Source organism: Mustelus asterias, chromosome 8 (genome assembly GCF_964213995.1).
Source record: "Mustelus asterias chromosome 8, sMusAst1.hap1.1, whole genome shotgun sequence".
NCBI lineage: Eukaryota > Metazoa > Chordata > Chondrichthyes > Carcharhiniformes > Triakidae > Mustelus > Mustelus asterias.
In genome coordinates this window covers 78,253,624-78,830,339 of record NC_135808.1, presented here as the reverse complement: position 1 = coordinate 78,830,339, position 576,716 = coordinate 78,253,624, and the positions used below count along the sequence as shown (strand labels likewise).

General features: G+C 42.5%; 5 protein-coding genes across 15 annotated transcripts; 3 read left to right on the top strand and 2 right to left on the bottom strand.

Moving 5' to 3' along the window:
- Nucleotides 1-123,208: 123,208 nt before the first annotated feature.
- Nucleotides 123,209-151,564, top strand: ivns1abpa (influenza virus NS1A binding protein a). 3 transcript variants are annotated; one of them, XM_078218313.1, is made up of 16 exons: nucleotides 123,209-123,239; nucleotides 124,119-124,722; nucleotides 133,117-133,372; nucleotides 135,170-135,308; nucleotides 135,993-136,162; nucleotides 136,966-137,041; nucleotides 137,856-138,029; nucleotides 138,293-138,418; nucleotides 141,198-141,305; nucleotides 142,091-142,211; nucleotides 142,513-142,737; nucleotides 147,218-147,339; nucleotides 148,588-148,714; nucleotides 148,794-148,925; nucleotides 149,152-149,325; nucleotides 150,370-151,564. In XM_078218313.1, the coding sequence occupies exons 4-16, from the start codon at nucleotides 135,198-135,200 to the stop codon at nucleotides 150,627-150,629; spliced, it is 1,926 nt and encodes a 641-aa protein (XP_078074439.1). In that variant the 5' UTR covers nucleotides 123,209-123,239; nucleotides 124,119-124,722; nucleotides 133,117-133,372; nucleotides 135,170-135,197; the 3' UTR covers nucleotides 150,630-151,564. The 3 variants fall into 3 exon arrangements, with proteins under 3 accessions (XP_078074439.1, XP_078074441.1, XP_078074440.1); XM_078218315.1 differs by lacking the exon at nucleotides 123,209-123,239 and having other exon boundaries at nucleotides 124,556-124,722; nucleotides 135,173-135,308; XM_078218314.1 differs by lacking the exons at nucleotides 123,209-123,239; nucleotides 124,119-124,722 and adding an exon at nucleotides 124,903-125,167.
- Nucleotides 151,565-169,095: 17,531 nt separating this feature from the next.
- Nucleotides 169,096-299,795, bottom strand: swt1 (SWT1 RNA endoribonuclease homolog). Its single transcript, XM_078218305.1, has 19 exons — nucleotides 299,671-299,795; nucleotides 287,333-287,435; nucleotides 273,811-273,903; nucleotides 264,318-264,391; nucleotides 260,043-261,438; nucleotides 259,315-259,380; nucleotides 252,962-253,091; nucleotides 251,334-251,435; nucleotides 250,509-250,697; nucleotides 243,910-244,003; nucleotides 239,376-239,524; nucleotides 233,133-233,302; nucleotides 232,328-232,466; nucleotides 214,306-214,457; nucleotides 211,004-211,245; nucleotides 210,339-210,482; nucleotides 181,033-181,111; nucleotides 180,721-180,788; nucleotides 169,096-170,895 (listed from the first exon to the last, which is right to left on the bottom strand). The coding sequence occupies exons 2-19, from the start codon at nucleotides 287,414-287,416 to the stop codon at nucleotides 170,790-170,792; spliced, it is 3,477 nt and encodes a 1,158-aa protein (XP_078074431.1). The 5' UTR covers nucleotides 287,417-287,435; nucleotides 299,671-299,795; the 3' UTR covers nucleotides 169,096-170,789.
- Nucleotides 299,796-299,926: 131 nt separating this feature from the next.
- On the top strand, nucleotides 299,927-358,463 carry trmt1l (tRNA methyltransferase 1-like). Of its 2 annotated transcripts, XM_078219365.1 has the most exons (17): nucleotides 299,927-299,988; nucleotides 307,517-307,684; nucleotides 308,015-308,077; nucleotides 308,986-309,099; nucleotides 311,313-311,377; nucleotides 312,628-312,757; nucleotides 324,033-324,159; nucleotides 324,604-324,683; nucleotides 328,120-328,369; nucleotides 330,932-331,144; nucleotides 335,490-335,680; nucleotides 336,582-336,660; nucleotides 341,150-341,316; nucleotides 344,202-344,285; nucleotides 347,575-347,701; nucleotides 352,711-352,825; nucleotides 357,332-357,542. In XM_078219365.1, the coding sequence occupies exons 1-17, from the start codon at nucleotides 299,940-299,942 to the stop codon at nucleotides 357,392-357,394; spliced, it is 2,085 nt and encodes a 694-aa protein (XP_078075491.1). In that variant the 5' UTR covers nucleotides 299,927-299,939; the 3' UTR covers nucleotides 357,395-357,542. The 2 variants fall into 2 exon arrangements, with proteins under 2 accessions (XP_078075491.1, XP_078075489.1); XM_078219363.1 differs by lacking the exon at nucleotides 352,711-352,825 and having other exon boundaries at nucleotides 357,332-358,463.
- An 18,378-nt stretch (nucleotides 358,464-376,841) lies between these two features.
- Nucleotides 376,842-428,218, bottom strand: rnf2 (ring finger protein 2). Of its 8 annotated transcripts, none has more exons than XM_078219357.1 (9): nucleotides 427,792-428,218; nucleotides 403,195-403,250; nucleotides 400,840-400,928; nucleotides 392,042-392,202; nucleotides 390,751-390,966; nucleotides 385,146-385,424; nucleotides 383,393-383,449; nucleotides 380,886-381,057; nucleotides 376,842-378,130 (listed from the first exon to the last, which is right to left on the bottom strand). In XM_078219357.1, exons 3-9 carry the CDS (start codon nucleotides 400,924-400,926, stop codon nucleotides 378,029-378,031), a joined length of 1,074 nt encoding a protein of 357 aa, XP_078075483.1. In that variant the 5' UTR covers nucleotides 400,927-400,928; nucleotides 403,195-403,250; nucleotides 427,792-428,218; the 3' UTR covers nucleotides 376,842-378,028. The 8 variants fall into 8 exon arrangements, with proteins under 8 accessions (XP_078075483.1, XP_078075484.1, XP_078075481.1 ...); XM_078219358.1 differs by having other exon boundaries at nucleotides 427,696-427,801; XM_078219355.1 differs by lacking the exon at nucleotides 403,195-403,250 and having other exon boundaries at nucleotides 427,907-428,048.
- Nucleotides 428,219-453,887: 25,669 nt separating this feature from the next.
- On the top strand, nucleotides 453,888-566,416 carry LOC144497286 (protein Niban 1-like). The gene is made up of 14 exons (XM_078218311.1): nucleotides 453,888-454,061; nucleotides 500,046-500,176; nucleotides 507,247-507,378; nucleotides 512,013-512,127; nucleotides 515,618-515,785; nucleotides 535,960-536,075; nucleotides 542,656-542,760; nucleotides 546,103-546,265; nucleotides 548,014-548,201; nucleotides 550,408-550,569; nucleotides 551,648-551,758; nucleotides 556,584-556,691; nucleotides 559,173-559,284; nucleotides 560,762-566,416. Exons 1-14 carry the CDS (start codon nucleotides 454,010-454,012, stop codon nucleotides 562,375-562,377), a joined length of 3,279 nt encoding a protein of 1,092 aa, XP_078074437.1. The 5' UTR covers nucleotides 453,888-454,009; the 3' UTR covers nucleotides 562,378-566,416.
- The last annotated feature ends 10,300 nt before the right edge of the window (nucleotides 566,417-576,716 follow it).

Below are 576,716 nucleotides of genomic sequence, written 5' to 3'. Positions count from 1 at the left end.
GACCATTTAGAAAGATGCGGATTAATCCGGGATAGTCAGCACGGATTCGTGAAGGGCAAGTCGTGCCTCACAAATTTGATTGAATTTTTTGAGGAGGTAACTAAGTGTGTTGATGAAGGTAGGGCAGTTGATGTCATATACATGATTTTAGTAAGGCGTTTGATAAGGTCCCCCATGGTCGGCTTATGATGAAAGTAAGGAGGTGTGGGATAGAGGGAAAGTTGGCCGATTGGATAGATAACTGGCTATCTGATCGAAGACAGAGGGTGGTGGTGGATGGAAAATTTTCGGACTGGAGGCAGGTTGCTAGCGGAGTGCCACAGGGATCAGTGCTTGGTCCTCTGCTCTTTGTGATTTTTATTAATGACTTAGAGGAGGGGGCTGAAGGGTGGATCAGTAAATTTGCTGATGACACCAAGATTGGTGGAGTAGTGGATGAGGTGGAGGGCTGTTGTAGGCTGCAAAGAGACATAGATAGGATGCAAAGCTGGGCTGAAAAATGGCAAATGGAGTTTAACCCTGATAAATGTGAGGTGATTCATTTTGGTAGGACTAATTTAAATGTGGATTACAGGGTCAAAGGTAGGGTTCTGAAGACTGTGGAGGAACAGAGAGATCTTGGGGTCCATATCCACAGATCTCTAAAGGTTGCCACTCAAGTGGATAGAGCAGTGAAGAAGGCCTATAGTGTGTTAGCTTTTATTAACAGGGGGTTGGAGTTTAAGAGCCGTGGGGTTATGCTGCAACTGTACAAGACCTTGGTGAGACCACATTTGGAATATTGTGTGCAGTTCTGGTCACCTCACTATAAGAAGGATGTGGAAGCGCTGGAAAGAGTGCAGAGGAGATTTACCAGGATGCTGCCTGGTTTGGAGGGTAGGTCTTATGAGGAAAGGTTGAGGGAGCTAGGGCTGTTCTCTCTGGAGCAGAGGAGGCTGAGGGGAGACTTAATAGAGGTTTATAAAATGATGAAGGGGATAGATAGAGTGAACGTTCAAAGACTATTTCCTCGGGTGGATGGAGCTATTACAAGGGGGCATAACTATAGGGTTCATGGTGGGAGATATAGGAAGGATATCAGAGGTAGGTTCTTTACGCAGAGAGTGGTTGGGGTGTGGAATGGACTGCTTGCAGTGATAGTGGAGTCAGACACTTTAGGAACATTTAAGCGGTTATTGGATAGGCACATGGAGCACACCAGGATGATAGGGAGTGGGATAGCTTGATCTTGGTTTCAGATAAAGCTCGGCACAACATCGTGGGCCGAAGGGCCTGTTCTGTGCTGTACTGTTCTATGTGTACCTCTCACCTCAACTGCCAAATCAACAAAGAGTGATTCAATACCAAGGAATGGAAAAATAGGATGAAAATATGCCCAGATGCCAGAATACCCTCCAAATCAAGAGAGTCTCCCTGCAATGACAGAGCTCACCACTCCTCTGACAGTAGTATGAATGAAATACTACTCATTCATAGTAATATGGTCCTCAGACCACCTGAACCTATGTACTCAAAGGGAGGGATGGGGTAGTAATAATGATTTGATTTGATTTGAGTTATTATTGTCACAAGTATTAGTATACAGTGAAAAGTATTGTTTCTTGCGTGCTAAACATACAAAACATACCGTACATAGAGAAGGAAAGGAGAGGGTGCAGAATGTGGTGTTGCAGTCATAGCTCGGGTGTAGAGAAAGATCAACTTAATACGAGGTAGGTCCATTCAAAGGTCTGATGGCAGCAAGGAAGAAGCGTTCTTGAGTCGATTGGTATGTGACCTCAGACTTTTGTATCTTTTTCCTGACGGAAGAAGGTGAATGAGAATATGTCTGGGGTGCATGGGGTCCTTGATTATGCTGGCTGTTTTTCCAAGGCAGCGAGAAGTGTAGACAGAGTCAATGGATGGGAGGCTGGTTTGCGTGATGGACTGGGCTTCTTTCATGGCCCTTTGTAGTTTCTTGCAGTCTTGGACAGAGCAGGAGCCATACCAAGCTGTGATGCACCCAGAAAGAATGCTTTCTATGGTGCATCTGTCAAAGTTGATGAGAGTCATAGCAGACATGTCAAATTTCCTTAACCTCCTAAGAAAGTAGAAGCGTTGGTGGGCTTTCTTAACTGTACCAATGGAGTGGAGGAACCAAGGCAGGTTGTTGGTGATTTGGACACCTAGAAATTTGAAGCTCTCAATCATTTTCACTTCATCCCCATAGATGTAGACAGGGGCATGTTCTCCACTATGCTTTCTGAAGTTGATGACTATCTCCTTCATTTTGTTGACATTGAGGGAGAGATTATTGTCATCGCATCAGTTCACCAGATTCTCTATACTCCTGTACTCCGTCTCATCATTATTTGAGATCTGACTCACTATGGTGGTGTCATCAGCAAACTTGAAAATCGAGTTGATGGGGAATTGGCTACACAGTCATAGGTGCATAAGAAGCATAATAAGGGGCTGAGGACACAGCCTTGTGGGGCACAGGTGTTGAGGATGATCGTGGAGGAGGTATTGTTGCCTATCCTTACTGATTGCAGTCTGTGGATTAGGAAGTCTAGGATTCAGTTGCAGAGGGAGGAGCGAAGTCCCAGGCCACGGAATTTGGAGAGTTTTGTAGGAATAATGGTGTTGAAGGCTGAGCTGCAGTCAATAAATAGGAGTCTGACATAGGTGTCTTTGTTATCCAGGTGTTCCAGGTGTCAGGGTCAGGGAAATGGCGTCTGCTGTGGACCTGTTGCCATTATAGATGAACTATAGTTGTTCCAGGCAATCTGGGAGGCCAGAAATGATTTGTGCCATGACTAACCTTTCGAAGCACTTCATGATGGATGTCAGAGCAACCGGATGATAGTCATTAAGGCACGCTGCCTAGCTTTTCTTTGGTACCGGGGTGATGGTCATCTTCTTGAAGCAGATAGGGGCCTCAGATTGGTGTAAAGAGAGGTTAAAGATGTCAGTGAATACCCTTGCTAGCTGATCCACGCAGGATCTGTGTGCTTGTCTGGGTAGCCCATCTGGTAAGAAGTCTCACAACACCAGGTTAAAGTCCAACAGGTTTATTTGGTAGCACAAATAAATTGTGCTACCTGTTCTTACCCTAGTCCAACACCGGCATCTCCACATCATGATCCCATCTGGGCCAGTCGCCTTCAATGGGTTGACTTTTGGGAATGCTGATCTGACGTCTGCGATGGTGACCTCGGATATGGGTTTGGCCGAGACGTCCGGGGTGGAGGGTGGGTCCTCACTGACCTCATGCTCAAAATGGGCATAGAATGCGTTGCGTTCATCGGGGAGGGGTGCATTGATGCCGGCGATTCTACGTGCTTTCACCTTGTATAGCCTGTTATGTCTTGCAGACCTTGCCATAGTCGGTGGGAATCTGTGTGGCTAGCCTGGGACCGATGTAAATACATGGGGTAAGCTAAAGTAACTTGAAATACAATGGATAAAGACTTTGGGGAAGTGAAGTATAAGGGTCTGTCACATATAAGGGATTGAGTACAATTGCACACAGTGATGTAAGAAAACACATAACCCAGACATAAGGGTCTTCCTTGTGTGTACAAGCAAGCATGGAGACAGCTCCTAGCTTGAACCCTTTACTGTTTACATGTACATAGACCTTGTAGTAAATAAATACATACAGTGACCTATTTAAGACTACAAAGACTTCATTAAGATCTACTGAACGGTATCTAACACGCTACAACAGAAGGAATGTTGCTGAATTAACATAAAAGTGCACGACTGTGGCAGAATTAATACTCTGTCCTTGAAGTTGAAACAAAGTAGCAAAGTGTTCCCTCTAAATATATTTGTGGTCTCCTTTGATCTGTGATGCGCATCAGCCGTCTAACTCAATTCAATGCTGAAGCCTTCCTATCGCTTGCATTTTGCTTCTCCTAAGTCACTGCACCCAGCTCCATTCACCTTGTGATCGGTGTGCTTTCAAGCCTAACGTATCATGTAATATTTAGAATTTTTGGAGCAGTTCAATAGGTTCTTGCATTTCACCTCTAAATCTCCTCCTTTGTGCTGAAAAGGATTAGCAAATGAAGAGAATACTTGCACAGGCTATAACTACAAATTAATGTAAACCTCCCTTTATGTTGCTTGTAAAGAGCATTAATTTTTATAATTGACTTCGTTATTACGTATCAAAAATTAAAAAAACAAAACACCTCTAGTATTGGCATGATGGACTAAAGCATTATATATAATTATTAGTGGTTGTCAAGGTCATCGCTGGTAGGAAGTATCTTGGCAACCATGGAAAATGTTTGATTACATAAAAGGAGAGTCAGTAGTAACTGTGAAAGTGATGGACTTTAATAGCAGTCACAATAGTTTTACACAGCAATTAATTCCTTTTGATTTGATGTGCAAGCTGTTACAGAGAGGCCACTTCAAGGACTACTTATCACATGTGTGTTCTGTGGTGACCTTTGTGTTTTTCCAGTAGATTGTCAGAAGCTTGAAGCAGGTTTAGGAATTTCACACGTAAACTCTTTTACATACATTACTAAGTGGGTCAGCTTGGAAGTACAGCAGGTTTACAACTAGCAGTGATCCAATGGGGGTGAATTGATTGGTTCAGTGCAATTTAACTGGGTTCAAGCTCTTAATTGAGTATTAAGCTTTAACAAATCCATCTTCTCTTGTACCATTTGACAAATTGCCTTGCGTCATATACAAAATGCAGTAATTCAGGCACCTAATCTACATTGCAGGCCCTCATGCTAAACCTTCCCGGAAGCACTGAAACTCTCGCATTCAGATTCAAGATCCAATAAACAGTACAGTTTATTAACCCTTGAGAACTGCTTTGCCAGGTAACCATTTAGACTTCAGAATGCATCACTTTTCTGATTAAACTGAGAGCACTATCTCTAACTTTCAGGAAGGATATATAGATTGCTTATGAATCAGTTATTTATTAGTGTCACAAGTAGGCTTACATTAACACTGCAATAAAGTTACTGTGAAAATCCCCTAGTTGTCACACTCCGGCACCTGTTTGGGTACATTGAGGGAGAGTTTAGCATGACCAATGCACCTAACCAGCACGTCTTTCGGACTGTGGGAGGAAACCAGAGCACCCGGAGGAAACCCACGCAGACACAGGGAGAATGTGCAGACTCTGCACAGACAGTGACCCAAGCCAGGAATCAAACCTGGGTCCCTGGCACTGTGAGGCAGCAGTGCTAACCACTGTGCGAATATCACTAAATCTTCAGTTCTTTAGATAAATTATAGGTGAAAATTTCATTATAAATTTTCTACACAGCACAAATTGAAGATGTTAAACAAGTTTCACTTCACGATGAACAAATTATGGGCTAAATCTTAACAAAAAACGGTAGTGTTTTTTTTGGCAAGAAAATGTGTTTTCTGTCCAGATCTTATGACACTCTGCCAAAAAAACTAAAGGGGGGGGGGGGCTGAGCCTCAACGTGCTGGCAAATCCGGCTGCAAAGAGGTCAGGGTGCCATTACTGCTAGGTTGGCACTGCCAAATTGACATGGGCAGTGCCAGGCCATGTTACTCCCCCTGGTGTGCTATCATTACTTTTGTGTCCCGTGGAGACCTCCACGCCAAGTTCATGTCTGTGTGAACCTGTTATAAATTGCGCCAACATGACGTCACATCGGCGCAGTGTCCATATACGGGGAGGGATCAATATCTGGCGAGAGGGTGGGTTAATAACATTTAAATCCATTCAAATTCACATGAAGCAGGTTCACATCCGTTATAGGGCGTGATCTTGAATCCCCACTGGCATTCGCACGGACGGGGAGCGTGGGCTCAAGATCACTCTATGTTATTAATTTCAAGAATTTTGATATATGCATATGAAAACGTGCAAGATTAAAGGAAAAAACATAACATAGTTTTGTACTTTGCGTAGAAAACTTTGTTTTAAAAATGACTGTCTTGCCAGCAGGTTTAATCATTGATTTGTTACATGGCTTCACTAAATTACAGCAACTGATTCAAAGTAACAGTACACACAAGATTAATATGCCAACTCTGAGGAACCAAACCACCGTCAGGGAATTTTAAAAATTATTTGCTCAGTATTAAAATTAGAAGAATAAATGTTATTAAGGGCAAGATTTTCTGGTCCCACCCACAGGACAGAAAATTTGGCAAACTATTTAAAGATCTGTTGACCTTGGGTGGGAATTTACGGTCTTGGGGCGCACGCAGTCAGAAAAACCCACCCCTAAATGTCATTGGGGTGAATCTTACCAAAAAATGGTGATTTGCTGTTTCTGGCAAGATAACTGGCATGTTTTTTGCCAGACAAACCAGTCGGTTTTCTCTCCAGATTCTGCCACACTTGGTCAAAAAAAACCAAGGGGCATGATTCACACCATCATAGAGCAGGATGGAGTCTAAGCACACCAGTAAAACCCAGCTGCTCAGAGATTGGGGTGCCTTCTTTAACCTGCCCCACCCTACCACTAAGGCCTCAGGGGCTGCCCTCCCCATCCCCGATTCGAGCCAGCATTCGCTTCAGCACCTCCCCTCACTATCACTGGCCCCTTCTCCCCTCTCACAGTCGGAGCTGGCATCCCCTTCTGGTTGGACTGCTCCAGGCCCACAACCATAGCCGCATGGAGACTCCCCCCTCCCATGCGGCTCCCACTGGCACAGGTTGGCACTGCCAGGTTGGCTTGGGCATGGTGCCAACTTGGCAGTGCCAACCTGTGCCAAGGGGCAATGCCAGGGCACTGCTTGGCCATGTCCCTCTCCCCGGGGGCTATACTTATCTTTACGTCAATGAGGAGACCCCCATGACAGGTTTACGTCTGTGTGAACCTGGTGTAAACCGTGCCGACATGCTATCGCATGATGCGGTCTGAAGTGTCGTATACAGTTCCATCATTATATCCCTACCTTTGTGTTCTGTATCTCTGCCAATGAAGGAGAGCATTCCACATGCCTTCTTTACAATCTTATCTACCTGTACTACTGCCTTTAGGGACCTGTGCACTTGCACACCAAGATCTCTAACTTCATCTACCCTTTTCAGTATATTCCGTTTACTGTGTATTCTCTTTTACTGTTTGACCTCCCTAAATGCATTATCTCACACTTGCACAGAGTTGAACTCCATCTGCCACTTTCCTGCCCATTCTACCAACCCATCCATATAATTTTGGAGCCTACAGCTATCCTCTGCACTATCCATTATACAGCCAATTTTTGTGTTGTCTGCAAATTTCCCAGTTGCTCCCCCCACGTTCAAGTCCAAATTGTTGATATATAAAACAAACAGCAGGGGCCCCAAAACCAAGCCCTGCACAACACCACCTGAAACAGTTTTCCATTTGCACGGGCAGCCATCAACCGTTACCTTTGTTTCCTGTTACTAAGCCAATTCGCCACATTATCCTGCATCCCACTGGCTTCTTTTTTTTGACCAGTCTTTACTGGAGGTGACTCAGGAGCATTGCATCAGGGCTACGGTTGGCCAGATTAGCTATTGTTGACCTCTGCAGTTTCTAGCAAAAGGACCTGGTGCCTGCTCACCCAGGTGAAACGTGCTGTGCCCATCCGTGACTGTTCCTCACCAATGCCCTTAACTTTCTGTTCCTCAAGCTCCATCTAGGCTGTTGCAAGGGACATCACCTGCATCTCCCCGTGATCAGGACTTCAATGCAAGTTTTAGAACATTGTGTACACTCTTACATCTCATTTGTGCAGAAACTCTTCTCACAGAGCAATCTACCAGAAAGGAGTACCACCTGTCTTTATGAGATACATTATCACATAAAGTAGGCCGACAGAAAGTTACACCCAATGTGATCTGGTGGGAAACCTGCCAGTTAAATGAGCCCCAGGAGTTAGTTTGGGCCAGAAACATAGCTCCATCTCGAAACTACTTTGTATTAAGATTAACTCCATAGTCTACTTTTCGTTTTAAATAAATGCCCCTGATCGCAACTGTCATAATCCGCTTTCAAGTCACATTGGTTGGACTGTGATACATTTTCATGGTTAGAACAATAGTTTCTTAGCACACCTCCCCAAATTCATTCAGTCTACTTTACATGATAATCAGTGAGTTGTTTTACTGACACTGACAACAACTGGTGAATAATTCTGAGTCAATTTTCTTTTCCTGGATCTAGAATACCTGATGCTGAAATGTTGCCCCTACTATCTTCCGGGAGTTCACCTCTGTTATCCTGACAGCAGTTTACATCCCACCCCATGCGGACATGAAGACTGCGCTGGACAAAATATATACCACTACAAATAGCCTTGAGATGAAACATCCCGAGGTCTTGTTCATCCTGGCTGGGAACTTCAAACAGGCCAAGCTCAAGAGTGTCCAACCAAGATGGTACCAACATGTCTCCTGTCCCACCAAAGGCCCAAGCATCCTCAACCACTGCTACATAAACATCAAACATGCCTACCACTCTATCGCCCATCCACATTTTGGCAAATCAGACCACAAGGCTGTGTTCCTGCTCCCGGCTTACAAGCAAAAAGTGAAGTGTTAGAATCCGATACAGAAAGTAATGCAATGTTGGTCTGAGGAATCGGATGATCTCCTACGGAACTGCTTTGAGTCAGTGGACTGGTCAATATTTAAGAACTCAGCGACCAACCTGAATGAGAACGCCACTACAATAACAAACTTTATTAGTAAGTGCCTAGAAAACTGTGTCCCAACTGGAAAACATGGATAAACGGGGATATCCACTGCGTGCAGACGTCCAGATCTGAGGTGTTCAAGTCGGGTGACCCTGACCTATACAAGAAATCCAGATACAATCTACGGAGAACCATCAAAGATGCCAAAATAAAGTACTGGACCAAGCTAAAGTCCCAGGCTAGCCACATGGACAACCACCGATTATGGCAAGGTCTGCAAGATGACGGCATGTAGAATTGCCAACAACAATGTGCCCATTCCGATGAGCTGAACGCATACTGTGCCCATTTTGAGCAAGAGGTCAGTGAGAGGATGTCTTCTGACCTGGAAGCCCCGGCCAAACCGGTATCTATGGTCACCATCGCAAACGTCAGGTCAGTCTTCTTGAAAGTTAATCCACGGAAAGTGACTGACCCGGATGAGATTCCCAGATGAGCACTTGGATCCTGCATGGTCCAGCTGGCAGGGATATTTGCAGACATCTTTAACCTCTCCTTACACCAATCTGAGGTCCCTATCTGCTTCAAGAAGATGACCATTATCCCTGTACCGAAGAAAAGCCAGGCAGCCTGTCTCAATAGCTATCGCCTGGTGGCTCTGACATCCATCATTATGAAGTGTTTCGAAAGGTTAGTCATGGCACAGATCAACTTCAGCCTCCCAGATTGCCTGGATCCACTACAGCTCACCTATCGCCGCAATAGGTTTACAGCAGACACCATCTCCCTGGCCCTGCACTCAACCCTGGAACACCTAGATAACAAGGACACCTATGTCAGACTGTTACTTAGTGACTACAGCTCAGCTTCAAAACCATTATTCCTACAAAACTCATCTCCAAACTCCGTGGCCTAGGGCTCGGCTCCACCCTTTGCGACGGGAGCCTAGACTTCCTAACCCACAGACCGCAATCAGTAAGGATAGGCAATGACACCTCCTCCACGATTATTCTCAACATCGTTGCCCCATAAGGCTCTTTGTACACTTATGACTGTGGAGCCAAATTCCAGTCCAACTCCATTTTCAAGTTTGCTGATGACACCATGGCACGGTGAGCAGCATGGTGGCACAGTGGTTAGCACTGCTGCCTCACAGCGCCAGAGACCCGGGTTCAATTCAACTCAGGTCAGTTTCTGTGTGGAGTTTGCACTTACTCCCCGTGTCTGCATGGGTTTCCTCCGGATGCTCCGGTTTCCTCCTACAGTCCAAAGATGTGTGGGTTAGGTGGATTGGCCATGCTAAATTGACCCTTAGTGTCGGGGGAATTAGCAGGCTAAATTGTGAGGTTATGGAGATAGGGCCTGGGTGGGATTGTGGTCGGTGCAGACTCGATGGGCCGAATAGCCTCTGGCTGCACTGTAGAGATTCTATGATTCTATCATTCTAATTCAAAAACAACTGAGAGGATCGGATCTCAAATAATGATGAGACGGAGTACAGGAAAGAGATAGAGAATCTGGTGGAATGGTGCAATGACAATAATCTCTCTCTCAACGTCAGTAAAATGAAGGAGATAGTTATTGACTTCAGGAAGCATAATGGAGGACATGCTCCTGTTTACATCAACTGGGATAAAGTGGAAATGGTCAAGAGCTTCAAGTTTCTAGATGTCCAGATCACCAGCAACTCATCCTGATCCTTCTATGCCGATGCTATCATTAAGAATGCTCACCAACACCTATACTTTCCCAGGAGGCTAAGGAAATTCAGCATGTCCGCTATGACTCTCACCAATTTTTACAGATGAGCCATAGAAAGCATTCTTTCTGGTTGTATCACAGTTTGGCATGGCTCCTGCTCTGACCAAGATGCAAGAAACTACAAAGGGTCATGAATGTAGCACAGTCCATCACACAAACCAGCCTCTCATCCATTGACTCCATCTACGCTTCCCGCTGCCTTGGAAAAACAGACACTGCCGTTGCGCTGTCATGGAACTTGGCATCTCCCTGTTGGGGAATTGAACCCCGGTCTCCCGCGTGACAGGCAGGGATATAAACCTCTATACTAACGAGGAAGCTGCTAAAACAGCTGGACAAACAGCCAGCATAAACAAGGACCCCACACACCCTGGACATACTTTGTTCAACCTTTTTCCATCAGGAAAAGGATATAAAAGTCTGAGATCATGTACCAACCGACTCAAGAACAGTTTCTTCCCTGCTGCCATCAGACTTTTGAATGGACCTACCTTATATTAAGTCGATCTTTCGCTACACCCTGGCTATAACTGTAACACTACATTCTGCACCCTCTCCTTTCCTTCTCCTTTCCTTCTCCCCTATGTACTCTATGAACGGTATACTTAATCTGTGTAGCACACAAGAAACAACATTTTTCACTGTAAACCAATACATGTGACAATAATAAATAAAATCAAATGATTTGCATTTAACTCCATGAGATGGTGATTCTTTAAGAATTCTTTCAGATTTCTTCAGGTAGATCAGAATGCAGCTTCCTTAATTTAAATAATTTTAAATGAGCAAAATGTGTGACACTATTTTCCCGACCCCAATATTTTTTATCATTTCCAAAAGACAGGATCATTTGCTGATTTTAACTAAATGGGGAGAGTGAGCAAACTGTGGGCTTTGCAGCTCACTGGTTCTAAGAGCCTGAATGTCATATGTGACATGTGGTGGGCAGGACCAGAAGCAACCACGTTTCCTGGTCCCGACCAAGATCAACTAAAAATCATGATATTAAGTTGGCTGTTAATTTAAGTGGTGGCCAGCATGACTCGTGTCTTCATTGGATCAGCAGGGCCAGCTATGCGGCAGGCACCAGGTCCAATGGCAGCCTGGCACAGAGTTTAAAGACAGTTCCCAGAGGCCGCTGAAGACAACAGTGGAGCCAGAGGGACATAATGGCGGTAGCAGGAAGGCACATCAGGAGGGAGGAAAACCCAGGTGAGCAGCAAGTGCCGTGTTTCTCTGATAATTGTCCGTGATCTCTTGTGGAGGGAGTGACAGCCGGTGGAAGGTGGTGGTGGGCGGGGGGCAGGGGGGGGGGGGGGGGGGGGCATCCTCATGCTCAGGGATGGAAGGAGGAGGCCACCCCAGCTCTGTCAACTTGGCAAAGTCCTCTTTGCTAACATAGAACATAGAACACTACAGCACAGTACAGGCCCTTCGGCCCTCGATCTTGCGCCGACCAGTGGAACCAATCTAAAGCCCCTCTAATCTACACTATTCCAATATCATCCAAATGTTTATCCAATAACCATTTGAATGCTCTTAATGTTGACGAGTCCACTACTGCTGCAGGCAGGACATTCCATGCCCTTACTACTCTCTGAGTAAAGAACCTACCTCTAACATCTATCCTATATCTCTCACCCCTCTATTTAAAGCTATGTCACCTCGTGCTAGCCATCACCATCCGAGGAAAAAGGCTCTCACTATCCACCCTATCTAATCCCCTGGTCATCTTGTATGCCTCTATTAAGTCACCTCTTAACCTTCTTCTCTCTAACGAAAACAACCTCAAGCCCCTCAGCCTTTCCTCATACGATTTTCCCACCATACCAGGCAACATCCTGGTAAATCTTCTCTGCACCCTTTCCAACACTTCCACATCTTTCCTATAATGCGGCGACCAGAACTGTACGCAATACACCAAATGCGGCCGCACCAGAGTTTTGTACAGTTGCAGCATGACCTCCTGGCTCCGAAACTCAATCCCTCTACCAATAAAAGCTAACACACCGTACACCTTCTTAACAACCCTATCAACCTGGGTGCCAACCTTCAGGAATCTATGCACATGGACACCCAGATCCCTCTGTTCATCCACACTACCAAGTATCTTACCATTAGCCCAGTACTCTGTATTCCTGTTACTTCTTCCAAAGTGAATCACCTCACACTTTTCCGCATTTAACTCCATTTGCCACCTTTCAGCCCAGCTCTGCAGCTTATCTATGTCCCTCTGTAACCTGCCACATCCCTCGGCACTGTCTACAACTCCACTGACTTTAGTGTCATCTGCAAATTTACTAATCCATCCTTCCACGCCCTCATCCAGGTCATTAATAAAAATGACAAACAGCAGTGGCCCCAAAACAGATCCTTGCGGTACACCACTAGTAACTGAACTCCAGGATGAATATTTCCCATCAACCACCACCCTCTGTTTTCTTACAGCTAGCCAATTCCTGATCCAAACCACTAAATCACCCTCAATCCCATGTGTCCATATTTTCTGCAAAAGCTTACCATGGGGAACCTTATCAAACACTTTGCTGAAATCCATATACACCACATCAACCGCTTTACCCTCATCCACCTCTTTGGTCACCTTCTCAAAGAACTCAATAAGGTTTGTGAGGCACGACCTACCCTTCACAAAACCGTGCTGGCTATCCCTCATCAAATTATTCCTTTCCAGGTGATTATAAATCCTATCTCTTATAATCCTTTCCAATACTTTGCCCACAACAGAAGTAAGGCTCACCGGTCTATAATTACCAGGGTTGTCCCTACTCCCCTTCTTGAACAAGGGGACAACATTTGCTATCCTCCAGTCTTCTGGCACTGTTCCTGTCGCCAATGACGACACAAAGATCAAAGCCAAAGGCTCTGCAATCTCCTCTCTAGCCTCCCAGAGAATCCTAGGATAAATCCCATCCGGCCCAGGGGACTTATCTATTTTTACCCTTTCCAGAATTGCTAACACCTCCTCCTTATGAACATCAAGCCCATCCAGTCCAACAGCCTACATCTCAGTACTCCCCTCGACAACACTGTCCCTCTCCAGTGTGAATACCGACGAAAAATATTCATTTAGTGCCTCTCCTACCTCTTCAGACTCCACGCACAACTTCCCACTACTGTCCTTTACTGGCCCTAATCTTACCCTAGTCATTCTTTTACTCCTGACATACCTATAGAAAGCTTTAGGGTTTTCCTTGATCCTACCCGCCAAAGACTTCTCATGTCCCCTCCTGGCTCTTCTTAACTCTTTCTTTACGTCCTTCCTGGCTAACTTGTAATTCTCAAGTGCCCTAACTGAGCCTTCACGTCTCATCTTAACATAAGTCTTCTTCTTCCTCTTCACAAGAGATTCAACCTCCTTAGTAAACCACGGTTCCCTCACACGTCTGCTTCCTCCCTGCCTGACAGGTATATATTTATCAAGGACGCGTAGTAGCTGTTCCTTGAACAAGTTCCACAGTACAATTGTGCCCATCCCCTGCAGTTTCCTTCCCCAACCTATGCCAACATCTGGAAACTTGTGCCAAAATTGGGAGGTGTCCTGCAGACTAGTCAAGCAACAGCCTGACAGTCATATTCATGGAATCATACTTCATAAACAATGTCCTGGACACCACCATCACCATCCTTGGCTATGCCCTTTCCCATTGTCAGGACAGGTCAAACAGAGGTGACAGCACAGTAGTATACAGTTGGACGGGAATTGCCCTGGAAGTCCTCAGCATTGACTTTGGATTTCATGAAGTCTCATAGCATCAGATCAAACATGGGCAAGGAAATATCCTGTTGATTACCACTGCCCTGCTACACTGTGTTCCAACCCCCAGCTGATTAATCAGTACTCATCCATGTTGAACATCGTTTGAAGGGAACACTGAGTGCGACAAGAGTGCAAAATGTACTCTGGGTGGGGGATTTCAATGTCCGTCACCAAGAATGAGTCCATTGCGTCACTACTGACTGAGCCTGGGGCTTTTCTTTGACCAGAAACTGAATTGGACCAATCATATAAATACCGTGGCAGCAAGAACAGAACAGAGGCTATGAATTACATGGAGAGTAATTCACCTCCTGACTCTCAAATGTCTGTCCATCATCTACAAGACACAAGTAAGGAGTGTGATGAAATACTCTCCACTTGCCTGGGTGAATGCAGCTCCAACAACACTCGACACACTCAACACCATCCAAGACAAAGCAGCCCATATGATGGGCACCCAATTCACTACCTTCAGTATTCACTGCCTCCACCAGAGATGCACAGTGGAAGCAGTGTGCTCCAGCTACAGGACGCACTGCAGCAATTCACCAAAGCTCCTTTGGCAGCACCTTCCAAACCCGCAGCATCTACCACCTAAAAGGACAAAGGCAGCAGATGAATGGGAACACCACAACTTATGAATATGCCTCCAAGTCACACACCATCCTGACTTGGAACTATATTGCCATTTCTTCACTGTTGCTGGGTCAAAATCCTGAAACTCTCTTCCTAACAATGCTGTGAGTGTACCTACATCACGTGGCTTGCAGATGTGAACCATCGCTCCTAAATTCACATCCTGTGAACAAATAAACTAAATAAAAAGCTGATTTTCATACTTCAATTAGTCTCCAGCTTAAGTCAAGCGGGTGCATGGATTGCCTTGAGGCCAAAGCAGGCAGGCAAATTTAGAACAGCAATGGGTGGTAAGTGCAGTGTTCCAATTTTATTGTCACTGCTGTCATGTTCCAAATGAATGGGCTTCGATGAAATTATCTCCTGTTGGTCATGTTCGATTGACTGCAGTAGCCCTCAAACAATTGTTTGTCATGTATAAGTGTAAATCCTTAAGTACGTAATCCAAACTGACACTTTAGTAGCAAGTGAATACTGCACACTATAAAATTCTCTACATTAAATGCAGTACCATTCAAAATTTCTCCTTTGACTCTGAAACAGATTGGAATGCCCTGAGGTTGTGAAAGGCACTGTATAAATTGAGTCTACATTGAGTGTCAGGAATCTATTTGACTGTGAAGGGCATCAAAGTTCAGACAATTTTTCATCCAATTCCTACACATTTTCCAGCAATTTTATTGGCAATCAAGCAGAAATGGTAACCCAGGTTTAATTTTCACAACTAGTGTCTAATGTTGTCTTGACAGAGGTCAACAGAGACGAGTAATCACGAAGCCTTGAACCTTCTGGTCTTTATGACTTAGAAAAACGTAGTATATCCCTCTGGGCCATGGACAAAGTGATATTCTTAAATATGAATGATCTGTACTAGGACTTCTATTATGTTCTTCTATTAATATCGACTTGTACCATGTGTTCATATTATATTATTTGACTTTTGCTCTGTATATAGATTGGTAAGTACTTTATGTTCCAATTAATTCGTGCTGCATATTTAGATTGCCTTTTTTGGTTAATTGATTTGTTCCGTGTCCACAACTGATTTGATCTATTTGCTTAGATCAACTTGTACTTTGCACTGAACTGATAAACTTGCAGAGCGAGGTTGTAGGACAGAGTACGCGAATTGCAATCTCCGTTGGTGTGTTCAGAATGCTTCTTTGAAGCTGGGTTTCTATTTGCTCTGCAATGCACTTGCCACATTCTTGTTAACCCCATGACTGGGGGTCGAATTCTCCCATCCTGCCTGCAGTGGGTTTGCTGGCTGGCCTGTGGAGAACCTTGCAGGGGCCAAAAAGTTGGAAATCCGCTGGCGTAAAATCACGTTGCAATTCTCCCGATGGCTGGTCGGTCTTCCCACAAGCCGATGGGTGTGAACACCATTTGCATCTCATGAATGCTCATTGAAACAGCTGGCCACTGGAATCCTGTCTGGCCTTCCAATCCTGCATCACTTCAGCGAGGAATTATGTTAGTCTAAAGCGCGATTGTAAAGAATGGCGCGCACAATGTAGTCTTCAGTTTGCAAGAGACTTTGAGGTGAACGCAATAAAGTTGCTCTGCCATAGTGCTGCGCTGACCCTGATGTGATGTACAACAATCTGCCATGGCAGACCTGTTCCTTGCCTCCATCTCCATGTCCAGCTGGTCTTCCTGGACAGCATCGAGCTGCTGGACCCTTGGACCCTCCTGTGTCACCATCTCGGATCAGTACAGCGCATGGGATTGGTCTGGATGTGGGCCTCCTATCGCTGGTGTCACACACCAGTGTCAATCTGGACAGCACTGTGTCGCAGGACTCATGCACACATTGCAACAAAGGTCCAAAGTTTGATTGGGGGCAAAGTGCGAGGTGAGGTCAGTGGGGGTGAGGGGGCAGTGCTTGTGATGTGGAAAGAGGGCTATGCAAGGAGGGGGGATTAAGGTTGAGGATTTAAATATGGACAAGGAGATGGATGAAGAAGACAAACATTGGAAGGCAGAGGGAAGACTGAGGGGAGGGAAGCTGGAACCTGACAAGGCTGCATGAGAAGCTCATAAGGGGGTCAAAGAGATACCAAGCGTTTACTAAAATGCGATGCATGAAGACTCCAGATGTGGTGGGTAAAGATCGAATTGGTGAATGGGTCCCTCACAGGTGATGGGCTCAGGGGAAGAGTGGTTGAATCGACGAACAGACTTCTTCTTGAGTCAGGGTTGCTGACATCCCACACAGTCTGATGAAGACAAGTGGGCTGGAGTGATATGAGTGTGTTGAACTGGTGTTTAAATATGGTGCTGTGATCTTCAAACTTTCCAGTTTGTGGGCACACAAATCAGCTGCCAGTTCTACCGGGAGATTCAAAAGAGAACACATCAGCGCATAATTAATGAGGTTCCAAGTGCAGAATCTGACATAGGATCCTGCCATACTGGCCACCGCACCGAGTCTAAAAATGGGAGAATTCCACTCTGTATGAATCATGAGAGATAATCCAGTCCTAACTTGAACATCTTGGATTTCAATGAGCATTGTGTACATATATCGTATAGCAAATCTCCTAACCTCCTGCTAGTAAACTGAAGAGGAGGATGAGTTAAGTGCTTGAGGGTGTCATCTTCAGAAATTAGTCTACATGGAGAATAGAAAATACTATAGAAACTAGTTGAGAGTGGAGTTGGATGCTAGGTTGAGGTTTGGGAGGCTAAGTGTTGGAATGCCTAATTGATTTACAAAAGAACAATCAAGTAAGAAGAAAGTTAAATCTTCTAATGGAGTGCAGTGGATTGCTGGTTCCTTAAAATGAGTCCATCACTCTTGAAGACTCAGACATCTCTACATTCGTGTGGTGTAAATTAAATTGCTGGTTTGTGTAGATCATTAATTTGTTGTATTATTCCAAAAAACAAATGATAATCCATGACAAAAATTCATAATATAAACAAAGGGGGTGATCTTGCCATCGCGCCCTGCCGGCTGGTGGCTGGGGTGAGCCAGTAAAGTCACGGGAGAAGCGAGAATTCTGGTTCGCTCCTGATTTCTCACCTCTCATGATCTTACCAGCACCAGATATCCAGCGAGGTCAGCCTCGCACCCATTTTCGGCACAATGCTGAATAAATTATTTAAATTACTTTTACATATATTTAGCAGGTGATTAGCGAGTCTGGACCTCAATTATTCAGGCTCACTTACCTCTGTAGCCTTGCCAGGAGAGCTTCTCTCTGGCGAGAATCACAGCTGGTATCCAGCAACAGGAACCATAGGAGATGGCCTTGCCAGTAGAACCGGAGGCAATTGAGGTCCCACAGGGAGGTCAAGGGGAAGGGAGAGGTGGCCCTTGGGCAGTGTTATCCTGGCACCCTGGCACTGGCATCCTGACACTGGCCACTGGGCACCTTGGCTCTGCCACTGGGTAGCTTGGTTCTGCCCACTGGGCAGTGCCAAGGGAGCGGGGCCTAGTGATGGGAGAGGCCAAACTAGGCAGGCCAATCAGTGGTGGGGTTTGAGGACCGCTGCGCACACTGCGATGCAATTGGTGGTGGTAGGGGGGAGATAACCGCTGCACACTCTACAGATCTGCAATCATTTGGGGGAGGGAGGTGGGGATCAGTCCAGGCTAGGGGTGGTGTGATTGCAGGGTAGATTGATCCGGGCAGGGGGGCTCGTGGGGGCCGATCGGTCCAGGCAGGGAGTGTCATGGGGCTCGATCAGTCCAGCCAGGGGGGTGGGGGGGGGGGAGCATTGCAATAGGCCACGGGCCCCATGGTAGCTTGGAGGGAGGCCTGCTTTGGGCATGGAGTCTGGCTGAGAGAAGCAAAGGATGAGTGACGGGTCTCTCCACTCTCAGAGCCCATGGCCTCTCAGAGCAGAGGGTCCTGCGCTTGCGCAATGGCGCTATCTGCTGCTCTCAGCCAGCGTTGAGGTAATTTAAGCCCCGCCCCCTCATCCGACAGGTGAGAAACGATTTTTGCTGTTTTTTCATGCACTGCGTACATAAGATCGCAGATTTGGGTTCGCTCAGAAAATAGATCACCATAGGTGATGGCCTAAACTTTCCTGTTTTCACGCTCATCCTGGACATAGAATTTTTTTTGAAAAGATCGCCCCCAAAATCTTTTTGGGCCAATGGAAAGTGTCATGGTGGCAAAATTTCCTTTTTTTTTCAATGTGATTAGATTTTTTTGGTTGATAGTAATTGAAAAAAATATAGAGCGTAGAACATAGAACATTACAGCGCAGTACAGGCCCTTCAGCCCTCGATGTTGCGCTGACCTGTGAAACCAACCTAAAGTCCATCTAACCTACATTATTCCAATATCATCCATATGTTTATCCAATGACCATTTAAATGCCCTTAATGTGGGCGAGTCCACTACTCTTGCAGGCAGGGCATTCAACGCCCTTACTACTCTCTGAATAAAGAACCTACCTCTGACATCTGTCCTATATCTATCACCCCTCAGTTTAAAGCTATGTCCCCTCGTGCTAGCCATCACCATCCGAGGAAAAAGGCTCTCACTGTCCACTCTATCTAATCCTCTGATCATCTTGTATGCCTCTATTAAGTCACCTCTTAACCTTCTTCTCTCTAACGAAAACAACCTCAAGTCCCTCAGCCTTTCCTCATAAGACCTTCCCACCATACCAGGCAACATCCTGGTAAATCTCCTCTGCACCCTTTCCAATGCTTCCACATCCTTCCTATAATGCGGCGAACAGAACTGTACGCAATACGCCAAGTGCGGCCGCACCAGAGTTTTGTACAGCTGCAACATGACCTCATGGCTCCGAAACTCAATCCCTCTACCAATGAAAGCTAACACACAGTACGCCTTCTTAACAACCCTATCAACCTGGGTGCCAACTTTCAGGGATCTATGCACATGGACACCGAGATCTCTCTTCTCATCCACACTACCAAGTATCTTACCATTAGCCCAGTACTCTGTAATCCTGTTACTCCTTCCAAAGTGAATCACCTCACACCTCACCTCACCGCATTAAACTCCATTTGCCACCTCTCAGCCCAGCTCTGCAGCTTACCTATGTCCCTCTGTAACCTGCAACATCCTTCCGCACTGTCTGCAACTCCACCGACTTTAGTGTCATCCGCAAATTTACTAACCCATCCTTCTATGCCCTCATCCAGGTCATTAATAAAAATGACAAACAGCAGTGGCCCCAAAACAGATCCTTGCGGTACACCACTAGTAACTGAACTCCAGGATGAACATTTCCCATCAACCACCACCCTCTATCTTCTTACAGCTAGCCAATTTCTGATCCAAACCGCTAAATCACCCTCAATCCCATGCCTCCGTATTTTCTGCAATAGCCTACCATGGGGAACCTTATCAAACGCTTTACTGAAATCCATATACACCACATCAACTGCTTTACCCTTATCCACCTCTTTGGTCACCTTCTCAAAGAACTCAATAAGGTTTGTGAGGCACGACCTACCCTTCACAAAACCATATTGACTGTCCCTTATCAAATTATTCCTTTCTAGATGATTATAAATCCTATCTCTTATAATCCTTTCCAAAACTTTGTCCACCACAGAAGTAAGGCTCACTGGTCTATAATTACCAGGGTTGTCTCTATTCCCCTTCTTGAACAAGGGGACAACATTTGCTATCCTCCAGTCTTCTGGCACTATTCCTGTAGACAATGACGACATAAAGATCAAAGCCAAAGGCTCTGTAATCTCCTCCCTAGCCTCCCAGAGAATCCTAGGATAAATCCCATCCGGCCCAGGGGACTTATCTATTTTCACACTTTCCAGAATTGCTAACACCTCCTCCTTATGAACCTCAATCCCATCTAGTCTAATAGCCTGTTTCACAGTATTCTCCTCAACAACATTGTCTTTTTCCTGTGTGAATACTGACGAAAAATATTCATTTAGCGCCTCTCCTATCCCTTTGGACTCCACGCACAGCTTCCCACTACTGTCCTTGACTGACCCTAATCTTACCCTAGTCATTCTTTTATTCCTGACATACCTATAGAAAGCTTTAGGTTTTCCTTGATCCTACCTGCCAAAGACTTCTCATGTCCCCTCCTGGCTCTTCTTAGCTCCCTCTTTAGGTCCTTCCTGGCTAACTTGTAACTCCCAAGCGCCCTAACTGAGCCCTCACGTCTCATCTTTACATAAGTAAATTACTTCTCTCTGAATAAAGAACCTACCTCTCATCTTCACAAGAGATTCAACTTCTTTAGTAAACCACCGTTCCCTCGCTCGACCACTTCCTCCCTGCCTGACACGTACATACTTATCAAGGACATGCAGTAGCTATTCCTTGAATAAGCTCCACATTTCAATTGTGCCCATCCCCTGCAGTTTCCTTCCACATCCTATGCATCCTAAATCTCGCCTAATCGCATCATAATTTCCTTTCCCCCAGCTATAACTCTTGCCCTGCGGTATATACCTATCCCTTTCTATCGCTAAAGTAAACGTAACCGAATAGTGGTCACTATCACCAAAGTGCTCACCGACCTCCAAATCTAACACCTGGCCTGGTTCATTACCCAGTACCAAATCCAATGTGGCCTCGCCTCTTGTTGGCCTATCTACATACTGTGTCAGGAAACTCTCCTGCACACATTGGACAAAAACTGACCCATCTAAAGTACTCGAACTATAGCGTTTCCAGTCAACATTTGTAAAGTTAAAGTCCCCCATAACAATTACCCTGTTACTTTCGCTCCTATCCAGAATCACCTTTGCAATCCTTTCCTCTACATCTCTGGAACTTTTCAGAGGCCTATAGAAAACTCTCCTTTCCTGTTTCTAACCTCAGCCCATACTACCTCAGTAGACGAGTCCTCATCAAACGTCCTTTCTGGCACCGTAATACTATCCTTGACTAACAATGCCACACCTCCCCCTCTTTTACCACCTTCCCTGATCTTACTGAAACATCTAAACCCTGGAACCTGCAACAACCATTCCTGTCCCTGTAGAACAACTATAAGGGTTTTATGGAATACGTTTGACCAATAAGAGTAGAAGATAATAATAATTTGACAATGGGTCATCTGGACTCGAAAGATCAGCTCTTTTCTCTCCTTACAGATGCTGTCAGACCTGCTGAGACTTTCCAGCATTTTCTCTTTTGGTTTTAGATTCCAGCAGCTGCAGTAATTTGCTTTTATTAGAAAATAATTTAAACTAATTATTGAAAGTATAACGGTACCATAAAAATAAGTCCATAGAAGTTTATAATACAGAATTAGACCTCTTCGATCATTGTGGTTCTATCCATATTTTGTTGGAACAATCCAAAACAAATTCCAATGGTCCGTTATCAGGCAATATCAATTCACCTTTTTCAAAAACGTATTCACTTAACCCTTAAAAGATGAATTGGTCTCTATCGCATCCATTCCATGCCTGATTACTAGCTCCATAAAGAAATTTCTCCTAATTTATTTCAAGACAATTTGGAATTTATGAATCTTGGTTCACTGTCTCTAAACAGAGGAAATAATTTTTTTTATTCACCATATCAAAACATTTTATAATTAAGAAAATTTCAATTAAATGTTCCTTTAGCCTTTTCTGCTCTAATTAATCTCAGGATTTCAAGTCCCTTCTTGTAACTATAGGTTGCCTTCTATCCTGATGAAGCTTTGCTCTGTAGCTATAATATTCCTGTACAAAGAGAGTATTTGTTCATCAATACCCTTCAGTCCCTTCACATTTCATAGGGGCAATTTTGAGCTCATTTTAGCCTCGCATGGGATTGCCAACGCGGGCATAAAATCCAGCGAGATTCACCATTTCCAATTTTCAACCCCGCTTGCCAGTGGAGTAACATGAAAAACCCTGCAGAAGTCTGGCAACCTCATTTTAATGCATTAGCATGTTATTAGCAAGTGCTCACTTTGGGACTTTCCTCTCACTGAATATTCAACAGGCGTTGATATTACATCTTGCCAGTGTCTTTACAACAGTTTTATAAGAACGTGAAACTGGGGACCTTAACTCCAAAGGGGATATTGGATGTTACAGTACCAGATCAGAAGCCCCAAGAGTAATTATGAAGCCAGACTGGACCATAAGACTATAAAATATAGGAGCAGAATTAGGCTATTCGGGCCAGCTCTGCCATTCATTCATGGGTGATATGTTTCTCAACCACATTCTTCTGCCTTTTCCCCATAACTATTGACCCCTTACCAATCAAAAACATATCTAACTCTGTCTTAAATACACTCAATGACCTGGCCTCCACAGCCTTCTGTGGCAATGAATTTCATAGATTTACCACCCTCTGGTTAAAGAAATTCCTCCTCAATTTGGTTCAAAAGAGTCATCCCTTTACTCTGAGGCTGTGCCCTCGGACCCTAGATTCTCCTACTAATGGAAACATCTTTCCCATGTCCACTCTATTCAGGCCTTTCTGTATTTTGTAAGTTTCAATGAGATACCCCCTCATCCTTCGAAACTCCATCAAGTACAGACCCAGAGTCCTCAGAACCCAACAATTTTTTTATTTTGGCATTAATGTGATGATAGGATGTTTCACTCCAGGTGCGATTCTACTGACAAACCAGGGAGCTTTTATCAAAACATTTTTTTTTACAATACAGTTTAACTATAACAAATTAATTAGTTCAGCTTTTAACAATTGGAAGGCACTTAAACGTGGCAAGATATAATTCTTAGCTGCTAATCTATCACTATGAGTTCCAATCAGGCAAAATTTCCCCTATAGGCTTAAACCCCTCTTTATAATTAGTTAGCAAAGCGTAGGCTTGACTTGCTTGACTTAGGCTAACAGTCCTGGAGCTTTCAGAAAGTCACTGGAGAGAGAGAGAAGGATAGAGAGACACCTGTTTCTTCTAGCAGGTCCAGGCAGCAACTGCTTGTATTTTAAAAATGAAAATGAAACTGGTCTTTTCTGCAAGCTTAACTCCTCCCATTAATCACATGACTCTGTCCCTGTCAATCAATCTAATCAAATCTCTCATGGCTCTGCATACCTACTCTAAAATCCCAGGAGAACATAAAAAACAAAAGGTGCATTAACTCTACAACGTAATATATTCCCAACTAACATCAATCAGTGGCCTGCATTTTGAGCAGTTGCTGCTTGTTTATCAGACGAATTGATTCTTGTAACCAAACACTTCCTCTTAAAGCAACCCCAACTTACACATAAAACATATCAAAATAGTACAGTATCATCACATGGAGGTGGTCACACAGGTCACCCTTACATTCTTTGTGCCAGTCACAGAGGGAGGCAATAGAAAGGGCATGGGGGAGCCAGAAAAGTTTAACTTGGGGCCTGGGAGGGGGAGTTAGTATTGCCATCTTGAGGGGAGGGGTCACTCACATACCTTATCTTCCCTTCATGTCAGTGCACCCCTACAGTTAAAAGGGTTTGGCAGCTGGCATGAATGCTGCGCTTCCTGTGGCTTTCTTGCTGGGTTTGTGTTGATATCACCGCTGACAGCATACTGAATATCTTTTGAAAATCCTTCTGCATTCCCTGTCTCAACTCCACCAGCCACTTTTTTCAAAAACCTCTGTTCAATTCAACATAATTTGCCATTAACAGAAGGTTTTGATTAGCCTCATTTAATCCTGCATTTCAAAATGTTCTCTAGTTTTATCTTCAATTATACATTTGAAGTGATTATTCACAAATGACATTATAGTTTTACATGAAACTGTAGAGGTACTTATTTTCCCTGGCTATTTTAGGTGCTAAAGAGCATACAATGGACAAAATCTTATCAAAAATGGCAGAGTGTTGGTTCTGGCACAAGAAAATGGAAAGTTTCCTGCTGATGACGCCGTCATGTTTTCAGGCTGAATCTTATGCCTAATTAGCAATAAATTTTATGTCCACAAGTTTCATGCGGCTCCAGTAACATATCTCCTCTGATGCACCCACCACGCAATGACTTAACTGCTGCAAGCACTGGGGAACTCCATATAAACAGCTCCCCAACACTTGTTCCATAACAACTGCAGGCGATGGCAGGAAGGAGCCAACATCACGGTGTTGGCATAATGAAATGGTGTTGGCATAATTAATTCGGCATCGCACGATATGACCACGCCTTTGCCTGCTGAATATCTAATGAGGGAGCAAAGTCCTGGAGAGAGTGCTCACTAATGACATGCTAATGTATTAAAATGAGCTTTCTGTGGTCCTGTGGCATGTTTTACGCCACTCCAGTGGCGAGGGGTCGGTAAGATTGGAACTTAGAAACTTGCTGGTGTGAATCGTGCTCACTGGAATTGAGCACGTGCCACCATTCCTGCAGAGGGAGAGTGCAGGCTCAAAATTGCCCCCTCTGTGGCCACAAATGTGGTTTTGAGATGTAATGGTTAGTTAGCCTGCCTTTAGCAGAAGGAGTTTAAGGATGAAATTTTCCAGACCACTCCCTTTGCAGGTATAATAGTCGGTGAGGGTGACACTGCAGCTGGTTTCCTGCTGGCATAAAATGAAATTTGATGCCAAACCATTCGGTCAGAAGCTGCGGTGAAATTGTTTTGCATCCCATCGCTAGGATGCAGATGAAGGACCGACCGGAATCCCTTCTACCCTGCCCAATCATCCACGCCTTCAATGAGATTTCGTGCCAGTCTGGAACATGTCTGGGTCAACATGGCATGCAAATGTTGCACTTATCTGCAAGAAGGCCTGGAGCAGCTTGGGGAAATTACAGGGAAGATAAAGTCCTCCAGTGACTAGACCCTGGAACACCATAAAATTTATTGCTCATTAGGTCTAAGATTTGGCCTGAAAACATGATGGTGATGTCAGCAGGAAACTCTCTGTTTTTTGTGCCAGAACCAACTGTTAAAGGTTATACTTTTTTAACAGAAGACAAATTTTCTCAAACATTTTTAGAATTAATTCAGGGTTTTCTTCTTCCTCCCCCATGTAGAAAACAAACAGCTCAAATTTCTTGCCGGCCTCGGGGCCCACTATGTTTAATTAGGTATACGCTTGCACCAATTTTGACTTGTCAGATAATGCAGTACCACAGTAAATATGCCACTCCTTCTCGAACCTTCCCAACTGTCTGCAATGTTTTCATCAAGACGAGTGGGTCGATGTGACAAAGTCCTTGTGCCATGCTGCCAGATGTGTTGGGTTCCCAAAACACTGACAAGGATTCATAACAAATAATAGTTGATTCACTAGTTGAGCAGCTACTTCATGCTTGTACTCTGCCTGCACTCCAACGTGTGGCCCTTTTTGTAGCTGTGTCATCACTTCATCACGTGACCTGACCTAAATAAAAGTTGACTGTGCTGCTATGGTATCTTTGTTGGAGACTTTGTAGGGGTCACTAGGAGAAAGAGAGTGGTTGGTTATGGCATCTTGCTAGAGCCCCACTCTTACCTGGGGGAACAATGGTAAAAGGACATGAGGTCAAGCAGAGCAGCACACTGTACAATAGTGCAAAACGTATGGCTCTAATGGACACAGTAATCAAGAAAAATGTTTAAAGAGAAACTAAACCAACATCATTTCTTTTGCACTATTGCCCAAAGTCAAAATGACGTCCTAGGTATTTGAATATTAAGATTATAAATGTAACCAGGTTCATATATGTTGAAATCATGTAGCTATTTATAAGCTTGGCAGTTTGACCAGAATTTAAATGTCAAACAAGCTTGTTTGTCCACAGTACGCCCCTAAATGTTCTGCACAAATGTGACTGGACTTGTTTAGCTGATTAGAACCTTTATCAACATAACTGTGTTTCTTTTTACTGTAAGGCAGTATCTTTGTATCATTTGTTCCTATACGATGAAGTCACTATCGAGAAATATGTTACTTTTTTTTACATTAATCATCATTGGATTTCAAAACATTGATTATTTTTCTCTTGGATCAGGATGGAATATGATCCTTCTGACATAGGTAAGTATGAATAATGGCCAATTCTGCAATTTGATGAAATGGCAAAAAAAAATGTAGATATGAACAGGGAGGTTGGACTGAGTGAACTGCTCTGCGGGGAGTTAGCATGGGTTCAATGGGCCAAATGGCCATGTTCTGTGCTGTAAGTAATTGTGCCTCAATAAAGTTGCTGCAATTATTTTTCATTTTGAGCTTCTACAATAAAGTATTTTAGAACCATAAGATTCCCTACAGTACAGAAGTCTGTACCGACCACAATCCCACCCAAGCCCTATTCCCGTAACAGCACACTTTTACCCTACTAATCCCCACACACTAGGGTCAATTTAGCATGGCAAATCAACCTAACCCGCACATCTTTGGACTGTGGGAGGAAACCGGAAAACCCGAAGGAAACCCACACAAACAAGGAGAGAACGTGCAAACTCCACACAGACGGTGACCGAGGCCAGAATTGAACCTGGGTCCCTGGCGCTGTGAGACAGCAGTGCTAACCACTGTGCCACCGTGCCACCCAATTTTAATTCGATTCAGCATTGAGAGACCTTAAAGAAAATGTTTTACAGGAGAGTGAGGTGATTGAGTTCAAACTTGTTATTCACTGCTTTTGTCATGTGTAAATCATTTATAGGCAGTGAATGCTTTGTTACTTAACCCTCATGTCTGTCCTTGGAGTTAATAAGTAAATGGTTATTGTATAATCCTGATAGTGCCGGTCTGGATCTGTACTGTTAAATGGTTCTGGATGTGGCAGTCTGCACGTTTCCCACACTGACCCTGGAAAGGAGCTCCAATCATCAGCACACTGTGTGGGAAATCGACTCCTGATTGAAAAAAAGTTACTTTTTTTAATCACTAAACCAGAAACAGGGTTTGTTTTTTCTGGTTTAACAGTGGAGAATTGCATTAATGTTTTGAATGGAGCTGGGTTGCTGAATGTAAGGGTTACTGTAATTCAAAAGATAAAAGCAAATTACTGCGGATGCTGGAATCTGAAACAAAAACAGAAAATGCTGAAAAATCTCAGCACGTCTGACAGCATCTGTGGGGAGAGGACAGAGCTAACACTTCAAATCTGGACATCTGAGATTTTCCAGCATTTTCTAGTTTTTGTTACTGTAATTCAATGTGGGTTCAAATTACTTCACAAGAAGGTAGCAATTAGCTTTTAATATGGCTGTCTCACCACTACTTAAAAAAATAATAAACGCTATTTATTATATAATCCCTTGTTGTGCGACCTTGATTTCCTATCCTTTTTTTACTTTCTCTGGCTTAAGTGAGTAGCATACTCCCCTCTGATCAGAAGGTTTTGATTTCAAGTTCCACTCCAGGATTTGAGCACAAACATCAAGGCTGACACTCCACTGGAGCGAGGGAATGCTGCACTGTTGGAATAATATGTTTCTAAGCTGATTATAGAATGTTATGGGTTCCTTAAATCACCAACCTCAAGGACTTCCAACAAAGATAGTCTATTCCTAAGCTCAACAGTCATATATAATACTTGTTCTCTGCCCAAGCTCCCGGGCTTAACTCCTTGCACTCCTGCCATGTGACTCTTATGTAGCTGCGTCACCTTATTCTTACATGACCTCTAAGTCTGTATCTTCCCTGTTTAATTGGGATACCTGGTGGCATGAGATGGAACTGTGGGTGTAGTAGGAAACTATGTACAGGCCATTGTGTGACGTGCAATTAAACAAACTGACAATGCATAACTATTAACATATACATATTGAGGCTCAGATTAGGCTGTAGCAACTGTTGCATTGCCCTTCACGTCTCCTTCTGCCGCCTCTTTTCTGTTGGAACGAAAGGTGAACTTCAAGTTAAGTGGTAATTATTATGTTTGGAGATCTGATATTGAAAATTAATAAGGACTACGCAATCTATAGTAATTAATTAACAGAACAGTTTATTACACATCGTTCTTCAACCACAGTCAGCACCAGACTGCCTAGGAAAGCTCCACCCAAGGTGGGGTTTCAGTCTCAGGTCACCTGAGCTATTCTCTTAAAGGGGCATACCTAACATACATAACACTTCTCCCTTCTTATTTCAAAACCCCCCATGTAACATATGTACATTTTTAACACACTTAAATAATACACAATTCAACTATATACAAAACATGAACATGAACATCAACTGTGAAAAGCAATATCAATGTCCATTACAAGGTCTACATATACATAATCAGTCTATCTGGAGGACGATGGTTCCTAGATGACCGACTCATTGACATCTGTCTCTTCTCGATCTTCCTCTCTGAACTAGTTACTGTCATTAGTAACTTCTGCCAATGTTTCCTCTCTGGTCAGAACTCCCTCAGTTTCAGGAACGCAAGACTCAGTCAGTTCCTCAGGCTCCTCTTTAACAATCCCATGTCAGGGACGACTTCCCTGCTTTAATGTGGAACAGCTGATCTGTGTGCCTTCTCCAGACCTGTTCATCCTGGGTCTGAACAGTATATGACAGCGGCCCCATCTGTGCCACCACTGGTGCAGGAACTCATTTTTCCCCCATCATGTAGTTCCTCACCAACACGGTTTCTCCCTTCCTGAAATTCTTCGCCTTTCCCTCTCATCAAGCCATCTGCCCTTCTTGGTTCTTTGTTACCACTTCTCGTGTCTCCTCAGGTCAGCCCTCAATCTGCGGCCAAACATCAATGACGCCGGAGAAACATGAGATGTGTTGCGATATGTGCTTCAGAATCGATTCACTCGCCTTCCAAGAGACCCCTCTCCTTGAGAAACCTTCAGGGCCTGTGTTAAGGTCTGGACAAACCTTTCAGCCTGGTCATTTGTCACTGAGTGGTATGGGGCTGACTTCACCTGCTGACTCCTTGGTGGTCGGGGTAGCCACAAATTCCTTCGCCATGAACCATGGCCCGTTGTTACTCGCTATTTGATTGGCTTCCAAAACGAGCAAACAACTGGTCCAGTCGCTCTATGGTCGCCTCTGTGGACGTCGACTTCATAATTGCTACTTCGAGCCATTTCGAGTGGGCGTCAACCACCATCAATAGCATTTTCCATTCCACTGGACCTCCAGTCTATTTGGATCCTTTGCCAAGAAGCTTCAGGCCATTCCCATGGGTGGCGGGGTGACAACAGTGGTTCTTTCCACACTACAGTACAAGATTCACGAGCACCTGCCTTCTCCTCGATCTGGGAGTCTATATCTAACCACCAGAAATAGCTCCTGCCAATCTCTTTCATCCACACCATACTCGGGTGATTTTGATGCATTGATGTAGCACACTCCTAATGTGGGAGGAATGACCATTCTCATACCCCACAAAAGACATCTGTCCATTATGGACATCTCCCACCTCCTTGACAGATAGGGAATCAATTCAGGCTGATTCCTACGAATGGTCTTTCTTCGTAAGACTAAATATATTACCTTACTTAAGACTAGGTTATTTCTTGTGGCCATTTCAAGCCTGGGTCGCTGATATAAGCACTTTATCATTGAGGTGAAAATACGTAATTTTCAAATGTCATTCAAGAACATAGGGAGAGGCAGCGTCAAAAGTGCATCAGCGTTAGCATGCTGTTTAGATTGCTTATAATGTATGTTAGGAATATGTTGCCAAAGCTAGTGTCCATTGTTGTAACCATGCTGCTGCCATTGATGGTACTCCTGTGTAGGGCCAGAAGATGGTGGTCAGGGGCCTGTGATCGGTTAACAGCACAAAATGCCAGCCATATAGAAAATGGAAGAATTTCTTCACCTCAAATATGATATTTGACCCCTCCTTTTTGATCTGGGCATATTTTTGTCAAGGACCCCTTGACACAAAGGTGATGGGTCTTTTTTCTCCATTGGATAATACATGTGACAATACTGCTCCAATCTCATAAGGTGTGGCATCGCAGGCCAACTGCAATGGCAACTTTGGATCAAAGTATACCAAGACTTCCAACCTTCGTAAGGCATGTTTTACCTCCCCGTATGTCTCTTCACACTCTCCATAGTTGGCCTTTACCCAGCAGATGGTGTAAGTGTTTCAGTACAGTGGCCAAATCATAGAAATCATAGAAATCATAGAAACCCTAAAGTACAGAAAGAGGCCATTCAGCCCGAGTCTGCACCGACCACAAACCCACCCAGGCCCTACCCCCATACCCCTACATATTCACCCACTAATCCCTCTAACCTACGCATCTCAGAACACCAAGGGCAATTTTTTTTTAGCATGGCCAATCAACCTAACCCGCACATCTTTGGACTATCTGGCACAAATCTGGCACAAATTTGCCGTAATAATTTATCAATCCCAAGAATGAACATAACTGCGATATATTCTCTGGTCTGGGAGCTTTCATGTTGACTTCCATTTTCTTGGATGCCTTGTGAAGTCCCTCACTTTCAATGTTGTGGCCCAGGTATTCAATTGAATCCTGAAAGAATTTGCATTTCTCTTTCTTTACTTGCAGGCCATGTCTGTGCAACCACCTGAGGTACTCTTCAAGGTTCTTCAAATGCTCTTCCTTGGTGGAGCCCGTCACCAAAATGTCATCTAGATAACAGTGGACCCCAGGTAACCCAATCGGAATTTTTCCAGTGCCCTTTGGAAAAGGGCTGGCGCTGATATAATACTGAAAGCAAGACGCTTATAATGGAAATGCCTCCAATGAGTTATAATCGTTAGAGGTGGTTGGGGCTCTTTTGCAACTCCCATTTGAAGATAGGCCTGAGATAAGTCCTTCTTTGAAAATTTCCTCCCTCCTTCCAATCCACTAAATAAGTCCTCGATCAGAGAAAGTGGGTACTGGTCTGCACACAGCGCTAGTTTACGGTTACCATGAAGTCCCCACAGATTCTCACCACGCCATCAGTCTTCAAAACTGGTACAATTGGGGTGGCCCATTTGCTTGTCAAAACTGCGCCCCTTTGCTCAGCAGACATTGTAATTCGCCCTCTACCTTCGGCCTAATTGCGTATGGCACCGGACACCGGCACCAGGGTCATTTTGAGTATGTCTTGCTATCTCTCTAGGACATCCTGCAGCCTTGTCTTCAAATCAGCCAACCTGTTTACCACGCTCCAGTTTAATTTTAATTTCTGCAGCTAGGAGCGACCAAACAAGGCAGGGTAGTCACCCTTAACCACATACAATGTTAGCTCCACACACTAGTCCTTCAGTTGTACCTTTACCAGCCCATATCCTCTCAGTGGCACCACTTGTTCCATATAAGTATGTAAGATTATTTTTGAATGCTTCAACGGCAGCATTTTGAACTTGTCTCTGTATACTGAGTCTCGAGTCAGTGATACCGCTTTGCACAACTTGGCTAGGGGACGCTCTGCAGGTTTCTCTGGTTTGTATGAGGCTTCTTAACATCGCAAATGATTTACTCCCCATAGTGTTTCCAAACACTACTACTGTGAGTTCCTGCTCTGCAGTGGGAGGGTAGGACAGCAAGCCCATCCAAACTCTGATTAAAGGCAATGAAGATGCTTGAAGGGCTTGTTAATGGGAGGAATTGGGAGTTTCTTGGGGGTGCATAGGCTACTTGTACTGTCTGGGGCAGACCAGGTAAGGGAGTCAGGAACAGAATTGGGAGGCAGTCATGGTCACCATTGGAAATTACCAAGATCTATAAAAGTTTCAACAGTACAGAGGGGTTTGGTGATTGGGAAATTGGTGCCCTTGTTGCTGCGCAGATGATGGAAGAATGGGCAGTCTGCATTTGGGCAGTGTAGGGATTGTAACCCTCCTGGAATCAGAGGAACAGAAGCAGAGGACAAGGCTGCCAAGGACAACTGGCAGCCAGCAGAACAGAATGAAGACAACAACTAGCAGTGGAGGCATTATTCAAGAATCCAAATTTGCAGATGGTGCAAAGTTTTGTGGAAGGATGAGCTGTGAGGAGGATGCAGAGATGCTTCAGCGTGATTTGGACAGGCTGAGTGAGTGGGCACAGGCATGGCAGATGCAGTATTAGGTGGATAAATGTGATGTTGTTCACTTCGGTAGCAAAAATAGGAAGACAGATTATTATTTGAATGGGTGTAAATAGTGAGAGGTGGATACTCAGCAAGACCTTGGTGTCCTCATGTATCAGTCACTGAAAGTAAGCGCACAGGTACAGCAGGCAGTAAAGAAGTCAAATGGTATGTTGGCCTTCAGAGGGAGAGGATTTAAATATAGGAATAGGCATATTTTACTGCAATTGTATAGGGTGTTGGTGAGGCCACACCTGGAGTACTAAGTGCAGTTTTGACATCTTTATCTGAGGAAGGATGTTTTTGCTACAGAGGGAGGCTTACCAGGCTGATTCCTTGATTGACATCAGGCAGTATTTTCCGACCTTAGGGCAAACATGACCGGAAAATCCCATCCTAAATCAGTTAGGATTCTACTCATTGGAGTTTAGAAGAGTGAGAGGGGATCTCATAGAAACTTATAAAATTCCAACAGGATTAGACAGGGTAGATTTAGAAAGAATGTTCCCAATGGTGGGGGAGTTGAAAACTAGGAGTCATAGTTTAAGGATAAGCGGTAAATCTTTTAGGACTGAAGTGAGGAGAAATTTCTTCATCCAGAGAGTGGTGAATCTGTGGAATGCACTAACACAGAAAGCAGTTGAGGCCAAAATGTTGTGTGATTTCAAGAAGGAATTAGATATAGCTCTTGAGATTAAAGGGATCAAGGGATATGGGGGGAAGGCAGAATCAGGGTATTGAATTTGATGATCAGCCATGATCATAATAAATAGCAGAGCAGGCTCAAAGGCCAAATGGCCTACTCCTGCTTCTATTTTCTATGTATCCCTCTGGGTTCACAGCCACTCCTTCCCCCTAACTCACTCTCTCTTACTGTCGACCTTTGAAGCCCTTCTTCATCCTGCAAGTTGAAACTGCTCTCCTGCCCTTCATCTCCAGAGCTCTTGCTCACAGCAGGGATTCAGTGAGGAAACTGATGAGCAAGAGAGTTGAGAGTGGGAAGTTTGAAGAGAGGAAGGATTGGTCAGGGGAGGTTCAGGTAGTGGCAGTGGCCACAAGCCTGGAGGGTTGGCAGTTAGTGAGTGCGCCAAGAAATGGGATGTGTGACGAGCATGTGTGACGAGCATGTGTGATGTTTGGGAAGCAGGATTGGCGGCGACCGGATTCGGCAGTAAATGGGAGATAGATAAGAAGTTACATATTTCTTCTATATAGAACATAGAACAGTACAGCACAGAACAGGCCCTTCGGCCCACGATGTTGTGCCGACCTTTATCTGAAACCAAGATCAAGCTATCCCACTCCCTATCATCCTGGTGTGCTCCATGTGCCTATCCAATAACCGCTTAAATGTTCCTAAAGTGTCTGACTCCACTATCACTGCAGGCAGTCCATTCCACACCCCAACCACTCTCTGCGTAAAGAACCTACCTCTGATATCCTTCCTATATCTCCCACCACGAACCCTATAGTTATGCCCCCTTGTAATAGCTCCATCCACCCGAGGAAATAGTCTTTGAACGTTCACTCTATCTATCCCCTTCATCATTTTATAAACCTCTATTAAGTCTCCCCTCAGCCTCCTCCGCTCCAGAGAGAACAGCCCTAGCTCCCTCAACCTTTCCTCATAAGACCAGGCAGCATCCTGGTAAATCTCCTCTGCACTCTTTCCAGCGCTTCCACATCCTTCTTATAGTGAGGTGACCAGATCTGCACACAATATTCCAAATGTGGTCTCACCAAGGTCCTGTACAGTTGCAGCATAACCCCACGGCTCTTAAACTCCAACCCCCTGTTAATAAAAGCTAACACACTATAGGCCTTCTTCACAGCTCTATCCATTTTTTATTTATTTGATTTTAAAAGTTACTTTTTACAAATGTAAGAATTTAGCAATGTAAAATATTTCAACGTACAGCCGATGTTTTAATGTAATGTAACCTAACTTTTACATTGGTTTTAATGGGAAAAGCCGTTGCGCTACATCATTTAATTTCAACTTGCATTTTTTAGGAGTGCAGCTACAACTTTAAGTGAGGCCTACTGTAAGGCACTGCTATCCTCTAAAGTGAATGGCATCTTTCCCTTCCTGTTAGAAGCTGCATGTTTCAGTGCTAGTTGGTCCTCAGCAACATTATGACTGCAGAGCCATTCTGAGGGCTGAGTGAATAGCCTGGGCACAAACCCATCCCGTGTTTAGGAGCAGCATGCATCATGAGGCTCCTCTATCTCGTGGCCTCAAGAATTGCCTTACAGTCATGGCCCAAAAACCAAGGGGTTGCCCCGCCCGGGATGCAGGCTTCCAGCTTCCCATCAAAATTACTGGATACCGCAGTCTAGTCCAAGGCTCACAGGAACTCTTCCGCCCGTTTCCTCAAGACTTACATTGCAGCCACAGTAATGACTGCCACGGGGAGTGTAAATCGGGACTGCATTTCCTCTGGCCTGCCTCTGCCCCTGCCCCCACCGTCTCAAATTGGCCACTGAATCCAAACCCAACCAAATTAAGTTTTGCCCCCCAGAAATAGTGAATTTAATGTACTCCCCCACTGGGACAGTTCAAAACCCGGAATATATCCCAGTATCTTTTTCCTGCCCCCAGTGCAAAAAATAATTTTTCCCCATTTGCTTCAACATTTCTTGATGTGGAAGGGAATAACTAATCTCTGAGCTTGGGTAATGATCATGACTGGAATTTGAATATATTCCAAATAGTATTTGATCATATAATCATTGAATGATTACAGCATGGAAGGAGACCATTTGGTTAGCTAGTAGATGATACTAATCAGAGTTAGCAAATGTTTGGGTTTGTATCTCTGGATGGTTTTCCAGAGGTGCAGGATGTGGCAATCCACTCACCCCCAGACCACTCAGGAGTTTTCATAAACAACAATCAATGTGGAGGAACCAGAATAAAAGGTTTATACAGGTTTGTGCCTGATTCCCAGGGGCTGCTATGATGCTTTCAACTTGCAGCATTCAAAGCTCCCTGACTTCTTTACACCTGAAAGCAGACTTAAAGAGTGAATGCTCGGAGATATATCCCCTTCAAACTGGGCAATTACACCCATGAGAAGCCCAACCAATGAAACTCAAGAGAGTTGCAACGAAAGCCACATGACAACCAGGCATGAGACTGAGCAAGTGATCTGCATGTTCAAGGCCCCTGGACAGTATGCCTTCCCATACTCACCAGCCAGAATCTTCAGAAATATCATGGTGTACTGTGCCCTTTCACATCACTGTGTAGCAGTGAGGTTTGGAGTTGCAGGAAGAACGAGGCACTGAGAACCCATCTACTGTGAAAGAAGGAGGACAGTGAGAAAGAGAAGTGACTCCAAAGAGGCGCTAACCACTTAAACTGCTACCTGGGATGGCAGCATTTTTCTTACAGCTGTCAGACTGGTATCAATCACTTAATGGTCAGGCTTCATGTGGAGATGACTAGGGGACACAGTTTAAAAATAAGGGGTCTCCCATTTAAGGTGGATGTGAGAATATTTTATTTCTCACAGAGGGTCATGCATGATTCTTTGGAACTCCCTTCCCTAAAGTGCAGTGGAGTCAGGGTCATTTAATATTTTTAAGGCAGAGCTACATAGATTCTTGACTAACAAGGAAATTAAAGATTAATTGGGGGTAGACAGAATGCGGAATTGAGGCCACAATCAGATCAGCCATGATCTTACTGAATGGTGGAGGAGGCTCGAGGAGCTTAATGAGCTATTCATGCTCCTAATTCATATGTTCCAATGTATGTTCATATGTGAGCACACCTGATAGTGTAGATTAGCTGGTCTATAATAGTAAACATTATGGAGGCAATCTTACCGTTGCGCCCCACCGGCCGATGGGCAGGACGAGCCAGTAAGATAGCGAGAGAGCTGAGATATCTGGTTCGTGCCTGATTTCTCGCCTCTCGCAATTTTACCGGCACCGGATATCCAGCGACTGATTATAATATTTAAATCCCATGTTAATGTGGATTTAAATATTACAAGTGAGCCCAGGATGCTATCTGCACATGCACCATAGTGCCCTCTGTTGCTTTCAGCTGGCTTTCTGGCGATTTAGGCCCTACTGGCAGAAATCAGATCGAGGATTTTTTTATTGCACAAAGTGCATAAGATTCGACTGGTCACCTCACCAAAAAAACGGATCTGAAACTCTGCCATTTTTGCACCCATTCTGGACTTTTGCGCCCGTTCTCAAATTATTTTGGTATGATCACCCCCTATGGATCAGCCTGATTCTCTCCTTACCTGATATACATGCATGTGCAATTTCCATCAAATGAACAACACGGTGACCAGCCTGGCTGACTTTTCATCCCTACATCCTGCAGGTTTGTAGGGAGCAATTATAGCATCCCCAACTCCATCCCATATGGGATCTGATAACTTTGTTGGAATAGTTGGGAAATCAAGGCCAGAATTCTCCAACCTCGCCTGCAGCTGGCGTTCTCTAGTCCCGCTGCAGTGAATGGAGATTTAGTTCAGCACCAAATTCTCTGTTCTTGTTGGCAGCGGTGCATATGAGACAGAGAATTCCAGTTCAAATCTCGGGCCTTCCTGGTCTGTGTAGCTGTGTGCAATGTTGGTCAATACTTTACCACATAGCTACTGGGGGGGGTTGAAATATCTCCATTTGCGCAATGCCCATTGCTCACTTGTGAATGTGTTATTTGTGAATTATCCTCCAGCATTACTTCAGGAAACATTAGTCATGCCACAATCTAAGTTGAAATGTGTACATGTGTTTAAACTATTTACGCTGCATAGCATTTAAAAAACCCACATCACAGATCATGTCCCCGCTGAAACCTTTTCTTGTTTTTCAATCAAAATAAATTTAACTCTTGTGAGAATGTGTTATTTAGACCCTTAAGTTGCAGTTGCTTTCCCATAGCTCTCTCCAGCTCTTTTATAGCCTTTTGTCAGCGAAGAGGAAGGAACTAGGAAGCATGCGAGTAAAAACGTAACTAAATTCAAAACTGTAAATAAAGTGTAAATTTACCTCTTAAAAGTTGACAGGCACTATTCAAAACATTTTGAGACACATAATTTCCTGTACTGAATCACAAATAATTAAGCTCTTACACATTTTCTACTGACTCTAAGATACCAACATAGAAAAAAGTTTGCTCATTCCAAGAATTTGAACGCCAGACACAAGGTAACAATATGTCAACAACATATTTACGCTCAATATTTTGGTGAAAGAAATCAGGATTTTATTTCTGGAGTTCTGAGTACTGTTGGCTGAGAACATTCCCACAGCAAAACAATTTCCTGTTTAAGGTCTAAACATAAGTTTAAGACATAATAATATTTGTAAACAGAACACAAATGTTAGTCATTGCCAAGGCGTACTTTCAAAATACTTTTATAAACCAACCGGAAGAGTTCTTGAATCCTTCTTAGGAATATTACAGGAAAAAATCTTTTCAGTAAATTTTGTTCCCTTCATCCCTGAACTTTCCTGTGTCACACATCTTTTATGGGCATCTTTTATGAAGCTAGTTTTGACTATATGACAAGGACCAACAGGAAAAAAACTCTGGTCCAGCCAACCTGTGTGGACAGGTGGGCAAACTGGAGCCCTGTGGGTAAATTTTCAACATGTTCAGGCATAAAAATGGCATTGCGGAATGGCTGCCTGTTATGCAAATTACCCAATTGCCATGCCCTATAATTTTTATAAGGGGCCATCAGTCCTTAGCATCAGTTTTTGCCTAGCAGACAAATTGAATATTTATTTGTGAGTGCTGACATCTGCTCAAGAAGTTCTGTTCATATCCTTAACATTTGTCTCCTTTTACATTAACTCGCTGTGATGCTGCACAACTGTAATAATGACATGATAAGGCAAATAATTAATTGTAGCAACTTGCAAGCCTTATAAATATCCTTGGAGAATATTGAAGAAGCAACCAATGTTCCAGTTTTTGATAGTTACCTTTTGGGAGTAAGGATGAGTTTGCACTGGGATGCTGTATCCCCTACCCCACCACAGTGTGGGATCATACAGGAAGAATGACTACTTGGGTGAGGTACTGAAAGTCTGCCAATGCTTCTGGAAAGATACGCCAGGAGCCAGAATAAAAGTGGGACAAAGAAAAATATTTCTACTTACCTCTGAAAATTAATATTAGTTACGTAGCAGTTGCTGTCACGCATGCAGTCATAATATCACAATGAATAGACATGAGTCGTCAACAAATAATCTTATTATGAACACTAGACAACTTCATCAATTCTTTTTGTGTAGGCAATCAGTTCTGAAAGTGAAAGACTGAATTAAGTAAACAGTTCTGAAATATTAACAGAAAAATGCTGGAAAATCTCAGCAGGTCTGACAGCATCTGTGGACAGAGAGTAGAGCCAACGTTTCGAGTCTAGATGACCCTTCGTCAGAGCCCATCTAGACTCAAAATGTTGGCTCTACTCTCTTTCCACAGAGGCTGTCAGACCTGCTGAGATTTTCCAGCATTTTTCTGTTTTTGTTTCAGATTCCAACATCTGCAGTATTTTGCGGTATCACTTCTGAAATATTGCTGTGTTGACATGTGACACTGCTATGTAGTACAAGAGTGCTGTCACTGATTCCAACTGTAATGTAAATAATGCCTTTGAAAAACCTACTGTACTTTCATGGGAGCCAGTTCTTGAGACAACAGTTTTGTACAGCCATGAAATGGCACCACACAGTAAACTGACATGATCAAGTGTCAACCCTACTGCCTCCGAACTAGAATATTGTGGATTCAAGCCTCAGGCCTGACCTTGAGCACTGCGCACATGTCCTCCTCCATGGGGAGGGTGGCAACTCTTATGGAGGGGCTATTTCAGTGACACCCTTGGGGTTCCAGGGCTCATGATCAGACCTGCAAGCCAGCACACCAGCTGTAACGTCTGGAGTAACACTGGCAGTGTGAGAAATGTATGAGGCACCTAGTCTCTTTGCTAGGTGCCCGTACATCAATGGTGAACAGGGAGGTGCAGATGCATCTCACGCTGGCTGGCAAGTTGTTTGTCATCTCTGTAAGAATCTCTCAAGGCACTCGGATGAGGGCCCCTCCTCTGCCCCTCTGCACCTCTTGATGCCGCTTTGACTGAGGAATGCCCAGCAATGGGGCTGGATCCATCCCAGCTGGAGTCAACTCAGGCATTGGTGGCCAGAGGGCACTCCCAAGGCCATCACGACCACAACAGTAAACTGAGCAGGCTTTGTCATCGGATTGCGTTGGCCTCCATGCCTTGGATGCCTAGCTGAAGGATCGCCCGTTCCCCGAAAGTTCATATTGTCTGACTCAAAGTCCTCAGCCTGTGCAATCCCAGGCTTACCCTCAGGCCCATCACGAGTTATCTTCCCTGGCCTGTGGTCCTACTCCAGTCTCCTCAGTGTCCACTGGGTCCCCTTATCAGAGCTAAATTGTGCAGGGCACAGCACATGACCACCATGATGGAGACATGCTCTGGCAAATATTCAAATGATCCCCTGGGGTAATAGGCACAGACCTGTAGAATCTGTGTCCTGTGGTCACAGACAACCTGCACATTCGTTAAGTCGTACCCCTTCCTGTTGATGAAAGCTCCCAGCTCTCCAGCTGGTGCCCTTTTGACCACGGGCATGCAAATTATAGCACCCTGAGCGCAGGGAAACCCAGCCACTGCCGCAAATCCCTGTATCTCTCTGCCTGCCTGCCCTCGTCTAACCTGTACTGGATGAATGTGAACGTGTCTAAAGATGGCAGCAGTCACCAGCTTGACACAATGTTGATTGAGACACATTGCACACTGAGGGGGAAGTTGAGGGCCACTGTGACCTTCAATGCCACTGGCATGGAGTGACATCGCCCCCCCCCCCCCACCCCACAAATTTTCAATTGTCTTCAGCTCTGACAAAGAGTCATCCAGACTCAAAACATTAGCTCTGTTCTCTCTCCACAGATGCTCTCAGGCCTGCTGAGGTTTTCCAGCATTTTATAACATTATTCTGATGGGAAAATCAGTTCCAATTAATGACATTTCAACTTAAAATGCTGTTTTCAGGAACTAATTGTGTCATAAGCTAAGGACCACCTATATTGGGAAGATTGAAGCCATATCTCTTATCCCCATTCCTGAACCACAGATTTCATCTCCCTCCCTGGCAACTGTCTGAGACTGAACCAGGTTGTTCATAATCTTGGTGTGATATTTGACTCTGAGATTAACTTCTGACATCATATCCATGCCAACACCAAAACTGTCTATTTCTAATTTTGTAACATTGCCCGAACTCACCTCAGTTCATCAGCTGCTGAAACACTCAACCATACCTTGAGGTTTTTGATTGTTCAGATGCATGCCTAACCAGCCTCCTATTTTCCACTTTCTGTAAATTTAGGTTCATCCAGAACTTCATTGCCTGTGCTCTAAATTGCACCAAGTTCCATTCAGCTACAACCCCTGTGCTCACTGATCTATATTTGTTTCTAGTTGAGTAATGACTTCATTTTGAAATTTCCATCTTTGTTTTCAAATCCTTCTTTGGCTGGCTTATATCACTGTATATATATTCAGCCCTACAACCCACCAAGATATCACTGCTCCTCCAATTCTGCCCTCTTGCGTTTTCTTAATTTTAATCTCTCTGCCACTCCTGGCTGTGCCTTTAACTGCCAAGGCCTTAAGCTGTGGAATTCCCTCCATAAAGTTTTCCATTTCTCTACATCTTTTAAACTTCCTTACCCAAGCATTTGGTTAGCTTCCCTAATACCTCCTATGTGTTTTAGTGCACAAATTTATTTGATAACATTACTGTTAAGTACCTTGGGACATTTTACGATGTTAACTATTGTGGTGAACCATCGTTGGTTCCCACCAGGTAGTACTGAGCCAGGGTCTGGCCAGTACTATGGGTCTGTATATATGTTGCTGTTGGGGTTAGGGTTGGGTTGTTCTACTTGTTACTGTTGGGGTTAGGGTTGGGCTGTTCTACCTGTATTATAGTTATTATGGTACATCCCAGTCGGGCTCCGCCTCCTGGGAGAGGTATAAAGGTCACTGCTCTGTCTGGGACCCCTCAGTCTGGGATCGTGTACTATATATGGTAGCTCTATTGTAATAGTTAATAAAAGCCTTTATTTCCTCGAGCATCTCTAGCCTCGTGAGTTATATCGCGCATCAATTTTATTAACTATTAATTGAACTCTTGTCGTTAAAAAAAAAGGAAAATGATACAGAGAGTATGGAGCAAATGTTAAAACCCAAACGTCTTACGCTGGACCCACGTGCGGCGGGCGCCTCTAACACCTTCGACCACTAGTTGAAATGTTTTCAGGACTACCTCGCAGCCTCCGCAGCGGTCACCACAGACGACGACAGACTCCGGGTCCTCCACGCGAGGGTAAGCGACGCTGTATATTTAGCGATCCGTGCGGCCACCAACTACAAAGGGGCCCTCGAGCTTCTTAAGAAGCGCTACATTAAACCGCCAAACGAGATGCATGCTCGATATCTTTTAGCCACTCGACGACGGCAGCCCGGCGAAACGACGGAACAGTACGCGTGCGAGCTTCTACAGCTAGCCAGGGGCTGTAACTGCAAAGCAGTGTCGGCAGACCAGAACATGAATGACCTCGCTCGAGATGCGTTTGTGGCGGGAATCGGATCGTCTTATATCTGACTCCGACTGTTGGAGCAAGGTAATCTCGATCTCACTAAGTCGATAGAACTAGCGGATACGCTAGAAACGGACTCCAAAAGCCTAGCGATGTATCCCGAAGACCACGTGGAGACAGCGTGGCAGGAGCAGTCACAGATCCCACCTCGTCCCTCGGGTCCGAAAAGCTGCGTGATGGCGTGCCCACACTCGGGCCTGACGACGGCAGCAGCTCCAGGCGGCCCGCGGTGTTACTTCTGTGGGGGAGCGAAGCACACTCGGCAGCGATGTCCCGCTAAAGCGGTGTTGTGCTCCGCCTGCGGCAAGAAGGGGCATTATTCGAAGGTATGTCGATCCAAACTTACTTCCAGGAACAGCAGTGTGGCCTGCGACTCCCCGGAGCCGGGTTCCTCGTCGTCGGCATCGTCAAGGGTTTCTTCCACGTGCGAGGCCAGGACGGCGCCATTACAGACGACGGAGTCGCAAGAGACGTGTGACCACCAGGGGTCGCTGATTTTGGCGCCATCGCCCACGTGCGACCTATGGGAGCAGCCATTTTGGTCGGCACCGACCGCGAATGGCCAGCAGGGGTCATCATCATCCATCTCAGCTGCCTGCAGTGGCGCTCACGAACCAACAGTGGCGTCGATCATCCTGGACCAGGCAAAGCCTCACAGACTCGACAAGTCCATGATGGACATACAGGTAAACAAACGTTTGATTTATTGTCTGTTTGACAGCGGGAGCACGGAGAGCTTTATTCACCCAGACGTTGTGAAGCAGTGTGGCCTCCAGATCCAACCTGTCAAGCAGACGATTTCGATGGCATCAAGGTCCCGGTCTGTCACCGTGCTAGGGAGTTGCGTGGTAAATCTAACGGTGCAGGGCATGGTTTACGAGAGCTTCAAGCTCCTGGTGTTACCGCACCTTTGCGCGCCAATACTCCTCGGACTAAATTTCATGGTCCACTTGAAGAGTGTAACCCTACAGTACGGTGGGCCACTCCCTCCGCTTTCAGTGGGAGAACAGCAGCCTCCAAATTGCCCAACGCGCTCCACCTGTAGCCTCTCGACGCTTAAGATTACCACACCCTCCCTATTCCAGAATCTTGTGCCAGGCTGCAAGCCCATCGCGACTAAGAGTAGGCATTACAGCGCTGAGGATCGGATCTTCATTCGATCTGAGGTTCAGCGGCTCCTCAAGGAAGGGATCATACAATCTAGCGCTAGTCCTTGGAGAGCGCAGGTCGTGGTGGTCAAGAGTGGGAACAAACCCCGGATGGTCATTGACTATGTGGCATACCCTGACGGGCGAGAGGACACGGTCTCGATTCGAGACCTGGCGCCAGCAGGGGACTTGGAAACTCCTGTCGCTCCCATACCTCCTGTTAGAGACCCCCCAACTATTGTTTCCCCTCCTGACACGGTGCGGGCAGCATCGGGACCATCACTTAACCCTTTTACTCCCGTGTACAGCTTGCCTGAGTCCAGGAGATGGTCGCCACTTCAAGGCGTGTCCGAGCTCAACGGATTGTCATCACCTCGGGGTCAACCGGCCCGTGAGACAGTGGAGGAGCCGTTGGACACCGCCTTGGGGAGAACGCCACCGCGAGTGCCTACTCCGGTGTCACCGTCGGTGTTGAGGAGGTCACAACGACGGTGCGGTCCCCCTGACCGTCTGAACTTATAGACTGATGACCAATTATTCTGTGTTTTTTCTTGTACCCCGCCGGCCTTTGTCTTCAAAGGAGGGGTGAATGTGGTGAACCATCGTTGGTTCCCACCAGGTAGTACTGAGCCAGGGTCTGGCCAGTACTATGAGTCTGTATATATGTTGCTGTTGGGGTTAGGGTTGGGTTGTTCTACTTGTTACTGTTGGGGTTAGGGTTGGGCTGTTCTACCTGTATTATAGTTATTATGGTACATCCCAGTCGGGCTCCGCCTCCTGGGAGAGGTATAAAGGTCACTGCTCTGTCTGGGACCCCTCAGTCTGGGATCGTGTACTATATATGGTAGCTCTATTGTAATAGTTAATAAAAGCCTTTATTTCCTCGAGCATCTCTAGCCTCGTGAGTTATATCGCGCATCAACTATGTGCTTTAAAAATGTTGTTATTGTTGTTGTTATTGAAAAGAATGGCATTGCTGCCCCAATTCCCCAAGTTGTATTCCTTTTGACTGCAGCTTCCTATTCTCCACTCTTCTGGAAAGTCAGGATTGCTGAATTTACCCCCATCAGACCCAGTCAATGACTTTACTATAACATTTAGTTGTTCTCACTCATATTAGACGATCAGAATTATTCATTAGTTGAATTTCTAAAGTGGGAATTCAGGCATTCCAAATGCCATTGAATATATGACTGTCTTCTAATTTCTTCTAATGCTTTTGAAGATATACCGATAACCACACAGAAGTCACTCCTGAGCTTCTTTGGTGTAGGCTAGTACACAGAATCACAGAGCCAACCTCAGGAATGTTTCTTCAAACAATAAGATACAAATATACTTTTCTCAACTTACTATTGAACGCTTACAGACGAGCAGAACTCTGACATTTACTAACACTCATGTTGCCCTCCAGACTTGATAATCTGACACAATTCTTGTGGAATTCCAGAATTTAGTTCAATTGTGCCACTGTGAGCCAGGCCAGCCAAAATTCATTTTTTTAAAAGGGGGAGGGAATCACTTGAAGTGAAACAGAGATGTTCATGAAGTTCATTTAAATGAAATAGCATTTGGGATCTTTGATTGTTTATCAATTTTGATTATCCACTGAAGTAGCCCCATTAATGTGGTGGATAATTGAGATTGCATTGTCATTATGCTGTTGCTTAAGTGTACAAGGAACCTCATTCATTCTGTTACATGTACAATAATAAGGGTCATATTAAATTAAGACTACATTTGTTGCCAACACCGTGCATGTACAGTTGTGTTATACTCTATATTGTAATTGCGAGCAACAGAATAGACAGCACCCTAACCTGTACAGGTCTAGAAGTATTTTTTTAATGGTGGAAGTAAATTCTCTAAATGGAAGAAAAACAGTGAACCCCCACTGACTGCCATCTTTTCTGTGGAGACTAAAAAAACCCAATAAAATCATTTCGAAAGATTGAAACATTTGTGTGGATGTTGAGTTGTATTAGCCAGAGATTTACAGCTTGTATGAAGTTGTAACTGTTACAACAGTGGAAGTAAATTCTCTAAAAGGGTAAAAAAACAGTGGACCGCTATTGACTGCCATCTTTTCCTTGGAGACAGAGAAAAAGAAAAAAAAATAGTTTTAGAAAGAGTGAAACATTTGTGTGGATGTTGAGTTCTATTAGTCAGAAATTTACAGCTTGTGTGAAGCAACAAAAAAGGCTATAGCTTTAACTGGTGCTGCACCTTGATTCATGAAACTATATGTAGAAAGCAGTATAGTACTCTTACAGTTTAAAGTGATGAATAAGGTGATAAAAATAATTTCTACCATGGGGAATAATGTCTGAGAAACACAATCAGGCTGTAGCAGAATGGTGTCATTGCATATCTCCACCTGCGCAGACCAGTATATGTATGCAGACAGATATCGGTAACCATCTTGTGTGGTCATCTTGTGTTGGCAGGAGACACAGGCCAGAATTTTACCGTCCCAGCCACCATGGGAATCGGAGTAGGCAAGGGGCAGATCATGGAAAGGTCTGTTGACCTCGGGTGGGATTTTACGGTTTTAGGGCAAGCAAGGCCGTAAAATCCCACCCACAGTGTTAACTTAATTGTCTAGATTTGTAGTCCATTCACAGCACGAGGTAGTCCCAATTCACTGCAATTCCGCCCTCCCCCCACCAAAAAAAAGTACCCAACAGGCAAGAAAATAGTTTTTCCCACCCGTTCTTTGGGTGATCCTAGCAAAATAAATTTATGATACTCTGTGCAATACAGAGGCCATCAGGTGATTCACACTGGTAGGGTCAGGGCCTAATCCCGCTGGAGAGGCCGGCATTAGACTTCTGAGGGGACAACTGTGCATGCACTGATCTCCCAGTATACCGGGAGATTGGTTGACATGCCTCCCCGCTTGATCTCCAACCACTCCCCTGGACATCACTGACCCCGACTCCCCCGCCTTGGACACTGCCAGCCCCGACACCCCCAAGCATAGCAGGGCCAGAAAATCATGCCTTCTATTAAAGAGATGGTTCTCTTGTGACTCTATCAATGAACTGGGAACAGTGGTTACTTGCTTGTTTTTTGTGAATGATTAAGATGCTCTTGGTTATTAGCTAATCAAATGGCACCTAGTTATTTAAAATGTTACTCCCACCTTCAAAATAGGTGCTAGGAGCCTGATGACAGATAAATGGGAAACACATAACAAAGAGAATAAAAATGCCCTACTGGAAATCTGAAATAATGCAAAATGTTGGAAATACACAGCAGGTCAGACAGCATCTGTGGAGGGAAATGGAGTTAACCTTTAGCCTCAACCTTTAACCTTGAGATGGCTTTTCATCTCAACCTGAAATGTGAACCCTGTTCTCTCCACAAAAAAGATTTCTTCGGATCAATACAGATTTGTAATGTGTAAAATTAAAGTTAGAGTAAGAGATTGAAGGGGGAGGGAGACAATAGCAGCAGACTAAAGAGTCAGAAAAGTAAGCAGAGGTAAAAATGTTACTTCTATGCAAAATTGTACTTTAAATCCTTTTAACAGTCATTGGAATTTAATTTTATAGTAATAAAATTATTCCTGATGTTTCAATGGCTACCAAAATGTAAACATCTGTGGGTATTTGTGTAGTGACATAATGTGTACTTTCTGACTGCTGGTTTTTCCCCATCAACATAAACATGTGAGTTGAGGTTAGAGAGTCGGAAAGGGAAGTGTTTTTGCAGGATTCTTTCCTGATTCGTGCAGTACATATGAGACGCAGCAGATTTCCCATCTGGTCAGGATGTGCAATGGGCAGAAAGAGGAAGTTCCATGTTGGGTTCAGTTTTTAAAGGGACAGTTCCTTATTTCCCTAATATTTAAAATGTTCTTTTCTCCAATACTTATTTTTTACTTTTTGTTACACTTAATTTTTTTAGTTGTTTGGTAGTACAGAACTTGAGTATTGCTGAAAAAAGGACACATCAAAGCTTTTCATCTTGCACTCATTGGGACACTTCAGACCTTATGTTGGTATTCCTACAAAGTGTCTTAATGAGTGCAAAACAAAAAGCTTCAGCATGTATCTTTTTTCAGCAATACTGAAATTAGTTTCGTTTTCATTGATTTTCATATTTTTTTCTAGATGAAGTCAGGAACGTAGACATTGAAGCATTTAGGTTACATCTATAGATGAGTCAGTAGCCCTATGAAAATCTCAGAGGAAAAGTAATTGCCGCCCTGTACGTGGAGGGTACAATTGTCCAAATCTTGGTTTAGACTGCTAATGTCTTGCTGGAAACAGGTATGAGACTAATCTATATATTTATAACTGAGTTTCAAGACATGTTTGAGACCCGAATATGATTTCCATGTTGATCAGTGCTGCCATCTTTACTTCTGCAACATATCCATAAATAATGGGTGGTGGTACAGGTCTGAAGGCAGCCATTTTCAACATGACTTAAAGAGAGCTTCACTATGCTGTAATTTAAATCACTGCAGAGGTTTGGGAGGTTGTCTTGTTTTTTAGCAAGATACTTACGTGCAACCTTCTGAAATATTAAGGGAATGGTAGTGACTTACTCAAAATGGGATTTCTTCCAGCATTTATTTTTTATCCGTTCATGGGATGTGGGCTTTGCTGGCTGGGCCTGCATTTATTGCTCACCCCTAATTGCCCTGAATTGAGCGGATTGCAAAGCCATTTTAGAGGTCATTTAAAAGCCAACCACATCGCTGTGGACCTGGAGTCACATGTGGACCAGATCAGGTAAGGATGGCAGATTTCCTTCCCTATAGGACATTAGTGAACCAGATGGGTTTTTACTATGGACTCGCATGATGCTTTTATATTGTGGCAGTCCTCCATTTTCCTCACTCTTTGCCAATGCACAATGAGTGAGAGGCTGCCTGCTTCAGGACATGGGCTATCCCCTACGCAATAAGCTCATGAGTCCTCTCAGGAACACACACTCAGCAGCTGAACTACACTAACATCAGACCCACGGGTGAATTGGAGCCCTCATCAAGCATATTATTGGGCTCTGTAAGTAATGTTTACACTGCCTGAATAGGCCGAGTGGCTTCCTCCAATGCAACCCAGAAAGATGACGATCGTGTTTTTCTGCATTTAATTTGTAGCTTTGCTCTGCAGCAGGGACAAGTAGAACCAGCACTAGAGGAGGTCCTTCAGCAAAATGTGTCAGGAAAACTAGAGGTAGTTTAAGTGTTCTATATTTGTATTGTTGAATATTAGAAATAAGGTTGTGATAACTCTCACAAGAATTATAGATTGCATTGGGTCGCTGCTGAGGTTCTGAGTCTCCTGCTTTGGGAAGGTGGTCAGGCAGTGGTGCTCCTTTGCACCCAGGTGGTGACCTTCTACCTCAGACCCTACAGCGATAGCTTTATGTCAATCCCCCTCCTTGATGGTGTGCCCTGGCTACATATTTGTTCTGCCAGGTGCATGGCCTGAATTATGACGTGTGGCTCCTGGTCATAGACATGAGGGGTCTTCGGAACTCCCTGCAGGTCTTGCCCATCTTTTATCAGGACCTACTTAAAGTCTGGGAGACAATCGCCTCGTGCTGCAGCTCTTTCCCATCTGGAGTAGTGGCTGTCATCAGGGAGCTGCTGCTCAGGAATCCACTCCTCTACCAACGACATTTCCAGTAGCTGACAGAGAGACGGGTTGTGGCTGCCAGGGTGACCAGGATTGGGGACATGCTGGGTGGCAGAGGAGTAGGCTGGGTGACACCTCACGAATTGGTTCAGCACATGGAAGTGGGCTCATGAATGATGCCATCCGTGACCTCAAAACGGTCATGCTTGGACCCCAATGTCACATGTGGTCTCAAGGAGGAGCAGCTGTGTAGTGGAATCCTCTCTGAGCGCACCCCTGCTCAGATGGAATTTCACATCAGCTCCAAGCACAGATGATCTTCCCCTCACCCTCTCACCCATCCCCCAAGGACTGGAGCCCCACAGCCTGAGCTGTCTCATGAAAATGCCCTCCGTGCCCTTTGCCACTGTACAAGGGATTTCCTGTATGGGCTGCTGCTGCACCACTTCCACTTCCTTGCCCTTGCCCTTTGTCCTTGTTGACGTCCGATGGCAGAGGTCCCCATTCGTGGTCCCTCTATGGAGGGGTCATCCTCCTTAACAGCAGGGACCTGGGATGGAGAGTATTGCATATAGCAGTCCCATGCAACCGTAGGTTACACAGTATCACGGGCTCACAAGAAACCTGTCCCTTTTGTGGTCTTGTGGAGTCAGTGGACCCATTTATTTAGGGTGCTTTAGATTGCACTCCCTTTTTAGTTCCTTAAAAAATCTTTTACTAATGCTTTTGTTTGAACTTCTGCCCCACGCTCCTGATCTATGGGCACCTGGTGCAGAGTGGGATGGGAAAGGAGGAGGAGCTCCTCGTGAACTTGCTGCTGGGCCCGGCCAAACTTGCTGGAAACAGGTCCAGGCAGCAGACGACCGAGGAGGTCATCGGACCTGACTGTCTGCCCTCCTACTATGGCTACATTCGAAGCTGGATGTTCTTGGAGAGGGAGCAGGTCCATGGCCATCATCGAGGCCCTCAATGCTCAGCACTGCATTTTCCAGCAGAGCAGTTCAGGCAATGGGAAGTGTTTCAGTATGCCATAACAAGCTCCGCAGGGACTGGGGTGAATTGTCAACCTCTTTAACCACCTTTTGATTTAACATTTTAAGTTTCCTTTATGCTTTGTTTATATTTTGGGAGGTCCCCCCTTTAAGGGGCTGCCCTGCTTGCTTTGTTCCTTAGTTTGTTCAGTTTAGTTTAATTTGTTATGGCATACTGAAACACTTTCCATTGCCTGAACTGCTCTGCAGGAGCATGCAGTACTGAGCTGAGTGATTGTCAAGGTTCATGATGGTCTGCTGCAAGCTTCACAGCCTCACCAGCTAAATAGTGAACAGCTAAACATGAGGGTCAGAGGAAGAAGCAGGAGACGGAGTCACCACAGAATTCCCAGCCTCTGCTTTTGTAGCATTGTATTTTTATGGCTGGTATAATTAAGGTTCTGGTTAATGGCAACCCCCAGTATGTTGTTGGTGAGAGATTCAATGAAGGTAATGCCATGTCGATGGGAGATGGTTGAGATTCTCTCTTTTGGAGGTGATCAATGCCTGGCACTTGTTTGGTTTGAATGTCACTTCCCAATTATCAACAGTCAACCAAAGTCTGAATCATGTCTAGGACTTGCTGTATGTGGGCACGGACTGCTTCAGTATCTGAGGGGATGCGAATAGTACTGAACACCACAGTCTTCAGCATTTCTATGATGGAGGGAAGGTCATTGATGCAGTAGCTAAAGATGATTGGGCATAGGACACTATCCTAAGGAACTGCTGCAGTGATATCCTAGGTTGAGAAGGTTTGCCTCTAACAACCGTAGCCATAGCATCCCGCCGTTTCAGCTTCATTTTCGAAAACCCAGAGTACGTCAGGGATCCAATGAGACAATGAATGGAAAATCCCTCGATAATGGGTGGCAGATCCGGGTGGAGCATGCGAGATAAAGTTGGGAGGTGGCAGCTACAGCTCTCGGAGACAGCTACTACCGGGGCTGGAGAGGCAGCAGCTATGGAGGACAGAACTCCTATAACCAGTGACTTTGAGTTTTGGTCTTGCTCTGAGATCCATCCTCCTTTTTAGTTGCAGGTGCTTTTTTTTAATTATTTAGGGGAGAGATAGCGATCTGTTAATTTCCCAGTCTCGTGTTCCCCAGCTAGATTATAATTGGCCAATTTTTCCCCGTTATTGTTTTTAATCACTCTCACCTCAGTGGTCTGCCCATACTTGGAGAAAATCATTCACTTCTATTAAACACGCTCCTTAAAAGTCCGCTCTCTCTGCTTTCCTCCACAACATATTAAAAAGGAAAGTGTGTGTTCAAGTGATTTTGTGTGGTTGAGGGGAGCAGCCAACGTCAACTGTCAGTTTACAACCCAATCACTTTCATTCCGTAAATCCGGCATTTTCTTTAAAATTGTACAATGTAAAAACAGGATTTACCTCAATTGTCCCACTATCTTGATGTCAGAAGTATGGCCTTCCCACCAGTGATAAAATCCAGAAGCGATGTCATAACCATTTTATGACCCTCCTACCTCAGAACCCACTCCAATAGCCCAGTACGATTCTGACCTGTAACTCACAGCCATAATGACAGTAAGCTGACTTTGCAGGATTGCAGACTCAGCTTCCACTGCAGCACTGAGATACTGAGTGACTTCTGCTTGTACTGCAATCAAAACTGCCCATCAGCCATAAAACGCTGCATCATGGTTGAGTCCACAAGTGTGCACATTGAGTTAGCCAAAGCTCCTATGTTGCAAAGGATGAGCTCCAAGCATAAATTGCTAATTTCTCCTTGACATTGACTACAGACTTTCTGGCAGACTTCCTAAGGCACTAGACATTTCATTGTGCATACAGATCAGCGTTCTTCTGTACCTGCTGGTCTGAGTCCTCTACAGCAGAACCTGTGTGCAACTGCAGCCTTCAGTGGGCTGGCACCTGCATTACCTTTTCCTCCTGCCTTAGCTGTCAGTCTTTCATGCCCAGTGTCTCACCATGTGCAGTTTCTGCTTCTAATCCATCCTTTAAATTACAAGCTGTGGCAGTATGTGAGCCAACAGCTGTAAATGTGAAATTGAGTCAACGGTGCTGTGTCTTCATCATCACTGTTTTTTGCTGTTTTAAAGTTTATTCATTTGTCTCACAAGTCGGCTTACATTAACACTGCAATGAAGTTATTGTGAAAATCCCCTAGTCGCCACACTCCAATGCCTGTTCAGGTACACCGAGGGAGAATTTAGCATAGCCAATGCACCTAACCAGTACGCCTTTCAGACTGTGGGAGGAAACCGGATTCCCCCAGAGGAAATGCACACGGGGAGAACGTGGAGGCTCCACACAGACAGTGACCCAAGCCAAGAATCGAACCTGGGTCCCTGTGATGTGGGGCAGAAATGCTATCCACTGTGCCACTATGCCACCTGTTTCTCCACTACCTGGCCAGGTTGTGTTTTTGGGTATCTGAAAGGAGAAAGGCACAGGCATAAGGAGGGGAGAAAAGCTCGAAGTGCATGTTTATACCATCTACAGTTTATAAGTCGGAAATAAATGTGAGAACAGGAGGTGGGATGTGAGGGAGGAGGAATAGGTATAAGGATACCGCCATCTTCGATCGTTTCAACCCTGTCGCTGGTCATTATCTCAATAATGACTGTATTAATACAATATTAACAATGCCAACAATGTCACCTCCATGGGAGTTAGGATATGTACGTGCGTCTCTCTCTGTCTGGTTAGCTTCTGCTTTAAGGTTCCCACTCATCGGATTTTATATCAGGACAATCCAGTTTTTAGCTGGTCTGGCTCCTGTCTAGTACCATACAACTTTATCTCCGGTAGTTTTATTTTGAAACACCCAACCTCTAAGAACCATAAATGAACATTATATTGTTTATCTTCATTTGTCAATATTAACATTATTTATTTGGTGACCCATGAAGACAAAGGGAAGACAATTAAACAGAAAGAGAACAAATTCAACCTCATCAATGGGACATTTTTGCAGTTCATGGAAGACAGAAAAATTCCATTCAGTTAATGGAACCAAAATCAACACCACTTGTACATTTCACTGTGGGAGCAATGCAAAGAATAAAACGTTTGTTTAAATGATATCTCTTTTTGCATTGAATGGATCTGTTCCACTGTTTGAGCCTTTCTTCATATAAAGGAAGAATACACTGAACTGGAATTAGAAAAATAGGAAGACAATTGGAAGAACAGAAAAAAGGGAAATAATGTGGTGATGGAGAGATTGGGCTAGCCCTCATTGTGTCCTGTAGAAGAGTCATTTTGGACTCAAAATGTTAACTCTGTCCCTCCCACCAGATCTTCTGAATTTTTCCAGCACTTTCTGGTTATACCACATTCTCTCCCTCTGAAAACAGATGTGCTTTTTTGGGAGGAGGACAATTCTACTGAACATATTGCCTTTTGTGAAAGAATGCAGTTTAGAAGATAAGAGTTAAGCCTGGGGTGGGGACAGAAATGTGCATCATACTTTAGGTAAATGTTAATGCTCTTGATTTCTGCACGATGTATAGAAACACAACTTATTGCATGATCTTCATTTCTTTATACTGTAATCATTTTAATAAACTATCTATTCAGATGTATGTGTATATCTTGTGGTTTGACTTATGAAAATAATCTTTCTGAATGATTATCTCTATCTCCATCTAAATCTATATCTATTGTAAAATCAAATTCTGCTCATTGTATGAGGTATTGGCCTAGTCTTAACATAAACATTTTTGGGCATTTGTGTGGCAGAGAACAGAGGACTGCCCAGTATTCCATCAGCGGCCATCCTATCCTGCTACCTCTGGTTGTTTGACACCTGATTGATAGTATTGTTGGTAGGTGAGTGATTGGGGTGCAGTGATTTGAGTAGCGTCTGAGGCTAGTGGTGCAGATGGTAGAATATGAGTATTTGTTTGTATGTCCTAGGCCCATACAGTGAAGCCTGGTTTTCAGTTGTCTTGGATTCCACCCCCTCTCCACCGTCATTAGACCAAGGCCTTGCTCCATGGTAGCTGGTGTGCAACAGCCACCCCACATTAAGAGAATTCATGCACAGGCATCTTCCACTCCTTAAAATGAATTCTGGGACCTGGAATATCAGCACCCCAACAGCAATAGACCCGAATGGGGTACTGCTATCGTTGTCCTGGAGCTCAGATGTTTTGACATTAAACCAGAAAAAGATCATTGCTTCCATGGAGTTGGCATCGCCTTTAAAAACAACTAATTGATCATCTTAGAGACTGCTCTTGCAGAATAAATGAATGCCTCATGATGCTTTGCTCACCTTAGGCCAGAAACAGTGCACTACAGTCCTCAGTGCATACTCCCCAAAACTGGAAGCTACAGAAAAGTCCAAAGAGGAATTTTACTCCAGCCTGAATAATCCTTGGTCAGAGTCCCATTGGGTGATAAGCTGATCCTCCTTGGCAACTTCAATGCCAGATTTGGAAAGCACACAGACCTCTGGGAGGTATAATCGATAGAGAGGGGGTAGGGAAATCCAACGCCAATCGTACCCTGCTCCTGACAAAATGCTTAGAATATGGTCTTGCCATAAACAACACCTTGTTCCATCAGAGGGATAAGTAGAAGGCCTCATGGCAACACCCTTGCTCCAAGCACTGGCTACTGGACTATGTCATCATCTGGTCAAGGACCATATGGACATGCGTATCACCCGCGCCATGACAGGAACCGGTGATAGCTGAATGGATACCATCTAATCCACTCTTTGATCAACATCAATGTAGCCCCAAAGTAGCAACAGCACAAACAGTGCTGCTGAAGCACTCAAAGACCTTGATAAGAGAGTACTATTCAGCCAGCACCTCCCTGCCAATATGATGACTCCTGGTGATGCAGAGACATATAGTGCTCACAGTGCCTGGTTTATCCTCAAGGCCTCCATAGTCAGCAGCTGCAAAAAGACACTTGGTCAGTCCACAAGGAAACATCAAGACCTTTTTGATGAGAATCACCAAGAGATCCAGGAGCTGATAAACTGCAAGCATAAGACTTTTCTGAATCTGCAATCCAACTTGAGAACAAGAAAGCAACTCTACAGACTGCTGAAGGCTGAGGTTCAACAAAAAGTCCACGATCGACAGGACAGATGGTGGGTGGAGAAAACACAGGAGATCCAGCAGTTAGCTGACATCCGTCATGCACGAGGTTTCTTTTGTGCAGTCAAGACCACCTATGGCCCAAGCACCCAGACCCCCACTACACTGCTGGTCAAGTATGGAGAGGTGTTCATCAAGAACAGAGAGGCAGTCAGCATCCATTGGAAGGAACACTTCGAAGACCCCCTTAACAGGTACTCTGCCTGTGACACGAGTATCCTTGGCTCCATCTGACAGCATGCTACCTGCCACCTTCTCAGCCCAACTCCAACCTGGCACAAGGAAGAAAAGGCCAACTGACAACTAAAGAACAACAAGACATCTGGAGCAGATGGAATCCCAGCCGAAGCACTAAAACATCGCAAAGAAGCACTACTAGAGCAAATACATGACTTAATTTCCCTCATCTGGTAGGAGGAGAACATGCCAGGAGATCTCAGAGTTGCCGTAATCATGATCATCTTCCAAGAGGTGACATGTCCACCTGTAGTAAGGAATTTCCCTTTGTTGCCACAGGGAAGGTCATCGTAAGAGTCCTCCTTAATCATCTTCTTCCTGTGGCTGAAGAGCTCCCCCCAGAGTCCCACTGCAGATTCCACCCACTAAGGGGCACAATGAACGAGATCTTCACTGCATGGCAACTCAAAGAGCAATGCAGGGATCAGCACCAACCCTTGTTTAACGTCACAAAGGTCTTTGACACTGTCAATTATGAGCAATTATGGAGCATCCTCCCCCGTTTTGGCTGCTCCAAATGTTTGTAACTATCCTCCACCTGCACTGCGATGACATGCAATGTCGTGATCCTGACCAATGGATCCTCCACAGATCCAATTCACATTCAGACTGGGGTCAAGCACGCCTCTGTCATCACATTGACACTTTTCTCAATCTTACTTGCTGCAATGCTTCATCTCACCCTCAGCAAGCTCCCTGCATGGAGTGGAGCTAAACTACAGAACAAAAGGGAACCTGTTCAACCTCTGCCATTTGCAAGCCAGATCCAAAGCCATATCATCCTCTGTCATTGAACTATTGTATGCAGGTGATACTTGAGTCTACACACACTTGGAGACCGAGCTCCAAGGGCTGACGACAACAATGAGGTTCAACACCACCTTCAATGTGCCAGTGCAGCCTTTAGTCACCTGAGGAAGACAGTGTTTGACCTCAGACTCAGCACCAAGATCATGGTCTACAGAGCAGTAGTGATATCCACTCTCCTATGCAACTCAGAGATGTGGACTATGTACAGCAGACAGCTCAAAGCCCTGGAGAAGTACTATCAGCATTGCCTCTGCAAGATCTTGCAAATCCATTGGCAGAACAATGGCACCAACAACAGTGTTCTCACACCAACCCCAGCACTGAAGCACTGATCATGATCAATCAGCTCCACTGGGCAAGCCACATCGCCCACATGCCTGAGAAGAGTCCGCTGAAACAAACACTCTACTAGGAGCTTTGACATGACAAGTGAGTCCCAGGAGGGCAGAGGAAGTGCTTCAAGGACACCCTTAAAACTGCCTTGAAATAGTGCAACACCCCCACCAACACTTGGTCTGGCCTAAGACCATACAAATTGAGGAAAAGCATTCGGGAAGGAGCTGAATACCTCGAGTTTCATTGCCGAGAGAAAGCTGAAGCCAACTATTGACAGCAAAAGGAACACATGGCAACCTGGGCACTCCACCCACCGCCTCTTCCAACCACCATCTGCCCACCTTTGACATAGACTGTAGGTTATGCATTCTAGATCGTGCATTAGGCTCCTCATCACCTGAGAACTCATTTTTAGTGTGGAAATAAGTCATTTTCGACCCTAAGAAGAAGAGAGTATGATATTTGAAAATACATTCACTTATCTTGACCAATCATGTGAGGTATTTGAATTTATTGTGGCACTACACCCAGAACTAGACTCCTGGCAGTGACCTCCATGATTCCCTGATCCCACTACCTTCTGAAATGCATCTGGAGAGCCTCCACTTTTGATTCCCCATTTTATGCTGAGCCTTGTGCTCAGGACACCCACGGTCTTTTTGAATGGCTCAGGACTAAATGGCCCAGTCCAGTTATTATAATGCTATGAGTTATAACTGATAGGCTGGCAGTAGAGCTAAAAAGTCCTTAGTAGAGAGGGGAAAAATTGGCCAGGATTCCGATTCCTATTTGTTTTCAATGATCCCTTCTGGAAATATGTCTGTATAGACATTGAATGAGGGCAAGCAGGATGCTCAGCTGTGAGGGTCTTATCTTAGAATAATCTGGCACCATTTCCACTCAAGGCTCACACCTCCTGGCCACTGGGCAGGATGCAGAAAGAACCAGTAGCCAAGATTGGTGCACTGGTATGAATCAGAATGATGTTGACTGTTCTGGAGTCATTCAAAATACTTGCTAAAGTACTATATCCTTTGCAGTTGTGAATTGTTAGAAGAAATATGTTAGCCCTCACCACTAAATGTTTTAGTTGCAAAACAACTTGAGGATTTTTTTTCCACATTCCTTTCATTTACTTATTTAAGAAAAAATCCCAGTCAAGGTAACATCAGCACAAATGGTCGGCACTGACAAGAACAGAAACTCAAATCAATAAAAGTCAGGACTGGGGAGGCTATGAGAACACTAGCAATTAAGGCCAAGCTCATTTTCTTTTATGGGGCTCAGGCTTGCATTGTTAAGGCAAAAAAGATTCAAACAACTTATAAAACCTCAACACCTTTCTTGAGCTGACAATGCAGTAGCATTTTTAGAAAGATAGATTTGTTTAAATTTGCTTTAGGACTGAAATTTTCACTCAAAGTTCACCCTCACTTGGAAAATTTAACAAGCACATTTGAACTTGCTTGCTATGAGTAAGACTTCCTTTTTTCAATTTTCCTTAACAGCAGGCCCCTGGCTTCAAACTCTTTTTGTGCGCACTGAGAATAACTTTAACTCTAAGAATAGATGACTTAGGCAGATGGTAAGAAAAGCTTGGTTAAATTTCAAACCCAACCCCATTCCACTTCCAACCTACCCTCTTCCAGTTTTAACAGAGGGGTGTCAGGCAGGCAACTGTAGGGTCCGTCCTTTGAAATATTTTAAAGAGACTACATTCCTGCAGTTTATTTTCTACTAAAGTGAGCTGGGTTTTCCAGGGTTCAGAAATGATGGCAAGTGGGAAGGGTCTAATCCATAAATTAAGTGCATTTTCACCATTACTTGCAGACCAGGAGGAGCAAGCGTTTCCTCTAGGCCTGATAAGCTTTCCTCTGTTTTTTCTCCTTCTTTTGCCCATCCCCACCCATTCTCCAAATTCTCTATAATCTCCCTCCACAACTTACCTGCTCTTTGGCTCCTTGCCTGCATGACAGACAGCCATTCGGTCATTCAGGCTGGCTGTCAGGTGGGAAAGCTAATGAAAAAATATAAATAACATCCTGTAATTAAATTCTGCAGGATGTCTGAGAACTCCTTACTTCAGTATTTCCAGTCCGGAAGTTCTTACCATGAGCCTTGCTCTCTTTGCGGCCGTGTAAATATCAGGGCCACTTTGTGTGAATAAACATAAACAGGATACCTGTGGTCTTATGTGTTTTACTTTAAGTCATTGTATCCATTATCCAGACCAGGAAATGCTTTTTGCCAGAATGGCTCACTATTATGTTAGGTGGTGAGTTCCCTAAATACAATAGGTTGGGCATGCAGAGGCAGCAATTTTCTTCACATTGTGTTTATCAGTGTGATGAATGATTGCCCAGTCATACAGCCTCCACAGTGATTGGGTCTGCTTGTATTTGAATTTCCTTACTGCCTATTCATAGAATTTATTTTCTTTTAAATCAGTTTTTCGCTGTAGCTTTTTTCTGTTTTCTCCCTGTTCCCTACCTTGGAGCCATTGCCTCTTTCATTGCAGCTCTATAGTTCCAGCTGAATAACTTTACCTCTGATACTTCCTCCCTGGCTGATTCTTGGCAGAATCAGTTGCCTTTCTGACTTCGTAGGACATTACAACCAACCTTGGTCCTGTCTACAGCTGATTAAGAGCAGGGATTCTGGCCTTTATTTTCACTTGATTAACCTGAGGCATTATGGCCAATTGTAGCATTGTTATCACAGGCCTGGTTTTGATCACGTACCTCCACACAGAGCAAATCTGGACAGAGTAACTAAATATAATTATGTTTCAATTAACATTTTTTTAAAAAAGCTTTTTAATTTTGATTTTAACAGTAAAATGAGGTTTTTCAAGTTGTCTCATATTGTTGTGTATTCACTATAAAATCATGAGACTTGATAGCTATGACCAGCAAAGTGAGATTATTATCCCAAGAATCCTTTGCACCAACTATATATTTTAATTTAATTACCTAGCGCTCAAGATATATTTGCCTAAATATGGAGCAGTGGTATTCCCACCCTGAGCATGACCTTAATTGACCATTTGATTGCTGCTATCTCACGCTTGATCCTAGCCACTACCCTTCCTCCCTATTGCCTGCTTTCCCATGTTGTACAGAATACAGGGGATGAATTTTATTCTCCCCAGGTGAATTTGAAGATGAGATGGTATGGAAATTAAAGTAGGTGCCAGCCCACCGCTTTGACATCTACCCCTGACATGTCAAGGTTATTATTACGGGGGTGTGGGGTAAAGTGTCTGGCAACCCATCTACTTTAGGTTTATTGAGGCCCTTAAGTAATCAATCAGCAACTACTGAAGTGCCTCAATCTGCCTCCACCATTAAACTGCATTGGACTGGGTAAAGCAGGAGGAAGAGATCCAACCAGACAGCTTAGGCTAAAGGTGGGCAACCCCACCAAGATGGTAGCTCCCCTTTGTGCCTCCCTCCTGGCCTCTCCAACACAACCTCCCACCCCATCTCACTGGGGTGATGAAAACATGCCCACCCAAAACCCCCAGGCATAGCTTAATTCCAAGAGACATTTGCTCAGGACTCCTTACAGTCCCAGCAGTGACCACCACTGTTTTCTGGTTTGGCTTGGATTACAGAACAGTCAGCCAATCTAATAGGCCAGCAGCTCTCTAGGGCGAGGTTTCCTGCCCCTGAGTGGAAGTCCTGCTATCAAGTAATTTAGGCCGCCCCCAGCGTTTGATCACTGAAAGGCAGCCAGTTTTCTGGTTGATGCAGTGCCAACTGTCTTTACAGCATGGGTAATCCATCCTTCCATAAAATTCACTCCGGGAGAACCTCCTGCTCTTTTTCAAATAATGCAGTGGCATATTTTAAGTCCATTTGAACAGCCTCAGTTTAGTAGATCATGCAAAAAGACGGCACTTCAAGCAATGCAGCATCTGATCCCTCAATACTGTATTGACATTATCAGTTGAGAACATGTGCTCCAGTGTGAATCCTGCATGAACTTGGCACATTTCTGATTGAGAGAAAGAAATGCTATAAATGAGCCAAGATGACACACAAGATTGAAATTTCTCATTAAGATATTATTCAGGGTATTTACTGAATAATACACTGGCAACAAAATTATGTTTGCATTATTTTATCAATAACTTTGTTAAGATAGGGTATTTGGTAATTTAATATAATTTTTGATAACCAGATTAATGGCTTAGTTAATTAAAACAGTTCATAAGAAATTTAACCTGGATATGTTAGCCATATGCTAAAAATAGTCTACGTTGGAATTTCAGTGAAAGTTTAGCACATGGCATGGATTAGATTTCAATCGATTCCCAAGAGTCAGCATTTTACCAGCTAACCCTGAATTTACAGAACCATAAAAGTTATAGATGAAAGGGAATGTTATTTATACAATGCCATAATTTATTAAAACAGTTTTCACCTAAGATAATGCACCACCACTCTTTATTGATTTGCCATCAGTACTGCATAGGACATGTGAGTTCTGTTGTTTTTCAATATTGGCTGTTCTGTACTGAGTGTTCCAAGCATGCCTCTTTTTACAACCAGAACTGAAATTCCTTGTGTCTATTTGCATGCTCATTTGGTTGCTGTTCAGATCTGAACTAATTATTTCTATCTCATTTTTTTCTCTCTTACAGCTCTCAGGCCCTTCTCTCCTGTCTCCTCTTCTCCTAGCACCCAATATTTCACCCTTAATTTTGTCCTTGTTGAGTACTTAGCCTTCCCAAATATCTGTCCCAACCCATCACTCTGCATACCCATTCTGTGGAATTCTATTGCCCAGAGAGCAGTGGAGGCCAGGTGAATATATTGAATATATTCAAGGCTGAGTTAGACAGGAGGGATATGGAAGGTGCAGACAGCAAAGTGGAGTTGAGGCCACAATCAGATCAACCATGATCTTTTTGAATGGCTAAGCAAGTTTGAGAGGCTGCCTGGCCTCCTCCTGCATGTGTGTTCTACTCGTCTCCCTTTAAAACAGCCATTTCTGCCATCTTTACATGCTCCGAAGGACCCATTGAGGCATCTTCCTCATTTGTCAACCTTCCTGACCAGCATAACCTTGCCAGTTGCGCTCCTATTTTGCTCAACTCATCCAACAACACATCCTTGGACTCATGTCAGCAGATCAAATTATTAGATGTTGGTTGTGACTGGCTAATGAACGACTGCTGGGCATGGGTCTTGGATAAACATAACTAAATACGGAAAGACAGCATTAGATGCTATTCAGTGTAAGCCATAAACATTCTTCCACTTGACTCTTGGTCATGTGTCTATTACATTATCATGTGGGTGTTACAGGATGGGATCTTACAGCCTCGTTCGTCCCGAAACCGTAAAACCCTGACCAAGGCCAACAGACCTTTCCATCGTCTGCCCCTCACTCACTCTGATTCCCTTGGCGGGCGGGACACAAAAATTCTGCCCACTGTTTCTCCAGTCCCATGCCTTTCAACCCTGAGTGCTTTAAAACTACATAAGTCACCACCATTTGCAAATGTCTGTTTATACATGGACGAAGTCCTCAACGTTCTGGATTTTATTGTGAAGATTATTATTAACATCCTGGTTTTGACTGAACTTTGGCTCTCAAGTTTTGATACTTACGCTATGCCCAAAGCTTGGCAATACTTTACAAAACCTATCTCATCCACACTTCCACAGTGAGACCCCTGTAAAAATGGTGGTGGTCCCAGTGCTAATGATGGCAATAGGTCTAGTGATTCCATGTTGGGGATCATTAACACCAACTTCAGCAAGTTAAAATCAACACCTTTGTTTCTCAAATCAGAAAATGTTGAGGATGTTTAACAGATTGATCAATGTCTGAAAAAAGAAAACATTGGGTGAAATTTTCCAGCGTTCCTGCGGCGTGACACCCCATGGGGGAGGGGGTTCCCCGACGGTTGGAAGGACGAGACACTCAAAATGCTGGAAACATTGGTGGGACCAGAAGATCCCACCAGTGGCCAATGGCAAGTCATCGCCGTCACTGAAAAACATGCTGCGGGGGGCGCCTGGAAAAATCCCGCCCTTAGTAAATCCTGACACAGGATCGAAAGCCATTTATGCACATGTGCACGTTTGACCTCAGGATGTCCCAAAAAATGCTGTACAGAAATTAAGTGCTTTTGAAGTGAAGTCAATCCTGATGATGAATCAAACCCTCAATGTAAAAGATCTCATGCCACTATTTTGAAGAAGAACAGGGGAATTCTCCCCAGTGTCCTGTCCAATAATTATCCCTCAAGAGATTATCTAGTCATTACCACATCGCCATTCATTTGATCTTATTGTATCTAAATTTGTTGTAGAGTTTCCTACATTACAATAATGACAACATTTCAAATGTTTTTAGTTGGCTGTAAAGTACTTTGGGACATTCTGAGGTGATGAAAGCTTCCAATGAAAAGACAAGTTGTTTCTTTTTAACCTTTCTTCTTCAGCATTTTAGGGGCAATTTTCTGATTTCTAACCTTTGACAGGAGCTTCACCCAATACATACTGAGGTGGAATCACTCCCAAGAAGCCTGAGATGTAAAAGTTATGTGTGTTTTTGATGCAGCAAAAAGGGTAATTTACAAGCGTGGTGTAAAGCTGTCAGGATAGGATGTGCAAAACAAAATCTGCAACGGTCAGTTTAACTCCTGTGAATAAGCTGGCTGAGGAGCCCAACAATGGACCCAGATTGTTTACTCTAAACCAGCTCCAAGTGGGTAAAGTATCCCATGTAAAGATAATTTTGATGATAAATGGTAGATCTGTTAAAATGGAAGTCAACATGGCTGCAGTTATAGTCATAGCGGAGCAAGCATTTCGTTATTTGCAAAAAGGCCTCAGACCATTGAAGATAAATGAATCTGGAGCTGTATTGTCCACCGATAAGAAGTCTCACAACACCAGGTTAAAGTCCAACAGGTTTATTTGGTAGCAAAAGCCAATAGCTTTCGGAGCGCTGCGTCTTCATCAGGTGAGTGGGATTTCAGTTCGCAAACAGGCATATAAAGACACAAAGTCAATTTACAAAATAATAGTTGGAATGCGAGTCTTTACAGGTAACCAAGTCTTAAAGGTACAGACAATGTGAGTGTGGAGAGAGGGTTAAGTACGGGTTAAAGAGGTGTGTATTGTCTCCAGTCAGGACAGTTAGTGAGATATTGCAAGCCCAGGCAAGTCGTGGGGGTTACAGATAGTGTGACATGAACCCATGATCCCAGTTGAGGCGGTCCTCATGTGTGCGGAACTTGGCTATCAGGCTCTGCTCAGCGACTCTGTGTTGTTGTGTGTCGTGAAGGCCACCTTGGAGAACGCTTACCCGAAGATCAGAGGCCGAATGCTCGTGATCGCTGAAGTGTTCCCAAACAGGAAGAGAACATTCTTGCCTGGTGATTGCCGAGCGGTGATCATTCATCTGTTGTCGTAGCGTCTGCATGGTCTCCCCAGTGCGGTTTTTCGCTATGGCACATCGGAACTGTTGGTCGATGAGTCGAGCACCATATCCTGTTCTTATGAGGGCATCTTTCAGTGTCTGGAGGTGTCTGTTGGCTGTAGGTGCAGTTGGAATGCCCCCACACTCTGCACCACTGTAGATTATTTTACCTCAGTAATTATGCACTAACAATCAGAATTGGAGTCATAACCTGGCAGGAGCAGCACACGCACACCTGATCAGCTTTTGGAGTCTGTGACAGGTGAAGCTACTGACACTTGGAGGAATGTGAGAAGCTAAACCCATGCTGATGACTTGCCTTTGGAGTCACCTGTGAAGCCGCAGATGTTGCACATACAGCATGAAGTGCATGAAAATCTAGCGGAAATGCCAAAGGGTATTCATGTCCTGATTTGGACAATGGAGGAGTCCAACACATCATGAGTGCTATGATCGCCCTCTCGTCTGCACACATGGTCTCCTCCACAGAGAGAGACTGGTTAACTTTCATGGAGAGTCAACTCCAGCAGACCGGTTGGTGTGGTGGCTGCCGGAGATGAGCTCAAGGCGGCAGTGCATGACAAGACTGTGCCTTTAAGAAATATATGTGTGCCATGTTTCTTGTGAAGGGGATTGTTTATACTTCAGCTCTGATTACGGTGCCAATTGTTCACATGCTGAGTGTGCCGAAGAATAATTGCTCCTAATATTGAGGTGCTTGTTTTAACCTGAGTTAATGCAATTTTGTTCTTTGGCCGGGGGGGGGGGGGGGGGGGGGGGGGGGGGGGGGGGGGGCGCGGGGGGCGGTGGTCAAAGTAGGATTTAATTACGTTGATTGACATGTTCATGTCATGTGCTAATGGGCGGAGCTAGGCTTACAGAGCAACAAGCAGGCAGTTGTTGTTTGAATTTGAAAAGGAGCAGCAGCCATTTCTCTTTCCCTTGCTTTCTCTGGAAATTGAAGTCTGGGATTTTCTAGAAAATAAGTATCTCTCTCCAGAGATCTGTAAAAGGCATGAGGTGTTTTCTCCCCCTCTCTCTGGTGTTCTGTTGTTCAAAGACAGGTCTTTCTCTGGAGGCTGCTGTCTGAGAGTCAGAAGATTGGCCAGAGGTGTTAAAAGGCTGGAAGGCTAGCAACCCACATAAGTCTATGTGTTTTTGATAACAGATTCTGAAGAGGAGTTTACTTCTATCGGGAATATTGCTTAAATTGGAACTAATAGTGGTAGCTAGCAGTTAAGAATTATACCTTATCACGTTTAAGTATTTCAACTGATAAAAGTTATGCTAATTCTTTTTGTTATCATCAAACTGCATTGTTAAATAAAGTTTGTTTTAATAAAAACTTCTTAATGTGTCAATAAAATCGAACCTGGAATAAAGCACCTTATGCTCACACTAATGCCAGAAGCAAAAACAGTTGGGTTCTAAGCCAACTTCATAATATACCTTGGAGTCTCTGATTTAGAACCTAACAAGTGGCAAGGCAAGAGGGGGTAAGATGGCTTGCTGTCTGCTGCTCATAAGTTTGGGCATGCATGATGACATTGGGGGCCTTATCCAATATCATCCCAAGCAATTTTATGGACCCACTGCCCGCCCACTGCCATCCGTTTCTGCAGCGTAAAATTCCAGCCTATGTTTTTGTCTGTCTGTGTATGGATGTGCAGAGAGTCCATTGACACCACTGTGTCAACCAATGTGTTTCATTGTATCAGTTGATGAGTTAGAGTCTAGGTGGACGTAGTAGGAATTTTGAGCAAACAATTTAGTGTGTACTTAGGGATATAGCTGCCACATGAAATGATTGAGGTAAACAGCACAAACACATTTAAGGGAAGTTGGTTAGTACGTCAGGGAGAAGAAATAGAAGGATATCCTGATAGGATTAGATTAAGACGAATGGAAGAAGGCTTGGGCGTCGTATGGACAAGTTGAACTGTATGGCTTGTTGCTGTGCTATAATTTCAGTGCGTGTACAGTCCTATGTACAATCCTATTGCAGACTGGCCAGATTAACAGAGACCAACTTCTCTTTAATAGCTTTTTGGTCATTCTTCCAGAATGTTCTACTAGTTCAGTGACGTTATCAGGAATGCAAGAATGTATTTTGATAAGTTCCATTTTACCTATCTAAAAACTGCTGTGTGTAAATGGTTGGATTGAGGTCTTTTCTGATGACAGAGATGGTGAATAAATATGACTTTGCCAGTGTCATTAGCATCCAAAGAACAAACATAAAACTGAACAAAGCATATTCAAATTCAGCTCTCAGCCTTTAAAAAAACAAAATCAACACTTCATTCTATGTTCAGATTTGGTCACTTTTTGTTAATTCTGTCTAATTTTTCCAAATTTCAGCTAGCATAAATCATTTTAAAGTGTATGCATGTCATTAATGGCTCATTATTTAGCATAGGATGAGTCATGGCTCTGGCTGTAGCATTTATTGTTCTACAAAGAGCTAAACTCAATACAATTCAAGGATAAGTTATGCACAAAAGCAGGCCTGGTGCAGACAAGGACCGTACATTTAGTTTGAATTACTCGTGCTGGTACATTTTCTTTGCAATTAATGCTAACATGTTGCCAAAATCACTGGTGCAGTAGCAAAATTCATTACTAAAGCAGCAGGGGTTTTGTTTTTAATTGCCTCAGCATACTTAACTTGTGTGCATATCCAGAGGTTTCTTATTTGTTCGATCATTCTATTAAACTACTTGAAAAGGAAATTATTAACCTGTGGACAACTGCAGTCTGAATAAAAAATAATTTTGATCTATCTTCAGACAGTTTTTTACTTTGTACTTTGTAAGAATAAGTAATATAGATTTTATATTCGAGGTATGAATTCTTCTGAATGAATTTCCCTGTGTTATAAATATTATATGATGCTATTTTAATTATGTTCAGCTCTAATCTAGAGGAGGCAGTCTCCCATGGGCTCCTGCATTATTATAGAGATTACAAGCATGCTTCATACTTTTTCAATGATGGGGAGTGATCAGGATACTTTGGAGTCGGAGGAGCACAACAAACTTTCTTTTCCAAACTTTTTTTAAAAAATGAATTTAACTTGTTGGCAACTGCTGAAAAATAGAAAACAATTTCTCAGCTTAATCTTTAAACAAGCACCGGATGTCTCATTAACATATGCAAGAAGACTAATGCCTGTTTTAGGTTGCCAATGGAGATAGCTTACAAATGGGTCAAATGACTTTAGTGGCCAGAAAACTTACATAGATCAAGTGAGCCATCCCTCTGCTAATCATTGTGTGCCAATTTTACATCCTAAAAATGAGTGCAACACATACCAATCTTTACACCCCATTGACTTTGGGGCATCCTGACATCATGATAGGCAGCATATAAATACAACTTGTTCATTAGACAAAAGTTTGCCAGTCTTTTATCTGAACAGTAAAATGATTTTGAATGATTAATTCAATAACAGAAACTGAAAATAATTTATCAAATCTTTTCTTTTTCTTTTATTTTGACTGATCACTTGTGCATTCGTTTGACTGATGACTACAACACTTGGCAAATACTTAAAGGTTATTTGCTTAAACCGCTTCTTTCTATAATGGTTTCCAAGCTGCAATAAAGCCAGTGATGAGGCCCGTTTTTCATGGACCAGACAGGAAGTTTGAGTCAGGAAACTTTCCACATCAATGGACCTAGCTTCTTCAAAAGAGCCACCACCAACAATATTTTCTTTCTGGGGAGGCAGGGCAGAAACGGGTCTGAAGTGGCAAAGGTGGCAAATGGTCAGGATAGGAGACTAGAACAGCCACCTCCAATTACTGGGACATCGGTCTATTTTTATTTTCAGGCCTTCAAACTTTTACAACCCAACCACTCCCTGGTCTTCTTCATGCCCCTCATATCCCCATACTCATCCATGCCTCCTCATATCCTATGTCCTCTCACCAATCTACTTTTGCAGATGCATCCGTCAATGGAAGTATTGGCAAGAGAGACCACCTTCTTATTGGGTTGGCAGCATTGGGAGCCCTGAATGCTGTCCTTCATAGAAAGCCGAGCAGGAAGGTGGCCAATTAGTACCCACCTCCAAGAAAACAGCTTTCCCCGGTCTGATCCCGAGTTTGTGCTCAGGGTTCCCACTTAGTCCCACACCAGGGTCTCAAAGCCCATGGGAAGGTCCTGCCGTGTGGCTCAGTTGATAGCATTATTTCTTCTGAGTCACAAGGTTCCAGCTTCAAACCCACTCCAGAGCTTGAGCACAAAACAAGGATAACTTTCCAGTGCTGTACTGAGTGCTCCACTGTCAAAGGTTCTGTCTTTCAAATGAGACTTTAAAACAAGGCTGACTCAGATGTGGGTAAAAATATCCTATGACACTATTTTGAAGAAGAAGTTATCTCCAGTAACCTGGCCAATGTTTCTTCCTCAATCACACCACAAAACAATTTATCTGGTCAATATCATATTGCTACTTGTTGTATGCAAATTGGCAGCCGCACTTTCTGCATTACAACAATGAATAAGAAGTACTTCATAGCTGTAAAGCATTGAGATAGTCAGAAGTTAAGAAAGGCACTTTATAAATGCAAGTCTTTTTATATTACAGGACTACATGCACATTAAACAGTGAAAGCAGCATGCTAGACAGAATTACATTCTGCACTTCTGCAAGATATAAGTCAAGAGTCAGTCAGGAAGAATGCAGCTCCAACAACACCCAAGAAGCTTTACACCATCCACTATCTTAAACATTCACTTCCTCCATCACTGATGCACAGTAGCAACAGTATGTACCACATACAAGATGCACTGCAGCAACTCACCAATATTTCTGCAACAGCACCTCACCAATCTAGAACAAAGGCAGCTAGTCTTTGGGAACACCAGAAGCTCCAATTCCCCTCCAAATTGCTCATCACCCTGACTTGGAAATACATTGCTGTTCCTTCACTGTCACTGAGTCAAAAAATATGAAACTCTTACCTAAAAGCACTACAAGAGTACCTTCACCTGACAAATTGCATCAACTCAGTACTACCCTCTCAAGGTAATTATGGATGGGCAATAAATGCTGGCGTTGCCTGTAATGGCCTTATACCAAGAATTAATAAATAAAAAATAAAAATTCATGAAGCACATTTTAGAAACCTACCGTTGTGTTGGTGACCTGCAGCTTTCCCTTTTAAGGACTACTGTTCAGGGCAAACCAATTTGTTATAGATGTGCTATAACACTATGTGCTATCATGTTAGCCACTTATTTGCATATGAGCATTGCCTAAAGTATGTATCAGGCATAAGCCCTGGAAACATTTGACACTTATACCATTGTGACAGACAGCACACTTGTGGCTCTGAATGTACACACCACACAATGTCTGCCATATTGGAATCTTTGTCCCAATTTTGCTTCTGATCTCTGGCTATGGTATTTTAAAGGTTAGAACAGTAAAGTGCTAGATACTAGCAGTTTTAGTAGTACAAAGTCTGATCTTCATTCATTTTGGAAAAAGTAAGCCTTTACTTTTTAAGATAATCAATCTTCTGTCTCAAGGAAGCTCAGGATAGGGTGATGGAAAATATTACATTTTTAATGGTGCATAACATGAGCATACAGCTGACACATATCTGCTTAGTGATAGGAACCTTATACACTGTTCTAATAATTAGGTGCATTACTTGCTTCACTGTGATGTCATTACAAAGACAATATAAAAGAAAGAAGAGAAGCGATTAAATTTTCATATTCTTATGAAAGATTTTGAATGTGTTGCAACATCTACAGATACAGCTTGCTGTGAATTATTTAAGGAGCTCAGCTTTGTGGTTCATGGGTTGAATCCTTGAATGACGTTTGTGCTATGACAGCAGGGGCATGCCACTGCTGCTGGGAATAGACTAGATTAGGCTAACTTGCTAGACTGTTCCAATGACGTGTGATTCCTTTTGATATTAATATCACTAAGAACAGAGACTAATGCTCAATGACAGGAATTTCTATTACAAAACCAGTCTTCTGATTGAATATATTTCTTTATTTGGTCAAAGCAGCAACTTACTGAAATATTTGCCCTATTCCCTTATTTTCTGTGTTTTTGTAATAATAGAGACTGGATAAAATTGACCTTATATAATTAAAAATGCTACTGTTTTATTGACCTTGGGTTTTTTCCTAATTAATTCAATTACAATTTACCCCTTCAAAAAAGACAAAAGCACTGACAATGAACAGTCCTCATCATTAGCCGGATAAACCAGTGTATCCCTGTTTACTGATGTGAGCAGTAAAGCCTTTATTATGAGTTAAAATGACTTGAGTTTAAATCCCATCCTGACATCTGAGGAACTTCAATACAGTTAGAAAATTAATCTGGAATTAAAAACCTGCTATTAGTAATACATTACTGATGACAAAATAGGCACAACTTCAGGTGTAAATTTCAGCATAACTTGCCAATTAACTTGCCAATTAAAGAAATTCTGCATTTGAATTTTAAAGTCAGGAAATCTACAATGTTTAACTAATGATAGCAGTTGTATTAATGCAAACTACATTCACTAAGACAATTTGTGGCAACACAGGAGGAATTCTACAATAGCTTCAGTGAATACTCCAATTTCCTCCCTAACAACACAGTGGGGTGCACCCCACATGGACTGCAGTGGTTCAAGAAGGCGGCTCATCACCACCTTCTCAAGGGCAATTAGGGATGGGAAATAAATGCTGGCCTAACCAGTGATGCCCATATCCTATGAAATAATTTTTTAAAAGACAATGTCGTTAATTTTAATTTTGGGAGTAATAGAGTAAAACCAGCAAGATAGAAGTATCTACTTTTCATGCACCATTGTTGATTTTTCTTTTCATTTAAGTCAATGAGAAAATTGGATGGTGTGTAACTAAAAAGGACATGGCTGGTATGAGTGGGAGGCCAGTATACTGCATTCGGTGTGGGATGTGGGAGTTCCTGGAGACAACTTGCCTCCCGGAAGTCCATATCTGTGCCAGATGTGTGGAACTGCAACTCCTGAAGGGTCGTGTAAGGGAGCTGGAGCTGAGGCTCGATGAACTCAGTTTAGTTAGGGAAAATGAGAGATTAATAGATAAAAGTTATAGTCAGGCAATGACACCAGGGTCTCGGAAGGAAGACACGTGGGTCACAGTTAGGAGGGGTAATAGTCAAAAGGGTGATGTGCCAGAAAGTACCCCAGTGGCAGTCTCCCATAAAAGAAAGGGATGGGCAACAGATGGGAGAAGGGAAAGGAGTGAGCAGTCTGTGGAGGGATCCCCTGTGGTTGTCCCCCTCCAAAATAGGTATATTGTTTTGGATTCTGTGGAGGGGGATGACCCTCCAGGGGTAAGCCACGAGGACCAGATCACCTCCACGGAGACAGGCCATGGTAGGGAAGTTGTTGGAGAGGATTCTTAGAGACAGGATGTATGTGCATTTAGAACGGAACAATCTCATTAGTGACAGACAGCATGGTTTTGTAAGAGGGAGGTCGTGCCTTACAAATTTGGTGGAGTTTTTTGAGGAAGTGACAAAAACGGTTGATGAAGGAAGGGCCGTGGATGTCGTCTATATGGATTTCAGTATGGCATTTGACAAAGTCCCACATGGCAGGTTGGTTAAGAAGGTTAAGGCTCATGGGATACAAGGAGAAGTGGCTAGATGGGTGGAGAACTGGCTTGGCCATAGGAGACAGAGGGTAGTGGTCGAAGGGTCTTTTTCCGGCTGGAGGTCTGTGACCAGTGGTGTTCCGCAGGGCTCTGTACTGGGACCTCTGCTATTTGTGATATATATAAATGATTTGGAAGAAGGTGTAACTGGTGTAATCAGCAAGTTTGCGGATGACACGAAGATGGCTGGACTTGCGGATAGCGAAGAGCATTGTCGGGCAATACAGCAGGATATAGATAGGCTGGAAAATTGGGCGGAGAGGTGGCAGATGGAGTTTAATCCGGATAAATGCGAAGTGATGCATTTTGGAAGAAATAATGTAGGGAGGAGTTATACAATAAATGGCAGAGTCATCAGGAGTATAGAAACACAGAGGGACCTAGGTGTGCAAGTCCACAAATCCTTGAAGGTGGCAACACAGGTGGAGAAGGTGGTGAAGAAGGCATATGGTATGCTTGCCTTTATAGGACGGGGTATAGAGTATAAAAGCTGGAGTCTGATGATGCAGCTGTATAGAACGCTGGTTAGGCCACATTTGGAGTACTGCGTCCAGTTCTGGTCGCCGCACTACCAGAAGGACGTGGAGGCGTTAGAGAGAGTGCAGAGAAGGTTTACCAGGATGTTGCCTGGTATGGAGGGTCTTAGCTATAAGGAGAGATTGGGTAGACTGGGGTTGTTCTCCTTGGAAAGACGGAGAATGAGGGGAGATCTAATAGAGATGTACAAGATTATGGAGGGTATAGATAGGGTGAACAGTGGGAAGCTTTTTCCCAGGTCGGAGGTGACGATCACGAGGGGTCACGGGCTCAAGCTGAGAGGGGCGAAGTATAACTCAGATATCAGAGGGACGTTTTTTACACAGAGGGTGGTGGGGGCCTGGAATGCGCTGTCAAGTAGGGTGGTGGAGGCAGGCACGCTGACATCGTTTAAGATTTACCTGGATAGTCACATGAGCAGCCTGAGAATGGAGGGATACAAACTATTGGTCTAGTTGGACCAAGGAGCGGCACAGGCTTGGAGGTCCGAAGGGCCTGTTTCCTGTGCTGTACTGTTCTTTGTTCTTTGTAATGTTAGCTAATTTGATATTGCTTGTTTTACACCAGTGTCAAGGTTAAAACCTCATTCACACTCTATATTTGGTTTACATTGCTATTAAAAATGTTTTTTTTAAGTTACTTGATTCCTAACTTTCAAAAGACCACATCATCTTATATAATAATCAGAGTCATTTTTGTAATCTAATTTCTCGGAATGGTGAATTATAGACAAAGATTTGACAGTGTCTTACTATGGCAAGTAAAAGAAAACTGAATAATCAGAGACTTTCAATAAAATCTGGTTACCCTGGTGACTGCACCAGAGTGGTAACTAAAACTGCTATCCAATTATGAAATGTAGACTGGAAATCTCTGACCTCGCCTGCAGCTGTAGTTCTCCAGTCTTGCTGCAGTCAACAGAGATTTGGCTGAGTGCCAAATTCCCCACTCTTGCTGGCAGTGGTTGTGGGGCATGCGCGACCGGAGGATTACGCCCATAATTTTCCATTATTTTATTGGCAAAGGTTGTATAAAGTTTTCTTTTATTCATTCGTGGGACATGGGCATCGTTGGCTGGCCAGCATTTAATGCCCATCCCTAGTTGTCCTTGAGAAGGTGGTGGTAAGCTGCCCTCTTGAATCACTGCAGTCCATGTGGTGTGGTTGACACACAATGCAGTTAAAGAGGGAGTGCCATGATTTTGACCCAGCGACTGCGAAGGAATGGCTTGGAGGGGAACTTGCAATTGATGGTGTTCCCATGTATCTGCTGCCCTTGTCATTCTAGATGGAAGTGGTCATGGGTTTGGAAGGCGCCGTCTAAGGATCTTTGGTGAATGCTGCGGTGCATCTTGTAGATAGTACACACGGCTGCTACTGGGTGGAGGGAGTGGATGTTTGTAGATGTGTGCCAATCAAACAGGCTGCTTGCATTATTTCAACAGATGTCATTATTTTGTTACATGCTTGGTTCAGGGCCTAATTTAATGCACTAGTCTTGGGATGGGGTTTTGATTTTAACTATTGGGAGACCATCTGGCGAAGTGTGTTGACTAGTCACCAAATCTTGCTGATGAAAGGCGTTGTCCAATTTGAGGGCTGGGCTTCATCATGAATGGTGAGACACCAAACGGGTATCCCACTCTAACTTGCCAATAGAATAACAGGCAACCCATAAATTGGCAGAAAGGTTGGTCAGGAGATGGTTGGGGTGAGATTGATCCTAGAATGACAGGAACCCAGCAGCACACAGTATTCTTACGGACCAACATTCTTCCGTGATGCCAATTGATAAACCTGGCCAGAGCTATGTAAACTATGCTTCACGTTGTTCTCCATCAACACTGTAATTGGGCTCCTGTTTTCAGCATACGTCCTCAATTTACATATTGAAAGGACATACCGCCTGGATCAGATGGATACTCTGAGTTCCCAGTGGAAGTTCGCTTTCAGGAGGGTGACCACCAGAGTGCCTTTGTAAGCTGACTAAGACATTTCCGGGTCACTCAGTCCTGCTTATGTCAAAGCAATCTAAATTCAAATCTATCCTAGTGCATATTACCAATTTTAACCACATAGCATGAATTCCTGGTGAACTCTAAAATCCCATTACTCGATGTGAGTACAATGTTTCAAGATTTTTAGAAATTAAGATATGCTTAAAATAAATTGGAGAGAATCTGAAGTCAGACCTAATAAGACACATCAGCAATGTGTCCGAGACAATTGCATAAGGCTACAGTCAGGAGGCCTGAACCAATTTCTGGTTTGAGCCCTGTTTAAAAGTTATTGGCGAACTGCAGAGCCCAAACGGGCTGAAACGCACTTGTCTGGTGCAAAGGAATCAGATTTTGCATTGAGCCGTTGGCAGGTAGGGATTGTTAGGGGTTGGGGAAGAGTGAGAGGGGCGTGGTGGGGGAGTGAGCCATGGGAATAAGTCACAGAGCCTTTGGTGAGGGAAAGTTAGACCAGCAGCATGCTGAAAGAATTTTGAGGGGACAGACAAATCATAAATGGGTCTCCTGCCCCTGCAAAAATCTTAAAGATTATTAAAGATCTCAAAAATCTTACCTTTACAAAGTGGCCCCCAAAGGTATCTTTAAGGACTGTAGGTTAAGCAGCTTGAAACCTGGGAAAACTAGGATAAGGAAGCATTTCACAGACTTTGCCAATTTTTCCATGCAAGTTGCAATCAGGGACCTAAAGCTAGTGTACCATATTGATCTAAATGTTTAAAATGCCTTCCATCTGTTTTGGATGGGATGTCTGAGCATTCATTTAAAGCAAATAAAAATAGAAAATGCTGGAAATGTTTAGCAGATCAGACAGAACCTGTGCAGAGAAGCTGAGTTAATATTTCAGGTCATAATGATTTTTGATCAAATGACCCATCATCCATAGCGGTCTGCATAAAAATTGAATCAGGCCAGCAAATGGGTGTTCAGATGTACCTCTGCTCTTAATCCATTTATCAGGTGAGAAATAAGCAACAAACAGTTAAAATTCCCCTCTCCTCCCATCATTTCTCATTTTCCCCTCCTGTACAAGAGATCTGTAAGAATGAGGCAGCACAGTGCTTAGCACTGCTGCCCCACAGCACCAGAGACCCAGGTTCAATTCTGGCCTCGGGTCACTTGTCTGTGTGGTGTTTGCACATTCTCCCCGTGTCTGCATGGGTTTCCTCCAGGTGCTCCAGTTTCCTCCCACAGTCCAAAGAATTGCAGGTTAGGTTGATTGACCATGCTAAATTGCCCCTTAGTGTCGGGCGACTAGCAGAGTAAATACATAGGGCCTGGGTGAGATTGTTGTTGTTGCAGGCTCGATGGACTGAATGGCCTCCATCTGCACTGTAGGGATTCTATCATTCTATGAGAATAGGCCATTCAGCCCATCAATTTCCTCATCATATCTAGATCAATTTTCTGATTTTGAGTAGATTACTGTTTATCTCTTTTCTGCTTCAATTCAAAGTTTCAGCATTTATTAGTGGAATTAAGAATCTGCCTTTGAATGCTCTGACTCCAGATTCACTGCACTCAGTAATACTTTATTACAGGGAAACTTCTTTGTACAGAAACATTTGGTGAATCTTGTTTTGCTTGGGCCAGAATTTTACACTGATTGGGCAGGCCTGCATCCTGGCGTCACTGTGCTCAGGTGCAACATTATGGTTAAGCAGGTTAAGAAGGCAATTGTTAGCGATTTTACATGGCCCATCAACTTTTATGGTTGGCGGATGGGTCAATCGGCCAGGCAGCCTTCACATTTTCAATACAACTTTGATCCAGGGTGGGATGAAATGTCCGGCTGAAATATAATGAAAAAGGGTGTCTGGAGACTGAGGTTTTTTTTTAGTTCTGCTGTCAGATGTTTGAACGTGCTGCATTTACTATATTCTTTTCATCTCATTTAATTCGTACAGGTCTGCTGCTCCCTGCAGCAACTCCACAGTGGCTGTTTGCTTTCAGGGTGCTTGTTTGAAGGGCCCGCCTGTAACCTCGCTTTTCTGTGCACCCACTCTCCCCCTGGAAGTGCTGAGCCTTTCCCAATTAATGGGCAGCCAGTGTGAAATCGCAGTCAGGGTCCAATCACAGCTAAAGCCACATATTGCATCTGCTTCTGGGCCCACCGATCACACGCGCCTGAGAAGCACAAGATCCAGGCCATGATTATCTATGATGAAAACAGATCATGATATCATTAATATGAAAATACTGCATGACACTAAACTTTCTTCTCCCCGCAACACTCCCCCCCCACCACCCATCCCACCACATCATTAATAAAAAATAGCTGTCAAACATTTTTTATGCAAATGTTTTGACAAACAGGGAGAACAAGAAAGGGCAGCACAGTGGCACCAAGGACCCGGATTTGATTCCTGGCTTGGGTCACTGTCTGTGTGGAGTTTACACATTCTCCCCATGTCCGCGTGGGTTTCCTCCGGGTGCTCCAGTTTCCTCCCACTGTCCAAAGATGTGCGGGTTAGGTGGATTGGCTATGCTAAACTGCCCCTTAGTGTCAGGGGGACTAGCTAGGGTAAATGCATGGGGTTATGGGGAAAGGGCCTGGGTGGGATTGTTGTCGATGCAGACTCAATGGGCCAAGTGGCCTTCTTCTGCATTGTAGGGTTCTATGATTCATGGTTTGCACAATAATATTCTCTTTGGTATTACTGAAAATGTATTTAAAAAAAGAACTGATTGAAAAACTTGATAACGAGTTTGGTTTTAAGATGAGATAATCTGCTAGGCAGGACTCAGAAACTTTAAGTTGGAATGCCCCTATCTCATGAAGGCACAACACAAATGAACACAACACAAATGTTTGTTTAAAATTGTGAAACATTTTGGTGTGTAATTTACTTTCAGAAATCTCTGGGCAGGTTACTCAAATTTTATAACCCAAAAACCAGACTAGAAGCAGCCATTTAAGTCAACCATTCAAACAAGCTTCCTGAAAGCAAACAGGCTCTGTTGAGCTGTTTCAGGGAGCAACAGACCTGCACAAATCAAATGACCTTTTAATATGCATTAGCTCAAACTTCTTTCCTTCCAGCCTATTTCTGCCCTCAGGCTCCTAGCTGTCTTTGCACCAGAACAAATAATTTATCTTCATCTATCTATTGAACCTTTCATGTGTCTTTCTTTCCTTCCTCCACAAATCTTTATTATGAGGTCTCTTGGTAATTTATTGATCTGTATGCAAACAGATTTTCTTTTGAATGGAATGATAGAATTACTCTCACTATCTCTTGAACTTCTTTAACATTGGACGGTATCAGGCTCAGACTGAAAACAGGATGAGAGATCTCCAGCTGTACGGTCCAATTTTCATTTCACTCCAGCTCTTGAGCTTCACTTAGTGAAATAAAAAGTAGGTGGGGTTTATGCCGTGACTCTGGCAGGGTGAGAGGTATTGGGGGATTTCGCATCATCCCCCCACAACCACACGACATACGTACTTCAAAGGAATTCCCCCCTCAACACTGTGGAGGTATCGCCGGTGTTCCCTACGTCACTGCCCGCTCCACCCCATGCCTGCAAGTTCTCCCCTCACTGCTGCTCCACTCCTCCAGCACACAAAACTGGAAACAGTCCCCCACCCCACCCTCACCATGGTGCGCCTATGGGTGTCGCCCTTGGCACTGTCCCTTGTCACAGGTTAGCACTGCCAAGTTGGGGCTGTGCTAACCTGGCAGTGCCAACTTGTGCCAGGATTGCCTTCTTCCTCTCCTCGAGGAGCTATATTTATCTTTGCGTCCCCAGGGGATCCCCTTGACTGAATCTCATCTTGCAAAATCTGTTGTTAACCTTGCCAACGTAACATCATGTTGGCAAGATTTCAATATTCAGTGAGGAGAGGAATCATGTGGTGGGGGGGGGGGGGTCCGGCTAATAATATTAAAATGTATTTAAATCCATTAAAATGAGGTTCTCGCCCTTTGTGGGTGTGACCCTCATGATGTCACCGGCGAAGGACATGGAAAGTCAGAAAATGCGATCTCCCTGGAGAAAAATCACAATGTTAAACATGAATGGAATGTACTTCTGCATTCCAAAGCTGCAAGTTTTATTCCAACTTAATATTTTAATATAAAATGTAAGTGTTTTATAATTCTATATTAATATACAATCTATTTCCTGAAGTAATTTCCCAGAAATGAAGCACAGTTTTGGAAGTATCATCACTTTTGTACAATAGGAAACACTGTAGTTGATTTGTGCACAGCAAGGCCCCACAGATATCAGTTAAATAAATGTCCAAGCATTCATTTTACAGATAAGTTGCAGAGAAAATTTTGACAAGCGCATAAAAAGAACTTTCCTGCTCTTCTTCAAATAGTACTGTATGATCTTTAATGCTCAATTGAGAAAGCAAATGGGTCCTTGGTTTAAAGTTTCATCCAAAAACTGTCATTTCCACAATGTACGACACCCTCAACACGTCATCGCAGTCCTTTGGAATTATAATGGGCAAAAAACTGGCTCAATAGCACCTGTTTCTTCAATGTTCCAAGTGCACTTCAATATCTAAAATGACATCCATGTTGTGCACAGTGAACGCCTGCTGTAATTTAAACAAAGCAGGCAGATTTAAGATCTCCATCAACAAGTCAATCGGTGTGCAACTAGCATTGCCATTTTGGAGTTCAGTGCTCCAGTTAATGCCCTCTCTTAACCTCATACTGATGAATATATGTTAAGCAGCAGAATGGAGTGCCCCATCAGTACCATTTAGAGGCATCATCAACTACTGCTGTTCTGATGAATGGTTACAACCTGAAACATTGGTTGAAATTTTTCCGTCTTGCCCGCCATGGGAATCATAGGGGGTGAGACAGAAAATTCAGCAGATCATTCAAAGGTCTGTTGAGCTTAGGCAGAAATGTCTGGTCTTGGGGCACATCCTGAGCAGAATTCCGCCAATTAACTCTGTTTCTCTCTCCATAGATGCTGCAATAGCTGCTGTGTCATTCCAGCATTTTCTGTGTTTGCCTCAAATTCTTCCAATTTGGTTGTTGATTGATTGCTTTTGCTTGCTGCTATGATTCTACAAGTGTTTGATGTTTTCTACTGTTGCTTTGAATTGCAAAAGACTACAAGATGGCAGATGCTGAAAAGAGTTTTTACTGACTCCAAGAGTGTTACACAAGTCAGTTGCCTCCATACAAGGGTGTAACTAATAGGACAATTCCCTTGGAATACCGCATAACTTGGAGTAATACAGTAAGAAGTCTCACAACACCAGGTTAAAGTCCAACAGGTTTATTTGGTAGCAAAATCCACTAGCTTTCAGAGCGCTGCTCCTTCGTCAGGTAAGTAGGAGTTCTGTTCACAAACAGGGCATATAAAGACACAAACTCAATTTACAAAATAATGGTTGGAATGTGAGTCTTTACAGGTAATCAAGTCTTAAAGGTACAGACAACGTGAGTGGAGTAATACAGGCAGAGCAAGAGAAGTTTCTGGAAGAATGAGGAGGAGAGAAAGGGTGCTCAACAGAAGGTTCTCAGGGAACAATTTTGGTACCTGAACATCAGTAAGGAACAATGTGCATAACGTGTGTGCATAATGAATGTCGTCACTGAAATTTGTACTTGCTGCAGCATTAATTGCAACCTCAGGACCAGTGGCAATGCAGGCAAATTTGCAATGAACCTTTATGCGTTTGGCTCCTTCCAGGTTACAATTGGAAATATTTGCAACATCTCCCTGTTGTCATCCACTGTAAGGGATGTCACTAAAGCCCTCTATTCAATCCAAGCTAAATACACTTCAGTTGCTGTTCGTATGAGCAGTTGATGAGCAGGAGGAGGTGAAAGGCAAAACGCACCCCCTTTCTAGCCAGACTGTCCATGAAGAACCCATGCAAGAGTGATACCAGAATCCAGAAAACAATTCGTCATTCATCAACAGTCCCACACTTCATCTTCACTCTGTGACAGACAATCACATTGACTACAATGAAAAAAATTAAAGCCACCATAAATTGAACATTCCAAGCTATATTTTTAAATTAAATCATGTTATATTGGATAAAATAGTCAACTAATTCCCTTTGTGCATATCTTTTGTGTGCCAAATGCTCCATTGCGGTGTTACTTAAGAAAGCCCAACAACACCTCTACTTTCTCAGGAGGCTAAGGAAATATGGCATGTCTGCTATGACTCACCAACTTTTACAACTGCACCATAGAAAGCACCTTTCTGGTTGTATCACAGCTTGGTATGGCTCCTGCACTGTCCAAGACCACAAGAAACTACAGAGGGTTGTGAACAAAGGTCAGTCCATCACACAAACCTGTTTCCCATCCATTGATTCTGTCTATACTTCTCGCTGTCTCGGAAAAGCAGCCAGCATAACCAAGGACCCCACACACCCCGGACATACTCTCTTCCATCTTCTTCCATCAGGAAAAATATACAAAAGTCTGACGTCATGTACCAACCGACTTAAGAACAGCTCCCTGCTGCCATCAGATTTTGAATGGACCTACCTTATATTAAGTTGATCTTTCTCTACACCTTAGCTATGACTGTATCACCCTCTGCACCCTCTCCTTTCCTTCTTCCCTATGTATGCTATGAATGGTGTGTTTTGTCTGTAACAGCGTGTAAGAAACAATACTTTTCACTGTATCCCAATGCATGTGACAATGATAAATCAAAATCGAATCAAGTCAAAATCAAATCAGTGGTTACAACATGGCTGGTGAAAGGCTGCTACCTTTCAGTGGAGGAGATGGCAGATGATCCTACAGGATGACCTTGAACAACCTAAAGGCCACTGTACTACATTACCTGGGCTAGGGAAGCAGCAGTCCAGATTTGCTGTCTGTCAAGCAACAGCAAGGGTACTGGTGGAGTGGCAGGGATGGAAGGACACATATGATCTTCCTGTAAGAGCACAGCTGCTTTGTGCACAATGGAACCACAGCCACCTCAGCAATCCTAGTAATCTGCTGAGTACGAATTGCTGTACTGCTGTGAAATCCTGCAAACCTTTGTACATTGTAATTCACAACCATGATAGTGGCAGTCTGAACTGCAAACTGACCTTGGGTGACAGCAGTCTAAGCTGCACTTCAGACATTGGGTGGCTCCAACATTCAGATGCAACATCATGATTGGGTCCCAAAATGTGCAAACAGCATTTGTTATCAGTTCCACGCTGGAAAGGATGGGTTCCAAATTTTATGCAAATTGTATTAAATTGGTGCTTCACTCCTCCATATTCCTTGACAGTATTCCCAATGTACCAAGTATTTTTTAATGCAAACTCACCAGTGTTCTTTTGTAGGCTGTACGATCGAAGTGTTCATCTGAGTCCTCAGCAGCTTTTGCAACTTTTCTCTCTGATAAGTTGGCACAGGTATTACTCCTGCCACAACTGCAGCCCACTCATGTTTGATGTCATCGCTTTCAAATCCCACCTCTGACCTACGCTGTAAGGCACGTGCACTGTTGGTATTTGAGCTGCTGCCTGTGACTGTGAAATCAAGTGACAACACAATCATATTGTCAGTGACATAGGGTGGAATTCTCCCAAAATATTTCTAAGGTGTCATAATGGTGAGAATAATAGTGATCCGTGCCGGTCTCTTCGGCGCACACTGCACCGCAATCCACTGACACATAGTGCACTGAAAGAGCCTCCATGTGAAACATGCCATTATGGATCCCCAGGCATATGACTCACCTGAAGTGGCTGCAGCTGTGCAATGTAACAAGGGGGAGCTGCATTTAAATGCTCCCCCCACTGTACTCACAGTTAGTCACACCAGGAAGATGGCAGCATGCAGACCAGCCCCACAGTTTACTGAGGGAGAGCTTGGAAGACTGCTGGACGCCATAGAGAAGAGGTCAGCCATCCTGTACCCCCCCGGATGGAAGATGACGCTGAAGCAGGGACTCTAATGCGGCCTGGGAAATGGCAGCTGCAGCAATCAGTGCCCATGGTCACACACTGAGACCAGCACCTAATGCCAGAAGAAGGTGGCGCACAACCGAAGGGAGTGGGAGAAGACGGGCGGTGGAACCCCCAAACTGCAGCTCCTGACCCTCTTTGAGGAACATGCGATGGACCACACAGGCACCTGAGAGGGCTGTGAGCGACTGTGATGTCGGCGTGTGCCATAGAAGTGAGAATCTACAAAACCTTCATCCAGTTAGACCTTTCATAAGTAAGTGCCAAGTTGCCCAGATACTCATACCTCCCTTTCACATACCCATGTCTTCTCTTCCAGGGGCAACACCGGATAAGGCCGGGCCCTTAGCAACCTGCCCCTGCCCCCACACCCCTCTGTCTCCCCAGCAGGCCCTGCCTCCCTGCGACCCCTACCAGCACCTCAATGAAAAGTTCCAAAAAAAACATCGACCAGTTGTCACAGACATCATCCGCTCCATCCACCAGTGCAGAGATACACCTCGGTGGGTGGAATTAGCTGGCAGGCTTTGGAGTCACTTACTGGTGAGTGCCACACTGCTGCTAATGCACATTAGGTGGAGGCGGAAGTCCGAGGGATGGGACAGGTGGAGGTCTGCCGGATCCAAAGACACAGCTGGCCTCCAGCCAGGTGGCGGCGGGCTGCTGGAAAATGTTCTCACAAAGCTGCTGGGGATGCAGAAGCAGAGCCGGGCACTGCAGGAGGGGGAGTTAAAGACATTCCAGCAACTGTGAAACTGTTTGGAGGAGTCCCACAGCCTTAAAGTGCAGGAGATGGTGCTGGCATTGCTTGGCATCCGGCCAACACTGCAAGGGTGGCTAGCACAGTGGAAAGCCTGGGGCAGGAAATGGTAGCCAAGGGTGGCAGGGTCCAGAGCTCACACCAGTTACCCTCTGTCCCATGGAGTATTCCAGGGGCCACTCACAGCAGTGGCTGACCCACCTTCTTGCACTGTGGAGGTTGGTACTCACCTCCTCGCTCTCCCTCACATCTGTTGCACCAGAACCACACTTTAAAGGAACAGTAGTGATTCGTGCCCATGTTACGTCCCGCTGGAGAGATGGGTGCATTCAGGGAGGGGGTGGGTCACATGCCAAACTCGCTAATGAGATTGAAATGCAGTCAATCTCATGCTAATTAGCCTCACATCTTTTGTGCTATCAGAAAGGGGCCAGGAGAATTGCAAACTTTGGCACCGAGCATGAAACGGATTTTTAGACTCACACTACTCTCCGGCATCTGCATGATGTACTAACAACGCAGTGAGGTCAGAGAATCACCCCCATAGTCTCTTGGAGAAAAGTGGGATGTGAGGAGGATGATTAGGTTTGAGGATACTGTCAACTTTAATAGTTTCAGCTCCATCATTGGCTACAGCCTCAGTCATGGCCATTCCAATAATGGTCAGCACCATTTCCTCCATGGGGGTTAGGACATGCATGCATGCCTGACGGCATGGTGCCACAGTGGTTAGCACTGCTGCCTCACAGTGCCAGGGACCTGCGTTTGATTCCCAGCTTGGGTCACTGTGTGGAGTTTGCACATTCTCCCTGTTTTTGGGACATGGGTTTCCTTCGGGTGCTCTGACTTCCTCCCACAGTCCAAAGATGTGCGGGTTAGGTGGATTGGCCACGCTAAATTGCCCCATAGTGTCAGGGGGACTTGCTGGGGTAAATAAATGAGGTTATGGGGATGGGGCGTGGGTGGGATTGTGGTCAGGGCAGACTAGATGGGCCAAATGGCCTCCTTCTGCACTGTAGAGATTCTATGTTTCTATGATTCTGATACACTCCAGTCAGCTCATGCTTCCTCCTATTGTGAATTACTTTATCCTGCAAAAACCAGGGAAGTGTATCAGTGGGTGTCATATAATCGATGTGGCTGTCATTGTTGAATAGCTGGCAGTGTGTGTAAACTGTGAGATGCGGGCATGAAACTAAGCATGATATTTAATGTCCTCCCCCTAGGGAGACTGGGCATTTAATTGGGCAGGAGGGTGACAGGTAGGTCCCTGCCTGCTTCTCACCTCTGCCCTGATTAGGTTTGGGATGGGAAGGCTTCTCAACAGCCTGGTATTCACCCAGCAAGAGGTGAGGATCTCATTATGTGGGAAGTCCAAAAAGCAAACTTCTGTATGATACCATGTTCAAAAGCACTCAGTGTCTGACCAAGGGATCTGGCATCAGGAAAGGGGGTAGCCACTGAGAACCAACCATTATCATTGCTGCAGACACCCACTTTCCCCTGCAACCCCCATTCAGCCATCACTCACCTTTGGCCTGGGTCCCTTGATCTTGTGAAAGACCAGCTACTGCTCAGTTAAGTGCCTGATCAGCACCATTTGGAATTTCTTGCTGAAAGGAGGCGACCCAAGGCTCCTGCCGGCTCTCCAGCTGATGGGGGCGTCTCCTGTTGTCTCCTCAAAAAAATACCTTAAGTGTGTGGGGGTGAGGTAAAGCATATGACTGTTAGATACAAGTCTGGTCTGAAAGAAATTGTTGGTTGATGAGTGATAGGGATTTGAGCAATGTCTGAGGCTAGTAGTGCAGATGATATGATATGGTTTTTGAAGTTGCAATCACTGACCTTGACCACTCATGTGAGGACAATGAACTTCTTGTGGTACTGCATCCAAGTCCTTAAAGCTAGACCGCTGGCACTGAGCAACATGGCTATCCGCTCCCATTCCTGGACTCCTGAGAGTTTGTGATGTTGTGATATCGCTCCTATTTTCCACCTCCTTCACCAAGGCCTCCAGGGCAGTGCCTGAAAATCTTGTTTTGTCATGCTTCTCAGTTTTCCAAGTTTGATTCACTTCCTGTATGACTGCCAGAACCCATTCCTGCCATAATGCACCTCCCCTTTAGAGGTGTCTGCCTGGTCTAAGTAATGACTTTAAGTGGCACTAGGGATTTATGATTTTCAACCTTTTATTGGTTTGTGCAGCCAATAAACACTGTATGCAGAAATCATACAAATAAGAAAGCAGCACAAAGTTGGGATAATGCCTGAAATTCATTGAATTTGTGTTGTGCAATATCACATATTGCAATCCCCATACCTGTTTTCAGGACTATCCAATTTAGTCCCCTGTGTACTTTGTCATGATTACTTGTGCTAACAAGTTCAAGTAAGGTGAATCATAGACCATAAGAATATAAGAATGAGATGCAGGAGTAAGCAATTCAACCCCTGAGTGCTCAGCCATTCAATACGATAATGGTTGATCTAATCTCAACCTCATCACCACCTTCCTGCCTGCGCCTCACAACCCATTATCCTGCTACTAATTAAAAACGTTTCTATCTCCTCCTTAAATTTGGTTAGTGTTCCGGTGTCCATTACACTCTGGGGTAGGGAATTCCACAGATTCACGACCCTTTAGGTGAAGTAACTCCTCCTCATTTCTGTTTTAAATCAGCCAACCCTTAGCCTAAAACAATGGCCTCTCATTCTAGAATCTCCAAAAGGGGAATCTTTCATTCTATGTCTGCCCTTGAAATCCCCTTTAGCATCTTATATACCTCAATTAGATCTCCTCTCATTCATCTAAACTCCAGTAGGTATCAGTCTAAAGTGCTCAATCTTTCTTCATAAGACAAATCCTTCATCCCTGGAATTAAACCAGAGAATCTTCTCTGAATCCCCTCTAATGCATTTCCATCCTTCCTTAAGTAAGGGGATCAAAACTGTGCGCAGTACTCCTGATGCGGTCTCACCAATGCCCTAAACAGTTGTAACAGCACTTCCCTACTTTTATACTCTATCCCAAAGGCCAATGAATGTCAAAATCCCATTTGTCTTCCTTATTACCTGCTGCACCTGCATATTAACTTTCTATGATTCATACACAAGGGCACCCAGATCCCTCTGCATTGAAGAATTTTGAAGCTTCTCTCCATTTAGATAATTTGCCTTTTTAATTCCTCTGACCAAAATAGGAAAATGCGTTGGTATGCCGTGCTGTCCTACAGTCAAGGTCCCTGGGCATGGCAGTTTCTCTATTGGGCTGCAGGGGGTTATGGTGATGGTCACAGAGATATCTGCAGCCAGTAGATAAAGAACACATAATAGCGGGCCTGGGGGAGAGGGGCAATGTGGGGGGGGGGGCCTTCAATGGGAGGGAACTCCTGTAAGTAACAGTGCACACACCTTCAGATGGGGTGAGTACAGGTCCATGTGAGTCATGGGCACCTTCCAGGAAATGGACTTGCGAGGGGCGTGTGTCAGTGTCCACCAAAACAATGACAGGATCCAGCATTAAATGGGGGAGGCCAAAAAATAACAAGTGGCACCTCTACCTGCACATCGTGAGACTCCAAGTAAATCGGAGGCACACAAACAATGAGGGAGGGTAAAACTCTGTCCTGTAATACAGGTATAGCCCCACCATCTCAACACACAGGTAAAATTGTGTCTTCCAAAATCAATTGTAAGATTGGTTCTGTCTGGGAGGGGGTAAGGTGAAGTGTGGGAGGACTGCTAAGCTGGTCTATGGGGCGCGTTCTTGCAACAAATACTCATTTGTTGGTGCCGCACAGAGGACAGGGACCGGGTCAATTACACGTGACTGAGAGCCCATTGCCCAGGAAGCAAGAGCAAGCCAGATTCCTGATGTAGCACTTTTAAAGAGATAGGCACAACTCTTGTGTAGAATTTTGAAAAGCTGCATAGTGGAAGACAGGAATGCAGCCTTGAAGAGTGAAGGCTATAATGAAGGGGTACAGCTGCAGCAACTCAGCCATCCTATCAGTGAAGGCGAGTCACAGGTTAACAATTAATGCCATTCATCAGTGGCCAAATGGATTCCATTAATTGACCACGAGCAACCAAATACTCATAGTTATGCCAAGTCAATGAGTGGAGCTCAGAGCCACATTGGTCCAATGTTTAAATTCACAAGTTCTCACCCCCTCACACCACAGGGCTCCAGATGTCACTTCAGTGGAATGGAATGTTGCTCACATCTATATGTGTGCTAGAGTCCCAGGGGTAAGATCACATGAGGAACAATGCAATCTAAGATGCCAAAACTTAGCTGCCCACTTCTCCCATAGGTCTCTCATTCACATCTTTCTTTTCAGCACCTTTGAACCATTCTAGTCTTCAATATATCTTTTCAGAGAGGGGGCAAAAGTGAGAATGGATCCAGTGGTACTGAGAACTTTTCTACAAATTATCATTCATTGCAGGAGGCGAAAGAAGAAAAGGTGACAATGCATGCAGCTCCAGCAGGAGGCACTGCTTGGGACACATGGCCGGAGCGAGCATGAGCATCAACGGGAAGCTGAGGAGCAGACTCAGAAAACCAACGATTTACAACACCTAGGGTCTATCATCCACGAGTCTCCTTTCAACACATGAGTGTGAGGCAGTACAGGGCAAGGCGGCGATTATCCAGAGATCTGGTCCACGACATATGCCACATTCTCTGAGAAGACTTTATGCCATGTGGGTTTGGCGGCTTCCTCATGCCATTGGCCCTGAAGGCGACAGCAACACTCAATTTCTTCACTCTGGGTCTTTCTCGGAAGCAACTGAGATCTCTGGGGCATTTTTCAGTCAGCAACATGTCGCTGCACCCAGGAGGTGACCAATGCTCTTTGCAGGAGTGCCATCATTATTTGCTCTAAAAGATAGCCAGGATCAGAAATTCACAACTATTAACAGAACTTTAAAAAAATAAAAGTTGTTGTATTTATATGGCAACTTTCACAATCACAGATATCCCAAAGCACTTTTCAGCAAATGAAATACTTTTGAAGTATTTGAAGTAACTCCCCTGCTATTCTTCATAATCATGCCACGGGGTGTTTTACATTACTACGGACTTCCTACAGAAACTCAGCACACATGGAGCAGTTGAACCAGGAGCACTCCTTGTCACAATGGATGTCTCGGCACTCTACACCAGCAACCCCCACAACGATGGCATTCCTGCAACTGCCTCAGTACTCAACGCCGACAACTGCCAGTCTCCAGATGCAATTTTACAACTCATCCGCTTCATCCTGGACCACAATGTCTTCACCTTCAACAACTAGTTCTTCATCCAGACACATGGAACAGCCATGGGGACTAAATTTGCACCTCAATATGCCAATATCTTCATGCACAGGTTCGAATAAGACCTCTTCACCGCACAGGACCTTCAACCGATGCTATACGCTAGATACATCGATGACATTTTCTTCTTTTGGACTCATGGTGAACAATCACTGAAACAACTATATGATGACATCAACAAGTTCCATCCTACCATCAGACTCACCAAGGACTACTCTCCGGAATCGGTTACATTCTTGGACACACGCATCTCCATCAAGGACGGTCACCTCAGCACTTCACTGTACTGCAAGCCCACGGTTAACCTCATGATGCTCCACTTCTCCAGCTTCCACCCTAAACACGTTAAAGAAGCCATCCCCTACAGACAAGCCCTCCATATACACAGGATCTGCTCAGATGAGGAGGATCGCAATAGACACCTACAGACGCTGAAAGATGCCCTCATAAGAACAGGATATGGTGCTCAACTCATCGATCGACAGTTCTGACGCGCCACAGTGAAAAACCGCACCGACCTCCTCAGAAGACAAACACAGGACACGACGGACAGAGTACCCTTCGTCGTCCAGTACTTCCCCGGAGCGGAGAAGCTACGACATCTTCTCTGGAGCCTTCAACATGTCATTGGTGAAGATGAACATCTCACCAAGGCCATCCCCACACCCCCACTTCTTGCCTTGAAACAACCGCACAACCTCAAACAGACCATTGTCCGCAGCAAACTACCCAGCCTTCAGGAGAACAGTGACCACGACACCATACAACCCTGCCAGCAACCTCTGCAAGATGTGCCGGATCATCGACATGGATGCCATCATCTCACGTAAGAACACCATCCACCAGGTACATGGTACATACACTTGCAACTCGGCCAACGTTGTCTATCTAATACGCTGCAGGAAAGGATGTCCCGGGGCATGGTGCATTGGGGAGACCATGCAGATGCTACGACAACGGATGAATGAACACCGCTCGACAATCTCCAAGCAAGACTGTTCTCTTCCTGTTGGGGAACACTTCAGCAGTCACGGGCATTCGGCCTCTGATCTTCGGGTAAGCGTTCTCCAAGGCGGCCTTCACGACACACGACAGCGCAGAGTCGCTGAGCAGAGACTGATAGCCAAGTTCCGCACACATGAGGACAGCCTCAACTGGGATCTTGGGTTCATGTCACACTATCTGTAACCTCCACGACTTGCCTGGGCTTGCAAAATCTCACTAACTGTCCTGTCTGGAGACAATACACATCTCTTTAACCTGTGCTTAACCCTCTCTCCACTCACATTGTCTGTACCTTTAAGACTTGATTACCTGTAAAGACTCGCATTCCAACCATTATTTTGTAAATTGAGTTTGTGTCTTTATATGCCCTGTTTGCGAACTGAAATCCCACTCACCTGATGAAGAGGCAGCGCTCCGAAAGCGCGTGGCTTTTGCTACCAAATAAACCTGTTGGACTTTAACCTGGTGTTGTGAGACTTCTTACTGTATTTTACATTCACATGAAAGGGCAGACAAGCCTTCGTTGAACATTTCATCGGAAAGATAGTACCTCAGTGTCAACCTAAACTTTTGTGCTCGAGGTCTCCATAACCTTTTGACTCAGAGGCAAGTGTGCTACCAAACAGCCAGAGCTGACACTTTCAATCCACTTTGTTATTGATTGTGTTCCCATTATCCTTCTGTAACTGCTACCTGCATTCTAACTATACAGATAAATATATGTGTATAAGCTCTTGTGTTCATGAAATGTGGTTGACACAAGCAATGCTAAACTTATTTGCCATCCTTAGTCGCCTTTAAAAGATGCTGGTGACATTCCTCTTCAACCTCATAGTCACGCTGATCTCACAATAATGTTAAATGGTGAATTTTTGAATTATGAACCATAGGCAATGAAGAAATTGTTACATCTGTTCAAATCAGCATGGCATGTGACTTGAAGAGGAACTTAGAAATTAAGCTCTTCTCATTATATTGCCGCTCTTGGCCTTTCTGTAAAGGTCACAGGACTGGAAGTTGCTGTGACCTTTACAAAGTAAGCTTGGTGAGTTGCCGTTTAAAATCCTGTGAATTGTACATAATGCAATATAGGACACTGATGATGGAGGAGGTGGATACTAAATCCAATAACAAGAGCTTAGTGATGGCGGGAAGATCATTGATGATGCAGCTGAAGATGGGTAGCCCATGAATGCTGCTTGGAGAAACTGCTTATTGGTGTCCTGGGACTGAAACACTTGCTTCATGTGAGTGCAGGTGAATGAGGTGAACTATAAGAAGTAAAGGGTTATGGGAAGCAAACAGAAAAGTGGAGATAAGGTTAAGATCAGATCAGAGTCATCTTATTAAATGACACAGCAGCCTCAAGGGGCCACATAGCCTACTCCTGGTCCTAGTTTTTACATTCCTTTGTAGTCCAGACATAGGCTTTGATGAACATTGCACCTCTAAAGGCCTGAATGATGGGGAGCTGCTTCAGGATTGCTCCCCGACAAATTTCCGTTGTCAGGGAACTTTTCTGGTGTGAGATAGGAAGCGGGTCAATTGACTGCTCCAAGGAAGTAGGCAGTCAATTTGCATTAGGACCTCAGTTCAGGATGAATTTGCATCCTCACCACCATTTTGCTAGCAGCAGAGCAGCATCCCGCCATCTGACGAAGGAGCAGCGCTCCGAAAGCTAATGGTGTTTGCTACCAAATAAACCTGTTGGACTTTAACCTGGTGTTGTTAAAACTCTTACTGTGCTGAGACAACCAGCCAAATGGAGGCTGGCTGAGAGGATGGACATTGCCAGAAAGAGGATGCTGAAGTAATGAAAGATCATAATCACAGCCCAGATTGATCCAACAGAAAGGTTCCCCTTTCCTTCCTGGCCTGAACTCTTCTTATTTGATTACTGCTGTCCATCCAAGCATGGGTGTTTCCATGTTGAAGTTCCCTCGCGTTCTCCAGCTTGCCTTAGCAGCACCCGCCTTCCCTAACTTCAAAATGTGTTGAAATCAGTTGAAAATATCAACTGATCATAATTTGTCCTTACTGGAAGTAACAGGACACAATCAGGTTTAACAGGCTACAACAGGAATAACTACCAATCACAAATGCAAACAAGTTAATATCCCCATTTGTTTAGTTGATTTTAACTCGATCCATTGAATCCAGCTGGAGCCAGTTTATTTGTCGATTGATACAAATAGTTACAACTGGAATAACTTAGTAAGCAAGCATGAAGACAGTAGCTGGTCACTGACTGCAGCTCGCCAGAGTTTGAGCTTGGGAATTTGGTGTGTGAGGGAATTTTAAGGGTTATTTTTAAGTGTTAATCTCTTCCTAAAATCAGTGGGGCTGATGAGGTACCAGTGCTGCTTGCCCTCTGATTGGGTTAGCAACAGGTAACGCCCCACCTGCTCTCCTTAACTGGACGGCAAGTGTGGAGGTGCCAATTAGGAGGTGTTTCTGCAAAGATTGCCACCATTGTCTTGCTCCTGGCGAATGCAGGTTTGGGACTCCCAGTTGATCCCAGGGTCAGGGCTCCAAAGCCTGTGGCAAAATCCAGTCTTACAATGTTCCACCAAAACCATTTTTAAATCATATGGTTATGTAGGAAATGTTTAATCAAGCTTTAAGGCTTGATAGGGAAAATAATGAAGCAAAAAGCTAGTCATTGTGCTGTTCTGTTTTGCCCTCTAAAGCAAGGTCAGTTTTCGTCTAAATCAATGCACTGAGTCACTCAAGGTAGTGTGGGTGTTGTGTGAAAGAAACAGATTCTGTCATACATATGTTATTTGTCCACACAGCTAATATACAGGTACCATTTATGGAAGGATAATGAGACCACACTAAAGAGGATTAAAGGAATTTAAATGCACTGCTAGAACAAGTCTACAGAGTGTCATTAAATGCATACAAAGAATTCTCTGGAGATTTAATAAATAAAGGACAACTGTAGTCAAGGTTACAGTGGTTGAGAAAATACTGGAATCAACACAACAACAATGATCAACAAATGAATAAAGATATTGTGGTGTTCCTTCAGATCTTAAGGTAGCGGCAAGTTAGTACGGCTACTTCAAGCTGCATGAATAACGTAAAAGCTAACAGGATAGAAACAAATGAAAATGGATACTTCAACAGGTTTTACTTCCTCTACTTTCCCTTATTTAACCTTTTTAGATTCCCTGTACCCAGCTGACAACATTGGCAGCACTAATAATTTTGTTCATCATTTAGAGATTTAATATCATTGTATTAATATCTGTGATTCAAAGGGCCAGAGGGAGAGTTAAAAACTCACCTGCTTCTTCTACCCTGGTGAATTGTGCCTGGTAATTGAGGCGACTGTGGCTAGTGGTGTGTGGCTGGCTATTTTGCCATTGTGTATTTCCCCCTTTGTTTCCTGTATATACATATATTTCCCTGGCAGCACGACTGAGATCGAAAACCAGTTTTGGGCTTAACCCATATCCCACCATTTCTTGGTTCAACTTGTGTCACCAACATCTATTTTGCTTTAATCAATGTAGTTGGTTGCATTAAATCAATGCACTTTATGTCAGCTATCATCATAAACATACAAAAATGATGTAGTCTATTTTAAAAAAAATTTTGTGTTAAGATATTTGCTCAACTATCATCCATTTTCTGCATTGATGGCTCCAAGATCAGGTATAGTGAATATAGATGCAGATAAAAGCTTCCCATCCTCTTTCCCCAAACTCAAGCTGTCATTATACTTACGGGGTTTAGTGGGATGCTAATCTTCCTGGCTCCTTACAGATGAGTTTTATATTACTGACTTTTGTGAATCCAGTAGGTTTATCCTGTTGTTGCCATTAGCAAACTAGTGAGGCCTACAGTTCAGGAGTTTGTGACACTAACACGCTGCTTTATTTTATATTCTTATCTAATCTCCTGCACCAATGAATAATTTTTCTATTTTCCAATAAGTGAGATTGCCAATATCTAGTGGCAATTAGCATTGAATTACGAGCAAGTTTGTGATGTGGGCACACTAGGCAATGGATTGAGATCATCCCAACCCCCATGCTCTTGGATCCTTATTAATAACAATTAGAACTTTCACTTAACAAGAACAGAGAACGCCAGAGAAATTCAGCAGGTCTGGCAGCATCCGTAAGGAGGAAAGCAGAGTTAATGTTTCGAGTTATTTTGGCTCTTCGTCAGAACTAAAGAAAGGAAGAATGTGTTAGATACTAAAGTGTAGCTGAGAGAGATTGCAACAAAATGTGGCAACTTTAAGAATTAAAGGCAGGTGGCTTGGTATGGGAGGGGGAGGGATATTTACATTGGGGCAATACATGCATGAGATATTTTTTAAAAGGGGGTTTAAGATGGAGAAGAAAGATCACTTTCATTTAATCAGTTCAGCCTCATTGAAGCCTACATCCATAGGTAGAAGATCAATTGTATCACCCATAACTACTTTGTTTACCTGATAGCTTAGGCACCATTGTGATCAATGTGTCCACTGTTAAAGACTATTCACAAGCAAACCGTCACAGACATAAATTTCTATATTAACAGTTGAATTGAGATCCGTTTAAATTCTTTTTTAAAGCTATCAAACTTTTAAAGTTGCGAGATTCATTTCACAGGACTTTCCAGAAATAATTGGTAAAGTACTATATCTCAGGGAGTGTTTGTTGTTCCCACCAATATCACAAACAATCCCATAGATTCTGAAACCTTGCCTATAATGTCAAAACAATCTTTCAGATTAATATTAGTTGCTCAAGGAGAAAATAGTCACAGGAAAAAAAAAGTGTGTTTATCTTTAGTGTCCAATTTAGGATTTAAAATACACTGAAAATTTGACATCACTAGCTATTTTGATATGTCACTAATATTTTCTTTATTCTTTAAGGGAAAGAGAAAAACTTTCCAGTTACATAGCTGCTGAGTATCAAAGATTTGCTGGAGTTTTTGTACTTTTTATACCAGCTGGTCTGGTACTATCCTGTCTGAAACTAGGGCACTTTTGAATTTTTGTCTCAAACGTATTTCGGGGTTGTATATTTATTAGATAAAAATTTTCCTCCCTTCCTAAAAATATTATTGTTGATCTGTGATTTTAGTATAGTTTCCTATTTGAGTGGGTTGTTCAGGAATGTTCAAATGTAAAATGTAAACACAAGCTCAGAAATGTGGAGGAGTCTGTATTTTGTGTATCCTTGGAGAGGTTGCAGCCCCTCTTTTGCTATTTGAAGTGGCTTCTCCTCAATTCCTGGTTGCATTTCAGTCCCATGCTCCTGATCTTTGGCTATAAAAAATAATTTTAGCAATTAATTAAAATAAATTTAGTATCAACGCAGCAATTCATCACAATGTTGGCATATTGAGACCCTATGATGTTTGGACATGCTGCCTTGACCAGTGCACCCCCAATTTCATAATCAATTTACAAAAGGCCCACACAGCAATTCGCATCAAATTACTGTGTAAATATGGGAAGTGTCACACATATATCAGTTAAACACAGCTTTCCCACAGATAATCTAACATGAATACAGGAGGGTAATGCCCTCCATGATTAGATTACCTGCTGTCACTTGGCTGTCAAAATTCAATCATGTACAGAAATGCTGCCTGCTGATTATGAGTCAGGTAATTAATCAGCATTACTTCTGCCACTTATCATTAGCTGCACATCTGCTTGGGGGTCCAGACATTGGGCCTTTTTGACACCACTTAAAGTCAGTCAGCACCTCTTAAAGGAGAGGTGGACTCAGGTTCAGATTACAGGACGATGTGCATGGACTGGTCAGATGCGCAGTACAATGGCAAATGGAATTTAACCCTAAAAAGTGTGAAGTGATGCATTTTGGGAAGACTAACAAGGCCAGGGTATATACAATGAATCGTAGGATGCTAGAACGTAGAGAGGATCAGGGGAACCTTGGGGTGCATGTCCAAAGATCCCTGAAGTCAGCAGGACAGGTGGATAAGGTGGTTAAGAAGACTTATGGGATACTTGCTTTTCTTAGTCAAGGCATAGATTATAAGAGCAAGGAGGTTATGATGGAGCTGGATAAAACGTTGTTTGGTCAAAACTAGAGTACTGAGTGCAGCTCAGGCCACCACACTATAGAAAAGATGTGGTTGCACCAGAGAGGGTGCAGAGGAGATTCACCAGGATGTTGACTGGAGTATTTCAGCTATGAAGAGAGGCTGGTTAAGCTGGGGTTGTTTTCCTTAGAGCAGAGAAGGCTGAAGCGGGACCTTATTTAGGTGTACAAAATTATGAGGGACATAGATAGGGTAGATGGGAAAAAATCTTTCCCCTTAGTAGTGGCGCTAATAACCAGGGGGCATAGATTTAAGGTAAGGAGCAGAAGATTTAGAGAGGATTTGTGGAAAAACTTTTTCACTCAAGGGTGATAAGAATTTGGAACTCGCTGCCTGAAAGGGTGGTAGGGGAGGGAATGCTCACAACATTTAAGAAGCATTTAAGTGAACATATGAAATGCTAAAGCATACAAGTTTACAGACCAAGTGCTGGAAAAAGGAATTAGAATACATAATTGCTTGATGGTTGGCGCGGACATGATGGGCCAAAGGGCCTCTTGTTGTGTTGTAAAACTCTTTGACTCTATGACTATGACTCTTATCTATCTAAATGTAACCAGAAAATAATTGCAATAGCTTCTCTTCCTACTCCCATTCTGTTACCTCTGGTGTCCTCAAAAGATGTATCCTTGGCCCCCCCACTCATCTATATGCAGCCCCCCATGACATTGTCCAAAGACACGCAGCGGAATTCTACCGCCTTGCCTGTCACAGAATCAGAGCAGGTGAGAGGCAGACAATGGAAATGCCCATTGACCTCGGGCGGGAATTTCCAGTCTCGCTTGAGCGAAGCCGTAAAATCCTCCCAACAGTGTTAGTTTTCATAGGTATGCTGATGTCACCAAGCGCTACTTCACCACCAAATCTCTTGACCCCTTCACTGCCTCTAAATTGCAGATTGGTGTTAAACATTCAGTGCAGGACAATTAAATATTGGATCGCTGAGGCATTGTCTTCATTCCACTTCATTGTCTTCATTCCCACTACAAACTCAGTTACTTTGGCACCTCTCTATGTGAACTGTCTAAGGCAGAAACAGATGGCTTACAATCTTCATGTCATATTTGTGATGGCCTTCTGGTTACAAGACCAAGACCACTAATTTCCATTTCAGTAATTTTGCCCTGCCTCAGCTCATCTGCTGCTGAAACCCTTAACCATACCTTTGTTACCTCTAGACTTGATTATTGCAATGCACAGCTGGCCAGCCTCCCATGTTCTATCCTCCCATAAGCTACACATCCAAAGCTCAGTAGCTGTCGTACTAACTCACAACAAGTTCCATTCAGCCTCACCAACCTAAATTGGGTCCTGATAAAATCCTACACAATTTTAATATCCTCATGCTTGTTTTCACACCCTCTGTGCCCTTGCTCCTCTCTTTTTTTTGCAATCTTTCCCAGTCCCATCAGCTTCTGAGATATCTACATTCCTCCAACTCTGTCCCTTTTGAACATCCCCTATTTTAATTGTTCTACCATTGGTGATTGTGCCATCAACTGTCAAGGTCCTAAACTCTGGGACACCTTAACTAAACCTATTCTCCTCTGTCTCCTCTAAGATACTCCTTTACCTCTTTTATCAAGCTTTAAGTCATTAATTCAAACATCTCCTTGTGTCTTGGTGTCAAATTTTGCTTGCTCCAGTGAAATGCCTTCATACATTTCATTACGTTAAAAGGTTAACTAAATATAAGTTGCTGTTAGTTTTTCTTACTTTGCTCATACTTCCATCACGTAGAGTTTCACTACTCTTAATACTACCATCCAGCCTTCCCTATCCTGCAATTACTCCACCAGCCTTCCTTCTTCTCTCACTTTCACTCACCACTATTTCAAATCTCACTTTCCTATACCCCAGATTTTACACACAACATAGCAGCCATCTGCCATGACGGACATATTCTCAAAACATCTTACAAAGCTCGCTAACACTCTCCTTTCTTGGAGGAGTTGATCACATGGAACTTGACGGAAGAGGTCACTTCCGGAGAAGATCCAGCCTGTCTACACATCTTCTGCCCACAAATAAAACATGATGGCTATCATTGTCAGGGGTAGGGTCATGGCTGTAGCAAATGGGAACCTTGGAGGAGAAATCATGTAGAGTTCTGTCACTCATCCTGAAGTGATGTCAGGATTCAAAAGTGATACAGGACAAGTGGAAGCAGCTGACTGGGTGAGTACAGTCAGGTAACTATTTACTACTTTTATCTCTTATAGTTCGGAAGGTCAATGTTTTGTGGTCTGTAGTTTATAAGAGCTACATTCTGTAGTAACAAGGACCAAGGAAGAAAAGCCCTAGAGTAATTGATAGTATTTGCTTTTAAGTATCTTACAAAAAGTTTAATTGAAAAGAGTAAGTCATGGCAGGAGAGCTCAAAGCCATGGTATGCTCCTCCTGCTCTATGCGGGAAGCTGGGAACAGTTCCAGTGTCCATGGCCAGCACATGTGCAAGAAATGTCTCCAGCTGCAGCTTCTGAAAGCCCAGGTTTCAGAGCTGGAGCGGCAGCTGGGGACACTGTGGAGCATCTGCGAGGCAGAGAATATCATGGATAGCACGTAAGGAGAGGTGGCACACTGTAGGCTAAGACTCCACAGGTAGGAAGGAATGGGTGACCACCAGGCAGAGCAAGAGGGCCAGGCAGACAATGCAGGAATTTCATGTGGCCATTTCCCTGCAAAGCAGATAAATGCTTTGGATATGATTAGGGGGAATGGCCTTCCAGGGGAAAGCAGCAACAGCCAAATTTGTTGCTCTATGGTTGGCTCTGCTGCATGGGAGAGGAGTAAAATCTGTGAAAATGCAATAGTTATAGAGGATTCAGTTGTAAGGGGAATAGATAGGCATTTCTGTGGCAGCAAGTGAGACTCCAGGATGGTATGTTGCCTCATGGGTGCTGGGGTCTGGGAATCTACAGGATATTCTGGAGAGGGACGGTGAACAGCCAGTTGTTGTATCGGTACAAATGACATAGGTTAAAAAAAGGATCAGGGTCTTAGAGCTGAATATAGAGAGATAGGAAGCAAGTTGAAAAGTAGAACCTCAAAGGTAATGATCTCAGGATTCCTACCATTACCACGTGCTAGTCAGAGCATAAATAGATGAATACATGGCTGAAGAGATGGTGCGAGGGGGAGGGTTTCAGATTCCTGGAACATTGGGACCGAGCCTGGGGAGGTGGGACAGGTTGCACCTGGACAAGATTGATGTCCTAGGGGGAGTACAAAGAACAAAGAAAATTACAGCACAGGAGGCCCTTTGGCCTCCAAGCCTGCACCGACCGTGCTGCCCGACTTGACTAAAACCCCCTACCCTTCCGGGGACCATATCCCTCTATTCCCATCCTATTCATGTACTTCTCAAGCCGCCCCTTAAAAGTCACTACCGTAACCACTTCCACTACCTCCCCCAGCAACGAGTTCCAGGCACTCTCTGGAAAACATCTGCCTCATAGATCTCCTTTAAACATTGCCCCTCGCACCTTAAACCTATGCCCCCTAGTAATTGATTCTTCCACCCTGGGAAAAAGCTTCTGACTATCCACTCTGTCCATGCCTCTCATAATCTTGTAGACTTCTATCAGGTCTCCCCTCAACCTCCGTCACTCCAGTGAGAACAAACCAAGTTTCTCCAACCTCTTCTCATAGCTAATGCCCTCCATACCAGGCAACATCCTGGTAAATCTTTTCTGTACCCTCTCCAAAGCCTCCACATCCTTCTGGTAGTGTGGCGACCAGAATTGAACACTATATTCCAAGTGCGGCCTAACTAAGGTTTTATAAAGCTGCAACTGACTTGCCAATTTTTAAACTCAACACCCTGGCCGATGAAGGCAAGCATGCCGTATGCCTTCTTGACTGCCTTCTTGACTACCTTCTCCACCTGCATTGCCACAGTGACCTGTGTACCTGTACACCCAGATCCCTTTGCCTATCAATACTCTTAAGGGTTCTGCCATTTACTGTATATTTCCTATCTGTATTAGACCTTCCAAAATGCATTACCTCACATTTGTCCAGATTAAACTCCATCTGCCATCTCGCCGCCCAAGTCTCCAACTGATCTATATCCTGATGCATCCTCTGATGGTCCTCACCGCTATCCGCAAATCCTTTGTGTTGTCCGCAAACTTACTAATCAATCCAGTTACATTTTCCTCTAAATCATTTATATATATTACAAACAGCAAAGGTCCCAGCACTGATCCCTGAGGAACACCACTTGTCACAGCCCTCCATTCAGAAATGCGCCCTTCCACTGCTACCCTCTGTCTTCTTTGACCAAGCCAGTTTTGTATCCACTTTGCCAGCTCACCTCTGATCCCATGTATTTACTAGAGTGGTTGGGGATGGCTTGAACTAAAATTATAGGGTGATGGGAACCTATATAAGGAGTCGGGGTGGGGTGGAGGATTGGACAAGGATAAGGGCAAAAGACAGAAAGCAGAATAAGAAAAATGATAGGCAGAAAAACCAAGGGCCAGAATTAAGCAGTGCCACAGTAAAAAAATAATGGGAATGGGACCAGTAATATTAAAAAGACAAGTCTTCAGGTTTTATGCTTTAATGCGTAGAGCATTTGCAATAAAGTGGATGAATTAATCATGCACTTCCTATCCTGCAATTACTCCACCAGCCTTCCTTATTCTCACACTTTCACTCACCACTATTTCAAATCTCACTTTCCAATACCCCAGATTTTACACACAACATAGCAGCCATCTGCCATGACGGACATATTCTCAAAACATCTTACAAAGCTCACTAACACTCTCCTTTCTTGGAGGAGTTGATCACATGGAACTTGACGGAAGAGGTCACTTCCAGAGAAGATCCAGCCTGTCTACACATCTTCTGCCCACAAATAAAACATGATATAGTTATAATTACAGACACATGGCTGCAGGGTGACCAGGGATGAAAACTGAACATTCAGGAGTATTCAGTATTTAGGAAGGACAGATAAAGGGGGGGGGGTTTGCATTGCTGTTTAAAGGGGGAATTAATGCAATAGTGAGGAAGGATATTAGCACCGATAATGTGGAATATATATGGGTAGAGCTGAGAAACACTATGAGGCAAAAAACATTAATGGGGGTTGTACATAGACTCCCAAATTGTACCAGTGACATTGGGGATGGCATTGAACAGAAAATTAGAGATGCATGCGATAAAGGAACATCTATAATTATGGGTGACTTTAACCTGCATATAGACTGAGCTAATCAAATTATTCGCAACACTGTTGAAGAGGAATTTCTGGAGTGTGTATAGGATTGTTTTCTGCATCAATACATTGAGGAACCAACTGGAGAACAGGCCATCCTAGATTGGGTATTGTGTAAGGAGAAAGAAATAATTGGCAATCTAAATAAAGGAAACTATGAAGCTATGAGGCATGAGTTGGCTATGATGGATTGGGGAACATTACTTAAAGGGGTGACGATGGATAGGCAATGGCAAACATTCAAAAAGCGCATGGGTCATTTCTGTTGGTGCAAAAATAAAACAGGAAAGGTGGCCAACCATGACTTACAAGTGAAATTAAGGATAGTAGTAGATGCACAGAAGAGGCATACAAACTGGCCAGAAAAAAACAGCAGACCTGAAGATTGAGTGCAGTTTAGAATTCAGCAAAGGAGGACAAAGCGATTGATTAAGAAGGGGAAAAATAGAGTACAAGAGTTAGCTTGAGGGGAACGTAAAAACTCTATGTGAAGAGAAAAGATTGCTGAAAACAAATTAGAGTCGGAAACAGGGGAATTTATTATGGGGAACAAAGAAATGGCTGACCAACAAAATACATACTTTGGTTATGTCTTCACGAGGAACAACACAAATAACGTACCAGAAATGTTGGGGACACAGGTTTTAGTGAGAGTGAGGAACTAAAGAAGATCTGTATTAGTAGGGAAATGGTGTTCGGGAATTTGATGGGATTCAAGGCTGGTAAATCCCCAGGGCCTGATAATCTACATTTCAGAGTACTTAAGGAAGTGGCTCTGGAAATAGTGGATACATTGGTAGTCATCTTTCAAGGTTCTATAGATTCTGGAACAGTTCCTACAGATTGGAGGGTAATCCCACTATTTAGAAAGGGAGATACAGAGAAAACAAGAAATTATAGACCAGTCAGCCTGACATCAGTACTGGGGAAAATGCTAAAGTCAATTATAAAAGATTTAATAGCAGAGCATTTTGAAAACAATGGCAGGGTTGGACAGAGTCAGCATGGATTTCTGAAAGGAAAATCACAATTGACAAATCACTACTTGAATTCTTCGAGGATGTAACTAGTGAAGTTGATGAGGGGTAGCCAGTGGATAAGGTTTATTTGGACTTTCAGAAAGCTTTCAACAAAATCCCACATTAGAGATTAGTGTGTAAAATTAAAGTGCATGGGATTGAGGATAATGTATTGAGATAGACAGAAAACTGTTTGGCAGAAAGGAAACAAAGAATAGGAATAAATGAATCTTTTTACAAATGGCAGGCATTGACGAGTGGTGTACTACAGGGATCAGTGCTAGGACCCCAGCTATTCACAATGTATATTAATGATTTAGATGAGGAAACTAAATGTAATATCTCCAAATTTTCAGATGACACAAAGCTAGATAGGAGGGTGAGATGTGAGGAAGATACAGAGATTCACTGTGATTTGGATAAGTTGAGTGAGTGGGCAAATGCATAGCAGATACAGTATAGTGTGGATAAATGTGAGGTTATCCATTTGGTAGCAAAAACAGGAAGACAGATTATTACCTGAATGGCTATATATTGAGAAAGGAAGAATGTGCAACAAGACTCGGTTGTCCTTGTACACACAGGTTGCTGAAAGTAAGAATGCAAGTGCAGCAGGCAGTGAAGAAGGTAAATCATATATTGGCCTTCATAGCGAATCAATTCAAGTACAGGAAAAGGGATGTCTTGCTGTAGTTATACAGGGCCTTGGTGAGACCACACCTGGAATATTGTGTGCAGTTTTTGTCTCCTTACCTGAGGAAGGATGTTCTTGCTATGGAGGGAGTACAGCAAAGGTTTACCAGACTGATTCCTGGGATGGCAGGACTGACAGAGATTGAATCAGTTAGGATTATATTTTCTGGAGTTTAGAAGAATGAGGGAAGATCTCATTGAAACCTATAAAAGTCTAACAGGACTAGACATGGTAGATGCAGGAAGGATGTTCCCGAAGGCAGGGGAGTCCAGAACCAAGGGTCACAGTCTGAGGATATGGGACAAACCAGCTAAGACTGAGATAAGGAAAATCTTCTTCACCAAGAGAGTGGTGAACCTGTGGAATTTTCTACTACAGTAAGCAGGTGAGGTCAAAACATTGTTTGTTTTCAAAAAGGGTTAGATATAGCTCTTGGGACAATAGGGATCATAGGAAAGCAGGAAGAGGTTACTTAGTTAGGTGATCAGCCATGATAATAATGAATGGCGCAGCAGGCTCGAAGGGCCGAATCACCTACACTTGCTCCTATTTTCTGTGTTTTTATCTCATCCTCGGGACACACTATTTTTGGGAACCAGTTCTATTTCAGACACTGGCTTCACCCTAAAAGATAACCCAGGCTTCCACTTACATTTCAAGTGTTGAAGATGTGCAGCTGAGGCTAGCCTTCCTGAAGATGCAAGATCAGTAAATCTCACTTTCGCAAGCATCAGCTCAAATATTGGCACTAGGCGAGAGGAGGAGTCTTCTTGTGGTGAATCATCAGGTGTAGGTTTGCAAGTGCTAGAACAATGTGATAGAATACCACAAGTACAGCTTGTTGGGGGATAAGATTACTTGGTAGCTCGCTGCAGAAAACTTAGATACACACTTCACAGGCCAAAGAAAGGTGATGAGTAGGAAATACTAACTGCATTATGAAATCTGCCAGTGAGTTTGCGTGCAATAGTTCAGAACATGGAAAAGTTCAGCTCCAACTTGTGATCTTTTTGTTCTGGGCATGGAGGCCATTCTGATGAAAATGAACCCAAGCTGTCAACTTCATAAATACAGCAGTGGTGCCATCATGATGGAGATTCTGTTGACAACTCTGACAACTTCAACAGAGGCAGTTCAGTTGACCTCTATTTTGGCTCTGGGAGGCCAACGTTGACCGCGGTCATCGTGTGTTACAGCAACCCTACACTGTTCTTGAGCAGATCCATAGAAGTGAGCAAGTGTCATCCCAGGAGAATGGCCTTGGCTTAATGGATTTTGTCCTCTCAATGACAGTAGTCACTCAGCCATTCTATCAGTCCCCTTGTCAGTGTCACAGGGCCTGTTGGGCCAGACTGCCCGGACCCATGCCCAGTTGGTGCAGGCTGTAGCTGAGCTCTATTGGTCCAGAGCTGCTCAAGGTTGTCCTCCACGGCCATCTGAAGTGTCCTCAATTGAAACTTAGTAGCTTTCCATCTCCCTAGCTGCAGCCACTGGGGAAAGCACTTTGCAGGAGCACTAGGATAGTGAAAGGAGAACACGACAGATACCAAGGGCCAAGAAAAGGTACAGTTTTCAATGTTTGGCAACATTCTTGCATATCTCCTCTGCACTCTCTCCAGAGCAATGATGTTCTTCCTGTAATGTGGTGACCAGAACTGTTCAAAAATATTGAGCTGTAGCCTAACGAGCATTTTATACATCCCTATTTTTGTATTCAGTACCTCACCCAATAAAAGAAAGCAGTCCCTATGCTTTTTTGACCACCTTGTCCACCTGTCCTGCCACCTTCAAGAACCTGTGGACATACACTCCAAGGTCTCTCACTTTCTCAACCCCTCTCAATATCTTCTTGTTTATTCCGTTGCTTTGTTTGCCCTCCCCAAATGTATTACCTCACACTTTGCCACTTAACTGCCCATTCAACAAACCAATGATATCATTCTGGAGTTGACAGTTATCCCCTTCACCATCAACTACGTAGAACATTTCTGTAATCTGCTAATTTCCCAATCATGTCTCCCACATTTAAGTCTAAATCTTTCATATGTACAAGAAACAGCAAGGGCACCAACACTGAGCCCTGTGGAACACCACTGGAAAGCACTTTCCATTCGCAAAAATATCCATCAACCATTATCCTTTTTTCCTGTCATTGAGCCAATTTTGGATCCTACCTGCCATCTCCTACTGACTATCCCTGATCAATCCATGCCTTTCTAAGTGACAGTTTATCCTGTCCCTCAAAATTGTTTCCAATAATTTGCTATCACCGAAGTCAGACTGACCGGCCTCTAGTTTGCTGGCCAATCCCTCGCACACTTTTAAATAATGGTACAAAATTCGCAGGCTTCCAATCCTCTGAAACCTCATCTGTATCTAGTGAAGATTGGAAAATGATCCTCACAGCATCCACTATTTCTTTCCTGGCTTCCTTCAACAGCCAGGGATACAATCCATTTGACCCTGGTGATTTATCCACCTTCTAGGATGCCAGTTCCTCCAGTACATGCTAAATTGCCCCTTAGTGTCCAAAGATGTGTAGGTTATGTGAATTGGTCATGGTGAATGCACGGGCTTACGAAGATAGGGCAGAATGGAGGGCCTGGGTAGAATGTACTTTCAGAGAGTCCGTCCAGATTCAATAGGCCGGATGGCTTCCTTCTCCAGTGTAGGGATTCTTATAGTATTTCCTTTTTCACAATGCTTATTATATCTAATATTTCATACTCCTCTTTAACTGGGGTGTCTCCATCATCCCTCTCCTTAGTGAAGACAGAGACAAAGGGCAGAATTTTCCCTTCCCGCCTGCTATGGGAATTGTAGCGGGCACGACACAGACCATATAAAGGTCCATTGACCTCAGGCAGGACTTTCCGGTCTTGGGGCGAGCGGAGCCAGAAAATCCCGCCCAAAGTACTCATTGAGAACCTTATCCACATCTTCTGAATCAACCCACGAGTTATCATGTACATTGCTAATAGGCTCTATCTTTTCTTTAGTTATTCTCTTGCTCTTAATGTATTGGCAAAACATCTCAGGATTTTCTTTGATTTTACCTACCAATATTTTTTTCATATCCTCTCTTTGCTTTCCTAATTTCAATTTTTTTTACTTCACCCCTGAACTTACTATATTCCTCTAAGCTTTCAACAGTATGAGGTATTTTGTGACTGTCATAAGCTTTCTTTTTCTGCTTTATCTTTGCCTGCATGCATTTGGGAAACCAGGGAGCTCCAGATTTGGCAGTACCACCATTTTTATTGTGGGGACATATCTACACTGTGCTCATAAAATGTCACCTTTGAATGCCTCCCACTGTCACTACGAGTTCTGATAGCTGGGGGCACTGGTGGTCAATGCTTCTCTTGTTCTTCCTGCAGCTCATACTACAGTTTTTGTTACCCTTATGTTGTGTAGCATGCAGCAGACAACCACAAATCTGGATATCTCTTTAAGGGTGTAATGCATGGTTCTTCCAGAACAGACCAAGCAGTAGAAGTGTTGCTTGAGCATAATGATTGTTTTCTTGATATTTTTGGTGGTGAATTGTTTCTTGCTGTAAGCCTACTCTCAAGCTGTGCCCTGATCCCTGACAGAACGATGACATGACTGAAAGGAATAATTCTGTTGCCAAGCAGGGAGTCTCCAACTTGACAGTTTGGTTAGAACTAGTACAGGATGAAAAAATGTATAATTGTTGTCAGGATAGCATGCACAGACTAGCATGATGCAATGCATGTTGCCAATGGGGGAGTGGAATTACTTGGAATTTCTAGAATTGTCAAGCTGGTCATGTGACGAATGTAATATGAACACAACATAAACTTCTGAGGACTGTGAAAGGGGATGAGTCACTAATGTCATCTGCTTTAGCTTGAAGGAACCATACAGCATAAAGGTTAAGGGCCAGAGATTTTGTCAGCCACAGGTAATGATATCCATGCCCTGATGTGATATTCAAGTTGTGCTGGCAACAGATGACCCAGCTCAATTACAACCTCCTTGGTGAAGCAAAGATAATCGAGACAACGGCCCGGATTTTTTGGTCAGCAGTGCAGTGGTGGCATTCATCACTGACATCAAATAAATCTCTTCACAAACCTACTGCAATCCCTGTGGTAAGAATTTTGGCTGCCTTAAGGGAGAATTCCCTCCTGGTGTGGACTGCAGTGAGGCCCAGCAATGCAGGCTGGCCTGAGTGAAAATGGCATAGCTTACACTGTAAATGAGCATTGGAAAATACCTTTTTAAAAAGGATTGGTAAATCAAATTGTAAAAGGCATTGGGAAATTACAATTTTAGTAGAAATAATTAATTTTTCATAATTCAAATTTTAATATATTCAAATTTAGTTTTTTAATATAAAAGTGTAATTAATTCATAAAAGTGGGCAATAAAATAGCCTAAATCTACTCCCAGAAGTAGCAAACCTTTGGGAGTAGCATTGTTGGTCCACTGCAATTTTCAGATTAGTACACTAAAGTGTGTGCACTCCAGGGTCGTGATTCTCCCATCCTGGGAGATTCTCATGTCAGCCGATTCGCAGGATCCACGCGCACATTCGTGCCCCGCCAGCATATCCCAGTGCCAGATTTCCGACGGCGTCAGATCTGCGCCAGAAATCAGCGGGGAGGCACAAATAACATTTGAGTACTTATTTTAATCTGATTTAAACATGATTAGTGGGCCTGGGACTGAAGTCTCTGCTAGCACACCCCCTCCCCCCCACCAGAATGGTTCATTCCAGCGGGGTTTAGAGTAGCTCCCCACTGACGGGGAACTAGCGGCCCTAGGCATGGGCAGTGCCAAGGGGGGGGGGCATATGGGGCAAGGCCAATGGGGCGATTGGTGGGGGGTCCCCGCTGCCACTCTGCAGTCAGGATTGGTGGAGGAAGGAGGGAGGCCAGCAATCGGGGCAGGCTCAAGGTCAGCCGAGGGGGCGGTCAGCCTGCTGGGGTGGTCAGCAGTGTCGGGTGTGGGTGGGAGTGGGGGGGGGGGGGTGGGTGCTGGAGATCGGGGCAGGTGGGGAAGTGGGGGGCCGAGCTGGGCCCAGGAATGGTCGGGGGGTGCCAGCAATCGAGCCGTGGGGGGGGGGGGGGCAGTATTGCAGGGCTGGCTGGCTATCGAGAGACCATCAGTGTGGGGTCACTGCGTATGTGTCAATCTTGGCACTGACAGATCGGTGCATGCGCACTGGCCTGCTCAGCATGCTGATAGCAACCTCTCCAGTGGGAGTAGGCCCCTCCCCCTGAAATTTAATGATACTCATGCTGGTGGGCTCTGCAGTGCGCAGAGTGTGGGAGATTCTTTTCTGAACTCCCACTGAAAAAGCTGAATTACCCCAGTTTTCACATGAATTCGACGCTTAGAAATTTTTTGGGAGAATTCCGCCCTGGACGTTACTCTCCAACATTGATACTATTCTGCAAAATCAGGCCCATTACTTCTAAGATAAGTTAACAAATACCTGCTGTGGGCATGGCCACCTGTGCAATGGCCTCCTCTCCTTCATCTTGTTGCGACAGATTCTCTTCTCTGATGCACAACTTTCTGCTTCCTCTTGTCCTCCAGCACCAAAAGTAACCTATGAGATTACCTATGACTGCAATCAAGCTATTTATGAGGCAGCTAAAAATAGTGCACCAGCAAAGTCTTGTAATGTGCAGACAAACTGACCTTTCCACAGTAGTGAAACGCACAAAGAAACATCCAGACGTTAAGCAGCAGCTTGAGGTGACAAAGCACTAATGAACCTATAAGTACTTGGTGATCGCTTTACACAGCATAGGCTGTTGTTGTTCTCGTTGTTGATTGGTACAGCACCTGAGTCACTGCATGAGGTCAGGTGCCGTGCCATATAAAAAATGAACAAAAGTCCTGCAGATGACCCTCAGTTAAATAACTTATTCACTTCTCTAGATTGATCTGGAATGTGCTCTTGACACCATTAAACTGATCTGATCTAGCTAGGTGCACAGGTGAATTATGCTTGCTTGGACATAATATGTGTCCATTAAACAATAGTAAATGTGGCACATTCAGTATAAGAAAGAACAAAGCATGGGAAAAGTTTACAAATGTAACAAGTTGTACAATTTGTTTTATTTAATTTTAACTATTTTATAAATTGTGTTCTATGCTTTCATGTTTAGTGGTATGTTAATTTATATAGAATGCAAACATTCCTCTATTTTTTAGAAAATAATTGTTTAAGTATTATATTAATTTAATTTCAATTAATCACAATATACATTTCATACAGTTAAATGTAAAGGTATGATTTTAATACTGTCCCTGCACTATTATTTTTCCTTTCAATGTATTAAATCTTATTTTCAAATGTCAAAATAATTTCATGATGTGTTAATATTGCTATTTTGTTTATGGTACGTTATGTAACATGTTTGAGACATCTATTTACAGATAATATTAATTTAATGTGCACATATAAAATCATATGTAAATATGTATTTGGCAATTTTATTAATTCTGAATTTTCTTTCTCCCATTCAAAATCAACCTCTCTCTTTCTTGATTACAACCTTTTTAACCTTTCCCTAAAGTATTTTTGTGCATGACTGTAATGTCCTAATCTAGGGGTTGTGGGTTTTAACAGAAAGAAAAGAATGTGGTTCACACGTGGATTCAAACAAGCACACAACAGATTTTATTGAAGAGCTGCTCCCTGTACTGCATCAAGTACAAAACTGAAAGTAAAACAGCAGCCTGAGCGCACATCCTAATACATCATCAAATCATGTGATCAGCTCTTAAAGCAACCTGCCCCCTTTTTAAATATATAACAATGATCAATCAATATTCTTCTGAACTTTCTTTCTCATGTTTTCACACTGCAAAGCATACCACTCCACACAACTTTCCTATTCCCTACATTCCCACTATATTAAAATTCATTGCAGTTTTGTATTCCAACCCATCCTTCCTCAGGATTTCAGAATGTTGAGATTTGTTAAGACCTTTGTATAACTTCAGGCTTGGTGTTCTCTAACCACAGATGCCAGATTTGCATTGTTTTCTCTCCTGGTCTTTTTGTACTATGTGTTATCTTGCATTGCGGAATTAAATCCTTCATCTTGGTTTCTTAATTTAAAAATGCGTATTGCTGATACTTTATTGCAACATTAATTCTTTTTCTATATAAGTAAATGAAATTTGAGTACTCATGAAATGTTGACTTACAGCTTTCTATTCTCCATGGTTTTTCTGATGTCTGCACACATTCCTGTCTGCCCCCTCATTATTTCTCTTACTGCTTCTTTGTCAATCTGTGAGCATCTCGGTTCCAACTTTAGAGAAAATGAAAGTGAAAGAAGGACTGTAAAAAGTAGTCTACTTAAACTGATCAATGACTGATGGGATTGGGCAAAATCAGGGCAGGAAACATATATATTCTCCATCTAGAAAATGCTACAGAAAACAAGATGATTGATCAGTTGAAACTGATATAGACAAATCAAAACATTCTAATAATATCCTGAAACCAGATGTGAGAATTACGTACATCATATGGTGTTCACTAGTCATAGAAATGTTCAGTCTTCTGGAGACACCATATATTAGTTAGCACTCCAAGGTCATTCAAGATAACTTGATAACACCTGTCTTGAATAGAATATCAGTAATTATTGATTCCCTTTACAGAAGAATGGTACTACAACCAGACAAAAAAGGGGTCTTTTGTTTAAATTTAAAATTTAAGATTGTAACAACGACTTGAATTACAGAAATGAAATCTGGCTAAATTTAATGATCTATACACCTGAGTGGGCATCCTACTACAAACTTACATTTTACGAGCAAATTTGAAAAGTTTAATTTTGATTGTCCCTCATAAAGTTGCTTGTTTTTCTGACACTGACTTACGTTTTGAAAGCTTCGGAATGGTTCTCTGCACTACTATTGATTGATAAATACGAATCCACCAATCACAAAGCCTCAAGGAGAACTCAGCACTCAACAGGTAAAACTGTTGGACGACAAGAAACCAATGTCGTGGGATTTAGTTTGGCAGTCAGGATTTTCAGTTAATGAATGGGAGGGAACCAGAAAAATCGGCCATAGAGACTGTGACCACAAATGGTGAAATCAGAGTGAGCACAGTGGATGAATCCAGAGGGAGATCAAGTACAGTGGATAAGGCCAATGGGTCAGTACAGGCAGTTGGATTGTTCAATGGGAGAGCAACATATAGAATGTGCAGTGGGACAGCAATCTTGTAAAATAATAAATTATACTAAGATGATCTAGGGCAGTTCAAACAGTTAACTCTCTAGCTATTGCTACTTTAAGATTTCATTAAAATACATCAACAGTGTGACTATTTTAATAGTAAATTAACCTATTTACTAACAATGTGAACTGCTGTTGCTTAAATTCTGTTGATTGATAAAGAATACCTGTGATGTAAATATTGCTGTACAAATGTCAGTCCAGATTTCATAATTCTAATAGAAAAGTTTTCCCACAGAATTTGATGGAATTCTGAAAAAAAATCATTTTTTTCCTAAGAGATATAAAATATTTAAATTCTAAAAAGGTGACTTTTCCTTTGTGACTTAAGAAATCTGAAAGGTTCCTGAAAAGCAAGATAATAAGACACAGGTGACATGAACATTGTTGTGTGACAATAACAGCAAGTTTTGGGTTAACCAAAATACTATCACAGCAAGCTTCATTACAGTACAGGAAGTTTGTTTTAATTGTTACACTGGGCAAATTATATTCTTGTATATGTGGAAATTCAAAAATAAAACATCAAATGGACCCAAATATCCTTCACATTATTTTGAAAATGCATTATCCATCCTCCATCTTTTTGTAGATTTTTATGGCAGTTATTTTTCTTTTATTCATTTATGGGATAAGGGCATTGCAAGCTAGGCCAGCATTTATTGTGCATTCCTTGTTGCCCTTCAGAGCTCAATGCTGAGCTACCACCTTGAACTGCTGCAGTCCCTGAGGTTTAGGCGCACCTACAGTGCTGTTAGGAAGGGAATTCCGGGATTTTGACCGATGGACAGTGAAGGAATAGTGATATATTTTCAAGTCAGGGTGGTAAGTGACTTGGGGGGGAATCTCCAGATGGTGGTATTCCCAGGTATCTGCTGCTCTCGCTCTTCTATTTGGAAGCTGCTGCTAAAGGAACCTGGGTGAGTTCCTGCAGTGCATCTTGTAGATGGTACTCACTGCTTCCACTGTCTGTCGCTGGTGGAGGGTTGTTTGTGGAAGTGGTATCAGCCAAGCGGGCAGCTTTGTCCTAGATGATGTCAAGCTTCTTCAATGTTGTTGGAGCTGCATTCATCCAGGCAAATGAAGAGTATACCATTACACTCATGATTTATGTCTTGAAAATGATGGACATCTTTGGGAAGTCAAGAGGTGAGTTACTCAGTAAGGAGATGGTGCGGACTTGACATCTCAAGGGATAGGGCCACCTACTCCCAGTGGCAGGAAGGTTATGGCAGCCCTCAATCGTTTTGCAACCGGGTCCTTCCAGGCTGCCAGGGGACCTCTATGGGATTTCCTAGTCCTCGATCCAGTAGTGTATCCATGAGGTAATGGAGGCCCTGTTCACCCGGGCAGGCCAGTACATCAATTTTGACGTGAGCCAGGCCCAGCAAGAAGCCTGGACTGCAGGCTTTGCCACCATCGCCGGCATGCCAAATGTGCAGGAGGTTATCGATTACACACACGTTGCCCTGCGGTCCCCAAAATGTCAGTCGCTGCAATTCATGAACAGAAAGCGATTGCACTCCCTGAATGTTCAGCTGGTTTGCGACCACAGGATGAGCATCATGCACATGTGTGCATGTCACCGAAGGAGCATGCATGATAGCTGCATCCTGCGGAACTCTGACATCCCAGGGGTCTTCAAAGACCAGTGCAAGCTGCCAGGATGGCTTGTGGGGGACAAGGGCTACCTGCTAAGGACTTGGCTGATGACTCTAGTGCAGAGGCAAGGGACTGAGGTGGAGGCCCGTTATAATAATGCCCACACTACCACCCAGTCCATTGCTGAGCGATGCACCGGGCTCCTGAAAATGCAATTCCGCTGCCTGGACCGCTCTGGGGAGCTTCCAGTACAGTGCTCTGAGGGTCACCCTAATCGTGATGGTCTGCTGTGCGCAGGTTGACTGTCTGTGTGTCCATCATTAGAACTTATACGCAGCTCTCCATTGTTACCGCTGTACAGCTGCAACCACTTTGGGCGAGTCACGTGCCTGAAGATCCATGCTGGCAAAAATCGCATTGGGGCTCTTTTATTGCACTAAGTGCCGTAAAATTGAGATTCACAGCTCGCCAAAGAAAAACAGCGTCATTCATTCCCGTCTTCTCGCTTGTTCGGCACTTAGAATTTTTTTTGTAAGATCACGTCCAAGGTCTTGTACCGGCTATAGAGGATGTTAGCAGGATGATAAGGAGGGTGAAGGACTTAAGTTATGTAAAGAGATGAGAGAAGCCAGCATTGTTGTTCTTGGAGCAGAGAAGGTTAAAGTGGGGGGACCCAATAGAGATATTTGAAATTATAATGGATTCTGATTGAGCAGGTAGAAAGAAAAATTGGCAACAGGTTTGGTAATAAGATAAATGTCAAAAAATAAATGTCAAAAGTATCAGAGAGGAACCGAAGAGAGTGTTTTCACACAAAGGTTTTAAGTTCTGGAATGCTCTACATGAAAACAGATTCCAAAGAAAGTGACAAAAAACCTGTAAGTGAAGTAACATAATTTGCAGGGTTATGGGGGAATGCTGGGGTGAGGATCTAAATCAAACAGCTCTTTCAAAGAGCTGGTACATGCATTATGGACCAAATGTCCTCCTTTTGTACCTTAAGATTCCATTCCCTTCTCTCAATAGCATGCACCGTTCCTCTACCAAAGAAGGCAAAAAATTGACCTCTCTTGAGAACACAAGAAATAGGAGCAGAAGTACACCATCTGGTCCATCAAGTCTGCTCCACCATTCAATAAGATCATGGCTGATCTTCGGCTTCAACTCCATTTTCCCACCCGCTTCCCGTTTCCCTTAATTCTCTGAGACTGAAAGTCCCAGCATTAAATGTATTCAATGAAGAAACATCCACAATTCTCTGGGATAGAGAATTCCAAAGATTCACAGCCCTTTTGAGTGAAGTAGTTTCTCCTCATCTCAGTCCTAAGCGATTGGATACTTATCCTGAGACTGTGCCCCTATCCCTCACGTTTTAGACTCTCTGATCTGTGGAAATAAGAACATAAGAAATAGGAGCAGGAGTAGGCCATCTAGCCCCTCGAGCCTGCCCCACCATTCAATAAAATCATGGCTGATCTGAAGTGGATCAGTTCCACTTACCCGCCTGATCCCTATAACCCCTAATTCCCTTACCGATCAGGAATTCATCTATCCGTGATTTAAACATATTCAACGAGGTAGCCTCCACCACTTCAGTGGGCAGAGAATTCCAGAGATTCACCACCCTCTGAGAGGAGAAGTTCCTCCTCAACTCTGTCCTAAACTGACCCCCCTTTATTTTGAGGTTGTGCCCTCTAGTTCTAGTTTCCTTTCTAAGTGGAAAGAATCTCTCCATCTCTACCCCATCCAGCCCCTTCATTATCTTATAGGTCTCTATAAGATCCCCCCTCAGCCTTCTAAATTCCAACGAATACATACCCAATCTGCTCAGTCTCTCCTCATAATCAACACCCCTCATCTCTGGTATCAACCTGGTGAACCTTCTCTGCACTCCCTCCAATGCCAATATATCCTTCCACAAATAAGGGGACCAATACTGCACACAGTATTCCAGCTGCTGCCTCACCAATGCCCTGTACAGATGCAGCAAGACATCTCTGCTTTTATATTCTATCCCCCTTGCGATATAGGCCAACATCCCATTTGCCTTCTTGATCACCTGTTGCACCTGCAGACTGGGTTTTTGCGTCTCATGCACAAGGACCCCCAGGTCCCTCTGCACAGCAGCATGTTGTAATTTCTTTCCATTTAGATAATAATCCAATTTGCTATTATTTCTTCCAAAGTGAATAACCTCGCATTTGTTAACGTTATACTCCGTCTGCCAGATCCTCGCCCACTCACTCAGCCTGTCCAAATCTCTCTGCAGACCTTCTACGCCCTCCACACGATTCACTTTTCCACTTCACTTTTCCACGATTCACTTTTCCACAAATAATCACTGTTTCTACCCTATTAAATCGCTTCAGTGAGATCTCCTCTCATTCTTCTGAACTCCAAAGAATATAAGCCCAATTTACTCAGCTTTACTTCATAGAGACACCCCCTGTATTCCAGAGACCAATTTAGTGAACATTTGTAGCACCGCCACCAATCCAAGTATATATTTTCTTAAATATGGAGACCAAAATTCCACACTATTCCAGATGTAGTTTCACCAAAATCCTGTATGATGATAGCAAGACTTCTTTATTCCTGCACTCTAACTCCTTTGTAATAAAGATTTCTTGCCTTCCTGATTGCTTGCTGCATCTGCACCTCCATTACAAGGGAGGAAGTGTTAGGTTTTTTAGGTAATATAAAGACTGACAAATCCCCAGGGCCTGATGGAATCTATCCCAGGCTGCTCAGGGAGACGAGAGATGAAATCGCTGTGCCTCTGACGCAAATCTTTGTCTCGTCACTGGACACTGGTGAGGTCTCGAGGATTGGAGGATAGCTAATGTGGTCCCGTTATTTAAGAAGGGTAGGAAGGATAACCCGGGAAATTATAGGCCGGTGTGCTTAACGTCCGTGGTCGGGAGGTTGTTGGAGAGGATTCTTAGAGATAGGGTGTATGCGCATTTAGAAAGGAATAAACTCATTAACGATAGTCAGCATGGTTTTGTGAGAGGGAGGTCCTGCCTCACTAATCTGGTGGAGTTTTTTGAAGAAGTGACTAGAATGGTTGACGAGGGAAGGGCTGTGGATGTCGTCAATATGGACTTTAGTAAAGCGTTTGACAAAGTCCCTCATGGTAGGTTGGTGCAAAAGGTTGGATCTCATGGGATAAAGGGGGAGGTGGCTAGATGGGTGGAGAACTGACTTGGTCACAGAAGACAGAGGGTGGTAGTGGAAGGGTCTTTTTCCAGCTGGATGCCTGTGACTAGTGGTGTTCCGCAGGGCTCTGTATTGGGACCTCTGCTGTTTGTGATTTATATAAACCATCTGGAAGAAGGTGTAACTGGGGTGATCAGTAAGTTTGCGGACGACACAAAAATGGCTGGACTTGCAGATAGTGAGGAACATTGTCAGAGGCTACAGAAGGATATAGATAGGCTGGAAATTTGGGCAAAGAAATGGCAGATGGAGTTCAATCCAGATAAATGCAAAGTGATGCATTTTGGTAGAACTAACGTAGCGGGGAGCTATACGATAAATGCAGAACCATAAAGGGTGTAGATACGCAGAGGGACCTGCGCAAGTCCACAGATCCTTGAAGGTGACGTCACAGGTGGAGAAGGTAGTGAATAAGGCATATGGCATGCTTGCCTTTATAGGACGGGGCATAGAGTATAAAAGTTGGGGTCTGATGTTGCAGTTGTATAGAACGTTGGTTCGGCCGCATTTGGAATACTGCGTCCAGTTCTGGTCGCCACACTACCAGAAGGACATGGAGGCTTTAGAAAGAGTGCAGAGGAGGTTTACCAGGATGCTGCCTGGTATGGAAGGGCTTAGTTATGAGGAGAGATTGGGTAAACTGGGGTTGTTCTCACTGGAAAGACGGAGGATGAGGGGTGACCTAATAGAGGTGTATAAAATTATGAAAGGCATAGATAGGGTGAACGATGGGAAGCTTTTTCCCAGGTCAGTGGTGACGTTCACAAGGGATCATAGGTTCAAGGTGAGGCGGGGGGAGGTTTAACACGGATATGAGAAGGACGTATTTTACACAGAGGGTGGTGGGGGCCTGGAATGCGCTGCTGGGCAAGGTGGTGGAGGCAGACACACTGGGAACATTTAAGACTTATCTAGATAGCCACATGAACGGAGTGGGAATGGAGGGATACAAAAGAATGGTCGAGTTTGGACCAGAGAGCGGCTTGGAGGGCCGAAGGGCCTGTTCCTGTGCTGTATTGTTCTTTGTTCTTTGTAAACTTTCTGTGTTCCTTGTACAAGCATACACCCAACTACCTCTGAACAGCCTCTCTGTGACCACCCCAAAGCTTATCTTTCCACCAAGTTCAATTTCATCACCGTTGCCTTCTTTGGTAGAGGAACGGTGCATGCTATTGGGAGAAGGGAATGGAATCTTAAGGTACAAAAGGAGGACATTTGGTCCATAATGCATGTACCAGCTCTTTGAAAGAGCTGTTTGATTTAGATCCTCACCCTTACAAGTTTCACACCTTTTAAAAAAAAAATTCTTATTTTCTATTCTTATAACCAAAATGTATAACTTCACATTTCCCTGCATTTACTCCATCTTCCGTCTTGTTGCTCACTCCCTTGTCCTATGGCTCCCTTTGCAGCCTCTCTGTGACCACCCCAAAGCTTATCTTTCCACCAAGTTCAATTTCATCAGTAAACTTTGATGCACTATCTTGTCTAAAGAACAAAGAACAATACAGCACAGGAACAGGCCCTTCGGCCCTCCAAGCCCGTGCCGCTCCCTGGTCCAAACTAGACCATTCTTTTGTATCCCTCCATTCCCACTCCGTTCATATGGCTATCTAAAGAAAGATGTCTCTTCATCTACGTTATTAATATAGATTGTAAATAGCTGAGGCCCAAGCACTGATCCTTGCAGCACTTCACAGTTCACTTGAAAAAGCCCCATTTAAGCCCACTCTCTACTTTCTATTTGTTAACTAATCCTCCATCCATGCAAACATATTAGTCCCAACTCCATAAGCTCTTATTTGACCTATTAACCTTTTGTTTGGCACCTTACTGAATGCCTTTAGGAAATCCAAGTATACTACATCTACTGATTCCCCATTATCTACCCTACTAGTTATCCTACCTAACCGACTAGTCAAAAAATCTAATTTTTTCAAACAGGAAAACCACATTGATTTGTTCTAATCATACCATGCTTTTTTAAGTACATTGTTAAGACTTCCTTAATAATAGATTCAAACATTTTCCCAACAATTGATGTCAAGTTAACTGGCCTGTAATTTGCTATTTTTTCTCTCCCTTCTTTCTTGAAAAGCAGTGTAACATTTGCCAACTTCCAATTTAATGTATTCCTGAATCTAAGGAATTTTGGAAAATCTGCGATCTCTGCAGTCTTCTCTTTTAGAAACCTGTGGTGTAGTCCATTGGGTCCCGGGGAGTTGTTGGATTGTAAGTACTGAGTTTTGATTTATTTTAGAGTGTCAGCCAGGACCAGTAGCTGGGATGCCAGTCTACTGTTGCAGGAGGGAAAAGACACATGAACAATGCACAGAATAACCCAATTAAGAAATGGGGAAGGCCATTGTGACATTGTCTGATGGTCCCAAACTACATCAATGCAGAATATATATACATTATTTATTTCTCCAAGGGACAATACCAAGTCTCTGCATTGCAATTACTGTATAGGAACATAATTATCGGCCCACCGGAGGCCATTATACTGAGGTCTTTGCCAACTTTAACACCATTTTCATTGATAATGAAAATATATATAAACTGTGCTTATTTGAATCTCTGTGGAGAAGCATCTGGACAATCCAGCATTGGCTCCCCACATGCGTAATAAAGACATCACTTGAATATTGCAGCTGGACTCCAAGTGCTGAAATTTTATAACAAAGTATTTCTCAGACCTTTCAAGATTTTAGTTCCTTAAGATTCTCCGATACTTTTTTTTCACTGCTGATACTAATTTCCTTAATTACCTCACTCTTTTTTGCCCCAAGGTTACCATCTATTTCTGGTATGAAACTTGTGCCTTCTCCTTGAATACAGACCTAAAGGCTGAAATTCTCTGGCCATTCACACCAGCGGGATTCTCAGGTCCCGCCGGCCGTGCGCTCCAACTTGCTGGCATGGCGTGACGTCAATGGAAATTCCTACTGACAGCAGTGGGACCAGAGAATCCCTCCGCTAGCAAACAATGTGCCACCTCCTGCCAGCGGGAAACATGCGGTTGGGAGACCGGAGAATCACGTCCAAAATATTTGTTCAATTCCTCTGCTACTTCCTCATTCTTCAAGAAAATTTCTCCGGTCTCTGTTTCTAAGGAACCAACGCTAACTTTAGATACTATCTTCCTTTTGAAATACTGATAAAAGCTTATACATTGTAAATCTGGCTAGTTTACTCTGATTTTATTTTTTTTACGTTTTATCAACTTTTTGGTGGCCCTTTGCTAGTTTCTAAAACACTCCAAATCTTCTGACTTTCTACTAATTTTGCAACATTGTAAGTCTCTTCTTTTAATCTAATACTATCCTTAACTGCCAGAGATTGTCTATTGTTATGGTTTAGGATTTTTTATTTGTTAGTGAGCTCAGCACTGAAGGTATCTATTAAAGCTAGGCAAGCCCATTTATGAAATGCTATAACTCTCAGTCTACGTCAAACTGAGGCAATGACAATTAAATCATATCAAACTCATTAAGTCCCTATACATTTTGAGAATGACAGGTGACAAAATGGTGGGGAAGGGGGGCTGGTGGTGGTAGCAGGATTAGAGGCAGTTAATTTTGCTGACAAATTTAGTGGTGAATCAGTGAACTGGAAAGAAGTCAGAACGACAGTTTCCTACATGGTGAGATATAGGGAGAAAAAGGATAAAGCAACATGGATAGTCAGATTTTAAACAAGGGACTGTGAGGTACAGGTTTGGGTTTGCAGTTGGGAGTGAAGATTAGAAGTTTTATAGAAAGGTAGACAATACCAAAAATAAATTTGCAGGCTCATAAACTGGATAATTATTTGTTTTTTTTATTTCCTCAAGGAGAGAAGTTAAAATTGAGTGAAGTAAGTAAGGTTTTTTTTACAGTTGTTAGACTATACTCATTTGCTGTCCAACAAATAAAACTGCTCAATGATTCAGTTTTGTCCTGTCTCACTAGTGTTTCTTAGTATATCTAACTGAAAGATTTAAGATGTGCTCACGCAACAGATTATAAAGGGGAAGTGGGGGTAGGGGAGGATGTCCTATAGTTAAACCTAGTGTTATGCTGTCATGTAATTACTCAGTCAGCAGCGTGAGAACATTTCTGAGCATAAGTAACAACACTTACAGGAATAAGCAGCACTGCTATACCTAAGGGAAATATCTATGGCATGCCTGAAACTAGCAACATAATAAAGTACAGAAAAAGAAAAGGTCATGTGTTGCATTAGCTGCATTAATTTTCCAGACCATGTACAATTCATTGTACCACAAATTCCACAAATCCCAAACAATCTTTTGAGTGAGACAACTAACAATAGAATTTGCTGCGCAAGTCAAGCTGACTGAAACTTGTCCCCGACTGTTAAAACTAACCAATCAAAAGTGCAAGATATTCATCCAATCTCGTAATGCACACTGGTCAATTCTTATTCCTTACCTCCTAGGTGACTCAGCAGCAGGAGATTCAGTATACTCAGAACACCACTTGAGAATATTGTGCACAATTCTGATTTCCATATGACAAAAATGATATAGAGGTACAGAAGGAAACACAAAAAAACTATTTTATATACTAGATACTAAAGCTAAGAGGTTATGAATGTGGAATTTGGAATCTTTACACCTATTTTTTTTTAGCCATAAAGCTCCAAAATGGTGTTCTTGGTTTGTGGGGTGTGAGGCACTGCATGATGTATTGGTGAGGGTGTTGGCATGTGAGGAGTGAATATCTGCAGCAGTGCTAACCACTGTGCCACCGTGCCCCCTGCTTGACTCTGATTTTGACTGCTCTGGAGGAGTTTTGCAGAACTCAGCTAAGCAGGTGTCATGATTTGTGGTGGTCTGCTGCATGATCCACAATCTTGCCATTGTGTGTACTTAAGCCAGTTATACAGCGAGAAATTGAGAAGAAAGAATATGAGGAGGTGGAGGAAGAGGAAGGGAGGAGAGAATATAGACAGCTCCTTTCTAACTGAATTGTCTGTGAAGGATTCATCCAAGTAACCACACTGCTAATTCCCTATTCACTGACAGTTCCAGACTTTACCTTACCTCTATCACTGATCCTCACAGTGTTCACTTGGCCACAATGCAAAAACAAAAGCAACCTCAGAATAATCATTCTAAACAAAATTTATAAATGAAATGCCATATTGCACACAAAAGTCAACAAATTACCGTTGCACATTTCCTTTATGTCTGTCTTCCTTGTGTCTTAACCCTCCCTCTTGCTACAGTGGCTGCAACACAGCTGGTTAAAACTGCTTTCAATTGAGGAGACTGTAGATGACCTTGAAGGATAACCCTGAGTAGCTCTGCACCTAGAAGGCCTGGCTATCATCTGCACCATGGATGGCAGAGGTCTGGGCTGCTGACAGATAATAGCACGGGCACTGGTGGAGTGGACATGGTGGGAGCATGAATGCTGTCATCCTGAAAGAAGACAGCATGTTTGTGCTCCAGGGAGACACTGCTACTCCCTCAAGGCAAAACCTCAGCAATCCTAATAATTTCCCTGTGGGCAGGTGACATCATGCAAGCTCCTTTTCACACAGTAATCAACAATCATGACAGTCGCCTGAGTTTGCACGGCAGCAAGCTGATCTGGCATTGCAGCGGTCTAAGCTTTCACAGCAACACTCATTCAGCAGCTGCTACTTGTGTTGCAATGGAAGTTGAGAGATTGCCATCAGATGCTACATCATGGTTGGGTCCACAAATGTATCTGAAGACCTTGTAGCCCACTCTTTTCCATGCTGCACTATTCTTCAAGGTTTTGCAGGAGAGTCACGTATGAGTGCCAGCACTTGTTCCAGCAACAGTGCCACTCTCCTTTTAAGAGTGATGCTGGTCACTCATGATAATGGACCATTACTGATGAATTCAGCCAATCAACAATGCATTTAGCACCAGCTGGATGCTGAAATCATTGAAATGAGCAGGCATTACCAAGTTGGCAATCTGCCTGCATTACCACCATTTCAGAGACTATTGAAGATAATGCGCTGTAGCTATCAGTCTAACAGGGTGGGGCTCTTTTCCCCAGAAAAGACCTGATTAGAGGTCTTTAAGATTATGAAAGCATTTCATAGTGTAGACTTTGAGAAAATATTTTCACTGGTGAACAAATTAGCTGCCATAAATATAAGATAGTCCAATAGGGAATTCAGGGGAAACATATTTGATCAGAAGAAACTTCCTTATTCAGAAAGTAATTAGAATGTGTAACTCACAGCAACATTCTGTCATTGTGGTGAATAGCATAGATACAGGGGCTGTAAAGAATTAGAAAGTTATGCTAATAAATTTCCTTGTCTGAGGAAAGGTGAAAGATGTTAATCGTTTGAAATTCAGCAATGATAATGCCATTGAATGTCAAAGTCTGATGGTTGTGGATCTTCACTTGTGGGATATGGTCATCGCCTGGCACTTGTGTGGTGAGAATGTTACTTGCCGGTTGTCAGTCCAAGGCTGGATATTGTCCAGGTCTTACTCTATTTGGACACAAACTGCATCATTATCTGATGAGTCACGAATGGTACTGAACATTGTGCAGTCATCAACAAACATCCCCACTTCTGACTTATGATGGAAGGATGGTTAGGCTTAGTACACTGAGGAACTCCTGTTGAGGCTCCTTGATGCCACTGGTGTTAAGGGCAGTCACTCTCTCTTCACCTTTCCAACCTCAGTAGGAGAGCAGCCCTGACATGAAAGATCAGTGAGAACACACATGGCAGGGAAAGGTTGGGAAGACAGAATGGAAACGAAGTTCAGAGAGTGATGCTACAAAGCAAGGTAATAACAAGTGAAGAGAAACAATGGGGGCAATTCTCCCAGAGAGTAGCGGGCTGGGAGACTGCGGCAGAGACTGTTTTGTGGGTTCCTGCTGGGCGTCACAGCCTCCGCGAGTCTCCGGCAGCCGGATTTCCGGCGCTGTCAGCTCCACACCAGAAATCGGCACGGAGTTGAATAAATTATGTAAATCCTCATTAGCACATCTTTTAAATGTAAGTAGCAGGCCCGGGACTGAAATCTCCAGGCCCGCTAGCCTTACCCCCCCCCACCAGGAGTGTTTCACTCCAGCAGGGTTGACAATAGTTTTGTTTATTTATTAGTGTCACAAGTAAGCTTAATACTGCAGTGAAGTTACTGTGAAAATCCCCTGGTCACCACACTCCGGCGCCTGTTTGGGTAGGCTGAGGGAGAATTTAGCATGGCCAATGCACCTAACCAGCACATCTTTCAGTCTGTGGGAGGGAACCGGAGCACCTGGAGGAAACCCATGCAGACACGAGAAGACTGTGCAAACTCCACACAGACAGTGACCCAAGCTGGAATCGAACCTGGGTCCCTAGCATTGTGAGACAGCAGTGCTAACCACCTGTGTCACCATGCTGTCCTAATTCTATCCCAAATAGAATCTATCCCAATTTAGAAGCTTGTCCACTACTGATGTTAAACTAACAGGCCTGTAATTGCTGGGGCTATCCTTACAACTTTTTTTGAACAAAAGCATAACATTTACAGTTCTCCAGCACCTCCCGAGCCTAGAGAAGGCTGGAAGATTATGGCCACGCCTCTGGAATTTCCACTCTCACTGCCTTCAATATCCTTGAACGCATCTCCTCCAGATCCGATACCTTGTCAACTTTCAGTAATGACTGTGTTTATTCAACAATTCATCCTTATCAATTTTGAACCCTTCTAGGGACTGAATTTCCTCATCTGTCATCTGCCAATAGCTCCCACCTTAGGGGAAGCTGGTGGCCTTAACCCACTGGAGTGAAGGGGAGGCCATTAAGATCCCCCAGAAGGTCAGAGGGTGCCCCCAGGCATTGCCACCTTGGCACTGCCCAAGGGGCAAAGAGAGAGGGAGGCCAGCGATCGGGGCGGAGGTTGGAACTGCGAGGGGGAGGGTCAGGGCTGCCGGTTGCAGGGGGGAAATCGGGAGAGAGGGGCTGCAGTGGGGGGAAGTGGGAGATCGAGGCAGGCCAGGAGGGCGGGTTCGAGGTTTGCCCGGACGTGTTTGAGTGGCCAGCAAAAAGGAGTCGTGGGGCTGGCCGGCGAACGAGCTGGTCAGCAATCAGGAGTCTGGCAGTGCGGGGCTACTGTGCATGCGCCAGTCTCGGCGCTGGCAGATTGGCACATGCGCGATGGCCCACTCAGTGCTATGCTGCCGACCTCTCCAGCGTTAATAGACCCCGCCCACTGAATTCTGCAGTGCACAAAATGTGGGAAATTCATTTTGAAAATCCCGCTGAAAATAAACAGCAGGATTTACTCCAGTTTTTACTGAATTCGACACTTAGAATTTTTTGGGGAGAATCACACCCAGTATGTTATTGCTTTACTAGTATCTGTATCATCAGGGGACAAGCATAAGTTTCTTCTTGGAGCTTGTTCTTTCAAAAAAAATGTTTGGGAACCATTGAATCAACTTACTTTAGATTAACCGTCAGGTTTGACATTGTGTGTATACCTTGGGCGTTATTGTTTTTAAAAGTATGTTTTTTAAATCACTCCAGAGCTTCACCAGTGGGCCGACATTGGTTCAACATTTTGCTGCAGCTAAATTAGAGATGTGCAGCTTTGACAAAAAGGTTATTTGAACTCGAAACGTCAGCTCTTTTCTCTCCTTTATAGATGCTGCCAGACTTGCTGAGATTTCCCAGCATTTTCTCTTTTGGTTAGAGATTAGAGATGTGCATCCTTCTCCGGATCTGAGGGAAGCTCACCAGCCTGAAATTCTAAACTCTTGCTTCCTTTGCCCATAGGCTGCCTAACCTGCTGTAGCAAGCAGTTTCCAGCATTTTCTGCGTTCATCTCACGATCGTAGTGCCCACTGGCGAAACACAGCATCCAAGCTGAAGCCGGCATTCTCATTTTCGAAGGTCAAACTGGGGGCAGGCTGTGTGTTACTCGCAACGATAACAGGGGACACAGTATGCTAGTTGTGCAGGGAGATCGCTCTTTGAGCCCGAGGACGTTTTGATAAGCAGTGTGAAAGGAGTAGCCAGCCGCGTGAGGAGAGAGAGAGAGAGATTGAACAACAGTGTCCAGTGCACCGTTACCAGGGTTCCCACTGTTTAGTGCGGTTCGCTGCCGCGCTGCCGCCCCCCTACTGCGCAAGTGCGGTTCTCCGAGAGCGGACTCAGTCAGTTCAGGCACATGCGCAGTGTACGCAACAAGCCAGTATCACGTCAGTGTTATATCTGGACGCGTGGAGTCAGCACTTGCAGAGGCGGCTTGGAAGCTGTGAGGACAGGTTTATGCTCATAACCATCTCGGTTATTTACCGCGGCGAGGACGTTCAGCAGTGCAAACGGAACATTGACTTTATCAAATATGATTTATATCGTCCGTTTTCCTCCTAGAAAGGTTAGTTTTTTTGTGTGTGTGATGGGGGAGGAGACGCGATCCGGAGAATTTATCCCCGTGCCTGCGGTATTTAATTTCGTCTTCTCTTTGTTGAGGCGCGAAGACGCTGGTTCCAATGACAACCTAACTTTGCGGCTGCGCTGCGACAGTGATTGACAGGGCGACTGATCAATAAGGATCACTGTGAGCGAGCGGTACAGCCAATGGCGGGCAGGGGTGGGGACAGGCTCGAGCTGGTGAAGTTTGGTTGAGGCGCGGGCCGATGCACGCGATGAATTTGTTTTAATTTTTTTTGGACGTTAACGGTCGGCCTGTGGGGTCCCCCGCGAGACTCAGTGTCGAGGGGGAGGGGAGGGGATCGAGCTGGTACTCGCGGATCGGCCGCGCGTGACTTGAGGAGCGACTACCCCACGAGGAAATGAGCCCGAAACCTGGCCGGGTTATGGTATGGCCACGTAGCACGCTTTCTCTCCCCCTTTTAATAAAAATTTAAAAAAAACTCGGGGAGACGACGGGGGAACCGGGGAAAATTTGACTGCTTCTCCCTCCTTTGTTCAGTCCTTGCCCCCGCCCGTCCGCCCTCCCTCCCTCCCTCCCTGACCGGATGTCGACCAGCACAGGCTAAATAAATGGGGGAAAGCTGATGTCGCACATGGCATCGCGTGTATAATGGGACGGTGAACGATGATGGCGGGGGCCGCCTGCAGTCTGGCCCGCGTCGCCGATCTCATTCTAACAGCCAGGGCGGTTACAGACCTAGCGTTAGTTTGGGGGGGTATTAATTGTTGATGATTGGAGGGACTCTGTGGGAGAAGTAAAAGCGCATGGAAGGCTGCCGGCTGGGCCCTTTGCAGTCGATGGAGGGAGGCAGGCAAGCGTGATCACAGGCTTGTGATTAAACTTGTAGCGGGAGGTGGGCTTGAGCCCCCCCAGGGTTTTGGTGGAGGAGAGAAGCGGAGGCTGCGAATCCCGACTAAGTTTAGAAGGTGATGGATCAGAGACGACGAACCGATATGAAAATCCATAATTAGGGTGACAAAACAGTAAGCTGCCCTTAAAAAAATAAATAAATTTGGATGTTGGAAATCTGAAACCTGGTAATACTTCAGGTCTGGCAGCATCTTGGGAGGGGGTTAACATTTCAGGTTGCTGACCTTTCGTCAGAACTGTGGATTAGTTTGGGTTAGGGCTGGTATGGGGGAGGGCTCCATAAATCCTGTGGTCAGAATTGACGCAGACGAAAACATTAGGATCCGGCTTTCAGCTTTGGATGGCAACTTGCACTCGCTTGGGATTTTTGCGGGTGGGTGCGGCTGCAGAAAGTTGTGTCCAAACTTTCGGGGAGGTGGGGGGTTAACATTCCGGCACCTTGGCTGAGGAGTCAGAATGATGGAGCTTGTTTTCATCGTGTCACATCCTATTTGCTCGAAATATTTTGTTCTGCAATATTTTTAATAGCAAACAATATTTTAATTTATAACCAGTGCTACAATTTTCTAATGAGTAACATCCAATTGTTCCATGTGATCTTAATTTCTGTCTTCTCAGTAAAGTACCGGAGCGGCACGGTAGCACAGTGGTTAGCACTGCTGCTTCACAGCTCCAGGGACCTGGGTTCGATTCCCAACTCGGATCACTGCCTGTGTGGAGTTTGCATATTCTCCTCGTGTCTGTGTGGGTTTCCTCCGGGTGCTCCGGTTTCGCCCCACAGTCCAAAGATGTGTGGGTTAGGTTGATTGGCCATGCTAAAAATTGCCCCTTAGTGTCCTGGGATGCGTAGGTTAGAGGGATTAGTGGGTAAAATATGTAGGGATATGGGGGTAGCGCCTGGGTGGGATTGTGGTCGGTGCAGACTCGATGGGCCAAATGCCTCTTTCTGCACTGTAGGTTTTCTATGATTCTCAGTAAACTAACTAAAATTTTCAGCAAGCCAGAAAATTAGCAAGCAAATTTGTTCAAAAAGTCATCTGAACTACAGTGGAAGGATTGTTGCCAGATTTGTAATTTATTCTAGCATCAGTTCGCAGTTTCTAGTGAATTCCACAACCTGCTGAGACATGGGTACATTTCTTGAAATAGTGGCTCGTGAACTATGACATTGAAATAAGTGGCTCATGAACATGTCCAACGGGTCATGAGCCATTACATTGTTTTCCAATATCTGTTGTGTTTTTATACTGTCTGTATTTGTGCCTTAAATTGAAAATAATTAATCAATACTGGAATTTTAATTTTATAGTTTCGGGGAGCTGCCCCTTTTAATTTGTCCTTGGGTTAATTTGGTTGGTATCAAAAGAAATACCCCATGTAGAAGCTCTTCCTTCATACTGAAATGGTTGTCTTTTACAAAAGATTGAGTGGCACAAGGAACTATGGTAACAGTATATATTAGGCACTAAAAAGAGATCTACCTAATAAACAGTTTTAATCTTCTCCCTCTTTGGATCTTCCACTGCTTCCACCTGAAGGTGTAAGCAAGCAACCTCTTAAGTTATATAGCACAAGATAGAATTGCAGAAATGTTTAGCACTGACAACAGTTATTTGTTCCATCGTGCTTGCACTGGAGCTAGATTTACACCAGGACTATCTAGTTTCCCCAAACCATTTATTCTTTAAATCTGTTAGCCTGGCTCTTTTGAACTCTGCCTTCTGCACCTGTAACTTTTTTTCTTCTTCAGCTGCTATGATCCTAGTTTTGATTTTTCCCATCATGATCTTGTATTTTGTTGCAGGATTATCTCCATATTAGAATATCCAGAGTTGTGCACAGAATTACAGTAGTGGCCTAAACAATGTTTCATACAGATTAATCATATCTATCTTTTGTGTAAAATATTAAAAGCTTATTTAAATTTTGAATCATATAGAATCCCTACAGTACAGAAGGAGGCCATCCAGCCCATTGAGCCTGTACTGACAACAATCCCATCCAGGCCATGTCGCCATAACTGTACATCTTTAACCTGCTAATCCCCCTGAAACTACGGGACAATTTAGAGTGGCCAATCAACCTAACCCACATATCTTTGGACTGTGGAAGGAAACCAGAGCCCCTGGAGGAAACCCCCACAGACACAGGGAGAACATGCAAACTCCACACAGTCACCCAAGGCTGCAATTGAACCCGTGTCCCTGATGCTGTGAAGCAGTGCTAACCACCATGCTGCCCTCCTGGGCATATTTCCAGGTTTTTAAAAAAGAATACATTTAAGAAGAAATTGAATGCCACAAACTTGGGTAAATTCTGAGAACATCAGTTTTAAATGTTTTTCTTTGAGAATTGATAACATTCAAGCACAAAATACTTGATTTTATGTACATTTGAACATTTCAAAATTCTTTACAGCCAATAAAGTATTTTTGAAATACCTCCACCTGCGTAAGCAGACTGGGTCACCAAAAGACAGCACCTTCAACAGTGCAACATTCCCATAGTGCTACATTGAATGTGTCTGCCTGTATAATGTGCTGAAGCCTTTGGAACAGAACTTGTACCTACTTTCTAACTTGAGTACTAGTGCTACCATGATCTATGGCTCATGTGTAAAATGTACAAGGCATTAAAAAGATAGTCAAGCTAACTCACAAACAATTTATACTGTTAACCGATGTATCTATGGGACTTGTCACTGGATTCAACCCTATGAGTTTAAAAAATAAACTATTTTTGCTCCAGTCCGTCACCTATCAAAATTGGAGATTATGGATAAGGTAACAGTTGTTTTTAACGAACAGGCATTGATCAGGATGTGATCATTCCTTGACCTTGGATATCACAGATACTGCCTTAAAGACTATCACTATCAATATGCTGCTATTCTAACCCAATACCTGAAATAATGATGTCTGATTCAATGTAAATAATGTTATTTGAAGATAAACTATATCCCCTCTTTGTCAAGATGCCTCTATCCCATTTTGGAAACACTTTTTGTTGTCTATGGAGTTCTGAATCTAATTCTTATACGTAAGGTAGATGATTTCAAATGTTTTTCCTGAAAGATGGAGAGGAATAGCATTCACCAATTCACTTCTTGGAATCTCCACTCCACATGTTTATACAATCTAAATTCCGTTTCTGGTTCTTTAACTCTTCCATCCCAGAATTCCCTTTCTTCCTTTAGTTTTTGCTTTTTTTCCCCTCCATTTTATGTTTAAATTGCTTTTACTGCATTTTATAACCCTAATCTGCTGACGACTCCTGTACTCTTCCTTGCATTTTTTTCTTGTCTCCTTAGCAAGTTTTGATATTTTTATTTATCCTTTTTATGGGATGTGGGCATCGCTGATTATGCCAGCATTTGTTGCTCAACCATAGTTGCCCTTGAGAAGGTGGTAGTGAACTGCTGCCATTGTGAGTATCCAGGTCTCTTCTATGATCACATGCAAATTATTTACATGTGAAAGGAAATCAAGAAGTCTTGCTCACCTGAGCAAATTAGCTTAGTGTCTAAATTTGCTAACTGCCTATTCCTTCATACTCTGTCTTGGTTCTATTACAGTAAGGAGTCCAACAGGACTTTAACCTGTTGTTAAGACTCCTTACTGTGTTTACCCCAGTCCAACGCCGGCATCTCCACATCTTGGTTCTATTAACCAGCCTGATTTTAAGTGCTTTATCTTTTGTATGGACATAGCTCTTCTGGATAATCTTAAAAATCCAGTTATGCCACGTCCATTGTTTACCTGTTAACTGATAACCTTAGATTGTGAGTGTTCTGACTCTTATGACTCAGTAATAATCAAGATGATACAATAAGTGCTCCTGTTGGGAGTCTGACTGGCTTCTGTTTTGAATGTTTATTGCCTCCCTGTCCAATACTTTTAATTTTGAGCATATATGTGAACGAACATTCTGAATTGTTCTTTCTGAATGGAGCCTTTTTCTTGATGCACTAAATGGCACCAGGCACTCTTCTCAAATTCCTCATGAAGTGGCTTGACTAAAATTCTCAAGCTAGACACAACACCGTCGAAATTCTAATTTGTCAACTTTAGCTTTGCTTTTATCTCCTCAGATTAATGTGGCACATGTTAATAGGAGCGATTTTTTTTTTAATGACTTAAATTTGGACTGGTTGAACTTAGCCTTTATATTCCATAACCGAGGAACCTATAACTATTTTAATTAGTATTTTTATTGGATTCCCTCCACTTCAACAGAGCTGCATTTACACAGCACCTTTTTAATAAGATTCCAAGTATTTCACAAGTGTATTAGCATAATAAAAACGACCCCAAGCTGCGTAAAGAGATATTATGGCAAATTATCAAAAGCTGGTCTGAGGTGGGTTTTAAGGAGAATGTAAAGGAGGTGCAAAGTAGTAACGGAAAGGTTTAGATGGAAATTAGAGCTTTGGGGTCTTCATGGCTGAAGACATGGCCATTATTGTTAAAATGAATAAGATCAGGGGAAGTGCGATAGGCCCGAATTGGAGGAGCAGGTGTGAGTGTTGTTGGGCTAGAGATATTCTGTGATCTAGTGGAATTGTACCATCAATATTTGTTGCCTGTGTCAACACATTGATTCTTTTCATGTTGCTTTTATTTGTTAATTCAGATAAGGCCACATCATTAAGCTTTGGCCCCATGTGGCTTCAGGATGTTATTTCCTGAATGCGAGCAAAGGATTTTTTTTTGTATATTACTTGATCTATCGGTTGGATTACAATGAGCTGCTGCCTCTATAGCACTAGATTGCATCTTTAGTCAGTGAGTTACTTTCATCTAGCTGACAGAAATTATAGATTGAAACTTGGGGTTTTGAATCTCACTACTCGAGCATCGCAACCTTGTTAGAAGCTCAGGGTTATATGAAATAACATCCTAACAGTATGCATTTTATCAATGCATAAGATTTGAAAATTATTGGACTGGCATCTTAGATTTGCTTTTTGTAAACATATTTTTAAAAATTTTCAGTAGCAGCAAAGACCACATTGTTAATTTCACACGAGAGCTAGAATTTTTTAAATTCAATTTGAGTACAATATATTTTATACCAATAAATAGTCCGGATATTTAATTTTGTACGTCTTGCCCCGTGCTAAGGTATGACCAGTGATTTGCTTTAGTTATTTAGCTTCATAAGAGGCATACTCTTAGCAAAGCAGTTGCTGCTATTTTTGGAGGGGGTGGGGGGGCGGGCAACAAACCTGAACTGAGTGAAATTGCTAACTAAATACAAAACCGTGTTTACTTATCTGTTAACTTGAATCCTTCTGATTTATAAGTGACTCTACACCTTGTGTACTGGAACTTGAGCTGAAAATCTTCATATTAGCCTGGGAGAGAGGGTTGCTTGATCTGTTGAAATGGGATGTATGATTATTTAAAAAATAAAACGAGTTGACATTTATGTATTATCTCTGTTGGTCAGGCCATGTTGTAGTGGTGCCTTAGGACATGTTTATTTTGTCATTTGTATTTGTGGCATCCTTGAAAGTAAATGAACATCCATTGAGCTATGCAGTAATTTTTGTTTTGGAGACTTGACCAATGTTTTGATGAACACACAGCTTGCTGCCATAAAAGTGTAGGTTTTCTTCTAATGTGGTTAACATAAACAGATGTATCTGCTTAATTCACTGGCTACTTTGAAACATTTGGTAAATATTTTCCATAATTTGCCTTGTTGGTAAGTCCATTAGTGTACAGAAGCCTTGATGCAATGTTTCTGTTTGCCTAATCATAAGAAATGAGCAACAGTTCAACAATGGATGAGACTGATAGCCAAAATAAAGCACCAAACCACAAGGCGTCTTGAGGGATAGAAGCAAGATTTAAACTTTCTTGTGAGAACTGCAAATTCAATTTTAGGCTAATCTAAATTGTTTATGTAGGGTAACCATTCCTTTTTTGTTGAAATTTTAAAGTTACGGTCCATATTACATTGAAAATCCAAAAACTGCAGATGCTATTAATCAAATAAAGCCAAAATATTGGTAACTCTCAGCCCACCAGGCAGCATTTGTTGGGATTGAAAGAAATATTTTCAAGTCTTATGTTCTGATGAATAGTCATATAAACATTCAAGTGGACTTTCTGGTATACATCTGATTACTGCTTTGAGTACAGAGTATTTCTAGTGTGGCCATTTAGGACCCATCAAACTCGCAGACTATTATTTTATACCACCAACCTGGGAAACCAGGTCTAACAGCTTTATCAGGAGACTGCTCCAAAATAGCTTCAGGCTTTTTGGTGTATTTGTGCTTCACCTGCTCAGTTCATTTGGGAATTATACAAACTTGGGTATCACATTTTTACATATAATTAGAGTCACTGGCCAGACCAGTTTTGAAAAATGGTTAGTCTTGAGAGATTACTTGATATGGCAGCAAAACCTGTCTTTGTATTAGGAAGGAGCAAGGCTGCTGTTGAGACTAAACTGTCCTTTTGCTGGTGAGCTGTATTTCTGCTTAAAGTTACCAAGTGTTGAATGTGATGTTGCTGCTGTTTCTGACTTAGTGACAAGTATAAGTAATTTTAAAGCCACACACACACAAGGTAAGTGCTGAAAAGCAGGTGGGTGGAGAAACCCCAGCTCTTGTTGTTGTGCTTCTAAATCTTGAATTTGTATACAGTTGTATCTTTAATTTTGCCACAGCAGCTCAGTTAAGTTTATGGACCAGAACTGTGGCTAGAATCTTCTGCTCTGCATGTTTTAGTAAAGTGGAGTACAATGCTCTTGCCAAGCACCTCCCCCTAACCAGTTTATCCTCACCTTTTGTCATTCGAATTGAGCAGGTCGGGTCTATACTCATTGGAGTTTAGAAAAATGAGAGGGGATCTTAACTGAAACATAAGATCCTGAGAGGGCTTAAGGAACTTTAAATGTTCCTCCTTGTGAGATAAATATAGGGGTTGTGGGGTGGAGGGGGGGCAGTGTGGTATTGAGAATATATCCAGAGCCAATCAACTAGCTAGGTATAAATGCTGCAGGCATCAAATTTAATGCAGAACTGGAGAGAAGCAAATGGTGGCACAGTAGTTAGCACTGCTGCCTCACAGTGCCATGGTCCCAGGTTCAATTCCGGCCTCGACACAGTCTGTGTGGAGTTTGCACATTCTCCCCATGTCTGCGTGGGTTTCCTCTGGGTGCTCCGGTTTCCTCCCACAGTCCAAAGATGTGCGGGCTAGGTTGATTGGCCATGCTAAATTAACCCTAGTGTTAGGGGGATCAGCAGTGTAAATGAGGGTTACAGTAATCGGGCCTGGGTGGGATTGTGGTCGGTACAGACTCGATGGGCCGAATGGCCTCTTTCTGTGCTGTAGGGATTCTATGATTGGAGAAGCGTTGAAGATATGGGTGGGAAAGAACAACATGTGTGGTAGATATTACTAACTCACCAGTGTTTTTTTGTAACACAATTCTGTAATTTTCCTCCAGGATAATATGCAAGAACATCACAGTCGAAATACATGTCTATAGCCTTGGTGTATTTTGGGACTCCTTTTCATTGGCTACAAGCCTGAATTTTTGTCAACACCATTTGAGGCTTATTGTTACTGGACTCGTCATTACCTGCCTACATCGCCAGTGTCTTCAGAATTTGCTTAAAAACTGGATCCAGAGTGCCCAAAAACTCAAGTGCCTTCACGTTTTGAAATTTTATTTCGGTTTTTTTGAAATACAGCAGTATTAAGTAAGTATCATGTACAGCATGTCATGTTCCTGTATGTACAAAATGTGCTTGTGATATCAAAGTTCATAGTGAAAATGATGCAATTGAAATGCCTTTAATACTTTCACATTTATAATTGGTGTAACCATTGTACAGTTAATATCAATTAACTGATATTAATTATACAAAGCTTTTTTGAAGGTGAAGAACTTAAGTCCTCCAGTTTTCTAGAACTTTTCTCTAGAGTGGAATAAGTACTTAAGTGTACAGAGCAAAATTGGTACTTTTCTGCCCCGTTTAATTTATCAATATTTATATGAAATTTCACCATCTTTCTGATTTTGGTACATCAGCTATTTTTCTGTTACACTCTAGTCCTCTTTCACGAGAACTGGAATTGGATACCCATTTTTAAAGCACTGCTTTTGATCTCTAGACATGAAATAAGTGCTTAATTTGTGACGAACATGTATTCTATAAAATAAAAAGTTAATCATAAATTTTGCACATAAAAACTTGGTCTATTAGGCATACAGATTTTTCAAGTTTGCTATTAAAGGAAAGTTTGAATTTTTTCATTTGGAAGATGGGATCATTTGAAAACCCAACTTATAGCAGATAGCTACATTCAGATAAAGTGTATTATGTCATTATGTTTTAAACCATCAATAATTGACAACTGTTGTAAATGACCAAAAATAGACTATAGAGAATACATAGTTATGGAAGACTTATTGTGGAGGTGGTCATTTTCAATTGCTGTCAGATTGAATTTCAGGTTCTGTTATAGATTTGTATGGATGCTTCGCTCTCAACTTTTAAAAGGTTGGGGAATTACAGTAGAATTTATTTGTCTTGGAATTCAACATCTAATCTTGCAATATGAGCCTTAATATTTGATTGAAAAACTATAGAACTTTTTTTTGATGTAGTGACTACAGTGAAGATGTGAATATCTGTGGATTTTATTTTCGTGGACTTCTAAAGGTATTTGATAAAGTTTCTCGTAAGAGACTGTTGGCTCAAGTTGAAGCTTATGGAATGGAAAGCAAATTGTTGACCGAGTTAGGAAATTGGTTGACTGGCAGGAGAATGAGTGGGAAAAAGAGGTTGTGAATAAATGTCTGTGGTGCAGCCTCAACTATTCGGCATATTTATTAATGTTTTAGACAATGGGATAGAAAGTGACAAATTTTCTGATGACACGAAGATGGGTAGCATTGCAAGCAGTGTAGATGGAAGCTCAAAATCTATTAATTTAAATGAGGTTTTTATTAACCAAAGATATTAAAGGATGTGGAACAAATGCAGATATTTGGAAATGGATTTCAGCTCAACCATAATCTGGTTGGATGGTGGAACAGGCTTAAGGGGCTAAATGGCCTCCTTTCTTCCTATGTTCCTAATACATTGCACAATAACTATTGTACAAATGAGTATTTTCATACATTTGAGAATTCAATATTGTGAGGCAGAAATTATTTCTTGCAGTATGGTATCTCTCTTTTAATTCTCAGTACTGGGGTAAGAGGTACTCATTTAAAAATTAACAATCGATCTGTGGAGCCTGTCGACCAATTTTTTGAAATTATGCTGATGTTCTGGAATAACATTGTACACCATGGTTTTCCCCACAGCACTCAAATAATTGGCTTGTTACATGACTAAGGCTCCAGAACATCCTTATTTGGCCATGAATGCAAACAGTTCTAATTTTATTTTGTAACTTATCTACTGCAGTGCAAAGTGTGATCGGACTGGATGTGCATCTCAATAAACTAAAAGTGTTAAAACAAGTTGATTTTACATTTATTTTAGCAGGTTCCTTTGCCCACAAAGGAAGAAAATGATTCCCAACGGATATTTAGTTTTTGAAGATGAGAATTTCATTGAGTCATCTGTGGCCAAACTCAATGCTCTGCGTAAAAGTGGGCAATTCTGTGATGTCAAACTCCAGGTATTCATAAATTGTTGAATCTTAAATTTTGAATAATTTATGTATTTTGTAGATGGACCCAACTATGTTTTGAAAATGAATGGTACATGTATAATGCATTGAACAAAATTAGAATTCCCTTGTCGTAGTCTAAATTTAGTACTGACTTTCCTCCCTATCATTTTTCTTAGCTTTTCCGAACAATGGATAGGCCCCTTGTTTTGGTGTGATTCCATTGATGCCCTCTAGGTACCTCAGTTCTTGTCTGAAATCTAGACCATTGAATTTAGCGAGATTGGTAGGACAGGATCAGGCAATGTCCTCATGCATGGGATAGTGGTTAAAATTTTCCTTTCCCCCCCCCCCCCCCCCCCCCCCAAAGTTGAGGACGATTGTGTGTGGACAGTTGTTGAGACAGACCATGTTGAGGATCAAATCTGAATTCTTTTTTTGATCTGTATGATTTTAGTTGGAGGGGTGGGAAGAAGGTGGTTTTCATTTTTGAAGTCAAAGTAGATCATTCTGTTTGCTGATGGGATGGGGTTGCAGTTTGGGGAGTTGGCCGATGGTAGCTCATGAATTTGTAGTTGTAAATATCAAATGATCATAACCATTTTTGCAACCAAGTTAGTTATTTACATTGTGAAAAATGTGCACTATTGAATGGGATGACTTTGAAATCATGAATTTTTCATTTAATTTAAGGTCTGTGGACATGAGATGCTTGCTCACAGAGCTGTTCTTGCTTGCTGCAGTCCTTATCTATTTGAAATTTTCAACAATGACAGTGATCCCCATGGGTTTTCGCATGTGAAATTTGATGACTTGAACCCAGCTGCAGTTGAAATCTTGATGAACTATGCCTACACTGCACAGTAAGTGGTGTCTGTGAAATTACATTTTAGTTACTTATGGTTGTGCTGTAGTCACAAGTACTTGGTTAACCTTTAAAAAAAAAGACACTTGGAAGAGCTCTATACTTCCATAAATGCAAACCTGGCTCCAAGAATATAATGAAAAGGTATGCAAATGGGTTTTTTCTGCAACATGAAAGTGATTGATTAGAATTATTATTTGCACTCTTTAGAAACCCTGATCTGCTAGATTCTCACAAGATTGCCCTGTGTTCAGCAAAGTAACTAGCCACCAGTTGAAATTAGAAATTGCTGCTGTTTAGGGCTTATCTCGATTTAGTCATCTAGTTAGTAACTGAGCCAAATTAAGGATTTTTTTTCTCTTCATAATTATGCAATTTCATATGTAGCCATTTTTTGAGTGAGTCCTTTATTTTGCTTAATTCACTGTACAAGAAACAATAACTAGTGATTAGGTTTTTAGTATAGAATCATCCACTTGCATGTATATCTAAGCTGAGTTTGTCTTTTCTCCTGCATTGGCACAAAATTGCTGTTTCAGTACAAAATTTGCCTTCCATTTCCAAAAAAAGTAAAACATTTTCGTATGCAATCCCTTTTCTTTTAAAACATTTGTTTCCTTCTCCCACCCATGTCCATCTTACTGTTAGTCATTGACACTTTTCTCAAATGTTTCTACATTTTTGTAACTCCCTTTTTTGGTCAAGTTGGATGAGAGATCCCATTATTATATCCAGGATGAATTCATGTTTGCGGACTGAGTGGACAAGTTATTTTTAAAAATTAATTTGTTTACTTTTCAGGCTTAAAGCAGACAAAGAACTGGTAAAAGATGTATATTCGGCTGCCAAAAAACTGAAGATGGATCGAGTGAGACAGGTGTGTCTGCATAAATGGTAATCTGCCGGATTATTTTGTGGGGAATATTGTTTGTGGCTTTGCTAATAAGGAGCTGCCTACAGTAGTTGCAAACTTCACTTTCATCAATTCGTTTCCCCTGAAAATAGTTCAACACAATTACAGTTTTGTTATTTTTGAAATTGGATTCAATCCATCTTCCTCCATCGCTGGTTGACTGAAAATATCTTGATTTGTCACTAAATCACCCGAGATGTAACCGGTGTTTGGAGATGATCAGTCATATTGGTATCTGTAGTGAGAGACCAACAGTTTTCTAAAAGTGTATTGTGGTTGCATTGAAGCAGGGAATATTGTTTTGATGTATACGTAAAAGCTCTGCGGAGTAATTACCTTGAAATTGGTAGGTAGATAAAAGATGTTTGTTTTCCCTCGACCGTTTTTGTATTAAATTTATCTCATACTCTGAAGCTTCACTGCATCTGCTGAGAAGGTAAACTAATGCAAGAATACCAGCTCAGTATTTACATTGTTTCTGGCTTCAGTGTGCTTAGTGGTTAGATTAACTGTGAAATTTTTCAACTACACTGATGATTTTGATACATACCAGTAACAGCTTTACGTTGAGATAGTAATGGTATAAGTGTTTTTGTGCAGCTCTAAATGATGGTGTATTTGTATCTGTTGTTTATATTTTTTTATTCCCATGGTTTTTGCTTCATATGTTGCAGTAATTTGTTTTTGGTGCCCTCCGTGCTTTTATTGTCACTGCCCCCTCACCCCATTGAATTATTAGAATAGTTAAAGTACTAACTTGTTCTGATGTATCTGTTAGGTTTGTGGTGATTATATACTATCCAGGATGGATGTCCAAAACTGTATTTCTTATCGAAGCTTTGCCAGCCAGATGGGAGACACTCGACTGTTGAGTCAGATTGACAGTTGTATTCAGGAAAACTTGTTGGAGATTTCAGAACAAGATGAATTTCTAAAACTTCCACGGCTAAAGGTAAACAAAGTAGAAATTGAGCACATTTATTGATTGGTCTAATATGCTTACAGTCCTTCTAAATTTGGGATAGTTGAACTTGCTATATCTATCCAAGCACAGTTTATAATTGGTGCTTATGTTTCCTGTTGAATTATCTTAATGGTGGGTAAAAATATTCTTTATAGCTACAATACTTGGAATTTTGTTCTGCAAGCATGCTAACTTCATGTGTGAGTACTTAAAACTTAGACACTACTTTCATTGAATCTACTTCTTTTCAGTTGGAGGTGATATTGGAGGAAAATGTCTCCTTGCCAAGCAATGGTAAAGTTTACACAAAGGTAATCAACTGGGTGCAACGTAGTGTCTGGGAGAATGGAAAAAACCTGGAAGAACTGATGGAAGAGGTTAGTACAATAAAAAAACAAGTGATTTTTGTGGAGGTTTGCATCTATGACAGTGTGATTGATAAACTATGATCCTAAAGATTTAAATTTTGCTGTAGGTGCCCCTAAGCTGAGAAAGTGGGGGTGTGAAGGTGAGCAGTATAAATTGTTAGTCTTTTTTTCCCCTGCTCTGTGCCTTATTTGTGAAAAACTTTTGTCTTGAAGCATTTGTTTTGCAGTGTAGAGAAAAAAAAGCTTTAGAGAAAGGGAGAAAAGGTACTTCATGTTTAATTGCTTTCTTCCACAGCTAATCCATGTGAGTAAGTACAATATTCTAATTTCTCTCCCTCCCAATTGATTTTTATTTCCTTAGGTTTAATCTAACAAAAGTAGGATACTTCAAGCCTGAAGAAAATGGAAGATGCTGCGAGGGTAGTGACTCATAAGGAAGCAGCGGCCTTTCCCTAAAGTCTGCAGAATTTTGCTTTGGGCAAGAGTTGGTTTAATGGTGTTTGCTCCTTTGCAGGATTATTAAGGTTACTTCCATTAATATGTTATGACACTGTGTGGCAGAATCTGACTAAACTTGCTTATTGCTGTTGGGGTAGTTTGTGGTGGTAAAACTTTTAGCTTATTGTAGAAAATGAAGCCATTCTCTAAAGAGCAGAAAGCAGGCTTAAATAAAATAGCAGTTAAGGTGACTGAGAATCTTTACTCGGGTAAGTCTCTGTTTTCTAATTGCAGTTCTTTATTGCAAAGGCTGTGAAGTGTATTCATCTAGATGACTTAAACAGTTATTTAGAGAGGTCATGTCCATGTGATTAGTTGGGCACTTCGATGTGGGAAATCCTTGCATCTGGTTGGCAATCAGTTACATGGAAAACAGGTCAGTTGGCCCAACATTGCCACTCCACATGAGCCGCCTTCCACCTTGCTTCATTTCAAACTATCAATATTATCCATCTGTTCCTTTCTCTAATGTACTTATGCTGCCTCTTGCATAATATGCTGTAACATCCTGGTTATTTACACTTCCCTTTCTCTCTCTCCCTCTTTCTCTCCATTCCAAATCTAGTGTCCAAGACCAAGAATTATTGGGTATGGTAACTTCACCGTCTAGAAATGGTGATTATGGAAAGAACTAGAAGTGTTCATTTAAAGCAGCATAGTTTCTTTGGTTAAAGCACAGAACTACTTCTTACAGATTTAAAACTAACTCAAATTGAACATCTAATCACTGTTAAAACCATCAGAGGTTCTACTCAGTTCTGTACATGTTGCCCTTGCTTCTGTATAATTGTACTGCACTTCAATATTTTTGCTTTAAAGGAAAAGTCCCTTCCCAGTTAATGTTTATCTCTTTCTATGCACAAACAAAATCAAATCCCTAATGGATTGGCAAGCGGAACTTCTTTACTTTTTTTCCTTTCTAGAAAAAGGAACCGTCTGTTGCCTATTGAGAGTTTATAGGTAGGCAGTTTGCTTAAGTGTTCCTGCTGTATTATAACTAGATATCAGTTGAGGGACAAGCTGGAGTTGATGCCATCATTGAGTGGCGAGCTGTGTTTGAGGAAACAACTATTTTCTTGAAGTTTTGTGTTTTTGGCACATGCTTCTGTCTAATTGCAGGCAGGACTGAATATACATAGACCAACAGGTGTGATGTGTGACTGCTTGAGTCTTGGCAAAAATAGTGTAACTAGATGTAAATATTTTTCATCTGTGCAGATTAATGTTGGGTTTTTTGGCTGAATTCTACTGGCATTGCTAGTTAAATAGAGGGTAAAGAGTTACCTGAGTAGATACATGTTTGGAGTTCATTTTCAAGTAATCAATTAGTTTGGAGGGGATGGGAATGTTTCATTTGTGATTTTTTTTCTAATCAAGCTAGGCATTACCTAAAGAGTTGTACTGATTGGAATATTATGGTAAGAGCGTGGCTAGAATCAACATGTGTCAGATAACACAATAATCCAGAAGTAGTGCAGCTGTCAAGATTTCTCCATCTAGCAGCATTCCAGATGAGAAATATTGTTTTTCTTGAACTCCTCTAATTCTCCAATCTAAATTTAGAAGCTGGCTCAGATTTAAATATTGTACTTTTCTAGGAGTATTTCCAGCCATTGCTCTTGTGGAACAGTCCTTTTTTAATGTTCAAATTCTAAAAGATAATATGACTACTTGTAGTTTCAGGTTAAATGAGGTGATACTTTGCACCCTAGATTGCAAATTGGTGTGGCAGTGATTTGACTTTTTTGAAGTTGGTTTGGTGCAAGAAAATCTCTCTTTCACTCTAAGAATGGCTAGTCTTTTATAACCTGCAGGCTATAGATCTGATCCCTGGAAGAAGAGATACAAAACAAAAAATACACAGTGAATATTTGTTCATCTTCAAAGACCAAATAATTATAATCATTTGTGTATAATATACAAGGAAATAGTTGTCTTCAAATCATGATTTTTGTTCTGCAATTCCTGTACTTTTTTGCACAATTCTTTCTAGCAACATCAGTGAAATTTCTGCAGTGTGAAAGAACCTTCCTGCCTCATTTTTGTCGGTGGATTCCAATGCCTCAGGTATCCAAAGCAGCTATGTGTGCAAAGAACCAATCATCCATTTACTTAGAATGACTTTCTACCATCGTGCAAATGACTTAATTTTCTGTCAGCCAACTGCACTCCTCTTCAAGAAAGCCAAGATCTTCCAGCATTAAGGAACTAAAAATAACCAAGAGCTTGTGTGAACTAACTTGTTGCTATGGAAACAGTAGCCACATGGGTATTTGTTGCTGTTTTGCAGGTTCAAACCTTGTACTACTCTGCTGATCACAAACTGCTTGATGGGAACGTACTAGAGGGACAGGCTGAAGTGTTTGGCATTGATGATGACCACATTCAGTTTGTGCAGGTACTGAATATTAAAGGGTGCACATAAAAATTAGTTGGGATGGTACATTCAGTTCCCACTAATTAAACAAGCACAGAATTCTCATTTTGCTTGTATAGCCAGTACAATACACAGTTGTTGAGCTGTTTGTCTTGCATTGTGTATGTTAAGCTGAAGAACTTGGGATTTAGTGGTTGGGTTGAGATACTACAAAGATGTGATTAGATGTATATAGAATCCCTGTATTCGAGGTATTTTCTCACCCAGGCCATGCATACTTCCAAAGAAAGGAAGGAGGGGCAAGTAACCTGTCGAGCTTTGGCAAGAGAGCTTTTAGAATTGTCTGAGATGTATGTTGGGTAATTTGGAGAGATGCTAAGCCTTCAATTAGCACCACCTGGATTGGATGATTTGTAGAGTCCCAACTCTGAAGTAAATCTTTGTGCGGTGATCCAGTAGAGATTGATAAGTGTATAAACTGCAAATAATGCTATTTGCCCACATGCTTGCATCAACTGGCTAGATTTGTCTGAACCTTGGATTGATATTTGGGGTACTTAGTTGTGGTACTTGTGTTGATTTAGCACCATTCACATCCATCTGCTTAACACACATTGGCAAATTGTTCATTAGTTGGTAGCCCATCAATAAAAATGGGTTTGAGGGAAGTGAATAGGAAGCTGTTGATGACAGTCAGATTTTTTATGATGCAGTAACTTGGGCATCAATTATGAATATGGTGAAGGTAGAAGGTGATTGCAGGTGCAGCCTAGCTAGGTTTTCTAGCTGCCCATTTGATTTTACAGAAGAAATCTCCGCGGGAGAACAGCCACCGGCAGATACATAGCAGCTCCTCTGGAAATCTGCCTACTCAAGTGCAAACAAACAAAGATGAGTGGAAAATCATTGCTTCAGAAAAAACATCATGTAAGTGATACAATTATAGCAATCATACATGAGAAAATTTGTGTTGACCAGTTTTACGGCAGAAGAAATTAAATGAATTTTTTGCTCAAAGTGCACTTTTCTGCTCTTAATTTCTTTAAATGTGTTGTACATCTAGCTGAGGGGGTGGGATGGAGCAAATATCGGGAATTTGGCTTCCTGATCCAACCTATCCTTTATTGGTGAGGTTTGATCCACCATAATTGGAGTCGAGGCTGGGATTGCATTTATTTGTATATAAATAGCTAATCATTTGCTAATGAATCACTGCTTTGCTCTCCAGGCACTACATATCTCTGTTTGGCTGTTTTGAATGGTGTGCTGTGTGTCATCTTTCTTCATGGTCGCAATAGTCCCCACAGTTCACCTGTCAGCACTCCGTGTCTAATCAAGAGTATAAGTTTTGAGATTCAGGCTGAAGATGAAGATGACAAACTCTTGCCTCCCATGCAGTATGCACGTTCTGGTTTAGGAACAGCAGAACTGAATGGCAAACTCATTGTTGCTGGTGAGTCCAAATTAAAAGTATTCAAAAATTCTGCTCTATACTTAACAGACATTTTGTGTGTGTGGTGGGGGCAGGGATAGGGGGTCCCCCTTTTTTTTTTTGGTTCACATTCATAAAGTTGTAGTTTTGCTAGATTGTCAGTGATCGTTTGGTATCCCTTACTCAAGTGGTTAGTCATTCTTTATATTTGAACGTAAAATCAGTCATATCATACCTAGCATGAAGGAACATAGTTGTAGTTGTTGGAGACCAATCCTCTCCCCAGGACACCGCAGATGTTCCTCAGAATCGTTTCCTAGGTCCAGTAGCTGATCTTTCCTCCAACCTGAGGTAAAAGCTACACATACTGAAACAGGTCTGTGCCCACATGTAGCAAGACCCAGTGTTCCAACTTCGGACGATAAGTAGCAAGTAATGTTCGCACTGCCCGATACGACCTAAGGAGATCCATCAAAGATGCCAGAAGACAGTACCAGACCAAGCTAGAGTCCCAGGCTAGCCACACAGACCCCCACTGACTATGGCAAAGTCTGCAAGACATAACCGGCTACAAGATGAAGGCATGTAAAATCACCGGCTCCGATGCACCCCTCCCGGATGAGCTCAGTGCATTCTATGTCCATTTTGAGCAAGAGGTCAGCGAGAGCATGCCCTCCACCCTGGAAGCCTTAGATGGACCTGTATCTGGGGTCACCATTGCAGATGCCAGAGCAGCTTTCCCGAAGGTCAACCCACAGAAAGCGACAGGCCCAGATGGGGTACCCGGATGAGCACTCGGATCCTGCGCGAATCAGCTGGTGGGGGTATTCGCAGATATCTTTAACCTCTCTCGACAACAATCTGAGGCTATCTGCTTTAAGAAGACGACCATCATTCCGGTACCGAAGAAAAACCAAGTAGCATACCTCAATGACTATCATCCGGTAACTGACATCCATCATTATGAAGTGCTTCGAAAGGCTAGTCATGGCACAAATTAATTCCAGCCTCCCGGACTACCTGGATCCGCAACAGTTTGCCTACCGCCGCAACAGGTCCATAGGAGACGCAGTCTCCCTGGCCCTGCATTCAACTGTGGAACACCTAGATAACGAAGACACCTATTTCAGACTCCTATTTATTGACTACAGCTCAGCCTTCAACACCATTATTCCCACGAAACACATCTCCAAACTCCATGGCCTGAGCCTTGGCTCTTCCCTCTGAACTTCCTAACTCGCAGACCACAATCAGTAAGGATAGGCAACAACACCACCTCCATGATCATCCTCAACATTGGTGCCTCACACGACTGTGTTCTCAGCCCCCTATTGTAATCCTTATATAACCATGACTGGCCAAATTCCCCTCCAATTCGATTTTCAAGTTTGCTGACTATGCCACCGTAGTGGGACAGATCTCAAACAGTGACGAGACAGAGTACAGGAATAAGATAGAGAATCTGGTGAACTAGTGCGGCGACAATCTCTCGCTCAATGTCAACAAAATGAAGGAGATTGTCATCGACTTCAGGAAGCATAGAGGAGAACATGCTCCTGTCTACATCGACGAGGATGAAGTAGAAAGGGTCGAGACTTCGTTTTTAGGTGTCCAGATCACCACCAACCTGTCCTGGTCCCCACCCCCCAATGCTGACACTAGTTAAGAAAGCCCACCAACGTCTCTACTTTTTCAGAAGACTAAGGAAAGTTGGCATGTCAGCTACGACTCGCCAACCTTTTACAGATGCACCATAGAAACCATTATTTCTGGTTGTATCACAGCTTGGTATGGCTCCTGCTCTGCCCAAGACTGCAGGAAACTACAAAAGATCGTGAATGTAGTCCAATCTATCATGCAAACCAGCCTCCCATCCGTTGACTCTGTCTACAGTTCCCACTGCCTCGACAAAGCAGCCAGCATAATTAAGGACCCCACACACTCCGGACATTCTCTATTCCACCTTCTTCTGTCAGGAAAAAGATTCAAAAGTCAGGTCACGTACCAGTCAACTCGAACAGCTTCTTCCCTGCTGCCGTCAGACTTTTGAATGGACTTGCCTTGCATTAAGTTGATCTTTCTCTACAGCCTAGCTATGACTGTAACACTACATTTTGCACTGTCTCGTTTCCTTCTCTATGAATGATATGCTTTGTCTGTATAGCATGCAAGAAATAATACTTTTCGCTGTACGCTAATACATGTGACAAACCAAATCAAAATCAAGGGCCAGGCAATGACTGTCTCTTCCAACAAACCCCTCTGCTTATATGTTCAATGGTATCCCCACCATCAACATCCACTATCTACAAAGTACAAGTCAGGAGTGTAATTTCTGAAAACTGTCTGTCTTGTGCTTTTAATTGTGGTTTAAGACCACTGAGTTGGCTGAAGTAGGTTTTAAAAAAGGTTAAAAGGCAAGATGGTACACAATTAGTGGCAGACTTGTAAGGAGGTGATTCATAATTCAACAAAGATCTATTCAGTCAAGATGGATGCACTATCCATGACTAAAGAAGTTAAGCATGGTGTCAAATTAAAAGAGACGTTATACAGTGTGGCAAAGATTAATCTTCCCAGAAGATTGGGAAATTTTATTAACCAGCAAAGGCCGACTTCAGAAGAAGAAATTGGGATTTGGGAGAAAATTAGCAAGAAATATGAAAACACAAAGTTTCTACAGGTATGTGAAAAGGATAAGAGTAGTTATAGTAAGCACTTGGTTCCCTGAAGGATGAGACTGGAGGAATTAATGGGAAACTTGGAGATCATGATGTGGAGATGCCGGCGCTGGACTGAAACACAGTAAGAGGTCTCACAACACCAGGTTAAAGTCCAACAGGTTTATTTGGTAGCAAAAGCCACCAGCTTTCGGAGCACTGCCCCTTCATCAGATAAATCGGAGTTCTATTCACAAACAGGACATAAAGACACAAACTCAGTTTACAAAATAATGGTTGGAAAACTCGCATTCCAACCATTATTTTGTAAATTGAGTTTGTGTCTTTGTGCCCGTTCTCCCCGTGTCTGCGTGGGTTTTCCCCAGGTGCTCTGGTTTCCTCCCATGCACCAAAGCTCTGCAGGTTAGGTTGATTGGCCATGCTAAATTGCTTCTTGGTGTCAGGGATAATAGCAGTGTAAATATGTGGGGTTACAGGGATAGGGATTGTTGTTGGTGCAGGCTAGATGGGCTGAATGGCCTCCTTCTGTACTATAGGGATTCTATGATTCTAGTGTATTTTTGGATTTCCAGAAGGTACTGTATTCTCCATGCTTGTAAATCATTCCCAACACCACAAGCTCTAGTAACTTTATACGTGGCACCTTGGTAGTATATAAAAAGTTACTATACAAGATATGGGCTTGTGTTGGGAGTGATCTTACTAGCATGAATAGATTGTCTAACTAACAGGACAAACTGGGCAGCATGTTGGCGCAGTGATTAGCACTAGGGACTTGGGTTCAATTCCTGGCTTGGGTCACTTTCTGTGTGGAGTTTGCACGTTCTCCCCATGGGTTTCCTCTGGGTGTTCCGGTTTCTTCCCACAGTCCAAATTGGCTACGCTAAATTCTCCCTCAGTGTACCTGAACAGGTGCCAGAGTGTGGTGACCAGGGGATTTTCACAGTAACTTTATTGCAGTGTTAATGAAAGCCTACTTGTGACTAATAAATAAACTTTAAAATGGATCATTTTCAGCATGGCAAATTCTAACTAAGAGTGCAGTGGGGACCAGTGCTGGAGCCTCGACTGTTAACCAGTATTAATGACTTGGAGGATGGGGCCTGCTGTATTTTATCCAAATTTGCTGCTAATGCAAAGGTAGGACAGCAAGTTGAGGGCAAAAGAAGTTTGTAAAGGGATATAAATTGAGTGGGCAAAAGTTTGGCAGATGGAATATAATATGGGAAAATGTGTTCATTTTGATGAGAAAAGAAAATCAGCAAATTTGAGTGGAGAGAGTCTGCAGAATGCAGCGGTAGAGAGATCTGGATATATTTGTACATCAGAGTTTGCATGCAAAGTCATTAAAAAGACAAATGAAGGGGGTGGAGTATAAAGTTAGGAAGTCTTGTTCAACTGTACAGGGCATAGGTGCGACCATGCCTAGAGTATTATGTATGGTTTTGGTCTCCTTAAGGTATATTTGCATTAGAATCAGGTCAGAGAAGGTTCATTCGGCTGATTCTTGGGATGAAGGGGTTGTCTTTTTTTTCTTAGGAAAGGTTGGGCAAATGCTTACTGGAATTTAGAAGAATGAGGTATTACCTTGAACATAACATACTGGGGGGATTTACAAGGTAGATGCAGTGAGGATGTTTCTCTTGTGGGGGAATCGAACTCTTCCATGCTGCTTAAATTGGTGGTTGATTTTAATCTCAACAATTTTCCTTTTCAGTAAAATCAATTCCGTTTTGTGTTGAACAATTCTGTTCTACAGTGCAGAATCTTATTGTAGATTGGTGTTACTTCCTGTGACTAATTCATTTTGGTTATTTTAGGTGGCTACAATCGTGAGGAATGTTTAAGAACGGTGGAGTGCTATGATCCTGCAACTGATGGATGGATTTTCATTGCTTCAATGAGGACACCACGTGCGCGGTTTCAGATGGCTGTGTTGATGGTAATTGACCAGAACAAAATCATCATAGAAGGGTTTCAAAGAAATTCCTAACAAAGAGATTATATCCTTTTATAAAAGCTGATAGAATAGCTGGCTTTAAGCAGTAATGATGTAGATGTGAATCTACATAAGTTTGCAGATGGCATGAAAATTTGTGGTGTGGTAAATAGTGGGCTTAGATTACAGGACAATATAGATGGGCTGGTCAGATGGGCAAAACAGTGGCAAATGGAATTTAAAGTTGAAAAGTGTGAAGTGATGCATTTTGTGGCAACTAAAAAGGCATGGGAATACACAATGAATGGTAGGATGTTAGAAGGTACAGAGGACCAGAGAGACCTTGAGTTATATATCTAAAGATCCCTGAAGGTAACAGGTATACCCAAACAGGTGCCGGAGTGTGGCGACTGGAGGATTTTCACATTCATTAATTGCGGTGTTAATGTAAGCCTACTTGTGACACTAATAACCTTAATAGATAAGGCATATGGGATAGTTGGCTTTATATTCAAGGCAATGAATATAAGAACAGGAAGGTTATGATGAAGCTGTATAAGACACTTGTTAGGCCACAACATACAAAGGATGTGATTGCACTAGAGAGGGTGCAGAGAAGATTCACCAGGAAATTGCCTGGGCTAGAACATTCCCACTCTGAAGAAGGCTGGTTAGGCAGGGTTGTCTTCCTTGGAGTAGAGAAGGCTTGAGTGGTGGGGGGTGTACAAAATTGAGGGATATAAATGGGAAGGAACCTTCCCCCTAATACAGGAGTCAATAACCAGGTGGCATCGATGTATGGTATGGGGCAGGAGATTTAGAAGGGATTTGAGGAAAAACTTTTTTGCCCAGAGGGTGGGAAGCTGGAATTCACTGCTTGAAAGGGTGGTAGAGGTGGGAAACCTCAACATTTAAGAAACATTTAGATGAGCATTTGAAATGCCCTAGCATACAAATTTACAGATCAAGTCCTGGAAATTGGGACTAGGATAGGTGCTTGATGGCTGGTGCAGACATGATGGGCTAAAAGGCCTCTTGCTGTGTAATAAAACTATGCCTCAGTTATAAAAGATTTAAAATTATTGTGGAAGAGCATGTTTGATAACCTTTTTTTTTGGTCTTTCTAGCATTAGTTTTAACCTGTCTGGATTAATAGCTGTATATGTCTACGTAATTCTCAGTTCCACCTTTCCAAGTTCTTAATTTTTTGTTTTGGTGAGATTAATATGTTTTGTATCTTTTATCTTGTAGGGTCAGCTGTATGTAACTGGTGGATCTAATGGCCATTCGGATGAACTTTGCTGTGGTGAGACTTATAATCCAAATACTGATGATTGGACTCCTGTGCCAGAGCTCCGAACCAATCGTTGCAATGCAGGCAAGTTTAGTAACTTTCATGAACATAATGGCTGACTTGTTGATAAGTGGTTTATAACTGAATTCTGATTGGTTGGCAGGTGTCTGTTCCCTGAATGGAAAGCTGTATATTGTTGGTGGTTCAGATCCATATGGACAGAAAGGATTGAAAAACTGTGATGCCTTTGACCCAATTTCAAAAACCTGGACAAATTGCACTCCTCTAATTACACGTATGTTAATCCTGTACCAAATGCATAGCTTTTCCCTTGAACACATAATGCCTTGAACATTATATAAGAGAGCATTTTGGGTCTAAAACAAAACATTGGGAGAGCTTGAGACAGTGTTTTATATAGAAGGGCTTTAATTAATGAACAATATTAACATAATATTTTAGCATTCAATCCCATTACAAAAATATAGTTACTTTTACCATACAAATATTGTTGAATATAGGTAGACATCAAGCTGCTGTATGTGAACTGGATGGTTACCTGTATGTGGCTGGAGGTGCAGAATCCTGGAACTGTCTGAACACTGTGGAGCGCTATAATCCCGAAAACAACACCTGGACTCTGGTTTCACCTATGAATATGGCTCGCCGTGGAGCAGGTGTAGCTGTCTACGATGGTAAGAGAATTTTGTTATCTGGAAATAGATATTTTATCACCAGGTCAACATACAAATAAATACTTTTAAAGGGAATGGGGGGAAGGATAAGCGTGATATTGACAAAATCAGTTAATTGTGAATTTTGCTTTTGCAAATAACTTGACAGTTGAGCCCAGTGCTTTCGTTTATGGGTGGCATTGTGTATGAAATTTGAGCTTTGAACTGTAGTAACAAAGTAATGATTTACAATAACATCTTGCAGCACAAGTAAGCTGCAAATTTGGTCCATGTCAGCACCAGCTCTCAAAATTATAGATTGTCCTATTCCCCTGGCCTTTTCCCAATAAAGACTCCAAAAATATTCCTTTTTTTGAAAGTTACTATGACTTGGCTATCATTATTTTTGAGTAGGCCATTCAATATCCCAACAGCCCTCTGTGCAAAAGGTCTGCTAATTTCCATGTTTGGTGGTGGGATCCTCTGGTTTCTTAATTCACTAGTGTAAATAGCTTTTCCAGCGATAGTCCATTTCACCTTTTTGGCTCTTTCCACTACTCAGTCAGATTATGGCTGATTTGTGACCTATTTCCATATATCCACCTGTTGTCCTATATCCTTGAATATCTTTTTGGTTAATAGAAACTTAAAACCAAAGCACCAAAACCCCTGTAACTTTGAAGATCTTAGATCTCCTCTGAGATCTTTATAGACAAAATTCATCTCTAATCTCTCCTACCTAAACTACAATTTAAACTTCGCAATGTGCTGTTATAATAAAGGGTGCCCAAAATGCTGCCTGACCAATTCTATATGGTTTACCATCACCTCTGCTTTTGTACTATGCCCCTAAATGTAAAGGAAACCAGCACATTAAATCAACCCCCAACTGTTACTGTTCTCTACTCTTTAGCCAATATTTGATCCACATGGACACTTCCCTGCTAGTTTTAAAATGCAAATTGCTCATTACTGGATTAATGTCTTGGTGATTGGCTACTGCTGATCACTGTTCGTTTCCTATTATCTGTTTTGTCTAGTATTGTATTACAATTAATTTTGCAGGAAAAATTTTCGCTGTGGGAGGTTTTGATGGAACTCGTGCACTCAGCTGCGTTGAGGCGTTTGATCCGGCCAAAAACGAATGGAAAATGATGGGAAGCATGACATCAGCAAGGAGTAATGCTGGGGTTGCTGCAGTGAACGGGCTCCTTTATGCTGTGGGAGGCTTCGATGGCAATGAGTTTCTGAACAATGTGGAAGTATACAACCCAGAAACCAATGAATGGAGCCCATACACCAAAACAAATATGTCCAGTTTATAAAGTTTAACTTTTTCTTTGCAGCTTAAAAAGTTTAGTGACGTAATTTGTGTTGTACCTGTTATTTGGGGGGGTGGGGAGAGAATGATTACTTGGATGTTTATGGTTGGGCTATAGCTATCTAGAACAATTTAAAGCATGAAGTCAGGGTTTTAATGATTACAAGAAACCTTTTGGATTTGCTTATGATAATTACATTGAGCTGTAAATACTATTGTCCCAGGATGTAGGTGCTTGTTGTGTATTCTTAATGGTTTTTTTTGATTAAGTGCAGAAAGTTTTCATTTCAAAATTTGGATAATAGGAAATATGTATTTTCAGAGCTTCCCCAGAGTTTTGTTTTGCAGCATTTGCACATTGTTTCATCATGAGGTTATCTGGTTTGAAGAAGTGCAACATAGTTATGAAATAACATGGTCAATTTGAGATGGAGGGATGGGGCCAAGGAAACAAAGAGGCAGGATTGTCTTTCTTGCCCCATCTTTTCTTTAAAGAGCAGGAAAGGGAAGTGTTTAAACAAGTCATGGATATGCTAAACAGCCTGCCAATTAAGAATTTTTGTTTTGGATTAAATGTTTTATGATCACCTTTTTATAACAATTTTTATACTTGGATGAATATACTATATAAGAGAAACAAAATCAGATATTGTTTGGAAGCATTGAACTAAAAAGCTTATAACTAGACTTGAGGCACCAGAGTGGGACGTACATAGAATTTTCCTTGAAAGAGCTTTTCATGTTTGCCTCTGCTATAACTTATTGTACTACTCTGTAAATGCTTGTTGAACTTGATGAGGGTTTTTTGAATGCAAAATTGTATTAGGATGCAAGTGAAGGATTGAAGAGCACCAGAGTGAGAATCAATTTTGTTACAAGCTATGTAGCTAACATTCCTTAAACAATAGATGACTGAGAAAAATAAATATTTGAACTCTTGACCTCATGGGCCTTGTGTATTGTTTAAATGTGATGAAAGCCAGAAGAATAGGATTTTAATTAAGATTGTGAATATTCTTATCAGGGTTAATCTAGCTGAATTCTAATATGAATTACAAGTATTTTTAAGGAGTAACCTGTTAATCAAAAGAGGATAAAGCTACATAGAATGCACTAAAACTCCCTCCCTGTACCTGACTAAAGGTTTTAGGTAAATTTGGAAAATTAGATCCCTGGTGGTACCAATTGGCACATTTGCCTGTTAAGGTAGTCATGACAACACACTTTCTAATGTGGCTTTCTCCTGGTAAACTATTAAAAACATGAAACATTGTTAACCAATCTGAGTGTGCCTCTTTCCAATTACAATTCTTGAACTACTTCATTATTACACCTTTGAGTTGTCTGTAAGTTAAGTTGATTTTGTTTATTTGGTTGAACACAAAAAGATGTTCACGATTACACCCAGATAATGACTAATTATAGATGCAAATCAGGCCAACAGCAAAACTTGCAGCGATTTGGACATAATTGAGTTAATATCACAGATACCTGGACATATTGGTTATCTTTTAAATCTGTCCACTGATTTCTCCAGTTGAACCCGTCCTTATACACTTAAATAACCAGAACTGAAATGTGAGTTTCCTTCAATCACACTTGTTCATTTTGACTGCATCAAAATTCTCGACTGCAGAGTATCTGTGGTCATGAAACCAGTGCAAACCAACTAACAAGAAATTAATTAGTCTTGCTGTTGCCACAGATCGGGCATGGTATCTTGGTGTATGTTACATTTGTTTTATACCTGAAAAATGGGTGAAATTGCCTAGCCATTTTTATGAAAACCATTGGAGTTAGAGTGGAATGCCAATGATTAAGACCTGAGATTGTTGAGATATTTCATACTTTCATAGAATCCTACAGTGCAGAAAGAGGCCATTTGGCCCATCGAGTCTCCACCAACCACAATCCTACCCAGACCCTATCCACATATCCCTACATATTTACCCACTAACCCCTCTAACCTATGCATCCTGGGACTCTAAGGGGCAATTTAGAATGGCCAATCAACCTAGCCCGCACATTTTTGGACTGTGGGAGGAAACCCGAGCACCCGGAGGAAACCCACGCAGACATGGAGAATGTGCAAACTCCACACAGACAGCGACCCCGAGCCGGGATTCAAACGCAGGTCCCTGGAGCTGTGAAGCAGCAGTGCTAACCACTGCTACCGTGCTGCCCACGATGTAGAGGAACATCAACTTGGATTAATTGGAATTTCATAATTGCACATGTTTTATTCCTGCATTAAATTGAGTCAAGGAGCCGGTTTGTTCCTGTTGGTTTCGGTTGTTCAAATATGGTGAGAGTGAATAGTGGATGAGCTTCCAATGCAGTAGTTGGAACAGAGCATTTCTAACTTCCACTTGTGGATCAGGTACAGATTATCTGCCATTGTCTAAATCGGGAAACAGGTGACTCATTTGTTTTTCTTCATAAATTTAATAAATGAGAGATAATGGCTGATCCTTAAACTGAATTTATCTGCCCTATTCTTGTGCTACAAACCATTTAGCTGATGTATTATAATATATTAGCTTTGAAAGACATTTTCATTTTGCAGCACTGTAAACTTAGCTTCTATATATTGTCAGAAAACAGTAAAACTAGAAAATTACACCATTCCTTCAACTTGCAGCTTTTCAATCTGGCGACAAACAAAACCAGTTGTTTGCAGAACAAATCTAGCAGCGTTCTATAAACAAAGTTAATAAATTATCAAACTAAAATTTATTGGAATGGCACTTGAACAGTACAATGCAAAACAAATTATGAAACAGATTTTAGTTTCTTAGTCTCTTGAATTTGCTAGTACAATGTTAACCCGGGCATCATTTTAGATATTAAGCAATGAGCTGCTACTGGTTGTATAATGCTGTATTTCATAATCCATATCTGGCAGGAACAAGCTGGGAGTTGGTAGGGAAAGGTTCGCTCAACCTTGAAGCTGGAAGAGCTTTTCCATAATCACTCAATTTTGGGCTGTGCTTTAAAACTTGTTTAGCACACACCAATTCATGGTTTACAACATTGTCTTACCAATGCCAATTGTGATAAAAGAATGACATTCAAGAATGTAGTTAAGTTTACTATTCCATCAAGTCACATTTCCAACTTGATTGATTATTTTTGATTTGACAATGGTTATAGGGGAGCAGATGACAAAGTGGAGTTGAGACCACAACCAGATCGGCTATGATTTTATTGAATGGCAGGGCAAAGGGCTGATTGGCCTGCTCCTAAGTACTATGGGCCAATGATAAAACTCTACAGGATGGTTTGATGAACAAAATGTCCAGGATAGGAAACCTGATGTGAGTTCCATGTGATTTGTTATTGTTAGCAGCGTAAACGGTTTGCATGAGTCCATGATCAAATATACGGAGGTGTCTAAAACTTATTTCCTCTCCCCTTTAAGTGTTACAGTCTTTTAAGGGATGAGCAAATATTTAACCTTTTAAGGGGGGGGCGGGTAGGATGATCACAAATAGAAACATTCCATGATGATATTTAACCAATATTTGCTCAAAGATGAAACAATGAAGCAAATGCTCTAATGGGTCTGGAGATGAATGACCATAGTGGATCACAAACTGAGCATAGGTTGTTGAGTGAGTGCCACTTATCAACACCAGTGCTCACTTTCCTGAATGATCATAGACTTCATTAGGCAATAATTGACTTGATGTTCTGCTTTTCATGGACCCCACCTAATGTTTCTATTCCACTTGTCCATTTTGAGTATATAAGTGGAGTTTGTCTGACAGTCATTTTAAGTAATTTAGACCTTAACAGTACATAGAACAGTACAGCACAGAACAGGCCCTTCGGCCCACGATGTTGTGCCGAGCTTTATCTGAAACCAAGATCAAGCTATCCCACTCCCTATCATCCTGGTGTGCTCCATGTGCCTATCCAATAACCGCTTAAATGTTCCTAAAGTGTCTGACTCCACTATCACTGCAGGCAGTCCATTCCACACCCCAACCACTCTCTGCGTAAAGAACCTACCTCTGATATCCTTCCTATATCTCCCACCACGAACCCTATAGTTATGCCCCCTTGTAATAGCAATGCTTGAGTTTTGACATTTTTGGTGTACAAAACAGTTCTATCAACTAGCCATAAACATCAAGTTAGTAACATTGTAATAGAATTTCAGGCTGATGTTCAGCCTATCTAGACAAACTCTTCATGCTTGTACTCTTTTTATTTGATTGATTACTGTCCCATGTATTAGTATACTGTGAAAAGTATTGTTTCTTGCACGCTATACAGACAAAGCAGACCGTTCATAGAGAAGGAAACGAGAGAGTGCAGAATGCAGTGTTACAGTCGTAGCTATGGTGTAGAGAAATACCAACTTAATGTGAGGTATGTCCATTCAAAATTTTGATGGCAGCAGGGAAGAAGCTGCTGGATTGGGCTACATTCATTACCGTTTGTAGTTTTCTTGCGGTCTTGGGCGGAGCAGGAGCCATACCAAGCTGTGATACAACCAGAAAGAATGCTTTCTATGGTGCATCTGTAAAAGTTGGTGAGAGTCGTAGCTGAAATGCCAAATTTCCTTAGTCTTCTGAGAAAGTAGAGGCATTACATAACATAAGAAATAGGAGCAGGGTAGGCCATCTAGCCCCTCAAGCCTACTCCGCCATTCAATAAGATCATGGCTGATCAGATAGTGTGTTCAGTTCCACTTACCCGTCCGCTCCCCATAATCCTAAATTCCCTTAATGGTTAAAAATCTATCTATCTGTAACTTAAACACATTTAACGAGGGGCAAAGAATTCCAAAGATTCACTACCCTCTGGGAGAAGTTCCTCCTCAACTCTGTTCTAAATTGACTCCCCCGTAGTTTGAGGCTATGCCTCCTAGTTCTCGTTTCCATTGTAAGTGGAAATAACCTCGCTGCTTCTACCCTGTCTAGCCCCATCATTATCTTACATGTCTCTATAAGATCTCCCCTCAACCTTCTAAACTCCAATGAGTACAGGCCCAGTTTACTCAATCTCCTCTCATAAACTAACCCCCTCATCTCTGGAATCAACCTGGTGAACCTTCTCTGTAGCCCCTCCAAAGCTAATATATCCTTTCTTAAATAAGGGGGCCAAAATTGTACACAGTGCGGCCTCACCAGTACCCTGTACAGTTGCAGCATGACCTCCCTGCTTTTATACTCCATCCCTCTCACGATAAAGGCCAACATTCCATTTGCCTTCTTGATTACCTGCAAACTGAGTTTTTGTGATTCATGCACAAGAACCCCCAGGTCCCTCTGCACAGTAGCATGTTGTAATTTTTCAACGTTTAAATAATAGTCCATTTTACTATTATTCCTTCCAAAGTGGATAACCTCACACTTACCAACGTTTTACTCCATCTGCCAGATCCTTGCTCACTCACTTAGCCTATCCAAATCTCTCTGTGTCCTCCACGCAATTTGCTTTCCCACGCAATTTGCTTTCCCACTCATCTTTGTGTCATCATTGGTGGGCTTTCTTTAACTATAGCGTTGGCATAGGGTGCGGGGTGGGTGGGCAGGACAGGTTATTAGTGACCTGACGACCTAAAAACCTAACCATTTCTACTTCGTCCCCGTTGATGTCGATATGGGCATGTTCTCCATTACTCTTCCTGAAGTCGATGACATTCTCCTTCATTTTGTTGACATTGAGGGGAAGATCATCATCATCGCACCAGTTCACCAGATTCTCTGTCTTGTCATTGTTTGAGATCCAACCTACTTCGGTGGTGTCATTAACAAACTTGAAAATAGAGTCTGAGGGGAATTTGGCCACGGTCATAGGTGTATAAGGAGTATAGTAGGGGGCTGAAAACACAGCCTTGTGGGGCACCAATGTTGAGGATGATCGTGGAGGTGTTGTTGCCTATTCTCACTGATTGGGGTCTGTAGATTAGGAAGTTCAGGATCCAGTCACAGAGGGAGGAGCCGAGGCCCAGGACATGAAATTTGGAGATGAGTTTCGTAGGAATAATCACTGGTCACTAAATGGGAGTCTGAAATAGGTGTCTTTGTTATCTAGGTGTTCCAGGGTTGAGTGCAGGTCCAGGGAGATAGCGTGTGCAATGGACCTGTTGCAGTGGTAGGCAAACTAGTGGATCCAGGCAATCTGGGAGACTGGAATTGACTTGTACCATAACTAACCTTTTGAAGCACTTCATAATGATGGATGTCAGAGCCACTGGACGATAGTCATTAAGGCACGCTGCTTGGCTTTTCTTTGGTACCGGGATGATGGCTGTTTTCTTAAAGCAGATAGGGACCTCGTTGTTATAAAGAGAGGTTGAAGATGTCTGCAAATACTCCCGCTAGCTGATTTGGTGCAGGATCTGAGTGCTCGTCCGGGTACCCCATCCAGGCGAGTCGCTTTCCATGGGTTGGCTTTTGAGAAAGCTGCTCTGACATCTGCAACGGTGACCCCAGATACAGGTTCATCCGAGGCTTCTAGGGTGGAGGGCATGCTCTCGCTGACCTCTTGCTCAAAATGGACGTAGAATGCATTGAGCTTATCAGGGAAGGGTGCGTTGGAGCCAGCGATTTTACATACCTTCATCTTGTAGCCTGACAACAAGAACCTGTTTAGTTTGTAAAATCTATTAAGGTTTCTGGTTTCACCATCCATAATCTGTTGCAAATATGTACCTGTGCATTTGTTAGTTCAGTGAGAGATATTGCAGATTTGTGTCTACAAGTATTTAATCTAGCCATTTAATCAAGCGCCAGAGGGTAGCAGTCCTTGAACAACATGTGGCTGGTTTGGAGCAGCAATGCTCTTCACTATGCGTCATAGAAGAGGAAGCGAGGTTTCTGGAATAGTCGTATCAGAGGGTGGTCACTTCCACATCATGATAGGCAGGCAAGGAGGAGCGTAGGGATGACAAGTGTGTGGGTGACCATTCATCGAAAGGAAAAGAGAGCAGGTCCAGGCAACCCACACCTTGGAGTTGTCTAACAGGTATGAAATTTTAGATACCAATGAAGTGAGCAATTAGATTCACTAATCTATCCTGAAGTGAATCAGGATAGATTACTCAAGGGAAAGCCACAGTACCATGGTGCCCAAGACTACTCTGGGAAAAGAGAGGGAACCTGGTAGGCAGATTAGAAAGGTGGTAGTATTGGGTGACTAAATAATTTGACAATCTAGTTTGTCGCTTAGATTGAGTCCCATATTGTCTGTTGCCTTCCGGATACATTGGTTCGGGGCATAATGGATTGGCTGGACAAACCTCTGTAAAGGGATGGTGAACAGACACAGGTTGTGTGGTACATGTGGGAACCAACATAGCAGTTTGGATGTCTGGCAGGACCAGTTTCAGAAGTTAGGGAGTAGGTTGAAACGCAGGACCTCCAGGGTAGTAATTTCAGAAATACTACCTGTGACATGAGCTTCACCATTTAGGCAAAAGCAGATCAGGTAGGTAAATGCTGACTTGAGGGATGGTGTAGAAGAGAGGAATTTAAATTTTTGGGATATAAAGGTCACTTGGGAAAGGAGAAAGCTGTTCAGAAGAGAGGAGCTTCACCCGAGCTGAAATGGAACTAATCTGGCTAAGAGACCAAATAGTGTAGTGGGGGTGGATTTAAACTTGAAAGGCAGGGGGGTAGGTTTACTAATGGGCCTAGTTTTAGAAGTACCAGTGAGGGCAAAAGAGAGAAGAGGGGACCAGGGAAAAGGAAGTGAGGTAAAGCTTGAATGTTGACAGTGAATAAAGAAATGGTCGCCTCCCAAAGGGCAAGAAAGAGATAAGGGCAGGGTTAGATTGTACATATGTAAATGCAGAGTATAGTGAATAGAACTGGAAGCAGAAATTGCTCCTGGGGTATAGTACATAGTAGCCTTGATAGAAATGTGACTCAATCCAGAACAGGGCTGGATACTTAACATCCCAGGTTATAAGGTTTTTTATAGAAACAGAGTGGGCAAAAAGGGAGGAGGTGCAGCAGCCTTGGTCAAAGATAGTATCATAGCCCTTAAACGAGATGCAGTTCCTGAAATAGAATCCATGTGGTTAGAGGTGAGAAACAGGAAGGGAGCGGTGACATTGTTTGGTATTTATTATAGACTCCCAAACAGGGGAGGAAGTTCAAAAGAGCATCTGAAGGCAGATTATGGAAACCTGCAAGAAAATAGGGTTGTGATAGCTGGGGATTTCAATTACCCTAAGGTAGACTGGGAAAAAGGTAAGAATGTGGGGCACGGAAGGGGAGAAATTCTTGCAGTGTGTGCAGGACAACTTTCTGGAACAGTACAAAGTGGGGGTGCAGATTAAGATCTGACTAGGAAAGGGCAAATTTTAGGGGTCTAAAAGTCGAACTGGAGCAAGTTGATTGGAAACATTTTTTGGTGGATAAAAGAGTGGATGAAAAGTGGGAAACTTTCAAAAGAGATAAATAGGTTACATACCCATGATAAATAAATACAGAATATCCAAAGCTAGAGTACCCTGGATGACTAAAGATATTAATGAGAAAATAAGGAAGATAAAAGAGACACATAACGCATGCCAGAATAATAATAGCAATGAAAATCAGGAGGAGTATCTCAAATGCAGGGGAGAAGCTAAGGCTAGAATAAGGAAGGCTAAGAGGAAGCATGAGAAAAGGATGGCAGACTGCACTGAAAAAAATAGTAAAATTTCTTCAAACATATTAATGGTAAAAGATGAGTGAAGGATAGAGCGAGGCCCATAAGAGACAAGCAGGGTAAGCTGTTCAACGAAGCGGAGGGTATGGATAGAGGTACTGAGTACTTTGCTTCTGGCTTTACCAAATTAGAATGGTAATGGACCAGTTGAAAATGTGGGTGTTGAGCAACTAAGCAATACAGTGATAGATAAAGAGGAGTTGCTTAAAAAGGCCGGCAGTACTCCAGGTAGAGAAATTACCAGGCCCAGATCAGATGCATCCTAGAATGCTGAGAAAAGTAAGGGAGCAAACTACAGAGCCATTGACATAAATTTTCCAGGCCTCTCTGAACACAGATTGGTCCCAGGGGACTGGAGGATTGCAAATATAATACTGTTGTTTAAGAAAGTGGCAAAGGATAACCCAGAAAATTACAAACCTGTCAGTTTGACATTGTGGGAAAACTGATGGAGGCCATAATACAGGATGAGATAATGATGCATTTAGAGAAAAATAAGTTCATACTATACAGTCAACATGGCTTTGTCAAGGGCATGTCTATCAAATTTAATTGAGCTCTTTGACAAGGTGACACAGGCAGAGGATGAGGGTAGTGCCGTGGATGTTGTATATTGAGACTTTCAGAAAGCATTTGGTATGATGCAACATGGTAGTTTGTTTAGCAAATTAGAAATGTTTGGGATTTAGAAATGTTTGGGATTGGTGGGTCCTTGGTAGCATGGATTAGAAGTTGGTCAAAAGATAGGAAAGAGAGTGCAGGGTAACAATGGGTATTTCTTAGACTGGAGACGAGTTGAAAGTGGTGTTCCCCAGGGATCAGTTTTGGGACCCTTGCTTTTTCTGATTTATATAAAGAATTTAGAGATGGGTGTTGAAGACAAAATCTCTACATTTGCAGATGATACTAAGCGAGGGAGAATGGTGAATTGTGAGGATGATGCTGAGCAACTTCACAGGGACATTGACAAGTTGGCCAAATGGGCAGACATCTGGCAGATGAATTCAATGCAGTCAAATGTGAGGTAATGCATTTTGGTAGAAAAAACATGGGGAGACAATACAGCTTAATGGTACAGCTTTGAGTGGAATACAGGAGCAGAGGGACCCTCGGGGTTCAAATGCATAATTCTCTGAAGGTGGCCAGGCAAGTTGAAATGGTTTTTATAAGGCTTAGAGAATCCTTGGGTTTATAAATAGAGGCATAGAGTATAAAAGCAAGGAAGTGATGCTACATCTCTACAAATCATTGATCAGACCACATTTGGAGTATTGCGTTCAGTTCTGGGCACCTTATTAAGGGAAGGAGGTTAAAACCCTAAAAAGAGTGCAAAGGAGATTTATGAAAATAATACCAGGAATGATGAATTTTAGATACAAGGAAAGATTAAAGAAATTGGGTTTGTTCTCCTTGGAGCAAAGAAGATCAAGAGGTGACCTTATTGAGATGTTCAAAATTATGAACAATTTTGACAGGGTGAAGAATATTCTGCTTCCATTAGTTGGTATGTCAGTGACTAGGGGTCATCAAGAGAGCTAGGAGTGAGATAAGGACAATCTTTTTTACTTGGAGTTTTTGGGATTTGGAATGCGCTGCCTGGGAGAGTGGTGGAGGCGGATTCCATAGGTAGTTTCAAAAGAGAACTGGATACATATTTGAAAGTGATGAATTTAGAGGGCTACAGAGATAGGGTTGGAGAATGGGACCAACTGGGTAGCTCTTTGGAGAGTCAATGCAAACATGTTGGGCTGAATGGCCTCCACCCTAGTTAAACTACAAATCATTCAAAGCTCTGCCATCCACATTCATTGAACCCCAGTCTTTCTACTATTTAAGTCCATATTTATACCTCAAGTACATCAGAACGTATCGCTATGTGAAAGGTGCTATAAGGACTTTGTAAGTTACTGTCACGTAAGTTGTCAGAAAAATAACCATTGCACCAGGTTATACAAATGGTTTTGAGGCAATTGGATGAATTTCTGGAGAAAAAATAATTGAGTGCCACTTAACAGGTAGACATGTGGAATTGATCTAAGAATAAAGGATATGCTGGTTTGGTCCAATGGCCTTTTCTGACTCCCTACAGAAACAATTCTATCAAATGATCATCTCAGTACTATTAAAGCATGTCTATGTATTAGCTGAGTAGAAAAGTCGTTTGTAACTCCAAAAAATTATTACTGTAGGAAAGTTTGTTAAGATGTAAAATATTGAAACGTTAACAAACACATACTTCACATTAAATTTTTGTATGTTGCTTTCAAAACTGAGCATAATTTCTCAACTCTATAGCATCCTGATAGGATATTATCGGAAGACAACTAGAAGTTACATTGCTAAAGTATATAGAAAAGATCCTACCCTTTTCTCCCTTTGGAAATTAACCATTTATCTATGTAAATATCTATCACTAACCAATGTTGGCAATTGGAAGGAAACACACTTCTGTAACTGGCACAGTGTGAGTTACAAAGAGATGGGTGTTATCAGTGTACATATGGTAACAGATGCGCTTATAAGACATTTAAATGGGTTTTACGCCAATTGTAGTTTGTGATTTACAACACCTACCTTTGGTAATGGAGCATATTCAACTGTCTGTAAGCTGAGCTACAATGCAAATCAAATTCAGCATGTTAGATTGTGACCCAAGTTTCCTCCACAGATACAATTGACAAGTTAGACCTCAGAATGCCCACATATAATTCCTTGTCACGTATTTTAAGTTATTTTTGTCTTCACCCACTATCAGTCGGTCAGCAGAGATAAGCAATTGATGCTGTGAATTTTTTGCCTTTGGGACTATTGGATAGAGTTGCTTAAGCATTTGGGATTTTGACTGCTAAGTAAATAAACCTGTGGTGGTGGTGGTTGGGGAAACAATGAATAAGAAAAAAATTAACCATCCAGAAATTCATTTGGTCTGTTATAAGCTTACATAAACTGTTTATGTGTATCTAATTTCTGTTTCATTGCATCAAATAGTTGGAATTTGAGAAGAAACTGATCTTAGTTTCATGATTGTAAATTGCATTCAGAATCCAGAATGTAGGATGAATGGTATCCTGAACTCATGTTAACTTCTTTGAATGACGAGAATGTCTTCATAGATGATGAACAGAAATTTTTCAGATAGCAACCTAGATCATGGGTGGTGACACCTTGCACCCTTACTGAAGCCTCACTGCCCATGATGTACATAATCCAGCAAGGTCATGTTCTTTTGTTAGTATGGACTTCATCCCGTATTACATGAGCTAACTGTACTAAAGCTGAAATGTTGTAAAGCTGAGGCCACTTTGGTGATTTTTTTTACAAATGTATTGGTCCACTGTTTATCTTCCAATACTGTCAAAACTAAGTGAGAACTCATGTTTCTACTCACTTGAAGTCCAATTTGAAGTGGCATAAAGCACTGGCATTTTGCTACAGATCATATATAAGTGTTATAATTTTTCAGCTCCTCATGTTGCAATGACTTTGCAGCATGTGACATGATTCCTTGTCCCAAATATTTAGACCTTATTGTCTTCAACTATTCTCATCCCTGCACCCATCATTGTCTGTAACTTCCAAAGCCAATCACACCTTGTTTACCCTTTTAAATAATCTCTAAGGTTGTCATACAGGAACCTAATCCCCTGATAAATCAGCATGATCTCACCCACGTCAACTGTAATCCACAAACAGTGCTAGAAAAATCCACATGAATGATTGAGTTTTTTGGGACAAAATAAATCTGTTACACAAGATACTTGTGGCAGAAATTTAAAAGACATGTTGGATTACAAATGAATCTCTTAATAAAATTATCTATAAACAAAATAAACCAATAACTTAAGAGACAATGTTGTCCTATCAAAGAGATTTCTTTGGGTGGGGAGGGGAGGGACATGCTTCAGTCTCCGGTTTGTAAACCAGGATAGCTCAGCATACTTAATGCAACGTCTGCTGTACACATCTCTCAGGTGGTTTATGTGCATAAGTTCAATTTTTAAAAATTGATCTAGCGAATCTTTATTTCTCATGGTTGAGGACTTGGAAAGAAATTTCAGAGAAATATGATCAAGAGTTAGTGAAGGGGAAAGCATTTTTAAAAATTTTCTCAACTCTCCAAGGAATAAATCTGGATTTTTGTTTTGGTGGGAAATTTTAATATAATGGGCATCTTACGTGTCTGATGGATATGTGCTCAGCTGAAGAACTTATATTATTGTAGTTTGTATACTTAAAACAGTGTTCCCTGTATCCAAGTCTTGCTGGACACTTAAGTGGCAAAGTGTCTTTAACATGAAAGCGTGCCATTAGGCAATTATTAGGAAAAATAATTCAAAATTATAAGCCATTGTTTTATACTGTTCTGATTCATTTTACACTGCATGTTAAAAACAAATGGAAAAAGATGCCTTCAGCAAATCAACTGCATTACATCTGTTCTTTTAGAATTAGCAGCACCATAAATGCACAATATCAATACAAAAGCAATTCATGAACAGTGCATCACAATCATCCATCAAAGATCCGGCATTTTCTGCATGTGTTTTAGTGTATCAGAAAATTATATTATTAAAAATATCTGATCATAGTAATGAGCTCCTAAATATAAACTAATAAAATTACTTTTACTAAGAATAACACACTGCATACAAACTACTCTAGATATTTCATGGTAGTTTTTCGAGTTGTAATGATAAATTGATTTTACTGCCATAGGAGTAAGAACTAATGAGTTACTTGCATCTGGCACCATGATTTGAGTATGTGAGGTTCTGTAGGAAATGTGCTTTATTATACATATCATTGTGCCATTGTTGGTATTTGATAACTTAATCTATGTCGATGATGGAGGACAGGTATAGTCGTCTTTCAGATGGGTACAGCTGTCATACATCCTGTACATGGTTTTTCTACAAATCACAAGAAATCTCACTTTTGACCTAAATTGATGGTGGCAAGGCACAGAAAGGTTGGATGGGGTGGTATGGGAATTTGAGAAAAATTGTCACACTGGGGTGATGGGGCATGCTTTTCTGAGGTTGGGACCAGGGATATTGGTGAATCAGAGTAAAGGAAGTTTTGTTTTGTGTCTAAACCTGTTGTATTGATCTTGGCATATCTTATGCTGATCCTCAGTGCTGCATTTCAGAAGTGATCCATTCACTGGCACAAATACCCTTATTAGCAAAAAAATCACAAAAAAAGTAACAAAAATCTCAAAAGTACCCATATAAGTTTCGCAATTATAGGGATGGAAACTGGATTCATTTGGAATTAGCTGGTTTTTAAATTCCAGATTGCCTGAGGTTCGTGCAACTAATAGTAAATTGCTTAAAATCAGGCACGTTGATGCAAGATCATGACAGGATCATTTACCAACATCAACAAATCACTACAGTTAACTAAATGCATCACAACAATGCTTATGTCCCCAATTCCACAGCCAACATTTATTCTCTTCTCTCCGCTCTTTAATCAGATAAAGTTAAATGTTTATCTGTTCAAAACAATGGCCCTGTGGCTCCATTTGTATAGGCCTCATGCAACGTTCTCTCTGTTGCTGCATGGATGCACAGTTTAAAGTTCCTGTGCACCACACGCACAAGTCAGCCCTAAAATGCATATGCATCCTTGCATTAAAGGGCACAGACACTTAAGCACACTACAAATAAGTTAGAAGGTGCGTTGGCCCGATGGTCTTTCATTTTAATCCTACATACATAACTGCTAACCCACCAGTGTGATGGGTCAACATCTGGCAATGCATTCACAGAGACATGCACCAGAATTTTTAAGACCCAATCGCCACAAAAATGTCTTTACCTCCACTTTCCACCCCACCAGTCTCTGCATTCAATACATACCCTTTTGCCACTCTCAATATGATCACACTACTGAACATATTTCCTCATCTCTCTCAGCTTTTTGTCCCTCTGTCCGTCAATGACATCCTGGTTAATCTTCCATCATTCCTCCAACTTGGGCAACACTGTAGTTAGCACTGATGCCCTCTTTTTAGGTCAAACCAAACCAAGTAGTTAGCACTGATGCCTCACAGCTCCAAAGACTCGGGTGAATTCCAGCCTTGGTTGACTGTCCATGTGGCGTTTGCACATTCTCCCAGTGTCTGTGTGGGTTTCCTCAGGGTGCTCCGGTTTCCACCCACAATCCCATGATGTGTAGGTTAGATGGATTAGCCATGGGAAATGTGTAGGGTTACGTGGATAGGGTGGGGGAGAGGGCCTGGATAAGGTACTCTATCAGAGTTGCTGTAGACTCGATGGGCTGAATGGCCTCTTCTGTACTGTAGGGATTCTATGATTCTATGCTCTCCACCACCCACCTCCCCCACTCCCAGCAAAATAGAGGTGATACAACACCTACCCATTCACCTCCTTCCAGCAATTTATGTAGACATTTTCCAATCCAGTATCCTGCAATTGCTGCTTATGGTGTAATCTACTTTGGATAAATTGATGCAGATTAAGTGATTGTTTTACTGAATGCTACTGTTCTACCTAAAAGTGTGACCCTGAGGTCCCTATTTCTTGCCATTTCAATTCTCTGTCGCGGTCTGTGATGTCTTTGTTTTTCTAGACTATTCGAGTGAAGCTCACCACAATCTTAAGGAACACCACCTCATCTTTCTACTGGGCATTGTGCAACTCTCTGGCTTTAACACCGACTTTAAAAAATTGACATAGTTCTTGCTTTCTCAGGAAAGATCTATAGGCAACGTGGCTTTCCGAGATATTGGGGTGGTGGACAGGGAGGAGCAGGTTGAGTGACGACCCTCCATAATTTTTCTACAAAGCTCCTGAGTTGTTAGAGCTTGTTCTGACAGTTTAAATGCTCTCCTCTACTTGTATATACCTGACCCCTCAGCTATTGTAAAATTTCACTCATCATGTAAAATCATTATATCATATCTCCACTTAAGCACTTTGTGTGTGTGCTTCCTCCTCCTTGTCTTTCTTTTTAAAATGGCTGGTTAATGGCACTTATTTTCCAGTTCAGTCAAATGATCCCATACTTGAAATACTGATGGCTGCCCTCAGCAATTTAGTGCTGGAAGCAGCGTGAACTGCTTTAAGGTGAGACTTTCTCTCCTATCTCAGGAAGAAGTCCTGTGGGAAGCATGACTGGGAAATTTGCTGATGACACAATAATTGGCGTAATGATAGTGAAGAGAATAGCTGCTGTCTCCAGAATATCAATAGTTTGGTTGAGTGGGCGGAAAATGGCAAATGGAATTCAATCCTGAGAAGCGTGCAGTAATGCATTTGGGGAAGGCAAACAATGCTAGGGAATACAGAATAAATGGGAGGATATGGAGAAGGTACAGAATGTGAAAGACCCCAAAGTCCACAGGTCCCAGAAGGTGGCGGGACAGGTGGATAATGTGGTAAAGCAAGCACACGGAATGCTTTTCTTTATAGGGCAAGGTATTGAATATAAAAGCAGGGATGTAATGATAGAACTGTATAAATGTTGGTTAGGCTACAGCTGGAATTTTGTGTACAATTCTAGTCACCACATTACAGGAAGGACATAATTGCCCTGGAAAGAGTGCTGGGGAAATGCCAGGACTTGAAAATTGCAGTTATGATGAGACTGGTGAGGCAAGGGTTGTTTTTCTTGGAACAAAAGAGGCTAAAGGGTGACCTAATTGAGGTGTACAAAATTATGAGGGGCCTAGGCAGGGTACACATGAAAGACTTGTTGCCCCTAGCTGAAGGATCAATTACCAGGGGCACAGATTTAAGGCAATTGGTAGAAGGATAGAGGGAATATATGAAAAACTTGTGGGTGTCTGGAATGCACTGTCCAAATTGGTTGAGGCAGAAATGTCCAACTCATTTAAAAGATACCTAAATCTGCATCTAAAGTGCTGTAACCTGCAATGCTACAGATCAGATACTGGAAAATGGGATGAAAATGAGCAGCTACATTCTTTTCGCTCTTTGGCAGGTGCAGACACAATGGGCTGAATGGCCTCTTTCCATGCCATAACTTTTCTCTGGTTTTAAGCCCTGCCTTAGAGAACTACCAGCCAATCTGATAGCCGGCAGCTCTGCTGTACAAGCAGCAGCAGGCAGGAGTATTGGCAGCTGCAGTCCCAATGAAGATAAATCTGTACTTAAGCTAAGTCCAAGATATTGCTGCCCTGATGACAGGGTTGAGGGGGGCTTAGCTGCAAAGACCAGGTGGGGAGGGTAAAGGGAGAAATATGATCTTGAGTGGGGTACTGCATCTGATGGGCAAAAGGGACCTAAAGAAGCTTCCACCACCCCCAGGGAAACCCTGGAGCAGGAAGGCCACCTGATGCCTCCACCACCTCCCTTAACATTTCAGACAAGACAGTGGTGAGCATGTAGATGATAGGCAGGCCACTCCTGGATTTTACAAGCCCCCCCCTCATAAATCTACCAGTACGAGTGTAAAATTCAGTCCACTAACGTTTCTGTTCTCTCTGCAGTTGCTGTCTGACCTGCTGAGTGTTTCCAGCAGTTTCTATTTATAAATTGAAAACCTTTTGCTGATAGCTTTTAGTGGCATGTTACGTACTAGACAGTTAGCAGCATATCACCTGGCTTATCAGAGGCTCAAAATGTGATAAGTAATGACCGATATTTGACAGTTTTAGAATTTTCACACAGTCCAAACAACCCAGAGACATTGGTTGGATAGGACAGGAGGTAATGGCATGGAAGCCCCATGAAAGTCTTTCTGGTTGTAGACTCTGGACCTACTCTAACCTCTGCAGCATCAATGCGTTGTCCTGCTTCAATCTGAATGCCCTTCATTGTAATGTTGAAATTACTTTTGCAGTTAGTTTACATCCTGGGTGTGGGGTGCTGACTGCTTTGATCTTTCTGTGACTGGTTTCTAAAATCAGTGCGTCAATTGACACTAAAGTTGGCAGAGACTGAAAAGTCTTGATCACAATTTCAACAAATTTTATAACCTACAATATCTGTACAATGAAAAGTCTTACAAACAAACATCTGAGATGATTTTTCATGTCTACACAATAAAGAAAGCCCTATCAAAACATTTAAGAGTTGCTTTGTTCCAAAATAAACTTTGATGCTCAATGTTCTGGAATCCACACAAAAGCTAACAAAAGTCTCTGAGAATGGGGACGAGAAAACATAAACAAGAATGGTCACATGCTTAATTTTAAAAGGAAAATAATTTGGGTAGGGCAAGTGTTGTGATTTCGTGAGGGAATTAAAACATTTTTCACCATGCAACCACTTCAAAAGGCTATCATAATGCAGATTAATTACAAAGAGCTGTTCACACATACATAATGTGGAGATGCCGGCATTGGACTGGGGTAAACTGGAGTAAGCAATAAGTCTCACAACACCAGGTTAAAGTCCAAGAGGTTTATTTGGTAGCACAAGCCACAAGCTTTCGGAGCGCTGCCCTTCATCAGGTGAGTGGGAGTTCTGTTCACAAACAGGGCATATAAAGACACAAACTCAATTTACAAAATAATGGTTGGAATGCGAGTCTTTACAGGTAATCAAGTCTTAAAGGTACAGGCAATGTGAGTGGAGAGAGGGTTAAGCACAAGTTAAAGAGACATGTATTGTCTCCAGCCAGGACAGTTAGTGAGATTTTGCAAGCCCAGGCAAGTCGTGGGAGTTACAGATAATGTGACATGAACCCAAGATCCCGGTTGAGGCCGTCCTCATGTGTGCAGAACTTGGCTATCAGTTTCTGCTCAGCGACTCTGCGCTGTCGTGTGTCGTGAAGGCCACCTTGGAGAACGCTTACCCAAAGATCAGAGGCTGAATGCCCGTGACCGCTAAAGTGTTCCCCAACAGGAAGAGAACACTCTTGCCTGGTGATTGTTGAGCGGTGTTCATTCATTTGTCGTCGCGTCTGCATGGCCTCCCCAATGTACCATGCCTTGGGTCATCCTTTCCTGCAGCGTATCAGATATTCGGCCTCCGATCTTCGGGTAAGTGTTCTCCAAGGCGGCCTTCACGACACACGACAACGCAGAGTCGCCGAGCAGAAACTGATAGCCAAGTTCCGCACACATGAGGACGGCCTCAACCGGGATCTTGGGTTCATGTCACACTATCTGTAACCCCCACGACTTGCCTGGGCTTGCAAAATCTCACTAACTGTCCTGGCTGGAGACAATACACATCTCTTTAACTTGTGCTTAACTCTCTCTCCACTCACATTGTCTGTACCTTTAAGACTTGATTACCTGTAAAGACTCGCATTCCAACCATTATTTTGTAAATTGAGTTTGTCTTTATATGCCCTGTTTGTGGACAGAACTCCCACTCACCTGATGAAGGGCAGCACTCCGAAAGCTTGTGGCTTGTGCTACCAAACAAACCTGCTGGACCTTAACCTGGTGTTGCCACACATACATACACAGTGGGCAGGAATTTCCAGCTGCGTTCACCCCGAAAACAGAAAATCCCATCCGAGGTCAACAGACCTTTCCGCCCCTTGCCCGCTACAATTTGCCCATGTCTTTTCAAACAGAAGCCATCACCCCGAATAGGACTGAAGATTTGACGTTAATCAGTGCTGACCAATGAGTTATTTTACACATGTTCCCATCACGAGTTTGATTGAAATTTACTAATTTCATTAGTTATTGAGAAATGGCACTCATCGGTCAGTCAATCCTGCACATCAACACTTAACAGAGGTGAAAGGGCAGTAGTTTCAATCCATCGACAAGGACATTATACAGAACAAGTGTTTCTATCGATTCCCAACTGTATTAAATTTTGTTCATGGAGAAAACAAAGACAAAATTAGATTACTTTCCCTAAATTTAACCAAAGATGTGCGGGTTTGTAGATTAGAGGGATTAGCGGGTAAATATGTAGGGATATGGGGGTAGGGCCTGGGTGGGATTGTGGTCGGTGCAGACTCGATAGGCCGAATGGCCTCCTTCTGCACTGTAGGGATTCTATGATTAACACAGGAAGCTAGCTACAACTGGGAAAATTGAAAATGTTGGACAATAGTGAAAATATGGCAGAACTTACAATGACTTTTTGAATAGTGTCAATGCTGCTGGAAATAAAACCTATAGCTGGAAAACTTTACTACGGAAAAAATAGGTTCCCTGGAATTCTTAGTGATTCAACATACTCAGATTTCTTCTGAGGACAACTGGAAATGAGGCGGACTTAGTATTGTACATGGTTTCAGGTGCTAAACCGCTTCAGAATGAATGCTCAAAAACACATTCAATTTTACGCTCCATACAGGATTTAAAAGCGAAACATTAGATCCATTGTTCCTGTAATAATTTTCTTGCATGCTATTAGACAGTATATAATTTGCTTTATTTAAATAGCACCTTAAACAAAACCTTTTACACTAGTACCTCTGATACAGAGAATTTTATCATTCTCACAACTAGAGATGAACATTAGTAAAACATAATTAACTAAATCCAGTTTGTGGAGAAATGTTGGCGTATGATCATTCAGCAGTGTTAAACTAAGCCTCTGTTTCTGGCCTCGAGACACAGCGCTGCATTGCATTGCTCCAAACTGTAGGTTAACTCAGCCAACTGGCTGTAACCAACCATCAGCCTCTTCCTGTAAAAGAAGGAAACAGATTAATCTTTAAATGCAGCTTACTAGCACCTCATAGCATCTTACTGACATGCTATATGTGGTGAAAATTACATTTTATAAGCTTTTGTTTCAACAGCAGCATTTATATAAATTTCATCTAATTCAACAAAATTCTTACTTAGATATTTGCATTATCCACACTAATACTTTTAAAGCCAACAAAAATAAAATTGATCATTTATTTTCTTAGGATAGACTATGAAGTCTTTGAATTAACCCAAAGTCAAACTGCTAAGAGATCCTAAAAAAATGTTTGAAATCTCTTTGCTGCATGGTCAGCAGGATCTTTTATTTTCTGCATCTACAAAATAATGGCTCTAACACTTTAGTTTTACAGTCACCTGAACAGTAATCTCCATGTCTCTATAAGTCTGAATACACAGGCAGCCAGCAAATTGATTGTACTATATACTATTAACTATCAACTATTTACAATCTATATCAATGATCTACAAGCAGGGAGAGTGTAACATAGCGAAATTTGCTGACGACATAAAAATAGGTGGGAAAGCAGATAAAAAGTTTAAAAATGGATATTGACAGGCTTGGGGAATGGGCCAGAATCGGGCAGACGGAGTTTAATGCGGATAAATGCGAGGTTATCCATTTTGGCTGGAAAAATAAAAGGGCAAATTACTATTTAAATGGGAAACAGATTCAAAAGTGTCTGTGCAGAGGGATCTGGGTGTCCTTGTGCATGAGTCTCAAAGTGGGTATGAAGGTGCAAAATGTTACAAGGAAGGCAAATGGAATCTTGGCATTTATTGCAAAGGGCCTAGAGTATAAAAGTAGAGAAGTGTCATTACAATTGTATACGGCATTGGTGAGACCACACTTGGGAGTATTGTGTTCAGTTTTGGTCACCTTCTTTGAGGAAGGATGTGGTGGCACTGGAGGTGGTTCGGAAGAGGTTCACTAGATCGATTCCAGGTTTGAAGGAGCTGTCGTATGAGGAGCAGTTGAGTAGCTTGGGCTTGTACTCACTGGAGTACAGAAGAATGAGGGAGGATTTGATTGAGGTATATAAAATACCCAATGTGATTGATAAAGTAAATGCTAACCAAATACTCCCCTTCTAGAACAGTCTAGGACAAGAAGTCATAGTTGTACATTAAGAAGATAGAGGTTCAAGACCGAGATACGGAGAAGCTACTGCTCACAAAGCATTGTGAATCTATGGAACTTACCGCCCCAGAGTGCAGTGGATGCAGAATCATTGGATTCAAGAAAGAGATAGATAAATATTTGATCGAAAGCGGGATAATGGGCTGTGGGGAAAAGGCAGGGAAGTGGAGTTAGGATGAGATGGAGATATAGAATGGCGGAGCTGAATTGCCTATTCTCACTCCTAATTCCTATGTTCCAATATATTAGAGTAGCACGAGTATATCTGATAATCCCAGCGTGAGGACTAACAACCCCATAAACAATGGATTATACTTTTTCCACCTGCATGGAAATGTTTTATTTTAATACCTATAATTAATTAGAACAATGAAATGTATGTTTCTGTATACTTTCTGTATATTTTGTAGTTTTTGCACAAAACAGAAATTGGCATCAACTCATCATCAAAATAAAATACATGCAAGACAGTCTGTCTATATTTTACAGTTTTCAATGTTTGCAAAAGTATATTAGCCTTTATCGCAAGAGGATTTGAATACAGTAGCAGCGAATTTTGCTTCAATTGTATAGAACAATGGGTAGACCGCACCTGGAGTACTGTGTGCAGTTTGGATCTCTTTACTTTAGGAAGGATATTATTGCCATAGAAGGAGGGCGGCAAAGGTTCACCAGACTTGTTCCTGGGATGTCAGGACTGTCAATTGAAGAGAGATGGAGAAACTAGAAAAGAAATCCCGCTATTCTGGCAATCCTTATTTCCTTCTCACATGAGGTGCTTCCATAACTTTCTTGGTGCATTTGTAAATGATAGAGGAAGCCAGCTTTTTGTAGGATGGGCCTAACTGAACAATATCATAACCTGGATACATCATTTAGTCTGTAAAAATACTTATTTAGCCTCCATAGTTATCTCCAGCTTCTTTTGGAGGCTTTAAGAATACTTCTCTTTGGAACTGTTCCCCTTGTGAAAATGCTTAGATGCGAAAGGATTTACATTCTGTGGGATACACTCTAACAAGTTGGTTGCCATGTTACAAGATTAATGTTTTGCTTTCAACCCCAATAACTTTTCTTGGGCCTCTCCATTCTTTCTACCTTTTTCTTTTAAAATGTGCTATATCCCCAGGCTTAAAATTCATATCTGATGGCCTGATTTGATACCTCAAAGCTCTCTGGATTTTCTCTGGAACCTCTGCCTTAATAAATGTTATCCTTCCATGGCATTTAAATATTTTGAAAAGATTGAACCAGTTGTAGTCCCCTTCAAAGCTGGGAGTTGGTGCCACGTTACTGAAGATATCTTTGGATTCCTGGCATAAATGAACTGATGGAGACTACAACCCCCCACCATCTGAAGCACGTTTTGTTTGCATGTACATGCCAGAAAAATGGTCAATTTACAATTTATTAACTAAACCTTCAAAGCATTTTGCCATTCATGGCATGATTTCTCTCACATATCCCATTGCGAAAAGGACATTCTGCATGATACCAAAACCGAGAGATTCATAGCTACAAGGGAAGTTATAACGGGAAGGGCTCTTTGCTCTGGAAAAAGACTTGAAGGGTGGGGGGAGTGACCTAGAAATTTTTGAGGTTATGAGAGTTCGACAGGGTAGACATTTAGAATATGTTTTCACTTGCAGGGGAGACCAGAACTTGGGTCAACAATGTAAGATAGATACTAAGAAATCCAACAGGGAATTTAGGAGAAACTGCTTTACCAGAGAGGGAATAGAATGCAAAATTTGCTACCAAAAGGGGTAAATGGATTTAAGGGGAAGCTACATAAGCATATGAGGGAAAAAGGAATAAAAGGAAATGGGATTCCGTGAAAACCTCTTGGGCTAATGGTTGTTTCTGTACCATAGATACTATTTAACTATGTGATACTGTGCCATTGGAGATGCGATTTTTATGAGGCATTGAAACTGAAGATCACTTCCTATTCTGGTTGTTCATAAAATTTCAAACACTCTCATGGCATTATTGGGAAATGAGGTGAAAATTCCCTTGTGTTGTTGCAGGCATTTCTCCCTTGAAGAGAGCAAGAGTGGCTTGCAAATCTGGTGCAGAGAGGCCTCATTGATCCACTGGAGCAAGCTGAGAGGGGTGATTGAAGGCAGCAGTGCTGGTGAGAGATTAATTGAATTGTTTATTTATTTAATTAGTCAGCTAGTGTGTGTATTTTTTTTGGCCTTTACTTTAACAGCAGTTTTTCAAGTTTAAAGTGAAAACTAGAAGTGGGCAGCAAAGGAGTCTGGGAAGGGTTTTTTAAGCGCGTGAAGTATAAAAGGTAGGCTGCAGTATACAGCGGGCAGCGTCGGGAGCGGGCAGTGGAGTGTGTGGGAAGCAGAGTGTGAGCTATAAGACTTTGGCTCACAGGGCTTGAGTGTGTGGGAAGCAGAGTGTGAGCTATAAGACTTTGGCTCACAGGGCTTGAGTGTGTGGGAAGCAGAGTGTGAGCTATAAGACTTTGGCTCACAGGGCTTGAGTGTGTGGGAAGCAGAGTGTGAGCTATAAGACTTTGGCTCACAGGGCTTGAGTGTGTGGGAAGCAGAGTGTGAGCTATAAGACTTTGGCTCACAGGGCTTAGGCTGAAAGGGCGAGCAGGGGTGAGTTGAATTCATTTTTGCACTTTCTACCTGGTACTGGCAAGGTATCTAGAGGGGATGGGTGTGCAGGCAGTGCAATGTTCCTCTTGCACTATGTTTGAGGTGAGGGACGACGACAGTGTCCCTACTGATTACACCTGTGGGAAGTGCACCCATCTGCAGCTCCTCCAAAACCGTGTTAGGGAACTGGAGCTGGAGTTGGATGAACTTAGGATCATCAGGGACGCAGAGATGGCCATAGACACAAGCTTTAGGAATACAGTTACTCCGAGGATTGAAAACAGATGGGTGACGGTGAGAGGGGCTGGGAGGAAGCAGTCCGTGCAGGGATCCCCGGTGGTCGTTCCCCTTAGCAACAAGTATTCCGCTTTGGATACGGTTGAGGGGGATGACATACCAGTGGGGAGCTGCAGTGAGAGGATCTCCAGCACTGTGTCCGTCTCTGTGGCTCGGGAGGGAAAGGGGGAGAGCGGGAGGGCGATAGTTATTGGGGACTCGTTAGTTAGAGGGATAGATAGGAGGTTCTGTGGCAGCAAAAGAGACTCACGGATGGTATGTTGCCTACCGGATGCCAAGGTCCGTGATGTCTCAGACCGTGTTTTCCAGATTCTGAAGGGGGAGGGGAAACAGTCACAAGTCGTGGTGCACATTGGTACCAATGACATAGGTAAGAGAAGGGACGGGGATTTAAAGCAGGAATTTCTGGAGCTGGGCTGGAAGCTGAGAGCCAAGACGAAACATGTGGTCATCTCTGGTACGTTGCCGGTACCACGTGATAGCGAGTTGAGGAACAGGGAGAGAGTGCAGTTAAATATGTGGTTGCAGGGATGGTGTAGGAGGGAGGGTTTCAGATACGTGGATAATTGGAACACGTTCTGGGGAAGGTGGGACCTGTACAAACAGGACGGGGTGCACCTGAACCAGAGGGGCACCAATATCCTCGGAGGGAAATTTGTTACGGCTCTTCAGGGGGGTTTAAACTAATTTGTCAGGGGAGTGGGAAAGGGAGTTGTAGTCCAGAAGTCAGTGAGGGTGGTGAGGTATTGGGGAAGGTATCAGGGTCAAGGGTGGGTACTGGTAGACAGGAAGGTGGGTTGAAGTGTGTCTACTTCAATGCAAGGAGCATCCGGAACAAGGTAGATGAACTTGGGGCGTGGATTGGTACTTGGGACTACGATGTTGTGGCCATTACGGAGACGTGGGTAGAACAAGGACAGGAATGGTTGTTGGACGTTCCGGGGTATAGATGTTTCACTAAGTGTAGGGAAGCTGGTAAAAGAGGTGGAGGAGTGGCATTGTTAATCAAGGATAGTTTAACGGCTGCGGAAAGGCACTTCGTGGGGGATCTGCACACTGAGGTAATATGGGCTGAAGTTAGAAATAGGAAAGGAGCGGTCACGTTGCTAGGAGTTTACTATAGGCCCCCAAATAGTAATAGAGATGTGGAGGAAGAAATTGCTAAGCAGATTATGGATATGTGTGGGGGTCACAGGGTAGTTGTCATGGGGGACTTTAACTTTCCAAATATTGATTGGAACCTTTGTAGGTCAAATAGTTTGGATGGGGCAGTTTTTGTGCAGTGTGCGGGGGAGGGTTTCCTGACAATATGTGGATGGGCCGACTAGAGGTGAGGCCACATTGGATTTGGTACTGGGAAATGAACCGGGCCAAGTGTTAGATTTGGTTGTGGGAGAGCAATTTGGAGATAGTGACCACAATTCGGTGTCTTTTGTTATTGCAATGGAGAGGGATAGGGCCGTACGGCAGGGCAAGGTTTACAATTGGGGGAGGGGTAATTATGATGCGATTAGGCAAGAATTAGGGGGCATAAGTTGGGAACAGAAACTGTCAGAGAAAGGAACTAATGAAAAGTGGAACTTTTTCAAGGAACAAATACTGGATGTCCTTGATAGGTATGTTCCTGTCAGGCAGGGAGGAAATGGCCGAGTGAGGGAACCATGGTTCACAAAAGAGGTGGAATGTCTTGTGAAAAGGAAGAGGGAAGCTTATGTAGGGATGAGGAAACAAGGTTCAGATGGCTCGATTGAGGGTTACAAGTTAGCAAGGAATGAGCTGAAAAAGGGGCTTAGGAGAGCTAGGAGGGGACATGAGAAGTCCTTGGTGGGTCGGATCAAGGATAACCCCAAGGCTTTTTACTCTTATGTGAGGAATAAAAGAATGACCAGGGTGAGGTTAGGGCCGGTCAAGGACAGTAGTGGGAACTTGTGTATGGAGTCAGTAGAGATAGGCGAGGTGATGAATGAATACTTTTCTTCAGTGTTCACCAAGGAGAGGGGCCATGTTTTTGAGGAAGAGAAGGTGTTACAGGCTAATAGGCTGGAGGAAATAGATGTTCGGAGGGAGGATGTCTTGGCAGTTTTGAATAAACTGAAGGTCGATAAGTCCCCTGGGCCTGATGAAATGTATCCTAGGATTCTGTGGGAGGCAAGGGATGAGATTGCAGAGCCTTTGGCGTTGATCTTTGGGTCCTCGTTGTCCACGGGGATGGTGCCAGAGGACTGGAGAATGGCGAATGTTGTTCCTCTGTTTAAGAAAGGGAATAGAAATGACCCTGGTAATTATAGACCGGTTAGTCTTACTTCGGTGGTTGGTAAATTGATGGAAAGGGTCCTTAGGGATGGGATTTACGACCATTTAGAAAGATGCGGATTAATCCGAGATAGTCAGCACGGATTCGTGAAGGGCAAGTCGTGCCTCACAAATTTGATAGAATTTTTTGAGGAGGTAACTAAGTGTGTTGATGAAGGTAGGGCAGTTGATGTCATATACATGGATTTTAGTAAGGCGTTTGATAAGGTCCCCCATGGTCGGCTTATGATGAAAGTGAGGAGGTGTGGGATAGAGGGAAAGTTGGCCGATTGGATAGGTAACTGGCTGTCTGACCGAAGACAGAGGGTGTTGGTTGATGGAAAATTTTCGGATTGGAGGCAGGTTGCTAGCGGTGTGCCGCAGGGATCAGTGCTTGGTCCTCTGCTCTTTGTGATTTTTATTAATGACTTAGAGGAGGGGGCTGAAGGGTGGATCAGTAAATTTGCTGATGACACCAAGATTGGTGGAGTAGTGGATGAGGTGGAGGGCTGTTGTAGGCTGCAAAGAGACATAGATAGGATGCAAAGCTGGGCTGAAAAATGGCAAATGGAGTTTAACCCTGATAAATGTGAGGTGATTCATTTTGGTAGGACAAATTTAAATGTGGATTACAGGGTCAAAGGTAGGGTTCTGAAGACTGTGGAGGAACAGAGAGATCTTGGGGTCCATATCCACAGATCTCTAAAGGTTGCCAGTCAAGTGGATAGAGCTGTGAAGAAGGCCTATAGTGTGTTAGCTTTTATTAACAGGGGGTTGGAGTTTAAGAGCCGTGGGGTTATGCTGCAACTGTACAGGACCTTGGTGAGACCACATTTGGAATATTGTGTGCAGTTCTGGTCACCTCACTGTAAGAAGGATGTGGAAGCGCTGGAAAGAGTGCAGAGGAGATTTACCAGGATGCTGCCTGGTTTGGAGGGTAGGTCATATGAGGAAAGGTTGAGGGAGCTAGGGCTGTTCTCTCTGGAGCGGAGGAGGCTGAGGGGAGACTTAATAGAGGTGTATAAAATGATGAAGGGGATAGATAGAGTGAACGTTCAAAGACTATTTCCTCGGGTGGATGGAGCTATTACAAGGGGGCATAACTATAGGGTTCGTGGTGGGAGATATAGGAAGGATATCAGAGGTAGGTTCTTTACGCAGAGAGTGGTTGGGGTGTGGAATGGACTGCCTGCAGCGATAGTGGAGTCAGACACTTTAGAAACATTTAAGCGGTTATTGGATAGGCACATGGAGCACACCAGGATGATAGGGAGTGGGATAGCTTGATCTTGGTTTCAGATAAAGCTCGGCACAACATCATGGGCCGAAGGGCCTGTTCTGTGCTGTACTGTTCTATGTTCTATGTGTGAAGACTTTCCAGATCTGTGAGCTACAATTGGAATTCCTCTTTGTTTGGGCTGTTTCAGGTCTGAGACATTGATCTCCTTCCTCGGGCCTTATGATGTGTGGTGCTAGATGCCTACTCATCATTGATCAAACAAGTCAATGATTGGTTCAATAGGCATCAATCCTGCATTACAACAGTGACTACATTTCAAAAAGTACTTCATAGGCTGTAATGCACCTTGAGACATCCAATGGATGTGAAAAGCAATATATAAATGCAAGTCTGCTGGTGTCTTCAACTGACACAACCAAAAACAAATTAACTGGCCATGCATCTCACCTATTGATGGTGGTTTCTGATGCAGGTTGACTATTAAGATTTGTCAACATCACAACAATGATTGCATTTCAAAAATAATTAGTTGGCTATCAAGAGCTTCGGCATATCCTTGGATCATGATTAGGTGCTACGATAATACAAGTCTATTTTTACATTACTTATGAGCAAATGATACTGAAGCTCTAAGAAACCAAATTATGTGTATGGTTAGACATAAAGGCACTTCACGTAATGAGAAAACGAAGGTAGAAATTAACTTCTGAGCTCAAATGAAAACAGAAAATGTTAAACGTGCAACAGTTGAGTCAGAATATTAATGTCTTGCAGCAACCATCCCAGCAATAAATGAACAAACTTAGACTAAACTACGGATTGTCACCTACAGTTCTTGCCTATTAGCAATAGATGTTTCAGGTGCCTGTTGCAGGCTAAACTCAAATATAGCCAATCATAGCAGGAGTTTTCAGTCCTCTTCTGTCTCACAATCACCTGAAATTGGGATGCTAGAGAGACAAGTATCACCCCTCCTCCTTTCTGGTTTATTATATCTGAACCTCACACATCCTTTTAATCTTCGAGGCTGTCTGAATGCCATGAAAATAACAAGCTGCAATGTGCAGTGTTCCTTATTAAGTGATGCATTTTGGAAATATAATTAATAGCAGCATGGGATCTGTGCTGCTCTGTACAGCAGCCAATTTCAAAACAGTAGAGTATTATACCAAATTAAGAACTGCAAATATGCAATTTTAGCCAGAACAATAGAAGTGTTGTTTTACAGTACAAGATAGTTATTTAATTCCAGTTTATAATATAATGCCTATAATGGTTTGGGCAATACAATGAATTAGCATGCTACACTTTTACTTCTGTGACTCAGGTTTGAGCCCAGCTTATTCTACTAAGAGCAAAGTCTGATCTTTTCTGGCTGAATGTTTTCAATGATTCTTGGCATTCTTGGCACAGAACCACAACACAGATTTCCTCATAAATTAACGTGAAACTGGAAATTTAAAAATGGCTAGTTAAGAATTAAAACACACAGGGTCAAAGCGGGTTGAAACCATATTATTGGAGAAGAGTAGAAATATCATTAGTTTGCATTTACCATGTTATACCTTGACGCTGTAACGAGATATCAAAAATGGGAAACTATCCTAGTTCCCATAAATGGCATCTTTACTGGAATGCAATCCACAATTTAAATTTTTTTTCAGTTGTAGCATGCAAGGGAATGAACATGAAGGACAGAAATAGAAAATCAGATTGAGATAGAGACAGACTGTTAACTGAATGCAGAGGAAGTTGCTGCAATCTCAACAGAGATTCCCCAGTTTTGTCAAGAATCGTAGAAAATTTTCAATCAGAAATTTAAGCGTTTTTTTCCCCATCCAGGTTGTTTGTTGTTGCAAACTCGCGAAGTCTATTCACTAAGTCTGCATCATCAGCCATAAACTTGATCTTAGCCTTGAAGTCATTAACATTTAATATGCAAATGATGATATAATGGCACTGCAGATGGAGTTTGGATTTTAGGTCAAGTTCTGTACGTTCTCTCCAAAGTTTTGAATAATGCATTAATGGAGCTTTATGTCACTGTTATATGATTCTGCTCATGCACTGAATAAAGAAAATCATCCACATATCAAATCTAATATGACTGAAGTAAAGCAACAATTTAGGGACTCAATAGCATTGCACACACAGATCATATTGCACACAGTGGGTTCATTTACATTGTCAGGCAAAAACCTGTTTGCAACTCACCTGTATTCTTCGTGAGTAAAGCATTCATGCAAATCCTGCGCAGAGATCCTGGTAACAGAAATATTTGTCTGCAAAGAATAAATTAACTTTCTGAATAAAACTTCCTGTAGCAACGAAAGTTAAATGAGTAAAATAGAAAAACAAACAGAAACACGAGTAATCGCCAAGATATAATTTCTTATGCAAATAGTGATCAAGTAACTAATTTGTTATGCATCAACCTCTATTGCATTATTCAACACAAACTTTAAAGAGTAAATAAGTGAATGGAAAGGTTTAAACATTCTGTTTTCCAGAAAACTATTTTAATACCTCCTCATTATTTAGAAAGATATGCAGGATCTCCGCGAGTTTCTGAAAGTCTTGAACGTTGCTATCAGACGACATAATTCTGAAACAACAATCACAAACAACATATTAGGTAAAGTCTAAAACCAGAATATTAAACAAGCAACCCTCAAACAAAGTTAACTCCATGGCAAAATGTAAACATGTCCAATAGATCTGAGTGGATAGCACCATCTAAAATTACTAGGAAAGTAACACTATTCCATGCAGTCAGAATAGTTGCCAGATTTAACCTGTATTTATTAAATTATGAACTATTTTTGTAATTCTGGCCTAAGGGAACAGCATCTCTAATACACTGCATGTAGTGTTAGGTTTGGGATTTAATTTGTGTATCAGTGCTGGGAAATAGAACATTATGTTCTCATCGAGCATCTGTAATCAATTCAAAATCAAGTATACCAGATTATACAGAATCATATGGGCGGCATGGTGACAATAGTGGTTAGCACTGCTGCCTCACAGTGCCAGGGATCCGGGTTCAACTCTGGCCTCGGGATACTGTCTGTGTGGAGTTTGCACGTTCTCCCCATATCTGTGTGGGTTTCCTGAGGGTTCCGGTTTCCTCCCAGAGTCCAAAGAAGTGCGTGTTAGGTTGATTGGCTATGCTAAATTAACCCTTAGTGCCGGGGGCTAGCAAGGTAAATATGTACGGTTACAGGGATAGGGCCTGGGTGGGATTATTGTCCATGCAGACTTGATGGGCCAACTGGCCTCCTTCTGCACTGTAGGGATTCTATGATACAATTTTACAGCACGTAAGAAGCTATTAAACTCATTACTGATATTGGCAATTTGAAAAGCTAGCCATTTCCTCTCATTTCCCCTTCTTTTTCTCCATACTCTCTTACATTTTTGTTTTACTTTTATAAACTATTGTGGATTCTGCTTCCACTAATATTTCTGCTAAGGCATTCCACGTTTCAATAGTTCTCTGCATGTAAAAATGCTCTTTTCATTTATTTGGTGATGATCTTAAATTTATGTTGCTGAGCTACCAAAGCACCAACAGGTTGGAATAGTCTTTTCCCAATAATCTTTTCAAAATCCTTCAGCATTTCCAATCGATGTATACGGTAAAGTTATCACTGAATTACTTCAACAATGCACTTCAATCTCAACTTAATGTCATTTCCCATAATTACCATTTTGTGAGGAAAGAACAATTTTCAGATTGTAGAAATTGGATAGCCCAATTTTTTGGGCACTGGGATCACAATTTGTGACCAGCCCATATAGATCGAAGTGGATAGCATGCAAACTTGGTGAACTCAGTTCTGTAAGGTTCTCCTGAGTTCTGTGGAGGAGATGACTGTCTGCATCAGGGGCCAGCTACGACAGAGCCTGCAACATCCAAAGTCAATGAAGATGATGGCACCTTCTTCCCTTATGCCCCTTCTCAACTCCCAGTTCACCATCATCCTGAAATCTGGCACAATGAGCAAGCTGCTGATGGTGTGACCATGGATCTCTTGCTTCCCACCCATCCCCACGTGCTTCACACCGTGCCCGTCTCTTGATCTGTAACTCACAGTCACCTGTTCAGGTACTGGCACCCTGAAGATAAGCATAAAGTTGAGATCAGTATGGAGAACGAGTGGCCCCCAAGGTAGGCTGGGGGTAAAGAATGATTTGTTTGCCAGTGCATCAGAGGAACAGGTCAAGATGAGTTTTGGTGCAGAAGACTCAGTTGAGGATCTCACTCATTAACAGTGAGGTTAATGCTGAACCTCACTGCAGCTTTTCCTCGATCATCCTGCAGACCCTGAGGCACTACCATTGCTGCTGCCTCTGTGTGGACAGATCATCTACTCCTCTGCTGTCCCCACCCCTGTGAAGGTTAGTCACACCCTCAGGAAAATCCAGCACATCACACTTATCTGCAAAAACACCCAGAGCACTTCAGACACTTTGTAAGCAAAAAAGGTTTGCAAAAATTACCTTACCTGCAATGCGGGCGTCTGGCCCTTTAAATAATCGTCACCCTATTGTATTAACAGGGTCCATCTTGCAGCTTCGTGTTTGTGCTTTGCTGAGTGAACAATGAAAAAGTTGCCTGCACGTGTTGGCCAAATTTGGAATCCCCGTGCACATCAGGTGGTTGGGATGTGTGCCAACAGGATAGTGTTGATTCAAAGCCTTTCAGTGTAGTGGTGCCACCGTGTGCACCCTTTTCTTTCAGCAATACTGCAAAAGCTATGACAAAGTGGCCAGAGGTGCAGGCTACACAGATAAAGCATTGCTGTGTGAGCAATGCTCCCTCTTAAGTTGCAAGGGTGTGCAGCCAGCTGCATTAAGAAATGTGCTGCACTTCAAACGAACAGATTGCGCACAAGCAATGTTCCCTTTAAGATGTGCACATCACAGCGAACAGGTGCGAGGGGAACATTTTATTCAAGGCAATTTTACTCACACCCATACTTTCAAATTAAGGGTGTTTTAGTGCTGCAGATTTATGGATTTTTATTGAGAATGCTTAAATCCATTTCTCCCTTACAACAGCCAAAGTATCCTTTCCCTTATGGCCTGAGCTGGATTTAGGAACCAGAGGTATTAAAACATCAGTCTAAACCACAATACCATTTAGTCACCCCAGAATGCTGGATCGCATTCAGATCTTTTTTAAATTCTATTTGAAGAAAATGTTTTATATTCATGTTTTTATACTGGTAATTGTTTAATGCAGATTCTAAGGTGCTGGCATCTGTGACACATTTTATTACATTAAAGGTGCTATATGAATGCAGGTTGTTATTTTCTGAGCCAGTTCCCGTAGACCAGAACACCAACTAAAAACGTGGAGATAAATAGAAAAGCCGCATTAAAATGTGTGACTTACAGTCAGAACTGGGGAAGTTAGAAATGAAACAGGTTTTGAGAAAGTTTTTGAGCAAAACCTTTTATTGGCATGATGAGGGAGCCAACTTTAACAGCAGAGACAGCTTTCAGATACTGCTTTCCCAGAATCTGCTGAACAGCAGAACTGAATTCAGCCAGCAAATTAAACAGAGACTGTGCCATAGAGGCCAAAAAAAAACTTGGAGAGCCTTTTGTGAACAGTTATGCCTCTTCAAAATGTGACTTTGTTTGATAATGTTCAGCTTTCTTGAAATCTTTACTGTATCACTGTCTATAATTAAGGGTTAATTTGATTTGGTTTAATTTGATTTGGTCAAATAGCTGATGTTGTGGCCAGCAGCGATAGAGATTAGTGTAGAATACAGACATTTGTTTCATTGGAAGGAAGAACTTGATAATTCTAATGATAAAAATCCCATGGGAGTTCAAGGTTTTCCTCAAGAATGAAATACATTTGGTAATCAATAATGAGCATGTTGGCTGTGCTAAATAATTATATATCCACAGTGGGCTAGTTTGGGAAATTTCAGAAGTAGAAATTAGATCTACACTGCAGTATCTTTAAGAATTAACATGCTATTAAAGATATTACTGAAGATAAGTCATATAAATTCCAACTGTTTTCTGTTGCTGTTTTGCACAATTTCAGATACTTGCCACGGGTTTTCACAAACAGATACTTAAGAAGCCTTTCTTTGATTGATGAGAGGGAAATGTGGGCACATGAACAGACAATGCTTTATACCAGGACCCTATTTTGGCCTCTGGAAAGTAGTAGTGAATTCACAACTAATGTTCCAGGTTTAATTAAATTACCAGCCTAGCTAGAAGAATTTAGAATCTAATCTTGTACAGCATTTTAAATTTAATAGGCAGGGAAGTTATTTTGTCAATCATGGCAACTAGACCAAAATAAATAAATTATGCCTTTAAATGATCGTGAGAATATTTGATAATCATCAGAAATTGTAATTTTTTCCTCTTCTGCAGTACATTCTTGAGTGGGTTGGTGCTACACTGTGGGATGACAGCTCAAGCATTTCATAGAAATTTGGCTATTTGAAGGAAGCATGCATCATTTTATGATTGAGCCAAAGAGTTGGACAAAGTTCTCTTGTTCTTGAACAAAGCCTCCACTGCCTCATCTGGTCGTCTTTTTATAAAAACATAACAGGGAGGTTGATGGGAGGGAAATGTGGGCACATAAACAGCCAATGCTTTATACCAGGACCCTATTTTGGCCTCTGGAAAGTAGTAGTTAATTCACGACTAATGTTCCAGGTTTAATTAAATTATTACTAGCCTAGCTAGAAGAATTTAGAATGTAATCTTGTGTAGCGTTTTAAATTTAATAGGCAGGGAATTTTTTGGTCAATGTTGACAACTAGACTAAAACCAAGCTTCAATCAAAACTTCTTTAATTAAATTTCAGAACCTCAGTTAAGGAAATGCAAAAATGGACAGTAAAAATCAGCTGGTCCATCCTGCCTATCCTATCTGTGTGGAAATTCCTCTACAACCTCTAATGGAAATCTAGCAAACTCCAGGAAATCATAGTGACTGTCTGATATAATCCCAATGACCCCCATCTGCCTCTATCAGCAGAGAGATTTTCTGCTCTCAGGGACTTTTTGGGCCCCTATTTAAATGTTTGAAGTGAATCTGTTCTCATCAACTCTGCCGGCAACTTATTCCAGAATCCAATGACTCTCAGCAAAAAGTACCACCAAGCATGTGGTTTATTTCTATGCTTTTGTCACTTATAGTCATGTTCTCTGAAGCTCTCAAGCTTTATTATTTTTATTTATTTTTTATTAGTGTCACAAGTAGGCTTACATTAGCACTGCAATGAAGTTGCTGTGAAAATCCTCTAGACCCCACACTTCGGCGCCTGTTCGGTACACCGAGGGAGGATTTAGCATGGCCGATGCACCCAACCAGCACGTCTTTAGGATTGTGCGAGGAAACCCATGCAGACACGGGAGAGAATGTGCAGACTCTGCATGGACAGTAACCCAGGCCAGGAATCGAACCTGCGTCCCTAGCGCTGTGGGGCAGCAGTGCTAACCACTGTGCCGCCCCGTGCTTATCTAGATCAATAGCCTATACTTCTTCATTATTCTGAAGACATCAGTTACATATCCTTGAAGTTTACATTTTATCCAAAGTAAACAAAACTTCAACATGTCTGTCATGGCAACCAAAGGCCTCGAAATTAATCATCAATCCAGTGGCCCTTACTCTATATATCAGCGCCTTCATATACCATCACTATAAAAGGGGATTACAAACAGACACAGTATTTAAGATGCGGCCTGGATAAGTGCTTATTCGAAGAAAGGATAGTGTTTCTTGCGTCATATTTAGTTGACTTGACAATATATCAAACTCGGTTTGTTTTCTCAATAGCTTAGTGGGATTGGTAAAGAACATGGTCAATGAATCATGAACTATAAAATTCATGTCCTAATTCCACTCAGAACCCTTATGCAAACGTGCACAGTTTATACATTTGGAGTTACCTGCATTTACCTTGTTATTTCTCTAAACCAGAATATGACCATCAATTCCACAAGATTCAACTTTGCTTAGCAACCTCTCGTTTGGCATTTTGCAAAGGAACTTCTGAAAGTCTACCTACCCAATGTCAAGGGTCATGCTGGGAAATCTTAATAATCAATTCTCATTCAAGATTAATTGTCGTGTGCATCTGCAATTATCACTTCTGGCAAACTGCCTACAACAGGGCTTATGATTTCCCACTTCTGATTTATTTCCTATTTATTAGTACTTTTCTCTTGTTCATGCGATGACTTCCAGATTGCATCAGTGATTAGCTATGTAATTGAGGTGTTCAGAACTGTTACTTTAGGCACCTTAGTGAGTGCACCAAAGTCAACAGTCCAGTCCATTTTAAATGCACTAATTCGAGCAAGAACTATGGGCTGAATCTAATGATTTCCTGTAGTGGCTTTGCAGGTCAGGGAGCCAGTCATATTTCCCAAGTGGACTTCTCATTGCCCTCCCACTTGCCCATGACTTGTCTGTAATTTTATGGGAAGCAAGTGAGGTCTGGGAAGTGACTGGTTGTAGCGAGAGAGAGAGAGGGGGGGGGGGAGGGGTGGAGGGAGAGAGAAAAGTCAGATTATCTTGCTTGGGCCTCAGGCAAGAAAGGAGGGTTTGGTGATGCCTCCATTTGCCTCCCTTTCCAGATGGGAGAGCCCCCCCCCCAACCCCCAAGATGCTGCATTTCCCCGCTCTCCCCTCAACTCTATAATCAAGGACCCCACGCACCCCAGACATACTCTCTTCTCTTCCACCTTCTTCCGTTGGGAAAAAGAGACAAAAGTCTGAGATCATGTAGCAACCGACTCAGCTGCCATCAGACTTTTGAACGGACCTACCTTATATTAAGTTGATCTTTCTCTACACCCTAGCTATGACTGTAACATTATATTCTGCACCCTCTCCTTCCCTTTCCCCTATGTACTCTATGAATGGTATGCTTTGTCTGTATAGCGCGCAAGAAAGAATAGTTTTCAATGTATCCCAATACACGTGGCAATAATAAATCAAAATCAAACTCCATCCCCGGGGCTTCTTCTACCATCCTGGCCATGGCAGCCTATGCTTACCTGGTCGTGCGGGTTCCAGCACAGACTTGTGGGACTGCTTGGCCATCATTCCCATTGGCATTGCTTGGACTACAGAGATGCCTTTCTCAGGTGGGTCCTCCTCCTGACTGAAGGACGGAAGTCCCACCTCCAGCCTATTAGTGCTCCTCAATAGGCTGCAGGGCAGCCAGCTGAATCGTTGGGTGGTGGGATGGGAAATCCCACCCACTGCAAAATCCCAGCCTACATCGACATCTATAATCAAAATCCAATTATAGAATTGAGCCCAAAGTATTATAAGTAGGGAGAGGTGAGGCAAGTATCCACTGAAATCTCTGTCACATACTGAGACTCCACCTGAATTTAGAGTCATTGAAGTTTACAGCATGGAAACAGGGCCTTCAGCCCAACTTGTCCAATGCCGCCCAGTTTTTACCATTAAACTAGTCCCAATTGCCTGCATTTGGCCCATATTCCTCTATACCAATCTTACCCATGTAACTGTCTAAATGCTTTTTAACAGACAAAATTGTACCTGCCTCTGCTACATCTGGCAGCTCATTCCAGACACTCGCCACCCTGTGTATGAAAAAATTGCTCCTCTGGACCCTATTGTATCTCTCCCCTCTCACCTTAAACCTATGCCCTCTAGTTTTAGACTCCCCTACCTTTGGGCAATTTGCTCTGTGGAATTCTTCAATGCTGTCGTAGAATCATAAAATCCCTAAAGTACAGAAGGGCCATTTGGCCCATCGAGTCTGTACCGATCACAATCTCACCCAGGCCCGATTCCTGTCCTTAATTATCTATTGATCCCTAATATAACTTGAAATACTCTTACTACCACTATCCTCCTCTAGTATTCTTTTAAAGGTTTGAAGACTGCTTTCTTTGCTCTAGGTTGAGTTTGATAACTATCATTCTTCACTTGATAGTTTTCTTTTCAAATTTGTAAAAAAAATTCTAATTTAATTCAGGCATGATCAGTGTATTGACCTAGAAAGCCCGATTGGAAAGGAACATAGATTATTACAGAATACAAAATAAAACCACTACCATGGTGTACACACACTAATCCCTTCTTGGGGCTGCAGTACGGCAAAGCCAGCCCTAGGCCTGCCTTTTAAAAATGGCTCAGGTAATGAGTTCTAGCTAGGCAGGTTACCAGGGGAACTCATGCTCAATGAGCCCCACAGGGAGATAAATCAGTGATTCCCCATGGACCTCCGTGGAGGTCATTGCAATCAGTTAGCCCATTTGTTTTTGTTTTACTACATGCTCTTCCTTTAATCCTAGGAACATGTGCAATGATTGTTTTAAAAGTAATCCAATTAGACTCAGTCTTGTCATCCTGCGCCCCCAGTGAACCTACTTCCATGCAGTTACATGCATCTTAATATAAATAAGGGCTTTGCACTGTAGCGTCTACTCATGACATTATAAACCCAAACCCTACCCCTTCCCAATGATGTGATGCAGTTTAGATGTTTGGGGGGGGGGGGGGGGGGGGGAGTGGGGGCCCTGATGTCTGCAGGAGGGCATGGCTGTGGAGGGGGAAGAGTGCCCACAATACTTCTGTGTTGGTGGTGGGGTAGAAGGAGCGTGCCCCTGATACTTTGTGGTGGTGTTTGTGGTTGGGGGGGGGGGGGGTAATCTCAGTGGAGCTAGCGTTGCCAACTCTATCATGCTCCACCCCACCAGAGTGGTGATGTAAACCACTCCCCCAGATTTTCTGTGCACTAAGAGTCAAAAAGTCATGTTTGAAAACTCGGCTGTGTTTTTGGAGAGCAACATTCCAGTTTTCAGGGTCTGACAAATTTGAGAAAATTTTGTCCATTGTCTGCCATCTTTGCAGATTCATCTTTATAGAATTTTATAGAATTATAGAATTCCTACAGTGCAGAAGGCGGCCATTCGACCCATCGAGTCTGCACCGACCACAACCACACCCAAGCCCTATTCCTGTAACCCCACATATTTACCCTGCTTATCCCCCTGACACTAGGGTCAATTTATCATGGCCAATCCACCTAACCCGCACATCTTTGGAGTGTGGGAGGAAACCGGAGCACCCGGAGGAAACCCACGCAGACGCGGGGAGAATGTGCAAACTCCACACAGACAGTGACACAAGCCGGGAAGTGAACCCGTGTTCCTGGCGCTGTGAGGCTGCAGTGCTAACCACTGTGCCGCCTGTTAGATCTGTTAGCCATCTGTCAGATTTGTTGCTATCTCAGCATTGGAATTAACCCATTTAAAAACAGTTAACACCTGCATGAAACAGTAGACAAGTGTGTTAAACATTCACCCACTAATATCACTAATAGTAATTTCTAGGTTTGCAAGCTACTCAAATCTATAAAATCAAGTTAATTATGCAAATTGCTCTGTATTTGACAAATAATTCACAAAAATATTGCCTTTGTATTATAGTATTGTTTGTATTATGAAAAAAGCACATCATCCTGAGAAACCCAAACATCAGCCTGGTCAATTACTGATCTTCTATGGAAGTGTCATCAATATAAGTGCCAAGGTATTAGCCTGCAGGCATTGTACAGTACACTTCGTTACTTATATATGACTAATTAGAAGCATTTAGTCCACTAGAACAATGAACTGTAAAACATTGTACATTGTTGTTAGAAGTTCTGTTTATATCATCTGGATATGACTACATATATTTAAAGAAGGTAGTCAGTGAATTTTATTGTGGATATGAAAAATATATAGTCCATTGTGGAGTACAGTACACTGTGGTAGAAATTGGTTTTTAAGGTACCATTGCTAAAAGAAAGGTTTATTAAACTATTCCAATAAAAGTTTCTTACAAAAGTGATTGATACGTCTTTTCGAAAAAAAGGTATGACTATCAGGTTATAAATTGTGCAGTTATAGCTGACTTTATGGCACGTTTATCTTCACTTATTGAAATGTAGTAAGAACTGATCAAACTCACAACCAGGTAATCACACAAAACAGAAGTAACAACTGAAATGCTGGAAACATTTAGCAGGTTAGGCAGCATCTGGAGCAAGAAAAGCTTTTCAGGCTGACCATCTATCATCAGAACTAGAATGGTCAGATATTAAACGGAACAGCGTCAGGTAAAGGGGACTAGAAAAAAAAACAGTTCTGTGATTGGATGAAGGGCAGGCAATGAATTACAAGGAGAGAGATTAATCTTAGAATTCTTCCAGTATCATGCACACATCCAGCAAACGCTGCCTAAAAGTCACTGTTGACAATATTGGGGTTCAAATTATATTTCTTTATCCAAACTGTTAGCATAGATATTAACCCATTTAAAATAAACAGATTAACATCTAGATAAATCTAGTAGACAAATCAATATTATATATATATATATATATATATATATGTTAGGTATGCACCCATTAATTTCACCAGAAAATTGCAAACCTAGAAATCACTATTGAACAGTGCAAAATAAAATCTGTTGCACTTTAATTGACAAATAATTCACATAAGTAGTGACCCTGAATTATAGTTTGAGAATTTAATAATACATTTTATAGTACGTGCATTTTTGTGTCACAGACTGTGTATTATCCTGTCCGTAAAACCCAAAAGGTACTCTGAATAGTGATTCTTCTTTTTTTTACAAAAGTCTCATTAATCAAAATAATTAAATGACAAAACTGATAAGCAAAAATAGTTAATAATGAGAGAAGGTGGAGAAACAAAAGATGTGTCCAGAGGATGTGTATGAATGGTTATAGCAGCCATAATATACAAGGCTACGGACAAGTGCTGAATAATGGGATTAGACTAGATAGATGCTTGCTGGTCAATGTAGATATTTTGGGTCGATGTGCCTCTTTTTGTGTTGTAAAATTCTACGAATGTGTAATAACTTGCAATGTGGGAAGCTAAGGACAGAAGGACACCAGGTGCTGGTTAAGAAGTGGACTAGAATGTCATGGAGGGAACACTCCCTTTTGAATGTTAAAGAACAAAGAAATGTGCTCACACTTTCAGCAAGGACTGAAAGATAATGATCCATAACAAGAAACCTATCTCTCACAAAAAAAAACTTTCATTTATGTAACATTTTTCAGGACTGTCAGACACCTCAAAGCGCTTTGAAGCCAAAAAAGTACTTTTGAAATTAGTCATTGTTGTAATGGAGTGGTCAATTTTCCTGCAGCAAGTTCTAAAAACAGCAGTGTGATAATAATTAGATCACAAATCAACATTCCTTATTCCTGTAGTATAAATTGATGTGATTGTTTGAAATTTTTCATCATGCATTTGTCCTAATGAGTGCAAGGCAAAAACATCAACAATATATCTTTCTTTTCAGCAATATTCAAGTCCTGTACTGCAGAGCAACTGTTTGGCTATGTTTTAATCAAAATGCAATAAAATAAAATACCATTTCTGTTATTAACTTATAAAATTACAAGAAAATAAAATGTTTTTGACCTTTTGCTATAGGTGATAAGGTGCTCCAAGTTACAAAAGGCTGTTACAATAAAAAAAAATCAAATAACACTATTAAGAATTAGAAAAGCCACAGAGTCGGATATTTTACTGGGAGGCAGGCTTCTGGACACGAAACCTAGAAGTAGGGACTTCCCAGATATCCTGCTGAAATTAACAGGAGGATGGGCTTTTGCATTTTTTCGCCCATTTCCCCAAACAACACTGGCTGAGAGAGCTTGAGATACAAGACCGCAGCCTGGGAGCAGATAGAAGGGAAGATGTGACGGACTGATCGCAGGTAGGGGCCGAACTAAAAGATTGAGGGGGGGGGGGAAGAAGGGGAAAACATTGTGGTTAAGGCGATGGGAAAAGCATGCAAAGGAAGGAGAATCAAAAGGAGATCATGGAAAGTGAGGTGGGCTGATCAGCCAATCACAGGAAGGGAAGCAGGTAAGCCTGTTGGGCATGAAGGAAACACTCCCCTAGTTCCAGATTTTCTGATAAAATGAAACAGCCGCTCAGCTTCCACCGTGCCAATAGCCTTCAGGATCCTAAAGGCTCTTACTTTTCTTAATTGTTAGCCACATCTCCAAGTTTGGGTAGCATCTGTAAAATTTAAATTTCACTCTATATTGCAATGCCCAAGTAATTTATAGACATCAATAAAAGCAGCGGTCTTAGCACTGAATCTTGTGGAACATCACCGCCTAGCCATCCTCCAGTCTGAAAAACAGCTATTTATTATTATGGTTTTCTGTCCTTAAGCCAATATTTTATCCAAGCTGACATTGACCCTCCTATTCCATGAACCTAAACTTTGTTAATCAGCTTTAATGTGATACTTCATCAAACACTTTCTTAAAATCCATATTTACAGCATCCCTCATGAAATGCGATTTCATATCCCGCATGAAATGTGATTTGCACCATGTACAATCACACTGTATTGTTTCCACCTATGTATTTAAAACTAGTGGCTTCTGTTTAAATTAACCAACAGGTTTGAAGTTCATTCAGCTTGTTTGTATGAGAGTGGAGGTTACAGGTGGCTGAGCTAACTGGCCATGACATTGTGGCACAGGAAGCCATTCACGTGGATGGAGCACATAAGAATGTAGTGGTAATAGGAAAGTATAGTGAGGGGGGATTGACACTGTTCTCTGCAGCAAAGAGCCAGAGTTCAACAGCTGTGTTGCCTGCCTGGTGCCAGGATTCAGGGCATCTGCTCTGGGTTAGAGAGGAACTTGCAGTGGGAGAGAGAAGATCCCATTGTCATGGTCCATGTAGGTACCAACGACAGAGGTAGAATAAGGCAAGAGGTTCTACATTTAGAGTTTGAAGAGATAGGTTCAACAGAACCTTAAGGTTGTAATCTATGGATTATTACCTGAGCCTGTGCAAAGTGGCATAGGGTGCATAAAATTAGAGCAATGAATACACGCTCAAAGATTGGCGTGGGAGATTTGGGTTTCGGTTAATGGGGCACTGGCATCAGTATTGGTGAAAGTGGGAGCTATACCATTGGGATGGCCTGCATCTGAACCATGCTGGGACCAGTGCTTTTGCTAATTGCATAACTAGGAAAGTAGAGAGGTCTTTAAATTAAATGGGGGTGGGGATTCTGGAGAGGGGATATGTGGGCTTACAAAGCAGAAAGGATATGGCAGCATTGCAAGGTAGCTATTTAGGTAATGATACCCAAAGTCTGACAGGAAGGGACAGTGTGTACAAATGTAAAACGGCAGCAAATAGGTTTGTGTGTGTGTGTTTGGGGGGGGGGGGGGGGGCGGAGAGAGAGAGAGAGAGAGAGACAACTTTAATGGCTCTTTATTTACACATGTGTAGTATTCAATATAAAATGAATGAATTAACAGCACAAATTCAAGTTAATGGGCATGATCTTATCGCCATTACAGATGCGTGGCTACAAGGAGATCAGAGCTGGGAACTAAATATTCAGAGGTATGTGATTTTTCATAAGAATAGACAAGAAAGAAAGGATGGTGGGGTAGACTTGTTAATACAAGAGTACGAAATTATCTTGGATTGGAAGATGTAGAAGAATTCATACGGGGGGAGGTAAGAAATAACAAGGGGAAGTAGTCACTGATGAAAGTAGTCTATAGGCCCCCTAACAGTAGCTTACTGTAGGATGGATAATACATCAGGAGGTAATGAGGGCATGTAAAAAAGCCAGTACATTAATCACGGTGACTTTAATCTTCAAGTAGATTGGGAAAGTCAACTTGGCATAGGTAGTCCAAAGATGTGCGGGTTAGATGGATTGGCTATGTTAAATTGCCCCTTAGTGTCAGGGAGATTAGCTTGGGTAAATGCACGGGGTTATGGGGATAGGGCCTGGGTGGGATTGTGGTCAGTGCAGACTCAATGGGCCGAATAGCCTCCTTCTGCACTGTAGGATTCTATGACTCTATGAATCTTTAACCTGGTGTTGTGAGACTTCTTTCTATGAATCTAGTCATGAGGAAGAATTCATAGATTGTATGCGGGATAGCTCCCAAACTAAGGTACGCAAAACCCAGGGGTCTGTGGGAACCTCCCAGGGGGTCTGTGGGAAGACAAGTATATTTGTAAAATTAAAAACTGTGTGTGTGTGTGTGTGTGTGAGAGAGAGAGAGAGAGAGAGAGAGAGAATGAAAGAGACAAGTGTGTGGGAAAGGGACACGTGTGCATGTGTGAGAGAGAGAGAGACATGTGTGTGTATGTATGTGTGTGAGGGAGAGATAGGTATATGTATCCAATATGACTATCAGCTTTCCAGCATCAGTCCTACCATTAAAAATGACAAAAGGTAAGACTTAAATTTTTTTTCAATAAGAAAACATTTTAGATTACCCACTTCCAAAGTGAGTAATAGTTAATGTTAAGGGGCCACAGAGGGTGACTTGACCAGGAATTGAGGGGTCCATGTGGCTGGCCGGTGTGCCTCTTCCTAATTCCTAATATATGCATAAATTATAGCTAGAAAAGTCTTGTTTACATTTGATTTCTGTGTCTGCACTCATTTCACAGCAAAAAAGGAGTGTTACACTTCGAGAATGTGTGGGGTTCCCTGGTTCGAAAAGATTTGGAAACCCTATCCTAGAACAATACGTTGTGGATTAATAAACAATTTCAGAATAAAGGATCCCATCTGAAACAGTGACCATTATACGTTAGAATTTTTCATTCCATTTGAGTGCGAGAAATGTGGCTGAATAACAACTGTGCTCAACTTAAATAAAGGCAATTACAAAGGGCCGAGTTGGCTGGGAAAGGAGTTTAGCAGAAAAGACAGTGAATCAGCAATGGCAGGCATTTATGAAAATTGTTCATGACTCACAACAAAGATATATCCCAGTGAGGAAGAAGAATTTTAGGAAGGGGATACATCAACCATGGTTAACCAAGGAAGATAATATTAAACTTAAAGAGGAAACAAAATGTGGCAAAGATTAGTGGTAAGTCAGAGGAGAGGGGAACATTTTAAAAACAACAAAAGATGACCAAAAATAATAAAGAGGGAGAAGATAAACTATGAGGGTAAATTAGAAAATAATATAAAAATGGACAGTAAGAGCTTCTTTAAAGACAGTAAAAGGAGAACATAGGCCCCTTAGAGAATGAATCGTAGAAGCGCAGTAGGAGGCCATTCTGCCTATCAAGTCTGCACCGACTCCCTGACACAGTACCACACCCAGGCTCTCTCCCCTACATTTGCCATGGCCAATGCATCCAACCCACGCATCTTGGGACAGCAAGGAGCAATTGAGCATGGCCAATCCAACTAACCTGTACATCTTTGGACTGTGGGAGAAAATCGAAGCACCCGGAGGAAACCCATGCAGATATGGAGAGAAAATGCAAACTCCACAAAGTCACCAAGGCCAGAAATTGAACCTGAGTCCCTGCCGCTATGGGCAGCAGTGCTAAGCACTATATCACCATGCTTTTGAATCGTGCCCAAGACTGGAGAAATAATAATGGGGAATCAGGGAATGATAAAGGAGTTACGCAAGTACTTTGTATCAGTCTTCATGGTAGAAAATACGAATAACATTCCAAAAATACTAAGTAATCAGGGGGAAAAGGAGGGGGGTGGGAGAAGAATAAATAAATACAATAACAACCACTGGAGAAAATGTACTAGGGAAACTAACGGGACTAAAGGCCGATAAGTCCCCTGGACTGAAATGTCTCCTTAACCTGATGGGTTGCATCCTAAGCTATTAAAGGAAGTAGCTGCAGATATGGTGGATGCACTGAAAGTAATCTTCGAATGATTCTTAAATTCTGGAGAAGTCCCAGAGGATTGGAAAACTGTCCTTATTCAAAAGGTGAGGGGGACAAAAAAAAAGGCCAATTAGCTTAACATCTGACATTGGGAAAATATTTAGAGTCCATTATAAAGGATGTTATATCAGCGCATTTAGAAATACATAAGATAATCAAGCAGAGTCAGCATGGTTTCATGAAGAGAAAATCATGCCTGACAAATTTATTAGAATTCTTTGAAGTGGTAACAAGCAGCATAAATAAAAGGGAGCCAGTGGATGTATTTCTACAAGTGTTCGATAAGGTACTGCACAAAAAGCTAAGAGCCCATGGTGCTTATGTAGAGACATTCAATGTCAATTATGGCACCCCTGCCTCCGAGTCAAATGGTTGCAACACCAATTCGTCTCAGGGATTGATCTTTGTTTAATTTGAATCAGCTTCAAATTCAGATATTTAGCTCACAGAATCTGTTCCAAAATTCTGAATCAGACATGATGAAAATTAAAATAATCCATAGACTGGCCAGCACATCAAACAGCAAGGAGCACAGCATTATGCCAAATAGATCTCATTCTCCAACAGTACAATTTTAAAAAAAATAGTGCCTAAACTGCCTCTGGTAAGTTTGTAACTCTCTTCTCAACACTGAAGCAGTGGAATTACCAGTGCGTCAGGGACAGCTTGCTCCCAGTTTTGGCTGCCCGAAGAGTGAGCATTGTTGTTCAACTTGCTGATGTGGTTGGCTCCTTGGATATGCTCCAGTGCAAGTCAACTAATTCTTCTCGAAAGTTCTTTCAATGTTTCTGTTCATCTTTTCAAATCTGGCATGAAAAACTTTTCTTACTTGGAAATAGTCTTGAATTAGAAGGAACAAACCATATTAATTTACATTAAAAACAAAAGGTCTGCATCATTTGCAGAACTTGAAGCTGTAACAAAAGGCATTACTTTGGGGGGGGGGGGGGGGGGGAGGTGCCAGCAGGGGAGTCCGTGAAGTCTGTGGTGCTTCTTTGCAGGAAGGTCAGCCAAACCACATGCCAGGCAGTGGCGAGGCAAATGGCAGGCCTACCCCTGGGAAAAAAAGTCTCCAGGAGCAGGGGGTACCACCTACTGAGAGCTACTGACTAATCAAAGGCTATTGACTGGCTAGTGACAATATGGCTGCACAGTTTTGCCTGTTGTGCATGCTGCATGTTGACAGACCTGTCCACCACTGAATTAACATTCCAGACTCTCCCAACACTATCCCTGAGTATGTCCTGTACCGCCTGCAGAACAGACTCTCCAGAAGCAACAGCACAATACAGTCAGGAGGGAGTGGCCCTGGAGTCCTCAGCATCAACTCCGGACACTATGTAGATTCATAAAATCAAGTCAAACATGTGCAAAGAAGCCTCATGCTGATCACAACCTACTGTGTTCTCTCAATTGATGAAGCAGTGCTTCTCCATGTTGTGTACCACTTGAAGTAGTATTGAAAATTAGCAAGGCACAGAATGTACTGAGGTGGGGGACCTCAGTGCCCATCATCGTAGTTGCCAAACTAATCTTTCAGCGAATGTTGATAAAGTCAACCTAAGCAATAAATCTACATGGCCTCATCTTCACCTAGCTACCTGCTGTAGATTAACCTTTCCATGACAGTATGGGTAGGAGTGACAATGGCACAGTCTTTGTGCGGACAAAGTATCCTCTGTATATTCAGGTTGGGAATGTTCATGGAGCCTCCCCCTCCCATTAGTTAATAATCACCAACATTCACACGATGTGACAAGATTGTAGAGATTTATGAATGTACATGATACTACACAAGTTGTGGCTGAGGACACCATCTGTCGTGCTGTGTGGCACTACTGCCGAGCTGAACAGATTGATTCTGAACAGATCAAAACTGAGCATTCATAAAGCACTGTGGACAATCAACTACAGCGACTTGTAATGGATTGTAATTTAAACTAAATGTTTAACAAATTTCCCATTCAACAATTACAATCAAAGTAGATGACCAATCTTGTTTCAATGAGTCGGGAAGAGAAGGCCAGGAGCAGCATCTGGAGTACCTAAATACAAGATACCAAACTGGTGAAGCTACAGTTAAGGAGTACATGTATGCTGAATGGTGGAAGCAGCATGTAATAGAGAGTAATGCGATCCCACAACTAATGGATGAGATCAAAGCTCTGCAGTCCTGTCATAATAAATTGTGAGTGATCACGAACACTTAAAACAACCAATGGGAGGAGGAGGAGGCGGCGGCTCCTTGAATATTCCCATCCTCAATGATGGTGGAACCCAGCATGTGAGTGCAAAAGACAAGGCTGAAGCATTTAGCCAGAAGTGTTGTGTGGCTGATTCATCTCAGCCTCCTTCTGAGGTCACCACCATCACAGCTGCCACTCTTTAGCCAATACGATTCATTCCACATGATCGAGAAATAGCTGAACACATTGGACTGACAACATTCAAGATATAGTGAAGGTTTGAGTTCCAGACCACACTGTACCCCTAGCCAAGCTGTTCCAGTACAGCTACAACACTCTTCCCAGAAAGCAGGACAAATCCAATCCAGCCAATTATACTGCCTTATCAGTCTACTCTCAAGCAACAACAAAGTGCTGAAAGGTGTTGTCTACAGTGCTGTCAAGCAGCACTTACCAATAATCTACTCACCAATGTCCAGTTCTAGTTCTACCAGTGCCAATTGATTCTGGATCTCATTACAGCCTTTGTCCATACATAAAACAAGCTGAACTCTAGAGGTGACGTGAGAGTGACGACACTTAACATTGAGGCAACATTTGACTGAGTGGGACATCTGGAACCAGAATAAAATTGAAGTCAATGGAGGTCAGGAAGAAAACTTGTTATTGGTTGAAGTCATGTCAAGCATAAAGGAAGGATTTTGTGGTTGTTGATGGCCAGTCGTCTTGACCGCAAACACGCTGAAGTTCTCTCAGGGCAGCATCCTAGGCACAAACATCTTCAGTTGCTACCCGTCCTCCATCATTAGGTCAGAAATGGGATATCTCGTAATGATTGTAGAGCGTCCAATTCCATTTGCAGTTTGTTGAATAATAAAGCAGTCTGCTGAAATGCTGCATGATCTAGACAACACATCCAGGCTTGGACTGATTAATGAGAAGCAACATCTGTGGCACTCAGGTGCTATCTCCAACAAGGGAGAATCTAACCACCTCACTTTGATACTAGAAATCATAGAAACCCTACAGTACAGAAAGAGGCCATTCGGCCCATCGAGTCTGCACCGACCACAATCCCACCCAGGCCCTACCCCCATATCCCGACATATTTACCCACTAATCCCTCCAACCTACATATCTCAGGACTCTAAGGGGCAATTTTTAGCATGGTCAATCAACCTAACCCGCACATCTTTGGACTGTGGGAGGAAACCGGAGCACCCGGAGGAAACCCACGCAGACACGAGGAGAATGTGCAAACTCCACACAGACAGTGACCTAAGCCGGGAATCGAACCCAGGTCCCTGGAGCTGTGAAGCAGCAGTGCTAACCACTGTGCTACCGTGCCACCCACACCACTGTGCTACCGTGCTGCCCATACTCAATGGCATTACTCTTACTACTGAAACCCCTACCAATAACATCCTGCGGGTCACCATTGACCAGTCAAATAAATACTGCAGATACAGGAGCAGGTCAGATCTGAGAGATTCTGTGGCAAGTGATTCATCCCCAGACTCCTCAGCTTTTCACCCACTGACAAGACATGTGACAGAATAATCTCCACTTGCTTGAATGACTGCAGCTCCAACAATCATGAAGCTTGACATTGAACAAGATAAAGCAACCCACTTAATCGCTATCCCAACCATCATCTTCGAGAACATTCACCTCTTCCACCATCCGTGCACCATCCACAGCATACACTGTAGCAAAATGTCAAGGCTTCTTCAAAAGCTGCTCTCAAGCTCTTACCCTCTATCATCTAAAAAGACAAAGACAGCAAGGACATGGGACTGCCACCGCCTCCAAGTTTCCCTTCAAGTTACACATTGTACAGATTTGAAAATATATTGCAAAACATTCATTATTGCTTGGTCAATAACCTGGACTTCCCTACTTAACAGTGTTGCAAGAGTACCTTCACTACATGTACTGCAACAGCTTATCTTTCTTAATTGCAATTAGAGATGAGCAATAAATGACGACTTGGCCAGCAACACCTGCATCTTACGAATGAATAAAAAAGGTTGGGGTTTTCAAGAGACACCCTCGCAACTGGCATCAATTTGAAGCAAATGTGGATAGGATGTTTAACTCCTTTGTGGAACTTGCTGTTTTAAAATAATATAATCATAGTATTTGAATCTCAGAAACATTTATTTTAAAACTTCAACTGGTCCCTTCAAAACATTGCAGTTAATGGAGAAAGATATAATTATGCAGAAACTGCTTTATTTAGACCTCAAGAATATTATCCAGAACTTGGAACAAGGCAGGCATCAAATGATGTGGAGAGAGGAATGGGAACAGGAGGTAATTTTGTGGCAATCCTCCTGCAAGTCACACATCATTATGACTTATTGCTGTTCCTGCAGTGTTGCCTGGTCAAATTCTTGGAGCTTCCTACCCAATAGCACTGAGGGAGCTCTTCACCACATGGACTGCAGTGGTTTAAGACCACAGCTCACCACTATCTCTCAAGGGCATTTAGGAATAGGAAGTAAATCCTAACCTTGTCATTAATGTCAACATTGTCCACATTCTGATGAATGAATAAATAAAAACAATTTTTTTTCCCCAATTGTTCTGCCTGCGGTTTTGGCAGTAACACCAAAGTAAATATGTACTATCTGGGAACACAGAACTAGAAACCCACACATTGGGACTAGGGAACATAGCAAAAGAAAAGCAGCTAATGATTATTTTAAAGGAAACTTTACTTTCTGGAAGGGGGGCGGGAGGGGGGGGTGGAAGGGGGGGTATTGGAGGGTCAGTGTATGTATCTGTATTGGTGTGTAGTGGTGAAAATGAGTGAGAAAACGGAGACTGGACATGAGGCAAACTCATACTCAGCCCCACCCACTTGATCTGTCACTCATTCCCACAACCCCTCAGTCAGGACTTTCACTGCAGATTTTTTCTCACTCAAATAGACCAATGAGAAAAATGCAGAAACATAACATTTTGTACTACAATAAACTGAATATCAACAAAAGTTGAGGTGTTAATAAAAGTAGCAATTTCTGAGCAAATGTAAAACAACGCAGAACATTAATTCAAGTTAAAACGTGTTAATTTTTTAAAAATAACCAAACACAACCCTTCTTCCCCGACACACACACAGCCCTGCCTCTCCCCAGACATACACACAGCAACATCCTCTCCCCACATGCACACACAGCCCCCCCACACACATACACACCCCTCTCCCTATCCCCTCCACACACACACATCCTGTCCCCTCTGCCACACACACACACCCTCCCGTCCACACACACATACACAGCTTCCCCCACACACACCCCATCCTCTCTACACACATGCACACACAGACCCTTCTCCACATGCACAGAGCAACACTCTCTCTCCACACACACATTTCAAAATATGGATGGGGGGGATATATATTTTGAAACATTTTCCCAAATTTTTGACTGTCAGGTTTTTACTTCTTGCGATTATAATTTTGACATTATCTTCCAAAGGGAATTCCTCTAATTCTGTGCAATGTTCAGATGAAAACAAGATGAAAGAAAGGATCCAAGGCTGCTCCAGAGGCAGATTAGCTGCACCCAACGTTGCCCATGCAAATCACATTCATAAGTAGGGGTACATCTGCCATGGAATGTGAGAAGAGTTGCCAAAACAAACTTCTTTTCACTATGGTTGATTTCCCAGATTTAGTAATCTCCTTGAATCTTATTTCCAACCAAGTTCCACCACAGGGACAATTCTTCCAAGTTCACCACATGACTCTGAACATTTGAGCACCTGGCTCATGGCTACAGGGACATCAACAATCCAGTTACAGATCACAAATGAATTATACAGGTCACTAATTGCTCACTAGGACACTGTAGTTTAATTACCTTCCCATAGATAATTAGGCAGCACAAAGAAGATGCTACATTATTTTCAGTTTGCAAGATTCTCCCAAGACCATCCCCCCCACCCCCCCCCCCTCCCCCCCCCTCCCCCCCCTCCCCCCCCCTCCCCAACCAGAGATCCATCTGAGCCCGCCCCCCTCCTCCAGCGGACGCCAGCGGAAGGCCAGGAAGGTGCTGCAGGCTCTCGAAGGACTGCAGGTCGGAAGGATGGTGGAGGGAGACCAGCGATCGAGGTAGGTTGGGGGTGTGCTCTGCCGAGGGGGGCCTGCCACCAGGGGGGTCTGATCCGGGGGGGGGGGGGGGGGGGGGGGGGGTCTGCTGGGGGGGCCGGGGGTCTGCCAGGGGAGCCTGCCTCCCGGGGGGGTCTGCGAAGGATGGTCGAGGAGGATGGGCTTCGGAGGTTCCTCTGCAGAGTAGAAATCCACTTCACATTTTTATTCTGCAGCTCGCTTACAGCGCGGATCCGGAACGGACCAGAAGACGGTAAAGTGGAATTTGGCGGTAGAGTTGGGCGCGCGGTTCATTAAGTTGATTTAAATGCATGCTAATGCATTTAAATCGTCGGGCTGCCTGATTCGGACACGGACAATCAGGTGTCGGTAAAGCTGCGATCTGCTCGGATTCGGGTGCAGATCGCGTTAAAGGCCCAACGCCCGAATTTACCGCGATTTCGTGCCTGAAAACGGGTGCGAAGTTTTGGTAAAATAGGGCCCATGATATGGAGATGCCAGCGTTGGACTGGGGTAAACACAGTAAGAAGTCTCACAACACCAGGTTAAAGTCCAACAGGTTTATTTGGTAGCAAAAGCCACTAGCTTTCGGAGCGCTGCCCCTTCGTCAGGTAAGTGGGAGTTCTGTTCACAAACAGGGCATATAAAGACACAAACTCAATTTACAATATAATGATTGGATTGCGAGTCTTTACAGGTAATCAAGTCTTAAAGGTACAGACAATGTGAGTGGAGAGAGGGTTAAGCACAGGTTAAAGAGATGTGTATTGTCTCCAGCCAGGACAGTTAGTGAGATTTTGCAAGCCCAGGCAAGTCGTTATGGGGGTTACAGATAGTGTGACATGAACCCAAGATCCCGGTTGAGGACGTCCTCATGTGTGCGGAACTTGGCTATCAGTCTCTGCTCAGCGACTCCGCGCTGTCGTGAAGGCCGCCTTGGAGAACGCTTATTCGAAGATCAGAGGCCGAATGCCCGTGACCGCTGAAGTGTTCCCCAACAGGAAGAGAATACTCTTGCCTGGTGATTGTCGAGCGGTGTTCATTCACCCGTTGTCGTAGCGTTTGCATGGTCTCCCCAATATATCATGCCTCGGGGCATCCTTTCCTGCAGCGTATCAGGTAGACAATGCTGGCCGAGTTGCAAGAGTATGTACCGTGTAACCTGGTGGATGGCGTTCTCACGTGAGATGATGGCATCCGTGTCGATGATCCGGCACGTCTTGCAGAGGTTGCTGTGGCAGGGTTGTGTGGTGTTGTGGTCACTGTTCTCCTGAAGGCTGGGTAGTTTGCTGCGGATGATGGTCTGTTTTAGGTTGTGCGGTTGTTTGAAGGCAAGAAGTGGGGGTGTGGGGATGGCCTTGGCGAGATGTTCATCTTCATCAATGACATGTTGAAGGCTCTGGAGAAGATGTCGTAGCTTCTCCGCTCCGGCGAAGTACTGGATGACGAAAGGTACTCTCCACCGTGTCCCATGTTTGTCTTCTGAGGGAGGTCAGTGCGGTTTTTCGCTGTGGCGCATCGGAACTGTCGATCGATGAGTCGAGCGCCATATCCTGTTCTTATGAGGGCATCTTTCAGCGTCTGGAGGTGTCTGTTGCGATCCTCCTCATCTGAGCAGATCCTGTGTATACGGAGGGCTTGTCCGTAGGGGATGGCTTCTTTATCGTGTTTAGGGTGGAAGCTGGAGAAGTGGAGTTTAGGGTGGAAGCTGGAGAAGTGAAGTGGAGTTAGGGTGGAAGCTGGAGAAGCTCTCACCATGGACTACTCTCCGGAATCGGTTGCATTCTTGGACACACGCATCTCCATTAAGGACGGTCACCTCAGCACTTCACTGTACCACAAGCCCACGGATAACCTCACGATGCTCCACTTCTCCAGCTTCCACCCTAAACACGTTAAAGAAGCCATACCCTACGGACAAGCCCTCCGTATACACAGGATCTGCGTGGATGAGGAGGATCGCAACAGACACCTCCAGACGCTGAAAGCTGCCCTCATAAGAACAGGATATGGCGCTCGACTCATCGATCGACAGTTCCAACGCGCCACAGAGAAAAACCGCACCGACCTCCTCAGAAGACAAACACGAGACACGGTGGAGAGTACCCTTCGTCGTCCAGTACTTCCCCGGAGCAGAGAAGCTACGACATCTTCTCCAGAGCCTTCAACATGTCATTGATGAAGATGAACATCTCGCCAAGGCCATCCCCACACCCCCACTTCTTGCCTTCAAACAACCGCACAACCTCAAACAGACCATTGTCCGCAGCAAACTTCCCAGCCTTCAGGAGAACAGTGACCACGACACCACACAACCCTGTCACAGCAACCTCTGCAAGACGTGCCGGATCATCGACACGGATGCCATCATCTCACGCGAGAACACCGTCCACCAGGTACACGGTACATACTCTTTGAACTCGGCCAACGTTGTCTTCCTGATACGCTGCAGGAAACGATGCCCCGAGGCATGGTACATTGGGGAGACCATGCAGAGGCTACGACAACGGGTGAATGAACACCGCTCGACAATCGGCACTCGACAAGAGTGTTCTCTTCCTGTTGGGGAACACTTCAGCGGTCATGGGCATTTGGCCTCTGATCTTCGGGTAAGCATTCTCCAAGGCGGCCTTCACGACACACGACAGCGCAGAGTCGCTGAGCAGAGACTGATAGCCAAGTTCCGCACACGAGGATGGCCTCAACCGGGATCTTGGGTTCATGTCACACTATCTGTAACTCCCCATAATGACTTGCCTGGGCTTGCAAAATCTCATTGACTGTCCTGTCTGGAGTCAACACACATCTCTTTAACCTGTGCTTAACGCTCTCTCCACTCACATTGTCTGTACCCTTAAGACTGGATTACCTGTAAAGACTCGCATTCCAATCATTATTTTGTAAACTGAGTTTGTGTCTATATATGTCCTGTCCGTGCATAGCACTCCCACGCGCCAGACAAGGGGGTGCGACGTCGTACCATACATGCACGCACACACATAGCAACACCCTCTCTCCACACACACATAGCAACACTCTCTCTCCACACAGACGCACAGAGCAACACCCTCTCTCCACACACACAGAGCAACACCCTCTCTCCACACACACACACTAAGTAGTAGTTAATTTACATTTTTACCTGTGTGTCACATTGCCATGGAGACAAATGGAACTTAGTGAGATTCTAGTTTTAAGTTTAGCACTGTAAATTCAGTTAGGACATAACCACAGGTTAGACTGGTTAACGTTTGGAAAAACATCAGCTTTGTGTCTTATGTAATTTGCAGCTCCTTGGAAGTCGAGAGATAAATGGATAACAGAGGGAAAAACTAGATTCTGCTCAACCACAGTGCCACAAAAAGCATTTGGAGCAATCTATAATGATTTTATAGAAACTATAAGTAGCATAAGGTACACGAGAATTAGGAGGAGTAGACCATTTGGCTCCTTGACCTTCTCAAGTGATTTGATAAGATCATGGTCGATCTGACTGAAACCTCAACTCCACTTTCCTGTCTGCTCCCCAATATCCTTTTTATTCCCTTGTTAATCAGAAATCTATCCAACTCAGCCTCAAATGTATTCAATGACTGAGCTTCCACTGCTCTCTAGGGAAGAGAATTCCAAACTAACCACCCTCAGAAAAAAGAATTCTCCCCATCTCCATCTTAAATAGGAGACCCCTAATTCCAGGCTCCCCACGGGGGAATCATGAGCTCAGCATTCACCCTTCATGGTCTTACATTCTCATCCTAAACTGGACACAAATAATTGAGGGCAGGACAATTGAGAAACAATGGCAGATGTTCAGGGAGATATTGAATACCTCTCAATTAAAGTATATTCCTGAGAGGAAGAGGAATTGTAAAGGGAAGAAAAACGGTCCATAGCTAGACAAGAAAATCAAAGAGGACATAAAGTTAAAAACTAGGGCATTCCATACTGCAAAAACTAGTAGCAAGCTGAAGGATTGGGAGAATTTTAAGTTTCAGCAAAAGGCTACTAAAAATAGAATCAAAAGAGCTAAGATGAACTATGAAAGGAAACTAGCAGAAAACAAACACAGAAACCAAAAGCTTCTCCAAGCATAAAAAGCGGGAGCGAATAGCTAAAGTAAATGTTGGTCCCTTAGAGGATGAGGTATTCATGGGAAATACAGATGTAGGAGGCATTAAACCCAATATTTTGCCTCTGCCTTCACAGTTGAGAATAATGAAGATTTTCCAAAAACTGTCGTTAACGTAGAGCAACTTGGTGCAATAACCATCACTAGGGAGAGGGTATTGAATAAACTAATGGGATGAAAGGCAGATAAGTCTTCGGGACCTGATGGTCTGCATCCTAGGGTATTAAAGGAGGTGGCAGCAGAGATAGTGGATGCTTGGTTGTGATATTTCAAAATTCCTTGGATTCTGGTAAGGTCCTGGTGGATTGGAAACATGCTAATGTGATACCCCTATTCAAAAGGGGAGAGAGGCAAAAAGTAGGAAACTATAGGCCAGTTAGTTGGACCTCTGTGGTGGGAAAGTTGCTGGAATCAATCATTGAGGAGGAGATGACTGAGCATTTGGAAAGACAAAGCTCAATCCACCATTGTTAGCATGGTTTTATGAAGGGAAAGTCTTACTTGACAAACTCGCTCGAGTTCTTTGAGGATGTAACCAGCACAGTGGATAGTGGGGAGTCTATGGATGTGGTATATCTAGACTTCTGGAAGGCGTTTGACAGGGTGCCACATAAAAGACTGATCCAGAAGGTGAGATTGCAGGGGATTGGGGATAGAGTACTAGATTGAATTGAGGATTGGATGACCGACAGAAAACAGAGGGTTGGGATAAATGGGTCCTTCTCTGGCTGATAAAATATAACAACGGTTTACAATCTATATAAATGATCTGCAAGCAGGGACAGAGTGTAACGTAGCAGAATTTGTCACAAGTATAGGTTGTGAGGCTGTCGCTTTAAATCTGAGGTGATGAGGAACTACCTCTCGCAGAGGGTGGTGAATTTGTGGAACTCGCTGCCCCATAGCGTGGTGGAGTCTGAATCGTTGAACGGTTTCAAGAGGGAGATAGACATATTTCTAATAAAAAGGGAAAGAGGGATATGGGGAACAGGTGGGGAGGTGGATTTGAGACCCTGGGAGAGATCTGCCATGAGCAGGCTCGAAGGGTTGAATTTGCCTACTTTTGCTTCTAATTCCTATGTTCCTATCCTTTTAAACTCCAATTGGTATTGGCCCAAGCTGCTCAACCATTCCCAAATAGCCCTTAATCCCAGGAATCAGTTGAGTGAACTTTCTCTGAACTGCTTCTAATGCAACTATATCCTTTTTTTAAGTAAGGAGACCAAAACTGTACACAGTACTCCAGGTATGACCTAATTAAGGCCCTGTACAGCTGCAGCAACACTTCCCTACATTTATACCCGATTCCCCTTGCGATAAACACAAACATTCAATTTGCCTCCCTAATCACTTGCTGCACCTGCAACCAACTTTTTTGATTCATGAACCAGATCACCCAGATTTCTCTGGTACCATAGAGTTCTGCCATCTCTCTCTATTTAAATAATACTAATTTTCGATTCTTTCTGCCAATGTAGACGAGTTCACATTTCCCCACTTTATAATCCATGTGCTAAATTTTGGCCCACTCACTTAACCCAAGTCCCTTTGTAGACTCTTTATGTCCTCTTGACAACTATCTATCTTTGCGTCATCAGTAAATTTAGCCGATATATTCAGTGTCTTCGCCCTATATATGTGTATATATATATATATATATAAAAAATTGTAAATAAGGCCCTCAATGCTGATTCATGTGGCAGTAACTGCTTGCCAACCCTGGCTTAGATATATGTTGCATTTAAGTTGTAAATATTGTATGTTCCATGTACTATGCTCGTATTAAACGAGAGCTGGTTTTCAGCTCTGTTGAACTGGAAATAAAAACAGCATGCCAGCTCAAATAAGAGTAACATTCAAAAAAAGCTGAATACCTCACTTATTGCAGCATAACTTTGCTACGGTTCACCATGCAAATCAGTAGAACCAACTTTAATAAAACATACATATTGTTGAAATAACTTTAAAATTTAGAGCTGCCAGCACAACTTCTAACTTCATTTTCTCACCATTATAAAATGCACCACCTTTAGTCCATGTGCACTAGCTAGAGGTCTGTTTTCCTTGTCCTTGTTTTCTCTATAACTATAAACTAGCAACTTCAACAACATGAAGGAAGGAAATGTAAAAATACGAAGTTGCTTGTAAAACTAGCCCTATGCAATGCTGTATTATTTAGATGATACCGACCAGTTGCTATGCAAATATAAGTTCTTTGAAATGAGCAGGAGGGCTGTAAAATTCCACTCCACAAAAGGTGACATTTCATGCCAGATTTATTCTTTCCTGTTTCCGTGTTTCAATTCCTTTTTTGTGGCTGTTCTTCCCTGCTCCATTAACCACGTTCTCATCTATATCCCATATCAAAAGTTATTCATTATCTCTACACATATTTATTATCTCTTCACAAGTTTTAAGTATTGGCTTTTTAAAAAAGTGAATGTTGAAATGTAAATATAAAAATGCTGGAAATACATCCTTCAGCATCTGAAAACCTGGGGGCGGGGGAGGTAAGTTGCAGTAGATGATAGGTTAATGTATAGTCCTGTTAGCTCAGCTGATGGATAATGCAACTCTTAATCCCAGGGTCATAGCTTTAAGTCCCACACTGAGTAACTAATGTTCCCCACGACGAGAGGCTGAATAATTTGTATTCAGATTCTCTGGCTTTTAACAGAATGAGAGGTGATCACATTGAAACATTCAAGATTTTGAAACTAGTATCCCCTGGCTGGGGAATCTAGAACATGGGGACACAGTTTCAGGATAAGGGGCTGATCATTTAGGACTCAGATGAGGAGAATTTCTTCTCTCAAAGAGTTGTAAATCTTTGGAATACTCTACCTCAAGAGGGTTGTGGAGCACCATCATCAAACATATTTAAGGGTTGAGACAGAGATTTTCGGCCTCTCAGGGAAACAAGGGATACAGGGAATGGATGGAAAAATGGAATTGAAGCTCAAGGTTAGCCATGATCTTCATATTCAGTGGTGTAGTACGTTCAACTAGTATGACCTTCTCCTATTTCTTATGGTTCATGTAGAGACCGTTCTGTTCTACTGCTTCTGATGAAGGATTCTTATGTACCACATTTAACCTGCTTGTCTTCTTTCCAGATGCTGACAGACTACTTTGGATTTTAAGGATTGTCTGTTTTTATTTAAGCTTCATGTTGCAATTTCTGGTGAATGATGATTTAACATAGACAATTCTTAAAAATTGCTGAACAACTATGCAACTTCAATATTTCTTTCAGCACAGGCTTTTAGAATAATAGAAAATGCTTCTTAAATGAAAACACAGAAATAAAAGTGTCAGGTATTTTTAAATGTTGCTCCAATTTTGAACAAAATAACCCAGAGATTTGTTAAAATACTTCAAATTTCCACATGTATTGAGTGTGCATAGATTGATGTAACGTCCTGCAACTTTGTTGTGTGATTATTAGATCTTATTACTGGGAGAAAAGAAGATTTATGTAAAGTGCATTATTGGCAGTCTTCATATAACAAACATACTACTCTCAATATCATAAAAAGACACTTAGGAACAAACTGCATTAAATTTAAACACTTTCCAATTGCTTTATGTATTCCTCTTGAGAGGAGTTAGATGCTCACCTTTGAATTCCTGCCAGCAGTTCTTTCACAGCAGGCATCAACCTCTGCAGGCTCTGAAATGCTTCCTCAGGAAGTGGCAGCTTGCTGTCAATTACAACAGCTAATGAGTTGTGAGGAAGGTTGAAGGTTGCAAAAATTAACGAGCTGGTGAAAAAAAATTGAAAATTTAATCTCAAAATCGCATGTATTGTCACACAAGATCAAAAAACTAGCGATGATTTACTTTATCAAGCACAAAAGTACTCCTTTATTATTCTTTTATTTACAGGGTTTCTCACTCAATTTTTAAAAATCCCACGCTATTTTAACTTATGAGAGTCAATAAGCAGATTGTAGATTCTTGGAATTCCAGTTCAGTAGTCTGTGTGTTTGTCACATTCTTTCAGTAAATGCCATTACTGGTTGTTTACATTTCACATTAAATTTCAAGCATGCACAGGAATCTCTTCAACATTATCCACAATATAACAGTCTTTATCATCCTTAATACTCAAGGTTCATCATTCAGTTTGCTAGTCCAAGTCAACATCAAAACATATCATTGCAGTATACAGAGCAAAACTACTGTTTTGGGAAACAACCAAGAATGTGCCTACATCAAAACTGTGTCCTATTTTGACTAATATGTGCTTGCATGTTTAACAGCACACACTGGCTTTTCTTACCTGTATTTGTTTATTATATTCCATACGTTCTCAAAGGTGGCCCAGATTTGTTGACTTCTGCTCACATCTGCAGAGTTTTCCACCTCTGACATGGGATACCCACCATTACAGTTGAATGGAAATAGAGTTACATTTCTTCCTGAATCAGGATTCAAAGGTAGCCCAACTGAAATTTCCAACTTTTCAGAAGACTCTTCGGACTTCTCTGATGATTTTGACATTGGTTCATTTTTGCTGCCGTTCTTCATAACATGAGTGAAAAAAATGATTTTTTTAGAACTATAAATCTCAAATGTTCATGTGGCTTTTACTGATCATTTTCTCTTAATTTTCTCTTTTCACTAGGAGGAGGTGTGGACTACATTGCCGAGTTGTGGTTCCATGTGTATTGGGTAACCAACTTTCAATTTGTAGCTCAAATGACCATTCTTCCCAAGTTTGACTATTCGAATCTGGATGGCATGAATCCTTAATCCTTATCCACATCCATGCACTTTCCAGCAGAACTAATTGGACAGAGATTATGTATGAGATTTAAATAAAAGGCAGATTTATACACCAAATACAGACAGATTGACACCTTGGTCAGCAGGCACCAGTGCAAATTTGCAAGAGAAGGCCACAGCTAGGGCCTATGGGAAGGAACCTTGGCAATTAGTCGTGGAACTGACCATGGCTGAGGGGGTAGGATAGCCTGGCACATGGAGGCCCAAGGCCTCAAAATCTAAAACCTCAAAATTAAAATCAAAATATTTTCAAGGTCAAATCTGGCTGAAGATGATTACCAATATATTTTGCCTGACAAAGGAGCCAAAACTGTCTTCCAACTCCGTTCTCATGCAGTTCACAGCTTGAAATTACAGAACAAGTCCTGACTGTATCATTGGATCCAATCTGCATATTTGAAGCAGGAACCTGCTTCCTTTCTGCAGATGCCCCATTCCCCTGCTCAAAAAGCAGGTTAAAAGAGGCGATAGTAAGAAGGAAGCAAAATTAGAGTGGGTAAGTGACTCCAATTATTTTAACCCTCACCCCCACTCCACCAAGCCCAGTTTCCAGGTGTCAGAGACAGTAAAAATTGCAGTCAAAATATCTGTTCACCAGTAGTATCTAAAGAATTGCTTTACAGCATAAAGCAGATCACATGAGAGCTATATATCACTAAGAGATATCACTATATATCAGTAACTGTATGTATATTGCAATCTGAAACATTTAGGATATGTTACAAATTCAATTTTTCTTTTAAGAAACCAAATGTTTCATTGTCACATCAAGAAAGTACAGAAAAAAATAGAATGAAACTAGATACTCAAAATAGTTCTACTGGTTAGTAGTAAAATAAATACATGTGGCTTAAAATTGCACTATACAATATTAGCCTTGATGCTTTGGAAAGGAAAGCATCTTTCATGATCTCAGGCTATCTCAAAGGACTTGTAAAACATAATCACAGTTGTAACGTAGGGAAACACAGCAGTCAATTTGCATACGGCAAAGTCCTACAAATGATGCAACTAAACAGAATCTGTTCTTTAACATTGTCGAGGGAATATATGCTCAAGCTTCTGAAGTGCTGTTTGAACTGATATCTTCTAACTACTACATCAAGGCTGACACCTTGAAACTGTTGATTATTACATCCACTTAACGCCATTTCAAGTGTCAGAAGCTATGCAATACTAAAATCTGCAAGAACTAGGAGACTGAAAGCAAGAAATAAATTAGTTTCCTCCTTTGTCTTCCATTTTTCAATAAAACTGCAACTTACCTAAAACTCTGCTTCATTTATCCTTTCATGCACTAGGTCTGTTTATCTATCACTCCTACCCTTGCTGATGTAGATTGATACCTCATGCTCTAACACTTAACTTCTCTAAGTCTATAAACCTCAAATCTTGAATACTTCCTTCATGTTGACATCAGCCTTTTACACATTCTAAATCTCTTCAGCTGCTCAAACTCTTACTAATTACTTATTAAATCTCTCTCTCTCTTCACCTTTAAAACATTTATCAAAACCAACATATTTAACTGTCACATGCTTCACTGGGTCACTGTCTGTGTGGAGTTTGCACATTCTCCCAGTGTCTGCGTGGGTTTCCTCCAGTGTCCTCTCAGTCCAAAAGACGTGCTGGTTAGGTGCATTGGCCATGCTAAATTCACCCTCAGTGTACCCAAACTGGTGCCGGAGTGTGGCAACTAGGGGATTTTCACAATAACTTCATTGCAGTGTTAGTGTAAGCCTACTTGACACTAATAAAAAAAAACTTAAACTTCTATTCATGGATCCTTTTCTGACTCATCCTCCATTTGTTGTACACCCATCTATGGTGCGTGTTGGAGCATTCTTTGAGTTAAAGCTATTTCAACAGGAACTCTTATTTTAATTATTACCTAGTTCAATCAAAAATCCAACTTACATGAAACTTAAAGGTTCATCAGAATGGAAATATCCTTACCGTAACTATTTTCAGTCACTTGCCTTTCCATGAAGATGTAATCTTACCTTTTTCACTCTTCTGTATCCCATGCAGTTCATTGAGCTAAACTTCACCTTTCCTATCGAGTCACTGGGCACTCTCAAATTTCCCAATTATAGAGTTATTCTTTTCACCATCTGTCCAACTAGATGACAGAGGTGATCATCTCAACCTCACACCCAACCAGTTCACAAAGGCACTACGCAAACCCCTTCCTATCCGCTTCAGAGGCATTCTTCACTGTCCTAGTTATTCCAACAAATTTGGCCCTGTTCACCACAGGTGTCAACTCCTTTCTGCTCCTTCGCTTGGGGGTTCAATGCTGTGTACATTCATTCTGATTATAAAACTATCAGATCAGAAATTTGCATCCAGGATTACATTCTTGCGTAAAGCAGCAGGAAGAAGTTGAGATAACATTGTGAACATGCAAAAAAAGGCCAATTCGTCCATCAAACCTGTCTCATTCCACATGCTGCAGCCAGCTCACACCATTAATTCCATTCCATTCCCCCACCTCTATGCAATCACAGAGGAGAAGCAAACAAGTCAGAAAAAAATCTGAGTATCACTGAACATAGGGTGCCATCTGTCGTGGGAGAACTACAGAGGTGTTGTTCAAAGTTAATGACCTCCTAGTTCTAATATGGCTCAGAGTTTGTCACTCGAGTCACCCCAGTCTAATATTTTGCCAAATTTACTGTTAAAATTGTTAATGATTCCTGCTATTGTTTTGATCCAGGACAATATGAACTTTTACCTACTACTTCCATCCCAATATTACATGTGACTATACAATTAAAAAACACAAGAAGTTACCTCAGCAACCTTGCTAAGCAATTCATCCACGACAGCCAAGGTGTGTGGGAGGACACCACCATAATCTGATCTCGAGCTGAAGGCTTGCAACAGGTTTTGGGATTCTTGCAACATCCAGGTAAGAGTAAATTGATTATACTCTGGTCTCTTATCTAGATGTTAAAAAGACATATTAGATTACAAGGCAACAAAACAGACACTCCTTTAAAGCAAATGTTAGTCCTGGGGGGTGATTATAGGGAGAAGCAGAGCAGCAAGCAGATATACATGTGTCATTGTGGAAGTCAATGAGTTCATAAAATGTTTCATCTATTGTAGAAGTTCCTGGTAGATTTCAATTAGACCATCAGGACTGGATTACCCTATTTAGATGGGGTGCAGTGAACTTCAGGTGAAACTTATATAGTAAGTTTGAAGACATTTTGTCCTGTTATTGGTTGTAAGTGGGACCAGATTGCAAAGAAAACTATTCTGTCAAGCCTATGCAATGCACAAAAGAACAATGGTAATCTTAAAATATTAGTTCAGTAATCTTTTTCCCCTCAACATCTGGGTAACACTTTCACAAAAGCAACAAACAAATGACCAAACACCTTGAAATGTAATGCGATGAAATAAAAATGTGCATTTATAACTAGAAAAATATTTATTGCTCTATTTTTCACGATGACACTTACATAAATGCCTATGAATTAAAAGTAAAAAAGTTGGACAGGAATGCAGCTTTAAGTATTTCTTGCTTGTGGCTTTAATTTTTCAACTGCCATTGTAAATAGACTAAAATTGAATATAAACAAAATGCTGCAGCTTAATGTTCAATCATACCTTGTAAAACTTGGTGAACTAGACTGATTGCATTCTTGGTTGTATTTTTGAGGCCCAGATGAGCTTACAGCTACACATCAATGCCATCACGAAAGTCACTTACTTCCATCCACATATTAACACCCGACTCCGCCCCTTCCTCAGCTGATTTGCTGATGCAACTCTCACCCATGTCACCTCCTGATAGATCGGACAATACTCCTAGTGGGTCGTGCACATTGCACCCTCCATAAACTTGTCAAAAGTTTAAAACAAGGTTGCCCTTGTTTTGCATCAAATCCTGTTCACTCATCACCCCTGTGCCTGCTAACTTACATTGGCTCCCAGTCAAGCATTGCCTCAAATTTAAAGTTGTTTAAAGCCCCTCCAGGGTTTATCTCTATAACCTGCTCCAGTCCTATAATCTTTAGAGATACCCTCACTCATCTAATTCTTCTGTATATCTCTGCCCAATTTCTCCACAATTAGTGCCATGCTTTCAACTGCCAAGTCCAAAGCTTTGGATTTTCCTCCCTAAATCCCTCGTTACACTGGACAAAAGGTTAGAAAGATCTTGATACAAACACAAGTAAATGAGTCACATCACACTACACCTTCACTCTGATTAGATTTACAGTATCCATCTTGAACTCTAATATTCAGGGTAAGTATGGGGTACATGTAAACTAATAGGGGAACTGTGGTCAGACACACCACACCCAAAACAAGTGAGAGGCCACAAAGCAAATTGTATGGCTTTCTCAACAACCCATCCAGATGCTTATTACGCTGTGACCTAACCAGTCTCATTGAAATTCTGTCTTTATCACAAGGATTTGCAATCTCTACACCAGAAGAACTCGCCTTGGAACTGTCTCCCAAACTTCATTTCCACTCGATGTCTTCAACAAGGATTCATCTCTAGGTTTTCAATCTCTCCTTCTGATGTTTCTTTCCCCTGGATTTCTGACTCAAGCTTCACCTTCCAAGTACACTTTCAGATATTTGGCCATGCCAAACAGAACACCACTGCTCTGGTCCACAGTAAGGAGTCACCAATCTTCAGCTCCCTCCTCAAATCTTCTGGCTTTCTCCCTGCAACCTTTTGCCTAACTGAGAACTAACTGCTTTGCGCCTTACTTTTAACTTTACTTAATAGGACCTGTTTCAGATTCTAGTCTTTGTCCCTCAATTTCCTTCTGGGCCCTTTTTAGGCCCCGTGACCTGATTTGGGGGCTTCTTGGGACACCTTTTCTGGAGTGGCACACTCTGACCTCCAGTTTCACATTGTCTCACTTTAGCTTTTCTCTTCCTTCTGCGCAAACACAAAGAGTCAGTTTCTGAGCTGAAGAAATCAAAAAATGAACGGTGCACGTGTGCAAGTCCATTTCCCAGCCTGAAGACATGCAAATCAACAAACTGTGCATGTGCAACCATTCTATGTCCAGTGCATGTGCAGAAACCCTGAGCCTCACTGGGAATTGGAGCTTCCAACCTTTGACTACTGATTAAAGCAAGTTTTTCTTCCTTCTCTTGGGGGTTCATCACAATAGCACTGTTGACAAAACTTCCATAACTTTGCTGACCTTTAAGTGTTAACTGATGGGATGGTAATTGGTCGCATTGTGTATGTGCTGCATTTTATAGACGAAACAAACATGGGCAATTTTCCACACTGTTGGGTTGTAGTTGTAGCTGTAGTTGTACTGGAAAGGGTTGTCTACGGGCACAGGTTAGTTCTGGAGCACAAGTCTTCAGTACTACAGTCAAGATGTTGTCAGACTCCACAGCAATTGCTGTGTTCAGTGCCTTCTGCTATTTCTCGATATATAGAGTGAATCAAATTGGTTGAAGACAGGCATCTTAGGAAGAAGCGGAAATGGATCATTCACTCTGCAGTCCTGGCTGAAAATGGCTACAAATGCTTCACCCTTGTCTATTGCACCTGACATGTTATCATTGAGGATGGGGATGTTTTTGGAGTCTTCTCCTCCCGTTAGTCATTTAATTGTTCACAACTGGACATGGCAGGACTCTAGGACTTTGATTCGATCCATTGCTTGTATGGTCACTTAGTTCTATCTATAGAAAGCTGCTTCTGTTGGTCAGTATACATGTAATTTTGCGTTCAGGATGCACTGCTACCTCACAGCACCAGGGACCCAGGTTCAATTCCAGCCTTGGGTGACTGTGTGTGTGTGTGCGCGCGTGCGTGCGTGTGTGTGGAGTTTGCATGTTCTCCCCATGTCTGCATGGGTTTCTTCCGGGTGTTCCGGTTTCCTCCCACAGCCCAAAGATGTGTGGGTTAAGTGGATTGGTCATGCTGAAATGCCCCTTAGTGTCAGGAGATTAGCAGGGTAAATATGTGGGGTTACAGGGAGAGGGCTTGGTGGGATTGTTGTCAGTGTGGGCTCAATGGGCCGAATGGCCTCCTTCTGCACTCTCGAGGTTCTATGATTCTGTAGATTCAAGGTCACCAGGCTTGATGGCAATGGTAGATTGGGGGTTATGCCAGGACACAGTTACAGATTGTGCCTGAATACAACTCTGCTACTGTTGTTGCCCACAGCATCTCATGGATGCTCCATATCATGACAACCATCGACACCGCAAACTGCCGGCTCCAAGTGGAGAGGATCTCCAAGAAGATCGCACATATCGACACAGACATCAAGTTTCTACAAACATGCAAGAAAGCAGACAAGATACCAAAAGGACTACGGATCACGAACCACTCAGGTCAACCTATAACACAGACTACGCTGAGAGACTTTGCCGTCGCACCTCTCTCACCCTCCTCAACCACCTCATACACCAGCTCTACAGCAAACGCCGCAGCCTGGAAACCAAGATAGAATCCATATTCTCAACTTGCGTTCAGGACGCAGACCAGCTGCGAAACTCTGCCAAGCAGACGAGACAAAGGAACGACACCATCTACATGCACACCAAGAACAGGAAACTTGAGAAACTCGGCATCACCACCAGCAGCAACCAAGCCTCCCCTGGTACCACAGTAGAAAACAGTACCACTGCAGGGAAGTCCATTGTCAACTTGGTCGGACTACACACTTCAACCAGATGAAATCGAAGTTCTCAGCCGAGGGCTCAAGTTTTTCCCCACCACCAAAATAGACCCCATCAGTCTCGCAGCAGACACAGAAGAATTCATCAGGCGAATGAGGCTGCGGGAGTTCTTCCACAAACCCCAAGAGGCCAACAGCGAACACAATGAGACAGCCAATGAACCGGAACAGCCGACAGAGAGATCCGCAGTGCAACCGAAGAGGAAAGAGTCGAATTGGACTCCTCCGGAAGGCCGCTGCCCTGGACTTGACATGTATGCCCAAGCCATCAGGAGGTGCGTTAACACCAAATTCATCAGCCGCACTCACAAGACAGCACCGAACATCACCCAAGCACAACGCAATGCCATCTGCGCTCTCAAGACCAACTGCAACATTGTCATCAAACCAGCAGACAAAGGAGGGGCCATCATCATACTGAACAGAACGGATTACTGCAAAGAAGTGTACCGACAACTGAACAATGAGGAACACTACAAATAGTTACCCACAGATCCGACCAAAGAACGCACCCATCAACTCAACACTCTGATCAAGACCTTTGATCTGGACCTTCAAAGCACCCTCCGTGCTCTCATCCCACGTACTCCCCGCGTTGGAGATCTCTACTGCCTCCCGAAGATACACAAGGCAAACACACCCGGCCGTTCCATCGTATCGGGCAATGGGACCCATGCGAGAACCTCTCCGGCTATGGTCGAGGGCATCCTGAAACCCATTGTACAAAGAACCCCCAGCTTTTGTTGCGACACTATGGACCTCCTACAGAAACTCAACGCACATGGAGCAGTTGAACCAGGAGCACTCCTTGTCACAATGGATGTCTCGGCACTCTACACCAGCATCCCCCACGATGATGGCACTGCTGCAACGGCCTCAGTACTCAATGCCGACAACTGCCAGTTTCCAGATGCAATTTTACAACTCATCTGCTTCATCCTGGACCACAATGTCTTCACCTTCAACAACCAGTTCTTCATCCAGACACACGGAACAGCCATGGGGACCAAATTCGCACCTCAATATGCCAACATCTTCATGCACAGGTTCGAACAAGACTTCTTCACCGCACAGGACCTTCAACCGATGCTATACACTAGATACATCGATGACATTTGCTTCGTTTGGAGTCATGGTGAACAATTACTGAAACAACGATATGATGACATCAACAAGTTCCATCGCACCATCAGACTCACCATGGACTACTCTCCGGAATCGGTTGCATTCTTGGACACACGCATCTCCATTAAGGACGGTCACCTCAGCACCTCACTGTACCGCAAGCCCACGGATAACCTCACGATGCTCCACTTCTCCAGCTTCCACCCTAAACACGTTAAAGAAGCCAGCCCCTACGGACAAGCCCTCCGTATACACAGGATCTGCGTGGATGAGGAGAATCGCAACAGACCCCTCCAGATGCTGAAAGATGCCCTCCTAAGAACAGGATATGGCACTCGACTCATCGATCAACAGTTCCAACGCGCCACAGCGAAAAACCGCACCGACCTCCTCAGAAGACAAACACGGGACACGGTGGACAGAGTACCCTTCGTCGTCCAGTACTTCCCCGGAGCGGAGAAGCTACGGCATCTCCTCCGGAGCCTTCAACATGTCATTGATGTAGACGAACATCTCGCCAAGGCCATCCCCACACCCCCACTTCTTGCCTTCAAACAACCGCACAACCTAAAACAGACCATCGTCCGCAGCAAACTACCCAGCCTTCAGGAGAACAGTGACCACAACACCACACAACCCTGCCACAGCAACCTCTGCAAGACGTGCCGGTTCATCGACACGGATGCCATCATCTCACGTGAGAACACCATCTACCAGGTACACGGTACCCACTCTTGCAACTCGGCCAACGTTGTCTACCTGATACGCTGCAGGGAAGGATGTCGCGAGGCATGGTACATCGGGGAAACCATGCAGACGCTACGACAACGGATGAATGAACACCGCTCGACAATCACCAGGCAAGACTGTTCTCTTCCTGTGGGGGAGCACTTCAGCAGTTACGGGCATTCAGCCTCTGATCTTCGGGTAAGCGTTCTCCAAGGCGGCCTTCACGACACACGACAGCGCAGAGTCGCTGAGCAGAAACTGATAGCCAAGTTCCGCACACGAGGATGGCCTCAACCAGGATGTTGGATTTATGTCACACTATCTGTAACCCCCACAGCTTGCCTCCTGGACTTGCAGAATCTCACTGGCTGTCCTGCCTGGAGACAATACACATCCCTTTAACCTGTGCTTAATGCTCCCTCCACTCACATTCTCTGTATCTTTAAGACCTGGTTGGCTGTAGAGATTCGCATTCTAATGAGTATTCTGTAACTTGATTTTGTGTCTCTGTGCCCTGTTTGAGAGCAGATTTCCACTCCATCTGACGAAGGAGCAGCACTCCGAAAGCTAATGGCATTTGCTACCAAATAAACCTGTTGGACTTTAACCTGGTGTTGTTAAAACTCTTACTACAGTTTTGAACTGCCAGATCTGATTTGAATCTATCTTGTGGTGGTAGTACCACATGATACAATGAAGGGTGTCCTTAGTGTGAAGATGGAACTTTGTCTCCACAAGGATTGTTAAGTGGTCATTCCTACTAATGCTGTCATGGACAGATGCATCTCTGGCAGGTAGGCAAGTTTGTCCCTCTCATTGTTCTCTCTTTGACTGCCAATGGCCCAATCTGGCAGATATGTCTTTCAGAATCTAGCCAGCTTAGTCAGCAGTGGTGCAGGAGCCACTTTCAATGATAGGTTCTACTGAAGTCTTCCAACCTGAATGCATTCTGCGTTCTTGCTACCCTCAGGGCTTCTTCCAAGTAATGTTGAACAAAGTAGTGTTTAATCAATGGTCGGAGGGCCATAAGTGATAATTAGCAGGAGGTTTACTTGTTCATGTTTTACATGATACCACAAGACGCCATACTGTTCAGAATCAATGTTGAGGATTGCCAGGACTATTCCCTCCTGACTGTACACCAGTGTTGTCACCTCTGGTGGGTCAGAGCACACTCAGAGATGGTGATACTGTCTGAGACATGGCTGTAAGAAATAATTCAGTGTGTATGACTATGTTGCTTGATTAATGTGTAGAACATTCCCATTTGGCAAAAGTCCCCAGATGTTAGTGAAGAGAACTTTGATTGACTAGGCAGGATATGCCATTGTCATTGTTGGTGCTTAGGCTTATGCTGGTTTTGCTTCTATTCAACTTTTCTCTTGCCAGTTGGTACATGCCCTAGCTGCTGTGGGATTTCAACTCATGAGTTTGAGAGCCTTAATCCGAGCATGTGGATTACTAGTCCAGTAACATTATCACTATGCTACTGTTCCCATAATGAATAATCAAAGAAGTGCAACGTGAAATTTCTTTTAACATTTAGAATTCCCATGATAATTTCAGCTGAATATATTAAAAAGCAGAAGCATATACGTATTCTAAAATTAAGTGACATGGCAAAGTGGAAAAATGCTGAACAGTTCAGAGCAATCTATCAGGCACTATTTTACAATTACAGCTAGACCATTTAGGAGTGAAATCATGAAGCATATCTTCTTTACAAATATGGTAACAGATATCTTTAACCTGCCCCCCCCCCCCCCCCCCCCCCCCCAAAATACAGATGACATACAAATTGGTCATGACATAGTTAAATGGTGGAACAAGCATGCTCAAAGGGCTGAATGGCATACTCCTGTTCCGCTTATTTAAATGCTTACCATTGTTCAATGAAATAGTTATCACATATTCCACCCATTTTTGCTCTGATTAATGCCCAAGTGTAGATTTTGTGTTTTGGCACAAAGTATTTGTCTAGAGAACTTGCGAGGTAGTCCCAATTTTCCCCGATCTTGCAACACCTTTTGTTGTGTCAAAGCTCTTATAATAGAGCTTACCCTGGTCCTGCACTCAACCCTGGAATACCTAGATAACAAGGACACCTATGTCAAACACCTTCTATATTGACTACAGCTCAGCCTTCAACACCTTTACTCCCAACGAAACTCATCTCTAAACTCCGTGGCCTGGGCCTCGGCACTTCCCTCTGTGACTGGATCTTGAACTTCCTAACTCACGGACCACGATCATTCTCAACACCAGTGCCCACAAGGCTGTGTTCTCAGCCCCCTACTAGACGCTTTGTACACCTATGACTGTGTGGCCAAATTCCCCTCCAATTTGATTTTCAAGTTTGCTGACGACACCACTGTAGTGGGTCAGATCTCAAACAAAGACGAGACAGAGTACAGGAATGAGATAGTGAATCTGGTGCTTAAACAATAATCTTTCCCTCAATGTCAACAAAACAAAGGAGATTGTCATCGACTTCAGGAAGTGTAGAGGAGAACATGACCCTGTCTACATCAATGGGGACGAAGTAGAAAGGGTCGAGAGCTTCATGTTTTTAGGTGTCCAGATCACCAACAACCTGTCCTGGTCCCCCCATGCCGACACTATAGTGAAGAAAGCCCACCAACACCTCTACTTTCTCAGAAGACTAAGGAAATTTGGCATGCCAGCTAAGACTCTCACCAACTTTTACAGATGCACCATAGAAAGCATTCTTTCTGGTTTGTATCACAGCTTGGTATGGCTCCTGCTCTGCCCAACACCACAAGAAACTACAAAAGGTCATGAATGTAGCCCAATCCATCACGCAAACCAGCCTCCCATCCATTGACTCTGTCTATACTTCCCGCTGCCTCGGCAAAGTAACCAGCATAATTAAGGACCCCACGCACCCTGGACATTCTCTCTTCCACCTTCTTCCGTCGGGAAAAAGATACAAAAGTCTGGGGTCACATACCAACCGACTCAAGAACAGCTTCTTCCCTGCTGCTATCAGGCTTTTGAATGGTCTTACCTTGCATTAAGTTAATCTTTCTATACACCCTAGCCAAGACTATAACACTACATTCTGCACTCTCTCGTTTCCTTCTCTATGAATGGTATGCTTTGTCTGTATAGCTCGCAAGAAACAATACTTTTCACTGTATGTTAATACATGTGACAATAATAATACAAATCAAATCAAATAAAAGGAAATTACTGCGGTTACTGGAATCGAAAACCAAAAGATAAAATGCTAGAAAATCTCAGCAGGTCTGGTAGCATATGTAAGGAGAGAAAAGAGCTGACGTTTCGAATCCAGATGACTCTCTGTCAAAGCTAAAAGGCATAGAAAGTGGGAGATATTCATACTGCCATTATATTGGACACAGTAAGAAGTTTCACAACACCAGGTTAAAGTCCAACAGGTTTATTTGGTAGCACAAGCCACTAGCTTCCGGAGCACTGCCTCTTCATCAGGTGAGTGGGAGTTCTGTTCACAAACAGGGCATATAAAGACACAAACTTAATTTACAAAATAATGGTTGGAATGCGAGTCTTTACAGGTAATCAAGTCTTAAAGGTACAGACAATGTGAGTGGAGAGAGGGTTAAGCACAAGTTAAAGAGATGTGTATTGTCTCCAGCCAGGACAGTTAGTGAGATTTTGCAAGCCCAGGCAAGTCGTGGGAGTTACAGATAGTGTGACATGAACCCAAGATCCCGGTTGAGGCTGTCCTTATGTGTGCGGAACTTGGCTATCAGTCTCTGCTCAGCGATTCTGCGTTGTCGTGAAGGCTGCCTTGTAGAACGCTTACCTGAAGATCAGAGGCTGAATGACCGTGACCGGTCACTCAGCGGTAACCCCCACAACTTGCCTGGGCGTGCAAACTCTCACTAACTGTCCTGGCTGGAGACAATACACATCTCTTTAACCTGTGCTTAACCCTCTCTCCACTCACATTGTCTGTACCTTTAAGACTTGATTACCTGTAAAGACTCGCATTCCAACCATTATTTTGTAAATTGAGTTTGTGTCTTTATATGCCCTGTTTGTGAACAGAACTCCCACTCACCTGAAGAAGGGGCAGTGCTCGGAAAGCGAATGGCTTGTGCTACCAAATAAACCTGTTGGACTTTAACCTGGTGTCGTGAGACTTCTTACTGTGTTTACCCCAGTCCAATGCTGGCATCTCCACATTATATTGGACAGCCATTAGCAGTCTTTTCCCCTGGTTTCTGAGGCTATGACTCATGAGCTTTGACTCATCTTTCATTCTCTCACCCTGCAGTATAAATATCTCCCACTTTCTGTGCTTTTAGCTTTGACAAAGGGTCATCTGGACTCGAAACTTCAGTTCTTTTCTCTCAAAAATGCTGCCAGATCTGCTGAAATTTTCCAGTATTTTTTCTTAGTTCTTGTTTAATTATAAGATCACACCTACCAGGAGGAGGATCTGGTGCACGCAAAGGTGTTAAAATACTCCATTGCACCAACCACTTATCAGGGATTGTCAATAAAGCCCTTTTCGCATTGGAAGTAATAAAGGATCCATTTAAAACTTGCCAGGAATCAGGTTTCCAGGGAAACAAACTTTAAGCAACGTTGGAGGCATGAGAATGCCTTTCCTTGCTTGCAAACCCTAAAATTGGTTTTGAAAATCATTAACTTGAAAGCACTTTTAAAAAGTTAAATAAGTAAAAATGTAAGAAATGTATTTGGGAGATGCACACAAGTATTTTTAAAAAAATGTATAAACAACATAGATATGTCTTTGAGGTTAACAACTACCGTAACAACAAACCAATTTTAAGAAGATTTGTTGTAAGAGTATCATCTGAACCCAAACTGCAGCCAGATAATTTCTGCTGAATACATTTGCTTTCTATAACTTTAATTCCTCTCTCCATTACTGTGTTACTTTAGATTAAAAACAATCCTATGCATCATAATTTAATAATATAAAAATGATCACTGAAAGTGATGATTTCAATCATTACCAGGTCTCCCGGCACCAGACAACTTATGCCAAACAATAATGCAAAGCCCAAAGTTTTTTTAAAGTTTATTTATTAATGTCAAAAGTAGGCTGACTGTGAAAATCCCCTAGTCGCCGCACTCCGGCGCCTGTTTATTAAATTGAGGGAGAATTTAGCATGGCCAATGCACCTACCGAACACATCTTTCCACCAGAGCATCCGGTGACACACAGACACAGGGAGAACGTGCAGACTCCACCCAAGCCGGGAATCGAACCCAGGTCCCTGGCGCTGTGAGGCAGCAGTGCTAACCACTGTGCCACCGTGCGCTTAAGCATGTCATTGAGACTAGAACCAAAACAATTATCAATTGCTTAGACTTTCGGGATTAATAGAACTTCCCACAGCCCTCGGTATCCTGTTACCAAACTTATGAACTTGCATACGAGCCAACCATTGCTCATAGTAATAGGGTGCACTTGTAGACAGGAATCAATATCCCATTTGAGTTTAGCTCCAGAATTTTTAAGTGAGCCCTGCAAGGTAATGTTATTTTCAGTTAAGAAACTAACTCAAAGATTAAGCATCCATCCAAGGTCATGTTCCCTTGTACACAAAGCAAAAACTAAACCCAAGTAGGTGTGAGCCTGTTAAACGTGGCAACACTGAGCCCCATTCTTGTACCATCAAACTGCGACTCATCCAATCCACACTAAAAAATACAGACCATCTGTCATGTTGCCAAAACTCAGGACTATCATCGCACTGCCCCGATCCACCCTTACCAATGCTAACATCTTGCTGTGTACCCTGGACTTTACAAAGCGGAATAAAATTGATAGAACCAGTAAAGATACACATCAAAAAGAACATTGCTTTATCATGGAATAATTGCAAATTCAATCCCAGACAAAAAGACAGAAAAACAGGAAACAGACCAACTGACCACCGGATGTCTCAAAGCCTTGAGCTACCCAATATCTATTTCAGTTAGCCACTTTCTGAAATCAAGAATATTGAATCAAAACTAAATTCTATTGCTCATATTTAGAATTCAGCAGAATAAGGGCTCAAATTCAGATATTATTCTATAACTGAAAGAATGTCAATGTCATCTTCTACTAGAGTGATCCAGATACAAGTTTGCGCAGCTGTGTAAAGCGTTAATGTTTTAGATAGTCGCTTATTAATAATTTATCAGCCTCATCAACAACTAGGAACTGTCCTGGTGGGAGAGGGGATTAAGTGGGGTCTCTTTGAGATTGTGTTGAAACCAAAATTATCAGTTGGATGTTTGCACCCGAGGAGAGTAGCTCAAGTTGGAAAATAACACGCTTTGGCACACTCAGTTTTGATAGATGGATATGGATGGAGTCAGGCCCTCTGCCGCAGACACAGATTGGAGGTAGCCACATGGATTGCTAAGTGTCAAGGCAGGATGTTTAAAAGATCCGTTTTAATTCTTTGACACTTGGTCTCAGTTGATTTGTTAAATATTAGGTCCATTAAACCTCACCCCTCACATCCCATCACCCCACTACCCACTCCTCTGGTCCCCAGGCCAATTAATGCCACTCATTCACCCTCCTTGGTCCCTCACACCCTCTAATGCCAACATATGCCCTCACTGTGTGGCCTCTTATGGCCCCCATGCCACCTTAATGCCAGCCCACACCACCTCCCCACACCCCCCATCACCCTTGGTCCTTACACCCTCCATGGCAATTTATCCAGTATCAACCATGGCCAGACCTCAGGAGCTATGTTGAAGTGAAATAAAATAAAGATCTAAATATCTATTGTAATAAACAAATATACCCATTCGTGAAAGCTCTTCAAAACTTTAAAATCTCATGAGGTATATAGTCCTGGAGCAAAACAAACAGGTTTGTATTATAATTCCACATCAAGGACTGCTAAATCTTTTAACTGAGCTGTCAATAAAACTGTTAATTTATAACCTCCTCACATCTCACCATCTTTCCCCTACCAGCAAAAATTAGATCTATCAGAAATGGGGGCAGGACTTCTGGGTCCAGGTCCCATCTGCCATTTCTGAAAGCCCACAGACTCTGAAAATCTGTCCCGACATGTCCAACGCTGGGAGACTGAAGCTCTGCCAATGCTCTGCATAACCACGCACGCCTGTAGTACTCGAGATCATTGCTCATAATTATACAGCAAGCCCATCTCATTAATAGCACCTGAAGTAATAGGCTGTGGGCACTGGTCTTTTTCCCATTCCAATAAACCTGGTATTACAAACCTTAAATCCCAACTCGTCTAATGCCACTTTCGAGCACACTGCTCACTTTACTTCATCTAAGGATTCTGGAAGTTTGAAATCAAGTAATAGTAATCTACCGCCTACACTTGAACAAACATTCATGGCAGAGAATTCCACACTCTCACAATTGTCAGCATAAAAATGTTTCACACCTCCCTTTTAATTATGATTTCTTGAACATCTGTCCTCTTGTTGCTGTCCTACCAATAAGCAACCTCAATTTATCTCACAATAAGCTGATAAAAAATCTTAAAAGACCATGTGCAGCCCAAGGTTCCAAAGAATTGCCCACTGGACATGAAACATTAACTCTAGGTGGGATTTTCTGGCCTTGCCTGCTGCAGGGGTGGTCCAGTCTCACCGAAAGTCAGTGGACTTGTGGTTGGGCCACCAAATCTCCTATGGACGATCCTGCCACGATGGGCTAGAAAATCCCAATCTCTGTCCCACAGACCTGCTGAAAACTTAAAATTATGATTCCTTTTTAGTGATCGATCTACCTGTGGCACCACATTTCATGACATGTGTATTTGATTTAAGGAGTATTCTTTTCCTTATTCTTACTTCAATAATGTAGTACATCACATTTTTTGATTCTGAACAGTTTCTCGCTGACCTATTCATTCTTCTAAACTATCTCTGTCCTTTGGAAGCTTTACAATCTTTATTTGCCACCTTCCTCATTTAACATCACTGAGGAATTTCAACACTGCTTCATAATTCCTGGGTACAAACCATTTTTGTATAAACTGACATTGTGAAACATCAATTAGGCAATGTTAAACCTGCTGCTTGGGTGGCAACGGAAAGTATAATTTTGAAATACAGAATTCCCACCTGTAGGTGGTTTACTAGGTAAAATTTAATAAGGTTGATGGCAGGTTCAACAAGTTGCAGAACTGGTGTCAACAGCCTGGAGGTTACCATTGACCAGAAGCTGAACTGGACTAACCATATAAGTACTTTGGCTACAAGAGCAGGCCAGAGGCTTGGAATTCTGTGGAGAGTAACTCACCTCCTGACTCCCCAAACCTTGTCCACCATCTACAAGGCACAATTCATACGCATGATGGAATACTCTCCAATTGCCTGGGTGAGTGCAGTTCCAACGACACTCATGAAACTCAACACCATCCAAGACAAAACAGCCCACTGGACTGGCACCCCATCTACCTCAATAAAATGAATTACCTTCACCAGCGATGCACACTGGCAGCAGTATATACCATCTACAAGAGGCACTACAGCAACACACCAAGACTGTGCAACGATACCTTCCAAACTCTCAACCGCTCCCACTTAGTGGAATACGGACAGCACCCTGTACTGCATGCAACAAGTGCAGGAGGAGGAGGAAAATCAACAACAAAGGCCATAGGAGAGCTACCAGAATCCATCAGGCACAGTAGAGTGATGTCTGAGAATGAAAAAGGTGAGAGCCTGCTCACCAAATGCCTTTACACTCCAAATAGAACATATAGGCCAATGGTCACCCTTTTTGGCAATTTTGAGGAAAAGTGCATGAGCAGTGCTACACTCATTAAGGCAGGTTGCTCGTGATCTTTACTGCTGCAAACACGCAATATTGTAGAAGCAAAACCTGTGGATGGTGGAAATCTGGAAAAAGAAACATTTCTGGAAAAACTCAGCAGGTCTGGCAGCATTAATGGAGAAAGAAATAGGGCTAATATTTTGAATCCAATAGGACTCTCCTTTGGAACAACAGACAGGATTGTCAAGGGGTCACACCATTGCCTGCGAAGGTGACCATTGCAATTTCTCTCTCTGAATTGATCTGGACTGCTTCAGGGGACATTAGTTGCATTCAAATTATCCACAGGAGAATTTCTGCACCTTGTTCTCAACTGATGACAACAGCGAAAATGAGAGAACTTCGGGACAGGCAATGGCAATTCCTAGAATGCACTGTAATACTAGCTACATTCATGTTGCTGCCAAGCTATCATGGAATCAACGCAGAGCTTTGTTAATCACAAGGGATATTACCAAATCAATTTCCAGCAAATATATAATCACATTAAGAGAATCTCAGCTCTGTACCAGGTACCAAGCTAGCTGCAAAGATCCATTCATCCTGCAGCAGTTGAACATCCTCCTCCATCTTTCACAATGACAGATTCACAAAAGATCTACACATACACATTTCTCAGTTGGAGTTACTGGATATTGATCAAACTCAAAAACATTGTTTTTTCCTCTTCCCTAATCCAGTGATGCTGAGGCATTCTGACTTAAACCAGGTCAACAACAAATTCTTCTTCATGAATAGTGCTATATTAATCTGTGTATTTACTGTAAATTATATTGCCATAGGGTATTAATTTTATTTTACATTTTGTTTAAATGATCTTAACTTATATCCTCTCCTCTAAGACAATTAACTGAGGGTAATTTTATTCATCATATTTACTCCCTAATTGACTATGACCTTGCTAAAGATTGATCTGAGTTGACTATATTGCTTTATACAACAAAAAGCAAATAGTCAGGTAACATTCTCATCTGAATTAGCAAACATAGAAAGTCTATTTAAACATTTGATAATTATCATGAACATACAACATTTAAAAAATATTTTAAATGGAATTACACAACAGAAAATTTACCCCTGCAGAAGAATTTACATGATCAGTTAGTAGACCTCCATATGTAATCGAATGAATAACGTGTTCAAAGTGCCTTTCATGGCCATAGAGTATTCAAAAGTACTTTAACGCAGAGGGTATAGAAATTATTGCACAAAACTTATTCCCCTTCCAGTTTCATATCAAACAAAAAAAGGTTGGAAATGGGTAGTCACAGTGACCACAGAGGTCATGTGATCTCCTTGTTTCAGGTTTCGGCAAACGTCGGGAACCATGTGACTTTGGAACTGGGGAGCAGGCTTTAAAACCTGCAATTGGGGCCTGGACAGCAGGTCATGTTAGTTTTGATAGTACTACTGTCTTGTAAATGTTCCTTTTTTCCCTGTAAATAAATAGTTGCCACTTCACCACCTGCTTGGACACCAAGTGTTTGTTATTACATTAGAGAAGCACTTCCCACTCCAATTTGAAGAGGTATCACCATGCTGTTTTTTGGTAAGCTCGAACCATTTGATGTGAATGAAGAAGATTGGGTTCAATACATAGAACGTATGCACTTTTTTTTTAGAGCCAACAGCATAGAGAGGAGGGAGAATTAGAGGATTATCTTGCTAACAGCTTGCAGCAACTGGACAGATAGCGTAATAAGATGTTTGACCTGCCCAGACCTCCTGACTCAAAATCATTCACCCACCCGGTGAGGAACCATCATCACCCAAAGCCCTCTATCATTCTCCAAAGATACAAATTTAATTCAACAGCAGGGCCCCTGAATAATCCATTGTGGATGTCATGGCCAGATTAAGGAAACAGGCAGGACATTGCAAGTTTGGCACATCCTGAATGATATGCTAAGGGATAGGCTATTATGTGGGATAAATAACGCAGCTATCCAAAATAAATTGCTAACGGAGTTAGAGCTCGACTTAAAAAAGGCTGTGGAAATAGCCTTGTCCATGGAAAGCACAAAAAGAGGTGCTCTAGAATTGCAAGGTCCACCAGCTAGGGAGAGGGGCCATGACTATCTGTTGCAGCAGCAGCACTTGAGTTGAGTACCTATTCAAGCAAAGAAAGGCAGACTGAAGTAGAAAACTGGGATAAAACCCGTTGTTTCATTGAAGCAAGAAATTTCAACTAATGTTTTTGACGTGGGGATGTCCACACCCTGGGGAAGTGTAGGTTTCGAGACACAGAGTACTTCTGATGCAGTAGAAAGGTCACCTAATGCAGAAGCAAGCAGAACCTGTTCAGTTCAAGAAAGTCGGTGTCCGTCCACAGAATGGGGGAGTACCATTCACTTGAACGTAATGTGTTGACATTGAACCACATTGACATGGATAAAGTGGCCCCAATGACCCAATAATTGCTCGTGAACAGGTGTCCTTTGAAAATGGAAGTGGGCTTTGGCAACTGTCATCGGGGAACAAACGTATTGTTACTTATACGACAGGGTTCAACCATTGAGGTTAGAAAACACTGCAGCCAGGTGAGCCACTTGCATGGGAGGGGCGATTAAAATCAAGGGGACCACAATGGTTCTGGTAGCTTATGGACAGCAGTCTGCCTAGCTCCCATGTATTGTCTTACTCAGACAAGGACCGAGCCTGATGGGGTGGGACTGACTCCAACACCAAGTTAAACTGGATAGAGATGTTCAAACTAAGTGAGAGGGGATTACACAAAGCCATGTGAAGACATCCTCAGGTTTTCCAAGAAGAACTAGGAAAAATAAAGGGGCCCCAGGTTCAGATTATACGTAGGCCCCAAAGCCACACTGTAGTATTACCAAGCAATTTTTCAACTATGTTGGAAACAGATATTAAAACTCCTTGAAGGTCAATGTGGCTTGCATGGTGGACTGCATCCATCATTCCTGTCATCAAACCAGACAAGTCAGTACGCATTTGCAGGGATTGCAAACTGTCAATTGATCGGCCATATTAGACAGATATCCCCTGCCCACAATCGAGGATCAATATGCCAAATTGGCCAGTAGCTTGGCGTTTATTCAGCTAGATATGAGTCATGTTTAGTTGCAGCTTGAATTGGTTGAGTTATCTCAAAGGTATGCCACCATCAACACTCAAGGTATTGATTAGAATCCTAGTCCATGAAAATGAAATACTTGCAGTTAGAAAGAACTTTACGTGTCACTGAAACATCTCAACTAATTTCAGTGTGTGGACTATTGTTGTGTGGGTACTTATAACAGATATGCTGGATTACTAAGAAATTTAGTAGACGAACAGCAAGTGTTACTTCGAAGGGTACAAACAGTGTAGTAAATTTTGCTATCTGTCATGCAAAATAATGGAAATCAAAATCTAACTGTTTATTAGATAAATTAAGTTTGTCATTAATTATACCACTTACTTTCATGAAAAAAATCAAAATTGAATTCTCTGTACATACCTGCTTGAAAATGATCAGATAAGATTGTCACAGATGACAGCAAATTTCTTTTCACAATTAGGCCAAACACAGCAAACCAATGTTTCTTCACACACTGCAATATGCCTTCTAAGGACCAAGGAGGCTTCACAAACAGAATCTAATATCAGGATCAGAAACAGTTCACAACAATTATATCATCGCTGATTTGACCTGCCATTATCTAACCAATTGAGGAATACATTAATTATGTTTCACACAGAGGTTATGGTTCTCAATACAAGATACATATAAGGCATAGCTCTGATCAAAACACTGATGATCCAGAACAATACAAAAAGATGACTTGTTATCAGAAAGATAAAAGCCAGAATCATTCTGGGCTCAAAAGTCAAAAAATATTTTGGGCTCAAATGTTTGTAACTTCCACCAGTACCCACTTATTACTCTTGTGGAATTCCTGTCGAAATTCAGTTTTAAAGATTTATCCAAATAGTTGATGACGGAGATTCTCTCACTGTGCATTAGAAGAAAATATCTTCAAATTAAATGTTTATTCCATTTCAATTGGTTCTACCACATCCATACTAACCAAAATCAATTATTCAGCATAAGAAAAAATAGTTATACAGCTAATATTTTTGGCATAGTGTGAAATGTATTTTTAACCTATGAAATTAATACTGAGAAAAAAATGGTCCATGAAACTGGTTAGATTTCAAAGGAACATAAAATGGATATTGTTTGTTTATTCACTAGTATGATTTTTAAAAAATGTCTCAAGACATTTTTTTCTGTACAATCTATATCGCGAACCAATTTTTACCTCTGTCCACAGATCATCATACACGGTTTTCATTTCTGTTTCTAAGATGACTGACAGTGCAATGCCTAGTGATTTCTCTAATTGACAGATGATCCCAGTGACATCCAAAGCAGACTCCTGTGCTGACAGATGCTGATTAACTGTTCCATTTGACTCCTTCGTGTGGATTACTGCAAGATAGAAAGAAAAAACAAAATTGTCACATTCTAGTTTAACCATAAGCAAAGATAGGTAACATATAATAAACCAGGGCATTAATAAACAATTTATGCCTTGAATAAGTTACTTTTTTCTTGTATTTATATTTAGCAATGCAATTATTACTCAGAACATTTAACAACAAACAGCACCTTTTAAAAAATGTCAAGTTAATTAACCCTTTAAACATCATGAAAATTGTTCAACTAAAAATGTCACTATTTAGAAGTCATTGGAATTTGCTATGCATAACATTTTTCCAACATTACAACAGTGACTATGTTTAAAAAGTATTTCATTGGCTGTAAAACACTTTGGGACACTGGTGGCCATGAAAGGCACAATATTAATGCAAGTCTTTCTAATGCAAAAGCTGCCAAACCACTTTAAGACACTTCAAAGTGAAAAGGTAGAACTTAAATGCAAGGAGCAGAGCAATCATTTTGTTGTTTTCTTCACTGCACAGAATTTTTAATAGAACCATAAAATGGTAATTGCACAGAATGCCAAACCCATGCTGCAACTCTGCAAGGCCAAATTGCCTAGTGTCCCTTCCTTGGCCTTTCCCCATAGTCCTGCAATTATTTTCTTTTCAGATGCTTTCTCAATTCACATTTTGAATCCAAGATTGAATTTGTCCCCATCATGTTTTCAGATCATTGCCACCTGCCATGTAAAAATTTTCCTAATGTCGTCTTTGTTTTTTTTGGCAATCACATTAAATTAATGCCCTTTGGTTTCAATCCTTCCGCCAACTGGAACAACTACTCTGTCTAGATCTCTCATGATGTTGAGAACACTATCAAATCTCCACTCAACCTCCCAGTGGAGAACAAATCTAACTTCTCCAATCTAACCATGCAACTGAAGTCCCTTATCCCTGGAAACATTCATGTAAATCTTTTCCACATCCTCTCTAAATCCTTTAGATTCTTCCTAAAAAGGCAAAATACTTCAGTTGAGGTTGAACCAATGTTCTATAAGGGCTCATTATAATTTTCTTGTTTTTGTGCTCTAGGCCTCTATTTCAAGCCCATCATTTTGACAAGAGCTTGATATTGGTGGTCTGGAAGGGACGGAGTCACCACTGACCAGTAACTTAACTGGAACAGAGACATAAATACTGCAGCTAGATGAGCAGAAGCTGAGTATTCTGCAGCAAGTTACTCACCTCCTTATTGTTCAAAGACTTTCAACAAATGACAAAATACAAGTCAGGAGTACTCCAATTGCCTGGATGAATGTGATTCCAACAACTCAAGAAGCTCCACAGCATCCAGGGCAAAGCAACCTGCTTAACTGGCAGTCCGTCTACCACTTTAACCATTCACACTCCACCACCAAAACATCGTGGCTGCAGGATGTACCAATAACAATGTGCACTGCATCAATTCTTCAACAATTGCATTCAAATCTCTAGGGAGACAAGGACAGAGTAGAATGGAAACTCACTGCTTGCAAGTTTCTCTCCAAGTCTCACATTCTTTTAGCTTGCAAATATATTGCCATTCCTTCACTGTTGGGTCAAAACTCTGGAACTCGCCACCTAAGAGCACTGCGGGAACACATTCACCACACAGATTTCAGTGGTTCAAGACGACAGCTCACCACCAGAGGCAATTAGAGTAGGCAATAGATGCTAGTCTTGCCAGGAATTTTCACATCCCATGAGCAAGTAAAAATATAGGTGATGTTTTTTCACAGGATGGAAGGAACATGTGGATATCATTACATTGTTTCTGCTTGAATACACAGCTCCTGCTCAATATGGAAACACTGCAAGCTACTGCCACCAGCCACAAAATTATTGTGCAACAGTGACTCACTGTTCCTGGTATGGAAAATCATTGACTGTGTGGATAGTGAAATAACCAGTGACACCCACACAGTAAGCAAAGTTCTGTAAGGCTGCCTATGCTTACTTAAAATTCAGCACATAAAAACCTGATGCAAAGAACTAAATGCAAAAAAGAGCAATCTGAAAGTCATAGGGCAGTCTTGAAAAGTACATGTTTATACAGTACATTCTTCCCTGTCACCTTAGACTGTTCTTTTTCTAACGGTGGAGAGATTCAAATGGGTTAGGACGTCAGCCACAAGTAGAACTAAATATTTTTCTGTATGCTTATATTGGTAACGAAAGATACAGTAAAACAAAATTTTCACTTTATTCAGGGAGAAAGGGTTCTTTCACAAGAGTGGAAACTTCTTGTAGGAGCAAGGTGGCATTACCATCGTCGAATCCTCAACTTCAATATTCTGGGGCAGTCACCATTCATTAAAGTGAAAACCTGAATGGTGAAGTCCAAATCTTGAAAGCAGAAAACTTGTTACTTGGGGACAAGGAAGACATACACCCTAGGAAATTTTGAATTTTTTACATTCAAAATGATGAATTCTGATTAATTTTAAGCAGTTTGATATTTTACAAATGATTTACTTTTCCTTCATAAATATCAAAGTGACATTTGGATTTTAAAGGGATATAAGATCACATTTCCAAAAGTGTCACTTTCCCACCCCAAAATTCTACTTCAGTAGCCCACCCAAATTCCCAGCCTGCTATGATCACCTTACCAACTCTCTCCGCTGACACTGGCATTTTTTTCTCCACTCCACTCACTTCAACCTCATGTTCCTTTCCCCTGAAACTCAGCTCAAATTCTAGTTTTCTTCCACCCCTATTATTCTCCTCCTCCATTATGGCATTATTCTCCTAGCCCCTTAACCTCACACATTTGCCATGGCTAATCCACCTAATCTACGCATCTTTGGACTGTGGGAGGAAACCAGAGCACCTAAATGAAACCCATGTAGACATGTGGATAACATGCAAACTCCACACAGACAGTCACCCAAGGCTGAAATCAAACCCTGGTCCTTGGCGCTGTGAGGCAGCCGTGCTAATCATTTGCTGCCCTGCATCTTGTCCTACACCTTCCTGTGCAGACACTCTTGTTCCCACAGTCTCAGTTAATACTGGCATTCTTCTTCCTCCCTCACTCTGCTGCTCCCAGTTTTTGTTCCCTTTCTTCACTAATTCACAGTCAACTATTTTATTCCCCCACACAACTCTGCCCTTCTTTACCATCCACTCCAATCCTTTTCTCTCTCCTCTTGTGATACGGGTTCCTGCCTATGTTGTACCAAGGAGGGAGATCAATTCTATTAGCAGCAATACTGACAAGAAATGCTGAGGTGAAAGGTGCTGGTCCTTCAGTGGTAGCAGAACGGAAAAGGAAAGGACATGCCACCACTTTCAGCAGCTGAAAAATGAGCAAATGCTCTCTCCTGAAATTAAAATAAGTTAAATAAAAAAATACTGTAGGTATGCTTCTTATTTTTTCCCTATGTTTATAAATATCTGGAATGAATATTTGTGTATTCAAATCTGAATAGGATTACTTAACCATTCCACAGTTATTTAGTATTTTGCTAAACTCCAGCACTTCATACCTTTCACCATTTTACAATCACAAGGCAAGGGGTGGAAGTTCAATCTGGTAAGGGAGAATTTGGGATTGATTTTAATGAGCAATTGGAGCATTCACCACACTCAACAGTCTTCCATTTAGTGATGGCAAAATTAAACAAGAGCCAAGTGGATGCTGTGATGGGAGACAAAATGTTTTCTTTTCTGAGCAGATAAGCCATGCTGTGATCTTGTGAGCTACCCAACTGAATCTACTGATCATGCAGTCTCAGCTGGGTAGCTCCTTTTAATCGATAAAACTGTTTCCTGAAAAACATTTCGTTTTTGGCATCAACTGTAGTTGACATGCTTGGTTGCTGGTAGCTATTTTACGATAGCAACCATCTCCCTCAAGCCACACTTTCAGAACTAGGGGTTATAAATCTAAGATAGTCACAAATCCAATAGGAATTTAAGAGAAACCTCCTTATCCATTGTGTGGTTAGAATTTGAAACTTAACTACCACAAAGAGTGATTGGGGTAAATAGCATAGACGCTTTTAAGCAGAAACTAGGTAAGCACAGTAGGGAAACAAAAATAAAGGATTATGTTAATAAGTTGAGACAGAGGGGCGAGGGGAGGCTCATATGAAACATAAACATGACAGAGACCAGTTGGCCTGAATGGCTTCTGTCTGTGCTGTATATTCAATGTTAATCTGTTTGCTTCACCGGCTAAGCAGGTCACTCAATATCAATTCCCTCATAAGCTGGCTTTGAAGGAGCTTTGTTTATATAGTGTTAATATTTCCAAACTCTATCTCCTATTATGTTGAACATAGGTTTGCTATTAGCTTTTCCCCATATAAGATTACAGAAATCTATCTACCTGTTTTTTTTTTAAATCGAGCACATGCTGTTGAGTGCAATGACAGTTGATCACTTTGTCAACGACCATTAGGTTCACTAGCATTTAAAACATAGTGTTGTCTTTTAAAATGGAGAAATTTGGTTTCAGATGTACTTTTAATATGTCAGCTCATTATACTAAGAGACACAATTGCCTTTTTTTCCCCCCCACAGAATAATGGTGAGGATATCAGCGATCACCAATATTATGGATAAATTGGACAATGTTTGCACATGCATAGCTACATGTGTAAATCAGGAAGTTGCTGTTCAATTTGCCCTGCTCCCCCACAAGCTTTGCTCTATTCCACTGAGCGGCTCAACATTCAATCACAAGGTGCATTACACTTCAGTACTTATCGACTAGTTACAACTTCAAAACAGTGGGATATTTAAGAGCAAGTTATCCCAGTTATAACAAGGTTGGATGGTTACAATTATACAATGAGTCCAAATCAATTCTGTCCTACTAGAGGTGACAATGCAACAGCACCTACATTGCCTTGCTGCAGCTTTTCTGACTAGCTCAAAGTACTTGGTATACAGACAACATCTAAAATATTCCAGATCTTTTAACTTTGTTGAGATCTAATTTGTTTTGGAGTATGTTGATAAGATGTAGGTTTAGATGATGCGATGGCAAGAGAATGAGAATGCAAACATTATTAAAGAAATAAAATGAGATATTTTAAATTTAAAGCAACTCAATCAGGACCTAAAGAGAAAGGCTAATGTTTCAGGTGGGAGGTTTCATTAAAATAGGACACAATTCCCAGAAAGTTATTTTCTTCTTAAATGCATTGCATTCAATTACTCTTTTGCTTTTCAAAATTTTGGAATTCCAGTTGCTCTTATTTTCTTCTTTTAACAAACTACTTCCCAGAGGAATAAAAATGGACAGCAAAATAGAAGTGATATTGGGGTTATTATGCAAGGGGCTAGTAAAGGCAAAAGCAAAAAGTAGATTTTAAGAAGGTGTTTAAAAATGGAAAGGGAGGAACTGAGGCAGTGAGTTTAGAGAGAGTGCCTGCGAATAGGAATAAGAGAACTGATATCTCTTTTATCGATGAAATAGATGAAGGGAGTGCACAGAAGGCCACAGTTAAAAGAACCAAAGAAGCAGGATGAGACATCAGGGTGGAAGAGGTGAGGTAAGTGGTGATGCCATGGAGGCAATGGCAGATAAAAATAAGGATGTTAAAGTCAAAATGTTGGGGTTCAGTATGTCAATTAAGTTCAGACAAGGATTGGGGTGATGGACAACTAGATTGTAAAGTCACACAGTACGAACAGTAGAATTTAAAAAACTGAAATTTATAGAAAGCAGAGTTTAAGACCCATGAGAAAAGCATGAAGAGAAACTAACATTGTCCCTGATTATACACTTAACAGAACAATATTCAGTGAAACATAATGGGGGCAATTCTCCATCGCTGGCCAGCAATCGAGTTGGCCAGTGATCGGGAGGCCGGCAGTGCCAGATTACTGTGCATGCGCCGATCTCGGCACTGACAGATCAGCGCATGCACAGTGGCCCGCTCAGCGCTATGCTGCCGGCCTCTCCAGTGGGAATAGGCCCCGCCCACAGCTTTTTAATCGAGATTCACGCAAGGGCACTCTGTGCATCACAGAGTGTGGGAGATTCATTTTGAAAGTCCCACTGAAAAAAACAGCGTGATTTACTCCAGTTTTTACTTAGAATTCCACCCAATATATTGACTAACCTGACTGAGGTTGATTGAAGGCACTAAGGTCCTGAGTGTTTGGGACATCATTGGTGGATTTCAGGTTACTTAATTCAGTCAATAGATCAACTTTCCTCACAGCCTTCACACCGCTTACCAAGGCTTTGCTGCAAAGGTTTTTATCATCACTGCGGGAGATAAACGTACATGTTATTAAACATCCTTGTTTCATTCAGGCACATTATCAGAGAAACTTTTTGGAGTTGGTTGCAAATGCTAAACTACGTCGCTGAACTATGACACAAGCCAAAGAAAACCTTGATTTGCAGTAATACAAAAGTATTCCATACAACCGAATGGTAAAAGATAGCTTTGTAAAGGCATGTATAACTTAGCCATAGAGCTGGAAAAGCCACAGATTGCATTTCCAATTTTATGCCAAATTAACTGATCCCAGCAGAAAATCAGCCAGAATTTTGCTCGTGATCAACATCCCATTTGGAAATGAGCCTGGGCAGATGGAAGGCCTATCAGTAGGTGAGCATTTGGGAGAAAGTGACTAAGGGTGGGATTTTCCACACACCCCCGGTGCGTGTTTCATACGGACGCAGAGTTGGCCCACCATTGGCAGGATCTTCTGATCGTGCCGCTGTCAGCAGGGTTTCCTGATCTATGCACCCCCTGCCACTTGGATACCCATGGTAGCAGTTCGCCATCGGTGGGACCTGAAGATCCCGCTGGCGAGAACAACTGGAAAATTCCAGCCCATATTTCAGTTAGATTTGGAATAGTTATGGGGAAGGGCAAGGAGGGGCCAGGAAAAAAAGTTCTTAACTAGGGAGGGCTAATTTTACTAAGATACAATAGAATTTGGTCCAAGTGGACTGGGAGCAGCTACTTGCAGATAAAACTGTGTCAGAGCAGTGGGAGGCCTTCAAAGAGAAGATAGCAAGAGTACAGATCAAACATGTTCTCATGAAGACAAAGATGGGACCAAGACCAGAGAACCCTAAATGCCAACGGACATAAAAGTCAGGATTAATACAAAAAAAAACTTACGGCGGATACCGAGGGCTAAATACAGCATAGCTATTAGGGGAGTATAAAAGGGATCTTAAAAAGCAAATTAGGAAAGCTAAGAGTGTATAAAGTATCTTTTGTCGGTAGAATAAATAAAAACCTAAAGAGGTTTTCTAAATATGTAAAGAGCAAGAGAATAACTAGGGAAAGTGTAAGGCCAATTAGGAACCATACAAGTAATCTGACCTGGAAGACCTGGGTACAATCCTCAAATGAAAACATTGCGGCAGTCTTCAAATGGGAAAGGATAAAGCAAGTGCAGACATCAGGGTGAAGAACCAAGAAATATTAGAGGAAACTGACATGGAGAGAGGAGTGGCTAGCAGGTTTAGCAGCAGTAAAAGTGGATAAATCCACACGCTCCAATGAGATGTATCCCAGGCTGTTGCAGGAGGCAAGGGAGGAGTAATCAGGAACATTGGCAGTAATTTTCAAATCCTCTCTGGCCACAAGTGAGGTCAGTAAGAAGTCTCACAACACCAGGTTAAAGTCCAACAGGTTTATTTAGTAGCACAAGCCACAAGCTTTCGGAGCACGAGCACGGCCCCTTCATCAGGTGAGTGGGAGTTCTGTTCACAAACAGGGCATATATAGATACAAACTCAATTTACAAGATAATGGTTGGAATGCGAGTCTTTACAGGTAATCAAGTCTTAAAGGTACAGACAATGCGAGTGGAGAGAGGGTTAAGCACAGGTTAAAGAGGTGTGTATTGTCTCCAGCCAGGACAGTTAGTGAGATTTTGCAAGCCCAGGCAAGTCGTGGGGGTTACAGATAGTGTGACATGAACCCAAGATCCCAGTTGAGGCCGTCCTCATGTGTGCGGAACTTGGCTATCAGTCTTTGCTCAGTGACTCTGCGCTGTCGTGTGTCGTGAAGGCCGCTTTGGAGAACGCTTACCTGAAGATCAGAGGCTGAATGCCCGTGACTGCTGAAGTGTTCCCCAACAGGAAGAGAACATTCCTGCCTGGTGATTGTCAAGCGGTGTTCATTCATCCGTTGTCGTAGCGCCTGCATGATCCATGCCCAGGCAGGAGTGTTCTCTTCCTATTGGGGAACACTTCAGCAGTCACGGGCATTCAGCCTCTGATCTTCAGGTAAGCGTTCTCCAAGGCGGCCTTCACGACACACGACAGCGCAGAATCGCTAGCAGAGACTGATAGCCAAGTTCCGCACGCATGAGGACGGTCTCAACCGGGATCTTGGGTTCATGTCACACTATCTGTAACTCCCACAACTTGCCTGGGCTTGCAAAATCTCACTAACTGTCCTGGCTGGAGACAATACACATCTCTTTAACCTGTACTTAACCCTCTCTCCACTCGCATTGTCTGTACCTTTAAGACTTGATTACCTGTAAAGACTCGCATTCCAACCATTATCTTGTAAATTGAGTTTGTATCTATATATGCCCTGTTTGTGAACAGAACTCCCACTCACCTGATGAAGGGGCCGTGCTCGTGCTCCGAAAGCTTGTGGCTTGTGCTACTAAATAAACCTGTTGGACTTTAACCTGGTGTTGTGAGACTTCTTACTGTGCTTACCCCAGTCCAACACTGGCATCTCCACATCAGAAGTGAGGTGTCAGAGGATGGGGGACTGCTAACATAGTCCCATTATTAAAAAAAGGAGATTGGAATAGACCAAGAAATTATAGGTCAGTCAGTCTAACCTCGATGGTGGGGAAGTTACTAGAAAGAATTCTGAAGGACAGAATATACCTGCAATTGGATAGACCTGGATTATTCAGGGACAGTCAGCATGGACTTGTTAAAAGGTTGTGTTTGAGAAATTTAATCAATTTTTTTGAGGTGGTAACCAGGGGTGTTGATGAGGGTAATGCATTCAATGTGGTCTATATGGACTTCAGCAAGGTTTTTGATAGGTTCCTCGGGGCAGACTGGTTAAGAAAGTACGGTCCGATTGGATCCATATTGGCTGAGAGGGCAGGAAGCAGAGGATGATGGTAGAGGAATATTTCTGTGAATTAAAGTCTATTTCCAGTGGGGTTCTAAAGGGTTTGGTGCTGGGGCGCTTTTTATTTGTGGTGCACATTAATAATTTGGACTTAAGTGTAGGGGGTATGAGCAAGAAGTTTACAGATGGCACAAAAATTGGCAGGGTAGTAAATAGTGAAGAGGATTGCCATAGACTGCAGGAGGATATCAATAGACTGGTCCAGTGGACAGAACAGTTGCAAATTAAATTCAACCTGGAAACCTATGATGTAATGCACTTGGGGAGGGCTAAAAAGGCAAAGGATTACACTTTGAACGGTAGGACCCTGAAAGGTACTGAAGATCAGAGGGACCTTGGAGTGCATACCCACAGGTGAGTGGGAGTTCTGTTCACAAACAGGGCATATATAGATACAAGGTGGCAGGGCAGGTCGTTAAGGTGGTTAAGAGCAGGGAGTTCATGCTGGAACTGTATAAAACTCTGGTTAGGCCACAATGGAGTACTGTGCACAGTTCTGGTCACCACATTATAGGAAGGATGTGATTACACTGGCGAGGGTGCAGAAGAGATTCACCAGAATGCTGCTTAGGTAGGAAGGTCTGAACTACATGGAAAGATTGAATAGGCTGGGGCTGTTTTCCTTGGAGCAATGAAGGTTGAGAGGGAACTTGATAAAGGTATATAAGATTAGGCGGGGCATAGATAAGAATGGATTGCAAAGACCTTTTTCCATTTGAGGGATCAATAAGAGGCATAGATTTAAGATAAGAGGTAGAAAGCTAAGAGGGGAGTTGAGAAAAAACTTTTTCATTCAGAGAGTGGTAGCAGTACAAAACATTCTCCTTGAAAGGATGGCTGAATCAGAAAATCTTGTAACATTTGAGAAATATTTAGATATTCAACTGTACTGCCATAACTCTAGGGTTATAGGCCAAACACTGGAAATTGGGATTAGTGTAGTCAGGTCTTTGTTGACCGGTGTGGACATGATAGGCCGAATGACCGCCTTCTGTGCTGTAAACATCTGCGAATCTACATCAAGGTCATCAAAAGTTTGATTCCGAGCATTGGACAACCATCTGCCCCTACTGACTTTTGACCATGTGTTTTGGGGGGGGGGGGGGGGGGGGGGGGGGCTGGTGGTGGTAGGGGGTCCTGCTCCCCTATGGATACAGGGTGATGCTCATCCTTTCTATCTCCTCCACCAAGTGGCTGAAAACTGTGGAACCAGTTTTTTCCTTTATTGGGCCATTCCTCAATCTCCCAGGATAAATTCTCTTCCTGCACGACTCCCAGCACTTGCTGCAGCCACAATGCACCTCCACTGCAAGAGACGGAGGACAGCTTTAATCAGTGGAGGCTAGTTTTAAGCAGTGCTGTTTGCATTTCAATCAGCAAGTGAGGGTTATTCATGCATCATGATTTCCAAACTGGTTTCCAGAGGTTATTCAATTTCAGCCCTTATTTCTTTCACTGCTCATAAACTTTCACTCTGTCTGTAAATACACTGGCAATGGATTCAGCATTGTCTTACCTACATAGGAGGACATGTGTACAAGGATACAACTGCTGGTACTGCAAACAACACTGCAACACGCGATCATCATTGTTTTCTTCCCTTAAGCCACCTGCTCAGAAAAATAAAAGAAAATGAATGTACCATTCATTTGAAATTACAATGGAAAACTTTAACAGTGGTGACTAATTTTCGTTAATAAGTGGAAGAAAACTATTCAAAATAATTTCACATGACTCACAGGTTATTTTGACTTGTTTAATCACTGTTTTTAACTGTTTTCAATGAATGGGGCTAAATTAACATAACAGTATGAGAGCTTTTCATTTGGGAAAAATTGCTTTTTAGCCAATGGTTTATTTTTTCACTGATAGAGTCACTGGCACTTTTGTCTACAATATAGCTGTAGATTGGCCAGAATTGCTATGATTTCTATGAGATTGAGTCTTGGTGAGTTGCTGCAATGTATTTTGTGAATGGTACACACTGCTGCCAATGTGCATTGGTGATGGAGGGAATGAATGTTTAAGGTAGTGGATGAGGTGCCAATTCAGCAAGTTGTTTTGTTCAGGATGGTGTCGAGCTATTTGAGTGTTGCCAGGATCGCACTCATCTGGGCAGTTGGGGAATATTCCAGCACACTTATGACTTGTACCTTTGTTCAAGTGGACAGGCTTTGGGGAGTCAGGAGAAGAATTACTTGCTGCAGAATTCTGATCTGCTCATGCAGTCAAAGCTTTTATATGGCTGATCTAGTTAAGCTTCTGGTCAATGGTAATTCCCAGGATGTTGACTGTAGAGGAATCAGTAATGGCAATGTCATGGGGAGATGGTTAGAACCTCTCTTATTGAAGATGGTTATTGCTTTGGACAAGTGGAAAGTCACATTCATACCCAAGCCCGAATGACATCTAGATCTTGCAGCATTGAGGCATGGACTGCTTCAGCTTCTGAGATGATGAGAATTGAACTGAACACTGTGCAATCAGTGAATATCCCTACTTCTGACTTTATGATAAGGGAAGGTCATTAATGATGCAGCTGAAGATGCTTGGGCAGATTCTGTCTTAAGACACTCCTGCACTGACCACCTGGGGCTGAATTTATTAGCCTCCAGCCACCACAATCATCTTCTTTGTGCCAAGTATGACGTGAGCAATTTTCCCATTGACTCTCACTGACTTCAATTTTGCTCAGGCTCCCTGATGCCACACTCAGTCAAATGCTGTTTTGATCGAGGGCAGTCACTCTGATCTCACTTATGGAATTAAACTCTTGTCCATGTTTAGACAAATACCCTAATGGGGTGAGGAGCCAAGTGGCCCCTGCCAGACATAAACACCACGACACCACACAACCCTGCCACAGCAACCTCTGCAAGACGTGCCGGATCATCGACACGGATGCCATCATCTCACGTGAGAACACCATCTACCAGGTACACGGTACCTACTCTTGCAACTCGGCCAACGTTGTCTACCTGATACGCTGCAAGAAAGGATGTCCCGAGGCATGGTACATTGGGGAAACCATGCAGACGCTACGACAACGGATGAATGAACACCGCTCGACAATCACCAGGCAAGACTGTTCTCTTCCTGTGGGGGAGCACTTCAGCAGTCACAGGCATTCAGCCTTGGATCTTCAGGTAAGCGTTCTCCAAGGCGGCCTTCACGACACATGAGAGCGCAGAGTCGCTGAGCAGAAACTGATAGCCAAGTTCTGCACACATGAGGATGGCCTAAACCGGGATGTTGGATTTATGTCACATTATCAGTAACCCCCACAGCTTGCCTCCTGGACTTGCAGAATTCCACAAGCTGTTCTGTCTGGAGACAATACACATCTCTTTAACCTGTGTTGAATGCTCCCTCCACCCACATTGTCTGTACATTTAAGACCTGGCTGGCTGTCGAGATTTGCATTCTAATCAGTATTCTGTAATTTGATTTGTGTGTCTGTGCCCTGTTTGAGAACAGATATCCACTCCATCTGACGAAGGAGCTCTGCTCCGAAAGCTTATGGTATTTGCTACCAAATAAACCTGTTGGACTTTAACCTGGTGTTGTGAGACTTCTTACCGAGACATAAACTGAACATGGGTGCGTTTCTAGGTGAAGTTTACTTTCAGTGCTGTGGTTCTCTGGAATGCACTGATCATCAATGCCCATTCTTGATTTTTTTTTCTATAAAATTCAACTTCCATGGCAGCTGGAAATTGACACCCAAGTTGTATAGTTCTGTAAATTCAACGGATGCCGACTGAATGCAAAGTGAATGGAATGTAAAATTAGGTCCTTTGAGTAATCTCACTGACCAGTTATGATCAAGGGAGCTCAATTCCTACCATGCGCAGCAACCTTATTGGTTGCAGCTAATCACATAACAGACCTAATTGACCCGATTGATGGACAAAATTCTGGACACAGTAAAAAATGCAACTGAAGGCAGGGCTGGTAGTGGGGGGTGTAGCGGGGGCCTGCAGAATTTTGCATGTCTATGTTCATATTGTAATGGTTTACTAATCCTCTATAACTAGCTCTCTGTTTCAATGACAGCTGCCTTTATATGTTGTAGTTCGTTCTGGGAATAACATTACCGAAACGACTCGTCAGTAATTGGCCTGTGGCAATTGCTCCTCATTAGAGACCAGAAGCCACAGCAAGAAATAACAAAGTGACATCTTGAAGCAGTTTGAACTGTTTTCTTCTGGAGTTACAAATTAAATTCCCATCAAAAATATATTGGGGTCATAAATAAATAGAGTACCAATTAGAAGGTGAAGGTTCTGTACTTTGTACCAAATTATAAAATTAATGGCAGTATTAGCGTAGTAAGAAGTCTCACAACACCAGGTTAAAGTCCAACAGGTTTATTTGGTAGCAAATACCATAAGCTTAACTACCATAAGCAAATACCATAAGCTTATGGTATTTGCTACCAAATAAACCTGTTGGACTTTAACCTGGTGTTGTGAGACTTCTTACTGTGTTCACCCCAGTCCAACGCCGGCATCTCCACATTAGTATTAGCGTAGGCAGAGTTGGGGTGGGAGAGTACGGACTTCGATGCCAGTGAGCAAAATGGGAGGAATTTCACTTCATGCCCTCGGGTCATACATAAGAACATAAGAAATAGGAGCAGGAGTAGGCTATCTAGCCCCTCGAGCCTGCCCCGCCATTCAATAAGATCATGGCTGATCTGATAGTGATTTAGTTCCACTTACCCGCCCACTCCCCATAACCCTTAATTCCCTTATTGATCAGAAATCTATCTACCTTTGACTTAAACATATTTAACGAGGTAGCCTCCACTGCTTCAATGGGCAGAGAATTCCAGAGATTCACTACCCTCTGAGAGAAGAAGTTCCTCCTCAACTCTGTTCTAAACTGACTCTCCCTTATTTTGAGGCTATGTCCTCTAGTTCTTGTTTCCTTTCTAAGTAGAAAGAATCTCTCTGCTTCTACCCTGTCTAGCCCCTTCATTATCTTATATGTCTCTATAAGATCTCCCCTCAGCCTTCTAAACTCCAACGAGTACAGACCCAATCTACTCAATCTCTCCTCATAAGCTAACCCCCTCATCTCCGGTATCAACCTGGTGAACCTTCTCTGTACTCCCTCCAAGACCAATATATCCTTCCGCAAATAAGGGGACCAAAACTGCACACAGTACTCTAGTTGTGGCCTCACCAGTACCTTGTACAATTGCAGCAAGACCTCCCTGCTTTTATACTCCATCCCCTTCGCGATAAAGGCCAACATTCCATTTGCCTTCTTGATCACCTGCTGTACCTGCAAACTGAGTTTTTGCGATTCATGCACAAGGACCCCCAGGTCCCTCTGCACAGTAGCATGTTGTAATTTTTCACCATTTAAATAATAGTTCATTTTACTATTATTCCTTCCAAAGTGGATAATCTCACACTTGTCAACGTTATACTCCATCTGCCAGATCCTCGCCCACTAACTCAGCCTATCCAAATCTCTCTGCAGACTTTCCGCATCCTCCACACAATTCGCTTTCCCACTCATCTTTGTGTCATCAGCAAACTTTGTTACCCTACACTCGGTCCCCTCCTCCAGATCGAATACCAAAGTAATTCACAACCAATTAATTACTGCTTGAAATGTAGAAACTGTTATTTTCGTAAAATAAATAAAAATGAAACGTTAAAACAAAAAAAGGACAGGGTTATTTTGAATTCAAGAGCTCCTGTCCACTTTACGCTTCCTTGCACTTTACCGATTATTTCTGGTAAACCTCTGCCACCTAGAGTAACTATCATGAATTGCAATCTTGTATATAAATAATTTCAGATCCCTCTGACTTTGCTACAGACCTACAAGACCATCAAAATAAGACACCTTATGAAAGATTAGTTCACAATAACATAAAATTAAGCTGGTGATAAATTTTAGGCACATCTAAATCTGAACCTTGCGTCAATTATTCTTACTAGTTATTATTCAAGTGATGTGCAACTAAACAACAATAATTACATTTATTTTTGGTTCATGGGATGAGGGCTTCACTGGCAAGGCCAACATTTTTTGCCCATCTCTAAATACCCTTGAAGGTGATGGTGCGCTGCGTTGTGGCATTGCTGCAGTCCAAGATGTACCCACTGTGCTGTAAGTGCCAGGACTTTGACCCAACGATGGGTGAAGGAGAGATTTATGTTTCATTCATTAATGGGATACGGATGTCACTGGAAAGACCTATATTTATTGCCCATCCCTAATTATGCTTGAGATGATGGCACTGCAGTCCTTGTGCAGATACACCCACAGTGCTGTTAGGATATATAGCCATGATGTGGAGATGCCGGCGTTGGACTGGGGTGAACACAGTAAGAAGTCTCACAACACCAGGTTAAAGACCAACAGGTTTATTTGGTAGCAAATACCATAAGCTTTCGGAGCGCTGCTCCTTCGTCAGATGGAGTGGAAATGTGCTCTCAAACAGTGCACAGAGACACAAAGTCAAGTTACAGAATACTGATTAGAATGCGAATCACAGAATACTGATTAGAATGCGAATCGACCGCACTGACCTCCTCAGAAGACAAACACGGGACACGGTGGACAGAGTACCCTTCGTCGTCTAGTACTTCCCCAGAGCGGAGAAGCTACGGCATCTCCTCCAGAGCCTTCAACATGTCATTGATGAAGACGAACATCTCGCCAAGGCCATCCCCACATCTTGCCTTCAAACAACCACGCAACCTCAAACAGACCATTGTCCGCAGCAAACTACCCAGACTTCAGAACAGTGACCACGACACCACACAACCCTGCCACAGCAACCTCTGCAAGACGTGCCGGATCATCGACACGGATGCCATCATCTCACGTGAGAACACCATCTACCAGGTACACGGTACCTACTCTTGCAACTCGGCCAACATTGTCTACCTGATACGCTGCAGGAAAGAATGTCCCGAGGCATGGTACATTGGGGATACCACGCAGACGCTACGACAACGGATGAATGAACACCGCTCGACAATCACCAGGCAAGACTGTTCTCTTCCTGTGGGGGAGCACTTCAGCAGTCACAGGCATTCAGCCTTGGATCTTCAGGTAAGCGTTCTCCAAGGCGGCCTTCACGACACACGACAGCGCAGAGTTGCTGAGCAGAAACTGATAGCCAAGTTCCGCACACATGAGGACGGCCTAAACCGGGATGTTGGATTTATGTCACATTATCAGTAACCCCCACAGCTTGCCCCCTGGGCTTGCAGAATCTCACTAGCTGTTCTGTCTGGAGACAATACACATCTCTTTAACCTGTGTTTAATGCTCCCTCCACCCACATTGTCTGTACCTTTAAGACCTGGCTGGCTGTAGGGATTCGCATTCTAATCAGTATTCTGTAACTTGATTTTGTGTCTCTGTGCACTGTTTGAGAGCACATTTCCACTCCATCTGACGAAGGAGCAGCACTCCGAAAGCTTATGGTATTTGCTGCCAAATAAACCTGTTAGACTTTAACCTGGTGTTGTGAGACTTCTTACTAGGATATATAGGCCCATATTGTAAATGGCTGTTGTTTCAATCTTTGGGAAACAACTGGAAGCAGATAAGACTGTGTGATTGTTAACTCCATTCATACTGAAAATACTTTTTTCTTGAAATCTCAAACGCATTTTAAAAAGTTAATTATTTTTGATCACAATGTTTCAAACTATGCTGTTGTTCATTATCCCTGCTGAAAACTGCTTGGCCGAGAGTGTTGAGGGAAGATGTAATTAGACCTAGCGGTTTTCTCCCCCACAATTGTGACTTATGAACTTCCACTATCATGGCTTACTTATTCAGGTGACCTACTGGACAAGGTTTTGGAATATGATGGTGCCCATAGAACTTTCCCTACAACACTCTATGCCTTCAAAAGCCAAGGAGGAAGAAAATTGATTTAGTAAATAAAACTTTTAACAAAGTGATTTGGAAAACAGCTCAGAGCACGGCCATAAAATTGCAGTGACACTGAATGGAGAAAGCAAGAATAAATTCACAGAATTGAGAATAGAACACAAGTCTTTTTGTCACAATGTGAAACCTCTGATACAGAAGGTCTCAGAAAAACTACAATGATGGCACAGTGTAACTTACAGAACTTTTGAGCTGCCTGTTGCATGGACTGACCCCATACATGCGGATGTCGACTTTTGAAGCAGGAATAAATGAACTGTACAGCAGGTATGGCTTTACGATTCACACCTCCAGAGAGCTTTCCATTTTTTAAGGAATCCAATTCCTGTAGAACTACCCATGGGATGACTATAATTGGGAAACCGACACCTGTAATTATAGAAATGTAACTGTACAATTTGCACTGTATATTCATTTGGTTAAGTTTTAGGCCATTTAGACAGCACTAATTATTTAAGCTATTGTCAGACCAATTTTCCAGTAATATCCATACAGTTTACCTAGAATCATCTAGGACTCATACATCCTGAGGATGAGGGCAGGGGGCCAAAGTACAAGGAAGAGAACAATCAACCGATTAAAAATCCCTTTATCATGCTGCCCATGGGAACAGGTGGATTTATCAACATACTATCAGAATAAGCAGTTCTTCCAATACTGTAATAACTGCACAAATCTCTAAGGACAAATCAAAGCTTTCGGATGGGTTTTGAAAGCTGCATTGTAACAATAGCAGTGATATTAGCTACGTTCATTGGAAGAACAGCATGAAACACATGAAAAGATTTCTGAATTGGACTCCACATCTACCACCTCAAGGGGAAACATGACTTACACATTTTAAGGAAAATATGACTTTTAGCAAAACCAAATCTTAATATTTCATCTGAAGAGCTGCCAAACCATTTTTAACAGAACACATATTCATTTCTCTTGATCAGAATGATAACAATAATCAATAGTTTTGTTTTCATTCATTTTCACAATAAGCATATATTCACATACCTGAAACTCCATGCTCCTTTAAATTCATGATAAAGTTAAGGTGACTGATAAAGATGTTGGTATCCAGCACAAGGAGAATGTCAGATTGGGAAGTGGCTTCAGCTAGATAATTAAAATTTAGAACAAAATAAAACTTCAAGTGTCATCTTTTAGTCTAAAATGTGCAGTCATAGTAAATAGGGTTAGTAGCATAGTGGTTATGTCACTGGACTAGCAATCCAGAGGCCTGGACTAATAATCTAGAATAGGAGTTCATGTCCCACCACGCATTCAGTTAATTAAAAGAAAAGAGTAGTCTCAGTAATGAAGCATCTTACCCAGGTCCTCCCAACCCTTGCCCTATCCCCATAACCCCACACACTTAGCATGGCCAATCCACCTAATCTGCACATCTTTGGATGGTGGGAGGAAACTAGAACACCTGGAAGAAGCCTACAGAGACACAGAGAGAACATGCAAACTACACACAGTCACCCTAGGTTGGAATCGAACTCGGGTTCTTGGCACTGTGAGGCAGCAGTGCTAACCCTTGTGCCACCATGCCGCCCATAATATACAGGGAGCAGAACTTTGAAGTTTCTGGATGATACAAGATCTGGCAATGTGCTAAACAACGATCGTGTCAGACTTCAAGAGAACATAGGCAGACGAGTGAACTAGACAGATACATGACAAATTCACTGTAAAATGGATATGAGTGGCATGATGCAATTTAAGAGGAACAACACAGATAAAGTATAATGTGAATGGTAGTATTTGGAGAGGAATGCAAGAGCAGGGGGAACTGGGGGTGCTTATTCAAAAATCTTTGAAGCTGGCAAGGCAAACTGATATGGCTGTTAAGAAAGCATATAGGATACCACTGTGTTATCAAATGATTCTGATCAGTAAGCCAAAATAGTCGAGAAAACCAATCAGTTGTATAGGGAGGGGCAATAATGCTGGCCTTGCCAGTGATACCCATATTCCATCAGTGGATTTTGTTTTAGCCTCAATTTTCCTTTTCTTTAGATCCTCTGGAATTGTACACTCCGGACAGGAGCTGAGAAGACAAACAATCGCTGCTGTAGAAATCACTATCATATCTCACCTGTGATTAGCCAATTTTGGATGAACTGCCACTCACCCTTATCAGACTTAATATTATATTATTCACACAATTCTCAGCACGTGCAACTAAATCATCTGCAATTACCACAAAAACTTGTTCTTTTAAAGATCAATGTAATTTTCATCAATGCCAGTCTGAACAATATAGGTACAAGCATACACCAGGAACTGGACTGTGCATGCCCAATAAGTCAGCAAATCTGATTGGGTTCATTTTTTGAAAACTTCTCACAGTTATTCATTTTCATCAACTGGGCCAATTACAAATTGCATCCATGAATCAAAACAAACTTTCTTGTTGATGAAGCCCAAATTAGTCAAAATGTTTAATGATACTAAGGAATTCCAGCCTAAATTTTTATAAGGCTGGAATTTTTCTTTTGGTTCGTTGAGCGGAAGAATTCATTTGGGAAAAAAAAGGGCTATTCAGCATCGTTTACGTAGATACTATTCCAGGTAAAGCTGGAGAAGAAAGAGAAGGCGAAAAAAATAAAGTGCCCGCCAAAAACATAACTTACATGAGAATAATATTTTTATTTCCTGTGGTGGATCTATTTCCATGCTGGTCAGCTCTCCATAGCTCTGTCCCAGTTCCACCTCCAAGACCTTTTCATAACGAGCTGTTTGCAGCTCTTCTACTATCTCCATCTTTCGAGGAAAACGACATTTTAGTGTTGTAATGCGAGATCAGACTAAAATTCATAAGGCGGCCATAAGCTTTTATGTCCTTTCATAGAACTTCAATTATTAAAATAAGGAATACCTGTTATTTTTAGTTATTCAAAAATAAGTGAACAATACATAATCGTTAAATACGAAAGATGGTACTGCAACTTACAAAATAAACCCATGATCTAAAGATTTGTTCCTTAGTTTCAGGCAATTTTAGCAGAAAACTTGAAGTAAACCCAGCTCATGTAAAGATGGGACACAAAACTTTCTGATCCTATGTTCTTAATGCGGAAAAGTACGGCTTTTCAGAGTCAAGTGCAAATAGTGCACAGCAACAGGTTCAGTAGGCAGTGTTCACCAGGCTTCCAAATAGATTACATAAAGACAAGGTAGGAATTCTTAGTGTGGGGAGTACCAGTCAACATATTTACCTCAGACTGTCATGTCTGATGTTTTAGATGAGACCCGATACACAGATCACTTGCTTAAACTGAAAATATTATATGGATCTGCAATGTATTATTCAATTCCCTTCCTACAACAACAAAATCACCATGTTTCACAGACTTTTTAAAAATGTATTTATAATTCGATAAGTATATTTGTGGGCTGCAGTAAATTAGACTGTCCATTCTCATTATATGTTACCCACCACACAAATCAGAATTCATATAATCAAGTCATTGTTTGTTTCAATGGAAACGTTGGTCCACTTGAAAATGCAATCAAAATACTATAGATGAACAGTTAGATAACATTTGAAAAATGGTAATCTGGAACACACAGATGTAGTTTAAACTCAAAGCAGATAATGTCAATGTTAAGCTCTACATATATATTTCCCCTGGAAACAACAGCGATGGGAATTCCAAGTAAAATTGATACAAGTAGTTTTTTTATTTAAAAAAAGAAAATCCACTTAAAACAAAGAGAATTAAAACTAGGGAACTTACTTTCTGTGCCTCTTTTAGCAATTAATTGCTGAAATAGATTTTAAATTTAATCAATTTAACTTTAAAAGCATCATGAAAATGATGATCAGATCTGTTAACTGAAGACCATTTCCTTCTTTGGAATCACAAGCGGTACTAAAATTTCCCAAGAGTGGGCACCCTGGAGAGATCTGCTGCCCTCAGTGAGAGATAGGATGGAGATTAAGTGAGATCATCATACAAGGGGATACATCATGGGATCTTTTCAAAAACAAGTTAAAGCAATTGCTAAATTAAAAATTGTTTTGCCCCTTCCTACTTCCTCCAAACAAAAATTAGATTGATAAATTTCATCAGACATATTTGTAACTCCTAAATTTTCAGGGAACTTTTTTTTGTTAATTACATCATAATGTGCACATTATGCTGTAATTTTGCACCACTGACATCATTGTTCAGTTACACTGAACCATTTACTGCTGACCATCTCAACTATGCAGCCTAAATCAGGCATTATTTCTGGTGAGTAACTGAGGGAAAAGGAAGGGACACTACCTTCAATATATTGTCCAAATGAAAAAAACTTTTAAATACCGTTATCTTCATTAATGTTCACATTAACATTGATTGACATTGCATAATTAGTTGAACATGAGCATAAGCCTCGACTCCCTTACTGATGAAAAATCTGTCCATCTCAGTCTTGAACATACTTAACAACCCAGCCTCCACAACTCTCTGTGGTAACGAATGCCACAGATTCACTACCCTCTGAGTGAAGAAATTCCTCCTCATCTCTGTTTTAAATAGGCGACCTCTTATTCAGAGATGATGCCCTCTGGTCCTGGGTTCTGCCACAAGAGGAAATATCTCAGCATCTATCCTGTCAAGCCCCAAGAATTCTAAATGTCTCAATAGGATCATCTCTCATCCTTCTAAACGGTGTGTAATTACTTTGGACACCATGTACAACACTTCATATTCGGGATAAAAACTCAAAACACACTAATATTTTAATTGTAAAAACAGGGTTCCGAGGGAATTCACTATTTTCACACTAAGCAACCAACTACAAAAGCTCTCTACCACCAACAATTTTGAAATATTCATTTGAACATAGGAAATAGGAGGAATTGGCCCATTGAGCCTGCTCTGCCATTCAAACAGGTCATGACTGATCATCTATCTTTATGCCATTTTTCCTTACTATCTCCATATCTCATGATGTCATCAGTGTCCATAAATCTATCGATTTGTCCTCAATTTGCTCAATATTGAGCTTCTATACCCCACAAGGGCAGTGAATTCCAAAGCCCATCACCTTATGTGAAGAAATTCCTCCTCATCTCATCTTAAAATGACCTGCCCCTTATTCTGTAACCATGTCCCTGCTTCTAGACTCACCAGCCAGGAAACATCCTATCTATATCCAAGAATTTTGCAAGTTTTAATGGGACCACCTCTCATTCTTCGAAAGCCTGGAGAATACAGGCCCAATCTTCTCAATCTCTCCTCATAAAACAATCCTGCCATCATCCCAGGTGAAGAAGGGAAAGGGTTAATGTTTTTTTTTGTACTCAATGTATTTTGTGCCTAAAAGGTTGAACTTTGTACCTGGAATGTATCATAAACATAACCCTTCCTTATGGCTAGTCTCCCCTTTGTTTATATTGCTCCTGGTAGTAGTATAAGCCATTTGTTCATGTCTTTCATCTTTAACTTTTAGTAGTATAAGCCATTTGTTCATGGTTCCCTTGCTTGTTTATAATCATTCTGATAAAACAGACAGTTAAATGTAGATGTAGGGTTGTAAGTCTTACTTTTCCCGTAGGCTTGTGTATGATTTAAACAAAGGAAGCAGCTATCAAATGGTAGAGTGCGAGAATGGCCGTTTGAAGGACTCCCCCCACTGGGACAGCTGCAATCGCACACTGTCACTTCAAAGGAAAAGCTGCGGGAAGAGCAGGGGACCAGAGGTGGCACCTTGGCTACAACGACCAGGAGAATTGTGCTTTATGATCCAGAGACTATCAGAAGCTGTTAAAGGAACAAGGACTGTTAACTGGACTTTGCTTCATGACTTGTATTGGGAACCCTGATGTATAAAGGTCCACGCTTCTTGTGTTCAGAGAGAACTTTGGCTTCCGCTTTCAAGGGGTCAGGTTCTCCCTCAAGCTTGTGAGAATAAAGCCTACTCTATTTTGACTCATACCAGCCTCAAGAGGTATATTTACCGACTTCACCAGGCATTGGCCTGGTGAACCTCCATCTATGCCAAGTATACCCTTCCTTAGGTAAGGAGACCAAAACTATATATAATACTCCAGGTGTGGTCTCACCTATACAATTACAGCAAGGCATCTATACTCAAATCCTCTGACAAAGAAGGTCAACATACCATTTGCCTTCCTAATTGCTTGCTGCATCTGCCTGCTAGCTTTTAGTGACTCATGAATAAGAACACCCAGGTCCCTTTGGACATCAACACTTTCCAACCTCTCATCATGTAAGAAATACTCTATCTTTCTGTTTTTTCTACAGAGTGGTTAACTTCACAACTATTCACAAAATATTCCAGCTGCATGTTTTTGTTCACTCACTTAGTCTTTCCAAACCCCCTTAATGCGGCTTCCTTGCATCCTCCTCACAACTTACATTCCCAACTAGTTTGGTGTCATCAGCAAATTCAAAACCACAATCTGTTTGAACGCATTTTAAGAAATTGGTTTCAACTGAAGACAGTGTGAAAAGAACACAGCTTTCTATGAATTGGTTGGAGCAGTTGCCAGATATAGGTTTTGCATTAAACAGAGACTGAACTCAAACATAAGTTGGATTTGATTCAGTGGAACATGGTGATGGACTCCTTGCTTTTCAAATATAACCACGCTTGTAGGTCCTCTCATGACTGAAAAGTCCAATGTGAGATTGACATGGCTTTCCACAGAACTGACAGTTTATGCTGTCGGTGTTGCTGCTTGGAGAAAACCGCTTCAGTAGCACTATTCCCAAGTACACTGGATGTTATAAATTTGACGCAGATGGTCCTCAAATCATGTTGGACCAAATTTCAGAGATTCAGTGGTGCCTCCTCCACATGGGCCAGTTGGCTGCAGTGTTATTGTTGTTCTCCATAGAAGATCTGCTTGGAGATTCTGGAGTTATTCATAGAGGAGACATGGCTGGCCTATTTAAGTTGAATTTTCTGGAGGCTGGTCTCCATGCAGTTGAACGCAACATGGAGAAGAACCCATTGTTTTGGATTTTGTCTACGACTCAGTGTCTTTGGTTGAAGAGTTTCAGAGCTTTGATGTGGTGCCAATAGCAGACCAAGGAGTCTGTGCCAAATAGCAAGATGGGAAAGACAATAGCCTGGTGGAATTTGATTTTAGACAACAGCTTATGGCCAGGCTGTTTCCAAACAGGAGCATGGAATGGACCTAGGAGGAATTTGCTTTCTGGATGTATGCATTGGTATGTTCATCAATAGTGGCATCCTTAGAAAGCACAGTCAAGATCTGAGAATTTTTCAACAATCTTGAGACTTGTGTCATCAATGGTTATGTCCGGTGCTTCGTGGCATGTGCATAGTGCTCCTTGAAACATAACCTTGGCTTTGGAGACATGGACTTGGAGATCAAAATTTTTGGCATCACTCAAGAATTTATTTGCCCTAGTCCAGATGCCTTCCTTGTTGTGTACAGCTAGGACATGGTAATCCATATGCAGAAACTCTCTGCTTAGTGCCTCAGTGACTTTGGTGGAGGCACACAGTCCAGAGAGATCACAGAGCTTTCCTGAACAGAACCCAATGCCTGCTGTCATGTTTCTGGTGGCTTGAGCATGACAGCAAAGAAGAAATTGAAGAGTTGGGAAGCTACAATGCATCTTTGCTTCATACCACTGGTTACGGCAAATGCCATGGACATCTCACCATAGGCACAAACACGTCCAACCATGCCATTGTGCAATGAGCGCATGATTTTGACAAACTTGTTCAACATCCTAGCTTGGAGAGCAAGTGCCATAGACCAGGTTGATGGACACTGTTGACGGGTCTATGTACGGCATGTAAAGATCCCAACATTGCTCTTTCACTTTCCTTGTTAGCTGTCTTGCTGCAAGCAACATATCAACTGTGCCAAGATTTGCCCTAAAACCATACTATGATTCCGGAAGAACATAATCTATGAGGCTGTCTATTAGATAGTTTAATAGAATCCTTCATTTGAAACATAGTTCTTGTTTGCCAGCCTTAACATGCAAGATAAAGCTAGGTATTAGCATTCTCATTGACTGAAGTTAAAGAAGGAAGATGAGTGTTAATAGAATACAAACACTTTCAAGTAAGTTCACCTAGTGTGAAAGATGGTTTCAACATTAGGTATTTGTGGTCAAACCATTTTATTTCTCTCCTGTATACTAAGCTCCCCCTCTCAACTGGGGTGCAATCAACATAGATCTCATTTCGTTCTACTAACCAAAACTGCTGTTCTGTTTTGAATTTATTGACTATAAGAAAACAGTGCTTAAAAACATACTTTCCCAAATTGTCTTCATAACATGGGCGCAAGAGCTGTTTATCAAAGAAAATGAAAGTAGCAATCATCAGTGGGGTCAAAGAGAAAACACTTCAGTGACTCAATCATACCTGTCAGAAAGGAATATACTTGCGGCTGTTGGAAAATCTAATCTGAGCCCAAGGACATTGGTGTAGAAGTTCCTGAAGAAAACATGTCCATGCCCAAATATTATTAATTACCTTGCTTCCATTGTAAGGTGAGAATTAGGGCTGTTTGCAAATAATACCTTTAGCTTCATTCAAAATGAAGCAGCCCATGTCAGCCTAGAACAGGTCCTAAAGAACATCCAGAATTTGACAGACAAGTGGCAGATAACATTCATGCATTATAATGGCTAGGTAAGGGAAAGGCCTGACATCTCTTCCTTCAATAGTCCCACTGCTACCAACGTCAAAATTTTAGGAATATCACTATTGACCAAAAACTTAAATGGACCAGTCATATCAGCTACAAGTGCATACTCTGTGAACCTACTTACTACTGACTACATTAGGCACTTGCTTAAAATAAATTTATATGTACCTAATGATCTGATCACTGAAGACATTAAGATCCACTGGCATACCAATGATCCAAGTTTCAACAATACTTTCCATTAGTAAGGTTATGTTTCATTCCACTGGTTTTCCCAAAACTCTAGAAAGCCCACAGCCATACCATACATTAGATCAACAAAACACCCACCTTTTGATCAGTATCCATGTCCACATGATCTGGTAAAGTGGTAGATGCACAAACTCTTTGAGAATCCTTAAAAGATTAAAACATAACAGGAAGAGTGTTAACTGGGACACTATTAATCATTTGCAAAGTGGTCTTCAAGCTTTCTTTTTCATACAATATTCAGGTAACAAAATTCTCGCTCTCAATTATTTTAACCATCTATCTCTCTCCAATAACTAAATACACAAGTAATATATTTCAACATTATCCAAATATCAAATTTTAATATGATTATTCTGATCCATAAAATCATACTCTCTTATACAATTTACACCATGAGCTTAGGAGAGTTGCACAGTTGCAGAGAATGGTCTAAAAATTAATTGTTGTCACTTTGGGCATCAATATGGTGAAATAATTGATTGCTAAACTAGGATAAAGGTCTTCAATCATAGTGTTCATTCAATTACTTATAGTAGGGGAGGTTTATTTTTTAAATGAATGCAGTTAACCAAGGAAAAGGCTGCAAAAGGACATCAGGCTTTTTAAAAGCTGCCTTTAATTAGGCATTTTCACTTCTTTTGCAGAAGCAGCACCACTGAGAATTAATATAATTTGCCAATATGAATGCTGTGGCTCAAGTTGCCTCTTAAATTTGGATGCACTGTAGTGCTGATGTTTTACCCATTTTAAAAACTAATAAAAACATTAGATTCTGACAGATAAATATAGAAATAAATTTCCATTACCGACTGATTTGTGAACAACACATGATCCTGCTGTATCGAAGATGATTTTGTAGCACTTTCCGAAGAGTTACCCTTCAACTGAGCAACACTTGAACTTAGCAACTTTTCAGAAATAGTCTGTGATAAGGCATCAGTAGCATAGACCTTTTTAAGAATTTTAAAACTATGAAACTTTTTAGCTTGTTTCGAGGTTTCAAATTCCTTAGTGTTTCCAGGGCTTTTTGACGGCACATCAGTACTTTCAAAGGATCTAGGGTGCTGACGTGAGTTTGAATCCATGATTTCAAGGTGATGATTTTGCAGATATCCAGACACTCCTTTGCTTTTATGACCCAACTTGGTGCTTTTAGAATCATCACAGGGCCCTAATGACTGACTATATTTTTTACCAGATGATAGTGAAGTTGTTGGTTCCTTAGAAACTCTATTTGTTTTTTCACTCCCAGAGGACTTGGAATAATCAGTGGATTTTCCTGACTTTTTGGACAATTGAGAAGATGCTGTTCCTATGTTGAACTCATTTCTGGCCTGCTCTAATTTTTTTGATTTCTTTCTGCGTCCTCGCAAGCAATTAGATATTTTATTGCACTTCTCCCAAATAACAGATTCTAGAATTTTTGATCCTTCACAAGAATTGCCTGTATTTTTGACAATTTTCAGAGGTGCACTGGTTACTTTCCACACATCAAATGGTATTCTGGAGCTATCAGGCTTTTCGTGTAATTTCACCAAGTTGTTAGATTTTTCCTTGGAGTTATTTAGTTCTACAAAGTTTCTTAGATCTTTACCTGAATCCTTACAGTTTTGTGTTGTTTCTGAATATTTAGATTCCTTATGAAGCTGCAGTGAAGATGTTATTTGTTCTCTACTTTCAATTTTCTCATTAAAGTGTCTAAGTTCATCATATGGAACAGTGCTTGTTCTATTTGCAGATTTTATTGAAGAGTATTGGTTTCTGTTCTCCTCACAATGTTCTCCTGCAGCTTTTTGCACATACGTTTTGCTAAAATGGCCTTTAAAATCAGCTTGCAAGCATTCAAATGAAGATTCGCTTGCTTTTCCCTTCAACACCTCAAGGTCTGCTTCCTCTGGTGATGGCATTGCTTTGCGTTTAAGTGCATGTCGACAAAATTCAGAAGACCTACATTTTTCACACCGTAGTAATTCACTTGGAATGTGCCTCGAGTCATATGTATTGGGTGCCTGTTTCATAGTTGCTGAACTTTGGTCATTTTCTTCATGTGAACGTTTCCTGTGTTTTTTCTTTCGCTTTGATTTACACTTATTTTTTTCAGGATACGTTGACGACGTTGCCACTAAGGAAGCTGTCTCTTGAACAGGAGTGTTCTTGCACCTCTCCAGTTCGAATTTATTTTTTTCTTTTGAATTTGATAGCCTAAAGCAAATTAAAAAAAATAAAAACACTAAGAATTGGATTGCTTGCCTGGTGCTCCCAGCACTGAGTAGACCAGCAGCATGCTGTATTTGCAACACTGGAAAATAATTATATCATTCAAGTGTACAGTGTTAACTCATTAATGACCTAACAAACTACAAGCCTATTTTTAACTTTAGTGGTTTTCTTAACTTTCATGTCGGTACAAATGTCATAAAGTTCAACACAGGTCACAAGGATGCCAAAGAGCGAATCCTGCAACTCATCATGTCTAATATCAAGAAGGATTCATGAGTAATATGTTAAAAGCCTTGCAAGTAGCATGCACTTTCTGTTGTCACAATGCTCATTGGTTCAAAGTAAAAGAGCCGCAAATCAGAAAGAGGACAGGTAGAATGGGTCTATATACTGTATAAGAGTGCATATAAAATTGCCAATAAAAAACTCCTAAGCACTTCTGAAGACAATGAATTCTGAATGACTAGTCAGGGGAACATGGTTACCGAATGAAATCACTCCAGTTGCATTTAACTACATCTAAATAATCAAAATTAAGGTGTAAATTTTGTTTTACATTTCAAAAAAATTAACAAATTTCTCTACAATGAATTAAATTAATTTACTGTATTGTGATTTGTGCTTTTCAATACATTCCTTAAAGGCTTTACCTGAAATCCCCGGGTACGCCTTAAAGTATGGGCTTGGCACAAAGCTGTGTTGTAAACTCTAGGCAGCTCCTATAATTTCACAAGACGCACCAGTAGGATATGGTCAGCCTAATTGCTGGAATGTTTCTCATCAGATTCCACCAAGTATCTGCACTGCTCTTTCCCAAACTAATTAAAGTTGGAGGACAATTTCAAAATGTTATTTTCCAGTAAAGATTATACTGACAGAGTGGCAGTGTGAGAGAGAGATTGGAGAGGAGGGAGAGATCAATCATGACCTTGTAATTATTATACATCTACGGTATCTTTTGTTTTATACTGGAATTACAAATGCTCTCAGTAGAAAAGTCAAATTGTCCCTTGTCCATGAGTTGAGAGTTTTTGAAAAAGATCCAAATTTAAACTGTGTTTGCAAACAAATTCTTAACTAAAAGTTGTCCACATGCAAATCAAACTTTTCATTTCAATTTGCACTTCTGCCATGGCTCAGGGCTCTCCCCCTCTAAATTTCTGCCAAATCTGTTTTATCTTTTACTTTGTTTCCCCATGAATGTTTGCACCCATTGCTGTTTTTCTACTCTGTGAAAATACCAATGCTATTTTCATCTAAATTACGTCATAATCCACATCCTGATTCTCATTCATACTCAATTCTGCTTACACTAGTTGCTCTCTACTCTTTCCAGCCTGGTGCATTAAACGTCAGTTTGCTGATATTCTGCTGCCTCCACTATCTGCATTGTGCCTATTGCAGGCTGCTTTTGTCCCAATGGATTTTGCTGAAAGGAGAGACATGTTGCCAACACTTTGCGTCTTGTATTCATCAGGATAAATGCAAGAATATCAAATGTCAAACAAAAGGGTGTTGATTGGTTGGCAAGGCATCACCATGAAGAAATTAACAGGGAACTATAGGCTCCCCATGCTCTCAGGTAATTTTTTACAAGTGTAAGGCTTGAGCATATTCCTTTTGTCCTGAGAACAGGTGCCTGTATGTGAATGCATGTCCCTTCTATCTAGCAAGCGTAAATGAGCCACATTATAAGCTCAACTGATTATCTTAAATTGGTTGTCGGTCTATTAACACACACACATAGTTCAGCAAGTGTTGCCCAATAGCAGAAACACATTTATAAGTAGACATTTTGTTTTGGGTTTTGCAATGGTAGCCTGTTTAGGTACAGCCTGTACATTGCCTAATACAAACAACCAAAAGAACATGCTGTTTGATTCAGCCAAACATTGGGACCTACAGCCTACATACCTGGCTTTGCACTGGCACGGAAATCTATACACGACATTGCTCAATCGCGAGGTAGGCAGAATGTCTTTTTGTATTGAAGGCAGCATCAAATCTTGGCAAACAAAACTATGTTCAAACCTTCTTTGATGTATGAGAGGGTGGTACAAAAAAAAGGATACCAGGTGTTGGAAGTGACTGGTTATGGTAACATCGTGAAAAAGGTGATACAATGAGAATTAACAGGTTTGTCCCAAGCTGCAAAATGGGATGAAGATGGGGATTGCATGACTGACAAAGGAGGGTATAGATGATCATGGCATAGTGGGACAAAGAAGGGAGGAGACAGATGTGAGACTGTGGCAGAAGAAATTGAAAGGGGAGAAAAATGCCATCCATTTCACAGCAATGTTTAATACTGTGGCCTGTTATGTCATCATTCATCATCCCAAAGTGAAACTGCACCTCTGACAAAATTCCTCCCCGCATTCAGCACCCAAAACCTTCCAATGGCCTCAGCAGATCAATGCCGCAACTACTGCTATATTTTCACAAACCAGCGTGTTTACTTACAAACAAGAGACAAAACAAAGTAATAAGAAAGAACTGCAAATAGAAAATATGAAAAATAAATTAAGAGTGATAACCATAAAGAAAACAAGAGACAACGAGGAGACACACAAAATTGAACCAAAACCACAACAGATCCATTTATATAGAAGAAATGGATTTTTAAAATCCATTTTAGCATACCTTCAATTAGTACAAATAAGCATAATTTAAGCACATAGCTGGGCACATTTAGTTCAAACAGTCTTTATTCTATCCAAAAGAATCTTCTGATGTATTGATTAATCCACTATCATTTAAAGTATTAAATTAATGAATAAACAAGGCTCAAAACTTGTAGTTACTACATTCATGCATTATCTAATTATTATTTTACATTTAGAAATGTCTCCAACACTAACCAAGGCCAGGCAGATTTGGCTTGTTCTTCCATGGAGCGTTTGGGTGCTGTCGGAGCATCTACCTCCCGATGGGTCTAATGAACAACATATAAAACAGTAAGAAATCAAATGTTCAAAACATTTTATATCTTACTAATACATATAAAAAGTTGTTCACTGTAATTTATTATGGACCATAGCTAGAATCCAATACACTTTTAGCTGCTATATCACAAATCCAATATACCTTCAAGATCATGTCACAAATTTTGAAAATAACCTTTGTTTATCATCTTCAAAAAGTCATGGAAACATATCAGAGCAATGAAAAATATTAATTTATGAGAAATTTTGCAGCTATGCACATTATAAGTATTCCACACACTTACTGAGACACAAGTGGCTAAACTAAGTTGAACTTATAAGTTTGTATTAGATAACTAGCTTCTAATTCCAAGTTCTTTATATTTTTCATATTCTTTATGGATTGTACAGATAAGTAGCAATTACTACTGCCCATTTTACTGAATTGTTTCATTAAAACATTTGGCTACTTCCAGACATGAGTTCCTTAAATAAATTATCTTAGTCAAAAGGATGAACATATAATTCCATATGAACACATTTAAGCTTCAACTACAAATATTAGAAAGCGAAATAGCGTACAATTGAACAAAATATTCCTGCATAACTGATGCTTCTGACAGAGGAATCAGAGGAATTTTTATTGCTCTATATTTTTCTTCCTTGCTCTCCTGAAACATTTCTTACTGGGGATATGGTTGCATGGACGGCAGCAGCAAACCTTCCAGTGTCCTGTCCAAATGAACAGCATCCTTATGAGCCTTGAGAATAAGTATTGGTAGACCACAGGACATCCCTGCTGAGCTCTACCTTGTCCACATAGGCAAATAAACAACTTCATCATTTATCTTGTCAAATTCCTTTCTCCCATGCATGGATCTTTAATATGGAACCATTAAAGACAGATGCAGACAAGACCATAATGACTAATGAGAGAATAGATTTGTTAGATGACTATTTTGCATTTGTTTTTACAATGGAGTTAGAGAACAAAATGGCCGCAGTATAAAGATGTTCATGTCAGATTGTTAAGCTTCTGCAAACCCTTCCACTAATTAGCCAAAGGAAATATACAAATATACAGGGTGGAATTCTCCAGCCAACCCGTGGCGGATTTTCCCACAGTAGAGGCTGCTTGCCATTGGCCACCAACAGGATCTTCTGGCCCTGTTGAAGTCAATGGCAATTTACATTCCTCGCCCATGCCGCCGCTGTTACAGAATTCGGAGTGGAGGTTGACTTCAGCAGGACTGGAATATCCTGCCAGTGGAAAGGGCTGGAGAATTCCACCCAGAAAAATCTGGGTTGTTGTTTTAGTACAAGGCAACCACAGGAAAACCAGCCCATATTCTTCAATGCAAATAACGGAGGAGAAATTAGTGCCCACCATTATTATTAAGCAAATAAGACAGCAATTTATGAAGTGCGCGCAAAGTGCAGAATTCTGAGGCTGTGCCTCAGGTTACTTCATTCCTTCCCAAGCTGTGCTATACTAGTGCCTCAGCATTAGAGTAAGCGTTAAAATAAGTTGTGATATTTATCCATTAGTTATCCTCTGGAATAGAATCATAGAATGGTTACAACAAAGATGGAGACCATTCAGCCCATTGTGATTGTATCGGCTAAGTGCTACTTCAGCTACATCCACTCCTATGCCTTTTCCACAGAGCCCTGCTTTTTTTTTCCTCTCTCTCTCCAGTTAATTTTCTTTTAAAAGTCACAAATGAATCTGCCTTTACTACATGCTCAGGCAGTATATTCCAGTTCCTAATCAATGATTGCATAAAAAAGTTTTAGATCATGTCACCATTGCTTCTATTGCCAATCACCTGCAGTCAGTGCTAGAATTGGGAAGATGGCGGTGCTGCTGAAAACCGCCCACTGCCCTCGCCTCTAAGCATCCCTCCCTACCCCTTCTCCACAACCTCCACTCTACGATTCCCATTCTGCCTTCACACCTTTGGTCTGTGGTCTCATGATGATCCTTGCGTCTGGTGCATTTCTACGAAATGCCATCGCTCTTGCTGGTGGCATGAGAAGCTGCCAGCCTCTGATTGGCTGACAGCTCTCGGCAGGCAGGACATCCGCCGGCACCATAGATCTCAACCATGGATAAGGTCCGATAATGGCCAATTGAACAAAACATTTCCATCAGGCCTCCCCCATAGAACAGATGAGGATTCCTTGTTGGTTCTTCAAAAGTGAGCGAGACCCCCTTCGCCAGACAGAATCTCATCAATACTTACCTTGAGGTCAAACCAGTGTTTTATAAAGGTTCACAACAACTTCTTGTTTTTGTACTCTATGCCTCCATTTATAAAGCCCAAAATTTACTATGCCCTACTAACTGCTTTCCCAACCTTCAATGATTTGCGCACAAAGTCTAAGGTCCCTCTGCTCCTACATTAACCTTAAAACATCTATCATTTTATATTACATTTCCTTGTTCTTCTTACCAAAATACATCACTTCATACTTCCCTGCATTAAATTTCATCCCTATGTGTTCACCCATTCCGCCCAACCTGTTTATGTCTTCTCGAAGTCCATCACTATTCCCTTCACGGTTCACTATATTTTGTGCCATCTTTAAATTTTGAAATTGTGTCCTGCACCCAAGTCCTGGCCATTAATATAGATCAACAAAAGCAGTGTCCTTATAAAACCCAAGGAACCCATTATATTCCTTCCTCCAGTTCAAGAAACAATCATTCACCATTACTGTTTCCTGTCGCTCAACCAATTTCATATCCATGCTATCGCTGTTTCTTTTATTCCATGGGTCTCAACATGCCTGTAATGTAGCATTTTGTCAAAACCTTTTGGAAGCCTGTGCACATCACACCAATCATACTGCCCCTCGCTAACTTCATAGAAATACTCAAATTGGTTAATTTACCCTTAAGAAATCCTTGCTGGCTTTACTTTTCTAATCCACACTTAGCAATTTTGTCCCAGATTATCTTTATAAAAGATTTCCCACCACCAAAGCATGCATCGCATCCAGTCCTGTTGATTTATCAACAAATACACCAGCCTTTCTAATATCTATTTTTAGCCCGTCGGATATCTCAACTACCCACTCTTTCACAATGACAGCATGTGAACATACAAATTAGGAATAGGCTACTTAGCCGTTGGAGCCTGCTCCGCTGTTCAATAAGGCCATTGCTGATTTGACTGTAATCTCACCTTTTAGATAATATGCTTTTTTTTGTTCTTCCTGCCAAAATAAGACGATATCACATTTCCCACATTATACTCCAATTGCTAGATCTGTGCCCCACTCACTTAACCTATCCATGTCACCTTAAAGCCTTATGTCCTCCTCACAACTTACTTTCCTACCTAGCTTTGTATCATCAGCAAATTTAACAAATATACCATCTGTCCATTCATCCATATCATTTACATAAATGTGAAAAGTTGACATCCCAGCACTGATCATAGAAATCATAGAAACCCTACAGTGCGGAAGGAGGCCATTCGGCCCATCGAGTCTGCACCGACCACAATCACACCCAGGCCCTATCCCCACATATTTACTTGCTAATCCCTCTAACCTACGCATCTCAGGACTCTAAGGGGCAATTTTTAACCTGGCCAATCAACCTAACCCGCACATCTTTGGACTCTGTAGCACATCACTCGTTACATCCCACCAACCAGAAAAAGAACCATTTATGGCTACTCTCTGTTTACTATTAGCTAGTCAATCTTCTGTCCATGCCAGTATCACAGAATTGTTACAGTGCAAAAGGAGGCCATTCAGACCATTGTGTCTGCACTGGCTCTCCAAATGACTGAGTGCCAGTTTCCTGCCCCCTCCACCCCCCTCCCCATACCTTTGCACATTGTTTCTCTTCAAATAATCATCTAATGCCCTCTTGAATGACTCAACTGAACCTGCCTCCACCACACTTCCAGGCAGTGTACTACTGACCCAAACCACTCAGGTAAACCTCTTCTGCACTCTCTCCCATGCGTTCACGTCATCCTGATAGTGTGGTGCCAAAACTATACACAATACTCCAGCTAAGTTCAGCACAACCTTTTACTCTATGCCCCTATTAATAAATCCCGGGATACTGCATGCTTTATTAACTACTCTCTCCACCTGTCCTGTTACCTTCAATGATCTATGCACATATAGATCCAGGTCCCCATAACAATTGTACCCCATATTTTACATTGTCCGTCAATATTCTTCCTACCAAAATGCATCACCTCACACTTCTCCACACTGAACTTCATCTGCCACCTGTCTGCCCACTCTACCAACTTGTCTGTGTCTTTTTGAAGTTCTACACTATCCTCATCACAATGCTTCCAAATTTTGTGTCATCTTCAAACTTTGAAATTGTCCCCCGCACACCAAGATCTAGATCATTAATATATATGAGGAAAAGCAAGGGTCCCAATACCAACCCCCCGAGGAATGCCACTACAAACCTTCCTCCAGCAGGAAAAATACCCATTGGTAATTACTCTCCGTTTCCTATTACTCAGCCAATTTTGTATCCATGTTGCTACTGTCCCCTTCATTTCTTTTATTTTGCTACCCCTCCTACACCATGAGCTTCTATTTTCCACAATAACCTTTGATGTGGCACCCTATCAAACGCCTCTTGGAAATCTAAGTTCAGTTCATCCACTGGCCCTCTTTCACTGAGAGCACATGTGATTCCTTCTAAGCACTTCAGTAAATGGGTTAAACATGATTTTACTTTCACAAAAATATGTTGACTCTTACTGATTGCCTTGAATTTTTCCAAGTGTCTTGCCAGAACATCTTTAATAATAGCTTCTAACATTTTCCATATGATGGATGTTAAGCTAACTAGCCTGTAGCTTCCTGCTTCTGTCTCCCTTCCTTTTTGAATAAAGGAGTTACGTTTTCCAATCCAATGGCACCTTCCACGAATCCAGGGAATTTTGGAAAATTGCAGCCAATGCACCAACTACTTCACCAACCACTCTTTTTACGACCCTAGGATGAAGACCATCAGGACACAGGGATTTTCTTCCTCTTCTCCCTTGGTAAAGGATATTCTTCTTTGGTAAAGCCAATGCATTTTCTTCCTTGTTAAAGTGTAAAGTACTAATTTAGTACCTCAACCATGTTATCTAACTCCATGCGTAAATCCCTACTGTGGTCCCTCTTCAGCCCTACACCTTTTACAACCTTTTAATATTTATAAACATATGAAAGACCTTTGGATCCCTTTTTATGTTGGCTGCCAGCCTTTTCTCACATTCTCTCTTTGCTTCTCTTATTTCTTTTTATATCCGAGGCCCAACCATCTTTAACTGCTTCACCAATGGTCTTCCTTTCATAAGGTCAGAAGTGGGGATATTCACTGATGTTTGCACAGTGCTCAGCATCATTTAAGAACATAAGAAATAGGAGCAGGAGTAGGCCATCTAGCCCCTCGAGCCTGCCCCGCCATTCAATAAGATCATGGCTGATCTGACGTGGATCAGTACCACTTACCCGCCTGATCCCCATAACCCTTAATTCCCTTACCGATCAGGAATCCATCCATCCGCGCTTTAAACATATTCAGCGAGGTAGCCTCCACCACCTCAGTGGGCAGAGAATTCCAGAGATTCACCACCCTCTGGGAGAAGAAGTTCCTCCTCAACTCTGTCTTAAACCGACCCCCCTTTATTTTGAGGCTGTGTCCTCTAGTTTTAACTTCCTTACTAAGTGGAAAGAATCTCTCCGCCTCCACCCTATCCAGCCCCCGCATTATCTTATAAGTCTCCATAAGATCCCCCGAGTACAAACCCAATCTCCTCAGCCTCTCCTCATAATCCAAACCCCTCATCTCCGGTATCAACCTGGTGAACCTTCTCTGCACTCCCTCCAATGCCAATATATCCTTCCTCATATAAGGGGACCAATACTGCACACAGTATTCCAGCTGCGGCCTCACCAATGCCCTGTACAGGTGCATCAAGACATCCCTGCTTTTATATTCTATCCCCTTCGCAATATAGGCCAACATCCCATTTGCCTTGTGACTCCTCAGTGGTCTAAAGTAGTCTGTATCCATATGTTGCAAGACCTGGACAATATTTAGACTCAGGCTGATAAGTGGCAAATAACATTGTGCCATACAAGTGCCAGACAATTATGATCTCCAAATGATGGACAATCTAACCATCTCCCCTTGATATTACAATCACCGAATCCCACACCATCAATATCTGGCTTGGGGGAGCTAATTCTGTGGCAAATAACTCACCTCCTGTTTCCCCAAAGTCTGTCCACCATCTGCAAGGCACAAGTCAGAAGTGTGATGGAATACTCTCCATTTGCCTGGATGAATGCAGCTCCAACAACACTGAAGAAGCTCAACACAATCCAGGACAAAGAAGCTCGCTTGATTGGCACCCCATCCACCACAATAAACATTCACTCCCTCTGTCACCAATACACACTGATGGCATTGTACATCATATACAAGATGCTAACGCAGCAAAAACTCACCAAAGCTCCTTCAACAGCATCAATCAAATCTGACCTCCACCATCTAGAAGGACAAGGGCAGCAGACACATAGGAACACCACCACCTGCAAATTCCCCTCTACACGGCACACCATCCTGACTTTGAACTATGCCAACGTCCCTTCCCTGTCCTGGGTTAAAATCCTCGAACTCCCTTCTTGACTGCATTGTAAACATACCTACACAAGATGGATTGCAATAACTCAGGAACGCAGCTCACCTACACCTTCTCAGGAGCAATTAAGGATGAGCAACAAATATTGGCCATGCTCACATCCCAGGAAACAATAACAAAAAACTACCTGTCCTTGACATTCGATGGCATTACCATCAAGAGCCTGAAAGTTGACATGACCAGAAAATTAACTGAATCAGAGACACAAATACTGTGGCTCCAAGGACAGGTTGGGGGTTGGGAATTCTGCAATGACTAACTCACTTCATAACACTTCAAAGCCTGTCCACGTTCTACATGGCACAAGTGAGAAGTATGATAGAATATTCTCCACTTCCTTGGATGAGTGCGGCCACAACAACAGTCAAGAAAGCTTGATACCATCTAAGACTGCAGCTCGCTTGATTGGCAACCCATCCACCACCAGCATCGACAACAGTGTATACCATTTTCAAGGCTCCACTGCAGCAACTGGCCAAGGCTCCACTGCAGCAACTGGCCAAGGCTCCACTGCAGCAACTGGCCAAGGCTCCACTGCAGCAACTGGCCAAGGCTCCACTGCAGCAACTGGCCAAGGCTCCACTGCAGCAACTGGCCAAGGCTCCACTGCAGCAACTGGCCAAGGCTCCACTGCAGCAACTGGCCAAGGCTCCACTGCAGCAACTGGCCAAGGCTCCACTGCAGCAACTGGCCAAGGCTCCACTGCAGCAACTGGCCAAGGCTCCACTGCAGCAACTGGCCAAGGCTCCACTGCAGCAACTGGCCAAGGCTCCACTGCAGCAACTGGCCAAGGCTCCACTGCAGCAACTGGCCAAGGCTCCACTGCAGCAACTGGCCAAGGCTCCACTGCAGCAACTGGCCAAGGCTCCACTGCAGCAACTGGCCAAGGCTCCACTGCAGCAACTGGCCAAGGCTCCACTGCAGCAACTGGCCAAGGCTCCACTGCAGCAACTGGCCAAGGCTCCACTGCAGCAACTGGCCAAGGCTCCACTGCAGCAACTGGCCAAGGCTCCACTGCAGCAACTGGCCAAGGCTCCACTGCAGCAACTGGCCAAGGCTCCACTGCAGCAACTGGCCAAGGCTCCACTGCAGCAACTGGCCAAGGCTCCACTGCAGCAACTGGCCAAGGCTCCACTGCAGCAACTGGCCAAGGCTCCACTGCAGCAACTGGCCAAGGCTCCACTGCAGCAACTGGCCAAGGCTCCACTGCAGCAACTGGCCAAGGCTCCACTGCAGCAACTGGCCAAGGCTCCACTGCAGCAACTGGCCAAGGCTCCACTGCAGCAACTGGCCAAGGCTCCACTGCAGCAACTGGCCAAGGCTCCACTGCAGCAACTGGCCAAGGCTCCACTGCAGCAACTGGCCAAGGCTCCACTGCAGCAACTGGCCAAGGCTCCACTGCAGCAACTGGCCAAGGCTCCACTGCAGCAACTGGCCAAGGCTCCACTGCAGCAACTGGCCAAGGCTCCACTGCAGCAACTGGCCAAGGCTCCACTGCAGCAACTGGCCAAGGCTCCACTGCAGCAACTGGCCAAGGCTCCACTGCAGCAACTGGCCAAGGCTCCACTGCAGCAACTGGCCAAGGCTCCACTGCAGCAACTGGCCAAGGCTCCACTGCAGCAACTGGCCAAGGCTCCACTGCAGCAACTGGCCAAGGCTCCACTGCAGCAACTGGCCAAGGCTCCACTGCAGCAACTGGCCAAGGCTCCACTGCAGCAACTGGCCAAGGCTCCACTGCAGCAACTGGCCAAGGCTCCACTGCAGCAACTGGCCAAGGCTCCACTGCAGCAACTGGCCAAGGCTCCACTGCAGCAACTGGCCAAGGCTCCACTGCAGCAACTGGCCAAGGCTCCACTGCAGCAACTGGCCAAGGCTCCACTGCAGCAACTGGCCAAGGCTCCTTCAACAACACCTTCCAAACCCTGCACATCTTCCACCTCGAAGGATAAGGACATTAGATGTATGGGAACACAACTAGTTGTAATCTTCCCTCAAAGATGAACACAACCCTGACATGGAAACACATTAAATGTTCCTTCACTATTGAGGAATCAAAATCCTGGAATTTATTCCCTAGTGGCATTGTGGGTGTACTATAACAAATGGACTGCAGTGATTCAAAAAGACTCTCACCACCACCACCTTCTCGAGGGCAATTAGGGATGCTGGCCAAATGCTGGCCCTGCCAGCAATGTTAACATCCTGTGAGAAAATATAAAAGAATGGCGAGTGCCGTTTCTTGGCCACTGGTTGCAAAATCTAGGTCATTTTATAAACTAACAGCTTCAGAGAATATGTTGTGTGCTATTATTGTTTGAATGATCTGCAAATACTCCTTTTGCTTCCCTTGTACTGTTTTGGTATTATCTAGATTTCTTTGTCTCTGTTGAACTCAGATCATACTCCAGCCTGATTATTTTATGCTGAATAATACATTATCAACTTCAAATGATTAAGAACATGTACCAAAGGAACAGCAGTCACAAAAGTTATTCACTATATCTAAAATTGTATTTGATAAAACTTAGAATAAATTAAGCTACTTGAACCATTAATCAGCCTTTTTTTGTGCTCTACTTCTTGGAACTGTTCAAGCATTTTTTTATTGTTATTATCTTTCAGTTACAGTGTATTTACACATTGAGACTGCATGTCATGAAAACAAAGTCAAAGGCTTACAGTGGCTTAGTAGGCTGTTCTATGGCATGATCATGTTGACTGTATTTGCGTTGAAAACTTACCGGTTTTCTTTTTTTCCTTTTACAAGGAGGTAAGGAAGATTGCTGGCTTCTTCCACTGCAGTGTGACAACTGCTGAGTCTTGATTTTTTCTTCCTAACAATTAGTGTAAAAAGTCACAAATGTTGTTAATAAGAACACAGAAATATAAGTAGAAGACCATGGGGCCCTCTGAACCTACTCCACCATTCAATAAGACTTCTGACGTAGCAACTTTCCATAACTAACACTAACTAACACTAACTAACACTAACTAACACTAACTAACACTAACTAACACTAACTAACACTAACTAACACTAACTAACACATGCACGTACACACATGTAAAGTCACAGCTTATGAAATTGCACAAGCTGATGATTTTAACCAGGCAGTTATTACCCTTTTTATGGCATCTCACAGCTCAATCACAGATTAAAGTTAACAATTAATTAAGCATTGATATTGATCTAGCATCAATTGCTGTTTGTGAAAGTGCTCCAAACTTTTACCACCCTTTGTATCAGAAAATATTTCCTAGTTTCAGCTCCAAAAGACCAGATTCTAATTTTTACATTATCCTCACTCGTCCTGGACTCCCTAAGTGATTTGATTATTGACCTATTACATTCCCTTCATGACAACAGTGACTACACTTCCTTTCATTGACTGTAAAGCATTTTGGGATGCCCCAATGTCATAAAATGCACTATAAAAATACAAGTCGTTGATTACTGTTTGGGACCTTAGTTTATGTAAAATGCTTACATGTTTGTCTCTCGCACAGTTATTGCACCTCAAGTAATTCGCAGTATGTGAAGCACTTTGAGAAGCAATAGCACATAAATGCAAATCTTGTCTGAAATAAAACTGTTCAGTATTAAATTTTGAATTAACAGTGTTCATTATAATAGTATCTGCTACATTTTTACCACACTGTAGCTCCTGAACCTATGCTGCCTTAAGCTAGAGACTCCACACGTTCATTTGCAAGAAATTCATTTCCACAGTGACTTCATGCTTTGCTGGCTCCCAGTTAGTGGAGTATTCCTTGGTTGACAGATGTGGAAAAGTTGTTGACTACGCCCCAGTTTCTCATTAACCCATAATTACTTGCCTCTTTCAGGTATCTTTATGTTAACTGTGTGCCTTGTCAAAGCAAAAATGGAAGACTCCGATTCTGTAGAATGGCTATTGTTGGTTAGCTAAAAAAAATATTGTAATTGGAAATAAAGCCGAAAAATTAATGTAATTATTCTGCACAGAAATGTACCACTTATCAATGGACAAATGAACAAATACTATACTACATTTTTAGAACAAGTTCAGAAAGAGAAGGGGAATTGGGATAGTTTGGTATGGTTTGCGTCGAGATATAGACCAGGGCTCTTTTTTTTTGAGGTACCTGACACATGTAGAAAATAACTAGTCTCTGCCAAAGTATCTGCTAAATGAATATTTCAGGAGAACAGATTTCCATTTGTATGTGTGGAATTTCAGGGCAAGCGTTAGTCCTCAAAATCTGATAATAACATTTGACTAAGTAGCAGTAAGCCTGATTTCAGCTACACCTGTTGGATGCTACTCATGATCTGTTGGGACTTCCTCTTGGTTGGGGGAAAAACCATCAAAATTTTTCTCCATAGCTGCTCCATGACCCCCCTGAAGCCCTGCCCTCACCCTCTCCCCGCAGCCCCTCCCGTTCCGCGCAGACCCTCCCTCATCCGCTCCCGCAGCCCTGCCCTCTTGCTCTCCCTGCAGCCCTGTCCTTGCGCTCTCCCCACAGTCCATCCCTTGCTCGCTTCCTGCAGCCCCACCCTGGTGCTCTCTCCGCAGGCTTTTGGGATATTCACCCACTATCCCATGCATTCTGCAGGTTTTTAGGACACCCACCAAATAGGTGAATTTTAAAATCTGTTACTCAATACATAGTGACTACACAATCGCTGTCCCCTGCAATCTTAGCATCCAGCCAGCCAAACTCAAGATGCCCATATACAAAGAACAAAGAACAGTACAGCACAGGAAACAGGCCCTTCGGACCTCCAAGCCTGTGCCGCTCCTTGGTCCAACTAGACCAATCGTTTGTATCCCTCCATTCCCAGGCTGCTCATGTGGCTATCCAGATAAGTCTTAAACGATGTCAGCGTGTCTGCCTCCACCACGCTACTTGGCAGCGCATTCCAGGCCCCCACCACCCTCTGTGTAAAAAACATCCTTCTAATATCTGAGTTATACTTCGCCCCTCTCACCTTGAGCCCATGACCCCTCGTGATCGTCACCTCCGACCTGGGAAAAAGCTTCCCACCGTTCACCCTATCTACCGCCTTCATAATCTTGTACACCTCTATTAGATCTCCCCTCATTCTCCGTCTTTCCAGGGAGAACAACCCCAGTTTACCCAATCTCTCCTCATAGCTAAGACCCTCCATACCAGGCAACATCCTGGTAAACCTTCTCTGCACTCTCTCTAACACCTCCATGTCCTTCTGGTAGTGCGGCGACCAGAACTGGACGCAGTACTCCAAATGTGGCCTAACCAGCGTTCTATACAGCTGCATCATCAGACTCCAGCTTTTATACTCTATACCCCGTCCTACAAAGGCAAGCATACCATATGCCTTCTTCACCACCTTCTCCACCTGTGTTGCCACCTTCAAGGATTTGTGGACTTGTACACCTAGGTCCATCTGTGTTTCTATACCCTTGATGGCTCTGCCATTTATTGTATAACTCCTCCCTACATTATTTCTTCCAAAATGCATCACTTCGCATTTATCCGGATTAAATTCCATCTGCCACCTCTCCGCCCAATTTTCCAGCCTATCTATATCCTGCCGTATTGCCCGACAATGCTCATCGCTATCCGCCAGTCCAGCCATCTTTGTGTCATCCGCAAACTTGCTGATAACACCAGTTACACCTTCTTCCAAATCGTTTATATGTATCACAAATAGCAGAGGTCCCAGTACAGAGCCCTGCGGAACACCACTGGTCACAGACCTCCAGCCGGAAAAAGACCCTTCGACCGCTACCCTTTGTCTCCTATGGCCAAGCCAGTTCTCCACCCATCTAGCCACTTCTCCTTGTATCCCATGAGCCTTAACCTTCTTAACCAAAATGCCATGTGGGACTTTGTCAAATGCCTTACTGAAATCCATATAGACGACATCCACGGCCCTTCCTTCGTGCACCGTTTTTGTCACTTCCTCAAAAAACTCCACCAAATTTGTAAAGCACGACCTCCCTTTTACAAAACAATGCTGTCTGTCACTAATGAGATTGTTCCGTTCTAAATGCACATACATCCTGTCTCTAAGAATCCTCTCCAACAACTTCCCTACCACGGGTGTCAAGCTCACTGGCCTATAATTTCCCGGGTTATCCTTGCTACCCTTCTTAAACAATGGGACCACATTCACTATCCTCCAATCCTCAGGGACCTCACCTGTGTCCAAAGAAGCGACAAAAATTTCCGTCAGAGGCCCAGCAATTTCATCTCTCGTCTCCCTGAGCAGTCGAGGATAGATGCCATCAGGCCCTGGGGCTTTGTCAGTTTTAATGTTCCCTAAAAAACCTAACACTTCCTCCCTTGTAATGGAGATTTTCTCTAACGGGTCAACACCTCCCTCCGAGACACTCCCGGTTAACACGCCCCTCTCCCTCGTGAATACCGATGCAAAGTATTCATTTAGGATCTCCCCTATTCCCTTGGGTTCTAAGCATAATTCCCCTCCTTTGTCCCCGAGAGGTCCGATTTTCTCTCTGACAACTCTTTTGTTCCTAACATATGAATAGAATGCCTGAGGATTCTCCTTAATCCTGCCTGCCAAGAACATCTCGTGATCTCTTTTTGCCCTTCTAACTCCCCGTTTGAGTTCTTTCCTACTCTCTCTGTATTCCTCCAGAGCTCCACCTGTTTTCTGGACTTAACGTACGCCTCCCTTTTCATTTTAATCAGATCCTCAATTTCCCTGGTTATCCATAGCTCTCGAATCCTACCTTTCCTATCTTTCCTTTTTACAGGCACATGCCTATCCTGCAGCCTTATCAATTGTTCCTTAAAAGACTCCCACATGCCAGAGGCGGACTTACCCTCGAACATCCTCTCCCAATCAACATCCACCAATTCCTGCCTAATCCGGCTATAGTTAGCCTTCCCCCAATTTAGCACCCTGCCCGTAGGACAGCACTCATCCTTGTCCATTACTATCCTAAAGTTAATAGAGTTGTGGTCACTATTTGCCACATGTTGCCCTACCGAAACTTTGACGATCTGACCGGGCTCATTTCCCAGAACTAGGTCCAGTATAGCCCCCTCTCTAGTCGGGCTATCTACATACTGTTCCAAAGAACCTTCCAGTATGCATTTTACAAATTCCTCCCCGTCCGGAACCCCAGCTCTACGCACTTTCCAGTCTATACCAGGGAAATTAATGTCCCCCACTACAACAACCCTATTTTTTCTGCACCTATCCAGAATCTCCTGACATTTCCTTTCCTCCACTTCCCGTGGGCTGTTGGGTGGTCTGTAGTACACCCCCAGCATAGTGACTGCACCCTTCCTGTTTCTGAGTTCCACCCACAGTGACTCAGTACATGACCCCTCTAAGTTGTCTACCCTCTGCACCGCGGTAATATGCTCCCTAACTAATATCCCTAGTCCCCCACCTTTTTTAGCCCCTCCTCTGTCTCGCCTAAAACACTTATACCCCGGAATATTCAGCTGCCAGTCCTGTCCTTCTTTTAACCAAGTCTCCGTCACCGCAACCACATCCAAATTCCGCATAAGCATTAAGTTCGTCTGTCTTACCCGTTACGCTCCTCGCATTGAAGCAGGTGCACTCCAGACCTCCAGGCTCACTCAGGTCATCCTCCTCCAGAGTGCTCCTCTTCTTAGCTAGCCTTGCCCTGGCCCCCAGCTCAACCCCAGCCTCAGTATTTACTGACCTACTGTTTTGTTCCCCACACCCCTGCCACACTAGTTTAAATCCTGCCAAAACACTCCAGCAAAACTCCCAGCCAGGATATTTGCCCCCTTCCAGTTAAGATGTAACCCATCCTTTCTGTAAACTTGCCATCCTGACTTGAAGTCTTCCCAGTTATCTATGAATTTAAAACCCTCCCTCTTGCACCAGTCCTTTAGCCATGCGTTCAACTGTAGAATCTCCCTGTTCCTAGCCTCACTTGCACTAGACACCGGGAGCAGTCCAGAGATTGCTACTCTGGAGGCCTTACTTTTTAGCCTAGCACCCATCTCCCTGAATTTCTCTCGTATGACCCCCCTGCTCTTCCTACCTACATCATTTTCACCAATGTGTATAATTACATCCGTTTGACTACCTTCCTTTTTTAATATGCTTCCTACTCTCTCGGAGACATCCAGTACCCCGGCACCAGGGAGGCAGACTACCATCCTGGATTCTCGTTCGCTCCCACAGAACCGCCTGAGCGTGCCTCTAACCATCGCGTCCCCCACCACTATCACTCTCCTAAACCCCTTCTTTCCCTTCCGGACCCCTGAGCCTGTCTCCGTGCAGGCGATCTGGTCCTCGTGGCTTACCCCTGGAGGGTCATCCCCCTCCACAGAATCCAAAACAATATACCTATTTTGGAGGGGGAAAACCACAGGGGATCCCTCCACAGACTGCTCACTCCCTTCCCTTATCCCATCTGTTGCCCATCCCTTTCTTTTATGGGAGACAGCCACTGGGGTACTTTCTGGCACATCGCCCTTCCGACTACTACCCCACCTAACTATGACCCATGTGTCTTCCTTCCGAGATCCTGGTGTCACTACCTGACTATAACTTCTTTCTATTAATCTCTCATGTTCCCTAACTAAACTGAGGTCATCGAGCCGCAGCTCCAGTTCCAGCTCCCTTACACGATCCCTCAGGAGTTGCAGTTCCATGCATCTGGCACAGATATGAACTTCCGGGAGGCACGTCGTCTCCAGGAACTCCCACATCTCACACCGACTGCAGTATACTGGCCTCCCACTCATACCTGCCATTTCCTTTTTTTTAGTTTTTGGAAGATCAAACAAAAAGGGGGGGGAAAACAGAAGAAAAGCAAACAACCTTCCTCGCCTCCACCGAAGCCCTGTGAACCAAAGCCCTTAACAGTTCACACTCTGCCCGCTCAAAAGTGCGGCCTGCTTTTAAACCCTCCAAAAACCTTCCCAGGCTTCTCCTGGGCATACTTCCGGTTTTGGGAAAAAACATCCGATTTTTAACACAAAAATCACTGACAAATAAATAAATAAACCAAATGCAGAAACAAACTCTCTTACCCTCAGCCTGCTCCTGTGGAACAATGAGGCTGAAACCTCCAAGGTAAGCCCTTTTTAAACCCTCCAAAACCTTCCCAGGCTTCTCCTGGGCCTACTTCCGGTTTTGGAAATAACCTCCGATTTTTAACACAAAAATCACTGACAAATAAATAATGCAGAAACAAACTCTCTTACTCTCAGCCTGATCCTGTGGAACAATGAGAAAGAATTCCTTATTAGGCTCTTGAGTTCTCATCGCCATCTTCCTGTATTATCCACAGGGCCAGTTGCAGAAGCGGAGCCGACATGGAACAGAAACCTAACACTATATATATATTTAAATACTTTATCCTGATTACTATTTCTTACTTTCAAACTGGACTTCTCTGCTGAACGAAGACAATTAAGATGGGTTGACCCCCTGTTTGGAAGTTATTCCCAGCAATATTCAGAACAAATGAATCTCATTTTTAAGAATATCACACCTCGTTTTTCCCTAAGGAGCTACTAAAAGACAAGCTGTAACTGATCAGGCCAATTTGAAAGGGAGCTACTGGAAGCTATTTGCATTGGATAAGCCAATCTTGCTAGCCGAGTCAGTGGGTCTACTGAGATAATGGCTTGCCAAACACCAGACCCTCAACATAAATGGCCCTCTTTTCAACCCATCATGGCTGCAAACAAAGCCAATTAACATTCCTTTGTGAAGTCATAGAGGCGCAGGAAGGTCACATGACCCAAGACTCTGGCCTCTTGAACAGTTTAATATGACCTTTCAGAGCTGCACACCCAGTTTTCTGTTTTATCATCTGACTGACAAGCCTGCTTGTTGGGCTGGTTGTCCTGCTCTGACCAGACAGGACAACCAGCCCATCTAACCCGACTCTGCTGGAAGATTTCATACCATCGCCTACAGAACTGACTCAATCTCTGCCTGCCTATTTCATCTTCCAATATAAACACCATCTGAAAGGCAAATTTTAGCCTCCAGCAGCCAAACTACCTGAAACAATTCCTCAGTGGACTCTACTTTGGGACCGTGGAACTCATTTCAACCCATTTTCAATTTTTCTGTGCTCCTTGTGCAGTAAACCTCCTTTTCTCTGTCCCCACATTACTGCGTGAATGCTGTGTGGGTGTTGGGGACATTGATTTTATATGTGTGAAATAAACTAACCTTCTGTCTTAATCCTAACTCGCGTTTGCTGTGGATTATTAGTAAAATTGGATCATACAAAAATTAACTTGGAAAAAAGTTACCACTTATTCTTGATTCAAAACATGCAGACTCCGCACAGACAGTGACCCAAGCCAGGAATTGCTGTGAGGCAGCAGTGCTAACCACTGTGCCGCCATCAGCATCGGCATCCCACTGTGCCGCTAAAAGGGCACTGGTGGGTGGAAGGGTCTTGCGGTGCCAAGTTTAGTGTTTAGTGGACACTGTTGGTTGTGTCGACCCATTTTCTTTCAATGTGAACGGTGATGGGATTATCCAGATGTGTGCGTTTAATGAATAATTTCTCTCTGATAGGTGGCGAGTTACAGAGTCGTCCAAAGGCTGGGAACCTCTCAAGTGAAACACTGCTGAAGCAGTGTAGTTCTCACAACCATGCCAGGCAACCTCAGCAGTCTACCTCCAATGCCTGGGTCGAGCTCCTCTGGAGCATCTGCTTCATGCTCCTCCTCTGAGAGAAAAAGTGGCACTTCAGATTCTCCTCTTGCAGTTCCAAACTTCCTTGTATGTGCAATGTGCAGCAGACAACCAGAATATGAGGTAGCCTGGCTGGCACATACCTTGTGACTGGTCACAGCAACCAAAATGCAACTTCAAGATGCCAAAGGCTTGTTCAATGCATGTACGTGTTAGTATATGGTTTTGGCTGGAGCACCTCTCTACAACTGTGGCCAGGTACTGGACAAGTGCGAAGAGACACCTCTTCAGCCTTATCCCTCAGCAGCCACCCACAGAGTCTGAATGTTTCCCTGTGTTTGGCACCTGGTACTCTCAAAGGATAAGAGCATCATATAACTGCCTGGCAACCAAGCACAGATCTGCAGCGATGGACTTCTTGTGACCAGAGACATTCGCTGATTTGAAGCCTTTTCCATTTAGGAATGTGGTTGGCTGGTTTGTCTATGCCTTCATGGTTATGTGGGCAGAATCAATGTTCCCCCTGGATTTGAGGAAATCCATTAGTGGAGACAAACCCCTACGTCCTCTGTGCATGCACTGGCCCATTTGAGCGCATGTAATCTCCTGCCTTCTAGAATAGGGCACCGATGCCAACTGTGAGATGATACCCAAATCGAATCCTTGGAATGACCCAGGTGCATGGTGACCTTGACAGCTGCAGATAAGGGGAGACGGTGACACAGTGGTACTGTTGCTGGACTAGCAATCCAGAAACTTAGGGTACTGCTCTGGGAATCTGGGTTCAAATCCCACCACAGCAGATGGCAAAATCTGAATTCAGTAAAAAGTTGAAATTAAAAGGCAAAAGACCATCTGGTTTTTTAATATCCTTTAGGGAAGGAAACCTGCCATCCCTTACCTGGCCTGGCCTACATGAGACTCCAAACCCACAGCAATGTGACTGACTCTTAAAATTCCCTCTGAAATTTAAAGACAAATAGGGATAGGCAATAAATGCTGGCCCAGCCAGCGTCGCCCACATCTCACGAATGGATAAAAAAGAAGAGGGAATTGCCACTGGGCCCACAAGACGTCAGGTCATTGTAGACAAGAGCACAAATGTCTGAGACGAACTGCCCGGATAGGTGCAGTATCCACAGAACTGGTGTTGTCATTTGTAGGAAGCTGACTGTTGGACGGTATATCGGATGTTTTGGATACCGCCTTCTTCCCCTTGCAGCTCCCATGCTCCTGTGACTTCCGTCTGAGAGGAGATGCATCCGCTGAAGTTTCTTCCTGCTACTCTGTCCAAAGTCAGAATAGCCTAATCCCATCTCAGCTCCCTCGCCTGCCACTACCTCTGCCCAACTCCAAAGCGCACGTTGTGCCAGCAGCCTCATGTCCCGCTCAAGGAAGAGCCCAACTTCTCAATGTTGAGAAATACAAACCTCTGAGCAACAATAATGCTAACTGTGTGCCACTGCTTGAACCAGGATGTCTCGTTTATCCATAATTGCCCTGGAGAAGATGGCGGTAAGCTGCCTTCTTGAACCACTGCAGTCCATCTGGTACAGATACATCAACAGTGCTGTTCAGCAGAGAGTTACAGGATTTTGACTCAGTGAAAGTGAAGGAACGGCAATCTACCTCCAAGTCAGGATGGTGTGTGGCTTAGAGTAAAATGCAGTAAGTCTCACAACACCAGGTTAAAGTCCAACAGGTTTATTTGGTAGCACAAGCCATTAGCTGTCGGAGCGCTGCCCCTTCATCAGGTGAGTGTTGGACCTATTGGACTTTAACCTGGTGTTGTGAGACTTCTCACTGTGTTTACCCCAGTCCAACGCTGGCATCTCCACATCATTAGAGTGAAATGAGCAGGTGTTGGCATTTCCATACATCAACTGTCTTTATTCCTCAAGTTGGTAGAGATCACAGGTTTGCTTTCGAAGCTTAGCAATTTGCTGTAGTGCGTCTTATATATGGGTACACACTGCTGGCACTCTGTGCCGGTGGCAGAGAGTGTGAATGTTTAAGTGGTGGATGGGGTGCCGATCAAGTGAGTTGCTTTGCCTTGGATAATATTTAGCTTTTAGTATTACTGGAGCTGCACTGATCCAGGCAAGTGGAGAGTTTTCCATCAAACATCTGACTTGTGCTTTGCAGATGGTAAACAGGGGAGTCAGGAGGCGAGTTAATCACTGCAGAATTCCCAGCCTTTTACCTGCTCTTGTAGCTACAATATTTACATTGCTAATCCAGTTAATGTTTTGGTCAATGGTAACCCTCAGAATGTTGATGGTAGGGGAATTTATTTTCTTTTAATCATAGAATCATAGAATTCTACAGTGCAGAAGGAGCCTGCACCGACCACAATCCCACCCAGGCTCTATCCCCATAACCCCATGCATTTACCCTAGCTAGCCCCTTGACACTAAGGGGCAATTTAGCATGGCCAATCTACCTAACCCACACATCTTTGAACTGTGGATGGAAACTGGAGCACCCGGGAGGAAACCCATACAGGCATGTGGAGAATATGCAACTCCACATAGATAGTGACCCAAGCCTGGGTTCGAAGAGTCAGCAGTGCTAACCACTGTGTCACCGTGCCGGTCTAATTTATTCTTTCATGGGATGGAGGCGTTGCTGGCAATTTTGTTACCCATCCCTAATTGCCCTTGAAATGAACATTTCATAGGACAGTTATGAGTCAACCATATTCCTGTGGGTCTAGAGCCACGTGTAGGTCAGACCAGGTAAGGACATCAGATTTCCTTCCATAAAAGAATTGAGCAAACCAAGCAGGTCTTCTATGATGAATCAGTATTAGATTAATAGTCACCATTACTGAGACTACCTTTATATTCCAGATTTATGAATTGAATTTAAACTCCACCATCTGTCAGTAAGATTTGAACCCATGCCGCTAGAGCTTTCACTTGGGCCTCTGGAATACAACCCTGTGACATGACTCATGACTACCACGACCGGGGTGGGGGGGGTGGATGCAAGTGTATCAGCCAGAGCCTAAATATTGTCGAGGTCTTACTGCACATAGACATGGATGGCTTCAGTATCTGAATTGTGAATGCACAAATATTCAGCACCAATCAGCAGCGAACATCTTCACCTCTAACATTATGATTCAGGGAAGCTCATTGACAAAACAGCTGAAAATGGTTGGGCCTAGAACATTATCCTAATTGCCACTGACTTAAATTTTGAAGTTATTGCTGAGTAGGTACCATCTGATAGCATTGTCAGCAATACCTTCCATCACTATGTTCTTTACACGTGAACAGGTGGTGAACAGAGGGATAGAAACTGCATATGGGCAACAAGTAGTGAGTCTAAATAAGGATTAGGAATCAACGCAGGCTTGGTGGGCCGAAGGGCCTGTTCCTGTTCTGTAATGTTTTTTGTTCTTTACGCTTTGCTGATGATCAAGAATAGGACGATCTTCTATTTGTAAATGATTGGATTGGATTTGTCTTGTTCATTTTGTGGACAGGACATACTTGGACAATTTTTCTACATTGCCAGTAGATGCTAATGTTATAGATGTACTGGAACAGCTTGGCTAAGGATGCAGTTAGTTCTGGAGCACAAGTCTTCAATATTACAACCGGAATGTTGTCAAGACCTTCAGCTGTTTCTTGAAATCACTTGGAGTCAATCGAATTGGCTGAATTCTGGCATTGGTGATGCAAAGACTTCAGGAGGAGGCCAAGATTAATCATCCACACGGCACTTCTAGCTGAAGATGGTAGCAAATGCTTCAACCTTGATTTTTGCACTGGCCTTGGTTCTCCCACCATTGAGAACGGGGATATTTGTGGAGCCATCTCTTCTGAGTTAAGTGTTTAATTGTCCACCACCATTCACAAAGGAATGTGGCAGGACTGCAGAGTTTGATCTAATCTGATTATTGTGGAATTGCTTAGCTCTATCTATTGCATGCTGCTTTCGCTGTTTTGCTTGCATGTCTTCCTGTGTCATAGCTTCACCGGGTTGGCACTGCATTTTTTTTGGTATGCTGGTGCTGCTCCTGGCATGCTCTCGCACTCTTCATTGAACCAGGGTTGATCCCCTATCTTGATGGTAATACTAGAGTGAAGAATATGCTAGGCCACGAGGTTGCAGATAGTGGTTGAATACAATTCTGCAGCTGTTCACGGCCCACAGCACCTCAGTTCTGAGCTGCTAAATCGGTTCTGAATCTATCCCAATCAGCATGGCAATAGTGGCACACAACACAATGGACAGTATCCTCAGTGTGATAGGGGACTTCGTCTCCACAAAGACTGTGCAGTAATCACTCCCATCAATACTGTCACACCCAAATGCACCTGCAACAGGTACATTAGCAAGGGTGGTCTAGTATGTTTTCTCTCTTGTTGGTTCTCTCACCACCTGCTGCAGGCTCAGTCTGACAGATGTATCCTTCAGGGGAACGTCTGGTCCCAGTACTTTCAGCCACTAGTTTAAGTAGTTCACCAGGGGTGATTATTCTGTACCATAGATTTTACTTTCTTTACCTGTTAGATGTCCTCGAGACACTCTCTCTCTTCTCCAATCTAATTTGTATATCCTACATATTCTAAACACTAGCGTGCTGTACTTCTGTTCATCTCCGGAGTCACATCACAGTTTGCAAGTTCTTTCATCAAACTCTGTAACGGCACACATTTAACTCCAATCAAGCCACCATTCCACGGAAACTGCCATTGTGACATACGCTCACGATTAGGAAGGTATTGTTTTTGTGGCACACAGTCAGATAACTGCTAACTGCCACCCAGATTCAAATCACTAACGGCACCATAATTCAAACAATCACTCTCAACAGAGGTTCATATTTATATCTATTATCTAGTTTACACAAACTTCACACCATGAATACAATAATCTATTTTCACAAATGGCTTAATTTGAAGTTTCAGCACTTGGACCAAATAATCATTGTTAAAAATTCTGGCAGAAGCAAATTTTCTTTGTCTCTTTTGTCTACCTAATTCTGTTTGTTTGCGGACATTAATAAATGTCAATGTATTTCAAAATTAATTCATTTTTTCATCCATGTCAATTTTCATGTGCATACACTAAAACCATATGTTACCCCCCCAGCCTGTATTGTTTCTGTAGTGTTACCTGATTTAATAAAGTGTAAACTTATTACATGTGAAGATTAGATATTAAAGGATCTGCAATGAACTGTGTACAGCGAAGACTACTCACTAATGGTTAAATCTATTTACACCAACAATATTAGACATAAGACATGTGTCTGGCCTGACGGCAGCACAGTATCTGCTGACACCTACATTATTTACATATACATTGCAGAGTTAAGAACATTGAACGATGTCTGTAATATCACAGTTCTTAATTCAAGTAACCACTAAAAGCTGATGCAAGTTTATACAATATACCAAGCACAGGACTTCAGATGGTAACTTCCCTGCAATTACCTCCCCTCCATCCAAAAAAACAAACAAGCATTTGTACAGAATCGACATTTTTAGAAAGTAAGATTTTTTGGATCTTTCTCACTAATGGTATGTGGCAGTCAGTGGGAAGCAGTGAATGCTCCAAAAATATTAGATACTTTGAAAGAAAAATCATACTGTACTCACATCATGGTTGTGCTCTTGTGACCTTGTTTTCTTTGATGGAGACTTAGTCTTCTCTCGTTTGTGCTTTGAATGTTTTCTTGACATCACTTTTTCGTTTGTGGGGCTTAAGAGAGTGAAAAAGGTTCCGAATTAATATTAAAACATGGAAATGCTACAGAATCGTAACATATATTAACACATGAACATACAAATTAGGAGTAGGAGACCACTCAGCCCCCTCGAGCCTGCTCCGCCATTCAATAAAATCATAGCTGATCTGACTGTAACCTCAACTCCACATTCCCGCCTGCCCTGATAACCTTTAACCCCTTTGATTATCAAAAATCTATCCAGTTCTGCCTTAAAAATGGTCAACGACTCGGCTTCCATCATCTTTTGAAGAAGTGAGTTCCAAAGACTCCCGCCCCTCAAGGAAAAAGAAATCTCCACATTTCTGTCTTAAATGGATGACCTCTTAGTGACCCCATTCTAGATTTATTCTGTTGAGAACTGTACTTTAATACACATGTAGAGATTATAGTTATGATTTTTTTTAAATACTAGTGTATACCCACTTTTGTTTCACTCTCTCTTCTCCCAAACATCCTCTACTTCTGTTTCTCCTGCTCATTCATAGCTTATGATTTTCCTTCTTTCCCGCTCATCTTTCGCTTATTCCTGCGTTTCAATCCCCCCGCCCCCATCAATCTTTCTTTTGCTTTTCCTTTGCCATTTGCTTCACAAACTTCAATTTAGTCTCTTCTCCTGTACTTCCTTTCTCTTAATTTCTTTTGTGTATACACTGAAATCTGGATAAAATCATCACTATGCAAGCAGAAAATATTGTCACTGAAAGGCAAAAAAGGCAGCAGTGAGGGCCAATAAATACCGGCACAATTGGGTTGCCAATGCTTAAATGTTCCTAGGGATTGTCCTAGGAACTGGATTTATATGCTGATTACGGGCTTCCCGCATTCCAGTATAAATGTCAGGCGTGAGCCAGTCTCTGCTTGGCTGGTTTTAATTTTTTGGGTGACAGCTCTTTAATGAGTATGAGGCTAGACTTCCCTTCATCTTTAGGAGGAAGCCCCAACTCATAGAACTGCCAACCAATCGGAAGCCAGGAGCTCTTCCCACATCAGGATCAGTGGCCACCGCTGGCATTGCAGGATGCCCAGAAGGAAGATGAAGCAGGTAAGTCCAGGATCTTGCTGGGGCCTGGTTGGCAAGCCCCAACATGGAGCAGGGCAGAGAGGATGTTGGACAGGGCAGGGGGGAGGGAAGGGTAGACACAGGGAGGCAAAACTCTGGGCGGTCTCTCCGATTGGCACAGATGGCCCAACCTTTCACTGACCAGCAGCCCACAGGGTTAAACCTGCCTGGGCATAGGCTTCTCCTGCCACTCGTTAAACTGAAGCAGTGGCAGAATGAGGTTCTTAACTGGGCATTAACTGCCCCACTGAAGAGCCTTAGCTGGGCCATAAGTGAGCAGCCCACCCAGCAACTTTCCAGCTGCCCACAAAAATCAAGGCGGGTATGGGCAGGCTCCAGTCGCACAACATCTTAATATATGGGTCCAATCACCTGTCTTCCTACCCACGTGGCCCATAAAATTCAGTCCTAGATATTTAACGGCATTGCTTAGTTAGTTGAAGATATGAGGTTTTATGTTATATAGTAAAAAATATTCATCATCAAAATCAATAATTTGCAATTATTCTTTGTTGATGTTAAGATTATAATTTGTTTATTCATTCGTGGGATATGGAAGTCACTGGCTGGTCAGCATTTATTGCCTATCCCTAGTTGCCCTTGAGAAGGTGGTGGTGAGCTGCCTTCTTGAATCGCTGCAGTCCATGTTCTGTGGACTGACCCACAATGCTATTAGGGAGGGAATTCCAGGATTTTGACCCAGCGACTGCGAAGAAACGGCGATATATTTCCAAGTCAGGATGGTGAGTGGCTTGGAGGGGAACTTGCAGGTGGTGGCGTTCCCATTTATCTGCTGTCCTTGTCTTTCTAGATGGAAGTGGTCGTGGGTTTGGAAGCTGCTAAGGATCTTTGGTGAATTGATGCAGTGCATCTTGTAGATAGTACACACTGCTGCTACTGAGTGTCGGTGGTGGAGGGAGTGGATGTTTGTAGATGTGGTGCCAATCAAGCGGGCTGCTTTGCACTGGATGGTGTCAAGCTTCTCGAGTGTTGTTGGAGCTGCACCCATCCAGGCAAGTGGGGAATATTCCATCACACTCTGACTTGTGCCTTGTAGATGGTGGATAGGCTTTGGGGAGTCAGGAGGTGAGTTACTCGCCGCAGTATTCCTAGCCTCTGACCTGCTCTTGAAGCCACTGTGTTTATGTGGTGAGTCCAGTTGAGTTTCTGGTCAATGGTAACCCCAAAAGAATACTCATAGAAGTTTTAGTATGTTCAAATTCCGTGATTAAGCAATTTTTTTTCACTATTTGTATATCAATGGACTCTGGTTATTATTAAAAGTTAATTTCAGTAGGTGTTAAAGCCCACAATACCAAAGTAGATGGTATAGAGAATGATCCTTATTGCAGGAAAGCAAAAGGTATGTTGCAGTGACTCTGCATAGCGATTATGGGAAGTGGGGAGAGAAACACAAGAACCGTCGTCAGCCATTTCTCTGCTGATAATTAGTTTAATTTTCTCACTCTTTTCAGCACTTGTTTCGAGTCTGACGATGGGTCATCCAGACTGGAAACATTGATTCTATTCTCTCTCCATAGATGCTGTTTCTGTTTCAGATTCCAGCAGCCGCAGTATTTTGCTTTTATCCTGGTTTGTATAATCTCTCTTTACAGCTTAACCTTTGGAATCCAGATATCAGTCTGATAAATTTATACTGCACTGTTTCCAAAGCCACTATATCCTTCTTAAGCCATGGTGCCCAGGACTGTTCACAGTACATGAGGTGTAATCTTTGTATGTCAGGAGCATTGTTAATGGTTTGTTCATCACATTGTTAAGATATACCAGTGAAGGGCATTGTTTAAGTAAACACTTCCTCTTTAAGGGGTAGTAATGTGTTTAATTGGCTTATTTGAAATCATAGAAACCCTACAGTACAGAAAGAGGCCATTCGGCCCATCGAGTCTGCACCGACCACAATCCCACCCAGGCCCTATCCCCATATCCCTACACATTTACCCACTAATCCCTCTAACCTACACATCTCAGGACACTAAGGGCACTTTTTAGCATGGCCAATCAACCTAACCCGCACATCTTTGGACTGTGGGAGGAAACCAGAGCACCCGGAGGAAACCCACGCAGACACGAGGAGAATGTGCAAACTCCACACAGTGACCCAAGCCGGGAATCGAACCCAGGTCCCTGGAGCTGTGAAGCAGCAGTGCTAACCACTGTGCTACCGTGCCGCCCCTGATTTGATTAATCAGTCTACTTTATTTCACGGGTACTGAAAAGAACAGAGTCTTGAGTCAGTTGGTAGAAGGCAGATATATGCAATGCTGCATTCTGTAAATGAATCAACTATCAAGAAAAAGATTTGTGTTTAGCTTCATACTTCACCACCTGGCTTGGGATCCAATTTAACATGGTACCATGCCTATAGGTGAAGAAGATTGGAAACTAAGAACTTTTACCCAGACTGGAGATTGTAATTAGAGTTGATTTTAGCCATTCTTTGTAAAGGTAAGTGCAAGTTGTCAGAGTATAATTTCCCACTGATGTTTTCTGGATGTGAACCTTATGACCAAAGGAAAAATGTAGTAGATGCGTGGACACGGGTTAGCTCCTTACTGAAGGGAAAACAAGGTAAGGCCTTGGCACTGACACTAACTAACAGAGGCAAGATCAGATGCAAAGTGATTAGTAAGCTAGAGGCCCATCAATTGGATACCAAGGAAGGATAAAATTTACAAGGAAGATGACTTGTTAAATACCTACAAGTCATGATCAGACTTTGATAAGAGTTAGAAAGAATGACTGATTGAATTGGTGGACTTTAATGGACTATATAGTGATTTCAGAAATCCAATCTTGATATTCCTTGTTCAGTGCTCACTTTCAAATTGTGCTAAAGTATTGCACATGGATTGGTTTCTAGTCTGAACAAGAGTTAGATCTGAATTAGATGTCTGATGTTTTAAAAACAATTTCTGGGAAAGCTCAGTCATTTCAGCAGCCCTTATGCACAAAGGGGAAATTCCACGGTGTCTCAGAAAATGGACATCTTAATGATTGTGGCCTTCTGAAATTGTTCAGATATGGAGCATAAGTGTCAATACAACAGAAGAATTACAGATAAAAGAAACAAAGTTATAGGAGTTTATGACAGATCTGGAAGCCAATAGGATTGAAGTAAAAATAATAGATGAATGAACCCCAGAAAGGCCTGGGAAACCACTAACAGTGTTTCAAATTGTGACTCAAATTATCATTGTGATAAATTGTTCAGAACTAAATAACGAAGTTTTCAAAGTGATATATGACACAAAGTTCATAAGTTGGAGGTAACAATATTGATCTGTCTGAGAGAATTGTACAAGTCACAAGAATCTTTAGTCCAGTAATGAGTGTGGTCGCAGTTTCATTTTAATTGTGCTATGCTAGACAGTGGTTGCACATCTACAGTACATGGAACGGATTGGTTAAAACGTCATTTAGTAAAGATCAAAGTAAGGTCAAGGATTATGAAAGTTCAATTTGGTTAAGGGATGTCAACATATTGAAGTCATTGAAAAGGGTGGTGATTCAATGCTTCATCGCTCGTGTAAACTGCAAATGAAACTAGACATAGAACATAATAAAGCAACTATAATTATCTTTTGAAAGTCAGTAGATTTGCAATTTGCCAATCAGGACATTGTATCCCTTTAACAAAACCTAACATCTCTCATCACAATGTTAAAGATTTGTGAATTACATCAGTGACAGAAGTTTAAGAGAAAAAGGGTGATGAGTTTGAGAAAAAAGGCAAGTTATATCAACAATTTGCTCATCTTTCTTGGCGTAGGTTTAAAATCCTGTTTGTTTTTATACAGGGGTGGATGCTGATTCTGTAAAGCTTTCTGGAGAGATTACTGAAAAATATGATATATGCAAAAATGTTATCAGAGGACAACCTTGCTACCTACTGCAAGTCTCCCATTAGCAGGAGGCTTTAATGAAGTTGTAGATGAAGATTTAAAATGTGGGACAAGGACAGAAACATTTTCATCTTGCAGTTTATAGATATGGCAACCAGATCCATCTTTCTAGAATAATACATGGTAAAGATAAAAGTGACTGTACTTAAAATCATGGAAAAATGGATAGGGACCAGACTTGGAGTACTGTCTAAATTCTTGATTGGCGTGAGGGAAATATGAACACTTGGGTGACCCAAAAGATATTAAGTTAGTCACTTTTAGTGATACTTCCCATGGAATCATAGAATAATTGAATGCTTAAAGTACAGTAGAAAGCATTTTGGCTCTTTGTGGCTGTGCTAGCGCTCAAACAGCAATTGTTTTAGTGCCACTACCCTGTCTTTCCCAGCAGCACTGCAGATTTTTTCTTTTTGGATGTTGATGCAATTCCAATTTGAAAACCTCCACCACACTCCTAAAATTAACAATGTGAAGAGTTACTGCCAGAGCTAACTGGGCAAGTAAATGCGATATCACATAGAAGAATACTGAGAATGAATTTACTATGTTTGGAATGCAAAATTTATCAACCTTGAGGACTGGCATAAATAAGAACTGAAGTTATACTGATCTTAAAATTTTGAACTGGTTGCAATCTCATGAGAGACTGTTTGGTATGGAATTTCTGAATAACATTTTGCTGATTTTAATGGCAATGGCAGGTGGGATGCCAAGATATTTTGAGCCCTCAAATTTACCAGTTTAAGAAATACTAAATACACTGGCATACAGCTGGGTTTATAATATTCTTGATGGGTGAAAATGGAAAGTGTTATCCTTTGGCCTGGGAAGCCAGGAAAATAAAAATGGTCATCGAAAGGTACCCTAGCTGCAGAAAGACTGGTTCTAGTTGATATTGGATTTTATTTATAAAATATTGAAGGAAATTTTATACTCTGCCAACTGAATGCTATGTGATTACCAGTTCTCTGTGGAATAGCGTATGTTTGACAAAGTCTGACTGAGAACTGACATTGTTAGTATAAAGAGATCGGAGATATTGCTTGCGCAGAGAAATTGGTAGAGGTCTCAAAAAAAAGGGCGGTCTTATATTATGATGAGTTATACAAAATATGGAAAACATTTTTCCCATTGATTTGTTTTGTAATTGTTTGTATTATAAAGTTTTTGTTTTGTTAATGGTATGTTAATTGAATTGTTTAGATACACAAGTGAAGGGCATTGTTTAATTAAGTACTTAAGAGTACTGATATAGAAAGATGATTGGAACACTGGGGTGGTGGTGAGCATTCTCCAAGGCGGCCTTCACAACACACGACAGCGCAGAGTCGCTGAGCAGAGACTGATAGCCAGGTTCCGCACACATGAGGCCAGCCTCAACCGGGATCTTGGGTTCATGTCACACTATCTGTAACTCCCACAACTTGCTTGGACTTGCAAAGTCTCACTGGCTGTCCTGTCTGGAGACAATACGCATCTCTTTAACCTGTGCTAATGCTCTCTCCACTCACATTGTCTGTACCTTTAAGACTTGATTAGCTGTAAAGACTCGCATTCCAATCATTATTCATTATTCTGTAAATTGAGTTTGTCTCGTTATATGCCCTGTTTGCTGTTTATGAGCAGATCTCCCACTCACATGATGAAGGAGCAGCGCTCCGAAAGCTAGTGGCCTTTTCTACCAAATAAACCTGTTGGACTTTAACCTGGTGTTAGACTCCTTACTGTGTTTACCCCAGTCCAACGCCGGCATCTCCACATGGTGGGGAGAAGCCAGATAATTTTTTTATTTATTAGTGTCACAAGTAGGCTTAAATTAACACTGCAATGAAGTTACTGTGAAAATCCACTCGCTGCCACACTCTGGCACCTGTTCACGTACACTTAGGAAAAATTTAGCATGACCAATGCACCTAACCAGCACGTCTTTTGGACTGTGGGAGGAAACTGGAGCACCCAGAGAAAACGTATGCTGACATGGGGAGAAAGTGCAAACTCCACACAGATAGTGACCTGGGGCCGGAAATGAACCCGGGTCCCTGGTGCGGTGAGGCAGCAGTGCTAACCACTATGCCACCATGCTGCCCACAATACTGCTGCATTCTGTAAACAAACCCATTATCAAGAAAAAGGTTTGCATCTAATTTCATGCTTCACCATCCGGCTTGGGATCTAATCAACATCAAATACAATTCCTGGGTCTAGACTTGAACAATCCAATACTGATTTTAAAAAGCAACAGGAATAATGCAAAAGCAAGGTACAACTTTCTAACCACGAACCAAAGGCTGTTTCTTAAAAGCTCTGCATGTTGCTTGCTGGTCCAAACCATGTGGTTGTGAATGCCCTATTGAGAGTTTAAGAAACAAGGGATCGGAACAATGTCTAAAAGTTGTGTGAACATATTGGGTTTTACAAGATTGTAAAATATGACTTAAGATCTGCGAATGGATTTCAAAGTAGGAAAATGTGAAATCATCAACTGAGTCTAAAAAGGATAGAAGGGTGACAAGTAACTAGAGGTATTCCTTCCTGTCAGCCACAGGGAAGGTCATTGCAAGGTTAATCACCTTGTCCTGTGGCTGAAGAGCTTCTCCCAGAGTTCCAAAGCACACTCTGCTCATGAGCAGAGCACATGATCTTCACAACGCAACACATCGACATAATCTTCATTTGCGTGGCAACTACAAGAGAAATGCAGGGAACAACACAAAACCTTGTACATGGCCTTCTTTGACCTCACAATGGCCTCTGACACTGTCAACCGTGAGTAAATATGGAGCGTCCTCCTCTGTTTCGGCAGCCCCCAAATGTTTGTTACCATCCCTGCGCCTGGTAGAGTGACATGCAAGCAGCCTGACCAACAGACCCACCACAGATTCATGTTCAGACTGAGGTCAAGCAAGGCTGTGTCATCACACCAACATTCTTCTCGATCTTCCTTGCTGCAATGCTCTATCTCACCCACAGCAAGCTCCCTGCAGAACTGGAGCTTAACTATAAAACGAATCTGCTCCACTACTTGCAGGCCAGATCCGAAGTATCCCATCCTCTATCATTGAACTGTATGCAGATGATACTTGCTTCTGCACACATTTGAGTTTGAGCTCCAAGTCAGCAATAGCATCTTCAAGGTGTACGAGACCATAGGTCTCAAATGTAACATCCATAGCTACTATCAACAATAAGGTTCAACATCAACTTCAGCATGTTCAGTGTGCCAATGCACCCGTAGGCCACCTGAGGAAAAGGGAATTTGAAGACTAGGAGCTCAGGCCCAGCATCAAGCTCATGGTCTATAGAGCAGTAATGGTCCCCACCCTTCTATATCGTTCAGAAACATGGACTTTATGTAGCTACGTCTCAAAACACTGCAGAAGTACCAACTTGGTGTTGTTGCAATTATACAAGGCCTTGGTGAGGGCACACCTAGAATATTGTGGGCACTTTTGGTCTCCTTTTCTGAGAGAGGATGTTCCTGCTCTTGAGGGAGTGCAGCAAAGGTTTACCAGGCTGATTCCAGGGATGGCAGGACTGATGTATGAGGAGAGATTGACTGACAAGGTTAGGATTGTTTTCACTGCAGTTCAGATGAATAAGGGAGGATCTCATAGAGGCTTATAAAATTCTAACAGAACTAGACAGGGTTGATGCAGAGAGGATGTTCTCGATGGTGGGGAGTCTAGAAGCAGGGGTCACAGTCTGAGGATTCGGGGTAGACCGTTTAGGACAGAGATGAGGAGACATTTCTTCACCCAAAGAGTGGTGAGAACATAAGAACATAAGAAATAGGAGGAGAAGGCCATCCAGCCCCTCGAACCTGCCCCGTCATTCAATAAGATCATGGCTGATCTGATAGTGGTTTAGTTCCACTTACCCGCCCGCTCCCCATAACCCCTAATTCCCTTATTGATCAGAAATCTATCTACCTGTGAGCTTGTGGAATGCATTATCACAGGAAGTAGTTGATGCCAAAACAGTGAATGTATTCAAGAGGTGGCTAGATAAAGCACTGGGGCGAATAGGATCAAAAGTTATGGGGAGAAAGCAGGACTAGGTTATTGAGTTGGACAATCAGCTATGATTGTGATGAATGACAGAGCAGGCTCAAAGGGCCTCACTCACTCGCTCAATCAGCACCACTGGGCAGGCCACATTGTCCGCATGCCTGATATGAAACTCCTGAAACAAGCCCTTTAGGGGCAGCACGGTGACACAGTGGTTAGCACTGCCACTCAATACCAGGGGCCCAGGTTTAATTCCAGCCTCAGGTGACTGTCTTTGCGGAGTTTGCACGTTCTCCCCGTGTCTGCATCGGTTTCCCCCGGGTACTCCAGTTCCCTCCCACACTCCAAAGAGGTGCAGGTCAGATGGATTGGCTATGCTAAATTCATCCTTAGTGTCAGCGAGATTAGCAGTGTAAATATGTGGGGTCACAGGGATAGGGCCTGGGTAGGATTGTTGTCTGTGCATGTTCAGTGGGCCGAATGGCCTCATTCTGTACTGTAAGAATTCTGATCCTAAGCACTCTACTCAGAGCTTTGACATGCCAAGGGAGCCCAAGAAATGCTTCAGGGACACCCTCCTTGGAAAAAGTGCAATATCCCCACCGACAGTTGGGAAACCTTGGCCCAAGACTGCCTGAAGTGAAGGAAAAATATACAGGAAGGAGCTGAACACCCTGAGTTTCATTGCTAAGGGCAAGCTGAAGCCATCCATCATCAGCGAAAGCAGCACATGGCAACCTGAGCACCCTATTCACTGCTCCTCCAACCATCATCTGCCCCACCTGTGACAGACTATAGGTCAGTCATTGAACTCCTCAGTCCCCTGAGAACTCATTTTTAGTGTGGGAGCAAGTCATAGCAAATTTCTGCGGATGCTGAAATCTGAAACAAAAACAGAAAATGCTGTAAAATCTCATCAGGTGTGACAAATTCCCCTCTAACAGCATCTTCATCAGACAAAAGGTCATCCAGGTTCAAAACAATTCTCTCTCTACAGATAGTTTGTTTTGATTTATTGTTACATGTATTAGTGTACAGTGAAAAGTATTGTTTATTACGCACTATACAGACAAAACTGTTCATAGGAAAGGAAACAACAGTGTGCCGAATGTCACGTAGAGAATGGTGTAGAGAAAGATCAACTTAATGCAAGGTAAGTCCATTCAGAAGTCTGATGGCAGCAAGGAAGAAGCTGTTCTTGAGTTAGGTGGTACGTGACCTCAGATGTTTGTATCTTTTTGCCAACGGAAGGCGGCGAAAGAAAGTATGTCTGGGGTGCGTAGGGTCGTTAGTTATGCTGGCTGCTTTGCCAAGGCAGAAGGAAGTGTAGACAGAGTCAATGGATGGGAGGCTGGTTTGCGCGATGGATTGGGCTACATTCACGACTTTTTGTAGTTTCTTGTGACCTTGGACAGAGCAGGAGCCATACCAAGCTGTGATGCACCATAGAAAGATTCTTTCTGGTTGTATCTGTAAAAGCTGGTGAGAGTTATAGCTCACATACCAAATTGCCTTAGTCTTCTGAGAAAGTAGAGGCATTGGTGGGCTTTCTTAATTATAGTGTCGGCATGGAGAGTCCAGGGCAGGTTGTTGGTGATCTGGACACCTAAAAACTTGAAGTTTTCGACCATTTCTAATTCATCCCCATTGTAGTAGACGGGCATGTTCTCCACTATGCTTCCTGAAGTCGATGACAATCGCCTTCATTTTGTTGACATTGAGGGAGAGATTGTCGTCACACCAGTTCACCAGATTCTCTTTCCCATTCCTGTACTCCGTCTCGTCATTGTTTGAGATGCAACCCACTACGGTGGTGACATCAGCAAATTTGAAAATCGAGTTGGAGGGGAATTTGTCAGACCTACTGAGATTTTACAGCATTTTCTGTTTTTATCTATGATTCTGTGGCATGCTTCCATACTAAAAGCCATCCCTGAACCTGAGGGACTGCCTAAGAAAAAGGTTAGAACGAGATAATTTCTAAAAGCTAGAAACAGTGGAAGTCTGAAGAGACTTGGGGGTCCAAGTACAAATAATGTCATTAAAGTACAGAAAATGACCAAAAAGGCTAATCTAAAGACTAGAATACAAGGGGATAGAAGTCCTGTTACAGGCAAAACCATGATTAGACTAAAACTGAAAAATATGAACTGTTCTGGGCATCACGCCTTAGCAAGAATATATTGAAAAGAGCAGAGTGTAAATTTATCAGAATAATACCTATTATAAGGAGAGATAATACTAGGGTTATATTGTGGAATTTAGGAGGCTAACAGAAAATTTGGACAATGGTTTTCAAGCTATTCCGCTGTTTGGGAAGGCGAGCAATAGAGGGCATAGTCTAAAAATTATAATCAGGCTTTTCACAAGTGAAATTAGTCAAAATTTCATTTGCATGTAACAGGTGGCACAAGTTTGGCACTCTCCTCCTGAAACAGCAATTGATGTTCAATCAAGTTAATTTTAAATTGAAAATGAATAGATTTTTAAGTTTATTAATTGGTGCTAATGTCACAAGTAGGCTTACTGTGAAAATTCCCTAGTCACCACACTCCGACACCTGTTCAGGTACACTGAGGGAGAATTTAGCATGGCCAATGCACCTAACCAGGCCGTCTTTCGGACTGTGGGAGAAACCAGAGTACCCAGAGGAAACCCATGCAGACACGGGGAGAATGTGTAGACTCTGCACTGACCCAGGCCAGGAATTGAACCCAGGTTCCTAGTGCTGTGAGGCAGCAGTGCGAACCACTGTGCCATCCTGTCCCTTCTTTACCAAAGCTATTTTTTATGCAGCGAAGGCCAGTAGATCAGCCACGATCTCACCGAATGGCAGGAGAGGCTCGAGGGGCCCGAATGGCAGGAGGGGCCTCTCGCCACCCAAATTTGTCCTGGGAGCAATTCAGCTGTGCCGACTTCTGTGCCATCTCTTCCGTTGCTGCCTGACCCAAAGCGTCAGCTGACACTTCCTGTTTTAAATCAATTGCAAATGGTTTGAAGTAACCTGACGAGGGATAACATTCAGCACCAGAGGTTTTTGAGCACTCACTACACTGGGAAACTCGACCTGCCGACTGCACAGTCCGATTGTGCGCATGTCCAGTAGCGACACCAGCTACAAAGCAGGAGCTCAGGCCTCTTGCGAGACCAAGCGCCACAGCGAAATTAACCACAGCCCCGCTGGCAAATGATCACCAAGATTTATACTCACTCCAAATATATCAAACAGGACGCACACACTCGACCCTCTCAATAAGACGACGCCAGCTCTGCGCTCAAAACTAAACTCCGCTGCTCTCAGGTGGCTAACTCTACAGCGCACGAAGCATTCTGGGAATCCGGCTGTTTTCCGGCCAGCGGACTCGGCTGAACTACAATTCCCAGCATGCAGTGCGGGAGGAGACATGCGTAGTTCTGACCTCTCGCTCTCTCTGCCACCCCGCCCCCCCTTAAGTTTTATTGAACGTCATTGGTGGTAACATGGCGGAGCAGCAAGCAGGAGACCTGCACCAGGAGGACACTGCCTCAAGTAGGAATATAAGTGAGAGGGCTGGGGTTCCTTCACTTAATTTGATACCAGGGACTCGTGTCATTTTTCAAAAAAATGGAAAGAGCGGCCAATTTTATTTCGAAGTGTCTGTATTTTTGGAAAACTCTGATGGAGTTCCCCTGACGGCCTGACCGCAGAGCTCCGTCTGAGGGCCTGATCCTGGTGACGGAGCCGAGAGGCAGGTGTGGAAGTAGCTCTCTCCATCAAAGGGAGAAAAGTTCACAGGCGGAGTTTAGTGAGGAGGAATGTAACTGGGGCGTTGTACAAATTAGTCAATGCCTCTCATTAAACTCATTTAAATTCACATACACAAATTTTAGATTTTTACAAGGTGACTAAAATTTTAATTTAGTTGATCTTCTATTGCTCACTGGCATTACCTTTCAAAACATTTTGCTTATGCAACTCCTTGGGGGGATAAACTGGACTTTGTCAGGTTGTGACATTTACGTTATTATTTTTGCCATCTCCTTTTAAAGTTTCTTTATTAGTGTTACAAGTAGGCTTACATTAACACTGCATACAGTGAAGTTACTGTGAAAATCCCGTAGTCGCCACACTCTGGTGCCTGTTCGGGTACACTGAAGGAAATTTAGCATAGCCAATGCACCTAACCAGCATGTCTTTTGCACTGTGGGAGGAAACCCATGCAGACACTGGGAGAACAAGCGGTCTCCACACAGATAGTGACCCAAGCTAGGAATCGAACCCAAGTCCCTGAAGCTGTGAGGCAACAGCGCTAAACACTGTGCCTATATGCCTGACTGGTCCTGCTGAAGCTGATTGAGTTGGACATGGGGTGTGTAATTGGTATCTGATGGGATAACACTTTTTTTATAGCCTAATTCATAATTTCACCTGTCCTCATCCACTTTTTCTCAAGTTTCATTCACACTTTGGTATATTTCCTTTTGTTTGTCTATCCTCTGTACTATATACCCATATACTTTTCAAATCTTTGCGTGTGTGTCTACCCACACAATGTTTTTCAGTATCCCTCATTTTAGTATGTTGTGCTCCTTTTATTTTCATTTTCATGGAGATCAGGAAAATAGATTTTTGAATATCCAGCCTTCAAAATTATCAGAACAGTCTACCAGATTATCATCGGATGGTGAGGGACTGAATTTGAACTTTGAAAAAGTGAGGATAATGTGTTAGGGTGGTACAGAGCAGATAAGCAGATTGCTTATTCTAATTTTGTGTCAGGAGAGAGAGACATATGTACAAACTCTTCCTATATTTATACGAGCAGTACAACTTGTCTTGGTCTCAACCAGCTGAGAGTTGTTTTCAGCATTCTATAAACATGCAGGCTGGCTGCAACTGGCAACTTCTCTCATTACATAGACTTCACTTGCCTCTGCCAAAATGAACCACCGGTCCAGGGTCATCTCTGGAAAGCCAGGATATCTACCCACCTCCCCCAGCAAACATGTCCTTCAACCTCTTTGCCTGTCCCATATGCCTTTACTTCTACGCACAATTCCAAAGAACTCATGGATTATTATCAGCAAGGTTGCGCTTTCTCTGAACACTCGCCCAGATGCAAAATACCTAGCCTTAACCATTCTGTCCTTGGAAATTAGCATCCATATTCAATTTCCTCTCCCTTCAAATCCAAAAATGTTGTCTCGCCTTCCAAATTTGTGTACACCTTTCCCACAATTCCATGTATCTGCAACTTTTGTCACAGCCAACCACATTAAAGTCTTCTAATGTTTCTTCTTCATGTTTAGTGCAGTGGGACTTCCTTCATTTGGTTCCATTCTTAACTATTCTATTTTCACCAAAGCACCTCGAGCAATGGTCTTGCTTCTCACCCCTGGAGTCTCCCAAATCTTGCTTCTCTTCCTCATCTGCGTGCTGTACCTTGACAACCTTCTCTCCAAAGGCATGGGAAAAAACATTGCAATGTATATTTTCGACACTGGCTCTTCCTCTCTCATAACATTTTCACTTTTTGTCAATCTGGATGAGCTATAATTTCCTCATACTAACTCCACTGTTTGTTTGTTTGGCTCCACCATTCCCCCCCCCCCCCCCCCCCAACCCCTACTCCACCCCCCCCCCCCAACCCCTACTCCACCCCCCCCCCCCAACCCCTACTCCACCCCCCCCCCCAACCCCTCCTCCACCCCCCCCCAACCCCTCCTCCACCCCCCCCAACCCCTCCTCCACCCCTCCCAACACCCCCCCCCCCCCCCCCCCCGTCTCTCTCTCTCTGAGGCTGTAGCCATTGTGGCCTTAAGTTGAGTTTCCAACCCTATGTCCTCTCCATCACAAAGATGCCTGCTTTCACCACTGCAGAATCACCAATGGGCCACAATCCATCTGCTGCTGAAACTCAATGTTTTTATCATCTCTGGACTCAACTATTGCAATACTCCTCTTCCCAGCCTCCCATCCTAACCCTTCAGTGAACTTTCGCTCATGTTTAAAACAAAATGCTTCCTGCACCATATCCTGCTCATCCATTATTTCTTTCTTGTCCTTGCCAACCAGGTCCCAGGTATCCAATTTTAAATTCCCATCCTTATGTTTAAATTGCTTTATAGCTTCTGGTTTCCCTATCTATGTATTAACTCTAGAATCACTTCTCCCACCCAATTAATTTTGCTATGTACATTCTCGCCTCCTTTTGCCTGCTATTTGCACTTTACCTTCAGCCTTCGAAAAACCGTTGTCTAGAATTTCCTCCTGAAACCCTCAGCCCCTTCTCCTTTAAGATCATGCTTAAAATACATCTGTGACCAAACTTTCCCTCAACCCTACGAATAACTCTTTGTTAAGCTTGGGGCATGTTTATGACTGATTATCCATTTGCCTTGGCACAATTTGTTTTGCATTAAAGATACTATATATATATATATATATATGCAAATTATTACTCAATTAGCAAATATGCAGCCAAAAATGAATCAATGAAAAAGCAACTGTGGACAATCCAAAACACAATACCATGGTTCCAATCCCTTCCTTAATGTGTACGGAATATAGAAATTTCCACTGAAGATTTACTATCATGAAGTTCAGTGGTTTGGAGGACAGTCAGGAAAATTCTGATAGTCAACTGATAATATTCATCTGTGTGCTGGTGTAAAAAGATGGCACAACAATGGGCTTGCAGTGCGTCTGAAACAGTTGCCAGAATTGGGGCAGGCGAGGCTTGCAGAACGGCATTCTCCGTTGGCCTCGGGCAGGATCTTACGAGCCTTGGGCGGGCAAGGTGATAAAATTCCGGCAAGTGTGTTTTTTGGAGCCACATAACTCGTAGATATCAGAATAATTCATTTAAAAATGCTCTTCCGCACTCAAGTCTGTAGACCTGCTGTAAGTTGTGTATTAGTGTTGGAAGCTGGTTGCACAATCATATAATGATTACAGTACAGAAGGAAGCAATTTGGTCCATTGTGACTGTGCCAGCTCTCTGCAAGAGCAACTCAACAACCATTTTCTTTCGCAGTGCATTCTAGACCCTAACCATTATAAGCATAAAATAATTTGTTCCTCATGCCACCTTTGGTTCTTTGGACATCCACTTTAAGTTAGTGTTACTTGGTTCTTGACCCTTCTGTGAATAGAAACAGTTTCTCCCTAACTGCTCTGTTCTGATCCCTTGATATGCATTTTTTTTTATAGAAACCCTACAGTGCAGAAGGAGGCCATTCGGCCCATCGAGTCTGCACCGACCACAATCCCACCCAGGCCCTACCCCCACATATTTATCCGCTAATCCCTGTAACCTACGCATCAGGACTCTAAGGGGCAATTTTTAACCTGGCCAATCAACCTAACCCACACATCTTTGGACTGTGGGAGGAAACCGGAGCACCCGGAGGAAACCCACGCAGACACGAGGAGAATGTGCAAACTCCACACAGACAGTGACCCGAGCCGGGAATCGAACCCGGGACCCTGGAGCTGTGAAGCAGCAGTGCTAACTACTGTGCTACCGTGCCGCCCCATTTAGTGTGAGTTAGGCAAGGAGAATGTGTATTGGTTCCTGATGGGAGTGAAGAAGCTTTAAATCCTTTGGTTGTAACAGATCAATCATGTCTATGGGACACAATGAAAAAACATATCCAGTATTTGGCTTATTAGCATAATCAACTAATAAATGTTTAACTTGCATATAAATACCTAAAGGACCAATAAGAGGAAATAATGAAACTGTTGCTTGATCTCTTATTTTACCTGTCCTCAGTTGTTTGATTTTACTCCCTGCTTTTGTGAGGAATAGTTTTATTAGATTCCTTCTACACTGATGCCAACCTCTCAGGAGTTAGCAGCAAATGAACATTTTGTTTAAACTGAAAAACCGCTAAGTCTGGCAAGATTGCGAAATGTCTTTCCCTTCTTTATGCCCTGAAGCATTTACTTGGACCTAGGTTAATTACTTTATCAAGTCTGCCTATTTCTAGGTTGCTTGAAGTAATTTTTATCTTGCAGCCAAAGCAGAACTAGAAAAAAAAAAGACAAAAGGAGGTTTAAAGGGAAGATAATTTTGTATGGGGAGGTGGGGGTAAAGATAGAAACATTCACGTTTTCATGTTGATTTTTGTCCATGACAATGCAACAAAAGATCAACAAACAACAGGTGCATTTCACTTGCACCTCCTTCAACTTGGTCCGCTGTATTCACTGCTCCCAATGTAGCTTCCTCTATATTGGGGAGACTAAATGCAGATTGGGTGGCCGCTTTGTGGAACACCTTCACTCAGTCCACAAGCATGACCCTGACCTTCCTCTCACTTGCCATTTTAACTCACCATCTTGTTCTTATGCCCAAATGTCTGCTGTTGGCCTGCTACAATGCTCCAGTGCGATCCAATGCAGACTGGAGGAACAAAATCTCATCTTCCAATTCGCATGTTACAACCTTCTGGACTCAACATAGAGTTCAACAAAGTTAGACTATGAACTTTCTCCTCCACCTGACTCTTTTTTTTGTTTCAATACAGCAGCCCCCACTCCCCATAGGGCACTATGTCACTTGTTCTTAAATGCGCCTGAACACTGACCTTTATTCTCTTAACACATTTTGCATTCTTACCTTTATGTCACTATCGACATCTTCTACAGACCATAACATTGCCATTAACACCTCTTTTGTCTTGTGTTCTAAACACCTTTTGTGCAGTCTTTCCTGACTGACAACTATTACTGACCCATTTTGTTCCACCAGTTCCATCCCCTCGTAAACAATATAAAATCCACAACTTTTCTCCCTCCCTCTCTTGAGCTCTGTAGAAGAGTCTTATGAACTCACAATGTTAACTCTGTTTCTCCCTCCATAGATGCTGACAAACCTTCTGTTTTTTTCCAGCATTTTCTGTTTTTATTCCAGATTTCCAGCATCTGCAGTGTTTTGCTTTTATATTAATAGCAATAGATTATTCTAATTATGGATTGCTTAGAAACAACCTATTGTAACATAAAAACCCAAAGTTATGAATGATTTTACTCATGATCATTGGATCAGTTCTCTAAGTTATCTAAATGCCACTGTAGTCTACAGAAAATTCAAAGTTGGTTTCTGGACTAAAATATTTTGAATTATCCAATAATTTGAATTCATTAATGTGGAGGGCACAACAAAGTAGGAATTTGGTGCCTAAAATTATTCCATAGTTTAAATGGAACGAAATAAACTGTCGATAAATGATTCTGATACTATAAATACACAGAAAGAACTAAGTGAATGAATGTCTCCAGATTTGCAGATGACACAAAGCTGGGTGGAAGGATGAGGAGGATGCAGAGATGCTTTAGTGTGATTTGGACAAGTTGAGTGAGTGGGCAAATGCATGACATGCAGTATAATGTGAATAAACATGAGGTTATCCACTTTGGTTGCAAAAACGGGAAGGCAGATTATTATCTGAATGGCTACAGATTGAGAGAGGGGAATGTGCAATGAGACCTAGGTGTCTTCATATGCCAGTAAACATTCAGGTGCAGCAGGCAGTAAAAAAGGCAAATGGTATGTTGGCCTTCATAGCAAGAAGGTTCAAGTACAGAAACAGAGATGTCTTGTTGCAATTATACAGGGCCTTGGTGAAACCGCTCCTGGAATATTGTGTATAGCTCTTGAGGTGAAAGGAAGCATAGGATATGGGGGGAAAGCGGGAACAGGTTGCTGAGTTGGATGATCAGCAAAGATCGTACTGAATGGCGGAATAGGCTCAATGGGCAGAATGGCCTACTCCTCCTATTTTGTGTTTCTATGGCCAGGATTCTTCCAAAAATATTCTAAGTACCCAATTTGCAGGATAATGGAAGTAAATCCCGCTAGTTATTTTAGCGTGGTTTCCAGAATGAATCTCTGACACTCTGTGCATCACAGAGTGCCTCAGCGTGATTCACTCTGGAAATCTGTGGGTGGGCCGATTCCTGCCTGACAGATTGGCAGCATACAGCTGAGCGGCCCATGTGTGGCCCGGAGACTTCAGTCCCAGACCCACTAATGATATTGGAATCCCGATGCCTGGGAGACTCTCAGAGGCTGTGGCGCCCAGTGGAAGCCTGCACATCAGCCTCCGCTGCATCGCAGCAGGCTGGGAGAATCAACCCTTGTGTTTTACATCATTTAGAAGAGTGGTGCAAAATCCACTGACTGGAAACAGGTAAACGAGAGACTTGGTGGGGGAAAAGTAGAGACCTATGGTTCAAGGTTCCTGAGAGGAAGAAGTAAGAAGTCATTATGACTTGAGAGAGCTTGGGTATAGGACCTCCTCATGCTCCTGTCAGGCCACAGCTGACCGGATATCAAGAGATGTGTCTCAAGATTGGGTATGTGCACAAACCTCATGGGGGTGTCAGTTTGTGTAAAAGAATGTTTTTAGTGATTAGAAGAGGACATGTGCAAGTTTGGGACTTTAAAATGTAGAAAAACACCCAACAGTATAATTCCAAAATAAAACAGAAAATGCTGGAAACTCTCAGCAGGTCTGGCAGCACCTGTGGAGAGAGAAAAACAGAATTTATGTTTCTCTGATGCTCGACCTGAGTATTCTCAGCATTTTCTGTCTTTATCTTGGATTTCCAGCATCCACACTATTCTGCTTTTCAATATAATTCCAAACTTGTGTTGGATCCAGAGAGAGGATTTTGAACTGTAGAAAACTTTGTAATGTAGCTGGACTAGTGGTATAGATCGATGGTCATTGTGATGATGGAGAGTGCAGTTTGAGGTAATGAGTTTAGTTTAGCTGATATAAATCATTTCACACAATGTATTGGCTTGTGTAAATTTTCATTTTATTTATTGTTATTAGTTCACCAGATGAGTCAAATGACAACGCTAATGTGTCTGTTATAATCCTCCCATCAGAGGCAAAATATTAACCCACTATCCTCTTTCAGAAGCTGATCTGCTTTGGATTTCTCGCATTTTCTGTTTTTCTTTCTTTCTGGGAGAGGAGAGTAATTCTTTAATTGCCATTAGGATAAATGGATTTTTATAAAAATCAAAGTTTAAAACCGGTCTCTTTTTACATTTCAGCTTTCAATTTTGACAATGACCATGTTGAGGATGTTGGCAGCGTCACTATTGACTTGCACTCTGGTGCTGATTCAACTCAAAATTTTAGCACAACAACCACCACCACTGATGTAAATCTTGAAACCTTTTCTGAAACAATGGATCCAATTATAACAACTGGTACAGCAGGTTTGTTTAGAAAATATTTTCACATCCACCTTGTTTAAAAAGATAACTTAGAGACGGCTTGACTCAATCCTTTCCCCAGGTGTTCACATCATTCTCCCCTTCTTTCCCCTCCCCACTTTTCTTTCTCTCTCTTCTCCACTGCCCTTCAGTGGAAGCATTGGAGGAAGGCAACTTGTCGCTAAGAAAGTCGTGCTTACATACGTCTGTGCTAGAGAATGAATTACATGCAGTGGCTATTTTTATCATCTAATTTAAAATGGTTATGATGTGTATGAGAAGTAAGTATTTTTAATTGATTCCAGTGCACTGAAATACTACTTTTTCCACCAGAAAGACACATCTCAATTCAACAGACTCTGACGGACCTGAAGAATCTTATAGGCATTGAAGGAGGTGAGTGTTAGTCCAAACATGCCAAGAAACAATTAATGTTTCGCACTCCCAATACCATACAGAACAACATTTTGCTGCTTTGCTGAGAGCAAATAATATCTGATTGATTTCATAAGCCCAATTGAAATCATTTTCTTGATTATTTTCACGAAGACTAGAAACCTGAAAGCAACACACCTTTTACAAGTATTGCACAGTGTGTCACTTGGAGCAATGTACTTTAGAAACCTATTACTCATTGAGATGATGGGATGCATTTTGAAAACACCTTAAACTTTAACATTCTTCCAAGATGGCTGAAACCCCTTTTCGAAAAGATAATTAGTAGCATCACTTTATTGTCTGAATAGCAGATTGGACAGTATGCAGCACAGCAGTAGAATGCTATTGTGTTAGATTCAGTTGAATTTTGCTTCTTAATGAGACATTGTAACCACTGAAAAGAATTTTGCCAAATTTATATTGTAACATCACATGATAATCATGATACAATATGGTGCTTCACATCTCCAATGGTACTTGTGTGAAAAAAAACTGGAATTGAGCTGTGAAAATATGTCACTGCAAAATTCATGCTGGAGATACTGTTATGCAGAATTTCCCCAGTAGCCGAATTTTTTCAGGTAAACTTATAAAGTAAAAATGCCTGTCTAATATATGAAAATCCAGATGGGATTCCAGTGCTTGCTGTGTGAATATAAGTGAATGGAAATTTATTCTTTTGCTCAAGCTGCTATTGTGGTGAGTACTGCCAATCTGAATGAAAACGGCAGTGCAGGAATTTGGCCTTTAAAATCAAATTTCATTGGTGCTGTCTACATTTCTCAGTTGTTTTTCTCCCCCATACTTTCACTTTTGTTTCTCTGAGTAACCACCATTGGCAATGTTTGTTTCATATGTTTCCTCAGTTGGTAAGAAGACATGTCCTTTGTGTCCAGAAGAAAAGTTCAAACCCAACTACGGTCACAAGCTGCGAAGACATTTGCAACATCTGCATTGGAAAGTGTCTATAGAATTTGAAGGTAAATTTTTTTTGTACCTACATCACAGCAGATAGGAAATATTTATCTATCGTGTAAGGGGTTGAATAGAGAAGGACAGTGTACTTCAAAAAGATGAAATGCCAAAACAGCCATTGGAATATTTGGACTGCATGGTACAAGGATTTCTCAGTAATGGTAATACAGCTGAGGGTGCCTTATGTTGGACCAGTTAGAAGTTTTTATAAATTCAACAAGGGAAGAACTTTCCACTTCCAGACTATTATGAAGACATTTACAATTTAGCTAAGAAAGAAACCTGCCCACGGACCGGGAGCAGGAGAGAGCTGCCCACGGACCGGGAGCAGGAGAGAGCTGCCCACGGACCGGGAGCAGGAGAAGCATCTTCTTGGTGTCCACCCTATAAAGTCCCCTCAGATCTTGCATGTTCCAATAAGATCACCTCTCATTCTTCTAAACTCCAACAGGTGTATACCCAACCTATTCGGTCTTTCCTCATAAGGTAACCCATTCATGCCAGGAATCAGTTAAGTGAAGCTTCCCTGAATTGCTTCTAATGCAATTATATCCTTGAAGTATGGAGACCAAAGCTCACTGGAACATTTCAACAGGCACAGGCCAAGGACATGTGGAGAAGAGAGCAAGATGGTGTGTTGAAATGCTACTTCAACGTCCCATCCTGCTCTCTTGTCCACATGTCCGTCCTTGGCCTATTGCAATGTTCCTGTGAAGCCCAATGCAAACTGGAGGAAAAGCACCTTATCTTCTGATTAGGCACTTTACGGCCTTCGGGACTGAACATTGAGTTCAACAACCTCAGGGCATGAACTCTCACCTCCTCCACCTCCATTAAATTTCCATTTAATTTGTTTTTTTATTTTTGTCTTATTAATCCAGTTTTTATTACTTTGTATTCTTATTCCTGTATTTATTATTTCTGCCATTGTTTCATTTGTCCAGTCCTACAGCCTAGTTTTCCATCTTGTTTCATCATCTCTCCCCACCCCCCCCACTCCCCCACCCCATCGAGCCATCTGCCACATTCCTCAGGCTGTCCTTTGCCATTGGGCCATTTACACATTCTGATCTCCTAATGACTGCTATTAGCACCGTTCCTGGCTTTTACCCTCACCATTTACATTCCTTTTGTCTATGCCATTCCCACCAATTACAGCCACACCCACCTCCCCATCCTTACAGTATCAATCTCATCCTACTTTCCTTGTCTTTAGCTCTGATGGAGGATCATCCTGACTCAAAACATTGGCTCTCTTCTCTTTCCACAGATGCTGTCAAGCCTGCTGAGATTTTCTAGCATTTTCTGTTTTTGTATAACGTTACATGATTGTTAATCAGGACTGCAAAGTTATGTGACTATAATGATACACAAACGCAAACGTGTACAAAACACACTAATCACTGCTGTGATGGCCACCAGTATAACGTTGTGTGAATTATATCCACATTAGTCTAAATGCTACAACAAACCCCACCTTCTTAAATGCAAAAAGTCCAAACTATGCACCCAGAATCCATCTTGCACAGCATCATTTACCACAGCTGCTGTGCTGATCCATTCACTTTTTAATCTGCAAACTTCATAACCTAAAGAAAGAACATACTTGAATGTATGTGGTGTCTTTCACCTCGCACGAGGTCCTAACAGACTTCACAGCCAATGAATTTTTGATTGCAGTCCCTTTTCTTCTGTGAACAAACACATCAAGTAAATTGCATGTAGCATGACTCTGCAAATAACAACAATCAGAAACATGGCCAATTAAACTTCCCTTTTCGATTGTATTAATTGGCCAGCACGCTGTGAAAACTCCCTTGCTCCTTTTTGAATGGCGCCATAGGATCTTTTACATCAACCTGTCATGCAGCTTCCAGCCTTTTCCTTTGTGGGATAGTCTCAACTTGGATAGATTGCTTTCTGCATTGAAATAGATAATATACCATGAAAACTTGAGACTGTCTTGTGTTAGTCAGATGGCAAAGTACATTGAAGTCTTGTATCAGAGGTTAATCGATTTGGAATTTGAAATCTTCTTGTCTGACGTCCTAGTATTTGAATGTAAGATGTTTCTCAGTAGTTTGGAAACATATTTAAGAACATTTGGCTTAAAAGCACATCAGTTAAAAAAGTAGTCAATCTTTTGCTACACAAGCTGGTGCAGTGCCTTTGTGCAGAATTTCTGTTTCTCACCTTATTAATATTTGCATTAAAACAGGTTACCGAATGTGCATTTGTCATTTGTCCTGCCGACGCATGAAAACCAACCTCAATGGAGAACAGGTAATGGATGTATATATATATAAAGTTGGAATAATGAATGTCAAATTTACATTTCATGGTTAATATAATCTCTTCATGTATTTTGTATGTATTTCTGGTTTATCTGCGGAAACATTCACAGAGTTTTTTTTTTAAAGTAGGTGTAAAAGCAGCGTTCCTACACAGAGGATTATTGGAACTTTAGCATAAGTGACTATTGAGCCAGGGAATAAAATTGATTAAACAATAATCAGATAATATTTGGAAAGAGAAAATGTGAAAGGAAATGGTTCACGGGCAAAGGAATGGGTTAGTACGGAGGACCCAGTTAGTGATGAGCTAAATAATATGTGTCTGAATTGAAATTGATTGCCCAGTAATTTACTAAATACTACTTGACAATCTTGCAATTATACCACAATTATCTTTCTTTCAGTCTGGTTTTCTTAATCTTTCAATAACTATCTGTGGCATCCCAAGCCATGAACGTTCAACTGACACTCATTGCTGAAAATGTAAAAATGGAAGAAAAGTTTATTAATGTATACCATTTGTAATAGCTATGCCATGATCACACCAGGATATAGGTGATTGTTTGATTTAGTACTTTGTGCACTGAGTTCTTCAGGTGATCATTGCCTTTCAATCACACCTGACTTTATTATTGTATGTTGATGGAGCACCACAAAAATCTAAACCCGAGATATGAACAAGTTTCTAATATTTTCTACTTCTTTTAGCCCCCTTCTTCCCTTTTAATTCTGTGATATGTGCAAGTTGAGCCTGGGTGACTTTGTTCCCTCGTTTTCTAGTGTGGATGGGACTCGAAACATCTGCTTTTTTCACTCCTTACAGCTGCTGCCAAACCTGCTGAGATTTTCCAGCATTTTCTCTTTTGGCTCTATTCAACTTGTCCGTGTAATGATGATTAACTAAAGCAGACCCAATAAACCGCTTCAAAATCCAAACAATGCACCTCTGCTGTTGCCTTATTCTCAGCTGCTGATGTTTCGGTTGTCCGGGATATGTGACTTTTATGAACGTCAGCCAGGTTTCTCACTGTGTTCCAACTATTCTTGGCATTAAGTCAGATTCTTATACTATTCCATGACTCACCATAAAGAAAGCTGTCACTTGTTCATTTGCCATCAGTATCAATGTAGAATGAGTGATTGCAGTGAGAGAAACTACATCAGGAAATGTGTCAAAAATGCAAGTGTCAAAATCCTTGTTGGCAAGACTTTTGCTTTAATGTAGTTTGCTGTTTTCAGGTCCCAGTGAGGATTGGAGCACATTACCACTGCATTGTCTGTTCAGCTACTATTGCTCGCAGAACAGACATGATCAGCCACATAACACGACACCTGAACAAAGGGGACACCGAAGCCAGCTTCACTGGAGGTGCGTCAAGTAGTTAGGGTCATTTGAGTCATATGAAGTTGATTGTTTTTGACTGAATGCTTTTCACAGTATATTAATTTTAACCAGGCATTCAAGTACCAAGAAATACCCCAACAGCTGCCTTGGTTGTGATCCGGTAACCCACGCAGTCTGGTCAATTAGTCAATCTCAGCATTCTAGACTAAGAAATTGACACACAAGCTGTGGTCCCTGCTCCTGGTTGCTATTCAGTGGCTCCTCCTGGAAAATGTATCCACACTAATGTCAGCTGAGAATAGGATCTACTTCAGTTCAGTGGCTCACTGGATGAATAGGTACAGAAAGATATGCAGTCAAGGCAGGTGAATGGAGTTAAGGTATGATTCAGCCATGATTTTATTGAATGGTGGAACAGGCTCAAAGGTCAATTCCTGCTGACACTTGGCGCTTTAAGATTCCACAAGAAGAATTGTTTGAAGTACCAAAGACTCTAGAAAAAGCAGCTTCAGAAGAGAGTGAAGAGAACTTGTAGGGAGAAATTGTTTTTGTGGGCAGTAGACTTGAAGCACCATCAAGTTATTCTAAAATATTTAAAATAATACTCACTGGGATATGGACATTGACTTTTCGCAAAGAAATAGGTCATAAATTAAGCTGTGTATTTCAGTCCCAAACTTGTGTGCACTCGTGCATAGCTGAAACAGTAAAGCACAAGTCACAAGATGTTGTACTTAAATGTAGCATCCAAGTCAATATACCATGAGTGTCATGTCCAGCTTTAGCCACTGCAAGATGAGAGACATTGAAGCATCTCCTTTTTGTTCTCATCAGAAAAAAAATCTGTAAAAACCTGAGCTTTTCGACCGTTAATTGAGGTGAATGTGAGGGGAGAGTGCAGGGGTGGGATTGATATTAGGGATATGTATTTAAGATAGTAATTTATGTGGAACAAAATAGCTGTAGAACAGTTCTTCAGATTTAAAACATTATACTAGTCCAAGGGCACAAGAGATTCAAACCAGCAAAAGCAGGCCAGGGGCTGATGTCAGGAAGTTTCTGACACTAAGAATGGAATGGTGGTGCAGTGAAGGTGAATACCTGGAACTATTTAAGGAACGGTTTGCTGCTGTGTCGGGACCCCTGCCTTTCCAGATGGACGAGAGATAAAGATGGCTTTCCTCATCTTCATCCAGTTTATTATATCAGCCACTACAGAGTCGCTATACTTGGTCCCTGAATTCAAGAGAAGCAAATCAGCCACGGTTTGAAATCCCAATTAAGACTATGTGAGTGTGTGTGGATATTGAGTGAGGACAGGAATGAGCCTGGTAATAATGCCTTGTGGTATAGTAGCCTGTTGATACTCAATGTCCTTCTCCGTACATGAACCCCAGCAATGTTGAAGAGGTACAGGAGGTTGTGAAGATTCCAGTGAAAATCAGCAAGAAATTGATGTCATTAGGAGAAGAAGGGAGGAAAGTACCAGTAAAACCATAAGTTGTCTATGGAAGTGGCTTGTTGGCTCATAAATTTGGTATTATTTTCATGCTGCCTGAGCATCTAAGCTTCACTCACTGATAGCTACTGGGTGGCACGGTGGCACTGTGGTTAGCATTTCTGCATCATAGCGCCAGGGACCTAGGTTCAATTCCTGGCTTGGATCGCTGTCTGTGTGGAGTCTGCACATTTTCCCCGTGTCATTTTCCCATATATGGTGTTGTAGGGAAATATCCCTTACCAGTGCAGAATAGAAGTTGAGTCGCAAATCAAGGTTCAAAGCGTGTCTTTATTGTACAATTACTGGGATCCCAGGGAGACCCCCGTAGCCAGCTCAGAAACAGTGGCTTGGCCACGTTGATCTCAATTAAATCACATCAGCTCTGGATCTTTATAGGGATCCAAAATTCGCGCGGGAACATTTGATTATGCCTTTTTTTACACAATGTATAAAGTGGTCTGTCAGTTTCAAAAGTCCCTAGGAAGTTTCATGGATTAGCATTTGTATGGTGTGTGTTCGTGTTAATGGGATTACTTGGTCCTGCCCCGGTGTCTAAATGCGTTTCCCATTACTATCTCTATGTGTCTTCTTATTTAAATTGGTCCTATTGTTCCGTGTCTGTGTTTCCTGCTTGTGAGATTGAGTGTTAATGTCATCCTGTCCTGTTGGGTGTCTGGGGTATTTCATTCTTAACCTTTTATCCTTATCTCTTAGTTTATCAGATTTTTATGTCTGCCTTGGCCGAATTGGTAATATTTCAGTGATAGCTTGGTTTTGATAACCCACTCTCTGTCTCGTTTCATAGGGATCTTGATCTTCCTTGGCCAGTTTAAAATGCAGCTATGCGCTGTTGCTAGGCAGATTAGGGATCTTCCGTAGTTTCTGAAATTCGTGAGTCTCTCAGCTGTGCAGGGGGAGACCCAATCGAATATCCATCCGGGGGTGCCCCTCTGCATTGTTGGCCCGTTATGAGTGGTGCCAATTAGTCCAATAAAAATATATTTGATGATACAAATATGGTTTTCTGGAAAATTTCCTCCTTCAGTCCCTCCTCTCGTCCAGGGGGTGCCATTCATGGCTGACCCCCCATGGACGACCTTCAGAGGAACAGTGATTTGTACAGCTGTTGTCCTTGCCGTTGTTCCTCCTCTTCTGGGTCGTTGTTAAGTTCTTGCATCTGGATACTGGCAGTGGGTAGCATTCTTGATGTAATATTTGCACATATCACTTTAATACAGGTTAGGCCAAGGCAGAGTGTGAACAGGATGGCTACTACTAGGATTAATCCCTTCATAATATATGCTCCCCAAACTGTGTTAAACAGCCATCCTAACCACCCATCAGTCCCTGTTAACCCCTGTTTAAAGTTATCCAATTGCTTTTGTATCCCGGACATGGCTGCTGTTATGTTTAGTGTCTCGTCGTGTACGTATGTGATGCATTTTTCCTTGATGATGGTGCATACCCCCCCTTGTCTGGCTAGCTGATAGTCCACCGCATATCTCGTTTGTTGTGTGTATAGTCTGAGTTCTGCGAGTTCTTGGTCAATTGCGCCTAATGCTTGTAGGGTGTTGTTTCCTAAAATGGTCAGTCCACATATGAAGAAGTTCCTATTACTGGCACTGATCACCCCTGCGGCGCCTCCCAGGGATAGTGTCCCCAGAAATCCATATCCTAAAGAAGACCCTAGTGTGACAGGGGCCTGCCAGTCGGAGCAAAATTCTGCGCTGATGGCCCTGGTCACTATGCGTTTCTGGACATGCCCTTCACTTGGGCATGGAACCGTGAGAGGTCTGATTGTCCCTACGGAAAAGAACCTTGGAGGCCTGTCTGTGGCCGTCATATATACATTTTTAAATAAAAACACGTACCCGTCTTTAACCCGATAACATGCATTACCCCGGGGTCGTTTGACCGCATGGCCCCATCTTGTGGAACCTTCCCTCCCCCTGGACTGTCCACTTGATTGTACCTCTTGGTGAGAATCAAATGGATATGTCCCTGAGGCTAAGCTTACGTGGGTGCTGTTGCACTTGCCACACATAAGCTGCCTACCCGCGGTGACTGCAATGCATTTTTGTTGCTTGCAGTCACAGGTGAAGTGTCCTTCCCGGACCCGGCACTCCTGGAGAGCACAATGTGCCTCAGCGCACGAATCATTTTTAGGGACAAAGGCATGCACGCACCCCCATCCCTCTCCCTTAAAACATTGTGGGTAGTTCCCAAGTGTCTCCTCCGGTTGGGGTCCCGTCCCCCTTAGAATTCCCGGCTCAGTGAGCTCTACACACCTTCCTTGTATCCCTTGCTTAAAGTACCCAATATGTTCTTTGCAGGGTGCCCCCGATGTGTCAATAGTGAATAGCTCTTGTGGGAGCCACCCTGGTGTTGCGATGAATAGGGAGTTTACTGATCGCGCTGAGGGGTAACAAGCGGTCCTATTCCCATAGATCTGGATGTGTGTTTTCAGGAATAGGTTTCCTTCCATGATTGGTGGTTCTGCTCCCCTAACCCCCATATGTTGGAGTGTATTTACAATGGTCAGGGTTATTATCAGATATGTCCCTGTTCCCATATCGCTCTTTTTTTTTCCAACAGTATTTTACAATTACAGTATATACAGAAAATAAACAGGCAATCAAATTAAAAGTAGTTGGTTCCGACGTCTTGATAGTAGATCTGGTCCTGGTTCCTGTGGAAGTTGAATGAGCAAAACGGTATTTTTTAGTTCATTTGTCCTCATATAGTTTTAATTGGGTCCAGTGTTTCCAGACCCCCTGTCCCCTTATATCTATACAGGCACAGGTATCTCCGCTAACAATGACCTCGTAAGGTCCGTGCCATCTTGGGGCAAATCCTGGTTTTGCAGGAAGCACTTTTGTTAATACCCGGCTCCCGGCTTTTGGGACTTCTGGTAATATTTCTGAGTCCCCCTCTGCGTCGACCTGTGCCTGATTAGAAATTACGGACCGGCGCATCCCCTTCAATTGGGTGCTAAGGTCTCGGATGTATTGTCGGATCCTATCTTTTATCGGACCCACATCTGTCCAGCCTGTAATAATGTTTTCGGGTAAGTGCATTGCTCGCCCGGTCATCAGCTCGTATGGAGTCAAGCCGGTAGTTCGATTTGTGGTCGCCCTAAGCCTCATCAGAACTGCAGGTAGGACTTCTGTCCAATTTCTACCTGAGGATTGCATTGCTTTTGCCATTGTTGTTTTTAGAGTCCGATTCATCCTCTCCACCATCCCGGAACTTTGTGGGTGATAGGGGATGTGAAATTTTTGTTTTATTCCTAATAGTTGGCAAATGTTTTTCAGAACCTTTCCTGTGAAATGTGTTCCCTGGTCCGAATCAACTTGGAATTGGCATCCCCCATCCATAGCAAGCTTAGTGTGAATTAAATAACACTTTGTACTGGCCTTTTTTGGCTGCAATTGGACATCCATTCATTTGTCTGTAATCTTATCAAAAGACATCGCTTTCCCCATTAAAATCACATGCCATACAGTTCCGATCTTTATATGAGTACTCTTACACTATCTCTAATTTGATCATTTGTTTGCGTGCAAGCGCTACACCACAGTACTTCACAAAATAATTATGTCTTTATCAATACCCAATATAGTATATGAATATATCATACAAAGTTGGTTAAGGCTTTTCAGGATTTGATGTTATTCTTGTGTCTATATGGCAGTGCTATACTGTATAATAAAAATAATCAAGCGGCAGTTGTATCATACCACTTTACACATCGTACCCGTGATATCCAAACCCTTTTAATTTAAGCCGTTTCTTTTTTTTAAACTGAGCTCCAGATCGAAACCCCCGCACTCTAGGAAAAGTAACAGGCGCCGAATCAAAATCAAAGCAGGTACAATACATACCAGTTATTTGATTAGGAACATTTTGGTTTCTTAACTGGCTAGGTTTTAAGCTTTGCAGTGCTTTTATATTTGGCAAACCTTGAACCTTGATGGCTCATGAAATTCCGACGGCAGTACATAATTTTAACTAGTTCAGAATACTAAACTATCTGACGTTCGCAAATCGCGATATTCTGCGATTAATACTGTATTTCACTGACTTGATACACTTTAAACTGATTCATAGACCTCAGTCTTTTGTTCCTGCTTTTCTATCTTTCCACAAAATAACTTATTTTCTTCTCTTAACTCCTCAACTAACTCTTATAATTTCTACTTCAAGACAAAGGAAAGAGCACATGCTTCCTTCCAAGGTTTAAATCCTTTCTTAACATTAAAACAAACAACAACAAAGCATCCACGCAACCACTTTGTTTAAACACACACAGACACACACATGGAAGCTTCCAAAAGTCATTCCACAGTACATCCTTTTTCATTCAAACTTATCATTTCAGACTGGGATGAGTGTAAAACATTCAAAGAGAATACTGAACATTGATTAAGACAATCGCTTTTATTCTTCTTTCTTCCAAACTGTAATTGACTCAAAGCAGAAGTAAATTCAAGAAATCCTATCACTTGAATCTTTACAGTTTTAACACTCTCCCAGCCCCCCTGAGGCTAAACCAAGGTGCAATGTACTGCACCCACTGCCTGTAGCAAACATTCCACAGGAACAAAGAGCTCCCTGCTCTCAATCTAATTACAACAACAACCACCTACATTCGACAAGCTACCAGATCTCACAAACACACTGAAATACAAAAACTAAGATCTCTCCTATCCATCTGCTGCCTTTCCCCTGGCGTAAAAGGCTTATAGGTTGCCTTTGGTTGTGCTAACGTCCCTCCTCTCGTGACTGGCGCTAGATTATAATTGTCTATGTTTTCTTTTGATGCTGGAGTGGCTGTATGTTTCTGCACTGACTCGTATGGGCGCCGAGGGTCCGTTTCCTCTGATCTCTGCGTTATCTCCGCAGTGTGGTTTCTGTATTCTAATTCCCTCACTCTCTCCTGTAATACTTTAATTTGCTCTGTCTCTTTGTGTCTCTCCTCCATAGAGGCATTTACTTCCTCAATTAGTCCAGCTAACTGGGTCACTAATATTACTCCCATTACTTTTGTTTTGTCCCGTTTAACTCCGTCTACCCACTTTCTTTGATCTTCTAAAGTTTGTGATGCGTTCCACCCATTCCGTTTCATCTTTGCAACAATCGCTTCTCTGGCTAACAGATACTTCAAAATGAGAGCTACTGCAGTTTCTCCCTTAACAACGTGGTCTGCCATTTTTCTGTCTAGCAGTCCTGCAACCCCCGTATGCTGGCTGCTACAGTAAAAGTGCCTCAACTCTCTCCCTTATCTCCTGTCACTGATACTGCCCCAGCACCGTCTGTATTGCTGTAGGTTCTCGTAGTGAGGTTCCAGTGGGTCTCTTTCCCCTGGGCTCCCCCAACTATTCCTGACACCTCACGCTTGGACTATTTTGTGTTGTCTTATTGGGATGTGTGCTGGTTGTTTAGTGGGTTTGTCCGCCCCTGTTCCCAGCCCCTCTAAGTACAACGCCTCCCGCTCGGCCACCACCCCCACTAGCAGGGTTGATCCGTTACCCCAAAACCGGGTATCCTGCTATGGGCTGTGGTGTTCCCTACAGACGAACAAGGTTATCAAACTCCGCCCGGGTCCCTAATGGATCCTCCGTCGTCGTGTCTCTTGGTCAGGATGGATCGGGTCCACTTTTCCTCAACACTTACACACCTGTACTCTGTTATCAAAGCCCCTGTTATAGTTAGTAACTGTATCGACTCTGAGGTTGTTCGTCCCTTCAGAGTCAGTGTTGTTACCCGATTTACACTGTCCGTGCCTTGCACCCTGAGTGCCTGTCCCTCTTAGCGCCCGCTTCAAAACCCAACCTTAGCGTGGGAGATTTCTCCTCTTAACGTCCAGTTTAGGGTAGGGCACCTTGAGTCAAGCACTCCCTTGTCCTATTGCCTTGGCACAGACAGCGGTTTCATTTACAATCCTGGGTTAGTTACACCAATTAGTTCTGCATGCGGTTCTTATCTTTATATTAGTCTTAATTCCTGTTATCAAATAGCCCAAAACCTGTTATCTTTACCTCTGGTCCTTTACTCCTATTAAAGTTAAAAGTTACTTACCTTCTTCCACGCGGTTGTTCTGACCTGTACCTCTTTAGTGCGGACTTCTGTTTCAATTTAAAACTTAGGCAAGATTATACAGTTCTACAAGACAACAATACTTAAAACAGACAAACCCTAACCCTTAAAGGTACCTCACTTTGAACGGAGACCTGCACTCGCCTTTGACTGCTCTGGATTTGTATCAGATTCGTTTAAATTTGATTCCGACTTTCAAACTGTGGCCATCAGTCAGAAGTCAGATATCAAATCCTGCCGTGACTACGCCATTTTGTTGTAGGGAAATATCCCTTACCAGTGCAGAATAGAAGTTGAGTCGCAAATCAAGGTTCAAAGCGTGTCTTTATTGTACAATTACTGGGATCCCAGGGAGACCCCCGTAGCCAGCTCAGAAACAGTGGCTTGGCCACGTTGATCTCAATTAAATCACATCAGCTCTGGATCTTTATAGGGATCCAAAATTCGCGCGGGAACATTTGATTATGCCTTTTTTTACACAATGTATAAAGTGGTCTGTCAGTTTCAAAAGTCCCTAGGAAGTTTCATGGATTAGCATTTGTATGGTGTGTGTTCGTGTTAATGGGATTACTTGGTCCTGCCCCGGTGTCTAAATGCGTTTCCCATTACTATCTCTATGTGTCTTCTTATTTAAATTGGTCCTATTGTTCCGTGTCTGTGTTTCCTGCTTGTGAGATTGAGTGTTAATGTCATCCTGTCCTGTTGGGTGTCTGGGGTATTTCATTCTTAACCTTTTATCCTTATCTCTTAGTTTATCAGATTTTTATGTCTGCCTTGGCCGAATTGGTAATATTTCAGTGATAGCTTGGTTTTGATAACCCACTCTCTGTCTCGTTTCATAGGGATCTTGATCTTCCTTGGCCAGTTTAAAATGCAGCTATGCGCTGTTGCTAGGCAGATTAGGGATCTTCCGTAGTTTCTGAAATTCGTGAGTCTCTCAGCTGTGCAGGGGGAGACCCAATCGAATATCCATCCGGGGGTGCCCCTCTGCATTGTTGGCCCGTTATGAGTGGTGCCAATTAGTCCAATAAAAATATATTTGATGATACAAATATGGTTTTCTGGAAAATTTCCTCCTTCAATGGGTTTCCTCTTGGTGCACCAGTTCCCTTCCACAGTCTGAAAGACGTGCTGGTTAGGTCTATTGACCATGCTAAATTCTGCCTCAGTGTACCCGAACAAGTACCGGAGAGTAGCGACTAGGGGGTTTTCACAGTAACTTCATTGCAGTGTTAATGTAACCCTACTCGTGACACTAATAAATAAACCTTAAACTACCATTGTCCAGCAAAGTGAAAAATGGTGATCAAGTAATAATCCAAGTAAACTGTGTTTCTCACTATTTTAAAAAACTGATTCAATTATACCAATAAAATATACTCAACAAAATTTTCAGAAAAATCTATCTATAGCAGTAACAATGCACACATAGTAGATATATTTTATTGTGAAATAAGTCGTTTTACAGCATTGTCATTGCATGCATGTGATCGCGAGTCATTGCTACCCATTGTCATCACTAATGTGCGTCACCATACTTAGGCTCCCTTCCTGTAATGTCGAATCCTGTGACCCGATTGGTGCCATTGTTAAGGATGCAGTTTGTATTGTATTCAAGGCAACTTCAAGTTTTTTTTAAAAAATCCATCCAAAGCCAGAGTTTGATTTGATTTATTCTTGTCACATGTATTAGAGTACAGCGTGAAGTATTGTTTCTGGCGTGCTATACAGACAAAGCATACCGTTCATAGAGAAGGAAACGAGAGAGTGCAGAATGTAGTGTTACAGTCATGGCTAGGGTGTAGAGAAAGATCAACTTAATGCAAGGTAGGTCCATTCAAAAGTCTGATGGAAGCAGGGGTGAAGCTGTTCTTGAGTCGGTTGGTACGTGACCTCAGACTTTTGTATCTTTTTCCCGACAGAAGACGGTGGAAGAGAGAATGTCTGGGGTGCTTGGGGTCCTTAATTATGCTGGCTGCTTTGCCGAGGCAGCGGGAAGTGTAGACAGAGTCAGTGGAAGGGAGGCTGGTTTGCGTGATGGATTGGGCTACACTCACGACCTTTCTGTAGTTTCTTGTGGTCTTGGTCAGAGCAGGAGCCATACCAAGCTGTGATACAACCAGAAAGAATGCTTTGCATGGTGCACCTGTAAAAATTTGCTTTCAAGCAAAAAGTTAGATTTAAATATGATTTAAATTCTGAAGCTTCAGGAGTGCCTGCTGTGGGTGAGACTTTTTTTTAAAATGAGCTATAAATACTAGTTGTGTGCCAGCTGCTGCAAAGAAAGCAAGAAAAGCCATCAGACTAGTCGTGAAATTGGGTGTTTTAAAATGTCTTCAGGCTGAAGGGTGTTATCTAATTTGAATTTATACAGGATTTATTTTATGTTTAGTTATTTATGTTTTGCGAGTTATTTCAGCCAGGAAGGCACAGTGCTGCATATGTATGGTGCAGTATTTCAACTCATACACTTTTTTTTTCCAGACAGGAAATGTCTGAATGAACCTAGCTCCAGCTTTAACATTGATTCCTATGGGAACTCCTAATTCATTCACTTAAAGTTGAGATTTTCAGGAATGCAACCACAACTTAAAATAAGGACTTAGTATATCTCTCTAATCCATTGTATTTTCTTTCCTCACCCGAAGGTGAGAGGGGAGAAAGAGAAGCATCTGACCTAACCCTTTAAATTGAACAGATAGCCTGGATCTTCCACAAAGTGGCAATCACCATCGAATTGCCGCTCCGCTCCTACTTTTCTGTGCCCCAATGCTGCTCCATATTTCTGGCTTTGTCTTCCGAGACAGGCTTCTCCAGAAATACAGAGCATATCTTCAATCAAACAGGGTCATTGTAGTGCTGGATTATCAGGGGGAGACAAACCACACTCAATTTTTACGGCACTAGCTGCTGTAGAGTAAGTTTAAATGTCCAGTGTGAATGTTAAGTAAATGGGTAAGTGGATGAATGTTAGTGGAATGGATAATTGGCGAAGTGAGTGAATGGTCATGGTAGTAGGGTGGGTGGAATAGGGTAGCAGGTGGATAAATACATCTGGGGGTAGTAGGGTTGAGTCAAGAGGGGTTGTTAGGTCTGGGCTGTTCAGGTGGTGGGGTTAGTAGTGGAGGCTAGTCAGGTCAGGGGATAATCAGATGGGGGGGGCGGTGTTGTCAGTTCTGGTTGGGGTGGTAGTCGAGGGGGTCAGGGATGCATTCGGGGTGGGGGTGTCACAGTGATTTGGGGGGGTGAGGGGGGTTGGAGGGGTGGTCATTGTATAGTTGTCCAAGAGTTAGACTAGAGTTGGGTAGCAAGTCTTTGGGTGCCATCTTACCGGCTATTCACGCCACACTCCTGCTGCAGTGGGGTCGGAGAATTTGGTGCCCAGTTTACTCATCAGGATGGGAAAATCCCACTGGTGTCAACAGTGGTAACATTCCGGCCTTTGACTCTAGCTCAGAGTCGGAGACATTTGCAGAATGTCCCAGGGGATGGGGGAATTCCCCATTGGAAGTTCAAACTTTCTGAGCAATTCCCAAGTAGTTCAATGCGTTGGGACTTCTGCAAGTTCCTGACATGCATCTTGGGTTGATCTGAAAACCTATCCAAAGACCGGAAGATCTGAGCCTAAGACTTTTAAAATCCTGCTTCATTCCTGTATTTTGCATTGCTTTTTTTTCTAACAGTCTTTCTCCATTTCAGCCACTAGTGGGCAAATGTCATCCACTCAAGTGATGAAAGAAGTCGATACTGATGTGCATGTATTTCCAAATCACATGACTCCTCAAAAAACAGACTCTTTCTTTAACCCTAAAATGAAACCTAACAGGTGATGTATCTAACTTTTTTAAAACAATGATATATACACAGGGCAGCTTATGCTTGCCTGTTAAGTTAGTACACGATTATTTTATATGTCTTAATGTATTTATTGTATAAATTGATGATGTTTAACAAATAAATTGAGCAAATTGCTGACTACAGTAAATACTTAAGTGATCCTGAATCCTGGCAATTTTCTCATTATTTTTCACATTAACAAGGCTTTTTAGTTGCAATGTCATGTGTGTAATACGTAGAGCACCCAATGGTTATTACTTTGACTGAAAGGGATAATTGTCTCAGCTCAGTTGTTTTTAACTTGTGACCCATGATTTTTACCTGTACTGCTTTCCACTTGTGTCCTGTCGATGGATAGCTTTCACAAACCACCTTAAAACCTTATCATCAAAAAAATGCTTGTTTCTCACTTGCCATACTATTCATGTTACAGGCAATTAATATTCTGCACGCTTGCAGTTCTGGCTCAGGAACGCAAACTACTTGAATGTTTAGATGCTTTTGGAGCTACAGGTTTGTGAAGATTGTAATTTTCCTTATAACTTTATATCTCTCTGATGTACTCCTTATTTTTTAGGGCAGATCAGTAAAAGGCTTCTTTAAGAATATTCCACTATTTAATCCTCCTCTTGTCTCAACGGGTGGGATTTTCCAGCCATTCCTGCTGACGACGAAGCCCCGGTCTGGGTTCCCCAGCAGCAGTGGATGCGAAATATGGGAAACCCCGTTGACAGTAAAGGGACCAGAAGATCCCGCCACCACCCAATGGCGGACCACCATCGCCACCTGCAGAACACGCCACGGGGTGGGGGCGGAAAATCCGGCCCTATGTCTCCCCATGTCAAATATCCTGTACCCTAACTAGAATACAGGCAATCAGCAGCTGAGCTCCTGTTGATAGAATGAGATGAACTCGGAGTCTTTCAAGGGACCCAATCTCCATTTTATTTCTGTTCTATTCTTTCGGGAAATCGTTTGACCTTTAATACCTCGGTAGAGTCTGTGAATGAACTGTGGATATTTTGATTGCAAGCCTTATCCTCACTGTAGGTATTTCTAATGTCATAAATGAATCAAAGTGTATCAACTGCTCTGTACCTAACTAGTTATCTTTGCCTGTATATCCTATATGTTGATCTGTTCTGAGAGAGTGAAATTGGTGATTTCTTGAAAGAAATTACAGGGAAAAACTAAACATGCCACATTGATGAAACATTTTTAATCTTTGGTGTATTGATGAATTACATTTAGATGATGAGTGACTGCTGATTATAGGTACAGGAGGCCTTGGTGTTTATTTTCTAATACCTTTATTCAATTCAGTTTTGCAAATCAACAAAATTCTTAACCAGAATGGGCGATCTTGTGTACACAGAAGTAGATTATGCAAGCCTCCCAGATTGTGACTTCAATACGTTATCCACTGTCAACAAAGTTTTCTCACTCTGCAACAATTTTATTCACTGTTTGTGAAAATGTATTTTTGTTTTAAGTTGTGATTCAGGTGGTATTACTCACATCTCTGAGTCAAAAGGTTAAGTTCAAGTCTCACTTCAGGGACTTGAGCGTCAAATACCAACATAATTAAGGACAAGTGTAGGCCACTCAGCCCTTCAAGCCTGCTCCACCATTCTGTAAGATCATGGTTATTCTGACTGTAACCTCCACTCCACATTCCTGCCTATCCCCAATAGCCTTTCACCCCCTTGTTAATAAAGAATCTATCTAGCTCTGCCTTAAAAATATTTAAAGACTCTGGTTCCACAGCCTTTTGAGAAAGAGCATTCCAAAGGCTTGAGACTCTTAGAGAATTTTTTTTATTCATCTCTGTTTTAAATGAACGGCCTCTTATTTTTAAGCCATGACCCCTGGAATTAGCTCCTCCCACAAGAGGAAACATCCACCCTGCCAATACCCCTCAAGATCTTAAAGGTTTCAATCAAGTCACCTCTTACTCTTCTAAACTCCAGTGGATACAAACCTACCTGTCCAACCTTTCTTCAGAAGACAACCTGCCCATTCTGGTATTAGTCTAGTAAACTTTCTCTGAACTGCTTCCAACACATTTACATCTTTCCTTAAATAAGTAGACCAATGTTTTACATAGTACTCCAGATGTGGTCTCACCAGTGTCCTGTACACCTGAAGCATAACCACCTTACTATTATAATCCGTTCCCCTCATGATAAACAAAAACATTTTGTTGGTTTTCCAAATTACTCACTGTACCAGCATACTAGCCTTTTATAATTCATGCACTAGGATAGCCAACTCCTTCTGAATCTGAGTTCTCACCATTTGGATAATAAGCTTTTTTGATCTTCCTGCCAAAGTAGACATTTTCCCGCAATATACTCCATTTGCCAGATCTTTGATCACACACATAACCAATCAATATCAGTTTATAGCCTCCTCACAAGTTACTTTCCTACCTACCTTTGTATCATCAGCAAATTTGGCAACCATACCATCTGTCCTTTCATCCAAGTCATTTATATAAACTGTAAAAAGTTGAGGCCCTCGCACTGATACCTGTGGCACATGACTTGTTACGTCCGACCTACCAGAAAAGACTCATTTACCCTCTGTTTCCTGTTAACTAGCCAATCTTGAATCCATGCCAATATGTTACCTCTTACATCATGAGCTTCTATTTTCCGCAATAACTTTTAATGTGGCATCTTAACAAATGCCTTCTGGAAATCTAAGTACGGCACATGTGATTCCCTCAAAGAAATCCATTAAATTGGTTAAACATGATTTCAGTTTCATAAAACCATATTCACTCTGCCTGATTGCCTTAAAGTTTTCTAAGTAGGCCACCCTCTTGGGCAGATGTAAGGAAAAAATCCATGGCACCGTTCTGAAGAAAAGCAGGAGAGTTCTTCTTCATTTTCTGAACAACAATGTTTATACCTCAATCAAAATCACAAAACAGATTTTCAGGTCATTATCACATTAGTGTTTGTGGAATATTGCTGTGCATAAGTTAGCTGCCATGTTTCCTATGTGGCAACTGTGATTGTACTTCAAAAGTAATTCACAGGCTGTAAAATGCTTCAGAGTCCCTTGTAGTGAAAGGCATTATATAATTAAAGTCTTTCTTCTCTTTGAATAGTGCAATTTGTGGCAGATTGGCAAATTAGTGTTGTTTGTGATGGTAAGAGACAGATCAGATGGATGCTTTACTGCCCCTTTTAATTGTTTATGCACTGATTGCACGTGTAGATTTTGTTCAAGTACATCAGAGGACTAAAAGCAAGGTGTGAATGCTGTATGTAGCTTTTTGTCAGATGGTTCAAGTTGAAGTAGTTTTTTTGCTGGTGCCATGTGTTTACATTTTCCTGTGCACATTAAAAAAATGAATTTAGTTCAGGATTCTTTAATGAATTACAAATGTATAGCAGATGACTCCAACTACAATTCTGTGTTTTATACACCAGGGATTGTCTGCCTGTCTAGTCTTTGTGTTTGATAAAGCTCAGCGTTCTGTAGTGCCACATGACCGTGAGCCAGTTGCAACTTGAAAAGGGAAACAAGTTAATTGACAAAGAGTCTGTATTTATATGATGCCTCATTGTGTCCTCAAGTCATCCCACAACTCCTTATGTTCAATTAATTATTTTGCAGCTTATTCACTGTTTTGTTAATTTGCACAGCAAGATCCCATGAACAGTAACTGAAATGAATAACCAGTTTGTTTTTATTCATAGAATCAGAAAGCAAGTAATGTCAGTTGATCAGAGAGTGTCACTGACCACCTCTGTTCCTTCTAAGCTCTGCGGCGGTGCTACAGCCCAAAAGTTCCTGCACAGGACAACTTCTAGTTGTGGACAACCTCTGGCCCAGACTGCCCCCACCATCCTTTAATCTCCTCTGTAATAGTGTTCACTTGGCTTCTCCTGAAACCCTATTACTTTGAAACCAAACTGGATTATTCTGTTTTAAGGAATCATGGGATTGCAGTGGGCCAAGCACCTTGGGGATGCAGTGAGAGTCACGATAAACGATATAAATGAGGGCTCTGTGAAGATCATTCGAGAAAATTGTCATCTAAACCGGATGAAGGTGCTGACGAACAGAAAAGATGATGAGGAGGACGAAGATGATGTTGAAGAAACTGAGGATATTTTGGGGACTATTGAAGTCACTCAAATGGATGCCAATGTACTCATGCACTTGAGAGCTTTCGACTTCATGTAAGTGAAACAGGTTGTATTCTAAAATTTACTGAGGAATTTATTAAATACCTTTAATGTTCATACATCTAGGGTAAACTTTAAACTCAGGCTTTTACATTTTGGAAGTGTAATACAGTAGACTGTGCTTTGCTGACAAAACAATTCTCCATTTTTAAGAAATACATTGAAATTTACAGGATAACATGGTGCTATAGATTACCAAGGTTGTAGTATGTCATACCAGTAAAGGCTGAAATTCTGCACCTCCAGTTTCCCACAGAACCAGTTCTGGGGAGCGTGAAATTTGGGGACAACTCAGTTTGAAATTGGAGGATAGGGGATTCCAAATTATCTACAACCAGCATCTTAATCTACAGCTAGAGGGCAGCATTTCCAGAAACACAAGTTACTGTGGCTGTGGAAGGGACCTAAAGAAGTTGGAGAAAAAAACACAGGGACAGTGACCCAAGCCGGGAATCGAACCCGGGTCCCTGTCACTGTGAGACAGCAGTGTTAACCACTGTGCCACCTTGCCGCCTCTTTGTGCCCCTTGTGTAACACTTGTGTGATCTCACAATTTGCAACTGATCTTGTTAGCTACACATTTGTAAAAAGTCATTAATGCCTAGAATTCAGCTTTTACAATTTTTAACAGGACAACATAATAGTCTTACAAATTAACTTTGCTCTTTTATGTGCTATACTTAACATTCTCAGCAAATAAAAATCATCACTTGTATAAATTCAAATATTCTGGCATACCCCAGTAATTCTTTGGAGTCATTTCCAAAACCATGTGACTTGGCGAATGCTGTGGAAAATCACTGTTGACAGTTAGCACAGAGTGGCTGTAATTGAAGGCAAAATATTGTTGTGGCTGGCGGATGTTCTGGATCTGTACGTTGTTATTAAAAGTATATTCTACTTCACCTTCAGCTCTGATGAAGAGTCATAGGGATTCAAAACGTTAACTCTATCTTCTCTCTCCACAGATGCTGCCAGACCTGCTGAGTTTTTCCAGTATTTTGTTTATGTTTCGGGTTCCAGCATCCACAGTATTTTGCTTTTATTCTACTTCACTTTGTTCGGCATTGCGGACATTAATTAAAATTACCTCTGTGTATAGTCAGGTGATGAAGTATCACACAAAATTACAGGTTCAAAAGTTAGTCAATACATTCCGTTATATTTTTTGTGACTGGTTTCTAATAAAATTAACTTAAGTTTTGTGAATTGTATGCACTTTTCGTTGTGGTGTTGCGTTTCTAGCGCATCAGCGATCTCGTGACTCAACCGACCCGTACCACACAAGGGGGTCAGTTTGAACTTTTGCTGATGGTGTAATACAGACATTATTGGATTTATCATGCACTATACAGCATTGAAGGCAATGGAACACAAATCTGACAGGATGTATCATGGGTGACTGATGTGATACCTGTGCATTTTACCGTCGTTAAAAGCTTAAAACAACCTCTGATATGTTTAAAGGAAACAGATTGTTTCATTTTCATAAGAACATAAGAAATAGGAGCAGGAGTAGGCCGTCTAGCCCCTCGAGCCTGCCCCGCCATTCAATAAGATTATGGCTGATCTGAAGTGGATCAGTCCCACTCACCCGCCTGATCCCTATAACCCCTAATTCCCTTACCGATCAGGAATCCATCTATCCGTGATTTAAACATAATCAACGAGGTAGCCTCCACCACTTCAGTGGGCAGAGAATTCCAGAGATTCACCACCCTCTGAGAGAAGAAGTTCCTCCTCAACTCTGTCCTAAACTGACCCCCCTTTATTTTGAGGCTGTGCCCTCTAGTTCTAGTTTCCTTTCTAAGTGGAAAGAATCTCTCCACCTCTACCCTATCCAGCCCCTTCATTATCTTATAGGTCTCTATAAGATCCCCCCTCAGCCTTCTAAATTCCAACGAGTACAAACCCAATCTGTTCAGTCTCTCCTCATAATCAACACCCCTCATCTCTGGTATCAGAAGGTTTTGATTCAAAACCCTATTCTACTGTAACTTTAACTCACTGCTTTCAGAGTGTGTTTTACCAGTTCTTTGCTGTGGAACTGAGCTTTCCATTTTGAATTTGATTGGGCAACAGAGGGGAAAGAAGGAACTATTGGTACCAGTATGCTCTTTCAGGCCTGGTTTCTGCTGTTTAACCATTTAATTGATTTACTAGTTTTGCATGGTCAATCACTTTGGCCCTGCCATCTGGAACTGATTTATTAAACCCCTGCTTACTACCTTTGTACCCAATTTAATAATCTCTTCAAAAAGGAAGTTCTTGCACCTCTCCTACTTTTGAAACACCTTGGGCTGTTTATTGACATAACGGTGCTATGCAAATGCATGTTTCTGGGAAGAAGCCCCGACAGCAGTCTAACCAGACCTGCCTCCGATGTAAGACGTGGAATCTAGTGGAGTCAGACAACAGGAAGTATTTTCTGTATAAAACATTTTTGGAGGGGGTGGGGGGGGGGAATCTTGCAGTTTAAATAATGAAGATGACATTGAACTTTGGTAACTCATATAGTGAGTACTTATGTCCTGTTTTTTTTTCACCTTATGACAGACACTTAGACCCATTTGGAACGGCAATAAATTACTTTGACGCTGCCTTCAGAAATGTGAGGAATCTTGGAATTGTTTCTGTAACATCCACAGACATCAGCACATTGTACTGCAAAGCCTTAAATGTCACCATGCGCCACTATGGTTGTAACATTGTCCGGACTGAGTACTATAAGGAAGTGGCAGCCAGAATGATCATTGCTTCTGTGGCAAGGTACTCCTGATATCCATTAACATATTGTACAAAAACAGACAAAAAGCCTTCAAGTAGTTATCTAGACTGCTTAGTTGAAGAATAATTTTAAGGTAACTGTGTACATTTTCCCAAACTTTTCTATACTAGATACCAGTTAAGGGAATACCCTTCACATCAGAACATGTTTTCTATCCATCTTCAGTTCCAATAAGTAAACCTGACTGAAGATAAACTCAGTCTGTCTGTGTGAAATGTGTAATTGGTAAACAATTCTTTTCCATTGGCATCATGGCTAAGAGCTGCATTAAGGTGGGGCTGTTTGGCTGCCAGTGTTGAGCTGAACACCTAACTTGAAATAGAATCTTCACTATGATTTTATCAGCAATAATCCTATTCTGCATCTTCAAAATATGCCAGAAAAGGACATCTTTAATTTATTGAAAGATTCAATTAGTTGTGCATTAATTTGTTTGTCACGAGAGAGTGTTGTACAGAAGGGGAGTTATCCCAGCAGTACAGCCCCATTCATTCCATCTGATGCAGCTTTGTTTCCCAGCTTGGATGCTTGTCCCCATATCACTTCAACTGAGTTTTCTTGCAGCCACCATTTGTACTCTTATTTACCTCTCATGCTACTTGCTTCTCGTTTTGTGATGCTTTACTATGTGGCAAAATGGTGCCTCAGGATCTCATGCATCCAGGACTTGGAGGCCTGACAGCTGAGGCTCTACATACAGAAATGCACAATTATTCTTAGTCAAGATTAGTAATATAAATATGGAATTTAGAGGAGACCAATTCTTTTTTGCGTTGTAGGCCTGATATCTGAGAGGAATCAATTGTGTTTGGAAACACAATGTTGATGTCTTTTAGGCAATGAGTTCTTAGCATTTTCTTCACTGACAACTTTCTTTTTCCAAGAAAATGTAAGATATGCTGACTGAATTGTGATTAACGTGGGCAAACCAAGTACATATAATCAAGGTCATTAAGCCCATTGGCGTTTGCACTGGAGCAGAGAAAAAAATCACTTTTATTTGCATCTGGTCCCAAGAATCAAAATGTTGTCCTTGGTGTGGTTAAAAGGATTAAACAGCTTGTTTATGGCCATTAACTTATCTGTCAAAATACAGCTATTAAAAGCAGAGGCATTCAGAAAATGCACTATTAGTCAGTAAAGTTATGAAAATAAAAACTGAATCACGTTTAGACACAAACCTTCATCAGAACAATTCCTTGTAGTTGGCATACAATGGACTGAGATTAGTTGCTATTAGTAATGCATCATCACATTCGAAGACCACATTATATTAGAATGTAAAGCACAGTTCAATTTGTAGAATCTTGCATCGCAGAAGCCCATAAAATTTATGATGGCTCTTTTGAAAAAAACTCCTCTTTTCTTATAACCCTGCAATTTTCTCCTTTTCAGTTATTTATCCAATGATCTAACTTACAGTATTAAAAACGTATTCTCCTCGCCTCACCTCTGTTTCTTTTGCCAATTGCCTTAAATCTACCAGTGGAATAATTTTCTGTTAATTACTCCATCAAAACCCAGCATCATTTTGAAAGGGCCTGCAGAGTCTCCTCTTAACCTTCTCTGCTCTAAAGAGACTAATCCCAGCTTCTTATCCCTGGTACCATTCTAGCTAATAAGTAATATATTCAAAATGAATAGTTGTAAATAGTTTCATGTTGAAAGTCCCAATTCATAGGGTCACGCTCGGTTAGAATAAAATTTCTAAGTTGGAGACTTGGGTGGAGAGGTGGAAATGGAATTTGGGCCGGACGGATGTGAGGCGGTGCATTTTGGAAGGTCTAATACAAATGGGAAGTATACAGTGGATGGCGGAACCATTGGGAGTATTGATGGGTGGAGGGATCTGGGTGTGCAGGTGCACAGGTCACTGGGGGTAGCAACGCAGGTGGAGAAGGTGGTTGGGAGGGCGTGCGGCATGCCTTCGTTGGCCGAGACATTGGGTTTGGAGGTTGGCGAGTCATGTTGCAGCTTTGTAGAGCCTTGGTTGGGCCGCACTTGGAGTGTAGTGTTCGGTTCTGGTCACTGCACTGCCGGAAGGATGTGGAGGCTTTGGAGAGGGGGGATTTACTAAGATGTTGCCTGGTGTGGAGGGCGTCGGCTGTGTGTGGGGGGGGGTTGGAGGAGCTTGGTTTGTTTTCGCTGGAACGACGGAGGTTGGAGGGTGGCCTGGTGGAAGTCTGCAGGATTGTGGGGGGCATGGATTGGGTGGATGGTCAGGGGCTTTTTCCTGGGGTGGAGGAGTCGATTACGGGGGGGCATGGGTTTAGGGTGCGAGGGGCAAGGTTTGGGGGAGATGAACGAGGCAGATTTTTTACACGGAGGGTGGTGGGTGCCTGGAGCTTGTTGCCGGGGGAGGTGGTGGAAGCAGATGTGATAGTGAGTTTTGAGGGGCGTCTGGACGGATACATGGGTGGGATGGGAGTGGAAGAATGTGGTCCCCAGAAGGATGGGGGGTTTTGGTTGAGTCGGGTGGCATGGTCGGTGCAGTCTTGGGGGGCCGAGGGGCCTGTTCCTGTGCTGTAGTGTTCTTTGTTCCTTGTTCTAGTTTAAGCATCAATCAGTGTTACCAATAGAAATCTAATCTACTTTATTATAAGCATAAACTGCTTATTTATAGATCCTCATGACTTTCAAGTATATTTTAATATGTTTCCTTTCAATACGCTCCTTTGATTCTGCCTTGGTACTTGATAATTTAGTAAAGAGCAACAAAAACAAAACATAATTTCTCTGAAGTTCTGGTTAAAAATCTTCAATTTAGAATTTATGTTAAATAAGATGATTTACAAGTTTCCATTCCATACATAGAACATAGAACAGTACAGCACAGAACAGGCCCTTCGACCCACGATGTTGTGCCGAGCTTTATCTGAAACCAAGATCAAGCTATCCCACTCCCTATCATCCTGGTATGCTCCATGTGCCTATCCAATAACCGCTTAAATGTTCCTAAAGTGTCTGACTCCACTATCACTGCAGGCAATCCATTCCACACCCCAACCACTCTCTGAGTAAAGAACCTACCTCGGACAGCCTTCCTATATCTCCCATCATGAACTCTATAGTTATGCCCCCTTGTAATAGCTCCATCCACCCGAGGAAATAGTCTTTGAACGTTCACTCTATCTATCCCCTTCATCATTTTATAAACCTCTATTAAGTCTCCCCTCAACCTCCTCCGCTCCAGAGAGAACAGCCCTAGCTCCCTCAACTTTCCTCATAAGACCTACCCTCCAAACCAGGCAGCATCCTGGTAAATCTCCTTTGCACTCTTTCCAGCGCTTCTACATCCTTCTTATAGTGAGGTGACCAGAACTGCACACAATATTCCAAATGTGGTCTCACCAAGGTCCTGTACAGTTGCAGCATAACCCCACGGCTCTTAAACTCCAACCCCCTGTTAATAAGCTAACACACTATAGGCCTTCTTCACAGCTCTATCCACTTGAGTGGCAACCTTCAGAGATCTGTGGATATGGACCCCAAGATCTCTCTGTTCCTCCACAGTCTTCAGAACCCTACCTTTGACCCTGTAATCCACATTTAAATTTGTCCTACCAAAATGAATCACCTCACATTTATCAGGGTTAAACTCCATCTGCCATTTTTCAACCCAGCTTTGCATCCTATCTATGTCTCTTTGCTGTCTACAACAGCCCTCCACCTCATCCACTACTCCACCACTCCACCAATCTTGGTGTCAAATATATAAAAATCCCTGTGGAATTTTAGATATTAGAATATCAGTTTTTTTACTCTCATGTAACCTTGCTCAGCAGGTGGAAGTGGAACGTGGTTTCACATTACTAAAATTCTAGTTTTTAGTTAGAGACATAGCAATAATGATGGAGTTTGCAATACAGTGCCAGCTATGTTGCAAGTGAAGTGACGGATATTTTCCCATTCTTTTAATGCTGATTCATTTTGTTCCATCTCGGTTAGGAAATGGAGAAGTGGTTTGGAGTCTATTTCATCTCTACTGTTCCTCTTAACTCAGCTATATTCTGGTCCTGTTCACTGACTCTGCTATGATGCAAGCTGTTATATCATTTAACAATGTAATATGTGCAATACCGTATTATCACTGCACAATGCATGCTGGGGCACCTTATCAAGAAAATAAGGTTGATAGTTGTATCACAGCAGGATCTATATTAAACCAACATCCAACTGATGCTCTGCAGTGATTTTGTTGGTCCTATTGTGCAGTTTACAGTTGCTATAGCACCTTTCGAGTGTTATCTGGTAAAACCAGAATGAGTTTTTCTTTCTCACTGTTTTGTTGTATTTTGTCATGCTGTGTATGGTGTTTCCCTACAGGGCTGCTGCACGCTGTAACAAGGGTATTGAGGTTCTGTTTACTGTAGCTCTGGAGCACTTTGTTCTGGTGGTGGTGCGGGTACTTCGAGGACCGACCCAGGCAGATGAAAGCCTGAAGAAAATACGTCGCCTGATCCATTGTCAGTGGTGTGAAGAGCGGGTCTTCTATAAAAAGTGCCACATGCTAGAAGGTAAGACAACATCAATAAAAAGCTGCACTGCTAGCTTACTTAAAAATATTTCAGTTTCTTCCTTGTTTACTTCATGAATTTTCTTTCCACTGAAGTGATGGAATGGTGTAGGCCATGTACTGTACAAAAGATACAAAAGTCTGAGGTCACGTAAACCGACTCGCGCAGCTTCTTCCCTGCTGCCATCAAACATTTGAATGGACCTACCTTGCATTCAGTTGATCTTTCACTGCACCCTAGCTATGACTGTAACACTATACGCTGCACTCTCTCGTTGCCTTCTCTATGAACGGTACGCTTTGTCTGTATAGCGCGCAAGAAACAATACTTTTCACTGTATGCTAATACATGTGACAATAATAAATCAAATCAAATGTTTGTTTGCTGACATGGTGGTCAGCAGCCACAGTGTTAATCATTCAAGTGTTCCCAGTACTTAATATTGTGAAGATGCAACATCTGTTTCCATCTATATTTGCCACTAATGAACTTTGTAAATAGGAGATATTCATCAATGACAGAAATCTCATGCTACAACATTTAAGTTGAGGCCACTGGTCCCACTGTTGAATAGGTATATCTGAATTACAGCTGTGATTAAATCTGAAGAACTTACATTATTGTGTCAGAAGCGGTTATTGGAGCTTGATGTCATTTTTTAAAAATCAGTTAAGGTTTCTGTATATTTTACAAGCAGCAATCACAGAAAAACAGAACCAAACACAATGAACATTGTTCTCCATGGATTTCTGATGTATCTAAACCTTTACTGAACATGGTCTTATGACCATGCAAGTTTTGAGTCACAGCTATATAATATAAACACTGTAACCACTCTGAAAATTGACTTACGACAATGCTTTTTGTCTAGTAACAAACTGATTTAGTGTTGTTCTTTCAGAGAGTGCATACCGTCAGCTGCCCTGTGACTGTCATGGAAGTATGCCAGGAAAGACGGCAGTGGAACTTGGACCGTTGTGGTAGGTTTGCTTTTTGCAATTAAGGACTTGGCATAATATTCCAATTTTTCTTTCTCCTGTAAAAAGACGCTCAGCTCTTTCTATGCAATATGTCTGCCCACCATTCCCAGTTCAAATTGACTACGGGAATAGTTCTCATTTTGCTGTCACCCAGAAAGAATTTCAATCTAATAATGTTAAGCTGGAGAGCACAATTTCCATTTCTTGTGGCAGTTGTGTGAAGGTAGCCAAGTGTGGAAGAGTTGCAAGCAGCATTTGGGCTTTGATTCAGGTACTGGGAGCTGGTTAGAAAGTAAGATTCTCAACAGGTTCTGCGAAAAACAGATATAACTGTCTGTCCTTGCAATACTTAAGTGTGAGTTTGAGAGGTGAAAAGCCCATGTTTAAACCAGGGTTCTCCTAACTATGAGTTGCATTGGTCCATATCAAATAATCTCAAGGTCACATATAAAGTTTAAATCCACGTTCTTGAAACATTTATCTCAAGTTGCTGGTGTTGTGATTTATAATTTATCAACGAGACAACGCTAGCAACAGCTGTTTCCATCCCCTTAAGATAACAAAAAATATAGACAAGACAAACTAACAATTAAATAATACGAGTACAAATAGAACTGAGTTGCCTTGGTTTCAAGAACTGAGGTCGGGAACCACATTCGGGCTGGAGGCGACATTCCCCGACTTGAATTCACTCCAACATTTTGTCCCTTTCAAAAATTTAGAATCAAAACAAAATGGCAACTGTTTTGAGGGAAGATCCCATAAGAAATGAAACAGTTGTGAAGGATTACATTCAAAAGTGTGTAGAGATGAACATTGGATTGTTCAGAAATGATCCAATGATGCTGACGGTGAAGGGTGGAGGAACACATCTCTCTGCTTCTAATTTCATGATCATTGTGAAATAACTCCAGGCTTGCAATGTCTTAAAAGCTCACATTAATAAATTACAACAATGACTTCACTTCGGATGTGCTTCATTGGTTGTAAAGCACTTTGGAACATCCTGAAGGTTGTGAATTGCACTGCATAAATGCAAGCCTTTTTGTTGCAGTAGTTGGTTTTATTTTATATCTTGTAGAAGCATAGCTAAAAGTTGCAGAGCAGTTGTAATAAGTTATTACTTTTACAGCAACAGTTTTTTAAACATGCAATTTTCAAACTTCTAACACCAAATAACATTATTGGCTATCCTAAGAAAAACAGTGAAAGCATTATAGAAATATTAATACAAAGCAACAGAAAAAATAGACATTAAGTAAAAAAAAATACAGGAAAACACCAGAATCGCCTTTCTGAGAACCTAAGCTTAAGATTCGCCTCTTACCTCTGTACTCCAATCCATTTACAATTCCTTACCTGCTGTCTCCCATCCTACTTCCACAAGCTTTCCCAACGTTGAATCTTAACCAGAATCTTCAGCTGTTGTGGACCAACACACTGACACCCAGCAAGGTGCAGCAAAGGGGAAAGTGTGTTTTCCCCCTTGCTGCACCTCAGCTCACCTTCGAAAGTCTTTCAAAACTTTTCCCACAGTTCAGTGTTTATTCTGAAAAGCTACCTATGTAAGCCAGAAGGAGTTCTATAATTTAATATGTAATAGACAAGCAATGTAGATGCTAGTGGATGTCTAACCGTTGGAATGGTTTGAGGATCTCGACTTGCTTTCATTGGCATGCTGTAAGAAATACATAAAAGTCATCAAAATGCAAGTAAAAAGCAGTTGATCAAAAACAAGGATGCAAAAGCTGTTCGCAATTTTGGAAATTGCATACAAATTTATTTTGTATGAGATGCTGCAGACTACAACCCCAATCTTAGTGGAAAGCAAACACTACTCTCCAAATCGGTGAAGGTGGTTGGTCCATTTAGCAGCATTTCCATGTAATCCCTATGATGCAGAAGGAGGCCATTCAGCCCATCGAATCTGCACCAATTCCGAAAGAGCATCTTACTCAGGCCCAACCTCCTGCCTTATCCCCGTAACCCTGCGATTTACCATGGCTAATCCACCTAACCTGCACGTCTTTGGACTGTGAGAGGAAGCCGGATCATCCAGAGGAAACCCACACAAACATGGGGAGAACATGCAAACCCCACACAGACAGTCATCCGAGACTAGAATCGAACCTCGGTCCCTGGCACTGTGAGGCAGCATTGCTAACCATTTTGCCACCGAACAGAATTTGCTTTTATGCAAGTTGACATCATTTAGCTTTTTGACATGATGAAGTAGTAGTCAGTGTGGGAGAGCACACCAAGATATTGGCTGCATGCAGATTTCAAATTATTAGCACTGCCCTCTTAACAATCTGCAAACAGGAATTGGGGAATCTACTTAATTCCAATTACAAAGCGAAGCTTCTGTACTAACATTTTCATGCATCATTTGCCTCTACTTACATCATCAACTAAAGGATAGCACTGCTGCAATTGACTAGTACACTATTGTGATCAATGTTCCCTTTAATTTCTTTATTATCCATGGCCTGTTTGTTGCACTATGTGCCTTTAAGATTGCCGTGTAGCTCTATGTGTATATCTTAAAGGGATACTTGTTTTGATGGCCTGTTTGTCCCCTGCACAGCCACACACCCATACAGTTGGAGGGGGATTGTGATGCCCTAGTATATATCTCTAGTGCTTGACTCAATTTCTAATTATCCTATTCACACACCTGCTTTTAAACTGCTATTTTTCTTTCAATATGTTTTTGATTTTGACTTTGTGGCTTATTAGGGATATTCCTGCACCAGCAACAGATTTACTACTTGGCATTGTCTCAATTTATGTACTTATCATCCTTTTTAGTCTGATTTAAATTTTTATTGAGTGGAAACAAATCCAGTGGAAGCAGGGGTTTAATCCGATCCAGATCCCATTGTGCTCAGTGTACCCTTTGTTTTATGGAACAGATTCAACACCACCGGAACTAAGTCAGTGTGCAAATCCTAGCTGCCTATCTGAAGGCAGCTTCATATTCATAGATTGATGTAGGTTAACCTAAAGACAATTCCCTCTGTTTATTATTTGTGATTCAGTATGTGTTCTTTGTATACATGTTTAGGTTCAACTACAAGTGGCAAGCAGAGAACATTTTCCACTTGAGTTGTAAAAATTATAAGCATTAATTCACTGTTGCTACTGGATTGCATCTAAACCTCTGCCTCTTGAAAGTTCCCAACTCTCAACAATTTATTTAAGCTGGCAGTTATTTGTACATCACACTCTGGTCGCTAAGGTTGCCAAGCATATAGGTTTTTTACAATAGGCGAGTAATTTTTGATTTTTGTTCTGATAGATTAAAATTGCAAACGGTACTCCTGATTGATCACTGATAATTGTATGATAAATCTCCTGTCTATCATTTGCACTTAGAGTTCATAATTCTGTCTTGACTATTAAAAATCTTTTTTACAGCAAGGCAGGTAACACAGCATGCGAATACTGCACACTCTCATGTATATCAACCCAGTTTTTTTTTGTTGAGTCTAACAATATAATATAGGATTTACAGTGAAGAACAGCAGCTGCACACAGGCTGATTGGGCACCAATGTTACTGCAAGTCTTTATTCTCCTCCATGGAAAATAAACACTAATTTGCTTTAGTCTAGTGTCAGCCCAAGCTTCATAATTATGAAATCCCTAGCTTATTTTGGTGGTGGGTGTAGGAGGAGATAAATAGGACAAATAATCAAATATTCTGTTGCAAAAGCAAATTACTGTTGATGCTGGAAATCCAAAATAAAACCAGAAAATAGTTGAAATACTCAGCAGGTCAGGCAGCATCTGTGGAGAGAGACACAATTAACATTTAAGATCAATGACATTTTATCAGATGCTGTCATCTAGATTTTCTGTAAAATACATAGGTGTAAACATTAACAAATGAAGTTAATTATACTCTGATACAAAATCACATTTTTTCTTGTGTTTATCCTGCCCATCATTGGATCCTTGCAGGTGTCATAATACACTTTTTGAATTCCCCTGCACTGCAAGTCCCTTAACTTGCCCAAGTCACTGAATGCACCTTGAAGAGGAGTCCCTCTGTTCTTCTCTCACTAAGCACCATTTGGGTAACCTGACAGCAATTGCTCCTTTTTCACCTGCCATTTCTGCATGGTCCAGAGAAAGCAGAGGAGAATAACAAAGATCTTGCTTAAAACTTTTCTGTTTACTTTTCATGAAACCAAACAATTTTAGATATGCGTTGACTATTGACCATCAATATACAAAGATCCCAGAGGTTTTTTTTTCAGAAGCGTCACTCTTTATTGAAGCTAACTAATGGGTCTATGGCTCAGAGGTGGCTAAGTGGGGTGGAACTTAGGTACAACATTCTCTTATAAAACTCATCAGTTCTTTGGTACTAACACTCACAGTTATAATAGGTATAATCCTTATTGGTAGTGTCTGTCAGAGCACTGTAAATTGCCCCTTGTCATAATTTTCTTCTGTTTCTTGGCTTTTTATTCAATTTCAAGGGCAGGGTCATTGTTTAACACAGGCTTCTTGCGAAGAATGTTGTTTGAAGCAGTTCAACATGGAATTGAAGATATCCAGCCTTTGCTAAAGAACCTGATCTGTGAATCCGAATGTACAACCCTGAAGCACTATTCAATATTTGGACCAATGAGTCACAGCAGCCAAGGTCAGTTTATCCAGTGATACAGTAATAATTTTGAAAGTGGATGTATAAAACAATTTAGAGATACTTTGGTGGAAAAATCACAGTTGCCACCAATTGACATTGTCAATTGGTGTTCAGTTAGTTAAAACAATAAACAATTAAGCCATGCAGATCCAGAAAGTTGCTTTGTGCTACTTTGGGTAGTTGTGATCAGGACATTATTTAGGGAAGTATACCTGGCCTCATTGTCCTTGTTAGAATAGGGAAAATTCAACCAAAGTTCCCACTCCTGGTTAGAAACAACATCTCTGTGATCATTAGATGAGGACAAGATCAGGTTCTACTGCAGGGACCCCATGATGCTATTGCCTGACAACAGTTGTGTGTCAAAGGCCAATTGAAGAATTGTCATTTAGCCAATTACCAAAAAAAGCTGGTGCTTATAGATCATACCCCTGCATGCCTAAGGAATGGACAGGGAAATATTGAAGGGATGGGAGGAATATTGTTTGCCATATTATTTCTCAGTAACTGACTTCGTTTTGCTAAGTCTAGGCAAAAGGCCAAGGCTCTTTGTGCGTATATTGCTGATCATCTTGATTGCTTTACAAATCTTATTTATTTGGTATGGGTATGATAATGCATTACAGCGCCAAACATGCTGAATATTTGGATCACTGTCAGCAGAAAATGCTCTCAAAATTGACTCAAACAATTGCTAGTAACTTTACAATATGTATGTGATTTTTAAAAAAAGCCTATCACAGTGTACTGGATAATGAGATTCACCGTCACTTGAACCCTGCAGCAAGGTTAGTGTCCTATAATTTATTCATTTTTTTCCACATTTACAAATTTTTCTTTTCACAAATTTCCTTCAAGTGTAGAATTGCTTCTGATCTAGTGACCAATTTCTTGCCCTCTTGTGACCTGCCCATGTTGTATAAACAGCCCATGATGCATTGATGGGCTTAATTGAATCTGTCGCTTCATCTAACCAGCTAAAATGTTACCATTACCAACCCTACCGCTCACCAAAAAATTGAGGATTCATTTATTCTCTTTTAAAATATATATTCCTTTCAATACATTTTTTAATGTTGTGCTTAATGGCGTATTTTCTCTCCCTACTTGATTTTGTATGTGCATTCCCATGTCCATTTTGGATTACACCTCCACATAATGCTTGCTGCCTTCTCTCTTGGGAAAATGCCCAATCTCACCTTAAGCATAGCAAAGCTGTTACCAGAAGAACATAACTGATACCATTGCAGTGCCTGCTTGGCTCAATTGCAGCACGCTTGCCTCTTGAGTAAGATTAAAAGTTTATTTATTTGTCACGAATAGGCATACATTAACATTGCAATGAAGTTACTACGAAAATCCCACACTCCGGCGCATGTTCAGATACACTGAGGGCGTATTTAGCACGACCAATGCACCTAACGAGCATGTCTTTCGGATTGTGGGAGGAAACCCACGCAGGAGAGAACATGCAGGCTCTGCATAGACATTGACCCAAGCTGGGTATTGAACCCGGGTCCCTGGCGCTGTGCTAACCACTGTGCCACCCCATATCCAACTGCAGAACTTGAGAATATCATTCCTCAGTACCGTACTGAAGGGTTGTTGCAATGTTGGAGGTATGAGTTTCAGAAGGAACATTAAATCGAGGTCCGTTAACCTGTTGAAACATTCAGTGATGTTGTTTGAAGAACAGTGATTGAGTAACTGCTGACATTTGTTTCCTGAGCAGAATAGATTAATTAGTTTTTTTTTGCATAATAACAATGGTTATACCTCCAGAGTAATTCACTGTAAAGTGCTTTGGGGCTGCCTGAGGATATGAAAAGCACTATAAGTGCAATTTCTTACTATAATTGGAGCATCCTACTAAGAAATGTGCATTCAGTCAGGTAGAGTCTCTCAATTGATGCTCATTACACAGCTATTTTACTTTACCTAGAAATCTAGTCTGGTGGTAATTGAATTCTTAATTACTTGTGAAGATGTAGAATTTAACTGTAAAATATTTATTATACATTTAAAAATATGCCGCCTTTTCAATGAAACATTTTCTGATGTTCTGTTTGGAAATATTTCCCTGTCAGAGCAGGTATGTTGATTGCAGTTAATATTAAGAATAAAGTGTTATCTAATTTCCCCAAATTCCAGTGCCCGATGATGAGTATATATCCTTCTACAGATGAGAGGAAATCTCAATGAAGCTTCGTTACAATTCAGTGCCCTAAGATTGTGAGATTCCCACTGATAAAACAAGATGCTGCCACAGCAAACTATCATTCCCAACACTGTTAAGCAGGAGGGTTTTGTGTGATACTCCACCCTCTTGCTGGATTGTCAGTGTAGCACAATTGATGGCACTCTTGCCTCTGAGTTCAAAGATTGTGAATTCAAGTCCCACTCCAGAAGTTAGGCTGACGTTCCAGTGCAGTACTGAGGGGGTATTACACAGTTGGAGGTGCTGTCTTTTGGATGAGGTGTTAAACCAAAGCCCCATCTGCTGTCTCGAGGATTGTAAAAGATTCCATGGCTCTAATGCAAAGAAAACAGGGGAGCTATTCCCAGTGTCCGGGCCAATATTTAATAATCCCCCATCACCGTTATTAAATAACCGTATCTGGTCATTATTGTATTACTACTTGTTGGAATTTGCAAATTTGTGGGCATCACTTTGGGATGTCCAGAGGTCATGGAAAGCATTATTTAAATGCTGGTCTTTATTTGGATATAGCAGCATAGTTAGATTATGGCACTGACTGACAAGTTGAGCTGTACCATCCTGTTGCCTGATGGAGGTTGTATCGTAGGGGAAATGGTGAGCAAAAATAAATGAAGTGTTATGTAAGTACCAATGGTTATTTCAATGTTCTCTTTTTCTCTAGAGGAAAGTGGGGTTGTTATCAAAACCTTAGCCTCTCAGAAATCTGGAGTTGAAGATTCAACCACTGCAGTGTATTCTGGGCATGGTAAGCATTCACTTAATTGAGTAAAATTCAATGATAATGTAATACAAGCTTGAATCTCCATTATCTGCCATAATGGAGTGTCTGAGTGGATAATGGAAATCAGGAGATAAACTTTGCTTTTGTGCATAAGACACAGCAATGCTCTAAGCACATAATATTTTCTTATTCTTTCATGGGATGTGAGTATTGATGGCAAGGTCGGCTTTTGTTGCTTATCCATAATTACCCTTGGTGAGCCACCTTTTTGAACAGCTACGGTCCATCTGCTTTTGGTATGGCTACCATGCCAGATAGGGAGTTCCAGTTATGATTCAAAGTTAGGATGATGTGTGACTAGGAGAGAAACTTGCAGGTGGTGGGGTTCCCATGCATCTGCTGCCTTTGTCCTTCTAGATAGTAGAGACTGCAGGTTTGGAAGGTGTTGTCAGAGGTGAATTGGTGAGTTGGTGCAGTGTATCTTGTATGCGGTATACACACTGCTGCCACTGTGTGTGTCGGTGGTGGAGGGAGTGAACATTTGTGGTAATGAATAGAGTTCCAATCAAACAGGCTGTGGATTGAGAATATGTAAAAGTACCAGATATATGTTACATAATTTTCTTCAAGAAAATGACATCACAATTCATCCAAAGTTGTGTCCTGTACAGATTCTGGTAGATGGTCAAGTTAGCAGGTAACAGGAGTGTGGCTAATGGCTTTTCCATCATACACAATGCCAAAGACCTTTTCAGCTGTAAATGCAGCCAGGAGGTGCATGTGACTCTCCATCAGTGAATAATGAAATTCAATTTAACTCTAAAGATGTGCATGTTAGGTTGATTGGCTGTGCTAAAATTGCCCTTAGAGTCCTGGGATGCGTAGGTTAGAGGGATTAGTGGGTAGATGTGTAGGGATGTGGGAGTAGGGCCTGGGTGGGATTGTGGTCGGTGCAGACTCGATGGGCCAGATGGCCTCTTTCTGCACTGAAGGGTTTCTATGATTCTACAATAAGCTTTTAAAAATTATAGTGCTTCATAGGAAGATTTGTTAAAAAGCACAGGAATGGAAAAGACTCAGGCCTGTGGCTTGTCTGAAGTGTAGGCCCAGCTCACCAGCGAAACCATCTCTGTGCATAATCTCACCAAACGGTGGAGCAGGCTTGAGTGTCCAAATTGTCTACTCCTGCACCTAACCCTTATGTTTATACAGGAACAAAATACTTGTGAGTATTGCTGACTTTTCCAGAATGTTCCATTTTCATTTTATATTTCCTTGTTACATTATGGTTATTAGAATTGGTCCCAGTAACCTAGGTGTGTTTGCACCAGTGCAGAGTGCAGACTCCTTTATATTGACTTGGTTTGGGTGTTGAGGAAGGAAGCACAGCAGTTGGGAAACCTGGAAATCCTGCTGAATTCACTGGCAGGTCCTGACCTTGTGTTTTTTGGATTCTATTCACACCTTCATTCAGCCACTGGCTTTCCTGAAGCGTTAAATATGAAGAACAGCCTCATTTAAATATTTAAGTTAGTGGGCCACCTCCAGACTGCTGGGCCCCCAGCCGGAGTCAAAGTTCTCATTTTGAAATTTTAAACCCCACCCATCTTGGAGGGGGTTAACATTGTCCACGATGTTTTGCACTCTATACTTGCAATCTGGTTCACTGCCCTTGTTGCTGCTGCAAACCAAACCATTGGGCTTCAACAAATGCCCCAAATTCAGTCCTGTGTTGTGTCCTGCAGCTTGGAGCTCTTTATGTTCTCTCAGACACTGTCTGACCTGCCATTTGGCCTTTAGGCCACTATTCACACCTGTTATGTATGTAGTTGCTGTGTATGACCCTTTAAGAGAGTGGGTCAGATGGCTAAGAGGAGTCCGTTTTAGACTGACTGTGCACCTGCTAAGGCATTTAATAAACTGTTCCTTGTTTGAATTATACTGACCTACCTCGTGGTCTTTTTATAGTCATTAATTAGACCCCTACCCAACAATATCCTCCTTGGTTTTTAACAGTACCTTGGACACTCCTTTTGTCTCGTGTCCATGACATCTTTGGCAAATCTCTTCTGGGCTCCCACCTATCCCTGACCTTCTATCTTGCTCCACCTCATCCACAATATAAAATTCATCACGTTTCCACCTTTCTTCAGCTCTGAAGGTGAGTCATATGGACTGTGTTAACTCTATTCTCTCTCCACGGATGCTGCCAGACCTGTTGAGTTTTTCCAGCACTTTGTTTTTGTTTCTGACATGTCCTTATGTAGCTTGGTATTAAATTGTGTTTACCAATACTGTAAAATACCCCGAGATGTTTTAGTACATTAAAGGCACTATACAAATGCAATTTATTGCTGAGATTTACTATAGTCCCTGGAATGTTTTTTGTTGTAACCAGCCACATTAGCTGTGCACGTTTGGAGCCAATGCAACCATCATAGCCTTGGAGATTTATAAAATTAGCATTTACTTTGTTTTGCCTGAAGTGCTGGGTGTCAGAATCAATTGTTTGCAGAATGAATTATTGCATTTGAACATCACTAAATAACTCCCTGCAGCTCTTATAGACTGTACAGGGTGGAGTTCCTTTCTCCAGAATTGAGAAGGCTAAGGCTTTAAATTATGAGGGGATGTCAGCAGGCTAGATATAGTGAAGATATTTCCACTTGTGGGGAAAACCAGAACTTTAAGCCATAAATATAAGATAGTCACTAATAAGGAATTCAGGAGAAACTACAGAGTGTGATTAGAAAGTAGCTAAGGTGAGTGGAATAGATGTATTTATAGGGAAGCTAGGTAAGTACATGAAGCAGAAAGGAATGGAAAATATGCTGAAAGAGCAAGATGAAATTAGGCAGGAGGAGGCTCGTATACAGCGGAAATACCGGCATAGACCACTTGCCCAACATTCCTATTTCTGTGGTCTAAGTTCTGTCCAATACTATGTCATACACATGAGATAATGATTGAGCTATTATTGCAGTTAAAATGACACAAATGAAATGCTGTAGCATGTCAGGATTACCAAAACAAGCATGAATATAAAAAATCCCATGGGTAACCTGTGATTTTGCAGAGCAGCAATCTCAATTAAGTCAACATATTTCAGTCTAATCGCTTGTCTTGGGAAGGTCAATTCAGTTTATTATTTTGAATCAGGAAGACAATTATTCGCAAAGATAATGGCTTGTTCAATTAATTTGCTCTGTGCACTGTATGTGGAATGAACCTGATTTGTATCTGTGCTGCATATGCCAATGACCTACTAGTTATTCTTGTAACCAATGAATATTCCCAATTTCCACTTTGCCAGACAAACGGAAAGGTAATGATGTGTCTGGGAATGCAGCAAAACGTCAAAAAGGAGATATTCCTGTGGAGCATCCTCCCTTCTACTACAGCATCCATAGGCATAGTATTCGTGGAATGAACATCCCAAAGTAAGGCATTACAGGTTCTTTCTCTCTCTGTCCATTTACAACTTCTCCTATTCTAAGGTTTCACCAGTCAGTTTGGCTCTAGCAACTGCTGGCAATGTCTGCTAACCAGCTTTGCTGAACATGTAGGGTTGGTCACAGTTCAGAGGTTAATGCTTTAATGAAGAATTTCATGGAGTCTACTTACATGGCTAATCCCTGAACCTATTAAGTAGTCTCAAATGATGAAGTACTGCATTTGTACGAAACATTGTCATCATGGATTTCTTTTTATTTTATTCCCAGCTGAAATCTATATTTATGCATAATTTAAGAGCCAAGTACATGCACCCTTCAGTTTTCAATATGCATCCATCTTTGATCCCAAGTTCTTGTATCAAATTACTTCTATGTTGCCAGCCTAAGACAAATAGTAATACTGCTATGACTGCTTCCTTCATAGAGCTGATTTCCTTTTTCACTGATCAATGGGCTCTTTTCTTGTTTAAAAAAAAGAGAAAAGAAAGTACAAGAATAAAACACTCATTAGAAAGTACTCTGGTTCAAGTACAGCATTTCAGTGCATCTGCGAATAGTTTTTTACTTAAGCAATACTTCGGTCACTATTGTTTCTTAGTAGCAATTTTAAGATTAGTGCTTAAAAAGGTCTCAGCCTACCATTCATGCAATTTTGGATCCAATCGTATTTCTGTCTGTACCACAGGATCAAAATAACCCTAACCAAATAATTAATGATTTATTCTGTCACAGTGACCCTGGTGCATTATCCGTCCATTGTCTCTCTACAGCCATTGACACACTCAATTATACCATCCTTCTCCAGCTCCGTAAGAATACTCTTGCTTGGATCTAATCTTATCAATGTTATTATTGCCAGAGCATTTGCAGCAGTGACTTATCTCGCCCTCCTCATCATTTTAGAATTTTCCCTCAAGGATCGATCCCAAGTCCTTTAACCTTTCTGGTAGCACTGCTTGGCAACACAACCATTAGACATAAATTTAGCTTCCACAGGTCCACCCATGGCACCCGGCATTCCTCTCTATCACCCATCTCAACCCTTCTATGGGTTGTGTGCTATCGGACTACTTGTCAAATATGCAATCTTTGATGAGCCATAATTTCCTCCAACTAAATTTTAGGCAAACCAAGATGTTGTCCTTCAGGAAAGGAAATATGCCATCTTTACCTGATCTGGTTGACAAATAACTCCAGATCCACACCAATGTAGTTGACCCTAATCTGTACTCAGAAATGACCTTTCGAGCCACTCAGTTGTACCAAACTGCTACAAAAAGATTAAAAAGGAATAAAACCCTTCAATCCACCTGGCTTTGATTTAAGTATGTGAAATGGCAACAGGACACCATATCGTGTCGACCCTAAAAAGTCTTCCTTTCTAGCATCTGGAAGCTTATGACCAAAATTGGAAGAGCTGTCCCACAGACTACATGAACAACAGCCTGATATAGCCATACTCACTGAATCATATCTTAGTGTCCCTGGCACCTCCATCACCACCTCAGGATATATCCTGTCCCGCAGGATAGATCCACCAGAGGTGCCCGCAAAATGGTACACAATCAGAAGGGAGTTGTCCCCAGAGTCCCTATGCAGTCTCATGGCATCAGGCCAAATGTGGGCAGGTTAAGGCTCATGGGATACAAGGCGAAGTGGCTAGATGGGTGGAGAACTGGCTTGGCCATAGGAGGCAGAGGGTAGTGGTCGAAGAGTCTTTTTCCGGCTGGAGGTCTGTGACCAGTGGTGTTCCGCAGGGCTCTGTACTGGGACCTCTGCTATTTGTGATATATATAAATGATTTGGAAGAAGGTATAACTGGTGTTATCAGCAAGTTTGCGGATGACACAAAGATGGCTGGACTTGCAGATAGCAATGAGCATTGTCGGGCAATACAGCAGGATATAGATAGGCTGGAAAATTGGGCGGAGAGGTGGTAGATGGAATTTAATCCAGATAAATGCGAAGTGATGCATTTTGGAAGAAATAATGTTGGAAGGAGTTATACAATAAATGGCAGAGCCATCAAGAGTATAGAAACACAGAGGGACATAGGTGTGCAAGTCCACAAATCCTTGAAGGTGGCAACACAGGTGGAGAAGGTGGTGAAGAAGGCATATGGTATGCTTGCCTTTATAGGACGGGGTATAGAGTGTAAAAGTTGGAGTCTGATGATGCAGCTGTATAGAACGCTGGTTAGGCCGCATTTGGAGTACTGCATCCAGTTCTGGTCGCCGCAGTACCAGAAGGACGTGGAGGCGTTAGAGAGAGTGCAGAGAAGGTTTACCAGGATGTTGCCTGGTATGGAGGGTCTTAGCTATGAGGAGAGATTGGGTAAACTGGGCTTGTTCTCCCTGGAAAGACGGAGAATGAGGGGAGATCTAATAGAGGTGTACAAGATTATGAAGGGGATAGATAGGGTGAACAGTGGGAAGCTTTTTCCCAGATCAGAAGTGACGATCATGTGGGGTCACGGGCTCAAGGTGGGAGGGGCGAAGTATAACTCAGATATTAGAGGGATGTTTTTTACACAGAGGGTGGTGGGGGCCTGGAATGCGCTGCCAAGCAGGGTGGTGGAGGCAGACACACTGGCATCGTTTAAGACTTGCCTGGATAGTCACATGAGCAGCCTGGGAATGGAGGGATACAAACGATTGGTCTAGTTGGACCAAGGAGCGGCACAGGCTTGGAGGGCCGAAGGGCCTGTTTCCTGTGCTGTACTGTACTGTTCTTTGTTCTGCCAGATCTGGTGAGATTTTCCAGCATTTTCTCTTTTGGTTTCACTCCCTCCATAACCAGCTCCCAATGTCAGCAATGTTACCATGTGCAAGGTGCACTGCAGCAACTTGCCCAATCAGCACCTTCTCAACTTCTGAGACCTAGAAGAGGGAGGGCCGTAATACTCCTGGAAATACCACCATCTGCAAGTTCCCCTCCAAGCCACACATCATCCTGACTTAGAATAATATCACCATTCCTTCACTATCAGTAGGTCAACATCCTGGAACTCTCACCCTAACAGCACTGTGGGTATACATGTACCACATAAACTACAATGGTTCAAAATGACAGCTTAACGCCACCACCTCAAGGACAATTAGAGATGGGCAATACATGCTAGTCTTGCCAGTACTACACTCATCCCAGGAAAGAATAAAACAAAAAGGTTTTTGCCACAAACTAGATATTTTTTGCCATTGAATCCATCCATCACCTTGGCCACCATCATGGGCTGAGCCAGTCATGGATCCTGTTTGACCTCAAACTTGAGTATTCTATATTGCATCTGACTACTTCCATCTCCATTGCACCCCTGTCTCAGCCCCCAGCCATACCTTTGTCACCTCTAGCCTCAATTATTCTAACACTGCCCTGGGCACCCTCCCTGTGAATTTCAGCTTATCCAATATTGCTGTCCATGTTGTGTCCTGCACTGACCACACTTATACTCACTGATCTGGTTTGAATTCCAGTCACCCAACACCCAAATTTAAAATTCAAATCCTTTTATATTCCTCCACAGTCTTGTTCTCATTAATCTCTGACCAATCCCCATACTCAAAATTTGCATTCCTCTGATTCTGATCTCTTGTGCATACAATCTATCACCTCATGGCTCCCTCCTCGGTTACCTAGTCCTCACTGTAGAATTCTGTCAAATTTCTCTGCCAGTCTACCTTACACTTCTACAATACCCTCCTTAACCAAGCCCCCTTAATCTCTCTTTTGGCCCTGTTCCATATTTTTCTTTTGCACCTCTGTGAAGCAGCCTACTCTGCTCAGTGTAAGTTATCATTAACATCAAACCTTTAGTTATATTAACTTAACATGGATTTAACATTAGCATGTTTAATCATTTTAAAACTTGCTGGCACGCGTGAAGGGAAATGTTAACTGACAACTTTGTTACTTGAAAAAAATTACATCTATATAGGACCTTATCCTGTTTGAACATGTTTCACACAATGAATTACTTTAAGATGCAATGACTTGTTATGTCAGCCATTATGTTTTCCGACAAAAATGAAAATGAACATTTGCAAGAATATTTTCATTCTGCGTATTTATAAGAGGTCATAAATTGAGAAGTATTTTATAGGTATCATGGTTCTTTTTTAAGTATCTGCCTGATATGATTATTCAAACAATTGTCATAATTAACTAAATTTGAACTATGAAGACAACAGAGCAAATCTCAAAATTGATCTTATCTTGAGAGTATTTGTATGTGTGTCTATCCTATCCTTTTGTCTAGTTATTTGATTATAAAGTATTTAGCACAATGATTTTCCAGCTTAGAAAGGGAAAATACTGAAAATGCAGAACAGTTCAATCAGACTTTGAACAAGAAAATTAGGTTCACAAAATGGAATGTGACCTCCTCGAGTCATGTTGAAGATTCCCAGTTGAAACCTTAACTTGTCTATTTAACATGCTGATTAACTATTTATGTATTCCTAGCAATTTCTGATTTTACTTCAGAATTCCAACATTCTCAACTGCACAGAGTACTTATTGTTTTGCAACACATCACTTTTAATTGAAGTTGTCAAGACAGGATAAAAGAGCTGGGACTCTACACTGTGAAGAAGGGTAGACTCTGGTGATTTGATTGAGGCTTATGCCACAATGGTGGGAATGAGTTGTGTTTGCATAGAGGGTTTGTTTCAATTAAATAGGTTTTGGAAGACCGGGGTCACGATTTTAAGTTGTGAGGCCAGATCTGGGTTAGATGCTAGAAGGTAGTTCCTTTCCCAGAGAACAGTAGACCTCTGGCGCACACTGTAGGTGCATGTGGTGAAGACTGATTCATTGAATTCCTTCAAATGAGAGCTGCTGCACCAGTTCCTGGCTGCGGTGGAGATCACCTTTACAAAAGATAGAATTTCGGACCAGATTGAACCCTAGTCTTGGTTGCCTAAGTGAGCCAGAGAAGAATTTATAGACTTTTTCCTGCCAAATTGGCCTGACTTTATTCTTTTCACCTCTTTCAGGAGCCCACGTGGTTCTGAATGGAATGGGTTGTGTGCATGTTGCGATACACAATTGTGTGGACCAGCAAAAATTTTCCTATCCACCATTGATTATGTGTTTGTAAAGTATCTTCCAGTAAGTACAATGAATAATGTTTCACAGCTGGGGGCCACAGGAATGGAAGTTATCAGGTGATGAGGAAGATGAAAGCTTCCTTATCCATGAGAAATACACTTGTAGTGATTTGACTTTTCTGCAAAACAGCAGGAATGTTTGATAAGGAGCCAACTATTAAAGACAACACCTTCCCTATTTGGATTTCAGTGTGCTGAATATGATCCATGGCAGAGTGCAAGTATTGAACCTGTTCCCAAGATTCTGTCAATGCTGCTTTGAAATGTGCTGCTGGAATTGCTTGTAAGCAGACACTAACAATGACTCACATCTGTTTTCAAACACTCTGCCCCTGGGACTGCACGTGGCATTCACAAGTCAGTGGGAAGATCACCAGGGCCTGATGTAATTGGGTGGGTTGCAGTCATGATAACAGTCAACCACCATGAAAGTTAGTTATTTTTGAATATTGAGTAGACCCATTCTTTGAAGAACAAACTCCATATTCTTCGAATATCAAATGCTGTGACTAACCCTTTCCAGTATTTTTTGTTTCATCCTGCACGTGTTCCAGTTTTACAAAGATAAGCTGATTTTCTAGCTTAAGCCTTTGGCTCCTGGGATGAGATTTTTTTCAGCTACCAAACGATGGGAGTGATTTTGAGCCTGTACTCTCCATCTGCAGGAATGGCAGAGTATGCTCAAAATCTGGAGAGCGTGATTCACGCTGGCCCGTTTCTGAGTTCCCATCTTACCAACTCCTGGCCACTGGAGTGGCATAAAACACACCACAGGAACACAGAAAGCTCTTTCTAATACATTAGCATGTCATTAGCGGGCACTCTCTCCAGGATTTCCCTCCTCACTGGATATTCAGTGGGTGCTGGGGTGCTGTCACGCCGGTGCCACTTACAAAAGGTTCACCGAGACGTGAACCTGTCATGGGGATCTCCCTGGGATTATAGAGATAAGTATAGACCTGGGTGAGAGGGACATGGCCAAGCATTGGCCTGGCAATGCCCAGACACTGCCCTTCGGCACAGGTTCCAATCCGATCGGATATGGAGAGGGGAACCCCTGGGACCTGGGGAGAGGATTACTAGGTTCTGATGAGGCCACCCTTTAAAGATGGTGCTCCAATCTCTGAGCAGCGGGGTTTTGCCGGCATGTTAAGGCCACGTCCCCCCTGTATTAGGGCATGAAACACGCCCCCTTGATTTTTTTTGGCAGTGTGTCATAAGATCTGGAGAAAAAACCGATTGGTTTCTCTGGAGCGAAACACGTTGATTTTCTCGCCGGAAACAACACTGCTGTTTCTTGGTAAGATTTTGTCCAATGACCAGAAACAGTCCTTGAGAGTCCAGCAATAAAGTTGCTGAGGTGTGAGAAGCAGTTTTATTACTGCAATATTACCTTACACACCTAAAACAAAAATAACATTTTAATGTTCCACCTTCTGTTTTCCCTTTTTTCACATGTACCTTCATAATTATTTTAAAAGTTTCCTTTATTTTGTATCTAACATGCTCACTCTTTCTATTGTAACACTTTTTAAAAATTTAGAACCATTTTAATTATCTTTTTGTGCCATGGCCCATACAGAGGTGCAAGCAACTTCCAAAAAAAAGATTGGAAAAAGTCTGTTACCTTTGTCACCTTGAATTTCTCCAGAGATTGATCTGATGACTTAATAGTTAAGACTACACACTTTTGCCATATTTTTACATGTTAAACTTAGGGCTGCTATGGAATGAGTTCTCATTTTGGAAGGACGGCTGATTGTGCTTGCTTTAAATAATTGGTTTACAGCTCAACTTTTAATGTTGAATGCGTACGTGAAAATCCCCCATGTGAGCGTGAAGGAAGATGTAAAGTTCATATGATCAAAAGAAGTTACATGCCCATCACACAAGCTCCTTTAGAAACCAAATGCATCATGTGATTAAGCACTGAATAATAACTGAAAAACCTGGGTACATTGTGACTTTGCAAGTAAGAAAAATGTGGAAAACTGGTCTTCTGACCCTCGGGTAACCAAACTACTTGTAGTCCTTGAACCATCTTGATTTCCATCAGTCTTTTAAATTCAGTGAACATCTATATTAATAAGAGGAATGCGGCAAATACCTGGGAAGTAATCTAGACTACAAAATAAAGTTAGACAACAGAACAATTCTCATATATTTCAGCAGATTGAGTTTGAGATACTTCACTCAATCCAACCCTATTGTACTGAAAGTCAAGCAGATCTCTTAAATAGTTGTTTGTACACCAGGGTCATTGCTAAAGGTTGGCTCAGCTCCAAGTTTCCAGGAAAAACACATGATGGATTTTTCCACTTGCCCGAATTTAGTAATGTTTTCTGGCTGGCCCGTTTAAATTAATCGGAATAAAGATGAGCTTTGATTTTTGTCCCGTCTGTTTCTTGCACTTAGTCAAAACAAAATCACCGTGACAGGTTAATTAAAAAGGTCTAGAAATAAATACTTTGGCCAACAGTTATTAGAACCAGATAGAGTGTTTTGAACACTCCTCAAAGCCTTGGAATAGTTTACTGTAACATAGAGGGTGTTTGCTAGGAGTCAGTGGTCTATTGCTTAGTGAAAAGCCGAGCCAATTCTTGCATCTGTGTAGTTAGAATTTAAAGCATTATTATTTTATTATTTATTACAAGGCAAAGTATGTTCCATGAAAACTACTAAACCACGAGTGTTTTTTTACACTTAGTGCCACCATGGAAAATAATGAGCACAATTTTGTTACGCAGTTGATGTTAGAAATCTTAATTTTAAATAGCCCTTGTGTAGGGGCCTGAAAAAAAAGGATAAATGAAAGAAAAATGAAGAGTGTGTTTTCTTGAAATATAGGTAAATTTAATGAAAAAGACATTTACCATTGTTCTTTGTTTTCTTGTGAGTTTCAATATCCTGTTTACTGGGCCAAATACCGTGAACAGATACTGTTTGTTTGAGTGATGTAAGCGAAGCCAATCCGTTTTCTAGAGAGCTGCACTTTAAGCCAATCAGATTACTTAGGGGGAGGGGGAAAAAAACGGCGGGAGGCAGAGGAAGCTGCAGTGGGGAGACACGTGGAGAAGAGGAGCTATTTCCATGCGGTAAAAACCCAGTTTTAACGTCGAGGCAAATAATATTTGTAGACTAACATACTTCACAGCATGGGCACCAAATATTACTGTGCAGTTAAAGCTCGTGTTTGTCGCAGTTTAGTAACTCATTTTTTCCAGTTTGAAGTGAAAGGCAGCAAGGTTTAGTCCTGTTTGTTATTTTCATTACTGTTGAGAAAAAGTGTAAAGCGCATCGTCTTGTACTCTCAAGCGTGGACGTTTCTGCTAGAAACTGCCGAGGAGGACAGACTTCAGCGCACTGGACCTGCGTCACTACACGGACAGCTTGCTGCATTTTTTTTTCCTGCTGCTTCATCTTCCCGCTTGCAGACCCTTCTGGACTGTGTGTGTTGTGGTTGTGAGAGTAACTGGAGACTATACTATCAGACACTGAACGGTATCAGCAGTGTGTTGTTGAGGGCGTGTTTTCTTCATATGTGCACCAACGTATGGGCCCCAAAGTTTATAAATCCAAGCGCTTGGTAATATTTTGAACATTTCTCAGGGTTGAAATTGTTTAATTGAAAAATCTTTAGTTTGGGACTCTTTACCTGTTTTATGAGACGCAACAATGCAAGAAAATACATTTACTTTTGTTATTCCTTTTGCATGGTTGTCCTGAACCTTTTCTTATTATAAGGTTTACATACTTACCATTTTAGGAGGCACCGCGCTATTATTAATAGGTTATTACTCTAGATTGCAACTGCATACACTAATCCTTTTCATTCACGCCTGTACTGACATTTCTTGGTAAATAGGAAATTTAGCCTAGCTCAACACCAACCGCTAAGAACTCAGGATCCTGTTAATTGAACATTTACATAGTAGCCCCTTATAACATCAAGCACATCCCAGGTACAGCTTTACTTAACTCAGCTGGTCAGAGCATATAGTTGTCAGCAGGGGGTTACACCTGTATGGTGTTTGAAAAATATTTCATTATCCATGAATTTTCCTCTAATTGCCAGATATCTGATTCTATCCCCAACTCACTCCTCACTTTCTGAAATGTGTCTCATTTAAATTCCAGAATAGTAGATCATTTTAGTAAAAATGATCAACAGGGAGGGGAGTTTAAAGACTGATGTCATTGTACATACACACATGTTTTATGCGGTTTTAAGCGGTATAAACAATAATCAGTGTAATTTAAATTGTACATTTTTGTATGCTCTTACACTTGTTACAGAGCCAAGAAATCAAAAGAAAGGCACAACTCAAAAACTAGGTTGTGAGCAACACTTTTATCATTCCAAGTGCCTTTTTCTTCAGATGTAATGGTGATATTTCCATGTAATATCTGCTGTTTTTGCAATTGCTTCCTGGACTCTATATTTCATGAACTACCTTAACCACTTGTACACTTGCGGTTTTTAAAATAAACTATCTTGTTTCTACAGGATAAACAAATTTCTACCCTATCTCACGCAAGCTGGATTTCGAGTTGGCCGTACCCATTTTGACCCAACGGGTATCCGCACGGATGCCACACTGGCACAGATGAAAGCCATCCTCATGAAGTACAGTGTGCCAACACACACTGATAGTCAGCCTGGAATTCATGGTCATGCTTCAACAGAGCCTATTTCTGAACCTGTGCAAGATTCCATTCCAGAGCTGCTTGAAGTCGATCAGCCCACTGAAGAAGTGAAACCTGAGTCGGGATAAATCTAGCATGATCTTGCATGAACCAAATTGACTGTTGTACTCCTCTAATGAGGTATGATTTGTAGCTTATCACTAAATTGCTGCATCACTGAACAGCCAATGCTGGTGGCTCGTACATCAGTGTGCATAATACTCTTAAAATTTATTTTAAGGTTGATTTTATCATTTTGTATAAAAGAACCTATGGCATATTATTCATCAGTTATGTACAGGTATTACCCCTGATTTGACTTGATGCTATTGAGTAGTAAACATTGACTTCATTGCTTCTGGAAATACAGCAGTTAAGAACTTATTCAAGTACATCATACTTTTTTTTCTAATTTTTATAGTAAGCCACATACAACTACAAAAAAGAAAAATCCATCTGGAACTTGACACTGTGCTGCCTGTTAGTGTGAGCCCCACCACAGGGAAGTTGTTTTATGTTCGGAACTTGCCTCCAGTTTGTTAAATGAAAAAGGAAGTCAGCAGAAACTTTAACCTGGAAATATCTTTTCCCCTTGCCTGTTAATCTGTTGTATTTACAATTGCTGAAAAGCAGAATTTTGATTCGGGTCTATCTCAGAAACTTTCACATTGAGAGTTCTGTTCAAATTTTAACAGCTGGAGTAATATCTTTGCACATTGAGTATAAGGTTTCCATCTAGTGCAGGTGGTTTTTTAATTTTGATAGGTACAGGGTGAAGGAGATGCCAAAGTTCTGGTTGCTGCCCCAGTTGAACTAAGTAAAGTTTCAGAAACTGAACCAATGAATCATTGACAGGTGTAAATGATAACTTATTGCTGAGAATTCACGTTCTGCATATGATTGCATATCGTAAGAAATGCATAACACAATGAATTAAATATCAGTTCTGGACTAAAACATCTATTTCTCCTTTCAGCTCTTTTATAAGCATGCATGCTTTGATACTTTGATCCAAAATTAGAATAATCACAAAATATTTAGGTAAAACGAATCAGCCATAGAGCAATCTGTTTAGAAAAGGGATTCAGCACATTCCATTTCAGGCTGCCATGATGAACTGTCAGGTTTCAAGGCAGTCTTGCGGTACAGTGTGTTAGAATGAAAAGCATGGCACCATGCAGCTGTGACTCCCCCTCATCAGTGTTGGGAGGCATAGATCAGAGGCCAGGTGCTTTTTTAAATGATAGAGAATTTTTTCCGACCTGCTTAAACGTTGTGTCTTATACCTGTTGAAGCCCTTGCAAAATGGCACCCGAGCACTCTAATGCCAGGCTCACCGGCGTGTTTAGGCCCCCCCCACCCCGTACCGGCGCGCAACTCTCCACTCTCTCAGAGATCGGCACAGACCATTCTGTTTTATTGCCATTATAACATTTACTTGACTTTTTGAAAAATTCCGGCCATTGGTTCATAAATAACAGTAAGTTTGATGAATTCGGATTATCATTCATTGTATTTTTTCCCCTTCCTTCCACTCAGCTATAATTTAGAACATATAACTAAAACAAATTGGGGAACTTCATTAAAAGTCATGATGGCGGATAGGCAATGGCTGATATTTAAGGAACAAATGTATTGCAATGGTTATACATTCCTTTCTGGTGCAAAAGCACAACAAGAAAAGTGGCCCAATCATGGTTTACAAAATAAATTAAGGATAGTTATAGATACAAAGAGAAAAAGTAGCAAGCCTGAGAATTGGCAGTAATCAGCAAAGGAGGACAAAGAGATTGATCAAGAGAGGAAAAATAGAGTACGAGAGTAAACTTGTAAGTGACATAAAAGTGGACTGCAAAAGCTTCTATAAATATATAAAAAGATTAATGAAGACAAATATAGGTCCCTTACAGCCTGAAACAGAAGAATGTATAATTGAGAACAAGAAAATGGCAGAGCAATTAAAAAACTACTTTAGTTCTGTCTTCATGGAGGAAGACACAAATAACTTCCCAAAAATGCTAAGGAATTAAGGATTTACTCCTGCGCCTATTTTCTATGTTTCTATGACAATGGTTTGATATATTCCTGTAGAGTTGATCAGAAATAATTGTTTTAGTTCAACATGTAAACTTTGAAAAGTTAATGGTTAATGCTTCCATATAACTCAGATATTAGAGGGATGTTTTTTACACAGAGGGTGGTGGGGGCCTGGAATGCGCTGCCAAGCAGGGTGGTGGAGGCAGGCACGCTGACATCGTTTAAGACTTACCTGGATAGTCACATGAGCAGCCTGGGAATGGAGGGATACAAACGATTGGTCTAGTTGGACCAAGGAGCGGCACAGGCTTGGAGGGCCGAAGGGCCTGTTTCCTGTGCTGTACTGTTCTTTGTTCTTTGAAGAAACAAAGTACTATCTCTGTCAGTGACCAAATGTTCATGAAGCATTAGGAATGATGTATAAATAACAAGCGGAAGAATCAATGATGCAATTTTATTGTTACTGTGCAACACTCTGCTCTTTTGGGAGACAAGATCAAGAAGTAGAGAATGAAAATGAGAATAGCTTTAAAATAATCCATCCTATTCTGTTAGGCATCTTAAAGTTAAAGTTAATTTATTGGTCACAAGTAGACTTACATTAACACTGCAATGAAGTTACTGCGAAAATCCCCTAGTCGCCGCACTCCGGCGCCTGTTCTGAGGGAAAATTTAGCATGGCCAATGCACCTAACCAGCATGTCTTTCGGACTGTGGGAGGAAACCAGAGCACCTGGAGGAAACCTACGCAGTCACGGGGAGAACATGCAAACTCCACACAGACAGACCCAAGCCAGGAATCGAACCTAGGTCCCTGGCGCTGTGAGACAGCAATGCTAATCACTATGCCGCCCCATAAATATGTGGAGACTCCAAATCAGGGCTAGCGGTGGGAAGTGGGTTTTAAAATGAACTTCGGCCTCTTTGTATGCTTTTCGGACAGCTCCTCTGCATCTTGCAAAAATAAGTTAACAGCCTGTCCTGGCCAGGTTTGCTAGCTCTTCCCTTTCACTAATGAAAAGGCAGGTCCTTAAAATAAATGTCTGTTCATACTTAAAAAAACAAACCAAAGCCAGCTGTTCTGGGTGCTATTGTACTGAAACTAGAGTAATTCAGCTCAATCTTGCCAGAAAGGCCTACCATATTCTGAGAATTGTGCATCATTCATATGTCATGTAATAGAATGAGGGGGGGGAGATGATATGTGCTTTGCAGGTTTATGAGACCTCTGTATCTGCTATAGGGATACTCAAAGTCTACAAAATGTCAGAATGACCATGGTTAGACCTAGTCCACTCCTCCACTATACCCAACATCTTTCCCGTCACTCATGGCACCTTCCCATGCAATCCCAGAAGGTGTAACACCTGTCCCTTTACCTCTTCTATGCTTATCATCCAAGGCCCAAAACACTCATTCCAGGTTAAGCAGCGTTTCACTTGCACCTCTTTCAATTTGGTCTATTGCATTCACTGCTCCCAATGTGGTCTCCTCTATATCGGAGAGACCAAGTGTAGACTGGGTGATCGCTTTGTGCACAGACCGAAGGTGCTCAGCAATCAGGACCCTGACTTTCCGGTTGTTTGCCATTTTAACACACAATCCTGCTCCCATGCCCATGTGTCTGTCCTTGGCCTGCTGCAATGTTCCAGTGAAGCTCAACGCAAACTGGGGGAATAGCATCTCATCTTCAGGCTAAGCACTTTACAGTCTTCCGGTCTCAACATTGAATTCAACAACTTCAGATGATTAGCTCTACCCCACCTCAACCCCTTTGGTTTTCATTTTATTTAATTTTTTACTGTTCTCTACCTTTTATTTCTTTATTATCTATCTTTTTTCTTTCCCCCCACTCTTTCTCCTTATTTTATTCCTCCTTCCTTACCTTTTCTCCCCCTTTGGTTCCCTTTTTCCCCTTTTCTAAGGTTTACCTCTCTCCCATCCATCCCCCCCCCCTCCCCCCACATCTTCATCTGTCACAGTTTACCCTCTGATTTTAGTTTCACTGCTGTTTTGCCATTTACACCCTTTATTCTCGCTATGGACTGCCATTAGCAGTCTTTTCCCCTGGTTTCTGTGGCTATGACTCATCTTTCATTCCCTCACCCTGCAGTATAAATATCTTCCACTGTCTAGGCCTTTTAGCTTTGACAAAGAGTCATCTGGACTTGAAATGTCAGCCCTTTTCTCTCCTTACAGATGTTGCCAGACCTGCTGAGATTTTCCAGCATTTCCTCTTATGGCCAGACAGTGTAGCTTTAAGAAATCTTTAATGTCATTAATGTCAATCTGAAATGACTCCCAACCAGAAAGAATTAAAGGCAGGGAAATAATTTAGTTAAAGAAGGGCTGAAGACTCGACAAACTAGAAGTATGAGCATGTGCTCTGGAAAGTAGTTCCTGTTGCAGTTTTTCTTAATCACTGCACTTAAATACAAAGCTGCCATGGGTGAATAAACCTGACTTGTTTTGAACTCTCAGGTGGCGAGGAGATGAATCTTAATTGAGTCCATTAGCAGATGTGGGATTGCAATGTGTGATTGGGACAAGGCAGGGCAGTGGAACTAGAACTAGGTTAAATGCTCCTTCAGAGATCCAGTGCAGACTTGATGGGTCAAATAGCCTCCTTTTGTATTGTAAAAATTCTGTGATTCTGTCATAGCAATGGAGATACTCAAGGTTCAGTTTATAACAAGTTGATTTTTTTTTCTTGAAAAGAATGCAAGGTTACTGTTCAAGTGAATGTTGCTCCGACAATGTTAGACCAGCATCCAGTTTGGTACAGTCTGTACAGTGGAGTTATTCACTAATAGGACAAGAATGTGCAGGTGCTGATAGCATACACACAATTAGAAGAGGGAAACTAAAGGGAGAAGGGAACACAAATTGATCTTTTTTAAGAGGAAGTCTAGACTTCAGAGTCACTAAGTGCGAGTTGAGACTGGGAGGAAATGGGTTTCACATTGTTCATTAAGGAGATAAGGAAAGATCAAACTTTGAAAAATGGTAGCTGAGGAAAGTCAAAGATAACAACCTTTGGTGAAGTAATTGATATTGCTCAGCAAAGTTCCTGTTAAATATGTCTCCGTTTAAAAAGTTCACTTCTTTGAACTTCTTTAAAAAGCTGGCGATAGTATTTGGACTGAATTGTCCAAACCTTTGATAATTAGAGCACTTTGGATCAAGTTGACTAACAGTTGCCATTAATTCAGATTTTTGTTGTTCTTACAAGAAACATGATGGATAGTTGCTTTGGGAAGGGGAGTGGATGTTGGGGGTGAAGATATAGCAGACGAGGGTTTATCAGAGGAATGGTCCCTCCAGAATGCTGACAAGGAGATCAGAGATATGCTTCGTGGTAGCAACATGTTGGCAGAAATGGCAGAGGATAATATGATGAATCTGGAGACTGGTAGGATTGAAAGTGAGGTCAAGAGGAACCATGTCATCATTCTGAGAGGGCAAAGGGTGAGGGAGGCAAAGCAGGAAAAGGGATTGATAGTCAACACTGAAGGGGATTCCTCAGTTGAGGGTAAAGGAAGTCACATCAATAGCACTGGTGCGAAAAGTGACATAGGACAAATGCAAGAGAGAATCGAGAATAGGACATTGATAGAATTCCAGATTTGGGTTGGAAGAAACAGGATAATGGAGAAGTCAGTTGAGATGTGAAAAAATTGAGGTCAGTGACAATCTGGGAAATTACAGCTTAATGTTTGGTGGTGGGCTTGTGGTCGGTCTGTGATGATGGAGGATGAGATGTCAGACAGTTGGTGTTCTGACCCCTGCATGTAAAACAACAACAGTGCCGCCCACCCAGCCATATGTGAAACACCTGTTGGGGAGTCTACATGGATGGAGACGTTCAGGGAAGATAAGAATGCAGTGAAATCAGAGGGAGTATTGTGATTTGAAATGCTGGCTGAAATCACCAGGGATGAGAAGTTACTCGCTGCAGAGGCTGAAGAAAAGCAGTGCAGATAGAGCAAGGCCTTAATCTTCAGCCTCTGAAAGTGGGGCTAGAAGTGAAGCACCTGAGTGATGTACCCTAACTCTCTTTTCCCCTTCCCGGGTGACAGAATGCAATGGGAGAAAAATAGGTATCATTAGCAGAATTAGCAGCACCTTAGTAACAAAATCAAATTTTTCAAATGTCTGTCATGATACAGACGAATTCAAAAGCAACATTTTTTTCCAACAACAAAGCAACTTTTATTTAGGTAGCTCCGGATCTAGGGCATGGCCAGTATGTACAAGATGCTGCAAAGTGATACAGCCTATCCTTGGTCGTATTGAAATTCAATGTCATAGTTTCGTAGCCCAGGGCAAGGTATGTGGCAAATAAAATGCAGTAAGAGTTTTAACAACACCAGGTTAAAGTCCAACAGGTTTATTTGGTAGCAAATGCCATTTGCTACCAAATAAACCGGTTGGACTTTAACCTGGCGTTGTTAAAGCTCTTACTGTGTTTGCCCCAGTCCAACGCCGGCATCTCCACATCGCAAATAAAATGGACAATCAACGAACAATCCAGTTAAAATGCACGAGGTGCTTTTGTTTGAGTTTAGACCCAAGTTCCCCAAGCCCTTAGCAGAATCTCATCTCTCAATTTCTCTGCTTATTTATCTGTTAATTTCTTAACTCCTTCATTTCACTATTTACTCAACCTGTATTTATTATAGCTTTATGTTGGCTTTGACTTTAAAGCAAGCCCAGAGGCCTTTCATGCTGATGTGTGAGGTCATTGAACTTTTTACTGTACTTTATTCAGGTCCTGATGGCTTGATTCCTGGCATTAAGTCCTATGGCTATCTGTTCCCACTGCCTTTTGACCACGCGCCTGAAGGGCCTCTGGGCTCTCTGCATCCCATTCCATCTTGTTCACACCCCCAATACTGTGTCCAAAAATATTGGAAACTGCTTTCTCCCCCATTATGGCAATGTGCAATATTTCCCAAAATAGATTCACTTCCTGCATGATTGCCAGCAATTGCTGCAGCCACAACATACCGCCCCTTTTGAGAAGTGCAGGCTAGCTGTGGTGCTAGCCGTTCATGATATTGACTCCCAGCTGATTACATCCAGCCAATCAGCATTTGGCTGAACATCAAAATCATAGAAATAAGCAGGCAGTGCAAAGTCAGAGTGCAACTGTGCCTGCATTGCAATCAATCCATGTGGGTTAATCATGCATCGTGGTCCCTGCACTCATTTTCAAAGGCTATCAAATTTAACCCCATGAGTTTTAATTTGTTCTTTATCATTTGGAAATTATTTGTCAGCCTCACTCACAGAAATAAAAACATTTCACTGGTGAAGCTATGGAACCAATTTAAGTCAGGGATGTACATAGAGTCATAGAATAAAGTATCTTGGTATGAATGGCAGTGTTTATGCACTTGGTTAGCAGCCCTGGAACAGGTGGGTCAAAGATTGTTTCAATAATGCACCTCAGATTTGATCCTAGAATAGCTGCTACTGCATCCAGCTTTTCCATCTCAGTCATCTACTTTGTCTGGAGTTCAGTCCTTTCAGTGGCCATTTTTCATTGCAGTTTGTTGTAAGGGTAAATGTGAGTGATCCTTCTCACGTGGAGCTGAAAAATGGGGAGGTAGTTCCTATTCTCCATCTGTATATTGAATCAAAACCTGACATCCAGAATTACTGAAATACCCAATCCCCAGAGTGTCACTATTCATTCCAAAAAAGAATAATCAATGGGTCCTCTTTTGGGAGCTAAACTGAAAGCAAAGTATAAATATATGAATTAGACCTGATAGAAGTCTAGAAAATGATGACGAGCATAGATAGGGTTGACAGTCAGAATCTTTTTCCCAGAGTTGATATGTCTAATACTAGGGGACATGCACTTAAGGTGAGAGGGGGAAAGTTCAAAGGAGATGTGAAGGGCAAGTTATTTTACATAGTATGTGGTAGGTGTCTGGAACATGCTGACAGGGTGGTGGTGGAGGCAGATACAATAAAGGCGTTTAAGGGGCTTTTAGATAAGCTCATTAATATGGAAAGAATAGAGGGATATGGACCAAGGACAAGCTGAAGGAATTAGTTTAATTTGGCGTCATGTTCGGCACAACATCATGGACCGAAGGGTCTGTTCCTATGCTGTACTGTTCTATGAATATTAAGCTAAATTGTTTTGAATTAAAGATTACTTGAAGTTAATGACAAATAGAATGATCCCAATGCAAAATCCATATCGGAATAGTTTACATGTCTTGCATTTCTGAGTTATCTACTTTTATTAAGCAGGAATGGCATCACTGAGTTGCATTGGGAAGTTGAGTTCCTGAAAACCTACTTCAAATATTTCATTAATATATTTTCATATTTATCTGTGGCATTAAAATGACTCGTTATTGTATTTTTTGTCCACCTTAATTATCATTTGGATGGGTAGAAATATAAGCCGTTTCAAATCTTTTGCTTTATATGTTGGAGTAATTTTCTTTCCTCTTTGACAGTGATGTGCATATACCATAGATCGCTTTGAAAAATGCTACCAAAAGCAGGGGCCAAGTATAAAATGTGAGCCGTTGGTATTGGTGTAGATGGTTATCATTTTGAAATGTGAGGGGAGAAAAAACACCCAGTAATTCAAATTAAATCAGCGTGGGTTTCCCAGAGGCAGGAGTGTACACAGTGGTTCAAACCCTGTGTATTTGGTCTTGATGTGGAGATGTTGGCGTTGGACTGGGGTAAGCACAGTAAGAAGTCTCACAACACCAGGTTAAAGTCCAACAGGTTTATATGTTAGCACAAGCTTTCGGAGTGTCGCTCCTTCAGGTGAGTGAGGAGTTGTGTTCATAAACAGGGCATATATAGACACAAACTCAATTTACAAGATAATGTTGGGAATGCAAGTCTTTACAGGTAATCAAGTCTTAAAGGTACAGACAATGTGAGTGGAGAGAGGGTTAAGCACAAGTTAAAGTGATGTGTATTGACTCCAGCCAGGGCAGTTAGTGAGATTTTGCAAGTCCAGGCAAGTCGTGGGGGTTACAGATAGTGTGACATGAACCCAAGATCCTGGTTGAAGCCGTCCTCATGTGTGCGGAACTTGGCTATCAGTTTCTGCTCAGCGATTCTGCGTTGTCGTGTGTCGTGAAGGCCGCCTTGGAGAACACTTACCCGAAGATCAGAGGCTAAATGTCCGTGACTGCTGAAGTGTTCCCCAACAGGAAGAGAACACTCCTGCCTGGTGATTGTCGAGCAGTGTTCATTCATCTGTTGTCGTAGCGTCTGCACGGTCTCTCCAATGTACCATGCCTCAGGACATCCTTTCCTGCAGCGTATCTGGTAGACAACGTTGGCCGCGTTGCAAGAGTATGTACCGTGTACCTGGTGGATGGTGTTCTCACGTGAGATGATGGCATCCGTGCGAAGATCTGGCACGTCTTGCAGAGATTGCTGTGGCAGGGTTGTGTGGTGTCGTGATCACTGTTCTCGTGAAGGCTGGGTAGTTTGCTGCGGACAATGGTCTGTTTGAGGTTGTGCAGTTGTTTGAAGGCAAGAAGTGGGGGTGTGGGGATGGCCTTGGCGAGATGTTCGTCGTCTTCAATGACATGTTGAAGGCTCCGGAGAAGATGTCGTAGCTTCTCTGCTCTGGGGAAGTACTGGACAACGAAGGATACTCTGTCCGCCGTGTCCCGTGTTTGTCTTCTGAGGAGGTCGGTGCAGTTTTTCACTATGGTGCGTTGGGACTGTCAATCGATGAGTCGAGCACCATATCCTGTTCTTATGAGGGCGTCTTTCAGCATCTGTAGGTGTCTGTTGTGTTCCTCCTCATCTGAGCAGATCCTGTGTATACGGGGGACTTGTCCATAGGGGATGGCTTCTTTAACGTGTTTAGGGTGGAAGCTGGAGCATCGTGAGGTTATCCGTGGGCTTGCGGTACAGTGAAGTGCTGAGGTGACCGTCCTTGATGGAGATGCGTGTGTCCAAGAATGCAACCGATTCCGGAGAGTAGTCCATGGTGAGCCTGATGGTGGGATGGAACTTGTTGATGTCATCATATAGTTGTTTCAGTGATTGTTCGCCATGAATCTGAAGAAGAAAATGTCATCGCTGTATCTAGTGTATAGCATCGGTTGAAGGTCCTGTGCAGTGAAGAACAAAGAACAATACAGCACAGGAACAGGCCCTTCGGCCCTCCAAGCCCGCGCCGCTCCCTGGTCCAGGATTGAATCCTGAATCCAGGATCCCCGCCCAATTTTCCAGCCTATCTACATACCAATATCCTATCCACCGAGCTGTCCCTCACAGCTACGATGCTTTGTTCATCACAACCTATTAACTCACCCCCACCCCCCAATTCCAGACCATGTGATCTCCAGGGAGAGGCGAAAACCCAGAGTGAAAACCCCAGGGCCAATATGGAGAAAAAAAATCTGGGAAATTCCTCTCCGACCCCCTGAGGCGATCGAAACGAGTCCAGGAGATCACACTGGCCCTGATCGGAAAATGCTTCCCAACCCTATTCATTTCCACTTCCACGAACACCATATGAATTCCCTGCCCTCGAGACAGGTTTCCAACTATCCGCAGTCTCGCTCTGTACTGGCACCAGCAAGATGATCATAGAATGAAGCCTTGAAACGAGAAACAAGGAACAATTAGCCCGCGCCGTTCCCTGGTCCAAACTAGACCACTCTTTTGTATCCCTCCATTCCCATTCCGTTCATATAGCTGTCTAGATAAGTCTTAAACGTTCCCAGTGTGTCCGCCTCCACCACCTTTCCCGGCAACACATTCCAGGCCCCCACGACCCTCTGTGTAAAATATGTCCTTCTGATATCTGTGTTAAACCTCCCCCCCTTCACCTTGAACCTATGACCCCTCGTGAACGTCACCACCGACCCGGGGAAAAGCTTCCCACCGTTCACCCTATCTATGCCTTTCATAATTTTATACACCTCTATTAAGTCTCCCCTCATCCTCCGTCTTTCCAAGGAGAACAGCCCCAGTTTCCCCAATCTCTCCTCATAACCAAGCCCCTCCATACCAGGCAACATCCTGGTAAACCTCCTCTGTACTCTCTCCAAAGCCTCCACGTCCTTCTGGTAGTGTGGCGACCAGAACTGGACGCAGTATTCCAAATGCGGCCGAACCAACGTTCTATACATCTGCAACATCAGACCCCAACTCTTGTACTCTATGCCCCGTCCTATAAAGGCAAGCATGCCATATGCCTTCTTCACCACCTTCTCCACCAGTGACGTCACCTTCAAAGATCTGTGGACTTGCACACCCTTTATGGTTCTTCCATTAATCGTGTAGCTCCTCCCTACATTATTCCCACCAAAATGCATCACTTCGCATTTATCAGGATTGAACTCCATCTGCCATTTCCTTGCCCAAATTTCCAGCCTATCTAGAAACATAGAACATAGAAACCCTACAGTGCAGAAGGAGGCCATTCGGCCCATCGAGTCTGCACCGACCACAATCCCACCCAGGCCCTACCCCCACATATTTACCCGCTAATCCACGAATCTCAGGGGCAATTTTTAACCTGGCCAATCAACCTAACCCGCACATCTTTGGACTGTGGGAGGAAACCGGAGCACCCGGAGGAAACCCACGCAGACACGAGGAGAATGTGCAAACTCCACACAGACAGTGAGCTGAGCCGAGAATCGAACCCAGGACCCTGGAGCTGTGAAGCAGCAGTGCTAACCACTGTGCTACCGTGCCGCCCCATCTATATCCCTCTGTAGCCTCTGACAATGTTCCTCACTATCTGCAAGTCCTGCCAGTTTTGTGTCGTCCGCAAACTTACTGATCACCCCAGTTACTCCTTCTTCCAGATCATTTATATAAATCACAAACAGCAGAGGTCTTGTTCAAACCTGTGCATGAAGATGTTGGCATATTGGTCCCCATGGCTGTTCCATGTGTCTGGATGAAGAACTGGTTGTTGAAGGTGAAGACGTTGTGGTCCAGGATGAAGCAGATGAGTTGTAGAATTGCATTTGGAGATTGGCAGTTGTCGGCATTGAGTACTCAGGCAGTTGCAGCAATGCCGTCGTCGTGGGGGATGCTGGTGAGAGTGCCGAGACATCCATTGTGACAAGGAGTGCTCCTGGTTCAACTGCTCCATATGTGTTGAGTTTCTGTAGGAAGTCTGTAGTGTCGCGACAGAAGCTAGGGATTCTTTGTACAATGGGTTTCAGGATGCTCTCGACGTAGCCGGAGAGGTTCACACACAGGGTCCCATTACCTGATATGATGGGATGGCCAGGTATGTTGGCCTTGTGTATCTCTGGGAGGCAGTAGAGATAGCCAACGCGGGGAGTACGTGGGATGAGAGCACGGAGGGTGCTCTGAAGGTCCGGATCAAAGGTCTTGATCAGTCTGTTGAGTTGACAGGTGTGTTCTTTGGTTGGATCTGCGGATAACTGTCAGTAGTGTTCCTCGTTGTTCAGTTGTCGGTACACTTCTTTGTAGTAATCTATTCTGTTCAGTATGACAGTGGCCCTTCCTTTGTCTGCTGGTTTGATGACGATGTTGCGGTTGGTCTTGAGAGCGCGGATGGCGTTGCATTGTGTTTGGGTGACGTTCGGGGCTGTCCTGAGTGCAGCTGATGAATCTGGCATTGACGCACCTCCTGATAGCTTGGGCATACATTTCGAGTCGAGGGCAGCGGCCTTGGGCATCTTCAGGGCAGATTCCTTTTTCCATTCTTGCACCACTTTTTCACTAACACCAAATTCCTTTGCTGTGGCACAGCTATTTGATGAGTTAGTAAATGTTATGACTTTTAGCTTGATACCAGGTCCATATTTAATTCTTTTTGCCAGAGGACCCACTTCTGTTTGTCATTTGCCAGGCGCAGTTTGCTGCGTGGGTGCATCTGAAGCTCCTACATATAATCTTGACAATACAACTCGCATTGACCCAATCCACTAACTTACGGTAAGACATACATTTGAAGAGGCTCCAAATGCTAGTACAGGATTTCTTAGCAGTAATGGGGGGGGGGGGGGGGGTGGCTCAACATTCACACCACATCTACACCATCTCTTTAATTTTGCCCTAGTTTATTTTCTTTGTGTCTCCTTGTTATGCTCTAGCCAAATGTCTTTGTCATGATCTCTTAACCTTGTGTTGCCATTTCTTTGACCTTGTATTTCTGATGCTCATGTCCCTTATCTGTTGTTGTCAGTATGTGTGCACCATTTTTTCTTTCTGCATCTGTGTAGCAAAATGTACCTGTCTCGGTTTGCCTCTTGTGGACTATTTCTGTTTGCGTCTGGTATTCTCTCTCTCCCAAGTGTTTTTCAGCATCTGTTTCTCCATTTTCTGATTTCTTCCGCTGTCTGTCTGTCTTTGAGGCTTCTTTCCTAATCCAAATTTCCAAGTCTTTGGAAACAGCTGTGAAACTGTGGGTGAGGTTTTGTGCAACCCCTCTCCTTGGCCCGGAATGTTGGAAGTAGATGGGAGAAAAAACATGCATCCAGAAGCCTAATCTAATGAGCAATAGTAGTTATTTTGAACTGAAAGGTTAAAATGAAAAATGTTTAAAATCCATCATCTGGCTCAAGCATCTTTTCATTTATCAACCTATCCCTATTTTAGCAACCGTCCCCTTGTGTCTGTACGTGCATCCTAACCTCTGTATGCCCTCAGCCCTATCTCTGTAACAACAGTGTGGCATTGTGCTCAAAGTTTACATCATGGATTGTGGATGAGGAATGGGACAGTCAATAGGGAGTTGTGCTTTCATGTTGAGACAAGAAAATAGTACAGGAAAAGCAAAATATAATTTCTCAGCATTAATTTAAAACTGAGTACTTAAGGTACAGGATAAGCTGGAGACAAATGTCAAGCAGAAATAAGATTCATGCAGATGAACAATCAGAATACCAGCCAAAGCCACTGGTGCCAGAGAAGAAGTGAGATCCAGTGTATTATAAATTCATGATGTCTGAGGAAATGGAGTTAAATTTCTTAAAATTTAGGATAGTGGAAGAGAAAATGTCCAATGTTCAGATAAACTCATTCAACACAGACTGTCCTCTTGTTCAGAAAATAATCCACTACAGAGACAACCCGATCAGAAAATATGTAGACTTAATTACAGTATCAGGTAAATTAATCGAGTAAACTACGAGGAAAACAGCATTTTATCAATATAGAACAGAGTCACTTCACATTCAACTCACCTCGAGGTTTCAACGGAGTATAGATGATGGCCTAAATAATGCCATGCTTGAGATTATTAGCCACATTCCAGTTATACCTGAGAAAGCCATACCATTTGGAAGAAGTCTACGCAAATGCTGGTCCAACAGGTTGCTTTTTCTGTTTGCTCATTTATATGGAAGCTTACATTCTGTCTGCTCGGCTGCCATTTTGCACAGAATGAATTACCAGAAGGACAGGTAATGTAAATTTCCAGGTGCAACCTTAAACTGGATTTCTCCACAGCATTTATAATGTAAAGCAGATGTATAAAAGTTGAATTGTGACTGGAAACTTCCAGGTCACTTTTTCCCCCCTCAAATTGTGATGTCATACCCAAAAGAGAGCAACTTTAACTTTTTATGTCATTGAAAAGATTCAATTATGTCCTCCTCAGTCTAGTTTATGATTGTCACCTTTTTGCCAATCCCAAACTGGATACTGAAAACAACAACAACTTGCATTTACATCAGCACATTTAAGGGTGTAAAACTTCAAGGCAATTCACAGGGGTATTTTCAAACAAAGGTTGACTCAGAACTACATAAGTAAATTAGGACTTGCGCTCAGAAAAACATAGTATGACTAGAACAAGTCAACACAGTTTTACGAAATGGAAATCCTGTTTGACGAATTTATTAGAGTTTTGTGACGGTAGATGAAGGGGAATCAGTGGAAGTAGTATACTTGGATTTTCAAAAGGCAATGAATAAGGTGCCACACAGAAGGCTAATGGCAAAGATAAGGGCTGATGGAATTGTGGGTGACATATAAGCATGGATGGAGGATTAGTTAACAGGCAAGAAACAGAGTGAGCATAAACAGAGCATTTTAAAGTTGGCAGGCTGTGACTAATGGAGTGCCACAAGAAACAGTGTTGGCACCTCAGCTACTTACAATCTGCATTAATAGACAAGTTTCCCGATTATATAAAGCTAGGTGAAAAAATAAGCTGTGAAGAAGATAGAGAGAGGCATAGACCGGTTAAATGATTAGCAGTAAGATAGCACATGGGGTATAATGTGGTTAAGTAATGAGGTTATTCACTTTCATTGTAAAAATAGAAAGACAATATTTTAGAAAGATGCAAATCTTTTAAATGTTGATGTTGAGAGAAACTTGGCTATGCTCATACAAGGAACATAATGTTAGCATGCAGTTACAACAAGCAATTAAGGAGGCAACTGCCATGTTGGCTACAATTGTACAAGGCTTTGTTGAGACCACATCTAGAGTACAGTATGCAATTTTGATCGCCTCAAATGCAAGTAAAAGACATTACAAGGAAGGTTTGCTAGATTGGTCCCTAGGATGAGGGCACTGTCCTTTTAGAGAGAGGCAGGATGAATTGGGCCTATATTTTCTGGAGTTTAAAAGAATGAAAGTTGATCTCATTGAGACACATGCTTCCGAAAGGGCTTGACCTATCTAGCAGATGCTGAGAAATACTTTCCACTGATCTAAATCACAGTGGCACAGTCTCAGGATGAGCCAATCATTTAGGACTAAAGAAGAAATTTCTGGTGAATCATTGGAATTCTCTATCCCAGAAGGTTGTGGATGTTCCATCATTGAATACATTTAAAGTTGGGTTAGACAGATTTTTTGATTCTCAGGAAATCAAGGGAGTGAGTGGCAAAGTAGAGTCGAAGACCAAGATTAGCCATGATTATATTGAACGGCGAGCAGGTTCGACAGGCTATATGGACTCTCCTGCTCCTATTTCTTGTGACCTAAAGCTTGGATAAGATGGTAGATTTGAAGAAGTGTCTTAAAGGAAGAATGTTAGAGGGGTTCAGGAAGGAATTCCAGAACTTAGGGGCCAGGCAGTGGAAGGAATAGCCACCTATGGTAAAATGATTAGATTTGATTTGATTTATTGTCACACGTATTAGTATACAGTGAAATTGTTTCTTGCGTGCTATACAGACAAAGCATACCATTCATAGAGAAGGAAACGAGAGTGCGCAGAGTGTAGTGTTACAGTCATAGCTAGGCTGTAGAGAAAGATCAACTTAATGCAAGGTAAGTCTATTCAAAAGTCTGATGGCAGCAGGGAAGAAGCTGTTTTTGAATCAGTTGGTATGTGACCTCAGACTTTTGTATCTTTTTCCCGACGGAAGAAGGTGGAAGAAAGCATGTCCGGGGTGTTTTGCCAAGGCAGCGGGAAGTGTAGATAGAGTCAATGAATGGGAGGAGAGTTTGCGTGATGGATTGGCTACGTTCACGAGTTTTTGTAGTTCTTTGCAAAAGTAGAGGCATTGGTGGGCTTTAACTATAGTTTTGGCATCGGGGTTGGGCTTTAACTATAGTTTTGGCATCGGGGTTGGGCTTTAACTATAGTTTTGGCATCGGGGGCTGGGGCTGGGGGGGTGAGGAAGAGAGAGACCAGGCCAGATTGTTGATCTGGACACCTAAAAACTTGAAGCTTTCAACCATTTCTACTTTGTGCCCTTTGATGTAGACAGGGGCATGTTCTCCACTACGCTTCCTGAAGTCAATGACAATCTAAATAAAGCCTATTATACTAAAACCTCTGTGTTTTACAAATACGATTTTTGCTGATTGATCATTCTTTTACAATCTGAAGTAATCTCTCCATTAAATGCAGAAATATGTAGGAAAACTAATAGTCTTTTTAAAAGGTCCAGTTTCCACTTTAGATATTTCTAGACAGTAGATTCAAAGAGGACAGAAGACAAATCTAATTATTTCCCAATTATAAAACACAACTTCCAATATTTACAGCTTTCATCTTCAAGTGATGGAATGATACAGTAAAGATTGTCAGTATCAGAATACTATAACATTGTGGCTTTATCCCTTTCTTCACACAAAAAGTTATTTACCACATGGAGAGTTCCTGAGCCGAACCAAATCACTCAAGTTTAACACCAAGAGAAGACAAAAAAGTGAATAGCAAGTTATGCATTAGCATATGGTTAAGAACAAATGCCCCATTTTCCTTCTTGATTGTGGATTTTGTTTTACGTTTCCCCATGTATAAAGTGGTACGCAACATATATCAAAGTTTAATGCTTCTTTGTTCTGGCATGTAGCAGTTTCTCTCTGTTATGCCCTACACTCAGAACACTTAGCTCAAAAGTCTTAGTTATCATGGCTAACACTTGAAGCAGATACAGTAGTGACTTTTAAGGGGCATCTTGACAAGTACATGAATGAGATGGGAATAGAGGGATATGGTCCCCAGAAGGGTAGGGGGTTTTAGTTCAGTCGGGCAGCATGGTCAGTGCAGGCTTGGAGGGCCTGTTCCTGTGCTGTAATTTTCTTTGTTCTTTAAAATGCAAACAACACCTGCAGTCACGGCTTCTCAAAGTCATCAGCAACCAATGTAACAGCTATTGAAATGTCAGGAAATCAGCCAAACAGAAAAGGAAATGTCAATATCTAGACTTATAATAGCACAGCACAAATAACTCACAATAATGATGGGGTAGGGGCAGGAAGTGATAGACCCTTTCCCAAGTTAAAGTTGCATTTTTTGCATGGTTCAATTTGGAATTTTGATTTTAAAAATCCTTTAGAAATCTGTGAAATGTTAAGTACATCATACACTTTGAAAGCAGGGTTGCCAATTTTCATTCATTCATTTTATGTTGATGTTTGGCCACGTGGCGCCTCGATTCCTTTCGTGGCCACAATGAAGTCCGACTTGTGGCATGCTAAAACTGAGGCTTGTGTCGTTTACTGAGGTGGTTTGTAAACAGAACTGTTGAAGTTTATAAAAGGTCTTCCTGATGCACAAAATACTATGACACAATTCTGTTTTAGCAGATTCTGAGCACAAACAGTTATAGTAATATTATCAGGGCCTAGTTTTAAGGCTGATTAAATTGGATATCCTAAATTAAAGAATCGAACACAGTCAAACTCAGGCAGGCCAGACTTGACGAAAGTCAAATATACAAAGACACAGGAACATATCTGGGCCTGGCCCATCAATCACCCATCAAGGATCATTGCACTCTGAGACCCAGCAGGAGATCATTGCACCCCATTGAAATGCACCAGCCTATTGTTAGAAACCCAGATTGGGCCAGACCTTCTGTCGTCTAGAGTTCCTGAAGTTACCTCATCTGGCAACAGGTTGCATGTAAGCAACACCATGGAAATGGACACTCTGGGGGCGGGCCTCTGTGCCCTGTCAGACAGACATCAAGAAACCCACTAGATATTGGGACCCCCTCCCATGACTTCATTGGGCGGAAGCCAGAGAAGTTTCTGGAAAGGCAGGCAGGGGAATAAAGGTCTGCATCTCAGGCACACCAGCAGCGAAGACTCGACGAGTGAGGTGACCTTGACCATCCGGATCCTGCACTTGTTTGAAGTCATGAGGTTACACTGAGGCTCCAGTTGAAGCAATTTTTTTAAAGCGGCATCTCGGCCTTTTGGCTAAGATGCAAATGAGATCAAGCCTTGGAGAAGGTGCAGTGCCTACTCCAATCAGCTTGGATCATGTAGATCAGGCCCAAGACAGGAAGTGGGAAACCTGTCTCGTCAGCTTGGATCGGGAATGTCTCACTTGCTGAGACTCAATTGGACTTTGATTGGCTATATAAAAAAAACTGACCAGTGAAAGAAGCTGCCATTGAGACTCACCTTCGTTGACGACTGACCAGAGGGACTCAGAATCGAGCCTGCAGTTTAACCAAACCATCTTTGCAGGTAGTATACTTGAATCTGGGGTATCCTCTTGTTTTATGTGGGTAATTTAAGGGTTAATAGTTTTATTATTAATAAACTTACTGGACCTTTCCTTGTGTTTGTCCTTTGTCCATCTTGCAAGTAAGGACACCGGGGTAAAACCTTTGAGTAAGTAAACTGGTCGGAAATATCTGAAAATTACAGGTACAACACAGTCCTTAAACTTGCATTAAGTCTGTAAACTAAGAAGTGCAATTTGAGATAATTTTAAAGCCGGTTTCTGGAGCAACTTCAAAACTGAAGCAGAATACGCCAGGTGCTGAAAATCTCAAAAACGAAACAGAAAACATTAGAAATACTCAGTAGATCTGACAACATCTGTGCCGAGGGAAAAACAGAAGTAACATTTCAGGTTTATGATCAATCAGAATATTTCCAGCATTTTCTGTTGCTGGTTAAGAGCATTTAATGCATGGCACTACTACAAATGGCATCAAGTTCAAATCCTATATTCTTACTTTTAAATAATTCAAGAACATACTAGAATTGCTTGCCTCCTCTCCCCCCCCCCCCCCCCTTATGCTCTCTAATAATTACTGCAATTATTCCAGCAAAGAAACAGTATTATTTAATTTCAATTTGATGGTAAGTAACAGTGTACAAATAAGTAGAAGATGCCCAGGTACAGTATAGTTTCACAGTACAATTACCAGTACTTGATTGACAACATAAATATCCATTTTACATTTTACATGAAAAAATGTTTTTTTTTTAAGACACTGAAAATATATTTCTGTGTTTGCAATGCCATGGCATCCTGTAGCACTTCATTTTGGAATAGTAAAATTTGTTTAAAACCATACCTTTGCAACATTTAAAGGATACTTGCCTTCAAATTAAATATTTAGTTTCCCCTCCCAATAACTTAGTGGATTAATACACTATATAACATGGCCCCAGGTTCAATCCACAGCCAGAACACAGTTTGGGGTCTGACAATTAGCCTTAGCCCTTTGGGTTAAAGGGAGGAATCGTGAGGTTCTCACTTTCTTCCATTGTTGGTCTATCAACACTCAATGCCCCAATTCTCATATGAAGAAAGGTCACTTAAAGTGAGGATTGGAGGGCTGCTATTGTACCATATTCCACCATCCATTGATACTTTCGGGGGAATGCAGGGCTGCAAGAAATTATTTTTATTTTCCAAAAAGAATTTTTTTTCCGTCATATATGAAATTAGGCCTTTGCCAATAGTTTGCAAGAGATTCAGAGCAACCAAAAAATAAGCACATATCTACTGCCTGTGATGTAATCCATAAATCAAGAAACTGAGAAGCAACACACTACAAACTTTGATCTCCTGAATTCCAGGCGGTGGTCACAATATCATGATCAGATAAGAAAATCCACTGGGACACTGTCCTCTTGCCCAAGTCTGTGGTGTTTCAGTTGTGAACTTGTAGAGTCACAGATACGTAAATCTGAACATGTGACAAGTTTTTATTCAATGAAACATCTCACAACACTGCTTGCTGTTGTGTGGAAGACAAAAAATGTCACAACCATCAAAAGCACAATCTTCATTTATTTGGCATGGATCTCACACCAATGCCTATTTGTGTTCCTTGGTTGGTGCATAATAAAGTTCCATAGGTTTGTTCACCTTCCAATATTTCTCACTAACGAGCTCCAATGAAAAGGAGCCATTCAGCAACTGGAAAGAAATAAAACCAACAGTAAGTTTCACAAATCCTTCATGAAGAGTCATAATCCCCATCAGCGACTGGCACAAGGGCCACTGTAGTAAAGCACTTCCATCTGCTTGGGTTTATTACAGAATCCCTACAGTACAGAAGGAGGTCATTCAGCCCATCGAGTCTGTACTGACCACAATCCCCCTCCAGGCCCCATTCCCACAACCCCATGCATTTACACCATTAATCCCTTTGACGCTAGGGTCACTTTAGCATGTCCAATCAACCTAACCTGCACATCTTTGGAGTGTTGGAGGAAACCGAGCACCCAGAGAAAACCCACGCAGATACGGGGAGAACGTGCAGACTCCGCACGGACAGTCACCCAAGCGGGAGCCGAACCCAGGTCCCTGGTGCTGTGAGACAGCAGTGCTAACCACTGTGCCAGCCTCTGTTTTAATTTTTCCTCTCTCCTTTTTCCTTGACCCCAATAATGCATTCAGTAATTTCCAATAGATAGGAGGCTGAATTCAGCCGGACACTCACAGAGCAACAGGTCTGCTAAAGATACTAGATGAGGAAAACATGGTCTCAAATGCCTAGGATCTGTTATGCCAACCTGGAGAAAAGATCCTGAGCCTCAGTTTAATGTCACATTCAAAAGGTGGTGTCCCCAACAGTGCAATATTCCTTTAATAATGGAGTTTAAGTCCCACTCCGCAATCGAGACTGACACTAAAATTTTCTGACTCAGATATGGTGTGGTTACCTCTATCGCAAAACCTTTTTCGCGAGTCTTCTTTAATTGTGACAGAAACTCAGGATCACTGTCAATTGCTGAAATGTCATACAAGTCACTTTTACTAAACCAAATAATAGCATATCTGTTGACATTAGTTGTACATTTGACTAAAACTGATTGAAAATTGTCAGAAGTTTCTGAATCTTATAGGACTCCTTTTAGTCTATACAGTATGTGTAGTTGCAGTAAAATGCATAATATTAGAGCTTCCACTGTGGTCATCTAACTCAGCACTAACTGAAGTTTTTTATTGCCCTTATTAAAACCACGGGATAAATTTTCTGGTCCCGCCTACCACAGGAATCATTTACAGATCCCTTGACCTCGGGTAGGATTTTCAGGTCTTGGGGTTGGCGCAACCAGAAAATCAATGGTCAACATTTCCATTTCATGTTCAGGATTCTGGAGGTTTACCCTCAACTGAGTCACTATTTGGTTATTAGCTGTCCTACAATCTCTTGACTTATTCTTTCATCTTTCCAAATCATTTGCTGCCCATTGGTTCTTTGGTATAAATCCTGCTTCCAAAATTATTAGTATTGTCATTAGTCTCTGCTGTCTCCGCCCCAATATTCTGAGGTGAAGATCATCTGACAAAACAGATAAAAGAATGGGTGCTACTTTCAAAATACGACTTAAATCCTTCTGAAATGCCGCCTTATTGTTGCAAAAAAAAGACTTGAATATCTGAAAACATTATGGGCAAGCAGCCAGAGGATCTCAAAATCAAATCCCAATCTCAGTGATCCTTTGAACCTGCTTATTGTTGGAGACAATGCTCATTCGTTGACTGTTGAGGATCCCAGGTGAACTTTAATGAACAGGCTCATAACAAGCATGGGTCATCATTGCTCAAGTGGAACTGCTCACAAAAAATGCAGCCATGTGAAACATTGGCACTGCTTTGCTGTGGCTAGTGATAATCAGAGTTGTCAAAAAATATCCCATTCTCCTCACCCTCCCTAGCTCTGTGATGTGACCTCCAGCTATGCAATCTCTTTACATACCTTCTGCTTCTCCAACACTGGTGTTTCTCATTCTCACTACAACACCACTGAGTCTATTACCCCCACAGCCTCTGGAACTCCCCTAAAATCTCCGTTTGCGAGCTCTCTTTGCTGTCAAGAGATTCCTTTTCAGTCATCCTTTCAACCCTTAGTTCCATTCTGGTGCTATGGTAATGTTAAGATGCCAAACAGGTGGTATATAAAATGAATGGAAACCACTTTTCAGTTGAATTGCCCCACAGTACGTATCTCTCCAAACCACAGAAAATGTGGCTGTAACTTGCATGTTGATGTTCGAGTGTGATATAACATCTGGAATCAACACAGGATGTAATAGTTCACATCAACCTTGTTAATGGAGTAAAGACCTTACAAACGCCCCCCGTTATCTTAAGCGGACTACTTTCCTGGGTTAAAAGACATACATTGGTAAATTGTTCATGCTGTTCCCTGGGAAAGCAAGCTGCAGACCATCTAAGACACTGCAAGCTAAGTTATCTTTGAACGCAAAATATCCCTGAGAGTTGTGGAGGAAATGGGATGTCAGGTAATTACATAGCACTGGGAATGGGTGAATGACTTGTTTCACTTCAATCACAATGCCAGCCCTGTATAACTGGGAAATAACCAAAAGTGAAAGGGCTAAAATGATTTCGGTTCTGTATCAGTACACAGGAACAGTCTCAGGAGAGACACATTCTAAACCAAAGTCAACTGCAAATATCAATATTTAAAAAGCAGGATTGTGCACTTTAATGAGAATGTGTCATTTTTTTCAGTCTAGGAAAATTATCTCCAATCACTCTTCATTGTGGAAATGCAACTTGAATTTCTCTAACGACGGAAACCGTAACATATCTTTCTCTTTCAAATGCTAACCTTCTCTGTATTCCCAACACTCGTTTTCTTTTGATCTGAAATAAACTGCAGCTAACTCACCCCCTGAAAAGCAGCTCAGATACTTACAGTAAACTGGCCATTCACCGTTGCAATGTAAATGGTATATTGCTTCTCACTGACTGTTTCCACATTCATTGGATTCGCTTCTTCATTTTTCCTGAGCTCTTCTAGGGCTAACCTCATAGCCAGGTACTTGGACAGATGGTCAACAGTGGCATTTCCTGTTGTTTTTATATACCTATTACACCAGAAAATAAGAAAGAACATGAGACATGGAGTCATGCACTAAACTCCTTACAAACTCAATCTTAAAGGGGATGTGGGGGATAAATTCATAACATGTTTTGTTAGCATTCACATGGAGCATCCATACAGGAACTTGTGGTAGACGATGTGATTTGCCTTCCATCCCTCTCTCCAGATTCAGTGTTCTAAAACTTGTAAATTACGTCAGGAATATGTTAATAGATTAGGTTTTCTAACCATAAACAATTTAATTAATGTCTTTTGTTATATTTTCTCAAGTATCACTTAACAATATTAGTTGTAACAGAGTTGCAAGGATCTTAGACTTCCTCTTACAAAATAGAGGATATATGAAAAATAATTTTTATGTGTAAATTTAAATAGCTTTTAAGAACATATTAAGGCTTTAGACCATTTCAGTGAGTTAATTCAGTGAGTGGTTCCGTTTAGGAAAAGTAAAGTAAAAGTAAAGTTTATTTATTAGTCACAAGTAAGGCTTACACTGCAATTAAGTTACTGTGAAATTCCCCTAGCCGCCACAGTCCGGCGCCTGTTCGGGTCAATGCACCTAACCAGCCAGCACGTCTTTCATAATGTGGGACGAAACCGGAGCACCCGGAGGAAACCCACGCAGACATGGGGAGAATGTGCAAACACCACACACACTGACCCAAGCCGGGAATCAAACCCGGGTCCCTGGTGTTGTGAAGCAGCAGTGCTAACCACTGTGCTATCGTGCCGCCCCCAGAAGGTCTGACTTGATCCTTGATGTGTGTTAGCTAACTTCAGTGCAGGCTCCAGTGCCCTAGATCAGAAAGGTAAAGATCAGTCAGGGTTTCTGTTTCCAAAAGCTACTCAGCAACACCTGTGGGAAATGTGTGTGTGTCTTTTAGGAGAGGATCAGCCCATGAGGTGTTGGGCGATCAAACAGATGGTCCTGGAAATACTGTCACACGTTTGGGAGAGGAAAGGAGGGAAAAGTGGTGGAGAAACAAATCTATACATGAAAAGTATTGAACAATTATGGCTTATTGCCTTTATGACAGCAATTGCATTTAACCAACTTTACAGGAAGTTATTAGACAGGTTTATTCCTGTTTCTACTCAATGGTTAGAGATATTATTATACGCAACACTTCTTGGTATGACAAGACTTAGTATCAATGAGCATTTTCTTTTCATTTCAGCATTTGAAAACTCCATAGACTCAGACTCCGCTCTGATCTGCGCTTAAGTTTTGTTTATCAAAGGCCGCACCTGTGGCACTCAATCTGTTATCACTTTCACTAACCACTGTAATTTTAAAAATTCATTCATGGGATGTGGGTATCACAGCATTTATTGCCCATCCCCAACTGCCTTTGAGAAGGTGGTGGTGAGCTGCCTTCTTGAACCGCTGCAGTCCATATAGTGTAGGTGCACCCACAGTGCTATTAGGGAGGGAACTCCAGGATTTTGACCCAGTGACAGTGAAAGAACAGCAATGTATTTCCAATTCAGATTGGTGATCAGCTTGGAGGGGAACTTCCAGGTGGTGGTGTTCCCATGTATCTGCTGCTCTTGAACTTCCACAATGTGATTGCACTGCTTTGTTGAAATACAAACATCTGCATAATAATAGGTCAAACATATTTCTGAATCACAAAATTGTCTGCAGAGCGACTTGTCCTGTGGCTGAGTGAGCAAATATTCCACCACTAATGGTCTGTTCCCTGGCCTGGGCAGAGTTTGACAATCACAGTTGGGACAACAAAAAAGGTCTACATCGAGAGATGTCAGGATTTATTTTAAATGCAATGCTCTACATCTTAAAACTCACTGTTTTAGGTTCAGAAGAATGATCACAGTGCTCGAGGACTACAGGCACCTGTAAAAACACTTCTCAGGAGGAGTAAGTACTTGGAAAACAGCAGTGATTTAAAATATATTTGTGGCCACAGTCTCAAAGAACTGAGATAGCAAGAGGCCTGACAATGGATTTTTGCTCTGTTTGATCAGGGAATTTCATCCAGAGCTGTAGTCACTTCCACTGGTGATACAGTTACTGGGATTCAAATCCATTTATCTCATATAAACACTCTCAGACTTCGAGTGAACCAGCAGGTCTGCATCGTACTGACCAAACACTAAAATTGAGTGAGTGCTGACTGTCATGTGTAAACTGGTCACACAGCACTTTAACATTTCTGGCACCATTCAGTTTGCAATTGACAGTGTGGACTCAAAAGTGTCCCGTGAATCGAAATGAAGCGGATTCTCCCAGACCTCCGTATGTAGGTGGTCTGTTACTGGTTTGTGGAGAAACCGGTTGCAGTGAAACTGCTTACCGCTTTCTCGACACCGGTGTGCGCCCCACAATCCTCTGGACACCAACCGTGACCTGCCTTGGTTAAAAGAGAAAAATATTTAGAGTCACAGAACAGGTAGCTCTTAATAGGTAGCATGCTCTATATTAATGATCGCCTTTACTATGTAGAAAATATCAGCACCATTAAACTTGCAGAATACAATATCATCGCTTCCAGGAAGAGCTTCTAACCCTCTCAAATCTCTGGTACACGTGTTTAACGAAATGCACATTTCCTTATCCTTCCATCCCCAGTTTTCTTCCAATTTCTCTCCTTTCCTAAAGCACTGGCACACATTAAAGAATGGGGTCAATAACTAACCCAAATAGTCATTCTTCATGAGTGACCCTAGGAAATGAGGGCTGGTAGGATATTCAGCCACAAAGACTGTCACAGCTGAAAACAAACAACTTCAGCAAGAGTCAATAAATAACCATCAAAAGAACATTCTGGCTGATCTTTTTCTATTTCCCTATCCCAGGGTCACCAAGACAAAGAGTAGCCCCTCATCTGCTGTCTTGGCAGAGCTCAGCTAACTCAGGACAGGCAAACACTCGGGACTTTATAATAGTCAAAATAGGCATCACAGCTCCATTCATGTCACACTGCTTCAAGTCTAAACATTATACATTGTATCAGAGAAACTTAAAGCCCAGAAAGAGGCCATTTAGCTCATTGTCTGCAGTGGTTCTTTGAAAGAACATTAGTTCTTGTTTTCACAATGCCACTTTATGTCCATTACCCTGAAGTTTCTCATTCTCAAGTATCTGTCCAAATCCTATTTAAAATTAATCATCTTCCACTGCCTTTTCAGGTAGAACATTCCAGATCCTGCCAACTTGGTGAAAACTTCTCATCTCTCTTCCAGAGCTTTGGCCTATGATTTTCAATCTATGACCTTTACATTTTCTCCATCTATTCTGTCAATACCTCTCTATCTTGTAAACCAAGGAGATCAGTCTTAGCTTTTCCAAACAATCCTTATGATTATGTTCCTCAACCCTGCTAACATTGATAAGTCTCTTCCATACCCTTAAGGCCTTTATACCTTTCCTAAAATGTGGTTGGGAAAGATATAAAGACAATTCCCAGAACTGTCCACAATCATCAGCTTGAGGTGTCGCCAGTGATTTGTAAAATTCTTGCATGGTCTCCTTGCTTTTATATTCTGTTTGTCTGTGTTTAAACCCGAGTAAACCACGTGGTTTAAGCACCACCTTGTGAACTTGCCTTTCCCCTTTTAAAGATTTGTGTACATGAGCTTCAAGGTCTCTCTGCTCATCTACACTTCTCAAAAATCATGCCATTAAGTACACTGTCTTTTCATGTTATTCATCCCAAAGTGCTTCTCTGCATTGAATTCCATTGAGTGCCGTGCTTCTGCCCATTTCACCACTATGTTTGTCATCCTTTAATATTTAAAATTTCTGCAAGTTTAAATGCAAGAGCTGCAAATGGATTTGCTTTTGCATTGGTGCTCTTGAGCCTGGTGATTTTATTCATTACACTGCTGTTGATTTGAAGGCTGCAAGTGATCCCAGGCCTTCAATTTATATGGTCTTAATGAAGTATCATTCCAAAATAGTTAATCGCACTCTCTTTTTCAGACGCTGACTTGACCTGACATACCTTTCCAGAAATTCCCATTTTGTTACCAGTATTTGGTTTTCCTTTTTTAAAAAGGAAATTCTTCTGGTCCAGTGAATAACATTAATCCTTCTCACCTACATACCTGGTCTGTGCTGTTTCATCTTTCTCCATTAGTGTAGGATGAGGCCTGAAGACCAGTTCAATTTCATTGGTTCCATCAGTCACCGGATCAGGATCTCCCGTCCCATTCTCATTTGTGGTGTCAAGGTCTGGACCTGAATCATCCGACGTCTTTGCACGTTTTTGACTTGGTCCCGCCTCTTGGTTACTATGCGTGGAGGCATTACTGCAATGCGAACTGTCCCCATTGTCTTCTGCTCCACTGCCATTCTCAGCCTGATGTTTTCTCACTCTCTGCGCTCTGTGCCAAACAGACAATAATTCAATGTGTTGACATTAAACCGGTGAGAGAAATATCAATAAGAAGGCCCCTTAGACTCTTTCAGGCCTAATGCAGTGTACAAATCAGCTGGTTATGTTGTCGTTGTAACAGTTTAATGTATTGGAATAGTCAATGAATCAAATATTTAATCACTAGGAGAAATGGTTGCAAAGGCTCTAAAATATTTAGTTCATCAACAATCTAGATGCATTTTGTTACAATGAAACTTAGACACACAAAGTCTTTCCATTAACCAACATAGCAGGTATTATAAACAATTTATGTACCCGAATAGTATTCCATGTTGCCTCCTTGCTACCAGAGTGGTCTAATGGCTTTCAGGCCTCAAAAAGGCTTGCACCCCAAGAGACAGGCAAGGATTAACACCAACCAACAAACTTCTAAATCCCTAAAATACCAAAACAATAAACGTGAAATTTGAATATTTTTTCCAAATGAGTAAATAAGATTCTTATCAGGCTTTACATCTGTGATTTTTGGCCAGAACAAAAATTATGTTTCTTTGTTTTTCACTGAATTCATTTTAATCAAGTACAATTATTAAGGGCGGAGTATCATTTTCTGATGATGATTTACTGGACTAGCAACATGACTTTGGTGTCAGTTTGACTCAGCACTCTTGCTGCTGAGTCGGAGGTTTGTGAGTTCAATATAAAAAAATTATGTAAAGATGTTAAGTCTCAGAAAAAGTCTTGATTGACCAATTAATAGCAAAACGTGTTACACCTTTGAAATTTGTCACATAGGAGCTTTAAAGTAAGCTTTTTAAAAAAAAGAGGATCTTTGTGAAAGACCGATAATGAGTGAAATGCAAGTTTTTCATGAGAGGAAAGCAAATGGGGAAAAAAAAAGTCTTTAGAAAGAAAACAATGATTGCCTTATTACATAAGCCTTTCTTAATTAATTACAACATCTAACAATGCAACACCATTTAAATCACATTCTTTTAATTATTTCTCTTCCCAAGCGGTTACTCAGTCTTGCTTGTATAATTACTTCACTTGTTGCATTTTGTAAATGTACTTAGACTGCTTGTACTTTGAACTCATTGTGTCTATACTGCAGTACTGGCACAAGCAGCAGCTACAATATTGAAACAGCTATTGCTCAAAAAATCCGGTTTGTGGTTTTTAAGCTTCTGCCAACGGAATTCCCCGTACTCTCTGGAAAAACGGACCAGCCAATGCAAAAAGCTATTCATGCTCATATGAAGTTGTGACTAAAGACTTATGTTTGCCTCTGGAGGTCTCTTACAAACCCCCCTGTCTTAGTGCCTCATATATTACAACGCTTCCTCTGATGACACAGCTGTAATATAAAATGCAGCTTAGGGACTTAGATAATCAGTAGTATAAAACTGATTTTGCCAATCAATACCACAGTGCACTTACAAGCAGTAATAAAAGCATGTTAGTTTATTAATCACTGCTAATCAGATGTGCTACTCTAAATGGGCAGTATTGAATTCTCTTAACAGATGTGTATTAAATCATTCCCATTAAGCAATACTGATCAATATTGACTTAAAGTTCACAATTGTGTTAGAAAACAATGAAGCCCATTAAAGAAGTACACCTATTAACTGGTCCATTAATACTAATTAAAGTTCAGCTGTAATAAGTAACTGTAGACTAATGTTACATAATCATAGATTTAAGCGTGTAGCCTTAAAGGATTCTAATGAAGGCAATGGAAGCGTTTGAAAAAAGACGTTGTTCTTTTACACTAATATTTTAATCTTATAGAATCCTTAAAGTGCAGAAAGAGGCCAATCGGCCCATCGAGTACATTGACTCTCAGAAAGATCATCCCTCCCTTCCACCCTATCCCTGTAATCCTGTGCATGGCTAATCCACCTAACCTACACATCTTTTGACTGTGGGAGCAAACCGGAACACCTGGAGGAAACCCAGGCAGACAAGGGGAGAACGTACAAACTCCACACAGACAGTCACCCAAGGCCAGAATTGAACCCGGGTCCATGGCTCTGTGAGGCGGCCATGCTTACCACTGTGCCACCATCTTGTACTTGAACACTTAGGAATTCTGCCGTGTCCTATGAAGCTTTCAGAGCCCAAACTGGAGTGGTTAAAGTTGGAGTTACTGTAGCCTTTAATTACTGCAGAAACTGAGGAGCTAAAAACGAACATACAAACAAGGGTAGGAGTGGGTAATAACCCCTCTAGCCTGCTCCATCATTTAACAAGATCATGGTTGATCTGATGTGATCTCAAATCTGCAATCCACCAACCCCCAATAACCAATCACTGCCTTCCTTTCAAGAATCTATCCACCTCTGCCTCACTTAGAAATATTCAAAGACTGCTTCCACCAACTTTTCCAGAAGACAGCTCCAAAGACTCACAGCACTTTGATTTTCATTTCTTCTCCGTTTTAATTGAGCGACCCCTTATTTTTAAACAGTGACCCCTATTTCTAGATTCTCCCACAAGATGAAACATCCTTTCCAAATCCACCCTGCCAAAGCCCCTCAGGAGCTTAAATGTTTCAATCAAGTTGCCTCTTGCTCTTCTAAACTCCAGTGGATATATACCTAGCCAGTCCAACTTTTCCTCATAAGACAACTAATCCATTCCAGCTTTTATTATAGTAAACCTTCTCTGAACTGCTTCCAACGCATTTTCATTCTTCCTTAAATAAGGTGGTTAATATTGTATACAATACTCCAGATGTGGTCTCACTGGTGCCCTACACAACTCTCCAACATTTGTATTCAATTCCTCTCACAATAAATAATAACATTCCACTAGCTTTCCCAATTACTTGATATACCTGCATCTTAGTTCATAGAATCCATGGTGTAGGAGGAGGCCATTTGGCCCATCAAGTCAGCACCAACAACAATCCCACCCAGGTCCTATCCCCATAACCCCACATATTTACCCTGCTAATCTCCCTGACACTAAGGGGCAATTTAGCATGGCCAATAAACCTAACCCACACATCTTTGGAGTGTGGGAGGAAACCCACGCAGACACAGGGAGAATGTGCAAATTCCACACAGACAGTGACCCAAGGCCAGAATCAAACCTGGGTCTCTGGCGCTGAGGCAGCAGTGCTAACCACTGTGTCACCCATTTTAAGATCCTTGGAAGTCCATTAGGACCTGGGCACTTGTCAGCCTGTAGCTCCAACAATTTACTCAGCACGTCTTCTCTGGTGGCTGTAATTTTCTTGAGTTCCTCCCACCCTTCCATTTCCTGGTTTATAGTTGCGTATGGGATGTTACTTGTATCCTCTATGATGAAGATTGATGCAAAATACCTGTTCAATCCAACTACAATATCCAATCTTCTTACGGGTCACCTGTCTTTACACAATTAAATGCTTTATCTTTAGGTTTGATACTATCTTTAACCTTTCTAATTAACCATGGTCTGTCCTTTGGACTTTTTCTAATTCATGGGATGCCTTTATTTTGTGCATTCTGAAATATCTCCTTAAATGTTTGCCACTGCATCTCTATTGACCTATCCCTGAACTTAAATTGCCAATTTACTTTAGCCACCTCTGCTTTTATGCCCTCACAATTGCCCTTATTTAAGCTTAAGTCTCAGAGCCACTTCTCTCTCCCTCGAACTGAATGTAAAATTTAATCAAATGCACACTCCTGTTCTTGTGTATTTTTCTCCTAACTGCTATCCCCAAAATCATTTAATTTTAGTCATCTTAGACATAATACCCCAGCTGGAGAATAAATGAAATAAAGTATCTGATCAATGTGTTGCTCCAACTGTAATATGTAAAACACAAAAGCGATCAGGAGTCACAGGCTAATTCTGATTTTATTACACGAGTCAAAATTGGTTTTAGAATTCTTCTGTCTTAGAGTCATAAAGGTGTACAGCATGGAAACAGGTCCTTCGGCCCAACTTGTCCATGCCGCCCTTTTTTTTTAAACCCAAAACTAGTCCCAATTGCCTGTATTTGGCCCATATCCCTCTATATCCATTTTACCCATGTAACTGTCTAAATGCTTTTTAAAAGACAAAATTTTACCCACCTCTACTATTACCTCTGGCAGCTTGTTCCAGATACTCACCCACCCTCTGTATGAAAAATATTGCTGCTCTGGGCACTTTGTATCTCTTCCCTCTCACCTTAAACCTATGCCCTCTAGTTTTAGACTCCCCTACCTTTGGGAAAATATAATGACTATCTAGCTGATCTATGCCCCTTATTATTTTATAGACCTCTATAAGATCACCCCTCAGCCTTCTACGCTCCAGAGAAAAAAGTCCCAATCTATCCAGCCTCTCCTTATACCTCAAACCATCAAGTCCCGGTAGCAACCTAGTAAATCTTTTCTGCACTCTTCCTAGTTTAATAATATCCTTTCTATAATAGGGTGACCAGAACTGTATACAGTATTCCAAGTGTGGCCTTACCAATGTCTTGTACAACTTCAACAAGACGTCCCAACTCCTGTATTCAATATTCTGACCAATGAAACCAAGCACGCTGAATGCCTTCCTCACCACTCTGTCCACCTGTGACTCCACTTTCAAGGAGCTATGAACATGTACCCCTAGATCTCTTTGTTCTATAACTCTTCCCAACGCCCTACCATTAACTGAGTAGGTCCTGCCCTGGTTCAATCTACCAAAATGCATTATCTCGCATTTATCTAAATTAAACTCCATCTGCCATTCGTCAGCCCAATTGATCAAGAATCCGTTGCAATCCAAGATAACTTTCTTCACTGTTCACTATGCCACCAATCTTGGTGGCCTTTGCAAACTTACTAACCATGCCTCCTAGATTCTCATCCAAATCATTAATATAAATGACAAATAACAGTGGACCCAGCACTGATCCCTGAGGCACACAACCGGTCACAGGCCTCCAGTTTGAAAAACAACGCTCTACAACCACCCTCTAGCTTCTGTCATCAAGCCAATTTTGTATCCATTTAGCTACCTCACCCTGGATCCTGTGAGATTTAACCTTATGCAACAACCTACCATGGGGTACCTTGTCAAAGGCCTTGCTAAAGTCCATGTAAACATCATCAACTGCACTGCCCTCATCTACCTTCTCCTGTCTGTTTATTTATTTGATGGAGGAGTTTGCTTCTGAAAGTGTTATATTGCTTCTTCCCTCTATTTAAAAGCAGAGACTCAGCTGGTCCTGTTACTGTGACACATGACAAACACCCCCCTTCCCCACTGGTCCTCCTCCACTAACATTTCAATGCGTGTAGGAATATACAGCAGGCAGTTCAATACAATTTTCTCAATTTGGAGTGTTGCACACTCCTTACCTATTAAGTGCTTGCATTTTGAGTCCTTCTTCGATGCTGTGGCTCAGGGCTTGCTGGTTATGATGCTTGCTGATTCGGGCTAGCACCCGCTCTTGGTGTGCCTCGTACTCATCTCGACTGGGATATATTTTGCTGATCAGTGCATCAAAGTTTGGATCTGGCCGCAGCGATCTCTTGGAGACCAGTTTCTTTCTACATGTCGGACATTCTTTGTTTCTAATGAGATAAGTTCTTCATTAATTCTGCACCAGAAATTATATCTTTACAAAAAAGTGATGCAACTGAACTATCTTCAGGTAAAAGGCCTGCAATTGTTCAAAGATATTCTTGTAATACTGTGGTTAATTTCATGTTTTAAAATAATGTGGTCATGTTTTAATTTATGGACAATTGATCTCATCTGTCCCCACAGAATAAAATTCTCACCTTCCACTGGAACAGAATTTTTATTCTGCAACCAATGAAGGCATCTCCGATTCACCACCTTTTACCCATGTACATTATAATGCCTGCCAAATTATAGGCATTGCCTAACTGCAGGAATCAACTCCTTCAGGTGAGTTCAGGAAAGATTACAGAGAAATGTTTTTAATGTTGGGACGCTGCAGGATAGTGGGTTTGTGGCCATGATGCCCTACACAGCGAGTTCACGGGTTCAGCGGTGTTGTTGTAGAGAATAAGCAGAAACCAACTGAATTCCCCCGGGGTGGTGCGGCCTTTCAATTTTGAGCATTCTCACCTGATCCCAGCTGACTGTTAAAGAGCTGGCCAAAGAGAAAATGCAGAGAATTTTAAAATTATAATAAAGTCAAACTGAAAGTTGTGTGAAAAGAAGGGAGTATCAAACTTCCCTACTTGAAATTAACTGCTAAAAGTTGCAAGGACTGAATCCTTAAAAGTGCATTGCTTGCTGGATGGGTGCACTGCTTTTTCATAAAGGGTCGTCTCACCCAGCATCAAAAATATTTGGTTACTATTTTACCAGGGCCTAGGTCCCTTTCACTTCCTTTTCAAACAAAAACAATGGCCATACTGAGGTCCCAAGCACCTGCTGTTTGCCTGCCCGCATTGCTGATAGGTTGGCAGAAAGCCGATTGTGATGGGGAAGCCAGTGCTCTTCTGCACTGGCAGATTCAAAGCCAGCTTGTCCAAGTGTAACTATTTATGAACAAAATCGAATATTTCAAGCATTTTTAGATTTTCATCATTAGGGTAAATACAGCCCTATTCCTACACCATACAAGGCAAAGAGTCAGGGGAGGGATCCAGCAGCCAGTTTGCTATTACATACCCACTCCTGAGGGCAGTAACAATGCAATCAGCGCAGAAGCGATGTAGGCACTCTTTGGTCGTCATGGTGTTCTTCAGCATGTCTAGACAGATAGGACACATCAGCTCACTGTGCAGACTTCTGGGTGACACTGCAATCTCCATGCCATCTGTGATTGCCTCCTGTCAGTCACAAAGTTCATCATGTAACAATAACTTCAAAGCACAACTTTATTACTGTACTTGGGTTAACTCCAACCTTAATGCACCCAGGTCATAAAGTTATAGGTCACCTTTCTCTTGCCGGACAGAATAAATTGCATTTGGTGACCTGCCCAATTTATATTTCAAAGTGATTAAAGAAAATAGGGAGCAGCTGGTTTTCTCTAGATCACTCTAAACTCAGCCTCAGCTACCGTTCAAATTACACCATCATCGGGAGAGTATCACTGGTTCTCCGGCAGACCAGAAGGGAGAATTCCACAGAAAGCCGAGCACACAAAGGAGAAAATCAGGCACAATCTGTCCTACTCCACAGTGTGCAATGTTCACCAGTATACATTCCAGCTGTTCACAACTGAGGCAGGCATGTTGTGGTTTGGAGCAGAAAGGTGATAGTAGCAAAAGAATTAAAAAGTTCATAAAGATTTTCCTTGGGGAGGGAGAGGGCCTTCACACAATTTTTATCCTGAGCATGTTATATGGCAGTCATAGAATGATGCAATTTGTTAAGTCTTTGTCATTTTAAAAGATTTTGCAAAGACTTTCTTGGAAACTGTGCCCTGTAAATTGTTACTAAATATCTCCTCTTTCAGATTCCATACTCTAAAAGGTGACTATGGACTTCCATTGGTCCACAATTATGCTTGGCAAAGTACTGCAGTGGTTTGCCACTGCTTTCTGCAGTAAGGTTGACCAGGAAACTCTCCCACTCTTACTGCCAGCCATCAGGCATACTGGAAGGATTTATACACTGATAATCAACCTGTTTGGCCATGTTCTGAATGCACCTTCCGTGGCCATCAAGTCTCGGGAGTTGGACTTGAACCTAGAGCTTCTGGCCTGGTATGCCACAAGACTCTCCCACCAAAAACCCACAAAATATAAATCATACTAAAAATAGACAAGATATGAATTATAATGTGAAAGATTTACTTTGCAATAAAATGTTTAATTTGTAATTACTTATGTATGGCAGGATACCTAGACTATTTGGAAGTGCACTGCTAAGCTGACTAAACAAATTTCTTACTTTAAGAGCAACATTACTGGCCCAATGAGGAGTTTTCACTTAGCTTCCGTTCCTGGCAAAACAAGGCACCATCTGCTCTGATATAATGGTGCCTCACTCACTGACAGGCAAAGGTTCACATTACAGCATATGATCTTACCATATAAGGCTTCATAATGCAGTTTTTGCATTTTAAAGAACATTTCAATAACAGATTATGATTTCATCAGTGCAATCTGTTGTTTTTTTAAGTGATAAACGGGATAATCTTTCCCCAATAATGCAATATAACTTATCATGGGGGAGTTTCAGCTAGGTCTGTGTGTGAGGATAACTGACATTTAAAAGATTGCCAAAATAACAAGCTTTGAAACATTAATTACCATGTTAGTTCCCAGTTTAAAAAGCTTGAGAAAAGCAAATTTACGATTTCCTTGCTGCAAAGTCTGGACGGTAAACTCCTACTAGAACTTTATCTGTGCTATACATTCACTCTGTGATTAAATGGGTCTCCATTTAACCCCCCTACAAATTGCTACAGCAGAGCTGAAATAGTCAGGTACACTAATGTCATTCATAAAAGACTGCGCCATTTCTGTCTACGATTTCACTCTAAAAAGAGAATGATGGTAATTCCCTTCTATTCTCTATATATCATAACCATGAAGCACAAACCACTTCTCCCCACCCTTTAATCCATTGAAGTTCCATCTTTATGAAATTCTTAAACAATATTGGTGAGATATGAGCACAAGAAAATCCAGAACAATACAGGGTCATTTAACCCCAGTAACTCAATCATCCACTGTGAGCATCAATAGGGACAAAGTAGAAACAGTCGAGAGCTTCAAGTTCTTAGGTGTCCAGATCACCAACAACCTGTCCTGGACCCCCCATGATGTGGAGATGCCGGCGTTGGACTGGGGTGAACATAGTTAAAAAGTCTCACAACACAAGGTTAAAGTCCAACAGCTTTATTTGGTAGCAAAATCCACTAGCTTTCGGAGCGCTGCCCCTTCGTCAGGTAAGTGGGAGTTCTGTTCACAAACAGGGCATATAAAAACACAAACTCAATTTACAAAATAATGATTGGAATGCTCGGCCTCTGATCTTCGGCTAAGCATTCTCCAAGGCGGCCTTCACGACACACGACAACAGAGTCGCTGAGCAGAGACTGATAGCCAAGTTCCGCACACGAGGACGGCCTCAATCGGGATCTTGGGTTCGTGTCACACTATCTGTAACCCCCACGACTTGCCTGGGCTTGCAAAATCTCACTAACTGTCCTGTCTGGAGACAATACACATCTCTTTAACCTGTACTTAATGCTCTCTCCACTCACATTGTCTGTACCTTTAAGACTTGATTACCTATAAAGATTTGCATTCCAACCATTATTTTGTAAATTGAATGTGTGTCTTTATATGCCCTGTTTGTGAACAGAACTCCCGCTTACCTGACGAAGGAGCAGCACCCCGAAAGCTAGTGGATTTTGCTACCAAATAAACCTGTTGGACTTTAACCTGGTGTTGTGAGACTTCTTACTGGTCCCCCCATGCCAACACTATAGTTAAGAAAGCCTACCAATGCCTCTAATTCCTCAGAAGAATAAGGAAATTTGGCATGTCCACTGCGACTCTCACCAACCTTTACAGATGCACCATAGAAAGTATTTTTTCTAGTTATATCACAGTTTGGTATGGCTCCTGCTCTGCCCAAGACCGCAAGAAACTACAGAGGGTTGTGAATGAAGCCCAGTCCATCACGCAAACCAGCCTCCCATCCATTGACTCTGTCTACACTTCGTGCTGCCTCAGAAAAGCAGCCAGCATAATTAAGGACCCTATGCAACCCGGACATACTCTCTTCCACCTTCTTCCGTCGGGAAAAAGGTACAAAAGTCTAAAGTCACATACCAACCGACTCAAGAACAGTTTCTCCCCTGCTGCCATCAGACTTTTGAATGGAACTACCTCATATTAAGTTGATCTTTCTCTACACCCTAGCTATGACTGTAACACTACATTCTGCATCCTCTCCTTTCCTGCTTTATGAACGGTATGCTTTGTCTGTATAGCATGCAAGAAACAATACTTTTCCCTGTATACTAATACAGGTGACAATAATACATCAAATCAAAAGGAAAATGAGAGTTCATTGTATTTTTTGCAATCACGTTTTCATATACTAAGAAACATGCTTGTGTGCGAGTATGGGTGTGACTGGTTTAATTAGACTGGAGACAGTTAGACTGCAAAGGTCAAAACATCAATAAAGGAGCTGTGAATGCAAGTAGTTCAAATAGTAATGAACAGGGGCCGGGGAAGCAGCTTGACCAGGAATTTACATTAGGCAGATAAGAGAAGAAATGATCTTAAAGTTGACTGTTGGATTTCAAAGGAAACATACACAATTGGGAGATTGTGAATGCATCAGGTAAAATAGTAAGTTTATGTTATAAATATGGTAGCTTTAAAGTAAAAAAAGGTTGATCAATTTTGGGAAGAGGAACTTCTAAAGGATTGTAGACATAATAGAATGGAAGCTCAAAGGATAAAAAACATATTTGAAGTGAGACTGAAGCCAGACCTATGAACAGAGGGAAGCCTCTGTATAATTTCCTCTACAGTAGCAGGGCATTGTATGATAATAAAACTGGAATTTTCTACAGATTAATAAAGCTATGAGGACTGTTGCCATCAGAAGAGGGTTTAGCTCGGAGTTTATTTAATCAATATCTTAAGGAATGTTTGCAGATTACTATTAACTGTGTAAAGGTGCTCTTGGGTTTTTTTATTTTTTCATTATCTTAATAAATGTTTACCTTCAATATTTAAAATCATCACAAGTGGTCTGGAAGTTATTTATCTTGACTTCAGGTAATTCCTTATAACATGCAAATTGTTGTGGCAATTTCCAAGTTTCACTTTGGGATGTGAACAGCCTGACACTTAGCATCTGCCATGCCATAACACCATCCACAATCTATGCACAATGATTCTATCATTCCCTCCCCACCAATTGATCCCTACCTTAAAGAGTGCCACACAGTGGTTAGCACTGTTGCCTCACAGCGCCAGGGGCCCGGGTTCGATTCCCAGCTTGGGTCACTGCCTGTGTTGAGTCTGCACATTCTCCCTGTGTCTGCATGGGTTTCCTCTGGGTGCTCTGGTTTCCTCCCACAGTTAGAAAGACGTGCTGGTTAGGTGCATAGGTCATGCTAAATTCTCCCTCAGTGTACTTGAACAAGCGCTGCAGTGTGGCGACTACTAGGGGATTTTCACAGTAACTTCATTGCAGTGTTAATAAAAACCTACTTGTGACTAATCAATAAATAAAATTTCCTTCCCTCATATCCATCTATCTCCTCATCTATATGTCTCCTTACCTAGAAAACTTGTTTCATGTCCCTGCTCATTTTTAGCTTCTCCAAACAAATAAAATCAGTTCCTTTTCAGTTAATCTTGTCAATCTTTCTAATATGTCTCTAACTTTGAGATAGGGTGACTAAAGCTGCACACCATAATCCAGAACTGGCTCACCATTGATCCATACAATGTCAGTGTAACTTACATGGACTTACAGTCCAATGCCAACTTTCCCCAATGTACAGTCTGCATGGTCAATAACTTTGCTAATGAGCTAGAAAATACAAATAAGGATAACTCTTTACCTTTTTCTTCAGTTGAGGCAGGCACAGGCTGCAAAAACAGAATGAGTACATCTGATGGACACCAGGAGGGGTGAACTCTTGAGCTTAATATTGAGTAGACTCAGAGAAATCAGCATACAGAAGAGTATATAATGCACTAACATGGGCAGTGTAACATGCTTTGTGAATTTCTACATTATGGGGAACATTATGAAATTGGCTAGAATCCATTAGAAATGTCATTTACTTCCAGTACTATTGAAAAGTAAAATATGTCTGTTTATCTCACTCAAATACCTATCCTGCCGTTTTTCAAAAGGTAGCGGAATTGCTTATTCTTTCGCCTTTCAGAAGATAGGAGAAACACAGAAGGCGGTGGGGAGGAACAAGAGTATAGTATCCGGATTACATAATAAGGGCTTTCATGGTTTCGAACACCCCTGTGGGTCATATAACCAAAGAGTCAACATTGGGCAGTAAAGGTAAATTCGGATCCTCGGAGACAAAAGGACAGACTATATGCAAGATAGACTGTGGATGTCTCTATGGAAAGATTATTGAGAACAGACCCATAAATCATCCTCTGCTGCTTGTTCTAAGCCAAGTTTCATTTCATTCAGAGAGTTTGACAATCCCATTAGTGTTAAGCTTCTTTATTAGTCTTTGATAAAGAAACTACATTGGAATATTCCAATCTATCATCTTAGTCACCACTTAAGGGCATCCAGCAAGTTTGTAACGCAAGACTTATTACTTCTAAAATCATGTTACTCCCCATAATATGTTAACATTTAAAGAATACAGATATGTCCATAGAAAGCCCTGAAGTATATTTCCCATTACAGGTGTCAGGCTAATTAGTCTGAAATTGCCAGATTTTGTACCTTAGCCATTTTTGAATATTAAAAACATGCTTGTGACCCATCACACCTCAAGCATTACTTCACCATTTAAGGAATTCTGAAAAATATCAAAACATCACAAAATTTAATTAAAGATTCTGGAACACATTCCGTCTGATTCAGGAGTCTCAAGGATATTTAATCTTCCTGAACTTACATCTGCTCTGGATCATGTGGTCCCATTAAATAGAACGAGAATTTGACTATAGTGTTCCTCCATGAAAATAACTGGGAGGAATTCATTCACTCTAACTGACATATCATTATTACCTGCAAGAATTTTAACCAATATATTATTTTAATTAGAGCCGCCTGCTCTTTGGCCTTCTTTCATTAGATGTAAGCATCCTGTAACAAAGTCACAATTGTTTGCAATTTTTAAATGTGAATGTGATGTAATCTAGTCGTCTGAAGTGCCAGGGTAGTAAGTAATGCTTTCAACCTGGCAAGGGGAGGACTAAGAAACCACAGTGCAAAACAGCAGGAGCAGCAGCAACACACCTTTAAAAACCCTATTTAGGAATCATGGAGCTTTTCATTGTTGGAAATTTGATCTTCATATTTGTGGATTTATATCTCACCAGGTCTGCCAAATCCTGCGATCGCACTAATTCTCTGCTTCTTCCCTTTATTTAGTCTGTCTTGTATTTTAGTATGTCTTTCCTTATTTAGCCCTCTCTCACTGGCTTTTGAGTTGATTCAGTGTCCTGACATCACTCTCGGGTGACTCTCTCGGATTCACAGTCCCTTGCCTTCTACGAGACCCCAATAGTAGAGAGGGGTGATAGGAAGATGAGAGTAGAGGAAGTAAAGGGAGAGAGTGCGAACCAGAAAATGGTAGAAGATAGACAGACATAGAAAGCAAGACTAAAAGGATTACACAAAAGAGACAAATGGAATGAAAGTTGACAGAGCCAGACACAAACGGGGAAGATAAAAAGATAGTCACAGAAGGGAATTCAGACACAGAATTAAAGGGAAGATGAAACAGTCTAAAGGGAAGGAGACACAAAAGGAAGGAGGTGCAAGAAACAGAAAAAAAGAGAAACAAAGCAAAGGGAGGAGATATGAGGGAGTGAGGAGGTAAGCAAATAAGAAATGGATAGAGGAAAATGAAGAACTTAGAATACATCTTTTTCAGGGTTAACAGTGTCAGCATGCTTACTTTCAGCCTTTTTTTTGGCGGGAGCCAGACATTTCAAATAAAAGAAAAAGATTTTGGAAATTGCTGGGTTAGATTTTTTTAAAGTGTGTATTTATTGTCAAAATTGCTATTACATGAGTGAAAGTAGATGTGACGTTAAAAATAATAAGACTCCAGATCTTCAAGAATTAGTTCCAGCAAAATTAAAGTTGTCCCTCCAAATTACCTTCTTAATATTAAAACTTTCTTTGAACTCTCTTGCTGCCCTCTGCAATTTGTGCCTCTACTCGTAAGAATGCAAGAAATAGGAGCCGGAGTAGACCATATGGTCCATCAATACAATGATGGCTGATCTTCAGCTTCAACTCCACTTTTCCGCCCACTCCCCACATCCCTCAATTCCCTGAGAGACCAAAACTCTGTCTTTCTCAGTTTTCTAAATACAATCAACAATGAAGCATCCACAACCCTCTGGGGTCAAAAAAATTTAAAGATTCATAGGGAATTTATTCTCATCTTAGTCCTAAATGGTCAGCCCTTTTTCAAGAGGCTGTGTCCTTTATTCTGAGACTATGCCCCAGTGTTCTAGATTCCCCAGCCAGCGGAAACAACCTCAGAGTCAACCCTGCCAAATCCCTTCAGAATCTGGTATGTTTCAATGCAATTGTTTCTCTAAACTGCAGAGAATATTGGCCTAATTTGCTCAGCCTCTCATCATCCCAGGGTCCAATCTAGTGAACCTTTGCTGTACTGACTCAAATGCAAGTATGTCTTTCCTTAAATATGGAGACAAAACTGCACACAGTATTTTAATTGTGGTCTCAGCAAAACATTCTACAATTGTAGCACGAATTCATTATTCTTGGTCTATATTGCAAGGTGATTGGAGTACATCATGCCAGTTGCCTTCCGAATTGCTTGCTGTACCTGCATGTTAACTTAGTGTTCCTTGTACAAGCATACCCAAGTTCCTCTGAACATCCATATTTACAAGTTTCATGTCTTTTGATAAATATTCTGATTTTATATTCTTACAACTAAAGTGAATAACTTCACACTTTCCCACATTATACTCCATCTGCCACTTTCTATCTCTTTGCATCCTGGTGTCCTCCTCAAAGCTCACATTCCTAGCTCAGGGTATACTACTCTCTGCCTCATGAATCATTAATATATATAATAGCAGAGTCATAGAAATAGAAATCATAGAAACCCTACAATGCAGAAACAGGACATTCGGCCCATCAAGTCTACACCGACCACAATCCCACCCAGGCCCTACTCCTATATCCCTACACGTTTACCCACTAATCCCTCTAACCTACGCATCTCAGGACAGTAGGGGGCAATTTTAGCATGGACAATCAACCTAACCCGCACATCTTTGGACTGTGGGAGGAAACCGGAGCACCCGGAGGAAACCCACGCAGACACGAGGAGAATGTGCAAACTCCACACAGACAGTGACCCACGCCGGGAATCGAACCCAGGCCCCTGGAGCTGTGAAGCAGCAGTGCTAACCACTGTGCTACCGTGCCGCCCCAGCACAGGCCCCTGGAGGCATTCCACTAGTCAGAACCTGTCAAGTTGAAAATGCCTATTTATCCCTACTCTCTGACCATTGGTCAACTCTCCATCCATACTAATATATTACCCCCAACTCCAGGAGCCCTTATCTTGCAAAATTAACTTTGAGTACGGCACCTTATCAAATGCCGTTTGAAAATTCAAATATATGACATTCTTCTCTTAAGAGGTTCCCAAGATGAGAATTCAGGATCTGTGGGTGCACAAGTTATTTCCCTAATTTTTGTATAGATGTAACTTGTTATAGAAAGGCATAGAAGTACAATTAATCTTAGGTTACAAATACAGATATAATTGTATTTACCTGAGGTGTTCTCTGTAACTCATATAAGCTGAGCTCCCATGTTTTGCTAAGAGGCTGGGTTCCATTGGTCTGCACTATTTGTGCCATTGCTGCAAGAAACACAGAAACATGAAAATCTTATTGGTCAATGTTAGCATCAGGCTCACCCTCAAAATCCCTCCATGAGGTTGAATATTTGGATTTATTCCCAATAGCACTGATCACCAGAAATTTGGAGTGAGGAACAGACTGTAAAACTACAATACTGTAGACAGAAGTGGAATTAAGTCCATAGGGTGTGGGTTGCAGTTGCCTCAGAGAAGTTATTTTAATACCTCCTCAATGCAGGTTCAGTCCTGATTCATGTAGTATCAGTAACAGGTAGGATTTAGTACATCTTGCTGTCCATCCCTTCTCCCTATATGTTCTATGTAAGCATCCATCTATTGGTAACTAGAGGAAATAGTTGTCTAAAAAGTTTAAGTTCCAGAATATCTTTGCAAATCCTGAGGAGGAATGCCCCTGCAAATTGGGAAGGAGGTGTATTATTTTCTTTAGAAATGATGGAATCTTGGAGACCCAATACTGCAACCCCAAGCCCAAAAATTCATTTCTAGCCCCACTTCATATGGCGTGAACAGTTTAAAAACAATATTAATTACCTTGCTTTTAAGTGCGAGAAGTAGTAGACAATCATAATCGTAGTGCTTTCGGAGGTGCATTAAAATCAAATCTACTGGGTAAATGACCATATTTTCCCTCCATGTATTAAAGTACATTCATTGTGTTCCCGAGCAAACTTCAGTAAGGCACAAACAGATGGAGGTGGCACACATCCCCTTCTCTCTTAACCTGATTTGTTATTTACTGAGAAAGATACTACACTAAACGGTTAGCACCTACTAGCATGGTGACTGAATGTCCATCACCAAACACAAATTGTGTGTACTTTCTTTTACACTGATGCAAACGGAGTCAGTTCTGCAAGACACCACAAAATAGGAATTGTACAACGTACTACTTTGTTCAGTCATACCAAATATTTACTCATTGGTTAACTATCAATAAAGCGCAGTACCAGGGTCAAGTCATAGAATTTTCCTTTATTCCACCAAAGACACTACATGCTGCCATTATAACAGTACCGCTTATATGAAGCAGTGTGCTTTCAGGTGTGCCTGCCCTTGTGTTATTCTATCATTTACATGACTTATAAAATTCAGTTCTTGACAGCTATAGAAAAAAAAACTGAAGGCAGAATAGCAACCAGGAGACAGGCTTTCCACTGGTACAAACATAAAAGCAAAACCCAATTAAAAAATAGAGGTTTTAATATTAGGTGGTAATTGTGTTTGTGGTGTGCTGAGGTTATCAATAATATAATATCTTGTATCTATATTATAATTGAATCAAAGGCAAATGATAATCACCAAATCCAAATTACAATTACCACCAGCCATTTCAAACAGATTACGCAAATAACACAAAATGTTCTTCTAGTACAATGTTGGAAGATCATGACAAACCCTGCAGATAAGCAATGATCTAGCCTGGATCTGGATGAAGTGTGTTAGAATGGTCTTTAAAAAGCAAACGTAAATGTACACTTTTTACATGGAGTTTATTTTGCATAGCTTCACAGTCTTTTCTTTCTTTGGAGAATGACATGGAATTTTGGAATGAATTTCAGACCAAATAAAAATCTTTTGAACCACATCGTGAACATTCCTTCCTTGGCTGAGGTCTTCTGGGTCATTGGCAAGGGGGTTACCAACTGAACCACAAGACCTCTGATATCCTGAGCTGAGCTCTCACAATGGGAACCTCTTAACTAAAATAATTTATTAAAATAATGGTAGCAACAACTGCAGCAAAGAATCACGGATATCTTCAGCGCAGCAAAAATACCATCTGACTCATTTTGTCTGTGCTGGTTCCTTGCGAGAGCAATCCAAAACTAATACTGCCTCGCAGAGATGCATCTTCCTCAGTTTCTAAAGTTTATCTAATGTTCCCTTAAAGAATTTTGCTTTAAGTATTCCCCTTTAAGTATTCCCCATTGTTAAACATTCCATGTTCCAGTAGCCTGCTGTGTGGATAAATATCTCCTACCTTCTTTTATTGGTCTCTTAATGACCATTTTAAATTGATGACCTCTGTCCAGAAAGGAAATAGTCTTTCCCTATTCATTCCATCAAAAATCTTCATAATTTTTAAAACATATTTCCTTTTCTGCTCCAGTGGAAATAGTTCAAGTACATCAGTCTCTCTACATTAGTTTCCCATCCCTCGTAACACCCTAGTGTATGTATGCTGCGCACACTCTATGTTTTTAATGTCTTTTCTATAATGCGTTGACCAAAAGTGCATACTTACTCAAGCCAGTTCTTTGGAGTTCTGCTTCACTACTTTTTTACTCTTGTACTCTATATCTGTAATTATAAAACCCACAAAACTGTAGATATACATGTCATGCCTCACACTTTTACTTTAACATTACGTATTTAAATCCTTAGGACTGTGTTTATCCACACTTTCCAACATCCTTCCCTTGTGTGTATATTTTTGATTTGATTTAATGCCACCTATATTGGTGTACAGTGAAAAGTATTGTTTCTTGTGCACTATACAAAGCATACCATTCATAGAGTACATAGAGGAGAAGGAAAGGTGCAGAATATGGTGTTACAGTCATAGCCAGGATGTAGAAAATGTATAGTCCCATTCTTTGTTCCTTCTCAAAGTGTATTATCTCACACTAAATTGAATCTGCCCTTTACATTTACACCTACATGTCTCTTACAGTCACCTTCAATGTTGGCAAAATCCTCTGTGTCATCAAAGAAAGAAAGTGCTCCACCTGCCCCAAGTTTAATTCATCTGTATTTACTGAAAATAAGAGTAGGCTAGCATCAATACCTGTGATTTACTATTTCCAATCCTTCTGAAATCTGAGCAACACGGATTAATCCAAAGGCTGTCAACCAACTTTTTATCCATCCTGCTACATTTCCTCATACATTGGACCTGAACTTTTCTAATAAACCTCTTGAAGATAGCTTATCAAATGCCTTCTGAAAATCCTTATTACATCAACAGCATTCTCTTTATTAACCAACCATTTCACCACAAAAAATTAAATGCATCAAATACTCAAAAGCAAATATAGAATAATTGGTCATGCTCGTAGTCCTTAAGCTTTGAATGGACCATAGAATCCCTACAGTGCAGAAGGAGGCCAATCGACCCATCGAGTCTGCACCGACCACGATCCCACCCAGGCAACCCCTGCATTTACCCTGCTAATCCCCCCGCACTAAGGGGCAACTTAGAATGGCCAATCCACCTAACCCCGCACATCTTTGGACTGTGGGAGGAAACCAGAGCACCCGGAGGAAACCTACGCTGACACACGGGGAGAATGTGTAAACTCCACACAGACAGTGACCCGAGGCCGGAATTGAACCCGGGTCCCTGGCACTGTGAGGCAGCAGTGCTAACTACTGTGCCGCCCCTTTGTGGATTGTTTGATCATTCCTGAAAAATAGCAGAAGCAAATTACTGACATTACTGTAAATGATCTCCGTTAGTGTCAACTTGGCTCAGCTGAAGGACAATCACCACTAATTCAGAAGGTTGTGGCATAAGGTTAAGTTGATGCTTCAGTGCAGTACTGAAGGAGTGCTGCATTTTCAGATGAGACATTAAACTAAAGCTCAGTCTGCCTTGTGGCATTGCTGGTATCATACCTGACACATAGGAAGGTGGCTGTGCTCGCTTGGAGGCCTATCATCACACTCAGATGTCAATGGCAGCTCTTTAAGTGTTCTCGATCAATTTACCATCTCAAAAGGTCAGAAGCAGAGCATTCAGCCCCATTCACAATTCATTGTCAGAGGAGTTATGACTCATAATAGGACCTAATAACTTCCAAACTTGGGACTAAAAAGTGGCCTGTCAGTAAAGTTTTGATTGGAGGGGGGGGGTCACATGATGACCCAGGATATGCAGAATCTGCCCTGTGTGTGTAGCTGGACATGGCTGGTTCTATTCAGCTTCCAGTTATTGGTGATTACCATGACTCAATAATGATGGTGTTGCTAAGGTGAACAGGAGAGAATTGAACATCCCCTTGTTGCCAGCCACTGGAGGACTCTTCAAGCCTATGCTAATCACTGGGCCACGGTGATGCCCCTAAATTCTTGATTAATGAGGGGGGGAGAAAGGTTATTGGGGTAGGGTGGAATGTGCGGTTGAAGTTACAATCAAATCAGCCATAATATTGTAGAATGGTGGAGGTTTGAGAGGCCTACTCTTGTTTCTAGTTTGTATGTATATTCGTCACGTGGTCATCCCTTAACTTGGCCTTACTTCCTACAATTTACTGACAGACTGCATGTTCAGCTTTACTTGCTCCTTAATAGGATATAATCTTCTACTTACTTCTCTAAAAAGTGCTGTGCAAGTTGTATTTTTAAGGCATTAACTATAAAGCAAGTCCCTGTTCAGACTTGGTAAGAATTAAAGCTACAATTTTTAAATAATTATACAGTACTAATCTACCCACATATCAAAAATACTCATGTATTAGACAAGATGCTGAAACACTTTCTCAGGCTCCAACTCTTATCTATGTGTTTTCTTTTAGTAACCTGTTGCTTTTACAAGGATACACACAACACAATTTAATGTCCATATTATTCTTCTTCACAATGGGGAGTGTCAGTGATATAAAATGGAGAGTCAGTAGTCTAGAACGTGCACGTAAAAACAGTGCGATATGTGCCAAACACTCAAAGCACATCATAAGATGCAACTCTTTAGCAAAGTAAGTTACAAGGTTAATATTCCTTTTTAAATAATTCACCATGGTCCTTGACCATGTTGTACCCTCACCTTTACCACAAGTCTGTTTGAATCATTTCAGTTCATTTTTGTTTTACTAACCACTGCTAGTGCAATGGTTAGTTTAAACAAAGTCGCCAATGATATCTTCTGCAAGTACAAAAGCAGCAAATATCTCTCTTTACTCTTCATGACTGTTCTGTAGTATTGAGCATGGTGGACCATGCCATCTATCTCCCTCCCATTCCTACTTAGCCCAACACAGCCTGATGATATCTCCTCACATGGTCATCTTATGATTTCTATAAATTTTTGTTTTTGGCTCCCTTCCCCCATTTACACACTGCCCTTTGGTGACATCATCCAGACAACGCATCTGTTTCCACATATCAGCTGACAACAGTACTTCCTTCAACCCCATGACCACCTGCATAATGTCAATAGGCAAACTGAAATCAAAGTCATAGATAAGTCACACAACTTCCTTCATAGAGTCATAGAGGTATACAGCACAGAAAAAGGCCCTTCAGACCATTACATCTGCGCCGGTCAGACAAACCCCCCAACTATTTTAATCCCATTTTCCAGCACTTGGCCTATGGCCTTGTATACCTAGGCATCGCAAGTGCACATCTAAATACTTCTTAAATGTTATGAGGGTCTCTGCCTCCATCACCCTTTCAGGCAGTGAGTTCCAGACTCCCACCATCATTTGGGTGAAAAGGTTTTTGTTCCAAAAACTCTTGCCCCTTACCTTAAATCTATGTCCCCTAGTCATTGATCCCTGTACCAAAGGGAAAAGTTTCATCCTGTCTATCTATACTCTTCATAATTTTACACATCTCAATCATGTTCCCCCTGTCTCCGCTGTTCCAAGGAAAAAGTCTATCCAATCTCTCTTCATAACTAAAACTCTCCAGCCCAGGCAACATCCAGGTAAATCTCCTCTGCACCCTTTCCAAAGCTATCACATCACTTAAATGTCAAGAAGGTTGAAGTCATTGTTTTCAACTCCCACCAAAACTGCTGGACCTATCTCACTGACCCAAGACCACAGCTCCAGATTGAAAGAAACCTAATGGAAATTCCAGGTGCTAGCTTAAATTTGCAAGCCACCCAACATTCATCCAACAATTAGATTGTGGGGGTAAGGAAAGTTGTCCGATATCCATGTCAGCGTACTTACTATCTTGTAACATTGTTGCAAGCGAACATATGTGAAGGTCAGATGAACTTGGGATTGGGTTCACTTGTGATAAACTTTGTGGTTGAACAAGCCACAGAGTTCATTGTCTAGTATTACACACAAACAATGCTCTTTGTTGATGAACTACTAAAAGCCACCTACAGGCATCACCATTTAAAAGGAGAGGGGGAAGAATTGGGGGAGGGTTAAATCTGTCAGATTTTTCAACATAACCATCCTTCTGTAATGTGTTATCAAATAAATATCTTTGAAATACATGAGATCTGCAAGTAGTGCACACCAATTGTTCTATTCAAATACAACCACAAAGGATCTATTTCATTAACCTCTCTGGGTATTAGTGGCTTTACAATTAACACCAAAAGGAATGTTCTGAGGGCCAGTTTGGCACTTCCCTTAAACAGTGGGAGCATAAACGTCTGGGAATCATTCTGGTTTGTTTTATTTATGCTCTTCCAAAACAAGGCTCAGAAAAGTTTGGTATTTGGCAAGAGTTGCAAGACTGTCTTGAGTTATTGCCAACTGACAAGTCAATTTTAAAAATTAACATTAAAGTTCAGAAAGGAGACCATTCTGAATCACGTTAAAATTTCTAATATTGGAAAAAACAACCGAAACAAAAAGCAACTTTTCCATCCTTAAAATCGTCATCATCTGTTCAGCAGAAGTGTTTGCCCATATCTGAGTAAGAGGCCAGGCTTAGGAGAGATCCCACAGGTTGCTTTCACCTGAACCAACATTGATTCATGTGATTAGAACTCTACTTTTTCCTAGTTTTAAAAACTAGGTGATTTAGTTGTACAATTAACTGTTTCTTGATTAGAGTGTTCTCAAAATGACACTGCTGTCAATCTGGCAGGGACAGTACAGCTGCAGCATGGAAGATATGAAGATGTTCACAATGGTTTGCAGAGGCCATCAGTGCTGAGAACTTACTACTGGTCTGGATGAGTGGGCTGAGGAGCCAACAGCCAGACTCCAAGATTGGGGTCCACCAAGCAAAACCTTCACTCTAGAAAGGTTTTACTGTCCAAAGGTAGAAGCATCGAGTAATTTATATCACAGGATTACCACCGTTGGCAAAACACTACGAAATACATTAAATACATTAAACCTTCCAAGTCAGCTCCATGTAAGGGCCAATCAAGATTTTTCATAAATCAACAAATAAGACTTTAATCAATAATTCAACAGAAATGAATGGGTTTAAAAATGGTTTTGCTGGAAAGGCACTAGTACTATTCCCCTACTTCTGTTTCAATAAAATGCAAAAGAGAAAATGATTTGCATTAAAAGTTGGGGACAATTTTTTTTTAAAAGGCACCAGAAATTAATTTCTCATTATTAATCCTGACTTTCATTTAATACTTTGCATCTGCTCTTGTCGTTCACTTTTATTTCTTGAACGCGCTTGCTGGTCTTTATCTTTTAATTTGTTTTCCCTTTTGTGATGTCTTCCATGTACTCTGACACTCTCTGTAATTCTCACTCTTATTATTTCCCTTCCTCTCATTGTTCTATTCCTCAATTTATTTTTCTGTTTTTGGAGAAAGAATAGTTCTGATGCATGTCACCGACTTGTGTTACATCATAGCTGCTTTGGACAAAGATTTGTCATCATGTCAAAACTAGGGAGACAGAAACCTTCATGCGGCCAGCTAAAGCAAGTTTTACAATATGGAAACCTGTGATCTAATGTTGTAAGGTGACTAAACCCCAGACATTGGGTTCCCAGTCCAAGTAGTTAAAAATCATCGGCAAATACCCTGCATGAAAAGACTTGAGACTTAGCAGGACCATGTGCAGATGGCTCAGAGGAGAAGTGTGTTGTAGGACAACATATTGATGCAATTAAACTTGAGAAAAGGTGACGAAGTCATAGAATATAGAATCCCTACAGTGCAGAAGGAGGCCGCCCGGCAGTAAAGAATAAAACAGCTATTTGTCAAGCTTTCATGATGCATTTGTCCATCATGCAACACGCCATTTCATTTATCAAGTGCCAGTCATCGCAGCCCACTGAGACGACCACATTGTCTGGATGTGTATTCTCCACACCCTTGTCTTTCTGTCCCACGTGTTGTAATGCTATGTCGTTTGGAGGGGGCAGTAAATAGTAAGTGTCTATGCTTTCAAAGCTGTCCTGCTTATAATGTAAAAGTTTTAACAACACCAGGTTAAAGTCAAACAGGTTTATTTGGTAGCAAATGCCATTAGCTTTCGGAGCGCTGCTCCTTCGTCAGATGGAGTGGATATCTGCTCTCAAACAGGGCATACAGAGACACAAAATCAAATTACAGAATACTGATTAGAATGCGAATTTCTACAGCCAACCAGGTCTTAAAGATACAGACAATGTGAGTGGAGGGAGCATTAAGCACAGGTTAAAGAGATGTGTATTGTCTCCAGACAGGACAGCCAGTGAGATTCTGCAAGGCCAGGAGGCAAGCTGTGGGGGCTTGATTTGATTTTGTGTCTCTGTGCCCTGTTTGAGAGCAGATATCCACTCCATCTGACGAAGGAGCAGCGCTCCGAAAGCTAATGGCATTTGCTACCAAATAAACCGGTTGGACTTTAACCTGGTGTTGTTAAAACTCTTACTGTATTTACCCCAGTCCAACGCCGGCATCTCCACATCATGACTGCTTATAATGGACAGGGATATCCACATCATTCAGTTCCATTTAAAAATGTCTATACATATGCAAAGTCAGTAATTTTAATGTGAATCAGCTATCATTTATTTCTCCTATTGGGTAAGCATATGTTAACTGAGGTTAAAAAAAACTCTGCCTCGCTACCAATAACCTACTTTGCAGCCATGGTGTCAGGAGAGGTGATATAGCTATCACTTACATTAATTTAATGTAATTATGTATCAAATACAAAAACACATGAATAAGTAATGACTTACCAAACATTTGACATTGACACATCAAAACACTTATCGACTGGGGCCAAACGTCTTTGGCTGCAACGTAGCTCTGGGAGTGCAAGACAAACCGCAAGAGACCCAATAATGGTGGATTTCTGACAGAGAGCACTGGGTCTTGGTTCAAAATCCTATCTGTAGCTATTTTGCAAAGGGGCTTGGATGAGTGTAAATTTTGCCCACCCCATAAATGGCTCCCAATGTACGAAAGGGTGGAGTGGAAAAACTGGTGAGAAAAAGGGTCTAATCTTTTTTGTTAATAAAAATGGGGAGCTACTTGGGCAGTAGGCTAAAATTGTAGAGGTGGACTAAAAAATATCTTACCTGTATCATAACAGGCTCGATTTGATTTATTATTGTCACATGTGTTATCATACAGTGAAAAGTATTGTTTCTTGCGCGCTATACAGACAAAACATACCGTTCATCGAGAAGGAAATGAGAGAGTGCAGAATGTAGTGTTACAGTCATAGCTAGGGTGTAGAGAAAGACCAACTTAATGCAAGGTAAGTCCATTCAAAAGTCTGAAGCAGCAGGGAAGAAGCTGTTCTTGAGTCGGTTGGTACGTGACCTCAGACTTTTGTATCTTTTTCCCGAAGGAAGAAGGTGTAAGAGAGAATGTCTGGGGTGTGTGGGGTCCATAATAATGCTGGCTGCTTTGCCGAGGCAGCAGCAAGTGTAGACAGAGTCAATGGATGGGAGGCTGGTTTGCGTGATGGATTGAGCTACATTCACGACCTTTTGTAGATCCTTGCGGTCTTGGGCAGAGCAGGAGCCATACCAATCTGTGATACAACCAGAAAGAATGCTTTCTATGGTGCATTTGTAAAAGTTGGAGAGAGTCGTAGCTGACATGCCAAATTTCCTTAGTCTTCTGAGGAAGTAGAGGCGTTGGTGGGCTTTCTTAATTATAGTGTCAGCACGGGGGACCAGGACAGTTTGTTGGTGATCTAGACACCTAAAACTTGAAGCTCTCAACCCTTTCTACTTCGTCCCCATTGATGTAGACAGGGGCATGTTCTCCTTTACGCTTCCTGAAGTCGATGACAATCTCCTTCGTTTTGTTGACATTGAGGGAGAGATTATTGTTGTCACACCAGTTCACCAGATTCTCTATCTCATTCCTGTACTCTGACTTGTTATTGTTTGAGATCCGACCCACTATGGGTGGTGTCATCAGCAAACTTGAAAATCAAATTAGAGGGGAATTTGGCCGCACACCCATAGGTGTATAAGGAGTATAGTAGGGGGCTGAGAACACAGCCTTGTGGGGCACCAGAATTGAGGATAATCGTGGAAGAGGTGTTGTTGCCTATCCTTACTGATTGTGGTCTGAGAGTTAGGAAGTTCAGGATCCAGTCGCAGAGGGAGGTGCCGAGGCCCAGACCACAGAGTGGGAATAATAGTGTTAAAGGCTGAGCTGTAGTCAATAAATAGGAGTCTGACATAGGTGTCCTTGTTATCTAGGTGTTCCAGGGTTGAGTGCAGGGCCAGGGAAATGGCGTCTGCTGTGGACCTGTTGCGGCGATAGGCAAACTGTAGTGGATCCAGGTAGTCCGGGAGGCTGGAATTGATTCGTGCCATGACTAACCTTTCGAAGCACTTCATAATGATGGATGTTAGAGCCACCGACCAATAGTCATTAAGGCACGCTGCTCGGTTTTTCTTAGGTACCGGGATTATGGTTGTCTACTTGAAGCAGATAGGGACCTCAGATTGTTGTAGAGAGGTGGTTGAAGATGTCTGGGAATACCCCCTCCAGCTGATCCACGTAGGATCTAAATGCACGTCCAGGTACCCCATCTACTCTCTCAAGATGCTATTTAAATAAGGTGACCTAGTCATGACTCCAGATGCTATAGAGGGGTCAGAAGCATAGGCAGTAATAATTGACCAAACCTGCTTCTTGATACATGGTAAGAGTTTTAACAACACCAGGTTAAAGTCCAACAGGTTTATTTGGTAGCAAATACCATTAGCTTTCGGAGCCCTGCTCCTTCGTCAGATGGAGTGGAAATGTGCTCTCAAACAGGGCACAGAGACACAAAATCGAGTTACAGAATACTGATTAGAATGCGAATCCCTACAGCCAGCCAGGTCTTAAAGATACAGACAATGTGGGTGGAGGGAGCATTAAGCACAGGTTAAAGAGATGTGTATTGTCTCCAGAAAGGACAGCCTGCAAGTCCAGGAGGCAAGCTGTGGGGGTTACTGATAATGTGACATAAATCCAACATCCCGGTTTAGGCCGTCCTCATGTGTGCGGAACTTGGCTATCAGTTTCTGCTCAGCGACTCTGCGCTGTCGTGTGTCATGAAGGCCGCCTTGGAGAATGCTTACCTGAAGATCAGAGGCTGAATGCCCGTGACTGTTGAAGTGCTCCCCCACAGGAAGAGAACAGTCTTGCCTGGTGATTGTCGAGCGGTGTTCATTCATCCGTTGTCGTAGCGTCTGCATGGTTTCCCCAATGTACCATGCCTCAGGACATCTTTTCCTGCAGCGTATCAGGTAGACAACGTTGGCCGAGTTGCAAGAGTAGGTACCGTGTACCTGGTAGATGGTGTTCTCACGTGAGATGATGGCATCCGTGTCGATGATCCGGCACGTCTTGCAGAGGTTGCTGTGGCAGGGTTGTATGGTGTTGTGGTCACTGTTCTCCTGAAGGCTGGGTAGTTTGCTGCGGACAATGGTCTGTTTGAGGTTGCGCGGTTGTTTGAAGGCAAGAAGTGGGGGTGTGGGGATGGCCTTGGCGAGATGTTCGTCTTCATCAATGACATGTTGAAGGCTCCGGAGGAGATGCCGTAGCTTCTCCGCTCCGGGGAAGTACTGGACAACGAAGGGTACTCTGTCCACCGTGTCCCGTGTTTGTCTTCTGAGGAGGTTGGTGCGGTTTTTTGCTGTGGCGCGTCGGAACTGTTGATCGATGAGTCGAGCGCCATATCCTGTTCTTATGAGGGCATTTTTCAGCATCTGGAGCTGTCTGTAGCGATCCTCCTCATCCGAGCAGATCCTGTGTATACGGAGGGCTTGTCCATAGGGAATGGCTTCTTTAACGTGTTTAGGGTGGAAGCTGGAGAAGTGGAGCATCGTGAGGTTATCCGTGGGCTTGCGGTAGTGAGATGTTGAGGTGACCGTCCTTAATGGAGATGCGTGTGTCCAAGAATGCAACCGATTCTGGAGAGTAGTCCATGGTGAGTCTGATAGTGGGATGGAACTTGTTGATGTCATCATATAGTTGTTTCAGTGATTGTTCACCATGACTCCAAAGGAAGAAACTGTCATCGATGTATCTAGTGTATAGCATCGGTTGAAGGGTGAATGCTATACACTAGATATATCGATGACATTTTCTTCCTTTGGAGTCATGGTGAGCAATCACTGAAACAACTATATGATGACATCAACAAGTTCCATCTCACCATCAGACTCACCATGGACTACTCTCCGGAATCGGTTGCATTCTTGGACACACGCATCTCCATTAAGGACGGTCACCTCAGCACCTCACTATATCACAAGCCCACGGATAACCTCACGATGCGCCACTTCTCCAGCTTCCACCCTAAACACGGTAAAGAAGCCATACCCTACAGACAAGCCCTCCGTATACACAGGATCTGCTCGGATGAGGAGGATCGCAACAGACACCTCCAGACGCTGAAAGATGCCCTCATAAGAACAGGATATGGCACTCGACTCATCGATCAACAGTTCCGACGCGCCACAGCAAAAAACCACACCAACCTCCTCAGAAGACAAACACGGGACACGGTGGACAGAGTACCCTTCGTTGTCCAGTACTTCCCCGGAGCGGAGAAGCTACGGCATCTCCTCCGGAGCCTTCAACATGTCATTGATGAAGACGAACATCTCGCCAAGGCCATCTCCACACCCCCACTTCTTGCCTTCAAACAACCGCGCAACCTCAAACAGACCATTGTCCGCAGCAAACTACCCAGCCTTCAGGAGAACAGTGACCACGACACCACACAACCCTGCCGCAGCAACCTCTGCAAGACGTGCCGGATCATCGACACGGATGCCATCATCTCACGTGAGAACACCATCTACCAGGTACACGGTACCTACTCTTGCAACTTGGCCAATGTTGTCTACCTGATACGCTGCAGGAAAGGATGTCCCGAGGCATGGTACATTGGGGAAACAATGCAGATGCTATGACAACGGATGAATGAACACCGCTCGACAATCACCAGGCAAGACTGTTCTCTTCCTGTGGGGGAGCACTTCAGCAGTCACAGGCATTCAGCCTCTGATCTTCGGGTAAGCGTTCTCCAAGGCAGCCTTCGCGACACACGACAGCGCAGAGTCGCTGAGCAGAAACTGATAGCCAAGTTCCGCACACATGAGGACGGCCTAAACCGGGATGTTGGATTTATGTCACATTATCAGTAACCCCCATAGCTTGCCTCCTGGACTTGCAGGCTGTCCTTTCTGGAGACAATACACATCTCTTTAACCTGTGCTTAATGCTCCCTCCAGCCACATTGTCTGTATCTTTACGATCTGGTTGGTTGTAGGGATTCGCATTCTCATCAGTATTCTGTAACTTGATTTTGTGTCTCTGTGCCCTGTTTGAGAGCACATTTCCACTCCATCTGACGAAGGAGTAGCTCTCCGAAAGCTAATGGTATTTGCTACCAAATAAACCTGTTGGACTTTAACCTGGTGTTGTTAAAACTCTTACTGTGTTTACCCCAGTCCAACGCCGGCATCTCCATATCTTGATACATGCACAGGAATTGCACTGGATCAAAAATAGAGATCATGACCAGCAACGTTATTCAGGAAAGTTCCCTTATTTTAAAATGAAGAGCAAGTGTCAACCCAAATTGTGTTTAACTGAAGTTTGTAACGGTGTTTGAATGCTCAAATATGGTGCTACCAAGGAGCCAAGCTAATGCTTAAGAGAGCTTTTAAGAATCAGATTAAAACCCTGCATTACCACAATCATTAATTTGGGAGATCCTATTTAAATAATGAGTTCCTGAGAAAATGTTGAAGCTTTTGCATTCCAAAGAAAAGGTACTGCTTCTGTTTGTCACTGTGAAGCTTCAGGTACTGCGGGGTCACGTTTCTCAAAACCAAAATTAGTCACAATTAGTTTTCAGATTTCCCCTAACACCCTGTTAGTGGCGTCTCCGGCTCATGATAGCAAACACTATTCCCAATCAATTATTCCCTTCCCCTTTTAAGGGTCATTAATTGTCATGGCCATTGCTCAAATAGGAAGCTGTATTTTAATTTCTCAGGATGTGGCCTTCATGGAAAGGCCAGCATTGTTCATAATCAGTTGCCTTAACAAGGTGATGGTGAACTGGCCTTCTTGAATCGCTGCAGTCACTGTAGTGAAGTTGTTCCCACAATTCTTGGCAGGAAAGGGCTAGGTGGGGATTACCATAATTTTGATCAAATAACTATGAAGAAATGTCAATAATGTGCGACTTAAAGGAAAACAGGAGGAGATTATGGTGTTCCCAAGCAACTGACGCCCTTATCTTCCCAGTTCGAGGAGATCAGAATTGAATCCAAGAGGCTTGGCAAGCTGCTGCAATGCAGCCTGTAGATGATACACTGGTGGTGGAAGGGAAGATTGTTTCTGCTAGTGGGCGAAGTGCTGATCAAATGAGCAGCTTTGTCTGGATGCTGTTAAGCTTATTCAATCTTACTGTACCTGCAGTACTTCAGACAAGTGAAAATCCTTGTAGGTAGTGGCGAATAGCTGACCCATGAGCTGCTTTTGTAGCCATGGTATTTATGTAACTGTACCAGTTGAGTTTCTTATTAATGGTGACAACAGGATGTCATTGGAGAGGAACTTGGCAATAAAAGTGAACACTGAATGCAAAGAGCAGGTGGCTGAAATCTTGTTGGAAATGGACAATGCCTGCAATCTGTGCCACGGGACCACAGAAAAGTTACAGCACAGCAAAAGGCCATTCAACTCATCCTGCCTGGCAACATTCTTATAACTCTCATTTGTACTCTCTCCAGAGAAATTATATCCTTCCTGGGCTCCAGAACTGTACACAAAACTCATGCTGTGGCCTAACCAGTCTTTTATGCAGCTCCATCATTACATCTCTGCTTTTGTATTCAACATCCCGTCCAATAAAGGACAACATTCCATGTACCTTTACCACTTTATCTACTTTCCTACCGCCTTCAGGGACTTGTAATCATGCATTCGAAGGTCAGCTCACTTCCTATAACTCTCTCAATATCTCCTTGTTTATTGAGTATTCCCTTGCTTTGTCCTCCCAAAATGCATAACTCAAACTTTTCCAGGTTGAATTCCAGTTGCCACCTTTCCACACACTCAACCAAACTACTGATATCATTCTGGAATCCAAAGTTATCCTCTTCGCTATCAACTATACGGCCAATTTTTTTGTCATTATGGGTTGATCATCTAACACATGGTGCCACTGCACCACTCCTGGTTGTCAATAAATTGCTTTGAAATGTAATGTTTAAAGATATTTTTACAATGCAATTGTAGTTTATTTATTAATGTACTGGCATCTTTCCAAATATACAAAAGTACAACTTTCCATTCGGCTTGTTAATATAAGGAGGAATTTAACCCCAGATAACTCTTCAGTGCAAAAAGATGAAGAAGATTAGGTCAATCTGTTTGATATGTGGGGTGAAGTTGTAACCCAGTGATTTTTATTCTTGTTTTTTTTTGCAATCTCACTACAAACGAATAGATTAATTCTTCACTTTGTCGCTTCAGTTAACTCCCTATGTAGCAATTAGGCTTTCTGGAACTCAGCTGTGTCAGTAATATTCAATCAAATCATAATTCACTGTAGTTAAAGCAAAAATTATACTTCTACAATATTGAAATTGGAAAATAACAAAAAAATAAGCTCTTTAAAAAAGTTCTCTAATCTATTTTTCAAATATGTGTACCACTGATTGTGCAAAAAATTTGGCAGTCAACAATGCCCTTGAGATACAATCACCAGAATCTTATTAAGAAAATACATAAAGCATTTCAGAGGCATTTACACACTACTAGTTTAGGGGAGCCAGTGGCAAAATAGCATCGTCACTGGACTAGTAATCCAGAGACCTGGAACAATGGTCTCGGAACCTGGGTTCAAATCCCACCACAGCACATGGTGGAATTTGATTTTAATAAAAAGTCTGGATTATCGTAAAAAAAAACAATCTGGTTCACTAATGTCCTTTAGAGAAGGAAGCTGAACACAGAAAGGAATGAAACTGGACAGACAACCAGGCATTATTGTGGGCGGCACGGTAGCACAGTGGTTAGCACTGCTGCTTCACAGCTCCAGGGTCCCGGGTTCGATTCCCGGCTCGGGTCACTGTCTGTGTGGAGTTTGCACATTCTCCTCGTGTCTGCGTGGGTTTCCTCCGGGTGCTCCGGTTTCCTCCCACAGTCCAAAGATGTGCGGGTTAGGTTGATTGGCCAGGTTAAAAATTGCCCCTTAGAGTCCTGGGATGTGTAGGTTAGAGGGATTAGCGGGTAAATATGTGGGGGTAGGGCCTGGGTGGGATTGTGGTCGGTGCAGACTTGATGGGCCGAATGGCCTCCTTCTGCACTAGGGTTTCTATGATTTCTATGAACAGCAAACAACAACGACAAAGTCCTCCTTACGTGTGTCAAAATTGGGAGCGCTGTCTCACAGACTAGTCAAGTAACACTAATCACACTAATGGAATCATACCTTACAGTCAACTTTCACTACCATCCCTGGGTATGCCCTGTCTCACCAGCACAGACCCAACAGATTAATGCCCTGACAATATTCTGGCTATAGTACTGAAGACTTGTGTTCCAGAACTTGCAGCACCCCTAGCCAAGCTGTTCCAGTACAGCTACAACACTGGCTTTGTCCCAGCCTGGCAACTTGGAAAATTGTGCACCAATGTCCTGTATGCAAAAAGCAGGACAAATCCAACCCAGCGAATTTTTCCTCATCAGTTTATTCTCAATCATCAGTAAAGTGATAAAAGAGGTCATCACTGATTTTACCCAGGCCCTCTGGCTCAGAGCCAGACACCCCAAAGCCTGCCATTGTCTGCAAGGCACAAGCCAGGAGTGTGATTGCCTGGATGAGTACAGCTCTAACAACACTCGAAAAGTTCAACACCATCCAGGACACAGCAGCCCACTTGATTGGCATCTCTTCCACAAAAACTCACTCCCTCCACAACCAACACACAGTAGCAGTGATGTGTACGTCTACAAGATGCACTGCAGGAACTCATCAAGGTTCCTTAGACAGCACCTTCCAAACCCATGACCGTTACCATCTAGAAGGACAAGAGCAGCAAATACATGGGAACATCACCACCTGGAAATTCCGCTCCAAGTCATTCGCCATCTTGACTTGGAAATATATTGCTATCTCTTCAAAATTCTGAAACTCTCTTCCTAACAGCACTGTGTGTGTACCTACACCACATGGACTGCAGCTGTTCAAGAAGGCAGTTCACCACCACCTTCGAGGGCAATGAATACTGGCATAGCCAGCGAAGTCTACATCCAGTGAATGAATTTTTAAAATTACGTAGTCAGACTCCCCACTCGTGTTAAAACCTGGGGAGCGTAAATCAAGTGTTAAGAACAAACTGACTTCCCTCCTACAGGGATTCCCACTCCACTTAGCTCCAGTGTCTACTCGAGCATTAACAACTGGCTTCAGTTTTGCCCTTGTACTATAACTGTAGCACTGATGCAAAATTAAACTTTTTCGACACCATCCCTACAAGTGTAGTCTTAACACACTGCTAAATACAGGTACAATTATAACACCTGCACTTCTCTTATTCCCACACTGAGTCCATACCATCCCTACCATTAACCAGCATTAACAGTGCACCATTAGCAAGGCATTTACATTTCTACCCAATAGGAATGAGCCAATTGATAATACATGTAGTAACTAAAAGAGCAGGTAAAGCAGCCTGTCTGAATCATAGAAAAAAGGGGGTGATGAGGGTTAGTGAGATCTGTTAAGTTTAACGTCAGCTGAATGCTATGTTAGCCCACCGATTAATCTCAGAAATGCATCAACTGTGTTAAAATACACATGCAGAAATATTTGTAAACGGCTCAACAAGCGCACTAAAACGTTGAACAACTTAAACCTTCGAGGACGTACTGAACTGTTTGGATATTGCGATACAGCATAAACATAAGCTCTTGTAAAACAACTGAATGTTTTCGGATTAAAAATAGAACACGCTGGAAATACACAGCAAGCCAGGCAGTGTGGAGAGAGAAACAGGTTTAACATCTCAGGTTGATGACCTGTCATTGGAACTGTGACAAATGATCAACTGACCAAAAACATTAACTCGATTTCCAGCATTGGCAGTATTTGCTTTTGTATAAACGTTGTTAAAGCAAGCTTCCGTCTTGGTAAACACTGAAATAGTTTTCATTTGGAGAAACCAATCTCCCCAGTGGCACTAAAACAATTTTCTGGAATAGCATGACTGTAAACTGTAGATTTTTTACAAAGTAAATGAAAACCCCAAAACATCTGGATGTAAAATTGTTAAGTGGCAGGTTCAGCCCTTGCAAAAACTGCAGTGAGACCAGCTCAACAACAAATGGTTTCTTCCGTTATACTAGGAAGTGTGTTAGATACTGCTGTCAAAAAGGGTGTCTTTGACAGTTGAACTGTAAAGTAAACTAAGTTATATCGCTGCCTCTAAAAGTGCTGTGAATCACTTCGGGTGTCTCCCAGGAAGTAATTCTAGTACAAGTACAGTGTCTCAAAACTGGCAACCTCGGGACTGACTCAATGTCAGGTTTCAGATCTTGCATGTTTTTGGGTTGGGTCAGGTATGTGAAATGTTGAGGGAACAAAAACAGAAAGTGCTGGAAAATTTGAGCAGGTCTGACAGCATCTGTGGAGAGAGAACAGATCCAACGTTTTGAATCTGGATGGCGCTTCATCAAAGCTTCCTTAAACATGGAATTCCACCCACTGTGGTTGACAGGCTTTCCAGGGCCCAAACACTCTTTTCAGGGGAAGCAGCGCTTCACATACATCTCCTTTAAATTCTACTGCTTTCACTGCTCCCCATATGGTCTACTCTACATTGGAAAGACCAAACGCAGACTGGGTAACTGCTTTGCAGAACACCTTCAGTCCGTCTGCAAGCAGGGTCCAGACCTTCCTGTCACTTGCCATTTCAACACTCTACCTTGCTCTCCTGTCCACATGTCCGTCCTTGGCCTGTTGCAATGTTCTAGTGAACCCCAACGCAAACTGGAGGGACAGCACTTCCGATCAGGCACTTTACTGCCTTCTGGACTGAACATCGAGTTCAACAACTTCAGAGCAGCTCTGACAAAGGGTCATCCTGACTTGAAATGTTGGCTCTATTCTCTCTCTCTCTCCACAGATGCTGTCAGACCTGCTGAGATTTTCCAGCATTTGCTGTTTTTGTTTCAGATTCCAGCATCCACAACATTTTGCTTTAACATTAAAGTGTTTAGGGTATGTTTTTCCAGTAAGGATTACTTAATTAGGTACTTGAAGTGCTGTAACCTACAAGGCTGTGGACCAAGAGCTGAGCAGTGGGATTAGGTTGGAACTGTATAAACACGAGGGGCTGTCTGCTATAATTTTTTATGATTCTACAAACACCAAATGCAAGTTAGGCTAGGGGAGGGCCAGGGAGTCAATCTGCTTGTACAAGTCAGTGAAGATGTTTTCCTGAACCTGACCCAGTCAGATATTCCCCAGCCATCAAGGGTGATGTGCTGCCCAGAAAGGAGCAAGGGGCAAAGAGGAGGAGGAGGGGGCGAGACGGGAGGAAAAGAGAGGAGGGGGAAAAAGAGAGAAGGTGGCGGGAAGGGGGACAGAGAGGAGGGGGCAAAGAGAGGAGGTAGCTGCGGGGGTGGGGGGGGGGAGGGGGGGAGGAGAGAAGGCAAGGCAGTGAAAGGGGAAAAGAGAAGGCTGGGGGTGGGTGGTTAAGACCTGTAGTTTTTCATACCTATCCTTCCATTTTCACGCATGTGGCAAGTGAAGCTGTGTGCACACCAATACAGCTGCTGCTTCAATCTGTATTTTGGTGTCAGCAGTAGACACAATATTTATTTCTTACCCTGGGGCAGGTTTTGGACTTCTGAAGTAACAGATGCCAGTGCCTAATATAGGGCAGTATAGGGTAAAGTTGATTTAGACCTACCCACCAATGTATCTTAACCTCAGTCTACAGAAAGCACCTGCGTTGTGCTGTTTGTATTGCCTAGACCTGTACTAGGATGAAGGGGCCAGTTTACTATCAGCTAGTGCACAAAAGGCAGAGCTTTTGGATTTGGACCCTTTGGTTTGGTCAAGACAGCCAAGACTCATTTCACAGAGAAACCTTTTCAACTAACGGGAAGAATACATTTCCTGTTGGTCAGTCAAGTCCGGAAAAGAATCCAGATCCCAGAGGTGAAAGGACAGTGTTAAATCCTCAAAGCAACTGTGTCACCCAGCCCCCCATCATGCACACAGGAAATTGGAGTAGGCCATTCAGCTCCTTGAGCCTGCTCCGCCATTCAACTAGATCATAGCTGATCTACCTCGATTCTATTTCCCACACTACCCCATATACCTTGATGTCTAATATTTAGAAATCTTCTACCCATATGTGTCTTGAGTATACTGAATGATTGAGCATCCACTGCCCTCACCACCCTCTGACAGAAGCAATTCCTCATCTCAGTCCTACCCCTTATTCTGAGATTCTTTCCCTAGTTCTAGACCCTGCCCAGCCAGGGGAAACAGCCTTCCTTCAACCTCTGTTGAAGTGTTAAAGAAGTTTTTATTTCAATAAGAGCACCTCTTGTTCTTTTGAACTCTTAGAAAATACAAGTCGCGGCTCCTCATAGGACAATTGCACCATCCCACGGATTAGTCTGCTAACCTTCATTGCACTCCCTCTATGGCAAGTACATCCTTCCTTAGTTAAGAATCAAAGAAACCCTACAGTACAGAAAGAGGCCATTCGGCCCATCGAGTCTGCACCGACCACAATCCCACCCAGGCCCTATCCCCATATCCCTACATATTTTACCCACTAATCCCTCTAATCTACGCATCTCAGGACACTATGGGGGAATTTTTTCAGCATGGCCAATCAACCTAACCCGCACATCTTTGGACTGTGGGAGGAAACCGGAGCACCCGGAGGAAACCCACGCAGACACGAGGAGAATGTGCAAACTCCACACAGACAGTGACCCAAGCCAGGAATCGAACCCAGGTCCCTGGAGCTGTGAAGCAGCAGTGCTAACCACTGTGCTACCGTGCTGCCCCTATTAAGGAGATCAAAATTGTGCATGATACTTCAGGTGCAGTTTCACCAATGTTCTACACAATTGCCTTAAGACATCTTTACTCCTGTACTCAAATCCTCTTGCAAGAAGGACCAACATACCATTTGTCTTCCTAATTGCTTGCTGCACCTACATGTTAGCTTTTAGTGACTCAGGAGTAAGAACACTTAGGTCCCATTGGGCATCAACACACTCCAATCTCTCACCATTTAAGGAATAATCTGCATTTGTTAGAAAGCTTCACTATCTTCCACCTGCCATCTTCTTGCCCATTCACTTTGCCTGACTAAATCCCTTAAATCTTTGCATTGTCTTCACAGTTCACATTCCCAGTTTTGTATCAGCAGCAAACCTGGAAATATTACATTTGGTCCCCACATCCAAATAATTGAATTAGATTGTGAATAGCTGGGCTCTCCACACTGGTTGTTGCAGTACCCCACTGGTCATAGGCTGTCAACAGTGACCCATTTATTCCTACTCTCTATTTTCTAACTAACTCACAATCCACGTCAGTATATTATCCCCAATCCCATGCGCTCTAATTTTGTTTACCAACCTCTTGTATGGGGCCTTATCGAAAACCTTCTGAAAATCCAAATGCACCACATCCACTGGTTCCACCTTATCTATTCCATGAGTTATAATCTCGAAAAACTCAACGGGTTTGTCAGACATAATTTCCCTTTCATAAATCCACGTTGACTCTTCTCACTCTCACCATTTTAAGTGCCCCGTTATCACAACCTTCATAATAGATTCTAACACTTTTCCTACTGCTGATAATTCTGTGATTCTCCGTTAAAATACACAAATTAAAGTTGCTAGGGAGAAAAATGAACATACTTGCACATATTGTAACAAAAGGCAAAGATAAGCACAGGTGAGCAAAGTTGATTGCTCCATCTTATGGTCTATCCAGAGAGATACTACAGCAGCCCCACTGTTTCCAATTAATTCAATTATTTCCAGATTATTTCTGTCAATTGGAGAATCAGTGAAGAGTTTGACAATTTAATTTTACAGAAAGGTTGTTGGAGTATGGAACGCTTTGTGAAGTAGCTGATGCAGAAACTATTGCATCGTTTAAATGAAAAGTAGATAAATGTTTGAAACAGGACAAGGATTGGATGAGGCAGTAAGAATGGTCTTGGATTGCTTTAGCTAAGTGCTGGTGCAGCCACAGTGGGTCTAATTACTCCCTGTATATGTCTATGTTTTCAATGGGTTTTTAGCTGCACTACTTTACCTGCAAATTAATTCAGTATGGTGATCACCCTTGTAACCAGTGCCTGACGCAAATCGAGTTTGTATTTTACTAATGGGAACTTCTGTCCTCTTGATTGAGTTTGAAGTTATTTCCTGAATCTATCTTTTCTATATCATTTACTACTTTGTGTTCACCTCTTTGTCAACATCCTTTAACATTGAAAAGTTCTAGCACTGCCATGGTGAATCTTACAATGTAAAAAAAAAATCATAATTATGTTTTATTAATGGGAAGTAATGGTTCACCTCCTGATGTGCTGCCTGGCTCTGGCCAATTACAATGCGGGTAGATTCTGCTGGGTTAAATTGATGAGCCCCAATTTCAGCAAGTTTTATTCATGGTCATTAATACCCAGTTTATGGTCAAAAGAAATTTAATCTACCCGATTTTCTCCAACCTCTTTGAAAGCTATACTCATAATGAACGCCTACACCCCTCAGGCACCTCACCCAAGTGATCGCTCTTCCTGACTGAAAGCAAGTGTTAAATTATTTAACCGTATGATTTCCACCTGCTTTTTTCACCCCCACTGGAGAGTCCAGTTAATAGTTTTGAGTTCAATTCACATTGCAGTGATCAGATGCAGACTCCTCACTGTTTACATCACACTTTCACATCGCATAGATTATACTCCTGCCTCGTACATGTAGTTTTGAGGAGCTGAGATTTCCAACATGTCCATGTATCTCCTCGCCAGTTAACAGTTTCATTAGTTGCTTAAACTTGTGTGACAAGGAAGGTTTACACAAATAGTGTAAAGATCTCCAAACTTGCCAATGGTTTGCTGGCATCTACTGCAATCTCAAACAAAAAATTGATGTGGTGAAAATAAAGCTGTGTTGTGGCAGTCCCCTTCAACTGTATGGTTGGTTGGTTGGTTGGGGGAGGGGGCGCAAAACACCTGCTGGTTATTTATACACACACACACACACTTTCCAGCTTTGATCACAACCTGGGCGATCAGCAGCAACACCCAGTAATATTACCACGGCGGTTGCAACCGTTTTGACAGGGGTCAAAGAGCTCCAATATAAAAGCAGGGAATGAAGCTGGGACCCCATATGGTTCAGTCCCACACTGGCGGTGGGGTTAACTCACTAACTTGAGAAAAGTCCCACAAAAAACACAATCTTGCAACGATTGTTTATTAGTTTACATACACACATACGCACGCACGCACAGTGCCAGCCCCAGTCACGCACACACACTGAGGCGTTCAAGTCAGACGACTCTAACGTATACAAGAAAGCCAGATACGACCTAAGGAGATCCATCAAAGATGCCAAAAGACAATAACGGACAAGGCTAGAGTCCTAAGTTAGCCACACAGACCCCCTCAGACTATGGCAAGGTCTGCAAGACATAACAGGCTACAGGATGATGGTATATAAAATCACCGGCTCCAACGCACCCCTCCCTGATGAGCTCAATGCATTCTATGGCCGCTTTGAGCAAGAGGTCAGCAAGAGCATGCCCTCTACCCTGGAAGCCCTGGATGAACCTGTATCTGAGGTCACCATTGCAGATGTCAGAGCAGCTTTCTCGAAGGTCAACCCACGGAAAGCGACTGGCCCGGATGGGGTACCCAGACAAGCACTCAGATCCTGCGCGGATCAGCTGGCAGGAGTATTCACAGATATCTTCAACCTCTCTTTACAGCAATCTGAGGTCCCGATCTGCTTCAAGAAGATGACCATCATCCCAGTAACAAAGAAAAGCCAAGCAGCGTGCCTTAATGACTATCAGGCGGTGGCTCTGACATCCATCATTATGAAGTGCTTCAAAAGGCTAGTCATAGCACGAATCAATCCCAGCCTTCCGGACTGTCTGGATCCACTACAGTTTGCCTACCGCCGCAACAGGCCCACAGCAAATGCCATCTCCCTGGCCCTGGAACACCTGAATAACAAGGACACCCATGTCAGACTCCTATTTATTGACTACAGCTCAGCCTTCAACACCATTATTCCCACTAAATTCATCTCCAAACTCCGTGGCTTGGGCTTCTCCCTCTGCGACTGGATCCTAGACTTCCTAACCCACAGACTGCAATCAGTAAGGATAGACAACAACACCACCTCCACGATCATCCTCAACACCGGTGCCCCACAAGGCTGTGTCCTCAGCCCCTTACTATACTCCTTATACACCTATGACTGTGTGGCCAAATTCCCCTCCAACTCGATTTTCAACTTTGCTGAAGACACCGCCGTAGTGGGTGGGATCTCAAACAATGACGAGACAGAGTACAGGAATGAGATGGAGAATCTGGTGAACTGGTGCAGCGACAATAATCTCTCCCTCAATGTCAACAAAATGAAGCAGATTGTCATTGACTTCAGGAAACGTAAAAGGAGAACATGCCCCTGTCTACATCAACGGGGACGAAATAGAAAGGGCCGAGAACTTCAAGTTTGTAGGTGTCCAGATCACCAACAACCTGTCCTGGTCCCTCCATACTGACGCTATAGTTAAGAAAGCCCACCAACACCTCTACTTTCTCAGAAGACTAAGGAAATTTGGTATGTCAACTACGACTCTCACCAACTTTTATAGATGCACCACAGAAAGGATTCTTTCTGGTTGTATCACAGCTTGGTATGGCTCCTGCTCTGCCCAAGACAGCAAAGAACTCCAAAAGGTCGTGAATGTAGCCAAATCCATCACGCAACCAGCCTCTCATCCATTGACTCTGTCTAACACTTCCTGCTGCCTCGACAAGGCAGCCAGCATAATTAAGGACCCCACACAGCCCGGACATTCTCTCTTCCATTGGGAAAAAGATACAAAAGTCTGAGATCATGTATCAACCGATTCAAGAACAGCTTCTTCCCTGCTGCTGTCAGACTTTTGAATGGACCTATCTTCATTACGTTGATGTTTCTCAACACCCAATTATGATTGTAACATTACGTTCTGCGCCCTCTCATTTACTTTCCTTTAACGGTCTGCCTTGCGCGCAAGAAACAATACTTTTCACTGTATGCTAATACACGTGACAATAATAAATCAACTCAAAATCAGCCAGCCCCAGTTGCAAACCCCTCCCCCATCACATGCACACACATGCGCACCACCCCGCACACGCACAGCCCCGCACACGCGCACGCACAGCCCCACACACGCGCACGCACAGCCCCACACACGCGCACGCACAGCCCCACACACGCGCACGCACAGCCCCACACACGCGCACGCACAGCCCCACACACGCGCACGCACAGCCCCACACACGCGCACGCACAGCCCCACACACGCGCACGCACAGCCCCACACGCACGCACGCACAGCCCCACACGCACACACAGCCCCACACGCACACACAGCCCCACACACACACACACACAGCCCCACACGCACACACGCATAGCCCCACACGCACAGCCACATACACACACACACAGCCCCCCACACACGCAGCCCCACACACACACAGCTCCACGCACACACCGAATCTCAATGCTGTTGGCTGCTACACAGGACTGAAGATAGGTTAGCAACACAGTATTGAATGTATTTATACACAGTGTTAGGAGCCGCCTGAAGTCATGGGAGAATTAATGTAAGATAAGCTTTTCTGGTGCAGTAAGCAAGTAGGATTTGAAAGGAAGAATGTAACGATATTGTTCCAACAAGGAGATACCGCCGCGCCTTCTCTCTCCAAGATGTTGGATCAGTGTATTTGTAGAAATGTGTCCTTCACAAAACAACCACACTGCAGCTCCTCCAAGACTGACAGAGAACCAGACCAATCACCTGTCGCCCAGTGCAAAGCTATCCAGCCAATCGGCAGTGCCTGGGAGGAGAGCCTGGCTTATTTGTGAGGTTCTTTATTCCCCCAAAAAACACACAAATAATAAGTTCAAGCAGCAACTTATCACAGCAACAACAAGCGGGGTCAGCGACAAAAAAACAGTACAGCCGGTATCACCGCCACTCAAATACAACCGCCTTCAACAAACACCCAGAAAAACTCCAGAAAGCCCAGCCGCTCGGATGCGAACACTTTCCATTCACTTGCACCGATCGATTAATAATAGTGGCTGGGAGACGGACAAAAGCAGTTATATAGAAGTGGTTCAAGTGCCCGAGCTCACAGCATACAACACCAAAACTCTCATTTGTTAAATGCGTGTCCCATCGGCCTTTGAAAAGGAAAATGGTGTGTGTGCCCTTTTCTTAAATCTTGTACTTGTTTTGAAATTATTATTTTTTTAAACCCCCCTGCCTGCAGGTCAGTCGCTGTGCTGCTCGCAACCACAGCCAACACTCTCACTCACTCAGCTTTCAGATGTTGCCTTTTCTCTTGTGATCCGCCAGACACACCCAGGCCGTTCCCCCTCACATCAGCTCAGCACCCCCAGCCCGATACTCACCGTCCCGGAGAGGGAGGCAGGAGGAGAGGGGGGTGAAATCCTGGATTCTCCGGCACTCTCTCTCTCTCTCTCTCACCCAGCGATGTAAACAGCCCTGGAGCCCCACAATACTCACAATATGGCGAGTCTCCGCAATGGACATTGGGAAAGCAATCAGCATCTGGAATGAAACTCTCTCTCTGCATCCACTTTGCTCTCTCTACATTGCAGAGAAACCAACCCCAACCCTACTGCTTCTTTTTTTAAAAAAAATTAACAGATTGCATTCACATTTGAGACAGATTTTAATTCGCATCAGTAGATTTTGCTGTTTTGACATATTATTAGACTGGATGATTTTGAGGGATATAAAATGCTCAAATTTTCTTGAATTAAATAATAAATTGTGCCCTCAATTGAATGAGACAAGATTCCTCAAATTGAAATGAAAGATCTAAGGAGGTGGTCACACTTTATGGTGACAGTCTCTTGCCTCCCACTTTGTATTCTGGATATTTCACTGCCAGATTTGTAATTTAAAATAAAACTATCACATTGCAACGACAAAAGGTCACTTTGTATTTTAATCTCCGTTGATAACGTAACATTTAATTGCTCTGTGTTAACAGCCATCGGATGTTATTGGAGGATGGGTTTTAACATATTGTCCCCATCAATGTGGGGGAAACTTTGCATGGAGTCGCATGAACTCGAAGTCACATTTTACCGATGTTGCCAATAACTTGGTGCAAGTGGTGGCTTGGAATCAAGCGCAGGTTAATTCTGGCGTTAGTGTACTCTACCAGGGACATTTTCCCCATTACATACTCCACACAGCCCTCGCCTCGACCTGTCCGTTTTGCTAGCACTATCTTTCAAAGGGGTCTATAGAGCACTTCGCATCCGTTCAAATGTAACAGTTTCCCAGCCTCTATTCCATAAGTTTATATTCGTATTTATCATCTGATCATGGCTCCACAATCCTCGCCTGCAACTGAACTGATCAATATATATAATTAAATTATGATATAAGTTGTCCGAAACTCATGCCTACCAGTTTTCCTGGACAATCTATGTGCAGTTAACGGGTAAGAAGTTGGAAGGACTCGATCAATCTTTCTAACGTGACTAATTATGGGCAGGGTGACCCACGTAAATAGATATTGATCTATCGGGTAAGAGAAATGGCAAGCAGTAAAATAATAACTTGGAAAATAAATATGTTCACAATATATTGATCGTTTAAATTACACAAACCAGGCTTTGCTCTTTGTAGGAATCATGCTGTAAGATTCACATGTGCAACATATGACATGATTGTTTCTGGTGTGTATAGTAATCGTGTCTGCCAAAATGCAGTGTGCAACTTTTTAGCATATCAGCACGATCTGACAATACTGTTTGGTGTGACCGTTCACGTGTTTCATTGGCAACATCTCAGGCGATTGTATGAAAGGCTAGAAGAGAACCGTATGGTGTTCCTAATTTGGTATGTTACCAAATTGGCAATCATTTCAATAGGATTTCAAAGCCTGAATCAGCTATTAATGTACCAGGGTCTTTATAACTATTGGAAAGTTATCAGGAAATTTCCTATCCAATTTGGAATACCATTTTTCAAAGGAAGTAGGCACAGTCTGAGATACACCTGGTACATATACATTCCAACACAAATAATTTTGTTTCCATGACGATATTCACGAGACAGTGTTTAAGATTTTATTTCCTCAAAAAAATAAATCATTTGCAGGTAAAATTGTTTTTACAAAGCAGGCACAGTAAGTAGTCTCACAACACCAGGTTAAAGTCCAACAGGTTTATTTGGAGTCACGAGCTTTTGGAGCACTGCTCCTTCCTCAGATGAGTCACCTGAGGAAGGAACAGCGCTGGAAAAGCTCGTGATTCCAAATAAACCTGTTGAACTTTAACCCGGTGTTGTGAGACTTCGTACTGTGCCTATCCCAGTCCAACGCCGGCATCTCCACATCATGTTTACAAAGAAGGATAGCGACTTGTTAGTTGCTCTACTTCTGAGACCCAGGATCAAACATAGTCCTAATTAGCAGAATGGCAGTTCGTCCTTTAGTGCTTAAACTAAATGAGACTGAACAGTTTCAACCCAATTCTTACTGATAGTACAATGCTGTGCAAAATTCACCATGGAGTGGCATTGAAATGGCAGTCTTAATCAGGCAGATAATGAAGATGGCAGTGTGAAGAATTGAAATGCCACATTAGTGCAGTAATGTCCAATTCAAGGTACAGTTTTGCAGTAGGGTTCAAGTGAGTTTGCTCTGCATTTGTTCATACCGCATCCAACACAGGAACAGTTAATGTTTCGCTCTTGCTTGAGGGGGAATATACTGCTTAGTGTTGACATTACTGAGCAATATCAGGACAAAATTCATCCCCAAATAAGAATCTAAATTACATTCGGATAGTTGAGAAGTATCATTAATGATAAAATGTGATTTAGGAAAAGAATATTAAACATATGGTTGAGATTTATGAGTTTAACCCATGCTGTTTAATATCTCAAAGTTCCTGATGACAAATGGAAGCCTTAGGAAAACAGTCAACACATTGGTAATTTTTCTAATAATTATTAAATTATATAATGGACACCTTTTAAGTATTCTATATGATTTATCAGTGAGAAGAACACATTCAATGACTTTGAGATTATATTGCAAAATACCACATTAAAATCAAACGATGCAGTGACTGAGAATACAACTGTTCTTAAGACTAACTGGTCATAGTCATAATTATTTGTGCTTCTGTAAATTGAGTAGAGATAATACATTTGCCTGTTAGGCACAAAATGGGATGGATGTTTGGAATGACTGCAAGATTTGGTGGGTTGTTATTAAATTTATTGTCATTAAAGTTTGTTGTAAATTTATAATGCTTAAAATAGTATTGCAAAATATATTGGGCTCTAAAGTATCATAGCATTCTGACTTGGAATAGTACCACATTCTTTCATAATTCCTTTGAATATAGTTCTGCAGTCTCACAATACAGGGTAGCCCTTTTGAGACTGAGATGAGGAGGAATTTCTTCACTCAGAAGATGGTGAATATTGGAATTCAACGCCCCAGTGGCTCTGTGGAGACTCACTCATTCAGTATTTTCAAGAAATAGATCAATAGATTTCTAGACATTAAAGATATCAAGGGATACGGGGATAGTGCAGGAAAATGGTATTGAGATAGAAATGGTATTGAGCCATGATCTCGTTGAACGATAGAGCATGCTTGAGGGGCTGAATGGCCTACTCTTGCTCCTATATAGTTTCCTATGGCTCCTATATAGTTTCCTATGTTTCAATGGTAATCATACAGGAAGCATCAGCTTTTGGTGTAAAATTCACCTTTCCAATGTTAAATATTTTAACATTATCTTCATTATTTATATATTGTCCATATCTTTACTTTTACAGTTTTAATCTGTACATAAAGATGCTTACTACAGAGTGGAATTTATGAAGTGAGATCCGAAAACCTTTGATTTTAAAATTTAAAATTAAAATTGATTTTTGAAATTGAACAAGTGAAAATATTGATTTGTTTTTGTTGAATATGTATCCAACAAGTACGGATGTTTACTACAACCTGTATGGGCAGGTTACACTGCTGGTCAAAGTTTGTCCTTTGTTTCTGCAATGCAAAAAGTGTAGGTGCAGCTTTTGTATACAGTATACTTGACTAATAGTCGATCTTATGTAAAAGTCGACCTCCAAATTTTAGCCAAATAGCCCTATATTTTTCAAAATTCCAAACTCTCTACCTACCACTCACTCACCACTGAAGTCAAATCCCCCCCCAGCTGCAAACTTCCTCCTTCGTAGATTCAAAGAATAACACACCACTGCAGGCAACTGTTCAGCTCCTCATGTCCACGCGCATCATGACATGCTGTCAGGGTTACCACCCCCCTGCTGCGCTATGTTCCCACCAATCACATCCTCTCATATGACAATATGGCATCAAGAAAGAACGGCAGATATACAGCCCAGTTCACACTTAAAGACCAGAATTCTCTGACCTCGCCCGCTGCTGGGATTCTCCGGTCCCGCTGCAGTGAATGGAGATTTGGCTGAGCGCCAGATTCTCGCAGGCAACGGACGAGACTGGAGAATTCCGGCCCTGCAGAACAGGCAAATAATTGTGCAGCATTTGGAGAGTTCGAGATATCAGAGAATAAAGTCAGAGATTGGAGGAAACTCTCTACATAGCTTAGGCAGGTGCCTTAGAATAAATACGTAACCGGGGGAAAGCCTAGCGTGTGGCTACAATTAGAAAATTAAGTTGTAAAATACATATTTGAAAACAAACTCTCAATTTCTCGCAGATCTATCCAAGCCTGTGCCTAAAGAGAGCAAAAGAAAATTAGGCATTGCATATTTGAAAGTCAGTCCTGGGTGCTGTGCTATGTTTATGAAGAGAAACAAATCTTTGAGAGAAGATCAAGCTTTCAAATAATTTAAAATTAAAATTCTATAATAAATATACTTTTTGATTCCTTTTGCACTGTCTTTGGGGGTGGGGCTGTGGGGTAACAGTCTCTGACCCGGCAACTGTGCAATAGCGAAGCAATGGGAAAGGGTGGAATTCATGGCCTCAAAATGATTACTTATCTCAAAGTTTACTTTCTTTGGAACTTGACCTTTACACAAATATATCTGATATATCTTTTGTCCAAACATTACAGTATTCAAAATCATTGGCTTGGATAGCTTGTAATTAAAATGTTTTAAGTGAGATTTTAAACTACAGTAAATCTCCTTGATTTTACTAGTTAAATCCAGGCAGTAGGTAGCATGTCTGTGAATGTAAGCTGTGCATTTGTCAAGGTGAAGAAAGATTGTGCTGTTATTGCAACGCTTTATATTCTCAGCACATAGTTTCAGCACCAAAAATGCTGTATAGCTGTTTGGTTTTCATTCATTGATAGGATGTGGACATTGCTGGCATTTATTGTCCACCCCTAAATGTCCTTGAGAAAGTGAGAATGAGCCACCTTCTTGATCTGCAGTAGTCCAGGTGGTAAAGATTCTCCCTCAATGCTGTTAGGCAGGGTGTTCCAGAATTTGCAGGATGATGAGTGACTTGGAGAGGAACTTTGTAGAAGATGGTATTACCATGCACCTATTGCCCTTGTCTTTCTAGGCGTGGAGGTTGCAGTTTTGGAAGATGCTGTCAAAGAAGCCTTGGCAAGTTGCTGCAGTGCATCTTGTTGATGGTACAATGCAGCTACTGTGCACGAGTGATGGAATGAATGAATGTTTAAGATGGTGCAAGGGGTGCCAGTCAAATGGGTTGTGGTGTTCTGCATGATGTCAAATGTTTTGCTTGTTTTTGGAGCTAGACTGATCCAGGCAAATATGGTGAGAAACAGAGTTAATGTTTCAGGTCAAACGTTATCTCTGTTTTCAGCATTTTCTGATGTTATTTCAGATTTCCAGGAGCTGCAGTATTTTGCTTTTGTATTAGGGATAATGGGTATGTGTTTCAATTGACTGGATGTGAGCAGGTGGTCCTGCAAGGATCTGTGTTGAGATCTCAACTATTCATTGCATTTATTATCAGCTTAGATAATGGGATAGAAAGTCACATATCCAAATCAGTTTTGTAAGCAATGTAGATAGAAGTATAAAATTACAAAGAGATAATGATAGAACTGTGGCAAAAAGATTTCAGTGCAGGCAATGGGAGGTCACCCACTTGGACCGAAATGTTGAAAAGCTAAAAACAGTGGAGATTCAAAGAAACTTCAAGGTCCAGGTACACAGATCATTAAAATATCATTCACAGGTGTGGAAAATAATTAAAAGGATGAATGGAATGATGGCCTTTATATCTCGAGGACCAGAATACAAGGCAGTTAATGTCATGCCCCAGCTATATGAATCATTGGTTAGACCATACCTGGAGTACTGTGAGCAGTTTTAAACATCACACTTTAGGAAGAATATATTTGCCTAGGAGAGAGGGTGCAGTGTGGATTTACCAGAATGATATCTGAAATCCAAGGGTTAAGATATGAGGAAAAAATGAATAAAAACTATGATTGTATTTCTTGGAATTTAGATGTTTAAGAGATGATTTGATTGAGGTTTTCAAGACATTGAGGAGAATGGTTAGGAAACATGGGGAGATTTTTTTTTCCACTGCTGGGGAGTCTGAAACAAGGGAGTAGGATCAAAAAATTAGTGTTAGATCTTTTAGGAATGAAATTAGGAAACACTTATAGAGTCATAAAGTCATAGAGGTTTACAGCATGGAGACAGGCCCTTGAACCCAACTTGTCCATGCCGCCCTTTTTTCAACCACTAAAAGCTAGTCCCAATTGCCCACATTTGCTCCATATCCCTCTATACCCATCTTGCCCATGTAATTGTCTAAACACTTTTTAAAAGACAAAATTGTACTGTCTCTGGCAGCTTTTTCCAAACACTCACCACCCTCTGTGTGAAATAATTGCCCCTCTGGACCCTTTTGTATCTCTCCCCTCTCACCTTAAACCTATGCCCTCTAGTTTTAGACTCCCCTACCTTTGGGAAAATATATTGCCTATCTAACTGATCTATGCCCCTCATTATCACCCCTGAGCCTCCTACGCTCCAGGGAAAAAGGTCCCAGTCTATCCAGCCTCTCCGTATAACTCAAACCATCAAGTCCTGGTAGCATCCTAGTGTGGTGAACCATAGATGGTTACCACTATGGGTACTGAACCATAGGTGGTGAGCACTATGGTTACTTGTACATATGTTATTGTTGTTACTGTTGGGGTTAAGGTTGGGGTGTTCTACCTGTTGGTATTGTTCTGTGGTACACTCCGGTTGGCTCCGCCTACGTGTAGGAGTATAAAGGTCACTGCACTGCCTGGTGAACCTTTCGTCTGGGATTGTATTATTATGCAGTATGCTCCATTCTTGTTACTAATAAAAGCCTTTATTTCCCGGGTACGATCCAGCCTCCCGAGTGATTTAATCGCGCATCAATTTTATTAGTAACAATTTTTGGTTGAAAAAAAAAACCATGGAGCAAATGTTAAAACCCGATCGGCTTACCTTAGATCCGCGTGCAGCTGGAGCGTCGAACACTTTCGACCATTGGTTGAAGTGTTTCCAGGATTATGTCGACGCTTCAACAGCCATTCAAAACGACGCCGATAGACTGCAGGTCCTCCACGCAAGGGTAAGTGACACTGTGTATGCAACAATCCGCGATGCCCAAGACTACAAAGGGGCCATCGAACTACTTAAGAAACTGTACAACAAACCGCCAAACGAGATTCATGCTCGACACCTACTAGCCACTCGACGGCAGCAGCCCGGCGAAACGACGGGACAGTACCTGCGCGAACTTCAGCAGCTAGCCAGAGCCTGCAATTGCAAGCCAGTGTCGGCGACCCAGTATACTAACGATTTGATCCGAGATGCGTTCGTGGCGGGAATCGGCTCATCCTATATTCGCCTGCGGCTGCTAGAGCAAGGTAACTTAGACCTAGCTAAGATGGTGGAATTGGCTGATGCAATGGAAATGGCCTCCAGAAGTCTAGAAACTTACCCCACCGACCACGTGGGAACATCGTGGCAAGTACAGCCATTGACTCAACTCTACCCAGCGGCTCCGAGGAACTGCGCGATCGTGCTTTCAACCTCGGACCTGACGGTGGCGGCGGCTCCGGGAGGCCCGCGGTGCTATTTCTGTGGATTGGCAAAACACCCTCGCCAGCGATGTCCGGCCAGAATGGTATTTTGCTCCGCGTGTGGGAAGAAAGGGCACTATGCTAAAGTGTGCCGAGCTAAACCACCTTCGAAGCCAAGCAGTGCGGCGTGTGACTCTCCAGGATCTGTCTCCTCGTCTCCGGCTTCGTCGAGGTCTTCCACCACGTGCGATTCACGAACGCCGCCATTCCTGAGGACGACGACGCGAGACACGTGCGACCTGTGAGTGCCGCCACTTTCAACGCCATCGACCACGTGCGATCCATGGGCGCAGCCATTTTGGTCAGCACCGACCGCAGACGACCAGCAGGGGTCATCATCATCAACCATCTCAGCTGCCTGCAGTTGCACTCAAGACTCAACGGTGGCGTCAATCATCCTGGACCAGGCCAAGCCTCACAGACTCGACAAGTCCATGATGGGCATAGAGGTAAACGGACGCCTAATACATTGTCTGTTTGACAGCGGGAGCACGGAGAGTTTCATTCATCCTGACACCGTGAAACGGTGCGGTCTCCGAGTACGGACTGTCAGACAGACAATTTCTATGGCGTTGAGGTCCCGATCTGTTACCGTTCTTGGGAGCTGCGTGGTAAATCTAATGGTGCGGGGCACAGTTTATGAGAACTTCAGGCTCCTCGTGCTACCGCACCTTGGGCTCCTGGGACTAGACTTTATGGTCCACTTGAGGAGTGTGACCCTGCAGTACGATGGGCCACTCCCGCCACTTTCAGTGGGAGAACAGCAGCCTCCAAATTGCCCAGCGCGCTCCACGTGCAGTCTCTCGACACTCAGAATCACCCCGCCATCTTTATTTGAGAATCTCGTGCCAGGCTGCAAGCCCATCGCAACTAAGAGCAGGCATTACAGCGCTGAGGATCGGATCTTTATTCGATCTGAGGTTCAACGGCTCCTCAGGGAAGGGATCATTCAACCTAGCACTAGCCTATGGAGAGCACAAGTCGTGTTGGTTAAAACTGGAGACAAGCCCTGGATGGTCATAGACTATAGTCAGACCATTAATAGATACACGCAGCTGGACGTGTACCCTCTCCCGCGCATATCTGACATGGTCAACGAGATTGCGCAGTACCGGGTGTTCTCCACCATCGACTTGAAGTCAGCTTATCACCAGCTCCCCATTCGCACAGAGGACCGAAAATATACAGCCTTTGAGGTGGATGGTCGTCTCTACCACTTCTTAAGGGTCCCCTTTGGCGTCACGAATGGGGTCTCGGTCTTCCAGCGTGCAATGGACCGAATGGTGGACCAAAACGGGCTGCGGGCTACCTTCCCGTACCTGGACAACGTCACTATCTGCACCCATGACCAGCAGGACCATGATGCCAACCTCCTAAAGTTTTTACGCACTGCGTCTCGCCTGAATCTGACCTATAACAGGGAGAAGTGTGTATTTAGCAAGCGCCGCCTAGCAATTCTCGGATACGTGGTGGAAAACGGGATCCTTGGCCCTGATCCAGACCGTATGCGTCCCCTCCTTGAACTTCCCCTTCCCACGAGCATCAAAGCACTGAGAAGATGCTTAGGCTTCTTTTCGTATTACGCACTGTGGGTTCCCAATTATGCGGACAAAGCCCGTCCGCTCATAAAGTCTACCTCTTTTCCCCTGGCAGCAGAGGCTCGCTTAGCCTTTGAAGAGATAAAAGCTGACATTGCGAAAGCCACGATGCACACTGTCGATTAGTCCATCCCCTTCCAGGTGGAGAGTGATGCATCTGATTTCGCCCTGGCGGCCACACTTAACCAGGCGGGCAGGCCCGTCGCCTTTTTCTCTCGCACCCTCCAAGGCCCTGAAATTCGGCACTCCGCTGTGGAAAAAGAGGCTCAGGCCATTGTGGAGGCCGTCCGGCATTGGCGCCATTACTTGGCTGGAAAACGATTCACCCTGCTCACGGACCAGCGGTCCGTGGCGTTCATGTTCAACAACACGTTAAGGGGTAAGATCAAAAATGATAAAATCTTGAGGTGGAGAATCGAACTCTCCACCTACAACTATGATATCATGTACCGTCCGGGGAAGCTCAATGAGCCCTCAGATGCTCTGTCGCGTGGAACATGTGCCAGTGTGCAGGAGGACCGGCTACAGGCCCTCCACAATGATCTCTGTCATCCGGGGATCACCCGGCTCTTCCATTTTGTACAGGCGCGGAATCTATCCTACTCAGTAGAGGATGTCAGGTCGATAACTCGAAGCTGCCAGGTATGTGCTGAATGCAAGCCGCACTTCTACCGACCTGACAGGGCACACCTCATTAAAGCCACTCGCCCTTTTGAAAGACTGAGTGTTGATTTCAAGGGCTCCCTTCCTTCGACAGATCGGAATGTGTATTTCCTCAATGTGATTGACGAGCACTCCCGATTCCCTTTTGCCATTCCCTGTTCAGACATGACCGCTGCCACGGTTATCAAAGCATTGCGGGATCTTTTCACCCTGTTTGGTTACCCCAGTTATATCCACAGTGATAGGGGTTCGTCGTTTATGAGTGACGACTTGAGGCAATACCTGCTCTCAAAAGGAATTGCCTCAAGTAGAACTACGAGTTACAACCCCAGGGGTAACGGGCAGGTCGAAAGAGAAAATGCTACAGTCTGGAAGGCTGTCGTACTGGCGTTGAGGTCTAAGGGTCTTCCAGTCTCCCGTTGGCAAGAGGTACTTTCTGATGCGTTCCATTCAATCTGGTCCCTCCTGTGTACGGCAACCAACGCTACCCCACATGAGTGGATGTTTACCTTCCCTCAGAAGTCTTCCTCTGGGACCTCATTGCCGTCTTGGTTGACGTACTCAGGACCTGTCCTCCTGCGGCGGCATGTTAGGACCGCAAGTCCAACCCTTTGGTTGAACAGGTCCATCTCCTCCACGCCAACCCTCAATATGCCTATGTAGCATATCCTGACGGGCGAGAGGAAACGGTCTCTATTCGAGATCTGGCGCCTGCAGGGGACCTGGAAACCCCCGTCGCTCCCCCAACCCTGGTTAGGGACCCCTTGCCCTTTATCTCCCCTCCTGACACGGCGCGGGCAGTATCGGGACCACCACTTAATCCTCTTACTCCCATGTACAGCTTGCCTGAGTCCAGGAGATTGTCGCCACCTCGGGGCGTTCCTGAGTCCAGGAGATTGTCGCCACCTCGTGGTCCACCCGTCCGTGAGGAACTGGAAGAGTCACTGGACACCGCTTTGGAGAGAGGGTCATCACGGTTACCAGAACTGGCGCTACCGCCAGTGTTGAGGAGGTCACAGAGACGATGCGGCCCTCCGATACGACTGAACTTGTGAATATATGGACAGTTCATACTGTTTTCTTTGCCCCACCGGCCTTTGTTTTAAAGGAGGGGTGAATGTGGTGAACCATAGATGGTTACCACTATGGGTACTGAACCATAGATGGTTAGCACTATGGTTACTTGTACATATGTTACTGTTGTTACTGTTGGGGTTAGGGTTGGGGTGTTCTACCTGTTGGTATTGTTCTGTGGTACACTCCGGTTGGCTCCGCCTACCTGTAGGAGTATAAAGGTCACTGCACTGCCTGGTGACCCTTTAGTCTGGGATTGTATTATTATGCAGTATGCTCCATTCTTGTTACTAATAAAAGCCTTTATTTCCCGGGTAAGATCCAGCCTCCCGAGTGATTTAATCGCCCATCACCTAGTAAATCTTTTCTTTGCTCTTTCTAGTTTAATAATATCCTTTCTATAATAGGGTGACCAGAACTATACACAGTATTCCAAGTGTGGCCTTACCAATGTATAACTTCAACAAGACGTCCCAACTCCTGTATTCAATATCCTGACCAATGAACCCAAGCATGCCAAATGCCTTCTTCACCACTCTGTCCACCTGTGGCTCCACTTTCAAGGAGCTATGAATCTGTACCCCTAGATCTCTTTGTTCTATAACTCTCCCCAACGCCCTACCACTAACTGAGTAAGTCCTGCCCTGGTTCGATCTACCGAAATGCATCACCTCACATTTATCTAAATTAAACTCCATCTGCCATTCATCAGCCCACTGGCCCAATTGATCAAGGTCCCATTGCAATCCTAGATAACCTTCTTCACTGTCCACTTAGGAAACACTTCTACACAAAAAGACTGGCAGAACTGTGGGATTCTAATCCATTAAGACAATTGATGCTAGATCAATTGTTAATTTTCAAACTGAACTTGACACATTTTTGTGAGCTAAAGATGTTAATCAATGTGAGACTGAAGAAGGGAAAGGGTTAATGTTTTTTGTACTCAATGTATTTTGTACCTAAAGGATTAATGGATTTTGTACCTAGAATGTATCACAAACATAACCCTTCATTGTGGCTAATCTCCCCAGGTTTATACTACTCCTGGCATCACTATAAGTTATTTATTCATGGTTTGGTTCTTTAACTTTTATTCTTATAAAGACAGACAGTTAAATCTAAATGTTGATGTAGAGACTTACCTTTTCTGCAGGCTTGTGTGTGATTTAAACAAAGAAAGCAGCTACAAGATGTGGAGTTCGATAACGGCCGTTTGAAGGAGGACTCCCGCTGCGACAGCTGTATTCGCACCGGTCACTTCAGAGGAAAAACTGCGGGAAGAGCAGGAAACCAAAGACTGCTTCGTGACCTGAGAATGCCAGATACACTCTGGTTTATGGTCAGAAGCTGCCGGATGCATCGTGCTTCGTGACCTGAAAGTGCCAGATACACTCTGGTTTATGGTCAGAGGCTGCCAGATGCATTGTGCTTCGTGATCAAGGACTGTTATATGAACTTTAATTCATGACCAGACCAGTGTTTGCATCGTGACTGGTGCTGGGAGCCATAATGTATAAATGTCCACACTTCTTGTGTTCAGTGAGAGATCTGGTGAACTGCTGTTAAGGTGCCAGGTCTCTCCCAAAAGCTTTTGAGAATAAAGCTCACTGTACTTTGACTTACTAACTATCTCAGAGGTATTATTTACCTACAACAATTTGGTGCCGAAACCTGGGAATCTGTTTGCGGGCTCAGGTTGAATGGCCACAACCTGGGTACTGGAATAGAGTTCTGAACCTAATAGGGTGAGTCAAACCACAGTGAGTGATCATATGTGATGAGAGAGTGTGAGAGTGAAAGACGTCTGAACTGAACACATACGGACAAGGAGGCATTTGTCTCTTATACTCAGACTTAGACCGAATGTTAAGAGGGGAAATCCCCCACGCTGAGGCCAGGATTTTGAAGTGGGTATAAAGACTGGAGAAAAGTTGCCTGAGGTGTGATGTTCAGACGTCAGTAAGAGAGAGACTGTCTGAGTGATCACCGGAGTAGAAGCTGGCTTAATGGTGTAAGCTTAATAGTGTAAGCTTAATAGTGTAAGCGGTGGTACGGAGGGATTTGATCACCCCTGACAGGTAACACCGGACTATGATAAGAGCGACCTAGGAGGGGAGAGCAAGAAGGGAGAAGACTCTAGGTAGTGAGTATACAAACCTATCTGTATTATGACGGGATCACAAGGACAGTGGGGACCCCGGAATCCCTGATAGACGAATATATGACTAAGAGGAACAAATTCACTAAACAGATGAGAAAAGGGGGGTGGGACTTATCCTACCCTCTGGGCCAACAGCATAAGTGGTTGGATAAAGGAAAGAGAAACAAGACACAGAAGATAGGAGTATTGTTAATACATCAGTTAGCTGGACTAATTGAACAAGTAGTCACCTCCACTAAGAAGTGGAGTGAGGATAAAGAAAGGATTAGTGAGTTAGAATCCAGAGTAAGGGAAGTGGAGAAACAAAACCAAGTATTAGAAGAAAAGCAATGGAGAGGGGAAACCGTTCCTCTACCTCCTTATGAGTCCACACAACAGGGACTAACCACGCTTCCAGAGGAGTGGGAAGCACTAGAACACAACTTAGCGCCAGTAATCCAAGGGGGAACAGATGCGTAGCCAAAAGTAAATTATGAACCCTTCACCCCAGGTGAGAGACAGCAGATAATGGTTTCCCTGGGTAAATTACAATCTAGTAGCGCAAACGCTAAATTCTGGGAAGAATTTGACACAATCTGGGTAGGACACCTATTACACCTGAGAGACGTACACCAGCTGGTAAGGGCAGCCTGTCCAGTGGGTAAGTGGAGGCAGGTAGCAGGTGGACCCACTGCTCCTTCAGCACAAGATTATAGTGGGGGGCAGGGGACACATGTAGTCGCCCTAACATCAGAAATAGATGCCCAACAGTCACCTTTCACCCAGTTTAAGGCAGAAATTCAGAGAGTGGTAGGGAATGCTCCTACTAACTGGAGCAGAATAACCACAACGAAACAGTTAAAAGGGGAAGGAGCTTCTGAATATGGGGGATGGTTGTTCCAGGTATATCAGGAGTGCTCAAGACAAGGAAACCCCAGGTCGAGGAAATTGAGAGTTCATCCAAGCTTTTGAGGATGAATTCTCTAGCGTTCACCAAAACATCCTAAAAGTGGGAGTGATTATGTCCCAAGGTTACGATGAGTTGGTAGAATGGGCTAGTGGTATACCTGGAGGTGGATAGGAGAAATCTTAGTTTTTGTATTTCAGTGTGTTTCTGTGGTCTGGTTGCTAGTTGAATGTAGGTGGTTGTTGTTGCATTAGATTGCGAGCAGGAGTTGTTAAAGTCTTTGTTTGTTCTTGTGGAGTGTTTATTGCGGGTAATAAATGCAATGCTTTGTACTTTAGTTTAGCCTCAGGGGAGCTGGGGAAGTGTTAAAACTGTTAAGGATTAAAGTGATAAGATTTCTTGAATTTACTTCTGTTTTGAATTTAATTACAGTTTGGAAGAAAGAAGAATAAAAGTGACTGTCTTAATCCACGTTCTGTATTCTCTTTAAATGTTTTATTTACATCTCAGTTTAAGATGTTAAATTTGAATGAATGTTGAAAGTTTCCATGTGTGTCCATGTGTGTGTTTAACAAAGCTGTTTGCTTTGATGTTTTGATGTTCATCCCCGAGTTGTGATTTTACAATAGTGGGTTTGATACAGAGTTTGAATAAAAATTGGAAGGTAAATTGAAATTTCAAAATCGAAGTACATAAATTGAAGTTTGAAATAGCCAATTTGAATTTTTAATAAACCTGTGTTTGAATTTTATTAAGAAAAGATTTTTAAGCCTTCGAGGGAACCATGTGCTCTCTCCTTTGTCTTGAAGTGAAGATTATGAGCGAGTTAGTTGAGAAATTGGGAGAAGAAAATAAGTAATTTTATGGAAAGTAGGATAAGCAAGAACAAAAGAATGAGGTAAATGTACTGTCTATGTGTCAGTTTAAAATATATTAAGTTAGTGAAATGAATCGTAATTCTACTTATTTCAAGTTCCAGCAGGAGATTAATCAATTAAAATCTCAGTTGCCAATGCAAGTTGCCCTCTCAAACGTCTGATAATTTAGTATTCTGTAACTGGTTAAAATTATGTACTGCTGTTGGAATTTTATGTGCTATCTATTGTTCAGGGTTTCCCAAATATAAAATACTGCAAAGCTTAAAATCTAGCCAGTTAAGATCAAAACAAAACGTTTCTGATTAATTAACTAGTATGTATTGTATCTACTTTGGTTTTGATTTGGCGCCTGTTATTTTCCTAGAGTGCGGGAGTTTTGATCTGGAGCTCAGTTTAAAAATGGAAACGGCTTGAATTAAAAGGGTTTGGATATTATGGTTTTGATGTGTAAAGTGGTATGATACAACTGCCGCTTGATTATTTTTTATTATTATACAGTATAACACTGCCATATAGACCCGAGAATAAAATCAAATCCTGAAAAGTCTTCATCAATTTTGTATAATATAGTTATATATTATCTGTTGTGTATGGATAAAACATAATTCTGTCGGAGCTTCCTGTTTTCCTCGCCATACAAATGATCAAATTAGATATAATGTAAGAGTACATCATATAAAGATTGGAGCTGTATGGCATGTGATTTTAATGGGGAATGCGATGTCTTTTGATGAGATTATATACAAATGAATGGATGTCTAGCTGCAGCCAAAAGGCCAGTGTAAAGTGTTATTTGATCCACAGTAAGCTTTCTATGGAAGGGGGAATGTGTAGTTAACTGTATAATGTACTAGCTAAAGCCATACAGGCTTCAGGAAAATGGGGACAGAGATATTGCCCACTAGACTGATGAGGCTAAGAGCTACCACAAACCGGACAACCGGATTAACCTTTTGTGAATTAATGACAGGACGGGCGATGATGTTGGTTCACTAAAGGATGAATTCAGGAGATATGTTTTGGAACTAAGCACCCAACTAAAAGGGATGCGCAAATTGGTAAAAGACAATCAGGAACAAAGAGACACAGAGAGAGAGCTTGAAATGCTCCCTGACGGGCGGGGAGTTGCGTCCTAGTAAAAGCACTACCTGACAAACCTGGGTTCGCCCCTAAATGGAAGGGCTCCTATGAGGTTAAAATTGTGTAGTGTGCTTAATTCACAGACATGTGAGACGGTTGACCTCCAAGCAAGCTGAACGGGTTCGCGGGAAGTTGCGCGTGGGCGGAATAGCCTTTGGACCATTGTATTACGGTCGCGCGGGTTATTAGTTAAGTGATAGGATGATTCTCTTGCTGCTTCTCACGACCCTTGCCCTGCTAGTTACGGAGGGGAAGTTTAGGTGGAATTGTGTAGACTTGGGGATAGAGCATCGCAAGCATCTCTGTAACGATAGCTCTGTCTATTGTAACCTTCTGACACATGGAATAGGTCCCTGGGAGGTAACCCGTAGGGACCGCTGCTCGGGATTCCTTAACCATACCATGTTGCCAACTCTGTTGGAGAGGCGAGGTGATTCTCCCATGCAATGTAACGTGGTGTAACTGGAATTTACAGTGTTTAGCTGAGGGACCGGGAGGGACCTGTAACCGGCAACAGCTGAGGGCTCGGGAGAATGAGTACATCAACACGAGATTTGGCCGATCCAAGCGATCATTGTACCAATCCTCTAAAATCAGACCCCATCACATGAACACTTTCATGTATATGTCTCACTTGTATGCATTACAGTCAAATTTGCGCAAGTGCTGGGTCTGCTTACATATTTCCATGCATGGAGGAAAGGGGGGAAAGTCCTTTATTCCCTATCTCTTTGTCAACTCCGGGAATGGTAGAGTGGATTTTGAATCAGAATGGAACCCAAGACGGGACAAGGTAAGTGACATTTAAAACCCCATCAGGCATGTTGTGAAAAAACAACAAGGGGGGATCTATCTGCTTGGTAAGAAACGGAACCATACCTGTTGGCCGTAGCTACTGCACCCAGCAGGTTAATGTCACCAGTGGTGCCTGGGCTTTGGTGCAACAGATTACAATCCATTGCCCCACTGCTGATGTCCTGGTCAGCCTCTCCTCTACTTATATGAGCAGCTTGACTGCATATAATAGTACCTATTTTGTCTGTGGAGACAATGCCTACCCATGGCTTTCCTGGGATTGGGTAGGATTGTGTTATTTGGTATATGTGGTACCCTATATTCACCATTAGTGTGACAGAACGTTCTTTATGATAGCCTTCTCACTTTATGGGACAGCAAAAGCAGCTCAGGAACTTATACATATGACCCCAACCTTAGAGAGAATTGCAAATGAAACTAGAGACGGGTTCGAGGAGGTGAGCACAGTCTTCTCTGAAGTATCAGCCGAGGTTGTAGCTATCCGAACTGTTGCTTTACAGAACTGATTGACACTTGATTATGTGATGGCTTTCCAGGGAGGAACGTGCGCTATAATTGAACCCGAATGCTGCACGTATATCCCAGATGATTCGGAAAGTATAACTCGTTTGGCAGATCATATCAAACGAGTAGGGAAGACAATACGGGATGAAGGGAGCCAATATCATGATTATAACCCTCCGGGATGGCTGGGGCAATGGTTCGGGTCGTGGGGATCATACCTGATGCATGGGTTGATTGTATTAATTGTAATTGTTATTGCTTGTTGTATTTGTATGACATTATTGAACGAACAGCCCGAATTATGCCGAGTGCAAGTGTACAGGCAGAAGGGGCAGACTTCCTGACGAAGGAGGTAGGCCCATATACTGGTAACATTTGGCTCTGAATTGGTCATAGGGCCATGCTTGGACCTGGCCCCGACCAAAAGGGGGGATTGAAGAAGGGAAAGGGTTAATGCTTTTTGTACTCAATGTATTTTGTACCTAAAGGGCTAATGGATTTTGTACCTAGAATGTATCACAAACATAACCCTTCATTGTGGCTAATCTCCCCAGGTTTATACTGCTCCTGGCATCAATATAAGTTATTTATTCATGGCTTCATTCTTTAACTTTTATTCTGATAAAGACAGACAGTTAAATGTAAATGTTGTTTGTAGAGTCTTACCTTTTCTGCAGGCTTGTGTGTGATTTAAACAAAAAAAGCAGCTACAAGATGTGGAGTTCGATAATGGCCGTTTGAAGGAGGACTCCCGCTGCGACAGCTGTATTCGCACCGGTCACTTCAGAGGAAAAGTCGCGGGAAGAGCTGGAAACCAAAGACTGCTTCGTGACCTGAGAATGCCAGATACACTCTGGTTTATGGTCAGAAGCTGCCGGATGCATCGTGCTTCATGACCTGAAAGTGCCAGATACACTCTGGTTTATGGTCAGAGGCTGCCAGATGCATCGTGCTTTGTGATCAAGGACTGTTGTTTGAACTTTAATTCATGACCAGACCAGTGTTTGCATCGTGACTGGTGCTGGGAGCCATAATGTATAAATGTCCACACTTCTTGTGTTCAGTGGGAGATCTGGTGAACCGCTGTTAAGGTGCCAGGTCTCTCCCAAAAGCTTTTGAGAATAAAGCTCACTGTACTTTGACTTACTAACTATCTTAGAGGTATTATTTACCTACAACAGAGACAAAATTAATATGTGGTGTTTGGTCAGAGATCAGCCATGATATCACTGATTGGTGGAGCAGGTCCAAGGGGCTAATTGGCTGAGTTATATTCCTATGGAACATAGGTACATACCTATGTTTCATACATATGCAACTGAACACAGTATAATCATCAGCAAACTTCCCCAGTTCCCTTACAAAGGGAAGGTCATTGATGAAGCAGCTGAAGATGTCTGAGCCTAGGACCTTGCCCTTCGGAACTCTTCCATAATGTCATGATGAGAATATGACAGGTATATTCCTGTCTGCTTGGATTGACCCCAGCCTGCTGAATACTGTTGACTTCAGTTTTACCAGGGCTCATTGATGACACGCTCAGCCAAATGCTGCCTTGATGCTAAGGACAGTCACTCTCACCTCTTCTCTTGGAATATAACTCTTTTGTTCATATATGCAATAAGGGTGCAATAAGGCTAAACAGAATCGAAACTGAGTAATGATGAGCTGGTTGTTGGTGAGTAAGTGTTAGTTGATAGTCCTTTCAACAACAGTTTTTATCAGTTTGTTGCTGATTGAGAATAGGTTGATAGAAAGGTAATGGGAAAGATTACCTGCTTCTTGAGGATACGATATACCTGGAGAATTTGCATTTTGTTAGGTCGATGCCGGTGTTGCAGCTACATTTTGTAGGTCTTCAACACTACAGTGGAATGGTGTCCCATTGTTTTTGCTGTGTCCAATGCATTCAGATGTTTCTTGGTATTGCACAGAGTGATTTGAATTTGCTGAAGAATGGCATCTGTGATGGGGAGGTCTTTGAAAGAGGCCAAGATGAATCACCTCCAGAAGAAAACGGTTGCAAATGTTTCAGTGTTGTGCTGATGTGCTGGACTCCCCCTTCATTTTGGATGGGGATATTCACAGAGTCTCTGCCTCCTGTTAGTTATTTAATGACCCACCACCATTCATAACTAGGTATGGCAGGACTGCAGGACTTTGATCTGATTTGTTGGTTGGGGATAATTCAGCTTTGTCTATAGCATGAGGCGTCCATTACTTAATATGTATGTGTTGTAGTTTCAACAAGTTTGCACTTCATTTTTAGGTATACCTGGTGTGTTCTTCTACCCTCCTCATTGAACCATAGGTTGATTGTAATGGTGGAATGAATGATATACTGGGTCAAACAGCAGTAGTTTGTTTTGGAATACCATTCTGATGCTGTTGGTGCTAATGCCCACTCTGCCTCATAAATTCCACAGTTTTGAAATGCTAGATCTATTCTGATTCTATCCCATTTAGTACAGTTGTTATACCACACACAACAACATAGATGGTGAACTCTGTCTGAAGAAGGGACACTATCTTCATAAGGAGTATGTAGTGATCACTCCCATCAATAGATGCATCTCCCACAGGAATATTGGTGAGAATGAGGTCAAGTATGTTCTCCCTTTGTGTTGGTTCTCTCACCATCTGCATATTTAGTCTGGCAGCTATCTTTTGGCTAAGATCAAGCCCAAGGTCAGGTGCAATGCCATTCCTTGTCAGCTTAGATATAGTCTCTTGGGAGACCAAGAATTGGATTCAATTTGAATTTGAATTGGCGTTTGGAGCAAGCAAGGAGATGGATTAAGGACTTGCCCTGTCCACTGTACGCATTGGTTTTGTAACTTTAAGAATAGAGTAAATTAAAAGAAATAGTTGACCAGCTATATTCTTTGGGACTTGGCCAGTAGTGTTGCTATTGAGCCTCCCTTGTGGGCATTGAAACCAACACACAGAATCCATTTTGTGCCCTTGACACCCTTAGTGCTTCTGCCAAATGGTATTCAACATGGAGGAGCACTGCTTAATCAGGAGAGGAAAGGCAGTTGTAATCAGCAAGTAGATTCCTTGCCCATGTTTAGCTTGATACCATGAGACTTCATGGAGTCCAGAGTTAATGTTGGGGACTCCCAGGACCACTGTGCCAAAAGCTCTGGTGGGACTGCCCTGCTGGTAACATTCATTGGCTGAATAATATGATTCACTGATTATGATTATGTCAAGCTGCTGCTTGACTAGTCTGTGGGACAAATCTCCCAATTTTGGCGCATCCCAGATGTGAGTTAGGAGAACTTTGCAAGGTTTATTAGGTGTGCTTTTGTTTCTTTCTTTATTTGATACTGGGTAGTCAGTTCTGTTTTTTTTGTTTGACATTTTCATGGCAGTTTGCTTGTGAGTGACTTGCTAGGCTATTTCAGAGGGCAGTTAAGAATCAAACATATTGCTGTGAGTTTGGAATTCACATGTAAACAGACTGGGTAAGAGACATTCGTAAAGCAGATGGATTTTACAATAATCGGCAGTTTTATAGTAACCATTACTGATGCTAGCTTTTTATTCCAGATTTATTTAATTTAAGTTCCCAAGGTGTCAAGTTAACACGTCTCCAGAGCATTAGGTTACCTTCAATGTTACCATACTCTAAAAATATGGCAATATATGGCAATAATCCCTTAATGAATCTTGTGGTTTTGTACTAAGTTATAGGTATTAGGAAACCAAAGTTAGTTCTAAGGGAGTTATATTTGTAATGGTAAACATTAGCAATATGGTATGGTTTTAGGTGGGTTTAATTTTATATTTCTGTGTCTGCAAGGATCTATAGTTAGATCCATGCTGGATAAAATTAATTTGGATGTGTGGGAGTTGGTTTCAATTCCAGCTGGGATTCTATTGTGATAGAGACAGCTACAGCATGAAGAAGTGTTATAGTTGCTTAGCAACTATAGGCCCTGGTAAGAAAAAAAAACTTTCTTTAATTTTAGTTGGAAGCCAGAGTGAAAGACGACTGGAGAGAGAAAACATCTCTCTCAGCTTTGTTAGAAGAAAAGCCATACACTGGAGTATTTTTTAAGAAAGCCAGTATTAGGAATCTGAAGGACAGCTACTTAAGGAAACTAGAAGAATGCAGAGGAGTTTCCAGATGGTCTGAATTTAAAAGAACAAAGAGGAAGTGGGGCAGAACAGGATACTTTTCATTTCAAATCACAGAGCTCAGAAGGAATTGGTTGGTGAGAATGCCAGAGAAAGGTTTCTAAAGAAATCCTAAAGGTTCAAATATCTTTATACCACCTGGGAAACAAATTTTAAAATAATTGGGACGAAAGTATTGGCTGGATATCAGAATTTGTGTAACAGTGAGAGACAGTCAAGGCAAAGAAACCCCAAAGGGGTTAGTACAAAATCCTGGAATGGATTTTCTGTTAAAAATGGAGTGGAAGTTTTGTTCAAAATTTGTTATTTGTAAAATCTGGATTGGATTCCAAAATACAAAGTGAAAGTATTGATATGAGAGGAGATTTTAAAGCGTATTTTGGGAGTGGAGTTTAGAAACACTCATACGACAATCATTGTGGGCAGCACAGTGGTTAGCAGTGCTGCCTTACAACACCAGGGACCCAGGTTCAATTCTGGCCTCGGGTGACTGTTTGTGTGGAGTTTGCACGTTCTCCCCATGTCTGCGTGGGTTTCCTCCGGGTGCTCCAGTTTCCTCCCACAGTTCAAAGATATGCGAGTTAGGTTGAATGGCCATGCTAAATTGTCCCTAAGTGTCAGGAGGAACTAGCTAAGGTAAATATATGGGGTTATGGGGATAGGGTCTGGGTGTGATTGTGGTCGGTGCAGACTCGATGGGCCAAATGGCCTCCTTCTGCATTGTAGGATTCTATGGTTCTGTGGTTCTATCTGGGTGGATTCTGAGGCAAAATCCTCAAACACTAAGTTTGTGTGGTGATGAGACCAGTGTGGCTTCAAATGTATTTTGTCATCTGTGTTAATTGTAAAACTTGTGTGTAATTTGTTAAGGGGAGAGTAAAGGAGCATTCTATTATAATCTATTTTTCCCATGTTTAATATTTTTTTGTTCTTAAAGCTGATTAATGGTCCTGTGACTCTTTCCTTCAGGTTGGAGAATTCCCAATAATAATTGTTGTTTAGTGATCTTTGAAACCAGTGGAAAACTATACCTTTTGACATTGGGTGAGGAGAAGATTGGATTCAGCTGCAATGCCCCCTGCATAACATCAACTCACTGCCCAGAGGATCTCTTCAAATGAAACAATTTATCTGATACCAACTGGGAAGAACAGTTAGTCATGGTTAGCCTCCCAAAACAGATGTTATTTTGTAACACATGGTTTGCAGAAAACAATAGTGAGAGAAACAATATATGTATTAGATAGTAGGATTTCGCAGAATCACAATGTAACTTCATTTAATCTGGAGCATACAAACAGTCAAAATTTTTGAATTCAAAAACTCCTCCGTTAGAAATATAATCCATCCAAACCTTGCAATAAGTCACCCATGACTTTGCCAACGTTACCCATTTACTTTCTGTACATATCTATCTCTTGTTACAGCTGGAAATTGTATATTCACTCTCATAAATGTAATCAGAAATTGCTATGCAATGCAATAAACATGAGCCCAGATTTTCACTCCCAAGGTGGGTGGCATGAGTCAGGAAATTTTCCTTCTCTCCCAGACACAGATTGGAGCAGCTATAGGGGCTGCCGAGTGCTGAGGCAGATTGGTTAAAAGAACCGCCGTCTTGGTTCTTTGGGACTCCATCCCAGGTGGTTTATTAAATTTTAGGCCCTCTAGCCCTTCCGCTTCACAAGCTATTACTTCCCATGTAAACTGAATGGCAACTCATGCCAACCCATGCCCTTCCACTGTCCATGCCAACTCACCCAGTATCCACCAGTATCCATCGTGCTCTGACAAAGGGTCATCCTGACTCGAAATGTTGGCTCTATTCTCTCTCCACAGATGCTGTCAGACCTGCTGAGATTTTCCAACATTTTCTCTTTTTGATTCAGTATTTTGTTTTTATCCACCATGGGCAGACCCCAGGAACAATTTTGATATGAAATAAAATCCGAAACAAAACCATAAAAATGCTGGCAGATCTCAGCAGGTCTGACAGCATCTTTGGAGAGAGAATAGAGGTAATGTTTCGGGTCAAGATGACACTCCGTCAGAGCTGTGAGGAATAGCTATTAAAGCCTAAACTACATAAAAAACACGTTCAGTCATGAAAACTCATCCAACACTTTTAGGTCTCCTCAAGTGCTTAATTCCTTAAAAAAGCAAACTTCTATTCATAACACCACATCAAATGACCTCTTTGAGCTGTCAATCGAACTATGAACTTACAGCTCCCTCCCCCGCAACTATGTTGAGATACTTATAGCTTCTGGAAAGCAACCCAGAATTCAAAATGACATAATCATAGCCCTTGGGATATAATGTCAACAAGCAGCTATTGTAATTGCTAGAACCAAAATCTCTGCTTCTCACTGACAAGGCAGTCTTGTTTTAATTTTTAAAGGGTTGGGGACTTAGATAACGCCACATCACGATCATTTTACAGACCCTTACTTTCCTTTTAAGAGCATTTATGTCTATTCTAAAACTTTGTGATTCCCATGCAGTTGGTTATGACACTTGCTACAATAAAAATAGAATCTGTTTCCTACATGAGTGCATCACATCACCGACCAGTGAAAATGGGATATATCTGAAATGGGAATGGGACTTTCAAATCTGGGACCTGTCCGCCATTTCTACGGAGTCAGCATGCCTTTGTGAAAATCCAGCCACAATGTGAAAACAAGTATGTTTAGCATCGGAAATATTTAGTTATGAAGATTTTCAGCACTTAATAACCATAGGTAAGATATTCTCAGCAATAAATACTCGCCTTGCCAGTGATGTCCACATCCCATGAATGAATAGAAAATATATACTTTTCAGAGTTCACTGTTTTCTTAAATACTTCAGGTGCAATTTCAAAGCACCACGCTATGCCACTCTAGTTTGTATGGAAATTGGGTTGGTTCTGTTTAACAACAACTTGCATTTATATAGCACCTTTAATGTAATAAAATGTCCTGGAGACATTATAAAACAAAATATGATACCGATCCACATAAAGCAATATTAAGACAAATGACCAAACGTTTTGTCAAAAAAAGAGGTTTTGAGAAGTGTCTCAAAGGGGGAAAACAATGTAGAAAAGTGAACACAAAAACTGAAAAATGCTGGAAAATCTCAGCAGATCTGACAGCATCTGTGGAGAGAGAGTAGAACCAACATTTCAAGTCTAGATGACCCATCCTCACAGCTCTGATGGAAGGTCATCTTGACCCAAAACATTAGCTCTATTCTCTCTCCACAGATGCTGTCAGACCTGCTGAGATTTTCCAGCATTTTTCTGGTTTTGTTTAGGATTCCAGCATCTGCAGTATTTTGCATTTATCTCAGAAAACTGGAGAGTTTTGTGAACAAATTCCAGAGCCTTGGCAGTTGAAAGCATGGTTGCCAATCGTGGAACAATTGAAATCGGGAATGCTCAAGAGGCTGGAATGATAGCAGTGCAGATATCTCAGAGGATTGTAGGGCTGAAGGAGATTACAGAGATGGGGAGCCCATGGAAGGATTTGTAAACAAATATGTGAATTTCAAATAAAAGCAAAATACCGCAGAAGCTAGAGATCTGAAATACGAAGAGAAAATGCTGTACAAGTTCAGCAGGTCAGGTAGCATCTGTGGAGAGAGAACCAGAGTTAACTTTTCATGTCCGCATGACTTCTTCAGGTTCCAAATAAATTTTGAAATTTGGCATTCTTGCATTTCTCCTGATAAATGCAAATCGGAAAGTTTGGCCAACATGTCATCTTTTTTCTATCCCACAGTCCAAAGATGTGCAGGTTAGGTGGATTGGCCATGTTAAATTGCCCCATAATGTCAGGGAGACTGGCTAGGTTAAACGCATGGGATTGTGGGAATGGGGCCTGGGTGGGATTGTGGTCGGTGCGGACTCGATGGGCCGAATGGCCTCCTTCTGCACTGTAGGATTCTATTATTCTAAAGACAATGGCTTCACTCTTCCTTATATTTCATTCAAGATCAGAATTATGTTTGACAGCAAACACCTCGTCAGCTTACTTACAGGAAGGGTTTTGATACAACTCCACCAGTACATTGAATTACAACTGGGAAGGTGGTTTCGCCTTTTGAACGACAGAACTGGTAAGTCGAGTGCTTTGTGCCAAGCCAGCCGCCTACAGGAAAGGAGCCAACCACAAATCAGGTAGTGAAATTATTTTAAGAACGTTACTTCAAATTGTGATCAGTCTTGCACCGTATTATTTGTATGGTTCTAACACAATTCGCTAATACTGCATATTTTACTTCAGGCAGTGTCCTTGCAAGTGCGAAGGAACGCACATAAAAAATGTCTTCATCGTGAATACTCGCTGCCTCCATAAACATTGTTATCACATTGTGCCATTTTCCAAATAGTATCGCTTTGGTTTGAGTTGCCCACTGCAATTCTTGCGCGTGGCCAGTCTAATTGAGCTTTGAGGAAAGGGGCGGAGCGGAGGCGGTGACTTATATCAGGAAGTTCATTATAATAGAGAACATCGTACTGAAGGGACATTCGCTGCGCCGTTCACAGAGAGGGATTAGGCGAAACGCTGCAGAAAGCTGAGGTCCTGTTTTGTAATCAACGCTGGGAGAAAGAACACATTAAAAAAAAACAACATTCTGCAACCAGAATTGCTTTCCTGACAGAATGGGTGGATCTGTTTCCAGCTTGGATGAGAACAGATGCAATTATATCAGAGGTGGGAACGATTTAATTGGAGCGATGAAACTTTTTGCGTTGTCGAGTGACTCGATTTGATGAACTGTACGGTGGAGGCTAACTTTTGGTGAGATAGCAGGACAGGCTTGAGTGGCAAGTGAAGCGACAGTGTTGTGAAGCGTCGGTTCAAGAAAACGCTGAGAAAGAAAATAGCTGTTTGCAGAAAATAGAATTGGCCAAGAGGTTTTATGCTTGTCTGACGCTTCACAGGAGACGTGCCTCCTTCAATCATTCTCCGTTATAATCAATTTCCTCTGATGGTCCAGAGAACTGTGAAATAAATTTGATAAAGTTTTTAGTGTAATTGTCAACGTGTGTGGGGAGAGAGAGACCCAACTCTCCACTCCCGTGGAAAGTATGATTCATGCAGAGAGTTCCATTGTCCGCATGATGTCTACAGAATAACTTTAAAAACGCAGATTCTTTGCAGTTCAAGGACTATTTGCTTCATACATAAAAGCACTGCCTCACTTTATTCATATATACAGAAGGATTAATTATTAACGTATTGCAGTATTTTACTTTTATTTTAATTATTAACGTGTTACGAGAAAGTCCTGGATGTTAAACTTTTCAAGTGCCTTTGGCGGCCAATTTCTGGTAATTATTACTAATGTGTGTATCAGTGGTAGCTGGACCGTAATGTGGTGCTTTGGCTGTTGCGAGTGCCCTGTGTTTGGGATTGAGTGTTGCTGCGGGGCGCAGTTCAACCGGGTTTAACAGTGAGGGATTAGTAAAGTGCTTTAGGATTTGGGGTTATAGCGCCTTTCTGAACTGTCCTCCCGGTTAGTACACCTGTCAGCATACAGGAGCAACTCCCGGTTGAGTGGGCATTGGGAGTCTTACTGTCAAGTGCATCGGCGGAGCTGTGTGACATTAAAAATGGCATTTGCTACCAAATAAACCTGTTGGACTTTAACCTGGTGTTGTTAAAACTCTTACTACATTAAAAAAAAACCCAGAAAATACTGGAAATAGCGGTCTGGCAGCAAGTGTAGAGAGAGAAACAGGTCTATGACCTTTCAACATAACTAGATTTGACCATGGGCATTACATAGCAGTGAATGTGGGTGCTGCCAGAGCCGCTGTGTTTCCAGCATTCTCTGCTGTTATTTCAGATTGCCAGTGTCTGCTTAGATCTCAGGAGTACATGACAGGAGCCAAGTACCCAAACATGGAGCTTTCTGTCAGCAATCTTTTGTTAAAGTCTGCCTTTCCAGTAAGGTGGAGGCAAAGTCACGTGTCTGAAGTATGAAGCCTTTCCCCGATATTTTCGTGCCCGTTAACCGTTTTCTTGATAAGGTTGGCAAAATACAGCAAATGTTGGCTGGTCTTAATGATAATTGGCCTCATTCCAGGCCTGGCGGCTACATTTTATGATCTTGGAAAACTTAACGGTGGAAACACCAAGGACACTCTTAGAACGGTGGAGACGTGGCGTTTGGGACGCCAAAACATTCATGCTGATTCCTGTTCTTAATCCACAATAGTCCCTCTGCATTCAAGCTGTACGCTAGCATGCTTCCCAAACATCTGCTAACAAAAGGAAGAAATAAGCAATGCTAATGTATTTGGAACATGGCGATGGGAAATGCCTTTATGGTTACAGCATGGGAAGTATGAAAAGCGCAAAGTCTCTGTGGGCGGATTGCGCCCCACTGACTCGCTGACACTAAGGTGGACTTGGCGCAGAGATCTCACCAAGTTTCTGCAGTTGTAATGCCAGCTATTACATTTAATCAATCATGTGGATTTCCATTTGGTCTTTCGCCCTGGATCATATAGTCACCTCCTCGCTGCAGCTGCAGTCCTCCCTTAGGTCCAGGAGTCGACATTCACAGCTTGGCATGCTCCTTGGCGATTCTAGTTCGCTGTAGTTTTCTGATTGGAATGTATCTTTAACACGTTAAATTAAATGGGAATAAGTACACTTTGGCTGGACTTTTAGCACCGCACACAAGGGAACCTAAAATGTAAAAGCTACAGTAACGGGCTGGATAATCATTAAAAACAGAGAATTTCAAGGACTAAATACGCCTCGATAAAATGCATTTGTATTTATTACCTATACTTTTCGATATAATACACATGATTGTGTCAAAGGACAGACCCGATGGGCCGAAGGTCCCTTTCCCCAGTTTCACACATTTTCATGTCCTTTCTGTAATGTCCTCCTTACTGCCTTCAGCACTTATAACACAGCACTTACTGTTGGGCCAAAACTATTCAAGAAATAAGCATTTTATGCTGCTTAAACACTGTATTGCTAGATTTTAAAATGCTCTTTTTTATTTAGCTGGGTGAGTTTACTGCCTGACAATATTGTTCATGGTTCACCTGCATAGTGGCACAGTGGTTAGCACTGCTGCCTCACAGTGCCAAGGACCTGGGTTCAATTCCAGCCTGAGTGACTGTGGAGTTTGCACGTTCTCCCTGTGTCCTCTGGGGACACCATTTTCTTTCCTCAGTCCAAAGGTATGAGGGTTAGGTGCATTGGCCATGCTAAATTGCCCCTTAGTGTTAGGGGGATAGCAGGGTAAATAGGCGGGGTTACGGGGATGGGTGGGATTGTTGTCAGTGCAGACTCAGTGGGCCAAATGGCTGCCTTCTGTACTGCAGGGATTCTACATCTGCTCTGTTCAAGTACACAGAAGAATCCTGGGTTTACCTCGCTCTAATGCCCCTAACACATGATGTAACTTTATTAGTTCCCCTCCTTACAGCTTCCCCTTGGTACAGGAGAAAGGGCCTGCAGCTTCAGACATGTGTACATGAGCTGAAGGAGGCATCAAATCTTTACAGGCTTCTGAGGAACATTTTTTTTAGTTATATATTTTAAAATCATTGACACCCATTTTCCTGCAGAACATTCTTCTCTCCCCAGAAGGTCCAAAGATGTGCGGGCTAGGTTGATTGACCATTCTAAATTGCCCCTTAGTGTCCCGGGATGCACAGGTTAGAGGGGTTAGTGGGTAAATATGTAGGGATATGTGGATAGGGCCTGGGTGGGATTGTGGTTGGTGCAGACTCGATGGGCCGAATGGCCTCTTTCTGCACTGTAGGATTCTATGAAACAAATTTTGGGCCCTTCTGCCCCCCTCCCCCCCACCACCCCCGACAGCTTCCACTACTGAACCCAAATTCACGTCAACCTCAGACTGGGGGTAGTTTCCCGATGGAAACATCACTCTATGCCCATCATCATTGAGCATTGTGTCCAGGCCTGGAAAACAGCATGTGGGTCTAAAAATCAGTTCCGCGCCCGGTGCCAACAGTTTGCAACCATCGCAATCCCTTTTTCTACTTGGCAGAGAAGAACAGCCCAGCAGGTATTACCCTCCCCAATCAGAGTAAAAGCCACAGCAACCCTACAGAGATCTCTCCAAATAACTATGTATCCAATGGCTGCACCTCTTTAATGATGTCACTGGGAATCTCTGCCAACTTCATTGCATTTATTCTCTCCTCCGCTCTGTCCATGGCAATTAGAGTGATCACAGTGCTCAACTTTTATAGTTCCAGGTCCATATAGGGTATCTGCTTAACATTAACCAGGGAGCTTTCAGGCCATGAATCCAGCAGGTGACAGATGCCCTATTTCATAGAGCAGCCCAATTCTTTTACTTCACATACCACCCAGGCAGCAGAAGCCTAGAGCCAGGGATCTGGAGAGTTTGATTCTCTAGGGTTCCACAACAGCTTACACATGCTGCTGAAGGCGCCAACCAAGCAGCTGCTGACATATAGGAATTGAAAGAGGCAATCCTGGAAAAGCTCAACATGCCTGGCAGCATCTGTGGGGAGAGAGAAACAGAACTCTGAAGAAGTCATACAGACTCAAAAATATTGGGGGGGATTTTCCGACCTCGCTGTGCCTGGCGTAGATCATGGCGATCCTGGAAAACAGCGTGTGGGTCTAAAAATCAGTTCCGCGCCCGGCACCAACAGTTTGCAATCATCACAATCCCTTTTTCTACTGGCATAAAACAGATCATACCCAGAAATGGCATGAGGCTGATTAGCATATATAAAGTAATATTTAAATATGCACAGCCTGTTCAACGTTGGATTCTCCCAGTTCCCAGGATCTTCCAGCCTACAGGCACAGCTCGAGAACAATGAGAATCACTACTGGTCCCCACTAGCAGAGACCTGGCACGATGGCCATGTCGGGGCGCTCGGAGGTAATAGAAGACCCCGGATGGTTGAGGGCATAGCCAGGCAATGCCATCGGGCACCTTGCAGTGCTGGTTGGGCACTGTCACTATACCAGGGACAGTGCTATGGGGTGGAGCCTGAATGGGGGCTCTGACAGGAAGGCCTGAGAGGAGGCTATGACATGGGGGCTACGTAGGGGGCATTATGTGAAGGAGGGGACATCCAGTGGTGGAGCATGAAGAGGGGGCCGTGCCGGGGTCAGGATGGGGGAGCATGCCAAGGGTCATGATGGGGGGGTGGAAGGGGGGGGCATGTCAGGAGTCAGGCAGGGGGACCCAAGGGATGACCGCAATGCCCTGATGCCAGTGCCTTGTGTCGGGGAGGGGGTAGGGGTACATGCCACTGATGAGGAGGGGGTGTCCTGATGTCCGTGGGGGGAGGGAGTGGGTCTCCCTTGAGATTGGGGCGCCCTTGTGAAATGGTGTATGAGTGCTCTGCAGTTGGGCTCAACGGTGTCTTTAGGCCCTGCCCTTCCAAGTACCAGCACACAACTCACTGCTCTACAAGTAAGTGGCTGAGCGTGGGATGATTGCGGTGTGGGCTGCCCCTGGCAGTGTGGACTGCCCCTGACGGTGTGGATTGCCCCTGACAGTGCAGAATGCCCCTGTATTCTCGCCATTATGACACCAGCGTTTTGGAAAATTCTGCCCATTAACTCTATTCTCTCTTTGTAGATGCTGTCAGACCTGCTGAGCTTTTCCAGCATTTTCTGTTTTTATTTCAGATTTTCAGCATCTGCAGCATTTTGCTTTTATGAATAGAAAAAGGTTTCATTCTTGAGGTATCTAGCTCTTCTAGGATGTAAACCAGGCTCTGTGTGACTTACTGCTGCAAAGGATCATCAAAGAGCCAATTCTGCAGGATGTCTTCATCAACTGATTGACTGCAGTGGTAGTATAATAGCTTCCCCTCCTTCTGCACTCCCTGTCTGAAAAAAGCAAGGCAGAACTCATTGGCAGAGCAGCGCTGTACCTAGAGTCCCTCAGCTACTGGATGTCTATTTCCTGACTTCGTTTTGCTGTTTATGAACATTACACTAAGACAAGCACCTTGTCTATTTCAATACAAATGTTTCTTTTATTGCAATGTAAGAAGTCTCGCAACACCAGGTTAAAGTCCAACAGGTTTATTTTTAATACTTTTCCAATTCAATCAAATCAAATCCAATTCAGAGTCTCAACAAGTTGAGACATTTCAGATCCAGGCTGACAAGACAGGACGGGAGACCAAAACCACCCTGTCCTGGGCCTGATCTACATGAGTCAAGCTGATTGGAGAAGGGGGAGGATCCTCCTCCAAGACTTGAGCTCATCTGCATCTTAGCCAAAAGGCCGAGATGCCGCTTTTAAAAATTGCTTCATATGAAACACATGAAGCCTCAGTGTAACCTAATGACCCCAACCAAGTGCAGGCGATCCATACTACACTTGATCTTAGCCAAAAGGCCAAGAAGATTGGCAGCACTAGCTTTTGGAGTCTCGGGCTCCTTCATCAGGTGAGTGAGGAGTTGTGTTCTCAAACAGGTCATATACAGACACAAACTCAATTTACAAGATAATGGTTGGAATGCGAATCTTTACAGGTAATCAAGTCTTAAAGGTACAGACAATGTGAGTGGAGAGAGGGCCAAGCACAGGTTAAAGAGGTGTGTATTGTCTCCAGCCAGGACAGTTAGTGAGATTTTTTTATTGCAAGCCATAGGAGGGGAAAGTTGTGCCTGAAGATGAATCTACCAATGAAGGAATATGTGGCAATTGTACTATGAGAGGTGAAGGGTGAGACATGGGATGTGCATAAGTTAGAGTAGTGGAAGGTTTTGGGCTTGCACAAGCAGGTGGTGCTGGGGAGCTGTAAGTGCCTTGCCTAGAGTGTAATGTGAAGGTTTACTATTGTGAGTGTGACTTTAAGAGAATCTGTTCATTCAGAGGTGAAGGTGGGAGGCCAGTTGTGGAGGATGATAGTATGGCAGAAATGTTACATAAACATTTTATTGCATTTGCACAAATTATGGAAGTGAGAATGTGGTGTAGTGGGAGAGAACAACTGGTAGAGTTATTTATAGAAAAGGAAATGGTGCTAAAATAATGAGAAGAAACCACGATAGCCCGTGTCCTAATGGCATGCACTGTAGATCATCTGAGGAAGCGATAATAGAAGCTGGAGCACATTTTCAATTTTCTTAAATATGCAAATGATGTTTTTGAACTCAAAAGCAGCTAACATAACATTGTTCAAAAAGGGAAAGATAATCTAGGTGACTATAGATCAGTTAGTCTATGGCAATGGTGGGCAAAATCTTAAAGGTTAATTTTAACACTGCTTGCCCTGTGGAAATAGGGCAGGTAGATATTTGAACTCTCACCTATCAACAACACCCTTCATTAAGAGGCTACCATTTTAACCAGTTCTTATGAGCAGAAAAGGACACCTATTGGAAACTGGCAGATCAGGCTCCAATGATGTCAATGGGGATCACGCTCCTTTAACCATGGGCTTGTGAGGTGAAGTGAAAGTGGTTTGATTCAATCTAATGGGAAGCAGAGTAACATCTGAAAAGGCTAAAAGGGTAAGCCTTTGTTTTAACTATGTTTTAACTTCCCTTGTAGGGCCTACAGAGAACATTTGGGTTTCCCCTGACCTGGGCTCCCTCTCTTGCTTCCCCTGATCCACCTACTTGAGTTCTGGAGACCATTCATTCAGTCTCTGATGGAAGACTACAAGACGTCGGAGCAGAAATTAGGCCATTTGACCCATTGAGTTTGTTCTGCCAATCAATGAGATCATGACTGATCTGATATAATCCTCAACTTCACTTTCCCGCCTTAACCCCATAGCCCTTGATTCCCTTACTGATTAAAAAATCTATCTATCTCGATCTTGAATATACTAAATGACTGGCCTCACCAGCCCTCTGCAGTAAAGAATTTCACAGATTTACATCTGTCACCCAACTTTGTGATCATGCCCAGCAGCCAGCTTTCTGTCAGCACTGACCAGGAAACTGACTGGGGGCTACAAGTCAGTGCAGGAATTAAAATCTCTTGGGCCTTGTGCAGCTGAGATCAGATTGGGTTGCCTCCGCTCTGGGTCACCTGATTCATGCCCAGAGTTAAAATTGAGGCTTCAGAATCTGTAATTTAAAAAAAAATCAAATGTTTAGAAATGCATGGGTTAACTGAGAACAGTCTCAGTATCTATGTTGACAGCAAGTCATGCTTGACCAATTTATTGGTTCTTTTTGAAGAGGTGACCATTTGGATATAATGGGAATCCAGATGTGGCATATGTCAAGTTTCAAATATTTCAATTAGCTGTGTCGCATCAGGTTTATTAAAAATATTCCAGCATTGAGCTAAGTGCCGTTGGATTGGAAAATGATCCATGCATTGGACACAGAGTTAAGAAAACTGGATATGATAGGATCTGAGACAGCTTGGAAGCGGTTCTTCCCAGAGATCAGTGCTAGATACATTATATTTTGTCAGTAAGTATAAATGATTTGGATGTCAGCATATGGAGTATAACCTTGAATTTTGCTATTGTGCAGCCACTATACTGTTCCAATATCATTCCACAAGAGCAACAAGATGAATGACTTGAGTGTTGATCTGTTTTTTGTGCTGGTGGTTGGGGGAGGAATATTGCCATGACACCATGAGAAGCCCTTGCCCTTCTTTGAATAGTCCCTTGGGATTTAAACATGGAAGAATTATTTAATATCTCATCAAATTATTGGCACATCTGACAATGCAAAATTTACTAATAATTGAAGAACATTTTACTCCATTTTGAAAGAAATAATTAATTGTGGCCAAAATTCATGTCTGTATTTGAGGAACAGTATTTGAGACTGAGGGATTTTTTGATGAGGAGGCCCTTCTAATAGTTTTTCTTGCAGTTTGTGGCCAGGGCTAGATTCTGTGACCAGGAAAAAAGGAACTCACACAATAGGTTTTATTTCTAGATGATTGAGCTAATATGGGCCAAATTATCTTCCTTATCAATACTTAACTTGCAATCATGCTGACTACACAATGGACGATTTCAATTATTTTTTCGAAGTGCTAGACCAGGCAAGGAAACCAGTGTGCAACTCACCAGCTGCACAGCCGGCTTTTACACAGAAACATACATAAAAAACAGAAGCAGGAATAGGCCATTCCGCCATTCATTGTGATCATGACCGATCATCAAAATCAATACCATGATCCCTACTTCTCCCCCCATATCCCTTGATCCCTTTAGCCCCCAGAGTTATATCTAATTCCTTCTTGAAATCACACAATGTGCATGATTTTCCCCAAAAACAAACTGCCTGATGGGTGGGAAAATGGGGGATTTTCCCTCCCGTTTTGTGGGCGTACTTAGTGGGATGGATTTCCAGCACTCTGTCACAGAGTCGGGCAGGGGATTCATGCCGGTAAGGGGCAGGGCCTAATCCCACCTGAGAGGCCGGCATCAGTGCACTGAGTGGGCTAGTGCACATGCACCAATCTGTCAGTAGGGAGATCAGCACATGCGCACTGCCCCCCCCCATCGCCAACCTCCTGATCGCTGGCCTCCTGATGTTTTCCCCGATTGCTTCCCCAACCAACCCCCCACCACCCCGATCACTGGCCACTGTGACCCCGCACCCCTCTGGGCCAGTCCCCATGGTCAACCTGATCCCCCTCACTATGGCCAGCCTGCCCCCCCCCCCCAACCCCATGTCCAGCCTCGTTCACCCTCTGCCCTCCCAACCCCACTAATCTCTAATGCAGTGTGGGTCACCCCCACCAACCACCGGTCAGCCGTGCCCCCACCCCTTGGCACTGTCCAGTACCTGGTGGGCTCTGCCAGGGTGCCAGGCTGGCACTGCTCAAGCACCCCTCCATGCTCCTGACCTCCTGGGGGGGTCTTCAATGGCCTCTGTCCCCCACCAGCAGGGTGATCACGCCTGGTCCTCATTGATGGGAACCAGCTTTAACCGCCACTGGTGGAACCTCTCCTGGAAGGGTGTGGGGGGGAATGGAATTTCCATATTAGAGTAATAGAGGTTTACAGCATGGAAACAGGCCCTTCGGCCCAACTTGTCCATGCTGCCCTTTTTTTAAACACCTAAGCTAATCCCAATTGCCCGCATTTGGCCCATATCCCTCTATACCCATCTTACCCATGTAACTGTCTAAATGTTTTTTAAAAGACAAAATTGTACCCGCCTCTACTACGACCTCTGGCAGCTTGTTCCAGACACTCTCCATCTAGTGTGTGGAAAAATTGCCCCTCTGAACACTTTTTTGTATCTCTCCCCTCTCATCTTAAACCTATGCCCTCTAGTTTTAGACTCCCCTACCCTTGGGAAAAGATATTGACTATCAACCTGATCTGTGCCCCTCATTATTTTATAGACCTCTACAAGATCACCCTTCAGCCTTCTACGCTCCAGAGAAAAAAGTCCTAGTCTATCCAGCCTCTCCTTATAACTCAAATCGTCAAGTCCCGGTATCATCCTCGTAAATCTTTTTTGCACTCTTTCTAGTTTAATAATATCCTTTCTATAATAGGGTGACCAGAATTGTACACAGTATTCTAAGTGTGGCCTTATTAATGTCTTGTACAACTTCAACAAGAAGTCCCAACTTCTGTATTCAATGTTCTGACCAATGAAACCAAGCATGAAAACCAATGAAACCAACCATATTGTAATCAGCCTCGCACTGATTTCCGACGCGAGGCTGGCTATGTTGTAAAAAAGGGCCTGGGAAAATCACGATCGGTTGGACGCTGGTTGCAACTCCTGCTACAGGCCCCCCGCTGACGTTTCCCGTCCTGCTGCTCACGCCCGACATTTTGTCTTCAACTACTTTCTGTGGTAGTGGAACACTGCTGAGTGATCGAGAATGAAGAGAAGGCGATTGTGTAATGAGGTGGGCGGTTAACGATGTCCTCCTGCCTTTTTTCTCTTTCTTTAGCCCAGGAATACTCATGCCCATTATAGTATGTATTGCCGTCTTAACCAACAATGTCTAACAGCAAGCACAGTTCATGCATCAAAATTGGAACTTTCTTTGTTTGTATTCCTCAGTTCCACATTGTTCAGTCAGTAAAAGCATTATCCAATCAGGGAAGCTCACTGTAACAAATATTGAGTTTTATTTGTATACAGAAAGGATTATCTATATTCTATTACAGAAACAAATTGATATATCTAATAGTCAGTTTATTTGTTTAATCTGATATCATGTTATATACAAATTCCTGATGTAAAATATTTAAGTCGAATATGCTCATTTATTGTAAAATGCCCAAGATTCGCCGCAATTTACATTTCGTGTGCACCCAGAATATTAAAGTAGTGCACTATGCTTTCATGATTGAAAAAAATTGAATAATTTCATGGTCTGCCCCATGACATAATCATATAATTTAAGTGCAGAATGTGATATAGAAGCCAGGCGTTACAAGCAGGATGACAGATGTGGTTAGTTGCAAAATAGCTTGTTTCTATTCCCCAAAAAGTAAGGCGTAGCAGTGTGATATACAGTATCATTGAGTTAGACTGAAACCTACTAACTCCAAAATAGATACAGATGTCAGAGATGTCCAACAGAGCTCTTGCATTTAGTGCGAATGTCAGTGTGTACTCTTCACTTCGCCTTCATGTATGGAGAATAAGTTACAACTCCTACTGTGGTGCAGTGCAACAGTCACAGAGCACTGTCATGGTGAATCATAAAAGGGAATGACACTGTGTATGTCGCTGGTGTTTCCGGCTGTGTAAGAGGCAGCAGGAGCTTAGTCGCCTAACAATTACACAAAATTAATCCTAATAAAGTGGTGCGAAAAATATATATTTTCTATTTTATAATTCAGACTCAAAATTAAAAACTGCCTTTCTGGCAACTATTCCATAATGAAAACTTTCCAATAGTTCACGCTATGGCAGTGGTGGTGGTGTAAAGCCTGCGGAGGAGGCCAGAAACCTTCCCAAAAATAGCTCCTGCCAAAAACACATTAGAGCTTTATCATAATAAAATGTAAATGTATGGAAATGAAGGTACATGTTGTATTGGTAACCTTTCACGCCCATATAAATGAGAGTCCAGTGTTGCTAGGCTCTGCTATCATAGCACTGAAGATTTAAAATACATTCATAGAATCATAGAAACCCTACAGTGCAGAAGGAGGCCATTCGGCCCATCGAGTCTGCACCGACCACAATCCCACCCAGGCCCTACCCCCACATATTTACCCGCTAATCTATGCATCTCAGGACTCTAAGGGGCAATTTTTAACCTGGCCAATCAACCTAACTCGCACATCTTTGGACTGTGGGAGGAAACCGGAGCACCCGGAGGAAACCCACGCAGACACGAGGAGAATGTGCAAACTCCACACAGACAGTGACTCGAGCCGGGAATCGAACCCAGGACCCTGGAGCTGTGAAGCAGCAGTGCTAACCACTGTGCTACCGTGCCACATTGATTGGCATTGTCTTTGGTTTGCAGTTTTGAGCCTAAATCATAAACATAGTGTAAGATTAATTTTGAACCACTTTGTTAGGATTAATTCTGTGTATTTGTTAAGTGAGTAGGATGAAGCCTGTGTTAATTCTGCCTCTAAGACAGCTGGAAGCACTAACTATATACATTGTCTGCCTGTGCATTTGGACTGGAAACTCTATGTTTGAGCCTACAGCTTCAGCAGAAGATACCCACTGTAAATTCATGCCAGCGTGAAACTGGTTTTTCTTGGCATTCTGCCATATTCTCCCACCACAATTGCAATCAAACCTGCTGGTGGGGGCTTGGGCAAATCCTGCCCCGCTGGATCTGTGACATTGGTGTGTAGCACAATCTTTGGTTCTCCAGTGGTGGAAAACTTGCAAATTGGGTTGCTAAAGTGGCAAATGAGTTCTAGTATATATTAATGTGAAGTGATGTTTGGGAGGGAAAACGGAAGCATTGGCCGGAACTTTCCGGCTGTTCACGCCAGCGGGATCTCCTGGTCCCTCTGAAGGCACACCCCCATCGCGGTTTTCCCAGCAGCATGGGGTGGAGTCAATGGGAAATCCCAAGAGGCACGCCGCAGGGGGCTAGAGAATCCCATCTGTGATCTACATCTTAGAATGTTGTAAAAGAGCAAAGGTATCTAACAATATGGATGAATCATTAATTTAAAGAGCTTTGAAGATCAGCAAAGCCGTTAGAAATGCTAACAAAACATGAGATTTATTTCTAGGTGTATAGAATTCAAAAGCAGTAAAGCTATGTTAAACCTGTATAGGACCCAGATCAAACCACACTGGAGAGTATCGTGCACAGTTCTGGCATCCATATTATAGAAAGAACATAGCAAGAATAGAGGAAATGCAAAAGAGATTTGCAAGGATGTTCCCAGAATTGAGATTACAAATATCAGGAGCGATCGGACAGATTGTTGCTGTTTTCTTGAGAACAGGGAAGATACCTGGTAGAGGTCTTTAAAGTTATGAATGGTCTGGACAGGGTAGAAGTGGAGATGTTTCCAGTTCTCAGTGGGTCCAAAGCTAGTAGTCATAATTACAAGATCGTTACTCATAAATCCAACAGGGAATTAAGGGGAAAATTCTCAGTGATTGGAATATTGTTATGAAGCTGTTCAGGTCTATTAACATTTAAAGAGAAATACAAACTCCTCGGCCAGAATTTTCTGGCTGTTCACGCCAGAGCGATTCTCTGGTCCTGCTGCAGTGGACGGAGATTTGGCTGAGCGCCAAATTCTTCACCCTCGCTTACAGGAGTGGCGGGGAGTGAATGGCCGGAAAATTCTCTCCATCATGTTAACCAACAAAATTTCACATTTTTAAACAAAAGCAAACTTATTGTGTATACAAGACAAACAAACAAGCACGGTTAACTTGACAGTAGGGTTTAAAGCTACATATGGTATGCACTCAGCTTTACTTTTTACTTCCCCAAGAATTCTCTTATACCTTACAATATTTTAATTACTTACTTCTGTCGGGGCCACCCTTAAATATCCCAGAGAATAAGTAATTAATCACCTGGACTCCCTTTAATTCTCCTCAATTCCAGCTATTCTCTGAGGTAAGACTCTTTGTTGATGCCTCAGTCTCTTGTTCAGATTGCCACCTCAGTGTGCTCCAGCTAATTCTGCTGATTAGCTTTCTTTGCCACAAGGCTCTGTGAGGACCTCTGTAGATTTCTTCCACTAGTTGAGAGCTGGAGTATATCTTCCAGCCACTTTTCCCTCATGAAATCCAAACTGAGATTAAGTCCACACCCGCATTTTGCATGGAACAATTGACTTTGTACTTTCTCGTCTTAACTGTCAGCCAAACACCCATCAGCTCTGGCTATTTTCTCTCAGCAAGCTGCAGACTGCCAGAGTTAAAATGCAATTAAACTGCCTTTGGAGCAAACACTCAGATAAAATTAAACTAAAGAAGCTCCTATCTTCCATGATGATATGGCATGTTTTGGGATGTCCTCAAACAGACATTTGGGTTAATTATTCCCAACTTGAAAATTCTTCTGTGATCTGAAGAAGTAAATAGATTTTGCAACCTTCCATATTTACAACTTGCTTGTAAACTCCCCTTTAATTCCAAGAGCTATATAAAAAAAATCTTGCTAATAAATATGATTTGCCTTTTTGCAGACTCTCTACCCCACTAAAAAAATGTTATTTGTTCAGCTTCTTTCAACTTTCCTTCATCTGAAAATTCAGACATAAGGTGACAGTGGTTAGCACTGCTGCCTCACAGTCCCAGGGATCTGGGTTCGATTCCAGGCTTGGATGATTGCTGTGTGGAGTTTGCACGATCTTCCCCTGTCTGCATGGTTTTCTTCCGGGGGCCCTGGTTTCCTCCCACAGTCCGAAGATGTGTAGCTAATGTGGATTGACCATTCTAGAATTGCCCTTTAGTGTCCCAAGAAGTGTAGGTTAGGGTGATTAGCGGGGTAAATGTGCAGGGTTATGGGGATGGGGCTTGGGTAAGGTGCTCTGTCAGAGAGTTGGTGCAGACTTGATAGGCTGAATGGCCTCTGCATTGTAGGGATTCTAATCTATGATTTATGTGTATGTTTCTAAAGGGATCAAGGGATATGGGGAGGAAGGGGGGGATCAGGATATTGAATTCAATGATCAGCCATGACCAAAATGAATGGTGAAGCAGATTCAAAGGGCCGAATGGCCTACTCCTGCATATGTTTTCTATGTTGTATGTTCAGCAAATGTCACAAAGGTGTTCTGAGTCTTATATGGTTACATATGTTCATTGATCAGATCATAAGACATTGGGGGTGATTTTGAGTCTGCGTTTGCTTTCTGTGCGAATGCTGATGGGTACTCAAGATTCTGAAGATGCAGATCTCACTCACGAGATCGCAGTCTCGAATCATTCCTGACCCTCGCCAGCGATGTCATCCGGTTCACACTCATAATGGATTTTAAGATCATTGACCCGTCCCCTTGCCATATGTTGCCCCCACCCTGCTGTATATTGACATTGTGCTGACGCGACATCACGTCAGCGTGGTTTACAACAGGTTCACCCAGACATGAACCTGTCGTGGGGGTCTTCCTGGGGGCATAACAGTGAGGATAACCCTCAGGGAAAAGGGACATAGCAGGCAGTGGCTTGGTAATGCTCCTTGGCACAGTTTGTCACCATGCCCATGGCAACCTGGCAATGCCAACCTGTACAAAGGGGCAGGCCCCAGAGGCTGCCTCATGGGGGAGGAGGGCTTCATTCAGGTTTGGTCATGGGCCGGAAGTGGACAGAGGATCAGGGGATGCCAGCCATTTGGAGGCGAGGCTGGGTGTTGCTGCCGACTGTGGGGGCCGATGATCCATAGGAACGGAGGAAAGGGCTGATGATGGGGGGGGGGGGGGGGGGGGGCGAGGGGAGAGAAGTGCTGACTCCCATTGGGGGTGGGGACGGAGCCCCTGAGACCTCCATGGTGGGTGGGAGGAAGGTTTATGCCTGTTATGATCAAGGCACCCTTTAAAGATGGTTCCTCGATCTCATCGCAGCCAGGTTTTGCCAGTGTGTTGAGACCCCACCCCGCTGCATGACAGCGTGAAACACGCCCCCTTGATACTTTTGGCAGAGTGTTGTAAGATCTGGAGAGAAAACCGACGTGTTTCTTTCCAGAGAAACACACAGGTTTTCTCGCTGGAAACAACACTGTCATTTATTGGTAAGATTTCCCCCGTAGGAACAGAAGTAGGCCATTCAGCCCATTGAGTCTGCTCCACCATTCAATGAGAACACATAGCTTTGTACATATATACAGGGTACCATCCAAGTGAAGAGCTAACTCCATGCTGCTTCCTACACCAGTCTCTGTCCAGTCCACAACTCTGTCTAGACTCCGGTCATATTGTCTTTACATCACACTGTGGATGGTACTGTACCCTGTCCTCTATTAACGCTCACTGTGCCAGATAACCTTATACTATTATAGTAAATGGAGACCTTTGGCTACACATAAGGCTTAAGAATGGTCATCCATTGTTTGTGTTTACACCTCTCCCTGACCTTGCAAGATAATTACAAATTAGCTTTATTAATTAAGTGTAATTAATTTCAAGCTTGTGTGAATTATATCTGCTTCAGTGTTGCTTATCCGTTTCTTAGCTGGATGTGTCCAGTTATCTACATGTAACCTTTTAACCTCTAACTTAAACTATTCCAAACCAAAAATTATATTCTAAATTGTGAGCTAAATATTCTTGACAATGTGAAACTCATTTGGTAGAGTAAGTGCTTGAAGCAAATAGCTTCAATGTTTAAAAAAAAAACTAAAGGAGAGTACCTGAGAGAAAAGGGAATAAGATAATATTGAAAGGTTGAGATGAGTTGGATAGAATAGGAGGAGACTCTTGTGCAGAAATAGCACCAACGCAGACTGTTTAACTGAATAACATGCATCTGTGCTGAATTTTTTATGTAATTCTATCTACCACGTGCAGTAGACTATTGCCAATTTCTCACAATTTGGCAGTGGTAGTAAGACTGTCTGAAAAAGGCAATCTTTTCCCACTGGCATTATGCATAGTTACAGCATAATTTCAATGAAGAAACTGTTCCATCAACTTATTTTCTTGTATTTATGAAGTCCCTTTCCCAATCTCTGGATGTCCCAAAGCATTTAACAGCCAACACAATACATTTTTTTATTGAAGTTCAGCCATTTTCGTCATGTATCACTGGCAGTCAGAGGCTAGTGAACATGGCACCATGTGTTTTTGTGAATAACCATGTGTGAAATTCTATTTCATGGTAAAGGCAACCTCCGAACTCTCATTTCATAAGGAAGCAGGTACAAATCTCCGGCATGGTGGCACAATGGTTAGCACTGCTGCTTCACCGTGCCAGAAACCCAGGTTCAATTCCGGTCTTGGTGTCACTGTCTGTGTGGAGTTTGCACTTTCTTCCTTTGTCTGCGTGGGTTTCCTCTGGGTGCTCCAGTTTCCTCCCACACTCAAAAAATGTGCGAGTTGATTGGCCATGCTCAGTTGCCCCTTAGTGTCAGGGGGACTAGCAGGGTAAATACGTGGTGTTACGAGGATAGGGTCTGGGCGGGATTGGTATCGGTGCAGGCTTAATGGGTTGAATGGTCTCCTTCTGTGACTGTAGGGACTCTATGAAACCTGCATGATGCACGAGATTATGAATAAGGCGTGCCACAGAATTAAAAGTCACATTTAAGTACTCCATGCAAATGCTGTTGTTTGTAGTATATATAAATGATCTGGAAGAAAATGTCTGATTAGTAAGTTTGCGGATGACATGAAGATTGGTGGAGTTGCTGATATAGTGCTGGGGATTGTCAGAGGATACAACATAATATAGATAGATTGAAATGTCAGATGGAGTTTAATCCAGACAAATGCGAGGTGATGCATTTTTGGAGGATCAAATTTAGGTGTGAATTATACTGTAAATGGCAGAACCCTTCGGAACATTAACATCCAGAGGGATCTGGGCGTGCAGGTCCACAGTTCCCTAAAAGTGGCAACACGGGTGGCCAAGATGAATAAGGAGGCATTTGCACGCTAGCCTTCATCAGCTGGGGCACTGAGTACAGGAGTTGGGAAATCATGTTGCAGCGATATAAAACCTTGGTTAGGCCACCTTTGGAGTAGTGCGTGCAATTCTGTTCACCAGGATGTTGCCTGGTCTCGGGTGTTGACCATGAGGAGAGGTTGAATAGACTAGGATTGTTTTCACTGGAAAGACGGAGGCTGAGGGGAGACCTGATAGAGGCATAGACAGAGAGGATAGTCAGACATTTTTCCGAGGGTGGAAGGGTCAATTACAAGGGGCACAGGTTCAAGGTGAAGGGGGAAGTTTAAGGGAGATGTGTGGGGGAAGTTTTTCACGCAGAGATTGGTGGGTGCCTGGAATGCACTGCCAGAGGAGGTATAATAGATCTCCTGTTTAACTCTGTGATGCTATGGAAGCAGGCACATTAGCAACATTTAAGAGGCATCTGGATGGGTATATGAATAGGGAGGGAATAGAGGGATACGGACTAAGTAAGGACAGGAGGTTTTCTTTTTAGTTTAGTTAGTGCATCATGATCAGCACAGGCTTGGAGGGCCGAAGGGCTTCTTCCTGTGCTGTACTTTTCTTTGTTCAAACCATGTGAGTTACCCGCCAGTCCCTCCATCCCACTCTGAATAGCTATAAGCTCAACAATATCAAACTGCAACATTCAAATTAAACTAAGTCATACTTATTTTTCAGTGATATAGTTACATAACAGCATACAGTACAATATCTGACATTTGCAACAAGCTCTTTCCCGAGATCATCAGCTGTTCCTTTCAGTAACTTTTAAACTCGATCTCTGATGCACTGTTTGCTGACAAAGACTTCTGGCTCCTCTGCTGAACTAAGCAATGCGAATGAGGGAATTTGAAAAGTTTAGGAATATTTCCCCGCTCTTGTTCCATTCTCTGGAGTTCTGAAGGTCAGTTTCCTCCGAAGATTAAATAATTTCATTGCAATTGTCAGGGAAATTAGGTCCTTAGTGCAATGAATGAGTATTCCTCTTTCGGCCATTTGGTGATTTCATTTTGTCATTGACGCCAGCTAGGCAAACTATCCTGAATATCTGGGTAGTGATGGCGAGAGCATACACTTCAAAATACCCATTACCCTTCATCAAATCAGTCATTGCATTTTATCTCTTGGAACAAAGTAACTGTATCCTGGACAATTTATAATCTGCAAGCTCTCCAACAGACAGCTTCGCTCACATAGAAACTGTGAACAGTTTCAAGCATTTGCCCACACAGATATCAACACAAAATACCTTTAAAGTATTTTATGTTGATCTTTTAATTCTGACTCTAGGAGCCTATCAAGCATAAGATGGGTCCCAGCATTTTTATGCCGTGGATTTAGTTTCTCAGGAGCTGGATGCAGACACCAGGCTCCTAAGGTTTAAATTCAGAGATATCTATGGTACTAATCACTGAGCCAGAAGCTTGTGAGTTCAAATCTCACCCAGAGCGCGAAACCTAAGCTACCACTCCAGCGATGTACTGAGGAAGGTGCATGGTCTGCATTGTTGGAGATGCTGTCGTTCAGATGAAACATTGAATTAAGGCTCCAGACTTTCCTCCTCAGTGGATGTAAAAGATCTCATGATACAATTCGATGAGGAGCTGGGGAATTCTTCCTGGTGTCCATCGGGCAGCACCTGAAATTGATGATCTGATTAATTATTTCGTTGTTATTTATGGAGTCTTGCTTTGTGAAAATTGGTTGCCAAGTTTCCTGTTGTATAACAGTAGCTTCACTTCAAATATTGTCTTGTCTGTGGAGTGCTTGGGGACATACTGAGATGATGAAAATAAATAAATGCAAGTATTATTTTATCTCTTTTTTTAAAAAAAAGATTAAAATGAAAGTAGCTACAGTCTCACCCAGTGTTATTTGAAGCTTGGTTGGTCCATATAAATAAATGAAATGCTGCTGCTTTAAGGCACAAACCATTTCTTGCACAGACTGCCTGTCTCGGTTCAGCAATACGTGTGGTTGGTATAACTATAGCTGCTCACTTAAAACATTTTAAATATGTTTCTAACTCTGAGTTAGTATCCAAAGACCAAAACCAATAGCTTACATTGTATTCATAGCACACAAACAGACCCTTCAGCTCACTAGCCTCTGCCAGTGTCTGTCTGTGCATGTTTTGCACAGTCTTCGATTTGATACCTTGGAAGTGCTATGATTTGTGCTTGGGGTTCTGAACATGTGTCCAGGGGGATGTGGGGAGGTTGAACCTCTCAGGTTCACCAGCCTCCGACCCCCACTATTACAGATCTGATAGCCCCCAACTGAATCCAAACCCACCCACCCACCTACCTACCTACCTACTATTATGCTGCCATGTCAGAACATCTCTTAAATGTTTCATTGGGAGTGTGTAGCAGATTCCACCTTCTAGCTGCTCTCTGTGTAAAGAATGTTTTCTTAAATTCCTATTCAATTTATTGGCAACCATTTAAGGTCCATAATTTTGGATTTCCCACAAGAGGAAATTTCTTTTCTATATCTACCTTGTTCAGTAGTTTAAGACATCTGAAGAATCACTTCTTAGCCTTTTCTTCCCAGAATAGCCTCAGCCTGTTCAACGTTTCCTGATAAGTATCACCTTTGTGAACATTTTTTTGCACTTCCTCTGCATCTTTTCCTAATATGCAGACCAGAACTGAGCACAGTACTGTAAGTGTGGTCTAACCGGTTTCTAGATAAATTTAACCTGCCCTTAATAACTTGTCTCACAATAGCATTAGCTCACACAGCAGTTAAACAATCCTGTTACTCATCCACGCTGAATCTGACTAAGACACATTAGGAAGAGATATTGTAATAGTATGCAAATTAGATAGCTACATTATTTAAAATACTTACTCGGAATGAGGTTGTAAAATTTGGATTGGATTTAGAAGAATCATTGTTGAATTCTGATTGGAACATTTTGTTATTCAATTTGGCCAAAGTCTCAACCGAACCAGAAATTAACTGATAGCCCAAGTACACAAACTGAACCATTCAAACTGCAGCTCTAATGATTCAAGAGTTTAATAACTTTTTCTTGGGAAGACATAGAAAATTAATTCAACCTGAGCAAATGTCTCCCATACATTCATATTTCCAGGTATAGTAGATGTTAACCAATATATTTTCAGCTTTTAAAAAACTTCTATGGTAACCATCAGTATTAATATTCACCCCAAATACCAGGATCATTGCTACAATTGGAATGTTGGTGAAATAATCCTCGTGACGACAATACCAAAAGTGACAAATTACTGTCTGGTATTTTATTTTTTGAAACAGAATAACGTTAAGCAGTTTATATCTGACTACAACCCATCTGAAATATTATCTGTGCCCTCCTTTTATGAATAGTGGTTAGGGAAGAGCTCCTTATTTTTATATAGAAATCCGTAGTGTAATTGATTTTCCTTTTGGAGACCAAACATCATAATAGAGCTGTTAGCTTCCTGACCATAGAGGAAATGAACTTTCCCAGAGAATGGCATCTTTGTAAACAGTGAACCCTGAAAAGTGCTGATAAGTTATCTAGCTGTATTTCAGAGAGAGCTAAAATGTTTGAATGTTATTTTTTTAAAGATGGCAAACTGTTATTCATAGAATCCCTACAGTATAGAAGGAGACCATTCAGCCCATCATGTCTGTACCAACTACAATCCCACCCAGGCTCTATTCCCATAACCCTCATTTACCCTGCTAATCCCCCTGACACTACAGCCAAGCTAAACTGGCCTATCAACCTAACCCACACATCTTTGAACTGTGGAAGGAAACCGGAGGAAACCCGTGCAGACTCCACACAGACTGTGACCCAAGGCCGGAATTGAACCCGGGTCCCTGGCGCTGTGAGGCAGCAGTGCTAACCATTATGCCACCATGCCACCCTTGTCCTAAGGTGAGCTCACGGAGGACAGAAACCTCCTATGGAGCAGAAGGGCAAAAGCTCGCTTGATCTTGTTGTTGTTCAATATTATTGGCAACCACCTGTATTCAATCTATGGAGTGGTTGCCTTGGGCTGTACTGACAGCTGGAGAAGATTGAGCATGTTCTTCTTGACAATAAGTATAATATAATTAATATTTGAATTTGCAAATACTTCCAATGCAAATTTTTGTGTCTACAAAATGGAAAATGCTTGTGTGAACACACTGGTACAATCTCAGTGTTGAACAAGCCGAATGCATTTAAAGAGGGAGCCATTCACTGGCCTGTTGAGATAGTCAGAATGGTCTATGGAAGAGGGGGAGGTAATCTGCAGTGTGGGGTTGGGGGCCTTGTGTGAGCAGGGACTGGCCGCAGCCCAGAGATTGAGCCAGGAAGCTCTGCAAAACCACAAAGAGATAAGTAAACAAAAATCAAACTTGCCTTTAAAAGCCACAACAGGTGTGTGACATAGAAACTTTTACAATGAAACAGTATTATAACAGAGACAGGCTATTCAGACCACTGGGTCCATGGCAGTTTATGATCTATGTTTCATCCAATTCTTTCATATCCTTCTATTCCTTTCAGCTCTCTCACCCCTTCCACTGTCTCTAAAGCATTCCATCACTTGTACAACACCCAGTGCAGGATGAGTAGAAACTTCCTTCAGTTAAATATTGGGAAGACCCACAATGGTTTCAGTCTTTTTAGCAAACACTGTTTCCTAGTCACTGACTTCATCACTCTCCATGGAAGCTATCTGAGGCTGAACCAGACCAGGTGCAACTTTGATGTCATGCTTGACTTCCGACCACATATCTGCACCATCACTCAGACCGCCTATTTCTAACATCACCAAACACCAGCTCGAGCTCAACTCATCTGCTGATGAAACCTTCATCCATTACCTTGTTACCTCTAAACTTGATTATTCTGACACACTCTTGGCTCCTATTTTCTACCCTCGATAAGTTTAAGATTTTCCAAAACTCTGCTACCTGTGTTCTATCTCGCATTAACTCCCTTTCGTACATTACCCTGTGCTCACTGACATGCAGTGGCTTCCAATATTAACATTTTGATCCTTGATTTCAAATCTTACAATGACCTCACCCTTCCCTATCTCTGGAAGCTCCTTCAACCCTACAGCCTTATAAGATTTCTGTGTTCCTCCGATCCTGGCCTCTTTAATATCCCTAATTTTAATCACTCCACGATTGGTGCTCATGCCTTCAGTTGCCAAGACCCTAAGCTCCAGAATTTCCTTCTTAAAACACTCTTCCACTTTATCTCCTTTTTTCCTTTCAGACTCTCCTTTAAACCTCTTTGACCAAGCCTTTGGTCATTTGCACTAATATCGTCGCACGTGGTTCTGTGTCAAACTGTGTTTGATAGCATTCCTGTGAAATGTCTTAGGATGTTTTGCCACATTAAAGGCATAAATAGGTGTATGAATAAACATTGTTCTCCTTTCTCCCTCGTGAACTTACCCAGCTTTCCCTTAAATGTCGCTATACTATTTGTCTCAGCTATGCTATGTGGTCGCAGGGAAGGGCTCAATTATTCTGTCACTTCTGATGCTGGATCCAGATTCGATAGCTTGCCTTGGCAGATAAACCTTCACTGCACAGGCCTCAGATAAAAGTAATAGTTGGACCCCAATTATGTTGTCAGAGCTCAACCTGCATATTTTAAGAAGATCCCTTCTGGCTTCGGGTGAGTGTCCTTGTCACCTGCAATTTAAAATTTGGTAATGCATATCCCAGTGCAATGGAATGAATAGCGCAAGGTGCTAAGAACTTCCAGAAACTCCATCTTTTTCCTTCAATTTTGCCCTTTCTGGCCAATATAAATTCATTGAATTTCATTTACGTCCACTTTTCATATAAGTTGCCCAGTTCTGAGTTTTGACCATTGAAATTTACTCTGGTGAGGCAATTTTAAAATTAACTCAGTTTATGCAAGCAGAATGAGGATGGGGCAGGAAACAGGAGTTGATTGAATGATTCAGAGATGTTAGCAATGGTTCTCAGGGTGCTTGTCTATGACTCAGAAGACTGGGACTAGGTCCTGTAGCGGTGACAGGGACATGAAGTGTTTCCCACTATGGAGGCTGGAGGATAACCACACCAAATCCTCCAGCCCCAACCTTATTAATTTTTCAACAGTGGGTATGCCTGTAAATGCACTCACCCACTATTGAGGTGTTCTGGGATCCAAGGGTTGCCTGCCGCCTCCATTCCGAATGCCAGAGGCAACCCCAGGCATTGTTCAGGTGAGTCCCGGCATCTGCACACTGTTGTTCCAGACATGTATTAGACTGACATGTTTTCCTGCTGATGTCATGGAGAATTGGGATGGGTGAAAGATTCCGGTTGGATTGCCATTTGGTTCCCACAAACTGGATATAAATCAGTTTCACGCCAGCCTTCAAGCTTGTACCAGCCTGAGTTTCCCGATCCGCCATGTCGGGAAACTTGGCAGATCCTGCAAGAAATTCATGCCGGCATGAAATCAATATTTGCACTCCCACCAAAATTCCTTCCACCACCCCCCCGTTGCCTGCCATTTTTAAAATACTCATTCAAGGGATGTGGCTGTCGCCAGCTGGGCCAGCATTTAGTGCCCATCCCCAAAGGCATTTAAAAGTCAATCACATTGCTGTGAATCTGGAGACACATGTAGGCCAGACCAGGTAAGGACAGCAGATTTCCTTCCCTAAAGGGACATTGGTGAACCAGATGGATTTTTACAACAATGGTCATCATTAGATTTTTAATTCCAGGTGTTTATTGAATTCAAATGTCATCATCTGCTGTGGTGGAACTCAAACCCAGGTCTCCAGAGAATTACCCTGGGCCTTTGGATTACTAGTCTAAGGACAATACCACTACACCACTGGCTTCGCCTGAAGGCCATGGAAAAATTCCAAGCCAGAATTTGGATGATGAAATTTGAAACCAGTGCAATTGTTTTTATAACTTCATTCCAATCTTTTGAACATTTATCATAATTAAGGTGACACATGTGCCTGCTGAGCTTTTTTAGATATAGCTTTAAAAATTCCCATAGTAAAAAGGAAGGATTGAATTAGTGGGACTGACCAAGCTCAAAATAGAATGTGCTGCAGCATTGAGTCAGAGATCAGATACAGTAATGTATTAGCCTCATGAATAAAATGCAAAGCTATCTTTAAAATTGAAGATCAGCAACTGTATGAATTCAAATGTATTAATTTCATAAGTTGCAGAGTCTGAGGCTCTAGTTTGTAAAATAAATTAATTTTTCTGTTACAGTTCATCATGGCTCTGTGATTCACTACTGCATGATCTGTAGTGAGACCAAAGCAATCTTATGAATGCTTGTTTATTTCTCAGATTATTTTCAGTGTGATGCCCATTTCAGAGACCAATGGAGAAAGTTAACTTGCAAAACATCCCAATGTCCTCCACAGGAGAATCAAATTTAAAACAATATTCCTTATTGAAGTAAATTTTGAGAATGTATCATGGATTAAACAGTCAATAGACGAACTGCATAGAACCAAAAGGATATGAAAAGGAAAGGGAGAAATCGGTCAAGAATGAGGGTAAGGGTATCTTTGTCCTCTCACCATGGTTTCTTTGGTAGGAAAAGGGGTGGCGATTAGGGTGAGGTGGTGGCGGTGGATTTGGAAAGAGGGGAGAGAGCAGATGTTGAGTGAGTAATTCAAAGATGTTAGCCATGACTCGTGGTCACTTGCCTATGATTCACAAGACTGTGTTGAACCCACAAGCCCTAACCCACAGCAGATAAAGATACTATTTTGGTGCAAGAGTAAGGGAGTCCTGCATTGTTGAACGTGCTATTTTTTGGCTAAAATAGGCTTTAGCTTACTTGGCTAAAATAGGTGAGGTTGCATTACCCCCTCAGTTGCATGTAAGAGATCACATGCAGTATTTAAAGGTTCAGCCTGGTGTGCTGGCAGTGCTTGTTCCTCCACTAGAAAAGATCCAGTTATTAATGCTTTGCTGTTTTCAGAATCTTGCCAAGTGCAAATTAGCTGCTGCAGTTCCCCATATGACAAAGTGACTACTTCCCAAAAGTGCAGCAAAGGCTGTGAAGTCCTTTGGGACATCCTGAGAATCTGAAAGATTTTATATAATTGCAAGTTCTTTCTGAAGGCAAAGAGGTAGCAGCAGCACTGGGAGTGAGGGAGCGAGTGAAAGTGTAGGGGCCTCGATCAGAGTGAGAGTTGAGGGAAAGCAATTTAATGTTGTTTTTGTAATTTGGTTCTTTTTTGGTTATTTTTAATAGACAATGCTAACAACTAGGCTGGAATTATCCAGCAGTTCTTACCGGCAGAATCTTCCACTCCTGCCAACAGTGAACCCCTGCCGCAGGTTTCCCAGCAGCAGTGGGTGCATAGAACGGAAAACCCTGTTGACAGTGGCGGGATCTTGCCAATGGCAGGCCACCTCCTCAGCTGTAAAACATTCTGCAGGGGTGCAGAAAATCCCACCCCTGCTATTCAATCCTTTAATTAGTGGTAAGGCTGTGCCAGGCCATCTCATTCCATCTCCCATTTCATTTCGCCTGAAGGTGAATTTAATTTTTTAAGTTTGATCCTGCTGTAGAGGACATTGAGATGTCTCACTACTGTGCCATATAAATATAGAATCTAAATATATAAAGTGCTATATAAATGCAAATTACATTTAGTTTCCATTATTATTAGCTCCCAGTGTTAATATAAATGTAGCTGTTTATTCAATATCTACTATTTTCTCTGTCTGCATCCTGTTAATTTTACTGGTGCAAAGGGCAAGCCACAGGGTATCTCCTTAATCAAATTGAAGAATCTTTGCCATGGAGAATGCACCAGGAACAGTTAGTGGTAATGCCACTGGATGAGTAATCCAGAGATGCAGCTAATGATCTGGGGACATGGGTTCATATCACACAATTCAACTATTAAACTTGGAGTTATAATTTAGCCTCAGTAATACTGACCATGAAACTATCATTGTTGTAAAAATCTATCTGGTTCCGTAATGTTTTTTATTGAAGGAAATCTGCAATCTTACCTGGTCTGGCCTACATGCGTCTCCAGACCCACAGCAATGTGAATAACTCTCAACTGTCCTTTGAAATGGCCTAGCATGCCACTCAGTTGAAGGGCAATTAGGGATGGGCCAATCAGCAATGCCTTCATTACTTGAAAGAATAAAGATATCGGGCATGATCTTGCTGGCCTATCGCGTCAGTCGGGGGTCTGCCAGGGGACTCATGGGGAGTCCCGATGCCTATGCCCCATGTTGGTGTTGAGGGTAGCAATGTCACCAGTAATGGGTGGGGAGAGGGTTCCACTGAGGGTAGGTGGGAGGAGGTTCAATAGGAAATCAGGATGCCCTGCGCAGTGGTGCCCGAGCACTCTGAAGCCGGCTTCTTAGACTCTGCCCCCTCCATCCCAGCCGGTGCAGAGCTTCCAGCTGTTGGAAAAACTGAGCGCTGTAAGATTGCAGTGTCGAGCTTGCCCAAAAGACCGGTGTGGAACACTCTTGTTTTCACACTGTTACAACACTTCATATTTTTTTGGGAAGATTTCACCCATCATCATCCAAGTTTTTTTTGTTTAATTTCAAACCAAGAACAGTCGAGGCATTGCCATGGGGAATGTAACAGGGAACAGTTAGACAGTTGTTAGTTAAAAAAGGTGCAATGCCTGGATATATTTTTCTGTTTGTGAAGGACAGGGCCTTGTGTATGGATATATGTAGCTTTTGACACACATAAGTGAGCCTCCATTTGCCAACCAAGCAGCATCCTTTTCTCAGGTAGTATCAATTGTTGCATATTCTTGCGATTTTGTTGAGTGCAAGATGAAAAGCTTCAGCAGTATGTTTCTTTTTAGCTGTATATCTGTGTGAGTATCTATGTCTGTGTGTATAACTCTGTGTATCGTCTTTGCCCTGGCCCCCTATTTAAATGTTGCTCATTAGAAATATTGTGCTGATGAAGGATTCATATTGATTTGTCTGTTTTCCCAATGGACCTGCCTGTTTGCTAAGTGCTGCCAATGTTTTCTGTTTGTGACTTCAGTCATAATGGGCCAGTCATTAATCAATGAATTGGCAAATGGCCACTGAATCCATTAAATCAAACTCTACCAATTCAACAACCACAAAATAACAAACCCTATCGCCTTCTGTCAATATCACCTGAATATTTAGTTGCTTATAAAAACCCTGGGGGCTAAACTAGATAGCTCCCGAAAATCGGAATGGGGATTGTGATCCGCAGTTAACCTATGCTCAGAGTAATGTGGGCCGTGCTCCAACTTTGTGCTGCCTTCTGATTTGGATGATTATGGTGGGCAGCCAACACTAATCTCATTGTTCACTAGCTGCATGCATCAGCAGGGACGCACAAAATGTAATTTGCTAACGTCAGTTAAAGCTAGCTTAAAGCTGAGTCTTCACCTGTTTAAAGGAGAGGTGCTTTGCGGCTGGAGCAGGTGCTGACATTCATGAGAAGAGTGGGGAATGGTACAATATTGGAGACCCCGTTCACAGTTTTCAAGTGCTGCACTGGAGAATTTGGTGGAGGAGGTGGACGTTGGAGAGATGTCCTCTATCCAAAGGGGCCTGTAAGTCCTCCAGACATAAGCTTAGATGGGAGTGGGTGCAGAAAGCTGTGGAGGTCAAGTCCTAAGGATCTGGATGCAGTGCCACAAGAAGTTCAATGTCCTCACACGAGATGTCAAGGTCAGCGAATGCATCTTCAAATGTTATATCATACCAATTGCACCATCAGCTTCAACCATTGCTCAATTCACCACACGCCATCATTCACCTATCATAGCAACAATCTCAATCAATCTACCTGCAATGTAGTTGCTTCACCTCGCCCACAGATATTCAGCACTATTACAAACCTCACACCTACATTTTTCAGTTTGCCCACACTGCCAACTATTCAACATGGCAGCCACATCAGCCAAACATTTTGGCCGGGGTTTTCCCAAAAGAATTCTAAGTCCCGAATTCGTGTGAAAATGGGAGTAACTCCCGCTGGGTTTTTAAGTGATTTTCAGAATGAATCTCCCACACTCTGAGCACTGCAGAGTGCCCTAGTGGGATTCACGCTGAAAATCAGGGTATGGGGCCTTTAACCATAGGAGAGGCAGCAGCATAGCACTGAGCGGGCCACTGGGCATGCGCTGATCTGTCAATGCTAAGATCGCCACATGCGCAATAGCCCCACATTGCCGACCTCCCAATTGCTGGCCAGCCCCGCGACTCCCCATCGCTGCCTCTCCAGCACTCCTACCCCTTGACTGCTAGCCTCCCAGACCTCTCCGGGCCAGCCCTGATGTCAAGCGGTGTCAGCCGCCTGTTTCCCATTAGTGGGGAGTAGGAATAAACCCCGCTGGAGTGAACCATTCCTGACAGGGGGGAGACGCTAGTGGGCCTGCTAATGGGATGCAAATAGGGATTTAAATATTGAAATCGGTTCCACACCAATTTCTGGCTACCATGATGCTGAAATCTTGGTCCCGGAGGCCATGGAACCCAGCGGGGAGCCTGCGAAATGGCCTCCGCTGATGTCTCCCAGCCCGTTGTGCTGCTGGAGTAGCACAGTGGGCTGGGAGAATGGTCCCCTTTGAATGACATTGACTGGTACACTGCCCTCTCTCTTGTACGACAAAGTATTACACCGCCAGAGGCAACAGGAACTAAGCAAATAGTCATTGCTCATGTCCTAACCTGATGGAGGAGACACTGCTGGGCACTATTGGGATGGCTGTTGTTGAGGATGAGGCAGATGCTGAAGATGACGGTATGCACATATGTAATCCTCTTTCTCAAAGCCCATTTCCCACTATCTCCTCTCATTACAAGCTGCAGAGGGGGTAAGTATACACCACTTACATCTCCCCTTCCCCAGACCACAGCTTTATCCTTGTGCCTTTGTCCTGTCAGATACCCAAGAGACACTGGCAGGTAGTGGAGGAAGACTAACAATGGAATCACTGCACCAGCACTTGAATTGGCATTCATAGCCGCCAAATCACATACTGATTGTGCATGTATTTTAGAGGAGCCTGAGGGGTGGTTCTGCATGTGGTGAGACACTTGGCACAAGTGACCTGCAGTCAAAGCAGGAGACAAGGATAATGCAGGTGACGGTGTGCTGGAGTTCCGGGTCACACATGGGTTCCATTGCAGTCAGCTCAGATGAGGACTTTGATGGTACAACCTGCAGGAGAATGCTAGTCAGTAAGCAGAATGAAAAGCTTGGTGCATTGGGACACCTGCCAGAAAGTCTCTGAGCATTGTTAAGGAACATGGAGTAGTCCATCGCCAACTTAGCACGGGGCTTTGTGTAGAACTCGGAAGTGATGACCAATTCCATTCGTTCATGTGGACCCTACCATGATGCAGCATCTGATGTTTGATATTGTAACCTGCATTACAATGCAAGAAAGAGCCATCCACTGTTGGTGAAATGCTGCAGTAGAAGCTCAGACTGCTACCACCACAGCTGCAGATTACAATGTTCGAAGGGCCTTGTATAGTTTCAAAGTAGTCCAGAAATCTATCCTGTAACAAATTTCTAGAATGCCAGGTGTACTGGGGGAAACGGCAGTGGCTCCATAGAGCAGAAACCTAATGCTCTCACTCAGGAAGACAGTATCCAGCCTGCCACTCTGACAGTGCCCTTGCCTCCAGCTGGAAGTCCTTCTCTCTTTCCCCCTCCTTCCAGCAGCTTGCCCTCTTCAGCAATGCCTGTGTTCATTCTCCAAGCTATGCTGTACTCCAAGGGCAATGCCTGCTAGTGCATGTCTGGGAGTAATTGGCCTGAGCAGAAGCCTTGAAGTCGGCAAAATCTTGTCCCTAACCTGCCACATCACTTCCTGTAGGTTTTTCAAACTTGAAACAATGATAAAAAATACTTGGAATTGCAGAAAGTCAGAAAAAAGAATCAACCAGTAACTAACCTGTAAGGGATTGATTCCTTTAAATAACACCGCTAAAAGGTGCTGCCTGTTGCTGAATGTGTTTTCAGCTGGATAAGTTAAGAGAGGGTGTTAACTGGAGCATTCAACTCCAAATTGGCAGTACTGGCACCAAATCAGCATTGCAAGCTAATGTTGTTTTTCCTGTAGATGTCCATTGTGTGTGCACTAATACTCCCTCCAATATGATATGATTCACTCCCAGAATGTGCATGTGTGTTGAGGACATCATTTTGATACTTTAAGGACACTTTCAGGGCAGACTGCTGCCTCACAGTAATTCCAGCCACTGTTTGTGTGGAGTTTGCACATTCTCCCAGTGACTGCATGGGTTTCCTCCGGTTTCTTCCCACAGTCCAAAGATGCGCAGGTTAGGTAAACTGGCCATGGTTAAAAAAGAATTGCCCCTTGGGGCGGAATTTTCTAGCCACGCTCATCCTGAGACCGGGAAAATTCTGCCCAAGATCAATGGACTTTGCATGGTCTGTCCTCTGCTACGATTCCCGTGGCAGGCGGGACAGGAAAATTCCACCCTTAGTATCCCAAGATGTGTAGGTTAGATGGATTAGCCATGGTAATGTGTGGGGTTATGGGGATAGGGCAGGGGAGAGGGCCTGGATAAGATACTCTGTCAGGGAGTTGGTGCAGACTCGATGGGCCAACACCTTCTGCAATATAGGGAGTCTATTCTATTCTAAATGCTGTCACCATCTCTGCTTCAATGATTAACTCTGACAAGCATTCCACAGCCTCACAACCCTCGGTGTAAAAATGTTTCTCCTGCTCTATGTTGTAAATACTATACTTTATCTCTGCCTTTTAGTTGTATGATGTGGAGATGCCGGCGTTGGACTGGGGTAAACACAGTAGGAGTTTTAACAACACCAGGTTAATGTCCAACAGGTTTATTTGGTAGCAAATACCATTAGCTTTCGGAGCGCTGCTCCTTCGTCAGATGGAGTGGACTTTAACCTGGTGTTGTTAAAACTCTTACTGTTTTAGTTGCATACCACTGCCTTTCCCATTCAAAGTAAGATCGCACAATCACACTTTTAAACCCATCTTCAAGTCATCCAATTTAAACACTTGAGATCTTAAAGATACAGACAATGTGGGTGGAGGGAGCATTAAGCACAGGTTAAAGAGATGTGTATTGTCTCCAGACAGGACAGCCTGCAAGTCCAGCTTCCTCCACCCACATTGTCTGTATCTTTAAGATCTGGCTGGTTGTAGGGATTTGCATTCTAATCAGTATTCTGTAACTTGATTTTTGTGTCTCTGTGCCCTGTTTGAGAGCAGATTTCCACTCCATCTGACGAAGGAGCAGCGCTCTGAAAGCTAATGGTGTTTGCTACCAAATAAACCTGTTGGACTTTAACCTGGTGTTGTTAAAACTCTTACTGTGTTCACCCCAGTCCAACGCCGGCATCTCCACATCATGTTTCCCATTCAAAGCCATAAACAGTAACAGTTGCATGCTATAGGACTGCTTCTGAAATAAAGGTAGTAGAGAGATTACCAGCAAAGAATGTTACCTTTTGAAAAAGATGAAGGCATGCTGGCAACTGCATTTCATACCTTGACTGTGGCTGTCTTGTTTTGACTCCTAATGATACAAATAGGTGATGTGATGAGGAATGACTCATTATTTAGCCTCAAGTGTTTAAATTGGATGACTTGAAGATGGGTTTAAAAGTGTGATTGTGTGAGATAAGAAGGATGAGCTCATGTTTGACATCCTCAGACAATGGGTTCTACTGCCCATCACTAATTTTATCAGTAACACTATTCACCAGCCTTTACCTTTTGTGACTGTTTGGGCTTCTGAATTAGTTCACTGTAAACATCACTAATTGTGGACATTGTGCAGAATAAATTTACCCAATAGATAATGAACAAAAATCCTTTATCTTTATGTTTGTAGAATCTCTTTCATACGACGAAGTTAATTACAACCAGCTATTCAGAACAGCTTATGTTGTACACATTTTAATATGTGTTAAAGACAGCTGAATCTCTTGAGGATAGGACGTCATGAGAAGTGAAATATTGAGTTTTCTTTCCAGTGAGCTACTCGGGCTCCTCTCACAGGGGAAGTTAAAATGATGCCATCGCTGGTTATATATCAGTTTATTAACATGTTCTTTTTTTAAAAAAGCTTAAACATGCCACCCCCACACAAGGCTTGCTTTCTGTTTGTGTGTGAATCAATGTACTTAACACTTGAATGTACTCAATAATGTGCCGGATTACACAGGCAGATTGTGTCTTAGTTTCTCTGAGGTTTATGCTATTTATTGCTATGGATATGTAGCAGGGGAATTTGAATAAATGATGGCTAATGAGGCATGTGTTCTGCAAAGTAGCTCCTGACAAATTGATATGTTCACTTAAGTACAATACTAATAATCAGGGGTATTGTCAGCATGTACCAAGTTACTGATCTAAAATGGGCCAGCCAACAAACCCAACAATGACCATGCAATTAATATGTACAATTACTTGATCAAATACGTGCTTGTGCATAAACAAATAAAATAAATACAGAAGGAGCTCACCATTGCCTCCAATGTACTGCCCTTCATGGTCGGTGTCAAGAGGAACCAGGTTCAATTCCTAGCCTGCTCTGAGTAAGCTGCCCTCAGCAAGTATGGCTTAATGTTGCCACACTTGGTCTTGGCCATGCAAAGTTAGGAAGAACCATCAGCCATAGTTCTTCCTTTTCAATAGCCACCAGCCCCTTGAAAAATTCTTTGGATATCAGGGGAGGACAAGTGCAGGGTTGTCTGTAATTCCACTGCCAGCCAGCCCCCTCAACACCCCCAGCTTCTCCACCACACCGACTGTGAATCCAAGTATAGTAGCTAATGTAAAGCCCAAATATGTTTTGTGCAGAATGAAATAAAGAAGCAACTTGCATTTATAGAGAACCTTTTACTCCCTCAGAACATATCAAAGCATTCCACCACCAGTGAAACGCATTTTTAAAAAATAATTACAGTTTTGACATAAGGAAATGTGTCGGCTTACATATATCCAGGTCACATAAATAGCGGTAAGAGGAATGAACAGCCTGTTTATTAGTTATGTTTGTTTATATGTTGGCCAGGATACTGGGAGAACATATTGCGCAGGATCTTTTACACCCATCTGAGATGTTTTAAAGTTGCATCCAAAAGATGGCAGCTCTGACAATGTGGCACTCCCTCACTATAGCACTGAAGTGTTTGCCTAGATTGTAGCCCAAATCTCTCAAGTGGGGCTTGAGTCCCCAATCTTCTGACTCAATGGGTAACATTTCTACCACTGAGCCAAGACTGACACAGAAGGGACGTTAACTTCCAGAGTTGTCATTCATAAAGTGAATGCTGTAATGTGAACTGAATGGTATGGATTTCAGTATAAGTGGGCTATTGTAGAAATTACAGGTTGATAACTGAAAAGCAAATGCAAAAAGGCTGTTGAAAAGAGAGTAAAGACTAGTTAGCGTAGTCTAAAAGAGGCTGCCTCTAGATATTGTGGTTGGGGCAATCAAGATGCTTATGTAGGTGATGGAAGGATGCATTGGGAGCTTTTTATGCAATAATATACTTCAAAAACCTTTCTGCCAATTTATTAAATTGAATCTAAAAGAAGCTGTGATGTCCTTTGTGCACTCAATTAATGAAGCAGGTCTTCTGATGACGAAAGCATTGGAATGGAAATGATCAATTCTTAAAAATCAATCAGTTAGCATGAAAGTAGGATCCAGATAGTATTTAGAATCATAGAAATTTATGGCAAATTAGAAGACCATTCTGCTCGTGATGCCTGTACTGGCACTTTGAAAGATCAATCATGGTTAGTCCCACATTCTTGCTTTTTGTCCACAATTGTGTCGTTCCTCATTGTCAAGTATTTGTGCAATTCCCTATTTAAATTATTTATAGTATCAGCTTCCACCTTTTTGAGATCGCGCATTCTGGATTCAATAACCCTTTGAAAAAAAATCTCCATTTCTTTTATGGATTTTTTTGTCAATGATTTTAAATCTATGACTTCCAATTATTGACCCACTTGTCAGAGGGAATTATAGGGCGGCACGGTAGCACAGTGGTTAGCACTGCTGCTTCACAGCTCCAGGGTCCCGGGTTCGATTCCTGGCTCAGGTCACTGTCTGTGTGGAGTTTGCACATTCTCCTCGTGTCTGCGTGGATTTCCTCTGGGTGCTCCAGTTTCCTCCCACAGTCCAAAGATGTGTGGGTTAGGTTGATTGGCCAGGTTAAAAATTGCCCCTTAGAGTCCTGGGATGCGTAGATTAGAGGGATTAGCGGGTAAATATGTGGGGGTAGGGCCTGGGTGGGACTGTGGTCGGTGCAGACTCGATGGGCCGAATGGCCTCCTTCTGCACTGTAGGGTTTCTATGATTTCTATTTTTCTCTATCTACTCTATTAACACCTCTCATCATCTCGCATGCCTCCATTAGATCGCCTCTTAACTTTTTTTGTTACAAGAAGAACAGTCTTAACTTTTACAACCTCTCCTAGTAAGTGAAGTTCCTCATCCCTGGTAATATCCCCTTTACCCTTAATGCAGTGCAGAAATAAGCCTTTGGGTCCAAGTGGTTTATTCCGGTGTTTATGCTGCACACAAGACTCCTCCCACTCTTCTTCATCCATCCCAGCAACATACCCTTCTAGTTCTTTCCCCTCATGTATTTATCCAACTTCCTATTAAATGAATCATGCTCATCACCTCAGCTATTCCATGTGATAGTTAGTTCTACATTCTAACTATTCTCTGGGCAAAGAAGATTTTCCTGAATTCCCTATTTATTCGTGACTATATTTATGGCCCCTAATTTTGGTCTCGAGATAAAAACATCTTGTCTATATCTACCCTGTTAAATCCTTTCATATTCTTAAAGATTTCTAGCAGGTCAGACCTCAGTCTCCTCTTTTCTAGAGAAAAGAGCTCCAAAAGTATTCAATCTCTTCTAAGCTGCATAACCTCTTAGCTCTGGTATTATCCAAAGAAATATGAACTGAACTTTCTCCAGTGCTTCCATATTCTTTTTGTTGGTCCAAATGGCCTCCTTTTGTTTAAAAAAAAAAGCAAATTACTGTGGATGCTGGAATCTGAAACCAAAAGAGAAAATGATGGAAAATCTCAATAAATCTGGCAGCATCTGTAAGGAAAAAAAGAGCTGATGTTTCGAGACCTTTGAAAAAGTGTCATCTGGACTTGAAACTTCAGCTCTTTTCTTTCCTTACAGATGCTGCCAGACCTGCTGAGATTTTCCAGCATTTCTCTTTTGGCCTCTTGAGTTGTACCATTCTGTGATCTTATAATTCCACAATGTTATAATAGGGAGAGTGGAATGGTACAGACCAGGTGTGATATAACCAAGTTTAGCCCAAAGCCTTATTATGCCCTGTGATTATTCTCTGCCTCCCAGTTGCTGCTCCAATACCCCCCCAGTCTTACACCATGTGATCTTTGCTGATTGCCAGGGACCATTCCGAATGGCTCCTAGTTGTTCCCTTCTATCTGGGCAGCCTATCAATCTGGTCAGTGGCCAGGCTGGAAATGGTATTAAAGCATCAGAGGTTTGGCCATTAAATTCCATGTGCTCAGCATTTCCAGATTTCACTCCCTATAACAATCTGCTCCATCCCTATGAATACTGCGGCTGAGAGTTGGACCAACAGCTCTATGGGAGATGGCAATTATTTTTGAACTCCCTCTGGAACTTGCTGTATGCATTCTAATGCGTACACGCAGCTTCAAGTGAGACTTGTACACTGAATCACACAAAGGTGAAAATTATAAAAGAAATCCCCTGATTTACCACATAATGGAAAAATTAAAGCCTGCTTTTTGCCAGATGGAAAAATTCTCATCAAGAGTGATTAGTACCGATTTAAAACAATTCCCTTTTTAATCAAAATATTCTATTCAACATTGTAATGAAGGCCTGAGGCATAGAGATCGAGCTTATTGTTTTCTGAAAAACAGATTTTCCTTTGTTAAAATACTGGTATTTAAACCTGTTGGATTAATACAGTTCATGTTGTACCAGAGTAGAGTTTGTCAATACAAGATACTGGGGGCTTGTGCTCAGGCCTAATGCATTAGGGAGGGCTCATCCCATAAACAGCGTAAAGTTATAGTGTCACAGTTGGAAACTGTTTCACAGAGACACAAAATGACAATGTAACTCTGGAGGCCAGTTTTTGATTTGAATTTCGAATGCAGATCACCAGGATACTGTCAGACTGGATTGTAAACTTCTGTGGACTCAACTTCTCATGAGTATAATCATGAGTAGCTTGGACAAGAGGGGAAAGGAAAGAATAAAGTAAGGTAGGAACATTGACGACAATGGAATAAATGGAGTTATAGAGCAGGAAGCAAAAAAAAGGTCAAACATCGAGTGAGAGGAAATCCAATCAAAAATGAATTACACCAATGCACAAAGTGTCCATAACAGCACAGGAGAGCTGTAGTCAATCGTGCATGGGTGGAATCAGACAGAGTAACCATTACTGAGACATGGTTACAAAACAAATCTGGACTGGCAATTAAACATTGCAGTGTATATCATATTTATTAAGATAGTGAGGGATGAAGGGAGTGAAGTAGTCAAGCTTATTAGGGATAACATAATGACAGCAGAAAAGGGAGGTAGTTATCAGCAAGACAAAATTAGAGTCCATATGGTTAGAGATAAAAAGTAATAAAGAATTAATCAACCTAATGGGAGTAGTTTACAGACCATCCAATAGTGGGAGGAATTGGGTGGTGGAAGCAACATGCAGGCAAATTAGGGAGTTAAATATAGAATGATAATCATGGATGGTTTCAGTTATGCTGACATTAATTGAACCAAAGAAGTAGGTGAAGGGAATGGAGTGACTACAATGGTTGCAAATGCTTCTAACTTCCCTTTTACAATCACATGCTGAGTTCTCCCACCTTTGAGGTTGGGGTGTTCATGGAGTCTCCTCCCCATTCATTGTTTAATTGTCCATTACCATTTATAACTGGATATGGCAGGACTGCAGAGCTTTGATTTGTTCCTTTGGTTGTGGGATCGCTTCACTCTTTTTACAGCATGCTGCTTCCTCTGTTTATCGTGCATGTTTCCCTGTGTTATCTTTCACCAAGTTGCGTCTCATTTTTACGTGCCCCTGGCCCTGCCCCTCTGGTGGCTCTGTCCTTTTGGTAGGACAGGATAAATCTAAGGAGTCTGATGGAGGAGTCTGCAATATTGGCTGTGAGATTCTGAGTATGACTATGCCAGACAATTGTGACTTGCAAGTTCTCCCAATTTTGCCACAAGGCCTCAAATATTAATGAAGATGACATTGCCGCGTTTACTGTGCTGGATGTTCCTCTGTCTGGTGCGTAGGTCAATGCTGGGTAGTCTATGGTGTTTTATTCTTAGTGGCTTTATATAACTAAGTGGCTTCCTATGCAATATCAGTTAAGGTTCAACTACATTGTGATGGATTTAGAGTCACGTAGGTCAGACAGCGTAAAGATGGCAGAGTTTGTTCCCTGAAGGATTTCCCACCTAAATGGACTTTCATGACAATCTAGTAAGTTTTGTGGACATTATTACTGTTACCAGCATTTCATTTCAACTGTATTTCAAAGAGTTTATATTTCCCAGCTGCCTTAGTAAGTTTTGAATTCATGTTTCCTGGTCATTTATCAGGTGTCTGGTAACATGTCAAACCATGTACCTTTAACATGTGCTGCATTTGCTTTGTCTCTTGCTGCCTCACACTTTTCCCTGGATATTATAAATATAATGTTTCAGGTGAAAAGAAGTTGCCTCATTTCCTTTCAAAGTATAACGGTCTTTCACTCGACAAGCAACGCTTTGTCATCCTAAACTAGACAAGGGTTACAATGTTCTTTGTGCTTTTTTTATCAACTCTAGAACAAATTTGTATTGCAGAGAATTTGTTTAATTTAACATTGACACATTCCAGAACTCTACCACCTTGCCTGCCATGGAATTGGCACGGGTGAGGGTCCGACAACGGAAATCTGCATTGACCTCAGGTGGAATTTCCAGTCTCGCCCGAGTGAGGCTGTGAAATCCCGCCCCATGGTTTATGAACCACTTGAGGCAAAAGGATAAAATTGAAGAATGGTGTGTAAGTGGCAATTTCCTAGCATGCAATTCAACAGCCAGAGTTTCATGCTCACAGGCTGCCATTGGAAAATCTACTCTGATCTGAGCTGTGAAAAAGAAAACAAAACTCATGCAGGCGCTAATTTACTTAAATGGTCGTGCTACATATGTTACATTGGCCCTGAGCAATTTTAGGCTTCCATTTCAAAGGAGTCACTTAGCTAAAATAAGTTCACGTGGATGGAGAGAGGACATCTCGAAGCTGCTTTGACTTTGTACTGTCGAGAATAGAACTTCTAAGAAGCTCCCAAGTGTTTCGATATGTTGCCTGGATAGATTTTCAAGTTTATTTATGAGATTTTCTTTCAATGTCGACAACAAGTGGACTTCTCCATTGTTGTTTTTTCTCTTCCACTTACAAGGTAAACAGGCCAGTGCTTGAGGCTTGGTATGCCCTTTGGGGACTGGGCAGTATAACTCAGCACTGCATTGCTCCAAGGAGATATGAATCTTCAATGGCGGCCAGCAGCAAGATCCTGGTACATTAATTGCTAAGAGGAACACTTGGGGAACGGGACTAATTTCATTAGGATCTTAGGTTGTAAATCCAACCCAGAGCAATGGAGTTAAGGCATCTCACTCTCACATAAAACATTCAAAATTATTATCCTCATTTACTGCAGGAAGTCAAAGACTGACATATAACTAAGAAAGTAGGTTATTGCAACCTGGAGAACAGTAACAACAGTTAATTATCTAAAGTACAAAAGGCAGAAAGAGAAGGTTTTGGCCTTTCAGGGTTCCAGGTGAATGTTGGGGTGAGAGATCTGAAACACCTAGAATTTGGTTTGGTACATCCACCAATAAAACTAGAGCAGCTGATATAAAATTGGAAAACTCATGCAATATTTTCACCTAAATCAAGTGCCAGACGAAGAACTGAACACATGGTTTTAAACAAAGTCTGGTGAATGGAGACACTTTGCTGTTCGAAGGCTGCAGCCAACAGCAAGCACATAGTTCAACCACTTTCAGCTGTTCAAGGAGATATAACCTAAGCCCTTTCATTGTTGGTGGAACTTGCACAAAACATCATTGAACCTCAGCTTAAGAGCAAATATCAAACAGTGGTTAGCACTGTCGCCTCACGGCACCAGGGACCTGCGTTCAATTCCCGGCTTGGGTCACTGTCTGTGTAGTGTTTGCACATTCTCCCCATGTCAGTATGGGTTTCCTCCTGATGTTCTGGTTTCCTTCCACAGTGTGAAAGATGTGCAGGTTAGGTGCATTGACCGGAGTGTGGCGACTAGGGGAATTTCACAGTAATTTCATTAGTGTTAATGTAAGCCTTACCTGTGAGTAATAAATAAACTTTTACTTTAAACTTTTTTCCCTATCTCTGTAATTTCCTCCAGCCCAAACTTCCAAGATATCTGTGCTCTTCCACATCTGGCCTCTTGCACATTCCCACCTTTGGTGACTGCCTTCAGGCGTCCAGGTCCAAACTCTGGAATTCCCTCCCTTGAGTTCACCGCAGCTCCACCTCTCACTTCGCCTTTTAGACACTTCTTAACATCTACCTTAACATCCAGCCAAGCTTTTGATCGCCTGTTCTCATATCTCCTTCCCTCTGTCTCAGTGACAAACTTTGTTTGATCTCCTGAAGCCCATTGTTAACATATTAAAGATGCTATCTCAATGCAAGTTGTTGTTGAATCCCCTTGCCTGCCACTGTCTCCAAGCAGAACTCTCATTTGCCACAAGCAGCACAAGGTAAGACAAACAAGGCAGTATCGTGCACAGAGAACACAAGTCTCTGTCTGGTCTCTTTCTCTTCCGCCCCCCCGCCTCCTAAATAATTTATCACGAAATTTGTCAAGACTCAAGACGTAACAATTTAAATTTAACATTACATAAACTCCCAGGCCCATAAAGATGTCCTGCTTGTGCTTAGAGGAGCCTGGAATCAACCTTCAAGCCTTTTGGTGGTTTTTAAAAAAATATAGCAAGTTGACTCAAAATTGCAACTGAGGGGAATATAGTCCCCACAAGACAGAAAGGGATGGTAGTAAGACCAGCTGGGAGTTTATATTGACAGTCAGTTGGATTGTGGAGTAAGCTCCCCCTTGATAATCCCAATGCTAAATTGGAAGTGTAAAAAAATGGCATGTTAATAATGATAGAAGGATCCCAGGTCATAGCAATGGGAGTATGAAGGAACAAACAGACAGCCACATGATGTCAGCAATGAGTTGAGCAGATACTAGGTTTTTCCATGTTTTGAGAGGCAGTACAGAATCTGTACGAGCTCCCTTCAGTCCCCTATACTGCTGACTGCTCTATTTAACATATTCCCAATCTTGCTACTTTGCCATTAAATTCTAAAAGCGTTGCACAGGAGAATAGCCCAACATGTGCATAACTGAGATTTGCCGGGCTTAGGTCTGCAGATGTCTAGAATATTCATTTTCCACATGAGCTGCCTTCACAGTTCCAAAAATGAAAGTGATGAATTAAGCAATAATTTCTTGCTGAGGATTAATTGTCTGAGGGGAACCAGATGAAGACTGTCCAGATTAATCTTGTATAACCAGTACTTTATATTTTAAGTAACCCTTTCTTAATCTGAGGCCCCGATCACAAGACAAGGCTTTTCACTTGAGGCCTTGGCTACAAATATGATTGGAGAGCTAATTTATGAACCGAAAAGTGAACAAATTTTAGCAGTTTGCATCAAACAATGCTGAGATGTAATTTGTCTTGGACAGGTTTAGTGGACCTGATGAAATTGGCAAATCTTAAAGTGTTACAGGCTTGGCTCCAGACAACATTTCATCAACTAAATGCTGATTTTAGAATAGCACAGCGCAGTAACTTTACCCAACTTAAGATTCTTGTTTCATACTGTTCCCACGTTCTTTTCTGGGTCACAGTGTTTTGGGATGTGCCTTTTCCCACAGATGGACTATTAACCAGAAGGAGAATGAAAGGGAGGCAAAGTGGATATTTATCCTGACTGTCTTCCAGCAACAACAGCACCAGCTTGTAGCACTTTCAACAGTGTAAAATGCTTCATAGGAGCATCATCAAACAGAATTGACACGGAGGCAGATTAGGAGATATTAGGACAGATGGCCAGAGGTAAATTTTAAAGAGTGACGAAAGGGAGATAGAGAGGCGGAAATATTCAGGGATGGAATTCCAGAATGTAGAGCCTCAGTAATAATTGTATCAGTTGAGTTTAAATTCTGCTGGAGGGCACTGACGAGATGGTTATTTGAGCACATTAAAAGAGATACTTACTGACACAGGAGTGGAATGGAGTTCAGAGATGTATACCAGCAATGCTGCACTCAATAAATCTATTCCAAATAAAGACTGACTCTGCTTTCTTCTTTCACCATCTGGCTATCAGGAATATAATACTCAGCAACTGAAAGCATGGCCACTAATGATGGAGTGATTAAAATCAAGAATGAGCAGGAGATCAGAATTGGGGAAAATTCAGATATCATGGAGGGAGGGTGGTGCAGCAGGGCTGGAGGAGTTGAGAGAGAAAGGGTGGGGTGATGGCACGCAGGAATCTGAAAATGAGAATTTTAAGATTGAAATGTTGCTTAACCAGGAGCCAATCTAGGTCAGTGAGCACAGGATAAGAAGGGATTGTGAATTTGGTTGACCTTTTTTTTTTGGAAGATGGGAGGCCAGCCAGCAGGGTGTAAGAAAAGTCAGGTTTGGAAGTAATCAAAGCACAGTTGAGGTTTTCAGCAAGAGATGAGCAGAGTCAATTGATAGCAAGAAGGTGGAAACGCGAAGCCTCTATGATGGTACAGATATGTGACTGGAAGTTCATCACGGGTTAAATATGACACTAACATTGGGTGGAATTCTCCCAAAGAATTTCTAAGTTTCACAGCGGTGAGAATAATAGAGAAATGCGCACCGATCTCTTTGGCGCACTCCACACCGCCATTCACCGCAATTAATGCACTGAAAGAACCGCCACATGAAAGACGCCATTATGGAGTCTCCAGACATGTGACTTACCCAGGTGTCCGCAGCCGTGAGCCCCCCCCCCCCACCGCCCCCCCCCCCCCGGTATCCTCAGCCAGTCACGTCAGGAAGATGGCAGCATGCAGACCAGCCCCATGGTTTACTGAGGTAGAGCTTGGAAGACTGCTGGATGCCACGGTGGAGAGGTCAGTCATCCTGTACCCCCCAGGATGGAAGATGACCCTGGAGCAGGGACACCAATGCGGCCTGGGAAATGGCAGCTGCAGCAGTCAGTGCCCGTGGCCTGATACCCAGGACTGGCGGCAATGCTGGGAGAAGATGAACAACCTGAATCAAGCAGCAAGAGTGACTGTCCACATGTCTCATCCTGGCATCAGTCCCATCTGTCACACCTGGAATGCCCACCTCGACCCACTCCCTGATGCCCCACGGCCATCCAGCCCCCTCAGCATCTTCCTCGGGCACTCCCCATCACAACCCCTGCTTGGCAAGGCACAGTGCCGAGCTATGCCAGCCAGAACTAGACACAGCACTCCAGCTGTGGCCTGACCACCATTCTGTGCAGCGTGGACATGACCTCCCTGCTCTTATGCCATGACTGATGTGAGCGAATGTCCCATGTGCCCCCGTAACCACCCTATCCATGCACCTAACCACTTCTCCGAAACCTGGTATTGAATTCACTAGACGTGACCTCCCCCTGCCAAAGCCACGCTGCTCATCCTGAATTAACCCCCCACCTCCCCACGTGGGCCTCACCCCCCCCCCCCGCATCATCACCAACAGTGCCCCCATTGCTGACGTGCGACTCACTGGTCTGCAATCCTCTGGCTCATAATCTGCCAAACTCTCCTTAGCCCCAGAGTATTGCACCACATGATGGTGGCCCTGACCCTCACTTGGTCATGGGCCCAGGCGTCTGTGTACAGCCACAGGACAAGCAGGAGTCAGACTTGGGCAGCATCACAGCTTGAGTCACAGTGAGTCATCATCCCCCTCCTGCATAAACTCGCTGACATGGCCAACCCAGGCCCATCACCCTGGGGTAGTGCCAATGTGACCCTTGGGGAGGGGGACAAAGGGGTGTGCCAATTTGGAGAGTGTAGGCAAGGATTCTGGAGGGGTGAGAGTTGGTGGTGCCAGACACCACGTTTCCTAATGGCTGAACATAGCAACGACGAGGGCCTCCCTGGTCCACCTGCCCTGCCAGACCATTGCCGCCGCACCAGCCCAGTGTCCTCTGGGTCCTCCTCAGCCTCGTCCCCACACCACCTTGGTCCACCTCCTCTGCAGGGGGCATCTGCCTGCTCCTCCTCCTCCATGATCTCGTCCCGCTGCCGCACTAGGTTATGTAGCACACATCAGACCACCATGATGACCTTGAGGAGGCTGTACTGCAGGGCCCCGCCAGAGCAGTGCAGGCAGAGAACCGTATCTTCAGCTGGCCGATGCACCACTCGATGATGAACTGCGTCGCAGCACTAGGGATCCGGGTTCAGTTCCTGGCTTATGTCACTGTCTATGTGGAGTCTGCGCATTCTCTCCGTGTTTGTGTGGGTTTCCTCCCACAGTCCGAAAGATGTGCTGCTTATGTGCATTGGCCATGCTAAATTCTCCTTCAGTGTACCCGAACACACGCCGGAGTGTGGCAACTCGGGCATTTTCACAGTAACTTCATTGTAGCGTTAATGTAAGCCTCTTTGTGACACTAATAAATAAACTTTAAACTCATTGTAGGGGTCTCCGCCTCAGTCTCAGTTCTCAGCACTGGCATCATCAGCCATGAGTTTAGCCCACGAGCCATTCAGGAAGCTTGGGCTGGTCCTCGAAGAGACCAGGGATATCCAAGTGCCCCAGGGTATCGCTGTTGTGCACACTCCTCGGGAAGCGTGCACACACTTCCAGGATGTTGGCAAGATGGTCACACACAATCTGCATGTTAAGAGCGTGGAACCCCCTTACAATTTATAAAAGATATTTCTGACTTCACGGGGCCTGCAGGACGATGTGTGTGACATCTATTGAAATACAGTCAATCTCATGCTAATCAGCCTCGCACCCTTTCTGGTGAGAATGGGCGCGATCCGGTGTACACCATTAGAAAGGAGCTGGGAGAATCACATTATTTCGCGCTGGACGCGAGACGGATTTTTAGGCTTGTACGGATTCTCCATCTACCAACAGTGCAGCGAGGTTGGAGAATTGCCCCATTGCCAACAATCTGTTTCAGCCTCAGACAGTTCCCAGGAAGAGGAATGGACCACTTGGAATCTTAGGTATCAGGTGTATATGGTAACGAGTTCACTGGTGTGTTTTTCTGCGGTATTCTGAAACACCCAGTGGTCTGCCATTAATTGGTATTCCCCATTAAAATCTGCCAAAATGATTCCTTCAGAACCCTTAATCTAACACCGAGGCCAGGATTTTACAGCCCCTCCCGCCCAGTGGCGTATTACAATCCGCCAAAGTAAACAGCAATTTATATATACCATTGGGGGTGGGGGGGGGTGGGGGGTGGGGGGGGGGGGGGGGGGTGGAATGCACCATCGCGGGACCATAAAGTCCTCGCCCAAGTGTTCACTGGACAAAGCTCCCTGAGATAAATAAATAGTTCATTATGGTCACAGTAAAAGCAGATTTTGACTCAATTAAATATTGTTTGTATGACTTATAAAAACAAGATGATTCTTATCAGGGACAGAGATTACCTGCCATCCTCGGTGCAGTAAACTCTAATCCAGTCTTTGTGTTTATGATTTTGTTATACTCAGTGTACAGAGGCAACCTGCCCTTTATTTGATGAATGCAGTTATTTGTAACAGTGTAATGTAAGTGTAGGTGGTGCAGGAAGTTCAAACATATTCCTTTGCCTTAAGTAGAGACTAGAGTTCAACTGAAGTCATGATATCCTCTTTCGTAATGTCTGTTAACTTATCCTTTCATTGGGGTGAAGTTTCTATTAAACATACTGGTTGTGGAGGACAGAGCGGGTAAACTCACAGTGAGAAAAAAGAATTGTGTCTTTGGAACATCAAAATCCGGTTCCCATTAGGCAAGGATCAATGCTGCATAAACTGATGTCAAATTTGACCCAAATGCCATAGTTTAATTCTAAAAAGCTACAAAGAGAAAGCACATAGAATACCAAAATAATAGTTAACCAAAATCCATTCTCCCAATGTCAGTGTTCAGGAACTACTTACTGTGATAACCAACTTAGTCTCTGTGAAGCCAAATGTAGCTGCACTGCCTGGTGCATTTATCTGCTGAGCTATCATCATGGATCCTAACTGATAGGTTATTACTACCAAAGTCTCGTCTGAGCAGTGTCAACCAGACTATTCAGTCAGTGTTGTGCAGATCAGACCATGAATACTGGTTTCCTTATTTTCAGTCTTGCACAAGGCTGATCACAGACTACTGAGCATGAGGTTTCTTTCAACAGTTGAACAAATAAGCATTAAGTTTTATCTGTAACGCTGCAATGAATAGTTTCACCTTTATGCTTTGCTCAAACTTGTTTTTTAAGTGATGTAGCGTAATACTTTATCAGCTCCTAACTGTTTCCCAATTGCACTTACGTTGCCATTATTTTCCTCTTCTTTTCTCAGGTAAGGCTGAAGCAGAGCTTAAAAACTTCAGTCCTCATTACCAGCGGCAATACTCTGTAGCCTTCTTCAACCACATCAGATGTGAGGTGGAACAAGACCAAGAAGAGCAGCCCCAATTGCTGCAGCATAAGGTACATTATGAAATGTATGATAAAACACTCATGGAAGGTGGTAATTCTGCAGTCACATGCCGTGCGAATGGGGAGCCGCATTCACAGGTTGTGTGGGTCAGAGAATCTGGGCTACAGTGCTGAACACTAAAATCCATTCTTTGTGAGCGCAGGTCCCTGTTGGCAACACAAGGTCACAAAATAACCCCAATAAATGTCCTATTTTTCCTGACATGCTTTCAGTCATCTCAGCCGTACCTGGTACAATATTTGCCCAATGCTTGATTTGGGAAAGATACATTGATCTCTTCCACTGGAGCACTCAGTGAAATGGAAGATGCTTAACTATTGAGAGAACCAGCTACTGAAGCACCAAGAGGAGAAAATTCGAATATGGGCAAACCACAGGGTGCCAACAATACTGACATCACTCCGAAAGTGGGTGATCCTAACACACGTGTTTTACATACCCCTTGATCTTTTAATTCATCTTGGCTATTATTAAACATTCTATATTCTATAATATGTTTGAAATTGCAGATTTTATAGGCACAAATATGGTGTAGTCCTGACTAAGGAGTCTCGAATTTGGGGTGGGGCTTGATTACACCTGTTGTCTTGCACCCATTCTAAAATGCACACTCAGTTGCAGTGGAATTGACAGCTGGAAAAAGACCGCCATGCTCTCACAGTGATGGATGTATAGAAATAATTAGATAATGAGGACAAAAGCTGCTGTGACAGAAATTCTACCATTCTGCACCACATTCACACTTGAAGTTAAAACTTGTAAAAAAAAAGTGGCAAGTCTTGTCACACCAGGCAGTGGTTGAGTTTAGAAGCTTTGAATGTCCAAGTACCTTATCTGAAACATCAGCTTTGATTGAAGTGATTAAAGAATGTTTTTTTTCGTCTGTTCAGCTAGGAAAGGATGCTGAAAGCTGCCGATTTTTTTTTTAGTTTGTGGCAGGACGGTAATTTTCTGAGCACCATTCTGTCCAGGAATCCTCAGCATGGCATGTATTACGGCCATATATGTCCTTGTGCTAAAGCAGAACAGAAGCAGGAGGAAAACTAAGGGTCAAGAGGCGTAAGGCCACACCAAAGGAGTAGACAACCAAGTAGGAGGTGCCCTTCTACGGGAGTCTACAGACTATTCTGCTCACTCTGCGATGTCACTAAAGAGTTCTGCATGGAATGAACTTTGTCTCCTGTTGCAAATTAATCTCCAAGCATCCTCTCATTGCACATAAAGCAAATAGGAAACTAACTCCAGAACAACAGGCTTTATATTGCAATATAGTCAGTGTGTACCCATATATAATGCTTTGAAAAGGGGGCCCGATCCACACTGAAAGGAATACTCCTTCTCCCTCACAGATGAGAGGACCCCTCCCTCCCCAAAGAACCGGGGCATTTTCCCCCACAGATAAAGGAAACCCCCTCCAATGGAGTGCCCTAGAGGACCTGCCCCTTGCACTGACAGGGTGACACTACCAGGTTTGCACTACCAGGGTGACATGGCCAAGTTGGCACTGCCAGGGTGGCACTGCCAGTTGACATCAGGTTGGCACAGCCAGGGTGACACTGTCAGGTTGGTGCTGCCAGGGAAGGGGAAAGTTCTTAATGTCTGGTGAAGCCCTTTATTTATATGATGATTTCTTAATGTATTGAAATGAGGTCCCAGTCCTTTTTGGGCAGGAACCTTGTGACATCACCAGTGAGGGACAGGGAAAATCAGAAAATGAGATCTCACGAGCAAGAATCTTGTTTTCCAATTCTCACGAGATTTTGCGTCCACGTCACCGTTTGCGCTCGCGGGTAACATGGGTGCCAAATTCCGCTCCCCCTTGGATTCAGCATCTATGTGTTGACTATTGTTAGGCCCCTGGACCGCAATTGTAACTCATGTTAGGAAACCAGACTAGACCCCAACAATTTTTCTGTTTTGGTATAAATGTGAGGATAGGATACTTCACTCCAGGAGCAATTTTGCTGACAAATTAGGGAGCTTTCATAGTAAAACAAACTTTGTTTAATAACACAATTTAAATATAACTCTGACAAAATTAAATAGCTTAACTCTTAACAGTTGAACAATAGTTAGAAAAGGAAAGGGAACAACTTGAATTTCTAACTTATCACTGTTTCAGTTCCAAATAAGCAACATTCACTTACAGATTTAAAAATTCCACTTTCAATGCAGTTAACCATAACTATACTTGCTATAAGGAGTGTACACAATCTCAAAGCTTTCAGAGGTTTTAATTTCAGGAACAGCTTGCAGACCTCTGTCTTTAAACAAACCCCAGCCAGAATTGAAAACTGTTTTTCCTCTGCTACATACCAGCTCTTCCCATAAACCCCATTATCACATGACCCTGTCAATCAACCTAATCAAGAGGGATATTTTCTATGAACAAAAATCCATTAGCTCTCTCCTAAGTAAGCACGACATGGCTAAAATGTGTAATTATCCTGCTCTCCCAGCATCTGAGCTGCATTCCCACCAAATATACTGACTGCTTGTAGAAAAAACTGAACATTTCCCTTAAACATCAAATATATCAATAACACACTATTGATAGTATTATTCACAACAATGCATCAGTTCTATAAACATGCTGATACTACCTAATGATGCTGTCTATTGTCATTGTTGATTTTATGTATGTTGCTGTACAATGCAAGTGCTGATACAATATTGGATCCGCAATGAGTTGAAACTTCCCAAACTCAATTTTGGCAAAGATGAAGCATTCTACATAGAAACATAGAAAATAGCAGCAGGAGTAGGTCATTCGGCCCTTCGAGCCTGCTCTGCCATTCGTTATTATCATGGCTGATCATCAAATTCAATACCCTGATCCCGTTTTCCCCTCCTATCCCTTGATCCCTTTGGCCCCAAGAGTTATATCTAATTCCTTCTTGAAATTACACAATGTTTTGGCCTCAACTACTTTCTGTGGTAGTGAATTCCAGGTTCACCACTCTCTCTAGGTGAAGAAATTTCTCTTCACCTAAAATGTCCTAAAAGGTTTACTCCTTATCCTCAAACAATGACCCCTAGTTCTAGACTCCCCCACCTTCAGGAACATTCTTTCTGAATCTACCCTGCCTAACTCTGTTAGAATTTTATGTTTGACTTTTGGCAGCTCTCTGACATTGCCTTGAAACAAGTCTTCCTGGCTGCTTATTTGACCAGTCATGTGCAACTTTTACTCTCTCTTTGATTCTGCTCTGAGTTTTCTATTCTGCATCCAGTCATTTACCAATGCAACCTTCTGTGAATATTGCTGCCTGTGGTCATCTCAGTTTCTTTGATGAAACTTTCAGACATGCCTTCATCACCTTGAGGAATGATTTTCCGAATACTTTCCTTATCCATCTCACCTTCTACAAGCTTTAGCTAATCTAGAATCTTCCTCCGCACGAAGCTCCACATATCCACCAACTCAGACATCACAAAACATTGCTCGCGGTAAATCAAACTCCGGATGGAATAGAAAAGCAGCATATTATTCTAAGTCCTTATTCTAAGTCATTATTAAATCCTACCACCTGGAACAACAAGGACAATATATACATGGAAACACCACCACTTGAAAATTTCCCTCCAAGCTACCCCCTTCCAAGCTTGACTTGGAAATTTATCGCTGTTCCTGACGCTGGGTCAAAATCCTGGAACTCCCTCCTTAACAGCACTGTGGGCGAACCTGTGCCACATGGACTGGCACATGGTTCAAGAAAGCAGCTCACCACCACCTTCTCAAGGGCAATTGGGGATTGGCAATAACTGCTGGTCTAGCCAGTGATACTCACATCCTGTGAACAAAAACATTTTAAAAATTAGCGGGAGGATGTGGAAGCAGGAAGAGAAGCTGTTGCAAGTGAATCTCAGGCTACAATTAGGTAGATATAATCAGATTATTGTAATTACACCAAATTGGATGAAAGTGGAGAGACACTGGGGGAAGATGGTGGGCTTAACCATGTCAAAAGCTGCATATAGGTCATGAGGGGCTAGGAGGGATAGTTTCCCTTTATCACAGTCACATAGGACTTTGGTGGGAGCCATTCCAGTTCTGTGGCAGCGCAGAAACCTGATTGGAGGAATTCAAACATGAAGTTCTGGAATGGATGGGAACTAGTTTGGGAGGGAACAACATGTTCAAGGACTTTGGGAAAGAAAGAGATGTTGGAGATGGGGTGGACATTTGCAAGGACGCAAGAGTCTAGGGTTGTTTTACTGAGGAGAGGTCTGTTGATGGCAGATTTAAAGGAAAGAGGGACAACATGTGAAGAGAGAGAACCATTTTACAATATCAGCTCATATTGGGAGCAGGAAGTGAAGGTTTATGATGAGCAGTTTAGTGGAAATAGGACCAAGGGAACAGGAGTTGGATCCCATGGACAGGATGAGTTCAGCGAGGGAATGAGGGAACTTCTTTTGCCAATTTAAGACAAATTTATTCTTAAATTGCAGACAATGGTGGCAAGGCTGCATTTATTGCCTATCCCACTTACACCAAGAATATATTAGTTGCCAAGTTCTTAAGCATTCTGGGACTACCTTATACCACAAATGATCTTTGGAGGTTTCCTGATATTCTTGCACAGGATCCTGTTCACAGGGGTTCCAGCGCCTGGTTTCTTTGAGTGTATTTTTGATGGGTGGGCAGCACGGTGGCACAGTGATTAGCACTGCTGCCTCACAGAAAGGCCATCCTTGGCCCATTCCACCCAGGTCTTAACTGGGGGAGTTGGGAAGGCAATGGGATCTACTGCCCGCACCTTCTCACCTCAACTATGCAGCCTCCTCTTTCCAGCCTGCCTCTGATGGCCGCATTAAATACCCACCCCTGCCCAGTGAAACAGCCCTGTTGCTTTGTTATGCACATCAATAACAGTGGAATGATTTGTTCCCATACGTTACATGTATCAATGTGAATGCATGGATCATTGTTTGAAAGGAAGGGATATTTGCAGCACACATGAATGTTACATTTTTACACAAAGCATTTCTGTGGATTTTTCTATCTATTTGATGATGTGGATCTGATATCCAAATAAACACTCAAATTTGTGTAATAAATAACTCGTTACACTGATTTCCTGGTTCTGTATTTTTATTCTGTCAAAGAATAACAATTGGATTATAATTGTTACAATGTGTTTAGTCCCATCAGAGGACTATTGTTTTTTCTGTTAACAATGTGAATGCATCATACATATTATTGGGTTCAAGTCTCAGGCCACCTTCTTGGGAACTCATTCTGGGCTGACACTTTTCAGTGCGGTACTGTGTGAGTGTACTCTGAGTGTATATCTTTAATAATGTATCTCTGCCTAGTGATGAGCTCTGAAGATCACTCATATGAACTCAAAACCTTAACCCGGGGTGGGTTTTTTCAGCCCCGCCGTGGTGGGTTCCCCTGTGGTGGATGTGGCAATTAGCCAAAGGTCTATATCACCCCTGCTGGCCAATCAGAGGTTATGATGAGGAGATGCCGGCGTTGGACTGGGGTAAACACAGTAAGGGTTTTAACAACACCAGGTTAAAGTCCAACAGGTTTATTTGGTAGCAAATGCCATTAGCTTTCGGAGCGCTGCTCCTTCGTCAGATGGAGTGGAAATCTGCTCTCAAACAGGGCACAGAGACACAAAATCAAGTTACAGAATACTGATTAGAATGCGAATCCCTACAGCCAGCCAGGTCTTAAAGATACAGACAATGTGAGTGGAGGGAGCATTAAGCACAGGTTAAGCACAATCAGAGGTTGGCAGCTTTATAGTACTGGCAATGCCACCGATGCTGCCAGGCCTGCTCAGCTTTTCTCGCAATTTTTGTTTTATTTCAGATTTCCAGCATCTGCAGCATTTTGCTTTTTGTTTACTTTTGAGAGCATGTTTTACCTTCCCAAAGGGATTTAAATGATCACGTGGTACAATAGGAAAAATAGCTGGTGAGTTGTTTCAGCGTCTTGGTGAATATCAAGGAACCACTTAAAAATAAGAGTATAGTTGAATCCATAGAAGCCCTACAGTGCAGAAGGAGGCCATTGCTCCCATGAAGTCTACACCAACTCTCCGAAAGAGCATCCCACTCAGGCCCATCCCATCCTGCCCTTTTCCCATAACCCCGTGCATTTACCATGGCTAATTCATCTAAGGGGCAATTTAGCAAGGTCAATCGACCTAACTGATGATTAATCCCATTGCTGTCTGAGGGCCCTTGCTGTGTGTGTAGGTTAACAGCTGTATTCGCCTACAGTACAGCTGTGACTATGCTTAAAATAGTTGATTGATTGTGATATTTATAAATGCAAGTTGTTGTTCTTGTTCTTCACCTGATTGGATTGGGCCGAATGTCCACTGTAGCAGAGAGCAGTGATGCTGGATGAGGCATCAGGCTGATTTCTGACGAACTGGAATCTGTGCCAGAGTAGTTGGATAAATGAATGGCCTTGAGACTGGGCCGAAAAACATCCCTTCAGCTCAGGCTGGATTATTTCACACTAATGGAAATCCATCCAACTTCTGATTTTTATCTTTGACAGAAAATGGGTTGAGGTTTAACTTTAAGGGATAACATGCCCCTCCCTACTGTGTTGTGAGGTTGTAAATTTATTGGTGAAGACTTCCTCTTCTGGGTATTTCTAAGGAAATTTATAGAACATGTCTGTGGTTTCACTTGAAATACTGAAGTGGAAATCTTCACAACCACATTTCAATAACCATACATATAGCAGTCAAAAGATTTTTACCATCACTTGTTGCTCTTCAACTTTTATCAGAATACTGGAGTGCATGATTTATGTTAATTTGGAATTATTCCTTGAGGAATGAGACTGTTTCCAGAATGAAAAAGAAACAGAAGAAAATGTTTTGTCTCAGGCATTAGCTTCTGTAATTTTGTCTCTATCTTTTAGAGATACCAGTGGAATTTGCTCCTTTTTAGTATTGTGTTATAGTTCCTCCTCTTTATCTGCTTGGCCTGAGGTAAAACAGGAGGTAGACAGTCTGCAATTTGAAATGCAGGGCTGGTTTGTATGGGAATGATACTTTAGAACCTACATTCTACCTTACAGGAACCAAAGGGAACTGGGAAAGTGGTATATAAACAGGAAGTGACACAATATGTGGAGGAATTCAAGAAATGGAAAGACCGCTACATTGTTATAAAGAATGACAACAGCATCGAGTGCTATGAAAACAAGGAGGCAAGTAACTTTATTTTCTTCCTTGCTTGTTGGTTTGCCGTTGACACAACAATAAAACAAAAGCAGTGCAGTGCAGCTGTAATAAAATGTGAAGTCCAATGAGTGCACAACTGATAATTGCAGGGCCGCAGGCTTTCTTTGTAAATATAACACCTCACTGTGTGAGATCCTTATCTTTATTTTTCTTTATATTAAAGGTTCTCTTTGACCTCCACAATGAGTCAACTTTGTGGCTGCGCGAAGCAAATTTCTATACTTGTAATCAGTGATCTCATACTTTGCGGCACCCAAGTAACAACAGTGCATGGAACCGGTGGGTTATATTGGTCATAGGTTCCATTTTGCTGGCATCATTTTGTCAGTGAGGCTTGAAGGCCACAAAGCCCATTGTAGTTAAAGGGGCTTCTTCTCTTTTACAAACAACACTGATAAATTTATGCTTGCAGATATTTGGTGGTAGAATAACGGTAATAATGTTGAGCTAAACCAAATTAATTACAGCACCTTTCATAACATAGGAAGATCTTAATTCAACCTGTTTGATTTTTTAAAAAACTTGAAATACTGTGAACAATAATTTTAGAAATCCCATTTCATGGTATTTGAATTCCATGAAATTGGTCTGAAATTAACAACTAAATTTTCAGGTAAAACAGTCCGAATTCATTCACCAACAAAAATCCATAACTAAACCATAGAATCCCTACAGTACAGAAGGTGGCTATTCAGCCCATCTGCACTGACACTTCGACAGAGCATCCTACCCAGGCCTACACCCTCCTCTGCTCACTCTATCCTCAAACGCTGTGCGTTTACCATGGTCAAGCCACCTAACCTGAAGATCTTTGGACTATGGGAGGAAACCAGAGGATACACATGCCAGAAGAGGCAGTCCAGCTGTGACACCCCCATCCTGGTGGAGAGTGACGAGGTCAACCCCTTGCCCGCAACCCAAACCTACCCAACCCCCAGGATCCTTGAGGGACCGATCTTTTGCAGCCTGGCAGCAGCAGAGGGGCAAATAGATACTCGACCTACCTTGGGGCCCAAGGTGCTAGGCCAGAGTGTCAGTGCTAGGGTGCCAGGGGAAGTGCACTGTTGGCACTGCCAAGCTACGTGGTCTGAAGGGAGGCTGAGTCAGCAGCAGCCTGAGAGGGAAGAGGGGGCTGAGTAAGGGAGGGGCCTGAGGGTGAGGGGAGCTATGTAGGGAGTCTGAGGTGGCACGGCGCTGTGTCGGGGGTCTGAACGGGGTGTCAGGTCGGATAAACCTCATGCCTGTGTGGTGGGGGTGGGACGGGTGGAGTGGGAGGATGCTCTCATTGCTGTCGGGTTGGTGGTGCTTCCTCGACCCTCAGGGTGAAACACACCAGATCTTCACTTGTGAGGACCTGTATGAAAGTCCACCCAGTGCAGATCCCGCTGGGTAGGTGGGTGAATAGCGGGAGCTATTTGACTCGGGCTGCAAGCATGCTAATTATATTGAAATGCGTGGATTTGAATATGCATTTGTTGGAGCCTGGGCCTGGGAGAGTTGCAAAGGGTTTGGCGATCGGCATGGAATCCATTTTTCTGCCGACTCCTGATTCTCCAGGCCATCGCAATACTCGCCTAGAGCTAGCAGACCAGAGAATCCTCTCCTTAATCTATGTTTCAAGAGCCTAATTCATCACTGAAGTTTGTGTAGGTGCAGTACTTCAAATCCCTAAACCCAAAAACCAGCGGACATCTTTTACCGCCCTCCAGCGAAACCTGACTCTATCCAGCTCAGTGTGGCAGAGAGAGTTGAACTCACCCAGGAAGGTCAAAGTACTCTTGTGGAGTCCAATGAGGTAGAATATTTAGCTATGTTTATTGTACTTGGGATCAGGATGTCTATTCTCGCTGTAATGCAGGGAAGACGTATTGATTTTTGATGCCATTAAGGTCACCCAAAGAGGAAAGCCATAGGCTCAAGATCAACCATTGTACTTGGTTCCTAAATGCCTTTAAACTTCATGGACGCTGGCTACCTTCTTGCAGCTGCCCCAAGTCAGTTTAAAGAGAGTTAAAGAAAACTGTACACATTTGCATGAATAAAAACAAATTATTTTCAGTTACTACAGGATATTTGTAATATAGTTTCAATTTGATTGATCTTTTCTCATTTTACACAGGGTGCATTTCTGTAGGGAAGTAGGAGAGGCAAGAAAAAAAAAAAAAAATCCAGTGTGCGAGAAGTAAATTAATATCAACAGCGACTTGGTCATTTATCTAAAGTGCTTTGCAATCACATTTTTTGCTTTCCCTGCAAAGATTTTCCCATTTCACTGAGCTAAAGTAAAGTTTATTTATTAGTCACAAGTAAGGCTTACATTAACACTGCAATGAAGTTACTGTGAAATTCCCCCAGTCGCCACATTCCGGAGCCTGTCCGGGTCAACGTACAGACTGTGGGAGGAAACTGGAACACCCGAAGGAAACCCACGCAGACATGGGGAAAACGTGTAAACTCCACACAGACAGTGACACAAGCCGAGAATTGAACGCAGGTCCCTGGCGCTGTGAGGCAGCAGTGCTAACCACTCTGCCATTCCAATTTGAATTAGGGCATTCTGATTTTTTTTTTGTTTGGAAAACCATCAAATTTCTGAAATCTATCACAGACACGTGCAGTCCTGGGGTTGCTGGATTTGAGGTGCTCTATTCGTACTACAGTAGGAACACCATTGTCTGACATATGAGCAGAGAAGTTCAAAACGGGTGCTTTGTTTATCCCCTTCTCTATTCCCCTAGTTCTCTATTGTTGTGGATTAAATTGGACAACTGACAACTCTGCCAAATGTATGGCCAAATGGAGTTTTCAGAAAACGGGAACACCAGCAAGCAACGCCACAGCCACAGAGATAGACTCTTCATTTAAATATTAATTTGGGGCATATCCAATTCTGCAGGTCGTTTCTCACCATTGTGGCATTCAGAGCCTAAATTATAGCTATGTGGCATGAGCATTTAGGGTTGCTAAGCACCAGTCATCTATTAGGATTTCATGAAGGAGGCACAGGAATGTTAAGACAGGTGGGCCAGATTTTGTGGTAAAAATAACAGCGAGGCTATCAATGCTCATTGTTATTAAAGAGGAAAACACAGAACAACTTTCAGTGATGGCATATAGACAGTTAACATGGCGATCAGGATATTGCTGTCTGACTTGTCTTGCCTCTCCTGAAGCATCACCATGCTGGTATTTCTGTGAGCACATTCACTAGATAGCTACTAAACATGCCAGGAAAAGTTACAACTATTCCATGCCACAGCAGGTAAATTTGATAAGTTGCATGTCCTGCCAAGCAAGCTGGCTGGTGCTGAAAGTTGACTTTTACAGATTTGGAGTCTCATTCCTGTAGATTTTAATTATTGGAGATAGTAAAAAAGTTAAACCTTTTTTCAACTTTTTCTTCATTTCTTGCCTTTTTTTTCCCCTGAATTGAAGTTCTGTTTAAGTTGCATGGCCGAGCAGTAGCCTGAAGGTTCCCACCCAGGTCACACACGTCGGCATGTTTATATTATCATGTATGTGCAGCTGAACAAAATAATTTAAAGGGGCCACATACGTAAACAAATAGTTCATTCACTCCACAATTCAAGGGTACGTTGCTCTTGATCCAATTTTTAATTTCTCTGTTTATTTTGCTTTCTCTTTATGATTTGACATTGAGTTAACTATTCCCACTGACAATTTCTGGTTCAGACTCTGTGTGGCTCAGTGAGGATTCTTCAATCTGATTGGTTAGAAAGGTACACAGTGACTTGTCCTGTTCAAACAGGTCCTGAATTTGTTGTAGAAAGCGTCGCCGTGCTGTTTGGATTTATAATCACTGCTAGTTCTAGTGCAAAACTCCACCAAGTCTGTGAGCTAGTGTAAGCACAATGAATTGCAAGCACCATTTGTTTGCTGTTGTCTCCAAAGGCCAAGCCAGTCATGTGCACGTTGTAGCAGAAATGCCACCCCTCCCATAGAGATGATCCCACCCAAACTATTGATATTGGAGTCCTTCACCTGCTGTGGCCCTCAGATTGCAGCTTTCTAGCAAAGCATGCACAAAACATTCCAATCCCAGTTTTTCCAGGTGTTGAAGTCAACCTAATGATCCCCCAAAATTGAAGTTTGTTATAGTAAGATTTTGTGAGATCCAGAGATTATCTTCTGGCCTGGTGTCAGTTCAATCTCAGCCTAGCCCAGCATCCACTCCTTTCCCCCTAAACTGGCCTTACCTGTTGACTGGTTCTAGAACATTCTGGAGAGCTGTAGTGGATGTCAATCTGGTGCCTGCATCTCACTGCAAAGAATGTTACAGCCTAACTTGAAAAGTGGTTTGAGCCTCCTGTCTTCTGATGGCATCCAACCTGAATGTTTTATTGATGTAATCTCCAAATTTATTTGACCTGGGAAAATGATAATTTATTTCAATAAAAATATCAAGACGATTCCAACAATAATGGAGTTTTGCACCCTTCAGTAGTTTTCAAAGTATCTTACTATGGAACATAGAAAAACTCTGTGTATGTAAGTAATTGTCTTAATACAAATTTTTAGAAGAACATTATTGAGTTGCTATGGGTGTTGATCGCTCTTTCTATGTTGTGTACATTTGTAGGCCTATCAGAAAGGAGGAGACCCAAAATATAAACTGATTCCAACTGGTTACAGAGTGCTTACGTCCATGATTGAATATGCCTTATTGGTGGACAAATATTTCCCTGACCCAAGTGGTGAGTAACACATTTTGATGTGCACAGTGGTTTCGGTGCAAATCAAATATAAGTTCATGTCATTCTGCAGGAAAGAAGCACATCACCCAAGCAACAACAGTGTCCATGTTTCCAGGTGGTGGAAACCTCGGTAGCTTTTCAATAAAATGAAGACCAGCAGATCTTACATAGTTGAATTTCTAAAATCTGCATTAGCGAAGATGGAACTGAGGCAGGGGATAAGGAGTAGAATTATTTCACTTAGCAATACAGTTTGGCAATATCTGTAAGCTGGAGAATGAGTCTTCGCAGCATGCGAGGCTGTGGTTAAGAAGGCGTATGGTGTACTGGCCTTCATCAATCGAGGAATTGAGTTTAGGAGTCGTGAGATAATGTTGCAGCTATGTAAGACCCTGGTCAGACCACACTTGGAGTACTGTGCTCAGTTCTGGTTGCCTCATTACAGGAAGGATGTGGAAGCCATAGAAAGGGTGCAGAGGGGATTTACAAGGATGTTGTCTGGGTTGGGGAGCATGCCTTATTAGGATAGGTTGAGTGAGCTTGGCCTTTTCTCCTTGGAGAGACGAAGGATGAGGGGTGACCTGATAGAGGTGTATAAGATGTTGAGAGGTATTGATCGAGTGGATAGTCAGAGGCTTTTTCCCAGGGCTGAAATGGTTGCCACAAGAGGACACAGGTTTAAGGTGCTGGGGAGTAGGTACAGAGGAGATGTCAGGGGTAAGTTTTTCACTCGGAGGGTGGTGGGTGCGTGGAATGGGCTGCCAGCAACGGTGGTGGAGGCGGATTCGATAGGGTCTTTTAAGAGACTTTTAGATAAGTACATGGAACTTAGTAAGATAGAGGGTTATAGGTAAGCCTAGTAATCGCTAAGGTAGGAACATGTTCGGCACAACTTTGTGGGCTGAAGGGCCTGTATTGTGCTGTAGTTTTTCTATGTTTCTATGTTTGAGTGAACGTTCAAAGACTATTTCCTCGGGTGGATGGAGCTATTACAAGGGGGCATAACTATAGGGTTCATGGTGGGAGATATAGGAAGGGTATCAGAGGTAGGTTCTTTATTCAGAGAGTGGTTGGGGTGTGGAATGGACTGCCTGCAGTGATAGTGGAGTCAGACACTTTAGGAACATTTAAGCGGTTATTGGATAGGCACATGGAGCACACCAGGACGATAGGGAGTGGGATAGCTTGATCTTGGTTTCAGATAAAGCTCGGCACAACATAGTGGGCCGAAGGGCCTGTTCTGTGCTGTACTATTCTATGTTCTATGTTCTATTCCAAAAAACGCAGAGAAAAGGGCCTCAAGATTCAATATGGTATGGAAAAAAGGAATGTGGACCAAAGGGGTCCCAGGGCTTGGTCCCCATTTTGGTTTAACTGATCTCAGACAAGATAGTGGTCAGACAGTTACACTTGTCCCTGTTTTCCCTAAATTAGAAAGCTTAGCTGATTTCTACCTTCTCCTTACACTGCCCCACCCCCAGTCCATTTCTTCCTGTGGTAAATATAGACACCATCTGAACTGTACAGACCAGTGTAATGGTTTTCTACTTGTTAGCCTGAATGAGCAATTTCTCATGATGAAAATGCTCACTGCATTGGTTGGTTCTGTGGACTCCACCTTGAATAGACAAATGGTGCAGTACCGAGGACTTTAGCATATTACTGTTCCGTAACACAAAGATGTCAATTTTTGGGATTTTCGATCATTTTTTTCATCAACAGGATATAGGCTGGAATTTTACCGGCATGCCCGCCCCAATTCCGGGGGCAGGCTCAGCTCGGAGAACAGCATTCTCCGTTGGCCTCAGGTGGGATCGTAAGAACCTTTGGCAGATGTGCTGGTAAAATTCCGCCCATAGAAATGATACACATTTAAGCATATGATTCAAATTAAAATGAGCTTGCACAACTTTAAAATTTGACCAAGGACAATAAATAATTAATTGACATACCCCAGACTCCCATCAGACTGTCAGATCTTACATTGAGAAGAAGGTGGCTTGCCTGCTGACAATTCTCTCTTAATGGGGAGGACTAGTTTAATTGACAGATACACTAACCAATCATTGATCAGGAGAGTCAAAGGTATATAGGCCCAGCTTTCGATACGCACAATAGACACAACTGAAAAATGTAGGATTATCTGCTCAGAAGGCTAGCGAGGTCCCGGCAATTTATGGTAAACTGAATGTTGAATAAGCCTCAGTGAGCTTTGGTCTATTTCAATCTTAGACTAATTTATAGCAGTAATAGTCAGTCAGCTAACCCAGAGTCGGTCAGCGTGCCTTATTGTTTTGACTTAGTGTCTGCTGTGCCTTGTGTAAAAATCAAAGCTGACACCCCATGCAGTACTGAGGGAATGCTGCACTGTCAGAGATGTTGTCTTTGGTATGAGAGGCCCCATTTGTCAGTACAGGTGGATGCAAAAGATCCCATGACACTGTTTCAAAGAAGAGCAAGGAAGCTATCCCCAGTGACGGGGCCAATATTCAATCAACATCACAAAAAACACATGGCTGTTTGTAGGAGTTTGTTGTGCCCTGATTGAATCATATAGTGCAGAAAAGCCCCTTCGGTGCATTGAGTCTGCACCAACACACAAGAAACATCTGAACTCCCACCTAATCCCATTTACCAGCACTTGACCCATAGCCTTGAACTGGCTGCCGTGTTTCCTATATTAGCACAGTGACTACACTTTAAAAGTACTTCATTGGTTGTGATGTGTTTTAAGACATTGGATGATCATGCCAAGCAGTTTATAAATCACATCTTTCTTTTATTCATGAGTAACAGTTCAAGAGGTAAGGGAAATTGAATGGAATATACCATGCAGGGGTTGATCAGTAATGCCAGTTTAGTGCAAGTTGAAATTCTATCCCCACATCTTTGAAACTTTTTATTCATCTGCCATTCAAAGATTGGAGATATCCTCATATGGGAATATGATAGACACATTATCCATTTTTTATTTATTCTTGGGACATGGGTGTCACTGGCTGGCCTGCATTTATTGCCCATCCCTAGTTGTCTGAGGACAATTGAGAGTCAACCACATTGCTGTGGCTCTGGAGTCACGTGTAGGCCAGACCAGGTAAGGATGGCAGATTTCCTTCCCTAAAGGACATTCATGAAGCAGATGGGTTTTTTCGACAATCAACAATGGTTTCATGGTCATCAGTAGATCCTTATTCCAGATTTCTTTTTTTTATTGAATTCAAATTCCACCATCTGTTGTGGCGGGATTCGAATCTGGGTCCACAGAACATTAGCTGAGCTTCTGGATTGATAGTCTAGCAATAATACCACTAAGCCATCACCTCCCCATGCGCAGCCATATTAAAATGTTTAAAGGGCCCATGCACTCCGCAGACTACAAAAAGTAATTAAAGGTTGTGTTGGACTTAGTTACTGTTGGGAGTGATTAATAAATGGCTATTGTATTTACTCATCCTCTCCTAATAACATCAACCCTATCTTTGTTTTTCAGCAGCCAATGGGAAAGATGGCAATCAAAGCTTCCTGGTTAACCACACCCAATACCCAGTGTACCTGTGGCACCCTTACCGAAAACATAGTTACTTTTGTTTTGAGAATGAAGAGACACAGCAGGGATTTGGGGCTGTTCTCAATGACTGTATCCGGCACCTCAATTATGGTAAGTTTGATGGTATGAACTTATGAGTCAAGATATTCTCGTAATCTTCTGAGCATCATAATCATTCTTTCAGTGAAAATCAATGGGTTTGGTACACTCCAGAAAAGGGAGATTTTGGCAGGTTTTATGGCATTTCAAAACAAACTCCAAATGTAGGTTAGTGACAAATTGGACATTATCCATTTTGTTGATTTTCTCTGTTGCCGATCAAAGATACACTCCTATCAAGTTGATCGGGTAAATGTGAGTCATTTTAATGAGGGAAATGGCGTGACTTTCCAATGCCTTTCTTGTACAAAAATGAGTATCAGCAAGGCTGTGATGAGGTCATCAAAATTCTTCCTTTGACTGAAAAGTAGAAATTTAAAATGTTATATTAATTGAAAGAGAACAGAAGCTGTGCCTACGTTGAAAATGCTTTTCCAACTACAGAAATGTTCCCCTTTAAGGACAGATATTCCATCCTGTGCCAATGAAAACCAATTAGATTGCAGCTTTATTGTCGTCTTCTGTTTTGTATGATTCTATGATTCTAAAGCCAAAAGTAATCAGGGTAGGATATAACGGGCTGAGTTTTCATAAGCCTCATTATATATTAGTGGCAGAAAGTCCAGGCATCCATTAGAGTACTGAAACACCTGAGCCCCAGGGAAAACATTGCTCATTAACTGTTCTGGCTATCTGATCCCTTTTATCAATTGCACAGTGTTTATTTACACAAGATAAAGAAGTTTCAAGTGCTTGCTGTTTCAGCAATTGAAGCCACAGAATTCTTATAGTGCAAGAGATGGTCATTTAGCCCATTGAGTCTGCACCGGCTCTCTGAAAGAGAATCTTACCCCGTCCACCCCACCCCCACCCTATTCCCATAACCATACACATTTACCAAGGCTAATCCACTTAACCTATGCATCTTTGGACTGTGGGAGGAAACGGAAACACTTGAAGGAAACCCATGTAGACACAGGGAGAACATGCAAACTCAACACGGACAGTTACAGACAGAAATCTTAAAGGTCTGGAAGATTGACACTTATTGGCTTGTATTAAAATGAGTTTTTTAAGAAAGTGGAACGTTATCAATGAATTACTTTTTAAAAGCTTTTTTTAATACATCCTATAATCACGATAGGATTCATTGGTTCTACAGATTGTAAAATGGGTGTGCTATGGCTTGTGGGAACATGAGGAGCCATGGGGTGGGTAGGGGCATAACTTTGCATGGGGGACATCAGGGGCTATAGTGGGTGAGTGGGGGTGCATTCCTAGGCATGGAGGTCCATAGGGAGTGGGTGAGAGGCATACCTTGGCATGGGGGCATGAGGTTCCGTCCATAGGAGGTGATTGGGAGGCATGAGGTGCAATGCCTCCAAAGTCTTTCCTGGGCTGATAACCCTTAAATCATGGGCAGAGATTGAAACCATGGGAAATGAAACCCTCTTGCACTATGATCCCAGTGAAACGATCTCATAAGTACATCTGTGATAGAAAAAAGTCGACAGCCTCTGTCTCAGCAGTCCCAATGATTCGTAAAGGGATTCTGAAACAAGGGATTTGGGAAACTGTTTTCTGCTGTGTACTCCTAGTATTTTCATTTCCAAAAATTGAAACTATTTTCAGTTTCATTACTGTGATTTTTTTTTTGTTGGTGAATTGGTCTGATGCAAGAGTCATGTGTTACAATTTTCCCCCGAGTTTGCGATTATAAGTTTCTAGCTGATTGTGCTGATACAAACAAGAGACATTAATTTATTTTCCTGAGAGGTCCAAAAGCTAAAACAATAAGAAAAATGTGCTACTAGGCACACTCTGCAATGCCACAGTGGGCATTGACTTTGACTCCTCATGGATGAACAAGTGACTCATGCTGAACTATAGGTCTGACATTCCTCACCCGAGTGGCCATTCTTCATATGTCAGATTAGGCAGTGAATGGGCAGGCAATTCAATCATGGGGATACCATAGCTCAGCATAACCAGCTGGAGAATCTAGAACAGGGTCACAATCTCAGAATAAGGGGTTGGCCATTTAGGACTGAGATGAGGAGAAATTCCTTCACTCAAAGGGTTGTACATTTTTGGTGTTCTCTAGCCCCGAGAGCTGTGGATGTTCAGTTGTTGAGTACATTCAAGACAGAGGCCACTAGATTTTTGGGTATTAAAGAAAGTAAGGGCTATGGGAATATTGCAGGAAGGTGGAATTGCGGTAGATAATCAGCCATGAATGGTAGAACTGCTTCAGAATCTTAAATTTCCGAAATGTCCTCTGTTCTTATAGCAATGAATGAAAGATTGGATGACTTAGTGCCTGTGGCCAGAATTCTCTATCCAAAATCCATCCATTTGTGTCCACCTCCCAATAATTTTGCTATGGCTATGCCATTTGGACACAATGAAGGTTACATTTGGAAGAAAATAACTTGGAATTAGCTTAATTCCTTTGGGTTACTATCTGGCTGTTTTCTTTCCCACTGTCGCAGCTGTATTTGACCCAGGTTGAAAACTTCAACCTGTGGTGAGATGGTGTTTTTTTTTTGAATATTGCAATATTTTTGCCCCACAACAACAATTGGACAATTTGATTGCAAAACACTTTATAAAAACGTCACAAGGACAATTTATACAACATTGTGTTGACCTTGCTGTCAATTTAAATGAATAATGACCTCCTACAGCATGCACATGTGAGCTGCACTGCACTCCAGGGAAATCTGCACCAGAGCAGGAGGGTCTGTCTTCTGCAACTGTTCCCCCACCTGGGCCATGTCTGTACCTGCTGTAGCATTGGCCAATTATCCTTTTGTGAGTGAATTTAATGACCTGCAATTGAGATTGAGGAGACCGTAAAGACTGGAAATGTAACATATAGAGACAATTACAGAAGATAACTGTTTAGGGCCTTTTTCCCATTGCAGACGGCAGTAACACCATATTTGTCACAGTAACATTTCTGCAACATTGTGTTGCTTGTTTTATGACAATGAGAAGGATAACTGGGGTAAGAACTATACAGAATGATATTTTCCGGTTTAAACAGATGGTTACGATGTGAAATCTTGTTCTCCCCCGGGACTGCATTTTAAGATGTTAATTCAACTTTACTGATCATTTTTCTCCTGTGTAGACAACTGCTTTAAAGCAGAGATGTTATATAAACACTGAGCTAAGACTGATTCAGTCTTCATTAACCAACCCAAACTGACTTTAAAATCTTGTGTAAAAGGGAAACATTGTTGAATGAACCAGCTTCTGTTTGCAATGATGAGCAATGGCTTTTAGTTAACTGCTTAGTACAGCAGGAACAGAATCTGCACAGTAAGGACAATCTCTGGGGTTTATTTTAAGCAATGCCAGTGAGAAAGGAGAAGCTTTTAAAAACCAACCATTTGTCGTTAACTCTGTTGGTTTTCCACCTGCTCAAGATACAGATTTCCTCCCAGACCATTTTCCTCAGTTTGCCAGGTGTGTAAATAACATTTCTGGCAACTTTCCCATGAACACAAGCAAGTTCAGCAATGTTTCCACAGGAGACTTTTACAAACATCTGCCGCTTGATTTTTCGGCCCTGCTAGCACCGGGCTCGGAGGCGGGCAGCAGCTGAAAACAGTCCCACCGGCTAGGGTGCCAGTTCCCCTGCTGCATCCCAAATCCCAAGGCCTTTTTCAGAAGAGCCAGGATGGGGAAGGCAGCAGGACCACCCACTTGCTCATGGCAGGGAGCTGGCGCGGCTCATTCAGGGCCACTTAAGGCCAATTGAATTAGAGCAATTTGAATGTTCCTGTCAGCCGTTAGGTTCCCACTGGCACTGGGGAATATCTTGGTGACTGGAGGTAGCTTTCCTTGCAGTAGACTGGGAAGGGGGTCAGTGTTTCAGTCAGGCCTAGAGGCCTTCCCTATACCTTTTAGGTGCTGTAGCATCCACATTCCAACCTCTAAAGGACCACTATCCCCTCCCCCCTCCTGTAGAGTGGTGGCCTGCCTGCAAAAGCCATCTTTTAATTTAAACTTTAAAACCATTGGAGTGAGGGCACCTCCATTTTGAAGCCCCTTCTTCCTCACTTACTTGCCATCGCAGCCTGCTGCTGGTCCTTTTAAACAGGACAGCCACTGATTAACCCTCCAACTTCGAGAGCCTGTTTTCCTACCATCCTTATTCAAAGGGTGGGCCAACCCTCTGGCCATTAGCTGACTGTTGTGGGGAAAACCACAGTGAGTGACTCTTTCCCACACTGCTGTCATGCTGAAGTGACCAATACTTCAGCATGACAGCAAAGTTCACAAGCACAGAAGGAGCCCCTGGCCTCTGCTTCCCATATCTTCTAAAGTGCTAAAGTACATGAGATGGTTTCCTGTTGCCTTCCTAATGTGTCCTTAAAGGGAATCTCTTCCCGCTGGATTCTCTTGGAAGCAGCTAGCATCTCTCCATGTTTTAGCTCTTCCGCCATTACTGTTGAATATTTTCTGGTTCTGCTATTGGCCGTGGCTCATAACACTGAGCATGAGACCCTTACCTGCGCCTGGAGTGACTCATAAAAAGACAGGAATAACCACCTACTGAGATGTCAAATGATTCCAGGACCTTACCTGGGGATTAGCAGTCTAAATTTCCAACATAAGGCATCAACTATCCAAACAGGCTGTACTACCATTACATTAATGTTTTCTCACTCTATGAGAATGTAACAAAAATAGCTAATAAATCAAAGACAGAAATCACACAACAGATGGGTGGAAATATAATAGTCTTGAGAGCCTTTAAAAACCTCTGGAGGCACCCCAGGGCCTGGGGATCCGTTTTTTTAAACCTGTGGTACAAGGGAATCTAGAACTCACAATTGGATCTGTGGAAGTGTAATAGGCCAGGATGTGGCTCTGTCATCCCCAATTTTCCAGGCATCAAGTTTGGACACTTGTCTGTGCCTTGATGAGTGGAGGATGGGCATTCAACCATACAATAGGAGGGAAAGTTTGAGGGAGGGTCACTTCAGGTCATCCACCTACACCTGAGAGCTGACAGGAGAAGGTCACTTCAAATCCAGGTCACTTCCTGGTCAGGGACAGGTGAGCTTTGGAGAAACTTGGAAGGAATCCAGGGTGGGTTGGGAGGAATGTTGGGAAAATGGGAAAAGGAAAATAACTTAGTTGGTATATGCTGCTGATGAAATTAGGTTTCCAAAATGTAAAAAAAGAGGGAAATAAAGCTTTTTTTCATAGTTGCAGTGAATGGCACTGAACAACTATTGCGTGATAAATAAGCCACGCATTGTTAAGCAACATGACCCTTACTCAAGCTGCTATTTATAATCTATTACTCATGCTTAACACACACCAGTTTGACAGACTGAGCCTGCATCCTGTCTGACATCATTTCCTGGCAGAATGTCAGTTTGTGGTGAACAGCTTTATAATACAAAGAAAGAGTTTTCCTTTATGCAAATCAAATCTTCAAAACTGGAATTTAAAACCATTTTGTTTTTAATTTCTCTGCTGTCGTTTTGGCCTTGCACAAACCCAAATGGCTGAGGACGAACCTGAGAACAGGATTCCCTTGCTGCTGCTCTTCATTTGTCCAATAGGAACTGCTCACAGGGGAAGAAAGTCCAAGAAAATAAATTTTTGCTCAGAAAGGACTTTCCCAATGTGTAGGTGATTGAGACCTATTCATGATGATATATCCGACTGTAAAAATCTCATAGAATTCCCTACGCACTGAAAAACTACCATTTCCAGTCACTGCCTCTATAAACTACTGAGAAGGCATCAGTCTTGAAGAGAAATTAGCTTTTTCCCCTGTGGCTCCATTCACTTTTGCTCCAGGGGGTATGGGGGTGGAGGGAAGGGATGAAGGATCTGCCCACTGACCCTGGAAGCAATTGTTCGTAGCCACTGGGGGGTAGGCATATACCGAGAAGGGCTGGTTAGAAAGCCCACCTCTGTTCTCTGGGACCTTGTCCTTATTGTTTTAAAAGTTATTAGGCCCTCGCCACTCTCACATGCCTACCCTCACGCCAACCCATGTCCTCTATCCTCCTCATGCCCCCAATATTCCCCATGATACAACCATGCTAACTCATACCCCCCACCTCCCCCATGCTGCCTCGTGCCCCCATGTGAACTAATGACCCCCATTTTCCCCTCATACCCCAGTCATCTCCATATCCACTGCCCCATTGCCCACCATGGGCAGACTTCAGAAGACATGTGGAGATTAAAAAGCATTAAACTTCAAACAATCTAATACAGCTCTCACACATACACACTTCATAGCAAAATATTCCGATTCATGAAATCCTTTCAAAGTTTTTAAATCTGAAGTGGTAAATCTCTTATTAAATACAAATTTCTATTCAAAAGCCACATCAAAGAGAGCTAATCTTTTAATAGCCTCTTTAAATTGTCAATCCAACTATGAAGGCAGATCCTTGTTGAGATAATTATACCACTTGCAACTGAGCCAGGCATTCATTCTGACATATTAACTCTTGGGAATGCCAACCATTGAAATTGCATAAAGAGATGGTAATCTTTTTCTAACATACACCAGATGGCCTGTCAATCAAAATAGTCCAGCAGGTTTTTAAAAAATTCTCACTGTCTGCTTAAGTCTGATTTGTTGTTTATTCAAAGAGCAGGGCATTTAAAAAGCTTCAGATCATGCCACTTAAGCAGAACATATCCACCCTTCAAGAAGGATTACATCTTCCCCACCATAGAATCATAGAATCCCTACAATGCAGAAGGAGGCCATTTGGCCTACACCAACAACAATCCCACCCAGGCCTTTTCTCCGTAACTCCACATATTTACCCTGCTAATCCCCTGACACTAATGGTCATGTTAAATTGACCCATCGACCTAACCTGCACATCTTTGGACTGTGAGAGGAAACAGGAGCACCTGGGGGAAACCTGTGTAGACACAGCAATTTGAGACTCCCACTCTGTAGATTAAGATCCTTTGAGCAGCCAAAATGGAGTCTGTTTGAACTCAGCACTAAGTTCAAATTACCTTTCTGAATTTGGGTTTCCCGCCTGTGTGAATCACACCCTGCCCCCTTCCCTCTGCTGGCAAAAATGGAGCCTGGCAAAAATGGGAGTGAGGCTTTCATATCATGGCCTCCAGAGTCAGCCTGATTCTGCATGAAAATGGCCTGAAGTATTTGAAGTGTATCATGGTCTTGCCCCATTCCAAAATGGGACAAAAGTTTTTATGTAATTTCTTATTTCTTTGATGTCTCTTTCCCTCTACCAGTTTCCTTCCTTTTACAGCAAAGTGCTGAGTGGATGCTGAACTGTAGAGTTCCACCTTTTAGTTGAGCTGTTAAATGATGGCCCATCCACTGTCTCTGATAGATGTGAAAGATCACATGATGCTATCAGAAGCACCGTAAACCTCACAGGCTTACCCTGCTAGCTGGCCCTGCAGTAGGAGAGTGCGGCCACTTTAACATACCTGCCAGCTTCTCAATGGAGGTGGTGAAAATTTCAATGTTATTTTCTCCAAACTTGGGTATTAATCAGGATTCTTTAAGAAATCAAAGCTTGCCATTGAACCAGGGTTATTCGAATTACCAGCAACTTCCCCACTAAATAAAGAAAATTCCTCCCTAGTTATTTCAACCTGTCTTATTTCACTATTCTTTTGTGCTTGCAACTCCTTCTCAAACTTCTCCACTGGAAGACTCGCTCCCATTGTCTTCCTCCTGGAATTCTAACTCTTGCTTTCAGTTGTCTAGGTGGGTTTTGGCTAAGGTTTCCTGGTCTGTGGTTTCAGGTTCTATATCTTCTGCCTGTTCCAACTCTGCAGTGAGGCTAAAATGCTCAGCCAGTATCTTTAGCGCCTCAGGCTTTTTAACCTTTTGCTTTATATAAAATTCCACCTGCTTAGCCAGAGCTTTCTGCTGTTCCATTGTTAGCGTTGTTACTAATGGCAAGCTAAATCCTTCTGTTCCACAAATGATTTCACATCAAAGCGAGTCATTCGGTTTTTTAGTGTTAATACATGAAGCTTGCTGCTGTAGTACTTTTGTTTTAATGACAAGGGGAGTGTGGGGAGATTTTCTGCCCCTGTTTTCAGGAGATGGGAATGAAGGAGTGGGGCGGAGAATAACGCAAGAGTCCCAAAATGGCTTTCACGCCAGCAGGATTTCCAGTTGCGATTGTCCCTAACCCCCTGCCAATGACGTAATGGGAATCTTGAATTTACAAGTTGGGATCCTCATTTGCATCAATTTAAATGTTGCCTGATCATTCCTCCTCCCCCATCCTCCCACATTAAGTTGACCATTTATGTTGATGTGAATCACAACAGGTCCCCCCACGATGTGCACCTGGCAAGCAGAACCTGCCAGAGGGGCACAGGTAATTAGTGAGTACAGCAGCTAGGGGAGAGGGTCATGAGTCACAGTATTCAGGGGCATTGCCAGGAGGCAGTGCTGGGGGTCAGTGCGGAGGTGGAGGGTTGGGGGGGTGTTTAGTTGTTGGGGGGAGTTGTGTGTGGTGTTCCATGGTGGTGGGGTTGGTTGGAGCTCCATGAGGGATAAGAACATAAGATCTAGGAGCAGGAGTAGGCCATCTGGCCCCTCGGGCCTGCTCCGCCATTCAAAAAAATCATGGCCGATCTTTTTGTGGACTCAGCTCCACTTACCCGCCCGCTCGCGATAACCCTTAATTCCTTTACTGTTCAAAAATTTATCTATCCTTGCCTTAAAAACATTTAATGAGGTAGCCTCAACTGCTTCACTGGGCAGGGAATTCCACAGATTCACAACCCTTTGTGTGAAGAAGTTCCTCCTCAACTCAGTCCTAAATCTGCTTTCCCTTATTTTGAGGCTATGCCCCCTAGTTCTAGTTTCACCCACCAGTGGAAATAACTTCCCTGCTTCTATCTTATCTATTCCCTTCATAATCTTATATGTTTCTATAAGATCTCACCTCATTCTTCTGAATTCCAATGAGTATAGCCCCAGTCTACTCAGTCTCTCCTCATAAGCCAATCCTCTCAACTCCGGAATCAACCTAGTGAATCTCCTCTGCACCCCTCCAGTGCCAGTATACCCTTTCTCAAGTAAGGAGACCAAAACTGTACACAATACTCCAGGTGTGGCCTCACCAGCACCTTATACAGCTGCAACATAACATCGCTGTTTTTAAACTCCATCCCTCTAGCAATGAAGGACAAAATTCCATTTGCCGCCTTAATTACCTGCTGCACCTGCAAACCAACTCCTTGAGATTCCTGCACAAGGACACCCAGGTCCCTCTGCACAGCAGCATGCTGCAATTTTTTACCACTTAAATAATAGTCCATTTTGCTGTTATTCCTACCAAAATGGATGACCTCACATTTCCCAACATTGTACTCCATCTGCCAGACCCTCGCCCACTCACTTAGACTACCTATATCCCTTTGCAGACTTTCAATGTCCTCTGCACACTTTGCTCTGCCACTCATCTTAGAGTCATCTGCAAATTTTGACACACTACACTTGGTCCCCAACTCCAAATCATCTATGTAAATCGTAAACAATTGTGGTCCCAACACTGAACCCACACCACTAGTCACTGATCGCCAAGTGCTGGGCATCCCAGATAGTCTCTTGAGGAGGAGCAAGGGCACGTTTTGTTGTGGGGGGGTTGCATCCGGAGGTGAGGTGGGTGTTTCATTTTTTATCCATTTACAAAAGAGCACCCAATTATCTCTTTCAAAAGAGCACCCCAATTGGGTTACAAACCTACAGAGCCCACCCTGCCAGCATGGCATCGTGCGTCCCATCCTATCATTTCTAAAAATATGTCAGGAAAAGCTGGCAGCATAGCCACTGGGCTACCTTCCATTTGTCCTACCCGAGAAGACACTTAGTCAAAAATGGCATAATTCCACCATAATTTCAGCGATTGAACTTGCTCGGTTGCTTCTAATTTCTGCTTTTAATGGCAGATTCAGATTGTTTTAGTTCAATTGATTCAGATCTTGGGTGCAGCAACCAATTCTGTTACGGACAGAGTCAAGAGAGAACTGAATCCCTTGTGCCCTTTACTTTTGCTGCCCCCAATCACTGTGGTTTTAGAAAGGTGGATGTATGTATTTCCTAGCCCCTGGAGTGTGTGGTCAATTTAAATAACAGCAGCAAGCATTCTGGGGTTTAAATAAAGAGGATTATTTATTACACATTCACCCCAAAAGTCTAAGTGCTACGTCAATCATTCAGCACTCACACATATACACACACACACACACACATATGCTCAAGACAAAATACACAGATAAAGAGAATAAGACACAAAAAAACTGTTCATAGTTCGCGTCAGAGAATAATCATTGCAGCCTTGGTAAAGAATCTTTTCCATTCTTGAATTTTGTTTAGATGAGTTCAACTAGCTGGAGTTGGCAACAGTAATGTTGTAGGATTCCCTTAAAGAGGTGAATGTGCAGCAGGCCAAAAGGTTTGACACTTGTAGTTGTCATACTAGTGGGTCACATTTTGTTTCAGATAGACTTGGGTTTAGGAATCAGACTGGGAGGTTTTTAAAGATGTAACACCTCCAATTTAAAAAAGTTTCAGTGCTGCTGCCTTGGTCGACAGCTGATATTCTGCAGCGGTGTTTAATGCAGGCTGCCCACATTTCTTGGGGTGGTCAGATAATGAGGGATTTTTGGATCAGAGGGCAGTTTTGGTCTTATGATCAACTATTATTATCCACCCAGAATGGCTTAAAATTGAAACCATTGCAATACAATGAAAATAGATGGTGGTTCTTCTCCACACTTGTGGTTAACTCATTTTGTAAAGTTTTTTCTTTTGTTAAACTGCAAAGAGATGTGGAGTCTGCAAGTCCATTGCTGCTAACTTTTGCATAAACTTTGAAAAATGGCAGGTGTGCTACCTGGGCATGTCCATTCAAGTGCGAGGGAATATCCCCACCCAGCACAATTCAATTGGGAACTTCCCAGAAGCTTGAGATAGTCTGTATTGAAGTTGCAAAGGGCACTTGAGTCTGGCAGATATCTTAATGACTGTGTTAGTGTCCATTTTAAAAAGTAAAAGATAGTTCCAGAAACTTCCAAACAATCACTGTCCATGTTTGAAATTATGAATAGGAATGTCTTCACTGACCAGGAAAGTGTGGTGAAGATACTCCCACACCACATTTAGATAGGGAGTGCTGGGAATTTGAACCAGTGATGCTGAAAGAGCAACAATACAATTCCAGGGCAGGATAGTGTGTGAAATTGAGGGAAACTCGTAGGTGGTGGTGCATCTTCTGCCCTTGGCCTTCTAGGCAGTAAAGGTCATGGGGTTTGAGGGTGCTGATGAAGAAGTCTTAGTGAGCTACGGTGCATCTTGTAGATGGTACATCCTGTATCCATGGTGCATGTGTGGTAGCTGGAATTAATGTTTAAGGTGGTGGTTGGGCACTAATCAAGTATCCTGCTTTGGCCTGGATGGTGTCGAGAGCTTTGATTATAGTTGGAATTGTACTCATTCAGGCAATGGAGATTATTCCATCACACTTGTGCCTTGGTGAACAGACTTTGAGGAGTCAGGAGGAACCTCACTCACCACATAATTTCCAGCCTTTGACCTCATCTTATAGGCACAGTACTTATGTAGCTTATCCAGTTAAATATCTGGTCAATGATAATCTCCAATATGTTGATGGTGGAAGATTTTGTGATGGTAATGCCATTGAATGGCAAAGTGAGACAGTTAGATTCTCTCTTTCGGAAATGGTTGTCGTCTGGCACTTGTATGCTTTCAATGTTACTTATTATTTATCAGTCCAAGCTTGAACGTTATCCAGTACCTGCTGTCTTCTGGCACAGACTAATTCCGTATCAGAGAAATTACTAATGGAACTGAACACTTTATAATCATCAGTAAACATCTCACTTCTGACCATATGATGGAGGAGAGATCATTGATGAAGTAGCTGAGGATCATTGGATATAGGACACTCTCCTGAGGAACTCCTGCAGTGGTGTCCTGAGGCTGAGATTGTTGGCCTCCAGCAACTGCAGCCATCTTCCTTTGTTCTAGGTAGAACTCCAACCAGAGGAGAGATTTCCCCAATTTCCATGGAGTTACATTTTACGAGGCCTCCTTTGATGCTGCACTTGGTCAAATGGTGGCTTGATGTCAAGAGCAGTCGCACTCAATTAACCTCTAGAACTCAGCTACTTGCTCTTTTTGGATCAAGGTTGTAATGAGGTCTGAAGCAGAGTGGTCCTGGCAGAAGCCAAACTGAGCATAAGTGAAGAGCTTATTGACAAGTAAGTGCTGCCTGATAGCAACATCGATGATTATCCATCACTTTACTGATGTTTGAGAGTTGACTGATGGGGCAATAATTGGTTGAAATTGGCTGAAGACTGACGTCTATGATGGTAGGGAACCTTGGAAGCAAGCTGAGATGGATCGACCACTTGGTACTTCTGGTCGAAAATGTTTATTAACATTTTAGTCTTGTATTTTGCACTGGCACTGCACTCCACCATCACTGAGGATTGGAAAGTTTGGAAAAACCTCCTTCCTCCTGTTAGTAGTTCAATTGCCATGCTAGGCCATGAGCTTACAGATTGTGGTGTAACATTATTCCTCTGCTTCTAATGGCCCACAGTGCCTCGTATTGCTGGCTTTTATGCTGCTATATCGGAGTCTATCCAATTTAGCATGGTGGCCGTGCCATGCAACACTGTGGAGGGTGAAGACTGGACTTCTTCTCCACAATGACTGTAGAGTGGCCACTCCTACCAATACCGTTATGGACAGATACACCTGTGACAGCTGGATTGGTGAGGATGAAGTAAAGTGGTTTTGGCTTGTGTTGGTCTCCCTGTCACAGGCAGGTCAATGCTGGGTGGTTTACCTGATCTTACTACAATTTTTGTTGCGATTTGATACAATTCAGTGGGCAGTTAAGAGTCAATCACATTTATACAGAAGTGGAAAGTAATAGTGTGATATATGATTTACAGAATGCATAAACGCCTTTGGATGCAATGTCTATGTCTGCGCTACTTCTGTCAACACCTCCACTGTTGCTGAGTTATTGCACAGCCTGTCTGACATTCAGTCTCAGATGAGCTGTACTTTCCACCACTTTAACACTCCGATGATTGAAGCTGTCATCTTTGGCCTCCTCCGCCAGCTCTCTGCCCTTTCCAGCAATTTCAACCCCCTCCAAAGCCTCTGTCTCGATCTGAACTGTTTGCAACCTGAACATCCCATTTGACTCCAAGCTGAGTTTCCGACCCCATGTTCTCTCTATCACAAAGAGCATTGGTTGTTGTCCCACAATTAGTCATAGCAACGCTGCCAGCAGTTTTCTACTGGCAGTCAGAGAATTGGTTTGGGAACACAGAGGAAGAAGGCTTTCTCTGTTACTATTTGAAAAAAAATTAAATACATTCTTTATATCCACAGTTACCATTTTGCTATAAAGAGTGATCAGAGGAACTCTTGACCCTTGGCATCTTGTGTGACTAGATTCTCTGACAGATCAAAAATCTGTCTATCTCAGCCAGGAGAAACGACCTCTGTGTCTGCCCTGTCAAGCCCCTTCAGAATCACCTCTCATTCTTCTAAACTCTGGAAAGTGTAGGCCAATTTACTCAAACTCTCATCATACGAACATAAGATCATAAGAAATAAAAGTAGGACCTCTCTATCACACAGGCCATTCAGTCCCTCAAGCCTGCTTTTGTCATTGAATAAGATCATGGCTGATCTGAATGTGGCCTTAACTCCATTTTCCTGCCTGCTACCCTTAGAAATTCTCATCTTCTGCTTCTATCCTTATTACCAAAATTAATAATCTTACACTTCCCCACATTATACTCCACCTGCCATTTTGTTGCCCACGCCTATTTCTTTGCAGCCTCCTTTTGCCCCCTTAACAGCTTATAGCCCCAATTGAGCAGTGCATTCTAAGAAAACTTTGATACATTAAGCCATGAATATAATTTGTAAATAGCTGATTTACAATACTGATTCCTTGTGGCGCTTCACTAGTTATAATGCTCCAACTTAAAAATGCCCCATTTATCTCTACTCTTTGCTTCCGATCTGTTAACCAATCCAAGCTAATATACTACTTTTGCTTTCCCTTTATCTAATCTATTAATTACATCCTCAAAAACTTTGATAAATTTGTCAAACACTATTTTCCTTTTGTGAAACTATATTGATGCTGTCTGATAATATTGTGATTTTTCTATGTACATTGTTAGGATTTCCTTAATAGTATAAATTTCGGCATTATCCCGACATCTGATCTCAAGCTAATTGGCCTTGTTTTCTCTCTGTCTCTTGAATAGCAATGCTAAATTTGCGAATTTCCAATCCTCTGGAATCATTCTTGAATCTAGAGAATTTTGTAAAATTGTAACCAGTGCATCCACTATCTCTGCTGCTCCCTTATTAAGAACCCTAGGATACAGACCATGTGGTCTTGGGGATTTGTTGACTTTTAGTTCCTTAACTTTCTCTAATATTGTTTCTCTTTAAGTTCTTCACTCTTATTACTCCATGCTTACCTTCTATTTCTGGTATGTATTTTGTGTCTTCTACTGTGAAGGCAGATATAAAATATTTGCTCAACATCTCCAGCCCAGATTTACTCCACAATCTCTATGGTTGCTCCCCATATGTTTTAGTTGCTTTACCCAGTAAGCATGATCCAGCTCTCACCTCACACCTATATAATTGGCTTTAAGTTTAAGATTCTTGTTTTGGATAGGAATATGTCACTTGCAAGCTTAGTATGGAATTCAATATTATATTTTTTCCCAGAGGAAATTTAATGAGATTACTAATTAACCCGGCTTCATTCTGCAATAATTGTTCAAAATTCTGGAACTCCCTGTCTAACAGCACTGTGGGTGTACCTACAGCACATGGACTGCAGCGATTCAAGAAGGCAGCTCACCACCACCTTCTCAAGGGAAATTAGGGATGGGCAAAAATGCTGGCCCAGCCAATGATGCTTACATCTCATGAACTAATGGAATATAAAAAATTACCAGATGTAAAATAGGTTTTCCTCAGGAAAATTCCAGTCATCTCCCCTTCCCCCAACTCTGCCTCCAGGATAGTGGCCCATGGAGCTGGAGAACCAGCATGTGAACTGGAGGAATGAAAGTCTGTGCCAGCTCGCCTCAGTGATGTGTTACCGTTGAGACTTAAAAATTCGCCCCACAGTTTCTGAACATCATGCTTGGCATCTTAACTAGCTTCAGTTTCTTTTACAACTTATAGTCCTAAATTAAATTCTAAACGTTAAACTAAATTTCAGTTTGAGGGATATTTACCAGCGTGATACACCAAGTTCTCAACTTCAGCACTCTCTGTTTATTAAGCACACGATTCTGGGATCACTCTGTGTCCCACACTTGTGTGTAATTGAGTTAAACACAGTTCTGCAGGCACCAGAACTCTAGCCTCAGTCCCCTTTTTGTTTCTTTTCTTTAGATTTCCTTTTGACTGGCCGGTTTTGCTTTCAGCCCTGTTTGCTGAGTCCGTTTGAAGTGGGTTGCCCGGGGTGCTTTCCCATGTAGCGTGAGCAAAATCACCCATTCAAGTTGGAGCAAAAATTGTCACTGTTTTGAAATCCTGTGTTGAAGACTGAACAATACATCACCGGCTTGATTACCTTCATTCCCATTGGGTTAACAGTTGTGTCATTACCATAAAGCACTTACCAACTTCCCACCCCAATGTCTGACTCCCAGCTTATACTGAAAAATGGCAGTGGAAAATAAATATGGATGAATAAACCTGAAGAAGATTGATAAAAGCCGTACTGTTTAACTAACTCAGCACTTTTTGGTCACCAGTGTGTGCCTTTAAAATCCAGTAGAACTCCAGATTAGATCATTGTTGCTCTGCTTTTGGCCTGACAGACTGTTCCTTTACTGTAAACATGGATGACCCAGTGTTCAGGTCACTTGCTTGCTTTGGAGTATCTTCAACCTGCACACAAGTCCTGTAACCACCACAAACAGGCCTCTATTTAACTGACTGTCAGTTTCTACCAAGGTCATTGTGTTTTAAAGGGACACTGTACTTTTGAAAAGTTAAATAATTTTTAATGTGTTTGGAAATTCTAACATAGATTGGGCAGGCTGGCACAAAGTGAGCACAGGAAACAATCCCTGCACTGAAACGGGTAGACATGGGGCACACCTGATATTAGGCCTCGGTACTCATTTAAATGAGAGTGGTGAGGTACGGATGGCTGTTGGGTCTCTCCAGTCAGCTTACTGGTGGAGAGGATTTTAATTTTGCATTGCTGCGCTGGTGGCAGTATCCTTGGATAGGTCGTGGAAAATGAGGAAATTGGAAATGAGCAGGCACCATCAGGAGCGTGGCATGGGGATGGGGGGGCGGTGGGGTTGCATGGACAGGGGGAAGCAATCCTGAGGGTGCCAAGTGAGGGCTGACAATGATCTTCCAGAGCCCTCCTCCTCCTCTTGGATCTATTTTTTTAAAATTTACCTTTTTTGATGGTAGCCTCCAACAGTCTCTTCAAAAATTACGGTTCAGGCCACATATAGACCACCTTTTTCAGCACAACCCAATTTTATTAAGGGTGGTATATTTCTGGCATGTAATGAGCATGCATGTCCTGCAGGCCATGTTGACTGCTTAGATATCTGGAAAAAAAACAGGTATAGCATCATCAAATGTTTAACTCTAATGGAGTTCAAAGATTGTCAAGATAAATTGCCAAATTCTGTAGAAAGACCGATAGTGATACATATTGAGTCTGTTCATATTATAAGTTGGATTTCAGCTTTGAGTACCTAATGCTTGGGCTGAAACAGTATTACTTGGAGTAGTCTATGTTATCAGCACTGTGACAATACTGGGCCTACATTAATCAAGACTGAAGCAGAATCAAGTCCACTACAATTTTCACAAATGTGCTGTTTTTGAGATGGATCGTAGGTAATGGGCTGGATTTTACACCTTGGGCGAGACAGGAAACTCCCGCCTGAGGTCAATGGAGATTTCCGTTGTTGGGCCCTTGCCCGCGCCGATTCTGTGGCGGGCGAGGTAGTAGAGATCCGGCCAATGTCTCTAATTGAGTCTTCCATGTGAAGAAAATATTACTGAAATTATGTTATTGTAAAGACTGAAGAGTACATACATACAAATATACAAACATATGAATTAGAAGCAGGCCATTTGGTCCCTTGAGCTTGCTCCACCTTTCAATAAGATCATGGCTGATTTAATTTTGAACCCAATTTCACAGTCCTGCCTGCCCCAATAACCTTTCACAGCCTGGTTTATCAAGAATTTATCTACCTCTGCATTAAAAATATTCAAAGACTCTGCTTCCACCACAGCTGGGGCAGAGTTTGAAGTCTCACAACAAGAAAAAAATTCCTAATCTTAATCTAATGGATGATCCCTTATTTTTAAACTGTGGCCCCTATTTCTAGATTATCCCACAAGAAGAAACATCCTCTCCACATCTGCCCTGTCAAGTCCCCTCAGGATCTTGTGTTTAAATCAAGTTCCAGGGAGTAATCTAATATACTTTCTCTGAACTGCTTCCAAAGCATTTATATCTTTCCTTAAGGGGACCAATACTGAACACAGTACTCCAGATGTGGTCTCGCCGATGCCCTGTATAATTGAAGCATAACATCTCTACTCTTGTATTCAATTCCCCTGGCAACAAACAATAATGTTCTATTTGCTTTCCTAATTACTAGCTGCACCTGCATATTAACCTTTTGTGATTCATGCACTGGGACACCTGGATCTCCCTGCATCTCAGCTCTGAATCTCTCACCATTTAAATAATATGCTGCTTTTTTATCTGTCCTGCCAAAATGGACAGCCTCACATTTTCCCACATTTTATATTCCATTTTGGAGTACTTTGGTTTGCCCACCATGTGGTTGACTGTGAATGGCACCATAGTAAGAGTGGTTGGCACCACCTAGAATGGTCAGGTTGGCTTATGAGGAATGGCTGAAAGGTTTCTATCCACTGGAGTTTAGAAGAGTAAGAGATTACTTGATTGAAACATAAAGGATCCTGAGGGGATTTGACAGGATGGATGTGGAGAGGATGTTTCTTCTTGAGGGACAATCTAGAACTAGGGGCCACAGTTTAAAAATAAGGGATCGCCCATTTAGGACAGAGAATAGGAATTCTTTTCTTTGAGAGGCATGTGAGACATTGAACTTTCTTCCCCAGAGGTGGTGGAAGCAGAGTCTTTGAATATTTTTAATACAGTAGTAGATGGATTCTTGATAAGCAAGGTTGTAATATCAGTTTGAGGTCAGGCATCTCTCTACACGTGGGCAAGGCAAGGGGAAAGTAATTTTCTTGTGTGTGTGCGTGCATGCGCATGCATGTGTGTGTGTGTGTGCATGTGTGTGTGCGTGTGTGTGTGCATGTGTGTGTGCGTGTGTGTGTGCGCGTGTGCGTGTGTATGTGTGTGCGTGTGTATGTGTGTGCGTGTGTGTGTGTGTGTGCATGTGTGTGCGTGTGTGTGCGTGTGTGTGCATGTGTGTGTGTGCATGCCCCTGTGTAGGAGCAAGAAGCAAGACAGCCAGAGAATCTCTGAAAGAGTGACATCCTGGCCATCCATTGCACATCACCCAGTGGATAAGTCAAACTGGCATTACTGCAGTGAGAGAAGGAGAATAGATTATTCTTCCAGCCTCCCCATTACACCAAGTATTTCATGACCTAAGGAGACCATAACTGGGGAGGCAAATAATTTAAAAGTTCACAAAATTAAAAAAGCACATACTTTTTTATTGTTCTGCAAGAATATATTTTGGCTCCACTGACCAAAATTATAAGTGATGTATTTGTTATTGGGAAACTTTCTGCTGTATTAGTTATGTTTCAAAGTGAAAAGCGTCACAATGCTTGCCTTTTATAGATCTTTCAATTTTACATTGGTTCTTAATGATTACAAAAATATCAGACCCACATTCCTGACTCATGGATATCTCACGACTCATGACATTCTGCAAATAAAGGTGGCTATTCCTTAGGACTTAAAGTTATTATCTACCTTTTGAGGAGGCTTGCTGCTGCTTGTTACAAAGATCATCCTACTGATTGCAATGCTAAATGCAATTCAACGTTCGTGTGCTAAAACTCTGTTCTGACAGGGAAATGCACACAGGTGGTTTGTGTTCTTTAGGTCATGACTAAGAATTGTCTATTTGTCTTGCTGACATTCTCCTGTGGCTTTGGACCCAGTTGACATGTGGAGGATTGGTTTTCAGTACATTCCTGCACTTTCTGAATCAATCTCCAGATGAGCAGAGACAACTGACTAATGTAGCTTTGGGAGAATGGTGCCACGAGTCACTTTAGAGTTCCCTGCTCTGCAATTTAAAAAGGCCTACTCACTAACAGACACGTATGATAATGTAATCACGACATTGCATGCTTCCGTATGAACACTGGAAAGAAGCAAGAAGCCTGTGGAGAGCTTTTTCATTTAGATCCATGGTAACCACGTAAACGTCAAGGAACTGAATGACAGCTATGGGTAACTTGCCTCTCGTTTAATCAGAGTGGTCTCATTGTCATTAATATCAGCATCCTTAGAACGTGCACTTTTCAGCAGAGCGTCCATACAATTTCCCTTACTGCTTGCTGTTAACTGGGAAATGTCATGCTGACCTGTCATTTAGAAAAAGCACAGCAACAAATTGAAATGGAATCAATGTGCAACAGTAATCTTGTCCACAATTTGAAGATATATTTTACCATAAATGGTATGTTTTACCATAAATATTGTTCATTCCCAGAATGGCTCAGTGGATAAATACAATGCATTGTATAAATCATGCAGAACATTTTAATTTCTCCAGCTACTTTTGGCATTTCTTAACAAAACTTAGTATTTCTCCCACAATCATCTTATATCTGACCCCTGAACTCACTATATCTGCTGCTGAATGGTTGGGTCATTAAATGAACTCATGCCACTCCCAGGGCCACCCTCTAGCCCAGAGCGGTAATACAGCCATTGTGGTGAGCTGCCTGCTGATTCCATTCCCTGACCCCTTCACACACCTACGGAGAAGCACTCTCCCTTCTGCCGCAAACGTCTTTGGACGAGACACTTGTCACAAATCTTAATGATGATGTAATTCATGTAACTTGCTTTTCTTTTTAAATTCAGAATTTGCAAAACGGAATTCGTTTGAAGTCCATGCATTCTCAGAAGCCATTCAATTCTTCAGGCAGGAAAAAGGCCACTATGGGTCCTGGGAAATGAATCATGGCAATGAAGCATTGGTGAGTCTGTACTGAATAATTACCACTGCAGTCACATCTCATTAACACCGTGCCCCATCCAACTCCCCTGCGTCCGTTCATGTTCCCAGATCATGTTCAGCCTTTTCCCCCAAGACTAATCATTTTTTTTGTGTCTAGACTGTATATTTTTCTGGTACTTCCTGGGGTTTCCTGCTATATTATATGCCTGCAGGAACAAAAACACTCGAGGAAAAGTTTGGGAATAATAAAATGCTTAGAATGTTTTTCAGGAGGTAAAGAGTTACAAAATACGAGAGCATCTGGGTTGAGAGTGGTATACCTCATTAATCTACAATTATGATTTCTACTAACAATGGATGCCATGTCAATAAATTTGCAAGTATGCTGAACTTGTCTAAATACACTGTAATGAAGGATGTATACAACCCTGTCTCTGAGTTAGACAAGTCTGCGATGTTTCAGTTTTAAAACACATGCCTTTTCGGGGTAAGAATAGCTTTTAGTTATATGGCACCTTGAACATAGTAAAAAGTCCCAAAGGGTTTTCACATAAAGCATAATCAGACATTAAGAGCTGTCACTGAACCAAAGAATGAGTCAATAAGACATGTCATCAAAAGCTTAGTCCAAGAGGTAGGAATTGAGGTGTTCCTTGAAAGAAGAGTGAGAGGTAGATGAGGAAGGAGAGAGGGAGAGATAGATGGGGAAAAAGAGAGAGATAGAGAGGTGGTTTCGGGATGGATTTCCAATTGTTTAGGGCCTCAGCCCTGTAATATCTCAGCAAGTCCAACTGGAAAGGAATAGTATTTATTGTTAAACATAAAGTAATGGCATTACTCAGTGGTGTACAAACATAAGTGCCAACTGGGACAATAGTTTTGCAGACCCTTCCTGATGTCTGCCTTATAAAGTGCTCAGTGTTGAGTTCCACCTGGACAACCCTTCCTGTTACCAAAAAGGACTCATTTTCAGCAGGCCCCATAGAGAGATCAATTAGAGATTCCCCATGGACCTTGTGGGGGTTATCACAACTCCATCTTTATCCTTCCACGAGAGTTGACCTTCTGTTTCGTTATCAGAATTACTTCTATAAACCAGCAATGATTTTGGGACGCAGTCAACAGACAGGGAGTTTGATCAGTTCGTTGGCATTTGGTGTTAATCTCAGTCCAGATTGGGCTACATTTTTCCAGTTCTGATCCTACTCAAATCAGTTTACAGTTACACTTGACCAAGCCTCCCTTTGCTCTGAGTTTCATTCGCAGGGAATGATGGTGTGGCAATAAGAAGCAGGTGTATGTCTGGCTATAAGGTCTTTATTCAAGATGGGACTGAGCAGGGGCGGCACAGTGGTCAGCACTGCTGCCTCACCACACCAGGGACCTGGGTTCGATTCCTGGCTTGGGTCACTGTCTGTGTGGAGTTTGCACATTCTCCCTGTGTCTGTGTGGGTTTCTGGATGCTCCGGTTTCCTTCCACAGTCCAAAGATGTGCAAGTTAGGCGCATTGGCCATGCTAGGTTCTCCCTCAGTGTACCCGAACAGGCGCTGGAGTGTGGTGAATAGGGGATTTTCATCGTAACTTCATTGCATTGTGAATGTAAGCCTACTTGTGACTAATAAATAAACCTTTTAAAAACTTTTTATGTGGATGTGGAGGCCAAAGGATTCTTGTCCTAGAATAGAAAAGGCTCAAAAGAAAGCTTTGGCAACTTACTTCAGCAGCTGTCAAATGGGATTATGATTGTTGCTTGCCTGCCCCCATGGGGGAGGGGGTGAGGAGGTAACAGGGGGTTCAAGATTGGGTTTTGGAGGAAAGAGCGGCACAGTAATTAACCTGGCTCTTTAACTAAATATAAGAGGCGATTAGCATTCAACGACATTTCTTAAGCAGCAAAATCACTTTGAATGCAAAAACCCAAAGATTAAGCCCATTTGGGATTTAACCTTTGCTTTCGAAGAAAAAGTGTCGTGGAGAGTAATGTGGGCACTTTAAATAAAAATAAGGAAATGACAGCCTTGTTCAAGAAAATTACTTCAGCAGGAATTTTCCCAGCATCTTGGGGTGAGACAGGGGAAGTGGTGGAGAAACCCATCTGATCTGCTCCATGAAGTGTTGTCACCCCTCTGCGCCTTTACTGAGGGTGGCATTCGCAGAGACGGCTATCAGCCCAGCAGCACCGGGAAGCCAATTAAAGAGATGATTAAGTAGTAATCAGGCTGCATTTTTCCAATTCTCCCAGAGGCATCTGGAGTCCCTGCAGTGTGCATGGTTGGCCAGCAGGAATATGTTGCAAGAGGACCAGGTCCACCTTTATGAGATTGGTAAATAATTGGAAGAGAATAGGAAGCCTGTAGTGAAGGGCAGTTAGAGGCCTCCCATTGCAATAGTCTGTCTTTGAGCTCACTTCCACTGAGACTGCTGAGGATTAAGGAAATCATTCTGAGCCCTTCCTCCTCACTGCTCTCTCTGAGGTGCTTCCTCTGGTGCCCCAGTCCCTGCAGCTGCACTCCCACTGCAGCCACGGTGAAGATTGCCGAGCTCCCTCACATTTTGGCTCCTGATTGGCCCTCCTGCCTGCTGTCCCTTACTCGCAGGTGACCTACTAATGGGTCATTTCCCATAAAATTGAGCTGGGGTTGGAATTCAGAAATGGCCCCGACGTCTATTTCTAGACTCTTGCAGCAGAATCCCAACATTAGTTTTAATCTTCACAGTAGAGATAGAGGATAATATAACTGGCTTTTCAAAGGAAACAAGAACGAATCAAGGACTGGAATTCACAAATGTTGATGTAAACAAAAATATATATTAAAAAAATAATAATGGCACTAAACAGACAAAACCCCCAGGACTTGATGGGTTCCATCTCTGGCTTTGCAAAGAAAATTGTGGATGTTGTGGATATTTTAGCCATAATCACTCAAAGCTCTCCAGGTTCAGGAGTTGTCCGTTTAGTTGGAAGATTTAAGAAAAGTGTGAGAGAGAGAGAGGAAGGTCAGGAAGTCTTAGGCTTGAGCTGAATAGGGAGTGACAAAATGGGTTAGTAAAGGGATGGTCATGTTTAACGAACCTAACTGGATATACTTACTGAGGAACTAAAGTAGTAAAGAGGGAATGCCTATTGATATAAGTTTATATAAACTTCCAGAGGACATTTGATTTTTTTGAATTATTTTACGGGATGTGGGTGTCACTGGCTAGACCACTAATTATTGCCCACACCTAATTACCCTTCAGATAAGGTTCAACATCAAATGTTAGCTAAAGTTAAAGCTCATGGAGTTGAAGGCAAATCATTGAACTGGTTAGGAGATAGGGGCTGGGAATAATGGCAAAAATTTAATACCCTCCCCTGAGGTGGGAGGACACTTAATCCGGCGAGAGGGGTGGGGACCTCATCACCTTTGCGCCTCTGTCCCAATCAAGTCCAGGGCAGGAAGGCTTGTAGATGGCCTTCCCATCCCAATGCCAATTGAGGACATTAAGTGGAAAATTAATGCAACCAGTGGTGCACAGGGCAGTTACCATGCAGTAAACCAAGAACCCTCCTGGGGGGTGGGTGGGTGCCAGGACTGATCAAGGGATCCAGCATCAAGAAGTGTGTGGGGGGGGGGGGGCCTTTTGAGACCCAAAGATGTATCCTTTCTTCCTAGCCTGTCCTCCCCCCAGCCAGTGACCCCTACCCTGCCCTCACTCGCCTGTGGCCTGAGTCCCTCGTTGATCCTGGGCCTCTGGTGTGTGCATTACCAGCAGCTACCACCACTCCCGATGGCACTGCCTGCAATGGGAAGCTGCCAACCTCTGACTGACCTAGGGGTTGGGGGTTTGGATGGCCCGCTCTGTGTCCTTGATCCTGGGGAGTGGCCACCGCTGGCCACTTAGTGCTTCATTAGCAATTAATACAACAGGCCTTTGCCAAAGAAAGGGCTTTCGCTGGTGGACAAAACCACATCGCCTGGCAGGAAATATTGGTACAAGCCCTGGTTAGACCACATCTAGAGTGCCCTGTGCAATTCTGAGCAAACCTTCAAAAGGGTATATTGGTCATGAAAGGATTGTAATACAGATTCACCAAAATAGGCCAGGCCCCAAAGGCTAGCGTGGTGGTGCATGTGATGAAGCCTGCATTTTCCAACATGGTGATAAAAATTAAACAGCATCGGATGGGTTCACTTGAGTGTTAAAATCACAATCTTACTGTGTCAAAAATATGATAAATGGAGCAGGGGAGAGAAGGGCATCATTTATCATACATAGTCTAATTACACTCAGATATTCACTTTTCTCCCTTCCCTTCCCCACAGTCATCTCCAGTACCTCATCCAAAGGAGCTTGGCAATCGGTCCAACAGGATATTCAGCTATCAGGGCAGCAGTGCCAAGCCTGGCCTATTTCACACTGACTGATGTCTATGCACATTTCAATTAGAAAGTCATCAAGGAAAGGATCTCTGACTGATTTTGCAGCCTCTTTAATCTGAAATGGATTGGCGAGTTGAATGTATGGAACCTGATGTTGGTTTCAGAGGAGTGAGTGGCTTGGCATCTCAGAACAGAATTTCAGTCTTGGCTGGAAGAGGATGGCAATGCCAGGATATTGTTTTGAGGATAAGGGGTAAACCTTTTAGAACTGAGGTGAGGAGAAATTTCTTCACCCAAAGGGTGGTGAATGTGTGGAATTCTTTACCACAGAAAGTAGTTGAGGCTGAAACATTGTGCGATTTCAAGAAGAAATTAGATATAGCTCTTGGGGCTCAAGGGATCTGGGGGGGAAGGGGGATCAGGATATTGGATTCGATGATCACGATAAATGGCGGAACAGGCTCAAAGGGCCAAATGGCCTACTCCAGCTTCTAGTTTCTATGTCAATGGCCGAATGGGTTTGTACAAGTTGCATTGAGTGGGTTTGATGTGACTATTCAGGTGCAGGGCTGCTGAGCAAGTTGGGATGGTTTTTTTACAGTCTGCAGGGTGGTTGACAGGAATGCCCGGGTTGGCACACAGGGCTCAGTGTAATGGGATGGAGGAGGCAGTGCGGGTTGGCAAGTATGTTTAAAATGGCTGGGTTGGCTTCAATTGCATCAGGTGTCGTTTATTCAATGATATGACTATCAATGTGGTTGGACAGATCCAGGAATTGACCGATGAGGTTGCAATGTCTAAACAGTTTGGCTGCCACGTTACCTCCTTGCCCTGCTGCCCGATGGACGCAGTGAACTGGTAAGATTGCAAGAGAGCCGGAAAATCGGGTTCATGCCCAATTTCTCGCCTCCTGCAATCTTACCGGCATCAGATATCTGGCACAGTGAGCGTGAGGCCATATTATATATTATCATTATTTATTATATATTATTTAACTCTGTTTAAAATCTAATTTGAACAGAATTAGTGAGCCCAGGATGCTTTTGTCTGTGCTCACTCGCTTCTTTGGCCTCACAGGGGAAGGTTCTCTCGCCAGCATCACGTATGGTCCCCAATCAATGGGAATTAAATGTGATGGCCTAGCTGGTAGAATTGGAAGCCGTTGATGCACCCCCCCGGGAGGTCGGGGTAGAAGGTGCCCCTTGGGCAGTGCCAGCCTAACATTGTCAGCATCTGGCGGCCTGGCACACTGGCAGTGCCACTGGGCACTGGGCAGTGCCAAGGGGGTGGGGCTTGAGGGGACAGGGCCTGAGGAGATTGGGACCAGACTGGGGCAGGCCGTTCAGTGAGGAGGGACCGCTGCATACTCTACACAGCAACCTGTGGGGTGGGGAGCGGACCTCTGCACAGTGATGGGTAAGGGGAGGGAAGAAGGACTGCTGCCACTCTGCAATTGCGATCATTCCAGGTGGAGTGGGGGTGGGGGGGGGGGGCAGGTTTCGGCTACAGAGCCCAGCTATAGCAGCAGTGGCAGTGACACGTCTCTGCTGCTCTCGGAGCACAAAAACCTGCACGTGCACAATATCGATCTCTGCTGCTATCAGGCGGCTTTCGGGTGATTTAAGCCCCACCCACTTTTTGTCAGAGTGTGGGAAGATTTGACTTTTAAGTTGCCCAATAGAAAGATATGAATTTCTCCCATTTTCATGCTCATTTGACACTCGGAACGTTTTGATAAGATTGCCCCTTTTGATTGAAGATCAGGGAATGTAAGTTCAGATTGAAGAGATGGATCTGATTCTGTGCAAAATCCTCCTCCTCTGTGGCTGTAATGAAGACTTGTCTATGCACCAGGAGGGCATGAAATCAGTGAAACCAAATATGACTAATCCTCCATGTACAAAAGTACTGTTTCTTTATCCACAAGAGAATGTCGCTATGCAAAGCCATTTAGATAATTATTTATTGAAATAATAGGAACAAGATGCTCAATGAAAGCCCATCAGGTAACATTAGGTGGACTAATGAGGCACACAACATTGTGCTCACAGCGCCACCTGCAGGTTCACTACAATTAGGATTTTGAGACCACTTCTTCATAAATATCTGCCATTGGAATGAATGAAGCTTGGTGCAGCTTCCCTCGTGCAGTTTTGGGTCATACCCCGGAATCAACAACAAAAATGGAAACAACATTGTCCATTGAACTATTCCTTTGTGGTTTCCTTCTTTAGATTCTAAGCAACCTGGTGATGGAAGAACTATTACCCTCCCTGCAGAGTGACATCCTGCCAAAAATGAAGGGCAAGAAGAATGAAAAGCGAAAGACCTGGTTCAGCGTATGTACCCAATTCATTTCTCCTTTGCACTACTGGGAGCTTCTTAAATGTGCAGTGATAATAACATGGCGCACATGCACAATATACGCAGTCAAAGTAGCAAACCTAGTTTCTTTTTCCACAGAGGGTGAGATTTTAACAGTCAGTTGTAACTACGTTTAGAGTCTGTCAGATATTTGGACACTCTTGCTGGTTCAGCCCTTAGCCGTTATGAAACTGTGCCCTTATTTATATTAATCACTGAGCTGCAAACATCATAAGGGCACTCAGTTCCATCGTGCCAGTTCTGGGAGGGCAGCAAATCAGCTACCAAAATGAACTCTCCTTTTACTGACAGCCAACTAATAAACTCAAAAAGAAAAATGAAGACTTTTAGTCTTATCCATGACCTCTGGATGTCCGAAAGAACCTTACAACTAATAACTAGTGTGGTTGCTGTTGTAATGTAGAAAACATGACAGCCAAACTATACATAGCAAGATCCAACAAATGATAATGTGAAAATGAGCGAGAAATATATTTTTGTGATGTTGCTAGAGGGATAAATATTGTCCGGGGATGACTTCAAAAATAATATTGTGCGATCTTTTAAGTCCAGCTGAGGGAGCAGGCAGGGTCTCAGTCTAACATCTCATCAGAGAAGCGGTACCTCCAACAGTGCAGAATCCCTCAGTTCTGCACTGGAATGACAGGGTGGGTTTTGTGCTCAAGTCCCTGGAGTGGGAATGGAACCCACAACCTTGTGAGTAAGAGATAAGAGTGTTATTGACTGAGCCACAGCGCAAAACAGTTCCGATTTGCTGCATGGATTAGGAAGCTGAGTTGACAGTGTAATTTAAGGAGCAAGTTTCCAGAGATGAATTCAAGTTGATCTTTCTCTACATCCTAGCTATGACTGTAACACTACATTCTGCACTCTCTCGTTTCCTTCTCTATGTACGGTATGCTTTGTCTGTATAGCACACAAGAAACAATACTTTTCACTGTATGTTAATACATGTGACAATAATAAATCAAATCAAATGAAATCTATCCTAAATGATTGCCAATGTAAAAGTGACTCATGGGCCTCCTGCAGCCTTGGCCAAATCTTCTAAGGAGTAGCAAATATTGTTGGATGGCCACTCTGCTCCTATTTCCTTAACCAACGTTGAAGCTCTGCAAATCCAGGTCTCTAGAAATGCAGAGCCTATCTGTTCTGGGAGGCCTTTCTCTTGATACAGGATCTTTGAGGGAAATCAAGCCATACCCCCTCTTTTTATGGCACTTGCTGCTGTATTCCAGTAAGTCCGCATTCACTAATACACTGAAAAGCTTTGGCACATTAACATAGCTTTTCAGTCTGTTCTTGAATGTGTGAGCAAAGTAAGTGTGCAAGGTGGCAGGGTGGGTAGGATATCTGGGTGGTAGATGGCAGGGTAGGTAGGATATCTGGATGGTAGATGGCAGGATGGGTAGGTTGGCAGGTGTAGGGTGTTGGCCTTTCTTAGAATCCTTAGAATCCCTACAGTGCAGAAAGAGGCCATTCGGCCCATCGAGTCTGCACCAACCACAATCCCACCCAGGCCCTACCCCCATATCCCTACATATTTACCCCCTAATCTATGCATCCCAGGACACTAAGGGCAATTTTAGCATGGCCAATCAACCTAACCCGCACATCTTTGGACAGTGGGAGGAAACCGGAGCACCCGGAGGAATCCCACGCAGACACGAGGAGAATGTGCAAACTCCACACAGACAGTGACCCAAGCCGGGAATCGAACCCAGGTCCCTGGAGCTGTGAAGCAGCAGTGCTAACCACTGTGCTACCGTGCAGCCCCATTTTACCACCCCTTTCCCATTAGCTGATAGTACGAGGACCAGGGGACACAGATTTAATTCCCACAGAATTTACAGTGGGAATGTGAGGAGCACCTTTTTTATGCAGTGTGTGATAATGACTTAGAACTTGCTGTTTATGTGGGTGATGGTGGAAGCAGAGGCAGTCAATGATTTGAAAAGGAAATTGGATAGGCATTTGAGTGAAATATACTGGCTAACTTTCTATCCCCATAGTCCTATATGAACTCGTTGGGCTGAATGGCTGCCTCCTATGCCATAATGATTCTATAACTCTGACTCAATCAAGTCATCTCTTAAGAGTCAGTGCAGATTTGATGGGCTGAATGGCCTTATTCTGCACTGCGAGGGATTCTATGATTCTTAACCTATATTTCAGGCCATACAAACCTCATAATCGAATGTTCATAGCCCTGCTAACAATCTGGTGAGTCTATGCTGCACCCATTCCAAGGCCAAATCTCCTTTCTAAGGTACAGTTCCCAGGACTGTAGTTGTGGACCAACTGAGATCTGTACCAAAACTTCCTTCTCTTTATATTCTAATCTGCAAGCTATAAAGATTGCTATTTCATATGTTCCATTAGTCCTTTTGATTAGTTTTTTGGGCCCACTACATTTTGGAGACCTGCGTGCAAGAGATCTTTAAATCTCTTTGGACTTCCACTGATACTAGCTTTCCACTATTTAAATAATTTCAGGTTGACTCTTTCTTGGTCCAGAGTGGTGTTGAAATCCATCTGCCATAGTGTTGCCCACTGACTTAATCTATTAATGTCTTTTTGGAATTTTATGTTCCCATCCGAGTAACTACTATCTCATTAATCTTTGTGTCCTTGGAAAACATGGATATATGGCTTTCTGTGACACTATTTTGGCTACAAAGAAAAATAGTGAATAGTTGATGCCCCAGCGTAAATGATTTTGGGATACCACTTGTCACTTCCATCCAATAAATCCATATCCATTATCCCTCCTTTTTGTCTACTACCACCTAACCAATCTCCTAACCATGTCAATAATTTGTATTCAATTCCATGAGGTTTAATTGTAATTAACAATCTCTTTTGTTGAACCTTACTGAATGCCTTGTGTAAGTCCACATGGACACGATCCTCAGGGGCGTCAACCTCAAGAGAGTGGAGAGAGAAATGTTATAAAAGCATCTGAAGGGTTTGACCATTTAAGTTTCCAACAATTTTAATGTTTTGATCAATTTGAATTGACTGTCCAAGATTGTAGGTATGTGTTGACCAGGTAACAGTCCAATGTGTGATCCCTGGCAGTCTCATAATGTGAATTATTGTCGGATGGTTACGGGGAGGTTTCATGCCAGGATCTAAATGCACTTTATTCAACTATCAGATTTAGATTGTACATTGAACTATTTGAATCCACATATTCATAAATGCTCAGTTCCACCCTAACCTTTGATATTTTTGTGACAATATGATGAGTATGCTTCCATGCAAATTACTAGAAATATGATGGTATTTTTCAGATTGTGGAAGATGCTTACAATTTAGTACAAAATCAGCTTGTCGATGGATTGCAGTCCCTACAAGATGAGTGCAAAAGATCTAACAAGGAACTGGAGGGGATAATTCGTTCGGATATGGATCAGATCATCTCCTCAAAGGAATTTACTGCTGGAAAACTTAAAGGTGAGTCCAGAGGCATTTAAAAAAATGCACAATGTGTAAAGGGCATCCAGCTTATCAAGTCCATTATTACTACAGACCATGTAACATTTTTGCAGCTCGCTTAATCTCCTCAAAGAAGGCAACCAATCTAATATAAAACCAAAGAGAAAACTCAATGAATTTCTCCAAGACCCTAATTCTGTTTGCACAGAATTTCAAAATATTAATCAAACCTTCCAAAGCAGATTTTTATCTGTGACCAGGTGCCTTTCCTGTTGATTCATCCATGGTACTGGCAACATATAAGCCATTGTTCACCACAACATTCGAACAATCTAGGCTTAGCTAACTTCTGTTGTTAATAATATACTTTAATTATCAGCACTAAATACAGAAGCACTGTATGCTTCCTGTCAAGATAATCTTCTATGGGTACTTCATAATGTTTCTACTTGTGTCTTCTTACTCAGTTTAACTTCCTACAACTATGAGATTGAGTGTAAGAACAAAGGAACATGTTGTGGGCCATTCAGCTCCTTGAACCTGTTATTAAAAATCCCGTCTGGTGCACAGGACAGGCTTATAAATGGTCTTTTCCATGGCCACTGTCAGTGTTGCTCTGCATTTGACCAACAGGCCTTGAAAAAAATGCATAAACAACACTCTTAAACTGGTTTTCCAGAGCATCCACAGCTTTTCCAGCAAAACTACAACAAATGGCACCAGAGCAAGGCAACTTCTTGTGAGCTGTCCCCATCTTACCCTCTAATTCTATCTTTTACTGTCATTCCATGCTCTTAAAACTGAACTTTAATCCTCTTAAACTCTCTAATAATGTTCTTTCTCTGCACCCTAGCTATGACTGTAACACTATATTCTGCACCCTCTCCTTTCCTTTTCCCCTATATACTCTATGAACGGTATGCTTTGTCTGTATAGTGTGCAAGAAACAATACTTTTCACTGTATCCCAATACATATGACAACAGTAAATCAAATCAAAATGAGTGGAAGAACTTCCACAGAAATTCACCCCCAATGTATTTATAGTTTCAGCTTGAAGACTAGGGAAGTAAAGAAGGAACTTGGATTGTTGGTACTATTGTTTGTATACAAGGTGAAATTTGTTTTTATGGGCGGTACATACCTGGGCAATTTTCCACATTGCTGGGTAGACGTCAGTGTTGTAGCTGTACTGGAGCAGCTTAGCTAGGGTGTGGATAACAAGTCGTCGATACTACAGCGAGAATGTTGTGAGCCCATCGCCTTTGCTGTGTCAGTGCCTTCAGCTGTTTCTTGACATCAAATGGAGTGAATCACATTAACTGAAGACAATGGGATGTTGGGAATCTCAGGAGGAGACCGAAACGGATCGTCCATTCAGCACTTTTGGCTGAAGATTGTTGCAAACGTTTCAGCCTTATTTTTTGCACTAATGTTTTGGTCATCAATGAGGATGGGATATTGTGGAGCCTCCTCCTCCTGTTCATTGTTTATTTGCCTACGATCATTAAAGACTAGATGTGGCAGGACTGTAGAGTTTAGATACATCTGAGTGACTCACTAGACCATATCTGAGGACACTTAAGAGTTAGACAAATTGCTGTGGATCTGGAGTCACATATAGGCCAGATTAACTAAGTCCTTGCCCAGCCTATCATCGAAGAAAAACTGTTGAGAGAGGGTCTAAAATGCAGGAGGAAATATTGTTACAAAGAGACAAAATAAAAACATGTGCACTTACTGAATTTAAGTGAATCTTTATTTCAGTGACAGTGGCGGAAAAGGCTGATCAGGGTTGGCTTGAGAATATTCAGCCCCACCTGGCTTCTATATTGGAAGAGTTGATGGGACTGATCAGTTCGGGATTCACCGAAGTCCGTTCTATCTTTGAAACTGAGGTCAACGAATTAAGTGCAAAATGTCAGAATGCTGGCGATGCTGAACAACTGAAAGAGGTAATAACAAATTATACCAATTTAACCTGATCTAATTTTTCAAAGTTTCCATAAAAGGCGACTTGTGACCCTATTTGTCCCAGCTGTGTGACATCTCTCCTCATACCTCCCAACCATCACTTCTCACACACCTTTAGGATTAACTCCATTCTCTGACTGGCCTCACCAACTGCCAGCTCAGCTACAAAGAACAAAGAAAACTACAGCACAGGAATAGGCCCTTCGGCCCTCCAAGCCTGCATCGACCATGCTGCCCGACTTAACTAAAACCCCCTACCCTTCTGGGGACTATATCCTCTAAAGAACACATACGTATAGAAGAAATTTGCTAACTTGTAGCTCGCAGATTCCAGTGTCAGGCAGCCATGCAGCACAGAGCCCTGAGCAGTGGGTTGTGATGTGATCGTTGATGCTGTCAAAGATATGCAGAATGCAGATGAACCATCTTGAGTTTATTTCCTTTTGGCTAAAAGATATTTTTAGATTTCAATACACTAAGCTCTTTATTTCGTGTTTTCTGTAAACATTTCTTTCTGTAAGTTTGAGTGGTCATAGAATCCTACAGTGCAGAAGGAAGCCATTCGGCCCATCAAGTCTGCACCAACCACACTCCCACCCAAGCCCTATCCCCATAACCCCATGCATTGTACCCTAGCTAGTCCCTCTGACACAAAGGAGCAATTTAGCATGGCCAAACAACCTAACCCACACATCTTTGGACTGTGGGAGGAAATCAGAGCACCCGGAGGAAACCCATGCAGACACGGGGAGAATGTGCAAACTCAACACAGGCAGTGACCCAAGCTGGGAATCGAACCCGGGTCCCTGGTGCTGTGAGGCAGCAGTGCTAACCACTGTGCCACTGTGATGACAATCTGCAGCAGAGGACAGACTCGACTTTGAACTAGTTCAGTCTGTTGGAATCACACGTTCCTCTCTGAAATGCAGTTGAGTGACGCCAAGGTATTTGGAATTTAACAGTAGATTGGGGGAATACAGCTGGTGTAGTGAGGAGTGTCTTTTAGAAACTGAGATTAATATGTATTGTTGAGGGCAGAATAAGGGGAGCTACACTCTGCATTCAACCTGTCATTTAGATTTTGAGAAAGATTCACAGATATTTTTTGCAGCAGGTTTGCACTCTCAATGTGTTAAAACTGCCAGATTCTTGGAACCTTAACAGTCATTAAAAAGAAAACTTAAAGAAAAGATGAAACTTTCAGCCTACATCTAGATTCGAAGATGATAAAGCCAGTTTTTGAACTCATGGGGGAATTGGGGGCAGGGGGTAATTTTAATTTTTAAACTTTCAAACCTGATCCCATTCCAACTCTAACCTGCCCACCTCTGTTTTTACTGAAGGTGGGACAGGGAGGTGGGCAATTAAACCACCCCCAGAAAGTGGGTTGGCGAGTTAAATATCACAAAGTGTCAGGATATCTCACATTTAACCTGTCCTCAAGATTTGAATCTGGCCAACTGGGTTTTCTGTACCTTGGGGAACCTGGCAGCTAAGTGGAAAAGAGTAAGTGCCTTTACAGCACTGCCTGTAGGCCAAGAGGAGCAAGAGTTCTTCCACATCGCCCAGCGAGCTTACCTTTTCCCACTCCTCAATCCAAAGATTGTCCTCCCCAGCATGGCGATAGGCGATCAGACACCCCAACATGAGCAAGCACACTCCCCCACTCCCCCTGCATTTGTCCCCCACAACTCAGGATCAGCAACCACGCTCCCCCAAAAGATCCACTCTCTCCCTCCTCCCTACCCCACTCTCACTCTCCTACTAATCCAACTGCAGACTTCCTATCCGCTTCTGACCTGCAGCCTCCTCGGGATTGTCCCCCACCCAACAGCAAGTCAGGCTGGTATCTAAGCAGGGGGAGCTGCTTGAGATAAAGACACATGTGTAAAGTGGGACAAGGAAAGCAAATTATCTCTGATTGTCCACAACCCAGGTTGTTTGTGTAGAAAAATGTGTAAAGTGGAGGTATGTAGGAAAAGTCAGAAAATGTGCAGAAATTTAGTCTGAAGGGAATTTCCAGTTACCAAAAAAACCTGCTCATTTGTGCATGTAAGGGACAAAGTCAGTATGCAAAGAGGAACATTTTACAGAATTTTGTCCTTTATTATTAATAACCTCAACTTTAGAAAAACACCTCATGTTTGGTTACCAATTTCTTACATTGATCTTATTTCTTTTATTTAGTACCTGAACCAACTGATGAACCTTCCTTTTAATGCTGTGAAAATGCAGCCTTGTTATAATAAAGTTAGCCCTCTTCAAGACCAAATTCAGGAGCTGAAGAACCGGTTCAAGTTCACCAATACACAATGGCTGATTCAGACAACTCAGAACTTCATGCAAGAAGTAAGTACAGTATTCTAGGGTGCCCACTAGCAGATCTGTAACGTTCCACAGACTACATAGGTCGTATGTGAATCTGATGAAAATATTCACAATAATTCCCCAAATAGCTCAATGTGTATATGCAACTGACACAATCATCCGTTCTGTCTGGACTGAAACATTAATAAATAGTGATGATATAATGATGAACACGTTGAGCTAAACACATGGGCTGAAATTGCCCAGCCCATTAGCAATGGGCTAGGAGGAGGGATAGCTGGCAAAATGGCAGGTGAAGGTGCTGGAGAGGAGACATCTTCCTGCTGCTATGGCATATTGGTAGAGATGGGAGAGTTGATGGCTTGGCCACTCACAACTTGGCCAACTAAGCCACTTAAGTAACCAATTAAGGGCCACTTCCCACCTGCAGGACATGGGAAGACCATTATATAAAACTTGGCAGCTTCGGGGGAAGCCCTCCTTTATGGGTACCCCATGGCATATGGAGGGACCCCCAGTGACAACCCACCTTCATGGCAACAATAAGTTCACTTCCTCTTGCTGATTGCTGAGGTTTACCTGCCTGCCTGGCCCTACTATCCCCCCTACCCAACTCACCTGTCTTCGAGGATGCCTTACCATTGCAGCGGCCTCTCCCTGGAGCTGTGGCTGCAGCATTGACCACCTCAAGCAGTGGCATTGCTGAGGCTGCCTGCCCTCTGTTATAGGCCAGAGGCTGTTGGGAGAAAATCACCATTGACAGCAATATATTGATGTGGAGATGCCGGCGTTGGACTGGGGTAAACACAGTAAGAAGTTTAACACCAGGTTAAAGTCCAACAGGTTTATTTGGTAGCAAAAGCCACACAAGTGTGTGGCTTTTGTGGCTTTTGCTACCAAATAAACCTGTTGGACTTTAACCTGGTGTTGTTAAACTTCTTACAGCAATATATTGCCCAGGGGCTTGTCATTGGTTGAAGTGGGGTTGGCTCCTCCTCCTGGTGATGGGACTTCACAGTAGGTGAACAAAATTCAGACCTTTAAACTTGGATTCCTAATTTAGCCTTACTGGATAAAACCTTTCATTTATTACCCTCAGCTGATGGACAATGCGGTCTACACATTTCAAGAACTATTGTCTGACTCGTTGAAGAGCAATCCATCAAAAACTGTAACATCCATTGAAAAAGTTAAGCAACGAGTCTTAAAGGTAAGGAACTTATAAAATGTTTAATTGCAGTAGCACAAGAGATATTTACACATTAAATTTATCTGCCACACTGAACTTGACTAATTATCAGTAAAGAAAGTCACTGTGTGAAGCATTGTCCGCTGGCATGTTGCCAGTTGTTAGATGTAAGAAGGATAAATGGAACCCTTGTTGATTGATGACATAACAGTGGTGTTCCTGACAAGTCTGTACTGGGGCATCACCAGATACTTCAATAGCCTGAAGGAATAGAAACTTATATATCCCAGGTTGGAAATGACGCAGGCCCAGATATTTGCTCGCAGGTCAGGTGCACAGAAACAAGAGAATTTCTGCCCGAGTTCTTTCAAGGAGTTGTAATTGACTGAATCATAGAATCCTACAGTGCAGAAGGAGGCCTTTCGGCCCATCGAGTCTGTACCGACCACAATCTCACCAAGGCCCGATCCCCATAACCCCATGCATTTACCCGAGCTCATCCCCCTGACACTAAGGGGCAATTTAGCATGGCCAAACCACCTATCCCACACATCTTTGGACTGTGGAAGGAAACCGGAGCACCCGGAGGAAACCTACGCAGACACAGGGAGAACATGCAAACTCCACACAGACAGTGACCCAAGCCAGGAATCAAACCTGGGTCCCTGGCACTGTGAGGCAGCGGTGCTAACTGCTGTGCCACCATGACGTTTTTGTTGCACAGGTATGGACTTCTCTTGTATGCTGCAACATTCAATCCTAGCAGCATGTATAGGGTTTGAATTACGACATTGTGTCTCTATCAGCATTGTAGGCATGGATGGATTATGGAAAGTTTACTAGCATGGACCCTTCATTTACAGACACTGTCATTAGTGTGAAGGAGCCAGGTTGTAAGAACATAAGAAATAGGAGCAGGAGTAGGCCATCTAACCCTTCAAGCCTGCTCGCCATTCAATAAGATCATGGCTGATTTGATAGTGGGTTCAGTTCCACTTACCCGCCCACTCCCCATAACCCTTAATTCCCTTAATGGTTAAAAATCTATCTATCTGTGACTTAAACACATTTAACGAAGTAGCCTCTACTGCTTCATTGGGCAGAGAATTCCAGAGATTCACTACCCTCTGGGAGAAGAAGTTCCTCCTCAACTCTGTCCTAAATTGACTCCCCCGTATTTTGAGGCTATGCCTCCTAGTTCTCGTTTCCATTGTAAGTGGAAATAACCTCGCTGCTTCTACCCTGTCTAGCCCCATCATTATCTTATATGTCTCTATAAGATCTCCCCTCAACCTTCTAAACTCCAATGAGTACAGGCCCAGTCTACTCAATCTCTCCTCATAAGCTAACCCCCTCATCTCTGGAATCAACCTGGTGAACCTTCTCTGTACCCCCTCCAAAGCTAATATATCCTTTCTTAAATAATTCATTCTCTTGTGGGGGATGGACAGTCCTTTGAATAATTATGGAGTCAACGTACAAGGTTCTTCAGGTGCAAGTGCGTCACCAGTGTCTGGCTGATGGCAGTTGTGCTATTAGAGGACCAAATGAGAATCTGCTTTGTACAAGAACCCATCTGGCGATGATCCACTCCTGTAGAGTCAGCCCTGGCTACGTACCTCCCCACTACTCTCCCACTGGTCGCCTCCTCATCCTCTTTTGAATGGACAGGGGCTTCATCCTCTGCCTCATCACCCCCATCTTTTTCCTTTTCCAAATTTGCAGCTCTGCTCACGGCGTTGTTGTCATTGAGTTGTGGACACCTCCACTGTGCAACACTGTGCAGCATGCAGCGCCTCACTACTGTTCTTGATACCCTTCCTGGGACATATTGCAGAGATCCACCTGCCAATTGCCTGCTCGATAGTTGTCCTGGTGGCAATATGGCTGCTCTTGTAGTTACCCTCTGTTTGTGGGCTCCTAAAGGGGGTCATTATCTGAGTTCTTAATCCTTGTCCCCCAGCAGCCAACCATGGATCTGCTGAAAGAGCTGAGTGAGTTGGGAACTGGTTAGGATGAAGGAGTCATGGCCACTGCCAGGGAACCTTCCACACCTTGAGGTGATCAGCAACCCGTACATTGATGGAGTGGAAGGATTTCCAGTTGAGAAAGTGTCTGCATTTTGAGCTGAGGCCTTTATGGCAACCTGGGTGTAATCAAAACCCCTTGCACCTGAGGAAAGCTCCGAATTGGGCAAAGGCCATGGCTGTCGGTGTCTGAGATACCAAATCTATTTGAAAATTAATGACCAATCAGGGCATTAGTTACAGCCTTAATGCAGCTATGTGCTGCTGTCTGGGATATACCAGACAGGTCTCCTGATGAAACTTGGAAAGATCATGAGCCATAGAGGTTTAGAGCAATGGTTACCTTAATAGCCATTGGCAGGGAATGGGGGTCGATGGATTGTGGCTTGAGTTGTTGCTGGACTATGTGACAAACATATGTCACCACCTCATGGCTTGGCCTCAGTCACCTTCAGCACTGGTTCTCCATCGTATTGAGGTGGGATGTCCTAGGTCTGTACATTTCCCACAGGGTAGTAGTACCTAGTTGTCCTGTCCCCTGACATTCTGCCCTCCCTCTGGTCTCCGCTGTTCAAGGTGACTGGTTTCTATGCTCTCTATTTGTGATGGTGCTGTGCCCATCTTGTATCTTCCTCCACATGAAGCACTATGCACCTCTCTTCAGCACACGGTTCTGCCTGGCACTTAGGTACTTGAGTCAGTGAGGTCAACAATAATTGCCCTGTGGAATCAGGAGCCCCACCTCCCCCCTCCTCCTTTAGCTTTTCAGGGAAGACGGTTAGAATTTGTTTTGTGCCATTTCTGGGGCTGTGAATAAAATATTAAAGCAAATTCCACAGGGGTACTCTACCTCTCTGAAGAGGTCCCCTCACAATCCGAAAATATGCATCAGGTTCAGATTTACTCTTACCAAGTCTACTTTGCACATTTTGGGTTCCACAATCTTAGGCTACCAAACCAAAGTGGAGGCAGCTACTGATTTAGATGGTCGGCTACTTCTGTAGAACATGCATCTGCCGAATGTGCTTTATCTCCAATTCAATTCCATCAAAGCCGCTCTCTGCCATGGTGAATATCTGGTCAGGAGATTAGGAGGCTCAGTAACCTGTGTAGGTGGGAGCATGAACTTACAAAGGGGTATAGTTAGTCTGAGTGAGTGGACACGTCGATGGCAGATGAAGTTCAATGAAAGTTCATTCAGTTTGGATCTTAGAAACTGAACCTGACGAGTCATGAGGCTCAGAGCTTCATTTGACCAAAATGATTACCCATGTACACAAGCTGCTAAAAGTTAGACCACAGGTATAAAACATAATCAAAGATGCTGAGAAAATGTTAGCCTTTATCTGAGTGTTGGGATATAAAAATGTTGAAACTGCCCCAGTTGTTCAAAGGATTGGTTAGAACTCATCTGAAGTTCAGTATTGAGTACCAATCTTCAGGAAGGATATGCTATCCTTGCAAAAGGTGTAGATTCACCAGAACGATACCAGGGTTAAATCATTAGGACAGGTTGCATAAACATGCTTGCATACCCCTTGAGTTGAGAAGGTTCAGATCGAGGTATAAGGGAGATAGTTCCTGTGCATCTGTCTCGGGATGGAATTCGGACCTAATCGTCACATTAAAGCTAGATAACTTCAGAGTGAGATTAGGAGACGGATTATAACACAGGCTAGTGGATGTTTAGAACTCTCTCCCTGTAAAGCTTGAATGTCAGGTCAGTTAAAAAGTTGCTAGCTGAGGGCGATAGGTTTGTGTTGGGTAAGGTTATCAAGGGATATGGAGCATTGGAGATAAATGGAGTTCAGGTGAAGAACAGGCATGGTCAAATGTGGAGCCGAGGTTCCTGTCAGATCAGTCATGATCTTATTGAAAGGCAGAGCAGGCTCAAGGAGCTGAGTGGCCTACATCTGCTCCGTTCACATATTTGTATGTTTGAATTAAAACAGGTTTGAGGAGCTGATCAGCATTGTTCTGTTCCTGTGTTCCTATATTAATAGACATCTCCATTTGTAGAATAACCTGTTGAAGGCATTCGAGTACAGATTTCCACCCTGGGTTGGGAGTGCAGAGTCAGGTGATTCCCCGCTGTAGGTCAGATTTTCAGTTGGGGGAGGCACGCTGAAACCAGCGTCAGGGCGGGTGACCCCGGAATGAATGTGCAGATTGCCAGGTGCGGAAGTGGGTTGGGCACAAGGCCCACATCTGTGCCCTGGCATCGTGCTTCCTCCTGCCTACACCCCTCACCTCCCTCTCCACATTCTCTATCCATGCTAAGCTATGGCACCCCATTCCCCCCACTCACTGCCATGGCCCCCATACCCTCATGCCAACTTGGTGCTCCTCTATCTATCACCATTGCCCCAATCAGTGCCATTTTTCCCTCCATGCTAACTCACCTAGTACCCTTGTGCAGTTCCTTGGCAGGTTTGACATTTCCTGGATAGCTTTGACAGGCTGACACTTCTTGGACAGCTTTGACTCTTGATATCTTTGACAGATTTGACAGCTAAACAACTCCTCAGCCCTGACGAAAGGCATCCAAACTCGAAATGTTGGCTCTATTCTCTCTCCACAGATGTTGTCAGACCTGCTGAGTTTCTCCAGCATTTTCTGTTTTAGCTCTTTAACATTTCCTTGACAGCTGGACAGCTTTGTAACAGTTCCTTGACTACAGGACAGTTCCTTGACTGTATAAAGGTGAAAGTATAGTGAAAATTTAGATCTTGGCATTTTACAGGACATCATTGCTTTACTTATTAATTCTGCCATTTTGAGAATGTACAAATATTTCAAATGAATATTTTCTTGTCTAGCAATATGATCATGACAGCAGCACTGTAAGGAAGAAGTTGTTCCAGGAAGCCCTGGTCCAAATTACATTGCCAACACTACAGAAAATATTGGCACCTAGTTACAAGCGTGTAAGTATCACATCACCAAAGATTGCAATTGTTGTATTTAAACTGTATTATAAACACTACAACCAAGTGTTATGACATGATAAGGCCAATTTTGTCAGATTCCATCCCCGGTGCCAAGATTCACACAATAGCAGCCAGACTGTGGATGCAGAACTTGGTGCAATCAATTTGTAGTACTGTTGATTTCTTGCAATGTAAAATCTGGTCAAGTAAAGTTCTGTACCAGAATCAGCATTACAGGGTAAAATTAACTTTGGAAAAATATATCTTTTTATGCCTTCGCACTATGTTCACTTCCCTAAAACATCACTTGTAAAGTTTTGAAATATTAGCTCCCGCAGTGAGTTGGGATACAAACATCCCAACATTTAACACACTTGCCTGAAATTCCTCACTTTGATATTTTAGTAGAGCCAATATCTCGTGCATTAACTCCAGCGCTCAAACTAGAGAATGGAATTTCGCTCAAATATGTGAAGTGTGTTTTTGTTAATATTCCAGGGGCTAAATTTGAGAATGTTTCTTTCTGGTTTTGCTCACTTTTGCATATAGTTACCAATATCACATTTATATTATCAAACTGCTTTCAGTAAAAGCAGCTGTATTATCCTTGGGAAGCATTTAATGGAGGCACTGAGGTCCTCACCTGTGGTCTGGTCAGCAGGTAAGAGCCTCACACTGCCTCCTTCCAGAAAGACCTGCTGAATTAAGGCCAATCAGGCACTTAACTGGGCAGAGGCGGGCCTTCCCCAGGATCAAGAACCCAGAAATCACACGCCCCACCCATTGAAAACTGCCAGCCTATCAGAGGCTTGTCACTATGCATTGCTCAGCAGCGCCACCAGGGGAGCACTGACAGCTGCTGGTAATGCACCGACCCAAAGCCCTGGATGGGACCCAGGCCACATGTGAGTGACGGCAGGATGGGGGTTGCAGGGGAGGGAAAGAAGGGAATTCGGCATCAATGTGAGGGGACTGGTGGGCTCTTCCACTTCCCAATGTTGGGTACCTATCAAACTGTGTGGTTTTGAATGAGAGATCCCCTGCCCACAACTTCCCCATATCTCACCACCACCACCACCCATCCCCCCATCCCCCCAGAGGCTGCAAGCAATCCCACCAGCGTTTGCTTTTCAGGCTTTCTTCAAGATGAGTCGCCCATCAGCTGCTGAATAGATACCAGCGGAGGAGGGATGAAACTCTTAAGTGGGCATTAATTGTCGGCATACATTGACCAATTAAGGGCCTCAATTGGCAGCAGGGCAGTGCCAACTGAGGCCCTTAATCAGTCAATTGGGATGGAAAGAAAAATCATGTTGCAGTCAGTTGGAGAAAGGAAAACAATTGAACCCCAAACATTCATTCCCTCCACCACTGACAAACAGCGGCTGCCATGTGCACCATCAACAAGATACACTGCAGGAACTTACCAAGATTCCTTAGGTTCCAAACCTACAATCACTACCATCTAGAAGAACAAAGGCAGCAGATATCTGGGAACTCCACAACCTGGAGGGTCCCCTTCAACTGACTCACCATCCTGACTTGGAAATGTATCGTCATTCCTTCACTGTCACTGGGTCAAAATCCTGGAACACCCTCACTAACAGCACTGTAGGTATCTACACCTCAGGGATTACTGCAGTTCAAGAAGGCAGCTTACCATTACCTTTTCGAGTGCAACTAGGCCCAGCTAGTAAGGCTCACATCTCATTAATGAATGAAAAGAATAGAGAAATTTATAAAATGGGAGTGAGTTATATTGAGTTTGTGGCTTGGAAGGAAATCTGGGCTGATGCCAGATCTTATTGTTACATCTTCAATAAACTTTGAGAAGGCAAACTGTGCTTTAGTTTTCATTCTTTAAGCTTAAGGTCATCTCGCTCCATGAACTCCTTATGAATCAATGTGCAAAATTTGTTTCTTTTTAAACTAAACTGTGATGATTTTCTTAAACAGAATTAAACACTCCAATTAATCAGACCACTTCTCTAGATCTAATTTCTGCAATGTAGTCTAAAATATTATGACTTTGAAAGTAGGCTGTGGGATAATAGCTAAGATACTTTACATCTGAAATTTCCGCTATTTTAAAATAAATGGATTAATGATTTTTTTGGAGAGAAAAGAGAGACACGCATATCAACTATTGGAAGAACCCTGAGGCCAACACAATTTCATTTTAAAACCTTTTTTGAATTTCAGAATTTAAAAAAAAAATTGAGTATTGGCTTTGAGTATTGAATATTTGAGTAAGAATGTGAGGGAGGAAAATCGGGAGGGGAACAATAATCAGAGCATGCTATGAAAATATGATGAGCTTATGCACTTGACTCCGCTGCATTCAAAGATCTCAGTCTAAAGGATTTTCTTAGCGGTGGTTCACGTCTTAATGAACATGCTCGCCTAATGAGTACAAACTTTGCATCAGAGCTGATGAGGCAAGGTGCTGAACATAAGCTTCTTTTTTCCCTTAAACAGGAGCTTCAGAAATTTGAACAATACATCTTTGCCGATTACACAAAACTCATTCAAGTGGAGAATATCTATGAAGAAATCTTGCTTCAGACCATTCTCAGGGAGGTAGTCAAAGGTAAGAATTTTCATATATGCCAACCTTAAGAAAATGAACAGAAGCTTCAGACTGGCTAGTACAGTTCTGACAGCTTAAAAACCAACAGGTTTATTTGGTAGCAAAAGCCACACAAGCTTTCGAGGCTCTGAGGCTCAGAGCCTCGAAAGCTTGTGTGGCTTTTGCTACCAAATAAACCTGTTGGACTTTAACCTGGTGTTGTTAAACTTCTTACTGTGTTTACCCCAGTCCAACGCCGGCATCTCCACATCATCAGCTTAAAAACAGCCATGAATATGAGCTTATAACGTATCAAAACAACTATAATTAAATAGCAGTAGGATCTGGCCTTGTAATTAACCTTGTGATTAAACCCAACATTCCTTCATTTTCATTAAAGAGAAAACAAACTTCCAGCTGGTACCCCCTCACCTGCTCAGAGCAGGTTAAGGGTTTGATGTTGTGAATGACTGTTAGGCAGTTAAAAGTATAGCTCATGTGTTTTACCCAAGCATCATGCCAAGTATTGCACTTGTATATCTTCACTGCTTTCCTCCCTCAGCTTCTGCATTGAGTGACTTCTCCTTCTTGGTGATTTCTCTCTCCTCTCTCTCCTCTGAGTTTAATACATTCCTTTCCTCCATAAATTTGTCCCTCCATTTATTACCCCCTACAGATATTCACAGCTACACCCTTGACCTCGCCATCTCATGTTTCCTCATGTCCATCTTAGAAAGGACTGGTTAGATCTGCTCACAATTGAAAGATTATCCTGGAATGCAAAGATCACCCCCCCCCCCCCCCCCCCCACACACACACACACACACACACACACTCACCACAAACCATCTCCTTATTTTTCCATGCATCCTCTGCCTTCACTTCCAACAGCAAGTGTGTGAGCAGTCATGGCCTTTCTTGTCACAAAGATTAAAACCATCTACTCAGCTGTGTCTATTACTTCCCTCCACTCCTCTGGCCCACGAACCAAACTTCCCTTAATTTTCCTCACTGTCCTGGCCCAAAACTCACATTTTATAGGCTATCCCATCGCCCATTGAACTTCCTCAGAACTCACCTTGTTCATGGGACCCAACTGCTGCTCCCTTGGTCCTATTCCCACCAATCTGCTGACCATCCAACTTCTGTCCCCAATGTTAACCGATATTAACAATTCCTCCGGAATTCTTAATTCCTCTGACTTTAGCCTCTTGTGCATCTCCCACTATTGGTGATCAAACCTTCAGTTGTTTTTACCCTCCACTCTGGCACTCTTTCTCTATATCTCCCCTCCTCCTTTAAGACATTCTTTGAAACTCACCTCTTTGACTGAGGTTCTTGTTAATCATGCTACTGCCTCCTTCTTTGGCTCAGACTTCATTTGTTGCCTGATTACTCCTGAGTGAAATGTTTGACCGAAATGTTGCTTTTCTGTGAGGTAACCTGCGTTTCTTTAAACTTATTTTCATATGAAAAACAAATTGTTTTTTCTTGATAGTGGTGAATGAAGCTGCCATTCTGAAGAAACATAATCTGTTTGAAGACAACGCACCTTATACCAGTGACAGTGATAGCAATCTCACCGATAAAAATGAAGGAAAGACACCACCAGATTCTCAACCAAGGAGCCCTGTGAAAACATCATCCGAAGGGTCACATGCTGACGGATTAGAAACTGGGGAAAAAATGTCTTCACAAATTTCTACTCCTTCATCAGATCCGACACTGAATGAAAAACACAAATGTGAACAGGTGGAGTCCGGTGATGAAATTCTTCGTGTTACACTTGACTCTAAACAGAATGGGGAAGTGATTACCCAAATTGATACCAGCACAGCGCAGGAAATGAGTTCATCCATGATCAATTATCAGGGAGCTGAAAAACTAACCAAATTAGAAAACACAAATAGTAATGAGAATATACCAATGAATGAATGCCAGAACAGGGAAGCTGAAATACAGGGAGAAAGGATAACTCCTCCACCTCCTGATAGTTTAAAAGAAATACAGAATCTGTTAACAGTGGCAGTGGTGCCGGCTGAAGAGAGTGCTGAGAATCAGGTCGCTTCGCTGCCCAAGGAATCTAGTCAGAAAGTGGATGAACATGTGAAGGCTGTAGATGAAATGAAAGAGGAGGAGGCTGTGTCATCAGCAACTGAACTTGTGGAAGGTCAGAATGAGGAAAATACGGAACCTAAAGTAGAAAACCTGTCAGCACCAGTTGAGGAACTTGTGGAAAGCCAAAGCGTGGAAGGTAATGAACCCACAAGCTTACCAGCAACTGCTGTTGAACTTGTAGAAAGTCAGTGTGTGGAAGATAATGAACCCAAAGACTTGCCATCTACAATTGTTGAACTTGTAGAAGATCAATGTGTGGAAGATAATGAACCCAAAGACTTGCCATCTACAGTTGAACTTGTAGAAGATCAGTGTGTGGAAGATAATGAACCCAAAGACTTGCCATCTACAGTTGAACTTGTAGAAGATCAGTGTGTGGAAGATAATGAACCCAAAGACTTGCCATCTACAGTTGTTGAACTTGTAGAAGATCAGTGTGTGGAAGATAATGAACCCAAAGACTCACTGTTAACAGTTCAGGAACTTGTGGAAAGCCAGGGTGGGGAAGATAATGAACCCAAAGACTTGCCATCTACAGTTGTTGAACTTGCGGAAGGTCAGTGTGAAGAAGATAATAAACCTACAGTTGTTGAGCTTGTAGAAGGTCAGTGTGTGGAAGGTAATGAACCCAAAGGCTCACTGTCAACAGTTCAGGAACTTGTGGAAGATCAGGGTAAGAAAGATAAAGAGTCGGAAGAAACCCTGCCAACAACCATTAATGAACTTGTGGAAAGACGAGACGAAAAGGCTGCAGAACCTGAGAAGGAGGAAATGCCACTAAAAATAAATGAATGTCAGGAAAACGTGTCTTGCAATGATAACATTGAGCCTAATCATGTTTCTGCGAGTGCGCCAATGTTGCAGAAAGAGGAAGTTGAAGAACTGAGCACCGTACACACGACAGATACTGAAATATCACTTGTTTGTTCTGAAAAGGAACAAAAGACATTGAACCAAGATGAAGCTAAGGAAGATGAAAAGAGTTCTCCGATGTAGATCATAATTTGTGCAGAAGTAGAGGTGAAGGAATTGATGGTGAGCATCTCACCATTGCAGAAAATGAATCTATTTTATTACCAGAAAATGAAGTAAGCACCTTGAAGCTCAAGCTCCATAAAAATGATTCCAAGAACCCAAAAGCCTTGATTCCACTTTATCTGAGATCTTTATTGAGAGTTCTTATAATATTCAATGCTTTCCAGAACACACTGGGCAGCACTTCCTGTTCTTATGCTATCTTTTGGAAGTGATAAGAAGTACGTGCTTGACTTGCTTTGATTTTTAATTGTCTTTTTCTTCACATGAAGCTGAAGTGGAAAAACAGAAATCAGGTCGAATGGACAGGAGAAAAGTGTTCCAAACAATGATTTGAAGTGTCCGTAAAAATGAGACAGAGTTAGGGAGAATAAAACAGCTTCTTGCACAGAAGAGATGGCTAATACCTAAAATCAAAAAAGAGCTGCAGAAAAAATGTTGAAGGCCAGCAAATTTCTTTTTGAAATACGTAACAACAAAGCACAATATATATTCCATTTTCAAGTCATCATTGAAGAATTGGACTATCTCTGCAAAAGATAGACATTAGCACCTGCTGCAATTTAGTTTCTAGCTGTAGCTTTTTCTGTTTAATATATATGATTAAATTACTAGAATCTTGTTTGTTTTTCACATGCTGTCAACACTTGAAATGCTGTACAATTGTTATTATTTTGTTTATGACATAGAATTTGTATTTTAATTCAGTATGATTTTAGTCATCAATTAAAACCTGAAATGTAATCATTTTGTAGAATGCATATTCTAAATTTGTGTCAATACCAGGCTTTCATGCCAAGGTGATCACCTTCCTATCCAAAGCCTATGTAACTTGCTGCTCAAAATAAGTCTGGCATTAGACCTTGCTGTTATCTGTTGACAGATTCTATTAACATAATTAGTGTTGATGTGTGTATGACTTCATCTTGCTAACACTCTCGCAACTTCAAATGATACAGGGCCTATGTGGTTAGTTTATAACTCATTTGCCAACCTCACAGCTATCCTGCTCTAAAGCATAATGTAAACAGGGCAACCGCAATACTTAATTCCAGCTGCAGAGGTCACTTTGAATATTAAGAAGAATTAATAACACAAAGTTGGATGCTTTTGAAGTAGCCTAAAATTTAACTGCCGTGTAGTCATTACTGTGAAACTTCAATATTCGTGTCTATCGCTGAAGTTTTCCATGAGCAATTCAGGGTAATGATGATGAATTTCCAAACAAAAGCTATTCAACTACCTAAACTAAAACTCTGTGAAGACAATCATTACAATAAAGGGAATAAATTGACATTTCCATTTACCTTTCAAGGGGAGAGATAGGACAGTAGGTTAGGGCTGGATTTATCCCACGCTATGAGTTCAAAATCGTCTTGCCAGGAAGACATAGAGAGAAAAGAGCAACCGTTTCCATATGGAGGAGGGAAGATAAATCCTTTATTTTGACGGTAGGAAGTTCCTCTAAGTCACTCTCCAAAGCTTGAGAGACATGTGATCTCTCAGCACTTTGGGCAGTATATTGTGGGGAATCTGCAGGAGGAAAGAAAAAATTGCTTTTGAAGTGGAAGAGAAAAACAAAATAAACACCACAAAACCACACTGTTGTGTCTAAGAGTAATAAAAAAAATACCCAAAGCTCTAAATAACTAGCAGGAGTGCCGCGACTACACCAGACTATTTGGTCTGTTGCATTAAACTAGCTTATCCGCAATGCTGTAATGCACCCAAGAGTGAGTCTATTTCACATTTCACAGTCTTGCAATAATATGTCGCCTTTAATTATTAACTAAAAAGAGTGTTGGTTGCTGGTCAGACTGTGGTTATAGGATCTCCCAACAGGGTGATCCATGTTTGATCACCAGAATAGAAGAGAATTTCATTTTCAGATGATGGGGACATGCTTTTTAGATGCATCGATAATGAGTCTAAAAACTTGTAAGTTATCCAACCCAACACCAACTTACATTCCATATCTATCAAATAAATATTTTGCTTCTTTCATCTAGAATTAGAGGAGCCTCAAGAGTTCTAATCTGAGGTGATACCTGGATAAATGAACCTGACTGGGTGCCCCACAGCTGATGTGACATTTAAATAAGGAATGCACCCAACTGCAAAGTTGTGCTTTGTTCAATTGTCTGTGAAATGGAATTTCACATTAAGGTTTTTAAAATGGATAATTAACTTGAGTTATTTTATAAATATTTCAATGCACTCCCACTTTAGTCATACACAATATTGTCAAAGGTTGTGGCAGTGTTGGATGGTTACTCAGTTCAGTTGGCTCTTGGAGTTGGGTCTATTTGGCTGTGGGCATCCTTGTTTTATTCCTGGCTCATTTGCTTACTGTAAAATACCTTTACATTTTATCGTTCATTCACTACATCCTCACAATGAGCAAGGTCTATGTTTAATGAGGATAACAGGGCGGCATATTTTCCTTTACTGACTACTGCTATACCATCCTATGTATTTGAGGATAATCATCCCTCATTGTCCAGGATTGAATTTAGGGAACAGTTGATTCAGAGCACTGCTGATAACCATAGGGCCGGCAAAGATTGGTGCTTTCCGGATGGAAAGCAAGAAAAAATTTGAGTAAGAAATCTAAGTCACTAGACAGAGCAGTTGAATATTATTTCTGACAAGCAATTTATTTTTCTCAGCTCTAGAGCATAATGTGAGTGATTGAGTGAAACCTAGAGTATCCAACTCTGGTTGGACTTATTCCTGAAGATTTTACCACATGACCTCTCATCATCAACTATTCTGCATTGTCAAATGGCCTTTTTTCCTGTTGCTAATATTTTTATAATAAACCAAAATGTTCAAAGTCATCTTTTTAAATATTGTTAAGTTATTATTGCTTTAACAATATTTAACAGGAGAAATTATTTTTCTCCTGTTACTTGCAACAATGTCCTACAGATCAATCTTTCATTACAAAAGACTCTAGGACAATCCTAGTGGATTAGGAATCCCAATGAAACCTGATCCCATGGTGCAGCCAGCAGCAGATGATAGTCCGTGGAAAAAAGTTGGATTATGATGACTGAGTAAACTCGTGTGCAAGACCAGTAGAGGTCATTGCACACCTGTAAATAATGAGTTTCCAACCCCGTGCATTGCACCCTAAGGTAAAGCTGAGTACTGTGTTAAAATGGATTCTGGTTGAGGGAACAGAATCTCCATTTCAAAAATATTAAAATTCCCTTTTCCATTAACTCTGGCTGCTCTTGCTTTATGAAGGTTGTTTGAATTAAAATCAAAACTTGGTACAGTGATTGGCTTGAAATTGCATCATGTGGCATTAGTACAAGTATTTCCACCAGTACCACACATCCCATTTTCAACCCAAATATCAGCTAATATAGCAAGTTTTATACCATGATCTTAAAAATCACTTTTTTATTCCTATCTGATACAGTAGGAGGACAAAATGGATGTGATTGCACATCATTTTTAATCACAGTTTTTTCACGCACATTCTGGCATTGTCTTTGAGGTTTCCACTATAACAGAAACTTCAGCAACTGAGATAATGTTTGTGCTTTGCCGTATTCTATTTGTAATAAGTTTTCTCTTTATGGTGAAATTGATGATGCGATTCTTGAAGGTGGGGATAATATAGAAGTAAACACTTTTGAAGAACTTTAAATCCTGGATAGGTTAACTGCACTCTCTCTAAACAGACACATTGCCACTACTGCAGACGGAGCAGCAGAAGAAAGAGATGTGAAAACAATTCACCCTTCTTTAGATGTCTTCTGGAATATAATCCTCATATATGGTCTGATCTTAAACCTGTTTAATTTCAGTTTATTTTGTATAATAATTAACTCATATGGTGATGCTGACAGAAGTTTCAAAGCTGAATTTTTTAACTATTAATGTTTCCAATGGAATATACAAGATTCTGAATCTTGAAGAACCTGTGTTTTTTCAATGCTGGAATTAATGTGTTAATGAATGAATTATCATTAATAAAAACAATTAGAAATCTACTTTCAAACTGTAGTTATTGATACAGAAAATCACCCCCCTCCATCTTCTGCAGGCCAGTGGTCTCTATGAGTTAAAATTCCATCCTCACAAGAATTATATTGGATAAGGCACCAGAAACGCAGCTACTTTGAATCAATGCTTCATTTTAAATGAGATAGAATAATCAATGATATTTTCCTGGCTGTATTATCTTCTCTTATACATTGATATATCATTCCAGCAGGTGCATCTGTCAATCTGCAGGAATGGGCTCCTGAATTTTTGGTTCTACAGAGTATGATGGATAACTGGAAGCAGTGGCAATGCTATAATCCAATTAAAAGGGTCACAGATTGCCTCAAACGACAAGAGGGAACCTTGAGTGATTGATAACTACCATCTAAACTCTGAGATTGGATGGTTGTGTGGAGTTACTCTAGACTGCGTCTTGTGTTTCTGTTCCTTTGTAACCTATGCTGTAAAATTTAAAAGGGCACTGTCTTGGAAAACTCATGTAAAATGAAAGGTGCAGGGTTTTGCCTTGAGGCAGAATAATTATCGTAGAATTATGTACTTACGTTAAAGTGGGTCTCGAAATGGAAACACAACCTTAGTGAAGGAGCTAATTTATGGCACAGTCTCGAGGTGATGAATATTAAAGAATAAAGTTAAAGATATAAGTATATAACACAATCAGGCCAAAGAAAAAGTGAGCCAAACAATAAGTGAAATTAATAATGATGATGATTCTCAATGATACGGAACAAGTTGCTGGATAAGGTGTTTTGGCAACATGTTATGACAAAACTGGCATCAAAATTATCAGTTCTTCTGAATCTAATATTTGTATTCACCAATGTGGCCTAAAATTGACATTATTCTGATGTGAGAGAGATTTAACCAACAGCTGTTTCAGGAATCTGTTAATACAATAGAATCAAATTGCTGTGAAATGTATTTTTGCAGGGCTACAGAAGTTGACAGTCCTCCAATATCTCATTCAACTGACTGTTCTTCACATATGAGCCTAGGTAGCAGATGTTACAGACAAATTGACTTTGGATGGTATCAGAGTTGATCTTGTCCTCTTTATATAGCTGGGTGTGTAGAGCTGCACCCACACAAAGCAAACACTTAGCAGTCGGAATCATTGTGAAATATCAAGAATGGAATCCCTGGCTAATTTTCCTTCTTTTAACTCAACCTACAGAAGTTAACAATAGCATCCCTGGCTGAGTTCAACTAATTGAACACAAGCTAAGGATCCAACCTGCGAGCCTCTTGCTCTCTATGGCTCGGTTACACACAGTAAGCAGTCTTACAACACCAGGTTAAAGTCCAACAGGTTTATTTGGTAGCACAAGCCACTAGTTTTCGGAGCGCTGTGCGGCCAGTGCACTAACGTAGCTAGTGAGCTCTACTGACAGATTGAACATCTGATGCAGTTTGAACATCTCCATGGGAGCCATTTTATCAAAGCACATTTTTCCATGCTGTGCCAAGCAGATCCTGTATAAAAAGCACATTACTGCTGCCCTCACCTCTCTACAATTCATTATGATGCCATTTAAGATCTTTTTATTCATTTTTTTTCTGTTGACATAGAAAAGAATACCAGGAGTAGGTCATTCAGCCCTTTGAGTCTGCTCTGCCATTCATTATGATCATGGCTGATCATCAAATTCAATACCATGATCCCCGCCTTCCCCCCATATCCTTGATCCCTTTAGTCCCAACAGCGATATCTAACTCCTTGAAAACATGCAGGAGGTGATCTTACCTTCTCATCTCGCCAGCTGACGGGCAGGGTATGATTGTGAAAGAGGCAAAAAATTGGGTTCGCGCCAAGCAGTGCCAACCTGGCAGTGCCAACCTATGCCAAGGGGCGGGCCTCAGTGGAAGCTTCATGGGGATGGGGATTCACTTCGATGTGATGGTAGCTGGGAGTAGACGGAGGAGCTGGAGATGCCGGTCATGGCCGTTGTGGGGGGAGGGGGTGTGGAGTTGCCGGCGTTCAGACTGTTGTGGGAGCGAGGGGGAGGGGCTGATGACCTGGTAGGGTGGAGATAAGCCGATGATTGGGGAGGAGGGAAGGTGCCGATGCTCTAGAGTGGGGGTGCAGATAGGGAAGTGCCAACTCCGATCGGGGGTGGGGAGAGGCATCAGCGATGGGCTGGGGGAGGTTTACTCAGGTTCTGATTGGGGCATCTTTTAAAGATGGTGCCCCCATCTCTGTGCAGTTGGGTTTTGCCGGTGTGTTGAGATCCCCCTCCCTCCTCCACCGTATGACCACGTGAAACACACCCCCTTGAATTTTTGGCAGAATTTTATAAGATTTGGGGAGAAACATGCCAGCTTTCTCGTTGGAAACAACACTGCCATTTTTGTAGTAGGATGTAGCCCTTTGTATTCATACAGATATAACATACAATAGTTTATACTATCTACACAATGTGGTGGATTGTCTCCACAATCTATCAGTAGTAGGTAATACTATGATTGTTTTAACATATGAGTCCTTCAAATTTAGATTCTTACTCAATGTTACATCACATACACTTGTGGTCAAAATATATTCGAAGTTTCAATACATTTTGAGAATCCTGCTGGCCTTAACATTTATAAGCTGTGATTTAATTCCTTTAATCTATTTGCATAAAAGAGATAGGACACTAAAACACAAACTGTCCCACTATTTGCTTTACTGCCCCAATCTTCCAATTTTCTTACTATGGGTTTACCGTCCTGATCATACATGTTGGTGCTTAAATTCTGAATCATTCACATTTACCAAAACACGAGGAAGAACATTCATCTTTTGGGAAAGTTTATTTTAAATTGAATGATACCTGTGATATTCCCTAGCCCTGAACATGATCTGCATGTCTTGGAATTGTGTTCACAGTTCACAGGGGCGACATGGTAGCACAATGGTTAGCATTGCTGCTTCACAGTGCCAGGGTCCTGGGTTCGATTCCTGCTTGGGTCATTGTCTGTGTGGTGTTTGCATGTTCTCCCTGTGTCCGTGAGGGTTTCCTCCGGGTGCTCTGGTTTCCTCCCACAGTCTGAAAGATGTGCTGGTTAGGTGCATTGACCCAAACAGGTGCCAGACTGTGGCAACTAGGGGAATTTCACAGTAACTTCATTGCAGTAAGCCTTACTTGTGACTAATAAATAAACTTTACTTTAGTTGGGAGTAACATTGTGCAATGAAAAAGCTGTTCAAATTCCATGCCATTTCACAACATTGAGTTCGCACATTCTTTCAAATAGATTTTTGCCCAAAGGGTTTGGAAGAGTTCCATCATGTAGAATGGCAGCATCAGTAAAGAGATGCAGGTCACAAAAATGTGAAAATAGGTTCCACGTCACCAACTGCACACATGAAATGTGAGTGTTAGCATCTATGTAGGGGAAAAAATACAGACCCAGGACAGATTTGAGTTAATAGGAAAAAAAAGTCAGATGTACAGCCAAGAGTCTTGCAATTAGCCCACATAGCACCTATTTGCCGGATATTGAACAGTAATGGTAGGCAGGAAATGCCAACATATATCCAGCCAAATGTGCATCACCCATCCTATTGGTACAGGTGATAGTGCAGGTTAAGAGCACACACTGGCAGCATTCACCATTGAAATATGTATAGGTGGTGGTCTTGCATTTTCTGGAGGTCCATTTTCCATTTTCAATTACATCAGTTCTTTACTGCACACATGCTGACTTCAGTCAGCAAATGAGAAGCCAACCAACATAAAGGACCCTCATATGCACTATTTGAAGAGATCATGCGGTACTTAGGTTAGTTAGGTTTAGTATTTTTGGCTACTGTTTGACCGATTGCATTTTTTCTGCGGTGTTCTTAGTCTCCTTAAAGTTTGCTTTGCACAGAGAGAGGTTTTGCTGCTTTTGTGTTGTTGTTGCTCATTGCCTCACAAATCTGATAGAGCTACTTTTGGGGATTTGAGAATGATTGCGAACAGCAAGGAAGACCTCACATAGTGGGAAAAGCTGACAGGTGGACACTGAACATGGAAGCCTGCTCATGAGTCCACAGGGAGTATTTCCCTTACTTCCATTTGATTAAGAAACAATGTCTGAGGCACCTTCATTTTACCAAAGAGGCTGCCATTGAATTCTAGCACCTACTTCAGCCACAATGGCAGCTGTTCTGCAAACTTTTCCACACCCCTGAAATTCTGCTCTTTAATACATTGGTAAATTGTCAAATATTGCATAGTGCAGCTCAAAATATTTGACAGGGACGTTATTTCTGTGAGAAAATATAGAGCATTCTGGAACATATAATCATTGTTTTGCGCCTGTTTTCGGGCGTGAAAACTTGGCAAAGTTGAATGTGAGGCGAATAGTGCGATCCGTGCCCACGTGGATTGCACCCAGATTCAGCACTGAAGGAGCGATTTTACCATTTTGATTCTAAGTGCTGAATCTGGGTGCAATTCAGATCCATCTTGGAAAACTGTTCTCAGTCGCCCCCATACGCACTTTGCCTGAAAAAAAAAGTGGGGAGTCTGAATTGTGCTGTGGGCGGGGCTTATCGTGCCCGAAACACTGCTGCTCTGATCAGAGCTTTCAACTGCGCATGCGCAATAAAAAATAAAATTGAAAAACACGCCCCTGTCACATCGCTCCCGGGCCGCAAAAAGCAGATAAAGCGGCCCAGGAGCGAAGGACCCCACAGACATCGCCCCACAACATAACTGTCCCCCTTATCCTCCCACTCCTCCACTACCCAGACTGATCACGACCTCCTGCCCCACTCCCCCCCCCCCCACCAATCGCCGGCAGAGTGTCAGCGGTCCCCCCTTCCCCCCCACCAATCGCCGGCAGAGTGTCAGCGGTCCCCCCTTCCCCCCCCCCAACGATCGCCCGCAGAGTGGCAGCAGACCGCCCCTGCCCCCCCCCCCCCCCCCCCACCAGAGAGCCATCTGTCTTCATCCTCCACCACCCCCACCAGAGGGCGATCTGGCCCTCCCCCCCCCCACCCCCCAACCAGCGAGCGATCTGGCCTCCCTCCTCCTCGCCCCCACCAAAGAATGATCTGGCCTCCCTCCTCCTATCCCCTCCCCCTCTTCCACCAGAGAGGGATTTGGCCCTCCTCCTCCCATCCCCCACCAGAAAATGATCTGGCCTCCCTCCTCCTCCTCTCCCCCCCCCATCTTGCCAGAGACAGATCTGGCCTCCCTCCTCCCCACCAGAGAATGATCGGGCCTTCCTTCTCCCGCCCCCCCCCTCCCCCCAACCAGAGAATGATCTGACCCTCCGCCCTCCTCTCCCCATCAGAGAATGCTGTGGCCTCCCTTCCTCCCCCCACCAGAGAATGATCGGGCCTCCCTCCTTCCTCCCCCTCCCCCCCCATCACCAGAGATACATCTGACCTACCTCCTCCTCCCTCCCCCTCCACCAGAGAATGACCTGGCTCGCCTTCTTCCCCACACTGCCCCCCCTCTCCTCTCCACCGCCGCCCCCCCCCCCCCCCCCCCCCCGCCACCCCCTCCTACACCAATCTGAGTCAGAGAGCCATTGGAAGCTCTGAACTTACCTCTTCAGAAGCTGGAGCGGCCGAAACAGACTTTTGCCGAGCATGTCTGTTTCGTGCCGAATCTGGATGGGCGAATGCGATGGTAAAGTGGGAAATGCCGGTAAAATTGGGAATCCAGCTCATTACATCGATTTAAATGCATGCAAATGCATTTAAATTGACGTCGTGCCCGTTTCTGGCGCGGTTCTGATCGCGTCCATTTTCGAGCCTTGGTAAAGTGGGAATCTGCGCGGGCCTGGGCGCGGATCACGCTATTTGCCTCATGCCCGACTTTACCAAGTTTTCACGCCCAAAAATGGGCGCAACGCAATGGTAAAATCGGGCCCTTAGAATCAAAATGGTAAAATCGCCCCCATAGTTTCATAATACATCACATTGATTTCATGCCGTGTATTTACATATCTAGGATTTCTTAGCGTTTCAGGAAATATCCAGCTAAAGTTACAAGAACAAAAGAGTTCCACCCTCATCCTTGTGGAACTTCACACCTCATTGTAGGAATCATTATAATCCAAAAAAACCAGAACACACTATAACAAAGAAAGAGAGAAAACATGAGGGGGGGGGGGGGGGGGTGGGGGTGTGGGGGGAATTCTCCAGCTGTATGCACCCCAAGACCAGAAATTCCCACCCAACCTCAACGGACCTTTAAACAATCCTCTGAATTTTCTGTCTTGCCCACTACGATTCCCGTGGCAAGTGAGACGGAAGAACTTCAGACATTGGAACCCATTAAAAATTTACATCTTTATAAACTTACCCCTTTAGTTACCTGGAACTGGGTTATTAATATTACTCTTTCAGAGACTAAAGACTGGGACATTATATACCATAAAACAAAAGCCAGGCCCAGGCACAGATAGACATCCCTTTATGGAATCATTGCGAAGAGGTCATATGACTCGAATGACCATTTTGAAATCTCTATATTCAGTTAAGAATACAGAATCAAGTTGATGTGCCTCCAATCTACAAGACCAACTGCAGGATTCCAGGTTGATTAAGCAATCTGCAACAAACCTCAGCCCCTCAAAGTCTGTTTACCTGGAAGCCTCTGACCATCACCTGCCAAGTAGACCAAGTCCATGTACAGCAATCTCACCTTGCTATATCGCCATCCGCTTTAACAGAATTCAGTGCTGTGGTCTTCTACCAGGAATCCACCTGAACTAAAACTTTGTTATAGTGTGTTCTGGTTTCTGAACTCTGGAAATCACGTGAACTGATATCCATTTCTGGGGCTGTTTTACTGCTAAGTTATTCATAATTGTAAAATTTCTCTTTCTAATTCACCTATCTGGGCAGAATGTTATGATCCTGTTGCATAGAGGTGCAACCATAAAATGTGATGAGAAAAGTCCATTGACTTCATCAGGATCAGAAACTCCTGCCATTGGGAGGGGCCATAAAACCCTGCCCTTTGTGTGTGTGTGTGTGTGTGTGTGTGAAGTGGCGTTCATGCCCCCAGGTTTGAACGTGTGAATAAACTAACCTCATGTAACCATAAAGAGAGTTTGCTATGAGTCGCTCTCACAGTTAGACTTCACAAACTGAGGGTTTGGGGACACAAGCCACAACCTATTTTTAAACAACTAAAAATAACTTCCGCTTACGGACAGATGGCGAGAGGATAAAGGTGTTCAGTTTTGCCTCTCTCGCCTGTCCATAACAATCATAATGGTCTTTTATAACAGAAATCTCTTGCCGGCTAACACATCTAAAATGTTCTTAATTTGTTTTAGTTCAGTTGCTCAGGCAACAAAAGGGAAAATGTGCAATAAGGTGGAAAACTGGAAAGAGTAAATGATAAAATAAATGATAATCTATGGCAAAAATAAATGGTAATGGGATAAGTAAAGGAACAAATAATGTGTCTAGAGGGATAAATGGGAAAAGCAAAACCATCACCAAGAACTGCCATCTGAAAAGAAAACCAATAAAAAATAAAAATAAAAAATGGGCCCAGGTTATGATCAGAAATTGTTGAACTCATGGTTGAATTCAGAAGGCTATCAAGTGCCAGTTTGAAAGATTAGGTGCTGTTTTTCATGGTGAGCTTCCATGCAACAGTTTAGGAGACTAAGGTCAGAGTGGGAATAAAGTGAAGAATTAAAATAACAGGTGACCAGAAGCCTGGAGTCATGTTTGCAGACTGAATGAAGTGTTTTAATCTCTCCCTCAATGTTAGTAAAATGACGGAGATAATCATTGAGTTTAGGAGGCACAGTGGAGGACATGCCCCTGTCTACATCAACTGGAATGAAGGGGGAATGGTCGAGAGCTTCAAGTTTCTAGGTGTCCAGATCACCAACAACCTGCCCTGGTCCCTCCACGTTGATGCTATAGTTAAGAAAGCCCACCAATGCCTCTACTTTCTCAGGCTGCCATGGATATTTGACATGTCCACTACAACTCTCACCAACTTTTATAGATGCACCATAGAAAGCATCCTTTCTGGTTGTATCACAGCTTTGTATGGCTCCTACTCTGTCCAAGACTGCAAGAAACTACAAAGGATCATGAATGAAGCCCAGTCCATCACGCAAACCAGCCTCCCATCCATTGACTCTGTCTACACTTCCCGCTGCCTTGGAAAAGCAGCCAGTATAATCAAGGACACCATGCACCCCGGACATACTCTCTTCCACCTTCTTTCTTCGGGAAAAAGATACAAAAGTCTGAGGTCACATATCAACCGACTCAAGAACAGCTGCTTTGCCACTGCCATCAGACATTTGAATGGACCTAGCTTACATCAAGTTGATCTGAGGAATTGACCTTAAATGTTAACTCTATATCTCCCTCCACAGATACAGCCACACCTATTGAGTATATTCAGCATTTTCTGTTTTTATTCATTAGGTTTATGTTGGTTTATAATCAGTGATTTGATTTAATTTTTCATTGTCACATGTATTGGGATACAGTGAAAAGTATTGTTACTCTGGAGTAATCAGACCGGTGCTGATTACTCCAGAAACTAAACTAGTGAGTGATTCACCTCAGCTCTATTTAAGAAATTGACTGTTTCAAGCGTACAGTCAGTAAGTGGGCACACGAGCTGCTGGGAGAGACCTCACCGAAGTGAGACACCTGTGAGACTGAGTACATTTTGGAATTTGGAGCTAAGTGGGAATTTGATGCAGAGGGGAAAGAGGTGATCTTTCGCTTTCTAACTTTTCCATCTTGACCTGCTGCAGGCTTGGTGGCGACAAGGGAGAGAGAGCTGGTGAGCAAGTTGCTTTCACCACTTTAAAGCTACATTAAGGAAAGGTAAGAGTTTTAGCTTTTTTAAGAAATAGCAAATAATTTTAACATAAGAACCAGGAACAGGAGTGGACCATTTTGCCCCTCTAGTCTGCTCCGCCATTCAATAAGATCATGGCTGATCTTTTCGTGGACTCAGCTCCACTTACCCGCTCACCATAATCCTTAATTCCTTTACTGTTCAAAAATCTATCTATCTTTGCCTTAAAAACATTCAATGAGGTAGCCTCAACTGCTTCACTGGGCAGGGAGTTCTACAGATTCACAACCCTTTGGGTGAAGAAGTTCCGCCTTAACTCAGTCCTAAATCTGCGCCCCCTTATTTTGGGGCTATGCGCCCGAGTTCTAGTTTCCCCAGCTAGTGGAAACAACCCCCCTGCTTCTATCTTATCTATTCCCTTCATAATTTTATATGTTTCTCCAAGATCTCCCCCTCATTCTTCTAAATTCCAATGCGTATAGTCCCAGTCTACTCAGTCTCTCCTCATAAGCCAACCCTCTCAATTCTGGAATCAATCTAGTGAATCTCCTCTGCACCCCCTCCAGTGCCAGTATATCCTTTCTCAAGTAAGGAGACCAAAACTGTACTCAGTACTGCAGGTGTGGCCTCACCAGCACCTTATACAGCTGCAACATAACTTCCCTGTTTTTAAACTCCATCCCTCTAACAATGAAGGACAAAATTCCATTTGCCTTCTTAATTACCTGCTACACCTGCAAACCAACTTTTTGTGCTTCATGCACAAGGACACCCAGGTCCCTCTGCACAGCAGCATGCTGCAATTTTTTACCATTTAAATAATAGTCCATTTTGCTGTTAATACTATCAAAATGGATGAATTCACATTTACCAACATTCTACTCCAGACCCTCGCCCACTCACTTAAACCATTTATATCCCTTTGCACATGTTAGTGTCCTCTGCACACTTTGCTCTGCCACTCATCTTAGTCATGATGTGGAGATGCCGGCGTTGGACTGGGGTAAACACAGTAAGAAGTTTAACAACACCAGGTTAAAGTCCAACAGGTTTATTTGGTAGCAAAAGCCACACAAGCTTTCGAGGCTCTGAGCCCCTTCTTCAGGTGAGTGGGAATTCTGTTCACAAACAGAACTTATAAGACACAAGTGTCTGTGTCTTATAAGTTCTGTTTGTGAACAGAATTCCCACTCACCTGAAGAAGGGGCTCAGAGCCTCGAAAGCTTGTGTGGCTTTTGCTACCAAATAAACCTGTTGGACTTTAACCTGGTGTTGTTAAACTTCTTACTCATCTTAGTGCCATCTGCGAACTTTGACACACTGCACTTGGTCCCCAACTCCACATCATCTATGTAAATTGTAAATAATTGTGGACCCAATACTGATCCCTGAGGCACACCACTAGTCACTGATCGCCAACCAGAAAAACACCCATTTATCCTCACACTTTGCTTTCTGTTAGTTAACAAATCCTCTATCCATGCTATCACCCGTAATGCCGAG

Excerpts from the sequence above, each read along its gene's own strand:
- ivns1abpa (XM_078218313.1), top strand. The coding sequence starts at position 135,198 with ATGATTCCCAACGGATATTTAGTTTTTGAAGATGAGAATTTCATTGAG. Across the intron at positions 135,309-135,992 it reads TCTGTGATGTCAAACTCCAG|GTCTGTGGACATGAGATGCT; the intron begins GTATTCATAAAT and ends ATTTAATTTAAG. Across the intron at positions 137,042-137,855 it reads AGATGGATCGAGTGAGACAG|GTTTGTGGTGATTATATACT; the intron begins GTGTGTCTGCAT and ends TGTATCTGTTAG.
- swt1 (XM_078218305.1), bottom strand. The coding sequence starts at position 287,416 with ATGTCAAGAAAACATTCAAAGCACAAACGAGAGAAGACTAAGTCTCCA. Across the intron at positions 264,392-273,810 it reads AAAGGAAAAAAAGAAAACCG|ACCCATCGGGAGGTAGATGC; the intron begins GTAAGTTTTCAA and ends GTTGTTCATTAG. Across the intron at positions 253,092-259,314 it reads ACATGGATACTGATCAAAAG|ATGGAGATAGTAGAAGAGCT; the intron begins GTGGGTGTTTTG and ends TTTCCTCGAAAG.
- trmt1l (XM_078219363.1), top strand. The coding sequence starts at position 299,940 with ATGGCGGAGCAGCAAGCAGGAGACCTGCACCAGGAGGACACTGCCTCA. Across the intron at positions 324,684-328,119 it reads AGATGCTTTTGGAGCTACAG|GAATCATGGGATTGCAGTGG; the intron begins GTTTGTGAAGAT and ends TTCTGTTTTAAG. Across the intron at positions 344,286-347,574 it reads TGCAGTGTATTCTGGGCATG|ACAAACGGAAAGGTAATGAT; the intron begins GTAAGCATTCAC and ends CCACTTTGCCAG.
- rnf2 (XM_078219355.1), bottom strand. The coding sequence starts at position 427,976 with ATGCAGAGAGAGAGTTTCATTCCAGATGCTGATTGCTTTCCCAATGTC. Across the intron at positions 400,929-427,906 it reads TTGCGGAGACTCGCCATATT|CAATGGCACAAATAGTGCAG; the intron begins GTGAGTATTGTG and ends TGTTTCTTGCAG. Across the intron at positions 383,450-385,145 it reads GATGAAACAGCACAGACCAG|GCAGGTCACGGTTGGTGTCC; the intron begins GTATGTAGGTGA and ends CTTTTAACCAAG.
- LOC144497286 (XM_078218311.1), top strand. The coding sequence starts at position 454,010 with ATGGGTGGATCTGTTTCCAGCTTGGATGAGAACAGATGCAATTATATC. Across the intron at positions 515,786-535,959 it reads TATCCGGCACCTCAATTATG|AATTTGCAAAACGGAATTCG; the intron begins GTAAGTTTGATG and ends TTTTAAATTCAG. Across the intron at positions 551,759-556,583 it reads TTAAGCAACGAGTCTTAAAG|CAATATGATCATGACAGCAG; the intron begins GTAAGGAACTTA and ends TTTCTTGTCTAG.